General features: G+C 43.5%; 5 protein-coding genes and 1 pseudogene across 18 annotated transcripts; 4 read left to right on the forward strand and 2 right to left on the reverse strand.

Moving 5' to 3' along the window:
• Window positions 1–6,052: 6,052 nt before the first annotated feature.
• Window positions 6,053–20,683, forward strand: Actl6a (actin like 6A). Of its 2 annotated transcripts, none has more exons than XM_041659071.1 (14): window positions 6,053–6,245; window positions 9,314–9,390; window positions 9,546–9,720; window positions 10,299–10,399; window positions 11,024–11,121; window positions 12,514–12,608; window positions 12,848–12,954; window positions 13,049–13,138; window positions 14,280–14,341; window positions 14,538–14,652; window positions 14,844–14,924; window positions 16,392–16,487; window positions 19,068–19,154; window positions 20,224–20,683. In XM_041659071.1, the coding sequence occupies exons 1-14, from the start codon at window positions 6,221–6,223 to the stop codon at window positions 20,302–20,304; spliced, it is 1,290 nt and encodes a 429-aa protein (XP_041515005.1). In that variant the 5' UTR covers window positions 6,053–6,220; the 3' UTR covers window positions 20,305–20,683. The 2 variants fall into 2 exon arrangements, with proteins under 2 accessions (XP_041515005.1, XP_041515006.1); XM_041659072.1 differs by lacking the exon at window positions 6,053–6,245 and adding an exon at window positions 6,373–6,706.
• Window positions 20,684–21,230: 547 nt separating this feature from the next.
• Window positions 21,231–34,320, reverse strand: Mrpl47 (mitochondrial ribosomal protein L47). Of its 2 annotated transcripts, none has more exons than XM_041659073.1 (7): window positions 34,106–34,320; window positions 31,610–31,755; window positions 31,060–31,120; window positions 28,043–28,139; window positions 24,617–24,747; window positions 23,140–23,235; window positions 21,231–21,471 (listed from the first exon to the last, which is right to left on the reverse strand). In XM_041659073.1, the coding sequence occupies exons 1-7, from the start codon at window positions 34,303–34,305 to the stop codon at window positions 21,348–21,350; spliced, it is 855 nt and encodes a 284-aa protein (XP_041515007.1). In that variant the 5' UTR covers window positions 34,306–34,320; the 3' UTR covers window positions 21,231–21,347. The 2 variants fall into 2 exon arrangements, with proteins under 2 accessions (XP_041515007.1, XP_041515008.1); XM_041659074.1 differs by lacking the exon at window positions 34,106–34,320 and adding an exon at window positions 33,850–33,988.
• Window positions 34,321–34,472: 152 nt separating this feature from the next.
• On the forward strand, window positions 34,473–47,706 carry Ndufb5 (NADH:ubiquinone oxidoreductase subunit B5). The gene is made up of 6 exons (XM_041659075.1): window positions 34,473–34,667; window positions 40,855–40,943; window positions 42,144–42,210; window positions 44,343–44,404; window positions 45,356–45,462; window positions 47,510–47,706. The coding sequence occupies exons 1-6, from the start codon at window positions 34,544–34,546 to the stop codon at window positions 47,628–47,630; spliced, it is 570 nt and encodes a 189-aa protein (XP_041515009.1). The 5' UTR covers window positions 34,473–34,543; the 3' UTR covers window positions 47,631–47,706.
• Window positions 47,707–86,313: 38,607 nt separating this feature from the next.
• Usp13 (ubiquitin specific peptidase 13) lies at window positions 86,314–196,655 on the forward strand. Of its 3 annotated transcripts, none has more exons than XM_041659014.1 (21): window positions 86,314–86,826; window positions 107,332–107,457; window positions 115,418–115,478; window positions 121,274–121,395; window positions 126,568–126,710; window positions 130,222–130,406; window positions 140,843–140,937; window positions 148,003–148,190; window positions 152,874–152,945; window positions 153,282–153,375; window positions 161,519–161,644; window positions 162,724–162,877; window positions 166,255–166,429; window positions 172,730–172,818; window positions 175,376–175,498; window positions 176,165–176,191; window positions 176,902–177,045; window positions 179,195–179,352; window positions 180,857–181,010; window positions 193,370–193,454; window positions 196,182–196,655. In XM_041659014.1, exons 1-21 carry the CDS (start codon window positions 86,665–86,667, stop codon window positions 196,273–196,275), a joined length of 2,577 nt encoding a protein of 858 aa, XP_041514948.1. In that variant the 5' UTR covers window positions 86,314–86,664; the 3' UTR covers window positions 196,276–196,655. The 3 variants fall into 3 exon arrangements, with proteins under 3 accessions (XP_041514948.1, XP_041514949.1, XP_041514950.1); XM_041659015.1 differs by having other exon boundaries at window positions 115,421–115,478; XM_041659016.1 differs by lacking the exon at window positions 107,332–107,457 and having other exon boundaries at window positions 86,315–86,826.
• Window positions 196,656–207,456: 10,801 nt separating this feature from the next.
• Pex5l (peroxisomal biogenesis factor 5 like) lies at window positions 207,457–409,655 on the reverse strand. 10 transcript variants are annotated; one of them, XM_041659552.1, is made up of 16 exons: window positions 349,700–349,865; window positions 348,871–349,030; window positions 347,379–347,450; window positions 286,744–286,848; window positions 275,712–275,823; window positions 269,451–269,645; window positions 268,312–268,438; window positions 266,476–266,572; window positions 254,791–254,886; window positions 222,574–222,690; window positions 220,289–220,432; window positions 219,367–219,437; window positions 217,187–217,384; window positions 215,916–216,081; window positions 215,359–215,516; window positions 207,457–213,983 (listed from the first exon to the last, which is right to left on the reverse strand). In XM_041659552.1, the coding sequence occupies exons 2-16, from the start codon at window positions 348,961–348,963 to the stop codon at window positions 213,779–213,781; spliced, it is 1,956 nt and encodes a 651-aa protein (XP_041515486.1). In that variant the 5' UTR covers window positions 348,964–349,030; window positions 349,700–349,865; the 3' UTR covers window positions 207,457–213,778. The 10 variants fall into 10 exon arrangements, with proteins under 10 accessions (XP_041515486.1, XP_041515488.1, XP_041515484.1 ...); XM_041659554.1 differs by lacking the exons at window positions 348,871–349,030; window positions 349,700–349,865 and adding an exon at window positions 409,230–409,655; XM_041659550.1 differs by having other exon boundaries at window positions 348,871–349,865.
• Window positions 409,656–504,295: 94,640 nt separating this feature from the next.
• On the forward strand, window positions 504,296–510,282 carry LOC121452766 (annotated as a pseudogene).
• Window positions 510,283–576,716: the final 66,434 nt, after the last annotated feature.

Genomic DNA, 576,716 nt, shown 5'->3' on the forward strand with positions numbered 1-576,716 from the left:
TCAGAAGCATATTCATTGATTGTACACAAAGGTTGTGCTTGGGGTACAATAAGTTCCTCATACCAAAGCCCCTTTGATCTATCCTATATGTTCTCTGAAGGAAATCATCACACCCCTGCAACCTTAGTCCTTATTGTGTACTGTATGCAGTACCCAGTAATTCAAGACCTCCAAGTGTGCCTGGATAGTCTTATGACCAAAGTCATGCAATGGATGGAAAAATTCCTCAGACAAACAACCCCATAAATCATAGAAAACAACCACTGGTTTCTACTATGATTTCTTCAAGGTCTAGGTGTAGTAATAAGGGTGGCGGGGCTGCGTCCCCAACACCCCGGCTGCCTGGCTAGCTTATGCCCGAAATAACAACACACAAACTGTATTCATTTAATCACTGCTTGGCCCATTTCTATCTAGCCTCTTCTAGGCTAACTCTCACACCTGGACTAGCCCATTTCTAATATTCTATGTAGCACAGCTAGGTGCGCTTACCGGGAAGATTCTAGCCCACGTCCATCCTGGGTTGGAGCTTCATCGCGTCTGCCCAGGAGCCGGGAGAATGGCGTCTCTCTGAGGCGTCTGCTCCCGAGAGGAGAGCTGTGGAGTCTGAGCTCACTTCCTCTTCCTCCCAGCGTTCTGTTCTGTTTACTCCTCCCACCTATCTTCTAACCAATGAGGGCCAAGCAGTTTCTTTTTATTTAACCAATGACCTTCCTCCATCCTCTAGGTACCTTCATATTAGTACAATCACTAATTCATTCTACTGCTACCTCAGATACAGTAAGAAACAACTTTTCTTTCTAACATTATCCTAGATACAATGTCTCTACAAGATTCCCACTACAGGGTTTCTCTGTGTAGCCCTAACTGTCCTGTAATTCACTCTGTAGGCCAGTGTAGAAGGTGCTGTGGGGCTTGCCTTAAACTCAGAGGTCTGCCTGCCTCTGCCTTCTGAGTGCTGGAGTTCACAACATGAGCCACCACAGGCTGGCAGTTTTCTAGTTTTTTAAAGACATGTTTTATATGTATAGATGTTCTGTCTGCATGTATTTCTGTGTGCAGTGTCTGGGAAGGTCAGAAGAGGGAGTCAGATCTCCAGAAATCTGGGGTTAGATAGATGATTGTGAACTGTCATATGGGGGCTGGGAATTGTACTCAGGTTGTCTGCAAGAGCAACAAGTGCTCTTAATCACTGAGTCATCTCTACAGCTCCAGGTTTCCTACCATTTAAGAATTTAAAAAACCACACACACACACACACACACACACACACACACACACACACAAGCTACAGCTGGGCATGGTGGTGCACGCCTGTAATCCCAGCACTCAGGATCAGAGCAAGGTGAATCTCTGAGTTTGATACCAGCCTGGTCTATAGAGTGAGTTCCAGGACAGCCAAGGCTACACTGAGAAACCCTGTCTCCAAAACCCAAACCCCCAAACCAAACAACCAGCCAAACACACACACACACACACACACACACACACACACACACACACAAACACACACACACACACACACAGAGAGAGAGAGAGAGAGAGAGAGAGAGAGAGAGAGAAGCTGCCATACTATATCATATCAAAGGAAGCAATGCTATGATTACTGAGTTCTCTTAGGCTGCTTCTTAGTTTTTCCTTCTCAATAGATTCTTCTAGCAATTCAAAACTTCAGGGTCAATAATTTTAGGGTTTTGTTTCTTTATTTAATAATTCGCTGAGGTGGCAGAGTGCTTGGCCCTAGGTTGATCCCCTGCACAATCTGAAGCCAAGTATGGTGGTGCATACATATAATACTGGAAGTGAAGGTAGGAGGATCAGAAATTCAAGGCCATCTTTAGCCACAGAGTGAGTTCAAGATAAGCCTGGATGTAAGAGGTTTGTCTCAGCAGGGCAGTAGTGGCATATGCCTTTAATCCCAGCACTCAGGAGGCAGAGGCAGGTGGATCTCTGTGAGTTCAAGGCCAGCCTGATCTACACAGAGCGAGTTCCAGGACAGCCAAGGCTACACTGAGAAACCTTGTCTGAAACAAACAAACAAACAAACAAAAACACAAACAAAATAGATCTTGTCTCAAAAATGAATTATCAAAGGATTAAATTGTACTTTCATGTATTTAACATGTTGCTAGTCCTAACACATCGGGCTAGTGTGAAGAAGTTAATTCAACATTCACCAACTTGGTTCATTAAAAGAAGTCACTATTCCAGTGATAGATCAAGAGACAGCTGAACTGAAATTATAAATGAGTGATCTGCTTTCTCATTATCTTTTGCTCTGTCAAAGACATCTAGGCACAATTTTCCCAGGATTTTTGCAAGCTGTCTTCTTTGCTCTGTTGTAAGTGTTACAACTCTGATATAAAGGTATCCTGACAGTTGGAAGCCAAAGAATATCTACAGCTCAGAAGGGAAGGTATCTGCTCAGCTCTGCTGGAGTGTAACACTTCTGCTCCAGCGAGGGGAAGTGTTACAGACTGATGTGGGAAGTCCTTCTCTGTGTGTGTGTGTATATATATATATATATATATATATATATGTATGTATATATATGTATGTATTGTTTTTATTGGTTAATGAATAAAGAAGCTGTCTTGGCCTGTGACAGAATAGAACTAGGTGGGGAAAGCGAAACTGAATGCCGGGAGAAAGAAGGCGGAGTAGTGAGAAGCCATGTAGCCCTGCCAGAAACAGATGCCAGAACTTTACCCGGTAAGCCACAGCCTTGTGGTGATACACAGATTAATGGAGATGGATTAATTTAAAATTTACACTTTATTATTAGCCAGAAATACACTTAAGCTATTGGCCAAACAGTATTGCAAATAATATGGCTTCTGTGTGATTATTTCGGGGCTGAGCAGTGGGGAACAAACAAGCGGCCTCCTACTACAGATCTGCTCCAGGTCAGCTCACTCAGGTGAAGGTTGTTACAGCTCTGCTCTGCTCCACGCCTCTTGTTGAAATAAAGTCGTGACGATAAATCTCAGCTAAGAGATTTATTGGGAGGGAGGAATCCAGGAGAGTGGCGGCTCTGCCAAGGTGGAAAAAGGCAGCCCCAAACTGAACAGGCCCAGGGTTTATAGAGGGTTTCTTAGGGGCAGAGCTTTCCAGGGTGAAGACTCTCAGGGTAGGGATTGGTAGACTTTCAAGTCCTGAGCTTGGGACAAGTTCAGAGATTGGTTGGATTTTGTGCTCAGGTATTGGTTAGATTTCAAGTTCTGAGTTGGTTAGGGGCAAGGTGTGTTTCCTCGGCTCTGGTCTCAGGAGCAGGGTGTTCTTTCACCTCTTTACCCTACTCTCAGGCTTCGGGTTCCCCTGGGTTATGTGTAGCAAGCGCAGGATGCCACCATCAGCCCTGCTGATCAGTTATGACTTCTGTTGAACTCTGGACTAATGGGACAAATAGTTCATCCTTCTTCAGCCCACAGAGGTATATAGTTGCAGCGTATGTTCCCTGACATTCATGGGAGATGTTACATATACTATTGGTGAGGGATATCAATGTGTAAATCCATCAAACGTGTAAATGAGTTGCTAGGCCTTTAAATTGTAATGGTTTAAATGCTATGCTATATATTATAAACGAAAAATAATGTCTTTTCAATATTTCATTATTGGAGCCATAGCACTTGTTTAGAAATGGGGGACAGGGTCTCACTATGCAGCCCTGACGGGCCTGGAACTCACCATGGAGACCAGGCTAACTTCAAACTCACAGAAATGCATCTGCCTCTGCCTCTCAAATTTTGGGATTAAAAGTATGTGGTATCACACCTGACTTGGACTCACAGTCCCTCATTACTCATCAGCTTTCTTTAGTCAAACATGCAAACATCGAACTGGAAATAGAACTATTTTGGGGTGCCGATCTCCAGGGAGAACCGTGATCATCGGGACCACAGCACACAGCAAGCTATGTTAGGTGTCTTATGCGTTGTCTGAGAAGTAAGCAAACCCTTCCAGTAGGTCTCTTGGCAGTAAACATTCTTAATCTACAGCGTAAACAGGTACATAGCCTCAGTTACAGGTACTAGCTCTATAGTGATACTTTAAATTTATGTTTTATAAATAAAGCTTGCCTAAAAACCAGAAGGTAAAATTTTGCCACTAAGAGGCCAGGCAGTGGTGTTACACACCTTTAATCCCAGGATTTGGGCAACAGAGGCAGATGGCTCTCTGTGAGTTCAAAGTCACAAGGTCTGGGCTACTCAGGATCAATGCATAAATAGATTCAGGCGGTGGTAAAAGGCTCTCACCTTTAATCCCAGCACTAGAGAGGAATATAAACTGGAATGAAACAGGAACTAGCTCTCTCTCAGTTTGAGGGTTTCTTAGAGGTGAAAGCTCTCTAGTGGTTTGGCTGCTTTGCTTTTCTGATCTTCAGGTTAAACTCTGGGTTTTTATTATTTGTGCTACATACGTCTGCTGTTAGAGAACCAAAGCAGAGAACAATCTTGGCTGTGCCCTGATAAAACTGATCTTTAGGGGAGCTGTTTACTGACATGTATCATAGCGTTCTTAAAAAGTTTTTGAGCCACTTAAAATGTAATGATATACATGATGGCACACACCCATGACTCCAGCACTCAGGAGGCAGAGGCAGGAGGATTACAGTTTGGAGACTGGTCTGGTTTACACAGTGAAACCTTGTTTGAAAAAACCCAAACCCAAGCCATCATTGTTAGCTCACAGCTCGTAGGGTCAGGTGAACAGGAAAGTGTTATCTCCTGGCTGTATTTCCCATGCTGTGACAGTGACAGGTCAATTTTTGCCACCTTGCTGGCGCCTAGACAGATGGGGTTTTATTCAACCTTCCCAAGGTCATGAGTAGCCCCTACGAGCCTTAGACCCTTGACACTTTAATTTAAGCACTGCTTTTAGTTACATGCGATTCTAATCGTTGAGCATTGGAACGGCACTACAAGTTTGGGCATATTTATAGATCAAGCTGTTTGAAAAGACTGTGAAGAGGAAGTAATCCGGGGAAGAAAAGAGTGTTCTGGACGACACTGGTAGAAATGGAGACTAAAAAAGTAGACACAGATTGGAGATATATTTAGAACCGGGTGCTTCCTTGAATGGCGCTCCATTTTTGCTTGGTGAATGGCTTTCACTGAATGAAAGAAATTGATGTCATGGATTTTAAAGTACTATCTGAATCTAGCTGGAATAATATACTATCTCTTATTATAGATAGCCATTTTTTAAAAAAAAAATGCTGGAGGGCCGGGCGGTGGTGGCACACGCCTTTAATCCCAGCACTCGGGAGGCAGAGGCAGGCGGATCTCTGTGAGTTCGAGACCAGCCTGGTCTACAGAGCTAGTTCCAGGACAGGCTCCAAAGCCACAGAGAAACCCTGTCTCGAAAAAACAAAACAAAACAAAACAAAACAAAAATGCTGGAATCTATTATATCTGTTTGCTGATTACTTCACAAATTATAGCACACTTTTACTTTTCAAGTATAATGTTTATTGAAGTTTATTCTGATTTAAAAAAAAAAAATCCGAATTTATTACAATCCAAGGCCAGGGATCTCGAGATGAGGTAACTCTAACTCCTAAGGCCAGACTCCTAGCAGACACCCGCCTTTCTGCGCCTGAGTTCCCATTGGCTTCCGGGGCAGCCACTCTCCAGGACTAGCGCGGTTGCGGGCCCAACCTGACTCTGCAACTCCCAGTACCTTGTTAGCGCCCCCCACGAAGCCCCGCCCACTCCCCCACGAAGCTCCTCCCATCGCCCGCCCACTCAATCCGCGCGCGAGGAACCCTCCCGAGAAGCAGCCCCACCCACTCTTCCCACTCTTGTGGAAGCTCCGCCCATTCTGCCGCCCGCTCCCCGGGGCTCCGCCCACTTTACCCGCCCGCACAGCTCCGCCCCCTCCTGCCTGCACCCCTGCTCCTTCCCTTCTTCCGTCGCTTCTACCTCTCCCCGCCCCCACAGCTGCCTTTCATTGGCTAAAAAGGCAAAACCGCGCGAGGATGCAGCAGAGCCGCACTCTGATTGGCTAGAGGCTAAGCCGGGCCCTTTGTCATTGGCTGATACGAGAAACCAGCAAGAGTGGCTGTGCAGCGGGCGTGCGGCCGCTGCTTTGTTGCCGGAGGGGGGCGGCGTTGGAAGTTGCAGGCTTGCGGGGCCAGCGTTCGCGGGGAGTGGGGTCGCGGCCGCTGCTATCGTCCCCCCGGTAGTCTTTGGCCAGTCCCCGCCCGACAGCAGCCATGAGCGGTGGCGTATACGGCGGAGGTGAGTGAGCGCGGCGGCGCCTCGGGGCTTGCGGGCCGGAACGACCGGCCCGGGTCTTTGGCCGCTTCCGTTTCCCTCCGGTCCCCGGCGGGCCCTTCCGGTCTTCTGCCGGTCCTTCCGGTCCCCGTACGGGCCACGGCCTCCCAGTCCCTTCGGACCCGGAGCTCGCGCGCGCTGGGCTCACGGAGACGGCCTCGAGGGAGGGTCTTGTCGCTTCTTGCCCCCGGAACTTCGGTACCGGCGGGCTCTGATGGCAGTCACCGGGCACGTAGGGTCCCTTGCCGTACCGGTTCCGCCGCGCGTTCGTCCCCGGCAGCTCGCTGAGCTTCCGGGCCCTCGGGTTGGGCACTGGGTGCGAGTCGTACTCGGTGTAGCGGCTGCTGCTCCCGATCCTGCTGCAGCTGCTGCAGACTAGACCTCGCTGCTGGTGTGTCCCGTGCCTAGATGATCGGAGCGCTGAGGTACACGCTGCTGTTCCCCTCCAGCTGGGCAGGAGCCTTTTCTAGCCTGGCGATAACGAAGTCGGGGCTCCCACGTACTTGTCCTTTCACGTGTAACTGATTAAGGACGCTTCTCTGCGTGGACGCTGACAGGAGATGGGGCTGCTATTCCCCGCGCTAATGAAGAAAGCATTGGAAAAGTTAAACAACAAGCCAAAAATTAAAAGACTTCCTTTGTAGGTTGGGAGCAAATAGTTTGTGGGATGAGGAAAAGGCATTTCAGAGCGGGCGTTTCTTTCTCTGCTATGTGCTGGTAGCATACACCCAAGAGTATCGGCACACACACTACAGATTTGTCTGTATCGAGTCAGTAGATCAGCGTGTCCACTCGTTTTAACTGGCGTGTAGGATTTGTATGAGTGAACCGTAGCTGTTTCTCTAGAAACTGTTAAGGTTTATGTCTTTTCCCTGCCTAGAAGTGTGGCAGTAATAATTACAGTTAGCTAATATTTATTGTGCTGCTTGTTTGTCAGAACTCTTCGAAGCATTTTTATGCATTAAAACATTGAAGACATTTACTCATTATAGAGTCCTATGAGATAGGAAATATTAAGTACAGTTTACAAATTAGGAAACTGAGGCAGAGACGTTATTAAACTACCCAGTCTATTGGTCACTTTCCTGTTCCTGTGATTAAACAAAGTAACCAAGCCCCATGACCAGGGCAATTTCTAGAAGGAAGAAAGTGCTTCAGCTTAGTCCAGAGGGAGAAGAGTCCGTTATGGCAGGCATGGTGGTAGGAGCCAAAATCTGTGAGCTCACATACTCAAACTCAGGCACGAAACAGAGAAAGCAAACTGGCTAACCGGGAATGACTGGACTTTTAAACTTAAAGCCTGTCCCCAGTGACTCCTTGCTACATCAAGACCCACATCTTCTAAAACTCCCTCAAATAGATTTAGATTTAACGACCAGATGTTCAAATATCAGAGCTCATAGGAGACAGTTTTCATTGAAACAATTGCATGTGTGTTTCCTTGTAAAATATGAGTTGCTCTAAACTGGAGGTCTAAAAAGCTATGGGGTTTCTCTTTGGGTGCCTCTTTGTAGCTAGCACTAAACTGGCTGTTGTGGTTTATGGCTTTAGCTACTAGCGTTATAGAAGAGCTTCTCAATGGCCTTAGCAATTGAATGATGGTAAATAGGATTAGTGTTTTCAATGTTGGGGAAATGAACACTTTGACTAATGAGCACTGAAAAACCAAATGCATTATTCTAGGATGCCTGCTGTTTGTGGTGAAGCACTTGGAAAATGTAAATGGAGCTTTTTCTCCGAATTTGACTGAAAAAGTTTGCCAGCTTTCTTATTCAGCATTAAACTATTTCCTAATATCTAGAATGTGTAACTTCAGTGAGACCTTCATTTAATGCTTTTTATTTGGCCTGTATAATTAAACTTTTAAGTTCTGATTCTCCATGCTTTTCTCGTTTTCATGTTTTGCTGAATTTCTTGATTACGTGAAAGATAATTTCTTATAATTGATTAAATGGTCCTCTGATTTACTAGGCAGTTAGTGTGCTTGTGTGTGTGCATTTGGTTTGTTGTCGTTGCTGCCATTTGTACCCTCCCTGTGCCTGAATAAATGGCCTCTGTGGGCTGTCTCAGCCTCGGGTTTTAGCTTTGATTTGGTGATGGTAGGGTAACCGTACCTCTTGCCCGTGCCTTGTTCTAGTGTAATCATTAAAAGCTGGTGCCCGCCGCGCCCCCCCCCCCCCCCAAGTTAAAAGTGTTCAGTTCAGATGCTGGGTTCTGTCTCCCTGGAGGTTGGAGTCTGAGCAGGCAGCCATAGCTCTGCAGTGTCACAGCCCCGGATGCTCTCCCCACAGTCTTCTCTCTTAGGTTCTGGTAACAGTTCCCTCTTGTTTCCCCAGCTCGAATGATTACCAGGGCAATGGACAGTCCCTTCTGTTTGTCCTGTTTTTATTTTTTTCTGTTTGTCCTTTTATGCTGTGACTATAGAGGTTTATAAACAGTTACTTTAGTAAGGGAACTTACTACCTGTTCATGTACCGTGTCTTTCCTGGTTAAACCTCTACTGATAAACAGTACAGTACTTGCCATATTTTAATTAATTAAATAAATCTTGGTGGTAATTTAAAACTAGGTTCAAGCCAGACATAGTAGCACATGGTTTTAATCCCAGCACTTGGGAGTCAGAAAGAGACAGGTGGATCTTGGTGAGTTCCAGGACAACTAGGATGTCATAGAGAGATCCTGCTTCAAAGCAGCAGCAAAAACTAGGTTCTAGCTAATGATGAATGTAATAAATGTTTGCAGAGTTTTAAATATTCTCATTTTATGTATATAAAATATATCCTTAACTTTCATAGGACACTTAGAAGTTAGAAGAGGTAATTTTTTCTCTCTCTCTGTCTTTCCTTTTGTTTGCTTTGTTGAGATAGAGTTTCTCTGTGTAGCTCTGACTGCCTGGAACTAGTTCTGTAGACACTCTAGGTGGCCTGGAACTCAGAGATCTGTCTTCCTCTACTTCTGCCTCCCTCGGTGAGATTAAAGGTATGTGTAATTGTCTTTTAGTCTCTTCAGCAATTCTCTTTTAATCTCTTCAGATGAAGTTGGCGCCCTTGTTTTCGACATTGGATCATATACAGTGAGGGCTGGCTATGCTGGCGAGGACTGCCCCAAGGTAAGAACAGCCATAAGAATTACTTAGATAGGCAAGAATCATCCGTGCAAAATTAAATTCAAGCAGAAACTCGAAGCAAAAATGACAGTAGACACTAGGAACCCCACCAACCACATGAAAGCAGGTGATTATTCATGCCGCGTTTAATTCTCTAGGTTGATTTCCCCACGGCCATTGGTGTGGTGTTGGAGAGAGATGATGGAAGCACCATGATGGAAATAGATGGTGACAAAGGCAAACAGGGCGGCCCCACCTACTACATAGACACCAATGCCCTCCGCGTGCCCAGGGAGAACATGGAAGCCATCTCACCACTCAAGAATGGCATGGGTATGAATTTGATTGTAAATAGTGTTCACGGTCCTTTTAGATATAAAACAGTAACTGATGGGTATCAGGTGTTTTTGTTTTAATTCCACAAAGAAATATTTTGGGTACTGAGAATACAAAGGTGTATAAAAAGTGTTCTTTTCCTTAAGCTTGGTCAGGAGAGTTTGGTGATGCACAGAAAACTGTATACTGTATCCTGGGTAAGAGCTGTGTAGGTGTGGTCAGGAGACAATGGTATTAGAGAGGAGGCGAGAGTTTATGCTGGTTCCCACAAAGGAGGTAGCCTTCTGAGTGTGACCAGCCGCTTTTTTTTTTTTTTTTGTCCTCATTCTCTTCTGATCACCCCCTTGGCCTGTAGCAAGAATTGTTAAGTGTCTATTAAGCACCCCATTTATATTTGGGGCAGATCAGAGGCCCACCTGGAAGAACCAAAAAGAGATTTTCTATGTAGGAAATGGTAGCGGCCTCTTCTGTAAAGTAGATTCTGTATTCAGGCATTGATTTATACATCACAGAAACAGGCTCATTCGCTCATTACCAGCTAAGCTTTGGTTCAGACTGTGACGTTTCTGTTCTAGTTGAAGAATGGGATAGTTTCCAGGCCATTCTGGATCATACTTACAAGATGCATGTCAAATCCGAAGCCAGCCTGCATCCTGTTCTCATGTCGGAAGCACCGGTGAGACCCACTGTCCTTTTTCTTCTTTTACTTCCCACTCACTTGAAGATTTTCTTTTTCTTTCTTTTCAAAAACGAATTGATTAATTTATCATGAGCACATACGTAGGTGCTCATGTGCCAGCACACATGTCGACGGCATAGTTCTCTCCACCAGTGGACCCCAGGATCTAACGAGGGTCACCAGGCGTGGTGGCTGACGCCTGCTGAGCCATCTTGCTGGTCCTGCTTTTAAAGAGCCAACGAAATTCACATTTGGAATTTGGGGAAAGCTTTATTTTTATTATGATTAAAACATTTCAGCAAATGAAATAATTGGCTTTATTTGTGAATACTAGTTACAAGAGGAATGATTGGGTGTTTTAAAATTCATACTTAGGATGTTGGTTACCAGATTTAATATCTCATAATACTTTTGTTTTTAGAATCTTGATTTTCCTGTGATTTGAAAAGTCTTTATTTCTAGAACTCATAGCAGCTGACAGTTTTACCTGTTTAATAATAGAGTTCAGTTTGTGATTTATTAAAAAAGGCAGTTTTTAACATTGTTTCTTGCCATTATGGCATGGAGTGGTCTGTGCTGTAATGACTGCACAGGGAATAACTGGGTCCCTCCCTTCCGCAGTGGAACACCAGGGCCAAGAGGGAGAAGCTGACAGAGCTGATGTTCGAGCACTATGGCATCCCTGCGTTCTTCCTGTGCAAGACTGCGGTTTTGACGGCGTATCCTTCCGTGTGGGATTTCTCTGTCTGTGCAAGACACTAGTGAGGAAGTGTTTTCCTCCTTTTTAGCTTTTTACCTCTGAGTATTTTTAAACTTTTTTCCCTGTTCTTGATATATAGTCATTGTACATTGTACACAATCTCCTTCAAATATATTATGTACTGAACCATTTTTACCTGCCTTGGCTTCTTAGACTCCCCTGCCTGCTCTAATAGTCTCCCCTCTTTCCTTTTCCACTCTGCCTTCCAGGTGTGTGTGTGAGAGAGAGAGAGACAGAGACAGAGAGTATGTGCGTGCACGTGTGTGTATGTATGTGCTCAAATGCATGTGTTTTTAATGTATCTGTGAAGAAATCTTAGACTTGCAAATTAACATTGAACATGCAGTATTCTTGTCTTGTCTCACGTAATTTGATCTCCAGTTTTCAAGCAAGCAGGATTATTTCATTCCTTCCGGCTAAACAAAGCTTGAGTGTGTGTAGACTACATTTTCTTCATGTTAATGGACACCTAGTCTGACTTTATGACCTGGCTGTTGCAAGTAGTTCTGTGATGAGCGGGGGCATGCAGGTTTCTCTCTGTGTTGACTTAGTTCTTTTGGCATAGACCTAGTAGGTTTAAATGGATACTAAGTAACTTTTTAATTTTTTTGAGGACCCTCTTTACTGATTTTCATAGTGGCTGAACTAATTTACATTACCACTAGCAATGAATTCTCCTTTCCCACACCCTTATCAGCCTCTGTTGTCTGTTCTTTTGCTGGTAACCATTTTGAGGGTGAAATGAAATCTCATTGTGGTTTTAATTTGTATTTTTGTATTTTGCTTTAAGGGTGTTGAGCATTTTCTCATGTGTATTGGCTGTTGGTAATCCATCTTCAAGAGCTATGTATTCATTTCATTAGGCCATTATTGATTAGGTTGCTTGTCTTTGGTCTAGTGTTTTGAGTTAGGTATGTGTTCTAGATAGTAGTCCTTTGTCTGATGTGTAGCAGCGGAGTGCAGTTTCTGTAGGCTGTTGTGCCCTTCTGGACTCTCTGAAATCATTGTTGAGTCAGGATGGCTTTGTGAGTTCCTTCTCTTCTCTGCTATGAGACTGCTGAACTTACGTAGTTCTGCACCTGCCCTGTTCTCTTTCATCTTGTACTTTCTACTTGTTCCTACTCCATCTACATCCTCCCCAGGTTACTATTGGAGCCCCAGGATAGGTTGGGTGGACTCTCCTTTATTCTTCCAGGACATCCCTGTTGTTGGAGGCTGCTAGTTGCTGGCTGCTCAGCCCCAAAATAACCACAGTGTAAATGATAATGTCTGTTTAAAGAGCTGATTTACATTACAAGAGCCAGCCTTTTATAATCATCACTATCCTTGGAGCCTTGATGCTTTAAACTAGATTTGCTAATGGTCGTTCTACTGGGCTGATTTTGGACAGTGGAGCCACCCACACCACAGCAATTCCTGTCCACGACGGCTACGTCCTTCAACAAGGTAACTACTTAATGAATGCACGAGATGACCTTCCCTGTGAGGACACAGATAATGAAGACAGGCTAGGAATTCTGTTGGAGCCCATTCATTCCCAAGAAATATTTTAAATGAATGCATGACTATTCTTTGAAAGAATAGTTTGGTAAATTCTACTAAAAGAAACCTATTCATATGTAAATATATTCACAGTAGGAATTCATACTTTTGGCATCTTCAACCTTGTTTGATCTGATTCTCAGGCATTGTGAAATCCCCTCTTGCTGGAGACTTCATTACCATGCAGTGCAGAGAACTCTTCCAGGAGATGAATATAGAACTTATTCCTCCGTATATGATTGCATCAAAAGTAAGCAGCACGTGAAGTTTCTTAGTGAGACCTGCCTTCCACTTCCGCTGCTGTCGTGAGTCTCTTAATTCGCGTGTGTTCTTGGTGTTCTCAGGAGGCTGTTCGGGAAGGTTCTCCAGCAAACTGGAAAAGAAAAGAGAAGTTGCCCCAGGTTACAAGGTCTTGGCACAATTACATGTGCAATGTAAGTAACCCATATTGTCCTTATAAATAAAGTGCTGATTCTAAACTCTGTGTTTTTAATATCTGAAAACATAAGTAGTTTGGGGTGGGGAGCACTTTTCATATTTTCGAAGCAGTCCCTACAGACTACTGCTTAGCAGTTTGAAGGCATGGAAGAGGTTTTTGGTTTTAGGGTAAAATCCAGCACACTATTTTATATAGTTTTTGTTGTTAAGGTGCTTTTAGCAAGGTAATGGTGGCACATGCCTTTAATCCCAGCACTCAGGAGGCAGAGACAGGCAAATCTGTGAGTTCAAGGCCAGCCTTGCCTATATAGTGCGTTCCAAAACAGCCAGCACTACACAGAAAAACCTTGTCTCAAAAAACCAAATAGAAGAAAAGGGGGGAGGGAAAGATGCTTTTAGTTTGCATAGAACTTAGTTTATTTTAGGTATGATTTCTTCTCCAGCATTAATCAGACATGCAGAAGTATATCTCACTGCTTCAACAATGAGCCAGTGAGATTTTTTACTGATATAGTGTCTGAATGTGTGGTCCTATGTGGGTGAGAGGTTAGTACCTTTGCCGTTCCATAGATACATACTAATTTCTAGCAAAAGAATATGAAAGACATAATTGACTAAGTGTATCCTGCGAGCATGTTGCACCCAACGTTGTATGTGTTAGTACATGTCCTAAGGATCCTGTGTTGACGTCAGACAAGGTTTTCCCATATCAGCCTGTAGGCCATGTTCATCTCACAGCAGTCACGAGAAATTTCTGTGAGTGTGACGTGTTTGCATGTCACAAATGCAGGGGAGAAAATTTTTAAAAATTCAAGGAATTTTTAAGGAAAAGAATGATGTTCTGAAGCTGGTTTAGTTGGTGGGGCAGTGGTGCAGGTTCCTGCTTGTTTTTAATCTTTTCATTATTCCATAAATAAAAATTATAATTGATATGTATTTCAATTGTGTAGTTACAACTATAGAAATGAATTAAATTTGTGCTATAAATTGTAAATCCCAGGTAACTGTTGATGCGTCTTTGGTAGAGTTTCACTCTTGCAATGGCTCACCCGAGTGAAGCTGGTCTGCTGCCATGAGCAGACTCAGAGAGCAGGTCGCACAGCAGATTCCAACCTTGTTTCTTACCTCTGTCCACAGTGCGTCATCCAGGATTTTCAGGCTTCAGTTCTTCAGGTGTCAGACTCCACCTACGACGAACAGTATGTTTTCTGTGGGAATGACCGTCCTTCAGAAATAGGGCTCTTGTGGGTTTAGCCTAAAAACATAAAGTACATTCTGATACTCTGCTCTTAGGTGTTTGCTCTGACTTCGCACAGATTGGTAACTCCTTATAGGTGGTTTATCATTTGAACAGCGTTGTTCTGCTTTCTGTGAAATGCTGTTTGCTGTTTGCAGAGTGGCTGCGCAGATGCCAACTGTCCACTACGAATTCCCCAACGGTTACAACTGTGATTTTGGTGCAGAACGGCTAAAAATTCCTGAAGGATTATTTGACCCTTCCAATGTAAAGGTGTGAGGCCAGTTTCTCAAAAATGTCAATTTTGTCTGACTTTCCTGAATTCATATAAATAGATACATATTTATGACCCTTTCATAAAAGATGCAGCTTTTCCTCTGTGGAGAATTTACGGGATTATAGCCTACAGTAGACTAAATTCGACAATGGGGATTCCCATGTGAATACTTGCACTCTTGTTCCAGGGATTATCTGGAAACACGATGCTGGGAGTCAGTCATGTCGTTACTACAAGTGTTGGAATGTGTGACATTGACATCAGACCGGTAAGTGCCAGGTTCCTGTTCCTGTCTCTTATGGCAATGAAATGCCCCAGATGAGGTCTGCAGCTTTGATGATAACTATGTTTAACAAGATGCACACTGGGAAGGATTGTGGGACCAGCAATGTCCAGTGCTGCTGACACTCAGCTCCGCTCCGCTCCGCTCCAGAATCGCACTCACCTTTCTGTGAATGTGGTTTGGCTGCTGTCCTGGACAGGGTAGATTCCTAGAACATTGCCATCCTCACAGAGTTTCTTTGGACATTGCTGCTCCAGATTTCCTAAAATGTCGTAAATCAAAGTCCATATAAATTGGTTATTTCTCTTGACATCTGCTTGTATTATTCAGAAAGGTGTGGTTTAAAGTACATGGTTTTACATGGATTGTATTAGATGATTTTTGTATTTGTTCTGCTATGTCAGGTGTTAAACTGCTGATATACTATATTGACTTGATTATATACTATATTCATTTAGATTAGTTAGAATTTATTAAGCTCTAGATTTATTTCATAATCTCCTTAATCTACACCACATCCTATCTAAAGTATGGTGTGCATAGATGTGAGTGTATACACAACATCCTCACGGAATACCGTGAGTGGCCATGAAAATAATTTCGTTCAAGTGACCTAGCAACCTCTACCACTTCTAGAACAGTGGGGGTGTTAACACGTACAGAATTAAAAAAAATTATTTTTTGTTTGTTATATGTGGTGTCACATGTATGTTATATATGTCTGTCACATGGGTTCCAGAAGTCAAACTCATGTGTCCAAATGTGCACAGAAGTACCTGTAATCCACTGAGCTGTTTTTCTCCTCCAAGTTTTGAATTTCTTTTTTTTTGGTGGAAGGTCACTTCAGGACGGGGAATTAAATACATTTGCAAGAATGGGACTGTTTATACTGAGATTGTTTTCTGTTTACTTAAAGTTAGCAGATGGGGCCCAATTTTTGTTTTTCTGTTTCAAAATTTAGATGATTTAGATGCTTTGAGTAGGTTCTAAAACTAAGAAAATAGCCAGTTAAAAGAGAAGGCTGACATTTACATTTTGATAAATACATGCAAATTTGGAGTAAATATATCCCTATGAATATGAAGTTGTTTTACTTGGGAGGCTCAGCCTGTGTTCTAAAACAGTTGTAACATCCCTGTTACAAAGAGAAAGAGCAGAGTATCCTGCCGTGACTTCAGATGACCAAAGATGAGGGCTAGTATAAAATGGACCTCTGGGCTGGCAAGATGGGTCAGTGTGTAAAGGTGCTTGCCACCAAAGCCTGATGACCTGAACTTGACCTCCAGAATCCACTGGCCGGAAGAAGAACCACTTCCCACAGTGTCCTCTAATTGCACACACACACCCAAATAAATGGGAAAACAATGAGGTTAGTAGCTGGGTCCAACTCCCAGCAACAAACAGTACTATGGGGTTGTTAGAAACATTTGGAAATGATTGTTTCTCTTCTAGGGTCTCTACGGCAGTGTGATTGTAGCAGGAGGAAACACGCTAATACAGAGTTTCACCGACAGGCTAAATAGAGAGCTTTCTCAGAAAACTCCCCCAGTAAGTGCTTTTCTGTTCTTTGTGTTATTTAGTTGTGTCCATTCTCACTGAGAGGAATTTAATAGATAATTGTGGGCCTTTACAGTATGAGTAATAGCTATTTAACCAAAATGTCCTACATTGGTTCCTCTCCTAGTACTTGAATCTGTTTAATGTTTGTGTGTGCTGTGTGCACATGTGTGGGTGTATTCACCTGTATGTATGTCTGGAGACCACATGTGTGGGTGTATTCACCTGTATGTATGTCTGAAGACCACAGGTCAAATTAGTTATTTTCTTTCTCTCCACCTTATTTACACACATACATCCACATACAGGTGTGTGCACATGAACATGCACTCCATACACTCACAGGGCACATGGTGGTCATTTTCAGAGGAGAATCTGGAGAGGTAGTTTACAGCACATTAATAATGCCAGGTATAATATGCTTAAAGGGTGTTGGGTGTGTCTGTAGAAAATGTCTGGCTTTGGCTGCTCATGTTTTCCGTGTGCTGTATGTTTAGTTAGTGCTCTTTGGGTGTTGATGCACTGCCGTGGTTGACATCTGCCTTCAGCATACTGCATTGTGGGAGATGATGCTCTAGGGCTGTGGTTCTCAACCTTCCTAATGATGCGACCCTAACACAGTCCCTCATGTTGTGTTGACCCCCAACCATAAAATTATTTTTGTTGCTACTTCGTAACTGTAATCTTGCCACTGCTCTGAATTGTAATATGAGTATTTGATATGAAGGCTATCTGATGTGTGATCCCTGTAAAATGGTCATTTGACCCCAAAGGGGTCTTGACTAGGTTGAGAACCACTAGTCTAGGGGAACAAGCAGTAGTTTTTCTGACCATTAGATTTCATAGAACTATAGGCATGAATGATCCAACGTCTCCCAAAGAGTAATTTAGGGACTGCAGGTATGGTTCAGCCTCACCTGCATAAACTCTTTGTAGGGGAGCTGAGTTCTCAGAACCGACATTGAGAAGCTCACACCTGTAACTCCAGTTCCAGGGCATCCAGTACCCTCTCTGGCCTCTTCAGGCAACTGTACTCACATGAACATATCCTCACACAGGCATACACACAATTAAAGTAATAAAATGAGGGTTATTTTTTCTTTTTTAAGAGTAATTTAGAGAGAAACCCTGTCTCGAAAAAACCAAAAAAAAAAAAAAAAAGAGTAATTTAGATACTTTTGTCCTTTAGGAAGTATTAAAATCAATGAAATGTCAGAAAAATTTTGATTCTGGAACAGACACTTGTACCAACACAGGTACAGGTGGTCCTATGCTCTACTCCACCGCAGTTATTTCTCTGAAAATACTCCACATATATGTTGTGTGTGGCGCGTGTCTGGCATGGAAATTATCCCCAGAGGCAGATTTCTATGGAGGAGGGAAAAGTCCTTTATTATAGGAAGTGAGATAAATACAGATTGAACCAGGCCTGGTGATATAGCCACTGGGAGGCAGAGGCATGGCTGTACCGCGTTCAGAACAGAAGCACTGAGTTATGGCTATACCGTGTTCAGAACAGAAGCACTGAGTTATGGCTATGCTGTGTTCAGAACAGAAGCACTGAGTTATTAGTTTTTTGAGATGGGGCAAGCATTGTCCTATTGAAGAGCATGCTTGCTTAACTCAGCATTTTGCCCCCCCATCAGCCTGAATGCTGGGGTTGCAGCTATGAGCCACCCTGCTGGGCGGAAGTACTGATTTGGAAGACAGGCAATGTAAATCTGTCACTTTGATGGGGAGAATTGAGATACGGGTGCTCGGGGTGGGTGGGAGACCGTGAGTGAGAATAACACCTGGTATGGTATCTTTTGAAGTGTGCGTGTGTATGTGTATGAAGTTTTTGTTTTTATTGCCTTGTCAGTTTGTTATGTTTAACAGTTAAGGAGTTACATACTCAGAAATTCTGCCTTTATATCTCTAAATGAGATGACAAAGTAACAGTGCCAGTGTTTAAAGGAGCATCGTAAGACATTTTTAGTGGAGCTGTTCAAGGGAAGGACTCCAAGCTCTACCTAATCTCCTCCTTCATTGCTGCGGAAGTGACATGCTAAGGGCATTCAGACAAGTTATGGACAGTGAGTTAGAGCTCTGATTTCAGTTCAGTCCAGTTTTTCCTACCTGGCGAGGTGCCGCATGCCTGTATTTGCTCAGTTCTGAGTTACACAGTTCATTTTCTCACCTTGTATTCATTAAGACCTTTCCTGTGAAGTAGCCTAACCTATGTCAACTATTAGCTTAGCTAATAGTTGTTTTTATTGCCTTGTCAGTTTGTTATGTTTAACAGTTAAGGAGTTACATACTCAGAAATTCTGCCTTTATATCTCTAAATGAGATGACAAAGTAACAGTGTAAAATGACTGGTTTTCCCTTTGTGTGTGTGTGCATGTATGTGAGAGGAGGGAGGGAGGGCTGTTGGTGACTGTGCCATGTGGAGGCTAGCTAGCCCTGGCTGTAGTCCTAAGTGCTGGAATTAAGTGTTGGTGCCAGCATGGCCATGGAGGTTTCTCAGCACCCAAGTCCCAGGCTGGCTGTCGTGGCTGTCCTAATATCCCAATGCTTCCTCTGTTGTAGAGCATGCGGTTGAAACTGATTGCAAACAACACGACGGTGGAACGGAGGTTTAGTTCATGGATTGGAGGCTCCATTTTGGCATCTTTGGTTAGTAGACAAGCTGCTTTATAAGAATAGATTTGAGAGGGGAGCTGTGGGAGTGGGGTTGATTGATGTGCAGCAGTTTATGAAGAGTGTTAGTTATCATCTGAAAACACGCCATCTTTTTACCTGAATAATTCTTTATTACGTCTGGCTCTTTTTGTCGGGGCTCAAGAATACTTCTTTTAATATTTATTCTGTACTGATAAAAATCTGTTTGGCACTATTAGTAGCCTTCCATGATTCCCATTTTTTCCTACAATAGCACTGTGGTTTTTCTGGTAATGGTTTATGATAACATTGAGCCATATATAAGCAGAAATTTTCTTTACAAAATGATTTGATTTAAATATGCCTTTAAATGCTAAATTTAATATAATAGTGAGAATGAGTTCAGTGCTTCATTGATTTTTACATTTAAAAACTGACAGATGCGTGGAGGAGATGCTTAAATACATTATGTATGACAACGTCCCACCCTTTACTAACTTCAGGCTGGCCTCCAACCTGCAGTCTTCTTCCTCAGCCTCCAGAGTGCTGGACTACAGGTGTGCACCGTCACACTCGACACCTTATGAGTGGACACTTGCCAGTCTACATGGACTCTCCCTGTTAGGGAGGGCAGCTGTAATACCTCTTTTGGCCCTCGGCAGGCCTGGGTGTAGTGCATTTAGTTGTAAGCCATTCCTTTTGGAAGTTTGGTTGTTACCCAAGTCCTGATGAGATTGTCAAGAGCTGGCTCTGTGGGCCAGGGAGATGACTGTGTTGGGTCTTGACTGGAGGCCACCGTAAGTCAGGAGATTGTGTTTCAGGCTAGACTAGAGCTTTCCCTTCTTCCTCCTAAGAGCTGAGATAACTGACTTGGGCCTAATGACAGGTTCCATTATTGCCTTAGGGCGCTTTGTCATGTTTTCTAAGCAGTCTCTGGCCCCTCCTAGAAGATAGAGGAATAGGGGACAGTAGTATTTTGGAGGAGGAATTCTAATAGTTCAGTAGTTGTTAAAGGCATTTATGAGTAAAAGCACTACCTTCTAATAAAAGGTGGGCATATGGAATGTTTCTTTCTGTCTTACAGGGCACCTTTCAGCAGATGTGGATTTCCAAACAGGAGTATGAAGAAGGAGGGAAGCAGTGTGTAGAACGAAAATGCCCTTGAGGGCTCCACCCTGCCTGCCGCCACCTCATGTCTGTAGCTTTAGTACACTCAGGAAAAGACGACCATCTTTTGTAGAATGTTTATACATGTTTGCATATTTCAATGTCCACTTAAATTTTTTAAGGCTTTAACTGGCTCTATAAATTAAAATGAGTTTGTGCTTTCCTTGAAATGCACTTATTCTTATTACAGGCATTTTATAATTTTGTATGAATGTCTATTTTCTCTAAATATTTTGCTTTCAGTAAGTACTTTCCAGCTCTCCTGTGGGTTGGTGGAGTTACTTTTTATTGACTAGTAAAAGTCACTGCCTATGCTTTTTACCTTAGGCTTACAAAACTAAATAAAAATCACCACCCGTCCTAGAAGGGTTTTTGGATTCTTGTCTCTTGTGCCTTGCTGTTGTCAGTACTGCTTTTCCACTGTTTTGATGGCAGGAAGCAATCAACTGTTTGACTAACAGTATCCATGTCCCTTTCATGCTTAAAAGAAATTATGTGTATGGGTATTTTATCCACATGTACGCTTGCACCATACTAGTGCCCTGTGCTTGTTGAAGCCGGGTGTTGGCTTTCACAGCTGGAGCTTTAGATGGTTATAAGCCTTGTTTGTGCTGGGAATCGAATCCGGGTCCTGAGCAACTTGTGCTCTTAACCACTAAGCCATCTTTCCAGTCCTGTGCACCACCCCACTCCCCACCAGCCACTTTTTAACAGTAGTGGTGGAAACAGCATTCCCAAACCGGCTTTGGTTCTAGCATCACTCTGGTAGCTAGCATCAGATTTATACCAAGACATCAGGTATTATTAAGCCTGCTTAGATATCAGGATATGGGAACTGAACCTGAACTCTGCCTGGTTTTGATAGAAGCAGCAGTACTTCTAGGGTTAATTAACATGCCATGTTATCCACAAGAACAACTGATATCATTTGAACAAAAACATTTTATAAAGACATATTCACATCAGGACACAGGCTGCTTCAAGAATGAAATCGGACTTCTGGGTCTCATCTTGGCCAGTACTTGACTTCTGGGTCTCATCTCAGACAGTACTTGACTTCTGGTCTTGAGAGAGGTGTGGGAACTTTGCCTGGAGAATTCTTTCTTTCTTTTTCTGTAAACTTTGCTTTCTTGCTTTAATGCGGGCTTGTTTCTCAATTCTCAGTCTAGAATAAAAATATAACAGCAACTTAGACAAAACCGCCCCCCCATTTCTCAAAGCGTGCCCATGCCAACTATATAAAAGCCAGTCATGCCAGCAGTTCTTGGCGTGTATAAATCAAGCTTTAACAGCATCACTACAAATGCAAGATAGTGGAGGTGAAACCACCTCAGTACTGTGCCCGCAGAAACTGAAGGGAAGTGATGCAGCAGAGTTCTCCAACCACCTGGCATCTTAACTAGGTCATAAGTATGGACAGACTTCAAAGCTTAGGATAAACACCAGAGGCTGGGAATGAGCAAGGTGTTAGGGGACAGACAGTAAAGTTCTCACTGATGAAGGTATGTATTTTGGAGACACAGAGCTAGTGTATAGTTTTGAAACAATGTAATAAAAGCCTTGAAAAATCATGAAGCATAGTATAGAGTAAGGGGCTATACTGGAGTAGACACTGGAAGAAGGCAGATTCGAAAAAGTGCATGAAGAACTATAGGATGGCTTGAACCCACAAGACTGGTACTGAAATAAGAGGTGGTTTTAGGGTCCCTACTGCACGGTGCACTCTTAAGTGATGATTCTGGATATGCATTCCTTTAATTCCAGCAGGCAGATCTCTGTCCTAGAATGCACTGATGTGGCAGATGCCAGGGCTGTACAGACCCAATCAAAGGAACAGAGGGAGCTGGTTCGGAGAGGAAGATAAAAAAGTTCAAATTGATTCTAAAGTTTATTAAACATGTTAATGTAAGTCTCAAATAGCTGGTGATAGGGATCAGCAGGTGGAGCCACTTGATCCTGATCCCCTGAACCCAGACTACAGAGAGCTGCTCCTGCAGGCTGTGCTCTTTCACACAGACCATACTAGGACAGTATGTATGTGTACACATATGGGCAAACAAAATTAAGTTCCTTTTCCTTTTTCTCTGGGTTAAGTTTTGGGGTAGAAACATCAGTTTGTGAAGAACTTTACTGAGAACAGAAAGTATCCCTAGCAGGTTTTATCTGCAATAAGATTAGCCAGTGGTCTTATACCCAGTCCTTCTGCCTCAGCCTCCTCAGTGCTGGGGTCCCAGGTATATCCAGCTACAGGATGCTTCTGTATCGTGGGCATGTCTGCCATCTTGCATCTCCCTGTCTCCCTTTTAAGTGCGGCTGGGGGGTTAAACTGTCTTTTGTCTGCTTTTGGGGATGGATTCCATGTTGTAAACAGCTTTCAGAAGACCCTCGTCTAGTTCCTTAGGTATCAGCTGCTGGTGCTTGGGCAGGTAGAATCCTGGAACAGAAGCACCAAGTTCTCTGACTCATGAAAGCTCAGTGCGGAATCTGCCATGGGAAACGCAGCAGGGCAGGATCTCAGGCTCCTCCTTTTCCCATGGGCCCTGAAATAAGAGCTTGCAGTCCACATGGTGCAGTGGATCAGTGGATTTCACTCTTATTTCAGACACATGGAAGTCATACAACTTTTAAAGGGATACACACCGTTGGCACAGTGACTTCATGGAGGTTAAGATTTTCGAATATATGGCTTCAATTTTCTCTTTAAACTAGTGGTTTTTTCTTTTTAAAGTAATGAAAACATATTACTTATACAATAGAAATCAAGGTGGAAAGAGCTGAGGGCATGCGCCACCTGGTGTAAGGGGCAGCTTTGTCATGTGGATGCTGTGCTCACCTGACAAAGCGATCCACATAGGGCATCGCGAAGAACCGTTTCCTGTTGTATCTTTTATTGAGGTACCAAGGGATAGGCCACTGCTTGAATTTGTGCCTGCCAAAAAAATAAAGTTACTGCTTTACACAAAATATTTAATACAGTTTTACTTACACTTTTCATTGTTTCCTAATTGGCCTCAAATAAATTAATCCAAATAAAAAATATTAGAAAATGGGGCCAGGGCCAGTAAAACAGCTAAACAAGAAGGTACTTGCCACCTGCGTTTAGTCCCTAGGACACGTGTGAACAGGAGCAGAGAACCGACTCGTGCAGGTTCCCTCTGCCCTCCACACATGCCACATATAAGCACATACAAGGACACACACAAACAGGTAAAGTAATCAATGTTTTCAGTTATTAGAAAATACAATTCAAATTCATGCTGAAGATTTGTACAGCAGACACTGCTACATCCCTTAATCCTTGGAAGAGTTTTTTGTTGTTTTTGTTTTTTTTTTCTTATTTGGTTTTTGTGAGATAGGGTTTCTCTGTGTAGCCCTGGCTGTCCTGGAACTCAATCTAGACTAGGCTGGCCTTGAACTTTGGGGTCCGCCTGCCTCTGCTTCCCAAGTGTGGACCCACTGCCCAGCTCCTTGGAAGAGCTTTAAGAGAGGTTTTGGCAATTTCTTTTTCTGTGTTGGATTAGATGGTTCTTGACTGGATGGCTGGAATTCCACATCAAGAGAGAAGGTGCTGTGTGTAAGGTTCGGGGACTGTCTAGATACCTCAAGCCTCAACACTTGCTGATTCCCGTTTAAGGTACTACATGGCCATGAGTTAGCTATCCTGGATCCTCTGGGGTGAGTTGGCTTACACTGGCTCCTCAGAGTTGATGCTGACAACCAGATCCTTCCCTGGAAAGAGGTATGCTGTTCACTACTTGGCCCAGGGCTTATCCCAATGCCCATGAAACAAGCAAACTGACATTGCACTCAGAACTTTCAAGTCCCAGGTTCTTAGTGGGTAAGGTAGGCAGAGGAGTATCTGAAATTAGCTCTTTGAGCTTTATTATCCGAAGTTACATGTGTATAGGCAGATTTTTCTGTCAGAAGTATACAACTTTTATGAAATTCTTGAAAGGACCCACAATTCGCAAAGACAAGAACACATGGGGACGAGTTGTGTGGTCAGTGCATAGTTTGTGTTCTAGGGGATGGGAACTTCTCTTCCTTACATACAATCTCTAAAATACCCAAAGGGAGGAATCCCCCCACCCCCCCATACAGGGTTTCTCTGTAGCTTTGTTGCCTGTCCTGGAACTCACTCTGTAACCAGACTGGCCTCAGACTCATAGAGACCCGCCTGCCTCTGCCTCCTGAGTGCTGGGATTAAAGGCTACGGACACCTAGCCACAGGGAGGAGTTTTAAAGGTACAGAGAGGGATACCAATTCAAGCAGCGATCTCTACTCTTGGAAGTACAGTGTAATCAAGTACCAGATAATTCGTCCGAAGATGTCCCTTCTCCAGGCACCAGGTCTTGCTTTCTCCTGGCCGGTCTGAAGAAGCCGCAGGGCATCCTCCCTCTCCTGGACAACTTTATCTAAGGCATCCATGGAATCAACAACCTGAGGCGACAACAACACAGCCAACTTCAGCCATCCTCACCAAGACTGCATTCCAGAGCTCAAGATTTACAAAGCAGGCAATTTATGACATTTTATTTAGAAACTGCTCTTTCTAGTACTTTCTAGAAAGCCCTTTTGGCACAGGTGTGTGTGTGTGTGTGTGTGTGTGTGTGTGTGTGTATGCTCACGGGTGTCTACAGTATGACTTTCTGTAACTTCCCTGAAGTTTTACCATTTCATTTCTTAATAACTTTGCCATGTACCAGCTCTGTTTGGAGCAGACAGAGCTCTAATGCCGTTTGAATGCAATAAGCTAATGAGACTATAACCACTGCTGCCCTTTGTCAGAGCAAAAGACGCATCTGTCCCTGATGGACCACTGCTGTCCTCACGCTCAGCAGGTACGCTGGCCTGCTTGGCAACTCTAGTTCTCACAGGGAAGAATGTTAGGATTCATGAAGATGCAAGAAGATACTTTTCTTCTTCTCCCTTCATATATTATATCCTGACTGCAATTTCCCCTCCCTCTTCTCCCAGTCTTTCTCCCCACTCTTCCTCAGTTTCCCTTCAGAAAAGGGCAGGTCTTCCAGGGATATCAACCAAACATGGTACATCTCACTCTCAAATAACTACTGAGAGTCTTAATATTCATCACAATTGCTCGTCTGATAGCGCAGGCCTGCTAACCACCTAACTCTTACATTTAAACTCACCCGTATTTTTTGTCTATGCTTTGCCATGTGGCTCATGGCAGGTTACCTCATTCTCTACATGTAGTGGGCTAGTGGCTTGGTAGCCGGGTGGCATCTCCCCAACTCTGCCCTTCTTCCACTCAGCATTCTCAGTCTGATTGTCCTGCCTAACTTTATCCTGCCTTGTTATAGGCCAATCAGCTTTTTTTTTTTTTTTTTTTTTCAAGACAGGGTTTCTCTGTGGTTTTGGAGCCTGTCCTGGAACTAGCTCTTGTAGACCAGGCTGGTCTCGAACTCACAGAGATCCGCCTGCCTCTGCCTCCCAAGTGCTGGGATTAAAGGCGTGCGCCACCACCACCCGGCACCAATCAGCTTTTTTATTAACCAATGAAAATAATACACATTCACAGTGTATAGAAGGATTATTCCACAGCATCTCCTCCTTTTTGTCTAATTAAAAAGAAAGGTTTAATCTTAACATAGTAAAATTATATATAATAAAACAGTTATTAAGTAAGAATTACAGTTACAATATCTAGTCTATTTGTATTTAGCAAAATTAGAGAAAATACTTTATTATCTATCTTAAAGTTTTATACCTAATTTGCTTTCACAACTAAGAAAAACTATAAGTTTAACTATTTAACTCTATCAAAGACTTCAGAAAGGAGTAATGTTACCCAATGACCTGGACAGTCACCCAAAGTTCCTATGTAACATTGGGGCATCCAACTCTGGTCTACAGACTTTCCTGTGAAGCAGGGAATTCTGCTGGACTGTCCTACCTTTCTGTAATGTGACAGCTGATGGCCTACAATGGACCCAGGGCAGGCCACCTGAACTCTACTGAGGTTGGCCATCCACAGCTGCTGAGTCCACAGAGTACCACACATTTACACCAACGGTGTGACTCAGCACCACACGCTTACACCAACGGTGTGACTCAGCACCACACGCTTACACCAATGGTGTGACTCAGCACCACATGCTTACACCAACGGTGTGACTCAGCACTACATGTTTACACCAATGGTGTGACTCAGCACTGCATGTTTATACCAATGGTGTGACTCAGCACTGCATGTTTATACCAATGGTGTATCAACAGAGCCGCACTTCGATGTTCAAAGTTTTGACTTTGGAGCATTTTGGATTTCAGGCTAGGGATAATCAACTGATATCCCTAAATTAAAAACAAAAACAAACTAAACCAAAAAAAAAAAAAAACCCCAAACTGGCCCAAGTTTATCAAAAGGAACACTTATCAGTACATACCAAACAGGTATACCTCACTCAAAGCAAGCCTCCTTCAAAGAGACTTTTTAGTTTATAAACTTTACTCGGCCAAGAATGCAGCCCAGCTAATCTACCCGCCTCACCATGATAATTAAACAACCCCAACTAAGGGAACAACCCTGTCGTGAAATATAAAGACTGAATCTCTGGATTAAGGGGATCACAAAAACAGAAAAGGCATGATCCGGGAATCTCTTGCTGTAAAGGATACTGTTAGAATGCTCTATATGAGGGAAATAAGACCTATGGATTATACGATCACATCAATGTTCATTTCCTGACTTTAAAAGTGTGAAATGATTATATACGAAATGGTATTTGGAAATGCATAATTTTGTAGACAAAGGGGCAAGAAATGGACTATTTACTTTCAAACAGTCAAGAAAAGCGTTGTGTGGGGAGGTGGAGGGGGGGATAGAATAACACACCGTGAATAGGAACACATGTAATCAGGGTGAAGGCTGCAAGAAGTCTTGGTACTGTCCATGCAACTCTCTGCACATCTAGTACTACATGAAATCAAGTTTGAAAACTCACAATCAAACTCAATTCTCACGAAGTCATGATAACCGAGAGTTTGTTTCTCGTGTCTGACTCCTGCAGGGACACCACGTCCTGCCCCCTGTGGGCAGTGTGGTGAGAACGCTGACTAACGGGGCATGATGGTGGGAAGGGAGGGAGGGGAGCTGAGGCGAGGCTCTACACTGCGGCAGTGACAAGGCTCAGCTCTGCTCTCATTGACTACAGATGACAGAAAAATCAAGTGCTGACCTTTATAACAATCTGGGATGGGGGGGGGGGTAGTAAAACCACAGAAAAGCAAACACAACAAAAAACTGCACACTAAAAAATGGGTCAAGTTATTGGTGAATGGCCAAACTGGAGGTAGAATGTACAATGGGGCAGCTGGACACCAAACTCAGCGCCATACCACATGGCTGCCACAGTTCAAGAGACTTACCACACGGCCTGGCAACTCTACTCCCAGGTAGATAAACAAAATAAATACCCATCTCCAGGCTGGAAGCTGCCACTAAGAAAAAGGAGACAGCAGGGGGCGTGACACTTGCTGGGGGGGGGGAATGGGGAAACAGCAGGGGGTGTGACATTTGCTTTGCAGGGAGGGGGAGTGAGAGGTGGGGGATGAGGGTGATAAGCATGCTCAAGAGAAACTGCTGGAATGGTATATAAAACTCTGTAAATTTACTAAAGAACCACATAAATAGAAAAAGGTTTGAATGTAAGAACCATATACTCGTTCCTTTTAGCTTTTACCCTGTCCAGGAGTCTTAGCTCCCACAGCCTACCTTTTCTAACCGCTCTGGACTTGGCATTGGCAATCTCTGTCGCTTGGCCTCCTGCTCTAGAGTCAGAAGCATGTTTCTTTCCTTCAGAAGGACATACCTGTACCAAACACAAAGCCATGATACTATTCTATAGTGATTTCTTACATCAAAATTAAAAGCCCCAAGTCTTTTTTTTTAAAAAAAAAAATTATTTACTTACTCTGTATACAGTATACTGCCTATATGTATGCCTGCAGGCCAGAAGAGAGCACCAGATCTCATTACAGATGGTTGTAACCTTTAGAGGAGCAGGCAGTGCTCTTAACCACTGAGCCATCTCCAGCCCAAAAGCTCCAAGTCTTGAAGTCCTTTGGAAACCTCACACAGGCACCATCCCAAAGAGCTGCCCTCCGGCCTACTCAGGACTGCACCTTGTGAGGCATGCTGGAGGGTTATTAATGCACCAGCCATTGCCCACCATTCCACAGGTGAGGAAGAGGACAAACATCTGCTGAGGGGCTAGTTCACACTGAGTGCTGAGCACTTCCAATCTCTTCACAGCCTTTGGAGTTGGCACTACTAAATCCTCTCTCTAATGAAGACAGCTCAGCACAGTCAGGAATTACGACCATGGGTCACAAAGCAAAGTCTGGATTCCGATCTCAGATCCTCTGGATGAATTCTACCTCTAGCCTGCAATGCCATGCCAATTCCTACTGGGGAAGGGACAACATGTATCACAATAGTTAAGGGGGGCATGCAAAATCTCCTCGAGAGCTAAGGACTGGAAACAGCTTCCTAGAGACAGGATTTAAGATAGAAGGGGACAAGCCAGCCAGACTCTAAAGCACTGACCTGGCTGAGCTGGGGAAAGAGGCTTTGTGAACACCCCAGTTTCAGAATGAAAGCAGTAACTGTGGAGGGCAGGGCGAGCGAGACAAAGGAGCCCAGAACTTTACACTAGGGTCTACAGTCCCGGGGGAGGGAATGACAGAAGACACTGGCTTTCGCACGGCAAGTGCTGAAACAGTCCTAGGTTCACCTTTACTGACAACTCATAACAGTGCTTTAACTAAAACTCACTTTTCTATAATTAATAAGCACAGCACGAGCAGTTTTTGTAAACACTTTGTAATTCTTTCAAATTGGGATAAAAAATTAAATATCTGCCAGAATGCCCAATAGATAACAATCATGAGTGAAGCAGGCTGAGTAACAGCAGAAATATGAGGAGCTGGGTAGCCATTGCTGCACTGACCACTGGATAGGCATTGCTGTGCACCAGCCGCTGGGTAAGCATTGTTTCACACTGACCGCTGCGTAGGCACTGCTGTGCACTGACCGCTGGGTAGGCACTGCTGTGCACTGACCGCTGGGTACTGACCACTGGGTACTGACCGCTGGGTACTGACCACTGGGTAGGCACTGCTGTGCACTGACCGCTGGGTAGGCACTGCTGTGCACTGACTGCTGGGTAGGCACTGCTGTGCACTGACCGCTGGGTAGGCACTGCTGTGCACTGACCGCTGGGTAGGCACTGCTGTGCACTGACCGCTGGGTAGGCACTGCTGTGCACTGACCGCTGGGTAGGCACTGCTGTGCACTGACCGCTGGGGAGGCACTGCTGTGCACTGACCGCTGGGTAGGCACTGCTGTGCACTGACCGCTGGGGAGGCACTGCTGTGCACTGACCGCTGGGTAGGCGTGCCTACTGTGCACTGACCGCTGGGGAGGCACTGCTGTGCACTGACCGCTGGGTAGGCACTGCTGTGCACTGACCGCTGGGTACTGACCGCTGGGGAGGCACTGTTACGCATTGACTGCTGGGTAGACACTGCTGTGCACTGACCGCTGGGTAGACACTGCTATGCACTGACCACTGGGTAGGCACTGCTGTGCACTGACCGCTGGGTAGACACTGCTATGCACTGACCGCTGGGTAGGCACTGCTGTGCACTGACCGCTGCAGTCAAAGGCACAGAGGTCTAATGACGCAAGAAGTCAAAATCACACATATATGATGTGAAACTTCCCCCAAACAAGTATGGCTTAAACAAAATAGCTATGGGCTAAATACTAGAATGTAACCTTGTCTTAACCCTCTCAGATTTACTGGAGCCATTGGCCTACAGTCCCAATTAATGTTATCCTTTGACACAACCTGCTGGGATAACAGACTAAAACCCTAGGCCATGAAATGGAATAAAAAGGAAGGCAGAAGTTTGAATGATCTGGCCCATGGTGAGACTTTAGTTGGAGACATTATCTTCTGAATGTTCTTTTAGAACAGACAGAAAGAACCCTGTTTGAAATGGCACACTCCTGTTGTTTTAATATTTCCAGTTTTTAAAAAGCCTTACAAACAGACAGGGTGGGAAAAAAGAAACAGGAGTGTATTTACGCCAAAAGCTCTGGATCTCAGTAAGTACAGGTTCCACTTGTTGGAGATGTGTTAGAGGACAGGGCCTTCGTTCTCAGTTTTGTCTTCTCTGTGTGCATGTGGTTTATATTAAAGACTTCAGATCTTGTTGAATGGTTGATAGTTTATTGTTTTGGAAACCTATTCAGTTTCTTGTTGCTCCTAACTATGGTTTAAGGCTCCTAGGAGTTGTAGATAACAGGGTTTATTTTAAAAAGTAGGAGGTGAGTCACCTTTTGAACTGTAAATACAAGAAAGTGTCTACAAGGTCTTTATCTGATTTCTGTCAGCATTTATATTAAATAATAAATTAAGAAAGAAAGGAAAAACGGAAGGCAGTGTAAATGTGACTGACCAACCAGTCCCTGTGTCTTTCCTGAGTGTGTTTCTCAGCACTACTGGTTTAATGGTATCAGTCTGACTCTGACAGCACACTCGAAATGACCGTGCAACTGTCACACACACACACACTCACACGCATGCACGCACGTGCACACACACAGCTCTTATGCTCACCTACTACACCAGGAAACAAATCATTTTGTCCAATTGTTTATCACACAGGTGTAGTTTTGACCCCACTGTTAAACTGTAACATTTCAGCATGCAGAACACCCACCAAAGTTTATGTAAGTCTTCATTGCTTTTGTTCCGTAGCTGCTGGCAGGTCCATGAAGCTCCTATGAGAATAAGAAATGTGTAACATTAAATGATGCTTCTAGCTCTATGCCCCTGGCTGATTATCCACTCTCAAAATCTGTTTCTGTATCTGTAAAATATGGAACGGAATTATATTAACATGACTAGAGTTCAATTAAGTAACATGAAAATATCAGCAACATGACAGGCAACAAACAGCATTCAAAGGCTGCTAATATTTGTGTCAAATGCATTCCATTCCTTAAATTATTTTTAATTATTCATTACAAATTATTTTTAATTATTATTAAAAAAGTGTCAACTAAAATAAACCCAAACCTCATATTAGTTAACATTTTCAAAGTACATTTCTTTTAAACATTCCACCAATCTACTGAGGAAATATTTTATTCAGTTATGAGAAAGACCTTTAAAATCCAAAGTAAATTCTAACAAAAAGTCCTAAACTGGATAATCCTAGGATGATGGAGGGCTCAATCAATTACTACAGACCATTCTAAATAGCTCACCAGATTTGACCTTTTCTTCCCCCCAGTTCTTTGGATCATCAAAAAATTCTTCTAGTCCTTTCCTTGACAACGTGGTATGAAGTAATTTACACTGGAGAAAAGATGTGACATGGTGTGTGTTCTTCTGCAACAAACTAATGGGAAACCTGCAACAGAACACAAGTAAGTAACGGTTAGAGTTTATAATGTTCAGATTTTATAAGCAAGAAACACTTATTACAATGTCAAAAATTCTACCCAGTAATTTGGCCCCCAAAGCAGTAAGCTTCTAAAATGCGTTAGAACGTACTTTTATTGTACAGATCGCTACCCTACAGTTTCAGGGACAACATATTTTACACAATATCTTTTTTATTTTATTTACTATTAATGTACGTGTGTGGGAGTACACACACTCATGTGCCAGGACACACATGTAGAGGACAGTCCTCTTCTTCTGCCTTGTTGAAGCTCTGTTTTCTGCAGCTTGGCTGAGTGCGCCAGGCCAGCAGGCATGAGAGCTCCTGGGTGCTTCCCTTTTCTCTGCCTCCTGTCTGGCCACAGGAATGCTGGGACGGCAGACGGGTGCTGCTGCATCCAGCTTCTGCTGCATAGACCTCGGGGTCAAGCTGAGGTCAACATGCTTGAACGGCAAGCACTTTACCTCCTGAGTCATCTCGCTGCCCCCACAATTACATCACAATCTTAGAGTAACATTTTTAGGTGCTTCCTCCATTGTAGCAACCGAATCCATCAACGGATCAAAACCATTGCGAAAGTCAACTCTGCAACATTAGAGAGGCACAAGGCTTTCTCCTTTAATCCAGTAATTCTGTATCTAGAGATTGTCAACATCAGGGAAGGGAACTTACAGACTAAGACAGCCACAAAGGAATTAAATGTGATATCAAAGAGCTGTTAATTACATAAACGTACAACTAGGGAATTGCTGATCGTCATACCACTGCACAAAAATCTTACATAGTAATTTAGAAGTTATGTTTCTAAAAATATTTAATGACCTGGTAAAATGACCTAAAAACAAAATAAATGTGAACTGTTTCCCAAGTGCTATCTTCTGAACCTAGGGTATTTACTTAATTTGACTCTGCTTTTGTGCCCTACCACTGAGCAACATCCCCAACTCTTGACTAGAATCTAATTATGATGAAATAATCAAATGGAGACATATTCTTAAAAAATTAAAAAAAAACCCTAATCCTACCCAAAATGCCAGTAATCACGACAAAGGGAAAAAGAAACATACGGGATTAATGGCAACTAGGTCAATAAATGATCCTTCATTGGATCCTGAAGAAAAGAATGGAGACGAAGAAACAGAAAGAGAAAGAATAAAGAAAAAAATTATTAGTGCAATTTTTTTGATTGTATGCTAACTAACAGCAGTGTATTCCTGGGGGTGATAACTTAGTAAGGAAATGTCCTTGGTTCTACGTTTGAAGTTTGACTTCTGTCAAACAGTGCAGGAAAAGGAGTATAAACACAGGGTTCTTGAAATCGTGACAAAATGCCAATGACTTGATTACTCGGTGAAGGGCACACGGCTACCATTTTACTCTAATAACTTTTCTGTTGTTCTGGGGAAAATACCGGCAAACAAAGCATGTACACCTGCAAAATTAAAGAAGAAATGGCAATGTGTCATCTTGGGAGCGCACAACTGCCTTTACCATTTTCAAATACTTTGCCTCTCTGAGTGACAGGTATTTATTTTATTAAAAAACACATAACAATTACTTCATTAAACATTTAAGGTTTATGTATATGAATGTCTTCCTTCAGATGTGTACACCATGGTGTGTGGCTGATGCCTTTGGGTCTCCAGTTAAAGCTGAGCCACACGGCTGCTAGGAACCGAACTTGGGTTCTCTGCAAGTATAAGTTCTCTTAACCACTGAACCGCAAATTATTTTATTATCTCTCCAGCTACAATTTATTTCATTGTTAGGGGGAGAAAAAGACAATGAAAGATGAAACTATTCAAATTTGTCACCCAGATCAAGTTACAACTCTGCAAAGATTTTAAAAAGCTAATTTCCGAAGTTAGCGTTAATAATACCGAGCACAAAAGAGGCTCGACAGCTGCGTGTTGAGCCGAACACGGGTTGCTTCCTTCAATTAAATCTGAGGTACACTATGCATAAAACTCGGTTCATGTAGGCAAATGTCCAAGACGAGCAAGCTGCCTGTTCTCACACTTGCAGAAACCCCTCACTTCTCTCGTCACTGTCACTTAGTACCTGCCGGACAATCTGTGTCCGAAGCCGACGGTGCAGATCCGTTCGTCTCACACCCGGCGACGCCTTCCGTGCCAGCTCGACCCCTCGGAAGCGTCTGTCCCGACCCAGCCATCCCCAGCACAGAGCACCCTAACCCCAGGCCGGCGGACCAGCCGCCCGCGGCGCCCGGTCACCAAGGTGGGCGACTCCAAGGTCACGCTGCGCACTCAGCAACAGGCACCCGAAGGCGGGCAGTCATCCTTCTTTCTTCACTTACCCGGGACGAGCAGGCGCCTGGAGACTTACTAGGGAACCCGCAGCCTTCAGGAACGCCGAGACTCTTCTACAAATACCCACTATACTGGGCGCAGCCATGTTTCTAAAGCAGGCCCACTGTGCCGGTGCCCAAATGTCACTTCCGGTGTTGCCTGCCGACAAGTGAAGCAAACGCGAACAGGTTTTGCCCTTGCTAAACATGGCTGTCCTCACTGCTCCCACCCCAACCCTTTATCCGCCATAGTGCTTCTATCGGCTCTCTTCGCGCTCCCCACCTACGACGTCGTCAGGTCGGCTCGCGAGCGCCCACACGTGAAGCGAACAGGAACCGGCCTCTGCCCTTACTCAATATGGCCGCCACTAGCATTCGCCCTCACAGGTGGATTGTCCCTCCCGGCTCCCGTTGCTCACCCCACTTCCTCCCCTGCCCGGAGTAGCCATGGCGGCCATGAGCCTGCTGCAGCGGGCTTCGGTCACCGCGCTGACAGCGCTGTCTGTCCGCCGTGCTGGCGCTAGACTCGGAGTCGGAAGCTTTCTCACACGGAGCTTTCCGAAGACTGTCGGTGGGTGCAGGCCTCGGAGACGCGGGTGAGAGGTGGGAGGGCTGTTTCCAGGTGACCTTGGGGACCGAGGAGCTGGACGCAGGGACGAAGTTGGCCTGGGGTTTCTAGACGAGGCTGAGGTTTCTAGACTGGCTGTGTGAGGGGCTTCTGCAGAAATCCGATGGCCTTGTTTTAGCGTGCGTGAGGCACGAGGTCACTCACCGTGCCGGCTGCTGCTTACTTGCGGCCAGGCCAGACAGGCGTGGAGCTGCTGTCCACGTCTCCCAGGGCAACACACATTTGTTATTGACGAGGAGGTCCGAACTTCCCACCCTCCGCCTCTAGTTCCCCAGTGCTGGGACTACCGGCTTGCGCTGCAGCGCCAGGCTCAAGGCCGAATCTGGATAAGTGGCACCTGTGGCTGGTTCTAACCAGCAGGTAGACTGAAGTGAAGGCTGGGATGATGCTCATAGGCACGGGTGTAGAAAGGCACCACCAGGTGACAGCTGCCTTAGGCACAATAGTAACTTCCCGTGGAGCTCACGACGTTTTAGAAGTCCACAAAAATATCTTTTTTTTTTTTGTTTTTTAAAAGACTATAGTGTTAATGACTGTGTAAATGCTAAGTTGAGCCCAGATTGTGTCTGTTGTGTGTTAATGCATCGGTAACTTTACTCTCTGGCAGTGCTTCTCAACCTGTGGGTTACGACCTTTTTCACAGGGGTTTCCTGAGACCATTGAAAAACACAGATATATACATTATGATTCATAACAATAGCAAAATTACAATTATTTTTTATGGTTGGGGGTCACCACAACATGAGGAACTGCCTTAAAAAGTCGCAGCGATTGGAAGGAGCCTAAGAGGATTAAAGAGCTCAGGGCTCAGGACAGTCATAGTGAGGGCCTAGGAACCTGACCCGGGTCCCTGTGCTTTCTAGAAGAGTAAACATTGCTTTATTTAGTATTCGATCTGTTTTCTCTCTCCAAAGACTCTGAAAAGTAAATGCAATGTTATTCCCTCATTTTACAAAAGAGGAAACCGATTTAACTAACGTTAAAAATAATTTGCCATTCTACTACGTTGGCAATAATGGTGGTGATATTTATTGAGCATCTGTTAAGTGTCAGGCACTGTTTTAAGTGTTAATTCATTTCATCCTCTTGGTCAGAGATTCACTGTTTGCCTTGTGCAGTACAGAAAAATGAAAATTTTACCCTAAAACCAAAAGCATTCTCTCCAGTCTCTAAACATCTTGTCCCGTTTTACTCTCCCAAGTTAAGTGGCACCATTATGGAAGGAGGCAGTATGCATAGGGACCTTCTGGATCATGCTGGACAGGATCAGTGCTTTCAAAACTGCCAGCAAAAATTTAAGCTTAATGCAAACTCCATGTGCTAACACTACTTGGCAAAATTTTTTTGCAAACCATTTTTTGTTATTACAAATATCCTCAGATATCCAAGTGGAGAACCTTCAAATTCTCTCCCAAAGAGGGCTTGATGGAGTCTAGCTAAACTGAAGTCTCCCAGGTTCCTCCCTCTGTACTATTCCCTACCCTTGTGGTCGATGATCTTTCTGATGAGAACAGGGAATGCCTAGTAGCTGCTCGTTCCGACCGTGGTTGTTCACCGTATCACTGCTTTCGCAGGCGTCCTGTGCCTTTGTCTCCTGAAAGTCTTCATCTCTTCCACCATTTCCTTGAGAATCACAGAAAGGTGTTAAGCCCCTCCCCCATCTTCTTTTCTCTGGCACTAGACTGACTCGATTGAAATCCTGGTTGCAGAATTTAGAACTCTGACCTTGAGTGCACACCTCTTGGTCGCGCTCTTCGTTCCTCATCTGGAAGATCTTACAGGGCAGCTGTGAAAAATGGAGTAGGAGACATTTCTGGCACCATGCGCCTGGACCCATGCATTAGTCTTTTCAAAACAAATTCTAAAATACAGTGTGACATTTGCCCTTTTATTTTATTTTTTCTTGGGTACTGCTGATGAAATACAAGCTTTTGCATATACAAGTCAGCTGAGTTCTTTCCCCTGGGCTGCATCCGTAAGCCCTCTTTTTCCTTTCTCTTTATAAATTTTTGAGACAGAGCCTCACTAAGTTGCCCAGGCGGGTCTTGAATACACTCTGCATTGCAGGCTGTCTGTAGTCAGACTTTTCTTTCTCACTTGCCAGTTCCCAAATAACTGACACGGAGACTTATTAATTATAGAAGCTTGGCTGATAGCTTGTGCTTGTTAATAATTAGCTCTTACAACTCCAGTTAACTCTTACTTGGGTGATAGCTTGTGCTTGTTACTAACTAGCTCTTACAACTCAAGTTAACTCTTACTTGGCTGATAGCTTGTGCTTGTTACTAACTAGCTCTTACAACTCAAGTTAACTCTTACTTATCCATGTGCTACCACATGCTCATGGCTTGTTCACCTCATTTGTACACATCCTGCTCCCTCTGCATCTGGCTGCTGACTCTCAGACTCCACCCTTCTTCCTAGAGCCCTCCTAGTCTGACCCTCCCACCCAGTCTCTTCCTGCCCAGCTGTAGGCCAGTCAGCTCTTCATTAACCAGGGACAATAATACGTATTTACAGCGTACAAAGATTGCTGCTCAGCGTTGAACCTGTGATGCTCCTGACCCAATCTTCCAAGTAGCTGGATCAAGCATCTGAGAGGTGTAATTTCAGTCTAAGGTCTTCCTGCCATTGAAGCTGTGCCCTTGAAGGGAATATTGGGGCATCAGCCCCTCCTCTTCCTTTCTCTGCTTCCTGGCCACTAGAAGATGAGCAGTTTGTGCTGCTGTATACTCCCATCATGCTTTGCAACAGGCTCAACCAGCAAGACTTCCAGCTTATGAATGGGAAACTCTGAGTCCCTCTCCATTCTAAAGCTAATGTATCACAGATATTTTTCAGGTAGAGGAAAGCTGACCAACAGATATATGGACAAAGAACTGTGAACTAAGACAAGGAGTAGTAAAATGAAGATAATCATTTTAACAGGCAGAGTTGGCAGAAGTGGTGGGTGGGTTTTCTGGTGTCTGGATGTGGGACTTTTGGGAGACCTAGATGTTGAGAGAGTGGGACCGAAGGTGGTGAGGACCTAATTGGGGTGGAGGAGGGCCTGGACACAAAGCTGAAGTGCCTATATGTGTGGAGGTCAGAGGGCAACTTGAGGGGATCAGTTCTTCCACTGTGTGGGATCGGATGACTAAACTCAGGTTATCAAGCTTGACTGCAGTGTCCTTCCCTTCTGAGCCACCTCGCTAGCCCTTCTTAGAATCATCAATTTGTCATTAAGTGCTGAAAGACTGACAGATATAAGGACAAGGACTTAGATTTTTAGACCAGATAATTAAAATGGTACTTTTATCTGAGAATACAGAGAAAGACGATGAATGAGCAGTTTTTGATGTTTAAAATGCAGACAGAAAGTTGCTACATTGTCTTACTTAATCTTGATATCACTTATAGTAGTCAGCAAACTCTAAATAGCTTTCCTGAGTGACTCACATATTTAAAACCATTTATTGGAGGGGGCTGGAGAGATGGCTCTGTGGTTAACAGTGCTGATCTTCTAGAAGACCTAGGTTCATGTACAGTATGCACATTGCATATCTTACAATAGCCTTTAACTGTAGCTTCTGAGGGACCCTGTCTGGTGTTCTGTGTTGTGCAGGCCATTCAAAGAAGGATAATCACCCCCAGAATATAACTTGAGGCTCTCTGGCAGCAAGGAGGAACAGTTTCTGTGAACTGAATCTCAAACCTCAGTTCAGAATCATACTTATTGATTGTACACAAAGGTTGTGTTTGGGGTACAACAAGTTCCTCATACCAAAGCCCCTTAGATCTATTCTTTATGTTCTTTGAAGGAAATCCTCACACCCCTGCAACCTTAGTCCTTATTGTGTACTGTGTGTGGTACCCAGTAATTCAAGACATCCAAGTGTGCCTGGATAGTCTTGTGACCAGTGTCATGCAATGGATGGAAAACTTCCTCAGACAAACAACCCTATAAATCATAGGAAACAATCACTGTTCTCCACCATTATTTCTTCAAGGTCTAGGTACCTTAAACAAACATTCTACTGTTACCCTAACTACAGTGAGAAACAGTTGTTACATCCTAAGGTTGACCCTAGGTACAATGAATGACCCCACTAGATTCCCACCACAGGGCGCCATGTCTCTTATGGCAGCTGCATTCACCTGCATATACCCACACACACTTAAAAAAAATAACAATTTAAAAAATCATTTATTGAAGACTTAGTCCTGTAAGCTGTGCTCATTCTACTGTTTTCAGAATGTGAGCATATGGCCCTCCCACTTCAGCAAACAGAGACCTCAGGGCTGTGGGAAGTTGACCACTCTCAAGCAGATTTCAGGACGGCTGGTGGGAGTAGCAGTCATCAGGCGTATTTAACCAAATGTGATTGTTAAACAGTTGGGTAATCGTATTAAGAAAGAGAAAGCAGTTCACTTTGCTAACCTCATTAATATTCTTCTAATGCAGCCAGTCCAAGCTTTCTTCCATTGTTCTTTTTTGGGGGCATGAAACATTGATACAGGTCTCACTCACTGGGTACCCTGGTTGGCTCGAACTTAGAACTCTCCTCCAGTCTCTGCCTCCTGAGTGCTCGTTGTTTGTTTTGTGTTTGCTATACAGCTGTAATGATCGTTTACTGAAGCTGCATATAATTTAATCCTTCCTCTGTTCTCTGGTTGAAAGAGAAAGGTGGGCACTGGGAAAGTAGCCCAGAGGTCTCCACTAGATAGGAAGGCAGCAGGAAGGGTGAGACACGGGGCCTGACTTGGTCTCTGAAGCTCCAGGGCCCGTTCCCAGTGACACTTCCTCCAAGGCCACTCCCTAAGCGTTCAGATATGAATCTATGGGGGAATTCTTGTTCAAGCCACCACACTGTCTGTACCCACTGTGGTCATTCCCAGGAGTCTAGATCCTGCGGCTTTAAAGATGCTTTGCATGGATTGCATTTTTTTAGGCTAACTATAGCCCTCTGTGTTCACTTGTCAGCATTCACAGATCTAGCCAATTATGGTTTGAAATATTTAGAAAAATAAATTGCTCCTATAACCCCTTTTCTTGTTGTTATTCCCCTGACAATACAATGTAACAATGGTTTACATGTCATTCACTGTACTCAGTATTATAAACCTAGAAATTAGAGTATATAGGAGAATGTGTGTGGGTTCTTGTGCCGATGCCATTTTATTTAAGGTTCTTAATCATCTGGAGATTTTCGTATCCATGGTACCCAGAACTAGTTCCTCATGGATGCTGACATCAAAGGACAATTGTGCACATCCCTGGGCACATGGCGTGTCAAAGGGAGCATGTCATCTGATGGAACAGCATCAGCTTCCTGCAGGATATGTTCTGTGGTCCTAAAAGGCAGGGGCGGGGACGGGGGTGGGGGGAGAGTGGGGGGAGCAGTTCTTGCCATTGAACATGAATAAAGGGTACCGTTCTTTCCTACATCTTACATCTTCTTAGTATCGCCATCTTGGAATTTCAGGTGGGTTCATTTTTGGGTTTCCTTTTTTGTGACGGGTGCAGTTGCTTCAGTGGGAATCTGAGCAGAAGCATAGCTGTCCCTTCTGAATAACAGTGGTCCTTCTGGGCTTGATGGCGTCTTGTCAGTCTCCATGGGACAAGAACAGGGAAGGAATTCAGGAGGCACACTCCGCCTCCACTTATCTCCACCAAGGCTGAAATCTTTCCAAATCTTTGATTTGAGGAGGAGGAGGATATTCTTAGTCAGAGATGACTTACAAATGGATTTTGTCACGATATGATGGATGAGGTATAGCTTGGTGGTAGAAATACGTGACTGACATATGCAAGACCCTGAGTTTAGCCTAACGTGCACACAACAAACACACACACACACACACACACACACACACACACACACGATAGAGTGTATAGTCTGTAATAATCAAGTTTCTGCTGAAGATTGGAGTAAACACTGCCAGTCCTGTCTAGGCTTCACATGGTTACTGCTAGAAACGAGAAGAAAATAGCAGCAGCAGCAGGAGCTGTCTTTGGGAGCAGCCAGTCAGTCTTTGCAGTGTGCCCTACACATTCTGATGTGCATGCAAAACACATTTACTCACAGTGTCCAGGGTCTCCTCTGCCCACCCCCTGCACAAGCCCTGTTAAACAGTCTCACATTTCCAGCTCCTGTGCGGCACAGTGGAGACCATGGCAAGAGACTGTTCATCATCAAGCCTACTTCATACTATGACAGTCGCTTCTTGAGGTTGCTGGTAAGTTGAAAATGTTCTTAACTACAGAATGTTTGGTGGGGGGGGGGGGTTCCATTTTGGAGACGTCTTTCATTTTAAAATCACTATTTTCCCTCAGGATGCTGAGATTATGTAGTAAAGTCTTGATTTGCTGCTACATTTTTAAAAGTTAATTAGAACCTTTTCAAAGCAAGGATTCATGTTGACTGCAGACCGAGTGCCAGCCATTCCTGCTGCTGGGGATGGGGTCTGAAGTCCCAAGTGTGTTTCCTCTTCAAGTATAAAATAAATCTGCACAAGGCCCCTGGAAGATTTCTAGTGAAGCACCTCCATTTTAGGATGTGATTTTTAAAAGAAATTTATGCTATTTGAGTACTGATTTTTAAGGGAATATTCTTAATATAGCAGTAGCGCAAATAATCCCGCTTATTCAGAATGCTACTGTGTGTATCTCATCGTCTAAAGAAGTAACAACCAGAGGCTTACAAATGGAGGCTTGTTTGGACTCTCACTGCCCCGAAATGCTCATCCACGGACTCCCACTGCCCGAGACTCCCCCTCCCCACTGCTCTCACTGCTTCTTCTTAGTCCTCTTTTTAAAAATTGACACAGGACCTTGTGTTATCCCAGACTGGCCTCAAACTCACTATGTAGCCAAGGCTGACTCAACTCCTGTTCCTCCTGCCTCCACCTCAATGTTGGGTCCCCAGGTGTGTGCTATCATGGGCATGAGTGTCTTCTTACCATGACTCCAGTGACATTCAGTGGCTGAAATGCTACTGTTTCCATACTTCGTCCCAATACAGAATGTTTTTGGTTTTTTTTTTTTTTGTTTGTTTGTTTTTTTTCAAGACTGGGTTTCTCTGTACCTGTCCTGGAACTAGTGAGTGTAGACCAGGCTGGCCTCGAACTCCCAGAGATCCGCCTGCCTCTGGCTCCCAAGTGCTGGGATTAAAGGTGTGTGCCGCCATCACCGCCCAGCTCAGACAGAGTGTTCTTTATTGCATTGCTTTAACCAAGAAGTCAAAAGTCATTTCACATATTGTACTAAATAGTTGTGTTTAATAACTAAATCAGAGAGAGAAAAGTAACAGAAATCAGTGATTCTGATTCTCAAATTGACATGTTTCTTTAGTAGGGATATTAAGGAAATTGAATGAGGATAATTTCAGTGTGAGAAGTAGCAAAGATCATGAGAAACCATTTTCTTTTTCCTCATAGAAATTCTACCTTATGTTGACTGGGGTTCCAGTTCTAATTGGCATAACGCTGGTGAACATATTTATTGGTAAGTACATCATCTAGGCTCACTCCACGAATTGATAACATTTGTAAACATATACACAAGTTTTTAAAAAGGAAATTATGAACATTTCCATTAGTTACATTTGTCACAGACAGTGTAAGGAAGGAAGGTTCATTTTGTCATGGTTTCAGAGAGACACCGGTCTGCCATGAGGTGGATGCTGGAGTGGGAAGGCACCAGGAAGCAGGGGAAGCTTGCTGGGACCAGGGCGGTCTTGACCTTTAGAGATTGTTCTTAGTCACTAGTTCATCTCTCCAGCTCTGGGACCGTTAAAATAGTGCATGAGCCTGTGGGGACATTTCTGTTGTGTGGAGGCCACTTGTTTGTTTCCCAGCTGCCTGGCAGCTCAGACCTGAAATAACCACACAGAAATCACATTATTTGCAATACTGTTTGGCCAATACCTTAAGCTTATTTCTAGCTAACTCTTATATTTTAATTTAACCCATCTCTATTACTCTGTGTATCGCCACGTGGCTGTGGCTTACCAGGTTAAGTTCTGGCATCTGTCTCTGGTGGGGCTCATGGCTTCTGACTCTGCCTTCCTTCTCCCAGCATTCAGTTTAGTTTTCCCCACCTACCTCTGTTCTGCCCTGCTCTGCTATAGGCTCAAAGCAATTTTTTTTATTAACCAATGGTATTCACAGCATACAAAGGGGAATCGCTCATCACATTTCTACAGAGGAGGTGGCTTCTGAAGCCTCATCTTCCTTCTCCCTTGTCCAGCTACTGTTCTGTTGCTGTGAAGCAACACCATGACCATGGCCACTCTTTTTTTTTTTTTGGTTTTTCGAGACAGGGTTTCTCTGTAGCTTTTGGTGCCTGTCCTGGAACTAGCTCTTGTAGACCAGGCTGGCCTCGAACTCCCAGAGATCCACCTGCCTCTGCCTCCCGAGTGCTGGGATTAAAGGCGTGCGCCACCACCTCCCTGCAGACCATGGCCACTCCTAGAAAAGAAACATTGAATTGAAGGCTTGTTTACAGTTTTGGAGGTTTAACCCATTATCATGGTGGGGTCATGGGGGCATACATGCTGCTGGAGCAGTAGTTGAGAGAGCTACGTCATGATCCATAAGCAGAAAGAGAAGCTGTGTCTGGTGTGGACTCCAGCCTCCGTGATACACTTCCTCTAACAAGGCCACACCTCCTTATCCTCCTAATCCTTTCAACAGTTCTGCTCCCTGGTGATGAAGCATTCAAATAGATGGCATGGTGGGGGGCATTCTTATTCAAACTGCTACTTTTCCTTTTCCAGAATCAGCCTTGACAAGCTGGATCAGGGAAATAGAGTAACAGTGGGGAAGAGAGTGAAAGAGACAGACAGACACAAACACACAGACAGACAGACAGAGACAGGCACTGACTGACTGAGTCTCTGACATCGAATACACACTAAAGGTCTTCTGAGCAGTATCTTAAAGTGCTGAATTGTAGGAAGAGGCTGCTCTTTTGTTTTCGAGTTGCCCAGACCTGAAATAGTCACACAGAAACTGTATTAATTACAATACTGTCTGGACAATTGTTTAAGCATATTTCTAGCTAGCTCTTATATCTTAAATTAACCCATTTCTATTTATCTGTGTATCACCATGTGGTTATGGCCTACTGGTAAGGTTCTATCTGGCATCTGTCTACTGCAGCAGCTACATGGCTTCTCTCTGAGTTTGCCTTCTTTTCTCTTCTATTTCTGCTTGGAATTCCCCCCTTTCCCTATTCTGTGTTGCAATAGGCCCAAAGGAGCTTCTTTGTTAACCAATGGTATTCACAGCATACAGAGGGGAACCCCACATCACTGAATTATTTTGAATCTTAGAATATTCTGTCTGGTAAATTTACAGAGGAGCAAAAAGTAAAAACAAACAGTGTGTCCTTTATTATGTCTCGTTATATAAGAACAAAATGGGAGGCTCTGCTGAGGTGTTGGAGGTCCCGTCTTACACTTAGAAGATGGATAAAAGCCCCTCCCAAGGGGACTGATCTTCCCCATGAATTAGCACATTAGAGGAAGCAGCCCATGGAACCATGAGAAGCTGGCTGCTGACTGTGTGAAGAACTGGTGTGGAACTGGTGGCCGTCAGTGCTAACCTGGGGTCATCATCATTTTCTCTCACTAGGTGAAGCTGAACTTGCAGAAATCCCAGAAGGCTACATCCCAGAACACTGGGAGTATTACAAGGTTTGCATAGCTCTTTAGAATTCTTATTGGATAGCTTATTAATGTTGTGGTAAATGTCTTAATTAGGCAGTTATGATATAGGTTTTCAGTTTTTTACATCAAGTAGATGGTGCATTTTAAACTTAAGAATTCTTTTTTAGATTTATTTTATATGATTGGGTATTTTGCCTAAATATATGAATGTGCTCCACATTTGTGCTTGGTACCCGAGGAGTAACCTGGAGTTACTGATGGCTGTGAGCCACTATGTGTGCTTGGTACCCGAGGGGTAACCCGGAGTTACTGATGGCTGTGAGCCACTATGTGTGCTTGGTACCCGAGGGGTAACCCGGAGTTACTGATGGCTGTGAGCCACTATGTGTGCTTGGTACCCGAGGGGTAACCCGGAGTTACTGATGGCTGTGAGCCACTATGTGTGCTTGGTACCCGAGGAGTAACCTGGAGTTACTGATGCCTATGAGCCACTCTGTGGATGATGGGAATTGAACTCAGATCCTCTGCAAGAGCAGCAAGTGATCTAAACTGTTGAGCCACTTTCCTCGCCCACAATATTTTTTAATTTTTTTATAAGTAAAGATTCTTGGTACCTTTTCACTAAAAAATTATGTTAAGCCTTATAGGCTAAATTAAATCTGCTTATTTTTGCAGTCTGGTGGAAAGATGTTTGCATTTGGATCAGTAGCCTCTGGTCTGCCCCCTGCCCTGCCCTGCTCTTAAGCGGCAGCCCCAAGTGCAGTGTGAAGGGAGCGCATGGCTCAGAACTGAAGCAGATTGATCATTTGATGATAGCATTGCTACCACCTTGGCGCTTATCTCAGACGTGGGGCAGGAGTGTGAACCTAGTGGTGGACATGATTTAACACGTATGAAAGTTGTTGACATAAACAGCAGTCAACCAGAAAAGCAAACTTCCTTCAGAAGGTAATTGATTCTAAAGAAATTTTCCCTTAGCACCCAATATCAAGATGGATTGCCCGAACTTTCTATGATTGTCCCGAAAAGAATTATGAAAAAACCATGGCTATCCTCCAGATTGAGTCTGAAAAGGCTGAATTGAGGTAGGAGAAAGGGCTGGGAAGGATTACTAGATCATGAGGCTGGGGAGAAGGCATGCCTGGTGGGAGGGAGTCCTGCGTTGGCCACTGGGGAGATGCTGGCTCATATAGAAAGGAATGTTCTCTCTCTCTCTCTCTCTCTCTCTCTCTCTCTCTCTCGGATAGTTATAGGTATACGTCTGTCTGTGTGTGTGTTTATCACGTGTGTGCAGGCCCTGGGAGGCCATAAGAGGGCACCAGATCTTCTGGAGCTGGAGTTGCAGGCCTTTGTGAGCCAGCAGACGAGAGGCAGCATCTGTCTCTCCAGCCCGGGAAAGGACTCTGAATAAGCTACTCTGTGCACATAGCACCCTCTGCACATGTCATAGAAGTCATAGAAACTGCCCTGTAATACGGCGATTAGAAACTGCCATATGCAACCCTTTCGGGCTGTCTCTAGAGGAAATGCTCGTCTGATATTAGGTTACATCAGTGCAGTTGGCTAGCACCTCCAGGATCTGTTTCTGCCTCCTCAGCATTGGAATATGAGCCAGATATTTTATATAGGTTTTGAGATTGAAATCACATCCTTGCAAGGTTAGCTCTTTACTGACTGAGCCATTTCCTCAGCCTTGGGGGTTTTGTTATTTTGGTTTTTGGCTGTATCTTACTTTTTGTTTTGTTACTTAATTTTTCTTATTTTTATAAGAACTTTCTACATGAGTACTATATTTGCATCATTTCTGGTCCTTCAAACTCTCCCCCTCCTCAAATTTATGAACTCTTTCTTTAATTACAATAGTTACCCATTTGTTTAATTATATTTAGAAGAGTAGGGAAAAGAAGGATTGAATATAGTTGTTTGTAAAATGTTAAGTAAGTAAGCTCTTCAGGTCACAGGCACAGAGTCTATAATCTCATGGTTAGAAAGGTAGATAATGCCTAGGAAGTGATTTTGCAATTGCCCATTTCTGGTCATAAAAAGATTAATTTGTGTATTTCGGAGGGTCAAGGGTTGATAGTGAAGGGGTGGCCTTGGATGTATTGTAGAGAAGGTTTCTTGTGTAGTTCAGGTTACCCAGTTCAAGAAGGCTGAGTTTGGTGCTGAGTTGAGGATATTTTTCTTGGCTCTGATTTTCCCCTTCTGATTTAACAACTGAATGTCACATGTAGGCCACTCAGATGCTGGTGAGAGAGACTCCACTTCCTAACAGTGATAGCAGAGACAGCAGGCCCTCCATGAGGGGGGCATATCACCCACAGCACAGGACTTTCACATGGGTAGGCATTCTGGGAAGACAGACAAGCATTGTCACACAGCCACGGGGCAGGGCCTGTGGGGAGCCCTGATCAGTGTAAGTGAGGCACATGGGCAAAGTCAGGAGTGCCTGACTTGGTAGAGGTGTAGGGGATGTCTGCCAGACTCTCACGTGTACAATGAGTGATTAAATCTGTAGCTGGGATTGTTGGACCGTTTTCTTTTTTATGAATTTTTTAGTGTATGAAATAATTGCTTCCCTGATGGCATCTTCATAAACACATTTCATTGTATGTTAATCATCTTCACCTCCCATTTACCTTTTCTTATCTGCTCTCCTCTTTCCTGTTGATCTCTTCCTGTCCTCCTTCCTCCCTCCCACGGGCCCCATTTTGCCCCCAATAGTTTTCCATCTGCTTTGATAACCTGTGTATATCTGCATAATCTGTATACATCAGTGTGTATGAAGTCTGGATTCCACCTAGGAATCCAAACACAGTATGCTCATCTGGCTTTGCCATTTAACACGATGATCTACTGCTTCCTGGGTTTTTCTGCATATGGCACGATTGCATTTTTCTTTGTGACTGAATAGGACTCCATTGTACACATGAGCCACATTCATCTGTCGATGGACCGCTAGGCTGCTTCCATATCTTGGCTGTTGTGGACAGGAGCATGGATGGTCAGCTGTGTGTAACTGTGTGCTGTGGCGGTTCTGTTTTGTTTTGTGAGCCTTGTGCTGACTGCAGTAGTGGCTGCACCTGCCTGTGTCTGTGTTCACGCTCACTCTTCCTGTTCCCTTTGTTTCAGGTTAAAGGAGCAGGAAGTTCGAAGACTGATGCGGTCCCGGGGTGACGGGCCCTGGTTTCAGTACCCAACCCTTGAGAAGGAATTCATTGATCATTCTCCAAAAGCAACTCCTGACAACTGATCCATTTGTCTAAGAACAGCATGTTCTTTCTAGTAGAAAGAAATGAATAAATATTCTGTATTTTTGCTCTGGTGCACACCGCCTTCCTTGGATGTTTCTTCATGTGGTTCAGGTGTTGTATTCCATGTGGGCTTTTCAGCTTCATCTGTTGAGATTTATGGGGTGGTAATAAGAACTAGAGATCCGGGGCACTGTTGTCTGGCAGGTGGAGTGCAGCGGTCCTGGGAATGTTCAGGACCTGCAGTTGTCTGTGTACTGCACTGCAGATGGTGGTTATTCAGGACTACTTGGATTTTAACTTTCGTGAGAAATACTGGACCAACCGCATAAAAATGTTAGCGCCATAATAAACAGACTTTAGCAGACTAGTCTTACAGTGTGTGATGTGACATCTCGCTTTGTTTTAGGGGTGTAGACCACTCTTTTTAGAACCACAGACACAGATGCAGATGCACACGACCACAGTCACTAGACTTTCTTAGCACTGTGTTCTGTAAATGCTGCACGTGTGAAGCCCTGGATGTGGTCTCCAGAACTCATGAGGTGTGAGTGAACCTGCAGGGCTGTGATCACCAAGCCTTCCCTGCCTGCTGACCATGGCACCGAAGCTCTGCCTCTTTCCAGAATCGCCATGTCGAGTCCTCTTCTGTTTCACAGGCGAGGAGTAGAGACTTCAGACATGCTCAGCGTTTCCTTTTTCCTTCCCAGGGTTTTTATCTTTACACTCAGGACATGCTTTCTTCGCATTTGTCATCATTCTTCATGACAGTGAAGTGAACTCGTATAGTAAGGTTCTCCAGGTGCTGTCCTTGGCCAATAGGAAGCTGTCTTACTACTACGTAAGCAGAGGAGCTGAAAAGTCCTAGGCCCACTTGCCCTGCTGCCTGCACCAAGGTCTTCTGGTGTGCTTGTAGTTCCTTGTTTCCTCAGAAGAGGTGGCCACACCCCATTACCCCAAAGTTTGGTTGTGAGGATTCCCTATGCTGTCAGATTACCATCTCACACTGGCTGAGAGGAGGACGTATGGTCTCCAGGCCCCGCACATGCAAACCATTTCGTAGGAGAAATAGGACATGTGGGATCTAGAGGCATAATCATCACCATCATTCTTTCATACAACACATCCTGACCTCAGTTTCCCCTCCCTCCACTCCTCTCAGCGCTGCCTCCCAACCTCAGTAGCAGATTTCATTGTGCCATCCTACTAATATGATGAGGAGTATGCCATTCCTTATATTCTACTAATACAAGGAAAGCTTGGCACAGGAAGAATACAAACCTATTAGAAGTAGCTGTCACTAAGTCTACTTTGTAACAAATAGGAACTCACCATATTTTAACTTCTTAACAACCATGCTTACACAATACACACGCCGTTATCCTCACTTAAATTTATGATAATGGGCTTTGAAAAGTTGAATAAGTCACATAAGATGAAAGTTATATCCTTTGAAGGATATAAAAGTTATTCTTTCGGGGTGTTTTTTGGTGGTAGTACTGGAGACCAAACCAGGGCTTCATGTGTGCTGGGCCAGCACTCTGTCACCTTCCCAAATCCTCAGCCCGACATCAACCTTCTAAAAGTATTCTAAAAGTAAGAACTTGCTGGAGACTGAAGACATGGCTCAGAGGAAGTGTGTGTTTAGCCTACTGAAGACCCTGGGCTCACACACCAGCCGTAGGAAGGAAGCACCTCTCTGCACCTGGGACCTATCTGTCTTGTAAGCCCCTTTCCCTTGGATGTACAAACTTCGTTCAATGAGGCCCTTTCTCCGTTTATTTTGCCTTTTATTTTATAACTAACTACTGGCATGCATTTGTAGCGGAGTATGTCTGTAATCCCAGCACTGAGTGGTGGGATTATAAGAAGATCCTGGTGGCTCACTGGTCAGACAGTCTAGCTTCTAGCCAATCATCAAATTCTAGGTTCAGTGTTAGACTTTGAAAAAATAAGATACAGGGGCTGGAGAGATGGCTCAGAGGTTAAGAGCACTGACTACTCTTCCGGAGGTCCTGAGTTCAGTTCCCAGCAACCACACGGTGGCTCACAACCATCTGTAATGAGATCTGGTGCCCTCTTCTGGCCTGCAGGCAGACATGGAGGCTGAACACTATGCATAATAAATAAATCTTTTTTTTAAAAAAAAGAAGATACAGTAAAGCCCTACATCTACTTCTCAGCTCTGCAGAGATAGATGATAGATAGATGATAGATAGATAGATGATAGATAGATAGATGATAGATAGATAGATGATAGATAGATAGATGATAGATAGATAGATGATAGATAGATAGATGATAGATAGATAGATGATAGATAGATGATAGATGATAGATAGATGATAGATAGATAGATAGATAGATAGATAGATAGATGATAGATGATAGATAGATAGATGATAGATAGATGATAGATAGATAGATAGATGATAGATAGATAGATAGATGATAGATAGATAGATAGATAGATGATAGATAGATAGATGATAGATAGATAGATAGATAGATGATAGATAGATAGATGATAGATAGATAGATAGATAGATAGATGATAGATAGATAGATAGATAGATGATAGATAGATAGATAGATGATAGATAGATAGATAGATAGATAGATAGATGATAGATAGATAGATGATAGATAGATAGATAGATAGATGATAGATAGATAGATAGATGATAGATAGATGATAGATAGATAGATAGATGATAGATAGATGATAGATAGATAGATAGATAGATGATAGATAGATAGATAGATAGATAGATAGATAGATGATAGATAGATAGATGATAGATAGATGATAGATAGATTGATAGATAGATAGATAGATAGATAGATGATAGATTGATAGATAGATGATAGATAGATAGATAGATGATAGATAGATAGATGATAGATTGATAGATAGATAGATGATAGATAGATAGATGATAGATAGATAGATGATAGATTGATAGATAGATGATAGATTGATAGATAGATAGATAGATAGATAGATAGACAGATGATAGATAGATAGATGATAGATAGATAGACAGATGATAGATAGATAGACAGATGATAGATAGATAGACAGATGATAGATAGATAGATAGACAGATGATAGATAGATAGATAGATAGACAGATGATAGATAGATAGATAGATAGACAGATGATAGATAGATAGATAGACAGATGATAGATAGATAGATAGATAGATAGACAGATGATAGACAGATAGATAGATAGATAGATAGATAGATAGATAGAGATCAATTGATCAATCAGCCTCTGGCCTCCTTATGAGCATTCTCAGGCTTGTGGTTGAAGAAAACAAACTTCTGCAAATTGCCCTCTGACCTCTAGATGCATGCTGTGACATACATACACATACACACAGCAAATGTAAAAAAAATTAAAAATCATTCCTGGATGTTTTGGGATAATGCTCTTGTCAAGACAACTCAGAGAGTGGAAAGTGCTGTGTAATTCTAACAACCCGTGTTTGACTCCTGGATCCCACAATGGAAGGAGGTGATTGGCTCCTGAAAGTTTTCTGGCCTTTATGTGAGTGCCATGTCATGCACAGGCTGGCACTCAAACACGTATAGTAATTTTTTTAAAAAAATCATCCTCAAGTGTTTATATTTACACACATGCACACGCACACTGAGAGAAATTAGGCATATGTCAAGAACAGCACATAGGTTATTTATTTTTAGGGCATTAATGATTGTCATGAAGTTCCTTCTCAGGACCCAACACATAAAGATAAAAAACAACTCCTGCGAAATGGCATGGGTCAATTAAATGGACTGACAGCTCTGACAAAGCTGACTAGTTGGGCCAACTGTCACCACAGACATTGACATGAAAAAGGACTAGACCACAGTGAGGGTATTTCTTAGTGAGACAGGAAAGAATGTGTTTTCTCGCCTCCTGGCTGACGTGTGAAACACCATAGCAGCGGTCAGGTCTGGGCTGCCTGTGTCCAGGTTCTTGGCCTCTTATTCAAAGGATTGATGTAAGGGTATACAGTTTCAAAAGCAGCAAGGGGACTTCATTCAAAACAGGGGGACAGTTCAGGTCAGACGCACTGCTGAGACTGGCAGCCTGCCGTACGAGTGAGGACACTCACTGTGGTGACCCCTTACGGGGTTCAGAGACAGGACTTCAGTGACTAGGGGTAGTTTGGGTAGTTCTCTATCTAGACTGCAGACTTGGACAGTGTAAATAATGTGATCAGTGTTTATGTTCCTTCTCGTTATGCATCTGATTTTAGTCCTTTAGTGCACATTGTACCAGACTCTTTCTTCTGGGCCTCCAACCAGCTCCCAAATCATGACACAGACTTGTTATGAATGCTTGACCTACCTTGGGCTCATTTCTGACTAGCTCTTTTTAAATTAATCTGTTTCTCTTTAACTACATTTTTCCTCAGGGCTTTTTACCTTTCTTCCCTAAATCTTACTTTCTGCTTTTGGTTGACTGACTGGCGACTGACTGCCTAGCTTCTGGCCTGGGGGCATTTCCCTTAGTCTCTCATTTTTCTCTCAAACCTTGATTTCTCCTCCTATTTATATTTTCTATGCCTGCCCGTCCTGTCCATCCTTTCTCTGCCTGGCTATTGACTATCCAGCACTTACCAATCAGGTGCCTTAGGCAGGCTAGGTGAAACAGATGCAGCACATCTTTACATAAATACGTATCCTTCCATCATTAAACAAATGCAGCGCAAACAAATGTAATACATCTTTACATAGTTAAAATAATACTCCACAACAGCATATCTAACTGTGCATGGGCATGAGATGGTAAATAGATGATTCTCCCTAAAACCTCACTTAGAGGACACAGTTTGCCCTCTTGCAAAGCACCCAAGACCAGTTCAGGCTAGATAAACCCTCGCGTATTTTAAACAATTGGAAATTAAATGCAGGCGAAATTTCAGTACTCCCTGGAACTCCCTTCTGATACTATTCTATATGTTTCTTTGTTTTATTATTTTTATTCACGTCTCTGTATTCTTTACTATATTTCTAAATCCCCACGCCTCTACCCTGGCAAGAGGTATTTGTTGAAGCTGGTCCCTGACACTGCCCTCTTAGATGGATGTGTTGGGAATACACTTGAATAGAAACCGATGGTTGGTAGAGGGAGGGGCAACTTACCTATTGTTTATCCTACTTGTTTTAAGTAGGTAATAGCAGCATGATGCAGGTGGGGCTTCTGGGTTGCTAACAGGCAGCTAGATGAGAAGAGTGTGTGTATATGGGTGAGGGTCTTAGGTTTGCAAGTGCATTGTTAGAAGAAGGGCACATAAGATACCAACCCAAGCAGAGTGCCAGGCCGCTTTGCTATTATGCTTGCTCACCTTCCTGGGACCTGGATACTCCTCCTTTTCATTTTCCTCTGCCATAAGGGGACCCAGTGCTTCCACCGGGCAATCCTGTGCTCAATGTACTGTCTTGCCCTGGGCCCAAAAGCAACAGGACTAATTGTAGAGGGCCTGGAGTCTTTGTGCTCACAGACGATACTAGGGGAGCCTGGAATGTTAGGCATGCAGAGCTTTACTTCAAACGAAGGAATGCAAAATCCTTTTCTGCCTAGAGGGCTGGAGTGGATGTACTTGCCAGCCTGGTAGCCTTTGCACAGTCTGTGTGGCTGGAGACTTCTGGCACCAGACCCTCAGCCAATGCGAGGAACCTGTCTAACAAGAGCCTTTGGGGTCCAGCCCCAAGATTCTTCAGGGTTCAGAATAGATGCGACACCAAGTGTAAGAACGTAGGTTATCTGAGGGCCAATGATTTCACGTGTGCTTTTTTCGAATGGTTCTCTTTATTCTCTCTTTCTTCTTCTGCCGTTCTGCAAAGTTTCCAGCTTATATATACACACACGATCAGCAATTCTCTGGCAATAGCAAGGTTACAAGGATTGGGTTTCTCGGGGTCATAAAATAAGAACTGCACAAAGCAATCACTGTCAGCTTATTTTATGGCTCAAGAGAGGCATGGTTTGTAAAACGCCCTGGCAACTCTAAGAGGCAAATGGGTCAACTAAGGAGTTTTCAATTCTAAGGAGGGGAAAGGGGATACTACATTCCTACGTGTGACTAATTAAACTAGAAGTTTGTAATTGATAAATGAAAAAGCGGCAGATGCAGCAACGCTGTCTCACTCCTGGCTGCTCTTCCGGGAACTGTAGCTCTGGGAACAGCATCAGGGTAGCCATGGTAACCAGTGTAAATTGTAGGGGAAAACGTGTGGTGTTTGTTCCACAATAGCATGTTCACCAAATGTTAGCTAGCTAAAGGGGACCTCTCAGATTTAAGAATTACATCTCTTACCTAAGTGGTTAGAACAAAGGGGAAGCCTTTAGTTACATAGTATAAAATCTGAGCCTGACAGTTTCCAGCCACCCAGGCCAAACTGAGGTGCTTAGTCCCATGGCATCTGCATGAAAAGGAATACCTTTCTCCAGAGCCTGTCAAATGATCAGTAGCCTTTTCCTGTTACCTCTCAGAGTTAAGACCCAAACAGTTAATCTCTTAGACTTGTATCCATAAAATGGGGTGAAAATAAGTACAGAGTATTAATAGCCTGTTAAGGTTAGAGCAGGGTTAGCTGGGATTGCACTTCCCCATATCGGGGCTGAGAGCGAATCCAGGGCACCCAGTCGCCCTTATCTGTGAGGAATATGAATCAACAAACCCAGACATGCTGTAATTTCATCTGTGGAGGTCCCAATTGTGATCTTTCAGCAAGATTCTTCTGGCCACATGTCCTATCATAAAAGAGAACTGAGGGGAGCTGACTTCTAAGTTTATATCAGAGAATGGAGCAGCGATGGAAACAAAGGGTTTACCTGTGTGGCTTACTTTTCCCACCAGGGGTCACACAGTGTGGAAAGAGTCACCCAATATACCTGTGCATGGGAAAATTGGGCCCAATAATTGATTAGTACACTGCTCAAGCTTTTGGGATGAGTCCCACTGTAGAGGGGTAGTGCTGTGATTTCACGTGGGATCTACAGCAGGAACAGACACTCTTCAAAAGGCAGTATTCCCAACGCCTTGCATCTGAGCTTGTCTCCAGCAGAGTGCATAGTTCTGGTGGGCTGGCCTTCTAAATTGTCAGCTGACATCTCGTGGCCTAATTCTGCAGACCACAGCACCTGTCGTTATGAAAGACGTCACATATACTTTCCAGAGAGTTTCAGTGTAGTCACAGCTGATCTGTATTCGTTTACTCTGTTGCTCAAAGAGATTTAGGTATGTTTTGTTGTGCACATAAGATTGAGATAGTCATCACAAGAATTGTTTTCAACCCCATTGTGCTGAACTTAAATACGCCTAAAACAGACCACTCAGGGCCTGACTCCTGAAGCTTGAATCTACACTGTCTGCTGAGTCGTGTTGGGTGAACTGCCTTTTTGCTTCCCTCAAGCATGTCTGCTGGGCATGTTGCAGAGACCCTGCAACTAATCAACTGTGAAATCTCTTACCAGGAGTGAATACAAACCTCTGTCTTCTTAAGTTGATCGTCTCAGGTACTTTGTTACCATAATAAAAAAAAAAAACTGGATAACTGTGACCAAGACCAACTTATCTTCAAGCTAACATGGTGTTTCTATAAAGGGGGAGATGTTAAATAGACAGCAATACCAGGCACTTTCAGGTTCTACAAAAGCTGTGACTCATAGGGGCTGATTGCTGATTCCAGCCTGGTCTGCAAAGTTCCAGGACAGCTAGGATTGCACAAAGATCTCAACCCTGTCTCAAACAAAACAAAACAAAACAAAAAAGGGGTGTGTGGGCACTGGTAAAAAGTGATGAACAAATTTAGAACTGGCAAATTTAATAATGAGGTTAAATCTATGATAAAAAGATGATTTTAAGATAATTATTGTCACTCATTGTCTTAGGTTTTTTATTGCTGTGAAAAGACACCATATCCATGGCAACTCTTACAAATAAAACATTTAATTAAGGTGGTGGCTTACAGTTGAAGAGGTTCAATCCATTATTATGGTGGGGAGCATTCAGGCAGATGTGGTGCTGAAAATAGTGTGTGCTTTTGAACCCTTAAATCTCACCCCAGGGGCACATCTTCTTCAATAAGCCCACACCTCCTAATCCCTCCCAAACAGTTCCATCAACTGGGGACCAAACATTCAACCAAAAGAGCCTTGGGAGCCATTATCATCTAAACCACCATACACAGTTTATAGTGGATGACGTGAATACCCTACTCTTGCCAATAGATAGGCCACCCAGTCAAACTAAACAGAGCAATGCTGGCGACAAGTAATGTCATAACTCAAATGAATCTAGCAGACTTGTACAGAACATTCTGACCTAACACTACAGAATATACCTTATTCTCAGCAACTCCTGGGACTTTCTTCAAATTTGGCCACTTATTAGGACACAAAACAAATCTCAACAGATAAAAGAAAATTGAAATAACATCCTGCATTCTATCTGACCACCATGGATTAAAGCTGGATATGAACATCAACAGAAAGTATACAAACCCATGGAAGTTGAACAATTCACTACTGAATGAAAATTGGGTCAAGAAGGAAAATACAATCTTTTAAGAACTGAATGGAAATGAAACCGCACATACTCTAACCTGCAGGACACAGTGGAAGCAGTTCTAAGAGGCGAGTTCAGAGTGCTACATGTTACATTAAAAAACTCTGGAGATATCTTATATTAACAACTTAACAACACACCCAGAAGCCCCAGAAAAACAAGGAGAAACAATGGCCAAGAAGAAGAGATGGGAAGAAATAATCAACGGTGAGGCTGAAATCAATGAAATAGAAACAAAGAACAATACAGAGAATTAATGCAATGAAGAGCTGATTCTCTGAAACAAATGAACAAGGTTGATAAATCTTAAGCCAAATTAACCAAAAGATATAGAAAGAAGATTCAGATTAATAAAATTACAGATTATAGGGGAAACATTACAATGAAAACCAAGAAAATTCAGAAAATCATATGGACATACTTAAAAATCTGTATTCTACTAAACTTGAAAACCTAAAAAAAGGATGAATTTCGTGATAAATACAACCTACTAAAATTAAATGAGGATGAAAAAAACAATTTAAACAAACCTATAACCTCCTATTGAAATAAAAGCAGTAATTAAAAGCCTCCCAACCAAAACACACACACACACACACATACACACATACACACACACACACACACACACACACACACACACACAAAACCTAAACAACAAACAAAAAAGCAAAACCAAAAAAAGTCCAAGGCCAGATGGATTCAGTACAGAATTCTTCCATACCTTCAAAGGAGAATTAATTTCAATACTCTTCAAATTATTCCACAAAATCAAAACGGGAGGAACATTGCCTAATTCTTTTAATGAGGCCACAATTGCTCAGATACCTAAACCACACAAGGATCCAACAAAAAAAGACCAATTTCTGCTATGGGACAATGGTCCTTTATCCTGTCACTTGTGTTATTTTTAATAAAATGCAGATTGGCCAGTCGCTAGGCAGGAAGTAGAGGTGGGGCAACCAGGCAGGAAGTAGAGGTGTAGTAAACATGCAATCTGCCTGAAACTTTGACCTTACTAGAGACATATGCTAGAATATTGTCAGTCTTAATTGGGAGGGGTCTTCTCATGATGGAAACAACTTTTAATAAATGTGTAATTACAGGATCAGCCTTTTCATAACTCAAAGCAGTTGGCCATTAAACCCTGAATATGTATCTATGGTATGGTGAACAGACTTTAAATTTCCAAACTCTACAAAATGAAACACATCCATTTGCCAAATTTTATTTCTTTGGGTACCTTTTGGGTTGATTTCTGCAGGTAATGGAGTTTGGTTATACAAGGAACCTGTAGGACATTTCCTTGTCTTGTTGCCAAGTGACAGGAAACTCTTCCTTCAAACCTTTTCTATGAACATGGTTTTTCCTATGAAATTCTAGCTTCTAGCACATTTCTTGCCAATAGCTGATCAATTTTTTAAAAACCCTATCTGGTGCTAGAGGGCCTGGTAGACCCGTACGGGATCTGATATGAGTTATATACTATTGTGGGATATTTGATCTTACTGTGACACCCAAGACTGTGTTTATGAAGTTAACTTTGAATCAGGGGGCAGAGCTAGTGACTAACTGACAAGAATTAGCTATAGAGAAGTCAAGAACATGGATAGGTAAGACACATAGGCAGGAGAAGGGAGGGGATTAGAGATCTCATAGTCTCTTCGATCTGGGACATGTGGAGACAGAGGCGCTTGCTGGATCTTCAATAAAATCTAGGAAGGTCAGTTGGCCACTCCTCCTTCGCTTCTTTGATCTATCAGGTTTTCACCCCAATATTGGACTCCCGAGTCTTTATGGAAACAGAACAACTTAGATAATAGAACATGCTCCGGTAGCTTCTCTACTGCCACCCCAAGCCCTCCCCGCAGGTCACAGGCTTTTCCCTTCATGGTGTCCCTGTGTCTGCTCCCTGGGCACACCTACTGCACAGCATCCCTTCACGCTACAACACCTGCTGGGGCTTGTCCTGCCACTTGTCCTCCACACGTGCGCAAGGGACACTTGATTTCTGCATGCTCCTGCAGAGCTGCAGCTGCCCACTGGGGGCGCTGTCACCTAGGTGGCGCTGCAACCACTCACAAACATGCCCTCACTTCTTGCCATGACCCTGTCTCCTGCACCCCCAGGAGCCCCTTGTACAGCCCTGAGCCCTGCTGCCCAGACAGCTTCACTGTCGCTGCCTCCTCTGCTGCTGACAAACTGGAAAGCCAGCAGAACTGGTGAGACACCTGGGAAGCCCTCCTTAAGGAGGGAGTTAAGTAATACTGCATGTTTCTTACATTAAGAGTGGGGAATATCAAAATGCAGGGAGGTAGGACTCTGTATTGTGCCACTTTGGATGACTTGAAAATGTAAAAAAAATAATGAAGGGCTGACGGACTTTGCTGGGATGGGATTGAAATAATGTCGGTTGTAATTACTATCAGTTTGGTAATTCATACTTTATCCTGAAAAAGTGGTTTGATTACTGTGCCAAATATGAAAAAATTGACTGATAAGAAACAAACCTTAGAAAGACTTATCAATGAAAAGAGATAATGACCTACTAAAGAAAATAAGAAGAATATTCAGACATAGAGGAATTTAGACAAGAACCAACTGCACCACTGCATGGGAAAACTGAAGAGGGGAGACCCAAAGTTATTAGGAAACCAACCTTGGTTTGTCTAGTTACTACAGAAGAACAACCATCAGATGATAGACACCCCCAAGGTTATTAGGAAACCAACCTTGGTTTGTCTAGTTACTACAGAAGAACAACCATCAGATGATAGACACCCCCAAGGTTATTAGGAACCCAACCTTGGTTTGTCTAGTTACTACAGAAGAACAACCATCAGATGATAGACACCCCCAAGGTTATTAGGAACCCAACCTTGGTTTGTCTAGTTACTACAGAAGAACAACCATCAGATGATAGACACCCCCAAGGTTATTAGGAAACCAACCTTGGTTTGTCTAGTTACTACAGAAGAACAACCATCAGATGATAGACACCCCCAAGGTTATTAGGAAACCAACCTTGGTTTGTCTAGTTACTACAGAAGAACAACCATCAGATGATAGACACCCCCAAGGTTATGCAGAAGTTCACTGGAATCCTATAGAAATGTTAGATTTGAGATTTAAGGAAGTGATCATTTCCCATGGTATGTATTTAGTCTATGTGAAAGAGATGTTAAATTCACGGTCAACTCAGGGCAGAATTGTCCTCCGAGACTGGGAAGATCTGGCAACAGCAATATTGGAAGCTCATCCTCAGTTGCAATGGTGAACATGGTGGAAAGAGGATGTCAGGACCAACGAAATAGGGTGAGTTATTGATATTTCTCTAGAACAGTTACTATGTGTGTGAAGGCCAGCATGCTGAGTTGCAAAGGCAGCTTGAATTTGATGACCACACCTTGGGCACACTGTCCTTTAGCAGCTTTAAATGCTTGGGACAAGATTGAAGATTCCTGATTCTTCAAGAAAGATGTCCAAGTCACTTACTAACATTATACAAGACCCCAAAGAAGCCTTCACGGATTTTTTTTTTTTTGCAAAGAGTAACTTCAGCTGTAAATAAAATAGCATCAGATCCAGAAGTCAGACAAATATTATTTGAATCTGTGACTTTTGAAAACTCAGAATACAAAAGGGTGATTTGGTCTTTCAAGGCAAGATCAGCACCAGTAGATGAATGGACTATAGATACAACTGATATTGAATCTCATGCATATGATACTACTCTGATAAAAGAAGTAATTTCTAAAAGGTTTTTCCATTTTTTATTGATATTTATTGGGCTCTACATTTTTCTCTGCTCCCCTCCCTGCCCCTCCCCTCCCCTTTCAACCCTCCCCCAAGGTCCCCATGTTCCCAATTTACTCAGGAGATCTTGTCTTTTTCTACTTTCTATTTCCCATGTAGATTAGATCTATGTAAGTCTCTCTTCGTGTCCTCATTGTTGTCTAAGTTCTCTGGGATTGTGGTTTGTAGGCTGACTCTCTTTGCTTTATGTTTAAAAACCACCTATGAGTGAGTACATGTGATAATTGTCTTTCTGTGTTTGGGTTACCTCACTCAAAATAATGTTTTTTAGCTCCATTCCTTTTCCTGCAAAATTCAAGATGTCGTTATTTTTTTCTGCTGTGTAATACTCCATTGTGTAAATGTACCACATTTTCCTTATCCATTCTTTGATCGAGGGGCATTTAGGTTGTTTCCAGGTTCTGGCTATGACAAACAAAGTTGCTATGAACATAGTTGAACACATGTCCTTGTGGCACGATTGAGCATCCTTTGGATATATACCCAAAAGTGTTATTACTGGGTCTTGAGGAAGGTTGTTTCTTAATTTTCTGTTTGTCTTTTCCTCAATTTCTTTAAGGGAATTTCTCATTTCATCTTTAAGAATTTCAAACATTCTCTTGAAGTATTTTTTAGGTCATTTTCTTCTGGTTCATCCATATTTGGTTGTTCAGATCTTGCTGTTGTAGGCTTACTAGTGTTGTGTTGGTCTTTGTGGTGTAGCTTGTGATTTTACCTTTTCTATTCATCTTTTCCCCTAATAGGTGTGGTTGGGGCTGTCTAGGTGCCAGTTAATCCAAAGCTCAGATGGTTGTTCCTTGTGGTCCAGTCAGTGTCATAATTTTAGTTACCCTATTGGTTACTCTGTGTCCCTGGAGATAGCTCAGTGCTCCTGTGCTTTGCTCTGCTCCCTTGGAGTTTGCTGTCTCAGGCCTACTTTGGCCTAGGTTGCCAGCTTTGCCCTGTTTCTGTAAATCCTGGTCTGTATCCCCTCCTGCAGATGTCCCTTGTTTGGAGTTGGACTCTGGGTCAGGTTGCTGGCTCAATCCTGGTCCACCAGTGTCCTGGGACTGGGTTGGTTTTCCATACTGGATTTGCTCCTGGCTTCTTCTGTTCCAGGTGAAGGTGGTTTCCTCAGGCCCTCTCTGTCCTAGGAGTCTCCTTCAGAACCAGTCCTGTGGAATTTGTTGCCCAAGGTGGAGTTCCTTATCTCAGGACAAATGTGGCCTAAGTCACCGGCTTTGACCTGTATCTGTAAATCCTGGTCTGGATTTCCTCCTGCAGAAGTCCCTGGGTTGGAGTTGGACCTGGAAAAGTTTCTGGCTCTGGTCTACTGCCTCAGAGGTCCCTGGTTTGGGTGCACCCACAGCTGCAGAGGACCTGCTTACTTCCTCAGAGGTCCTAGACTCACGCTCAGACCGACAGAGGTTCCAGGTTCCTGCCTATTCCCTTTGATGTCCCAGACCAATGCCCAGACCCACAGAGAACCTGGCTCCAGCCTACTCCCTCTAAGGACCCAGACTCAGGCCTGGCCCTGCTGAGATGACTGGTTCCTACATATTCTCTCAGAAGTCCCATGTTCACTCACACCCTGACTGGCAGAGGTCCTGGCTCAGGCCTAGTTCCTGGGAGGTCCTAGACTCACTCCCAGACCACTGGGGTCCTGGCTTAGGTCTACTCTCTTGAAGGTCCTAGATCACATCTGGACCCTCAGCGGTCTCTGGCTCTGGCTCACTTGCTCACGGTTATTCCCCATATCTGTTCCCATGGAGATTGCTGACTCTGGATCTGGTAACTGGCTCAATCCTGATCCTCCAGTGTCCCAGGACTGGGTGGCTCCTGGGACTGGATTTGCTCCTGGCGTCTTCTCCTGGTGGCTTGTTCACTCTCTGTCCTAGGTAGCTGGTTCTGTTCCATTCTGATTCTGGTGTAGATCGCTGACTCTGAGTCAGGTCGCTGGCTCAATCCTGGTCCGCCAGTGTCCCGGGACTAGGTTGGCTTCCGGGCCTGGATTTGCTCCTGGCTTCTGCTCCCAGTGGAGCTTGTTTCCTCTAAAAGTTTTAAGAAAAATCAAAGTGTCAGATATTTTATTTGTGATAAGCAAGGTCATCTGAAAAGGGATTGTAGGTAAGGCTTTCCTAGAAACAGTATTTTTTATAGAGATAATCCAAAGAGAAGGCTTTAGCATTCTGGAGTATGCAGATGGTATGGCAAAGGCCAGCATTGGACTAATGAGTGCAGATCAACAAGGGACAGTCAAGATAACCCTTTGCCATTGGAAAAAAACCATAGGGACCCTTTTGCAGGCCCCAGTGTCAATTTGTTTCAATCGTTCCCTGTCCACACTGGAGAAACTCATCCACAGAGCAATTAAAAGGTCAATGCCTTTTGTTTAAAACAGTACTGCTCTTGATATGATCAAGGACAAACAGGTAGATAAAGCAAAACATTCCAGAGAGACCAAAAATCAAGTATTCTGGAAAACTGCTATAAATAATCAGAGACCAAAGCTAAAAATACAAATAAATGGCATTGAAATAGAATGTTTGGTAGATACAGACATAGATGTAACAATACTTTCACCAAAAATCTTGACATCCAGATTGGCCTCTTCAGGAGGTAAATATTCAGTACCTAGGGGCTGGAATTTTATCTCAGGTAAACAATGTACAACGTGGGGTTGAGTGTATAGAGTAAGAAATACAGATAGAAAAATTAAAGCCATATATAGCTAACATAGACATGAATTTATGGAGACGTGACTTGTTGCAGCAATGGAAAACACAGGTTGATTTCCTCCAATCTCAGAAGCAAACTATAAAACAAATAATACTTCTGAGAAACATATTAAAAGATATTATCAAGAACAATCACAGACTGCTCACATTGTTCATAAGCAGGACACAAAAACTGCTGTTCTTTCAAAGGTACCAACAGACTTAATTTTTAAAATGATTAACTGACAGACCTGTGTGGGAGCAACAATGATATTTGACTGTTGTGGAATATTTTGATTGCACACTGATGCTCTGAAGACTGCCAATAAAGTTTGTTTTGAATCAGAGGGTGGAGCTTAGCTACTAGCTGACCAAAATAAGAGATCAGAAGAAGGGCAGGACATAGAGAGTCTTGGCCCTTTTTGATCTGAGTAATGAGAGAAAGAGTAGGTCACTGATTGCTTCTCTGATTCTTCAGGTTCTTACCTTGCTATCTGACTTCCAAGTTTTTATTGATAAAGAATAAATAGATAAATGCTTTATCTAGTGTTCAACTCAGGGCATGAAATCATGAGGTAGCTGCTTGCCCCAGGCTTTGTATCAAGTGGAGCTGCCTGCCCCTGTGACTGGCTTTTCTTCCCTCTCCCCAAGCCCTCTGAGTGAGCGTAGGATTTTTCTGTTGTAGCCTCTCTACAACAGCCTCCAGCTGCCATCCATTCCTGACCCCAAACTCCACAGGTCTCAAATTCCTCAGGTGCCTGGGCTCCAAACACCACTGGCATTAGCCACCCACCACAGGATGGCTCTGCCTTCAGTCAGCCCTGTGCCCTTACTTCCCAAAATATGATTTTCCCACATGTTCCCCTGTGTCCACTTTTCAGGCAGGTGGCTCCCTTTCCCCATGGATTGCAGGCTTTCCCTGGACCCCCTCTTCAGGCTACTGCCACCAGGTCAGCCACCTCAATATCTGCTCAGGCTTTTATTGATTCTGCATCCACCACACATTCTCAATCCCCACTACGTGTGAGCAGTTGCAGCTGCAGCTGCCCTCGCCAGGCTGTGCACCGCCTGTGTTCTCACAGCCAGCCTTATCCTTCACTGTCATCATCAGCAGATCTGGGGAGACACCTGGGAATTCTTAAGGGCGAAATTAGTTTTTAAAAAAGGTTCCCCCAACATTAAAAAGGGAGACAATATTATGATGCAGGGAGTTAGGTGTCTGTATGGTTCCACAATGGATGGTTTAAAAATGGAACAACTAAATGAAGGGTTAATCAACTCAGCTGGAATTGATATAATGGCAAGTTTTATCAGTTTGGTGCTAAATATGAGACACTGACTGGTAGGATACAAGCCTTAGAAAGACCTACTAATGAAACAAAAAAAAATTCACACACAGACAGAGGAGTTTAGAGCAGAGCCATCTGCACCACTGCATTATGAAACTGAAGAGGAGTGACCCAAGATCATTAGAAACCCAACCTTAGGGGCTGGAGAGATGGCTCAGTGGTTAAGAGCATTGCCTGCTCTTCCAAAGGTCCTGAGTTCAATTCCCAGCAACCACATGGTGACTCACAACCATCTGTAATGAGGTCTGGTGCCCTCTTCTGGCCTTCAGCATACACACAGATAGACTATTGTATACATAATAAATAATAAATAAATATTAAAAAAAGAAACCCAACCTTAATTTATCCAGTTACCACTCAAGAATGACCACCAGGCTGGGTGATGGTGAAGCTGTGATGACACATACCTTTAATCCCAGCACTTGGGAAGCAGAGTCGGGCAGATCTCGGAGTTTGAGGCCAGCTGGTCTACAGAGTGAGTTCTGGTGCTGTTACATGGAGAAACTCTGTCTTGAAAACCAAAACCAAACAAACAAACAAAAAAGAATGACCACCAGATGATAGGCACCTATGAAGCTATTCATAAGTTAACTGGGATCCTATAGAAATATTAGATTTGAAGAGACTTTTAAGGGAGCAATAGTTTCATAGGGCATGAATTCACCTTTTGTAAAGCAGATGTTAAATGCACGGGTGTAGAGGCCCAAAAATGTGAGCCTATTTCAACCTCGTCTGATGGTCAGAGAGTTTGGAGGTTGCTCAAAACTGTTGACAACAGTGATTTACACATCCTCAATCAGGATATAGTTACTTGTTTCTTTTGTCATTAAGATGACACATATAGGTAGATCCATTCCATCCTGAAGGATGGTTAGGATATGCAAAGCACACTTTTGTTCCCTCTTTTGTAATATGAGGTTACCTGGGGAATGGCTGTCTTCAGGACACTTGGTCTAGAGTGGCTTCACTGCCTCAACAACAGAGTGCTAATGACTTGATGCCTCAAGGTGTTAAAGCAATTAACTGTTAAGTTGTCCTTTGTATCATGTTAAAGCAGTCTTTTGTTGCCTTCTTTCCCCTTTTATATTGGTGTATAAAAGCGCATGAAAATTAAACACAGATGATTTCATTGTTCACTGGAACTCCCTCCCAATACTATTCTATAGTTTCTGTTTTATTATTTTTCGTGTGTCTCTATATTCTTTACTTATATTTCTAAACCCCCACAACCCTACCCTGGCAAGAGGTGTTTTTGTTGAGGCTGGTCCCCGATACATGGGCCACTTGGAACAGAGTTATTCCAGGAGATTGGAAACAGAGATGAGAACTTACATCTTGATCTGCAAGTAAGAGGAAAACAGACCTAACTTGGAATGGTGTCTACTCCTACTGACACACCTTCAACAGGGCCACACCTCCTAATCCTTCTCAATCAGGGGACCAAATCTTCAAACGCGTTAGCCTGGGGTCACCACACTATACACCATAGGTTCATGACCACATCATAATGCAAAATGCATTTAGTTTGTGTTCCAATTAGTCTTGATGCTGTTTCAACGTCCAAAGCCAAAACCTCTTCTGAGCTTCAAGGTAATCTCTTAATTGTAATCCCCTGTAAAATCAGAATGTGAATTACATACTTACAACATGCAATGGCCCAGAACGTACATTACCGTTCAAAAAGGGAGGAACAGGGCATAATGAGGAAACACTGGACCAAAATGAGACCAAATCACAACAGGATAAACTCCAAGTCCTGTAGCTCCATGTCTGATGTCAAGGCTTTAGATGGCTCTCTCCCACTGGCTTTGCCAGCTGCAACATATTTCTTTCTCTTTCATTGACTCCCCTCCCTGTTTGCATCTCTCCTTGGCAAATATCTCATGGCTCTGGTATCTCTAACATCATGGCTTCTTCAGCTCAATCCAGGCTTCACTTTCACAGCTTCAGACAATGTCCTCTCATGGCCTCCACGTAGAGACTCCCTCCCTTGGATGTGTCTGGCACCAGTGTCCTCTCATGGCCTCCACGTAGAGACTCCCTCCCCTGGATGTGTCTGGCATTAGCTGCTCTTCTTAACCTTGGAGAAGAATTTCCCCAAATTGCTTTGAGTTTCCCTCATGACTCTAAAGCTAAAACCGTGTGGACAAGGATGCTAAGTTAGGCTGCCCACTTGGTCAGGAGTCTGGTCCCAATGGTTTACATTTGCAGCAGGTTTCTATTGTTGCTTTTTGGGAGCAGATGATTCTTTGGACTTTTTGCTTTCACAAGTTGAACGCTTAGCTGGGTGGGGTCTTGTCTACTCAGTAAAAGTCAGATCTCATCTTGGTCTTTTTTTAAAATCTTTTTCAGCACAAGCCTTGGCTCTAACACTGAATTTCCTGGCCTGGTGATCTTTTTCTTGTCATATTCTAGGCTTGTGTAAGGATGATTAATAACCATCATGTGACAGAGTCAATATCAAGCTGTCATGAAATCTTCACAAAAGAAATAATTCTAGTACTTTTCAACTTAGCCTCAGGAAAATTTGTAAGACCAGGCAAAAGGCAGGCACATTCTTTGTCAAAATATTCTAAGAATTGTTTCTAGTCCAGTTGTTAATCCCCCCCCCCCCCCCCCACAAAGCCCTTGAGCTGGGCCTCTATGACTTACTTTTCTTTCAGTACTACTGTCTTTCAAACTCCTAGGAAGATGTAACAGTTACAACATCCAACCACTTTTCTAATTCAAAATCCTTAAGTCTTCCACTTTCCCCCCAAAACAAACAAACAAAAAACCCCACGGTTCATCCTCTCACAGCAATAGCCCATTCCCTGGTACACACCCCACGGTCCATCCTTTCACAGCAATAACCCACTCACTGGTACAAATTCCTGTCTTAGTTACTTTTTATTGCTGTAACAAAAGATCACGAGCAAGGAAACTTATGGAAGGAAGTATTTAATTGAATGTATAGTTTCAGAGGATGAGCATCCATGATAATGGACCAAAGGCATGGTAGTATGAACAATTGAGAGCCGTCAGTTCTGAGCACCGAGGTGCACAATACATTCCCCTTTCATGCTCTTCCCTAATTCACCACTACTTCTTTCTTTTCTTTAGAATGCACTTTAGCTGGGCCTTAGTTAATTTAAGTTGTAAGAGCTAGTTAGTAATAAGCCTAAGATATAGGCTGAAAATTTTGTAATTAATGTATGCTTTTGTGTGATTATAGGGGACTGGGAAGTCAGGATAAAGGAAAAGCTCTGCCTTCATTTACACAGGTAGATCTCTGTGATTCAAGGCCACTTTGCCCTGTATAATGAGTTTCAGACCAATCAGAGCTATACAGTTGTATTATCTCTTAAAAGTATATTTAATTTTATTCATTATTACTTTATTGCCTTCTTTCTTCACCTCCCTGTGTGTGTGTACATGCCATAGGGCCTTAGTTATTTTTCTGTTGCTGTGATAGATACCATTACCAAAGCAACTTATAAAAAACATTTAATTAGCCTACTTTCCAGAGGGCTAGACTCCTTGATATTTGAGCAAGCCTACCCCATTAACTTCCCTCTTCCATGGAAGTTATACTCTCTAATCCTTCTCCCACAGTCTCACCAATGGGGAACCAAGTATTCAAACATATAAGCCTTTGGGGAACATTCACATTCCAACAACCACACATGTCTTGTGTGTGGAGGTCACAGGATAATACTGAGACTGGTTCTCTACTTCCTCCTTTATATGGCTTTTGAGGATCAAACTCAGGTCACCATGTTTGAGCAGCAAGTCTTTTACCTGCTAAGCCATCTTGTTGATCTTTTTGCCTCCTTCTCTTCTTGCACTCAGAGGACAAATTTTCCTTGAGAGATGTTCAAGTGCCTAAATTGTTCTTGCAAACTACTGGCTTTGGATGGGACGGTCCACAAGACACTGGAAGCAAATGCAGTTCATATAATGAGTCTCATGATTATGTTGGCAATCTGTTAATCCGCTGTGGCTTCCTCTTATGGTCTTTTGTAAGCTCAGCTTCTCAGGAAGGCTCCTCTCTGTGTGAGTTTAGACCAGTAACGGAGGAGGAGACAAACTAAGGAGAGCTGTGTTTAATGATTTTATCATAGGGCTTATTTTCTTTTTTTTTTTTTAATTTTTTTTTATTGCTAAAAGAAGAAAAAAAACATAAACAAAAAACAAGTTTCCACCTCCTCCCAGCCTCCCATTTCCCTTCCCCTCCTCCCACCCTTCTCCCCCTCCTCCCACCCTTCTCCCCCTCCTCCCACCCTTCTCCCCCTCCCCCCACTCCTCTTCCCCCCCCCCCCCTTCCTCTCCAGTCCACAGAGCAGTCCGGGTTCCCTGCCCTGTGGTAAGTCCTAGGTCCTCCCCCCTCCGTCCATATCTAGGAAGGTGAACATCCAAACTGGCTAGGCTCCCACAAAGCCAGCACATTAAGTAGGATCAGAACCCCCTGCCATTGTCCTTGGTGTCTCATCAGCCCTCATTGTTCGCCATGTTCAGAGAGTCCGGTTTTATCCCATGCTTTTTCGGTCACAGTCCAGCTGGCCTTGGTGAGCTCCCCGTAGATCAGCTCCACTGTCTCAGTGGGTGGATGCACGCCTCGTGGTCCCGAATTCTTTGCTCATGTTCTCCCTCCTTCTGCTCCTCCTTGGGACCTTGGGAGCTCAGTCCAGTGCTCCTGTGTGGGTCTCTGTCTCTATCTCTATCCATCACCAGATGAAGATTCTATGATGATATGCAAGATATTCGTCAGTATTGCTCTAGGATAGGGTCATTTCAGGTTCCCAATCCTCAGCTGCCCAAGGAACTAACTGGGAACCTCATCTTGGGCACTAGGGCTTATTTTCTATATGAACATCTTATGGATGAAGCCACTGCAGTGTGCAACTGGAGTTCCATTTGTCCAGGCTGTAGCACTAATTCTAATTGGTATTAATAAATAAAATATTGGATTCAGATATCAGGGGTAGATGCTGAAGATCAGAGAAGCAGAGTGGCCAGTCACTAGAGAATTCTTACCTCTACCAATGCTCAGACAAGGGGTGATCCTGTCCTCAGACTGCCTCCTCAGACTGCCTCCTCAGACTGTATCCTCAGACTGTATCCTCAGACTGCCTCCTCAGACTGTATCCTCAGACTGTATCCTCAGACTGCATCCTCAGACTGTATCCTCAGACTGCCTCCTCAGACTGCCTCCTCAGACTGTATCCTCAGACTGTATCCTCAGACTGCCTCCTCAGACTGTATCCTCAGACTGCCTCCTCAGACTGTATCCTCAGACTGCATTCTCAGACTATCTCTTCAGACTGTATCCTCAGACTGCCTCCTCAGACTGCATCCTCAGACTGTATCCTCAGACTGTATCCTCAGACTGTATCCTCAGACTGCCTCCTCAGACTGTATCCTCAGACTGTATCCTCAGACTGTATCCTCAGACTGTATCCTCAGACTGCATCCTCAGACTGTATCCTCAGACTGCCTCCTCAGACTGTATCCTCAGACTGCCTCCTCAGACTGTATCCTCAGACTGTATCCTCAGACTGCATCCTCAGACTGCCTCCTCAGACTGTATCCTCAGACTGCCTCCTCAGACTGTATCCTCAGACTGTATCCTCAGACTGCATCCTCAGACTGCATCCTCAGACAGTATCCTCAGACTGCCTCCTCAGACTGCATCCTCAGACTGCATCCTCAGACTGTATCCTCAGACTGTATCCTCAGACTGCCTCCTCAGACTGCATCCTCAGACTGTCCTCAGACTGTATCCTCAGACTGCATCCTTAGACTGTATCCTCAGACTGCATCCTCAGACTGCCTCCTCAGACTGTATCCTCAGACTGTATCCTCAGACTGCCTCCTCAGACTGCCTCCTCAGACTGCCTCCTCAGACTGCCTCCTCAGACTGCCTCCTCAGACTGTATCCTCAGACTGCCTCCTCAGACTGTATCCTCAGACTGTCTACTTCAGACTGTATCCTCAGACTGTATCCTCAGACTGTCTACTTCAGACTGTATCCTCAGACTGTATCCTCAGACTGCATCCTCAGACTGCCTCCTCAGACTGTATCCTCAGACTGTCTACTTCAGACTGTACCTCAGATGCATCTTCAGACTACATCTATCTCCACGGAAACTCAGACTGCACTGAGATCCTGTCTCCTCCTGCCCTATGTTCCTCTGTCTGCCCATCCATACCACCAGTGTCTCCAGTTCCTTATACTGGGATTTAAGGCATGGGATCCCAAGTACTGGGATCACTTTTGCATGACCTCTATTTCTCCTTTAGACTGGATCAATTTCATGTAGCCCAGGGTAGCCTTGAACTATCAGAGATTCGTCTGCCTCTGTCTCCTGAGTCCTAATATAAAGATGTGTGTCACAGTTCCCTGGCCTCTAACGGCTTAGCTCTGCACCTAAGCTTCTTTAGGGAAGCTTTATTTGTTAGAACACAAACAAAATATCACTATATTTCTACTTTTGGATCTAAAGTAAAAAAGAAGGTTATAACTAATATAAGAAAAACTTTATACAACAGATACAATAACTATATACATATACACAGGCAATAAGTATATCATCAATGTCTAGTCCATTAACAATTGGCAAATTCAGAGAAAATAATATCTATGCTCACACCTCCAGCAGCGCAGAAACATGTCTCCCACAGTTGCCTGCAAGATGGAGCCTGCCACCAGCTGCCATGAGCTAAGTGGATTGCAGTCTCCCACAGGCCTCGGTACAGAGAGGGCCAATCAGTTGGACACCGTGTGGATGATTTGGCTTTTACTTATACAGACAAAAAGGGTTTATGGGCAGCATGCTATAAGCTGCTTGGTGGCAGCATGGACCTGCTGCTTCCCAGAGTTGGGGGGTGAGCATGGCTCCCGGAGCAGGCAGTGAATGAACCTCCACCATGTTGCAAAGCCAAACAGGGTGGAGCCAGTAGCCAAAGTCTTGACTTTGGTCCTAGCAATGCCCACTTAGCATTTAAAAAACCCTCCTGGTCAGAAAATAATTACAGATACACAATAAAGACAGATACAGGCAAAAACAAACCTCTAAATGGGTCATAATATGTTTCTTAAAATGTGCATAGGCTTGAGAGAAAGAAGAGAAGGAATAGAGACAGCTATAGATTAAAAGAGTAATTTAGAGATAATAAGGTGAGGGCCTTAAAAATTAAAGTAATAAAAAGTATAATAAGCCACATAAAGATGGAAATACACAGAGATTTTCTGGATTATGCATATTATTGTGTTTGCATTTTTAACTGTTACTGAATTAATTGCAGAGAGGCATTTCATTGTGGGAGCTGCTAAGTTAAACCAATATAAAGGTATCTTGACTTCAAAATTTGGGTCTAAAGATATGTTGCTTTGGAAAAGAAGTTCTACTTTTGTTTCCACAGAAGATGAGAAGCTGTGGATTTTTCCCAGGCTAATATTGGTTTGATCAAGCAAGACACCCTGACAAGCCTCTGTTGGGAGTGATGGCCCAGGTAATCTAAAATCCAGAACAGTTTCAAGGCAACTACTACAGCCAAGACTACTGCAGCCAAGATTTTACCATAATTCTGAATTTTCTCAGGATCCCCATAATATTACGAGGATCCCCAAGCATCAGGAAGTAGTATAGACAACAACACTCAAATTTCCTAAAATACTGTTTATAAATGTTTGTTTTCATTTAAAGGGGGTTTTACTTCTCCAGTGAATGCTGGAATTTCCCAGACTCTGTCGTCTTTTTCTCTTCATTTTTTCTTGGATTTCCTACCTGGCTCTCTTCTGCCTGGCTATTGGCCAAATCAGCTTCTTTATTAACCAATGGTAATAAAACATAGTCCCAGCATACAGAAGGGCATCCCACATCATTTCCCCATTTTCTGTCTAATTAAAAAGGGAAAATTTTAGCTTTACCACAGTAAAATTACATATAACAAAACAGTCATCAAGCAAGAATTATAGTTACAACATTTAGTATATTTGCATTTGGTAAAAGTAAAAAAATGTTCTAGTATCTATCCTATCTTTGTCTAAAATTTCTTATCTAATTTATCTTTTATCATAATCAATCAGCTTTTACTAAACCAATCCCAGTGACAAATCTTCACAGTGTATAAAAGGATTACTCTGTAGCACTTAATTGAAGATCTTCTTTTGCACGTAAGGTAATTTTCACAGGTCCTAGGGATGAGGACACAGAGGCCTCTGAGGAGGCCTTTCCCCATCTCTTGGACTGAGCTGCTGATGATTTGGGGAGCTGCTTTTCTCTGCATGAACTTCTAACTTGGTCTACTCAGTGCTCATCGATCCCTTCATGAGAGTTCTGGTTTTCACGCTTTAGCTCATGATGAAACTGATTGGAAGACTCTCCTTCAGTCAGTCCCCTCTCCTAAATGCTGCTGTCCCCACATTTCCAGAAACTCTAGCAGACATACTATGCCTTATTCACCACACAATAGCACAAATTTTAGAGGGCATGTTTCATTTGTGCACCTGCCCTCCTAGCTAGATTTCAGGATACTTGAGAGCAGAGACCATTTAAAAATATTTGTACCACAGGGACTGTACATTGTTTCTCAGAAAAAAAAAACATTAAAAACTTCAGTTCTGTAGGCGTTACTAGATAAGAAGCATCTGTAAAGTACTAGCAGCTGGGTCTTATGCTGGAAGAGGAACAGGCAGCAGCTTGAAGCCAGCTGTTAGGTGCTTGACAAACATTTACTATCCTCAATAGGTTTTCAAGGCATTGTTATTTATTGTCTTGTTTATTTATAGTGGCCTCATTTCTCCTTTGATGAATGACTCCTTCCCTATCATAGGCCTGGCTCAGTATATTCTGAGGCTTGGCTAAGTAGATTGTTTTCTAAAAGCCTGGATCTTGGGTTGACTGTTTGAAGAGGGAAGGCATTGTGTCAGCTCATGGCATGTCCAGAAGGAAAGCTTCCTCCCCTTCCAGTTTTTTCAGTCAGGGTTTCTCTGTGCAACAGCCCTGGCTGTCCTGGAACTCACTTTCTAGACAAGGTTGGCCTTGAACTCACAGAGATTCACCTGCCTCTGCATCCTGAGTGTTAGGATTAAAGGCGTGCGCCACCACGCCCAACCAAAGGGAAGCCTCCAAAGTCGATGAGTGTCTAGCTACAGGGCCTTCGGTGATGGAGGCATTCTTCACCCTCCCACTGACCTCTGCCTTTTGATTATTCAAAGCTAGATTCTAGCATTTACCATGGTGGTTGGTTTCAGAGAACAAGCCGCAAGCTGCAGATCCTTGGGTTCAGGAAGGGTGTTTGAATACTTTTCAGTTCTGAGTTGATGGAAGGCACGGACTTCCACTCCAATTTCTAATTGACAAGTTGGAGACCACAGTGCTCAGATGTGAAGCCAGTCAAGTTAGCAACTGTGTTGTCTGAGGCTGTATGCCAGAATCACAGGCATGTATCCAATATCCTAGGCAAACAGCGGAGGGGGAGCTGTGCTCTTTCAAAAGACGTTAGGTAATTTAACGCAAGGGTCAACATCCTCAAGTCTCAAGTCTGTAGAATTTTCAAAGAATAGGATGAACCTATTGTCTATATGAACAGGAAAAAAAAATTCATTTCCAGCCAGATATGGTGGCAAATACCTGTAATCCTAGTATTCAGGAGGCTGAGGTAGGAGGAGGCACCTGTGAAGAGAGAAAGTGTGTGTGTGTGTGTGTGTGTGTGTACAGTGTGTGTGTGTGTGTGTGTGTGTGAGAGAGAGAGAGAGAGAGAGAGAGAGAGAGAGAGAGAGAGGGTTTCCTTTGTGTCTATGGCATATGAGAAGAGTACCATGTGTTCTTCTAACTAAAACAGAGATATCTAGGACTGTGCAGGGACTGGAAGATGTCCGGTTCTGAAGTTCTTCCAAACAAGCAGCACTTTTCTTCAGTAATGAGTCCAGAATGTCACTCCTGGAGCTAGCTAGCATTTCCCCCATTGGCCAGCACTTCTGTGTCCTCTGCTGACCATCATTTTATGTACAGTTCAGCATGGAAAAAGATCCAGCAGCTATCCTGAAAATCACAGGGAACAACTCATTTTACCAAATAGGCTGTGATCATAGGGCTAGATCTTGAAAATGTTTGACATAGGAATGCAAGCTCTAAGTTTAAGCCCAGCAAATTTGGTTGATCCTGATGTCCTTACAGATGGCCTCAGCATGTGCTAGGATTCTGGTGCAGGCCTTGGATGCCCAGTGCAGAGCCTGGACCAATTGCTGGCTCAGGCTACATGGTGACAAGAGCTAGAAATCTCTTGGCATGGCAGAGGAGCAGGGACTTGAGAGAACTGCTGAGTTCAGCCCATCTGTATGTTTCCTGCAGGGCCTGGAGTCTTTTTGAGTCCATTTACTAATTGCTTCCCCTGGCTTAGAATGCTAATGACAGGAGTTCCTGGTGCAGCAGACTCTCTTATGCCTATGGTGTTGACATTCTAGGTGACAGCGACTCTGCCAGAAGCAAATCCAGCGTGCTTATCACATCAGGCAGAGATCAAAGTGTGAGAAACAGATTTCGGAGGTGACTAATTCACACAGTTCTGACTGTGCTCATTCATGGGTGCACAAGACTGAAGGCAGTGGGCATTCCTCTAAGCTGTCACAGTCGACTCTCACCAACTCCAGTGTCAGCAACAGTGACCTGAGGCAAGCCACATGGGAGTTAGTGGTCATATCCATGTGGATATTGGAAGTCCCAGAGCTTCTTGGTGGAAGAGGAGGCCAGGCTCTTGGAAGGAAGGAGGTACAGTATCGTTGCATACAGATACTGTGGATATTTCTCCACTTTTCTTTGCAGCCAATCCCCAAGAAGCTGTGTTTTCAGTCTTTTAGAGAACATTGGAAATTGGTTTTGAGCAAAACCAGAGCATGTTTGGACGCCTATCCTTTCTGCCAGGAACAGTTTATTGGGGACTAGCACACCTCTTATTGGGCCCAGAAGGACCCTCAGTTCACCTTGCAGGTAGTACCGAAGTTTCTGGAGGCATCATTGGAATCCATTGCCCAGGGTCTCCACACTGGATCCCTGACCCATGGAGAAATACCTTAGTGGAAAGGACCAGGTAGATGAGCTGGTAGTCCCTTTCCCTAAGGCACAACAACAGTCATGAAAACTGCAGTCCTGGAATTTACAGCACTACTAAAGAACAAGCAGTGGACGTGGTTGTTCTTACCATGCCCCTGATCTGTCTTTGGCTTTGGACTGGAAAACTATGGGAATAACCAATGACCAAACAACAGTGAACACTGTAGTGATCTCAGTCTAGTCGGTATTTCAGAGATCTCCCTGAAGCAAGTTAAAACATCTCTTGCAGTTGGGTTGCAGCTGCTGGTTTTCCATGATGCTAACTAAACCTGAAGATATGACCTACTCCCTTGCTACAGGTCATGTCAATTATCTGATTCTGAGTCTTCAGTGACCTTGACCAGGGTTTGACAAACTTATTCTGTAAAGGGTTTCTATATATATATTTTATATCTATCTATCTATCTATCTATCTATCTATCTATCTATCTTTTTTTAAAAAATATTTATTTTATTTATTTATTATCTATACAATATTCTGTCTGTGTGTATGCCTGCAGGCCAGAAGAGGGCACCAGACCTCATTACAGATGGTTGTGAGCCACCATGTGGTTGCTGGGAATTGAACTCAAGACCTTTGGAAGAGCAGGCAATGCTCTTAACCACTGAGCCATCTCTCCAGCCCCCTATCTATCTATCTTTAATGGTAACTATGTATCTCACGGCTCTTTAGACCATAATATATCTGATGTGGTTAGTCAACATCGCTATTGAAGCAGGAACACAGCCTCAGCTCTAACAAAGGCAGGCTGCAGTGTTGTGGAATATTAATTTAAGATGTGCGACATTCATTTATGCTCTGGAATACTTTTTTAAATGATGCAAAAATGTGTTACATTTGTTTAAATCAAATTAACCTGGGTTCAGGAGGCTGAGTCAGCAGCTAGCTGACAGGGAGTGATAGGGAGGAACCATGTGTAGCTAGGGCTCTTAAGTGGGGGCTGAGCAGAAGGACGCCTGGTTTTTTGGGGGAGACTCGAGCTAGGGGAGGTTAGTTACTTGCTATTCAGCCTCTCTGAGCCATCAGATTTTCACCTGAAGCTTTGAATCCTGAGTTCTATAGAGGGATTAGATGCAGATAAAGTTTCCTTTAGAGGCAGTAATAGAACTGTTGCCGGGGGAACAGAATTCCTGCTGGGCTATGACCAGTGCAGCTGAATTGCTACTGGTAGCTGCAGAGCTGCAATTGCCGATCAGGGCAGCAGTTACTTAAGGGGCCTGCTACCCCACTCCCAAATAATCCTGCATGGAGACCTTTTCTTACTTATGAATGCCCAGTCTTAGCTTGGCTTATTTCTAGCCAGCTTTTCTTAATTTAAATCATTTCATCTACCTTTTTGCCTCTGAGCTTTTTTTTTTCTCTATTCTATTTATCTTTCTTTACTTCTTACTCTGTCTCTTGCTGTATAGATGGATGGCTGGCCCCTGATGTTCTCTTCTCCTTCCTTTTCTTGCTCCTTGATTCCCTCCCCAGATTTCTCCTTCTATTTATTCTCTCTGCCTGACAGCCCTTCCTACTGCCTGGCTATTGGCTGTCAAGCTCTTTATTAGACCAAGCAGGTGTTTTAGACAGGCAAAGTAACACAGAGTCACAGAATCAAACAAATGCAACATAAAAGAATGCAACACATCTTTGCATCATTAACAAATATTCCACAGCGTAAACAAATGTAACATGTAGTCAACTAATATTCCACAACACTGCAGCCTACTTAGCCCTGATCTTTACCTTTAAGCTGCATAGGGCATAATGCTAATCCCTACGGTGATGATAATGCACAGATGGGACCCAGGACAGAATATGGTAGGTACCCAGAAGCAGAGGGTGAGAGATCTATTCCAAAAAATCACAGGACATATCATTGGGTGAAATTCTGGGGAGGGTGTAATAACTATTGGTTATCTTTGTGTCCTCGTGACCATGACATGTCAGGACATGTGATCTGACAGAAACAACTTAAGCGGGAAGGGGAGGAAGGATTTATTTTGTCTTATGGTTTCAAAGGGTCCAGTTCAACATGGTGATGGTGGCCTGGTGGGGTAACTTAGTTGACATGATGGTGGCCAGGAAGAAGAGAAAAGGTGAGATTGGTGCTCAACTGCCTCCCTACACAGTACATGTGTGTTTGGGGGGTGTGACAGTCCCTGGGGAGTGGTGCTGCCCCTATTCAGATAAATCTTTCCCCTCAGTTAATCCTTTCTGAAAATGTCTTTCTGGACCTTCTCAGAAATGGGCCTCATTGATCTCGTTTAGGTGATCTTCAATCAAAAAGCATGACCCAGTGGCTCGCTGGCTCATGCCTATAGTCTCAGCCCTTGGGAGGCAAAGTGGATGAGGACTGCCAGGAGTTCAAAACTAGCCTGAGCTATAGAGTGAGCCCTGCTCTCAAAAAACAAAACAAAACAAAACAAAAACCAAAAAAATCAAGCAAAACAAAACCAGAACAGGCATGCAGGCAAGTTAAGAACAAAGGCTGAACATCAGAATAATCTAGAAAGAGAGGCTTACGTTTTTCATCTTTGCTTCCTGCCCCCGAGAATGAGGCATAATCCCCAGTGAGCTTCTCATCATAGGTAAAGACCTTGCTTTGACCAACTTGCTGGGCTCTGAACCACAGCACTGGAGGCATGGCTGGTGTTTATGGCTGTGTTCATGGCGGTTTCTCCACCACCTGGGAAGATGAGTTTTCCTACCTGGCGGTGGGCATCAGAAAGATGGTGTTGCAATTGTCTTGAGGGATGATCTGCCCATTGAGGTGAGTACCCTGTGAGCCAGGCTTCTGAAGGATTGTGGGAAACACTACACATCACATAGTCACCGGGTCTCCTGGAAAGACTCTGATGTTGAGAGCTACCTCAGAGTTGCTTCTTCTGACAAAGCCTACCATCTAGTCAGACAGTTGTCTGTAATTCTAACAGCAGAAACTGGATTACTTTTATATGTGTGGTGAAAGGGGAACTTAAGAGCCAGCAGAGGAAAGGTTGACACGATCAATAACACTGTACAAAAATGAACACTTCCCTTGGATTCATAAAAAATAGATGCCATGCTGGCTAGTGTTTGTCAGCTTGACATGAACTAGAGACACCTGGGGTGAGAAAACATCAGTTGAGGGGTCGCCTCCATCAGATTAGCCTGCAGGCAACTTTGTGGGGGCATTTTCTGGATTAATAACTGATGTGGGAGTGTCCAGCCCAATGTGGGTAGTACCATCTTTGGACAGGTGTTTCTGGGCTGTATAAGAAAGCACACCGAGCAAACCATGGCACGGTGTGACAAGACTTGTCTTGGGGAAACACCACATACACATCTACTCACCCTAGATAGCGTGCTCAGTACAGACCAAAGCGCGGATACCACCAAAGTCCAACTTGATGAACCAATGAGTTTTATTGCGTTAATTACAGGGATATGGGCGATGAGTTACTTGCAGGAGGGGAAATGACTCAAAGACAGCTTCACCATCAAAGCCTACCCCAGCATGTATGACAGCTCGTGAAGTTGGGAACCTGGAACACACTGCACAGCCTACAGGCAGCTCAAAAGTTTGGAGGGTGCCCTCTCCGAGGGACTCAGGTGTTCTTTTCTCCCTTTCATTGAAAATAGTTTTTTTTTTCATACAGTTTATCCTGATGTGAGTTACTTCCTCCCTCTACTCCTCTCATTTCTTCTCACCTCCCTTCTGAATCTACTCCCTTTGTGTCTCTCATCAGAAATTGATCAGGCATTTAAGAGATAGCAACCAAATATGACAAAATAAAGTATAATAAGATGAGGCAAAACCCATCACATCAAGTCTGGACAAGGCAACCCCGCAGAAGGAGAAGAGTCCTAAAGGTAGGCACAAGAATCAGAGACATACTCATTCTTATTCTCAGGTGTCCCTTAAAAATACTGAGTTGAAAGTTATAATATATATGCAGAGGAACTGGTACAGGCCCATGCAGGCCCTGTGCTTGCCGCTTTAGTCTCTGTGAGTTCATATGAGCCTTGTTTAGTTGATCCAGATGGCCTTGTTTTTTTTTTTTGTTTTTGTTTTTTTGGTGTTCTCCTTTCTCCATCCCCTCTGAGTCTTATGCTCTTTCTGCCTCCTCTTCCACCACCACCCTGAGATCAGAGGGGAGAGATTTGCTAGAGATACCCCATTTAGGCTTTCTCTTCACATAATGTCTGGTGTGGGTGTCTCTGCACCTGCTTCTATCTGCTGCCAGAGAAAGCCTCTCTGATGATGACCGAATAACACACTATACTGACCTATGAGTAGAGCAGAATACCATTAGGTGACTCAGACGTTCTAAATCTATTGCAGGCAGCCTTGCTGGTCTCTGCTTCTTCCAGGCAACGGGTCTGGTCTAAGAGTCTTTGCAGTTCAGCGTGTCCAAGAGTGACTTTCGGTCGCCTTTATTGTTTACTCTCGGAAGGGAGTGAATCTGATCAGTTTCAGGGACTTCCTAGTGCTATTTTGAGTTGTTTGACTTATGGCTTAAGAAGCTTCCCTGAAGAATTAAATGTTTCCATCTCAGAGGAAGCGGCTATGGAATACATGGGAAGCAAGATAGTGAGGAGCCTTCTTTCGTGGCCTCTGCTTCAGCTCCTGCCTTGGCTTCCATAGACGATGGACTGTCACTCTCTGTGTTTTCGAGCCCACTAAGTCCATTTAGTGCAGCCTGCTGGAATGTTGCCTGATCTCACTGGCTTGATCTTGTACGTGTCTTTTGTAGGCACCTATGGTCGCAGTGTGTTTGTGAGTGCGACGGCTCAGTCATTCCCAGAAGGCAGCCTTTCCTAGAACTCCCCTCCACTCCTGGCTCTGCTGTTCTGCTTCCTTTTCCTTGACGTTGTTGATGGGGCCGAGCATACAGCACTCATTTATTCGGGCCAAGTTATGAGTCTGTACTAACTACCGCTTAGTGCAGAAAGAAGTTTCTCTGACCAAGGTTGAGAACCGTACTATTGATATAAATAGAAATATTTGGAAGGCAGTTTGACGGCTTGTCCATTTAGCAAAACAACATCAGTAGGTTCCCTGCTGGGGCTTATGACTTCCTGAGTTCATGTGCTTTTGACTATGTTTATAATATCAGTCATGAATGCTCTCCTAAGGAACAGGTCTCAAATTTGATTAGAGAGTGGTTGGTTACCCCAATAATACTCATGCCACTTTTGCACCAGTGACCACGTCTTGCTTGGCAGGTTGGTATTGTGGCATTCAGTATTCACTGCTGGCTAAACCATTGATGCCTTTTCTACTTCAGTGGCCTGCATAGCATCTTCCAGCACTAAGAAAGCTAGCCAGCAAGTGGGGGGCATTTTCAGGTCTCTTTCAGCTTAAGTCTTCCATGTTCTGCAGTCAAGGGTGTTGCATCTTCAGTACTAAAGTCCAACTCTCTAGTTATGGTGGGCAATCAACAACATTCATATCCAGCTTCCTTTTTCATGTGGACACTGGGTATTTGAACTCAGGTCTTCATATTTGCATAGCAAGTGCTCTTACCCACCGAGTCACCTCCCTGGTCCCTGGATAATCTATGTAAACTTCATGACTTTGTAGAGTTCTCTCAAGGAGAAAACCATAATTTTCTTTTATCAGAGCCTATTGTTTTGCAGTTAACAAATGGCACTTCTCATGAAGGTTACCCGCAGAACCGGAGATCTCATGGTTCACCCTACACAAGTCTCATCAGAAGTGGCTCTTTTGGAATCACTGACATTACTGTCCAACCTCCAAGGTCAAGAGCTATTTCATTAATTGGAATAATTATTATATTTTTTTTACTGTGTAGATTTTCTCAATTTTCCCCTTTGGCATTAGTCATTATAACTAATGTTCATATCGCCTTTGATGTAACCTCTGTTAGTTTGTGGAATAATATTTGTGCAGCAGTGAATTTTACCAAAGATGCACAAGGCTGGCTGCAGAGAGCATTTATTACAATGCCACTAAGATGAGCCAGTCACTTGTCAGGACTTACTGAAGGCCCTGAATAGGACTGTTCTGGGTAGTCAACATTGCACACATACAGAGCTCACAGACTGAGACATGGAACCTATGCTGAAAGAGCAACTGTCATAATCCCAGCACTCGAGACGCAGAGGTAGACGATCTCTGTGAGTTCGAGGCCAGCCTGGTCTATAAGAGTTAGTTTCAGGACAAGCACCAAAGCTACACAGGGAAACCCTGTCTTGAAAAATGAAAAAAAAAAAAAAAAAAGGAGTTTCTGATGACAGACAGCAAGGGTTCTTGTGTTTGTTGTCATTTATTTTCATGTGCTCAAATGCAGGATCAAATGCAGGGCTTTGCATATGTTAAATAAGCATTCTCCACCACTGAGATGCTGTAATTTATTATTATCATTTAAAATTATGTACACGTTCACATGTTCTCTCACACTTGTGTGCATTCAGGATGCCTGTGAAGGTGAGAAGGAGTGTTGGGACCTCTGGAGCTGGAGTTACAAGAGATTGTGAACCTTCTGGGAACTGAACGTGGGTCCCCTACAAGAGCAGTGTACTTTCTTACCTGCTAAGTCCATGGATATCAATCGTAAAGATGGATCTCTGAGAGTTGTTGAAGCTGTTAGAAAGGACTTCGTGGAAAAGCAACTGCATTTGAAAGGGCGGTGGTGGCATATGCCTTTAATCCCAGCACTCTGGAGGCAGAGACAGGTGGATTTCTGTGAGTTTGAGGCCAGCTTGCTCTACAGAGCGAGTTCCAGAACAGACTCCAAAGCTACAGAGAAACCATGTCTTGAAAAACCAGAAAAGAAGAAGAAAGGGAGGAGGAGGAAGAAGGGAAGGGGGAGGAGGAAGAGGAAGAGGAAAGAGAAGAAGGAGAAGAAGGAGAAGAAGGAGAAGAAGAAGAAGAAAAAGAAGAAGAAGAAGAAGAAGAGGCTGTTATAGACATGAGAGGAGAGAATGTTCAACTAAAGCTGGTGCCCCTTCATCTCTCTTTAGGGAATACTTGATACCTTAAGAATTATGGTAGTGAGGTGGACTTTGAAGGGCAGGGAGGGGCCCCAGAATGCTACCTGCTTAGCTGAGCTCTGCTAGGATATCATGGGAAAAGCTGGGCCGAAGGACAGTGACCTGCGACCATAGTCCTTTGATGTGGCAAAAAGTGAGTCTGAAATGTTGAGACATTGGATTTGTCAGAAGTGTTCACATGCCATTGCTTCTTCAATCTGCTTGTTGATTGAGGGCTATGTGCAGAGAAATAAAACAGTCCAGTTATAAGCTCATATCTAGGATTTAAAAAACTAAGTTTAAGGTTTGCAGTAATTGAACCAGATGTTTCTCCTATGTCTGTCTGTCTTTCTTTCCTTCTCTCTCTCTCTTTCTCTTCCCTTCCCTCCCTCCCTCCCTTCCATTTGTATGGAATGAGTGTGTTGCACAGGCTGGTCTTGAACTCGTGGACCCAGACATCCTCTTCTCTTAGCCTCCCAAGTAGATGGGACTACATGCACGTGCCACTGTCTCCAGTATTCCGGCCAGCGGGATACGAACTGGGATCCCTGAAAAACCTAGGGGAGAGAGAATGAAGGAGACAAGAGACACGAAAAATGACGGCAAGACAGGATTTCTGATCAGGCCATCTCGTTTATTCCCTCTCAGAGGCTGTTATATAGCAAAACGACAAAGGGGGGAAGGGAAGGGTGTCAGGAAACTCAGGTCTGCTGGAATTCAGGTCTGGAGACATCCTTAGCTGATAAGTAAATACTGATGGTCTGTGATTGTTGACTAACAAAGGAAAATGCTAACTGATTCTGGAGCCTGGTGCCTGCAGGTCTCTGCTAGCTGATAAGATGCCAGGTTGATTTACTAGACCCTGCAGAGGGGATAGAGGTAAATATTTTTCTTAACTTGTGAACTTAAGATGGCTGTAACCAAAATGCAGATCTTAAAATACAGGTCTTGGCTTCCCGCACTCCAGCCTTAAAATGTCTCGATGAGGACATTTTAATTCAGTAATGTCTCTTTTGCTCAGGTTTTGTCTTCATAATGTTTTAGTTGGACGACACTTGTGACCTTGTTGGAGACAAACGGAAAGCAGAAACAAAATCCTATGACCAACTTACAAACAGCCACTTAAATCTGTCTTTCTAGTTTATCAAAGATGGGTTTGTTTAACTGACTTAGGTTCCTTCCTTTTCAAATTTTATTTATTTATTTTGGTTTTCATGTTTGGCTTTTCGAGACAGGGTTTCTTTGTGTAACAGCTTTGGCTGTCCTGGAACTTACTCTGTAGACCAGGCTGGCCTTGAACTTGAACTCACAGAGATCCTCCTGCCTCTGCCTCCTAAATGCTGGGATTAGAGGTATGTGCCACTATACCTGGCCCTATTTAACTGACTTTCAATGGTATTACACAAGAATTGCATGTTAACCAAGATATAGTAAAATATTAAGACAATGTCCATAATGATCATTTTAAGATTTGGGTGTTTGAGTAGTTATACATAGTTTAATTATCTCTCAGTGTTTAGTTGATGTCCATTTTCCTCTGTTGTGGTTAGAGTTGTCATCAGGGATGCTAGTGCTTTTTGCTATGCACATAGGTTTTACATCTGTCCTGTATATGATATTTTCCTGCACATAAATGAATATGCTTCTATGCTTGCATACTTGGCACAAACTCATTAGCTCTCTGGAAGGCCATAGATGGGGACTGAAGTTGTCACAGTCCCTAGACTAGTCACTTCTCCTGTGGGAAGTCTCTTTGACTTTGGAGTGTTCTACAAATACCACTTCCTGCAATTTGTTTTGTTTTGAGATGGGTTCTCTTTGTTGCTCAGGCTAACCTGGAACTCACTGTGTAGCCAATGCTGGCCTTGAATTTTTGATATTTTCTGCTTCCAAGCAATTACAAGTGTGCAACGCTACTTACTTATTGTCCATCATTTCAATCTCTGTTTTTATATGAAAAAGGATTGGTGTACATTGTAGTGATACAGCAATGGCCTTCAACTTCTGTGACTGGCTATTGAACCTAAGATGTTTTTATAATTGAATTTTAGTTAATTTTTAAAAAATATTTATTTATTTTGTATACAATATTCTTTCTGCGTGTATGCCTGAAGGCCAGAAGAGGGCACCAGACCTCATTACAGATGGTTGTGAGCCACCATGTGGTTGCTGGGAATTGAACTCAGGACCTTTGGAAAAGCAGGCAATGCTCTTAACTACTGAGCCATCTCTCCAGCCCTTTACTTAATTTTTTATTAATATCTCTCTCTCTCTCTCTCTCTCTCTCTCTCTCTCTCTCTCTCTCTCTCTTCTCTCTGAATGTAGAGAGGTCAGAACACAGCTTTATAGAGTCAATTCTCTGTTTCTACCTTCATGTGGGTTCCGGGAATTGGAATTGACCTCAGGTTACTAGGCTTAAACAGCATTCACCTTTACCTGTTGAGCCATATCATGAGGTCTGATTTTAGTTAGTGATGCATGTATCTAATAAGATGCTACTAGGTATGGGGCAATGGCAAGTTCAAGGCCATCCTGGACAACTTAGCTAGACCTTGTCTCCACATATAATTTTAAAAGGAGCTGGGGATGTAGCTTAGTGGCAGAGTATGTGACTAATAGCAACAGGCTCTTGGGTTCAATCCCAGTGTCACAGACAAGCAAAGGGAAACAAAACCATTAGAACCATATAGAAAAGTACAGGGTGGTAAACGCATTCCGTGTGACGACAGGCTTTCTGCTCCTCTCCACCAGCTCGACAATTACATAGCCTGCACGTTTTCTAAGAGATATTTGGGTACAGGAATGGGCAGAACAGACCGGAAGGAAGGCTCAGCAGGACACGCGTGCCTGGCTTTCCCACACTCAATTGCATTTTGTTTCCATCAGTGTTGTGACTGATGACAGTGGGGAATGATGTCATTGTTTTCAGTGGTACTTTACATTACTACTTCCTATTGATGGGTCTTTTCTTTGTTCCCAGTCCCCTGTTAGAAACAGTGCTCCAATAGCCTACCCTGATTGAATTTAAATGTGGCATAAATGCCACACAAGAGATTGCTGGGAAAACAGTATATGCATATAAAATTAACATCAGTGCTATTAAATTTCCTTCCAGAAAGCCAGGCTTGATGGCACAAGCCTGAAATCCCAGCTTTAGGGGACCAAGTGGGGATGATGGGTTAGGCTGAGGCAGGAGGATCACCAGGAGTTCAAGATCAGCTTGGGATACAAACTGAGTCTGTTTCAAAAAACAACAAAAATAAAAACAAAAATACCTTTCAGGTGTTTGCAACATTGGTTCCCAACAACATGTATGACAGCATTTCTCAAACCCGGACTAAGTTGATAAATCTTTAATCAGCTGCAAACACAAGAAACAAATCTCACTGATTTGCATTCAATCCATTATTGGACTTTATACGTTGAACATTTTAAATCAAGTTTCTCTCTATAACCAATTTGTGAACAGACCCAGATCCTAATGGATAGCGAGGAAGTCAAGAGATGTATTTAATTCTTTGTTCCGAAGCAATATGGGGAAGGGAAATTCAGTGACAGCAACAACGACGTTCCGGACCGTCCTGTCTGGATTTGCTGCTTCTGGGTACGGTGGAGTGCTATGTTCTGGTTGCACGTTAGTATGCTGCATGAAGTTAGCGAACCTCAATGAACTCTCTTGTGCTGTAAGAATGGAACTAAACCACACTGTAGGCTGGCTCTATTGGCACATTATTAAGACCCTCCCCCATTTATTATTTTATTTTGAAGAGTCCACAAGCAAGTGCAGGACTATGTACGTTTGCTTATAGATCCTCAAATCAGGCCACTGAATGTTCAACAGGGGACCTTGAGTCATGCAGGAGATATTGTAAAGCCAGGGGGAAAAAAAGACACTCTTATCTTGAAAGGGGGGGGGAGATCGCGACGGCGCCTCCCCTTGCAACATACAAGAAAACCCTGTATTATCGCAAGAAAATAATATATACCTCTCCCCTTCTCTAGGCCCTCTTGGATCCTAGAGTCTTTTATAGACCGTTGCATGTTAAAAAGTGAGAAGCGAGGAAGAGCACGAGAGCGAGGCAACACTCGAGTCCCACCCACCCCTTTCCGATGGAGGGGGAGGTCGTGCTGCGCACCGCTTTTTGTGCGGGATTCCCCCGACCTGGTCCTGGACAGCTGGAGATTGCATCCCCGAGGTGCTGACAACGGCGGGCTGGGCTCCGTGCTCGGGGACCCCGGGACCTCCCCGGCTTTGATTCCAGTGTCCCCACCCGCTCGGCATCCCCCTCCCCGGCGCTGCGGCTGGCGCGCGCCCCGCCTGACGCTGCAGCTGGGCCGGCGACTCGCCATTGGATTAAAAATAGCAGCTCCCGCCCGCTAGCCCGCCCGCCGGGGCAAGGGCCGTATCTCCCCAGCTGGAGCCGAGCCTCAGCCGGAGCGGATCTCCAGCCCGCACGGCAGCAGCTCCCCGGTCCCGCTCTTCCGCTGCGCTGCGCTCCTTCCCAGGCCCGCTGCGCTCCGCGGCCATGCAGCGCCGGGGCGCCCTGTTCAGCGTGCAGAGCGGCGGCAGGAAGATGGCTGCAGGGGACCTGGGCGAGCTGCTGGTACCTCACATGCCCACGATCCGCGTGCCCAGGTCGGGGGACCGTGTCTACAAGAACGAGTGCGCCTTCTCCTACGACTCCCCGGTAAGGAAGATCCCTGGCGTGGTCGCGCAGCCGGCGGCCTAGGAACTGGGTGACGCGCGGGGCAGGGGACCGTATGAAGTGCGGGCCGGGAACCTCGATCTCCTCCTGCTGCTTCTCCTGGCCCAGGGTTTGGCTTCCCAGCACCAAGCGGAGCCTCCCCGGGCTGCGGCGGCCGAAGACAAAGTCCTCTGGGGCCTTTGCTCTGCAAGCCTGCGGCTGGGCTGCCAGGGCCCCGGGCCATCAGCATCCCGCCCACAACTCCAGCACCGAGAAAGGCCAGAAAGAGTTAGTCCAGGGTTCCGAGCTGCTTTCCCGGGTGACAGAGGGCGGGGACGTGGTAGGTGAGAGTTCCCTAGCCCGCGGCGCGCACAGCTAGTCTCAAGTCTCTCTTTTCCTTGCCCAGGGTTTCCCACTGCGGGACAATGCTGATGGCCTCTGAGCTCGCCTCCTCCTACTTCCCATCCTATTCCTTTCTGGCCATTGTCAGGTCCGGGTGGTCCACTAGGGCCACAGAAATAAGGGGCCTGTCGCTAGCTTATGATGGCTCCCTAAAGCCTTTCTCAAATCCTTCCCTTCCAAGTGAGTCACTGGACTGACGTGAGCTATCTGAATTATTAAAAGTTCACTCCCGAATCGTGACCCGGCAGGAGGAGGGGAAGTTAAAAGGCATCCTGGTCTTCCACCGGGGAGCCTGGTGGAGGTTTCCAACCTGGTGGGTTGTGAGCTTGTGTGAAAGCTTGCGAAAGCAGAAGCAGGGTGAAATGCCCCTCTCTGTAGTCAAAATGGGCTTCAAAGTGACTCAGCTGTCTGGCGGCTATCTGCCTTTTTGAGGACCAGGCTATTTTTATCCCTCCACTTTGGATCTCATATGTCACCCAGCAGATCTTGGGGCATCGCGAGGTGCATGGGTTGGAGGGAGAGGCAGGTTTCACAGAAGTTGTACAACATGTTATTCTTAGAATATAGTTATTAGGGGGAGGACCCCCAAATGAGTGGTAAAATCTCAGAAAATTCCCCTCCCCCCTTTAACCTGTGGATCGATTTGGGGGGTGGTGGTGCGCCTCATTTTGTTTGGTATACGTTGGAGTTCTGGGTGGTGAGCATTAATTTGTTTGGTATACATTGGTGTTCTGGTGTTATTATCTTTTCTAGGATTATTTCATTTTTGTATTGTGCTGTTTTAGACGATTTTGATACAAATTACAAATAATTAACAAATTTGTTAATATTTTATTTTCATATCTTTTAAAAAGTCCCAGGTAGAGTGGAGTGGAAGGTTACATATTCTGACTATATTACTCACAGTGACGTCATTGCATCCTGTTACCTCCAGGGTTCTTGGAAAGATCCTTTTCAGGTTGTGTGGACCCTGTGGGGTAGGTTATATTAAAACTCCCAAAGAGTGGAGCATGGCTAGCATCTGGCTTAAGACAGAAGGTGGCCTACCTCCTCAGGACCCGTAAAACGGCTTTCTCCATGGTGGACAGGTTGCTCTACTCATAGACTTTTTTTGTGGGGTAGGTGTGAGAAGTTAGTCAATTGTTGTCACTGGTTTCTTCCACAGATGGGAAGGAACTGGAGCTTTCTGTGAGCTAGACAACGCTCTAGAAGTTTCTCGTTGGTGTGAGTGATGATTTCATGTGTGTTGCTGTGGTTCCGTGGAGGGCGGGGGGACTGGGTCCGTTTACAGGCTATGATTCATCTTGTTTCGTTATATGTATTTCAGGGAAGATGACGAGGGCTTATAACTTAATAATTTAGAGCAGGGTGCTTGGTACTGTGATGTCTTCCGTGTGGTGCTTTAACAGTTCACTGAGAATCCAGTGTGTTTTGAGCACTTGACTTTACCAGCTCACCAATGTGATAAACACAGTTGGATAATGCCAAACGTGCAGAAGTTTCATTCATAAATGTTTTGAGGCTTCGAGAGAAAGGTCAAGACCGTTACATTGGGGGTGGGGGTGAGGGAAGACATCTTCCTTTGGGATAATTTTGAAAAGGAGAATTAAGACAGAAGACAAAGGAGGTGGACATTCCAAACAAGGGGCAAACACACAAACTTTTCCTTTTTGTTTGCTTGTAGTGCACTGGGAATCGAAACGACTGATTTGGCCAAGTGTGCTAGTTTTCTGGTTGCTGAGATAAAATCCCTGACGAGAGCAGCCGCTGAGAGGCAGGATTTACGCTGGCTCGCTGTGCAGTCTGAGTTAGACGGATGGCATGGTGGCGCAGCTGGGGCCGCTCAAGAAAGCAGAAGGCTCAGGCCAACTTGAGAAGCAGACGTAATAACCCCCGGTGGCCCTTGGCTCTAGGAAGACCGCACCAAAGGTTCTGCCACCCCACCCCTTCACAGTGCCACCCCCTGGGGAGAGGGGAGTCACATCATAGCCTCGAGTAAGATGTGACTTCAGAACCGAGGGCCTTGGATCCTGAAAAAGGACTTTCTATCTATCTGTCTGTCTGTCTGTCTGTCCGTCTTTTGTGCTGGCTTTGGACTCAGGGCTTTGTACATGCTAACCTCATACTCTATACTGATCTTGGTTTTAGGTTCTTATACATGTTAGACAAGTATTCTGCCAGTGAGTCATATCCCTAGTTTTCTTTTTATGATTTGAAATAGGGTCTCACTGAGTGGCCGAGACAACTTACTTGCACTTCCTCTGAACCCCAGGCTGACTCTGAACTTGGGATTTTTCCACCTCAATCTCCTAACTAGCTGGTATCACAGGTCTGTGCCATCAACCCTGCTTAGAAAGCTATTTTCCCGTTGATTTTTAAAAGAAAGTATTTAGTTGATGAATTAGTGTGTGTTTCTGTCTGGTGCCTGTGTTTTGTGTGTTTGTGTGTGTTTATGTGTGCATGTTTATGTGATGCACACACATGAGCCATGACTTGCTTGTTGAGGTCAGAAGACAACATGCCAGCAAAAATGGAGTCTGTTTTCTCCTTCTGTCTCTTGAGTTTTGGGGATTGAATTTAGGTCCTCAGGGTTTAGTGGCAAGCACCTTTGTCTGCTGAACCATTTCGCTGGCTTGTGAAAGGCTACTTTTAATAACATGATTTCATGTGCGTTATGGTTTGAATATGAAATACCCCTTGTAGGTTCATATGTTAGGTTATTCCCCAGCTTAGGATATTGCTACTTCGGGAGATTCTGTAAACTTCAGGACAGTAGATCTAGCAGAGGAAGAGAGTTACTGGGGATGGGTCTTTGGTTGGTGGCCTTGTTGTTGGTCCCTTCCTGGCTCTCTGCTCCTGCCTGCCAGGAGGTAGTAAGCCACTCTACCCTCGCCGGATACCTATACCACTGTGGTGTCTTTGCCCAAGTGTGTGAGGGCACATGACCATGAGCAAGGTAGATAGTGATCCCTCCCCTCCAGTTGAATACAGTGATGTAAAGTAGGTATTTTACAGAGGGGGTTGGAGGAAGACAGTGATTACAAGTGTTTGTATAATGGATGTACCAGGCCCTAGGCACAGTTATGAGAACTTTGCAGGCTGTAGTGTGCTGGACACTTTTATACTCCTCATCTCCTTCCTTCCTGCTAGAGGAGGGCTTCTCAGCCTGTGGGTCTTGAACCCCACAGGCTGCACCTCAGATATCCTGCAAATCAGATATTTACAGTATGATTCGTAACAGTAGCAAAAATTTCAGTTATGAAATAGCAACGGAAATAACTTTTTGGTTGGGGGTCACCATCTTATGAGGACCTGCATTAAAGGGCTACAGCACCAGGAAGGGTGAGGACCGCTGCTTCAGAGTTCAGTAGAAACAGATGCTAAAGACACGTTTGTCCCCTTCCCCCCTTTGGCTTTGCCCAGATCTGGCCTCTGGCTCTCAGTGTGTTCAGTTCACCTCTCCTTGACTTGGTTCATCTACGAAGTCTGTGATGTCCTTCCTGGCAGAGCTGGGTGTCAGCTGTTGAGTTGAAAGTTTCAAGAGGTGAAGGCAGGGATTGTGTTGGCCCCCATCTAGTCACTTCCTCCAGGGATCCAGCGTGAGTCTCTAGGGGCAGCTGTTCTCCATGCGTGTGCTTGGTTCTCTTCTGTTTGTAGCTCTAGTGAGGTCACTCTGTGGCTTTTCACTCTGCAGCATGCATTTCCTTGTCCAGTATTGCCTTCCCTGGTGGTCTTTGATCAAGGCTCTTTCTCTCCGACGCCTGACTCCATCCGGCCCCTGGTGCCTATGCTGTATATAATCTGTGTTGTATCCAGGCTCCTGCACTTTGGTGTCGTCTCTTCCGTTCTGCCTTTCTTTCAGTTTATTTTATTCCTTCAATTCTTATTTTTGAATTATTTAGAAGATGTGAAGTCTTGGACGGAGCAGGAGGTTCAGTTCAGGGCACACCACTCTCCTCTGATGCAGAGCAAGCCTCTTGTCTGCCCCTTGTTGTCTACTTATCTTTTGTTGTCTTACCCATCTTTTCGTTGCTATGACAAAATCCATGACAAAGTCACTGCTTTGGCTGATGGTTGAGGGTGCAGTCCATCCTGGCAGGGAATTCATGGTGGTAGGAGTTCAAGGAAGCTAGTCACCTTGCATCCCCAGGCGGGAAACAGGGAAGTGAACGCTGGTTTGCTTTTCTCATTTTTATTCAGTCCTGGACCCTAGCCCATGGGATAGTTTCTCCCCACCTCAATTAACCCATCCTAGAAACCCCCTCAGCGACACGGCCAGAGGTTTGTCTCCTGGGTGACTGTCAAGCTAGCAGTCAATGTCAATCATCACACTGGCCTTTTCTTGGCTCGCTGAAAACCAGGAGGCTGAGAGAAGGCTCAGAACAGGCAGCTCCTGCTGGAAAGCTGTCTCGGGGAAGGAAAAGGGACAGTGACAAGGAGGAAGGACAGCCCTGGCTTCCAGAGCCTGCAGCTGGCAACAAGTCCCTGGGAGGGGAAGCGTGGAATGCACCTCCAGCCTTCTACTAGACCTGCAGCAGAGGGAGAGAGTATTTATCTTCTGACTCCCAGCCCCATCCCCCTGCTGGGAGAGTGTTGATCCAGGACACACCCTCACTTTCCAGCTCAGCTCAGCATTTGTTCTGGAAGGCCCCTTCAGTGCCCCAGGCTTCCAGGAGCAGCAGCAGCCAAGAAGAGCCATTCAGCAGCTCACAGGCCGCCATGTGCGCCCAGGGGACACGAGAAGCAGAGGACTGTCCCGGAACCTCTTAGCTCCCTTCCAGGAGCAGGACTGTTTGCAAAGAATCTTTTCTCCCATTTCCCAAGTTTCTTAGATGGTGACGTCATGGCTGGTTGCCTGTCTTCCCGGGAGTCATAAAATCCTAGCAGAGAAGGGCCTGATAGTCACAGCTGACTGACTTAGCCAGCCAGGAGAGGTTTGAGAGCACATCTGCTTGTGGGAACCTTCATGTTAGGGGTTTGGTAGATCTCCCTGAACGTGTCCACCATGTGTCACTGACACACCGGCAGCAGTACCTCACACGGGCTTAACCTGTGCTCCCAGGGGGCAGCACCATCATACCCTGGAACTGTTGGAAATGGGGGTTCTCGCATCCCAACCCAGATCTCCTGAAACAAATGGCATAGGAGGCTGGCTATTTGTGTTTTAGAAACAGTCTCCTAAGGATTGGGGAGATGGCTCACTCAGTGAAATACTTGTCATGTAAGTGTGCGAACCTGAGATTGGATCCCCAGACCTCATGTAAAAAGCTGGGCATGGTGGTGAGTGCTGTAATCCCAGTGCTGAGGAGACAGGAGGATTCCTGGGGCTCGCTGGCCAGCCAGTCTAGATGAATTGTCCAGCTCCAGGCTCAATGAGAGACCTTGCTTCAAAAGATAGGGTGAAGAACAATTGAGGAAGACATCTAACATTAACCTTTAGTCTCCCTGTGCATATAATGCACACATACCCCCATGCACAAACACGTGAACACACATATACGCACATGGATGTATATCCCTATACACAAACACGTGAACACACATATATGCATATGGACGTTTACCCCATACACAAACACGTGAACACACACACATACACATATGGATGTATACCCCTAAACACAAACACATGAACACACACACATACACATATGGATGTATAACCCTAAACACAAACACGTGAACACACATATACGCACATGGATGTATACCCCTATACACAAACACATGAACACACACACATACACATATGGATGTATACCCCTAAACACAAACACGTGAACACACATATATGCACATGGATGTATACCCCATACACAAACACGTGAACACACACACATACACATATGGCTGTATACCCACATACACAAACACAGGTTCACGTACATACATGCACATATACTGGCACACAAACACGTACTCCCTCTGCTTTTGTGAATTGTTCCACTGCAAACATAGCATCTCTTTCTCCAAACGCCCCACTCTGCCAGTCACTAGATCTGGGTCAGCCTCCTCTCTCCCTTACATGCCAATGCTCAAGCGTCGAGTCTTGCTGGGCCCTTTTAGAAGCTTCTTAACCAAGGACAGTCTCACACTCTGTCCTCTGGAACCTTGCTAGAATGCCTGTTTGATATTATTTCCTGCCCAGAACTTCCCAGTGCTGCTGTTAAGATGACAGCATTTCAGCTTCTCTGTTGTAGAATATTATTTTAAGATGTGTTACTTTTGTTTATGCTATAAAACATTTGTTTAATGATTAAAGGATAGGTTGCATTCTTTTATGTTGCATTTGTTTAACTCTGTGAAGCTGTGTTATTTTGCCTGTCTAAACCACCTGATTGGTCTAAGAAAGAGCTGGACAGCTAATGGCCAGGCAGGAGAAAGGATAGGCAGGGCTGCCAAGCAGAGAAAATAAATAGAAGGAAAAATCTGTAGAGAGAGAGAGAGAGAGAGAGAGAGAGAGAGATCAAGAAGCAAGAGAAGAAGGAGGAGGACTCCAGTTGCCAGTCACCCAGCTACACAGCCAGCTACGGAGTAGGAGGTGAAGAAAGGTATACAGAATAGAGAAAGGGAAAAGCCCAGAGGTAAAAGGTAGATGGGATAATTTGAGAAAAGCTGGCAAGAAACAAGCCAAGCTAAAGCTGGGCATTCTTAGAAAAAGAATAAACCTCTGTGTGGTTTATTTGGGAGCCGGATGGCAGGCTCCCCCCAAAGAGCCAAAAGAGTAATAAAAGCCCCAACTACATCCTCACTTTACTTTGCTGACACACCTGTCTAATGCTTGTTCCCGACACCTGTCCAGTCTTAGGAGCTCCACACCTTACCCGTCTACCTGGCTCTGAGGCTCTCCCCAGGGTGGCCACAGTCATGCCTTAGAACTGGCTCAGCTGTTGACTATGAGAAACCCTACCCGCCCGCTCAGTTAGGTAGGCTCTACTCTGTTTCTTTCTCCTCTGCTTTCATTTGTTTTTAAGCACCTTTTTTTTTGTCACTGTGGGATGCAGATTGTTCAAAAGGGAAAAGAACAGAAAAGTGGAAATTACACTGTTTGTAAGCCTGTGTTACTAAGCCTGAACCTTTTCTGATGGCTTGTCTCTTTCAAACCCTGTACTTATATTTTGGAATAAAAATATTACTCCAAATATTCAGTGTGGTATTTTAATTTTGCTATATTATTGTTGAAGTCCTAAATTTGAGGCTTGAAATGCCAGGGAATGGTGTCTTGGGTGTTTTGTGCACTGTGCCTCTAGGTGCCCCAGGGGCTTTGTAGAATGGACTGCATGACATCCCCCAGAGAGGACGAGAGGCCTGATCTCTGTGGATGCCACCAGGACTGTGCTGCCATCTGTGTTTAGAAGTGTGCGATTGGCCCGAGACCCCTTGTCTGTTTGCACAGTGACTGGCTGGATGAGGGCCGAGACATCAGGACAGCAGCGGAGACACAAATATGATGGATTTGTGCATGCCCAGTACTGGCCTGAGTCAGTGCCTGGATGCAGGAGACTATGTGTTTCCAGTGATGAGAAGCGGAAACTTGGGGTTCAGCAGTGCATAGAGTGCTTCCTCAGCATGTACAGAGCTCTTGTCTGCCCCAGAAATGCGTGATACCAGGGTAATAGTGCAAGCCTGTCATCCTAGCCCGAGAGAGATGGAGTCAAGAGGATCAGGACTTCAAGATCATCCTCCGGTAGCTAGTGAGTTCAAGGCCAGCCTGGACTACATGAAACCCCAATCCCCCCACCGCCATCTTGTTTGTGTCACCGAGTCAGTGTTACGTCTTATGTAGACCCCCACCATTCGGCCTGCACTGGGGTAGGTGACGGAGGAGACAGAGGCCATGGGCAGGAGGAAAGTGACAGATCTCTGTGCCTTCTCCTTGAATGTGTCCCTTACGGAACCAACAAGCACTGGGGACTTTCCTGCACATCCTCTTTTGTCCTAGGGGTATAATAACTGGCAGAAGGGAGATCGTTACTGTAGCAGGTAAAGAAACAGTCAGAGAGGTTAGGTGACTTCAAGGGCTCATTCAGAGTCTGGTGTGTAACAGGTGTGATGTTAGCTCTGATGTGTTATGTGACTGGACCCCTCCTGGATGGGGATGGGATCCTCGTGAAGGCATGAGGCCTTTCACGTGTTTGAGTCAGTAAACTGTCTTCAGGAAGAGCAGGTCAGTGGGGAGGACTGGGCAGCAGGGCTGATCACTATTCCAGGGACTAGAGAGAGGATAATGGTCTCGATCAGATAAGATCTGGTGGAGATCTGGCGGTGGTGACAAATACCTGTGATCCCAGCACGTGGGAGGTGGAGGCAGGAGGACCAAGAGTTCAGGTCCAGCCTTGGTTACTTTGGCAAGTTCAAGGATAGCCTGGGCTATGTAAGACCCTGTCTGCAAACAAATTAGTTCGGATGGACAGGCTTCTTAGGAGTGAGGGAGTAGAGAGAGGCTGGAGTCCAGGCGGCTGCTCTTCTAGAGGAATGGAGACTAGGGGCATTGTGGGAAGTTGGAAACCCAGAGCAAAGGGTCCCAGGAGAAAGTTGCTTTTGTCCTGGAGGATACCCGTTCATCAGGACAGTGGCCGTGGAGATGGAACTTGGGGAGGGGGCAGGTAATAAGCCAGTAGAGAGTTGGTGACTGAGTCCACAGAGCCGGTAGGAGAGGACTCCTGGCCAGTGTCCTGGGAATGCAGTGTGTCAGGGGGGCCATGAGGAAGGTGAGACAGGATATACAAGTGTACTGGGACTCTGTCCTGGCTGGGAAGTTAGGAACAGGAGGGACCTCCAAGGTCTGGGATCCGGGAATGTGGTGGTCTGAAAGCTCTGGATTTGTGAGGGGCTGGGAACGTCTTCTGTTTCCCTGGGAGCCTCCTCTGTGTCACTGGGAATCACCTCTGTGTCCCTGAGAGTCATCTCTATGTCCCTGGTAGCCACCTCTGTGTCCCTGAGAGTCACCTCTGTGTCCCTGGTAGCCACCTCTGTGTCCCTGAGAGTCATCTCTGTGTGCCTGGGAGCCATCTCTGTGTCTCTGGGGTCACCTCTGTGTCCCTGGGAGTCATCTCTGTGTGTTTTCCTGGAATCTTTGGAGGAAGCAGTGCCTGCTATATCCTTCCTGCCTTTCCTCTGACTGATTCCAGTTCAGGTACCCTCAGGCAGGAGCTTGGGATAGTATTTCCTCCAGACCCATGAACAGGCTATATCACAAGCTGTTCTGGGCAGAATAGACGTGACTTCACAGCACCGTGGAGTAGATTCGTAGTGTGTACTTGTGTACGCGATTAGCTCGGAAGGAGAAATGCCTTAAAAGACACTTGTTAGTGGCTGGAGTTGTGCTAACTTTCTCCTAGAGGAGCCAGATGTCGGTTTCTGTGCCCTGGCTGATTCTTTGGGTGTGACTGTGGAGGAGGGGTGACCAGGACATGGACATCCCTGTTCCCAGCAGTTCTTCGAAACAGGATTGGCGGCCAGAACATTGGATGGCCAGGAGGAAAGAGAAGGTAAGAACAGGAATGTGGGGTTGGGAGTATAAAAAGCGGGGAGAAGCTAATTCTTGAATTGTATTTTAGGGGCAAAACCGAATAGGGTAGGGCTGAATAGTTCATGTGCATGGCCACTTGGGGTTCACTGTATGGGATAACGGGTCTCCAGCCTGAGACTTTGTGAGTGGGAATTCTCTCTCCAGGGCCCCCGTTTGGTTTCTGGACACAGCAGATGAGAACGGTAAGACTGAGGATTCCCAACCCTTCTAGTGGTTCAGCAGCGTCGTTCAGCCCAGTCCTCGGGGTCATGGAAACTGTTTTGGGTAGGGTGAGTTTAGCTAGAAGCGGCCTCTTTACAGGGAGTCAGCCGCCCTTTGACATCTGAGAAGGGCACACCTCTCCTCTCTCTACAGGAAAGCCTGGCCCCTCACTCGAGTTGGGTGACTGGCCCTGCCTCTTCTGCCTCAAAGGCAGCAGCCTGGAAGGAAAAGCTGCTCTTTTTTTTTGCAAGCCCTGGCAGCAACTGCGGTGCTTGCCGACAGCCGCCCACCCGACTCCTGCCAATAGAATGACATCTGCTTCTCAGAAATACTAGTCAGCCTTGTGGGGCAGGCTGGCCTGGTTCAGTCTAGCCCCTACTCCTTAATAGCCATGTGACCTTAGCAGGGGCTTCATTTCTGGATGTCTAGGGGAGGTTAGGGGGCCCCAGCCTAGGACATGTGTAATCCTGCTGAACATGTCTCTGTGCTCTCTGCTGTTCTGTGTAGTGACTGTCTTAGTCAATGGTTCCTTTGCTGTGAAGAGACACCAGGACCATGGCAATTCTCATAAAAGAAAATATTTAATTGGAGCTGGCTTACAGTTTCAGAGGTTTAGTCCATTATTGTCATGATGGGCACACAGGCAGATTTGGTGCTGGAGAAGTTGAGAGTTCTACATCCTGCTCCACAGGCATCGGGAAGAGACACTGGACCTGGTATGGGTTTTTGAAACCTCAAAGCCTACCACCATTGACATACCTACCCCCAAAAGGCCGCACCCACACTCACTCCTACAAGGCCACACCTCTTTATCCTGTCAAATAATGCCACTCCCTAAACCTTCCAATATACGAGCCTATGGGGGCCACTCTTATTCAAACTACCACAGTATCTATGATCTTTGGTCTGTGTTTCTCGTGTGTGTGTGTGTGTGCATGTGCGTGTGTGTCCTCTGAGAAGAGGATGACGCTGCTCTCCCAAGAGCTTCTCTTGGGGTTGACCAGTGGTTCTTAGCCCGTGAGTTGCAACCCCTCCGGGATTTGAACAGTCCTTTCACAGGGGTCGTCTAAGACCATCTGCATATCAAATATTTACATTACAGTTCATAACAGTAGCAAAATTACACTTAGGAAGTAGCAATGAAAATAATTTTGTGTTTATGGGAAGGGTCACCACAACATGAGGAACTGTGTTAAGAGCTCATAGCATTAGGAAGATTGAGAACCACTGGGCTTGACAAACAGGCGTTGTGTTCTCGGTGATCCTGTGAGATGTTGGGCTCACTGTGAGAATTATGGACCTTAGGATTTGCTGACTTTTCGAGGGAATACCCATGTAATTCTGCTCATACTTGTATCATCTTAGCATGGGCTTGCCTGGGAACCCATTCCTCATGTTCACAGAGACTAATCAGGGTAGGGAGTCGCATTCTGAACCATCTCCTTTAAAGAATAAGATTAGGATCTTGAGAGATGGTTCAACTGGTAAAAGTGCTTACCTCAAAGGAATGAGGCCTGAGGCTGAGCCTCCCAGTCCATGTTGAAGAAAAGCTGGGCACGGGCTATAGAGAGTTCAATGGGTGACGTCTAAGTACTGAGTTTGGATCCCAGCACCCACATTAAGGTTGGGTGAGGCTGTGCAGTGCAGAGAGGACGGACAGAAGTGGATCCCTGGGGCTCACTAGCTAGCCAGCCTGGCCTGCTTGGTAAGTTCCAGGACAATGAGACTGCCTCAAAAGAAAAAGGCAGAGGGTGCCTGAGGAGCAATACCTGGGGCTGACCTCTGGTTTCCACATGCATGTAGATGCTTGCAAATGTGCTCACACAAATATGAACATATACAAAGAATAATAAAATTAGCTAAGAAGTTAGTAAAAATGAGATCATGAAATTTGCCGGCAAATTAATGGGGCTGGAGACAACCATTCTAAGTGAGGTAACCTATACCCAGAAAGACAAATGTTACATGTCTTTTCTCATGTCTGGCCATTAACTTTGAATTTTCAGATATGTGCGTTTTATTTGGAATACCTGTAGAGGTCAGGAGTTTAATAAGGGGCTTTTGGGGGCGAGGCAGTTTCAATGGGGAGGAGATAGACTGGAGTAGAATAAAGGCTTAAGATTGAGTAAAGGAACAGGAAAGCTTGCAGTGGGGTAGGGGCTGCAAGGTCAGGGTGGAGGAAGGAATATGGAGAGGGATAGCTAATGCTAAAGCCACTTTGAAAAAGCCATATGGAAACCTTCTAAGAGGGAGAAGACAATACCCCAACTAGATATTACATGCTAGCAAATAAAAACCTCAGTACCAGGAGTAGGTTATCTCTTTTTGAACTTTTGGCTGATGGTGTCGCATGAACTCCTTGTGTAGCTGGGGATGATCTTGCTACCTCTACCTCCCAGTTCTGGGATCACAGGCAGTGCTGTGCTGGCTAAGCTACATTCCATTGTCTCCTTTATTCCTTGACCATCAGAGCTTGTCTTGCTGCACATCTGGTTAGGCTGTTCGTCTGTCTTTGCTTGCCTGGTCTCTTACCATTATGTGTGTGCACACGGGAATGCAGGTGCCCATAGATGCCAAAAGAGGGCGTTTGGTCCCCTGTGAGTCAGCCAGTGTAGGTTCTGGGGACAAAATGGAGGTCCTCTGCAAGAACAGTAGGTGCTCTTAACTGCTGAGCCATTTCGCAAGCCCAGTACCTACCTTCCTTCCTTCCTTCCTTCCTTCCTTCCTTCCTTCCTCCCTCCCTCCTCCCTCCCTCCTTTCCTCCTCCCTCCCTCCCTCCTTCCTTCCCTCCCTCTGTTCTTTTCTTCCCTCCTTTCTTCTTCTTCTTCTTCTTCTTCTTCTTCTTCTTCTTCTTCTTCCTCTTCCTCTTCCTCTTCTTCTTTAATTTTGAGGCAAGGATTTTCTGTGTGTATCCCTGAATGTCCTGGAACTCACTTTGTAGACCAGGCTGACCTTGAACTCAGAGATCTACCTGACTCTGCCTCCCGAGTGCTGGTATTAAAGGCATGTACCACCACCGCCGTCCAACCCTAATTTTTATCCATTTTAAATTAAGAAACAAATCTAAGTTCCTGAGTAACAAGCAGAAAATGCCAAGAGGGCTGAGGAGATAGCACACTCAAAGACCTGAGTTTGAACCCCAGTGTACAAAAGCCAAGTGTGCTGTCGTGTACGTAATCTCCAGCGCTGGGTAAACAAAGACAAGTGGATTCCTAGAGCTTGATGGCCAGCCAGCCTAGTTGGCGAGTTCAGCCCATGAGAGATCCTTTCTCAATACAACAAGGAAGACTGTGCCTGAAGATGACATCCAAGGTTGACCTCTGGCCTTCACATGCATGTGTGCAAACATGCACAGGCACCCCATCTATACACCTGCACATGGGCACAGACATGCACAGACACCCCATCTATACACATGTGTACACACATGCACAGACACCCCCATCTATACACCTGTGTACACACATGCACAGACACCCCATCTATACACCTGCACGTGTGTACACACATGCACAGACACCCCATCTATACACCTGTGTACACACATGCACAGACACCCCCATCTATACACCTGTGTACACACATGCACAGACACCCCATCTATACACCTACACATGTGTACACACATGCACAGACACCCCCATCTATACACATGTGTACACACATGCATAGACACCCCCATCTATACACCTGCACATGTGTACACACATGCATAGACACCCCCATCTATACACCTACACATGTGTACACACATGCACAGACACCCCGTCTATACACATGTGTACACACATGCACAGACACTCCCATCTATACACCTGCACATGTGTACACACATGCACAGGCACCCCACCTGTGCAGTTTCCCATGCGTGTAAACATGCACAGGCATCTCATCCATACACGTGTACATGTGTACATACATGCATTGAGCCCACTCATAAAATAATATGAAAAAAAATGATCCTACAATGTCCCTCCATCACATGAAGAAAATGTTACATATTAGAGGATGTATGTTGTATATGTTATAATGTTTTATACATACATACATACATACATACATAGTTTTGTTTTTAACTTTGTCTTGGAGGTAGGGTCTTCCTGTGTTACCAAGGCAAACTTCAGCCTCCTGAGTTCTGGAATTATAGGTGTGTGCCACCATGTTTGCTGGCTCCATTTTCTTTGCAGGAAAATCACCACATGTGTGTTCCCTCAGTATGTGCTCTCAAGTCTGCTCTAATGGCTGCCATTTGAAGGAAGGGTCGTGCATGGTACTTCATCTCATGACTCCAGGCAGCTAATTCTAGTTCTTTTCCCCCCAACTTTTATTTTGAAGTCAGTGTTCCAGAAGACACTGTGCCCTTGTCCCTTTTGTCTTCCTACTATAATAGCATGTGGGTCATTCTCCATCCTGGCTGTGGCCGTGTGCTGATGCTGGCTCCCTGTGCCATGCTTGTTATGGTAGTGACCTCTTGTTTTCCACAGGAGATGCTGGAAGTGTCCCCAGCTTCCTGAGTTGTCACCTCTCACAGGCACTTTCTGCTTTCCTGCCTGCCAGTGAGGCTGCTCTCCAAGAGAACACCCTCATAAACAGAGTTTTCTGAGCACCTGCTGATTGACAGTGTGGAGTATTTTTATTTGCAATGACTGTTGACTCATTCACACGTGTCTTGGAGACACGTGACCTTGACCTTTGTTGGGGAATCTTCTGTCATTGTTTTAAATGGCAGACAATGTAGAAGAAGTCACTTTGTCCTTGATGGTGCTTATGAATAGCATGTAGGGTAGGTAATACACCATAATTAATGAATAAATGGCCACGGAAAGGTCATGCACACATTGAAAAGCATTGCATGAACTTTTGACACCGCTATTTGGGAGAAGTTGTAATGTAATTCATTATATCTCTTATTGAGTTGAACCTCAGTGTTGAAGCCTTGTGATCGTGTCAGCTTGGCTTTTGTGGGGATGCAGATTTTATTCATGATACCTTACATCTTTCTGCCTACTGTATGATCTCTGCATTCCCTGCAGTGTATTTTAGCAACGCCCCTTTATTATCTGTGTGTGTGCGTGTGTGTGTGTGCATGACACAGTGCACGTGTAGAAGTTGTAGGACAACCTCCAGTGTCTGTTCTCACTTTCCACCTTGCTTGAGGCAGGGTCTCTCTTTTGATGTTCACTGCGCTTATGCCAGAGGTGTGGTCTGAGAGCATCCCTGGCTCCTCCTGCCTCTCTCTGCCTTCCATCTTCCTGGAGATGCACTGGGATTGCAGGTGGATGCTACTGTCCCAGTTCTCTTGTGGGTAATGGGGATCTGAATTTGGGCCTCGCGCTCTCTTGGGAAGTGATTTACCCGCTGGGTCAGCCCCCGGTTTTGCCCTTGCTTTTGAAAGTGTTTCTGTGATCTGCTCTCGTATTCTTCTGTTTACAGCTCATTCACCAGATGTAGGTGGCTTGAAGGTGGGGGTGGAGGCAGATGCTCCTCCAGGTTCCCTTGGTGGTAGATATAGAGGAGAGGGGCTAGCTAATGCGGAGAAGAGGTTGCGAGCTAGGAGCTCTCATCAGCTTGTCTCTGCTTGTTTGCTTTGCTATACATGAATGGGGGAACTTCATCAGCCTCAGTGCGTCATCAATTTTGAAAGAAGCTGTTCAGAGTGCATGCTATTGGGGGCTGACTCTGAAAAATGGTCCGACTGGATCTATTATATATTTTTTGAGATAGTGTCCTAGGGTTTTGGTCGTTGTGATAAAACACTGTGACCAAAAGTATTTGGAGGAGGAAAGTGTTTTTCATCTTACACTTCCCCACCATAGACTGTCACCGAGAGAAGTCAGGGAGGAAACTCAAGGCAGGCACTTGGAGGCAGGAACTGAAGCAGAGGCCATGGAGTACTGCTTACTGACTTGGTCCTCAGGACCTTCCCAGCCTGCCTTCTTATACAAGTCAGGACCAAATGCACAGGAGTGCATCACCCACAATGGGCTGTGCCCTTCTACATGAGTCATTAATCAAGAAAATGCCCCAAAGGCTTGCCTACAGGCAATCTGGATGGAAGTATTTTCCTCAGTTAAAGTTCCTCTTTCCCAGATTACTCTAGCTTATGCCAAATTTGACAAAAGAAAACCTACCAGGAAATTATTGACCCCTTGTCAATTTGACACACAAACATATTGCTATTAAATCATAATTTTTCCTTTCTTATTCCCAAAACATCATCAGCATGATAATATAAACACTCCAAGTTTTAAGTCTAACAGTCTTTAAATTTTTTAATGCTTAAAGTCTAAAGTTTTTTAAAAATATTCAAGATCTTTCTAAAAATCCAGTTTCTGCAACTCTAAAAGTCTCTCTTCTCTAAAATTACCAAGTTTTTCTAAAACATCCAAGGTCTCATAATTGTGGATTTCTGTACGATCAAAATAAATATTTTCTTATCCCAAGAGGGAATAAACAGAACATAGTCATGAACCAAAGCCATCAAACCAAAGTCTGCCAGTGTGAAGCTCAGTGTCTGACATCTGGGGCTCACGATCTTCTGGACTCCAGAGGCTTGAGTAGCTGCAGGTCTCGGGCTCTGCCATCTACAGCACACACGGCATGTCTCACGGTTTCAGGCAGGCTCCACGCCACAGCTGCTGCTGTTCTTAGTGGTCCTCTCGTGGTGCTGGTGTCTCCAAAATGCTGGTGTTTCCACGGCACCTGAGATGCCTCTCCTGGCCTCTCTTCAGGGTTTCTGGACCGCCACGTGGTGCCAAGCCTCAGCTTCTCTCTATGGCCACTCCAGTCCTGGGGCTTCTGCTGCGCTGGAGGCTTCTTTCACCAGCGTCCTCTCCTCGCCTCGCACAGTGCCAAGCCTCAGCTGCTCTCAAACACAAGAGCCTACAGGGAGACTCATAGTTAGTACAAAGAACAGCTGCCAGCAGGGGGCATATCCTAGGTACCTCTGGACCACAGCTCCTGTGTGCTGACCTGTCACAGACGATGTCTCCTCAGTGTTGCTGGTCTCTTGTTACCCATAGCTGATTCTTCAGTCCCTCCTGACTAGTACTGATTATCCCAGCAAAGAACCAGTTTTGTGGTTCTGATCTCCTGTTAACCACAGCTGATTGATTGTTCAGCCCCAGATGACTCAGGACCACAGATCTCGAGTCTTAAAATACTGAAGGAGCCTGATAAAGCCTTTAAGGGATTCTCCGACCTCCTTCTGAAACATCACCATTGAGGACTTGGTCACTAGCAATACTCCTAGTCCCTTATATGCAGATCACTCAGTGGCTTTTTCTAGCATAGAATTCCTAAGTCTTCCCATGATCCTTCCCGAAACACGTGATCTGGTCTTTCGCAGCAATGCCCTATGCCTTGGTACTGATATCTGTCTCCATTATGGTTTTCGTCGCTGTGATAAAACATGATGACCGAAAGCAACTTGGGGCAGGGAGGGTTTGTTTCATCTTATACTTCCACATCATGGTCCATCACCTAGGGAACTCAGGGAAGAAACTCAAAGCAGGAACATGGAAGCAGGAACTGAAACAGAGGCTGTGAAGGAGTGCTGCTTACTGGCTTGGTCCTCATGGCTTGCTCAGCCTGCTTTCCTAGTCATTCGAGTCAGGACCACATGCCCAGGGGTGGTACCACTCAAAATGGGCTGGGCCTCCCACATCAATCAGGCAGTGCATATATTGATTGCCTACGAGTAATCTGGATGAAGGGATTTCCTCAAAGGAGGTTCCTCTTTACAGATAAGTCTAGCTTATGTCAAGTTGACAAAAACCGGTCCGGGACAGATGGAGTATCACATTGTAACAAAGGCTGACCCGAAGTGGACTGTAGTGGACTGTGTTAAACTCCTGGCTGTTCCCCTATTTCAGCTTCCTGAGTGCTGGGATTAGAGATGTGAGACACTGCCTAGCTAGGACCAGTATTTAGACGTGAATGAAGCAAGAGGGACGAGAGCGTGGGTCATTAGAGCGGACTGCCTGTTGATTCTTTGCTGGGCAGCTTTGAGACAGCTTTCTGTTCCGGTGCGCCCTGAACTTTGCACCTATTCACAAGCTCCCGGTGAAGGTACCTTCACAGGAGCAGAGAAGCCACTCCTTGTTCCAGAGGCCAGTCTTGTGTGTCGGATGAAAGATGCCCGGATGTTTATAACAGTCGCCGTCCTCTCTCTCTCTCTCTCTCTCTCTCTCTCGTAGAGCTGTTCTGTTTGATTATGGACTTTGGGATAATGCCACACAGCCCTAGAGATGGACGCCAAGTGATTGGTGTATTCATCTCGATCAAATGCTCTAGAAAGTGAAAAACAAACACCAAACTATTAGATGGGCATTGCTAGATTATCAAAGAATTGGCCTGGCTATTACTTTGAATTTGCATTGTGGAGCAATTGGATATTTGCCTTTAGAAAAATGTTATTATATAGCATTTTTCTTTTTTTTTGTTCGTTTCTCTGTTCTCTCATTATTTGCCTCCATTTCCTCTCTGACTGAAGAATATTTCTTGGTCCTAAACTGCATGGCTGTGCTAATTGCTTCCTCTCCCTTCTGCTGTTTTTCCCCGAGTATAAAATGACTACACTAGTAGGAGAATTACCTCACAACAGCACAGCAGATAGCCAACATTTATGTAATGCTTTGTGGCATAGGAAACTCTTTGGTGTGTATTTTTCCTTTTCTACTTAGGCAGCCTTATGATGTGGGAGTTACCAAAGCCTTGTTTCCAGAGAGCATGGAGCCCACCCGGTTCCTGTCACTCCCGTCAGGCTGCAGAGCCGGCTTGTTCATGACTTCTATGACAAATTCCATGTGTCACTTACCCCTGCCCCGTATCTTATGGTTTAGGTTCTTTAATTGAATTCACATTTATTTTATGGAAGTGATTTTTTTTCCTGATCACGATATGGTGCTTGATTTAATACATCAACAGCCATTATAGATATATTTATATGTTTCTATCTACTGAGTGCAACTATGCTAGAAAACACGTTTATTTAAAAGAAAAACATCTGAAGGCTTCTCTAATGTATTGGTCAGGTGAATGTTATCTTTAAAGGATTTTCTTTTTTTTCTTTCCTCCTTCCCTTCCTTTGCTCTCACGCTGTAGCCCAGTCTAGCTTCCAACTCGCCATCCTCCTGCCTCACTCTCCTTAGAACAGGGTTTACAGGTGCACTTCACTACACCGATGTCAGTATAAGGAATCTTGATGCGTGTTGGCTGGCAAGCATTTTCCTTTTGTATTTTTCCTGAATTACTTCACATGCATGGGTATTTTGCTGCATGCACGCCTCTGTACCTATTGCATCCTTTTCTCGTTTTCTTTGGAAGGGTGAGAGTAACGGTGGCCTATCAGGGTCCTTCTCCTGTGCAGAAAGGCTGGGCAATTTTATAAACTAATTATTCAGAGAGTCATATTAGGCACAGTGAGAGAAAAAGATATGAACTTGAGATAGAAAGTCAAGTGCCTTGGATGTGAACATCCACCCTGACTTCATGCTAATGGAATCACCTGATGTGTTTTGAAATGTGGCAAGGGGAGATGAAAAGAGAAACAGATTGAAATCTAACTCTGAAAGTGCCAGGATGTATATACTTGGGAAAATGACTCAGATTAGTGTTTTAAATTATGAAATGGAAATATTAATAAATGTCTTGAAGTGGCTAGCAGAAACAGCTATTACATATTCTCTTGGACAGCATAGCAGGCATGTCTGTTAGTCTTTCTGTCGCTGTGACAAACACCCGAGAAAAAGTTTAATAAAGGAAGGATTTATTCTGGCTTATGATTTCAGAGTTTCAGCCCATGGTTGGCCACATTGCTGCAGTTTCTGGTGAGGCAGGATGTGGTGGTGGGAGGTGTGTGGCAGAACAGAGTTGCTCACCTCACTGCATCTGGGAAGCAGAGAGAATGACTGTATTATAGGCCTTCTCCTCTTTTATTCCATCTAACTCTGGCCTGTTGGCTTCTACAGCCATGGGAAGGGCAGGTCTCTCCCCTGAGTGACTTCTCCTGGAGACTCAGATGAACCCAGGAGCTCTACTCAAACTGAACATTGAGATACCATTCATGGCGCGCTGCAATGCTTAGCTCCTTCCTGCCTCCCTTCCCGTGCCCTATGGGAAATGTCAGACACACGTTCCTAGGGCCTGCAGTATCTCACCTGGGATGAAAGTAGCCTGCATCCAGTAAGCATAGTGCCCTACAGGGGTGGATGGGGAGCCACTGAGGGTCCAGCAGACACCTCCAAGAGTCACTGTAGCCCTTTGCTGAGGTTGACCCTCATCGTTTACCTTCCTTCCTCTTCCAGTTGTCTCTGTCTTGATGACTTGGCCAGGCGTCCTTGGTAACTCTGTACCCTGTCTCTTTCTTCTAGAACTCTGAAGGTGGACTCTATGTATGCATGAATACGTTTTTGGCCTTTGGAAGGGAACACGTTGAAAGACATTTTCGAAAAACTGGACAGAGCGTATACATGCACCTGAAAAGGCACATGCGAGAGGTGAGACGGGTGTCTGGAGAGTTCCTGCATGCCCCACACAGGGGATGACCATACCCTCAGAACCCTGCGTTCTCTATGATGACAGGAAACCGTAGAAGTTTGTAGGCACTCAGGTTCCCTCCCACCCCAGTGCTTACCTTAGCCAGTATTAGTTTTCTTCTTCTAGGCCACTTGTTGGAGTTAAGAAGCTGTGTATTTGATTAACTGGAAAAAGTAATTTTAAGTTTAAAATATGAAAAAGTACAGACCTAATGCATCCCAATGTTTTCCTGAAGAAAAACTTTCTTGAAAGTCTACATCCCTTTGTCTCTTTAAAAAATATAATTTTTCTTTATTCTTGAGAATGTTATATAGTTATACTATAAAACATGATCATAGCCACCCCATTTCTTTCTCCAACATACACCCCAAGTTGTCTCCAACATGTCCCTTCCCATAATTTGTGTTCTATCTCTTTTGATAACCTACTGAGTCTGATTAGTTCACCCTAATGTGGAGCTGTCCTCTGGAGCATGGAAAATGTAGCAGTGGCCGCATGTTCAGAAAAGAGTAACATTCCCTCTCCAGCAGTTCTCAACTGCTGGTCACGCCTCAGCAAGCGGTGGACTCTGGAGAGCACATCCTTCACCTCTGCTGGGGCCTTGACTGGCCTGCTCTTGTGAAGGTCTTGTACACACCATCACTGCTGTATGAGCCAATGGTGGCAATACCCTGTCAAGTCAGAGCTCTGCTTCCTAATCTCCAGCTCTGACCGTCTTCTCCTCTTCTACCATCTTCCCTTGGCCTTGTGGAGATGAGGGGGGGTCTCTTATTCTTGGCACTTTGGCTGGTCATGGGTCTCAGCACTGGCTGATTGCCCACTTCAGGAAGAAGTTTCTATGACTAAGGTTGAAAGTAGTCTAGTAGTCTGTGTAGAGACATAAATATTAGGAACAATGACAGCATGGCCATTTAGCAAAATAGTAATAGGGCCCATGACGTCCCATAGCTGTCGGCTGTTGACTAGGGTTACAGAATCAGGCGTAAATCCTCTCCTGTAGAGCAGACCTCAAATCCAGCCAGAACACAATTACTTTCCCTGTAATTGTCATGCCGCGAGTAGGTACATCTTCCCCGTCAGCTGGATAGTCCCTCATGCGGGTCCAATAAGACCAATGTTTCTTTGATTTCTCTGAAGCTTGCCCAGGAACTGTGAAATCTAGCCAGTGGGGAAGATAATTTTTGCTTTGTATGATTTTTCTATGATCTTTAGCAAGATTGTGTGGTGTATTCAGCAGTAGGGCCTTACCATGCAGTTATGGTGCTGACCAAGGGCCGTGGCAATAGCCTGTGCTGTTTTGGATACCTCTGGGGGCTCTTGACCCTGTGTTTACTAACCCATGTCTTCTAGGGGTAGCGTTGTCCTCTGATGTACAGTAATTCTGTTTGAACCCCCTTTTTAGTTGTATTTTGAAGTTAGCTTACTAACTAGTGGGTTTCCATATAAGGCTTTTTCGCACGTCCTCAGTTTTGGTTAAACCCACCCTATGTCTGGGATTATAGCTGTGTGCTCCAAGGCCAGTTTATGTGGTGTAGGGGATTGACCTCAGTGTTCTGCGCCTTCCAGGCAAACACTCTACAATGGAGCCACATCCCCAGTTCCCTCTGGAGCTCTCATTCCTCCAAAGTGACCGTCACTCGTTCTCATCATCATTTTCATGCTCAGCGTTATATCTTAATTGCATTTCTGTGTGGATAGTATGTAGTATGACCATGTGCTTTAAAGACATGGATGCATGTCCCCACACTCTCATCTACGACTGGGCATAGCACCTCACCGCTCAGTGTTGCTCTGAACGCTAGCTGGGCCGAGATGCCTGTGGGTTTATTTACAGAATAGTATTACAGAAAATACTAAATATCTGTTAATATGTAAATTTCTCCTCAAATAATCTGTAAGTTCCATTCTTCTCCTAATGCTGAATATTCGGATTGCTTCTGTTCTTTGCCACAATAAACAATACCACAGTGAACATTTTAACATATTTTCTACAGAAACCCTTATACAAATATTTCTGTAAGAAACTTACCTAGTGATCCCATTGGCCTGTGGGTGCTAACCTTCATTTTTGGCAGGAGAAGGCTAATTCTCCCCAGGATGCTTGTGCCAGTTGTCTTCCTGTCTAAGTGGTAAAGAATGAATGTATCTCTGTCCACACCCTTACCATTCCTTGACCGGACTTCCAATCTTTGCCAGTCTAATGGTTATGAAGTGATGTAAAAATATTTGGCATTTCATTCTGTGATTGAATATTTTCTTGCGTATTTATCACCCATTTAGAAAAATTATGATTCTCAGTGAATGTTTTCTTGGTGACTTTTCTGAGTCACTGTTCTGTTACCATGGAAAGAGCTTACATCTGATCCACACAAGGCGGAGACAGTGTGAGAAGCTGCCCTGTGCCCAGTGGTTCACCTCCTAATCTTTCCAAAAACAGTTCCATAGGGCCAGACATTCAAAAATATCAGCCTGTGGTGGCCGTTCTCATTCAGGCTGCCACTGTATGTCTATGCCTGTGTGTGTGTGTGTGTGTGTGTAGACCACAGGGGTGTGTGTGCATGTGCACGTGTGCGTGTGTGTAGACCACAGGTATGCGTGTGCGTGTGTATGTGTGTGTGTGTAGACCACAGGTGTGTGTGTGTGTGTGTGTGTGTGTGTATCAGAGGACAACCTTTGAAAGTCAGTTTTCTTCCTCTACCATGTGTTTCTGGACTCAAACTCAGGTCATTAGACATGTACACCAAGCACTTCTACCCACAGAGCCATCTCTGGCCTCTTACCTTTTGTTACCACTTTTTAAAAACCATAACTTTTTTACCTTTTTAGTTTTCCAACCTTACATTTTGTTACCACTTTTATTTTATTGCATGTTTATTTGATTGTTGAGATTGATAATTTTCAAATATTATCTTATATAGTTTTAATAGTTTATAAACTATCTTGGTGTCTTCTAAGTAGTCAGTTCTGATTTGAGTTTTACTTAATTTCCCATGTCACCCTACCTGATATGCTGAGAAGCCACAGTTTCAAAGATGAGCTTTGACATCATATGATTTTGTCCTGATATGACTTACATGTTTCTTCTGTTGGGATCCGGGATAATGTAAACTTTATCCTATAAAGTTCAGGTCGTTTCACATCTTAGTGTAAAGTGATGAAGTTAAAATGGAGGCCCAGAGAGTCTGCTTTCTCTGGGTCAGAGAGCTGGTGGTGGCATTGCGGACTGCCAGTACCCTCATTTGTGTAATTCTGCATCTAAGCGTTTAAGTTAGACATTCCACTCCTCGGTAGCAGCCTCTCCTCAGTTTTGCCCTTTGGCTCGTGTGTTCCTATTTTGATATGCCGTTCTCTGGGCTCCAGGGCTCTAGGCCTGACACTTGCTCAGCTTGCCTCTTATGACTCATGACTTAAAGCACTGTCTCCACAACAGTCTCCTGAGCTGACCTTTGTCTTTAACAATGCTCCAGATGTTAACCAGTTGATGCATTGAAGCTTCCGTGCGCAAACGCTGGCTCTTCCCCTACTGTGAGGTCTGGGATGATATTAGTCCGTTTTGTATTACTCTCAGGAGGCAGACTAGCTTTATAAGGAAATGAGATTTACTTACCCCATTGTTTGGGGTCTGAAAACCCCCAAAGCATTGTACAGGTCCTGATAAGAGCCCCACAGAGGGCTCACAGGTGGCAGAGTGTGTGTATGAGGAAGTGACATGAAACAGGACACCAGAGAGGTTGAAATTCCTTAAGTCCTTCTGAGGATGGACCCTGATATTCCAGTTTGCCTCATTTTCAAAGTTCTCACCATCATCCAATGCCATGCAAAGGACCAGTCATAACTCATGAGCCTCTGAGGCGTGTGTGTGTGTGTGTGTGTGTGTGTGTAGTGTGTTAGGAGATACAATGTCCTGAAACTTAGCAGTGCAGTACCAGAGTCCCTGCCTCACGCTCTGATGGAGGAAGGTCATTGGCTAATAAAGGCACTGCCCTGGCCCATTTTATTGGTTAGAGGATAGGTGGGAGGAGTAAACAGAACAAAATGCTGGGAGGAAGAGGAAGTGAGCTCAGAGACTCGACCGCTTTCCTCGCGGGAGCAGACGCCTGAGAGAGACGCCATGCCCTGCTCCCGGGATGAAGCTCGGACCCAGGATGGACTAGGCTAGAATCTCCCCGGTAAGCGCACCTTGGGGTGCTACACACAGATGATTAGGAATGGGCTAAATTAATATGTGAGAATTAGCCTAGAAGAGAATGGGCCAAGCAGTGATTAAAAGAATACAGTTTGTGTGTTGTTATTTCGGAGCATAAGCTAGCCATGTGGGCGGCCGGGTGTGGGGGACGCAGCCCTGCCGCCCCATATTACTACAACGCTCTTGTTAGGTCTCCTCACTTGCTGTGTCCTCTCCCGTTCCTCTGAGTGGCCGCTGAGCACTGGCTACTTTGTCAGGTCTTAGCAGAGCGATGCGTCATTGTGTTGAGACCCGGACTCTCCAGAGTCTCTGCAGAGATCCATGGCCGCACCCGTGGTACTTATTTCTCACCTTCTGGAAGCTACCTGTGGTTTTCGTCCCTTTCCCCCTCACCCCAACAGAAACAACATTCACTTGTCTTTGTGCTCCCAATTCCCCCTGCTTTGGGGAACTCACTCTGGTTAATTCAGCTTTCCTTTCTCTGGCTTCTTTCCCCCAGTCTTTCGATAGAACAGTCCACAGAACAGCCTGTTTCCTTTCTATCCTGCTGTAGTTGGGTTCTGATCTTCAATTGAAGCATTTAAAAAACTTTTCTCTTTTCCTAGTCACCTCCGTGTCTTCCTTCAGGACTGAGGGCCTAAGACTACATCTGACTGAGTGTCACTGCTGGTCACCAGAAGTGCCTGGCTTGTCAGGGACAGCTTAGTTAACTCTACATCTTACTGAATAACACTCCTGGTCACTGGAAGTGCCTGGCTTGTTAGGGACAGCTTAGTTAACTCTACATCTTACTGAGCAACACTGCTGGTCACTGGAAGTGCCTGACTTGTCAGGGAGAGCTTGGTGGCCATACCTGCGGGATGCGTTTTAGGTCTGATATTATTTACACTCTAGTGATATTTGAGACTGTTTCTTGCCCTTCTTTCTTTGGCACCATTCTTTCTTGTCTTCTCTCTTTTCTGGCTGTCTTTTAAGCTCATGCCCTTCCATCACTCAGTCATTAGTTACCTGCCTTTCCTCCACTGCCATTTGGCCAGCCAGCCTACCTTCTTTCTCAGAAGATGCTCATCTTCATGGGTTCTCCATGTCCTTGTTTTGCTGTTCTAAGTGTACGCTTCCAAGTCAATAGCTTCCTGGAACTGGATTGGACCATCCAAGTCTGACCTCGGATTTTTTTTTTCAGGATTTCATAGGCTTCCCAGGTTCAGCGTGCCATACTACACACGATAGCCTTCCTGCCAGCACTGTCCTTTCTTGTGAATTTCAGAAAGCCAGATTTTTTTTTTTAAAGGTTTTCCTTTTAGGTCTTGTTACCTGAACTTCCCACACAGCTCTGAAGTCTACTCTGTCTCCACCAACCCCGTTGTCATGGCTTGTCCTGTAGCTTGCTGGTTCATCTTCCTTCTTTGAAACGTATGGCTCTCACTCCTGGACTATGCACTCCCTGTGATCTTTCTAAACGCATGCACTGTGCCTTCAGCCCAAAGTCCCAAACCCTGTAGTGTCATTACAAGATGCTCATGATTGGGCCCCACAACCTTTTTAACCCTTGCTTTCTGCACCAAATTTGTATTCTCCACATAGCTATTGCTGGAATGTGCCATGAGTTAGTGCCCATGTTCTTGTGTTCTCTACACGTATATGTGTGTTTCTCTACTTCTATCCTTCCTTCGCTTTTTCCTGTTGTCGTCTCTCCAGTTAAAAATATCCATTCATCTACTCATGCATTATTTCATCCATTGATCCATCCATCTGCCCATCTGCCCAGCTGTCCATTTATCTGTCTTCTCTGTCTCTTTACTGATCCAGCCACCCAAATATTTACCCACCCTCCTGTCCATCTGTCCATTCATACACCCACCCATCTGTCTGCTTTACCACCACCCACCTACCCTTCTGCCCATCCATACATCCTTTGCACCCATCCTTCTGTCTGTCTATCCACCCACGTACCCATGTACCCACCCGCCTACATATCCACCCATCTGTCTATCTATCCATCAATTTATCCATTCATCTACTGATCCTCCAATTACTAAGTACTTTTTATATTTGAGGACCAATGTTCTTCTTACATGATCAGTCCTGATCATATCTCTACCTCCAGATAAACCAAGCATCTCCACTAATTGTATGGTCTCTTCGACTTCTCTTAGTACTTCTCAGAACCTATCCTGTCTTCTGCCTGCACTCAGGTACCTTCTGTGCTGGTGAGCTCTTCCGGAGAAGAACCTTGTGTTTGCTCTCACAAACAGAACCTGACAACAGGCACAGAGCTATTTGCTAAGGGAGGAGTTTTAGTGCTTGAACCCTGTCCTAGGAGGGAGCAAAGGTCCTTAGTAAGAAGTCCCATTGTTCTCCCCCTCCAGAGGGGTGCTTCTAATCTGAGTCTAAGGTTTGAACCTACATCAGGAAGAGACACAATTGCCAGCCAGGCTCCGTGTAGATTGCTACATTTGTAGACCATCTTTTTCAATTTCCTCTTCTATCATGCAGAAATAGAGGTGGAAGAACACCGCAGCAGTCTGTACAGGCAAGTGACCCCTGGCCATGTGAAGTGAATCTTTGGTCCAGGTTTTGCTTTTGCTATAGCTCACTTTGTTTATTTACTTATTTTTGAGGAAGGTGAATGGTGGGGAGGTGACAGAAGTTCTGGAATCATGGAAGAGAGGGATTTTATTTCTTTTCCTTTTTCCTTTTTTTCCCCCTCTAGACAGGATTTCTCTGTAGCTTTAGAGTCTGTCCTGGAATTTGTTCTGTAGAGCAGGTTGGCCTCAAACTCACAGAGATCCACCTGCCTCTGCCTCCCTAGTGCTGGGATTAAAGGCATGTGTCACCACCGCCTGACCAGGAGAGGGATTCTAGAACAGAAGACATCCAGTTGGCACTCGAGTTTGGAGAGCCATGTTTTTGAGCTGAGTGTTTTGAGATTGCTATGAGGGGAACTGTAAACCCATAGTAGAAGCTATTAAAACGAGATGATATTACAAAGATGAGTTGACTTTCAGTATCAAATAATAAAAGGTGGGGAAGTAGGCTTAGGACTCTTAAGACAAGTAAGGAGGGAAATAAAAGAAATACTGGGTGCACAGCATGGCTGATTCATGTGACTGTGCAGAAAGGAATGGGGTGGACCCTGCATGTAATGGATCTGTGTTCTCTAACAGTCAGAAGATGCATGGTATGAAAGTAGATGGCGAAAGGAAATTGTTACAATCATATTTGCTGGGACTGTCCAGCCATTTGATGGGAACTCACTCACTGCTTCTGAGGACTCCTCCCAATGGTGGCGGACATACGATGCTTGACATGGGGTAGCTTGCCTGTGGGTGCCCCTCCTCAGATGATCAGAATATCAACAGTTAATAAGTCTTTGAACAGTTAGTGTTGAGTATACCCAGGGCCAAGGACCGAGAATCCTTGTGTAGATAAGGGGACAGGTAGCTCACATCTGTCCTTAGCTTAGACTCCAGGTCTCCCCAGAGGGAGCACTGACCACCAAAGTTCAAGAACCAGCTTCATCTATGTCTCTGGCTTGAACTTCCTTTTCCAAGAGGGATTCCTGTAGAACTCAATGAAAATAATCCACAGGGTCAAGAGAATGGTCCTCCACCCATCCGCAAGGATCGAGGTCCAGTTTCCTCTTGGCTTTAACTGGGGACCTGTGGACCACACAGTTTGTTAGCAGACTATTTCATGGGCTGTGTTGTAATGATCTGTTGTTTTCTTTTCAGAAGGTAAGAGCAGCGTCTGCTGGAGCACTACCCAAAAGGAGGAATTCCAAGTTATTTTTAGGTAAAACAGTTACCAATCATGTGCATGCTATATTCTGTCTTTCTGTCTTGTTTCTAGGGGCAGGGATGGGGATGCCTGGTTAAACACTGTCTCTATTTGCCATTTCCCCAGCAGAGAAGAGTGCTTAGAGTACGGATTCAGATCCTAGGCATTAAAGCAGTTTTGGCAGCTAGAGAGGAATTATAGTCCGCTTTTGGTTGCTTTCTGTGTGCCTCCTGTCTGTGTCTCTCTGTGTCTTCTTCTGTCTCTCACTATTTCTGTCTCTGTGTTACCCTCTCCTCATCCTGTTCCATGTAGTTCAGTGGTTGAGTCTGTTACTCTCTACCTTATTTTTGGGGACAGGGTCTCTCATTGAACCTGGAGCGCAGCAATTCAGTTAGACTGACTGTCAACTAGCCCCAGGACCCCTCATGTCTCTGCCTCCCACACAGGGATTATAACACCTATATCTACACACAATAAAACACACACACTGGGACACCCCAGAGGTATTAGCTATGGCGTTGGCCTACTAATTTTTAGCACCCATTATTAGTTCTGGCCTGCAACAATGATTGTTTGATATTCTTCATTAAGAAGAACTAGTCTTGCTTATGCAAACGATCACTGATTTCTAAATCACATCACTAGCCTAAGATTTGTAAAAACATCTGAACACACTATTGTATACATGTGGATAAGTGTATGCATGCATGCATGCCTCTATATTTGTGTATGTATATATATATACATATATATATGTATATATGTGTGTATGTATGTGCACTTATGTGGATGTAGGCACATGTGTGTAACACACACACGTGCACATATTTGACTGAAACCTGGCAGTGTCTAGGAGAACATACTACAGATTGCTAACAGTAGTAGCTCTTTTCTTAGGCTAAGAAAGGGCCTGATTCTGGTTTTCTTTTTGCTTATCCTTATTTAAATCTTTTGTTTGTTGAAGCCATAGTCTTGCTCCGTGGCCCAGGCTGGCCTGGAATTTCTCCGCTCTGCGTAGGGGATCTTCCTGTCTCCGCCTCTTTAAGTAGTGGGACCACTGTGCGCATCACCACATCCCGATAGCTTTTTTCTGCCACTGTAATGAAAAGAGACTGAGAGATGGGGGTGGCTCAGTTGGTCCTGTGGCCTGCCGTGCATATATGAGAGCTTGAGTTTGGATCCTCAGCAACCACAACTGCATAAATATCAGGTGTGGTAGCACATGCATGCAGGGAGCGCAGAGAGGGTGGCTAATCCCTGGAGCACATTGTCCAGCCAGCCTAGCTGAACTAAGAAGACCCTGTCCACCCCCTTCCCCCGCCTCCCCAAATAAGGTTGAGAGTGATCAAGAAAGACACTCCATGTCAATCCCTGGCTTTCACCTTACATGTGAAAACATGTATGTTCACACACATGTGTGAATGTACAAACACATTGACATACAATCACCACACACACAAAGAACAGACACGTGAACTCTTTGAGAAGGGAAGCCATTGAAGCATCCGTGAAACTAGCTGTGCTTCTACGCTTGGTCCTCAGCACTGTGTGCCACCCAGGGTGTCTTCCCTCTAGCTCCCCAGCTGTGGTTTTCTTCAGAAGAATTACCTCAAGATTCTTGGGAGTAGCTTTGCTTCACTGGCGACCTTCTCATTGGCTCAGCTCACCCTGTGCCTCAGCCCCACCTACCAATCAGACAGACGAAGCCACCGGAGAATAGCCTAGAATGAGCTTCGTGGCTGAAAGGGTCAGGCACGTGGCCGTGCTTGAGTGATTGGTCTCCCAAGCACCTGCGCTGTTATCTAGAAAGTGATTTTTTTGTGAGTTAAACGACCTCAGCAATGGATGTAGAAATTATTGAACAATTCGACCCTGTTGTTACTGTAGTTTCAGTTTCTTGAGACTCTCAAACTCACCATAGTAGAGGCTGGCCATGAACTTCCTCTTCTACCATCTCCTTCACCTAAGTGTTAGTTACTGGTGTGTGCCACCGGGGCCAGCTTTTTACATGCAAACAAAACATTTTCTTGCTTCCATGAAGGAGTTAGCTGACTTCTTTGCTTTCAACGATGGTGTTGTAAGATTCTGAGGTTTTATTTTTCCAGCGATTGTTTTGATTGCCAAGGTTGTTGTCAAGGACCAGTTTTAGAAATGAAGGGGAAGGCAGCCTCGGAGGCCTTGCTGCTGCCTACAGCTGCGTTTCAGTGGGGCCTTTGCTCCAAGCCGTGTCTGCGCTTCCTCAGCAGTCCAACATCTCAGGAAACGGAAGGCTTCTCCACAGCTCACAGAGCACTGGATGGTTCCGTTCTTGTGCGGACCCAATAGAAACATTCACAGCAGCTGCCAGTGTGTGATTGCAGTGGCTGTGCCGTGCCCCAAAGATGGCACTTGATAGCTCTTCTGTCTTCTTGCTCTTGTGTTCTTATTGCTTCGTCTTCTGCAGTGTTCCCTGAGCTCTGGTGAATATGGTGTAAATGTCTTGTTTAGGGCTGAGCTGTCCTCTGTATTTTCAGTACTATGTGTAGCCATGAATCTCTGCGTCTCCACCATTCACCGAGAGTAGCCTTTGTCTATGGGTCTACACACATGTATTTAGTAGTCAGCTTGTCTGTGTCAGGTTAGCTAAACAATCATATTCAGCTCCCCTGTATGGCCTATGAAATCATTGAACAATTCGATGTTCATTACACACACACACACACACACACATTTTTAAGCCAACTTTATAGGCTCAGGCAAGGAGTCCCTCCTGTGGAATAGTCCTCCAAGACAATCAGGTAGTGGTTGGTTACCTGTGTGACAGTAATACCTCTTTTTTGTTTTCGCTTGTTGAGTACAGCATCTTGGCATCCTGAAGCATCTTTAGCAGATGTTGGTGTTCTGTGTAGTATGTGCTGTCAAAGAGGCTTCAGGATACCAATACATGGGGGCTGGGATGAGGGAGGCAAATAATGCCTGTTCCCTTTCTCTGAGCTTAACTGCATGTGAAGTCCCTGTCTTCTCCACACTCAGGAGACGTCGACGAGCCCTACATGACACCATGATCTTTCTGAAGCTATGTCAGCTTTGCTTCAGAGTCAGACCGCCCTGGGGTGTGTGTGTGCGGAGGCTCCTCATGTTATTTGTTAGGGATTTAGAGAAGATGTTGAGCAGCATTGAGGTGTAGGAAGTCACCTATGGCCTCTAGAGCATCGTAGATCTGACCTGGGCTTCCTGAAGACCTCGTTCCGTAGAATCTACTTAACGGTCCAGGAGGTAACTCGCCCAGAGTTAGACGCTTAGTAAATATGCTAGCAGGCTTTTTTTCTTCACTGTATTTATTCAGGTCAGATAATATTTGAAGTAGCATTAAGTGAATGTGTTCTCTATAGGAAAGAAATAGATAATACCTGTGTGTATGAAGTTTATTCACAAAAGCCTGAGATTTATTCTCTGTTCCTTAAAGCTGCTGCGTGTATAATATGTTAATAGTAAAGCAGCTTGGAGTGGAACAGCTCATCTGAAACCTTTGCTTCCTGCAAACTTCCTTGGTTTGCAGTGTTTGCGCATGGGAATGATGCAAAGCTGCCTTTGCCTTGAGAGTCCCCTGCTATTTGTTTTCATTGTGATGCAGAATACATGTTTCCCTACCTCTGCTATACTACTGAACTATGTTTCTGATTGAACATTTTCATTCTGATTTTTTGTTATAGATGGTAGAGCCTCAATCATTCATGACACAGTGTCTTAGTGATGGTTTCTATTGCTGTCAATAGGCACCATGACCACAGCAACTCTTACAAAGGAAAACATTTCATTGGGTGGCTACAGTTCAGAGGTTTATTCCATTATTGTCACGGTAGGACATGGTGGCATATAAGCAGACGTGGTGCTGGAGAAGGAGCTGAGAGTTCTATATCTTGATATGCAGGCAACAGGAAGTGAGACATTGGGAATGGCTTGAGCATATATGAGACTTCAAAGCCCTGCTCCACAGTGACTCACTTCCTCCAACAAGGCCATACCCAGTCCAACGAGGACAGATCCTGATAGTACCACTCCCTTTGGGGGCATTTTCTTTCAAACCCCCAAAGATAGGCTACAGTCAGAGGAAGGCACACTATTTTTTTTTTAAATGTGTATGAAACAAAGGAATTTTGTGTTTTATCTTAGGTCCCAACATTTGCAAATATTTAAAAAGAAAGAGAAAACAAAAGAATCTGGAATATTGTACACTTCTGGTCTCTTTTGTTTGAATTATTCCCCTTAAGTTTCTTGCGTTGTTTCCTAAACTGCCTGTCTCCTCTAGGACCGCCTTGTTAAGATAGTAATCTGTCACGTTGCAGTCATTATTTTGGTGTTTCTGAATCTTAGGATTTAGAGTCTTTTATTATGTTTGGGTTATGCTTTGCTGTGTCTTACGTTTTACTTAAAAGGGCCCTGCATTTGAGAGTGGAAAGCAGAGTTACACATGCAAGTAGGGCAAGGCTTCATGAAAGGTAGCGATCAGGTTTAGATCCTTGGTTCCCAGGTGCCTGCTGTCACCCAGTCATTCTCTTCTGGCCACTGAGTCTGTCTGTGTGACTCTGCGTGTGAATGGAACATCACTTGACTTTTTTGTCACCATAGTCCCAAACATATAAACACAAACATGACCTGGGCCGCTGACATCCCTGTGAGAACAAGGCTGCGCTGTCCATGTAAATATTATGACCAAACATCTCCTTGGGCTGTCATCTAACCTTTACCAGCGAGGAGCCAAGCACAGAGGGTGGCCTGGCAGAGGGTTGGCCAGAAGCCTGTTGTATTTACAGAGAATTCGCTAGGCCCTAGGACAACAGGACTGCTCACGTAATGGGTTCCTTCTGTCTTTCGAGATTTCAACCACTATTTGAGGTGGGAGAACAGAGAGAAGGAGAGGCATTGAGGGAGATGGGGTGGATTCCTAAACAACAGCCACTGCTTACTGGAGACCTGCCTTGCGCTGGGTCTCTTCTCTGCCACGTCTCATTTCTCTCTTGTGTAAGAGGAGTGCTTTCCCTTTCCACGCTGAACATAATGGAAGTGCAAAGGTTAGAGTCTGTGACTTGCTTAAAGTTACAGTAAATGTGGACAGCATCAAAGCCAGCTTCACCACTCTCAATGTCCTTCTGGACACGGGAAATGGCTCAGTTAATAAAGGGCTTGCTCTGCAAGCCCGGGGACCCGGATTGGTCCCCAGACCCTGCCATCCCCATGGGTGTGGTGATAAATGCTTGTAATCCCGGCACTGGGAAGGCCAAAACAGGCAGATTTCTAGGACTCACTAGTCAGCTGATCTCGCTGAATCAGTGAGGTTCATGCTAGTGAGAGACCTCTCTCAAAATACAAGATGGATGACTCCTGAGAAATGATACCTGAGGTTGACCTTTGCCTTCACACACACACACACACACACACACACACACGCACACACACACACTGAGAGAGAGAGAAAGAGAGAGACAGACGCACACAGGCATGTGCACATACATAATTTGTTTCCTTTGTTCTGCTGAAATTATGGCCCTAAACTCTTAGTGGAAACATCTGTTTCTTTAAAGCCTATAATTCTGTTTTTAGCGTGTATGCCCATTCTGTGAGGCTTTATGATGTGACCCAGTCGTTGATGAACAAATATGCACCTTTTAGGAAAGATGGCAGGGTCTGTGTCTTCTGGTGTGGGGCAGCAGGATGGTCCTTTCTGTCAGGGTCGGATCCTGTGTGTTAAGCCTGTGGATTCCCTGTGAGGGTCGCACTGGTTCGGACCTCCCTTTCCTCACTTCTTTTCTTTGTTTTTATTCTCTCCTCAGATCTGGATACGGATGATGATTTAAATAGTGACGATTATGAATATGAAGATGAAGCCAAACTTGTTATATTTCCAGACCACTATGAAATAGCCCTTCCAAACATCGAGGAGTTGCCAGCCCTGGTCAGTGAGCATACACATGGCTGTGTGTTGTGTTGTATGTGTGTGTGTGTGTGTGTGTGTGTGTACACGTGGCTGTATTCAGGTGTGTGAGTGTGCACGTGGCTGTATGTCAGGTGTGTGTGTGTGTGTGTGTGTGTGTGTGTACACGTGGCTGTATTCAGGTGTGTGAGTGTGCACGTGGCTGTATGTCAGGTGTGTGTGTGTGTGTGTGTGTACACGTGGCTGTATTCAGGTGTGTGAGTGTGCACGTGGCTGTATGTCAGGTGTGTGTGTGTGTGTGTGTGTGTGTATGTGTGTGGTGGGGTGGGGAAGGCCAGTCCAGAAGAAGAGGATAAAATGGAGCAAAAGTTGGGTGTGGGGGCACATGATTGTGATCCCAGCACTAAGGATGCTGAGGCAAGAGAATTGTGAGATTAAGGCTAGCCTGTGCTAAATAGTTCAAGGCCACTCAGGACCTCATAATGAAACCTGTCTCAAAAAACAAAGCAAAATAGAACTCCCAAATAAATAAATAAAAACAGTGTGAACAGGAGCATCTGTCTCCTCTGAGGTCTCACAGAGTGGCCTTTCCTTATTGCTGCCCGACTCCCATCTCTGCTGGGTTTTCTTTGCCCATGGCTGGGCTCCTCTAGGCTGGGCTGGCTCGTGTGTCTTTGCTGGGATTGTCAAAGACTGCACCTCACAGCTGCTGGGACAGCTGGAGAGGGACTGTTTTGGTTGGAGGGATGGCGGTGTGTTTGTCAGGTTCTCACACTGCCTTTCCGTGTAAGATTTTGTTTGAAGACTGGAAGAGTTTGTCTGCTGGGACAGCGGCAGCAGCACAGTTATAAAAAGAACCAACTGCTCTCACATCCCGGCCTGGGGAGCATCGGGGAGACACACTCACCTCAGCTTTGCTCCTCCGAGAACCAAGATGACTCTTTTAGATTTTTGGTAGTGAGCTCACCCTACCCCCTCTCCCTTCCCTTTTCTTGCATCTTCTTGGAGTCAGTTTCAGGGAAAGGTCTTGCTTTTCCTGGAGAAACCGGATGCTGGGCTGGTGGCGGGGTGGGGAAGCTGCCTATTGCATTTGATTCTAGAGTCCTCAGAGAGGTCACAGGACTGCTGCGGCCCATGATGTCCCTCTTGCTTATCCCTCGCTTCCTGTGTGGCTTCCAACACTCTGTTCCCCTTCTGAACAAATACCTCTGTTTCCTATAGCCTGGTCCCAGAGGGCAGTGGAGCAAGGTGGGTTAATTTAGACATGCTAGTTCATTTTGCCCTCTTCAGACTCCGCTAGAACCAAAGCCAGGCCTGGGGGTCCCAGAACCTTCTGACGGACCCTAACCAGCAAGAACTATCTACTCAGTTGCTCCTGCCCAAAGGGGATGTTTGTGCTTAGCGTTTCCGTGTTCAGAGGGACTAGGTTTCTCACATAACCTATTTTCTTCTGATCTATCACATAGCTAAATTTAAGACCATAGAAGTCAGAGCACCATGCATCTGTCGGCTGCAGCCCTCCCACTTACTAAATGTAAGGCATCCTTTTCCATATGAGGTGTTCAGTGAGGCTTGTGGAAATGAAATTACTGTTGCTTTCTCGGATTTCCCGTGTTGACTCATATGGCTGTTACCAGGAATAAAATACATTAGTGGATAAAATGGTCTTAACCTGAAGTGCACCAACGCTTGCGTCTCTAAGGCTGAGAGCGCTTTTATTTTTATTTTATGTGCATTGGTGTTTTGCCTGCATGTATGTATGAGGGTGTCAGATTCCCTGGAACTGGAGTTAAATAGTTGTGAGCTGGCATGTGCGTGCTGGGGATTGAACTGGAGTCCTTAGCCCTGAGCCATCTCTCCAGCTTCAACGCTGAGAGTTCTTATTGCTCCAGTTCAATATAATCCTGGTTTTACTACGGGAAGGGAAGCAAAGAAGCATATTGTGATTATGTGAAGGTTTCTGTGTGAAAAATGTAAATATGAAGAAAAAGCCTCAAACCAGGCCCAGTGAGTCATGCTTGTAATCCAGCACTGGGGAGCTGAAACAGGAGGATGGCTAGAAGTTCAGTGCTGCAGAGTAAGATCCTGTCACAAACAAGCAACAAAAACCAAACCAAAATAAAACAAAAAACCCCACCAAACCAAACCAAAACTCAAAAGACAAACAAAGACCTGTTCCCTATACGCTACTGTTGAAACATTCTTTTATTCAGAGAGTAAGCTCAAAGATGTAAGGACATGCCCTACAAATCCCAAGCCAGCAAGATCCATCAAAATCTTTAATAACAGTCTATGAGGATACTTTAAAATGAAAATTTGAATAAAATGTCTTTTTAAGAAACGGTTTCAAAAATGAAAAACGAAAGAACTCTGGAATCGAGCTGCTTGAGAAGAAACCTCAATCCTAGTTTGCAACCCTGGTACTTAGTAGTCGTGGGCTTTAGCTACACCCAAGGGTTTAGTCAGTTCTTGTTTACGTGCAGTTACTACATTTTTAGTGTTTGAGGACTTTCTTTTGAACTTTTAAATAAAAAGAAAATGCTTAGTCTAAAAAGAGTGTTCAAGGTCTCTGGGTGTCTCACCACAGGGCATTCTGAGTTACCCCGAGTCCCATCAGAGAGGCAGACGACCTCTGAGTGGACGGGCTCACAGGGGGGACCCCAGAGCCTGGCATCTGGAGCTCCGATAGTGGGGTGTTTGTCCTGCTCAACAGCTCTGGGTGGAGCAGGCTGCCCCAAGCTTGCTGATTGCCACAGTAGACCCCATCATAGCTGACTCCAGCCCAACCATGAGGTCCCTGGGTGTGCTGGAAGAAAGACTACTGTTTGGAATTTGCCACACTCAGCTAACACAGATGTCAGAACATCAGGAGCGTAGACAGAGGTGACCGAAAGTAACAGTCAAGCAACGAGGAAGGACCGGAGCTTTAATACATGGCCTCTCAAGGGTAATTATTGTGAGGTAATTGATTTTAAGAATGATTGTGTTTAAAAAGAAAAGAATGATTGTGTTTAGCAGGTGTCTAGCAGAATTTCTTAATTTTGCCTTTCCTTTCCTAATTACTTGATATATAAAAACATAATCTTAGGGCTAGGGTGTGGCTCGCTAGCAGAGTGTTAATCACACTGTGCAATGGCCTTTTGTTTTGTTCTGCTCTGAGACAGGCCCATGCCCCATAGCCTAGGCTGTGTGCCATCTCAGTCCTCATGACTCCTGGGTTGCGTTCTGGGATTCGGATCTATCCTCTCCAACACGTAACATCTTTCTGGTGAATGCATTCAGAATCCTTTGTTGTGTGTGAAAATGCGCTGTGTTTGGGTACCCAGAGTTCCCTTACATAGCCAACCTTCATCTCTCTGGCTCGATCCCCTCCCTAGCTTGAGGTAACCACCAGACTACTAAACTTAATGGGACTAACTTTGTAATGTTCCACACGTGAGTGAGAACACGTGGTACCTGTCTTTCTGTGCCTGGCTGATTACACTCAACATAATGGTCTTCAGTTTTATCTGTGATGTTGCAAATGGTGGGATCTCACTAACTGTCCTCGATACACGGCGTTCCGTTGTGTGTAGGCATCACACTGTCCCCATCCAGCAGTTGATGACACTTAGTGTGTCCTCTTTTCTTGCCTGTAGTGACCAGCACTGTGACAAATATAGGGATGATGCTGAATTTCTTAAAATTGAACAACCAATTTTCCGGGGCTGGTTTGAGCCAGTTCCAGGGAAACACTGGATTTGAGGCCTCTGAGAGTAGAGGTGGAGTCCAGGTCTCCTCACTTCAATCCAGCATCAACTCAAGTGAAACAAATTTGGTGTAGGTATAGGATCATCAGCCTGACCTCAGCCATGACCCGTGAAAACGGTGATTTTGGAAGACGCTAGGCCGGAGTTTTATGTCAGCCCCAGGGGCCTGAGGAAATTTTGTTGGCTGTCGCCTGAAAAGAAACTCAAAGAAAAGAAGTTTTATATCTGACTCCTGAATGTCAAAACCCCAGTCAGTGATGTGTGTGTGGTGTGTGGAGGAAGTGCCTAGCGGGGTGGAGCATGACCCAGGCAGCTGCTGGGAATGGGAAGCTGCATTGAGGATATTGGCTGCCCGGGTGCGGTGCTAAGGCTGTCAGGTCCAGGCGTGGACTCTGCCAGGTGGTGGGAGATGCACTGTGTTGACTGACAGCATAGCTCACTGTAGGGTGTATACGTGACGGATGAGTAGGGGTGCCCATGTTGAAGGTCTAACTATCCACGCATGCCTGTGCTCACAGGACTAAGCTTTCTGGGGCCCCAAAGAATATGATTGGCTTTTTTCACGCTGCATACGTTTTCCAGATTTATTCATACTGCACCATATATTGGAGTCCTGTTTCTTTCTATTACCAAATAAAATTCCATTTTGGTTTTTATTCTATTGATCGTTGCTAGGCATTTGGGCAGCTTTCGTTTTGTAACCAAAACAGCTTTGTAACAGCTCTGTCTTACTCCGTCCTCTTGTAACTACATTTTCCTGTCCCTTGGATGTATCTCTAGCTGTTTATCTGCTGCGTCCTGCAGCCACTGTTTGATCATTGGAAGAACGCCTGGACTGTTTTCAAAGTGGCTGTGCTGTGACTTTGCAGCAGAATTTACGTTTTACACGAGCTAGGGATTAGCTTGCAGCCTTAGACGCGCGCATTGAGAGAAAGCAGAGGGCACCCAGCGGGCGCCACACATCTGCTTGTGAGTGGACCCATGTAGCACAGAGACACCCACGCATGTCCTCTGCCCGCCTCATGTCTGTGTCAGACTAAGAAGAGCTGGACTGTGTCCGTTCCATTCAAAGTGCCCTTGACCCCGTGCCGCGTGAGTTGAGGATATTGGATATCTTGGTACATTAGGAGGAAACACAGCCCTTGGGCAGATTCTGGGCATTCCTGTTCATAACTTGCTCCCTCACCCTTTCACCCCACTTGCTAAGTGATAGGGATGATTCCGTGTGAATGCTAAGCTTGAGCTGATGAGTGGAATCTTCTTCTGTGTTCTCATGTCATCGGCAGTACCCCGAGCTCCATGCCTGGGTCAAACCTAGGTAGACTGGGGGAAATGGACCTTACTGTGGTGATTGAATTTCCGCAGTGAGGCTGCTGTATTTTTAAATAAGCTTCTGCGTTTGCTTCTGGAAGCTGAGTTTTCAGTACCTGACTTTGTCTCCTAGGTAACTATCGCTTGTGATGCAGTGCTCAGCTCAAAGTCGCCGTACAGGAAGCAGGACCCCGACACGTGGGAAAATGAACTGCCGGTATCGAAGTACGCCAACAACCTCGCCCAGCTGGACAACGGGGTCAGGGTTCCTCCCAGGTGAGAGTCTGCCAGGGAAATGGAACTTTAGCCTCCCCCAAAACTGGTCGAAGCAACTTCTGATTTTCTACCTTTTCTCTGAATTAGCAGTATTATATTTTCATAGCAGATGCCTTTTAAAACAAGTCCAATAAAAACCAGAAATTGTTAATAGAAACAAATCAGGCTCTGAAAGACAAAATCCATTTTTCTCTCATATATGTACTTAGATTTAAAGCTGTTTAAGTGTTTACACACATACACGCATGCACATTTATGTTGTGTATGTACAGATCATGAAACTTGGAAGGGGATCATGATGACAGGAAGAGGTCTTAAGTGATAGAGTAAACGAGGACAATGGGACACATATGATATGAAAACAGAGGGGGAGAAGTGTGGGCATGGGGGTCTGTGGAGGAAGACTTGTTAGAGCTAACTATGATGACCCACATGCATGGAATGTCCTAATGAGACCCACCATTTTGTATGCTAACTTTAACAATCATTCTACAAAAGAAAGAAGAAAGAACACAACATAGATTAAAAACTTCCTCCTGGACATGCCTGGACCTTTGCAGCCGGTGTCAGGCTCTCAGGCCTAAGCCTAAGCCCAGGCTCTGTCCTGCAGCGAGGCTGGTGCTTGCACACACATGCAGCTCTGCACAGGGACCTTGCGCTCGGCAACACCGCCTCCGCAGTGTGTGAGATGGTCGGACATTCCATTTGAAGCCGTTGTCCTCTGGGACCTCACGCTGGCGGTAGAGGGGTGGATCAATACTCAGTCTCCTGCTGCCTTGGGGAAGACTTATCCCCTGCAGTTTCTCATCAGGCTCCAAGTCTTTGTGGTGGTCACTTGGTGACAAATCTTTTGCTGGCTTCTCCCCTTTCTTACTTTTCTTCCCCATTCTGCTGGGATCAGCTGCACACATCCAGATCTGTGTGTCAGAGTTCATATTAGGTGATCTGACTTGAAACAATGCTAGGTTGTCTCCAGTAGGCAGTAGGCCAAATGCTCTTTGGGATGCAGGAACATCCCTGAAGGCAGATCTCCGAGGGAGAGAGCAGATGGTGCTTAGGAGATGTCCAGTTTCAGTGACCTGTGACCACACTGCTGTCTGTTGTAGTTTTGGAGAACTCACATCACTTCTGGGCCTCATTTTCTCTCTCTGTAGAAAGAAGGATTGTGACACTAACCCTGAGCAGAATTTTCTAGAATTAGATGGACTTTCTGCTAGCTATATGACCCATAACTGACATTTAGCATTCAGTTTGGGCCACTTACTTTCTTAATTTAGAATTGGAATAGGTATGTCAGTCATCTTTTATAGCAAATGCCTGAGCTAGGTCAGCCGTTAATGGAGGAGCGTTGGCCTTCGCTCGTGGTTTTGGAGGCATCACTCATGGTTAGCTGGCCCATGGCATCACTCGTGGTTGCTTTTGGTCAGTGATGATACAGGTACTGTGGGGAACCTGTGGTGGTACGGGCTGTTTAGCTCACGGTGGGCTGAAAGGAGAGAGAAGAGGGGTCCTGAGCTCTAATGTTTGGATGAAAGGAGAGAGAAGAGGGGTCCTGAGCTTTAATGTTCCCTTTGAAAGTATTTCCCAATGCGTGCTGAAGAGGTGGCTCAGCGGTTAAGAGCACTTGCTGCTCTTGTAGAGGGCCCAGGTTTGGTTCCCAGAACCCACATGGAAACTCAACACTGTCTATAACTCCAGTTCTAGGGGATCCTGTGCCTTCTTCTGTCTTCCACTGGCACCACGCACATACACAGTGCACTTGCATACATGCAGGCAAAGCACTAGTACACATAACATAGTAAAAGTAAATAAAACTTAAAAATAAAAAGTACACTCAATAAATCCAAAACTTTCTCTTCAGCAATACTTCTTTAAAAAGTCTTATCAAGGTATACTAATTATACATAATAATGCTTATTTTATTAATAACCAACAATAATTTAATGTTTATTTTAATGATGTTTAATTTTTAATACGTAATAAGGTTTCATGTTTCATTATTGTTTTAGTTAGTTCTTTTTCTGTGGTAAAACACCATGACCAAAAGTGACTTGTGGAAGAAAGGGTTTATTTCAGCTTATCCTTCCAGTTAACTGTTCACTGAGGAAAGTCAGGGCAGGAACCCAAGCAAGGCTGTAACCTGGATGCAGGAAGGGAGCAGAGACCATGGGGGATGCTGCTTACTGGCTTGCTCCTCAAGTCTTGCCCAGCTTCCTTTCTTATACACTCCAGGACCAGGGATGGTACCACCTGCAGTGAGTTAGGCCCTCCCACACCAGTCATCAATCAAGAAAACACCTTCCATGTTTGCCTGCAGACCAATCTATGGAAGCATTTTTTAACTGAAGTTTTCTCTTCCAATAAAACTGTGTCAGTTGACATAAAGACTAGCCACATGGTTATGATGTCTTCATACATGTGTGTAACACATGTGTGTAACTGGTTTGCTCGTGTTCACTCCTGTATCTCTCTCCCACCCTCCTACCATTCCTGCGGATCCCCCTCCTCTTCTAGACCAGTCCCTTCTGCTTTAATGCCTTCTCTTTTGGGACTCCATGAGTTTAATTAGGGCTGTTTAGAGGAGCATGGGTGAAGGGTTATTTATGGGAGCAAGGGAACCTCACCAATGAGTACGCCACTGAAGAAAATGGCTTTCTCTTCCCGAGCTACCAATAATTGCTTATAAGTTCTCAGGGAGGGGCAGGCCTCATAAATACCTTTCTATGAATGAGGGCCCAATCTGGTCACAGCCACTGTGACTTCAAAAGTGCATTGGCTGTGTCATGCCCAGTGGACCGTGTCCCACAGTGCTGCACCTCTCATCTTTCTGCAGTTTCGGAGCCATAGAGGAGGTGAGGTAGACGTCCCAGGTATGGTTGAGCATCCAACAGTCCCTCGTTTTCAGCATGTGGACTGGTTTTAGTCTCCGTAGTCCCTGCTGCTCACTGCAACGAGAAGCCTCTTTGACCAGAGCTGACCATACCGATATCCCCAGACATAAATACCTAGACAGGTGTTACACAAGTACATTATGTTCACTCCCAAACTATGCTGGCTTCATAATACCACAATGAGGACTGTGCCTTTAATGTATACATCTTCCTGGGATAGGCCCAAGTTGGACTATTGCATAGTTTTAACCCACATCGATTTGACCATGTATGGGTAATGCTTTGGAAATGTCTTGCACGTGGGATCCTCCATGTTTGTACCCTGTTCAGGAGCCACTGTCCTGCAAGTGTCAGTTTGGAGGACATGGCCTCTTTCTTGCCTTTGTAAAATGTGCCAGTTTTCTAAAGAGCCATGTTGGAGGTACTGATAGTCTCTGGTCCAGTCTGGGAGGCAGGCAAGGCGCTGGAGGGATGGTCCCTTGCTCTGGATGGGGAGCAGTAATATCCTGGGGTGAGAATCCAGGGAAGTGCTGCCAGTAGGAAGTGCTGTTCATCTTTAGCATGTCAATGTTTTCTTGATGTGCTAGCTCTTCTGACTGTTCGCTCTCATGACTTTCCAGCGGCTGGAAGTGTGCCCGATGCGACCTGCGGGAAAATCTCTGGCTGAATTTGACTGATGGCTCTGTTCTGTGTGGGAAGTGGTTTTTCGACAGCGCAGGGGGCAATGGCCACGCACTGGAACATTTCAGAGACATGGGCTATCCTTTGGCCGTGAAGCTGGGCACCATCACACCTGATGGGGCAGGTGAGTGTGACTTTGCATGACTGGTGTCTCGCATTAATCAGCCCAGGCCTGAGACCCGGGTTTTGCCTCTCATTAATTGTGGTATGAACACTTGAGATTCCTTATCCTGGGGACATTGATGGAGCTTCTCTTGTGTTTATTCATCAGCTTAAAACATTTAACCCAGTGACACGCAGGAAGATGTGAGTAACATTAGCTGCTATTGTTTATCTCATGGCTAAGGAGACCCAAACAGGAAATAGATCTACGAAGAGGATGTGCATAGCGACTCCTTTATTAAGATGGCAGGAGGCAACCCTAGAATTCATTGTGGACATTATTAATACCATTTAGGGAAAAACGACATTATGAGAAACCAGTGGGGTTGGAGAGGTACCTGGCTCAGTGGTAAAGATGCTGCTACCAAGCCTGACAGCTTGATTACAGAACAGTTTGATTCCCGGGGCTCACATGGTGGAAGGAGAGACAATTCTCACATGTTGTTCTCTGATCTCCATATGTTTTCTGTGCCACACAAGTGCGTGTGTGTGTGTGCACATGAACGCATGTGTACACACACACAAACTAGTTATAATAGATAATACATAGGTGTAGAAGGAGCTGTGGGTGGTGTGGCTAGCTTTACCCAAAATAATTACATGGAAACTGTATTCATTTAAACACTGCTTGGCCCATTAGTTTCAGCCTCTTATTGGCTAATTCTCACAACTTGATTAACCCATTTCTAATAATCTGTGTAGCACCACGAGGTGGTGGCTTACCGGGAATAATCTTAACCCGCGTCCATCTTGGAGAAGAGAGCTATAGCGTCTGCCTCACTGCCTTCTTCCTCCCAGCATTCTGTTCTGTCTTCCCCACCTACCTATGTTCTGACCTATCAGGCCAAGAAGTTTTCTTTATTAATTAACCCAATGAAAGCCACAGATAGATTAGAAGACCCACCTACATCAATATAGGTAGGTAGATAGATAGGAAGAAATGTGAAAATAAAACAAACAAACAAAGTTTCCTGTGCTCTGAGCCCCAGCAATGCTGACTCTCCTATCTTCAGAGGGGTCAGCTTCCCACATGCACAGCCAGCTGTGCTTTCTCTCTGCTCTCAAGCCATCTTCTCTAAATGGGTACCTTTGGACCACATCTGTGCACCTCATTCATTCCTCCCGCCATTTTGTGATGGAAAAGGGAAGTAATACCAGGTCAAAACACAACACTGAGCAGTTGTCACGAGGACCTGCCATCTTGTTGTCATGGGAACAGTTTTTGATCTCACATCTAGAGCAGCACCCAGCTCTAGTGTCTCCATCTCTTCAGCTTTGGTGCCTGTTCCTTGTCTGCTTTAAGTTGTGATGATGACCGTAGAAGACTAAAGACGCCCATCTTCTCTCTTTCCTCTTTGTGATGACCTGTGATGGAATTAGCCTGCCTTAGAGTTGATCGGTCAAAGTTTTCCTATTCAGGGTTGGTCTTCAGGTCTCACCATTTCTTTCCTATGAGCTGGCTTAGTTTCCATTCATTTCACGGTTGAGAGCTAGCAGTTAGGTCTTGTTAGGATTCTTTGGTTTCACGTTTTGAAGAATTTTGCTGCTTTCAGATTTCATGGAATTATTATTATTATTATTATTATTATTATTATTATTATTATTATTAGTGTTTTGAGATAGTCTCACTGTATATCTGGATGCCCTCAGACTCACTGTGTAGTTTAGGCTGGCCTCAGATTTGCCATTCTCATCAAGGAATTACTTGAACTCATTAAAGACAAGTGCTTGCAAGGGTGTGAGTTGCAGGTGCGAAACATTTTCCAGCCAAGTGAATGCTCTGTAAACCAAGTCTCATTCTGAGCATTCTGGGATTTAAAGAGGAATTCAGGCTCTGCACTGGAGGTCAGCACTGCAAGGATACTGACAGGTGATGGCCAACACTAACAGTACAGCTTGAGGGGTAATGAAGACCCAATAGTTGAGGTACCTAATGCAGAAAGCCTTTTCCATGTCCTTTAGGGGATTACAGAAAGGTTTGCAGTGCAGGAATTCGTGAGGACTTGAATGAGAAATGTCTCCCGTAAGAGCATGAATGGAAACATTTGTCCAATGATGCTGGCACTGTTTACGGGGAGGTTATGGAACTTTTAGAACATCAAGTCTTGTGAGAGGAAGTATTTCATTGGCGGTGGGCTTTGAGAGTTTATATAGCCTTGCAGGCCACTCTTTTAGCTTCTTCTGTGAGGCTGAGGTGTGTTCTCTCAGTTTTCTGGTCTGCACACCTGTTGCCACGCCTCCCCACCATTATAGATTAGCCCTCTGGAACCGTAAGTCCAAATAAACTCTTCCTTCTATCAGTTGTCTTGGTCATGATATTTTACCATTACTAAAAAGCAATTACTACAAGAAGAGAACACTGCAGTTTAGACTTTCCGATGTTTTGTGCCATCTTGGGCAGTGTTTTATAGAGCCATGTCTTAGGACTGTGATGAAACACCATGACCAAAAGCACATTGTTTATCACTGAAGGAAGTCAGGACAGGAACTCAAAACAGTACAGGAACCTGGAGGCAGGAGCTGATTCAGAGGCCTTGGAGGGGTGCTGCTTTCTGACTTGCTTCTCATGGCTTACTCAGCCTGCTTTCTAATTGAACCCAGGACCACCAGCCCAGGGATGGCACCACCCATGAGGGGATGGGCCCTTCCCCATCAATCACTGATTGTGAAAATGTCCTAAAGACTTGCCTGCAGCCTGATCTTATGCAGGCATTTTCTCAGCTGAGTTTTCTTCCTCTCTGAGGACTCTAACTTGCGTCAAGTTGACGTAAAACTAATCATCACAGAGCAGTGTATAAGAAACCCAGTTCTCAAGACAGCCTGACTGTGATGGTTTCTCTCATCAATTTGACAGGCCCTAAAATCACCTATGACATGTTTGTGAAGGGTTTAATTTACTGGAAAGACTGACCCTAAATGGGACCACCCTATGGGTTCCAAAGTACACAACAGGGAGAAACAGGTTGAGCAGCAGCGTTCATCCCTGTCTGCTTCCTGACTGTGGATGCCACGTGACCAGCTGCTCACAGTCCTGCCTCCATGACTCCCTCACCCGAATGGAACAGTCCCCTCAAACTGTGAGTTAAACCCTTTCTTCCTTAAGCCAACTTTGTCAGATGGTCGTCACAGTATTGACCAAGGGGGCTAATACAGTGCCTGCTTCACCTGTCTGCAAATGTGGGGATTTACAATTCTCATACGTAGCGGAGATCCCACAGAGCATCACATCTGGCTTGGATTCCAGAGTGTTAGCACCTAGGCTTTGAACTGCCTCTTGTGATGTTACCTTTATTACTGATACCGTTTGTTTGAGGTGTTTGAATCTCATCCGAGTTCTTCCAGAAGGGTTCAAGGCCTTTGCAAAACTTAGCTATGAGAGGACTTGGAAAACCAAGACTAAGAATTGCTTGGGCATTTGATTCCTTCAAGCAACTCCAAATTAAAGGTGTTGGTGTCCAGAAATTGACTTGCTAAGGTGTAAATTGTACAACAACAGAAAAGGCTGTTTGTGAAGCAACGGGCAGTCAGTTCACCAGAAACTGGCTCCCTTGCTGCTCTGCTAAGTCCAAATCCACCCTGGAGTGACCCCAATTCTTCCCTGGCCCTGTGTAAAACTGACACTAATAGTTTGAAGTAAGGCTTATGCCTCATTTGTCTTTGGATTCTTAAGCACATTAGGTAAATGAGTATTTAAATAATTAGCTTCTATTTAAGTGGGTCTGTCATAAATAACACAGGTTAATTCTTTTTTTCCTGTGTATCTTTACATTTATTAGTGTGTGTGTTCAAGTGTCCAGATACAATGTGTGTATGTGTACATGTGTGCTGAGACCACAGGTCATTCTTGAGTACGGTACTTTAGGAACCATTGGCCCCTTTTGGGCCTGGAGCATGCTGATTGGGTCAGGCTACTGCCAGTGATATCAGCCATCTGCCTACTTCTCCTCTTCATTGCTGGGATTACAACTCCGTGCCACCATGTTTGGCTTTCTTACATGCATTTGAGGATCAAACTTAGCTCCTTATGCTGGCTAGGGCATCTTCCCAGCCCCAAGTTTCTCTGTTTAAGTTGTCATCATTTCAGTCACAGTAAAGTTGTCACTAGAGTGACATCATTTCTCGCACCCCTTCCAACAAATCCTGGATTTGTTGTGTAATGAGTCTTTCTCTGTCCCACCAGCCAGCTCCCAAATCATGACAAGGAGACTTTAATTATAAAAGCGTGGCCTTAACTTAGACTTGTTTTTAACTATCTCTTATAACTTGAATTAACCAATTTCTATTAATCTGTGTTCTGTCGTGTACTGCCCATCCTGCTTCCTTCGTGTCTCCTCGAGTTCTTCCCAGAGTCCTCTCTGTCCCCGGAAGTCCCGCCTAACCTCTTCCTAGCTATTGGCCATTCATTATTTTATTACACCAATCACATCAATACATTTTCACACAGTGTACAAATCTCCCACAACCTTTGGGTGTTATTAAAACCTTTACTGATCTGCCATTTAACTTGAATTTGCTTTTCTATTGAGGTTGAACAGTTTTCATTATATTCTTCATTTGAGTTCTTTTTTATTCTTACTAACCTTGAACTCCTGATGATCCTGCCTCTAAATTTGAGTGTTGGGATTATAGGTATATATCACACACGTAACTTTTCATTATATTCTTGGCTATTTGTGTTATTTTTTTTTCTGAAAAATTTTTGACTATCCTTTTTTTCCTTTAAGATACATAATGTAATATATTTATAAACATTATGATATCATATTCCATTATGTATCACATATTACTTGATGTAATATAGCCCAGGCTGGTCATGAACTCACTCTGTAACCCAGGAAGTCCTGAACTTGTGATCCTCGTAAGTCTACAGCTATAGAAATAGACTGCCACATGTCGCATCCAAGGTCTTTTCTGTCAGTCCAACGTGTGTAGGAATTTTTATTAGGTGTTATGGACTCCTCCTTATCTGTTGTAGCTATTGTTAAGGTGAAGAGCTTTGAGGGCTGGTCTTACAGGACAGCTGGGGTCACTGGAATACATGTTCTCAAGTCTTTCATGGGAGTCCAAACCTGGGTAGTGCAGCAGGTGCTTGTGTGCTGTACAGGAGACTTTCTGAATTCATACTTTGGGAAAAGGATCGGCCTTGCTTTCTTGTGTTTATTGTAAGGCAGCAGTTCTCAACCTGTGGGCTGAGAGCTCCTTGGGGGCTTGAAAGATCCTTTTACAGGGGTCGTCTAAGACCATCAGAAAACAGATATTACATTTCATAATTCATAACAGTATCACAATGGCAGTTGTGAAATAATTGTATGGTTGGGGGTCACCACAGTATGAGGAACTGTATTAAAGGTCACAGCGTCGGGAAGTTTGAGAACCACTGCTGTATGGTGTTGGTTTCCATATAGTCTCTGTTCAGTCTCACACTTACTTCAGGTTTGTAAGTTGCAGCAATGCTTGCTCCCTTACATCTTTTTAATAGGTGGTTTCCTCTTACAACTTTTTATGTAGATGGTTAGCTGCAACTTTCTACTGCTTTACAAGCCAAATTAATTCCTAGCAACGTAAGTTTCCTTCAGGGTTCAGTCATGAGCCTTTAGGATGTTGTAGCATGGAGGACAGGGTGCCTCCTATATGGGGTATGGGATTCACTGTGGGGCAGGTAGTTCTGCTGGGGGCGGGGCGACTGAAGAATGGTTTTCTCCACTCAGTAGGTCCCTCAGGCTAGTTTGTGAAGAAGACTAAGTCTCAAAGTCAGGACATCTGTTTCTTTTAGGTTATAATGAGAACCACTGCTGCAAATCTGTGGGCTGTTTATGTCAACTCAACCAGTACATTCTTTCCCTGTGGGAGCCGAATTATATTTAGCAGATTGCTTGGTGGACATGGAATCTAAGGTTGTGCATTCAAATATCCAGCGGTATCCTGGTCTGCCCACCCTGGTTCCTTTCCCTGTGACATTGTACCTGCTCAATGAGACCCTCTTCATTCTTAAGACCTCTGCTTAGAATTTTGTTTTCCCAAGAAGCCCTGACCCAGCCAGGCTAGGCCAAAAATGATGGCACATTTCATAAGAATGGACCCTGTATCCAGTTCCACTCTGGGTCCCCATGGGTACAACACAAACAAAACAAGAACTAGATTGCCACACAAACAAACCAAGCTCTCCTGTGTGGGAGGAGATTCCCTCTAGCCAAGCCAGGGGAGTTCTTCTTAGGAAGGGAGTAAGGTGACCTGGAGGTGCGAGAGGGTTGTATCTGTCTCCTCACGCACGCAGCTTGTTTACCTGGCTCTTCTGTACCAGGATGACTTCACACAGATGGTCCAGATGCCCAAGTCACTGGGTGTGCCAGCTGCATGGCTCCTTGCTTAGGCGCTCCCTCTCTGGCTTTTTTCATCCCTGACCTGGACATGAGTTCCCTTCTGTTTCTCACGGCCTGCAGAGTTGGAATCAAGGCTTTGATTACTTCATATCATTGTTATCCCGGCTTGTCCTCTTCTCATGAGCCGGCAGCACCGCGTGCTGTTTCCCAGTGGAGCCTTCATAGAACCGTGTGACAGTTAGGTTAGTGGAGGTAACCGGGGACAATGGAGCCTGGACACCATCTTTTTGACCTCTAACTCCACCCTCTTCTATAGCTCCCTGGGCATAGTAGTCACTTGGTAAGGATTTGTGCAATGAAGAAATCGAGGAATGATGTTCCTTATTTGTACTGATTGATGTCCTAGTCTCAGCAGGCCTCCTCTCCTGACTCCAGTGTAGGCTTTGCAATGTCCTGGGGATGGCCATGTGCTGTGGGCGCATTCATTCTGTGTTTATTTTTCTAGTGCAGTTGCTAGCTCTGTGTCTCATTCTCTTTCCTGCGGATGGTAGGTGGCCTGTGGGACACGGGTAGCTCTCGATGAGAGATGTGGCTTTGTGGACCCGCCTGCATTTTCTCAGCCTTTCATTGTTCTCCCTGGTGGCTGACAGTGTCTCTGCGTTTCTCTCAAGCTGGGGGCCCAACTCCCTGGTTATTCCTTTCTGAGAAGCACGAGAGCTTACTTAAGGTTAAGAACATGGGACACACACATAGACCTCAAAGATGGTGTCTGTGGTCCTTCTCCACAGTCTAGCCTTACTTCCAAGACTGTTTGGGATATTAGACTTTAAATTCACAAGAGCAGGGACTCTGCTTATTTTCCCAACATTGTACCTTCATATCTCTGAGTATTTTATACTCAAGTTTGCTTCTTGACTATAACGAATGAGCGAGTTAATCAATGTGGCTGAGCAAGTTTGACAAGAGGTCTGTGAATCCTAAGAACATACTACGTAAAATAATTGTTTTCAGTTGTGGAAATTACTTATGAACTTGAAACCAAAACAAAACAGAGACTCACGTAACCTGAGCTGGCCTCGAACTTCCTACGTAGCTAAGGATGACTTTGAATTCCTGATACCTCTTTCTACTGCTTTCCCCCAAATGCTGTGATTATAGGTATGTGTCGCTAGGCCTGGTTTATGCAGTGCTAGGGAACGAACTTAAGACTTCGTGCAGGCTGGGCAAGCGTGCTACCAACTGAGAGACATCGCCAGCCCGTGTGTGTATTTTTCAACTAAAATACTACAGTCAATATGAGAAAATAGAAAGAAAAAGTCAAATAAATCTTTCTATTCAGATGACATGCGAATATTATTTTGGTTATTTCTTGCAAATCCCTTTCTTGCTTCACGCCTCAGTCCCAGTGTCCATTTCTGCTACTAGCCCGCTCCTTCACTCTCTTTTGAACTTACTCTATAACACGCTTCTCACCTGCATGGGGCATTCTTACTCTAGCCTTCTCCTTTATCTTTTGCATGGATTGAAACCTCTGGCTCGTTGGTTTATCATCATTGAACTGGAACCCGGAGAGTCTCCAGCCAGCTGATATTGGGTGCTGTCTCGACTGTTCCAGGCGCCTCTCCCTGGATTTTATCCCTGTGGCTTCTGGATCAAGTTCTAGGCCGTGGCAGGGTGTGTGGAAGCATCCTGATCAGCCATACTTATTTGCTATGATAGTTCTTGATAGTTCCAAGATAGTTTTGCTAGCTGAACTGGGAGATTACGTGAGTTTTCCAATGAAAACGCAGAAGGCAGCACCCACATCTGAACGCACTGTGTGCCGCTTCTGTAACTCCTTGTCATTGCCACAGGAGGAGCAAGTTCATTTTCAGTTTCCGCTATTGAACTCCCTAAGTTGTTTTTGTTATTGGCATAAGAAACGACTATCATGTTTGATCAAATCATGTGGCATCTTTGGACATTTAGTCACCTAAGGTAGGAAATGGTATTTTCTTAATGTGAGAAAACATAGTAGGTGAAGAACAGTTGGGGGCAGTGTGATTTCTGCTTATTTCAGGGTCCCAGGCATTGTCACTGGGGAGCGAATCTAGGAGTGTCCTTATCTTCTAATGGCTATGACTTAAGCCTTCCAAACTGTCTCGCTATTGAAGAGAGCAGAGCAGAGGTTCCGTAGGGCTCATTCTCACATTCTGCAAGTGTTTGGTATTTCTCTATCTCTTTTCACTCACTGCTTAAAAATATTAATGTTTGCTTTAAATTGTTAGTTGAGAAAGCATTTAAAAACGTTAGCCTTTTGGAACTTGTTGTTTTTACCTCTTTTCTAGAACCCTTCGCTTCCTTCGTGGGTCTTTAACACTCTTCCTCTACTTCCGTCTTTGTGATCAAGTCTTCCTAGGTGAACCTTTTGCCTTTCACACAGGGGCAGTCTCTGTTGCATCTCAGGATCCATAGGCCCCTAGTCTCTGAAAACTGCCTTCATTGAGTTGGGGATTTCATTTTTTTGGTTTTGCTTTTGGGAACACTTGAATGATAGTAAAGCAGGCTCCAGCGAAGGCTGCTACCATAATATAAAGTGTAGGAGAGAAATCTCTACAACGAGCAGTCTATCTGTGGCAGGAAAGCCAACTTCCTTTGCTGGCACTTACCTTGATGGAGGTCAGAGGATCACCCCAGCATTATGGCGTCTACATAGTATCCCTCTGTCGATCCGCCACTGTGTCCCAAGAGTAGAAAACTCAGGCAGTACGGAAGAGACTGCGGTAAAGAATGATGTCTTTGTATCTGTTTTTTCTTATAACGTTATATTTTCCAAATTTAGGAGGAAAGAGACTGTGGTTTGTGGTCTCTGTTCCTAGAATGTGCCCGGATTGCACTTCACCATCCATATCCTGAGATATCTTGGATATACTGAGATAGAAGGAAGGGGATGGGGCAGGACGGAGACACTAGGCCACATGTGAAGTGTGAGGGCAAAATCCTTTAGCCTTCATTAGGCTCTCCATGAGAAACAGGAAATGGGTATCCCTCTTCTTCCTTTCTTCACTCTCTCAGGACACAGGGCTCGATAGTGTTTCTGAAACTTTGTGTCTCTGGGCTTTTATTGATAACACGAAATCTGATTGGGTAAGTCTGGGGTGGGGCCCAGAGTCTTCATCTCCAAGGAGGCCCAGACTCCTGGTCTAGGGCCTGTGCATTTGATGCAACTTCACCCAAAGCATTATATTAATATTAACTAACATAATGGGATATTAATATCCCAAGGCTAGACATTGCCCTCCAGCACCAAGGTGCCACAGGGGAATAGTATTTGAGACTTCCTCAGTCACATGCCTCCTCAGAATAGGTGTGGGGCCTTTGGATCAGCAGGTGCCCATTCCCAGGTCCTAGGTCTCAGAGTGAGCACATCTCTTCAGTCTGGAGCACACACCATGAGTGAGCACATCCTTTACTTCGGTAGTGTCAGAGGCAATGGGTTGATCATGTTGCCCACCTCAGTTCTGGTGTGAGTCACAGGGTGAGCATGTGGGCTGTTGGGTGAGTGCGTCTTGGGAAGCTGCATGGCGGGCATTCTCGCTTCCATCTCACCCTAGTTCTGTGGATCATAGACACTATGGCAGAGGAGGAGAGCGAAGGGAAAGGAGAGGCACAGGGCCCAAAACATAAGAGTGTATGACCATTTCTCACCGTCCAGCTGCACCTTGGGGCCTTGATACCCCCGGTCTACTCCATGGGTCTTCTGCCCTGGCAGATGGCTGTCACTGTCTCCTCCACCCCCTTTCTCTCTGCTTCCCAACCTTAGAATTATGCCCTTATGGGTGGGTATTAGTTGCAAAGCCCAAAGGTGAGGTATTCATATTCATCTCATTTTATGCTATCTTACCTTCAGCTGTTTTACCCCCACTTTGCTTTTTCCCTTAAGTCTCTGAGACTTCCTAAGGAACTGATTGTGTTTGTAAGGTGTGTGTATTTATTATGTCTGTTTCTTGTGGTCTGCTCTTCGGTGCACCCAGTCCTTCTGTGGTGTTGCATGGACGTCATGTACAGACCTGAGTTCTGTTTTCTCTTTGCCCTCCAGATGTTTATTCTTTTCAAGAAGAGGGACCTGTTTTGGATCCTCATTTGGCCAAACACTTAGCACACTTCGGGATTGACATGCTTCATACGAATGGGGTGAGAACATCTTTTGTCTATAATTCTACGCTGTGTCTGTGGTGGGCGGGGGGGGCATCTTTAATTTATTTAATATAGAATTCTACTAATGTGCATCTCTGTAGATTTAGTTTTATTTGTTGCAGTAGTTTGCTAAATTTAGTTGATTAGCATTTTATTTGGGTTACCAACTTAGAATTTTGTTGTTTATCATGTTATGGGTTATTTGGGGGTTTACTCACAATTATTTTGTTTTAGATGCATAAATCCTTCTTTATTTTTCACTAAAGAGAGAAAGTACTAGATAATGACCTTTAAAATAATACGTGACTTACATCACTTTAATTATTTTCCCAAAGGGAATGAGGGCTGCTGGGTAGTGGCTGGCGTAAAATGGTTGAAGCTTTGCTTCACTGCTTGATTCGACTTGGTGATGGGTTAGTTTTGCCTGTGAGGTATGTTTCAGTGTGAGACTGTATTTTCTCTCTCCCAGGCCAGCACTCTGTTTGTATGCTCTCATGATGCTTGGCTCTTTCTCTTTCGTACCTGTCTTTTCACTTACCCTTTCATTTCCTTCCTTTCTCAGGTGCTTGGAAGCCTCATTGGGTTCGTTTCACCTTTCTCTCTCCCTTTCTTGCCTTTTTGTTTACTGTAGGTCCCATGTTGTTCCCTTATCTTGCTACCTGGGGTTTGTTTGTTTGTTTGCTTTTGGTTTACAGGAGCATCTCATGCAGCCTGGGCTATATAGCTGAAAATGTCCTTGAACTTCTGATCTTCCAGCCTCACCTTGGGAGTTTGGGGATTACAAGTGTGCACCATGCCCAGGCTATGTGGTGCTGTGTAGTTGGTTGTTTTATTTATTCTTTACTCTTTTAGCTTTTTTTTTTTTTTTTTTTTTTTTTTTTTTTTTTTTTTTTTTTTTGGGAGACCCGCCACCCAGCTACCAAATAAATACTTGCATGGAGTCTTTTTCTTTCTTAAGAATACTCAGCCTTAGCTTGGCATATTTCTAGCCAGATTTTCTTAACTTAAATGATCCTGTTTATCTTTTGCTTCTGGGATTTTATCTTTCTCTATTTTTGTATATATTTTCTTTACTTCTTACTGTTTGTCTGGCTGTGTGACTGGGTGGCTGGCCTCTTCTTTTCTTGCTCTTTCATCCCCTCTCCTCAGACTTCTCCTCCTGTTTATTCTCTCTCCCTGCCAGTACTGCCTATCCTTTCTCCCTCCTTGCTATTGGCTGTTCAGCTCTTTCTTAGACCAATATAGTGTCTCAGATAGACAAAGTAACACAACTTCACAGAGTTAAACAAATGCAACATAAAAGAATGCAACACATTTTGCATCATTAAACAAGTGTTCCACAGCATAAATATGTAATACATCTTAAAATAATATTCTGCCACAGTGCTGGGGATGGAACCCAGGACTTCATTCATGCTGTGCAATGTTTGAGCTGCATCCTTCATGTGTTGGCTTCTCTTTTTCATATGCCTCTTGTCTCTTTCCTTCTTGTTCTTTCTCTTTCATGGACAAACAAACCAAACCAAACCAAAATAGATCAAATCAAACCAAACCAAATCAAGAAAACCAAAACCCAAAACCCAAAACTTTTTCATGGTTCAAAAAATTTTTGGATATATATATATATATATATATATATATATATATCCTTTTAGATAATTTTAAGTATACTGTTTTGTGGCATTAAGTACATTTATATTCTTATATAATTGTATTAGCCACATGCTGAAGAGACAGCTGTTGGGGTCCAGCCTTGATGGGCTCATACTTTGCAAGGTAGGGGCGTTTGGGTTAGAAATGTTAGGCAGAATAAACAGAGATACAAAAGAAATATAGAGACACAGGTTAGTACTAGACAGGCAACCCAGTGGATGCTGAATTTACCTGTATGTATTTCTTATGATCTTTAAATACCCCAATCCAAAAACAGGGAAGAAAGCAAAAGACTTTTTTTTTTTAGCATAATACAAAGAACAAACAAAGTGATTGCCATCTTAATACTCCAAACACCAAATAACCACACCCTAGGTCAACATTCTTGGGCTGGCTACAAAATCAATAGGATTCATTAAGGTCTGGAAGTTTGTGTAGTAGATCCTCCAAGAAGCTAGGAATTGCCAGCTATCACCATGATCTCCCTTTCTTTCTCAGACTGCAGTGTGACATTAGGAGGGCAGGAAGGCAGGTTCAGCAATCTCACTCAGCCTCTTCTGTGGGAGCACCAGTGGCTATGATGTCATCAGAGCCGGCACCCTTCTGATGCACACACTGGACCAGATATTCAGAAAGCCATCATACTTTATTCTCCTCCTGTGGAAAAAAACACAGACATGCCTTCCACCCCATAATGAAACAGGGTCGGGTCCTTTCCATAATCCACCGCAAGGGTCTTTCCATTTTGTTTTAGTGACAGTCACTCTGGTGCCATCATGGCAAAATCTATCTGCAGCAGACCGCTCATGTGTATCCCCGTTCAAGACGTTAGAGTAAAAAGCCATGGTTGAAGGCATTATGTGGCCACTGAGGGTATAATTTGCCTGTTTTTATCTTTAGAAGTGTTTTCAAGGAGCCATGGGCATGCTCCACAATTCCTTGTCCTTGAGGATTATAAGGAATACCTGTTTTGTGTTCAAAATCCCATTGGGAACAAAATTGCTGACATGCTTTACTAAAATACCCAGACCCATTATCTGTCTTTACAATTTTAGGAATTTCCATATATGAAAAACACTTTAAGCAACGAGTTATTACATGCTTAGTGGCTTCTTCAGCCTCTGCAGAGACTGTTAAGAAACCTGAATGTGTATCAATTATCACATGCACATATCTTAATTTGCCAAATTCTGCAATATGAGTAATATCCATTTGCCACAAATGATTAGGAAGCAAGCCTTGAGGATTTACTCCCAGATGAGGTATAGGTAAGTATTGTTGGCAGATATCATATTAACAATCTGGTGAGCAATTTCTCTTGTTAATCCAAATTGATTTCTTAAACTTTATTTTGATGATGTATAGCATGCGATTGCTAAGCAAGTTCAACCTGAGATAAAACGATCACCTGAGTAGATTTCTCAACTAAAGCATTACCTCAGACAATGGACCAGGAAGATTTGAATGTGCTCTTACATGGTGACATCTTGGATTTGCTGGAATAGCATCTTAACCTGATTATTACACGTCCTAATCCCTGAAACTGTTTCTATTATCTGAAGAGCTTTAAAAATGTACTGACTGTCAGTATAAAAGTTCAATTCCTTATCTGCAGAAAGCTGTAATACTACAGCAACATCTCACAGCTTGACTATGTGAGCTGAGGCTGGATCTGTCTGCACTACATATCCCTTACCATCAACAACATATGCTGCTCTTCCATGCAAGACCCATCTGTAAAATTAACATAGCGTCCTTTAAGGGATTGTTCAATGCAATTTTTTTTTTTTTGGAAAATAGAGAAATGTAGTTATGTGAATTGCAGCAATCGATCAGCTGGGAAAAGATTGTCAATTTAGCCTACAAATTGAGCAAATGTAATTGTCCAAGAAGCATTATTTTGAAATAGCCAATCAATCTGTTACTTAGTGTAAGGAGCATTGATCACATTAGGTTCCATACCAAAATATTATCGTCTAGATTTCATCTGGCTTTTCTGTACTAAACAAGCTACTGTTTCAAAATAAGGGTTACATACCGTGACCGGTGAAACGGGATGGTGAATCCATAAAAGAGTACAATTTTTGCCATAATACTGCTGTGGGAGTACGTTTTGTAGATAATATACATGTTTGCCAATTAATATAATCATAATCATAATTAATACAATGTTCCTGCTGTTTCTGTATTGCATATCCCACCTGCACCATACCTGTCTAGCGTAACGTGTCTGGTAGAATTAGGGTCACACTGCTCCCCTTAAGAATTTTACTTAGTGGTTCAAGATCTCCCATAGGGAATTTTAAATAAGGTCTCAACCACTGAATATTTCCTAATAATCTTTGAAAATCATTCAGAGGCTATAAGCTTTCCTTCCTAATTTCCAATTTCTGATGTTTAATTTCTTTATGATATAACATATAACCTAAATACCAAAAAGGTGGTGTTTCTGGACTTCCTCTGGGACAGTAACTGTGTGGGAAAGACTCTGCTGAAGCTGTCTGTGTGTCTCATGCAAAACTCCTTCCTCTTTATGGGCAAGCAGGATATCAGCCATATATTGGATGATATAAACTTGTGGAAATTGATCTCTGACATTTTGTATAGGCCGAGTCACAATTTTCTGGCATAGCGTAGCACTGTTTGCCATACCTTGAGGCAAGATGCTGCAATGATATCTTCTCATTGGCTCCTTGAAATTAACTGATGGAATGCAAATCTTTGACGGTCTTCGGGTACCAGAAGGATGGTATAAAAGCAGTACTTTAAATCTAAAATAATCTTATAGGTGTCATTTGGTATAGCTGTAGGAGAAGGCAACCTAGGCTGTGAAGCTCCCAGTGGCTGCATGGTCTCATTAACCTCTCTTAAATCTTGTATCAACCTCCATTTTCCTGATTTCATTTTAATTACAAAAATAGGAAAATCCCAGGGGGAATTGGAGGGCATAATGTGACCATTATCCAACTGTTCCTGCACTAACCGCTGGGCAGCTTGTAATTTCGCTGATTTACCCATGCAGGCTTGTCACTTTTCCAGACAATTGGGTCTGCATGGAGTGCAGGCTTTTAGTGACCTCTTCTGGAATACCCTAATCCTGCCCTGGGAGGCCTCTGCTAGGTGTGATAGGCTCAATCCTTGCCCTGCCCTTGGTTGGGCAATAACCGTTTCTGGAACATTTGATTAGCAATAACTGTGTTGGGGGAATATAAATATACTCCCATTCGGGTCGTAATGCCCCACAAATCTGCAGTAAGTGAGGAACAATGTGTGGCCGGAAAGTTCCTTCATGACTGTCTCCATCTCTCCAGGAAGGCTCATTGCTGCTTTGTTCAGGATTTTGAGTTTGACCAATCCCTTGTAACTGTGCAATAGTCACCGTTTTAGGCCACCTCGAAGCCCATTGACTGGCAGTTATAACAGAAATATCCACATCAGTATCCAGAAGAACAGAAAAGCTTTTTCCATTTATAAGCCAAGCGAGTTCTGGTTGCTGTGGACCTGTGGCTTGTAGCCAATGGGCATCAGATGAACCAAATCCAGAATCTCTTCTCTTACTTCCCTTAACTCAATTTCTAGTTTGCATTTAGGAAGTGAAATTAATTGTTCAAGTCTCTTGCCTTTGTTTACCACAGAAATTCCATTAGGTGAGTGAGTCATAACCTTGATTTCTCCTTCAAAATCAGCGTTAATGACTCCAGGAGCAACAAGAATCCCTTGCATAGTGGTGCTACTTCTCCCCAGTAACAATCCTACATTGTAGGAGTTAAAATGGTATAAATGGAAGAGCTGATTTTGAGCCCTGCACTGCCTGGGGTTGCTCTGCATTCATCCTGAATGGATTTCTTTGCAGGAGAACAGACTGCTGGATCACCCCATAGATTTGTCTCAGGCTGGAGGCAGGCCCTTCTGCTCATAAGGAGAGGATTCCCTTGGACTTCTTTCTTAGATCTGCATTTGTTAGTCTAATGTTTTCTTGTCCTGCATCTTCAGCGTAATCCCAGTTCCTTCCTCACCCCTGGGCTTACTCTCCTATCAGGATACTGCTTGAAGTCCTGGAAGACCCCACCTGAAGCAGCTTCCTGGAGTCCTTGAGTCCCTTCTTCTCTCAGGGCCTTGATTGCTTTGTCCGGAGAGATTTACGAACATCTTCAACTGTCCTTTCCTGTAAAGCAGTGTGTATAACCAGTATCTGAACACATCTGAATATAATCAGAGATTTCATCTTTCTTTCTAAAAGGCGGCTTTACTTATTGCTTTAGCATTCTCATACACTCGATTCCCTGAGGCTGTGGCCCACAGCTGTCTGCTAGGCTGGAGCAGCTAGCTGCGTTCTGAGCATGGCCGTCCTGCCAGGAACTGGGGATCTTGGCCCTCAGGTGTCTTCTGGGCTAGTGGTGACAGCGGCTGCTTGCAAAGTCAGCTGCAGTGTGGGCTGGGCACACCACTTTTACTTCTCCGAACACAAGAACGGTCTGAAAATGGTGGCGACTGTGCCACTATTGTAGGGGAGGAAGATTTACAAAATCTACGGATTCTTAAGATTGCTGTCCTTGTTTCTGCACTATCCCAGTTCTCCAAGCTTTCAAAATATACCCAAGAAAATATGCAGACAGCTGAATACTATTTCCTTGTCCCGTTGCTAGTTATCTACAATTTTACCCCTGATAGATATCATTGCCTTTTTACCTTAAACTTATTTGAGTGCTCATCTTTTACTTCTACACCTGTGGTGTCCAACATGCTCTCCCTTATACACATCTGGGCCACACATCTGGGCGCCATCTGTAGTAGCCACCCATTGGGGGGACATCTGTCGGGGTCCAGCCTCAACAGGTTCGTATGTTCCAGGTTAGGGGCGTGTGGGTTAGAAATGTTAGTCAGAGAAAACAGAGATACAAAAGAAACACGGAGACACAGGATAGTACCGGGATTGCAACCCAGTGAATGCTGAATCCACCCGTGTTTATTTCTAATGATCTTTAAATACCCCGGTCCAAAAATGGGGAAGAAAGCAAAAGACTTTTTTTTTTTTAATGATACAAGAAATAAACAAAGTGATTACCATCTTCATACCCAAAGCACCAAATAACCACACCCTAGGTCAAGATATTCTGTTAGTAGCCACACTTTTAAGTTAAATCTCCCGTCAATAACCTCGAAGGAGCAAGACTGGGCTTAAACTCTGCTGACCTTTAGTCGAGGTGGAATGGTCCACGTCTACGGGCCCCCGCATGTAATCATCATTGCCTCTTAATATTTTTAAGTAGATTGTTTATGTCTCCCATATAATTTAAGAGGAAAATGGCAGAAATAACCATTTGCATTAGAAGTAATTCATGGACATAAGTTTTGATCGTGAACCCGTTTAAAGCCCTTTACTTTCCTCTCTCTTTCATGATGTCTCAGACAGAGAATGGACTCCGGGACAATGACATCAAGCCAAGAGTCAGCGAGTGGGAAGTGATCCAAGAGTCAGGGACTAAGCTGAAGCCCATGTATGGACCAGGGTACACGGGCCTGAAGAACCTGGGCAACAGTTGCTACCTCAGTTCTGTCATGCAGGCCATCTTCAGCATCCCAGAGTTCCAGAGAGCGTAAGTGTGGCCCCACTGCTGATGGGCCACTGTGCTGCCAGTCTCCCTGGGCTGGTCCATTCTGTGCTCTTGGAAACCCATTGCTCTTGCCCTGAGGATTCTGCTGTCACGGTAGGAGTGTGACTTCTCATCCTGAGGCCCAATGAGAGCTCTCATCCAGTATCACAGGATGGGCTGAGATGAGGAGCGCTTGGAGATTGAGCAACACCTCACAATCAGCCGTCGTGGCTCTCAGACCATACCTGTGCTGAGAATATGTCAGCCATCCATCTTCATAGGACACCTGCCTGATCATTTCTCTAGGTGGGCCAGTAGAGGGCTAGGGACATCTGTTCTCCAGAGGGGAATTTTGTGGAGAATTTTAGGTTATTATTTTTTGTTACTGGGAGTGTGGTTCCCGGGAATCCTGGGCTACTAGGTGTGGGTCTGCCATCAGAAAAGGGTGGGACTCGATCAAGCTCCTAGAGACTGGTGTAGTGATTTGATAGCACCACATTTAATATGTGGCATTGCATATGTTCCATTAATTATTTTTATGATAGCTATCCTCTATCCTGAGTTGGAAACTTTGACTCTTTAGGTAGACATTCTGGGCATACCAAATTAGGGTGCTTCCTAATTCTGCTGGCCTCTTTCCCTTGTGCCTCCCCACACAAGTTGCTGTGTCTGTAGGTGTTTTCTGCATTGGGCTGTGCTCAGGACAAGAAGCCCTGCAGCTCAGGATTCTGGAGTGAGTAGGTTTCCACACTGGGTTAAGTATGGAAGAGGACATTCATGTCGAGATAGACTGAATAGCAGAGAGCATGCTGGGAGCAGCACACGGTGGTATCTTTTCCACATGGAGCTGAAACCCTACTGGTTACACAGTGCTTCACTAAGTGTTCGTCAGCTTGGAGAGTCTTTCCTCTCAGAACTCAGCACTTAGCCATTCATTGCTGTTTTCTGCCTTTGAAAATATATTGTCAATTTTCCACATGCACTTTTCCACTCTTCAGTAAAGAACTAGCTGTGTTATGTTTGTGTGTGTGTGTGTGTGTGTGTGTGTGTGTGTGTGTGAGAGAGAGAGAGAGAGAGAGAGAGAGAGAGAGAGAGAGAGAGAAAACTTGGGTCTGATATCTGGCCTGAGGGAACACTCAAAGACATTTGGTAGATGAGCATCAACATAGTTATGAAGGTGTTCTATCCCAGGAAGGGGAAGGGAAGAAGGTCAGAGGAGATACACACCCCACTGACAGATGAATATGAGGGATGGGAGAGAGGGGCAGAAAGTTTGAAGTTCTAGCTTGGGGAACTTTTTCAGAGGCATGTACCATGAATCCTATTATTTTTTATAAATTCTTACCCATGTTTCTATCTTTTGTCATCTCTTGAGTATGGGTTAATCTGTTTGTCTTACCTGATGTATACTCCAAGGTTTCTTTTTGAAGTGCTCGTGAAATGCCTGTAGTGATATTTTGTTTATGTTTTAACAATTAAAGCTTGTCTGAAGATCAGAGTACAGAGCTAAGCCACTAGAAGCCAGGGAGTGGTGGCACACTCCTTTAATCCCAGGACTCAAGGCCACTATGGTCTACACAAGATTGAATTTCTCTATAAAGAGAAACAGAACTCACATAAAGATGTTTCTAGCACTTAGGAGTTGCACACCCTTAATCCCAGCACTAGGGAGGTGGAGACAGGAGTGATGCATCTGGGCAGAGAGACATATAGAAGGCGCGAGAAGACAACAGCGGGGCTGTCTGGGGTTTGGTGGAGAGCACTGCAGTGCACAGTCACTGAGGACAGGATTGCCCCTTGGTTTGTCTGAGCCTTGGTAGCGGTAAGAACTCTCTAGTGGGCCGTGTCTGCTTTGCTTTTCTGATATTCAGCTTGAACCCTAATATCTGTCTCTGGGTTTTTATTATTTGTACTACAAATGCCCTTCTGAAAAGTGGCATATAAGTATTACTTATTTTAAACTATAATAGAAGAAACTTGTGCTCTTTCATATTTCAGCATTTTTAGTGCTTTATTATCTAGGAATTTTTTTCTATCTTGTGAAATTTGACAAATAACCTTACACTTTTTCTTCAACAAACATTTAACTCATGCTTGGATTTTGAATATAATGTTTAAACCTCTTTCTGTTCTTGACCAGTTGGCACCATTACATTGGGCCTTTGGTGGCATAGTCCATGGTGACAGTAATGTGTGGTGGAGGAGACTCATTCATTTCCTGAGTGTTTTGTGTGGTGTGGAGAGGTCCCACTGTCTCCTGAAGGGACTTCCCCGTGACTAACTTCTTCCCACTAAGACCCACCTCTTAAAGGTGCTACCACATCCCAGTAATGCCACAAGCTGGAGAACCAGCCTTTAATGACACGTGGCCTTTGGGGACAGGCATTTAAGTGTTTCAGTGCATTTCCTGTTTGGTTGTTTGTAGTCATTTTTGAGACTACAGTGTGTAATGCAGTTCTCAAAAGGAATAGAGATAGCTTATGCTTGAGTCAAACGTGAGTGCCATGCATAAACAGACGTGCTCACTGTGGATTGGCCACTTTGTAGCTTTGGTTACAGAATAAAGAAGGTCATAAATCAGAGTATTTACCAGATGCATTATTGAGAACCACAGGCAGACATGTCTGAGCAAAGGAGACGAAGCTTCGCCATAGGTATAGATACTGTCTGATGACATTTTTAGCTTTGGATTTGTAGAAACTAGTAGTTTGCTAAGAATAAATTTTAAAGGGCTTAATAGTTCTAGTACGTTAGGTTAGACACATTATGTGGGTGGGTAAGGAATGACTTTCAAAGGGACTAAAAGTAGCTTAAGATAGTTTGGCTTTGGCCTGCTGCATTTTAACTGTCCATAACTGTCAAGTTCAGTCATTTGCCTGTAGAATGTTTAACACAGGTACGGCTCTTCTTTTTTCCTGGTGCCTTAAGTTAACAGATGACGTGAGTCTGTCCAGTTAGTAGATGTGAATAAATGATTCTCCTTTTCAGACACCCTTACTGTAGGTGCTGCCTAGAGGCTCTGGCTTCTCACAGACTGCATTTTCGTACAGAATCTGGAGCCACAGATAATAACAAAGAATATAGGTAAACTCTGTAATTCCAGCTAGTGATGGAGGTTGAGAGGCTAAGCAGTCAGCAGGGAGCTGGGAGGGTAGGCTGCCATCCTTCCTTTTGCCCAGTCTGCCAAGGGGCTTTCAACAGATCCGAGGAAAAGAAACAACAGATGGCCTGGTCTTGAAGCAGGGGTGAGAGTGGTGAATAGCCAGAGAGCATCATGGACACGGGGACAGAGCTTCAAATGAGATCAGAAAGTGGGCAAGGGTAAACGTCATGAAGATAGAGGCTAGCCTGGGCTATAGTCATACCCCGTCTCAAATAATTCACAACAAATCAACAACATAAAGCATGTGGTTGACTGGAAAATGACTTGGGGGGTGGAGGGAGCGACTACATGTTAACCTTAATGTCAGGGTTAAGGCTAGTACTGTTTTGTCAGGATTGTGGCCTCCAGGGAGAGAGAGAGAGAGAGAGAGAGAGAGAGAGAGAGAGAGAGAATGAGAATGGCCAAGCAGTGACATACCCCAGAATCTCAGAAATCAGCTTTGGAGCCAGGCTTTGTGCGCGTGTGTGAGCACACATATGTGTATACATTCTGGCCCCCATCACCCACTCCTGGGTGACATGGGTGCTACCTAGTAAAGCCACACCCCAAGTTCTTATCTCTCTCATGGGATAATGGCAGTTATGAACCCCTGGGTCACAGGGATGCAGTGAAGAATTTCTCAACCTCACAGAAGTCCTTTCTCTAGAGAGCTTTACCTCAAGAAATGTAGTTAGGGTAGCTGTCACTGCTGTTACAGTAATTTTGAAGTTACTGGCTCAATTCCTAACAGTAAAGGAGAATGTTATATAAATACCTGCTAAGATGGTATCAGATGGGCCATGGGAAACATGGTGAAGGACTTAGTCATGACTTCAATAAGGACAAATAGAGATTTCTAACCAGCAAGCATGGGCAGGCTTGAGGGAAGAACATCATTGTGAGGAAATAAAAAGATATAGGCTTTCTGGCCAAATCTTACAATCAGATTATTGTTGATGTTAGCCCATAATGGGCTGTTATGGAGGATGGGGACTTCCAATAAAGTGATAGAGCAAAGTTCACTGGCAAAAAAACCCAACAAACAAACAAACAAAACAAACAAAAAACTTTAGAGAAGGAAAGACTGGGAGGGAAGCCCACAGCTGAGCTGGGTGTAGCGTTTGGGTACTGATCTTCACTTTGGCTGGAGAAGGCTGTCAGCAACCTCACCTGTTGTGTGTGGGTCAGTGTCTTACCGTGTAGCACAAGCAGGCTGTCTTTGGACTCGGAACCCTCTTGCCTTAACCTCCCCATTTGCTGGAGGCCGTTTTATTTTGAGGCAGTGATTATGGTGCCATGGTTTCCGACATGTCAGAATGATGTGGGGGGGCTGTTGAGGAGATTCGGAATCTTAAGCTTGTGTCTCAGGTGGGGAGACGGGCACATCTGAGGGGTGCCACTTCACAGAGCCTCTAGGGACAGGAAACCCATCCTGGATTTGGTCTGCTGTGGAGGGAGGAACCTTTCCTTGGCTGAGTGTCTGTAGAGCGACAGCTTGCTTCTGTTTGTCCCATTTCCGTGGTGACTGTCCTGTTGTCTCCTAGGTATGTGGGAAACCTCCCAAGGATATTCGACTACTCGCCGTTAGATCCAACACAGGACTTCAACACACAGATGTAAGTGCCCAGTGTTGTGTTTTAAGTTTCTGGCGGGGTGTTCACATTGGCTGCTGCTGAGTTGAAGGCAATTCCTTTTTCTTCTTTATTTCCTGTATTTTTAAGTGTTCTAGAATGGGTGTGTGTTGCCTTTATAGAAGAGATTAGTAAAGTTAAAATTACTGAGGAAATTTACTTGGAGAGTAGTGTCAAAGCTAAGCAGAGGCAAAAGCCAAGCTGTCTGTGAGGAGTCCGGACAGAGAACAATTCCCTGCCACACAAGGACTCATGGGTGACCTTTCCATCTCTGTGGGAAACAGCAGTGTCCTCTTCATTGTTTGTCTCTCTCCTGTCTAGGACTAAATTGGGGCACGGCCTCCTCTCTGGCCAGTACTCAAAGCCTCCAGTGAAGTCTGAGCTCATTGAACAAGTGATGAAGGAGGAACACAAGGTATGTGTCCCCGTGTGCCATGTGGCCATGTACGTGGGTGAACTTTGGTCAGCAGTGGGAGTTTACTGTGTTGGCAAAAGGCTGTTGTCAATTCTGGGAACTGTGAGGGTAGCTGTGAGTGGGGTCTTGCCCCTGTGTTCTTTAAAAACAAGGTAAGGAAAAGACAGCAATGTCAGTTACCATGGGCTGGGGTCTCAACATTGGTGACATGTGTGTCCTCACTCATAGTTTTCCTAAGGCAGATCTGGGATGGGAGGCATGCAGCTTAAAAACTACCTTCTCCGTATCCAGTCTGGGCCTCTCAGTGTTTACCTTAAACTCCAGATGTTTTTGCTACGTCCCCTTGTCTCTCTCCTGCCATGTCTCCAACTCCTCCTCCCCACCCCCTTCCTGCTCCCTTTTCTTCTTTCTAGAAAGAGTCTCCCTGTGTAGGCCAGCATTGTGTAACTTTTTCTTCAGAGATACAAACAGCATGTACTTCCTGTATGTAGGCTACATGAAACAGGCCACAGTAACAGTTAACCTAAATCTGGTTTGGGGAGCCAATGAGTTTCTTGGGGAGTACTTGGATGAACACGGATGAGGGATGACTGATAGGAGTGTAGGTTCCCCAAAGAAAGGCAGCCAACCCCAGCATGGGCAATGACTCAGGGAAGCAGCATCCCTATAACTCCGTCCTATCTACAGACAGCTCTACCAAAGAGTTTCATTTCCCTCAGAATTGTCTCTTTTGACTACCCCATGTTCTCTTGTACACTGTGGTGCTCAAGCCTGTTCCATGCTGGGTCTCAAGTGTTTGACCTCTATGCTCCCCAGTTAGGTCAGTTATCCTTAGCTAGTATGGTAATTTAAGAGCAGGCGTGGAAAGTGAGTTCCTTGTGGGTCATGTGGAGTTAGCTGCTGGTGGGAGTGGGCAAAGGAGGGAAGGAGGACGTGAAGGGCAGTGTATCCTCAGAGGTGTCTGGATGGAGAGAGGGAAGTATGCTGGGAAGGGGGTAGGGAGGAAGTAGATGCTTCGCCTAGAGAGCCCAGGAGAGGCGAGGAGGGTGGGATCGGCAGAGCTCACCTTCTCAGGTTGTCTTGTTACCCAGCATTGCAAGGTAAGGGCTGCAAATCCTCCAGGACATGGGGGATCCTCACTGGAGACACACGGGGATTCTCACTGGGGACACACGGGGGATGGGTTTGTGCTATGGGATCGCCAGACATCTCTCTTTAGCTTCCATGAAACCTGGAAGGAGTGATGGTTGATGAAAACAAACTTGCATTTTGAGCTCATTATTCTGGAATGCTGTTTAGTCTGTGTTGGGTCTTGAGAACTCTGTGGGGGCAGTTGCCACCTTGACTGGTGAAGCCGAGGAGCCTGGTCCTGCAGGGCTGTGCAACTGCAGGCAGATCACCAAGCCACACTCTTCAGATGGCTTCAGCTGGGGTGTTTTCAGCTGTGTCCTAATGATGGTAAAATCTGTGTGCATTTATGACCATTATTGTGCTTTTAGAATCTCCTTATTTGAGGGGATGTAAACTCTTCAGGTGAACAGTGTCTGGAAATAAAAGTGAGTTTTGCTGCTATCATGATGTCCTTGGCCACTGATGAAGAAATAGCTTAGGTTGACCAGAGTACAATATTTATTCATCTCACAAACAAGAGGCTATAGCCCCTTCTGAGCTTCCACATCAGATACAGTTGCTGTTATTAGCCAGGCAGGCAGGTGGGAACCCCTGCTCTGACTGAGGTATGACTGGCCTCACTCAGGCCAAATTAAGCTGAGTGTGTTTTCTTGTTTCATCCATGATGTATAATCCCTAGCCCCTTAATGGCAGCTAGAGGCTACTGGCAGCCCTCTAGTACAAGGAAGGTCACGATTCCCAGCTGACACCAATCTCTGTGACTTGTGACCCATTTAGTGCTCCTGGCATTTGGATTTGTGACCTTTGGTCTAGATGACTTAGAAAACACTTCCCTGCTGTGTAGAACCAGGACGTGGTGGTCTGGAAGAAAGAATCCTAAAGGGTTTGGGGTGTTAAATTGGTAGAGTGTTGGCTGACATGCACGAAGCCCGGCGTAGGTTGATGGTTGGTGGAGCAAGGTTGTAATCCCATCACTAAGTGTCGTTGTTCTAGAGGACCTGGGAGAATGGAGTCGATGAGGCCACAGCCACCTTTATTCAGAGCATCAGACAATTTATACTCTGAGGGCTAAGAGAAATCACAAGAGTAAAGTTCTCATGAGTTCGAGCTGTGTACAATCACAAAGACGCAAAAAATTTTTTCCATAGAGGCATATAAAGGATCATTCAGACATTTAGTTGAATAACAACAGCAAGCAGCAATGAGTAATCTGAAGTCGACTCACTCCCACCCGCTGTGCCTGGGAGGAACAGGAAAACATTTTAAGAACAATTCCGTGCTTTGAAGAAGCTGAGGCTATGAGAGTCTTGTCTTGTTTTCTTGTAAGCACTCAGAATTCTCCTCACATAACTCCAATGCTGGATTGTGTTCTGACAACAAAGGAGGTGGAGGCAGGAGGATCATAAATGCAAGGTACATAGTGAGCTTAAGGCCAGCCTGGCCTAAATGAGTCTCTGAGTAGGTGGACTTTTCTTTCCTGTCAGCCAGTTCCCAAATAACCACACAGAAACTTATTATTAACTATAAATAGTTGGCCAATAGCTTAGGTTTATTACTAGTTTACTCTTATATTTTAAATTAACTCGTATTTCTTTCTTTTATTTGTTATTGCTATTTCTTTCAACCATAGTTTCCCCTCCCAGCGCTCCTCCTGCTCCACCCCTGACCCTGCCTTCCCTCAACCCACCTTTCATCCACTTCTCAGAAAGGCTAAGGCCTCTCATGGGTAGTCAACAAAGCCTGGCACATTGAGGCAGGACCAAACCCTTCCTCCCTACATCAGGGCTGAGCAAGGCATCCCACCATAGGGAATGGGCTCCACAAAACCAGCGCATACAGTAGGGATAGGTCCTGGTCCCACTGCCAGGAGCCCCTCAAAGAGACTAGACTACACAACGGTCACCCACATGTAGAGGGCCTAGTTCAGTCCCATGTGGGCTCCACAACTGTCAGTCTGGAGTTCAGGAGTTTCCATGAGTTCCCACCAGTTTGGTTCAGCTGTCTCTGTAGATTTCCCTGCCATGACACCCTGCCCCCATTCATATATTCTCCCTCTCTTTGATTGGATTCCCAGAACTCAGTTTGGTGTTTGTCTGTGGATCTCTGCATCCGTTTCCATCAGTTGCTGGATGAAGGCTCTATGATGACAGTTAGGGTAGTCACCAATCTGATTACAGGAGAAAGCCAGTTCAGACACCCTCTGCACTATTGCTGGGAGTCTTAGCTGTAACCCATATTTCTTTTTTTTTAAATTATTTATTTATTTTATTATGTATATAATATTCTGTCTGCATGTATGCCTGTAGTCCAGAAGAGGGCACCAAACCTCATTACAGATGGTTGTGAGCCACCATGTGGTTGCTGGGAATTGAACTCAGGACCTTTGGAAGAGCAGGCAATGCTCTTAACCACTGAGCCATCTCTCCAGCCCCATGTAACCCATATTTCTTATTCGCACTCTGCCATGTGGCTCGGTACCTTTTGCCAGTACTGGGCAAGTTCATCTCCTCTCTGTCTCCTCATGAATCTCTGACTCCTCCCCTTCTTCATGCTCTCTGCTCCTTTTTTGCCTGCAAGTCCTGCCTAACCAGATATTGGCCAGTCAGCATCTTTATTAACCCAGTCACAGTGACATATATTCATACAGTGTAAAGAAATATTCCACAGCAAAGGTAGAATGCTGTGGGCATGGGAACTGCCCCAGGCTGTCTGGTGCCTGTGCAGCTGCTGTTGGCAGCTGTGTGATCCTGCTCCAGCACCTGGTTGGATGGGGCTTTTCAAGTCTGCAAATTACCTGCAAGCTCAATAAAGTGGGCTTTTCGTGTCTCAACTCTACCTTTTGCCTTGGATCTTGGATCATTCCTCATAAATAAGCAGCTTGATATTAAATCATTAGCTGTAGACCAAAGGAATTCCTAGATTTTTAGTGACATCTTAGTTAATAAACCATTTCATCTATAAAAAAGAATCCCAATGTCTTAGTTATGGTTTCTATTGATGTGCTAAAACTCCATGACCTAAAGGAACTTGGGGAGGAAACGGTTTATTTTGTCTTACGCTTCTGGGTCTATCACTGACGGAACTTAAACAGGGCAGACAGCAGGAAGGAGGAACCGAAACAGAGACCATGGAGGAACAGTGCTTACTGGCTTGCTTCTCATGACTTGCTCAACCTTCTTTCTTTCTTATACACCCCAGGATCACCTGCCCAGGGGTGCCACCACCCAAAATGGGCTTGGCCTTCCCTTATGAGTCATTGATTAAGAAAATGCCTTGCTTACAGGCTTGCCTATGGGCCATTCTAATAGAAACATTTTCTCTGCTGTGGTTTTCTTTTCTCAGATATATCTAGGTTTGTGTCACATTGACACCCAGTACTTTAGTTCCTTTATAAGATTTTATCTATTTATTTGTGCATGTATTTGTTTATTTGTGTGAGTGTGTGTGTGTGTGTGAGTGTGTGTGTGTGTGTGTGAGTGTGTGTGTGTGTGTGTGTGTGTGTGTGTGATGTACAAATGCAACTGGAGGCCAGACGAGGGCTTTGGATTGGCTGGAGCTGGGTTTAGGTAGTTGTGACCGACCCAGTCTGGGTGCTGGGAACTGAACCTGGGAAGATCACTAGGCACTTTTAACTGCTGAGTCATCTCTCCAGCCCAGTATCTGATTTGGGCTCTACCGTGTCCTGAAGAGTTTGTTCTTGGTATTTATTCTACTTGTTTATTTATGCAGAGGACAGCACCCAGACTCTTGCTCATCTGGACCAGTGCTTTCACAGAGTTTGAAGGTGACAATCCTTCAGGTTTTCCCCTGCAAACAGCATGCTTGAAGGAGTTGTGTATTCTGAGAAACTGTGTCTGGGACAGTTTGACTCCCAAATGAAATAAGGTTGACACCATTGTGGGCTTTAATGTCACCCGAGGTACCAGCATCCTGCCACACAGAGGTGGTAGCATTTTGGCTCTAAGCATGGATGGAGTTTTGCTTTCTTTAGTTTGTATTTACCCCAGTTGGGCAAATGTAACATTCGTGTCTTTTTTTTTTTAACATGAAAAAACACATTTCATTGTTTGTAAGTACAAGATAATGTTTCTAAGTGAATCAAACCGTAGACACAGTCTTCTTCGAGGTTGTTTCCCACCACCATGTTGAGTTGTTCATAACTAAAATTAACGGGCTTCAATCTGGTTGTTTTCTATCAGAGGATGAAACAAACAGGAGGAGGAGAAAGACTGCGTAGGATTCAGTGTTAGCGCTTTCACAGTTGTGCTTGAGGCGGGGCTGCTGGAGATCGAGGCTGTCAGCAGGACTTGCCCTTCTCGGTTTGAGTGTGCTCCCTCTACTCCACACACCGAATCGTTCTAGCATGCCAGTTACTCAGGGCAATCATGCTAACAGCTCTTCCCCCAAATACTGCCCAGTGCGGGAACTGGCCAGGGATTGTCTGGCAAACATGTGTTGGGGACAGGTTGCGCTACGTCTGTGGTCAGAAACATCTGCAGGCATTGCTCTGATGCACTGGAAGCTCCAGCTAGCTCACTTTTTTGCTTGTTAATGAAAGCCTTGGGCTCCGGGAAGCGAGTGGACACTGTCTGACTGTGTGCCAGCATGCTGTTAGAAGGTTCTGGGCAAGCGTCTGGGAGAGCCTGGGCACTGTAGTCCTCTCTCCAACTTTAGCTGGTCTTTTTTTCACTTGCTGAAGGAGAAAGAAGTACAGTAACCTAGTCATACCAAAGGCTTCCTGGATGGTTGCTTATTCTGGAGACTCGGGGCCACCCTTTTACAAAATGAGTGGTCAAGAGACAGCTTAGAACCAAGACAGCAGGCCACGTGCCATCCTCTGTTTTCATTTTCCATGCTAGGGCTGTAGGAACACTTAGGTGATATCACTAGGCCACTGTCATATGGAAAACGTGACTTCCTTCTCTCAATTCTTTAGTTTTTATCTTGACTTTTTAGAAACTGTCGTATGTAGAGCCCAGTCTTGTGTGTGTGTGTGTGTGTGTGTGTGTGTGTGTGTGTGTGAGAGAGAGAGAGAGAGAGAGAGAGAGAGAATGTGCATTTGTCTGTGTGTATATGCGTTTAGTGGCCAGAGAACAACTTTGTATATAGGGCTTTAGAAACAATCTTTTAGAAATTGCAGTAATAGGCCAGGGGAGGCTGCACTCACTTCTAGTCCCAGTTCTGGGGAGGCGGAGGCAGGGTGATGTTTGATGTTTACTGCCCTGCAGTTTAGCTGGTGCACGAGCTTCAGGTTTGGTGAAAGAGCCTGTCTCAAAAAAAAATAAGGTGATGAAGCAACATAGGAAGACATCCAACATTGACCTCTGGCCTCCAATGCATGCTCGCACATTTGTGTGCATATGTGACCATATACATAAACTAAAAAGGAAAAGAAAAGAAATTTGCATCTTTGTGTCGAGAGGAAAGCATAATTCATTCCCTCGAGTATTCTGAGCACTGACAGGCATCAGTAATCAACCTTTGTGAGTGCAGTTTTGGGCAGAGGCCAGCGACGTGGGGCTCCTCTGATGCTGGAGTTACAGGTGGTTGTGAGCTACCTGAAGCCTGGTGTGGGGACTCAGATCCTCTGGCAAAGCAGTGAGTGCTCTTAGCCACCCGGTCACCTCCCTGGCCCTATGAACTCTTCCTCTCTGCCAGGGTTCCCCTCTGTAGCGCATCTTTAGTCTGCTAAGACATTTGGCTACTGTGTCACATGTTCTATGAGGATGGGCCTCAAGCCTGTTAACAAAGTGGAGCATTGGCACCCACTGTCCTGATCTCTGAGTCCACAGGAAGAGTCCCAATTTGTTCTCACATAAAGATTCTCTCTCTCTCTCTCTCTCTCTCTCTCTCTCTCTCTCTCTCCCTCCCCCATGTATGTATGTATGTATGTATGTATGTATGTATATGTGTGTGTGTGTGTTTAGATATTTTAGACAGTCTTATGGACCCCAGGTGATTCTTAGACATGCTGCGCAGCTAAGGATGACACCGAGCTTCTGCTCTTCCTGCCTCCACCTCCTGAGTGCTGGGATTACAGATGTATCCCACCACACTTGCTTTCTGTGGTGCTGAGGATGGAATCCCAAATTTCATGCATGCTAGATCAATACTTTGCCAACTGAGCTAGCCTATATAGAGAGCCATGTCTACATCCCTGTTGATGCTGGCTCTTGTCATGGTCGCCTTTCTCCTCATTTGAAAGGTGGGATTACAGTTAGGCCACACCCACTTGCCATTCGGGCTTCAGATGTATATGGAAGTGCTATCTGCTGATTTATTCTTTTTTTTAATTTAGTGTTTTTGTGTATATCCTTATTTCTTACAATATATTTTGATCATAATCTTTCTCCTCCTCTGACACCTCTCAGATCCTCCCCACCTACCCAACCTCGTGTTCTTCCTTCTTTCCCTAAAGTAAAAGACAAAAATAAAAAACAGAAGTCAAAGAAACAAAAAACCAGTAAGACAAAATTTCAAAGCAGAATAAAACAAAAAGTCCATTAGAACAACCAACCAACAAAGCAAAACATGGACTTTGTTTTGTGTTGCTGACTACTCGTGGTGGGAGGGTGTTTCCTAGAGTGTTGCTGTATCTGTCTAGTGACGCTCTGCTGAAGAAAACGGGTTTTTCTCTATCAGCAAGGATCGTGCAGACAGTTTCTTTGTAGAGGTGGATCACGTGTCCACGTTCCTCTCTCAGTGCTGGGATTTTATCTAGTCTGAACCTGTGCAGGTCCTGTGTTGCCACAGTCTCTGTGAGTTCATATGCGCATTGGTCCTGTTTAGGACTGGGTACTCTACAAAGTCTGTCATTCTCTGCCATTGTCACTTGTGGGACTCCGTGGGAATTACTGCCTACTGCAAGGGGTGTCTCTGACGTGGGCTGAGTGATGCTCTTACCGGTGGGTACACCATTATGTCACTAGGAGTCATTTTATTACTATGTCTCTTTAGCAGAGTAATAGGTAGGTTTTCACCTACAGAAGATGATTTTGTCTTTATACTCTAGCCTCAACAGAACGGGATCTCCCCACGCATGTTCAAGGCCTTTGTCAGCAAGAGCCATCCAGAATTTTCCTCTAACAGACAGCAAGATGCCCAGGAGTTTTTCTTGCACCTGGTCAATCTGGTAGAGGTAAGTCCGGAGAGTGTCCCACAGAGTAGTTAGACATGCACCAGCTGCTCTAGGGGTGGCATGAAGAAATGAAATGCCCCTTTTCTTTACATCAGTCATTCACTGGGCCTCCCGGTGGCTGTCTCCCCTGGCACTTGATGTGGCTGCCTCTCACATTCGGGTTCCAGATGCTGCCGGCTTTGTATGGCTTTCACGCTGTGTGTGTGATGGGTGTGCCTGGCCTCTGCACAGAGCCCCCTGAGAGTCCCTCCAGGTCTCTGATATCCAGCCGCTACCACTCAGGTGATCACGCTGCTGGTGCACCAGAGCTGAATCCTGTGGAAGCCATGAAGAATTCACCTTAAACAGAACAGAATAGCAGCCTTTCCCCCTTGGTTAGGAAAGTGTTCTTTACAGAAAAGGGAGAAAACTCAGAGGAGCAAATCAGAGCTGTCATAATAGCAGGCGCTGTGGCTAACATTTTGGCAGCTGAGCCTTCAGTCATTCCCCAATCGCGTGTGAATTCTGGGTGTGAGAGTAGTATTTTTCCCAACTGCGTGTGAATTCTGGGTGTGAGCAGGGTTTTCCTTAGCTTATTGCCATATCCTCATGTGCCCTAATATAGCATGGTTTCTTCATTTGTCTATAGTCTACATTAAGTGCATCTGAAACTGTATCAAACATATCTTGTTTCCCCAGGACAGTAGATTTTCCTCTTTCTATTCATTAGCTTATCTTCCTTATTTCTTCTAATCCCATCAACACCTATCTGTCTTCTGTGGTTTTAATGACTTTGTAATATTACTTCACAGGTGAACTTGAATTTATTTATCCAACCCCTCATTTGGGGACACTATATAAATCACAGTGTCTATTATTATTATTATTATTATTGCAAATTTTCACCTCCTCCCCTTTTCCCATTCCCCGCCCCCCCATTCCCCAAATCACAGTGTCTTAATCTGGTTGACTCTCATGTCCAGAAAAAAAATGCTCCATAAAGAAAGATCTTGATGCTGAATCGTAGTTGACATTGTGCTATATTTTATTCACGGCTTCATTCCCCTGTATCCGCTCACCTGGTTCTATCTGACCTTCAGAGGAATCGCATTGGCTCAGAAAACCCAAGTGATGTTTTCCGGTTTTTGGTGGAAGAGCGCATTCAGTGCTGTCAGACCCGCAAGGTCCGCTATACGGAGAGGGTGGACTACCTGATGCAGTTACCTGTAGCCATGGAGGCAGCAACCAACAAAGGTAACAGTCCTGGGTGGGAAAAGAGCCATGTGTGCCTCCCTGCGGGCAGACCTGCCCCAGGGATAAGGTGCCCGGTCACTGGGATGGATGGGGCTGTGTTTGCGTTGCACGGCCCTTCTCATTTTTTCCAAATCCCCATGTGACTGTCTGTGGAGGTGGCTAAATGTATCATGCAGGCCTTTGCAGAGGATTCTGGACAGGGGCTGCTTTTGAACCCAGAAATGGGGCGCACGGTTAGGCTGCAGTCAGCACAGTTATGTTGTTTGTGGCGATGTGGGTAGGGTTCTCTCATGACACTGAAAAGATGCTCTGGTATAAGCTGGATGGAAATGGATCTTTGGGTGTTAGAAGTGGAATTAGAGATTTTCTACCTGAGTCTTTAAGGCAGGCCTCCTGAGAGGTGACTTGCAGGCAGGGCACTCTGTAACAGTGAGGCCCAAGAGGAGAATGCCTGGACTTTGAAATGCAGGAGAGTGCCATCATGTAGCCTTTCAGGGCATGGCTCCTTCCCATACTGTCAGTGTGATCTGATTCTTCCCAGGCAGGAGGGATGGATGGTATTCCTTAGAGTTTTGTCTTAGAGAGGAAAAGGGCAAAATGGCTGTTGGATTGTTCATGTTGGGTTACCTGCCATTCTTGTAAAATTTCCTCTTTCAGTGCCTATTGCTACAATTTAGGGGAGTTAATTATGATATTGGAAGTGATGGTCCTGGTGGTTTAAAGATGAAATTATTTCCATTGTCTATGCATGCATACAGCTTTGGGTTGCATTTAGATTCTTGACCATCATCTGAAATACGGAAGGCTGTGGAGTGTGTGCTTTATTGCGTTTTGAGAGTGAGGGCTGTCTTACTTTTCCTGTTGTTCCATGAAGTGCCTGATGAAAGTCACTGGGGGAAGGGAGGGAGGAAGGAAGGGAGGAAGGAAGGGAGGGAGGGAAAAAGGGAGAGAAAGAGAGGGAGGGAGGGAGAGAGGGAAAAAGGGAGGGAGAGAGGAAGGGAGGAAGGGAAAGAGGGAGAAAGAGAGGGAGGAACAGAGGAAGGGAGGGAAGGAGGGCTTATTTTGTGCCGAAGTTACAGCATGTAGTCCTTCATTACAGGAAAGTTGTGTCGAAAGGTGAAGGGAGCTGGTTACATTTCTTTCTAACCTGGAAGCAGAGGAAGCTTGTGTTCAGCTTGCCGTCTTCTTCATATGCACTCAGGATGCTGATGGGGCTACTCATTTTTAGGGTGGATCTTCCCCTTCAAATGAACCTAATCAAGACAATCCCTCACAGGCTTGGTCAGCCGCTAAACTAATCTAGATAATCCCCGAGGGCTATGCCTGGAGGTTTTACCTCCTAGATGCTGGGAGAACCTGACAAGTTGATTGTCAGTCTGAGCCACTGGAAGGAACAATTGGTTTTCCTTGCTCACCTCAGATTTACAGGTTCTGTTCAGGTCTGTCAGCCTCCGTGACAAAGATGTTCTCTAAAATTAATGTTGGTTTGAGAGTCTCAGTGCTCAGTTTCTCAAAGGGAATTCACATGCTATATAGGATGTGTGTGTGTGTGTGTGTGTGTGTGTGTGTGTGTGTGAGGATGGTGTGCAGAGGGACCTTTGTAAATGCAAAATGAGGAGAGTTGCATGAGTTGGCTTACCGCAACCCCAGCTACAGGGTTAGGAGGAGCAGCAGCACTCGGGCCCAGCAGGCGTCACTGTAGAAGCGGCCTCCATGCAAGGCTGCCATCCGGATCCTCTTGTGATGATTTCCGCTGTCAGGGAAGCATCAGGCTCCCACTTGAGCAGTTGCTTTACCGATGTAGTTGGTAGGGCGAGGCAGAGTGAACCCGTTTGCATTTTAAAAGCATTAATACAGTCCTGTGGTCTCCATTCGCTACATGAGTGGTCATCTTTTTAAGAAAAGAAAGGAGGCATGTAGTTTAGTTTCTGGATTTCTCGTAACATTTAACGTTTGCAGGCTAGATAGAAGTACTGTGTTGTAAACTGTGTAAACTGACGGTAGACAGAGACGGTGTTTTTTATTTTGTGGGGTGGGCTTTCGAGACAGGGTTTCTCTGTAGCTTTAGAGCCTGTCCTGGCACTAGCTCTTGTAGACCAGGCTGGCCCTGAACTCACAGAGATCTGCCTGCCTCAGCCTCCTGAGTGCTGGGATTAAAGGCGTGCTCCACTGGCTGAGAAGGGGTTTTAAAAGCTTTTCAGAGGGGGTTAGGAAATATGTATGTGCATAAGCCAATCTATTAGGAGGGGATTTTTGTTATTGTTGTTGCTATTGTGAAATAATCAACCGGAAAGGAAATGATATTCAAAGTACCTGTGATGTTTTACCTGCAGTTAGTGTCAAAATGGGAGCAGATCCCTGGTCCCTCAAGGATCCCCAGCACACTCACTTCTTTCCTTTTATTATTGCCCCAGAAAGCAGTGGACTGGGTGCTGTTTCTGAGGGTCGGTTGTATTTCCAGGATGGTGTTGGTGGATGAAGGCAGGCTTAGACACATGCTCCCTTTAACCTCATGCCGTTGTGGGACCCATGACTGTAGTCACAGTGGCTGGAGGAAGCAAATCAGAAAGCACATTACACCAATTCTCACCATTGTCTGGAGCTCGCTGACAGTCCTGATTTATCTCCTTCCCTTGGCCATGTTCTTTTTGAGACAACTTAAAGTTGGCAGTCCCTCCCCAACCAAGCACCCAATCATTTGAAAAACCCCGAGCATCGGGGTTATATCTCTTTTGGGCCTCATCTGTGTTTGTTGGCCAGGCCTTTAAGTCTAGGCTTCTCAGTGGCCTTAGTTTCTTTGTCAGGGAAGTGAAGGGCCTGGGGAGAGGAGAGCTGTTGGTTCCCCGACAGCTGCAAACTCTGGTGTGACTCGGTAGAAGAGCAGCACTTGGGCCACTGGAGGGTGGGAAAATGGAACAGTAGGTCCCTGAGTCATTGTTGTCGCATCTGGACTCAGTTCCTTCCTGTTGGTCTCAAAATGAAATAGCAAAACAAGCAAGAGTAAAGAAAAATAGGAGTGATAGCTGAGCACTGGTTGCTCAAACCTTTAATCTCAGCATTCAGGAGGCAGAGGCAGGCAGATCTTTGGGAGTTCAAGGCCAGCCTGGTCTACAGAGTGAGTTCCAGGACAGCCAGGACCACACAGAGAAATCCTGTTTCAAAAATAAATAAACAAGCAAACATATGAAAATAGAATTAAAAAGTATTTCTGACTCCACAAAGCCTATAAGTCTTGGGAAGGGTCTTTGGGCAGACTTCTGGAACAGACCGACAGGCAGCAATCCTGACCTATAAGGAAATAGACCACCCAAAGGGGTGTGGCTTCTGTGCCCAAGAGAAGTGCGACCACTGCAGGTTCCTTCCTTGCTCTTCCTCAGATGAGCTGATTGCCTATGAATTGATGAGAAGAGAAGCCGAAGCAAACCGAAGACCCCTTCCCGAGCTGGTGCGAGCCAAGATCCCCTTCAGTGCCTGCCTCCAGGCCTTTGCCGAACCAGACAACGTGGAGGATTTCTGGAGCAGTGCCCTGCAGGCCAAGTCTGCAGGGGTGAAGTGAGTAGGGCTGGCAGTCCCTGGGGGACGTGGGGGCAGAGGCAGCAGAGGGGGCTGGGTGTTCTGGGAGTTTGTGGATGCTGTTCATGAGGGTGGGATGGATTGCGATGGTCACCTGTAGCTGTCATTCACGTCTCACTCGATGAGCCTGACCAATAGGACAGTCCATCCTGTGATTCTGGTTATGTGCTGGGTGGGGGAGTGTTCACCCCCCCTTTTGTATTTCAAAAAAAGAAAAATTGAGGTTTATTCTGCAGTTGAGATTTGCCTTTTTTTTTCCCTCTCTTGCCACAAGAGTAGGGTTGAGAAACACCCTGGCTCCCACATGGCAAGAATGGTTACTGGTAAAGAAATCCCCAAACCACTCATGGCAGCCTTCGATATGTAAACCCTGGAGCAGTATGTTGTAGTTTTACAGTTATGTTTTGGCATAGGCCTTGGTTGATCGTGTGCGTCTCGGGGAAGTCTTGGGCATGCTAGGTGGGCATGAGCGTTTGCATGGTGAGCCCCTTACGGCCCAGTTAGGAGATGCGTCATGTTCATATGATGTTAGGTCCATGCAGTCTTTTCTCCACTTGATGATCTGATAGAGTCAGTGCTTGCTAACACTCTTCAGGTTGCCCCTTGAGTGGGGGAAAGAGCGCTTACAGAGACAGAGTAAAGGGCTACTGGGAGTTATGTCCATCCAGTTCTCCCTGTTTTCCTTTTAATTGGGAAGTCTGCTTCCTCCTCTACACTCCCCTTCCGTGCTGGAGATTGAGCCCAGGATTTCATAGATGCTAAACAAGCAAGCTATCAGCCAGCTATATTCTTAGCTGCTGGAAGCTTGTCTCTGGGGAATGTTTTTGGCCTCCTCTTGAAGGGCGAGAGTGAGGTCTGAGTTGACAGAGTGAAGCGTGCAGGGCCGTGCTGCCCTGCTGTTTTCCCCTACAGCCTGATTGGCACGCAGGCCTGCCCTTGGTTGCTGTCTGCAGAGCCTTCAGGATCCTGTTTGCTTCAGGTTAGATGTCACATGCCAGAAACAGGAAAATAAGACCATTTATTTCAAAGGTTAAGAGTTAGAGACACATCTCCGTGGCAGAGGGCCTGCTAGGTGTGTATGAGCCCTGGGTTTGTTTCCCAGTGCTGCAGAAAACAAAACAAAACAAAACAACAACCACTCCAAAATTCCAGTCCCCATATACCTCAGAGCGAAATCAGAGAACCCAAAATAACAAAACAAAGTAAAACAAAATGCAACAAAAGCCCCATTTTTTATCAAATTAACTTTGAAAAGATCCTCGTGCAGATGGGGATTAGTAGCCATTCATTCTGTTAACAGCGGTCTGTCCTTAGGTAAGTTTTATCATAGGGACTGCTGATTGTGTGTGTGTGTGTGTGTGTGTAAGTGTGTGTGTGTAAGTGTGTGTGTGCAAGCATGTGCAATGTGTACAGGTACATACTTACCTCATGGTATATGTGGAAGAGAACAACCTTGGCCTCTCTTGTTATTGTCCTTGCATATCGCAGCCATATGGCAGCCAGTCCTGCAAGTTCCAGGGATTCTTATGGCTCCACCTCGCACCTCACTGTGAGGGCACGGGAATGATTGAGTATATCAATGCCTGGGTATCTGAACCCAGGTCCCTAAAGAGCTATCTCCTCAGAGTGCATATGCTTTTTCTAGGTGTGAAAAGAATTAGCATTGTATCACAATTGTTGTTATATGAAGACACAGTCCTTGTGGGACAGAAAAAGATGAGAGCTCCTAAAATACCCACCCTTTACAATTTCCTGAGGCGCTTGTGATGAACTTGCTGTCAGCTGTATCTTTTATTATTATTTCTGTTGTGTTTTGAGGTAGGGTCTTGCTATAGCCCAGCCTCCCACCCCCAAGTTTTTAAAATGCTCTTAGTGGTGTGAGGTAGGCTCCTTTAGTCTCCCACTTCCCAGAGAGGTCACTGGAAAGAGAAGCAATTGGCCGGTAAGTGGCCTGCTTGGGAGAATGACCTGGTCTGACTGTACTCCTAACCCAGATTTATCTGTGTTACCACCATGTTATACGCATGTCCATATGTAGCCATGATTAGTGTTCCTTATTATACTTTATAATGTTCCAAATGCTAATCTTGGCATTTGGCAAAGCCAGCTAGTGAATTTCTGGGAATTCATTATTTTTAATTAATTTATTTTTAGCCATGTAGGCTATAATTTGACTGACATTTTGTTAGTGTGAGGTCTTGAATTTTCCTTTCGTTAGACCCAGAGCCTGAACATCCAGGAAAAGGCATAAGGTATCCTTGGTGGCCAGGTGTGGTAGTACATCCCTGTAATCCCCAAACTGGGAAAGCTGAGGCAGGAGGATGGTTGAGTTCATGGGCAATCTGGGCGATTGAGAGATATCAAGGTCAGCGTAGACCACACACACACACACACACACACACACACACACACCTCTGCATTACAAACAAGCAAAGAGTAGATTGATCTTGGTGCACCAGTAGGTCAGGATGGACCTAGAAACAATGAGCTTTTCAATCAGTGGTTCTCAACCTGTGGGTCTCGACCCCTTTGGGAGCAACCCTTTCACAGGGGTCACATAAGACCATTGGAAAATGAAACACAGATATTTACATTATGATTTGTTGTAGTAGCTAAATCAGAGTTATGAAGTACAACAAAATAATTTTATGGTTGGGGGACAGTCACCACAGCATAAGGAGCTGTATTAAAGGATTAGAGGCATTAGGAAGGTTGAGAAACACTGGTGTAAATGATCCTAACAGACCGTGTCTGGGAAGACTGGTATTGTTTGGAACATCCATTCACCCACCAATATACTGCTCACAATAGGCAGAGAGCGGGACAAGATCCAGCTCCTGTCCTTGAGCCAATGTGGCTGTGGAGGGATTTCATTTCCTCCTTGTCATTCGGGAAAGATGAGCGCAGTGGGCTCAGAGCAGACTCTCCAGGTCAGCAGCACTGTGACCTTGGCCAAAGGACTCTCCTCCCAGTACCCTGTTTCCTATCCATAAAGCACTGATAACAGAAGTATTTTATTTATAGAACTGAGGAGGTCCAAGGGAGCTGAGGACAAGTCCTTTGCAGGGTCTCTGTCAGTAGTTAGGATGGGTGGTGTCGCTATTGTCATTGTGACCTTTTGTGTGCATGTGTGCGTGTGTGTGTGTGTGCGCGTGTGTGTGTGCGCCCACGTGATGCCTTGGATCACGTGGCCTGCGTGTGGTTGATTAGTTATATTTTTAGCGCATTTAGTAGAAAGCGACTAGTACTCTTTTCTACTTAGCAGGTTTTTAACCCTATGGAGCAGATCATTTTAGTCACTGTGGCTTTTATTTTTCCCTTAATAAAATGTCTCCATAGCATTTAGCCTTAGCTGTAATAAGTGAGCAATTGATGTCTTAAATAATGACACCAGGCGTCAGGTGACTGCAGACCCAATAGTAGTGCCAAGACCTGTTCTGAGCACCTGACTAACTTAATTCCCGCAGCTTTTTAAAAAGGTAAATTAAATATTCATACAGATTTTTTAGATTTATATTCTGATAATCTTTATTTAAAATGTATACATTTCTAAGAAAAGCTATACAGATTAGGTTTAGGAATAAAAGACCATGCAAAAGTTTTGTTTATACTTACTCATTCTTCTTTCACAAAGCACCGTTTATGACATTGTTGGATTTAACTGTAAACTTGATGTCCTCAAACTGCTGCTAATGAGTGAAAACTCTTACCTCTCTCTCGAGGAACCTGAACAGAGAGATATGGAGCAGTCTCTCCAAGTGTGGTTGGGTTTAGGGCCTGGGTTTTGAAGACACTTGTCTTTGAAACGTGGAGACAGTTTACTCTGCCGTCTTGTACACTGAGGTTGGTAGTTACCTGTACCAGTCACGTCTTCCATGGTTCCCCCATCCTCTGTCCCAACATCAGACTGAGCCCCTGCCATGACTCTGTTTTCACACAGCTCTTTAGCATAAGAGTCTGCAACTGTGGCTCCTGACTCCCCCTTGGCATGTCACTGATTTAATGAGAAGAGCAGCTCCGGGGCAGGGGCGTTGGCTCAGTCAGTAAAGAATCTGAGAGTGAGAGCCTGCCTGTCGGAGAGAGCCCACCTGCATTTGGTCTCAGGGCATTGTGTCAAAAGCTGAGCATGGTGATGCGTGCCTGTGTACATGGTGCTGGGGAGCGGGGATGCAGGAAGATTCCAGGGGGCAGTGGAGAGTGAGAAGGGCAGTTACCCCATGTTGGCCTTTGGCCTACACATTCCTGCTGTGTCCGTACACATGAACATGTTTCTCTCTCTCATCTCCTTCTCTCTTCCTTCCACTCTTTCTCCACCCTCTCTCTTTTCTCCACCCTCTCTCGCACACACCATCCAACAGTTAGAAGATAACTTTTTATTTTTGCATCAGTTAAAAATGCTGCAGCAGCGGGTGAATTTTGTTGGTTTTGATAAACCGGAGGTCTTGTCCTCACTTCTGTGAGAATGATGTTTATTGAGGCTTCTCAGACAACCAGAGAACCTGACTGAAGGGACTATAAGTTTATTCCAAGAGCCAGGATAATCCTAGATCAATTCCTTGACAGGACCAACCTCTTAGCTGCCTTACATTATGGCCTGTTCCCTTCTGCTGTCTTTGTGATGGAGAATTTGAGACACAGCAGGCTATGTAACTTGTCTGGGGGAGAATACAGGCCAGTGATGGCCTAATTCAGTGTCCAAGACCTTAGGGCTGGCAGAATTCACTTCTCTTTCTTAGTACAGTACTGTCTGGTGTGTCGAGAGGTTCTTCACTAGTGTGAGCACTGCACAGCCAAGATTCTTCACTAGCTGTGAGCACTGCACAGCCGAGGTTCTGCACTAGCTGTGAGCACTGCACAGCCGAGGTTCTGCACTAGTGTGAGCACTGCACAGCTGAGGTTTTGCATTAGTGTGAGCACTGCACAGCCGAGGTTCTGCACTAGTGTGAGCACTGATGGCAGATGCATGAGTAAGCTCACTTCTAGATGGGCCAGTGATTTACCCAGATTTGCAGTGAATTGCAGAGCCTTCTGAAGCCCCAAAGCTACACCTTTCTGCTATTTATGGCCAGCCTGTGCTGTGTCTACTGTTCTGCAGTAGAGGGCAGTACTAAGTTGATGTTTGCCTTGTGCGGTCTGGGAAAAGATGTATTCCAAAAAGAAGGCAGTGGTTCTAATTCAAAAGGTGCAGGTTGGAGGCGGCAGCTCAGAATCTTCTATTTTAAAACAGACCTACGGTACCATCCATGGCTCATTTTCTGTACTTGATTTTAACCAAAAGACCGAGAAATTAGGCGGCTCATTTTCTGTTTATATAGACAGCCAAATAGAACTGAATGCTGGAAATGATGGGTAACTAAATGAGCTGGAAAAAAGGCATGAATTTGATGTACAAATTGAATAGTTAGTCTATGTGTAAAAGTGAGAAACCCAAGCCTAGGACATTGGATCTTTCGTTTTAAGTGAACTCAGAATTAACATGTATCAGTTTTAAAATGTAAGGTTTAATGGGCTCAGGAGATGCTTCAGCAATTAAGAGCACTTGCTGCTCTTGCAGAGGACCAGGGTTTGGTTCCCAGGACCCACATAGTGGCTCATGACCACTTTCAGGTCCAGTTCCAGAAGATATGGGGCCCCACTTTCTTGCCTTTGCAGACACCAGACACAAACATGGTGCATATGCATACACGCAGGCAAACACTCGTACATATAAACCAAAATCCTTTAAAAGGCAAGACCTAGGTTTAGATACTTTAGGTAATTTCTCCCAAACAGAGCTATCTGTAGGACTCATGCTACCTGAGATTCGGGTATTTAAAGAGGCGCAGTAATGTAAGGTCAGCCTAAACCCAATTCTGGTCCGCCTCCCTTCTACCAGCCCATTGCCGGGAGGACTTCTCTGCATCATCTGGGGAATGTCACAGACACAGAGCATGCTTGACTGAGAACACCTACCAGTACATACACGGAAACCCTGCAAGAATGCTGGGAAACCAAACGGCTGAAAAGCCCTTTTCCAAATGTCGCAGCAAGCGCTCGCTGTGAAACAGCTGCACTCCTTGCTCACGTGGCCTGCATCAGCGTTTTCTTTGGCAGAGAGGCCAGGAGGTTGGAGCGAGTGGCGAGTAGCCGGGCACCTGACTGTTGTCCAGTTCCTCCTCACAGGGCGGTCCTTGGCGTTGCCAGGCGCCTCCGACAAAGCTGCCAGTGCGCTGTCGACTGCATTCGTCTTTCTTTCTGCCTTGTTTGATTGATCTCCCCTCCCCCTCTTGTGTTCCCCAGAACATCTCGCTTTGCCTCATTCCCTGAATACTTGGTAGTGCAGATAAAGAAGTTCACTTTTGGTCTTGACTGGGTTCCCAGAAAATTTGGTAGGTATCCTTTGCATGCTTTTGCTTAAACTGTCGAGTGAGCCACTTAACAAGACATGGCATGTGAAAGAGGCCGTCAGGACCCCTGCCCTCATCACGCCCATTCCAGTGTTTCTCTGTCACTCCCACCTTTCTCTGGTTTCACAGCCTGCTAGAAATACTGACAATAAGAAATGCCACATGCTGACCACCCCTTCACGGCTGCGCTCTGGAGGGACCGGGCTCTTAGAGGGAAAGTGCGGTCCTCACGGTGGCGCATCCTGGATGGAACTGGGCATCCTTGTCACTTAGGACCTTTGGGAAATGCGGATGCTAACTGGCAGATGCAGGGTGGGCTGAGAGACTGTGTTTCTAACCCACCCCACTTTTCTCTGGACTCACAGCCTTAGGTTACCATGACTAGTCGACATACCACACTTGGGGTATAAGGAGGCACGATACAGCATCCTCCTAGTAGCCTTCCCCTGCCTCTGAACACAGCGGGTGCCCCTGACATTCATCAAAATCATACAGATTTTTACTAACAGCCACATGGAAACAGTTGCTTTGTACAGTAGAATGAAGAATGTGGTTTGGGCTTCATGGTACTTCATTCTCACCCATATGCAAGGCCCATGGCCACTGTGGAAGGCTTAGTTTCCAGACAAGGCATAAAGGCCATTTCCTCCACTGCCAGGGTTGAATCTGACAGGTCTTAAGTGGCTCCAGGAGGTGGAAGGATGTGTTTTTTGCCCTTGATAGCTTCTCAGGTAAGGACTTTAGACTGTTTGCCAATCTCTTAGGGATTGTGTTTGAGCATTTCTGCAACTTAGCATTGCAAATCTTAGGAGTCATCCAAACACTGGTGGAAGGGGACAGGAAAGAGGATGGAACCCAGCCAGGGTGATTTCCTAGGGAGCCTGCGGCTGGTGGGCACACAGTGACAGCTCGTCCTTTGTGTGGGGCTATTCCTGATTCCCAGGAGACCCTTAGTTTTCTTGCAGAGGAGGTTAGGGTGCAGAGGGGATCTGAGAGCAGGGCACTGATCACTGTGTGCCCTACTGACTTCTTGCGGGGGGGGGGTGCGACTAGATACTTGAGAAGAAAAACTTTTGACTGCTTTGGACAGTTTTCTTTTTGTTGTTGTTCTTGGAATTTTTGTGAAGGAATAAAAATGAAATCAGATTTTTTGACTGAAGGAATCTCAAGGAAGGCCTGAACCTTTCCTTTCAGGAACAGTTGTATCAATGTTGTATGCCTGACCTGTGTTTGGTTCTACTGGTCCTTAAAATTTAACTTTTCAAACTTAGCTTATGTTCTTGAATTATTGTTACATTTATGCTTACTTGTTTAATTTGTTTTTTTGAGGCAGGATCTCATGTAGTTCAGAATGTCTTTGAAGTTCCCGTGTAGAGGAGTCTAGCCTTGAACTTCTGATCTTTCCAATTCCATGTTTACAGGCATGTTCTACCATGCCCAGCCCGCTTTGCTGTCTTGAGTAGGATTTACGTATTGGTCATCATTTGGAGACAGTTATTCCTCGGGCCTGAAGGACATAACCCTAAAATTGGAGTTGAACCCACTTTTGTTCCTGTTTGCAGAGGTGCAGCCCCAAGTCTCAGGTGCTATTTAGAAATCTTGTGTCTGAGTAGGTCAAATGCCACTGAGCCAAGAGGGTTTTGTCTTTCTCCCAGAGCACCCAGGGGTAGACACAAGATTCAGTCAAGTTGTTTTGAGTTTTATCATTTGTAACTTAGAATCATCACAGTTTCTCGTATGATCTGAATAAAATATAAATTAGGAGTTCACAAACTCAAATGTGCAACAGGGGCAGGGAAGGAACATGCAGGATAGAAGAGCTGCTGGGTAGAGGAGTACACAGCCTACTGTCATGGTGGACACACACAGCCTACTGTCATGGCGGAAACACACAGCCTGTTGCCATGGCGGAAACACACAGGCTACTGTCATGGTGGACACACAGAACCTACTGTCACGGTGGGCACACACAGCCTACTGTCACGGTGGGCACACACAGCCTACTGTCACGGTGGACACACACAGCCTATTGTATAACATAGTTCAGAAAGACGTCCTCCTCTCCCATATGCATGATATGCATGTTTGGGGCAGTCCAGAGCAGTGGGGTCAGTGTGAAACGGTCACAGAGGCCATCATTGTCCAGAATAAGCTAAAGGGAAGCTCAGACGGTTAACACAGGAAAATGTACTGCAGCTCCATGGTTTTTGAAATTAAATTTATATCCATATTTTAAAAAATTAAATCACGTACATATTTTAAAAAGCACAAAATGAAGTGCATCTGGACCGCGGGTAGCCTGGCTGCTAGTCCGTGATCACTGACTTCTCTGACCTGCTGCTGTCCAGTGTGACACCTCTGTCCCACCACTCTCTGCCCTTTCCTTGAGCCTTCCATTAACCTTGTGGCTTGACAAGTCTGTTGTGCTGAGCTTCCTCTAGGCTGCCTAGATGCATGCATGCAGTGAACTTCAGCAGATTTATAATGAACTGTATGCGGACTCTGGAGAGTCCAATGAGCATAATCTTTTGTTTTGCAGATGTTTCTATTGATATGCCAGACCTACTAGATATCAGCCACCTCAGAGCCAGGGGCTTACAGCCAGGAGAAGAGGAACTTCCAGACATCAGTCCCCCTATAGTCATTCCTGATGACTCAAAAGGTACCATCTTCTGCTGGAAGAATGCTCACTGCCTCCCACCTTCCTCCAGTAGGGGTAGTCACTATTCTATAGTCATTCTTGATGACTCAAAAGGTACCATCTTCTACTGGAAGGATGCCCACTGCCTCCCACCTTCCTTCAGCCACGGGTAGTCACTATTCCACCACTAATCTGCTCCCTGTGAGGTCATCGACTAGACACATAGGAACGAAGCATGGCCGCACTGCACACTTCAAACACATATACTCCGAGTCATTGATTTGGGGTCCTGGTGGCAGGTGGCTCCTGGAAGGGCTTACAGACAGGCAATGGTGAGTGGCAGGGAGGTCTCAGAATAGTTTTTCTTACTGCTCATATCAACAATGTTCAGTACAGACTCTTGATTTGCAAGTAGACAGTGTTCTTAGAAATAAATGTAGGGATTGAAACTATTTAGCTCACTGAGATGTCAGAACTTCTTGCTTTATTTGCGTCTAAGTGCCCCAAACCTACTGTTTTCCCTTATTACTGTAATGAACTATGTTTTTCAGGTGGTGTGTGTGTGTGTGGGGGGGGGGTAACCAAGAGTGAGAGAGTCTGGGAATGTCCTGGACTGATGCGGTTTCTTTTTTCTAACACTATTGGCCATGGCTAGCTCTCATTTATAACCTGTCCCTTCATTTTCAGATCGCCTGATGAACCAGTTGATAGACCGTAGGTATCTTTAAAAATGTTTTTGGTGTCTTACATTTGTTACTAGTGTGACGTGTTTTAAAGATTGGTTTATTTTTATTTTATACATATGGATGTCTTCTCTGTCTGCATGTCTGTGTACCAAGTGAAAGTCTGATGCCCACAGAGGCCAGAAGAGGGTGTCAGGTTCTCTGGAAATTAGTTAAAGAGGGTTGCGAGCCACTATGTGTGAGCTTTGGGAACAGAACCTGGGCCCTCTGGAAGAGCAGTAATTGCTCTTAACTCTTCAGCCCCCTAGTGTGACAAGCTTTTCTGTGATAGTTTAGCAAAGAAGTTTTCTGTGCTGGATATGTGCAGCTGTTCCTGGGTGGAAGGGCCTAGAAGTTGAATAAGCAACAAATCTCGGCCAACAACATGCTGCGTGAGTGGGCCTTATGGCTCAGGAGGGTTAATGTAGGCTTGAGAGCCAGCAGTCCTTGGGGTGGGGGACTGTGTGGGCTGAAAGAATTTATTTTCTGCTCTGTATGTCCCTGTCACCTCATGTGTAAACGGAGGTAATAATACCATTTCTTCTCACGAATAGCTCAATCGTTAGATGGCATAAAAAGAAGTCAAATTAAGCCCCAATGCAATGGACTTCAGGCAGTCTGTAGATAAGGGGTTGAAGAGTGGAGAAGGCGGGAACGGAAAGTTCTGTTTCTCACGGTGGGGTATTCTGCTGTGCTCTGCAGCCTCAGACATTGACGAATCCTCCGTGATGCAGCTGGCCGAGATGGGCTTCCCTCTGGAAGCCTGCCGCAAGGCTGTGTACTTCACTGGAAACACGGGAGCCGAGGTGGCCTTCAACTGGATTATCGTGCACATGGAGGAACCTGGTAAGTGGCAAGCAATATGGGAGCGCTTTGGGGTTCATATTCCCAAGGGTACATCCCTAAAGAGGAGTTTTCAGATGGCAAAATGCTGCAGTTTGAGCAAAGTCACCATCTTAATCTTTTAATCAACAGCTTTCTTGAAATAACTTCCTCCTTTAAGGTGTCCACGCCTTTTGATCAAAAGATTAGAAAGATGTGGTGTCTACTTCAAGTTTGAAATAGAAAACTGAAGAAATGGAGGCCCTCTCCTTAGCTTCTTGTTTCATCTACTTTCTGAAGATGTCAGTTATATATCCGTCAGAAGGGTACATTCACGTGGATTTTAGTCACATCACAATTAAGCAGCTGTCTAATTCTAGAAAAGTTTTGTATACCCAAAAGAAATGCTATAGACTGGAGCCATCTACAGTAGTTTGAATGTAACTGGCTCCCATACTCTGATAGGGAGTGGCACTATTAGGAGGCGTGGCTTTGTTGGAGTGGGTATGGCCTTTCTGAAGGAAGTATGTCACTGGGTGGGCGGGCTTTGAGGTTTCCTATGCTCAGGAAACTGTCCAGTGTCTCAGTTGACTTCCTGTTACCTGTAAGATAGAGCACTTTTAGCTCCAGTACCATGCCTGCCTGCATTCCTTCATGTCCCACCATGACGATAATGGACTGAATCTCTGAAACTATAAGCAGGCCACCCCAATTAAACGTTTTCTTTATAAGAGTTGCTGTGGTCATGGTGTCTCTTCATAGCAACAGAAACCCTAACTATGACACCGTCTCACCCATGTCCTTGCTCTCTCCAATGCCTAATGTTCACTAATCTACTTTATGGGTATCCTACAATTGTTATGAATTGCCTGTTTTTGACCATTCGTGTGAATGGAAGAGGCCTTTTGTGTCAGGCTTCTCTTGCTTTTCATAGTATATTTAGGGGTCTTATGCTGTAGCATGAAAGTGCTTCCTTTTAACGGACATATAGTATCCCATTGTATAGCCATACCACAATTTATTGTCCTTCCATCATAGATGATACTCAGTTGGGTTGTTTCTATTCTTTGGCGTTTATTAATGTGACTGGAAATATGAACTTTTTTGCATTTGTGCATTTATAATTTGTTTCTCTTGAACAAAATTGATGTAGTTCTTTGTTTAAAATTTTGAAAACTGTCAAACAATTTTGCACAGTGGCTGAACTCTCAGTCATATGGTCACCCATGCTGAATGGGGGCTCCAGTTTCTCTGAATTCTCACTGTTAGCTGTTTCCTTACAGTGGTTCCTGGGTGTACTGTGGTATGCCAGGGTGATTTCAAGAGGTATTTCCCTAATGACTGATAGCACTGGGGGCATAATTAGTTCTTTGCCTTTTTATTATTAAGTTCTAAGAGTTCTTTTTAAGTTCTAGATACAGGTTTCTAGATACAATTTCCAGAGATATTTTCCTGTTCTACTATTTCTTCACTTCTTTTGTTGTTGTTGTTGTTTTTCTTTTTTTTTTTCTAGACAGGGTTTCTCTGTAGCTTTGGAGCCTGTCCTGGAACTAGCTCTTGTAGACCAGGCTGGTCTCAAACTCACAGAGACCCTCCTGCCTCTGCTTCCTGAGTGCTTGGATTAAAGGCATATACCACCACTGCCTGGCCTGTCTTCACTTCTTTTAAGTGGACACTTTTTAAATTTTGATGGTGTGTGCTACATCTACTTTTTTGTTTGATGAATTACACTTTTTGTGTCGTATATAAGAAATCATCACTTAACCCAGTGTCCCAAAGACTGACTTTCCGTGTTTTCTCTTTTAATTTAAAGAAATTAAAATTATTTTTATTAATTTTTAAAATTAATACTTTTAGCTCCTGTGCTTAAGACAAAGATCTCTCTTGAGTTGATTTTGTGTCTTCGTGGTTTATATGCGGCTAACCAGTTGTCCTGGCACCATTTGATGAAAAGGCTGTTTTCCCGGCTGAAAGGGGTGCTTGGAAGTCATGTGACCTTGGCCTGTCCAACCTCACAGTTCTGTTAAACTGACTTACATCTCTAGCCTTAGATCTGGTTCTAGGATCCTTGATTAAACAACTTTGTATATTTTTCTACATTACTCCTACAATGTTTGTTTTCAAGACAAAAAAAAAAAACCCAGAAAAATTTTAGGATAGTTATTTTCCTCAGATTTTGCTGAACCACTGACCATCCCTGGGTATGGAGGGGCTGGAGCCTCTGTATTTGGTGCTACTGGACTGGACAACCAACCTCCTGAGGAAATTGTAGCTATCATCACATCCATGGGATTTCAGCGCAATCAGGCCGTGCAGGCCCTACGAGCCACGGTGAGCACTGGTGATTGAGCTAGCAAATTCTGGCCTTGCTGGAGGGGGTTCTAGTTTGCTCCTTGGCAATAGAGACCTCCCAGTGTCTTTGATCATTTTGAATCATTGTCTGACTGTGTCCCATCACACGTCATGAAGATTTATTTTCATGTAGTATATACAAAGTTAAATTGCTTGAATGAGGGACTCACATGGCGAGCTTAGGCCTGAGGGGATGTGGAGCTGGGGTGATATGACGAAGATCTTTAACGTTCCTTAGTGGGACTCACAGATCTGCTTGGGGCTTGCCAGCTTCAGAGCAAAGAGGGTGCCAGGGTTCTGACTTGGTAAGAAAACATGTAAGATAAAATCTTGCTGTTTTGATATCGAGACCTTGGAGAAATGTGTCTTGACGGCCCTTGTAGAAAGTTCTTGGAATTCTCTGCCACTGTTTCCCTCTGCAGAGAAGAATTTCTGCTGTAGTTATGACTGTCATAGTTCATTAGGAGGGGCTGTGCAGCAAGGGGTTGGTGGTGTAGGTATCTGTTTAATAGTCGGGGAAGAACTCTTGCTACCCCCCCAACGCCCCCCCTCCCCCATCAGAACTCATTCTGAGTGGCTGTCTGCTTCCGGGTCCTTTGCCTCTTCTGACTAGGTCCCTGCCGGGGCCTATTGCTCAGCACATAGTGAGTCTTGACCAGGGCATGGGAATTTTCCTTTAAAATTCTCAAGCTATTTCTTTTTTTTTTTTTTTTTTTTGTGGATTTTTCGAGACAGGGTTTTTCCGTAGCTTTTTTGGTTCCTGTCCTGAAACTAGCTCTTGTAGACCAGGCTGGCCTCGAACTCACAGAGATCCGCCTGCCTCTGCCTCCCGAGTGCTGGGATTAAAGGCGTGCGCCACCACCACCCGGCTAAAATTCTCAAGCTATTTCAACCAGACTTTTCCTCACTTGGGTATTTTCATGAGCCCTACTTGTTTCATTGAAGTTTCTATATGCAAACAAATTCTTTAGCTTGTTAGTACTGTCACAAACAGAGGGAGGTGGAAATAACTTTGCATTTGGTTGGTTTGAACCATATGGGATTCCATTAGAGCAACCGTGAACCTAGGCATTCATTCCTTCTACATTTTTCCTGTATTTGAGGCAAGGAGGCACTAACCCAGTGTGCACATTGGTGCCTTTACCTTACAGAAGCGTCTGCAAAAGACAGAGAAGATAGTGTATATAATTACTGTGGTTGTAGAAAGGGCCGTGTGGAAACACCGCCCTTGCCCTGTGCCCTTTTCATCCCCCACCAGCTTGCAACAATGCTGAGCTAAGACAAGTGGGGACTCTGGAGCTCATTTTCTGGTGACTGAGTGGTAGGGTGTGTGTGGGAGAGTGGCAGGATCTGAGCTTCTCACTCAGAGGTGCGTAGGACCAGTCAGCTCAGGCCTCCTGCCTAGCTGCTTGACCCCTGGTGCCAAGGTTAGGGACATGATGAGGCCTGGACACTGAATGCATTGTGGTTCTCCTTTCTTCAGAATCATAACCTGGAAAGGGCGCTGGACTGGATCTTCAGCCACCCCGAGTTTGAAGAGGACAGTGACTTTGTGATTGAGATGGAGAACAACGCCAATGCCAACATCATGTCTGAGGCCAAGCCTGAAGGGCCCAGAGTCAAGGATGGATCTGGAAGTAAGTCCCTAGACATCATTGCGACAGTCATCCATGTATTTAGGTCACATCTTCCTTCTCCTCCATTCAACTTTAGCTCAGAGCTATCTTATCATAAATGGTGTATCTTGCCACTTGGGCTGCATTGGTTTGATAAAAATCTAGGTAATGTAAGGTCATGCCACAGGAGTTTTGGTGTGTATTGTGTGTGTGTGTGTGTGTGTGTGTGTGTGTACGTGCATGCATGATTGTGCATGCACATGTGTGCATGTGCGTGTGGGCTAGGTACCAAATTAGACTTTGTATATTCCTCTCTGTGCATGCTGGGTATTGGTCAGGCTAGGCAAGTACTCTACCATAAGCTACATGTCCAACCCAAGTTTGCCTCTTCCAGTGAGGTTTACATTTCTTCATGAAGGGCGGCAGCTTTAGCCAAAAGAAGCATTTATATTCATAGAGGGATGCTTTGAATTTGGAAAGGCAATATTAGGTCCATGATGACTCTCCCATGTCTAGGCTGCCTGCTGGCAGTTTTCTGAAGGGCTGTTCCAGGATGATTAGACCAGTGATATTTTTCAGTAGCCAGCTATTATATAGTGGCTGGGTGCCAGGCACTGTTGTAAGCCCTTTGTATATAAACACTTATTGAATCTTACCATAGCCAATTTCATAGGTGAGAACATGGAATTGGAAGGGTGTACAATACCTATAAATAAGTTCAGACCATCCCCCATGTTCTTCCCATCATGGTATCCTATTTTGTACGTGATGGCATTAGCTCTTTAGCCTGCCACTTAACTTACCTACGGTCACGACCTAGCCTACCACATCTGTTACTTCTGCATCCTTCTTTTTGCAGCCTAGATGTCTGGCATTGTACCACAGTGCCACACTCAGCCACTGCCCTCTCTTCTTTCCTGCTCCAGGCCTTTGCCAGGTGAATCCCTATTCGTGAACTACCCATTCCCATCACTGGCCACATGATCTTATCTCTTCCTCTTCCTCCTAGTCTTCACCCCCACCCCTCATGTCTTTTTCCCTCTTCTTCTATAAAATGGGAATTTGCCCACTGAAACTCTTCATTCTAGCTAAGTAGAAAAAGGATAAGACACAGTTCTTCCAAACTCCATATTCATCTGTAAGGTCTTGTCTTTCTCTCCAGAAACTAGTAGTTCCAAATACCGGGTGCTTTAATGGACAAACTCTCAGCGATTCATAGCAGAATTTGTTCCACACTCTGTGCCCATTGGTTCACTACTTGTCAATGTCCATGGTGTTTGGAGATGTTGAGCCCTTTTGGCAGAAGGATGAACTTCCCAACCCAAGGATGGGGTTGTTGTAAAGCTGCCACAGCATTGGGCTGAGGTGGCGGGGGCTCTGATCCTCAGGGTTTCCTTTCTCCTAAGGGGTCAGTAATGACAAAAATCAGACACATAATCCCTCAGGCTTGCTGTATCTTAGGGCCCTGCAAGGATACCTCAGTCTTGCTACATGCTGAATTTTGCCCTAGTAGGACACTATAAAATTTCTTTCAAGTATCTTTTAAGAGACTGAGTTAGGCCATGGAGTTGAGGGTGCTGGTGGGGAAGGAGGGCTGTCAGAGGTGCTATGAAAAGGTATGTGTAAATATATCTGTATTTATAAATATATAACCTCAGAAGGCAGAGAGGAGGGATTGCCAGAGCAAGACGGCCGTATAGATGAGCTCTGGGTTTGATTGAGAGAGCCTTGGTGAATAAGGCAGAAGAGCAATCCAGAGCCAGTCCTGATGTCCACCTCAGGCCTCTGCACGTACATGTACCCACACTCCACACACTGTGCACACATGAAAATAGGAAAGGAAAAGAATATAAATGAGGTGATGAGCTGTGCTAGGCCTTCAGTTTACTTCTCTTTTAAAGAGGCTTCTGTAAGTGATGCTTTCAAGTGAGAGATGCAAGCTCGAAGGTTTCAGCGGCTCCCTGTCACATGACCTCCAGAAGCAACATTAGGTACTCACTGGCCCCCCTCCCCTAGTGTGGCATGGAGCTGATCTTTCTTATCTCGTTTTCTCTTGTGAATGACTTCCTCATTTCCTTTGGCCATTTCCCCATTTTTATTGAGGTTTTCAGATTCATTTAAAATTGATCAACATGAGAATATCCTGGTATAAATTAGTGTGGATACACCTCAGAGCTTTATAAAACCAGGTCTTTTGGGCAGAACAATGCTATGCTTCTCCTTTGGGTCCCTCCTCCTACCCCTGAGAAACTCACTGGTTTTCTTCATAAACAAATTACTGTGTTCCTGGATTAGTTTCTGGAATGATACTTCTTTAAAATTTTGTTTTCCTGTGTATTGTTTAAATTGTCACTGCCCTATGGTGAGTGTTCAGCAGACAAATCATTGAGATAATAAGATGAATACTAAGGGGGTGGTTATTCCTAGACTGTTGAGTGTTGTATAGTTGCTGGCTGGTGGTAGGCTGTTCTGTAAGCTTTGATTGCATTTATATTGAGCACAGAAGTTAACCAGGGGAGATGTGTGGTCTGTTCAAGTATATTGTTTTAAATTCCCACATCATTTTTCCCCATCTTAACTGGTGAGTTGGTTGAGATATTTGACTCAGAGGTAGTGGTGCCATACAGAGTGAGATATCCCTATTTGAGGAGCCAAATACTGGGAAATCTGGGTCTAATTTGTCTAAGCAAAAATAAAATATTATTTCACAAAATCTGGCAACTCCTGGGATGGAGACAGGACTGACCCTAACCAACTTGATCAGGATGCCATAGCTTTTATGGTAAAGGTTCCAGGTCTTGGCTTCCTGGGGTGGGTTCTGTTCCTGGAGAAGAATGGAGAGGAGGTAAGGTCAAACATGTAGGGACACATACAGGTGAGATGTATCAAACTGAGGCTTTGGGTTACCAGCAGAAGGGAACTGGTACTGACCATAGAGAATATGGTCTTCTTTTGTGGAACTTTTACTGGGGGGGCAGGAGCAATAGTCTGTCTAGTCACCCCAAATAGGGCACCAGTGACACCAGAGAAATGGTTCCACTCAAGTCAAACCCATGGAACCTGCGAGTTTATTGGGGTTACTTAGAGGAACATGAGTGAATCAAAGGTGGCTACATCACTAAAAAGCCCATCCCACTATGGGTGAGGACTCCCAAAAAGTACATCCCTGGAGCACAACTTGGAGGCTGCTCCATTGGAGAGTCTCCTCTCCCCAGCAGCCGCTTGCTGCTCTAGACCTTTGGGGAGAGGCTTGTGAGTCCTGTAAGTTTCAGAGTTTTCTGAGCCTTGTGAGTTTCATTGGTTTCCTCAGTTGTAAGAACCTCTGTCCCCTCTCTGGAGAGAATGTTTCAATTTCAAGGAGATAGTTACATGACATCTCCCAAATATAGAGAGATTTGAATTGATTTGCCAGGGTGTGCTTTTGGTGCTGTCATTTTATCAGAGGGGCTTCAGATGATTAAGCTGCTGCAGCTGCTAGAAACACATTAGGGAAAGAGGAAAATATACAAAGCTTGGGACTCAGTTGCCTCTGTCCTCTTGTAACTTTTGTTGGAGTTGAACTCTTAGACAGGCTCTCCCCAAAAGCTCCAAGATGGCCTCCAGGGTCCTCCTTTAGGGCTGTGTCCTGTTGGTTATATAACCTGCACAGAGAAATTTGTTTCAACCTTCTCAGGCTCCAAGACTCTGTGACTCTGTCATGTGCTCTCTACAGGTTATAGGCCCCACACAGGAAGCTCAAAAGACACAGGTGAGTCTCCTGAAAGCAGGGCTCTGATGTGGGCAAGCCCAGGCGAGCTTTAGTTCAAAACACGTCAGGATGTAAATGGTTGGGCCCTACTCAGACCTGCCAGATTTGGGACTCTGGGGCACCCAGTAACCCACATGACTTACCTGCCAGGAAATGCAGTCTTTACTTGAGAACCACCCCCTTAAACAGTATTTGGGTACCATAGCTGCATGAAAGTAGAGAGTGACCTCCAGAACCTTCCACACTAGGTTAGTAAAGATTTTACACCCCGATAAACCTCTCCACCAATGCAATAATCTGAATCAGACCAAATCAAACCAAATTAGAAAAAGTCCAAGTTTATTGGATACCAGTGCTCTCAGGTAGCCTTCCAGCTCCCCAGGAGGAGCTGGGAAGGAACACTGGAAAACCACATTTGTTCTCTGGGGGGCAGTTTAAATACCTTGTAGGAGTGGTCTTGAGCATCTCTGAGGAGGGGTCAGTGTTACGGTAAAAATAAAATGGTGCTGTTTCCCAAGTGACTGCAGCAGGCAGAGGACCATGAGGAGCTGCAGTGATAAAATGCTGCAGTTCCCCGAGTGGCCCACAGGCAATGAGGGCCAGCGGGTCCCAGTCAGGGAGCCCTCGGTGGGTGAGAGACAGAGATGGATAGGCATGCCATGCAGAGAAAGTAGGTATTTATTTAGTGGGTTATGGAGGGGAAAGGGAAAGGGGGAAGGGGGGAAGAGTGAGTGAGCAAGAGAGAAACAGAGAGAGAGAGAAAGAGAGAGAAATAGAGAGATGGGGTGCAGGAGGGAGGGGGACTTGTCTCTTAAAGGGACAGGACAGACCATTACAGTCAGCATTTGGAGGGTTTTCTCAGAGGTGGAGTCAGGACTGAGGCAACTCCCAGGGGAGGGGGCTTGGGATGGAACTTTCACGCAAACATTCCAGGATCTTTGGATATAGAGATGCCAGGGGCTGGGGTGAAGCCTTAATCCAAACATCCCAGACTCTTTGGGTATAGGGGCATTGGCTCAAGTCTGGCTACTTCCTGCAGGTATGGGAGGAGAGTGTTGAGAGTTGGGCTTATGCTCAGCTGGAGGTGTGGCTGGAGAGGCATCTGGTTTACTGCCATCCCAGAGACCTCAGGCAGCTGTTTTGAGAAAACTGAGAAGGCAGGTTGCTAGGAGAAAAAATAGATTGTTATCACTGACCCTGTGAATGGGGCTAGCCATGGGAAGTCATTAACTGCCAGAAAGAAAGGGACAGAGAAGTGCCCTGGTTGTACAGGAGAGGCAAGGGTGAATAAGTGAGACAAGAGAGCAGATATGCCCTTTAAAACCAGATTTCAGTTGTTGGGTAGGTGCCCATTTGAGCCAGGAGAGGTGGTGCCAATGGTGAAGTCCCAGGAGCTGGTGCAGGTGTTGGCATTATCTGGAAGGCCCTCTGTAAATTGGTCTTGGCCCAGACAACAGGATTAACCTGTAAAATATGCTTGAAATGGGTAAGGTTAAAATAAGCTCTGGAGACTGTTAGTTTTTACCAGACCAGATAAAGGAAATTGGAAACGCTAAACCTCTGAAGACACACCTGAAACCTGTTAGTCTTGGACTATGAAGCCTGGGAAAGAAGCACACCTGTCTGTATTATAACAGGAAACTTAACAAAGGAAGTAATGAGATACCAGTACCTTAAGTCATCAAATGCCACCAGACAGATCTGAGCGGAATAAATGAGCAGAAATGACAGGTTTTCTTCAGCTGCACAGGCAATCCTGTCTCTCTGTAGTCTTTGGCGAACACCAGTTTTAGAAGCAGTACCTGCCTTAGCTGCTGAGGGCAGGAGTCTACCTGTCTTGGCAGGATGAGACTATTGATTCTGCCAGTGTAATGTCCAGGAAGCTGATGAGGTGCAAGGCAGCTTTTTGCTGTGTGGCTTTGCCATATCCAAAGGCGAGCCTCCAAGTTCTTCTGCAACCATGCATCTTCTTGGAGGAGCTCTAGGATGCTGCAGGAGCTGGGCATGTCTCTGTCATAAGAAGCTCTTTTGTTAAGTGCCATACTCTCAGATCTGTAATGGCACTTGAGAATCAGAACACCATTACCTGTTAGGTATATCCAAATTAGACATAAAAGTTAAATTTAGACATATAGTTTACCCAGTCAGTCACAGTTTACCAATGTCAGTAAAGGCAAGAAGATTAAAAGGAATATTTTAGTAAGCCAAAGTATATTGGAGGCAGAATGTCTCCTCCTTGGTAGGGCCAGCACACATTAGTACTCTTACCAAAGATGGTGCTGAGGTTTTTACTTTGACCTCAACCAAAATGGCGGCTATCCATGTGCTTGTATTTTTCCGTAGCTATTGTAATCTGGAGCTACAAGTTTTACATATTTTAAAACAAGCACACATACACACAGAGACATAAAACAAGCATATTGTGGCCACATTATTTACACATATATATTAACAGACAGACAGACAAAACTGCGTTTAGGAACCTGTGTCAGCTGACCAACTTAAAATCCTGGTGTAGGCTACAGAGGCCAGGCAAACACACGGGTGGTCCCATTAAGGACCAGATTGGCAGACGCGGTAAGGGAGAACAGAAACATAAGGATGGAACACCTATGCCGCTTAGAGGGGAGGACGGGGGAACAGATCCATTGTAGGGAGAATCCCAGTATGACCAGATCACATGCCAGGAGTGTAGACAAACAGCTAGAGAAGCGGGGAGTGGGAACAGGATCTAGAAAGCATGGGCATACAGGGGGCTTGTTTGGTTTACACGGCAAAAGTTTTTTAGGCGTTAAGGGATGTACAGTGTTAGCCCCAATTTAAAAAAGATTTTGTAAAAGGCAGCCTAAGGGCATTTGGAGATCAGGTCTCGAATTGTAAGTGTTCCTTTTTAAAGTCTATGCTGGAACTCAGCCTAGTGCACTGCATCCACTGTGGTAGACTTTGGGTCAAAAAAGAGAGGGGTGTGGGAATTCCTTAACAGGACATCTCTTTATAAAGGACCTGGTCAGGTCAGGTACCTGGCATGGCCGTGTCTTTCACAGGACAGCCCGAATCCTATGAGGTCCTGGGCCTCTAAGGCAATGACTTGGAAGTCAGTACTTACCCAGACGAAGCCGATCTTAGCCTGGTAGAGAACAGGTGTGGGGGAGAAGGGTGTTTTCCCAACATGTGCCCCTGGGCCAGTGGGAAAAACAGCCCCCTCGGTGGGACCTCCAGATGAAAAGATTTTGTGCCCCAATAAACCTCTCTGCTGATGGCAATAATCCAAATCAGACCAAATCAAACTGAATTAGGAAAAGCCCTGGTTTAATGGATATCACACTCCCGGGTGACCTTTCAGCCCCCCAGAGAGGAGACTGGGAAGGAAGACAGGAAAACCATGTGTTTGTTCTCTGGGGTACAGTTTAAATACCCCGTGGGAGTGGTCTTGAGCATCTCTGGGGAGAGGTCATCATTTGGCAGACTTCCTTGGAGGTGGAGTCTGGACTGAGGCAACTCCCAGGGGAGGGGGCTTGGGATGGAACTTCCACCCAAACATTCCAGACTCTTTGGATGCCAGGGACTTGGGGTGACGCTTCCACCCAAACAGCACTGCACAGTGAGGTTGGCGCCTGACTGAGAGGTGACTCTTGCCAAGGTGGAGGTTAAAAGAAGACTTGTTCAGGGCCTTCTTTGACTGGGAATTCCGGGGACTTTTCTCTAGTTCTGCCTTGAGGAATGGGCAAGCGACTCACCATAGCAATGGCCAAATCCTTCCACCACTGTTAACCACCCTACACAGATCCTCTGGTTGTGTGGCAAACTGGCCAGCCCTGTGGCAATCACAGGTTCTGAAGCTTTAGGAGAACATATGGGCGGGTGTGGAAAATACAGAGGTCCTGTGAGCGGCAGACTAAGACCCCAAGGTGATTTTACCTTCTGTCTTTTGGGGGATCCATAGCAATCTTATTTGCTCAGCTGGCTTGTTATTGGAAACAGTATGGCAGAGGTGCCTGGCTTTTCTGCTCCTGGGTTCCATGGTTAAGACTGCTGGGGTAGTAAGCACTCTCAGTGGGTAACAGGCTACGAGCTAAGGCTCCGGGTGTTCTGTTCGGATTGTCACCACTCCTTGTCTCAGAGGCTACGGATAGTGTCAACTGGATTGAGGCAGTTAGGCTTCCTGGTTTCTGAAAAGCAACAGATCCTCTGTTAGCATTGCCAAAAGTGTTCCTCACAGCACAGCTAATGGGAGTGAACCACGGAGCTTCACGGCCTCCAAATGATCTACCAGCTTCTTCTTTTCAGTGCAGACTGGGTTTGTGCCCGTAGGAGACACTGGTACTTGTTGTGCATAGTAATTGATTATGACGGTAGGTTCATGTCAGGGAGCTCCAACGCTGGAGTTAATTGGGGTAATGACATGTAGTTACAGTGTGATTTCCTAGAAGGCAGTCAAGGCTCTCATATACGAAATGACATAACTCGCAGATTAGCTGGTTGATGGGAGGACCAGTCAGACGTTCCCACTGTAGGGTACATCAGAATAACTAGGATAGTTGTTTTTGTTTCCTATTTTGTAGTGCTCAGAACAGAACCAGGGTCTTGTGCACACCAGGCAAGAGCTCTATTTCCGAGTCCAAGGATGCTCGGCTACTGGAGGGAGAGTTAACAAAGCAAGGTTAGGGTGAGCTTGTCTGAGTTAGGGCAAAAGCTGATGTGTTCAAACTGTGCACCCATGAGCTTATGTGTCCCATGGGACAGAAACTGTAACTTCCTAAGTTTGGGACTTTAGCAGTAAGTGGTGGGACAAGCCAAGTTGACCCTTTAGACTTGGGGATGCAGACTCACCTGAATGTCATCACTGTGGGTAATTCTGAGTTGTTAAAGTGCAGCCTATCATTTTGGCAGTCACGTTCACAACTGTGCCATATTCCTCTCATTTCTTACTCCCCCAGCTCACCAGGATAAAGCAGCTGCAGGGTGGGCTTCGACTCATGGAATCTCTATCATGTGGGTGATCTCAGGGTGGCCTTTACGCCAGTGACATTCAAATGCTGTCAGTCTCTTTTCCCTTTGAACTTCTGTGGAATTTTCCTGACAGATGCTCTCTCGAAGAACAGTGGTATAGAGTACAATTGGTGTTCCATTGATTGGGGATGGTGGTGGCACCATCTGATATTAAAAAAACAAACAACCCTTCCTTATTTGAAAGGCTGAGATAGTTTTCATAAAGTTGAACCAGAGCAGGTTTTGTGGGGAGGAGAGTACTTGTTTCACATGTAATTTGAGGCTGACCATTTAGCTGCTTCTCCTGGGATGGAGGGCGTAGCATTGGGTCAGGTACCTCATATTGTTCCAGGGACTTTGAATGTTTCTCTGTCGAAAGTCAGCATTTCTGAGCCATTTAGTTTGGCCTCAAGCTGCCTTTTCTCCCTGCTTATGAGGAATGTGCATGACGAGGCTGTTGTTTGGAACGGGATTTCAGGGGACTTAGAGAAGAACCAAGTAGCTTTCCCATTGGCCCTACTTGTTTCAGTCTTTTTTGGAAACAACATTAATTGGCATTGCTTACTTACTTGCCTTCTGCAAATGTGTTGAAAGAGATTCTCTCTTTTTCTGTCAGTCCCTAGCAGGAGGTTTTGAATAATGCATGGAGGAGTTGCTTATATTGATAAACACAGTTAATTTAAATTATGAGACCATGATTCATGCTAAACTTCAAAATTTTATTTTTAAGATTCTGAATGTATGTACATACTTTAATTTTATTATGATTCTGAGTATACACATACATTTCGTTCTTAACTGAAGGGGGGAAAGTACCTCTGGGGATGGTGCTGGCTAATCTTATGTCAACCCGACATATACTAAGGTCATTTGGGAAGAAAAAAAATCTTAATTGAGAAAATGCCTCTATAGGATTGGCCTGTAGGCAAGTTCGTAGTGCATTTTCTTGATTGATGTGGGAGGGCCCATCCCACTGTGGGCATTGCTATCTCTGGGCAGGTGGCCTTGGATGGTATAAGAAAGCAGGCTGAGTAAGCCATAGTGAGCAAGCCAGTAAGCAGCACATTTCATGGCCTCTGCTTCAGTTCCTGCCTCTAGGTTCCTGCCTTGAGTTAGTGCCCTGACTTCTTTTGATGATGGATCGTGACTTGAGAATTGTAAGGTAGAATAAACCCTTCTCACCCCAAGTTACTTTTGCTCACCCCAAGTTACTTTCGCTCATGGTATTTTATCAAGGCATTGGAGATCTAAGACAGGAGTTAATGGTGTGGCTCTATTGATAACATCTGGGTTTGTCTGTCTTCTTCAGCTGGGCATTCTGCTATGTGGGGGTACGAACAATGTGACACTGAGGTGGTCCTGACTTGGGGTGGGGAGTGCTTCTTCATGCTCTAATTGAACTGCAGAACTTACTCTTCAGGAAACAGTTGTTTTGTGGTGGAATAAGCCTTGGGGAGTTGTGTTCTCTCTTCATGAACTGCACTTGGGGACAACAGCATTGTGTCTCTTCAGCTGAAGATTTGGTATTTGATATGAAATTATTCCAAAGAGGTTTGCTTTAAAAAACTACCTGGTTAAGGAAAGGTTCCCCCCATAGCCTTTCCTGCCTCCTGAGGTAGAGTGGCTTCTTTGTGTGGGAGGGAAGATCAGAGAAGGACAGACAAATGTAAAATCTCTTGATCCTTTTTTGAAAATTGAATTCCAGGTATAATCATTGCAACCGTTTTGTCTGTTAGTAGAAGATTCTGTCCCTCCAGTCAGCTCCCAGATAACCACACAGAGAATTACTATTAATTTTAAATGCTTGGTTGATAGCTTAGGCTTCTTATTGACTAGCTCTTACATCTTAAATTAACCCATAGTTCTTGTCTGTGTACTACCACATGGCTCAATACCTTTCTTTAGCATGGCAAGATCATCTCTTGCTTCCTCTGTGTCTGGCTGGTAACCCTACCTTCCTCCAGCATTCTCTCAGTCTGGTTCTCCAGCCTAACCTCTCCCTGCCTAGCTATTGGCCAGTTAGCTCTTTATTAAACTAATGAGGGGAACACATCTTCACAATGTTCAAAAAAATTATTCTACATCATTTCCTAGTCTGCTTTCTAAACTAGGATTACATTTCAGCCAGTCAATATGATAGCAAATGAAACATAGCAGTTGATAAATTTTCTATTAATATTGATTTACCAGCTTATATCCAAATTTACATGTTGGTATGAGGTTTATAAATAAATAAATAGCCCAGGTCATCAGAGACAGGGGTGGGACAGAGGTCAGTTAAGACACTTGTAACCAGTGTTGAGAATGGCGATGGTGACATGGACCAGGAGCATGACTGGGGGAGGGTGTCATGACAGGGTTCTGGATGTGTTTGGAAGGAGATGATGCTAATGATTTGGTTAGATACAAGGAACAAGAGAGATACCAAGATTTTTGACGTAAGTTAGTAGAAGAATGAACTTGCCGTCAATTGAGATGGTAAGGCTGAGGAGAAGCTCAACCAACTGGTGATAGAAGGAAATTCCTCAACCCAATAAAAGGCATCTGGGTGACATGGCCTTACCTGTAGAAAACCTTAAGAACCAACAAGTATGCACTGCAAGGTTGCTGGAAATAAGCAAGGTACAAAATTCAGGATTATGCTGTTGCTTCATTTTCTTTCTTCTTTCTTTTTGAGGTAGGGTTTCATTTCAAATTCTGTATCTTCCTGCCTCAGCCCCCTGAGTTCTGGGATTACAGGCATGCTCCCCCCATGCCCAAAGTTTTATGCTATATATGAATGATTAGCTTTCTAGAAACAAAACTGTGAAAGCAATAACATTTGCTCCAGAAGACTGGATGGGATTAACCAGAAAGAGGATGTCTGGATTGAGGAGAAAAAAAAACCCCAAATATCTGATACCAAAGCTGCAGGCACTACTTTGGTAGGTAAGGAGATGAGGGGGTGCCAGCAGATGGGAGACCACGAGTGTGGCATCTGGGCAGCCAAGAGGTTATGTCCAGGGACAAGTATTTGGCGAAGGAGAATTTTGGTCAACAGGTAAAATACAAGTGGGAGAGTAGGGAAGAGAAGGGTGAGATGAAGCTGGATCCAGAACCTTCTTATTTTTGTAAAAATATAATGAAAAATTGAGCCATAGAAATGGATGTGCCAGCCCATATTTATGCTTCCTACTCACATAGGAATATTTCCTCCTCCCCTCCCCTCCCCTCCCCTCCCCTCCTCTCCCCTCCTCTCCCCTCCCCTCCCCTCCTTCCTCTCTTCTGTTTTCTTCAAACTCGGCGATAGAAACAGGCCCTAAAAGATGGAGCAACTTTCCCACCCTCATAAGTCTTTCAGAGCTGAGAGCTTGCTGCAGGGGTGATGCAGGGTGGGGCAGGCAGGAGGTGGGGGTTAACCCTGCACCGGCAGTGTTTGTTTGCCGTACTTTATTCCTGATGAGACTCCATATCAGTGTGTGTGTGTGTGTGTGTGCATGCATGCATGCAATGCTCTCACACATATGGTCAATGTAGCATGGTTAACTGGCTTGAATTGTGAGTCTAGAGAGCCAGTAGCTCCCCTGTTGGTTCCAGGTTCTGCTTAGAAGCATATTGGGTTTTTGACTGCTGCCTTCTAACTGCACTGTTTTCTCTTCCCTAGTGTATGAGTTATTTGCCTTCATCAGTCACATGGGAACATCTACAATGTGTGGCCATTATGTTTGCCATATCAAAAAGGAGGGACGGTGAGTCTTTTTTTTTTTTTTTCTTTTGGAAAGGAAGTAGATAGCTGTGGTATTGAGCCCCTCCTGGGTTCAGCCATTTCACAAGTATTTTCTATGTTATTTCTGGTTTTTACTTTTCTTTTCTTTTCTTTTCTTTCTTTCTTTCTTTTTTTTAAGACAGAGGTCTCGCTCTGTAGCCTTGGCTGACCTGGAATTCACTATGTAGAGCAGGTGGTCTCGAACTAATATCCACTTGCCTCAGCCTCCTGAGTGCTGGGATTACAGGCATACCTATGTGCCTGATAGGTTGTTTGCTTAACTGTTTTACAAATCCAACCCCTGGGGCTCAGGTTAGCTAGTCATCAAGTATGCTGGAACTGATATTCACTTTATTGTGCCAAGGTGATGTCCTCAGATAAAGGTGCAGTACAGCATAAGATAGGCTGTGTTTGGAACCTCCATAGAATAAATAGATTTTTACAAGAGAATATTTAAGTGTGTTTCTAACACTGCCTGTTTGCAATATTACACGAACATATTTATGTTAATGAGTTATTTGTTGTTTGCCTGATTAAGCCAGGTAAACTGTATTCTACCTTAGGTGCTTTGTTGCATGGCAACCTAGAAGTTAGCTTCTTGAGTCAAACTTGGAGGTTTGTGATGAGGTAGGAATGAGGTGATCTAACCTCAGACCTTCTCCTTGGGTGCCTTTCCTTCAGTTCCCTGCTGTAGCCTGCGATGGGCTTTCTTGCTTGTTCATATCACATGGACACTGGCACAACACATACACTCACCCACCCAGGTAGGGTGTTGACCTTTCACCCATGTCTCCTGTGACCTAGATGGTTAGTTCCCATACAGATTCAATTGATGTGGGAGTGATTTCTTGTTAATAAAGAAACTGCCTAGACCCATTTGATAGGCCAACCCTTAGGTAGGCGGAGTAAACAGAACAGAATGCTGGGAGAAAGAAGCTGAGTCAGGGAGTCGCCATGATTCTCCCACTCCAGTTTTCTTTCTACTTTTCCTCCTCCTCTTCCTCCCCCTCCTTCTTTTTTCCATGTCTTTTAATTTTAGCTTCTTTACTTGATCAGTAGAGTCAAGCAAAGAACACAGATCTGTGATTGGAAATAAGATAAAAACAAATTCAAGAGGCTGGTGAAAATGAAGCAGTTTGTAACATACCATTATGTAGAAGGGGACAGAGCATAGAGAAAAGGCAGTAATGGCGGTCGGACTGATTTGGCCCAAGACAGTGGTTTTGCAAGTTGCTCAACTGCCAACTTCTATTGGCCTGGATTTGCCCCAAACTCCCCATCCCATTGACTTGGGACACAGAGTCTCATCCCATGAACAGCTGAGACTGCCTTTCAAATCTTTGGCTCCTTCTATAGCAGAGGACCTGCACCATTTTTGGACAAGCAGCCGCAGACTAGGGGAGAGAGAGAGAGACCTTTGGTCTGTAGTGTAGATGAACCTAAATGCACCTCATGTTGAAAATGGACGATCTGTTTTTTTACATAGGAATTTACATACATGATGACCTCATTGAGTGGCTTAAGTAGAGAAATCATTACAAATTAGCACAGTACAAAACAATGTAAAAACTATGTATTTTGTAAGCTTAAGGATGGCCATTTTCTACATGTTGATGTCTTTCTTTGTTTTTACATTTTGTTGGTGTCTTTGGGGGAGGACACACATACATACACACACTCTTACATATATACATATTTATGCACTTGAACTTCTACCTTAAAGTATGTGCAGGGAATTGTATCCTTTTTGTTTTTGTTTTCTTAGAATTTGTGGGGTTTTTTTTACTTTAAAAAATTTTGAGATTATAATGTAATTATAAAATGTCTACCTTCCTTTTTCTGCTTCAAATCTTCCCACATATCCCTCCTTGCTCCCTTTCAAATTCTTGGCCCCTTTTTGATTAATTATTGTTGTGTACATATATGTATATGCATGTACATATACATACATTACTAATATAACCTGCGTGACCTTTCCAAATTAAATTGTGATTATTCATCCATATTATGTCTTCATACTATATTGTGATTATTTTCTTTCTTTATCAAATATTCTTGGAGGAAATGTTCACAGTTATTTAATACTTTACTGAGACATGTTTATTTCTGGATTTTAGGATGTTCTATACCAAGACTTAAATATACATCACTGTATATAATTCTTGGATTGCTTTTTGAGGCTCTTTATGGGTTTCTACAAAGAGAATTACAGAACTTTAACATTTGAAGAATTCCAGTACATTTTAGTAACTAGTTTTATATTGAATTCAGGAACCAGAAAGCAGGGCTGTGGCTCAGTTTGTGGACTGTTGTGGAGCAGGCACAAGGTCCCGGGCTCAGTCCCCAGCCCAGCACCACATAACCCAAGAGTGGTGCACAGTTTGAAGGCATCCTGGGCTACCTGTAAAGTTAGAGGCCAGCATGGAGAAAAAGTCCAAGTGGGGAACTAATTTTTAACAACTCTTCCTGAGTTATAGGTTTGTTAAAATGTTTGCTTGCCCTTTCCAAATATGCTTAAGAAACCCTGTCTGGAGGAGAGATCTGGGGGGTGGGGAGTTCTTCTGCAAAATCCCATTCCTCTTATGCAGTGGTTGGGCCATGGCCATGGTGGAGCATCCGAGTTGCCGAGGCCTCTGCTCCACAGTGTGCAATGCTGTCTGTCTGCACCGTGCACATTGCTGACACCATATGCTTCTGTCTTTGTTTTCAGGTGGGTGATCTACAACGACCACAAAGTTTGTGCCTCAGAACGGCCCCCCAAAGACCTGGGATATATGTACTTTTACCGTAGGATACCAAGCTAAACCTCACAAGAGCTGGCGACAAGAAGCCATACACCTTTTTAATTCGCCAAAAAAGAAAAAAAAAAAGGAAAAAAGAAAAGGAAAGGAAAAAAGTCGGGACAGCCAGACGCAGGGGACTTCATGGCTACTTATTGCGTCTTTCAAGAGCGTGGTCACTCTACTCGACACCCTCTGGAGAAGAACTGGGAAGAAGTTTCTGTTGATGGCAATACTCTGTTGTAGCGACTTTTGTCACTGTTCAGGGAGTGGGTGATGGAAGCAAAGACACTGGCCACCAGCACATCAGATACGGAGTGTCCTTCCCTCTTTTCTACTTTGGGGGTCAGTGGTGGGGCCTCACCTTCCGTGAAAAAAAAATGCCCCCAAACAGGAAATCAAAACCTGGGCTGGTTTTTATTTGTGGCATCATGTTTTCATTTCCCACAACCATTTCTGACCCAGCTATGTGTACTAGGACATCTGCAATGGAAGCTATTTTTAATTTAAATCATATCAGACTTAATAGTACACTGTGTGAGTGTGTGTGAGAATGTGTGTGTGACCTTTGTAGTTCACCAGAACTCCGATGGTTGTTGTTCAAAGGCTGAACAGTTGCTCTTAGGCGTATTTGGAAAAGGCAGGCAAACATTTTAACAAACCTTTAACTCAGGAACAGTTGTTAAAGATTAGTTCCCCACTTGGGTTTTAGGAGTACAAAGGGCTGTGTTGTGGCCTCTCAGTGCTGTCTGGCATCCATGTGTGTCTGTGCCTCTTGACATCTGTGTCAAGTGTCCACGTCTTGTTCTGTTGAGCTCTGCCAAAGGCAGACGGCTTCTCTTCCTCAGCAGTGTGCTCCCTCAAAGTTCTGAGTTCATCTGTAGTGAGCTAACTGGTCTCTTAAGCTTACTCCTGGGTCGTGTCAAATGCCCTTGGCTTGTCTGCTTTTCTGGTCTCTGAACTTTCTTATATTTTCCCTTCTCTCCTCCTCTGGGGCCAGTCTCTGCCCTTGCTGCCTATCTGCTGTGACCCACAGTGTGACCATGGGCACTTTAAAGATGTGAGCTGCAGAGACGCTCTTGTAACTTCTGGACAGCTGTCCTTTCCGCCTGGTCATTTCCGGGTCTTAGCTGCAGCCCGAGAGCAGAGCGGAGCTCTGGGTGTGCCCTGGAGAGGACTGAGCTTGCGGGTCATTTGCTTTCTGCTTTTCACCAAATCCTGGTCTCTGGAGTTTCTAGTTCAGACTAGTCGATCAAGGGACAAACGACTTTTCTCTGTCTGTTTCATATGGACTTGTTTGATTGAAAAGATCTTTCTAGAAACTGCAGAAAAGAAGTAGAACCGACGGGGCTGCGTACAGCAGAGGCACAGGGTTAGCGTGTGATGAGTTTGAACAGCCAGGGCTCTGGTAAGCCGGGGCCCTGTCTCAAGGAAGGTCATATGTACTGTAAGTCTGGGCTGTGAAGCTGGGGCCAGAGGCCTGGAATCCCGGGTGCTGCCTCAACTGGCTGTGGGCTTTGGCAAATCCTCCCTTTTATGTGTGCCTCATTCTCCTCATCTGCACGGTGGCGAGGCGACATACTCCTCTTTCTAGCAGGCTTTGATCAGGAACCTTCCCAGAGAGCAGAAGGCAGAACATGGTAGGCTCCGGGAGAGCTCACAGCCTGCCTTCTGGACTTAGCCGATGCGGTTTCCATCTGGGATCAAATGACGTGGCAGAAGGAGGGAGCACACAGGGCAGTGATTCTCCACAACACTGTCCTCCTGAGGCCCCTTCTACGTTTGATTCCAAGACCCTAAGTCTCTGTTATGTATGTCCCTTTCTGTCCCCCCATTCACCCCATGGGAATTTCCACACTAAGCAGCCTCCCTGTAGGGCCACACGTCATAGAATAATGGCCCTGAACAGCCTCATGAGTGGCTGGTTTGCGGTGTTACAAAGCAAGGCCTTTTGTCGGGGTAGGAAGCTCTCTGGAGGTTTGAATTCAAACGTGGTCACAGATAGCATGTATATTTTGAACAAAAAATAAAAATTTTATAAAAACTTTGCAACATCAATGGTATAAAATCCACATTAAAGATTTTAGGCTATAAACTACTTAATTTCATTAGGTAGATTAAGCAAATGAACTCCTTCTGATGCCGAGGCATACTTCGAAAAAGTGTATCCTGGCTGCCTCTCCCGCTGCCTCATAAACACAAGGGCTATTTTACGGCAAGGTTTTGTGTATGCGCTATTTCTTCATATTGGGAGCTGGGCGCACTGGCGTGAGCAGCGGCTTTTTGTTAGCAATGTGCTTGCATGTGTCTCCTGGTATGCCAACCTTCTCTGGATAGCAGTGGGATGTACCACTTACTTTACACATGTGTGTAGACAGGACATGCGTGTGGTTACATCTGGAACAGTGTGTGGGCTCTGTCTGCTGAGGCCCCTGCCAGGAGTCTTCCGGGTGAGATGTGGCAGGGTGATCGTGTGGCTCTCTCTCTGCGTGTAGGCGTCTGTGTGAAGGACAAAACTTTTTTTCTGTAAATATCTTTTGATATCCTTTTCTGTAGACTCCAAAGATGTCTTTGGAAAAATGGGTCAAAGTTTCTGTTTTGTCGCTTGGTCTAAATACCCAAATAACTAATCAGAAATCCAGTTTGGTACAGATGGAATTTTCTTTTTCTTCTAAATGAAAAGAAGCTGGGAAGAATCATATTTTAATGACATTTTATATCAACGTTGCTTCAGTATGTTGGAATTGCCTGGCCTGTTGTCCCAATCCTACAAGAGAATGTGCCTGCTCTCTCCCCTGCGTCCCTCGGGGCTCCCATTACCTGAGCTGCAGACTCATAAGTAGGCTTACGTCCTGGCGTTGCCTCTCAGTGTGATCTGCTGGAGCCATTCTACCTCTATGGGCCTTTGTCTGCGGACCAGAAGGTTAGACCAGACAATCTGGAAGTCCCTGGTAGTCCATGTCCTACAGCCATGGTTTACTTTTACTTTTCTGTGATTACAACCCGAATCAGACATGAGCTGTGGCAACCGGAAGCTCAGGTGTCTGAGTCTGCCGTTATTTGTTTGTTGGAGCCGTCATCGTGAGTTAACACCTCATTTCTGCTCCTGGTCTGTTTCCCTTGGTAATCCCATTTCCCCACAACTCCTCAGTCTGCGAGGCCCCTTGTGACTGTCCCGCTCCAAAGCAAAAGCAGCAGTTTGTTTATGGCACCCTCTTGAAAAAGTCTCAGAGTGAGTCTAATGTGAAAAATATTTTAAAATTTCAGTGCCCCCGACGGTCGCCCCGGTGCCCAGATCAGTGCTGACAAAGATATCTGTCCTGGATAGTCTGTCTTTGTCATCACAGACACCACAGCTGCTGAGTCTCACCCTGGGTCCTTAGATCCCGTGAAGAGCTGCCAGGAGACTTGGGCAGAACAGAGGGTGGGTTAGAGACGTGTGCTTCTGCCTGTTAGGTAAAAACTCCCAGGTGGCAGGACAAGGTCCATATTGTTAAGTTAGTGGGTAAGATTGCCTCCCTGATGCCACCAGGGTTTTCTCTTGTCCAAGATTGCTTTTCATTGGTGTAATAAAGACCATGACCAAAAGCACCGTGGGGAGGACAGGACTTACTGCACTGTAACTTCCAGCCACCATGAAGGGCAGCCAGGGCAGAAACTCAAGGCAACAACCTGAAGATAAGAACTGAGACAGAGACCATGGAGGGCTGTGGCTCACTGGCTTGTTCCCAGTGGCTGGCTCAGCCTGCTTTCTTACACAACCCAAGACAACCTACCTAGGGGAGGCGCCATCCACAGTGGGCTGGGCCCTTCCACAGCAAGCACTAATGAGGGAAAATATCCCATAGGCCTGCCTACAAGTTAATCTTATTGTGAGCATTTTCTCAGTTCAGGTTCCCTCTTCCCAGACGACCAGAGCTTGGGTCAAATTAACAAAATCAAAGAAAACTTAATCAGCACATCTACTCAATAAATCGTTCTTAGAGTTTGTGGAAGATTTTGTAGCCCTTCAGGGTGGTGGGATTTGGCCAGTCTATACTCAGATTGTCCTGCGTATATAAAATGCATACTAACATTTGAAGGATTGAATAAACAGTATGACTATCTCATCATATCGATTGCAAATGATGGGGGATACATGGGTTAAATGTAACAGTAATTTAATATTTAAATTAGTTCCACTCCATGGCCATCTGTTCCTAGTGTGGCTCATGAGACATTTGGTTCCGTGGCTAATGGCCTTTCCATTAGTGCTCCACACTGTGAGGTGGGCAGTGAAATTCCACGTGCAAGAGGAGAATTTTACAGAGGCTCCAAATGGAAGCAACATATTGGGAACACACAAGTCCCAAACAAGCCCCAGAAATAAAAGCTTTTTCTGCTTTTTTTAAAAAAATACATCTCCCCGGTTTAGCTACAAGAGTAGTGCATCCGCAATGGCCTTTCTTCACCCTTGCTTTGGAGCTGCCCTGTGGATTAGTGCCTGCTTTCCCAGCATCCTCAGGGTGTGGTGGATGTGAGCTACAGCAGGGGTTTGAACATACTGCCTTCTCCTCAGGCAACATTCTCTTGTATTCCCCTCCCTGGGTGTCCTGCGGTCTGTTCACAGCTGGGCAAGTGGGAAGGCTTGGGGGAGCTCAGTGCTCCTCAGCTTGGGCAGAGGCTGAGCCTGACCCGTGCCCGCCTGCCCAGCAGCATCGTTGCTGGTTGCCGGAAGACTTGGTATTTATTTATTTTGCACTAGTCACGGTTGGTGTGGAAATTACTTCAAGTGTTTGGGAGAGTACTCTCCTGTGATGGGAAGAGATGGATAATTTATTGCTTTGATAGTTTTAAATTAAAAGCTATTCTCACAAACTCAGGTCCCTTTATGACTCTTGTTTATTTTTCGTTTTAAAAAAAAAATGCCGAATAAACTGGTGACGTCAGGGGTGAATGGGGAACTCGAGACCATGCTTGATTGACAGGGGCTTATTGATGTGACCAGAGAGCCTTGGTCCCCATCCCCCACAGATGTCAGCACCTTGATGGAGGGTTGGGATGGTGGCGGTCCGGGAAGCTAAGGTCTGGACTTTCCCTGTTGGTTATCCAGTCACACAGAGACTCTGGTCCTGGCCCTCTAATGGCAGGAGCAGAGTGAATATGTTATATCAGGAGTCTGGCCTGACACTATGCTTTTATTGTGCCTAAGTTCCCTGCTACTACTATAGCACATTGTCACAAACGTGGTTTAAAACAACACATCCACTCATTTGTCCCATGAGGCTAAAACCCTGGGACAGGAAGAATTTGTTCCTGTGGTTTTGAGAACTATCTCATTTTTTTTTTTTTTTAATTTTAAAGTTGGCAGGGTCCTGAGAGCTTTGATATCAGGCATGCTCACATGTCTGTTGAGCGGATCACTTGCCCCCTCTTACAAGAACTCTGCGGATTGCATTACCTAATTTAGACCACTCCCACCTCAAAGTCCTTAACCTCAGTAAGCTCCTGTAAGCTCAACAGCTGGGTACTGGAAATGAGAGGATCGGGAGCCTGAGTACTCAGCAGTATAGACAGAGTCCAGCCTGGATTCCAAGAGACCCTGTGCCAACAAACAAAAACCTTTAATTTGATCACATCTACAGAATTCCTTTGGCTGTATCAGACAACACATAATGCACAGATATTGGAGTGTAGACATCAGTAAAGTCTTTGGGGTTGGGGACAGTGTTTTGCTTAGCACACAGGGTATGTTACGGTTTGAAAATACATCTCTCTGTGGCTCCAAAGCTTTGAAAGAGTGAGCCTCTGTGTTTTGGAAATCCTATCCATTGCCTGACTTCAGTGAAAGGCCATTGTTTTGGTGAGAGGGGCAAGGGTTGGCACATGGTTCAGAGAAAAATGCTTCCAAGCTAGCAGTTACTGCTTCATCCCCTCACGCCTCAGCAGAACCCGCCCTTCTCGTCATTCAGCTCCACGCTATTGAATGGTTAGCTCTGCTTTTCCAAGATAGCGACAGACTTCAGTCAGAGTGGGAAAATACAATAGGAAAAGGTGAAATTTGTCTTCACAGGTGGCCAGTCGCTTTAAAAGTAGGGTAGTAGGGAGGTAGTGTGTCCGGGGATGGGGTATTAAGGCTCCACATCAGACCCCTTTCGCTTGACTTGCTGAAATGTGACTCGATTTCTCCTCGTTCAATGATTCTTCAGATGAGCTATGAAGAGCATACGACAGCTTGGTGGACACAGGACACCACATTAGCCTGAATGATCCTTGGAACCTAAGGGGACTTGTGAGCCCTTGTTTTAGTACAAGGTAGTTTTAAAAATAAATGTTACACCACGATTAATGATGCTTTCTGAACACTCCTGGAGATTTTCATTTAGCCGGCTGGCTGGTTAATCTGTGCATTCTCTGCTTCATACAATAAACAAACATCTACCATGTTCTATGTGTCATTTTGCTTACAGCGTGTCTGTAGATAAAGTAGATGGGCTCCTTGTTGAATTAGTTTCCTAGTAACACCAGATGCTAAATGTACAAAATCAGTAATGTTCCATGATGTATAGAAAGATCTGAAATACTGTGGGAGCATGGGGCAGGGCACGGGGGCTGATAAACAGGGTACCCAGGGATGGGGTGGCATTGTGATAAGAGATCAAAGACCAAGACTTGCAGAAGCAGAAGCCCTTTAGGTGGGTGTTTGGGGGAACTGGCACAGAGACCCCCAGGGGGGCCTAGCTGCTCTGTCATATGAGTGGCAAAGGGTTAGCAAAGCTGGAGAGAAGGGAGTGAGCATGATGGGCCAGGAGGTCAAAGGGAGGCCAGCTGTCCTAGGGGCAGGCGGCAAGACTCCAGAGTCTAGAACATGAAAGGTCTTCAGTAGAGCAGTGACCCATGTGACTGAAGGTTAGGCCTGTCTCCTGTCTAGGCAGGTTGATATGAGAGCAAAGACAGAGGGGAGGCGCGAAGACAGGAACTGCAGACTTTAAATACAGGAAACGTCAGGGTGTTTGTTCCTAGGAGAGAAGTGGGTGGTAGCTGATACGTGGGATGTGCATGGCATAGGGCCAAGAGAAGGCATTAGTTTTCAAAGTGAGAAAGGAGGTGGGCTAATAGCAAACCAACTTTTGGGGTTCCTGATTCATGAAGGAGTCTGCAAGACATTCTGCAGAACACAGCAGAGAGTGATTGAACTACCTTTGAAATTTCCTGCTTCATGGAAATATCTCTGGATACTATGGGCCTGTAGGCCGAAGATGGATGCCCCAACGGTACAGAGGAACTTTGAGTGACTGTCCAGGCAGCGAGATGTCTCTGTGATTTCTAGAGTTTTGTAAGTTGCTTACTTCTCATTACTTAGGTCTTTGATGGAGTTGAAGAATAGATAGTTATAGTTTTCCTTAGTTATAAAGATTATTGTAATTTTTACTTGATAACTGTTTTGTTATATGTAATTTTTCTATGTTAAGTCAAAGCCTTCCTTTTTTTGTTTAAACAGAAAAAGGGGAAATGATGGAGGAAGGTCATTGGTTAATTATAATAAAGAAACTGCTTGGCCCTCATAGGTTAAAACATAGGTGGGAGGAGTAAACAGAACAGAATGCTGGGAGGAAGAGGAAGTGAGCTAAGGCTATGCTCCCCTCTCCTGGGCAGACACACGCCATGAAGCAAGCTGCCAGGTCAGACATGCTGAATCTTTCCCGGTAAGACTGATGCTACACAGATTATTAGAGATGGGTTGATCGGGATATGAGAATTAGCCTGTAAGGGCTAGAGTTAATGGGCCAAGCAGTGTTTCAGTGAATACAATTTGTGTGTTGTTATTTCTGGTATAAAGCTAGCCGTGCGGGAGCTGGGCGGGACAAAAAGCAGGCCCGCAGCTCCTACTACACAGAGGGAGACAGGTTGGCTGGAAAAGCCTTGGGAATTTGGAGAGAGAGAGCTGTAAAATGTTTATGTAGTCAAATTAACAAAATTACTGGGTTTCTTTCTATTTGAATGAAATTAGTCTAACTGGTACCAATTTTGACCATTTCAGGAGGACAGAGTCATCACTTTTAGTCTTTGCCATTGCACATTTTCTTTCGTAGCCATCCTTTTATGGGGTCAGACTCTATAAACGTGTATTATGCCAAGATGTTCTACTCTCTTTTTTGAGAGCTTGCTTGGCACTTCCAGCAGGGGAATGCAGGGACTTGGCCAATGTGATCTTTCTCTATTTGAGGGAGGTTGAGTGTGTAGCACTGGCAGGGAAATGCACAGTGCAGTGAGGGAGGAAGGGGACACCACTAGCCAGCCAGATCAACAGTCAGCCCTGTCAATCAATGCAGTGAGGGAGGAAGGGGACACCACTAGCCAGCCAGATCAACAGTCAGCCCTGTCAATCAATGCAGTGAGGGAGGAAGGGGACACCACTAGCCAGCCAGATCAAGGTTAGCCCTGCCAATCAATGCAGTGAGGGAGGAGGGGACACCACTAGCCAGCCAGATCAACAGTCAGCCCTGTCAATCAATGCAGTGAGGGAGGAGGGGACACCACTAGCCAGCCAGATCAACAGTCAGCCCTGTCAATCAATGCAGTGAGGGAGGAGGGTACACCACTAGCCAGCCAGATCAAGGTTAGCCCTGTCAATCAATGCAGTGAGGGAGGGGGGGACACCACTAGCCAGCCAGATCAAGGTTAGCCCTGTCAATCAATGCAGTGAGGGAGGAGGGGACACCACTAGCCAGCCAGATCAACAGTCAGCCCTGTCAATCAATAGGATGGCAGTTGTTGTAGTCACATTGCCTTTACTTCTTTTTTTGTTTGTTTTGTTTTTTTTTTTTTTTTGAGACAGGGTCTGGCTATGAAGGCTGGCCTTGAACCCGCAGTCCTCGTGCCCCAGCCTCCTGAGTGTTGAGATTATGGGTGTGCATCACATTATCTGAATGATTTTGATTTTCAATTTTAAATCAAAAGCAGATTTTAGTTATCACCTTGGCTGTTTCTCTGAAACTACCTCTTTTCTGGGCCGGGCTTGGCAGGTCTGAGGGTCAGCTTTGCCTTTTAGTTAACTTTGAATCCAGGGGACCTCCTCCCACGTGGCCACACTTTGCTCCTCTTTCATTTGCAATAACCAACTATGGAGGGGTAAAATTACCAGTGGGGAACGGGGGGCATGGAGCCCCTTGGGTAAATGGCAGAGTGGCAGTACCTCCTGGGATCTGGCCCAGGCAGGTCAGCAGGTTGGACCTGGAGAGCAGTCTACACCCATCTAAAGTCAGCAAATTCAGATTTGCAGCTTCCTGTGGGTCAGTGGTTTTAGTTCCGCAAAGGAGATCACTAGGTGTAGTCATCATCTCGCCAAACCAAGATGCATGGGTGTGAGTCCCAAGAGCTGCAGTATTCAGTAGAAAAATGCATGTTTAGCATGTGCAAGATGCATGGGTGTCAGTACCGAGAGCTGGAGTATTCAGTAGAGAAATGCATGCTTAGCATGTGCAAGATGCATAGGTGTGAGTACCGAGAGCTGGAGTATTCAGTAGAGAAATGCATGTTTAGCATGTGTAAGATGCATGGGTGTGAGTACCAAGAGCTGCAGTATTCAGTAGAGAAATGCATGTTTAGCATGTGCAAGGCACAGCGAAAACAAAAACAACTAAACCAAACCCAAACCCAAACCACTCTAAACAAAACACAACCAGTCGGCAAGCAGTATGTGTTTGTGGAATTAAAGATAATAATAATAATGATAATACAAACTTGTAAGTGCTTTCTGCATATTTTGGGGAGACCTGTAAAGAATAATGAGGGGCCAAGGTGATAATTCAGTCACGAAAGTGCTTTCCGCGCAAGCATGAGGGCCTAAGCTCAGCTTCCCAGTACCTGCATAGAAGCTGGGTGTGATGCTGTTTATATGTGATCCTCGTGTTGCGGAGGGAGGCAGTGACATGAGGAGCCCTGGAGCTCTTTGGCCTGAACTGGGGAGCTCTGGGGAAAATAAAAGGTGGAGGGGAGCTGTAGAGATGGTGTTGAGGTTAAAATGCTGCTCTTCTAAAAAATTGGGCCCTTCCCAGAACCGGTGCCAGGAAGCCTCAGAATGACCTGTTACACCCTCCCATTCCCCCCCCCCCCCCAGGTGTCAAACACACATAAACAGACTTTAAAAATGGGAAAATGAAGACACCCAAGGTCGACCTATGGCCTCCACATCCACAAGCATCCCTCTCCACATGTACATACATGAACATGTATACACATGAACAGAATCATAAAGAATGCCTCAGATCTATGGCTGGTGCTACATACATGTGGAGAGAAGCAGTCGTTTCTGGATAATAACCGATGTTAAAACGTGGAGGAGACTTTAAAGCTTCAGTTCCCCACATTAGTGTGCTAGCAGCGAAAAGGGGGGGAAACGTCCAGCTTGACTCTTTGGAAGACTGGAAGACGCCAAGGCCAAGTGCCACCCGAGATCAAGAGGGAGTGGCGAAGGGGAGGCATGAGCTCCAGTCTTGGCCCCATGTATGTGGCTACCTTCACTGTCAACCTAACCAGCTGAAACAGACTTTAAGGCTGGGGGAATGGGGTGGGGTGGGGAACTCTTCCCTTTGCCCAGCTCTGAGAAGCTCTCCCTGGATCCTCCACCCCGTTGGACATCTCTTAAAACTTCCTTGCTTCTGGCCCCTGCTGCCTTGGCCTTCTCTGTTCATGAGCTCACAGCAATCTCATTCGCACGTTGGTGATCCCAGGAACATTGACTCCCCCTCCAGTTTGCTGGTTCCTGGTTTGGATGGCAGCCCGCATGTCTCCTGTTTTCTGATCACCTGGAAATAGGGACCTAATGCCTCGCTGCCCCATTCTTCCACTTGGCACCCGTGCCGCTTTCTGGTTAGGGTCCAGGTGTGTCTTACCCTGCAGTGGAGCCTGCTGCGTTCAGCTTGCTTCCTGTCTCACTGGCCCTCTAAGGAAGACCCTGAAGTGCGCATATTTTAATGCTTTATTTTAAAAAGATCACAAATTTCAATTTTAGGTTAATATTTTAGTCTTAGAAAATTAGCAAAGGAAACCATTTTCAAGGTTTGTTGTTCATCTACAAATGCTTTCCAGATAATCCATGCAAAAGTCTACGTAGAGCTACTCAACGGAAGGACTTCTCCTAAAGCAGTAGTAGTTGGATTCTACTTGGCTTTAAGTGGTTCCGACCCTAAATCCCATCTTGAGAGAGTTCTGAAAAGACGATGAAGCCACAGACAAAGTTTATTTGGAAACATAGTTTAAAACCGCGCGAATGTAAATACGGGTTAACAATATGAAAAAGGAAGGCATGCCTTCAGTAAAGTATAAACATACTACCTCAAGCTTGGTATTTGCAAATTATAAGTCATCTGAGTGAATTAGCACATCAGTAGGATAAGTGATTATTTTTTTTATCGTAGTTTTATTTCAAAAGGCAATGCAGGGAAAGATTATGACAGAGGCTTACTACATGGCCGAGCAGGCCGCGAGTTACTCACTATGCCACAGAAATATTATAGTATGCCAATAATATTCAATCCCCCACTGCTGTCAGTTGACTATAGATCACTTAACTTGGGGTTGATATTAATTTAGAAATTCAGTGTAAACATTTAAAGTTAAGTTTTTCTCTGTTACCTATGCCAGCTTGAAAATGAACCCCCCAGATTTCAAGGTACTGAGCACAATCAGGAAAGCATCCTGGCACTTCTCTTAAAACACAATTGTTAGGTCAGGCTAGATACGCAGTATTCATAGGTATACAAAATAGATAGAAATGTTTCTAAATCGTTAATAAATGCTTCGTATAGGTTGTAAAAAGTTTACTGAATTGATCAGTTGTTCTGTTCAACTGATGTAAACAAATTTGGGTAATGAAGATGGAGGCGGGCTTGGGTCAGATGATGGACAGGGAAAAGAAAGACTGATACTTTAGGCTTGTGTCTTCACTGATGGTAACATGGCAGGTCATGAACCCACGGATCACATGGCACAATCCTTTCCGAAGCCTTGTGAGAGAGTCGTGTGTCTCGGTGGAGAGGGCAGATATCCACGTCAACCACTGTGTGCATGTCATTTCCCTCCCATCAATTCACAGGGAAAGAAGAAACAACCTCAGTGATGCCCACCGTACGGTTTAACCACCAAGGGCTCCCTTGTTTTGCACCTTTGATCATTTTCCGTGCAGGTTTTCTAGGACTGTCCCTCTGTCTTGCTAAGGTATGCTCATCTACCCTCTTCCTAGCTCAGGAGGTTCTTAGGCTGGGGCCCTAGTTTCCAGAGCATTTGTAGCAGCTGTGTGCAGCATGAGAAACTATTAAGCCTCACACTTGGATTTTCTGTTGCTTTCCTCTTAACTGTGTGTTGTCTCCACACCTTGGTCTTTCTCTGCGTGGGGGAGGAGTAGTTTAGACTCTGGGTTTGTGTGCAGAAAGGCACAGGGGATTATGAAAGGGTCAAAAAGTTGTTCTTCACATATGACCTAAAGAACGGTCTTTTTAAATTTTCCAGACAGTGTATCTTAACACAGCACAGGATGGTCTTGAACTCCGTATGGCCAAGAACGACCTTGAATTCCTGACCTTCCTGTCCCCACCTCTCACTTGCTGGGATTACAGATGTGTGCCACCACGAGCAGTGGGATACTTTGGAGGAGCATGGGAGACAAGCCCTATACCAGCGGGGCTACATCGCCACCACCAGCCCCACTAACCTGAGCTTCATCCTCTCCTTTCCTAGCCTTTTTTCATAAAACTGGCGTTTTAGTAAACAACAGAGAGAAGACATTGACCAAAAAGTCATCTCCTATTCCTGAATATGAGTGCTTTTGGTCAGGTTGATCAAATCTAGTTTCCGAAGGGAAAGGGACCTTGACCTTGCAAATAGAACAATAATTTACATGCTGCTCTGTGATGTACTAGCCCACTGGGAAACTAAGGCCCCATGCCCACTTTGCCCCAGGGCAATCTCCATGTGCTTGACATCACTCTAACCTTTTTGTATAATTTAGAATTCCTATTTTTTCCTGTTTTTTCCCTCTAAACTTGAAACACATTATTAAGAATTCAGAACTCAAGGCTTCTTGAGCAAAGACAATTGCACGGCCTGGTTACAGTTTTAGCTCTGTCAAGCTTCACATGGGTTTGAAAGGACACAGGTCTGTACCTGGGTCCCTCCGATGACTGGCCTGGGACGGGCAGTCACAGGGTTTGAACCAGTGCCAATGTGATGTCAGGCGTCTACAGGATGAGATGGGAAAAGCCAATACAAAATGCTGGGACATTAGGAAGTGCCTGCGTGTTGAGGAGAGTGGGAAGGCCTATGACACCAGTCATGCACGGGGGGAGTGGGCCGGTTTACATTCAGGATCTTGCATGCTTTGGTTAATAGTCATAGGCAGATTGTAAGCACTGATACATGCAGTAGTTTTTGTACCTGAGGTTATATGTTTTGCTTTTTTAAAAATTGCCTTTTTACAAACGTTATGCCAGAGTTTGTCTATGAACACTCTTTAAAAATATATGTATCTACTTCTTAGTTCAAAACAGCTTAATTCAGCCAGTCCTATAAATAGTGAGGTGAGAAGGGCATTGTGCAGGATCATTTGCAAGGGGAACCCGTTGGAAGCTATGTTACAAGGTTGAAGTCATGGATGTTGCCTGTGTCTCCATTTTCAAAACAAGAGGTCTCAGAAAGATGGCACATGAATTAAATCTTCCAAATACCTGGTTTCTAGACTGCTTCTAGAAGCTTGTCAGGACAGGAAAGAAATCAAAGTCATGACATTTAGGTGGGAGCGATTCAACCTTGTGGAAGCAGTTCAGAGACAATGAGGACTCACAGTGACCACCCTCTTTCCTTTGGTCCCCCCAGGAGTGCACAGATAAACTTTATGCTAAGAGGTTTGGGAACTATGAGATGAACTACAATTACAGTCAAGCCTTGCCCATACGGCAAGAATATTCCAGAACGATTTACCGATAAAAGAATTTAGATATTGTTCTAAAAGTCGGCATGATCTCTCAGTATAAATAAAAACGGCATTAAGTCTGGGAGTGAGTGTATTCTGGATGTGCCTGCCTGTTCTGGCAGACATCGACTGGCTGAGGAAGTGCACTTCATTGTTAGTCATTAAAGTTTCTGGCGGGTTGTGGGCAGGGGTGTCAGGACGAAACACAGAGAATGCAGACTCAGCGAGGCTGACTTGGCTAGGAGGTTCTTTGCTCCTCATCTGTACAGGGTCTCCTGGAGCCCACGATGACCGTAATCTCCTGATTGCCCTGGTTCCATTCCCCAAGTGCCGGGATTGCAGCTGTATACCACCATGGTCGGCTTATGTGGGTCCGGGGTGCACTGTGCTCACGGATCTACACCCCTGACCCCTTTATTATACCTCTTCTTTGCATGCAGATGTTCTACCAAAACCTGTAACATTTTGAAACTCAGCAATGGTTTCAAATGGTTTTCTCTGCATTTTCATCCAATTTACTGGCAAAAACAGGTCCCTGGAAGCTACTGAGAGGCCATTGTATGAAGGAGTCTCGTCCTTAGGGTCCTCACCATCCTGTGAATATGTTCTGTCCTTAGGGTCCTCCCCAGTGCCTCAAAAGAATGCCCTAGTCCTTTGAACAGAAAGAGAAAAGGCAATTTCTTGCCGTGAAAATCCTGCAACAGTTCTGCATTTTGAAAGCAGATGACGAAAAGATGCAGACACCACGAGGAAGACACGAAGGCCTCACTCCTTAATGTCTGCTATGGCTCTATTTATACAATGTCTTATCTTTTAGTTAGTGGTTTCTACTTAATATCATTATGATAGCATTGGACATCGCAACTCTTTCTCTCTTAGGCACTAATTTTTATCTTCCTGATAGGTGGTTGCCTGTGAAAATCTTAATTGTGATGGATAGAACTAGGGAAGTGGAGAAAGTCCCATCAGATGTCCTACAAAATGCTACATAATGATGAGGTGGAAAACTGTCAGCTGTCCCCTAAAATAACTCCCTGGACTTTGAAGCTACTTGGTATTCCAGTTAAATAAACTTGGGCCACAGTATGTGACACCACTTAGCAACAATCAAATGAAATAAAACTTCCCGCCATTGTACTAGGCGGGCTGAGCCTGAGCTCCTGTGGGAAGTGGCGAATGGTCTGAGGGTGTAGAGGGTCTTTTTCCTGGCACGATCAGGGGCTGCTGCTGAGGGCCTGGGAGAGCAGTGTGAACAGAAGGACCAGGAAGGTTGCTTTGAACCCTTCATTTACCGGCTTGGAAAGGTCTCTGAGGGACCCAAACCAGGTGGCCAGTAGGTGACATTTGGAGTGAGGAAGAAGGCAGGAATGGTCACTACACTATCAGCAATGTTCAAGCAGGCAATCCATGGTCTCATCTGGCCCAAAGAGGTCTTTGCCGTCTGTTTTTAACATTCTAGAGCAGAGGCTCTCAACCTTCCTAGTGCTGTGACCCTTTAATATAGTTCCTCATGTTGTGGTGACTCCCCCCACCATAAAATTATTTTTGTTGTTACTTTGTAACTGTAAATTTGCTACTTTTATGAATTATAATGTGAATATTTTTGGAGATAGAAGTTTGCCACAGGGGCCACGACCTAGGAGTTGAGAACCACTGGTCCAGAAAAATCGGCTCTTCAGAATACATCTGAGGTTTGCTTTGCTGCACAGACTAATAGAAAGCATGGGCCAGAGACGGAGAGATGGCTCAGCTATTAAAGGCTAGCAGGAGTTGTTGCCGTGCCCTGGAGTGGATGTCTTAATGCCTGTGTCCTCCTGTGGAACTGGGGCCACGGCTCCATCTTAGGGAACACTGACAATGAAGAGCAAAGCCTGACACCTACAGTGCTCTCATCAGCTTGCCCTTAGAAGACAGAAAGCTCGTGTGACAGATAAACCTCGAGGACTTGTAGTCACCTGTGAACGTCATGTCTTTCACAATCCAGGGACTCCCTGGTGATGGAGTGGTTTCAGTCAGCCTCTGGGCACATTTTCAATCAGGAGTAGGTAATTTCACAGTCACTTAATCTGCTCTGACCCAAAATGTGGTTTCTGGTACCTACAAGTGTTAGTGGAGAGAGTTATTAGTAAGCAAAGGGCATGAAAAAGTTGGGACCAGGCTGCTTTCAGGAGGATTCTGGAGGTGGGGAGGCACAAGGCAACAGAGACTAGGGTGGCTTACTAGAATTAGAGCTGAGCATAATGGTGTTTTGGTTAGTGTTTTGCCAACATTTTTCTAATTCTTTTCAAATAACCACCAAGCCTGAACATCTGCAGTAATCTGAAGACGTATTTGGAAGGTTAACAGCTAAGCAAGACATCCTTGCCAATGGCGAAGGCCTGGTTCTCGCCTAGTGTTTAAATTAGAGCCCAAGGGGCACCTCCTTCAGAGGAGAACTCTGCTACTCAGCATAGCTCGGCCACAAACGTGACCTTCTGACCCTCACAGCTTGAGGAGGTGGACAGTGTGGGCTATCATGGAACTGAGGAAACATGTCAACTTTAGGAAAAATGTATTTATCACGCTTAAGAAATACCATTTGAAACAGGGAGAGTTTAAACGGAGTGCCATTGTGCCGGGCAGTTAGAAAGCCGGAAAAAGGGTATGAAAACAAGTTAACACACACTCACTAGAAATTGCAGAAAGTCGATCTTCCTTCTGCAGGGAGAATGCAGAGGCAGAATTTTGCTTCCCACTGAGATCCAGAGTCCCAGAAAGCAAGCAAAGAAAACTGGGTTTAACATATTTACATCCTATGCCAAGGCGCCTTCAAAACCCTGCGCTAAGAAAAAACTCCTCTCAGAATTTTTTATTTGGTCCATTGAGCTAACAAATCTGTCTCAAATCCTCCAGCCCCCGCCCCCCTCTCCCCAAGTTAGAAGCTGGAGCAACAAACCGGAAGCTCAGCAAGGCATAAATAAGATATTAAAGTGCTTATGTACAATCCTAGACAGGATTTCATTGGGAACAGCAAAATGTCTAGTGCAAAAACTGCTTTCGCCAGCAGAGTTCTCTCTCTCTCTCTGGAAACAAAGGCTTATAGTAAAAGTTAAAACGGGAGGAGGGGGAAGCGACGCCTGCCTTTAGTCAGGTTGTATGTGTGCATGCGCCAATGGCCCGGACTATATGTTCAGTCTCACGAAAGGCGAAGACAGCCTGAGTTCACTGACTGCAGACAAACTGTCTCGCCAGGTCCCATGAACAGGCTCCTCAGGTGTGTCCCCACGTGACTGGGGACAGGATAACTCAAAGTCCACTGGTAACTTGGAAGAGTGTACACAGTTACCTTATCTTTCTTTGTCATGAGAAGCTTGGGTCTTCTCTTGAACCCGACCTTGACTTTGTGCTTTTGGGTCTGAACAGAGGCCAGGTATTGTCTGTAGTAATCAGTTAGTTCTCTTGGGCAAAATGACCATGGCCTTTTGACTCTCTGCTTTATCCTTTAAAAAAAAATTTTTTTTGAAATTCATAATAAAATAGTTTTGTCTCTTTTTAGTATAATACCAGATGAGGGATTATTCTGTATTTCTTTCTTTTCCTTTAAGGATCCAAGTTGAAAGCTCTCAGGAGGACATCCAAGTCACCAAGGTTGGCTGCCTGGAAGAGTTCTGGCTGGTCCATCAGCGACAGTGCAATTCTAAGGGCAGCCCAGATGTTCCCTGAGATGGCAGGGTGAGGGACTTGCTGCTGGTTTCTGCTCTTTCTTTGCAAACTGAGGGCTGTGAGAAAATTGCTGACCGCTTCTCTAAAAAGGGAGAAAGGCACAGCTTAAGATCCAGTGAACGCCAGAGTCAGCACACTAAAATAAACAGAGTTGCTTCCCTGCCACGCCCTAGGTCTCTTCTCCAGGGTGACGGGGCTCCCAGGGATGGCTTTCAGGTTCTCTAGTTACTCTCTTGTGAACAATTATTGTTAAATAGAGTGGGCCAGACAGGGAGGAGGAAAGTCTGTTTTACTTTGGGAGCAGAAAAGAGGGAGGCTCCTTTGATGCCTTTCCTCTGTTCAGGGAATGACCTGGAGACGTTATCTGTGTGCAGATGTGATCTTTGTCTTTAAGGGAAGAAATGGCCCTCCTTAAAAGCAAGGTGGTCTAGGCTTGCCTGGTAGTGACTGAAATAAGGAGCTAAGCTTCTTAGTTAGACTGGCCGGCCTTCACTCCCAGGTGTTTAGCCTTAGGCAAATTTCTTTGCAGAGCTTCTGTCTCTAAGTGAATAATAGGGATAGCAGGAGGCATTTTAGGATTTGGCTGTAAAGTACCCTGGAGTCAATTCATGTAAAAGTTCTTAGGGTTGAGATCAATAGTTCTCCCACGTGGTCTGGAGAGCCTGGGGCTTGTGCGGGCAAATGATTTTCATTAGGAAACTGAGAGGCTGGTGACCTTTTTCACTTTCCCCTCCTCAGCTGCTCACCTGCCTACCTACTGCCTGGGGACTTACGTGAGGCAGCCCAACAGACAGAATACAAAGGCAGAAAGAAACTGGCTCTAGGGAGCAAGATAGTACAGGAATTCTCCAAGGCGCTGGGCTACTCTTCTTTCCTGGTACAGTTTGGTTTTGGAAAGTGGTTATTTTCTTGTAAAGCATGTCATTCCTATTGCTATGCAATGTTCTATTACTTTCCAGTGAAGCTCTTAAAGTGCTTTAATTTCTGACACCACAAGTATTGATAGACAAAGCTCACATTAGCTCAAGGCTTTGGTATTTTCAGCATTTGTAGGAAGTACAAAGGCATCCTGAGAACGGGCGTGGGGGTGGGGACAGCTGAGCTCCTGGCTCTTCAGTGGCTTTGCAGCTTTTTGGGCTCATAACTGTACCAGGACATTTCAAACAATAAGCCACCATTTAATTTCTTCCTCCCGGACTTTATTGTGTTTTAAACAATAGATCCACCGTATTTTTTTTTCCCTAACTAATTCTATCTGATGGTGTAGAAGAACTGTATTCTTGGCTTGGCTTTGCCCAACACGGCTCTGAGCCTCCCAAAGTCCCTCTGGCTTTCTCCCTCTCCAAGATTCTTTTTTCCTTAAATGGAAAAATTAAATGTTGGACTATTAATAGTTCATACAGACTTACATGGGTGTTAGCCCCCGAGTAACTTGTCTGAACCCAGGCATACTTCACCTGTAGGCACCCAGGTTGATGCAGCTGATCCCCAGGTTGTATCTGGACCGGATGAAGCCCGGCTGGATCTCCAGGGCTCTCGTGTAGGCCTCCACAGCTTCCTCACTGCGGTCCCCATTAGCCAGGGTTGCCCCAAGACGGTTCCACAAGGAGTAATCCTTATGACAAAGACAGGAGTTACTTAATACCCAGGAGCACCGTGGAGTGCTCCTACCTCTTCGCTTTACAGCTGAAGCGAGATGGCTGAGGGCTTAGTCAGGGCTCATGAACAGGGTCTGTAAAGAGGTGAATTATTAAAATTTCCCCCTGGTTCACTGGGTGGAAAGGACTGTCATTCCTTGAAGAGCTGCGGTCACTGGATGTCTTGTATTTCACACTTTCATTTCAGGCATTTTGGCATGGACAGCGGCAGTGGTCTGTCATCTGTCTTTGAACTCACCAGAGGCAGAGATAAAATGAAGGAATGTGCCAAGGATCACCCCTGAAAGTTTGTTTGCTACAACCACACCCCCCCCCCCCTCATTCCCAGGGTGTTTTGTTGTGCTGGGATTCCTTACCTCTGGCCGAACAGTTAAGGCAGCATTAAATGCATCAATTGCTCTGTTGAACTCCCCGCTCAGGTGGAAGAGAACCCCAAGACCTGTCTGCAGGTCCGGGTCTATCATGTCACCATTTTGGTGGGCAGCTTCCAGGTAGAGTTCCTTCACTCCTTCCAGAACAGAGCTAGGAAGGAAGAATCAGATTCAGTGTCCAGGACGTTGGATCACATGGAGCCAGAGCTACATACAGGTGGTTGTGTGGTGTTTGGTATGGCTGCTGGGAACTGAACTTGGGTCCTTTGAAAGAGAACCATGCATGGTCTCTTCACTGCTAAGCCACTCCTCTTGCCCCATATTGAAAAGTTTTCCTTAAAAATAGTTTAGGGTCTAGAGCAACAGCTCAGTATCTACGAGCACTTATTACTTTTGTGGAAGACCTGGGTTTGATTCCCAGCCCCTACATGTGGCTAACTATGGCCTGTAACTCCAGTTCCAGGGATCAACACCCTCTTTTGGTCTCTGCAGGTACAAGGCATGCATAGGGTACACATAATCTACATTCAGGCAAAATGCCCATATGCATAAAATTAAAAATTAATTGATATATATATTTTAGCTTCATGAGAGGACGACTAATACTGGATTATAAACACAATACAGCCAATCATCAGTCATCACAAATATATAACAAGGCACATGTGCAAGCCATGTTACATAAGGTTCTCATGGGAGAACTCTGTTGACCCAGTGTTCCGTCCTTGAAGCTGAACTGACCAATGAGATTCAACTCAGATTTCCTCCGACAAGGGACTTAAGTGTATTTAACCCTAGTTCTCAGGGTATTGGCATTAATTCCAAAACACCTGAATTTGAAATATGGGTAAATGTCTATAAATAGCCACAAAGCAGGTCATTGTGTCTAAAGGACAGCTTCAGAGTTTAGATATGTGTACCCCAAAAATCCAGTCTGTGGTGCTGTGGGGAGGTGGTAGAACCTTTGGAAAGTGGAGGCCTGATGGAAGAAAGTCAGGTCATGGAAGCAGGGCAGGAAGGAGATATGGGGAATCTTGCTATCCCCCCCTTTTCCTAGCCACCATGAGGTGAACTACCTCCTTGACCACATGCCTTTACTTTGATGTATGTCCCATCATAGTTCTTAAAACATTAGGCTAATTGACCATCGTCCAACCCTTTAAAGATGCCAGCTCAAAGGAACCTTTTCTCTTTATAAATTGCTGACCCCAGGTATTTTGTCATAGTAATAGGATTCGACATAGAATGAGGACAACCTGTCAACTGGGGACTTAGACATCCGCCGAGTGAGGCCTGGAGAGCTCTTCTTGTTCTTTACAAGGTATTTGTACTTTGGGTTCTGCCTAATCCAGTTCTTCAGAGACTCGCAGGCATCCTGCTGATGACCAGTGTTAGTGTAACTCACAGCCAAAGCCATCAGAGCTTTCAAGTTGTTGGGCTGCAACTCCAGGCACCTCGAGAGAAGACAAAACAGATCAATTATGCATCCTTGAAGCCCTTATTAATTAAAAATTGCAGAAGTTAAATTATGTCAAGTCACTGGAAATACTTTATTTCTCCAAATGAGAACCCAGATCAAAAATTGTGGTTTTTAAAGAAGCTAAAGCATCCTCATGACAGCTGGATTTGAAACTTTGTGTTTTAAAAATGCATATTTTATCTTATGTGAGTGTTTTGCCTGCATGCTTATCTATGTACCACGTTTGAGCCTGGTACTGAGGGAGGTCAGGAGAGGGGCTGGATCTTCTGGAAATGGAGTTACAAATGGTTGTGAATTGTAGCAACTGCACTACGGGATGGTACATGAGCTGGGAACGCACGCAGACAGAGACACAAGGACACGTGTCTCTTGATACAAGACTGCAAGAATGCCCACTTTATTGTCATCAGGGGCAGCTTATATAGGGCTCTGGTCATGCCCCAGCTCTCAGTCTCTTTCAGCTGCAGACCCATCAGAACCCATTCCCCTGCCATCAGGGTCTTGTGCTCAGAGCAGCTGCAGGGTCTGGGGGGTCTGCAGTCCCCAACAGTGAACTACCATGAACCAGCTGAACCAGGGTCCTCTGCAGGAGTAGCCAGTGCTGTTAAACACTGAGCCCACTTTTCCAGATCTGGTTTTGATAACTTTAATAAACTTTGCTAAAGTGTGGCTGCTATATGATAAAGATAGAATATTATTTAACTGTGGCTCAATTATCTTAACTCCCCTAAGTTGGACTTGGACAAAATGCTGATGCACAGAGATTAAAAAAAAAAGGCTGTACAATGTTTTGCAAAATAGAGGGGATTCTGTTTCTAGACTACTAATGCAGGCTTGTACATGTCTCAAGCTATTGTTGCCCCCTGAGTTCCCTTCTACTGGCCTCCGGCACGACTTTCCAAATTTAAAAGCGCAAAAGAGGGACTTTGCACTACACACATCTAGCACTGGGGGGCTGCAGTGGGACCTCACATGGGAGGGTCCGACAAGCCCTCAGATGATGCACACCCTGGTAGGATCCGCCTACGGCTTGGAGCAGCACGTTCCCAGGGCTTCAGAAAGGCAGCAGCAAACCCTGAGTGTGCTTCAGAACCCCTGGGAGATTCTAGTGCTAATGACACATGCTTCCTCAGTCCTAAACAAGTAAATCGTGATTTCTGAGAGTGTCCAGGACTCAGACTCTAGGGCATCTTAAAAAAGAATCCCGTTGTGCATTTGCATGCAGAGTTAGGAGCCACTGACTCAGTGTGTGCTAGATTTTTGCATCATGGGATGGGGGTTCAAATGCCGTCTCTCCTGCACATGATCTTTGAGGCCTTGGCCTTCCCTAAACTCCCAGTGTCTCTTGGCTACAGGAAATGGCTCTCAGGCAACACCCCAATCGACTTATACTGTGAGATACCAACCACAGTGGGCGAGTCTACACTCTGTCCCTCCTCCAACCTAAGTGATCTTCACCTGCAGTCAGTAATTTGAATGCATTCTTTCCTGAAGAAAACTTCTGGAGTTGTGAAAGGCTAGAGCATTGGAGTCTATTGAGCACTGAGTCTGACTTCAGATTGCTTTTTTTTTTTTTTTTTTTCGAGACAGGGTTTCTCCGTAGCTTTTTGGTTCCTGTCCTGGAACTAGCTCTTGTAGACCAGGCTGGCCTCGAACTCACAGAGATCCGCCTGCCCCTGCCTCCAGAGTGCTGGGATTAAAGGCGTGCGCCACCACCGCCCGGCCGTCAGATTGCTTTTAACACAGACTTTCTTTGGTTTTAGAAACGAGAATTGATTTGTAGACTGAGAAGCTTTATGGTTTGGGAAATTATCCCATCACAGCTATGTGTGAGTGGAACATGGCATTCCAGCACAGGCCTTGGACAAATGCTTCCCTCTCCTCTTGGAGGAAGAGCCTGGAGGTTAAGTTCTGCGCGTCCCCCAGGCCCACAATTTTGCACTTAGCTTCATCTACCTCTGGAGGGCGACAATGGCTGCTTGTTCATTTTCATTCTCTGCCTGGGTTATACCAAGAAACTGCCATGCCTACGGAAACAAACAAAACAAAATGAAACAAAACGAAACGCCAACCAAACAAACAAAAACCCAAACCAACACAAGAAACACACACACACACACACACACACACACACACACACACACACACACCAGACTGTTTAACAATGCAAAACGAAGCAGACTGCTTGCCATTTTAGTTAGCTCGGCTGTGATGCCCTGTGGGGAGCAAGCTTAATGATAGGGATGTGGACTAGAGGGAGGACCCGCCACACACTCCAGCTCTACTCTGAGCTGCCTTTCCTTGCTTTGTTTACTCATCTCTGCAGATGCACCATGAAGCTGTCCTCGTAACTATAGCGCATTTCCCCAGTTCTTCATTTTGTGCCAGGACTCAGTGCGGTTTTGAGAACCCAGTAAATGGTCTATAAACGTTGGCTGAGTAAACCAAGGGTAATATATGCTGTGACTTGAGACCCAGACAAAAGTCATATTTCTCCATAAAAACCACGGGCAAACCTCATGTTCATCTTAGATTATTTGGATACATGGTCGCTGTATGTAAACCAGGCTGGCTCTGCCTGCCTCTGCTCCTCCCTGCGGGGTTGAGATTAAAGGTGTGCACCACCATGCCTGGCTCAGGTTGGCTACTTTTGTTTGTGTTTCCTGTCCTCAGTTTTCATCTTTGGAGACTCTGGAGCTCGAAGATTAGAAAGTTGTTAGAAAGTGGGTGATGGGCAGCTTTCTAACAAGAGCAGCCTGGACCAGGGGACCTGCTTTGTAAACCTTGGTGAAGGTGCACCCTGCAGCATCCCGTCTCATTCCTATGTCTTAGCGCACTCAGGCGCTTTCCCAGTGTGACAGAGGAAGGGGAATCCCACCTCAGCGTCCCCAGGGTCCTGAAGAATTGCTGCTTCCATGAACAGGATGGTGACAGGCAGGTCCCCTTCCTTCAGCCTCTTTAAGCCTTCTTCAAATGCTCCAGGCCAGTCCTTGAAGGGATTCTCGGTGTGAAAGTAATAGCCCTGTGACACAAAGAGGCCACAATGTGACATGTCACTGTCTTCCTCATCCTTACACCCAGGCCATCTCTGGACAACTTACTGCCTCAGTGGTTACATTCAAGAGGCCACGATATGACATGTCATTGAGCACGTTTCTGGACAACTTACTGCCTCATTGGGCAATACAGGTGCCCCTACTGAAAACACATCTTTTCAAAAATATATTTTTCTCTTGTAAGTATTTAACACAAAATATGCAAGCACTCATCTAGAATGTTCTATGAATATTCAACTTAGAGAGAAGGCTCACACATAGTCTTTAACCTATACCCTACTTAGTTTTGGATCGTGGTTATCCTATGTCACTAAAATTATTTATGTAGATATGATAAATTTATTCACTCAATCCTTATTGAATGACAAATTGGTTATTTAAAAAGTGAGAATAATAGGGTGGCTCATTCCTGGAATTCTTAACAATGAAGGCTCAGGCAGGAGGATCACCCTGAGTTTGAGGTCAGCCTGGGCTACAAAATAAACCAGTGTCTCAAAACTTCTCTCTCTCTCTCTCTCTCTCTCTCTCTCTCCCTCCCTCCCTCCCTCCCTTCCTTTCTTTTGTTTTTTCCAGACAGGATTTCTCTGTAGCTTTGGAGCCTGTCCTGGAACTAGACCAGGCTTATAGACCAGGCTGGCCTCGAATTCACAGAGATCTGCCTGCCTCTACTTCCAGAGTGCTGGGATTAAAGGCATGTGCCACCACTGCCTGGCTTATTTATTTACTTTTAAAAATAAAATTACAGTGAAAACTCCAGGCTTCAGGATTGTTTTGCACTTGCTTCTTATCTTATGCTAGACTTCGAGAAGGGACACATTAGACAAAGACCACCGACAATTTTTTAGACCATATGGATGTAGCTGGTCTACTCTGGGGCTAAACTACCTCCTGTAATATTTGAGAATATTATTTGTAGCTGCCTCCCTGGCACAAAGGTTCAGAAAATCCTTTTGCTTTGACGGATACAAACACACCTAGTTATGAAGTTACTATGGTCTAGATAGAACGGTGGAGGCTTTCATTTCCCATGGGTGCGTAGAAAAGTGAGGCACTGTGTCAACAGCCGAGGGTCTGCTGGCACATACCACCATGGGCTGAGTCAGGCTTCAGCTGTGTGGGGGACAGCCTGGGGTCTGGTGATCTCCCTGCCTTACCTAGAGCGGATATTCACTTTGTAGGAAAGGCAGTTACTTAAAAAAAATTAAGTTTTAAGATTACTCGACCTCTTGAGGGACAGAGACCACTGAGAGGAAGAGAGACATTTGAATGGCTATGGAAGTCCCTTACACCATACCGACCATCACATCCTCCACCTAGTGCAGAGTACATGCTACATAGGATTTGCTGTACTGAGCAAAATATCTTGAAAATTACTCAGGACTGAATACTATTGAGACTTATTCCAGATCTCTAGACCACGAGGTAAACTTTTATCCATAAACGTGTGTATATGTACATGTGTCTGTAGATATACATATGTGTACACAGATGTGATTTTTTTCTATTGAAGAAAGATCCATTTATCTGTCTTTCAGGATACTTGTAGTAATTCTAGAGTCTTCTCACTAAGTGATTTTAAAGGCAGAGATCTCAAAGCCGCTGGGACTTAATGGGCAATCTGGCTAGTGGTTCACTGCACTTCTGTGTTTTCCGGGGCTCTTCACAGTAGAGTATCATTGCATAACCCTTTGGGCTTGACCTGGTTGTGGGAAGAGTGTTTTTTGTTTTTTTTGTTTTTGTTTTTTTTCCCCACTGAGAGTCTTTGCAGACAGTGTGGTAACTCCAGGAGATGCAGCCTGAAGTCTCGGAATCACCTCCTAGGTTTTATACGACCAGGACCGGTGACTGGTGATGAGCCCTTGCGGATTTGGGGTAGGTAGGTTACAAACTGTGGGACAGTAATAAACAGGGACATTTCGTTTCAGGCCAGCTACCCTCACACGTCAGAGCTACCTGTTTTCCATCGATTACAGTTTCTTCTAGGTCAGATTGACATCAAACTGCCTTTAATTCTTAGATTTTTCACAAATACTTACTGACTGGTCCAGAACAAGGGATCTGATGAGTATGAAGACACCCATCAGCATGTGAGGGCAGTCTGATTTACCTTCTCACTGGCTGACACAGTTACTTGGTTCTGGGCTTCTTGGTTCTCTGATATCCAGTTCCTCCGGGCCATTTCTTCCCACTCTGCTTGCATTTTATCCCAGAACTCCGTATCTGACTAAGAGACAGGAGAAACCAAGAGGGTACATGAAAATCACACTGTGTTTGCCTGGTTTGTTCCTAGAGATACATTTGACTCATAGATCAAATAGGAGAAGGAGGAGGATTTCAGTAGGTGACACCCAGCAGCAGGTGGATCCTCTGCAGGGCACCCATTTGTCAACGTGGATCAGCCTTGACTTTTCATTTTTTTGAAACAGGGTCTCATGTGCTCTGGGCTGGCCATAACTCTCTGTGTAACTGAGGATGACTTTGAAGTTTTGATCCTCCTGTTTCCAACTCCTAAGTGCTGGGATTACAGGTGTGCAGTACATTGGGTTTGTGCAAGGCTGGGGATCAAACCCAAGGTTTTCACATTCTAGACAAGTGCTCTACCAACTGAACCACATCCCCATCCCCAGCTAGGATTTTTTCCAGCAGAAAAATAGCCACTAACATCATCTATCCCAATGAATCAGCTAAACATACACCACAGTTGTTGCAAATACATCCACAGCAAGTTGAAGATACCACAAACAGACATTAATGAATGTGACCTACTGAACACTGTAGCAGACATTTTAAGAAGGGATTCTTGGACCTGAGTTGCTCTTAGAATACAAAGAATTAGAGCAGCACTCTTTGGCTGGCTGGGCAGGGACCTGGGCACAAACAAGGAGAATTGGCTTTATCCTACGCTAAGTACCATGCCAGGAGGAAAGTGAGCGTGAGTTATTGCCCCAGTGAGGGAGCCATAGGATTTCAATCCTGCTTGGCATCCAAGCCTATGGTGTCAAGCTTTGCTTTCTGGTACTAAGAAGGGGGCTCATGCTTGGCTCTGCACCTTCATCTTTTCTGTGGCAGGGTGACTGTATGTCAATATATACTTTTAACTTTTAACTTTCCTATTCATATCCTGTCGGGGAAGCCTGGTCGTTTACCCTCTTGCTTCATGAAACTCTCTGTGAGAGATGCCCTGGATGGCTTCAATGTTATTAAACTGGAAGAGAGTTCTTTAGGTGGCCGGAGCAAGGAGAAATGAGTGTATCTCTCAAAGGACTTAGGGGCCAGTCAAAAATACTGTAGGTATTCTCAGGAGTAGGAAAGATGGAAGGGTTGTGGATTCTGGCTTGTAGGACACTGGTGTATACCTCCTGCCAATTTCCTGGCACACTGACTTCACCTCAGAATCAGGAGTAAGGGAACAGAGAGATAGGCTGGCTGGAACCCTGATTCCCACTGGCAGGGAAACAGAACTAAACTTCTGAAGATCACTTTGGGTCCAGTGGCTGTTAGCTGTGGGAAGATCCTGGTCCCTAGCGCTACATTAGCCACCGAGCCTTTGTGCCCCAGCTCTGCCACTCTCCAGGTACTTGGGAGTCATTTGTTCTCTTTAGACCAAACAGGAGAAGCAGCTGAGGTGTCCCGTGGAGCTGAGGTTCAGGCTCTTCACCTGCACATCTCAAACCATTCTAGCACCTAGAATCTGGTGACCTGCTGAACCACCATCAAGTTGACTGAGGGTAACTTTTTACCCTGCTGGCAGCCTGGCACGAGAACTCTTCCTCAAAGTTGCCTGAATTCGGTCATCACAGCCCTATTTATTTTGGACCCAAATATTTAGGGAATAAGGGTCAGAAAATGTGATTACTCCAAGCTACTGTATCTCTGTGAGTTCTGGAACATGCTTTCCCACCACAGAACTGTGGTCTGCCTGGCAGAGACCTTCCCTCACGGAGGAAGCAGGTGGGCCGACAGCATGTCTGAGATGCTAGAAATGAAGTGAATGACCATCAGGCATAGAGGCTAAGTGGGGGATGAACAAAAATTTCTTTTTATTGTGTCTTCCTGGTAGACACCAACAAGAATCTCACACAACAGCCACCGAGACTTTGTGCCTTCGTAACACGAGGAAGTACACTGGTATGTCACCAGTGGACAGAGGGGTCAGTGGAGTGCAGGGGTTCTTCTTCAAACTTTGTATTTCCTGAATTTTCTGCGGTAAGTTTTGATCTTATAACTATTCAGTAAAGTAAAACAACAAAACCCCCCACATAAACTGGTTTCCCTTCAAGTTCCTTTAAGCCTTATTATGATCAAATACTGAGAAGTCTGGAGGGAAGATGAGGGGGCTGTTTTCTTTAACGGCTTCTCAAAGACGCGGGTTCAATCCGTTGGCAGTGGAAAAGCAGAGCCTGCAAAGGGAATCATACAATGCTTTGCTGATTGGCATCACCCCATCCAGCATTTGAGAGGCTAGAGTCTTCACAATGTTAGGAAGCCAGACACTGGAGAGTCCTTCGGGTTTGAAGCATTGTATAATCTGAATGGTAGAGAGAGGGCTTTCATATGCCTTTGCCTGGGTCACCTTTCCTGCGTTCCACACCAGAGGAGTTTGCGTGTAAATTCTACCTCCATAGGAAACAGAACTTAGGTGAGATGGGGCTGCTGGGCTCCCGTTAATGAGATTCAGCAGGATTTACTGTTTCCACTTAAAGTAAGTCACAGCCGACTAATTAGCGGCAGAGCACAGTTTTCACTTAATTACAGAATACTTTTAGCGCCATCAATTTCCACTCAGTCTCAGAGCCCAGACTTTATTGCAATAGCTGCAATTAACGCAGCTCCCTACCCCATTTTTAATAAAGTCGAGGAAAACCCCCAACGTATTTGAATTTTAAGCATTTTAGACACGACCAAGGGATTTTATTATTTACTGATGATTTCCTTAGCTCTTCTGGGCTTTCAGTAGACTATTTTTTCCAGAATTGATGTGTAACAAGTTAATCTGCTTATACTAAGTAGTGGTTTGAAGGAGACTGGCCCACATTGGCTCCTATTCGTGGTTCCCAATTGAAAGAGTTAGGAGGTGTGGTCTTGTTGGAGGAGGTGTGTCACTGCGAGGGTGGGGTGGGGGTGTAGGGGTGGGCGCTTTCTGCCTCATGCTTGTGGATCAAGATGTGAGCTCTCAGCTTCTGCTCAGGTGCCATGATCCTTGCCATGGTGGTCATGGACTCTCACCCTCTGAAACTTTAAGCTCCAAATAAACTCTTCTATAAGTTGTCTTGGTCATGGCATCTTAGCACCATGAACAACATTTGAAAAGCTATTGAGGCACACTAGAAGTAAATTATTGTTGGGAACTTCCAATGATATCACCAGAACACATTCAAAAGTTAGTCATCTTGATCTATACATATGTATTGATTAGGAAACCAGCATTGCCTTCCGGCAGACATAGGGTCAACTCCTTACTCCATGTGTGACTGTCTGCCAAGTGCTTTCGGCTCTCTGGATGTCATCTTCCTTATTCTTGAAATGAAGATAACAATAGAAAATCGGGTTATTTGTTCTGATTACTAAATGAGAATGATGCCAGTCTACATGACAAGTCTGCCCCCAAGGGTAGGCACTGTCTCGAAAGAGGGGACAGGAAGATTGTAAGAGACAGGAGTTGGAGAGGACTGGAGCGAAACAATGCCTTCTAGACATGATAGGGCTGCTTCATTCATGAACACTCGGCAACTGTGGCTGACTCACATGATCAAGCCACTCAGCCTCCCAGCACGATGGAGGCAGAGGCTCACCAGCCTAGCTCCTAACTGAGGAATGGTGAAGAGCTCATGGCTTCTGGGGCTTTGAGAGTCAGTGTTCTCTAAGGGTGTGACCCCTTGTAGGTAGACCATGCTCCAGTGAATGGCCCCAACTAATCAGTGTATCAGCAGCATGAACTAGTGGGAAAGGATTGATGAGTTATAGGGTGGAAAGGAGGTGGATAGCATCCAAAACCATTACATGAACAGATGAAATTCTAAGCATAACTTAAATATTATATTAAAAAGTAAGTGTTCTCATTGTAATTTTATGTCACTGAGAAAATCAGTGTGATAATTTTTTTACAACCTCAGAGTTCAAATATCTATGATATATGTTGTTTGGTGTTTTAATTTCCTGTAAAAACCCTATTCCTCTTCTAGACACTTCTTTCCATTTCAATCTTTGTTTTCCATCTAATTATTCAAAACCTAAGAGCAAGGTTAAGACAATTACGGCAGAATGGGCTGCTGAGTAGCAATTAAAGCCACGTTTAGGAGCGGCATCATAAACACCGAATGGTGTTGTGTAACTTTCCCCAGGGTTGCGGGGTGCAGGCTGCAGGAAAATGCCTGCAGATCAGTGTGCCAGCAGCGGTACCTTTATGGGATGAGATTAGAAGGAATTTACCCCATAATCTTTTCTTGTACTTTCCAGAATTTTCCAATTATTTTTATTGCTAGTAAACCTTTTATTTCAATGTTTTTTTTAAAAAGAAAGCTTAATTGTTTCAATTATGTTCCATAATAATGTCTTCTTCAATGGCCTCATAGTGTGCCAGTCTCTTTCTCTGTTTGATGTGTATGTGTGCAGGGCTTGCGTGTACATGTGTGTGCATGTAGGGAGCAGAGACTGATTGATGTCCAGTGTCTTCCTCAGTTGCTCTCAACCATATTTTGGGGGATAGAGTTTCTTACTTGCTTACAATGTTGGTTGGCCAGGGAGTCCCAAGTGTCCTCCTGCCTCTGCCTTCGCAGCCCTTGGAATATAGGCATGTGGCATCCAGCTTTTCCACTGTTCTGAGGACTTGAACTCAGGTTCTCTTGCTTGCCTGGCAGGCATTTTACTGACTGAGCCATTCCCCTAGCCCCGGGAGCATTTTCATGCCTCTGAATTCCTTCTGTGTAGGCATCCTATGTTGACGGTTTGCAAGAAGACAGATGTGTACTGTGCGTGTGTGTGTGTGTGCATGCTGACATGTATGAATATATGTGGCAAGTGTGCATGTGTGTGTATGTATGGGTTCACAGTTTTTGGAATATGGCTTGGAAAATGCTTAAATTGGTACCTAGAATGTGGAGGTGGAAATGAAAATAAATCTTTGAACATTTCTGAGAAAACTAATCATTTGATAATACTTAGCTTTTCAACAGTAACTAGTTATTTAAAGTAGCCTTTATGAATACATATAATTATGTATGCAGAATGGACAAAGACCATAAAAAGACCATGGTGTACTGGCATTTCTCAGCAGCTTCTTGCCTTTCTTTTCCTGCATTTTTGATTTTTCTTATTGTTGTTTTTAATATAATATTTAAAGTAACTCCAGTGGGAGAAGAGTTCTGATAAAGGAACTCTTCTCGTAACCAGCAAATTGTAACTCTGTGGTTGCCAGGGCCTGCAAAGATAGCACCACAGAGACATTGCTTCCCTTCAGGAATGGGGACCAAGAAGGGCAGTTCTGAAGTTAGACCAGGTTAGAGTCTTAGGTGTGAAACTTTACAGTAGGTAGTTGACCCTGAACAAGTGGATGACTCTGTCTGTGTGGCTAGCGCTGTCAAGTGGAGAAACAGTCATCCCATGGGGCATTTGTGAGCAGCCAGGGAAATGACGAACTTCATTGGACTGCAGTATGAAGCTGGGCTCAGAGGAGGCGCTAGGGCTCCAGCACAGCCACCTTCCAACCTCCAGGGAGAAGCCAACATCTCTTCACTGCTCTGTTGTAAGAGAATGGCCATCAGAGGGACCACTTGTTTGGAAGGATTATAAAGAATACAGACTTTCTATATTTAACACGATTTTAGGTGCCACCTTTTGTAGGATATTTTTGCTTATTCTTTTTGAAGTTTTAACAACTAGTATTAAAAAGTGTATGATGCTGGACTAAAAACAAACTCATATGTCAGAAGAATAGAAAAGAAGGCTCAGATGTAAGTCTAGGCAACATGAGTTATGACAAAAAACCCCCATACATTTGGAGAAAAGGCAGTATCTTTAGCAAATGGCATTGGAGGATCTGGATTTTTACTTGCAGAAAATGCAGCTGAACCTTACTTCTCACCCCGAGCAAATTCAACTCAAAAGCATTAAGAACTTGTGTAAGAGACTCTGGAACTGCCAGAAGATAAAGCAGGGAATGTGTTTCAACTTATAAGTACAAGGACATATTTTCTTTTTTAAAGATTTTTTTAAGTGCATGGGTTTTGTCTGCATGTAAGTCTGTGCACCATGTGTGTGCAGTACCCACAGAAACCAGAAGAGGGCGTGATATCCCTGGAACTGCAATTATGGATGGTTGTGAGTTATCATGTGGGTAAACAGGACCCCTGGGTCTTCTGCAAGAGTAATAAGAGTTCTTAACTGTGGAGCCATTCCTCCAGCTCCAAGGCAACTATTTTCTGAATAGGATTCTCATGGTGCAAGAAGTCAGGCCAACAACCGACAACATGGGAACTCATGAAATTAAAGACCTCTGTACAGTAAAGGAAGCTCACAGCTGGGTGAGGAGGCAACCCACAAGGGGAGAGAATCCATGCTGTGTATCTATCAGAGAGGGATTTGTGTCTAGAATATGCAAATTACTTTGAAAAATAAACATAAAGAAGACAAACAATCCAATTGAAAATAAAGTATGGAACTGGGCAATAGGTTCCTCAAAGAAGAAAGGTAAATGGCCTGGAAAAAATTTAAAAACTGATCGATATCCTTAGCTGTCAGAGAAGTGCATGTTAAAATCACCGACATTCCATTGCACTATGGTCAGAATGGCTGTGAAGAAGTCTGATGGCAAATGTTAGGGAGCATATGGGGGAGGGTAAGTCCTTACTCAGAGTGGCTGGCAGGCAGATTGATGCAGCTATAAAGAAAATCAGTTTGGGGAGTTTTTAAAAGCTAGAGAACAGAACTACCATGGGGCCCAGCTACACCAATCCTGGGCACAGGCCTGGAAGACTTTCCTCCCTACCACAGAGACACTTGCACAGCCCCGTCACTGCAGCCAATTCACAACAGGTAGGAAATGGACTCAACCTACATGTCCATCAGCTTATGTGTGGATAGGGAAAATGTGGTACACAAAATGGGATATCACTCAGTTGTGAAGAAAAACGAGATCGTTCAATCAGGTAAATGGATGGAACTACAAAACCCACATTGACTGAGGCCCCCCGGGCTCAGAAAGAAAGCTATACAATGTCCTTTCTCATACACAGATCTTAGTTTTAACTCCTTTGTGTTGTATATTCACACTGGAGTACACATGGAAGCCAGGAACCCGCACTGTGGGAGGGAGGAGAGCAAACTCCAGGTAAATGAGAGGAGAGGAGAGAGAGATGCTGGGGGTGGGAGCCTGGAGGAGGTGAGGACTAGGAAATGAGGTGTCACAGAAGGGTGCACGAGGAAGCCGTATGGAAACCTGTGATCTTCCAACCAAGGGAAACTTCCAATTAGAGGGGATGGTAGAGCGTAGGTGACATGAGAAGGGATGGGGGATATACCCGAGGTAAAGGTTTAAGTGCGGATGAGGGGTCTAGAGAGAGGGAAAGGTAGGGAGAAAGTTAGCCAAAGCTAATGATATATGAAGGATATGGAAATCCACCAGTTCATGAGCATATATATATATATATATATGTATATATATTACATATACATATATATATATATATAATTGGTTAGCCATTATTTTAAATTTGTTGCTATTATTAATAATAGGTCACTAAGCTCTCACCCGTAGGAGGAGCTACTTGCAGTTGCTGGCTGCTGAAGGGCAGAGCTTTTCTCCTCTGCGTATGTGGCTGCAGGAAGGTTGGTCATGCTGCGGTGGATGACTGCATGCGCACATGGGCAGCACCAGGGAAACTTGGGTTATTAATAAAAAAGGCACATGAAATTAGGATAGAGAAGGGGATGCTAGGGGGAGTTGGAGAGAGGCATTAATGGTGGATGGGGATGACCAGGATACATTGAATAAATATATGAGACTTTCAAAGGATAAAAAAAAATACTATTTTAAAAAGAAGTGAATAAAAGGAAACCAAAATTCCAATCCAATAATCCCCGACCAAAAAGAATTTGGCTATGTCATTTTGTCAAGAAAAGTCCCTAAACAAACAAAAAAACAAAACTATACCGGTTGTGTGGTTGTATGCACTGTTACCCTGACGACCTTCCTTTTGGTCCCTTTTCTGTGTGTGCTCAAGTGTGCCTTGGGATTGTCTCGTTTTGTGGACAGGGTCTCTCACTAGAGATGGAGCTCACCTATAAGGTTAGATTGTCTGGCCAGTGAATCTCAGAAATCTGCCCATCTGTACCTCTGCTGTGCTGGGATTGTCAGATGCATCAGTGTGCCCTGTCTTCATCAGTGTGCCCTGTCTGTCTTCTGTGGTCCTCCTGCTGGGTGGCTTTTCTTCCTGCAGGTGAACTGACTGAGCTGTCACTCAGTCTCTTCCCTTTCTTTTCCCCTTCAATTACTTGGTAGCTCAGAGGTGAAAGCAGAGCCTGAATCAGTCTGTGATTTCTGAAGCTTGGGTGATGGCTCAGGATGGTTTCCTGCACACCAGGGCTGTGAACTCTGACAGAGCACTCGGTCCCAGGGCTGCTGGGGGTAACATGGACACGTCCACGCTACCTTGAGCTGGCATCTGGCTGTGCCTGGACAATACGAAGCCAGGTGTCTTAGCTCCCCCCCCTTTACGGCCACCGAGGCTTCAGAAATTTTCCAGATGGCCCAAATCATCATACATTCTCCCCGTGTATTGATTTATTGGTCTGCGAGGATGAATTTGGACAGAATTAGAGAAACATTTTCTCTGCCAAGGGTACTAGACACTGAATCTAGCTTCTTGGCTGCTTTATCCCCAGTCTCAAAACACAGCAGACGATTGGACCAATAAAATGCCAGGTGGAAGGCTCCATTGGCATGGAAAGAAATGTGTCCTGTGTCTATTCCATGGGACCTGACAGACACAGGCGAGCAGGGGCTGATGGACCCACACACGCACTTCAGCCGCATCATTGTCAACAGGGGCAGGATCGGATGGGCAGGAGCGACCACGTAATTAGGGGCACCATTAGAAAGGCCAAACACGAGTGTTCAAAAGGAGATACAAGACTGTGATCGAATGCCTTCCTAATGTCTTAGAAAACTGAATTTTTTTCTTGATTGAGGCAATTTTAAAAATATGACAGGCAGCATTTCTTCCAAGTAATTTATTATGTATCTGTTCATATTTAATTTGCATATTCAGCAAACTTCACTGGCAGTCTTCCCCTGTGGCAGGTATGCTGAGCCTGTTTTGAGAGGGTGGAGTTTGGGGACAGAGAAAAGGGTATAGGGAGGGTGCAACGTGGTGACACAGAGGAAATGAAGGAAGGGTGCAGTCTGGGGACACAAAGGAAGAAAATATAGAGAGGGTGCGATCTGGAAGCAGAGGAGAGGCCAGTGCAGGGAAGGTGCAGGATGCAGAGGAGAAAGCCCATGACATTTCCCAATTCTATTTCTTTGCCTCGTGCATGTGGATTAAGATATGAGCTCTCCAGTGCCATGTTTGCCTGCTGCCTTGTCTCCTGCAGTGATGGTCATGGATTCTAACCCATCTGGAATCATAAGCCCCAAGTTAAACACATTTTAAACTAAGTTGCCTTAGTCATGGCATACCTTAGTCATGCATACCACAGCATTAGAAAGTAAAGAAGACAAGTAACCAGTCACTTTTTGATCAGATTTAAGACCCAATCCATGAGATGGAGCTCATCCATATGCGACCCTAACAAAGGGGCCAAGAATCTGAGACTATATAGGCCCTCTGATAATGCTCTTCTGTGAAAGGAAAAATAGCAACGTCTGTCTAATCTTTAACTGCTTTATTTGCATTGCAGATGAGGCCAAGAGCAGGAGTGGGAGGCATAATAACTAACATGTCTGCATTTTCTGCTTATTATCTATAGCATCTGTCTATGGTGACGTGGAGCAAAAGGCCTTGGTCCCAGGCACTTCGCCTGGGGATGAGCTGTGGGAAGCAGGGGGCTCATGTAGTAAATAGGACCACACCTGTAGTGCAATGGAAATGGAGGAGAGGGCGAGACTGGGATTTAGTTATTTTAGGTGAGAAAAATCAATTGGCAACAAACTGCCTGCCTCTTCCAAAGCAGCAGTGCGGCCAGTTCTGAGCATGCGTATTTAAAGGCTTTTCATGTATATCGACTTATTGACCTTTATAAACGACTTGTCTAGGGCACTAGGTGCTAGCATGGGACAGGGCTGGACCCACATGGAACCCCCACACTTGCTTCTTTCCTCCAGCGTAGCTTTCTTTCACTTCACCCAGCCCTGACTTGCCAAACTGTCCTTGGCTGTAAGATCAGCCAAGGCCACCGCTTGGCAAATATCTTGGTTGGAGAAGCAGGATGCAGCCCTTCACTTGGCCTCTTGCCACTTAATTTGCTGAGACAAACCAAATTCATTTGATTTAGAGATACAAGGCTACCCATCTTGAATCTTGTGCTCAATCTCTTTTCTGTCATGAAGGAAACTAAGGCAGAATACTGAAAAGGAGCTTTCATTTCTGAGGGAAGAGCTAAAGGAATGGGAGGAAAAACAATGGGACAAGAGGTGACTGATTTTGTATGCAAGAGATGTACTGAAAATCTCTTTCTCTGTCTATGTACTTACTTAGTCACGCAATATATATATCTGTACCTATACCTATATTATCTCTATCTCTATATATCTCCACCTATTATTACATAGCTTTCCAGTACTCTACTTAGCATCCTTACAAAAGGGCTGAGGTCAAAGAGACCACTGGCTACATCCCTGCAAAGAGAATGGTTAAGAACATGCTTCTCATAGACCAGATTTGGATCACCCAAGAGCAGGGTGACCTGTAACTCTCTTCAGTTACATTCAGATCTTCCTGGAAGGACCAGCATTGGTGATTTTTTTCACTGTAACTGCACCTGGACATCCCCTGTAAGAATTTCTGAGAACCCCATGAAAGCAGAACACGAGAGCATGAGATTACGCTGAACATTTAAGAATGTTTCCTCAGTGCTGGGAGGCTGAGGTCCTTGTCCTCCCCTTATTGTCGTGGATCAGCTCTGCAAAACGAGAGCCATGGGGGTAGGCTCTGATAAAAAGCTCTCCCAGCCTGAGACCTGCAGATGTGGAAAAGATTCTGTTACGGAGAACTGTCTATCCTGACTAACGACACAAATACTCTCCTGAAAGCCAAAATCATCGAGGAAAAGGCTGTACCTGCAAGGATATTTCTAGAAAGGTTTTCTTATGCATTGAGACTTGCTCTGAATGGAATTGGTTCCATTCTATGGACCAGAGTCCCAGACCGGATGCAAAGGAGAAAGCAGCCGAGCATCCATCTTCATCTCCCTGCTTCTTCACTATGAGTGTGAGCGTCTTCCTTGGGCTGTGGCTATGCCACCACGATGGACCGAACTTTTAAAGTGTGAGCCCAAAAGAGCCTTTCCATCCTTTAGTTGCTTTTATCAGATATTTTTGCACAGCAGGAAGAAAAACAACTAATGCAATGATCTTACCGGACAGAAAGGCTTGGGAGGTATAATCAAGTTCAGATGAGTCTCTTTGGGTCCAGTCTGATTGGTGTCCTTATAGGTCAAAGGCCATTTAGACACAGAGAGGAGAGGCTCTGTGAAGATGGGTAGAGATTACAGAAGGAAGAAGGCTTTGTGGAAAGGGTTGCCGAAACAAGTGATGCTGTCACGAGCTAAGGAATGCCTCAGGCTACAGAGCAGGAAGAGGCAACAAACAATGATGATTTCTGACTGTGAGACAATGCGTTCCTGCTGTTTTCCTACCTCAGCTGGTTCTGTTGAGCCAGCAACCGCACACAGAACTAAGCTGTGGCTTCAGCGAGAGCGCTCTATAGAACGGAGCTCATGTGCTGTTGGATGGATGGGAGACAAACTGCAGCTTGTGTTTGCTCTCGCCAGATCCCTCTTTGCAGGAGATGCAGGCCAGAGAGACACTCACAAGCTCTCGTGGAGAAATGGCTTCCTGAACCATTTCTTAACGTCTTTTCATTGAATTCCTCAAATGGACTTAGATGCACAGCCCCCATTTCTACCAATCAGGCATCGCAGAGATGAGATGCCTCGCCCACAGACAGCGACTCATCAGTGATGTGGGAGTGTCATATATCAATCTGTTGATTTCATTGGTTAAGCAATAAAGAAACTGCTTGGCCCTGTGGGTGGAGTAAACAGAACAAAATGCTGGGAGGAAGAGAAAGTGAGGTCAGACTCGACAGCTCTCCTCTCGGGAGCAGACGCCTGAGAGAGACGCCATGCTCCTGGCTCCTGGGCAGACGCACGCTATGAAGCTCCGACCCAGGATGGACATAGGCTAGAATCTTCCTGGTAAGCGCACCTTGGGGTGCCATACACAGATGATTAGAGATAGGCTAAATTAATATGTGAGAATTAGCCTAGAAGAGAATGGGCCAAGCAGTGTTTAAATGAATACAGTTTTGTGTTGTTATTTCGGGCATAAGCTAGCGGTGTGGGCGGCTGGGGTGCTGGGGACGCAGCCCCGCCGCCCATATTACTACACATCAGCACAGAACTGAGACCTGTGCAGAAATCTGCTCGATTCTAGGTTTCCTCTCCATCATCCTCTGATGAATCCCAAAAAACAAGGTGGGAGGACGTCTAGGGTCTGGGACCTCATTTACTGTTCTTATAGGGGACTCCACCTCCCTTTAATTGTGTCTAAGAATCTGGAGGCAGTGATGCATTTAAACAGGTGGGGATGACTCCCAGCTGTATAGTGCTTGGCTGGCATGCACCAAGTCCTGAATTTGATCACTACTGACACACACACACACTGAAAGAAAAAAGTATATTTTTATTGGCCATTTGGGCCCTTAAAATACTACTTCAAATCTAGAGACATTAAGCAGTGAATAGATTACATATTTCAAATTTAATATGTATGAAACCCTAGACTCTAGGTATGTGGTGTGTTTTAGGAATATTAAGCTGAAAAAGACAGTTCCTGACCCGAAGGGTCTCTGTCACTCGGGGGATCTGCCTGGGGAACTGGTTCGAGATCTGACGATCTGGTTGTCTGAGATCTCCTAGGCAGAGATCTCAGCCAAATCAGTTAAAATTTTCTTGTTTCCAAATGTCTATTCCCCCTTTAGAATCTGTGAAGAATTAGATGAGAGTTGGGTGCTGCTGTTAATCTTTTATGAAGAGCTGTCTTTTCACGCTCTGAATGTCCTCAGGGACACTCCACGAGCGGGAACTCCAACAGCGACTTCTAACTGGACAGCACAGGGCAGCCCGCTCAAGTGCTGTGGGGGCAAGGAGCTTTAGCTGCTTTTTCTTTTCTCTCTTGGAGACAGAGCTTATGATTTGTTTTTTAGGCTGCTGAGAGGCTGAGGAACATTGCTGACTCAGGAGAAATGTAAAGGTCAATTGTATCCATGCCGGGCTGCTGTGACATCCGACTAATGAAAAGGCTGTTTGCAGGGATAATTGTAGCTCCACACTTGAACTAAGTGAAGATAAACCATAAACATGCTCCATTCCCATACAGCCAACTTCCCAGAATCTATCAACTCACCAGATATTGGGGGGATTAAAGAAGATTTAAATTAAGGATTACCTAAATCTTCAAAAAGAGATGCAAGGGTTGAGCGTGTGTTTCAGAAGATGTTGGCTAGAAGCTTCTCGTTTCAGGGCCTGGTAAAGATTCGGTCAGGAAAAGACTCATTTTGCAGGCTTGGCTATTTGGGGTTCATGTCTATTTGAAATGGACATGAGGAAAGAGAGGAAGGGCTTAGGAAATCCACAAAAGAACTGACTGAAATGGTATAACGTGTACAGAGACAGAAAAGGGCAATGCCGTGGAAGGAGGGGGCCATTTTATTGTGGCTCCCTGGGAGGGGTGAGGAGGAAAACCGGAAGCAAGGCAGCATGACTCTTAGAAAAGACCCAACTCAATGGCTGAATTCAAAGATACTGAAATGAATAAAATGCCACACTAGCATTTCAGATAGTAAGAGTGATCAGAGGGGTCAAGACAGACCTGGAGAGGAAGCCAACAGCAAAAGAAAAAAAAAAAAACAAATATTAATGTTATAAGTGAATAATTCCAAGAAACAATTAAAAAATAGAGTGGCAAGTATCACTATAACTACACCTTCCAAGAACCCTGGAATGTACTCAATAGACCAAGTCAAAAAATTCTTGGGGTAGAAGAAGGAGCTGGCACAAAAGATAAAGGCAGAGAGAACCCATTCAATAACGTCATAGCAGGAAATGAATTCCAAATTTAGAGAAAGATACTCAAATGCTAGAGGTATTTAGAATTCTAAGTAGACATGACAGGAGAAGGAGCTCCCCTGACACGTTACAGTCAAAACACCAGGAACACGGAGCAAAGACATAATACTAAAACCTGTAAGGGAAAGCACCAACTCGCCTATAAGTAAAAAACATATCAGAATAACGTCTGATTTCTTACCCACAAGTCTAAAAATCTAGAAAGCCAGGACTGATATATTCTGAGCTGAGAGAGAAAGCAACTGTTCACCAAGAGATCCATGCCCATAAAAAGCTCACATTTTAAACTTAGCAAAGAAATGGGGTTGATTCAAGATGAACTAAGGTAGCTCAGGATCACTAAGTCAGCATTGCAGAGGAGACTTACAGGAACACTATGCCCAGAGGAAGAAGGAAGATGGCCTCAGCCTTGGTCAGGGGAGTACAGGAGAGAATAAACATCATGAGAGCTACAGGTGAACAGAAGAAAGCCAGAAATGAACCCATCATATCTCACATAGCCATCCACTGAACCTCCGATGCGAAGGGGCAGAATGGGTGCTACAGATTGTTTCATACAAATGATATGGATTACACATTTCTCTCAGAAGCCCAAGGAAGCTTTTCTAAAATAGGTCATATTCTAGGACACAAAGCAAGTCTCAATAAATAAAAAAAGAATCAAAACAAGTTCTTGTACCTCATCACACCATAGGGGATTAAAAACAGAATTTCGTAGTGAGAGAAACTGCTCATCTCATCAGAATCGTTAGGATAACCAAGGTGATTCTAAGAGGCAAGTTTATAGCTGTGAGCACTTACATTTAAAAATCAGACCAATCTTAACTATATAACCTGAAACAAGAGCAAGCCAAAGCCTAGGAAAATTTGTAGCAAGAAATAATAAAGACCAAGGAAGAAATTAATGAAACACAGACGAAAAGAACTGATAAAGGAACAAATGAAACAAAAAGTTTATTCTTTGATGTGATAAACAAGATTGACAAACACCTAGTAGATAAACCAGTCAAAAAAGAGAGAAGAGAACTAATTAATAAAACTAGAGATGAGGAGTAATGTTACAAGAGATTCTAATGAAGTTCAGAGGACTATGACGAAATATTTTTGAAAACATATTCCCCCAAACCCAGAAGAAATGAATAAATTCCTGGACACATAGGAACTGCCAAAATTAAATTGAGAAGGTATAAACAACTTAAACAAATTCATAACAAGCAAGGAATCAATGATATAATGAATAGTCTATAAGCAAAAAAGTCCAGGGTGAGAAGGAGTCACTGCTGAATTCTACCCAGCCACTAAGGGAGATCTTATACTAACACTCCTCAAAATGGATAAGGCACATCAAAAAAAGAAAACTATAGGCCAGCATTCTCGATGATCATAGGAACAACTATTCCAACCTTTAAGCCCAACCCTCCCCTACATATTCTCTTCTTTCTCAACCTGCTTCATTCATAACAAACTCAGAAACTAACAGAGGGAGTCCACATGCTCTTATCTCATTGGAAGAATGCCAGCAATATGAAAGATGAAGCCAGTATCTTCCCTCAAACCCTACCCATCCTGTAGAAATATTTGCTAGTTAGAATAACCTAGATGAACTATAGGACACAGAATTTAAATGAATACTCACAAGCTTCATCAAAACTTTCAAAGAGTATATAAAAGACACAATGCAACAGCTCAATGAAATTAAAGAGAAAGAGGCTAAGGAGAATATATGCCCAAGTGATACCCAGGAAAAGCACAAGCAGGAGACTGATGGGAATGAGGAAGACAATCTAGAATGAGAATAGAATTCAAGAAGGAGATAGAAACATTAAAGATGATCAATCCATGATAAAAATGGAACTGAAAAACCCAATAGTTCAACTAAAAAAAACTTAACAGAAAGCCTTACAAGTAGAATGAGTCAGGCAGAGGATAACAATAGACTGGGAAGTGTTGAAGATAAAGTAAAGGATCTAGACCAAATAAGCAAGGAACAATAATTTTTCTTTTTACAAATACAGGAAAGGAACACACAGGAAATGCAGCACACCATGAGAAAACCAAATCTTTGAATTATAGGCATAGCTGAGGGAGAAGAATCCCAAGTTCATGGCATAGACCAGATCTTCAACAACATCATAGAAGAAAACCTCCCCAGACTAAGGAAAGACACACACATACAGATACAAGAAGCACATGGAACATCCATTATATAAGGCCAGAGAAGAAAATCCCCTTGGCTCATCACAGTTCAAAAGTGAAGTATACATAAAAAGAAAACTATATTGAAAGTATGGGAAAGAAAACACAAGTAACCCCTAAGGGGGATCCCATCAGAATACCAGCTAATTTCTCAAGGGAAACTTTGAAAGCCAGAAGAGCCTGGAGCATTGCATTCCAAATCCTAAAATTATGATGGTCAACCTAGACTAATATACCCAGCAAAACTATCTGCCATAGTTGAAGAAGAAAGAAAGCTCTTTACAACTTAAATAGCCTAAAAAATTATATCACAGAAATCAAACCTAAATAAAATATAAGAAGAAAAATAAGCATAGCAGGTAGAGTGTGTAAAAAATTACAAAGCCAATTTCTTAGTTAATTTCTTACAAATTATAATCAAGAATAGCTTAAGACTATCATATACCATGGCAAAGCAAGTTGTTTTATTCCAGAAATGCAATGTTAGCTCTAAACACACAGTTCAAGAAAGGTTCTGCAGCACATAAATAAGGGTTATAAACACATAAAGACCAGAACTCACAGGATCATCTCACAGATTCAGAAAAGGCTTTCAACAAAGTTAGACATCTATTCCCAATAAAACTCTGTAGAAACCAGGAAAAGAAGAAACATATCACACCATAATAAAGGCTGTATGTAAATGCAAAAAAAAACCCTTAGTCGATTTTATATTAAATATGGAAAAGCAAAATTATATATTTTAAAATCAGGCATGAGAAACAAGTGCCCAGTCTCACCTCGTTTATCCAATACAGTGCTTGAAGTCTTAGTTAGAGCAATGAGACAAGAGAAAGAAATAGAAGTGATACAGATAGAAAAGGAAGACATCAAAGTACTTTCTTTAGGGCTGGTTTATGGGATCTTTTTGGCTGTTTATTGAGAAATCAGCTGTTATTCTGGTGGTGTTTCCTTTATCTGTGACTTTCAGAATAAATGATCCCATACTTAAAAGACTCTAAAGATGCAACCAGAAAAGCCATATATCAGACAAGAACTTTAAAGTGTTTCATCTAGATTTTTAATGAAGAAAGTCATATCTTCTTTCAATATTATTTTATAATGTTTTTTAGAAAATCTTTAAAGCATCTGGTCTCTTAGTGACAGCCACTTTTGTTATTTAATGTAGATAAAGCCTCCCCCCACCTATATTTTTCTTCCTATTTCAGCAAGATAGGGTGACTAAACACAATTTTAAATCAGAGAAACCAAGACATTAAGAATTCAAAAAGTTGAATTTTTATTTGGGTGCACCATTTAACTCGGATATCCAGAGCTGACGCTATTAGTCATCCTCAAAACAACCAGCTTGAGCCTTGAGCACACTGAAGATTGAACAGCGATCTGTCCTCAATTTTCCTCTAATGAACATGGACAGTTTCTTTGCTTGAAGCCAGAAATTCATTTATTCCTAAGTTGAGTGAATTTCAGTGGAAAGTAAAAAGTTTAGATTCTAACTTCAGCATTTGACGTCTCTTCAGGGACCCCGAAATTAATATCCAATGGACCTTGGGATCCTGCTACAGTTTAGTTATCTAAAGTCCAACTCTCAATCTCTTCTGCCCCCAGCTCAGAAACAGCACTCAGTCTGCTCAGTGGAACCCCTGGGTGATGCTTGTTCTCTCCCTTCATCCTCAGGACCAGTCCTACAGGAGGTCATCATAGAACAAAGCCCCAAACAGAAACAATCCAACATGGAGGCATGGAGGATCACACCACTGCTCATCCTGGTTTCCATATCAACAGCCAACCCCGCTGTAGCTCCTTCCTCAGTCTCTCAGCTTCCCATCTGACTCACTCAGCTTCCTCTCATGCACCCCTGCTCCTTTCTCAAAGACACCCCAGATTCCATCCCTTCCCTGTTTATGGTGTGGTGCAGTTTTCCACCCAAACAAGAGTAGAGCCACAGTCCTCAGGCCCAAGGGACAGGATGTGGCCTCTGCTCCTCCTACCCTCGCTGTGGGCAACTTTTCTACTCGGCCTCTTGTGCCCTTGACACCTTGCAGGCTAGTTCCCATCCCTCTGTTCCCCATTCACAGTGTTCTTGGGGTTTTCAGATTAGTACATGGGAAATAATATTTTTAAATATTTGTGTGTTGTTTCCTTCTTTGAGGAAAACAATTTATGGATTAGCTAGATTATTTCCTTTTCAAATGCCTTTGGTGTGACATCTCTATTTGCTATTATCAAAGCATCTCCAGAAGCATTCAGTACCTGTGACTTGTTAAGTCTGTACTGATTTTGCTATACATATACCCAATGCCACCTCTTTTCTTTCTTTCTTTCTAAAAAATTTCTCTCTCCCTCCCCCCTCGTGTGCGTGTGTGCGTGCCCATGTGTCACACAGCTCCCATAAGGAGGTCTGAGGACAACTTACAGGGGACAGTCCTTTCTTCTTGTCTTGTGGGTCCTGGGGTTTGAACTCAAGTAGCTAAGTTTAGCAATAAGTGCCTTTACTGACTGAGATACCTCACCAGCTCCTGTAGTTATTTTACATAGTTACATTATTAAAATGCTACTAACTCTCTGAATATATATTACTCATCTATGTATGGGTTTTTATTTCATCTTGATTTTTAATAAACTTCATTATAAAACAGCTTTAAATAAAAACATCCCACACCAAAGTTAGCCAGACATAAAGCCTGTATAACTCAGTGAACTTCTATACAGTTAGAATAGACATTTGGAATGGAAGTTGTGAAGTTTCACATTAAATTTTATACTTTCAGTATTGAATATGTTTTAAACACTTATCCATCACCAACCCCCAAAATCTATTACAGAGTCATAATTAGAGAAATATTTTGCTTTATATGTAAACTCAAGTCCATTGCCTGCATTCAGTCCTTCCTTATTCCCTTATACTTAGCTTTTCTTGTTCTCTTTTCCCATGCAATACTGGACCCACATGGCAGTTGTTTTATATATAATATGCAGGTTTTTTTTTCCTTCTGAGATTGTGTGGGCTCATTTAATATTATATAATTAGATGTCAATAGTGCCAGGGGGATGAATGGCATCCATTATAATTCAAGGCATGTTAGAAATGTCCCTTGGGAGTCCTTGTGGTTTAGTGGGTTTATGGCAAAAGCTCTTGATTTGTGAAAGAACTCCAAGTGCCAACTATGACGGGTTCCTGGATATCAGTGCTGCACAGCTGACTCGTGTTAACCACAGGCAACAAGCACTACACATGCATGCATCGGAGACTCTCGGATTTTCTGTTCACCCACTGCTGTTGTCACATGTCAGTTGGGGCTGGGTCAACACAGTCCTGTACAGACAAAGTGTTTCTATTTTCATCTGCACACTAATGGGCATCATGGGACAACAGAATGTTGCACACTATCTATACATACACAAAGAACAAATGTGTCCTTGGAGTTAGTGTTGAGAGCTAAAGGGATACCTAGTTAGTAAAAATGAAATGAGTTCTGGCTCATGTCATTCATTTTCACTGACTCTCAGTAGAACTACAAAGAGCACTGGTGTGGGGTCCCTTCTGTTCGTGTGTTGCTCTTATTTGTTAATGAATAAAGAAACTGCCTTGGCCTGCTGATAGGGCAGAACTTGGGGAGGCAGGGAAGATGGAACTGGATTCTGGGAGGAAGAAGGAGATGTTATGGAGCCGCCGCCAAAGTCAGACATGAAGAAACTTTGCTGGTAGGCCACAACCTTATGGTGATGCACAGATTAATGGAGATGGATTAAACTAAGATGTAAGAGTTTGCCAATAAGAAGTGAGAGCTAATGGGCCAAGCAGTGATTTAATTCATATAGTTTCTGTGTGGTTATTTTGGGGCTAAGCTACCTGGGCGGCTGGGAGGAACAAGCAGAACCTTCTCCAACAGAGCACCAAACTAAAATGTTCAGAATGAGAATTAATTTGTGAATGGCATACTATTTTTTTTCAGTTTTAGTTGAACCTTGAGAATCTATACAGAATTCGTCTTGTGACATGCTCCTCATGATTCATTTTTCTGAAATCTGTCATTTTAAATGCACATATAAATGAAAGAGAAAACTCACAGGAGAAATTCTTGGAAGGGCATCAAGAAAGCAACGGACCTCTGAAGCGCTGCACACAGTATCTGTGAGACGTCCCAGGACACAGATCTAGAACAACTTTGGTAGAAACAGGAGACACGCTTTGGGCAGTACAGCTGCTGGACACCTGCATGCCTTGTTTATCCTCAAGCCTTGACAAGAGACGCGTCAGGTAAGGATTTGCTATGAGGTCAGAGGAGTGGAAATTGGCAGAAGCTGGTGACGGAAGGTCAGGCCATGAGTTCAACAAACATAATCCCAGCTAGCTGCTCTCTTTTTCCCGTGGCTTAAACTGCTTCTGCAGGAATTTAGAACAGACAGAAAGGAGTCTGTTCTGACTGAAATGATTGCAGGAGGAAGAGATGGGTCGGCAGGCTGGCTTTGGAGTGGTCTTCCTTTGAGAGCTAAGAATAGAGCTGATTGCTGTGTGGTGGTGCACACCTTTAATCCCAGCACTTGGGAGGCAGACACAGGTGGATCTCTGTGAGTTTGGGGCCAGTCTGGTCTACGAGAGCTAGTTCCAGGACAGGCTCCAAAGCTACAGGGAAACACTGTCTCAAAAAAACAAAAAGCAACAACAACAACAACAACAACAACAACAACAACAACAAAATAGAGCTGATACTTAAGGTTGTCCGAAATCACAGATTCATAGACCATCATGATGGGAGACAGCCCCAGAAGTGACTGAACAGAGAAATTTCCAGATTTCTTTCTATATGTAATCACTCAGAGACATTTTCAAAAACACCAGATCCAGGTTGAATAGGACCACTTAAATCACAATTTTGGGGGTACATTTTGGCATCAGGTGCATGGTGCTTAATATTGTCTACTTGACTGGATATGGGTTTATGAGATTATCTCCAAGGAGGATTAAAAAGGGGGAGGGGTGACCCTTCCTCAGGCTATACATTCTGGTGGCAACCTTACATGAAGCCAGGAGCAGTGAAGGACCAGTGCCTACATCTTCTGAACATTATCTAACACACAGGGCTGTTTTAATAAGTAAACAATCCTATAAATCTGGAGTAATCTAAATAGCACAGTTAAGCGCAAATACAGATACACAGACCTATGGAGTAGAACAGAGAGCCTAGGAGTGAACCACGCCCCTAATGATGTGTAGGTGATGTTAATGGATGTTGGCAGGGGGAATTTTCTGCTGTGGGTAGCCCTGAGTAGCCTGCTCCTACTCCTGTAAATAACCTCTCACTCATGATCCTGAAATGACACCAGTCAATGTGCCAGAGAAATGCATGAAAGTAGAGAAGGGTCTTGTTGGAAGGAAGAAAGGCATCAGCAGAAGTGTGAGGAGAGAGGGTCATGGGGTAAGTAAGAGAAACACACTACGCATGAGGATATAATAGTGAAACACTGTTATACAATAATAGGCAATATATCTGGACAGGGACTTCTCAAAGGAAGAGACCCAAATCTTAGCCAACAAGTACATGAGAAGTGCTTAGTGTGACTAGCTGAAATCACCATGACACACAACCTCACACTGGTAAGACTAGTAGCTCTTCATCGACCGCAGGCAGCAAGCACTGGCGAGGAGGCAGAAAAGGGAACCAGTGCGCAGTGCTTATGGGACACCAGGACAGCCGTCACGGAGGCCGTATGCAGGTTCCTCCAAACACTGAAAATTGGATTGTAGGACTCAGAAACCCCACTCCTGAGCACATACCGAAGGAATAAAGTCAGCTTGTGGAGAAGGCATCTGTACCTTATGTCACCTGGAACAGCCAAGAAACAGAAATCACCGACTGCTTACTAAGTGATGTACTGCTGAAGAAATGTGGTATGGTGCACAATGGAACAGTATCTAGCTACAGAAGGGTTAAAAATCCTATCACTTGTGACAACGTGAATTGAATCAAAGGACATTCTGTTAAGCAGAGGAAGTCAGAATCAGGATAAATTGATCTTACTCATAAACTTGATCTCACTTGATCCTCCTCCTAAACCTTATTATAGAAGCTGAGAGTGGATGGTGGTTACCAGAGACCGTCGACAGGAGGAGAGAGAGGGGAGGAGAAAAGCTGGCCAGTGAATGCGTCGTTACAGTTGGATAAGAGCTCAGATGCCCTATCACACATTGGGCAATTACATGCCAGGGATTCACTGCACATTTCAAAAGGCCAACAGAAGCCTGTCATGTAAACAGATACATCGAACCTGTCAATAGTACATGATTGTAATGAGGGGAAATACACATCTGACATATTAATTTTTATATCATGTGTATGGTTGCTTTGCTTGTATGTATACATATGTATAACATGTGTGCCTGGTACCCACATAGGCTGGAAGTGAACCTCAGATTCCTTGGAACTGGAGTTAAAGATGGTTTTAAGCTGCCGTGTGGGTGCTGGGATATGAACTCTGGTCCTCTGGAAGAGCAGCAAGTGCTCTTAACCACTGAGTCATCTATACAGATCTAGTTAAAATGAATTTAATGTAAAGGAGAATCAAACAACATACTTAGTTGTCATTAATGCATTGTTTCTTTCTCTTTTGAAAGAGTCTTATGTAGCTCAGGCTGATCTCAAACACACAATGAAGCTGAGGCTGACCTTGATCCTTTTACTTTTACAACCCAAGTACTGAGATTACACCATGGCTGTAATTATTATTGTATTCTTTTTAGATAATTAAAACACTATTAAAACAGTCAATGAAAAATAATACTATTTTTTTAATGTCCAGAAATTAAGTTATGGATTAATTTTTAGTTTTTTAAAACTTAGGATTGGTCCTTGTGAGGTCCAACAGACTTTCTGGAAGCAGAAGGGCTGGATGTACAAGGGGCATGTGGATCCTGGGCCAGGTCTACTTCTGCTTTGCCTTGCTCGATGGTCACACCATCTCCTCTGACAGTCACATTGATCCTGAGAGCCTCGTAGTTTTCAGATGGGTTATATTGCCGAGCAAGGTGGCAGAGCCTGGTGTGGAAGGCCAGTCTGTGGGGTGTGACCAAAACCAAAACATTCCCATGAAGGACGGTCTTTGACTAGTGGAGCAGTCTCTTCCAAGATGTTCTGGGCCCAGCCTGAGTAACCCTGGGACTCTAACCTGATAGACACAAGGAACCTGAGACCCTCTGTGCCGTCATGTCCTATCTGCCAGATAGTGTGGACTTCTGTTACTCTGAAGAAACAAACCGGTCTGTCCGAGCAATTGCATCTCGGGTGAAGCCAGATTAACAACTCATGTTACCAGAATAACTGCACCTAAAAAATCAGCTTCATTTCCCCCAGCGTCAGTCATTTGACCCCAACTACAAATCTGTCAAGTCTATACTTGACTATATATACTAAATATACTTTGTACCTAATGAAGTTCTTTTACTTACATGAGCATAATTTGTTCTAGCCTTGTTAATGATATCTGTGCAGTTTCCAGTTGAAAGCTGTGGGTATATTTTCTGGGATATATTTAAGCAGATGCACAGTTATTAAAATCAAATGCTAATTCATTTCCTCTTAATTGGATAAACTGGGTTAACACAAAACCTAATTTAATTTACTGACGAGAAAGCTGAGGCCCCATGAGGTACAGATGAAGTTACGAACACCATGTCCTGTTGGAGATGTTCCCAGGTACATTATAGTGCTCTGTGCTTTTCCTCACATAAGTTTAACACGTGATTCCTAGGCATAGAGCAGGCACAAATGGTTTAAACTATCTCTTTCCTCTTCTCCATTTCTTTGTGCGTATGCAAGCATGTTTGCATGTGTGTAGGCACAATTGGGTGTGTGTGCATGTGGAGGGTTGAGGTTATGTTGAGAATTACCCTCTAATTGCTTCTTCACCTTTTTCTATGAGGCAAGGTCTATTAATCAAACTCAGAACTTGCTAGTCAGGTTGCTCTGAGGCTGGAATTACAGGCAAGCTGTCACACCAACCCAGCGTTATTTTGGGGGCGGGCATTTCTGGGGATCTAAACTCCAATCCTCATGCTTGCTCTGCAAGAGCTTACCTGCTGGGGTTGGTCATCACTTCAGCCTGGTTTAAACTAGTTCTAACCTCTAGTCTCCCTGGCGTCTGGAGATGGGAAGGAATAAAAGTTATTTTGTTAGTTCCTTCAAAGAGAGAGCCATCTTAATATGCGACCTCAGACAAGTCTATCTTCCCATAGTCATCCTGCTGTATGCGCACTCACTTGCTTAGTCAATATTTGCTGATGAGCTCACGTCTGGAAGGCAGAGCCTGAGACACAGATTTGAAGTTCAGGGAATTTTCCAAACTGCTTTTTGATCTGTGGTGAATCTAGTAAATCAATCTTTGGGACACTGAGTTTCAGTTAGTGCAAGCTAAAGACTTTTTATGATAGTGTTTTACAGACAGCGGGAGAACGTGGGTCAGTGGGATGTGCCCCTTATTGCGACCTTCAAGGGTAGAACAAGGCCAGCCTATCTCTCACCCTTTCAGGTGAGTGCCTACACATGGATTTGGTGATGCTTTTATGCATCCATCCAAGACGCAAGTCCCTCCTTGTCACACTCATTTGTTTTTAGAACTCAAAATCTAGTGTGAAACGGAAGGAAATCTAATTAGCGCACAAGTCAAGGAACTTTAGCCACCTCCCTGTGACGTCACACCTCATCTGCTCATGTGCTCTGACCTGATGTGGGCAGCATTACACTACCAGGATGAGCTAAGTCTTAGGAAATCTGTCTGGTAAACAGTTAAGTTCAAGGTTCTTAAATAGTTAACTTCTCAAAGGATGTCTTCATATACCTTCAGAAGGTCTTTCCTGGATATTGACTCTAAGTCTGAAGGACTTAAGGAGTGTTTAATCCACTAATACCTTCCAGCTGCTTTAAAGAGGCGATGCCCTCAGAGGAAGCAAAGGGAAACCTGAGAGGGTGCCTCAGGCACCTTGGAGCCGGGAAGCGGGGGGGGGGGGGGGGGGGGGGGGGGGGGGGGGATCTGAGTCAGCAGCTTCTTCCACAATCATATACTAATAAAAGCCCCGGGGTGTTCTCCAGTTCTGTTCAACTGTCTACTGCTTGAGAGGCCCCTTAGTTCACACACAGTAAGCAGCTTCCAGTAAAATACGGTTCCTGGGAAGCTTTTTTATGCTTAAATCATTGAAGCTGGGTTTAGCGGCTATGCTGTTTTGAATAAGGCTCTCTGAAGCAAGCCTAAAGAGACAAAAGGTCAAATTTTTGGCTCTTTCTGTGTGTGTGTGTGTGTGTGTGTGTGTGCGAATGTGCTCATGTTTACAGGTGAGGAATGAGAGGATAGTTAGGAGAGTCCCAATCCAGAAGGGAAGAAGACATCACTTCTGGGCCACGCGTGCCCTCGCAATCTTCAGTACTGAAATGAGTCAGGGATGGAAAAGGGGATAAAGAGATACGCCAGGCCAGGCAGGGACTGCAGGAAGCAGGGTGACCCCATGGATGGCTGCTGTTTCCTACATCATCCCGGGGCTTGACTCTTTGAACAAACCTTCGGCATGCCTCATCGTTTCTGAGGGGCAGGAACTTGGGAGTAGCTACCTGGAAGGTTCTGGCTCAGGATGTCTTATGAATCTGGAATTAATCCATTGACTGGGGCCACAATCATTCAAGTCTCCAAGGGTCTGGAGGACCTACTCACAAGATCTACCTCTGTGGCATGGGTAGGAGCCCTAGTCCCTGGCTGGCTGTTGGCAGATTGTAGCGTCTCACTACGTGGGCTAATGCAGTGAGGTGGCAGCTGGGTTTCCCGCAGATCGAGTTCATGGAGAGAAAGTAGGGAGAAGGTCATGGTTCGCTCTGTTGGGGAATATTATTTTCAGGTGTGTGACTTTTGTCTATGCTGCATTTGTTTAACTCTGTGAAGCTGTTTACTGTGCCTGTCTAAAACACCTGATGGTCCTAATAAAGAGTTGAATGGCCAATAGCAAGGCAGGAGCAAGGATAGGTGGGGCTGGTGGGCAGAGAGAATAAGCAGGAGGAGACTGGAGAGTAAGGAGAGCAAGGAAGGAGCAAATGAGAACAAGGAGAGGAAGACATCAGGGCCCAGTCACCCAGCTACACAGCCAGTCATGGAGTAAGAAGTAAAGAAAGGTATACAGAAATAGAAAAAGATAAAAGCCCAGAGGCAAAAGGTAGTTGGGAGAATTTAAGAAACGCTGGCAAGAAACAAGCCAAGCTAAGGCCAGGCATTCATAACTAAGAATAAGCCTCCATGTGTAATTTATTTGAGAACTGGGTGATGGGCCCCTCAAAAAGCCAAAAGAGTAAAACATACAACAGTGTTCCATGATGTGAGCTTCAAGGTCATGGCTACAGATTCTACAATTTTAGAAGTGGTCACTAAGTCTGTTCACTCTGAAGAGGAACTAAGTGACACATTTAAAGAGCCATGGACATCCCAAATAGCCATAAGCATCTAAGAGTTGCTCCAAGAGAACAGGATTTTGGGGCTGGAGGAGTTTAGGGGTCTAGAATGTCAATGGTAGAATGCATTGCTCTGAACTCATTAGCCAAATGAGTTTCAGATGTCACTGGTTGTCCTAGCCTCTAATAGCATCCTTTCCCTTGCTTGGACATCATTTTCCCTTATTCACATATTTTATTATTTCTTTTCAAAATCTTCCAAGGGTCTGCAACAACATGATGGAAATATGTAAACTATACATAGCAATGACATTTGAGCTCTGTGGAACATGTCCTAATTCCAGGGACGAAACTTTCTGTGACTTAGAATTTGGGATCTGTCACAAGCTCTCTAGACAAGAGGAGACACCGAAACTATGAGAGGGACAGGCTGTGGATTTGCTCGTTTATTGATGAGCATAGCATGTGTGGGCCCCGATTCTCCCTAGATTCTGAGGTGTGGTCAGGTCAAGGATGGTGTGGGCATGGCTGTGTGAATAGCTGGGACGTAGGGTAAGCCAGCCTGGACTAGCTTTAACCCATACAGACCCTGTTCCTCCCTAAGGGCAGGGATGGCCCTGCTCAATTTCCTGGTGCTTCTGCCCACATTTAAACATGTTTAATGAATTTGTTTCTACTCCAAATGATTCTCAGAGTGGAAGGGGCACCTAACTAGCTAAGCACAACACCAGATGTTGTCCGGCTCTCTCCCTGCCTGCCGATGATGACGATGATATTGAAGGAGGTATTTTTGGTTCCCGGCTGAGGAGTGCTGACTACCCAGGTGACCTTCGCTCTCCTACACAGGTGCAGAGGGATTCTCTCCAGGGACTTCTGCTCCTAGGAGGCTGCTTCAGGCCTTCCAGAGCCCCTGGGGCAACTTCTCTGCAGCTAACAGCAGTGACGAGGATGGCTGTGCAGAAATCCAGAGGGAGTGTGGAGGGAGGCCTCTTTCTTTCACAAGGTGGAAGATGCATATTTTTTTTAAAGCCCAGAAGAAAAATACCAGCTCTTTATTTGAAAATTATTATACTTTGGATAGAAGTGAATTTGCGTTTTTCTTTTTTTCTTCAGGAGAATGTAAGAGATGGAGGGCGAAAAGTCTCCCCCATAAGAAGCATTGCCAGAAGGAGTAGTTCAAGGTGACCTCAAACAATGCTAGCTGTTCAATATTAACAGGTTTCTAGGTCATTTACATAGGCAATAAATGTGTGTCTGCTTTCAGTGTGTTTATTTTCTCTAGTAATAGGGCATTTTATCTTAAAAATGAGCTAAATCACAGGTTTATATCTTGGTACAAGGAAAAGTGAGTTTATCCAATGCAAATATAAAATATGCCCAGTGCTACATCATGTAGTGATTGGTCGGCACTTCCGGTGCTATTGTACGTATGTCACCTATATGAAGGTAGAGACAACCACAGTGGAGAATACACCACAGTCCTTCAGTGGCCATGAGTCACGGAAGAATGTTGTCAAAACGAAGCTACACTTTCATATCCTACGCAGACTCACCTGCCTAAGGATGGTACTGCCCACAGTGGGCTAGGCCCTGTCATGCCAACCACCAATCAAGACAATCTCTTACAGATATGACCATAGGCCAACCTCATCTGGACAAGTCTTCAATTGAGGTTCCCTGTGCCTGGGTGACGATAGGTTGCATCAAGTTGACAATGAAGAACGTCACAAGTATGAATACAAGTCAGTGGAGCAGCACTTAGCACAGTTTCTATTTCACGTAGACACAACCAGGAGAAAGCTCTCTCTCTCTTATGGAAGGCACACTTTTAAGTTAAAAGATATGCGGCCGTCAAAATTATACAGGACAGACCCAGTGATGAATGAGAGGCGGGGATTATCCCCGGCGATGCGACAGTTAATGGGATCTGCATGGCTAATCTGGGGGACTGCCACCTTGGCTACAGTGAGAGTAACATGAAGGACCCCAACGCATGAGGACCTGGGAGAAGAATGTGCCCACAGATAAAGGAAGTTGAAGTATGGGTAATGAATTTGGTGTGTTTGAGCTCAGTGACGGGACAGAAGGCAGACGATAGACGGGATGCAGGAGGCGAAGAACCAGGTAGAGAGAAACCGGGTGGAGAGCAACCAGGTGGAGGCGGACCAGGTCGAAAGGAACTGAGTTTCTTTCTTAATTATGTGTATGCGTGTGTGTCTGTGTGGGAGCTGTGTTTAGACAAGTGCAGGTGCTCGTGGAGGCCAGAAGAGGGCATCAAATCCCCTGGAGCTGGAGTTATAGGTAGCTGTGAGCTAGCGAATGTGGTGCTGGAAACTGAACTTGGGTTCTCTACAAGCGCGGTACATGGTCTTAACTACTGACCCACATATCCTTTTCATCTGGATCTTACTTGTATTTAGGACTGCCTTTGAAAAAACAATCAGCAGCACCACTTTTCCTTTTATATATTTTGCTTTACCTTTTATTTTTGACAATTTCATACCCATGTAAAAGGGCTGTGATCACATTCTCATCCCCCATTAGCCTCTCTAACCTCTCCCAGTCTAGCATAACTCATTCACAATTAGTCTTTCAGGAAACCTTTTCTCTTGAGACTGGGTCTTACATGGTCTCCAGTGTGTTATGTAGTTGAGGAGGATCTTGAACCCTGGGTTCTCCTGCCTCTACCTCCTGAGTACTAAAATTATGGGTATATCAGCATTTGGTTTATGCAGTACTGGAAATAGAGCCCAGGGCCTCCTGAATGTAAGGCAGACACAGTCTACCAACTGATATACTCAGTTTCCTTTAAGAATCTTACATCTGGGGCCAGTGAGATGACTCAGTGGGTAAAGGCACCTGCCGCCAAACCTGGTGACCTGAGTTCAGTCCCAGGTCCCACGGGGTGGAAGGAGAGAAATAAACGACTCTGGCAAGCTGTCCTATGACCTCCATGAACACACACTAAATAAAAATGTGACTCACAGTCTTAATCTCTCTGGTTAGCAATAGGACAGGCTAGAAAATGCAGATAAGATAAGAGAATAAAATGATTTACTCCCAAGTGCCGCCACCCAAGAATAAACACTGCGAACATTTTGGTGCACAAGCTCTGCTGCACTCTGGACATCCTCAAGATTTGTGTGCTGAACTCCCTCCCAAGGTGACAGATTTAGGAGATGGGGAGTCTAGGAAGGGATGAGGTGGTGTCTTCTGCCACAAATATAGAGAATACTCTAAGAAAGGGTGACGTGTGGAATTGAAAAGTTCACAGATGCATAAAGTCTTTGAGGCATGATTTACCATCAGCTTAGTATAAACACTCCCCCTTTTATCTCTACAAGATTCATCCCTCTGGTACCCACTCTCTCTTCTCAGTCCCTAAGAAGGCTTCTCATCACCAGGCTGGAGAAAGTTGCTCACTTTTCTGACTAACTGGGGATCCGGTCCTTAACCCTCTTTTCATTTTAAGGCATTAACATTTTGGGTTTTGGAATGGGAGAAATCCAAGCCCCATCTCATAGATGGCATGAAACTGTAGCAGAAGGTCCTCTGCCCCTGCTGTGCTCATGCAAATGTTTAAGGCTGGAGTCTTTGTCTTTAGCCCCTAGTTCAGCAGCCAGTACTTGTAGGCAGCCAGGAACAAATGTTAAATGAATATCTACTACAGTAACCTAGAGACTCCTGAGATCTGTGATTCAGAATTGCGGAGGTTGGGCACGGAGGTCTAGACTGGTTATGGACATGATGCAGTCCTGCAGATGTTAGGGGTGCACTGGAACCAAGGACCCAGGAAAGACAGAGAAAGTAGAAAATAGGAGACACAGCTTGGTGGGATGAGGTGAGGATCGTTGAGAGATGGATGGAAATGAGGAAAGCCAACACCAGGCAGCGTGGAAATTATTATCTGTTGCATCATTTCATTAGAAGCAAGAGCCTGGTAATAATTAGTAGCTTTCAAGATAGAAATGGGTTTTCTTGAAAAAGAGGGCGCTTGCCCCCAATTGTATTTGTCCAGGTAGAAACAGGAGTAATTTGTCAAGAGTTTAAAAAAAAATGTTTTCTTCATAGGATAGAAGAGTTTTTAAATTATGACCTAAACTCAGATTCATTTCAATGAATATGTACCTAGGTACATTTTTCCTTGTCAATCAGTTCCACCATGGAGTCTTTTGGGTTTAAATTCATTATCTTTCTCATTATAACTGAGACCAAATGCTAATGCCTTTTGTGACCCAAGATTCTATGAGTCTAAACAGCAGTCCGAGAGGCTCCTGCTGTGCGCCACACACGGCAGGTGCTCACTAGATAGATTTAAATGACCTCTTGAAACTGAAAAGCTTACATTTCAGGTAATTTCAGCGACAGGCTCCATGCATTTGAGCAACCTGATTGAACTCAGCTAGTCTTGACTAACTACATCAGTGGCTCCTGCTCAGAGCACTAAAATATTCATTAACTTTTTTTTTTTAAATTAGAGAAGTCGAAAATTAAAGAGGGAATTTGAGCGATTTTGGCGAGGGGAGATAAAAGTGTGCTCTTACTGGGTTTCTGAATGCTATGAATCATGGCTGAGATGATTTCCCAGAACAGAACCTGGTTAACATTAAATTGCAAATAGGATTTTCCCGCACCCTGAGTACAGAGTTACTGGAAGACCACCCTTAACATAATCATTTCATCTGAATTCTAAGGGTGAGAAGGCTACGGAAGTGAGGCATATTCCAAGAGCGCCTGCAGTTCTCAAGATTGAAATCACCAGTGGCAACAGAGGTATTAACAGGATCATGCTAGAGTCTGTGAAAAAGCTCCATTCTCAAACAGCAGTCTACAGAAGCGCAGATAATCACCCAACATCCGTGAGCCACCCTGCCAGTCCTGCCGGGAGGGAAACAGGTAAAAGAACCTGCAAGAACTGCTTTGCATTCCTTTGGTCTTCCATCTCTCCCCCCTCCCTTCCTACTAGAAAACTAAATAATTAGACATTGGTGTTCAAATAAAGTTGTTTTTTTTAAAACTCATTAACAATATTTGGAGACTTAGTACTAAGAATTAACGGTGCTGGGTAAGATAGGTTATCCATTAGATAAATCCATGGAACCCAGGCTAGCCTCAGAATACTTTCTGATCTAGGCTTCAGACCCACATCGCCAACTGATCACAGACAGTAGAAGAGCAGACGCCTCCTGTCATCCTGGTGGGGGATCAAAGGCTCCCTGGCCATACTCTCATCTCAACAACTGTCCTCACGTTTTTCTCACGCCCACAGTTCCGTTTCACCTGCACGTTTCTGTGGTTTGAGCTTCCTTGGATGCCACCCTCAGACACCTGCAATGGAGACTTCGTGGTTTCAGGGTTACCTCTACTGCGGCTTTCGCTCTTTCAAACTCCTCTTCTAAGGAATGGTTCCTGGAGAGCAGAGCGCTGCCCCAGCGATGCTCTTTGGTGAGCCGAGCCTGAAAGAAACCAGACAGGTGATGTATTATTGGCATCATGTGCTGCAAAAACAGAAGTAGTTTGCTTTTTCTCACCTTGCTTCCCTAGAGTTCCAAAGGATTTCATGTGCATGAGCACACTTGGGTGAGTGTGTGTGTGTCTGTCTGTATATGTGTATGTGCACACTTTGGTGAGTGTGTGTGTGTGTCTGTATATGTGTATGTGCACACTTTGGTGAGTGTGTGTGTGTGTCTGTATATGTGTATGTGCACACTTGGGTGAGTGTGTGTGTGTGTCTGTATATGTGTTTGTGTGTGTGCACACATGAGGGCATAGGTCAACCTGTAGTATTATTCCTTACACATTATCCATTTGATTGTTTGAGACAGACTCTCTTACTGGGATCTCGGGCTCTCTTAGACTACTCTTTCTGGCCAGCGATCTCCCAGAAAGCTCCTTTCTCCTCATCCCCACTGCTGAGATTACAAGTATGCACCACCAGGCCTGACTTTTCACAAGAGTGCTGGGGACTGAACTCAGCCAGCAATTTACCGACTGAACAATTTCCTTCGTGCCTTGAAAAGTGTTTTCAAAGTATTTTTTTTCAGGCATGAGGTCTTAGGATCTCGGATGGTGTCAAATGTGTGTGTGTCTGTATATGGATTCTTTGTGCAATAGTCTCAGGTCCGGTGTGAACTTTGAGCCACTGTGGGAGAGAACAGCTTCCTAATCACTGTCCAGAAGGCTGAGAAGAAATCCAGTACTTTTTATGCAAACCAAGCTGGAATTGCTTGATTTCTTTCTACTATACTAGAGAATTTTCTAGCAAGTCTGCTTGGCTCTGTATGAGTGTTCTAGGGCAGCCAAACATGTGTTTTCACAAGGTTTAACACAGAAGAAATCTAGACACTCAATGTTCTGCAGGCCAGTAGTTCATGGCCTCAGTAGCGGCTGAATTGCTCTCTCTGCATGCTCTAGGGAGGTCTGCTCCACACCCCTTTCTTGTACACAGGGGCTGCAGGTGGCTATGGTCACGGTATCCTCCCAGTCTTGGCCTTTCTGCTTTTACAAGGTGCCTGGGACTGAAGTCAGGGCTTTTCCACACCACAGGAAACTTTGCTTCTCCCCAGATCACCCATCTAGCCCCGTCTTCCCTGTGCTCGGTGACAGTCACAGGTTTTAGGGCTATGACAACTTAGCTATTTTGAAGACTCCATTCACTACTACTCTCCTATGACACTCGTGGAGCACAGTATATTTTATAAACAAGGATACGCAAACACACATGCTGGGAAGATGTCTCAGAATGCAAGAGTACACTGCTCTTACAGAAAACTTGAATTTGATCCCTATAATCCTTCACCAGGCGGTTCAGAACAGCTTGTACCACTCATTCCAGGGAGATTTGACACCTTTGGCATCCTAAGTACCTGTACTCATGTGCACATGCAGGCATGTAAACAAACACACATATACACCATTAAAAATAAATGAATAAGCCAGGTGGTGGTAACACATGCGTTTAATCCCAGAACATGGGAGGCAGAGGCCCGTGGGTCTTCATTTTGAGGCTATCTAGCCTGGTCTACAGAGCAAGTTTCAGGATAGCCAGGGTTACACAGAGAAACCTTGTCTAGAAAAATCAAAAGGAAAAAAAGAATAATATAATTAAAATATAAAAATGCAGGTGGTTGACAATTTTTTAAGATACTAGGCAGTTGGGATCGTGTTGCCTGGGAGAGAATCTAACGACGAAGGCCACTTGGGCAGCTCACAGAAGGCTAAGTAGTCTTGTGTGTAACTTGGTGAATCACCTGACATTTTTGTCCTAACCAGCTTTGGGAGTGCTGCCCAGGACTGCCAACTCCTTCATCTTTCTGCTGGTCCCTTCCCTGACAAAACCTTTGTAATGTAGACACATGGCAAGAAATGAATGATTGATTTTATTTTACAATGTATTTATGTACTAGCAAGTAATTTGGGGGCTAGGGGTTGGCAGAATAATGATTGTTAAATGTCCACACCACACAAAGAAGTCTACAGATTCAAGGCAACTCCTTAAAATTCCATTGATATCCAAATGTAAGTATTTTAAAAATACTAAGTTGTATTGCACGAGGAAAGACCATTTCCTAATTTGCTTTTGGTTGCTGTGATAAAACGCTGATTGAAACCAATTTGGAAAGGAGAGGGTTTGTTAGATCTTAGAGGTTTCAGGCCATCATCAGGAGAAGTCAGGGCATGAACTCAGGGCAGAAACCTGGAGGCAGGAACTGAAGCAGAGGCCATAGAGGAACACTTCTTTCTGGCTGGCTGTATAAGTATATAAGAAAACACTGCTTTCTTATACAACCCAGGACCATCTGACAAAGGATGGCACCACCCACAGTGGGCTGAATCCTTTGACATCAGTCACTAATCTTGAACATGCTTCATGGGCCTGCCTACAAGCCAATCTGATGGAGGCAATTCCTCCGTGAGGGTCCCTCTTCTCAGATGACCAGTTTTGGAAACATAAGGAATGCCAATGAGTGACTAGCAAGAAAACGCAGCCCTGTTGAAAATGGCCAAAGACCATGAGGATATAGCTCCTGGAAGAAGAAATGTAAATTACCAACAGGCTTATAAAAAGTAGTCGCCTCGATTAAACAGAGATGAAATGACAATCAAAACCACAGTTGGCATCATCTCATGTGGGTTAGGCTATTGCCCAAAGGGTCAAAGAATATTGGAAGAGATGGAGGAAAAAGCAGGCTCTTACGCACTATTGGTAGAAAGGTAGATTTATATTATTGTGAAAACAGCTTAGAGTGCCTGCAGAAAATCAAAACTAAACCTACCATGTGGTACCAAAGGAAATGAGACCATCATTGCAGTAATTTTAGGCGTTCTTTCAAAAATAAACCAAAGGGTATGAGGTAATGCGTATAGTAATCAGAATAAGCCAACTTGACACGCACATCTATTTCAAAACATTATATGTGATAAACAAATACTTTTATTGGTCAAATAGGACATAATAATAAAGAGGTACATCATGAATGACCTATGAGTGGCATTAGAAAAAAAAAAAAGCCTTGAGATTGTTGTCTGGGGCAGTGTTGAATCACCAGACATTTTGCATGGTGCAACAGACCCCATTTTGCTGGGAAGCTTGGTCTAACAGGAGTCTATTAGCATCCCTGGCCTCTCTATCTATTAATGTTTCAGCTGCATTATAAACCACAGGCTGTGAAGGGCACCGCATGTCAGGAGCCCACGTTTCTAGGCCAGCTCGCCTTTCCCACCTAACAAAGCAAGCACAGATGGAGCCTTGTGTGCAAATGACATTTGATTCTGATGGCACAATCACTATTTAGGGATACTCCATTTCTCACACCATTTGAAAGGCTTTAGGTTATTACTAAGATAAGTGTTATCTAACTTACCATTTTTAAATTTCTTGGCCCAAGGAAGCGTAAGTTAAATGTTATGGAATATAAATAGCAGTTGATATGGAATTGAAAATTTTGATCACTTTTCCATACTTCAGTGCTGTACTGAAACATGATGGTTAAGAGCTGAGCCTAGGGGGCTGAGAAATAGCTCAATGGTTAAGAGCTCTTGTCTTTTCAGAGGACCTGGGTTCAACTCCCAGCACCCACCTGATGGCTCATAGTGATCAATAACTCCAGTTCCAGGTTATCTGATATCCTCTTCTGACTTTCTTGGGCAGCAGGCACACATGTGACACACATGTAGGCAAAACACTCAAATACACACGCACACACACACACACACACACACACACACGTAGAAGGAACTGAGTACCACATGCAGTTGATAACACACACGGGTAAAATAGCCTTGCTTGAAGACAAGACATTAAAAAATATCTAATTTAGGAAAAACCTGTGACTTGGGAAAACAAATGGGCCTTGTGGACTGTTGGTATTGCTTGATAGTTTGATAGAGGTATGATAAACAATGGTTGAACCCATCAGTTTGGCTGGAAGTCATCTTTATAGCATTGCTTGGCCATTTGTCCTTCTCCAATACAAGAGAGCACAGAAATATCCAGAAGGCCTTTTAAAATTCAGGTCGCTGTGCCCCGACCCCAGGGTCCCTGATTCAGTAAATCTGGGGAGGAGTTTCAAATCTGCATCTCCAGAAACCCCCAGGTGCCTCTGAGAGTGCCAGCTCAGGACCATGAAGAGAATCCCTGATCCACATGCATACTGTGTGTATGTGGGTAAATCTCAAGTCCATAAGCGTGTGTTAAGTGCGTATGGCATTTACTATCAATTTGACACACTTGGGATCACCAGGTGTCTCAGTTACGCTTCTCTCTGTGCTAAAACACCATGACCAAAAAATAGCCTAGGGAGGAGAGGGTCTGTTTCATACTAAGAATCTCAGGTCACACTCCCCATTGCCGAGGGAAGTCGGGGCAGGAACTCGAGACAGGGACCTAGGGGCAGGAGCTGAAGCAGAAGCCAAGGAGGACCACTGCTTATTGACTTGCTCTCCTTTGCTTGCTCAGTCTGCTTTCTCATACAAGGTAAAACCACCTGCCCAAGGGTGGCACAGCCTGCAGTGGCCTGGGTGCTCCCATGTCAATCATGAAGCAATCAAGAGAATACCCTACAGGTTTGCCTACAGGCAATATGATGGGAGCATTTTCCCAATTGAGATTTCTCTTCTCAGATAATTATAGCTTGTGTAAGCTAACAAAAAGCAAAACAAGCAAACAAAAACAGCCAAGACACTTGGGAAGGAGAGTCTTACGGAGGAATTACCTGTATCAGGTTGGTCTGGGGGTCTCTGGGGGGATTATTTTGATAATGGTAAATGATGTAGAAAGACCCAGTCCGTTATGGGCAGCATCATCACCTCGGTAGGGGTATGGGAACAGCATGAGAGGAGAAAGCTAGCTGCCAGTAAGCGTGTAGGTAAGGAAGGATGCATTCATTTTGTTCTCTCTGATCTTGACTCTGGATACGACATGACTAGCTGCTTCAAGTTGCTGTTCTGACTTCCCTCAATGATGGACCACAACTGGGAATTGTAAACCAAGTAAAGCTCTTTCTCTACAAGGTTGCTCGTTGTGGGATATTTTATCACAGCAGCAGAAATAAAATTAGAACATGCTCACGCTAGAAAGTAATTCAATGACCGCGTGACCTTGGGTGCAGTGTGACGTGAAAGGCAAGCCAATTCCTAGTTTATTACCTGTGACCTTAGACAAAGAGCCGGATCCCTAAATTCTCATCTTCAGGGTCTATATTTAGTCAGAGTCCCTGTAAGAATTGAGTGGTCTTGTTCACATAAATACAGATACATAATACATAGCAAATGTTCTGTCAAACCTGGCTTCTGTTATCATCTAGTTAGTGCCTTCACTAACAGTTTTGTGTTACAGCACTTTTGTGTGATAGTTAATGGAGACAGCATGGGGTCTCAGACCCTGTAAACACCAGACTCACGGAAACGATCAAAGGCTTTGGATTCTTAGTCAGTGGGCATTTGTCATGCAGCATGCAAGCCCCAAAGGTGTGCATCGTGTGTAAGGGAACATTCCTTGCCTCAGAGTGTGGCAGAACATGGTCACCGTATCCATTCTGCTGTGAAATTCCATGCCAAACATCAAGGCGAGAAAGCGCTGATTTTGAAAAGAGACGGCCAGCGTATTCTCATACACATCAAGAAACAAGCACCGAAACTACCTAATCACTATCCAGAGAAAAGCCTGTGTGATTCTGTTCTAATTGTCCTCAAGAGTCTACTTCTGTTGTTAAATCTGGTATTGTTTCCCCCTCTCGTTAGGGTCTCTGATTTACTCGTGATAAATACTTGTTGAGAATTCCCTCCTGTGCCGCTTTCTCACATTGAAAAATGTGAGATGCATGATGTTGCAGATTTCTGTCCTTCTTTCCCTCACCTCTTTGTTCTTCTCTCCCATCCTTGCTTCCTTCCTTCCCAGTGCTCATTTTTACGTGGCATCAAGAGGAAGAAGATTAGATACAACCCCTCAACTATCCCCCAATAGACAGAACAATGAGTATTTAAAGAGCATTGGATTGAATTATTTTCCAGAGACAGAGGTCTAATGCTTCTTTGAGTACATGCCTAATCTATTTTATCTTTGAGTACATGCCTAATCTATTTTATCAGTATATATTCATTGTACAAGAGTGGGATTCATTCTGCTACTCAGGCACAGGCCACACTCATCCCAGCTGACTGCCCACCCCAAAACAGCCCTGTCCCCAATCCAGAAGACTTTCAGGTTCAGGTTACACTCTTGTGGAATCTTAGTTGAATATGTGTTACATTCATTTATGCTGTGGAATATTTGTTCAATGATGCAAAGATGTGTTGCATTCTTTTCTGTTGCATTTGTTTAACTCTGTGAAGCTGTGTTACTTTGCCTGCCTAAAATACCTGATTGGTCTGATAAAGAGCTGACTGGCCAATAACTAGGCAGGAGAGAGACACAGATGGGGCTGGTGGGCAGAGACTAAATAGGAGGAGAAATCTAGAGAAGGGGAGGAGGGATAAAAGGTGATGGGGAGGAAGATGTCAGGGGCTTGCCACCCAGCCACACAACCAGCCATGGAGTAGGAAGGAAAGAAAGGTATACAGAGTAAAGAAAAGTAAAATCCCAGAGGCAAAAGATATATAGGCTAATTTAAGAAAAGCTGGCTAGAAACAAGCCAAGCCAGGGCAGGGCATTTACAGGTAAGAATAAGTTCCATGTATTTATGTGGGAGCTGGGTGTGGGCCCCCAAAGAGTAACAAAACAAAACAAAAACAAAAATAACTATTCCACACCAATCAGAACAGTTGAGTGACCCTGCTGACTGAACTGCCCCACTTCCTAGATTCTGCTCCCCAAATCCCTACCCATAGCCCACACCATGCCAGCTCATCGCTGCCCTGCTGCTGGGCCCTGCCCTCAACCCCAGTAGACATTCCCATTTATACAAGTGTATAGTGTATGTTTTTAAAAGATTTTAATTTCAAGTGGTGTGTGTGTGTGTGTGTACATGTGCACGCGCACATGTGTGTGTACCCCCAGCATGAGTGCAGGTTTCTATGGAGTCCAGAGGCCCACAGCTAGAGTTACAGGGTGTTGGGAGCCAAACAGATCCTTTTCAAGAGCAGTGCACACTTTTAACTGCTGAGCATCTCTTCAGTGCCTAGACCATCTGATCTCATTCCCTCCTGTACTGCTTGATCTTGTCTCTCACCACCCACCCACCACCAGCCTCCTTTCTCTTCTCAAAGAGTTCCTCGTCTCCTTTCAAACCTTCTTCCTTAAGTCTAGATTCTGCACATAAGAGACGCGTCTTTCTGAGCCTGGCTTATCTCACTTAACGTGATTTTCCTGAAAGGATCTATGGTCCCTTTCCTTAGTGGCTTGATGACACTCTCTGGTGCATATGTGCCACATTTTCTCACTTGTGCTCTGGAGAGCCGGGGGAGTCCAGAACGTGGCTACACTGACGAGTCATTCAATAACATGGGTGTGCAGGATCTCTGTGGTGTGACACTTGGATTCCTCTAAATGAATCTTATAACCTAACCCATGTGTCCCACTAACCACCTCACTTATGGCTGTAAGGACAGCAGACACCCAAGTATATTTGTTGAACTGAGTTGGGAGTCAACAGCTTTTCTAAAAATAAGGTGACAAATTTGGGAGGAGAATTAGTTGTATGAAAATTCTAATTGTCTTACAAAGTTTCTATAAGAAAGTAACAGATATTCTTGAACATTGTTCAACTCGTGTTAATCTAACAGAATTAAATAATAATTGAGCTTTGAGATAATAAGAGTAACAATGGCTTATGAGTTCTTCAGGCGAGCAGCACACGGTGGCTGATACTAGGGGATCTTCTGGGGTTGGGAACAATGTTCACAGATTTTAACAGGTATAACTTGAATCCTGACTTTTTTTTTCTCCTTAGATATGCAACTTTTGGGAACCAACTTTTATTTTTTAATGTGAAATGAGATGCTATGAAAGCCGAAGTAAGCAGTGGGCATTGCAGGCTTTACTGAGAAACTCCGAAGGCAGTGATGACCCATGGCTAAGCTCTGCGTGGCTAGAGTGGTCAGTTGCCAGTCATGTGATGATGACCCACATCTGGAGTGCCTGCCAGTGAAGCTGAGGCTTGAGCCCGTGGTGGAGCCTCCAGTGTGCGAATGGGGAGGGAGCTGTCTGGACCATGTCTGCTGAAGAAGCTGAATTCTCTTCCTCTGCCTCACCCAGAGGTACCGCACCCATGATGGAAAAAGGCAATTTTACAGCCTTTCCTTCTGCGTTTTATTCAGATCTTCAAATGCTTTAAAATAATTTTTCAAATCGTATGATCTCTTTGAGCAGTTACATTTATGGAATGGCAATGATATAGTTTCTGCCAAGTGTCAAGAATCACTGTCCTTGAGTACACAGCAACCATGTAACTCACTGCGATCACTCACTTCTTTGAGTTTTCTATTCAGGTCACCATTTGAGACTACACTATACTCTCTCTCTCTCTTTCCCACCTTGAAAAGAAAATGAGAAAACTAAGTTTTCATGTTATGTGTTCCCATTTTCTTTTTGATTTGTAAATGAGGTTTGTAAATAGCCCCCACCTGTTGAGTCACCACCTGGGATGATTTATGTTGGCTTGAGGGAGAGGCAACCATTTCCCTGGTTTTCCTGTGAGCCATCTGGGTGAGTCTGGAGTGGGTTCTGCTGAGTCGGATGGTCAGAGTGACTTGTGAGTCGGTCTTGATATAAAATGTTGTTCTCTCCTCATTATAATCCCGCTGTATCTACACACGGAGGCCAGGCAGTGGCGAGTAGCGTGTTCCTAACAGTACTGTGTGTGTACGCATGAGCACACTCATAAACGTGTACATGTGGTGACTAGGGGTCCACCTCAAGTGTCCTCCCTCAGGTGTCATCCCGCAGGTTCCACATGCCTTGTTCTTTGAGGCACATTCCTCTTTGGCCTGCTACTTGTCAGGCTGATTGAGCAGTGAGTCTCAGCCCCCCCCCCCCCCCGTTTCGACCTTTCCTGTGCTGGGATTGTGAGTGTGTGCCATCACACCCAGTTTCTTTTTCCACATGAAACTCAGGTCCTCATGTTTACAAAACAAGAGCTTTGATGAGCCATATCCCAGCAGTCTCCTCTTGCTTCTATCTATCTATCTATCTATCTATCTATCTATCTATCTATCTATCATCTCTCTATCTCTATCTATCTATCTGTCTGTCTGTCTATCTATCATCTATTATCTATATCTATCTATCTATCTATCTATCTATCTATCTATCATCTATATCATCAATCTATCATCTATAGCATCTATCATCTATCTATCATCTCTATCTCTATCTGTCTATCTATCATCTATTATCTATCTATCTATCTATCTATCTATCTATCTATCTATCTATCTAGTCTTTAGCTTTGTTTCAATGACTCTGTGTTTCAGGTAGAGCAGCAAGTCTGTGAACATTTCCTAATTTGCTATGACTTGGAATCAAAACTAGGAGAGTATGATTTTTTTTAGACAATTCTTATCCGTAAACATACAGGGTCTGCCAGTGTGACAGAGGAGTACTCAGTATCTCAGTATCTCCAAGACTCACCTGGGCAGAGGACTCTTGGGATACATTGGAAGGTGTATTTTGGAAGACAACATGGGGAAGCTGAAAACCATTTTCCAAAGTGCACCCACTGTGTTGGCATGGGGTAAACAGGACAGTGTGGTGGGGTGGAACTAACGGACCAGCAGGAGACTAGTAGTCATTGGGATAATAAGATAAATGCCTTGTGGGTTTCTGTGACAACTGGGGGCCCCAGCGGTCCCTCTGGTTCAGCTTGTTATAGAGTGGCCCACCTGTGCCAAGTCTCTCCCTGTTTCGCCACTCTGTTTCACCGTCACGGACGACAGCAGATGAAACACGAAGCAAGCTCGCTTGTGCACTTAAGAATGTGGCTTTTCTAATGGAGGCTGCCATTTTTCTCTTAAGAAGATACCTTTAAAATGAGCACCAAAAATTCATTTTTCATGCTGCGTTTGCAATTCATTAATGTCTGCGGGATGATGTGTCCAGGACGAGAGTTGAACGGATATCTAGCTGTAGCCTGGGATCAGCCATGTCCTTTCTGCCCAGGGTGATGAATGTGTGAGGTGAATGCTGACTTAGGAAGTCCCAGAGCCCCACCATCACTGGACTTCTGGGTTCTTCTCTGTCCCACTTTCTAGTGTGAGTTCATAGATAACTTTCTTCATTTCTCTGTTTCCCTGTCTGTACAATGAGGTAAAGGCAGAGCTTGCCTTGCTCTGCCTTCCGTCAGAACATTTACATAGGAAACTTCCCATACCAGCTCATTTACATAGGAAAATCTGACAGCCAACAATAATACCCACTGCTGTCATAATTATCCTTTTAGTTTTGAAATATCTATTTTATTCTTATTTATGTATAAATGTGCATGTGTGTGTGGGTGCCTGTAGGGTCAGAAGAGGGAGTTGACTCCCTGAGAGCAGGTCCTACAGGATATTGTGAGCTGCCCAGCATGGGTCCTGGGAACTAAACTTAGGTCCTGTGCAAGCGTAGTGCATGCTCCTGCTGCTGAGTTAGTGCTCTGGCTCCAATTATCCCCTTATTCACCTGAGATCTATATTCCCCGTGTGCCACAACCTGCGATGTGACAAATTTAAGAACCTTTCTTCTGCTCATTTTCTTCCATGTTTAGTCTCACTGCAGTTGGCAAAACTGTAGAAGGCAGGGATACGCACACACGGTTCTTAGAAGATCTTTGTGGTTGAAGGGTAAAGCCTTAAAACATGCCCAAGGGACGCAGAGACTGCCATTGCTTCTTTCAGAACCGTAGGAGAGGTAAGCGGCCATAATGAAGCCTGCTGAGGAGCCCAGGGGCTAACAGTGGGCAGTTAGATAGGATTCACGGTCTACTTCTCCTGCTATTGAGCCCTAGCAGCCATGGTTGACTTTACCGAGACTGACAGGCTCCCATGAGAAATATCTTTATAATACAATTTATAGTAACACAGGATTACTGAGCATTAGATCACACACACACACACACACACACACACACACACACACACACAGTGAGTCTCTATGGTTCCCTGTACTGGGCACTCATTATGGTTACCATTACTGCTGGTGCTAGAGTAATAGAATTCTTGGCATAAATTTATTTTAATGTGACAAAATACTGGGTATAGTCTCTTACTTTACAAGACACAGATATGAATGAATACGCAGGGTGTAATTTCCTCTTCTTTGTGTTTTGTTACATAAGTTGTGCTAATACTGGACTAGAACAGATTTTTGTATTGCCAAATAATGGGACAGTCAATGGCAGCACAAGGAAAATGTGCTAAGTACACAGTGAATTCATTAGCACGTTTTCCAGCCAAATACATGGAACTGTATACAGTTATTCTAAGCACTGAGACAGCTATGGGGTGAGAACACACTTTGCAATGCAAAGTTTGGAAAAACACTTCAAACTTTCTGTGCAAAATTTAAATAAAATATTTACGGTGCAGTTCCTGCTAGAGCAGACGGGTTTCCAAAGATTTGCTTTCGTTACCTGTGCCGGAGCCACAAGTTCCAACTCGGAAGCCAACTCGGAGTTGAGGGCACTCTTCCCGGAGCTCAGTTCTGGCTGAGATCTGTGTTCTGAGGACCTGCAATGAGACATGGAGGCCATTTGTGCACAGCAAGAACAAGCTCAGCCAGAAGCCCAGCAGGAACCAGGCTTTGGGCAGAACTCCGACAGAAGTAAACTTTTGTAAGTTTCCTTCATAATTGCCACTGCCAGAATTTAAACAGTTATGGACTGTCTGCTAGATAGAAGTTTTTTTCCTTTCTCTCTCTCTCTCTCTCTCCCTCCCTCCCTCCCTCCCTCCCTTCCTTTCTTCCTTTCTCCTGCTCTCCCTCCCTCCTTTCCTCCTTCCCCCTATCTATCTATCTATCTATCTATCTATCTATCTATCTATCTATCTTTCTTTCTCTCTCTCTCTCCGTCCATCCCTCCCTCTCTCTCCTTTTTCTTCTTTCTTTCTCTTTCTTTCTCTCTCTCCTTCCCTCCTTTTCTCTTTTTTCTCTTCCTTCCTTTCTTCCTTCCTTCCTCCCTCCCTCCAGCTCTCTCTCTCCCTCTCTTTCTTTATCTCTCTCCCTCCCTCCATCTCTCTCTCCTTCTTTTTCTTTTTTCTTTCTCTTGCTCTCTCTCTCCCTCTCTTTCTTTCTCCCTCCCCCTCCCTCCATCTCTCTCTCCCTCTTTTTCTTTTTTCTTTCTCTTGCTCTCTCTCTCCCTCTCTTTCTTTCTCTCTCCCCCTCCCTCCATCTCTCTCTCCTTCTTTTTCTTTTTTCTTTCTCTTGCTCTCTTTCTCCCTCTCTTTCTTTCTCTCTCCCCTCCCTCCATCTCTCTCCTTCTTTTTCTTTTTTCTTTCTCTTGCTCTCTCTCTCCCTCTCTTTCTTTCTCTCTCCCCCTCCCTCCATCTCTCTCTCCTTTTTCTTTTTTCTTTCTCTTTCTCCCTCCCTCCCTTTCTCTTTTTCTCTTTCTTCCTCGCTTTCTTTCTTTTTTCTTTCCTTCTTTCTTTCTTTTGTAACTGAGAGTCCAGATGAACCATGGGTAAAGAGGAAATGAATACGATGCCATTTTTTTACATAGGAAATTCTATATTTATGAAAAATAGTGTAATGATCTGACTGGAGACAGTTCATAGACAGAGCTCTATGCATTTGGTTTGCCATCATGTAGGGGTATGTATCAGGGCAAAGGAGACAGAAACAGGAGGCTTCCCTTTTTAAATCTTTAAAAACTGGTGTTCTGGTCATTTTTCTTCAACTTAACACAAACTAGAGTCACCTGGAGAAAGGGACCCTCAGTTGACGAGTTGTCTCTATCAGATTAGCCTACGGGTGTGATTTCTCGCTTTCTTTCTTTTCTCTTTCCTTCTTTCTTTCTTTTGTAACTGAGAGTCCAGATGAACCATGGGTAAAGAGGAAATGAACACTCTTTAAAGTGTTTAAAGAGAAAAGCTCTGTAGCCAGGAACCACTGACTACCATTGGAGCAATGACACATCTTTCTCTCTCTCTCTCTCTCTCTCTCCCTCCCTCCCTCCCTCCCTCTCTCTCTCTCTCTCTCTCTCTCTCTCTCTCTCTCACACACACACACACACACACACACTGTAGTTCTGTTAGCTGATACTTCAGCTACACATTTTTGCTTTTTCTTTTCTTTTTTAAATATTTATTTATTTATTTACAATTTAGTCAAAGTGGTTTGTGGAAGTGCTAACATATGGAAGGTTATTATTCAGGATCTTGAGTTTCTGGATTAACTGAGCCCCCTGACCCTTCCCAGACACAAAGGGCACCCCCGCTCAGTCAGTGTAAACTGCGGTCTCAGGACACCTTACCACAGGAGCTCTTTGGACCCGGTCCTCGATGAGCATGACTTCCTTTCTGCCAGGAGATGGCCCTTGCTTGTTCGGTCCCCATGGAGCTTGACATCATCCCATTTTTCCAATTGTGTTTGAATGTCTACTGAGGAAGAAGGAAGCCGAAGAGAAAGCCCAGGGCCAAGCATGAGGGAGCACATAGAAAAGAGAGCGGTTAGAAGACCCTGGGCCAACATTTATTTTCTTAAGGGTGCATGAAAATGAATTAAATCATAGGCAGCTAAAGAAGACAAGGCTTATTAAGATAAACTGGGTTGCGTTTCCAGTTGAAGCACTCAAGTAAAATGAATTTCGAAAGCTAGTTTTATGAATCTGTATGTATTTGCCTGACATACAGATGCATGCACACACATGCACATGCACACACACATGCACATACACAGGCACACACACATACATATGTGCGCATACATGATTGATTTTCTCTTGATTTCCTGGTTGTACCAACTGAGGCCTTAACTGTCCTTTTGTAGGAGGAATGTCGAATGTGCTGAAAAAAGTTGAGCTTGGGAGTTGACTAGGGCCAGGTGTACCTTTCCAGCTCTTTCTCTTACTAGCTGTAAGATCTTGGATAAGTTAAATTTTAAACCCCGTTTTCACAGACTTCAGAGTTTTAATAATGAGACTAACCATGTAGGCAGTGTAATTCCTGGATATGGCATCCAGCAGCGAGGGGGATTACCAGATATCACCATCATCCTGGGTATTATCTTAGGAATGTTTTATCTGGATGTCCCCAAGTCCTGTGCTGCTCTTAATTGTCCCCCTTGTTTCTCTCTTGCTCTAAACTGAGAATTCCTAGAGAGCAGGGTCTGCATTTTCCTGTAATTTCAGCTCTTGGTTCTAGAGAGATGCCTGGCATCCATCACAAGCTCAGCCCATTGGGAGGAACACATACGTGAATGAATCAACATCACTTTTCTGAAGCGGAGCCCCCATGGCTACTCAGTCCAAGCACAAAAGAAGCTACCCCCTTTCCAGATCCCAGAACTTTATCTTTTTCATTCCCATGTTTACTCTCTGAAAGTTATCCTGAACTTGACTGTCACATTGGAGTTCACAAGACAAGCCACAGCTGCTGCAAACCTTCGCCTTACCTAAGTCTAAGGATGACGTCTCTGGGCCCCGCAGAGCCTGGGCCCTCTGCTCGCTGTCCCCACTGATGAGGTCAGAGCCATCGGCTTTCTTCTTGAGGGATGAGCTCTTTGATGAGGACTCTGATTTCTTGCCTTTGGTTTGGGTTTGAGAGACAGGTTCACTCAGGTCCAGGAGATCCAAGCCAGTGGTCAACACTATGGGAGACAGAAGGTCAGAGAAGCCCATTTACTTCCTGTAGTTATTATTATTTATCTATTTATTTTTGTATGTATATATGTATGTATGTGTGTATGCATGCTCAAGGGTGTGTGTGTGTGTGTGTGTGTGTGTGTGTGTGTGTCTGTTTGTAGGTCAGAGATAACTTTAGGTGTTGTGCTTAGGTGTTGTCTGCTTTGTTTCTTGAGACACTGTCTTTCACCGGCCTGGAACTGACAAGCATGTTAGTCTGGCTAGCCTTTGAGCCCTCAAGATCTGCCTGTCTCTGCCTTCCCAGGGCTAGAGTCAAACCACCATGCCCCTTCCTCTTTTTTTTTTTCTTTCTGTAAGCATGGTTTCTGAGGATGGAGCTCAGAGCTTTGTCCTTACAAGGCAACCACTTTACCATGTGAGGTACCTCTTCAGCCTTCAGTAGTCTTGCGTGTCAGTCGGGTGCATAGAGCCCCTATGTTGACTGGAAGCATTAGAGTCAGCAACTCAAGCCTCTCATCATTGACAGCTGGAAGGGCTGTGAGGCTGGGAAGCTGGCCGTGTGTCCCCTAGGCCAACACCAGGCCAACCTCACCTAGACCCACCTCGGCAGTGAGAAGGTTTAGGACGAAAATAAAACAAATCTCCGTTCAGGTGCAGTAGCTCTATTCTGATTAATTTCTAGGGAAGGTTTGCTTGATTATGGTTTTTCCAGCAAAGGGACAATGCACACAGACTTCATGAAGTCTAGTGTAATCGTTTACTGAATTAGGCAGTTCAGTTGGAAAATCACATGCTGCCCGGGGCTCACTAGAGATGAGTTATATAATGCGGTTGGTGAGCAGGGACGCGTGCTAACTTCTTGACATTTACTATGCCAATTTTTATTTCAGCATAACCAGCTCTAAACTGGTTACACTTTTACTTCCTAGTAGGTTGATTTCAATGAAGGCAGAAATAATAATAGCATGTTCCTTTGCAAAACCAGAATGAATAAGGTCAGCTTTGAACCTGTTCAGTATAGGCAACTTGTTTTTAACTAGCCCTTCCTGAGAAATGGAACAGAAAGGAGACACAATTCCTCCCTCCAGCTCTTCCTCGGTTTGGGCTAGAAAGGTTGAGCACCGGCCTGATAAGCCAGTGCCTTCCTCAAACTCTTCCCTCCACTTCTGCAAGGCAAATGGGAGTAGAGCAGCCCCTTCGTTGATCTCCCCTGCAGTCTAGAACAACCACTACAACACATTCCCCAATCACAAGTCATCCTCTGGGTGGAGATCAGTCCCATCCCATCTGCTTCCCACTTGGTGGTCCGCCTTGGCAGAGCCAGGGCTCCCCTGAGCTCACAAGGCCTGTTTCTTTAGTCACGCACAGCCTGCCTGAACATATACGCGAGCTAGCCCTGCTCAGGGGAGTCTTTGGTGTGTGAGTCAAACTTGAGTTCCCAATCACCATCTGTCTGATGTGCCTGGAGGGAAGTTTCTTGAGCAGCCTGAGCTCTGAGTTTCTGCATCTGAAAATGGAGAATCAATAGTCTCTTAGGAGGGTGGAATGGAGAATAGATGGTCCAGTGGACACAAAGTGCCAGACTTATTCTAAGTCCTCACTCAGTAAATACTATTTCAGGCAGAGGATGGAACAGCATGGTTGTGGAGAGTTTGCCTGGCATTTATGAGCCCCTGGATTTATTCCCACCACTGTTCACACACACACAAACACACACACACAGACACAAACACACACACAGACAAACACACATATATACACACAGAGAGACATAAACACACACACAGACACAAACACTGACACGCAGACACACACACAGACACACACACAGACACAGACACACACACAGACACAGACACACACATAGGCACACACAAAGACACACAGACACACGCTCAGACACACGCACACACTTTCTATTTTTGAAGGGCCAAATTGTAACAGATCCTTCTTTCTTATTTAGGGTTCTTGTTTTCTTGTTCTGTTTCAAGCCACAATCAAATCTACACACAGAAAAAGAGAAATGTTCCTGAGGACAAAACAAGAAGAGACAAGGATTTTGTCTCCACAGAGGAGTCTATGAGGTGAATTTGTCACGAATGGCCTGAAGGGGTCATCTTGTCGCTGAGTTTTCTCGAGAAGATGGGAACCACTTTCTAAGGGCTTGGGGAGAGGAGTCCGTGGTGAGTCAGAAGCAAAGTGGGTGGAAAGAGGCCCCTAGAACCAAGTCAATTGGCTTCTGAGCCAAATTTAAGCCTGGCAGGCAGCCAAGACAGGGCTCCATACACTTCCTGTTCACTGAGCGGTTCAATGAAACTTCTAGACACTATTGGAATGGCAAGGACTCTAGGCCAATGGGACTTCCTTATGATGGAAGGAATGCTCCCAACGCCTTTTCCATTGTACCAACATTTAAAAACTAGCCTCTTGCCCCTAGACTTCTTTTAGACGCAAATTTTCATTGTGAACTTATAAAATTGAAAGTACTTTTGCTACAAAATAGTAGCTGGTGGGTTTTAATTTAATCTCTGTTTCTGAATGAATGAACGGAAAATTCAAACTGGCCAGTCACACCTGTCCACTCTGAAGCATCCTGAGCCCTTCCTGTGTTCGTTCTCCATGCTGTCATTGTTTTTTCTATAAATATGAAGCTGGAGCCTAGCATAGGCAAAGGCCTTCCTTACTGCCCATTTACTGGAAGCAGTGTCTTAGAGAATGGCCTTGAAGCCGAGAGTCCCCTAGGATGACAACTTTAAAAGCAGAGAAGGTTGGGGTAGCCTCTGGAGTCGGGGGGACAGCTTGTTGTTATGTGTAGGTTGCAGGAGTTGAGGCTTAGAGTCAAGGGCTTGCAGCTCCTCCGGTGCTCCAAAGCTAGCAAGCCTGGGCGCAGAAGCTGGGTGTTTGTTGACTTCTAGATTAAAGTGAAAACATTCTCCTAGGCACACGAAGGTTTGGGTCTCAGGGCTTTTGTGTGCAAAGTAAGAGTATGAGGATCATTGTGTGTGTCAGAGTGTGCATGTGTGTGCCCACAAGGGTGAAGAAATACCTTCTAAATGCTTTAGCTTCACATTGGCAGCCCTTTCTAACTGTTGGCCTAATGACTCGATCCCTCCCTAGCATCAGAAATCACAAGCAAGGACCGCAGCTTCTCTTGATCTCTGAGAGAGAACCTGTCTTGTGTTCTAACATACGTTAGAGTTATTAAATTACAACATAGTATATTGCAAACTTTGTCATGCTACATGTATGGCAATCTAATCACTTAGATTCGATTATTGTTCAGTGGCTTTCAGAACACTTGTTGTTATCAGCCTGTGTATAGTATCCATACATCTGCTTTTTTAAATCAAGGGTCTTCTTGAGTCGAGGCTGAAGTCTGTAATCTCAGCTATTTGGGAAGTAGGTGGATCACCATTTGCTGTGAGTTCAAGGCCAGCCTGGATATTTTAGTGAGAATGTGTTTCAAGATATAAAAAAGGAAAAAGAAGGTGGGGAAAACAGCTCAATATGTATGAGATTTGGGTTCAATTCCCAGTACAGAAAAAAAAATCATAGGTACATAATTATTTTCTATTATTAACAATAAATCTAAAGATATATTCTATTAAAATTTGTTAGAGAAGAATTTTGCCACCTTGGAAAAATACTTCCTACATTGTTTACTTTGTATTGATTTTCATAAGAACCACATTCTTTAGGGATTTAAAAATATAGCGAGTTTTGCCTTGAGATATGTTTCTAAGCTTGTAAAACAAAGTGTCCAACATAGGATGGTTGGAAATCATTGTATGGCAGAAAAGATTCAGAATATTGCATTATGGATTGAATGGCGCTCCACCCCTTCCTTGTTCATAGGTAGAAGCCCCTGTACTTCGGGAAATGACCTCATTGGAAATGTGACTAAGATGAGGCTGTTTGGAGGCCAGGACACAATCCCAGGATGACAGATGTTCTCATGTAAAAGGGAAATGAGACACGGGTAGATGTAGACAGAGAGATCCATGTGATCTGCACACAGATAAAATCCCACTTGGAGTCATCTGTCACATCCAAGGAACCAATAGGAAGGATCAGAGGTGGTAACAATGTCTTCCCAAGAGCCTGCAGGAGTGTGTCCAGCCAGCACCTTGATCTGAGGCTTGGAGATTGGTGACAGTTCTTTCAGCTTGTAGCAGGCCAGCAAACTCCAGGGGCCTCCTGTATCCGCTTTCCAGTGCTGGGATTGTAAACACAGGCTTTTTAACCTAAGAGTTCTGGGGATTGAACTCTAGTTCTTATGTCTAAACAGCTAGTGTTTTACTGACTGAGCCACTTCCCAGCCCCCAGCACTGGCTGTTTCAAAGGGGCTTAGTTTCTTCAATTGAAAAGTGACAATGAGCTTCCTCAGTGCATCTGATTCTTGTAGGATTGCCTACAATTAAGAGACCCCGGCTCTGTGTTTTCTGGGTTAGCTCTCCAGTTTCAGCCAGCTGAACCCCAGCTTCAGAGGTTAGTATAAATCGGATCTGATGGTTGAATTCATTTTAATGTCCTGTTTAGAATATAGCCAGCACCGTTCTGTGTGCCTAAACACTCCAAGTGACAATTGGATTTAGAAAACAACTTGGGTATGACATTAAGTAACAAAGAAGGAGATTCAAAAATGCTATCACCTGAGCTGATCAGTGTGACCTCCCGGGCTCGACTTTACCACTGTCAGCACATCCATAGATGGCTTCCTTCCCTTCATCTCCTTGAGTAATTTACAAGGGAAAGATCGTGCTGTTTTTCGATATGGAGAGTGAGGCTCAGCTATTACTACCAGACAGACAACAGAAAGCAGTAGCTAGCCCCATGGTACGGAGCTGGGAGGAGAATGCCTGTGGTTTGATCTCCCAGCGTTTCTTCCACCTGGGCTCCTGGCCAGCATCCTCTCTCTATCGTAATTTACAGCAGCCTTGAAAAACATCTTTTTTTTTTCCTATCTGATTTTCTTCACTTAGGCTTCCAAGTGGTAAACATGTAAGTCACTTGCCAGTGGAGGCCACTGTGAAAAAGTGGGACCAATGCAAGAAGGAAGTGTGAGATCAGGCTCTTCTGAGAATTGGCACCGCCCACTCACTCACTATAATCTCTGGCTTCCCATCCTGAAACACCACGCTTTCCTCACTATTTGAAGAGCACACCTTTGAAAGGGAGTGTTGGCCCAACGAGGCAGAAGTGAAGAGAAGCCCTGCTGGAGGAATGTAGATCCTGCCGTCGGTCTGAGGTGGTCTTTCTGATAGTGATGAGTGCTCTTCCCTACATGCGCCAAGCAAGTGCTAAGCAGAAGAGGGTGTTCTGCTGAGAATGCTTCGTTCCAGGAAGGGTTTGTGCAAGTCGGATGCTCAGGTCATTTATATATAGAGAGAGAGCAAGGACCGCACTAAAATGGCCCCATAACATCCTATGCCCACAGGGTATTTTAATTATCACTGACCTCTACTCAGAAAGAGTACCTCAACATTTTTATTTGGCTGGACTTTTGCTTCAGAAAATATTTTCAAAAATAATTGGACCATCAGGCTGAAGTTGCAAAATCTCCCTCCGAGATAGCAGCTTTCCTTTATAGCATGGTGGGTTTCTGAGAGGCAGGCTGGTAAACGCAGAGGTGTGTGCACCAAAAGCTGAGTGAGAACAGTAACATACTGAAGGCCAGCGAAGCCGACTGGGTAATATACAGTGTGGTTTCCTGGGTAATCAAAAGTCATTTATTAATTTATGTGCTGGATTGTATACAGGTCAGTCACTTGATTGCAAACATCATCCCCTACTTAAAAGGCCTGGAGGCAGGGATGGTGAGAGGGCTCAATAGGTAAAGGCGCTTGCTGCCAATGCTGACAATCTGAGTTCAATCCCTGGGACCCACACGGTGGAAAAGAAACATCTCTCTGAGCTCTACTATGCCCTCCATAGGTCTGTTTCAATATGCAAATGTCCACACCCACAAATAAATAAACATACCTCCCCACTTCTTTAGAAAAACGCCTGGAGGAAAAATACAAACATCTCTGGATAAAGCACACCCCACTGGAGCATAGTTAGTGAATTACCGGCTGTGTTGGACGTTACTGGTTTTGCAATGGCCTCAGATTTGGTTTCACAGAGGAAGTCATCGATGGAGGGGCTCAGAAGAGGTCTGCTTTCTTGTTGCTCATTCACCAGCTGAGAACAAATGAACACAGGCATCAAAGGGCTTCTCGGCTGAACTGCGGAAGCATTTGAATGAAAACACAGCCCTGCAACACAAGAGGACAAGCAAGCCCTACCGAAATCAACACAAACAGAAATAAAATAGTGGGGTGGGCCAATAGAGAAAACAAAACATTACCACAGGCTGGGGATGAGCCTTCAGCACTGTTAATATATGTTTGGTGCAGCCAACTTTAGTGTTAAAGCTAAAGCCTGTTTCTCTCCCTCCGGGAGGGGCTTTAGAGTCACCTGATTCTAGCACATGAGAAAAGACACTTGGTCCATCATAGGTGCTATGGGTTCACGCCACTCTCTGTCTGGACTAAAAGTCCTAGAAAGCTTTGGAACAGGGGCTTCAGATTCCATGGTGATGGACTCTCATGAGGACTAGCTACTTGGTGTCGGTGGGTGAGATGCGCACACACATGGACCTGTGTGATTGGTTAGACGAACACTACTTTTCTTCCTTTCTTAAAAGCTCAAGGTACCTAGAGCCAACCCCCATTTCCTTTGCATGGTTTTGGAGAACATAACAAATATTATTTGAGATAAGAAAATATTATTGCATAACCTGTCTAGGCATGGAGTAGGTGTTTGTGAAGACCTTTAGTCTATGGGAATAGGTTCCTATAAGTATGATCCTGTTTTTCCATTAATTAATTCTAGAATTTAATTAGACTTAAAATTCTAACTGAAAACTGTTTTAGTGTGTTCCTAATTACTGGTAGTGGCCAGTTATTTACTGCTTCACTTTGAATCCACACTTTCTATAGTTAAGAGAAAATACACACCAGTAGTTAATCACTAACTTGGGTGTCTTGGTTTCCTGGGAGAAGCACAGCTGTTTGGCTCTACTTGTGGTCAAGAAAAGATGCGCCTCAAAGTTCCTAGAATTTTAATAACTAACCTGTCAAGGTTTTACTTTTTTTTTTTTTTTAAAAAAAAAACAAACCATAAGTTAAGAAACAATGGACTTTGGAGTACTGCCAAGTCGAAATATAGAACTCCACTCATTGTCATGTCATGTGTCTCTGGTTCAATGTCAACAAAGTAGTTCATGGTCATCAGAGACTGGACACCCAAGCACACAGTTGTTGCTACAGTGCATCAAACCTCAGGTCTCCGTTAGAGCTTTTCATGGAGAATTAAACATTTGATTTTCCTATATATTTGTGGATATTAGTGAGGTATACCTTAGAGATCACCCTTCTTTAGTGTTTAAGTTAACGCCATTAGTCTTCAGTTAGTGATAGTTTTAATGTTACTACATACAAAGACACGTTTCACTGGGAATCACAGTTCCTAAGGCGGGGTGGGTTTTGGCCTTTTTTTTTTTTTTGTCTGTTTGTTTTAAAAGATGTTCCTTTAGTCTATAACTGAAATTCTGATCTTTTTGCTTTTGTTTTCTGTTTTGCTTTTTGTTTTCCTCTTGGCTATTGCCCATGCTGGTTTTTTTTTTTTTTAAATAGCTTTATGTCTTGAGAGTCTGTGAACTCCCTGAAGTTTCTAGGTGAGACATTTGAGTTGTTAAGAATGCTGTGGATAAATCAAGCTTAGGATAATCTAAATATTTTCAGGCATATAACTCCATTTTAGGATCTGAAGATGAACTTGAAATCATTGGCAAGGCAAGTAAGATGACAGAAAATGACAAAATGACCAACCCCCGGTGGTTCTGCGTCCGGATCTGCTTCTCACATGGGCAGTTTGTGTACCACTTTGTGCGGGGGATACTTTCTAGGATCCAGCCATCATATGGGGTGTAGTGATGACATTTGCTCTTTGAACCCTCAGTAATTAATGAAATGAACCTTCCCTGTGGAATGTGGTGTGGATTCCACAGTGCCAAGATTTCTGAGGCTGAAGGTCACCATCAAACACGGCACTGCACTATCCTCTAACAGGCCTGTGCTCACCAAGCCGCCCTCTGGCCCTGCTGGCGAACATGTAGGAGACATAACACAACTGTGTCTTTAAAAGTCTAAATACTTACATATGATGCCACAGCTCTCTCTTTGATAATCAGGACTTATCTAAAGAAAGTCTAATTTCACAAACAGACAACTATGTATAACTAAATTCTCTTTATGTTGATTTAAAAAAATACGGGCTATTTCTTTACTAACATTTTGATTTGGAGAAGAATTTAGATAAATGTTTGGCCTGAAATGTTTGTGAACACATAAGGGCTGACTTAGGGACAGGACCTTCGTCTAAACACAAAGCTCAAGTGTATTTCACACACACCTTGCACACATGCTTGAAGGTAAGTCTATGTAATAAGTTTTGTGTGTCTGCCTCTCTTTTGGCTGCCACCTCTGAAGCCAGAGGCTTGCACTCATAGCTTCATACTGGAACTTAAAAAGTTTTGGATCTGATTTCAGAATAGGAATGCTAAACCTGTATCAACTTTAGTATAGATAAACACGAGTTAAATTACAAGCAACGTTCCCTGGTCCTCCCTTTTCCAAAACAATGAAGGGTTCAGGATTTATCCCTGGATCCCGATTCTGTGTACATGGTTGCAGAACAGGCCTGAGTTTCTACAGCTTAGGATATGGGGATATTCAACTTCTGTAGATACTCTTAGTTCTTAATGCTGAAAAATCACCCTGTATTATTTGGCGAATTCCAGAGAAACTATTGTTTGTATCAACATCTAAATGGGAGAAACGAGTGAAAGGCACTATCGAGTAAGGACTTTCTTCAGGGCAGCATGCTTGTCAAAGACAAGAGGATTTTGTTGGTGTTGCGGAGTCACTCATTCCAATTTCAGATGGAGTCCCCGAAGGAAGGAAGAGTCAATAGCCCTCTCAGTCACCAGAGGAATGGGAACCAGGGGACAGTGTCTCAGAAAGATCCCAATAAATCCAGGACAGAGTCATGTCTCTCCAGTCTTCTAGCCCCTGCCTCTGCAAGGCTGGTGTCTCTTCGGTGTCCAGTGTCCTGTTTCTGACCACTCCTGACTCCAGAACTGATGGAAGCATGTGATGGTCATGTCATATCCCTATGTCATTCTTGACGTTTCACTCCAGAGACACAAAACAAGAGGGCACTGTCAACAGCCTTTAGAGTTAGCGTTTCTCAGGCTGGACCAGTGTGGTGGTGCCCTGCTGCAGTGGGATGAGGCGAGGCTTCCAGGTGAAGAAGAGGAAAGGCCGGATGACAGTGAGCATGAAAGCCATTCAAGTGGGTCAGGACGAACTTGGGCTTGGATGGAGAGGCGGACAACGAGGAAAGAGACATCATGAAGACAAAGGAGATCCCCTTACAGGGTCTGAAGTTAGACACAGCCACAGCTCACCCGTTATAGCCTTCACAGCTTCTAGTAGGGAAAGTTGATGCAAAAGGAATTCAAGAAATGGCTGACAAATGAGACAATGGCTTGCTAAAAACTTAAGGCACAATAATGTGTATTTTGCACACTCTGATTAAATGGATCGAACATTGTTTTAGTCATGGCAGTGGTATTTTTTAAATGTGTAGACAGGACCAGCTTTCCCTATCCCTCCTTCTCTTTCTTAACAAGTGGACTGTTTTTCTTGTGGTGATCAAAGAATAAATGAAAATTTCAGGTTACAGAGCAAAGGTTAAAGTTGAATGGAATCCTCAAACCATCCTGCTAAACTTTAATTTCAAATTGTGATCTGTGGATTCCTTCCTCATTCATTGGCAGGATGAAGCTCATTGGCATTAGATTTACTTCTGTTCATTTGAAAACACTCTATCGATTTCTGTCATTTAAGACTTTGGGTACAGAGCATATTGGTGTTATTAAAATGTGAATCAAAGGTTTCTAATTCTTTGTTAATAACGGAGATCAGCTTCTCAGATTAATCAAATTATCAGAGCTGACTTTAAAAGGCCCGCTTCATTAGGTGTGAGGTTTTTGTCTCAGTCTGCTCACATCTTTCCATTTCTGTTTCTTCTCTGACTGTGGCCTCTTCTCAATGTTTGCGTCAGCTCAAAGGTCTTTGGGGATGTAGCTCATGAGAGAATATGTGTTTAGCATGTGCAAGGTTCTAGTTTCAATCCAAGCACATGAAAAACAAGTCCCATGATGGCAATGGATACTTACTTGTCTTTCACACACCCCTACAAAAGCACACCTTGATGGAGCCCCCACAACAGCACACCTTGATGGAGCCCTACAACAGCACACCTTGATGGAGCCCTACAACAACATACCTTGATGAAGCCCCTACAATGGTACACCTGATGGCACCCCTATAATGGCACACCTTAATGGCATCCTACAATGGCACACCTTGATGGCACCCCTATAATGTCACACCTTGATGGCACCCCTACAATAGCACACCTTAATGGCACCCTACAATGGCACACCTTGATGGAGCCCCTACAATGGTACACCTGATGGCACCCCTAAAATGGCACACCTTAATGGCATCCTACAATGGCACACCTTGATGGCACCCCTATAATGTCACACCTTGATGGCACCCCTACAATGGCACACCTTAATGGCACCCTACAACGGCACACCTTGATGGCACCCCTACAACAGCACACCTCGATGGAGCCCCTACAATGGCACACCTTGATGGAACTTCTACAATGGCACACCTTGATGGAGCCCCTACACACCTGATGACACCCCTACAATGGCACACCTTGACCTTCTTCAGTGGAGGGGAGTGAGCACCTTTGGAATGACCTCCTCATCCGTGCCTATGTAGTACTTCTATCTTAGTTTTAATGTTTTTCTTCTCACTAGACTAGAACTGTCATGACATTAGAGAGTTTATTACATCTTTTTTTTGCATCCTATAGTAATGGTTTAATATATATTGAGCAGCTTTATGTAGTGAAACTGGCTGACTGTACAACAGAATGATCGCGAGGGTGTCCTGGACCTCATACCGAATTCTAGCAGCCCATGGCGAGATTAGTGGTCTTTCAAAATGCTTAGCGACTTCCTAGAAAGCTCTATGCCAGACATTCAGGTCCATTTCCTTCCAGGGTTGTGTCTTTTAGATGGGGAATATGGGGGTGCCTAAGCAGCATTTTGTGATGCTATCAGCGAGGCTCTTAGTTTTCTACCAAGAGGGAAGAATGCCACGAATTAACATATAAAGCAGTGGGCATTCACTCAGGCTTGTGCTCGAAAGACACCACCAGCACCGGCAAGAAGGACTGGACACAGGTGAATGGCAGGGCAAAATCACCACACGACACAACCTCCTCACCTCATTTTTTATTTTAAATCAGAAACCTGCATCTGGAGAGTTTGAGGGAAAATACTTCTGAAGACGCAGAAACGGGGCGGGGGTACAGAAGAAAGTAGGTGAGTAGGTAGATTTGCACGAAGGGCTTCCTTATCAATCAGGATTCAAAGGACAATTGAGCCTTTATATTTTATTGTTAATCAAATATTCAGTCGAATGATGTCAATTGAATTGTGACCTACTAAGACTGGGCAGGTGACATGATCAGCAGATGCTGCCACACAGTGCAGGGACACCAGCAGCTCCGATCACTACCTTACTATTTTATCTGAAAGTGCCTTGCCTTAGATCCACTTAATTCCTCTAGTTTTAGTGTTTTTTAAAAATTAAATTTTATTGTGCATTCTATTTGGACCAAATTATAAAGAATATTTTAATTAAAAAATATTTTGTTTATTTTTGAGTTTATAATATAATAACATCATTTCTCCTTCTCCTTCCTCATTCCAACTCCTCCTTGCTTTCTTTCCAATTCAGGGCCTGGTTGGAAAATATTTTTCTTTTAAATACATTCTGTTGCTTAAATAAGAGTGTCTAATCATTTTACTTACTTTGTGACTAAAATTTAACCTTATTTCCAAATAAATCTATCACTTAGGTTTTTCATGAGAAGAAATAGAGTGAAAATCTGTGTCAACATACTAAACACCGACAATAAAGTGAAATGCATTTCAGGTAATCACAAGCATACAAGATATTAATTCCTGAAACACTGCTCATTTCCCATCAGGTCGTTACTGCGCTCTGTTGCTTAAGCAGTTCAGCACTTTAGGAATCGCTTTTATAGTGAAAACAATAAAGCGAGCGTGCTGGCCGGTCTGAACTGTGAAGTCGACTCTACCTAGAAACACCTGGGAAGATCAGGTTGGTGTGCGGGCATGCCAGTGGGGGACTGTCCTGATTGTTAGCTGAGGTACACCCAGACGACTGTAGATCACATCATTCCCTACACAGGGGCCGCTGATTAGTACAAGAAAGGAGGAAGCTAGCTAGGAGCAAGCAATCGAGAATGCATATCTGCTCTTCCCCCTCTTGACTGTGGTTGCAATGCTCTAGGTTCTACCATGACTTCCCTCAATAATGTGCTGGCAACTTGGACTTGCAAACCAGATGAACTCCTTTCTCCCCCAGGGTTTTTTTTTTTTTTTTCTGGGAGGTGTTTCTCCCAGCAACAGAAATGAAACCAGGAGAGTTGTTGACTAGAAACAACTGATAATTTCATATTTGTAATGTTGATGTAAAATAATAGAGTAATAATCTTTGGGAATTTTTAAGCTCATTTCGTGTCTACGGGAACAAAGCACAAATATGCATCTGTGCATTTAAAAACTCCCTTATTGCATGTGACGTTGTTGGTTTGAAGTGTATGTCCATTGTGGAGCAGGTTTTCATTTATCATTTTATTATAGAACTCCTTTATAGTTTATTAATTCTGAGCAAGGTTAGGATTCATATGATATCTATCAAAACAGGGATGACATGGGGAGGATGCTCTAACATGGACTGTGAGCTGGCTCAGTCTACTGATGATCATCCCTTCAACAGTCTATCTGTCTACTGATGATCATCTCTTCAACAGTCTATCTTCAGAGCCTGGGCACACCTGCCCTGATACCTGAGAGCCTTAGGTGTGTTGGTTAAGGGCCCTCACCAGGCCTTAGGTGTCCGGGTACTAACAGCCCTGACCAGGCCTTAGGTGTCCATGTACTAACAGCCCTGACCAGGCCTTAGGTGTCTGTGTACTAACAGCCCTGACCAGGCCTTAGGTGTCCGTGTACTAACAGCCCTGACCAGGCCTTAGATATCTGTGTACTAACAGCCCTGACCAGGCCTTAGATATCTGTGTACTAACAGCCCTGACCAGACTGCACCCCCATCCTCCATGGTAGTTCTTGTCACAGCCATACAGCCTCCAAACCCTTGACTTAATCTAAAGATCAGTCAGACTTTCTCCAGGCAGGACAGTTAGATGTATAAAATTAATCCATTCGTGGGGAAAGGAACTGGCAATGCCATCCCACACGTGGGCAGTGTGGCAATCATTTTAAGTTGATGATAGGAACCCAAGTGAGGGTATGTTCAGTCAACTTGAGAATGTTTTCCCAGCTAAGGACATTGCTCTTTCTCTCTTATTATACACAGAAAAATTAGATTCCCTTCGAGGGATAAGAAGGGAGAACAGATAGAGTATGGAGGTGGAGTAGGAAGGAAATCACCCTTTAGGCAGAAGAGATGTGAAACTCAGCTCTAAGACACTGTGCTCTGGAGGAAAAAGGAGCTGGGTATACCTTGATTTAAACATCCAGGAGGCCAAATTTGTCAAAATCAAACTTTCTCAAGTTTCCTTCAGAAAGGAATGTACCCACTAAGGCCATTTTGTCTCATAAAAACAAATCTCATTTTCCATGGCATAATCTTTGGGCACATGGGTTTTCTGTCTATCATAAAATTAGATTTGTTTATAGAGCTGCAGCTTACAGCAGTGCTGCTTAATATATGCAATAATACTTTTGCACTATAAAAGTCTTCACTGGTCATTAATATATTCAATATACCTTTACACTACAAAAGTCTCCACTGGTCATTAATATATTCAATATACATTTACACTACAAAAGTCTTCACTGGTCATTAATATATTCAATATACCTTTACACTACAAAAGTCTCCACTGGTCATTAATATATTCAATATACTTTTACACTATAAAAGTCTTCACTGGTCATTGATATATTCAATATACCTTTACACTATAAAAGTCTTCACTGGTCATTAATATATTCAATATACCTTTACACTATAAAAGTCTTCACTTAATATATGCAATAATACCTTTACACTATATAAAAGTCTTCATTGGTCATTAACAAGTAAAAACAATTTCAATAACTCATCTCGTTTAACTCAGCATATCCAAGGTATTTCAACATGTGATAAATAAGAAGGATTGGTGTGATAGTTTGCATATCTTGGGATTAAGCCTTAAAAGCCTTATTTTCTTCTTACAATTTTTGCAGCATGTCTCAATTTCCAGAAGCCAGAGTGCTCAGTGGCCACGTGATCAGTGACCATCGCACCGGAGAGCCAAGGCCTGGAGGAGTTTTTCCTCAAAGATTTGGCAATCTGTGTTTTTCCTTCAACCCTTTCATCAATGCATGCCACTTTACAAACTGAGTTAGCATTAATTTAGGACAGCATGAACTTGTTCCTATAGAATCAGTAATTATACTTTCTGGGGTCTAGTTTTCAAATCCAGTCTTTGGCTTTGTTTCAATTCTTTGACTTTGTTTCATCTGCTGAAGATAGATCACTGGAGAATGGTTAGCTAAATTCTTCTAACAACAGTTCCAGAACAAACCACTGTAATCACAATTTAAAACTGTTGAAATATTGGGTTGCTGAGCAAACAGTTGCTGAAAAAGATGATGTAGCACAGTGCGATTTCTGTGTTTATCTTTTATGAGCACCCCGAGAGGGCGGCAAGCAACTTCAGCTATGTCTGGCATCTACGGCACAATGGCTGGTGTCGATGTACCAGGGATGAAGATGAGTGCTTGTTCTCGGCAGGATGTAGTGCTATGCCACAGGGGTCTTTACAAGAGACACTGGGACAAACATATCAAGACACTAGGACATTCACAGAGGTTAACAGCTAAGGAAATGTGGCATGGTAGACAGACTAGATGCTGTGGTTGCCATGGAAGTACTCACTTTTTCAGCTCACTCTCCTCCTTTTTGGCTTGTGTATGACACTGGTACATACCAGGGGAAAGCCACTCGTGTGTCATGTTAAAAACATATTAGCTAACAAAACTACATTTGGTTGAGAAATTATTCGATCACAGCTGTCGCTGAGTTCCAAAGAATTATCATTACAAGTGCATCGCATGTTATGAATCAGAATTCTGCCTGCTGATTCATAAACCGGCCAATATGCAATAAGAATACAAAGCATCAGAGGAAGCGCTACACAGTCTTCATGCAGTAAAGTCATAATCGGTCTCTCAGAAACAGTCAACACAACACCAGACAGATTTAAGAGGGCACACACAAATGTTCTGAATGTGAGAGGGTGACGATTGTCATGATTTCTTCTCTACACTAAAATACCAAATATATCATTGGGCATTAAAATTTAAATTCAAGCTTAGACTATAATGCTAATATCATACATGTGGAAATGATTACTGGGGAGTAACGGCAAAGTGTAAGACTTGGGAGACTCTGGGGATGATTGGAGCCTGTCTTAATTGTGGTATCCCAAGATGCTATGGGGTGGCACAAGAGCCAACATCATTACAGGTGTGTGGCTCATCACCTGCTGGGAATGCCAAGTGCCCACCTGCCAACCATTCACAGAAGTATTATGGGCTGGATGTTTTGCATATGGGATTCACAAAGGTCTGACTCTGATGGGGCAGGTGATCATTGTAAAATGGCATATACTTCATAATGTCAGCTCAGTAAAGGACAGACACTTGATAACACGGAAGGAAACAACAACGAACCCACTCTGACAACAGAAAATTTCCCAATCCTAGAAATCTTTAATAACTTAAAAACTTTATTTAATGTTGGCGTTATATAATTTTCATTACTTTCAATGTGGCATTGAGAATAAAATAAAACCACACATGTTGGCAGCAGCTGGGGACCAGATCTGCTGATATTCTGAAAATAAGCCGCCATAATTTAGCTTTTGACAGAAATGTTCTTCACAGGGGCTGTAAATGGCCATTTTTCTAATTCTAGCCGTGTGCATAATCGGAGGAGAATAGTTGCATTTACGAATGCGTTATGGAAGAAATGAAATGTTTAACATAACAACCTAATCTAAATTATATGATATATGCAAGAAAAATATTTTTTTTTATCTCAGAATTTAAAACTGGAAATTGCACGGGGTGGTGATGAGTCGTGCTATAGATATTTATGGAGATTTTTACAGGATGTTTCGGGAGTCCCCGGGCATGTGCAGGATGAGTTTCAGCATGCCTTCAAAGACAAATGTGGACTTGTTCCCGATGTGTGTTACAATAAAGGCTGAAAATGGCCCTTTTGGACTCGAACTAGAGATGGCACTTCCTCATCAAGGCCTCTAAGCATGGAGAGGAACACAGAGCCATTTTCTGCATGGAGACTCGGGGACTCCCGGCTCATTCCTGTAACTTAGTTATTGACATAAATATGTATAGACAAATGTGTAATATGCAAAGTCACACAGAAATATATTTAACATTAAAATTTAGAGCATCTACTGGCAAACTGACATATGTATATAATATGACTGGATTTATTCAGGAATTCCATTTTTTTTGCTTGTTATTGGTATTTCTCAAAGTCAACAAGACTCCTTTGAAAGAAGCAGAGTGCTATACTTGTACGTATATTGTTTTAATTTTTAAAACTAATATTCAGTAATGAAAATTAATATTCACGATCAAGAACTAATTTTTTTTCTTTTGAAATTTTGGCTTCCATTGATTATTTTTACAGTTGTTTCATTGAAACTGCTTTAAAAAAGATTGGCTTGAGTTACTGTTTTTTTCTTTTCTTTTTTTTTCTTTTTTTTTAGCTGATGATCACAGTTTTTAATACATTAACATATGTCAGCTTCCTACAGGAACCCTATGGGTCTGCCCACCTGTGATGTCACAGTAAGGAGGGGCTTTTCTTCTGCAGACTCCTCCCTCGGTATCTCCTTCATCACCATGGCAACAGCCTTATCTGCAGCCCTAGAGCCTTTCCCCTACAACAGTGAGACCAACAAGGCATGTGTCAGGAGGCGTCTTGAAGTTATTTATGGCAAGAGAGGCTAAGGTTTAAGGAGCGATCCGACATGAGTGAAGAGGCGGACTGCTGCCAGGGGATCTTGAAGCTTTTGGCTGAGGAGAAAACACACAAAATCTCAAAGATTAATTGTGAACTTTTAGTTAGCTACTTTTTCACCCTTCACAGCGGACCTGTTTAACATAGCATTTTTTATATGTATAATATATTTGAAGGCAATTAACATGAGAGGAACATATTTTTATAGTATCAATCTTAGCATGCTCTGACTTTCCTGTTGTGCTCATGTGTAAATTATGACTGGACAGCCCCTAGATTGTTTGGGTTGAGGCAGAGATTAGAGCCAGAAGCTGATTTGCTAAGAGCTTCCACTGGGTGTTCTTGGAATCTCATTTTTCAGTGAATTTGGCATAAGGAGTATACAAACTTCATTTCTTAAGTATTCTACAGTGGCTTCAGGTGCCAGGGTTTTACTCATGGTGTTTTGTGGGATGGTCGGACCTGAGTCAAGTAGAATTTCTTCCCCTAAACTCAATGTTTTTGAGACCAAGGAATTTCAGTGTAATTTTACACATGACTTTTAATTGATGAATTCTTGTAAATACACAAGTAAACTATTCTTGTTGGGGCAGTGATCTCGCTGTATCTGGTGTTGGTTTGTCTCACATAATAAAGAGGACCAGCAAGATGTGCTTTCCTTCTCTCTTTTGAGTTGACGAACTCATCAAGTTTATGAGAGTAACTAAGCATGTGTCACTACTGAACAAGACAAAACATCACTTTCCCAATAATCTCTCAATACTTTCAAAACAGAAATTTTAATCTTTTTCAGGTCTTTTGCCAGCGCCTCCCTAGAGAAAATCATTTTGTATTAAAAGCACATAAAATATTTGTGCTATCAATCTACTTATGGCTGCCTCACAAAGGGACACATGGACAGGTGTTAAGTGTGTGTTGTGAGGGGCATCGTCTGGAAAGGGAATTAACTCCAGAACTCCCTAACACTGACAGTCTCACCTGATGCCCAAGAGGGCGTGGGTTATACTAGTATATTAGGTGTTGCAAAGATACCTAAAAAGCAAGTTTCATTTAGGGAGCAAACCCCTCCATTTACTCAGGTTCTAACCTCCTAAAATCATAGCTTATATTTATGGCAAGAAAGGAAACTTTTTTTGTACAGATAATAGATTTTAAGCTGTGTTTGATTTGGCTTAAGGGCTGCATTATTAAATGACAATGTGTTCCTTTCTAAGATGAATAGCAGGTACTGGAGCTATTATTTCTCAGTGTATCATTAATAATTTGCATATGTGTTCTGAAAAGATTTCAGGGTCTTGCTCCTTAGGCTCCCTGACTTCTGGAAGACTGGAAGAATAGTGGGAAACTTGATGTTTCATTGTAGAATCAATTGGGGTAGACAAGAACTCCAGGCTTCCTCTTTAATGAAGCAAATTGACTTTCCGAAAATAGATAATAACACAATTCTGAATTCTGGGGAAAGATGTATTGGGATACTATCCAGCCATTTAACATGTCTTTCAGATACTAAGTTTGAGGGAGACATTGCATGCTATCAACTTAACTATATGTTCATAAGCTATGCTCATTTATAGAAAAGTATCTGTCTTATAACATTTATTTCTGAGCAAAATCATTTGCAAAGAAGTCTTTCCATGCTCTAAGACATTCTAATAATATAGCAATAAACAAAGTGGCATGCTTATATTCAAATCCCTACTATATTCAAAGGGACGAATCGAGTTTTATAAGGTATAATTGAAAAGCAATAGCTCAGACTCTTCTTGCGATGAGAAGGAAGGTTTGAATTGATAAGCATCTCAAAAAATTTCAGGTGACTTTTTCAAAATGTCATTTATCTGAAATGCCTACCAATCTATAAACTACAAAGAGAGAATTCTTACATGTGCAACTATAGTAGCTAGAATTAGCAACAGACATGCTTTTTACTAAAACAGAAAATAAAAACCAAACAAAAATTAGTCCTTTCATGCTGAACTCTAGAACAAAGCAGTGGTCAGCTGAAAGGTTGAATCATAAACACATGCGGGGCTTTGCATTTCTTGCAGAAAAACCCACCAAAGCCAGGGTCAGGTCACTTTTTTGAAGACAGTGCCATTTTTTCTTCAAGGTTACACCTACTACCTGGAAAGAGTCATGATACCTGGGTTAGTTCCCTGTGGCAACTGTTGGCTTCAGTGCCAACACCCCATGACTTTTGTTGTTTAACAAATGTGGTACAGTCTGAGCAGAGGACAGCTCTGCAGGCTCCATCTTTGCGGCTGCAGAAAGAGTGTCTGGCAGCCTACCCTACATGGTGAATCCACTCACTCATCTATCCAAGCTCCCCTCCCATCCTACCGTCACCTTAACCTGCTGTCCTCTGTTCAGGCTGTTAGTGCTGACTAGCCTCCTAGTTGGAGGACGCTGCTCCTAAAAGGTAGGATCCAGCTAGTATGAGAGAGAGTGACTCTGCTCAGCGTGGCCATCAGTAGCTCTGCAGAACTAACAGCAGCGCCACTGTGGTGCGATGTTCTTTATCGAGGTCAGTTGCTTAACACATTCCAAGAAACCTATCTACACAATAGTTCAACTTTATAAATGTAACTGTACCAAAAGGTCAACGCTGACTTATTATTTGAAACAACACGAAGACAACAAAAGTGAAAACACAGCTGGAAATACATTCATATGCACTTCATGCTGCATGAAGCCGTCTGCGCCTATGGCGCGCTAAGAACAGGAAAGAAGTACTTCAGAGGTGACTAACGCCTGTCTCATCAGGACAGCCTCAGCTCTTATTCCAGCCGCTTCTTTTCTGATCATACGTGAAATTCACTTCCCCTCATTTCCTTGTTGAATTTCTTGAGATGTGTTTAAGTAGAAAACATTGTATGCAAATGATAACATTTTCCTTGGTACTTTGCTGTGAGAACTCCATGATAGCTCTCATTTTCTTATAATTGCCTTCTTCAACAATAAAATACACAAAATGGTAGCCTTTTAAACAATTCTGGAGAACAAATCTTTTCAACTCCTGTTGAAAAGGAAGGATGGGGTGGATAGGGAGCCAACACATAAGGATGGGGAGGATGAGGAGCCAATGCATGGGGACAGGGAGGATGGGGGCAGTGCATGGGGACAGGGAGGATGTGGAGCCAGCACATGGGGATGGGGAGGATGGGGAGCCAGTGCATGGGGACAAGGAGGATGGGGACCAAGCACATGGGGACAGGGAGGATGGGGAACCAGCGCATGGGGACAGGGAGGATGGAGAGCCAGCGGATGGGGTTGGGGAGGATGGGGAGCCAGCGCATGGGGATGGGGAGGATGGGGAGCCAGCACATGGGGATGGGGAGGATGGGGAGCCAGCACATGGGGATGGGGAGGATGGGGAGCCAGCACATGGGGACAGGGAGGATGGGGAGCCAGCACATGGGGATGGGGAGGATGGGGGTCAGCACATGGGGATGAGGAGGATGGGGGTCAGCACATGGGGACAGGGAGGATGGGGAGCCAGTACATGGGGACAGGGAGGATGGGGGTCAGCACATGGGGATGGGGAGGATGGGGGTCAGCACATGGGGATGGGGAGGATGGGGGTCAGCACATGGGGATGGGGAGGATGGGGGCCAGCACATGGGGGCAGGGAGGATGGGCAGCCATCCCTCAGATGAGGAGGTGCTGCTCCACTCCCTGCCTCTCAGGGAAGGGAATGAAATTACTGACAGAAGCTTCCATTAACTCAGCATTCTGCCAGATGCCTGACAAAGTTTGGGTGTTCTCATGATAACTTGACTGGGGAGATGTACCTCACTTAGACAATTAAGATTGAATCAGAAAGATTTGGCCACTGCTCATCTGCATTTGAAGCATAAGAGGGAACTAGACCCTGCCTGCCGTATCATTGTATGTCAGGGTGCAGCTCCCCTCCCCTCTGCAGAAACGACCGCTGTTTAGGTTATCAATTACATTTTAAGCAGGAGTCACTTTTCAGTGCAATCGCTCAGACCAGCCATGAACACACTATTAGTTTCTGGCTTTGCCAAAGTGTCTCGCTGTGCAGCCTAAGCTGGCCTGCCAATCACTGTATAGTGCAGGTTGCCTTGAAGTACTGCCAGTGTTCCTACTTCAGACTCCAAGTGGCTAGGATTATGGAAATCTTTTTCTCTTCTAGAAGAATCAGCCAACCACACCCTCACGAGGAAGCATTCTCCTAATGAAATACTTTGCCTCTTTGATCTTCATGGACAACTAACCCAAGTATTTCGAGCATGTGGCCTTTTTTATTTTAGATCATAACAGCTTCATAAATGTGAGAACTCCTTTGGTTCTTGCTAATCCTGAGTGCCAGTCTGTCATCTTTATGAAGATTTCCTCGACATCTATTCTGGGTGCCTAAAATACATAACATGCACGAGACACACACACTCGGTTCATTTGTGATCAATCTGCTACTTCCAGATTTTAGGACGGCTACAGTGTAGTTTGAAGTTTAAAACATTTATTGCACTTATTTGTGCACGTGTGTATGTGCGCACGCACACATATGTGCACACACATGCGCAGGTGGCGCTCAGAAGACCACCTGTGGTTGTTTGCTCTTTCCTTCCACTATGGTGACCACCTGGTGACCAGACTCAGGTCATCTGGCTTGACAGCCAGAGCTTTAGCTGCCCAAGTCATCTTGTCAGCCCCATTTAAACATTTAAAAATGTTTTGATTGTCTTTAATCTATCCCTTTATCAGCGATACTAAATACACGAAAAGGAAATTTACTAAGAGAGGGGAAAGTAAAAGGTGACAAAAGTAGGGGACCCCTCAACCTGTAACTAACATTTATTTCAGACCTGACTTTTGGTTTTGATTTCTAAACTCAATCCATACTCTTGCCCAAAAAGGAGAAACATCCTAAATGGGAAAAGACAAATAGCAGGTGACATCTTTTTAAAATACCTCCAAGCGCTATATTTTATTTTGACACTATTGGAAATTAAATATTTCTTAAGATGAATGTTTAAAGGGTTGACATATTTATGCTCATAATTGTGATCGCTTGCACACACACTCACAAACACATACAGGCCCAAACACCTGCCATCTTCATAATTTTGAAACGTTATTCAGTTTTGTCCAGGCTAAAAAGGAATCCCAGGGATGATGTCTGTGCACTGGGCTGAAGCGCCTACGGGGAGCTGGCTGTGACAAGGCTGATCTCTGGTGGCTGCCCTCTGCTGGTTAGGACAGAGCTGGCTGACCGTCCTTCCTCTCGGAAAGGTAAATGCTACAGTAAGTGCCATGGTCTCTTCCTACTTTAACAGCAGAAAAAGTTGGAGTGGAGCTTCCCAGTGGCCTGTGAGCATTGGCCATTGCTGTCTGCTAATCTTGCCTGCCATTCCTGCCTGCCATTGCCCCCTGCCATTGTCCCCACCCTTGCCCCCTGACATTGCCTCCTGCCATTACCCCCGCTCTTGCCCCCTGCCATTGTCCCCGCCATTCCTCCCCACTTTGCCATTGCCCCCTGCCATTGCCCCCTGCCATTGCCTCCTGTCATTGTCCCTGCCCTTGCCCCTTGCCATTGTCCCTTGCTATTGTCCCTGCCCTTGCCCCCTGTCATTACCTCCTGCCATTGTTCCCTGCTATTGTCCCCTGCCATTGTCCCCGCCATTCCCCCCCCCCCCCGCACCCCCCATTACTCCCTGCTATTGTCCCCGCCATTGCCCCCTGCCCCCCTGAGACCTCTTCATGTATGGTGATTTGTTCTTTTTAAAAATTGTGGAGATGGAGCTAATGTAGGCACACTAGTTCTCCTTTCTAACCATCTCCAAGAAAGCTCTGAGTTCCCTTTACCCAATGTTTTGCGCCTTTAAAAAAGATTGGTTAAACTGGGCGGTGGTGGTGCACGCCTTTAATCCCAGAACTCAGGAGGCAGAGGCAGGCGGATCTCTGTGAGTTCGAGGCCAGCCTGGTCTACAAGAGCTAGTTCCAGGAGAGGCTTCAAAGCTACAGAGAAACCCTATCTTGAAAAACCAAAAAAAATTGCTGTTTTTATTTATGTGTGTGTATTTGTGTGTGTGTGTGTGTGTGTGTGTGTGTGTGTGTGTGCATACAATGCATGTAAGTGCAGGTGCCCTTGAAGGACAGAAGAGAGAACTGGATCCCCTGGAACTGGAGTTACAGGCAGTTGCCAGCTTGCCTATACCCTAAAATTCTGAGATACACAAGCAATTTGAACATCTCCCTAGGCCCTTACTATCGTCCTTTATTTGGTACGATGTGCCCAGCTACATTTCATCAGTGAAACTGCCTGATGAGAATGAAGATCATGCTTATTTCTCTTGAACCATTTCACATTGTCTGGCACAGGTCTCCACAGGCACAGAGGTTTTTAAGTACACCTAGTACATACACCTCTTGAATTTTTTCTTATTATTTAAGATGCTGATATTACATAACACGGTCAACTTTGGCAGAAGGGGATGCTGAGTTAGAGGGAAGGTTTTAATTAGATGTTTAAGGAACATCACACATACAAATAAAAATTCATTAAAATTAATAAAGTGTTGCCAGGTGAAGTTGACCGAAGTTTGCTCTGAACTATAGTTTTTTTTTTTAATTAACAGGATCCAGTTTGTCCATAAATAGCATGCCATTTGTTCTTCTGAAGTTAAACACGGCCTGCTTCCCTCCTGCCATGTTCTCAGATGGTCAAGGTGACAGCACTGGGGCCTCTTCAGCTGCCAGTAGCTTTGGATTAAGGATGCTTTAGCATCAGGCTTCCTATGGCTAACAGGGCCTCTAAGCCACTTGTCACTTCTGCTCAAGAGCAAGTCCTTTCAATATGCTGCAAGCAACTTCTCACAGGGTGGAATGATTTCAAGCATTTCTTTTCTTTTGATCTCATTTTTATATTAGGGATGGCATAAGTAGTCTATCTGAAAATTAAGAAATAAATATAGAATGAATTTCTGTTTGATAAATCTCAAATCTATTATATTCTAAAAGTCTTTGCTATATGAAATATACATCCCCCCAATATAATCCCAGGGTAAGGCTATTATTATTAGTTTTGATTTTTTTTTTGTCAAATATCATTTGCAAATGAGCATCCTCCGGAGGGGAGTTAGTTTGGAGGATAAGGAAAGATTGCTTCTTTTATTCCTAACTTGTCAATAGTACCTCTTCTCCTCCCGTACAAGCAGTCTGCAGAAATGGACACGAATCCCAGTGCTGGCAAAGAACGGATATAAAGGTCGCTCCTCACCTGCACAAATATTGCTAGGACTTGGAGTCCAGGAAGAGCGGTGTGGCCTCTTTCTGAAGAGTCTTGGGGCCTGGCACCTAAGTGTACATAGGAGACTAAGTTGGGGACTAAGAGGGCCTCAGAATGGCGGACAGTGACAACATAGAATGGTAGGAGCTTTGATTATCTTCCACACTGTCTATAATTGGAACATATTTCAAGATAAACAAAATAATTGGGAATCTCTCCAGATTAATATGCAGTCACCAGAGAAAGGTTCCCTTGGGTCACCCTGGTTTTATTGTTTTTTTAATGCTAGTGATGAGATACATTCCCCAAATTTCTAGTAATACAGTAAAGCAAAAGAATAAATAATGAAAAAGAATTTCATCCTCCTGCAGAGTGGCTTTTAAATGTTGCATGTGGTTACCCTGGAGCAAAGGGTAATTCGAGGCTCTCCCCTACTCCTTTCTGGAAAGGCCTTCCATTTAATGTATAGTTGCCAAATTACTGAATCAGAATTAGCAAATCTACTTAGATGTTCCTTAGAAGAATTGCCCTGCTATCTATTTTCACTCTGGTGGAGAATGATTAGTTACTGAATTAGGATTTACCTCCTTATGAATATTTCAGGAAAATTCTATTTCTAAATGATGTCCCAAAATTGTGGCCCTGGAGCCCAATTAGTAGCTTTCCTTATATTCTGGGAGGTACAGTTTTTTTTTTTTTTTGCTTTGTTTCTAACTTCTTTCTCAGTCATTAAAACACTATAGTCTTGCTGATAAAACATAGGAAAAAGTGAGTTCCATAAACTAGACCAAATTGGTAAGTGCCTAGGCTAGAAGGTCTGTACTACAGTGCCCCGTGACTTGACTTCCCTAAAGTAGTCCAAGAAGACACCTACGCTGCTGCTGCTGCTCTCCTAACTGGTATCCGAGGGGCACTGGCTTTGCTTTTCTCCATAGCGCTGGGCCTCAGGAGTGCAGACAAGCAGTCTCTTCAATCTTGTGAGGATCTGCAAATGGAGGGGTCACAGCCCGTCCAGCTAGGTGTGGCCAAGAGGATGACCAGCTGCAGGTGCCAGAGGGAGAGAATAAAGGAGGGCATTGGGCCTCTTGGCCTCAGTACATTTAGAGACAAGACGGAGTTGCAGCCCCACCTTTGCCTTTTATTAATATCCTTGCTAACCTTCCACTTTCACTTGTGGAAGTAAAGACTATATGCTTCAAAAATATGACATAGTCACATGAAAACAGAAGATACATAATAACTGCTGAACTATGAACGGCTGAGCCAATGGGCTCCGTCAGCCTGAAAATATATAATAATGTGCAATGGTTGTATTAATTCATAGAGTGAATACCAATCTAAATAATTCAATCTAAGTTGTAGTTTGTCCCTGGCTGACAGAGTCAACTTTGTCTACTGTAACTTACATATGATATCAGCTTCAATGGTGTCCAGATGGGATTTACATGCTACAACTCCTAGGATACCCTGGTGTTGAAAATAAAACCAACTCCTTTTCTATAATCACCATAAACATGGGCTTTCCATTGGTATGTACATAACCACTATTTTATTTAGTTCCAAATATAAGGCTTGCTATAAGTATTATCAATAGGCAGGTAAAACAGGATCCTGAATTTCTCAAGAATCAGCAAGCTCCCTGTTCAGTAAGAGACCCTGCCTCAAGAAATAAGGTGGGAAGTGACAGAGGAAGACACTTGATATCAGTCTCCAGCCTACACAAAAACACACACCCCACACACATACCACACACACCACACACACACATACCACACACACTACACACACATAACCACACACACACATCACACACACACACCACATACACCATACCACACATACATGTGCATGCACGTGCATACACACACACACACACTTTGTTCATGAGAACAAAGCCACAAAACACTGCTCCACTTTCTCCTGACCCACATTTATTGGCATCTGGAAGGCTGGGCTACTAAAAGACCCAGAAGAGTGGCACATTCAGGGTTGAGATTGTGACTGAATCCAAGACCCCTGGTCTGTAGCTTATACTTGTGTTCTGAGACTAGAAGGGACCCATTCTGTCTTTCCCAAGTATCATCATAGTTGAGTATCAGCTCTAAGATCCTATGGTGTGCCCCATCCCAGCTGTGTGCGTGGATGCTGAGGCTGAGTGTAGTATAGCTGACAGAGCATGGAGTGTGGAGTTAGAGACTGAGGTCTGTACTTTCCTTCCTGTTTGACCCTGGGCAAAGAATATTGGTTTTCTTTAAGCTGCCAAGTAAGAATGAAGTAGAAAGCGGCCTCATGGCCTCTGTAGCATTTTTGTGAGAGTGCAGTGGATAATCTATGTGAGGGTGACCTTTGATATGCACCGATAATGCCTTAAATCAGCACAATACCATTAGCTGATTCAATTATAGCCATATGCATTGGGGAGCCTATAGTATCTGAAGGAACAATTTATTGCTCCTAAATAGTAATCTGATAAAGCCGTGCTGTAATGAAGTGGGAAGGGAATGGGCTTTCCCTGACAACAGGAACCCAGGAGAGTCTGATGTGGCTCTTTCAGCTACAGTTGTAGACCTTCAAAGCCTGTTAGGCTGCACTGAATTCACGGGCCATTTCCTGTGCCTTGGGGTTGACGACTACAGTACCATATGAACAAATCTACTTGATCAAGCGTATGTGATCGCCGTAATGGTGGCTTTCAACTTGACAATCCTAAGAAAGAGTTCAACAGAGAAGACTTTGAGATGCTGGAGACATTTTCAACAATTACAAAAGGTTCACTGTTTGACAGATATATTGGCATCTCTTCTTGTGTGTGTGTTCACGTATGTGTGGTTATACATGTGCATAGATTTGCATGTATGTGTATATATGTGAAGGCCAGAGGACCACCTTGATTGCCATTCTTCAGGTGCTGTCAGTCCTTGATAACAGGGCCTGTCGCTGGCCTGAAACTCACCAAGTAGGCTAGACTGGGTGGCCAGTAGCCCAGGGATCTGCTGTCTCTGCCTCCCCATGGCTGGGCTTACAAGACTGCACCACCATGGCCAGTTTTTGTAAGGTAGGTTCTGGAGATCAAACTCAGGCCTTTGTGCTTGCAAGGCCAAGACTATTGCTGGAGCCGTCTCCTAGCTCTTCATCTTGAATCTGATTCTGACAGGTTAGAGCAGTTGCTCGGCGATTTTGTTCTCGGTTGTACCGAGTTACTTTTACTCTCCTGCATATGAAGCATGCCCACATGTATCTCCCATGCTGGAAAGCCATTCACAGGCTGTGTCCCAGTGTGGAGGAGAAATTTGACAAGGTCTTTAAGTTGCTTATGAAGTTTTCCTCAACCAGATATAAGTGAATTCCCTGCCGGCCTCTTTCTAACCTTCATATATATAAACATTTAAAACAGCTTTGAATTGAATTCCATTCAACTTGCGAAAGCATGGATTATAGTCTCGTAGGTCCCAGATAAAAAGAACTTCATGGCCCTAATATTTTATTATATAAATTGAGATTGGTACTGATAGATATTACAGATATAGAAAATCATCCCTCTGACTTTGAATTCTGGTTATTCCCACATTAGTATATGATACCTTATCATTACAGTTACTTATTTATTGTATATCTATCAATCATCTGTCTATCTATCTATCTATCTATCTATCTATCTATCTATCTATCATCTATCATCATCTACCTATCTACACACATATACATAGGCAGGTTCATGACAGAGCAGATGTGGCGAGGATTGAAGAGACTCTTCTTTCTTTCCACTACATGGGATCTTAAGCTCAAACTCAAGTTGCCAGCTTGTGTGCCATCTCACTGGCACGACACTGTTCGGGTAGACGCTTCACTCCAGGCCCTGGCATTTATATACCCAAAGAGTCTGGAATGTTTGGGCTCCACCTCAAGCCTCTCCCCTGGAGTTGTCTCAGTCCAGACTCTGCCCCTGAGAAGCCCCCACCTTGTGGATTCCCCTTGTGGTCTCCTCAACTTTCCCTGGGGCCACCCAGGAATGTTTTGCTCAGAATAAAGCTGGATTTATTTATGTGGTTTGATTGGCTCATTACAACAGCAATAATCAGGGTTTCAACGTAACAAACATATGCTATTTTTATTACAGTTTTGAAAGGTCCTCGGAAAACAGAAGTGTCTGAGAGTCTCCACTTAGGCTATTCCTATAAACACTGAATTAGAAAGCTCATAATAATTTCATTCAACTGACATTCGTGTGTCTAAAAGCTTCCATTTGCTCTGACTTCCTCCCTCTTCCCTGAACCACATCGCAGTAGCTTTTTTTAGTCATTTATAACTTCCTCAAGAACAGTAAGACAAAAACAAATAAAATATCCCCAAATAAAAAAAAAACCCTACCTCAGAGGCGTCAACCAGAGGTCTGCCTGTTGCCTTCACTCTCTATTTTTTCCCATTTTTCTCAGGCCCAGGAAACTAATTCACAGATGTGGAGGACCTGAACTAGTGCAAGAAATAAGAATAGAACTCACAGGAATACACAGAGCCCCCACGGATTTTATTGTTTTGAAAATGTTTATGTAACTAACCCTGGCTCGGAGCACTTAGACTGCAGGTGCCAATTTTATGAATCAAATAAATTCTTCCTTGTTAAAAAAAACCCTATAAATTATTCTTTTTTTTCTTTCTTTCTGGGAAATCTCCTATCTTGAATAAAAAAAAATTCCCGTTGTGGTCCAGAGTCAAGAAAGATTCCCTAACCATCTGAGAGGTCACCCAGAGAGGACAAATGTTCTGCGGAACCTAGGGCTAAAAGTCACTCCATTCTTCCAGGGAAAGACAAGGCTCGGGGTTGTGCTAATGATATGGATGGCTCAGTGTTTGCTGGGGGAGATCTGCCATTACCCAGACATGTCTTCCTTTCTGCAGGCTCGAGTGGATGGGACCTCAGTGAATCAGGACACTCCAGTCCCCCATCTCAGTGAATCCAGATACTCCAACACTTGTTATTTAAAGCTTTCTATTTGAGCCACACCCTAAACCTCTAAGATGCCCTTTTTGCCCTTTCCATTTCTCAACATAAGATGCTTTCTCCAAACTTTGGCTATTGAGGGTTTCCCAGGGCAGTCCCTCTAAAGCAGTGGGTCTCAATCTGTGTGGGTCTTGACCCCTTCCAGGGTCAAGTGACTCTTTCACAGGAACTGCATATTAGATATCCTGAACATCAGATATTTACATTTCGATTCATAACAGTAGCAAAATTACAGTTATGAAGTAACAATGAAAATAATTTTATGGTTGGGGGTTACCACAGCAGGAGAAACTGTATTAAGGGGTCACAGTATTAGGAAGGTTGAGAACCACTGCTCTAAGATCTGCTTCCCATGTTTTCCCTTAGGCTACCTCAGCAGCTTTAGGTTGAATTTATGTGCTTTATCATTAACTTATTCAATAACAGTTAACTTGGCCTTCTGATTAAATTTGTTAACTTTGTCTTCTGATCTTTTCTCATTTTTAATAGATGTCTTTTAAACTGTCATTATAAATTAAGAGTTTTTCTTTAGTTTCAGTGAAAAACTTGGCTTACACTGTTGTATATGAAAAATTTCAAAGTTTAGAAACTTCACAACACTTTTTTTTGTTGTCAAACTTATTCTAGAGCTTTAAAAATAATTTGTTCAATAGGCCCAGTGCTTGGCATTGTGCCTAAAACATGAAAATGGTGTTTGTGGTCATCTGAATGAGCAATGTTCCCCGTGGGCCCATGCATTTGAACACTCGGTGTCCAGTTGGTGATGTGTTTGGCAAAGTTATGGAATATTTATCAAGTGTAGCCTTGCTGGGAGAAGTATGTCTCTGGGGGTGGGCTTTGGGGTTTATAGCTCCACCTACTTTCTCTTCTCTAGATTTCCTGTGTGTGGGTGAGAATGTGATCAGCCATCTTCCTGCTCCTCCCACCATGCTTTTCCTGCCTGCTGCCTTGCCATCCCACCTTCCTCTCCATGAATGAACTTCCCAGTCTGGAATCCTAAGTCAGTTCAACCTCTCTCTTCTTTGGGTTGCTTTTGATTGTGGTAGTTCACACAGCAACAGAAACGTAATGAACATGAACTTGTTTACATTTTTTTCTCATTGGAGAAAGAATCTCACTTTTTAGAGACACTTGAACTGAGGACGGAAATGGGTATTTTGAATTTGGATATGACTATAAGACAAAAGTTATGCTACAGTAAACAAAGAAAGTGACGGTTTGGGAAAGAATTTGAAATTGTTGGAATGGATTCATATGGTTGTGTCTCTTCTGAGGTTGCAGACTCTTGTTAGATGTTTCCAGTTTCACTTCTGTGAAGGCCTAGTCTTTCTTTTCATTTGTAGAGAGATCACCACGAGAAGAGTACAGTTTCTTTACAGGTGAGCTCTGCAGTATCCTCCTCCTCTCTCCCTGCAGCTCCCCAGTGGCCTAAAGCCGCGCATGTGCTCTCTCTCCCCTTCCCTTCTCTCCTCCTTCCCTTATAGTTCCTTTTCATTGCTGCATCATCATTCCCAACCCCACTGGCTCTTCCTGCCTGAGCTCACTGGCACCTTCCCTAATCTCTGGACTACGACCTTTTTGAGGTTAGCACTGGGTCTCGTTCTGATTGTGTTACAAACATAGGACTTTTCAGTTATACAGGTATTTGATAAGGCTTAGTGGAATGAGTGGATGGATGGATAGATGCTCTGTTTCTGTTGCTCCACCTGCCTCAAACTTCATGATGTTTCTTCTGAACCTAGGCTGTGGCAAGATAATGATCTCTTTCCCAAATACTTTCTGTCAAAGACCAAGATAATAATAACTCCTGGATAAGAGTCTGAGTCCACCCAGTGTTGAAGAACAAGTCTTATAAGTTTCCAAGGCATAATAATGAGCCATTTTAATATTTTTTAAAAATATTTTCACATAAAACTGTAGGAAAGAAGGGGCTTCCATTTACCTTGGGATAAGTAGAGTAGGACTATAAAGGAAGGAGGAAGTGGTAACATGGAAAAATGATTAAGATTGGCTAAACATGCTCTGCAAAATTAAAATAGTTGTTTAATGTGCAGCAGTCCACTCTTCTTCCATCGCCACTTGCTTCTGCTGAGGATTCAATGATCTGTTGCAAGACAAAGACTTTTTTACTTTTCTGTTTATACTGGAGAGATAAGAGCCACCCACGCACCTGGTTCAGATTGGCAGGTGTGTGGAAAATGAAGAAGACAGGGGTCTTCATTCTATATTGGCTTATTGCCTTCAAAGAAAATCCCAGAAAAGTAGCTGGCACAGAGTAGGTATTTTATTGCTCAACTATTTGTTGAATGACTTTTAAAAAAATCCACAAAGGCATCCCTTCCAATTATTGGTCAGAGTATCCTGAAAACCCCAATATGGTGCAGGCTATTGCTATTGCCTCTGGATGTCTACCAATCTGACGGTAGGACCCTACTTCTGAAAACACTACACACATTGTCTCTGGACATGGAACTGTCAAATGGTACTGACAAGAAAGCTTCCTCCCTGATGGCTATCTGTTATAGTACCAGAAAGGGCTAATGAGGCTGCTGGCCACCTGCCACAGTACCAGAAAGGGCTGCTGGGGGGAAAGGCATTTCTATTTTATAGCTGTACCCAGATATGAGCTTTGTGAGCTACAATAACAAATGTGACGTGCCCAAGGGTACTACACTGGCATGGATACGGAGTGAACAACTCCTTTCAGGCTGGATTTGAGGTCCACCACACAGGAGGGAACACATGGTTGGTTCTGTAAATCCAGACAAGAATTTATGGTTGAAGAGAGCATAGGTCCCAGGGTAAAAATTTTACTATTGTTTTGTTAAATTGACACAGCATCAAACTGCCCTCTAATAATTGTAGGTTACTATTGCCCTCCAACCTCATCAAAGAAGTTTCTTAATAGAGTTGGAAGTGGTTAATGAAGATCCTCACACCTGCTCAAAATGCAGAGAGCAATTGTTTATGGAGTGTCCAGCTACAAATGAAACATCTGTATCATCTTCTCCCCCTTCAAGGCTCAGGGAACATTGCAGAAGAGGGGGCAGAAAGATTTTTAGAGCCATAAGTAAGGCTAGACTGAAATAGTGTCTTTGGACATTATAAGACCATCACATTCATGAACTCACAGAAGCTCTGGCTGCCTACAAACGACACGCACCAGATCAAACCAATCCACATTCCAGCAATGGAGCTCTTAAGTCGATGGCTTCTGGATGTGGGAGAATCAGAGTTTTCTTTTAAGGGTGTGGGCACTGGCCAGTGACTCATGCTTCAGTGGATGGGAAGCACAAACAAGAATCAGTGGGCTATTAAAAAACAAAAATAACAGGAGATTGGGAAGGAGTGGGGAGGTGGGTGTATATCTGGCATGAGTAGGGTAAATATGATGCAAGTACATTATGTGTGTGTGTAAAATTCTCAAAGAATTAATAAAAATTAAATATTGAAAAATGGAGAGAGAGAGAGAGAGAAAGAGCGACAGAAAGAGGGAGAGAGAGAGGGAGAGAGGGAGAAAGAGAAAGAGAGAGAGCGCAGAGATAGGACCTCAGAGCCAGAGATGTCAATACCTCCGGCGTTCTGTTTTCTTGAGTGGTGCCGGGTGGGTGGGGAGTTGCATCTCAGCATCTCACAGTGCCTCAGAGCTTGTTGTCAATCTTATATTGATCCAAAGGTTTGAAGTGACCCAGCCGGCTTAGAGGCTAAATAAAACCACAAAGAAGAGACTATAACTTTAATAAAAAAATACCTTAAGGAAGGACCTGTGTATTCAAGTTCATTGGTATCGAGACCCACACGAATTAACTTGGTGGAGAGACACGCACAAAAGCCACCAATTTTGGAAGATTATTGGAAAAGCTAAAAATTGCAGAGATGTTTTCTATGAGAATGCAGTGATGATGTGTTCTGCCCGGGGGAAGGTGGAGAGCCCTTTCTGATCCTCCCAGCGAAACACATTTCCTGAGCAATATCTGTATGAAGGAGACATGGAGCAGTGCAGATGGAGCCGGCCCCAGAGAAGGTGGCTGTTATTAGGTGCTGTCTGTCAGCTGAAACCTCCAGGAGGAAAATGTTCCCTCATTTAATGTGGAACAGCTTCTCTAAGCTTAGTTGAAGAGAATCTTAGCATGGGAAGAGTTAGTGAGCAGTGGAACGTTTGAACAGTGGACAGATCACTGAAATGGTATGCCCACATCTCTATGAGTCTCATCAATAGATCCTTAGGTTCATGACAATAATGTCTTCTCCTCATAAAAGAAACATGGGAAGCCCAAATAGAAAACTTTCCCAAAGACAGGCCACTAGCTATTACGGCGGTAATGGTGGCAGATGTAATATAGTTAGCCTTCCGGGTCCAAGGGTAGGCACTAGCTCCAGGACCTGCCTTCGGTACCAAGCCTGAAGATGCTCAGGTTCCTTAGGTGAAGGGACACGTGATCCACATCATTCCACACAGCCCAAACCACCTCTAACTAAGCACCTGAAATGATGTGAGCACTGTGTCAGAAGCTGCTGTGTCGCGCTCTTTAAGGAGTTATGATGTAAAAGAAGAGCCATGCAGGATGTGTGAGATCTGTTCTTGAATGTTTTTAGCTCGAGGTGACGGGGAACCAGTCCACAGGGGCTGACTGCAATCACCGATTGAGCATTTTAAATGTACCATGCACTGTTACAAACACTAGTTTCAGTGTGTGTGCATGCACATGTGCGCATGAGTGCGTGGAGGGCAGAGGTCAGTGTTGGGTATCTTCATTAATAATTTCTCTACAGTTTTCCCTTTCCTTGAGAAGAGGCCTTTCAGTGGGGCCTGGGATTTGCTTAATAGTCTAGGCTAGATGTCCAGTGAGCACCACTGTTCTCCTGTCTCCACATCCGTGCTTCAGTACAGATGCAGATTGCCTGGTCCAACTTTTTTTACGTGGGTTCTGGAGATCTGAACTCAGGTCCTCGCACTTGTGGAGAAAGCATTTACTCATGGAGTCATCTCCCTGCCCACACACACACACACACACACACACACACACACACACACACACCCCTATCTATCTATTGCACAGCACCAGGTCATCAGAGCTCTCTGAATGCATAATGTTATCACACCCATTGTACAGACTATGAAGAAACCAAGAATGAAAGGTGAAGCAGGAAGAATTCCCACATCAGACCAAAGCCACAAGCCCAGAGTCTGTGTTTCTTTGTTGGCTTTTTGCAGTGCTGTGACAGATTAGAAGCAGAATCTGTCAATACCGGATCCATAGATTCAGTCCATGCTTTCTGTCAATATCTGTGTCCACACTTCTAGTAAGGCCCTTTGCTATACTGGTAGGTCCCATTGGACATTTAGGACCACTTCCTCCTTGGACAAAAACCTATGGGTTCCTGGCTGCCTGTTAGGATAAGCCCCTTTGTCTTATAGGCCCACGTCTGGATGGAGGGACAGCCGAGATCTGTGCCCTATACCTGGCCTTAAGCTTATGGCCTCTTTGCCCTGGACAGTTATGTGAAAATCATGGTGTTTTAAAATGCCATGGAAGTAATCCATTAGTAGAACTCCCTCTCTACACCCCATCAAGAGGCAAAAAGTCCAAGTTTAATCCCTGCACTTCCACTTAGTGAGGGCCACCTTTCTAGGCTTTCCCTAGCTCATCTGTTCTCCTGTTGTCCATTCCACAGTATTGTGATGATGAAGCCCAGGCAGGGACTGAATGTTGTGGATATGTGGGAAACCTTTTCTTCCTTTTATTCCTCATCTGACCCTTCTCTTTAGCAAGACAAAAGATGGCACCATTTTTTTTTGTGTGTGTGTGTGAGTGTGAGTGCATGCACACACATGCACATAGGTGTTCATGTTTGTGTGAGCACATAGAGACAACTTCAGTTGTCGTTCCTCAGGCACTATCTATCCATCTTGCATTTTGAGATGGTTTCTCTCATTGTAGGCCAGGTTGGCTGTCTAGCAAGTGCCAGAATTCCCCCGTCTCTACTCCACCGCTGAGATTATAGGCACACAGTATCGCTACCAACGAACGTCTCTTTAAAGAATGGGTTCTGTGGAGTCTTTTACATTTGTCGGGCAAGTGCTTGATTGACTAAGCCTTCTAACCAGTCCTATTGCCAATCATATTGGCTTTTGAAAATGGGTATGGTTGTTTTATCTCATGTGTGTCTGTATGCATATCTATGTTCCACATGTGCGCCTGGTATCCTTCAGGGCCAGAACTCAGTCTTAGATTCCCTGTAGCTAAGATAGCTGTGAGCCAGCATCTGAGGGGTGTGAACTGAACCTGGGTCCTAGGGAAGAGCAGCCAGCGCTCTTAACCTTGAAGCCATCTCTCCCACACCCTCATGCCATTTTAAACGGCATAATTACAATGCCTGCTTGTGCATATACATGTACTTGTATGTGCTCTTCTAAAGGACTCAGGTTCAATTCCTACTACTTACATGGTTGCTAACACAGTGCAATGAAAACACAAGAGAGCTTGAAGCTACGGACCTGGAAGTTCATCTTCCAAACAAAAACAGGCTTCATTACACACGCTAGTGGTTTTGCATGTCTATGTCCTGTGAAGCTTGCTTTTGGCATAGACCAGTAGAACAGATTACGTAAAGTGAGTGAGATAATAAAACACTGCCCGGCCTGTCATATGGGAGAGCCAACAGGATCCTTATGACACTTCAGTAACACTTTGACAATACTGGAGTGAAGGAACAGGGCCTGGATTTGGGTCTAGACTTAACTCTGACGTTGGAGATTGTCTCACAGCCACGGAAAGCTGCCTCTTTCTGCAAGCTTGAAAAGCTATTATGAACCAACTACAAGTAGTTCCAACGCTTGTGAGAACCTTCCCCAGGCAGAATAGCTCCTTGAGTCTCTCATTTCGGCAAACATTACACAGATCCGTCACAGGCGCCCTTGAGTCACACTGGATAGGACTTGGGCTCCAGGCTTCATGGCTGCTACTGTTTGCTGGGTCAGCGTTTAGATGAATGTATGATTCTTCTGAGTGATTCATTGGCAGATAGAAATGGCAGCTGCTGGGGGGGGGGGGGAGCGGGTCTGCCATGATCAAGGAATGTGAATACTGTGGTTTTGTAATGAATGCATTTTTTTTAACCTTTGAAATTTAAAAACACGAAAATCCCTAAAAATTAAATAACTCTCTGAAAATAGTTCAATTCCAGAAACGCTTTCTTTTTTTGGCTCCCTGGAGATTCACTTGACAAAACGTCCATCATAAAGAACAAGGAGGTACCTCTCCTAGTTCCCTTTTAGATTTACTGCCCAGAGGCAAGCCAGAATAGTCAGGAGAGAGGAAATCTGAGGCTGTGTTCTGTACAGAACCTCCATAGTATCTGGAAATCCTATTTTCATTTTAATATTTTTCTTTTTTATTTATTCTTCTCTCATATATTACATTCCAGCCATACTTTCCCCTCCCCTCTCTCCTCCCTGTCTGTTTCCCTATTTCCCCTCTGCCCCAGATCCACGCCTCCTCCATTTCCCTTCAGAAAAGAGCAGGCCTCCCTAGGAATATCAACCAAACATGGCATAGCAAGGTGCAAGAAGACTCGGCACCTCCCCTCATATTAAGGTTGGATAAGAAAACCCAGTGGGAGGAAAAGGGTGCCAAATGCAGGGAAAAGAGTTGGAGACAGTGCTTGCCCGCTCCCACTGTTAGTAGCTCTCTGTGGGGATCTTCATGACATGCGTCTTTTAGAAACTGTGAAAGATCTGTCTGTGTGGTTCAAAGGTGTCTGTAGCTTCTTCTTTCTGCTCTGCTGTGAACTAGCTTCTTTCCTAATCTTTTCAGTGTTAAAGGAAAACTCACAACCTTCCTTGACCTCCTTTCTCAATTTCTTGTTGATTTAGTCAGGTTGGTCCTTTAATAAAACCAAAGGTTCATCCCACAAGAAGGATCCCATACCCATACACTGCTTGGGTAACCAAGAACAAGAGATTAGATAGCCTAAAGACCTAGGGTAAAACTAAACATTACTGGTCTAAAAAAAAATCAACAAAATGATTCCTAATGGTATTCTGCTACACTCATAGATCAGTGCCTTATCCAGTCACAATCAGAGAGGCTTCCCCCAGAGGCAGATGGGAACAGATGCAGAGACCCACAGCCAGACAGTACGTGGGGAGAGAGCTTAAATGGGATGTCTCCATCAAATCCCTCTTCAGAACTCAGGAATTCTGTGGAAGAGGAGGTGGAAAGATTGTAAGAGCCAGACAGATAGAGGAGACAAGCAGAACAAGGTGATTCAGCTGATTTCAGCAAGCACAAGGCCTACCTGGGTCTGCACCAGATCCTGTTCTATGCTGCAGCTATTAGCTTAGTGTTTCTTTGGGACTCCTGACTGTGAGAATGAGTGGGTCTCTGGCTCTTGTGCCTGCTCTTGGTGCTCTTTTCCTCCTGCTGGTTCACCATGTCCAACTTCAGCACGCAAGTTTTTGCTTCATTATATTTTATTTTGTCATGTTTGTTTTTAATCACTCAGATGCCTGTTCTTTCTAATAAGAGATAGCAAGGGATTGAATCAGGAGGGGAGGTAGGGAGGAACTAGGAGCTGTGGAGGGAGGCGAACCTGAAACTACAACCAGGATATATTGTATGAGAAAAAAAGTCTATTCAAACAACAACAAAATCCTCTAGCCTTGAGTGTGTGTGTGTGTGTGTGTGTGTGTGTGTGTATTTTGTTTTCTGATGTGAGCTTAAGTCAGACTCTTTCCAATAACGTGTCCCAGGTTGGTTTTAAACTTGCTATATAGCCAAAGTTGGCCTTGAACTTTTAATCATCTTTCCCCTATCTCCTGAGTGCTGAGTATTTGGTATGTGTAGTGCTGGGAATAGACCCCAGGAAATACTAGTTGTGTTGGAGTTCTTCCCTCTCAGCTGGCAAGAGGCTTCAAATAGAGTCTGGAGTGAGAGGGATTTTATATTTCCATGTCCTAGTAAGATGTTCTCTCTTGCCTCTCTGTTTCTCTCCTATCTACACCTCCTCAGCATTGGGATTACAGATATGCACTGCTGGGATCTGCTATTCACATGGTACTGAGGCTCGGACTCAGATCCCACGCTCCTGTGGCAATCATTTTACCCACTAGCCATCTTCTCAACTTCTCGGCCTTTCCCTGTTCTTCCCACATTACCCAGCGGCATCATGCCAGAGTACAATGCAAGAAGCATCACCACGCCAATCAAACGTGGGCTTCAGCATCTCAGAGACTGAAGGACTTCATGAAGTGAGCAGTTGGCACAGGCAGAAAACATCTTTTTGAAGCTGATTTATTGCAGCTAAATTACAAGCGTGTCTCTCTGTTCAACTATCTGCATGGAGTCCGTGCGGACTTTAAAAGTATCTTTCCCTTCCATCTTTGTAACCATTCTGTCAGTACTTGTAACCCACCAAGTATTATCACTTCGTCAGTGTCCTCCATGGCCTCCAGGGCTGCTGCAGTGTCATCGGGAGCATGACAATGACACCCAGGCACCGGAGTTCCGGAGATAGCCTGTCACCATCTGTGTCTCTAAACATTCATTCACACTCGAATTCCAGCCCCACCCCTTCCAGTCCAACTCCCACACCTTTGGCAAGAACTATCCACACAGCTGGATTAGATTCACAGGATGTTGTGTTTTGTTTTTTTTTGTTTTTTTGTTTTTTTTTTTTTTTTGCCTCATTAAAGTCTAGTTTCTTTCCAGCAGTATGTGCTCTCTTCATATATTAGCCCAGAAATCATTCCGAAGGAAGAAAGCATTTCGGAGAAATGCTTTGGATAAAGGCTTGGGAGGGGGGGGAACGGAAACACGTTGCTCTGCATTGTGCATCAAGCATCCACCCAAGCCTCCCTCCTCCACACCCAAGAGTGTGATTTCTTTGTGAGCCCCCCAGCCTTGAAGCTAGCAAAACAGATTGTGGAGACTGTGGTTATGTTTGTGTGGCCTGTAACACTTGGGATTACAGAACACAACGTAACCAGTCAACAATGTCAGGCGCTGCCCCCAGAATGTGTGGTGGCAGTTACCCCTCATTTTGCCTTTCACTTTTAATACACCCCCTGGCTATCTCTCAATTTTATCATCTGTCTCCAATGCTCAGCTGCCAGGCCATTCTTTGAGTTACCTGCTGTCTTATGATGATGATGTCGATTTATTTCCGTATTTATCATTTAGAATTATTGCTGAAATAAGCAAGCTATTTCATAGGATAAATATTTTCCAAGAGGCAGACTAAGGTCACTATTCCCAAGTGTAAGGAAATAATCTTGATTTTTAGCAAAACAAACAAATGAACGAACCCTATAAAACCCAACCACCAACCAAGAATTGTATAATCATCGTGTTAGCATTTCAACTTTCCAATTACGTGATTACCCTCACATTGTGGTTAGACTTCTTACAATTCATACAATGAATTACCATGAAACATGTCAAAAGATAAAATTATTAGAGAAAATGTCACCAGCACGAGGTTTTTGAGGGATTATGTTGGAGGTTGTTTTCTCCTTGTGTTATTTTGCACTCGAACTAAAGACATTAATTGAAAATAAAAGGAAAAGGAATGTGACAGCCTCTCTTTCCTGCCTGTCAGAGAAGGCTCACGAGCACATGACTCTGCCTCATGTCGTCTTTTCTCTTCATCTGCAGGTCTTCACCTGCACCCAGGCTGCCTCCATGTCTTCTTAGGTCACAGTTCGCTCTGGTCTTAAGTCAGTAAAGTTAAACTGCAAGAACTTGAAGGAGCCTGGGCTTCGAGCATTTGATGTGCTTAAGCATTCCCGTGTTTCCCAAGCTTACTTTATCACAAAGAGATAGCCACTAATATTTGGTTAACTAAACTGAGGCTCTAACAAGAAAAGTTATTCCCAATGGCATTGGGCTGTACTGGCAGCACCTTCACTTGGTGTGTGCAGTGCATGCATCTGGATGTTCATGTCGGGGGCAGGGCAGGACCTGGATGTCTTCCGCTATTATTCTTTGCTTTACTACCTTGTAACAAGGTCTCTCATTGAGCCCGAAGCTCATGTTTCATCTAGGCTGGCTGGCTATCCAGCTCCTGGGATCCGCCTGTTTCTAAACCCTCAATGTTTGGATTACAGTCGTGCGCAGACATGCCTGGCTTTTTAAGTAGGTGTTTGGCATTTAAACTTGGGTCTTCATGCTTGCCCAGTGCTTTGCACACTAAGTCATCTCTCTGGCCCCATGACTCCCTTTCTGACCATCTGTCTGAAAGTCCTTGTTCTAGGAGGGGGAAGGTCTCTCTATAAATGCTGGAGGTGGAGAGTGGCTGGGGCCAGGGCCCACAGGGATACACTCCAGGAATCTTGAGCTTTGAACGTGGAAGAGCTGTCTATCAAAGACATGACATTTAAACAGTGTGCCTCTGAGTCAGACCCAACTCCCCAGCAGGTTCTAGACTGAATTTAAAGCACATTTCTTCATTCCCAACCAGTGGTTCACCATCCTGTGACGGTGATTCTTAGTGATGTTCCTCAGTGCCCACCTGTCCCTTTGGATGTGACAGAGATGAGCTGAGGGCAAAGGGCTAGCTGGCTGGTGCTCATGTCATTTCACAGTGTGGTGCTTAACAGCCACATCAGAGCATAAAGCCCAGTTTCCATCTAAGGGAATTAAAAGCAAACTCACTTGGGTAAAATCATCAAGCCGCTGCCAAGGCTCTTCATATCATTTCCTTCTACTGCCTTCTCCTTTGTCTCATGACTGACCTCAGCAGCAGCTGTCCCTGCCATTGGTGTATCCAAATAAGAGTCGAGCTGTAAGGACAGCCCTCTTTTCTAAGCCTGGTAAGTTCCCATGCAGAAAAAAAGCAGGTCATGCCAAAGGGGTCAGGCTGAGATGGCTGTAACCACTTACTCCAGCAAGCCCCACAGTCTTCTAATGGAGAAGGGCAGTTCCAAGGATTAATGGAAACAAGGGATAATCCTAAATGGTATAATTAGAAACCCAAATCTTAAAGTCTAGCTGCTTTTCTTGCTGACAGTAGGGGGCAGCAGATGAAAGTCAGTTCTGGGCCAGTTTCAAGGATGGAACAATTGAGATGGAAAAATCCCCAAAGCACTCAAAATGAAACATGAAAACCTTGTGCATTAATTCTTCCCCAGATTTCTGCTTTGCCAAAGAACTAAGGCACAACACAATCTACTTAGTTTTTACTCTGCCCCTTGCTTTTCTATAGTTTCTATTTGATTAAGGTGTACCTGATGGAATCGCCATCAAGATCTTAAGTTAGGACTCTCGTGGGGGTTCTACCTCACGGTGTGGAGTATAATTTCGGTGTAGGACCCTCCATTTCAACAGACCCAAACAACAGACCCACTCTTGGCTAGCAACAACTATTGGTTTGGAGAAAAGATGGTTGTGGGTGGATATTAAGACCAGTTCCTGTTTAAGGACCCATTTCTGCTTCTACCAGCCCCTCACACTGATCCTTCAGACAGCCCTGAGCCTCTGACATCCTCTGCTAAGCCGATTGTCATCTCTGCCTGCCCCCTCCTACCTCCTCATTCTGTCCCAGTACCCTGCACAAAGCCGTCATGCAGGCCCTATCCATTGTTCTGCTCCTCCGATCAGGACAACCTTGGGGCTGACCGGGTTCAGTTGTCATCTTCTTCCGAAGCCCCCATTTCAAAAGCAGATCTGTGCTCCGGATGCTGTGCACCACGTGCTCCACTGGTGCTGTCTCTGGGTCTCAACTTTAGGTCCCAGGACGGGAAGCATTGGCTTTTCCTGGACTTTGGTGGAAATGCTGATTAACACACAGTTGACTCTGATGTTATGGATGGGCCTGGACAATGGGAGCCTTTAGCTGTTTTGGTGAATTTTGAGCACATTTGAGTTCAGGACTCTCTGGACTAGATCATACGTAGTGAGTTCTCCAATCTGGGCTTTGTGATATCAGTTTCCTGTGCAAACTTCTCTCTCTGGGCAGTTTCTAACTTCCTGTATAGCAGCGTCAAGTTCAGCGCAACTCCAGCCCTATAGTAGAGTTCTTTTCATGCATGGGATCACTTCCCAGCTGCCAGTGCTACCCTCCTGGAATGCAGCTATCACCCATCTCTGTCCCCTCCTAAAACCCTGGGCTACACTGCAGTCTGTGGTGACCAGGGTCTTGGATGCCACTTTGTTGCCTGTCTCTCTATCCTTCCCTGTCCTATGTGTTCTTCAGATTACTTTTGGATAGACAATTTACACCCGTTCAAGCCTTTCCGCATCTCCTCTTTGCTATAAAATGAGGAGGGGGTAAATGCCATCTTACACGGATGAGAATTTTGAGAAAGAATCAGTATTATCAGGCTGACTTGCAATCTCCCTGCAGATCTGCCTGCCTGCTTATTTATTATACACTACACTCCTCCAGGAAGGGAGTTCTGTCTTGCCTTGTGTTCCAGAAGCAACCACTAACAAATGCTTAAGAAAGGAATGGGTGGAAAAACACATTCAAAGAGATACAAAAAGCCCGTTTTCTGTAGCTTCTCTAGGTTATGAAATGCCTGTGAAACAAGAGTAGACGACATGCCTAAGTGGGACTAAGATGCCAGCTGATATCTGCCAACAAGAGATGACAAGGCCATAGTCGCTAGGATGAAGATCATTCTGTCGCTAGGATGAAGATCATTCTCTTGCAGGGTTTCAGGCATCTCAGGGAAGAGGTGTTTATCACTCCTCTCTTTTCCCTCATCTTTTTTACTTAATTTTTTACGTGTATGATGTGTGCCCATGCATAAAAAGTGTGCGGTGTGTGTGTATGCTCGTGTGTGAATGCGGGCGCAAGCATGCCACAGGGTGTTGGTGCTTGCCTTCCGTTTTGTTTGAGAGGGGTGTCTCTTGTTCACTGCTGCAGACAGGACATCAGGCCACATGGCCTTTGAACTTCTGGAGAGTCCCATCTCACCCCAGAAGTTCTGGGATTGTGGATGTATGTGCCCATATGTCTGGGTTTTCATGGATTCTGGGGATTTTGGCTTAAGTCCTCACATAAGCATGGCAAGTGCTTTACCCACTGAGCCATTTTCCCAGCCCCCCCTTTAATGTTTTGCAGGTGGAAGCGGAGGCCTGTAAGGATATAGTTGATAATAACAAACCAGGTCTTTTTTCATTTTAAATACAGTGATGGTGACTGATACTTGATGGTCTAGATTCTGCTTTACGCTCTTGAAGAATGAGTGTCAGGCATTTCAAAAGCCCCAGGGACATTTTCCAGGAATATCACAAAAGCCTCCAGTATCATTTGCTTTGAGTATTACATTCCAAATTTGATAAATGAAGGTTAAATTCCTTAAGTCATAACTTTTAAAAATCATGTTTTTGATGAAATAATTCATGAGCACAGACTTTTAAAACCTTAAATCACATCAGTGTGTCACATCAGGTATTTGTGCGAGACCTTAAGATCTCTTCTCAGCCACGTGAGGAGCATGATGCACTGCTACTGATCAGAGCCACCAAGCTTCACAACGGAGCTCTTGAGCCAATTCCTTCTATCTGGGTAAAATTTTCTATCGGCTAATATTTTCCACCCTCTGTAGGCCTTGCTAAGCATCATTTTGTTGTCTTATATGAGACCAAATTCTCTTTGAGGTTCCAGCCCTGACTGGTCTGGAACTTGCTATATAAATAAGCCTGGCTTTAAATTTACCTTCCCCTGCCTCCCGAATGCTGGGATTAAAGGTGTTTGCTACCAAACCCAGTAACAAGTTTTCAAGGGTCCACATATAAGTGGCGTCATGAAACGTTGGTCTTTCTGTACATGATATGTAATAATTCATGGTGGCAGACATTAATTACACACGTGTTGTTGCTAAGGTAACAGTGATGCTGTGCCTTGAGTAGTCTTCCTGTCAGTGTACACAGAGTCTCGTGTTACAGGACATTGAAAGCCACTCACAGACATGACTGTGATCCCTGCTGTGTAACCTGTGTGCAGGTGGGCTCTCACCCACTGCACAGCTGATGCTGGCTCTTCAGGAAGCGTGCCCTAGATTAAATGTGTAGAGGTCATGCAGCCCGACACAGCTCTCCTTTTATTGAGAACTCTAATTTCAATGCCAGTGGAAAAAACCTCATTACTAAAAAGCAAGAACTTCAAGTGAGTTTTTAACTGAGAGTGGAAACCACACCCATGGTTGAAACCAGAAGCATCAGTAAAAATACAAACAGAAGCAATTAGCTAATCAATTAATTGTGACAGGGTCTCATGTAGCTCAGGTTGCCCTAACATTGGTTCAGGAGGTAAGACTCACCTTTAAGTTTTAACTCTCCTGCCTCTCTCCCTGAGTGCTGGCATCTCACTGGTACCAAGTGGTACTGGTGCTGGAGCCCAAGGCTGTGGACTAGCCAGGAAGGCACTCCACGGCAGAGCCACACCCATGCCCACAGTTCTGTTTAATCACATTGGAGATCAGCGTTCTTCCCTTACCTGTGCCCAAGTACACCAGGAAGCAAGGAGCCCTCTGGCATCAGAAGAAAATGTTAGGGAACTGGGGAACCTCTAGTGATGAGTGAAGTTCTGCTTTATACTGAGCATCAGGGCCAGCTAGGGACCCACACCCCATAGATTCTGACTGAGCAGGACTCAGGTCAGCCTCTTGGTATGCTGCTGGATGGTATGGATCTACTGTTCATTCAGCCACCTTCAGTTACCTTGCCGTCTGTTTTTATCTTCTAACATGTGGGACTGTAGCTCACCCTGACATGCTTGATGGGAGAAGAACACATCTCTATCTGGGAACGTTGTCCCAGCACACAGAAGGACCTGATGGGGCCTAAAAGACAAATGGGCTATCCTCCTGGGGTCAGCCAGATGGAGCTGCTCAGTCTGGCCTGGCTCTAAGGAGCACAGCAGAATGCAGTGTCAGCTTGCTTTCGAATGTAGACTGCACTGTCTGTAGATTGATCTGGGTACACATGCATACACACACATACATATGCACACGCACACACACATATGCACACGCACACACACACGCATGCACACACATGCATGCACACACACACGCACACACACACGTGCACATGCACACACACACACACACATGCACACACAGATGCACACACACAGAGCTCTGACTCTGCAGGATGCTCTGCGTGGATTTTCTACGGGCAAAGTTTGCATTGACATATAATACATTGCTATACAAGTGGACATACACGATCTAACAGAAACATACACACACACACATGTGGGAGAGGAAGGGAGGGAGAGAGAGAGGGAAGGGACTGGAAAGGCTGCCTAGGCTGAAGCAGGGGTTAAGCCAAATGTCTGCTGGGATAAGAAGCAGTAGAGAGAACTGGCATCCACGAGGCCTGCATTATGCACCCTGCAGAGTAAACCCCCATCACATACTGTGTCAATCAATCCTAATACAAATGACACGACAGAAATGGGTCTTTTGATCAGTGGATGAGGCTTCTGAACCTCAGAGGTTAAGGAACATGTGTCATGAAAATAAAATTACTGAATGGAGGAAGTCTAAGAATATGCATTTAGTTATGCCGTCTTGGAAGTCTGTATTCTCCCCACTGATAGACCATGGAACCTCAAGTAAACGGTATCGCTACAGCGTAAACAAAGAAAAAGCATTTAAACAGAAAGCACCATCAGTCTCCCATCCGCCTCATGCTGCTATGGTTTGGCGGGTTTTTGCTGAGTACACAAAGAGCTCAATGCTAATACACTAATTATCCATCAGCCACCACCTCCGAAACTGATTGCCCTCTGCAGCAGCAATTGATTAAATAAATGCGCTATTTGCTAACATGGTTTGTTTTTCTTCCACTAGTCCAATCTGATAAATTAGTCACCGTGTTTATGTGCCTTTTCCATTACAAATTGGTCAAATGTCAACTTATAAAGCATTTTGGCTGGCAAAGGGCTAAGTTTTGGCAGAAGAAGCCTTGCCAGGAATCAGTTTTCAAAAAGAAAGTGAGCTCATAAAAGTCCCCAGGAGTATGTTCTAGGAAGTGGGGGAGCTTTGGGAGCTACTCCGGTGAGAAGATTCACCCCAGCCCTAACTTAGAATATGAAATACATGACTGTGGCCCTGAGATTATATTTTTGAGGAGTTTATATTAATGTGAGAAATGTCATATTATATGTAAAAAAAAAGTGTCTGTGTCCAGGTGTATATGCCGACGTATATAGGTGCAGACAGGTTCAAATGAGGAAAGTCATATATACGTAGAAAAAAAGACTTGGAGTAAGCACAGCAGATAGTAGCATTTGGCTATTTGGGGGAAGCCTTACACATCATTTCTGATTTTTTTTTTGTTTTTAACTCTGTGTTTGTTGTTGCTTATTTTCTATCATGATAACATTTTAATAGCAGGAAGTGTGTATATTAAAAAATAACTCACTGATTCATTTTCCTACTTATCAATGTTTGTATGAAGTAAAACTAATCTGGTAGCTAGATGGCAAATTCACTTTCTATTGTTTGGTTTTCTGTGAGAGAGAGGGAGAGAAAGCAGGAGGGAAAAGACAGGAGTGGAGTGCTGCTGTTGGCAGCTGGGAAAAATACTCATTGTTGGTACTGTCCAGAGTTCTGAAATCAGACTCCCACAATAGCGCGCGTGCAGTTACCTGCAGAGACAGAACAGGGCACTGACCCACCGGAGCTGGAGATGCAGGTACCTAGCTGTGAGCTTCCTCCCGTGGGTGCTGGGAATCAAGCTCAGGCTCTCCACAAGAGCCACAGCTCTGAGCCCCTGAGCCATCTTTCCAGTCCCACTTTGCCATCTCCTGACGTGAAAGACACTAATGCTCTTTGGGTGTGATCTATCTATCTGATGCTTTCAGCGTGTCGAAGGGGACGACAAGGAAGAAGCTTTAGTCTTTGTAAGATGGAATCTACCTGTTGTATTCTCAAAAGCTGATAAGGAAAATAAATCAGTCCCTAGCATTTAGGAAATGCTGTCGTTTTACTGAATCAAAAATCTTTTGGCTTTTAACATTGTTTTTGGAACGAATGGTCCCCTCCTCTTTAAATAATCTACTTCCTTTTAATGTTTAAAAAGATCTTCTCTTTGCAAAGGAAGCAGAGATCCTGATTAGACTTCCTAGCAGGGCTGGTCACTGGTGCGTGGGAGTTCTCAAGAGGAGAAGGAAGCGGTTGTCACTTGCCTCCTTCACAGCCCAGACACTGAGCATGACTAAGAAGAGCTAGGATGTGCTGGGCTTGCAGTATCCGACTTCCTCTGGGGTTGCCTTGGAGCCTCTTTGACATGCTAATTAGCACTGTCCAGCTTGGAGACAAGGCTGGACTTTCGGGAAATGAAAGTAGGAGGCTACCCTGGGCACCTGGCAGCATAGTATGAGTTACCCATGGCAAGCCAGGCACGCAAAGGTACCACCGGCCTGAGTGGGTCTGGTGAATTACATTGTATTAAAAAGGAATCATTGGTGTATCATTGGTGAATATGTGCTCATTTAGCCTTACACACACACACACACACACACACACACACACACACACACACACACGGTACTGTAGGAAATATAAATATGATGGTGTTAAAGAAAATATAAACAGATGTACAAAGGCAGATTATGTTCTGGAGGAACTTCAAGCAGTCTTGTGTGATGGAGAAGACTATGCTGCAACAGGCTTATATTGTCTCTGACACAGGGGCATACCGATGACATCCAAGCAAAGCGGGGAGACTCATCAAAAGCAATGTGCTGAAACACAGATGCTGCATCATCAGCAGGAGAAAGAGGCCAGGGCAAGGGGTCAGTCGGGGAAGCTGAGTGTAGGCTGTCCCCTTATGTCTCAGTAGACCCTATTTCTAAGGACCTGGTATCTGAGTTTGAGGGCTTCTGCTTTCTTAAAGCTGACCAGCAATCATCCAGTTTTATGAACTTAGAATAGGAAGCAGGTAAGAAGAGAGGGATCTCAAGTTTGAGACAGGCTCTGGATGTCGATTCTCTAATAAGTGGAATTATACCTATCAGTGCTAGCATATCTTAGTTCTTTGGACAGTGTCCCAGGTAGAGTAGAAGCACAATCTTCACCTCTACTTCTACAACGACCATCAGTTCTACCATCTCCACCACCTTTCTAACTTCTTCCACCCACCACCTGTGCATCTGCACTCCACCACCCACCATCTGTGCATCTGCACTCCACCACCTGTGCATCTGCACTCCACCACCCACCATCTGTGCATCTGCATCCCACCACCTGTGCATCTGCACTCCACCACCCACCTTCTGTGCATCTGCACTCCACCACCTGTGCATCTTCACTTCACCACCCACTATCTGTGCATCTGCACTCCACCACCCACCATCTGTGCATCTGCACTCCACCACCTGTACATCTGCACTTCACCACCCACTATCTGTGCATCTGCACTCCACCACCCACCATCTGTGCATCTGCATCCCACCATCTGTGCATCTGCATCCCACCATCTGTGCATATGCACTCCACCACCTGTGCATCTGCACTCCACCACCCACCATCTGTGCATCTGCATCCCACCACCTGTGCATCTGCACTTCACCACCCACTATCTGTGCATCTGCACTCCACCACCTGTGCATCTGCAACCCACCACCCACCAGCTGTGTATCTGCACTCTACCATCTGTGCATCTGCACTCTATCACCTGTGCATCAGCACTCTACCACCCACCAGCTGTGGAGCTGCACTTCACCACCTGTGCATCTGTATCCCACCATCTGTGCATCTGCACTCCACCACCTGTGCATCTGTCCTCCACCATCCACCACCTGTGCATCTGTCCTCCACCATCCACCATCTGTGCATCTGCACTCCACCACCAGCAGCTGTGCATCTGCACTCCACCACCTGTGCATCTGCACTCCACCACCTGTGTATCTGCACACCACCACCTGTGTATCTGCACACCACCACTTGTGCATCTGCATCTCCACCTCCCACCACCTATGCATCTGCACCTTCACCACCTGTGCCTCTGTACTCTACCACCTGTGCATCTGCATCCCCACCTCCTGTGCATCTGCACGTCCAACACATCCTAAAATTAGATCTCAAATCAGGTGTGCTGGCCATTCCTAATTTGGAGGCACAAGTGTTCAGATGTCATTTAACCTGCAAATCCCTCTCAATCAGCATTTGCATAAAGGACCTTCAAATCCTGTGGGTCTGGAGACTGAACAGGAGCCCCCTTGTACAGATACTCAGCCCAATGACTAAAAACTCCTAATCATCCCTCAACACTTGGTAGGCATGAAAGATATCATTTCTTTCTTTCATTTTCTGTTTGTATTATTGCTTTCTATTGGTATACAAGACTGCTCAGTTTCGGGTCATCACAATATAAACGTCACAGTTATCTTCAGCAAATCTTACTACATTTTTTTTCTAATTTAGTCCACATACAAAGAAAGGCAGCCCAAGTTCTATAAACTGTATTGACTTTGAAAAATTTAGCAAAGTGCTGTATTGAAATTACATTTCATTTGACAAGTATTTGTGCAAAAAGATTGTGTATCGAGATATATTTTTCTTGTTTTGCCACATTGTGGAGATTAAAGTCTCTAAAGAGCATAAACAGTTAAAATCAGCTTTGGTCTCACAAGAAATCTGTTGTACCTTCATTCTGTCTGGGTGGGAGATTGGAGAAATGGAGCCAATGGAGTAATTGAGACAGGGAACATCCCAACTCTGGGTTCTTCAGCTGTTCCAGTTCGATGACTTCTCCCAAGGGTAGCATCTCTCTCTAGGAACTTTTCACCCAACTTAACATTTTCATGGTCTCACAGACCATGAAAGCAATATGTCCAAAATTGAAATCTACTCAAATCTTATATTCCAAGTCTGCAACAGAGAGCTATCATTTCTAACAAAACTATCTGCATGGATTTGACCTTGCATGACAAGTTCATAAATTTATCTGTACAAAATAAGATACTATGGGGGAAACATCAAAAAGAAACAAAACGAAGAAAAGTGAATATTTTCGATGTAGAATTGCTTCAAGGAGGGAGTTAACTTTTTCAGAGGGTTTCAGTTTGCTAAGGAAGCCAAGAGCCCAAGGAATTGGACCTTCCTAGGAGGCCTGGTTACACTATATGTAAGAGTTCTTGAGAGAGGTTACCATCTACATCTCAGAATCTGACTCTTCGTTTTCATATCTACAATGGCTACTTCTACCAGTTCTTGTCTGTCTTAAGCCCTTAAGCTTCAGGCTTAGTATCTTTGTTGTTCACTGTCAGTCACCTGTTTCAGCATTGGAGGTTACATTCTGAAGAAGTAATTGTTGGAAGTGTTTTCTTTGCTTTTTCTTTTCATTGCCTGAGAATTTAATACCATATCTGTACATAATGTATTTTGATCAACTTCCCTGGTGCCCCTCCTCCAAAATGATTCCTGAATCATGGAAGGAAGGGTGTGGCACAGATTTCTTATTAAGGGCAGAACATTCTGTGGTCTCCTATTCTCTTTACCTTGACAGTTGTGGACCTCTGTGTGCATCACTAACTTCTGCAAAAGAAGCTTTTCAGATGAAGGTTGAGAGATGTGCAACTCTATAAATAACAGGTGCCTTACCCAAGGCCATCAACTCAGAGTCCCAATAGGGTGGTTTGAATGGATCAGGAACTGGGTAAAATTAGCTTTGCGTTGCCAAAACTAATAACTTCTTTTGACTTGGTGCCATTTCTGTTCCTTTGGTAAGTCCTGTGCCCAAAGGAAGTAATATTATCTGACTTTCCCCAAGAATTCGACTTTTGCACAACATAATCATGGGGGTTCAAGTTCCAGGTTGAGAATTTTTCACTGATGAGGAATCTTTTAGAATGAAGATGATTGCAGAACACACCGGGTGTGCACAGCATTGCAATACAGAATTAAACATCTCCCCAAAAATGCTGATAAAGGGGTCATATACTTCCAGGATTACCTATATTTTCTGAGAACCTGCCTAGAATCAGGGTTCCTAACTGGTTGGAAATACAGAAGCAGGTGCAATCTGTGCTCATGAGACTCTTCAATGTCTTGATATAGCAAGATATTCAGAGTGTTTGGAAGAGAAGTGGTAGACTATGTTTAAATCTTCAAAGGACGCCTGAAGGCAGAGAAGCTGGCCTTTGGCTTCTGATGCACACATGTCTCTGTGTGATGCTAAGATGCATAGGCTGTTAGGATCAGGGAAGTTGCTCAACTTTAGCTTCCACTTAAAGTTTCTCATTTATACAGGGACACGAAAGTCAAATGAACTGTCACTCCACAGTCCTTAGCAGCCCCCATTACTCACAGCCCAGAATCTCAGCTCACATGTTCACCAGCCATAGGGAGATGACAGGTGTACCACAAGTCACCCTTGACCCATGCAAAGTGACCTAACAGGTCTGGGTAGTTGCATCTCAGGGTGGCCCCAAAAGAGCATGACAACATCTGTGGAGTGTGACCCATGAACTGACTAGGTAAGCACTGAATTATAGAAAAAACAAGTTCATGTATTTTTTTTTTTTGTTGTTTACTTACTATCCTATGAGGACAGATGTAAAATAAAATGAAACTGCCAAACAGCTCTTCATGAGCATGAGCCAGAAGCACATGGCCCTGGGGCCTCATAGCATCCTACAAGGTGCAATGGTTTCCATGGGGATTCCAGGGGAAAGGATGGAATGGCCAGTGTTTGTTGAGTACCAGTCAGTTTAGGGGGCTTGTTTATATTTCTCTGAGATTGTGTGGAGTTATACACAAAGGTCTTGGATTTGGGAAACAGGTGTGGTATGCTGGACAGCAAGGCATGGGTGAGCTTGAGGTGGATAATGGAGGAACACTAGGTGGGAAGGTCGATTTGACCAGGCCATTGAGTGGTGAACAGTAGCAGGAAGGAAGAGACCTATGGAATGTTTTCTGTGTGAAGGCTGAGGTACAGGGTCCCCCAGTCCCCGCCTTCAGAGGCTTCATTGTCATCAGTGGCGTTCTTCAGAGCTATGGCACCTGGCTGCTGTTCCTATGAAATAATACTGCACACTGGCTGGACCATCTGGGCCTCGGGTTAGACACCAGGCACAGATTACTCTACAAGGCATCCGATACCCTGTTCAAGAATAACAGTCTGCATTCTGCTTTCTTTCTGCATTTGTAGAGAAAGCTAAGACTCCTAAGGAACAGCGTGGATTCCATCCTCAGAGACTGAATTTAGAGATATTCTCCCTCCTCAAGAGATTAATGTGCTGCACAATGCATTTGTGCATTAGTGTTGGGTCATTATTTCAGTCTTAAACATGGCCTTCAGCATTCCAAAGGAAACATGCTCCAGAGAGCATGATCACAGGTTTCTGCTTCGAGAAAGGCAAAGGAACGTGCATTTAGCAATATCATAGGCTGGATGTAAGGAGGAGCTCCAACACTTTCAGGAAGATTGGTATATACTGGTAGTGGACAAGAAAGTAGATGAGACACGATGAAAATGGCAAATGATGAAACTATGCAAAGGGTGGGACATGGGATTATGATGTGTTACTAACTGTACGCCAACTGCTGTGGTATTTATACATCTATTTACTACAAATATACAGAATATATGTCTTCTTAGCCATGATACGTGACTACTCAGAGCTATTAAAACACCGTCACTCACTGTGAGAAGGTTCAATTTTTACATCTACTCCACACGAGAACTCCATTCTCACTAAACAAGACCTTTCCATTGCCCCCCCCCCCCCATACAGCTCCAAATTCTCTATGAATTCGATGGGTTTGAGCATCTCTCACGATGGAAGCCATGTAATACTGATTTTCTGTCAGGCTTATTTCAGCGTTGTGGTAGGCCCTCAACACATGCTACTTCACAAAATGCTCGTAACTGCCATATTGGTACCATTTTCCTCATTTAAAATTAATTTAATTTTCTTGAGAATTTAATTCATGAGTATTTACATCATTTCTCCCTCCTTTTCCAACTTCTCCCATGTTCCCTCACTTTCTCTCAAATTCATGACCTCTTCTTCTATAACTGTTGCTACACACACACACACATACACACACACACACACACTGAGCCCATTTAGTGTTGCTTACATGCACATTTATTCAGAGCTGACCTCTTGGAAAACATATCAGGGGCTCAATTCCAAAAGACAGACAGACAGAGAGAGAGAGAGAGAGAGAGAGAGAGAGAGAGAGAGAGAGAGAGAAACCCCAAGTGACTCTCCATCTCTCAGTAGTAATTGATTGCCCATAGTACTTCATCTAGGGGTGGGCCTTGTGAAAGCCACCCTACCCATTATTGGCTTGTCACCTGGTATATTTGCCACTATACAGGTTTTGTTCATACAACGCAGTCTAAACTGTATATGTCTGGAGAAAAGTCCATTTTGAGAAACCGATATAAATTCTAAATACATAGGTGTACACCGCCAGGTAGGTGTAGCTCCCGCCCCTCATCAAAGAAGCACCCCCCCAGTAGATGGCAACCACCACTGCTCACAGGGGACCTTCTTCTGGAGAGTGTCTTCTAGATGTGACAGAGAAGCCACACCCATGGAACCCCATTTCCTTTATTCTACTGCACTAACTAGAAGCTTAAAGAGTTGTTTCTCCGAAAGTAACTGTGAGTGAGTAGCGTGGCCTGGATGCAACCAGTCCATAGCTCTGTCAAGCACGGGCTTTCAGAAGTAACAGTAATTAATCTTGTGGGGACGGTGGGGGTCGAGGTAGTTCAAAAGGATTGAGAACTCTCTCCCTTTGAAAATAACAAATTTTCCATATAGCTATTCCCACAGGGACACTGTCAGGGTGAGGAAGGTCTGAACTCCGGGCCACTCTGCTTTCCTCAACAGAGATGAATGCTGTTGTTATCACGACTCCTACTTGTCTGGAACCTTCCAGAAAGTGGTGACCTGACTGAAAATAGACACAGCATCTATTTCCCCACCTCCAAGCAAACGGGCCTACTTTCCCAGGACAGCTTCTTTCCATGGGGCTTCTCTGTCTGTTTCCAGTTGTTTCAGAAAGTGTGCACCTGCAGGCTGAGCTTGGCTGTTCCTAACCATTCAGTGGTTAGGAACATTCATCTTGACACAGTATTAATAAGTAAGCCAGTTTCACCAGTGGGTCATCTCAACCAACACAGAGAAACATCTAAGTGGAGAACATCAGAGAGCAGATGGTCCCAACAGATAACTCGATACCAAACAGCACAGAATATACATATTCTCGGCAGTCCATGCAACCTTCTTCTAAAGAAACCTTCAGGCCAGGCGGTGGTGACACAAGCCTTTTATCCCAGCACTCAGGAGGCAGAGGCAGGCAGATCTCTGAGTTCATGGTCAGCCTGGTCTACAAGAGCTTTGCAGCCTACAGAGAAATCTTGTCTTGAAAAACCAAACAACAGCAGCAGCAGCAGCAACAACAACAACCCCAAACAGCAGCAGCAGCAGCAGCAGCAGCAGCAGCAGCAGCAGCAGCAGCAGCAGCAGCAGCAGCAAAAAACAAAAACAAAAACACCAAGCTTCAGAAAGTAACAAAACTCATGGATGTCAAACAACGCAATGAATTTGGGTCTAGCCTTGAACCTTGGCAGTTTCCTTCTAGATCTTACTAGTTGGTCCTTCGTAAAATGGGGATGGAGATGGCTCTCTTACCTACATGTTGTGAGAAGTAAATGAAAATCATGGGAAAATCTAGCATGGCGTCTGACCCAGAACTTAGGGAACGCCAGCCCCCTTCCCATTCAGTCCACTCACTGTTACTTCACAAGCCAACTGTGCTCTCCAAATGACAGCCACACCTGCTTGCCACTAAGTTTGTAAATCCCGGAGGAGTTCAATGTATGCCTGCTTATAAGTACTCTGAGCAGCTTATCCAAGGAAAGAACAGAAACATTGATACACTGAAGTGTGTCCCAGGCAGGGCCGTGTTTGTGTGTGTGTGTGTGTGTGTGTGTTTGTGTGTGTGGTATGGAGCCAGAGGTCTACATTAGGGTCTTCCTACTCTTTTAATTTCCCACATTTTAACATTTGAGACAGTCTTTCTCTGAATCTGGAGCTCACCATTTGGGAAGAAGGGATTGCTAGCAAGGCCCAGGCATCTTCCAGTCTTCACTTTCTCAGTGCCAAGATTACTGGTGCATGCTGCTGTACCCATTTTAAGTGGGTGCTAAGGATCACACTCGGATCTTCACGCTTGCCTGGCAGGCATTTTACTGTCTGAGCTTTCTCCCTAGATTGCAGAATCAGGACTCTTAATTCATCCCCATGTCCTCTTCACATTACAAGATTGCCTTTTCATATGCTTGGGTTTTTATTTTTTATTTTTGAATCTTGCTGTATTACAAAGCTCCCCACCATATCTGAAGTCAGAAAACCTGTGGAACGGTTGCACCGAGAGCACCTCCAGCTGCCGTCTGCTGTGGACAGGACAGTTGGAAATCAGTTTGCTGTGATTCTCTTGTGGTCCAGCTTTACTTTTCACAACACATCTCCAGCACGTAGGAAGAGCAGTAGAATGAGGATTCCCAGCTCACTTGTTTTGGCATCCTTTTAAAGCCCAAAGCTGCAGCATTGGAACTCTGGGAATGGGACAAACTTCCAGACTCAGGTGTCTGAGCTGGCGCCCCAATGAGGGAAGACCTTACACACAGGTATTAACAACATGGGTTGTAATTCCTGGTGGAAGTCTTTCTGGTGTCATTTCACATCACACGCTGGTATGAACAACTGCATTCATCTAAATCTCCTTTCAGCTGCGGCAATGGTACCCTCTCTCGAAGCTGTGATAAGGGTTAGGGAAATGGTATGTATGACGGTCCTTAGCATGCTCCCTATAGAACCACAGTTTCCAGGGGAGTCTGTATCTGGACAGCTCCAGCTGAGCCAGTAGAGGGCATGACACATCTCCCCTTAGCCTCCTGTATGTCACAGGCATTTATTCAGCCCCATGCCCTGAATCCCATCATCACTACAGCAGGACAGCTGGGACCTCAATCAGGCAGCACTGACAGGAGAATCTCTGACACATGCCACTGCTTTCTTTCACCCGTTACTCCTATCACACCACGCAAGGTCAGCCAGCATATTTTCTGCCTCCTCTTGAGTTTCAGGATAAAATACACGCACATATTTTTCCTTGTTGGTAAAAATCCAATCCAAACGAAACCAAAACCAACCCTAAAGAAAACTGAAAGCTTTTGTCTCTCAAGGCAAAGGTAGCATACAGATGAGAAATGTATTCCCCGTTGTCCCTGTCTTCCCACTTGACATCCCCACCTGCCTCACTCTGCCATTTGGGCCCCTCTGCCATCTCCAGCCTCATCCAAGGCTCTGATCTTGAGATCTGTGATGAATAGGACAGCGCATGTTTAAGATTAAAAAAAGGGAGAGACTGGATTAAAAATCCAGGCTGCACTGACTGGCTGTGTGACGCAGAGTAAGGGAAAGAACTTCCATGAATTACAACTTCCTCCATGGTAGACAAGCTGCACCCACCTATCTGTCAAACAGAGGAAATGAAAGGAAGAGCTCAGAATTAGACAAGAGAACAGGTCATGGACTTAAGGATTCTGAACTCTCTTGGCTACAGTTAGCCCCACTTTGGTCCCAACTGAAATTCTTTGTTTCTTAAAGGTCAAAAGTGAAGACTGAGGAAAACCTTAAGAGGTGGGAAAGCTGTGTCATGGACAGTTCTGACAGAAGGGGGCAGGATGGGAACAAGAGCAAAAGAAGTGGGTGACATAACTGAATTACTGAGCATGGGTGCCCGGCCCAAGGGGAATAACAGGCTTCTGAGACTTCTTAGAGGGCAGAAGCTCAGGGTTAGGCAAGCTAGAGCTGATCTTAACGTCAGACAGATACATTAGAACTCTCAGGCATCCAGAATAACCCAGGGGTGTATCTGAAGGGGAATGTGAGCTGTTACTCCACATACTTGCATGACAGGAAATCTCTCTGTCTGTGATGGAGGAACTCCTGGCCCGGGCTCTCCTGGACATCAGGAGCCACCTTGCACAGAACCAAGGCAGGTGTGATAAACAGTGTTTACACTGGCAAAAAGAAATTAGTTAACGAACAGTATTTTTATGCTTCATTAATCCCGTAGATGGATGCCAATGACAGTGGGTCTGTAGTGAGCCACCTGACTGCATGGGGCTTCTCTGGATAGTAGAAACAGAAATCCCTCCACTCACACACCCACTTAGGTGATTTTTAATTCGATGGAAGATCTCACACATTACCCAACAGGATGGATGAGATAAATCTCTTACAGAGAAGAACTGAGAAAGTGTACTTATCTGACTACCTGTAGAGGCCTTTTGGTTTCATGGGCTGAATATTCATCTGTTAGAAGTTGGGTTGAAATTTCTGAGCATTAAACAACACAGCAGAAGAGTCACCCAGAGCAAAAGTCATGTGAAAGGTGTTGTTGTTGATGATAGTGGTGTTGATGATGGTGGTGATGGTGGCGATGGTGGTGGTGATGAAGGTGATGGGGATGATGGTGGTGATGATGGTGGTGGTGATGGTGGTGGTGATAATGATAGTGATGATGATGGTGATAGGGATAATGGTGGCAGTGGTGGTGGTGGAGGTGGTGACGATGGTGGTGGTGATGGTGGTGATGGTAGTAATGACAATGATAGTGATCATTATAGTTCTTTTTTTAGCCATAAAACATTTATTGAAGGAGAGAGGGAGAGTGGGAGAGAGAGAGGAGATAAAAAAGATAGACAGAGAGACACATGCGCATGCCAAGGAAACAGAAGGAAAGAAGTGATCATTATAGTTCTTGATAATTGAACAGTAATTGTATTGAGCTTATATATTATAATTACCATTAATTGCATATACATTATGAAAATACACTATATTATATAAAGTCTCCACATTAACTATAGAAGTAGCTGTAAGTCACTGTTTGGTTCCTTCCAGCTAAGACACGAGTTGAGGAAGGTTAAGGAACTTGTTCCTAATCACAAGTACAGAGTCAATGAATAAGCAGCGCCAGGATAACCGACTTGTCGCCTCCAGGGGGTGGACTTTGCAGAACAAAGGGCACACATCATTACAGACTCAAGCTAAGCAGCATTCTTACTTTCAAACAATAATCATATTCTAAATGTTATAATCAAATCTTGCTTACAAGTGTGTGTGTGTCGGGGTGGGAGTGTGGTGAGAACCAAGACCGGATCTAACCTTGGGAATTGCTATTAATTGAATTCTCTGTCTGTCTCATTAACTTCATGCACTGACACGCAGGAAAACCAAAGCATGTTGAGTTCTAGAATTAAAATCCCTTGATTTTGCCTTCAGAGCCAGTGTTCTGGTGGTCTTTGCATCTGGGACATAAGGCTCTGTAAACATTTGTGCTTTTTTTTATACAAATTTTATAAAATTTGAAAACTCCCTAAATTTATAAAGTGGTCACCTGCCACAAAAGAGCAACAAAACCTGGCAGCGGAGCTTAGGGGCAGCGTCTTCCTTCCTGTAGGCTTGCAGCCTCGGTATGGCTCTGTGTAACCCACCCCTGCCCCCTGGACTGGGGTGAGGGCTTGTCTTCCCTCTCTATCTGTTCAACTGTGGTTCAGAAAGGGAAAAAGTCTGAGGCAGGATGTGAGATTTGGACATGAGTGTCGACGGTTGTCATCTGACCATACAAGATGAATGAGCAGACAAATCAGAATGTAGAGCGGGAGAAACACCATAACATGTGGGGGAGCAGAGGTCAAGCCAGGGCTCGGCAGTATTTCTCCCTACAGGATCTGCCTGTCCCCTGTAAAACTGTAAACCACAGGCTGTTCCTAGAGCCAGTGGGTGCGCTGTATATTTTCTCACATCACCCCAGTCTGCAGTCCTCGCTGGCCACTAGAAACGGCAAAGCACCAGATAAACAAAAAGAATGCCAACCTCACATTTCCTCTCCGTGGAACAGCACACTTGCTTATTAATCTGAAGCCTCCAGAGCTATTAATGTGCGCTGTTAAAATGCAGTTCTAACATGATTACGTAAGTTTCTCGAGGCAATTCTGCTGATGGTGTGTTTAAACTCCAGCAATCAGAGCATCTCTGTGCAGGGGAAGAAACTTTAATAATATTAATTAAAGCCACATCAGCAGCAAGCAAATCCTGTGCCTGGCTTCCCTGGTCATTTTCCATGGAGTCCCTCTGTTTAGATGAATCCCATGGCTCTTTCTGTCCTGAAGCTTAGAACAGCATCTTTTCTTGTCAGACTGTAAACACTTTCCTCATTGAGTTTTTTTAAGAAAAGAACTTTTAATGTTGTACTATTATTCTGTTAGTATATACTAATTGTAATAATAGGTTTCCTTGTAGCCTTCTCATACATGTATGTAGCATATTTTTGTTCCAGCCAGGTCACTCCCCTCTCTGCCCCCTACCACTCCCTCTGAGCACCTCTTCCCTTCTACCTTCTCTTCTCATGCGTTGTGGTTGTTGTTTGTGACCCAGTGAGTTTCATTAGGGTTACTAAAGAAGTGTGGATGAGGGGTTATTTATAGGTACTCGAGTCCCTGACCAGCCAGAGGCTACATCACTGCAAAGTGTCCTCCCCTCCACCAACACAGTGCTGTCATATTTTATGTTTAACAACTGGTTTGAGGGACATTTGATAAATGGAAGAGTACAGAAAAATGGTTTATAAACCATTCCCTATCCTAGCACCCAGATAGAAACTGTTTCTATTTTATAAGTTTTCTTAGAGTCCTCTGCTGTTGTTTCTGTGAGATTCTAGAGTCGCTTGTTTGACTTCCCTGTATATGCCCATTGCACTGACTATCACATCAGGTGAGAGTATTTTCACACCAGTACACACTGCCGTTGGATGGATTTGCCCTTGCACTCCGTTTCCAAGTCCCCTCCCATCCGTCTCCTTTGTTTTCCTAGACAGCTTCGCTCTAACGTTCATGTCATGATTTTAAGTCTCTATAAAATATAGGAACCACACAGGCAACCTTTTTGTTTTCGTGCATGTTTTAAAAACAGTTGGATTTTTCCAAATTTCTGTCACGCCTTTGTTTTCTACGTCATGTGTTGTGAGCATATTCTTCCTGTTGCTGTCAGCACAGCCTTTTGCAACATGTAGTGTTTCATAGAAACTATACTCTAGACATTATTTCCTTAAAAACAACTTGAATAAAAGACAAACCAAATGTTATAGAAGCCATCAAGCATTCAGTTTTTAAGACTGGGGAGTTGGGGTTGAAACCAGGGCTTCTGGCACATGAGACAAGGAATCTGCCACTGTGCTATGTTCCAGCCCCGAATGTTCCCTTCATATAGCACAGCGGAGTGGACTTGTCCCCAAGTCACCTGAGCTAATGCTGGATTGACACACAGAGTTGGGAGCAGTCAGCTTTGTTCCTATGCATAAGAAAAGAAGTTGCTTCAGAGCCAGATAGAAACTCTTAAAGACAAGGGGGACCAGAAGCCCTCTCCATCTTTCTTCATCGTGTGATCATGGAGAGGTAGAACAAGCATTTATTGAACTTTCCTAGGGGCTGGAGAACAGAACAAACAAGCAGTTTCTGCTTAGATGCGCTGGTGATACGGGATCAGCCTACACAACTGGGCTCACCTTCAGCTGGCTTTAAACTGCCCTCATCTTGGTGGAGAGCCTTACAACTCACCTACCATTGGCCAGTCTCTTCCCCATTACCACCCCCGGGCTTTGCAGAGTCTGTTGTAAATGGTACTATGGAGCTATCTGTGGCTGAGATGGCATGGTGCCAGGCTACCCATTGCCAGTGACATGGCACCACAGCTCTGACTTCCTGACTTTCAGCAGTTTCCTTTGCCCCATGGGGGATGGGTCCCCGCATGCGTCAGTCAAACATGCTAGATAATTAGGGCACCTGTATAAAAAACAAAACTTCCTTTTCCTTTTCAGATGCTTTAAAGAAGCCAACATCACCTATTGAAGGGCTGCACCATGGGGCAGAGGCAGAAGGAGGGAAAGAGCTGCGCTGGTGAGGTCCTTTCAGTCCAGCTGAAATTACCAAACAGACAAAAGAAAGAGCCTGACAAGGTGGCTGTACCTGCTGGGTAAGTACCAAGTCGAGAGAGGCAGGGGACCTGCCGTATAGGGAACACACTTAAAGGCTAAGAGGAAGCGGGGAGGGGGAAAGTCTGAGGGAAGCTAGCTAGTGCTGACTCCAAACAACCCAAGAAAAGGTTTGCAGAGAGTCCATGCCAGGAGGACCAGACTGATGGTATCTTTTTAACTTAAGAGGATACACAGTGAGTGTGCTCCCTTTTTCAGGTAAATGCCAAAGCAGAAGAACACAATTTGGATGTTCCCTGAAGACATTTCTCCTGTCCCCATCTTGGGCTCTGTTTGATCACATTGTTAAGGAAATCCTGAAAAATATGTATGTGATGCTTATTTCCCTTTACTACTGACTTGGAAGCCAGTGGCATATTTCAGACATTTGTATTAGTGTGTACAAAGTATACAAAACAATGGGTTTCATTAGAGAAGCTAACGTTAGCAGTTTTGAGATTGACAGCCAGGGCTAAGGTTCCTGAGTCTTGCTCAGTTTGGACAACACTGTTTTTCCTTAGTAACGTGCTATGTAGATTTTGTTCCATTATCCCCCCATTTGACTAGATTCTGGGCAAGGGAATAGAAACAAAAGGACACCATGGACCTCAAGGGGGACAGGCTGCCTGCCTTCCCTGCCTCTCTTCCTGACTTCCTGAAATTCATGGTGATGGATATGGGATCTACAGATACCCCAGGAAACGGGTACCAGGACTTCAGAAGTACACACAGCGAGAGAGCAGGGAAGGACTTGTACCCCTGATTTCTGTTGAGCTTCCTGACCAGCCTTAAGGGTGACCCCAAATTCAAATGAGACAAAGGTAAAAAATGGAGCCAGCTAAAAACCCTTTGTTAGGCATTAATTACATATATGAACATATACGCAGTAAAAGCAGGAATGGGGTTTACACCATGTGGTTCACGGCAGGTGCTCACAATGATGGATGAAACAAAGCCAGAGAAAACAAAGAGCTTCAGTCCTATGCAGACCTAATTCCATTGAAGATTCCACTGCCAAAGCCCTCCCATCTATTCATATGCAGATGTAGCCAGAGAGGTTTATACTGCTCAAAAAAATCCGTGATCAATTTAACATCAAAGATTCCATTTTGTTTTGTTTTCAGAAACAAGGCAGCTGTATGGTTCCTAAGGCTTCCTAGCTTCCTGGGTGTTGGGTGGAACCAGAAAGAATCCTCAGCAAAGGAGGGGAGGTTGTGTTCTGGAGGAGAGGGTTCCCTACAAATTAGGAAGAAAAGGATGGAATGGAGTGAAGAAAGCCCCCCCACAAAGAGTGAACGTAGAAACAGCATCTCTGACAGATGGAGCAGGAGACCTGGATGCCACTGCGTAGTCAGCACAGGAGGAGAAGAGTTGATAGGAGCCAGGACCAGCTAACAGAAGCAAGAAAGGAAGGAAATGCATGGAAGATAGCTAAGAGGCTAATGGCAAGGTGTTCAGAACACCCCCTGAGAGGTGAAGTTTTCTACCTAGACACACCCTTTCACCTAGAATACCTGGGAAAATCATGCATGGTATTAACTCTTCCTTCCCTCTCTATTGTTGAGTCAGTAAATCTCAGGGTGGGTGGGAAGACAGGTGTTCATCAGGTGTCTGGAGACCCTGCTAAGTCTCAGAATAGCAGGTACTTTCAGGGTTTAAGCTGTGCAAGGGCAAGTCCAGGAGCCAACTTCTGGTGGAGACAGAACCTGGCTGTGAATAACAGAGCCACAGGCCTCTTAGGGTGAGAAGTCAGCTTGGGAAAACAAACCACTTTATTTTTCAGGTATAATTTATCTTAAGTCCAATTATGAGTAAAATATAGACATATTTTGTACAAACTAGGAAAGAGGACAATGCATTCTTCACTTTTATTTGTGTCTTGTGTTTCAAGGGAACCTGTTCTAGCCCATAATTCAGAACTCAGCTTCTTCCAAGGAGCCCTGGGGCTTGGAGAGGACTGGAAGGTAGCAGGAGATGACCCAGGACTTTGCTTTAGCCAAGTCAGACCTCTTCCCTTGCTTCCACTGACTTTTAGTTTTTAACTTCAGGAAAGCTTTCAACAAATTCCCATGAGTGTCCGGGGATGTGAAGCAACTTCTGGAAGTATGAAGCAGGATGCATGGTTGCTGCTCAGTTTCTTTGGTGGGTTACGGAGTAGCAACTGGCGGAGGAGGAACCTGGGCTTTGTAGTCAGGCATGCTCCCTATTCCCTCGGGGAGGGGAGGACAGCACCTCATGTAGCTAGCCTCAGACTTGGTATGTAGCCAAAGATGACCATGAACTCCTCATCCTCTTGTCTCTACCCCAGAGCTGAGACTATAGGCATTCATCATCACATCCCTTGCTGGCTGGTACGTTTTAACTATCAACTCAACAGAGCCCAGAATACCCTGGGAAGATGGAGTTAAGGAGGAGATATCTAGATCAGGGTGATCTGTATGACTGTGTGGAGTTATCTCCACTGTTCCGTGGTATAGGAACACCCACCCCACTATGGGTGGCATCATTCCCTAGGCTGTGCTATAAACCAGTAAGAGTAAAGAAAGTTAGCAAGCAAACAATCAGGCAGTATGGGTGCACTCATCTTGGTCTGCTCTCACCGGTGGATGGGGTGTGACTAGCTCCTTCGGCTCCTATCTTACCTTTCCAGTAATGACAGATTGTAACTTGGAATGGTGAACCAAATGAACTTTTCCTCCCTGATGCTACTTTTCAGCGGGAACAGAAATGAAAGCAGAACACACTGTTTATATGGTGCAGGGTAGAATCCGGAGCTCCAGGCATGCTAGGCCAGCACTACCAACTGAGCTGTACCCCAGTCCTCAGCTCTTGTATGACTCCTCTGTAGCTGCTCAAACCTTCTGAGAATGTTTTCCCCTTTTGAATAGCAATATAATAATTTATTTGAATAATATAATAATATAATTGAACAATAATAATAACTAATAGCATCTCTATAGTGGTCTGATACACATAGGAGCTCAACCAGTATAATGCCCACAGCTTTCATCTTCTCTCCATTCTCAAGAAAGTGACCCCTTGGACATGGGGTGTAGGTGAGGGTTAAAGTTTGATTCACTTAACTTCATAATTTTACCTATGGTGCTTAGAACATGATCTCCACAGAACATACACACCTTAAAGCCCCAAACCTCCCAAAGCTCTTTCCTTGACCCTTGTCCTAGCATCTAGCTGTCCCATGAATTTATAAACCTTTCTCAAAGAGAGAGGGGGCGGAGAGAGAGAGAGAGAGAGAGAGAGAGAGAGAGAGAGAGAGAGAAAGAAGAGAAGAGAAGAGAAGAGAAGGAAAAATTAGTGAATTTCTTTTGGTTGGTTAGAAAACTATTTCAGAGGCAAACTTTTACAAAGATTTTATTTCTAATTATGTGCATGTGTGTGTGTGTGTGTGTGTGTGTGTGTGTGCATGTGAGTGCCAGTGCCCACAGAATCCAGAAGAGGGTACTGGAACCCATGGAGCTGAAGTTCCAAGTGGCGGTGAGCTGTCATGTGGGTACTGGGAACTGAACCCTGGTCCTCTGCATGAGCAGCAAACGCTCTTAACGGCTGTGCCATCTCTCCAGTCCCTGAGCAGAAGCAGATATCTAATAAGGAAGGGTTATATGAACAACCTGTAGTTACTAACCACTGGGAATGTAGCCTGATTTAATTGCCTTGCTGATTGGAGCTCTGGCTCTCCTTCTTAGTGATTCTCAAAGTCATGACTCTACAAGAGAGCTCCTTTTCTTCGATAGCCTGTTGAAGCTAATTGGATTTATATTTTGAGAGATGTCATGTGACTTTCCTGCTGACTCATGAATGTATGTATACATACACGTATGTACATTATATATGCATACATACAAACATACACACATATGTTAAATGCAGCTCCATTAATAAATTCAATCAGGAGAGTATTTATAAAGTCTTGGAGGGAGGATACAAGCTGTATGTTGTTTTTTTCTTGCATATTAAATTTCTCAGTTGCCAAATAACTACTAGAAGCCTCAGCATAAATTTGGCTTTTCCATTAACTGTGTCAAAACAAATGAGAGGAATGGGAACCACTGTACTCTGTGTCTTCAGGAATATCCTTTATAATGCAAACTTCTTGAGAAAATTAAAAGTCACATGCATGCCAGTCACTCAAGAATTCTGTTCTATTCTACCACTTACAGACTCATAAAATAACTCTCACCTCTGATGCTACTAATGTAAAAGTAATCAGTGTGTGAATGTGTGTGTATGTGCATGTGTGTATGTGTGTGTGCACACACATGTGTAATTTTGTACTGATTTACTTTTTAAAGCCATCTGTAGCATAAGAAAGTGACCCCCAAACCTGGGTCATTTGTGGCAGAGTGTTCTGTCTGATTGATTCACAGGAAGTAATCCCCTTGAGTGGATCAAATAATTCTTTCCCCTTTTCATTAATAAATTCTTCCATACAGCTCATAACATAGAAGTAGAAAAAGCTTGTTTCTTTGTTGATATGGAGGTCATGGCTTAGGGATTAAATGTCAAAGGAGGAGCCATTGGTAGGTGGATTGCTTGAACCCTCACTTGTATTCTAAGACATACTAGTGGATTCTAGTAAATTTTAGCCTTCTACATTAGCCTACAAGTTTCACATTTTGGGGTCATAAGAAAAGGTTTTAAGTTTGAAATACTGATAAAGCTACATATATTAAAAAATATATTCTCATTATTTCCTTGTTTCTACCTTTCAATTCAACAGCCACAGGATCTAATCCTCTAATTCCTTAAATTGTATCCACTTCATCTAAGCTGCTTAGACCCCAATATCAGGGCCCGAAAGTCTCTACAAATCTGTACATTGGCCTCCTCAATGAGTATGGCACCAGAATAAACTACATCCTGTGGGATCTGTGGCTCTAATAAGACTGGATACATTTATTTTCTTAACAAAATACAAAAATTCATGTAAATGCAATCTATGCAAATTTGTTTCCCTCAACATTAGGAAGTAGTATGCGTGTAACTGCCACACATAACTCAGGTTAAACCTGAAGTCATAGGGAGCCATGTAGTATGTGTGACTCCATTTCCAGCAGGATCGTGGACCCATCACCCTGTGCAGATCTGCACACATCCTACAGAATTCGTGGGCGATCAGTATGTGTCTTCCCACAGGCCATAAACAATTCTACTGCAATTCTTTTCTTTGCTTTCTTTAATTTAATAAGTCACATCCTAAAAGAAGGAAGAGGGTTATTTGTACAATCACTGCACAGGTCAAGGGAAAGCATGGTTGAAAGGCTGAATATCCTTGATTTTTATCTAAGGTGGCCATCCATGAACACTAAGTAGAAAACCGGGAGATAAACAATGGAATGTTTACTGAGTGCAACAATACAAGACATTCACAAGTCTGCAAGAACGAGAGAGCAAGGCGTCCTTATGACCAAGGGCAATGCTTTATCTTGTGCATGTGTGTGCATGTGTGTATGCATGTATACACATGTGTGTTTCTCACTCGCCTAGAACTCACCAAGCAGGAAGAAAGCTCTGCTGGCTGACAAGTAAGTCCCAGGGATCCTCTCGTTCCTTCCTTCTTAGCAGTGGAAAAATAAGTTTGGGGCGTTGGCATTTGTGCATTAGTTCTGGGGATTGAACTCAGGCTGAAAGGCTTGTGAGGATGATCTCTCCAGTCAGACACCATTTCTCCTATCTGAAACTACTGGGAACTGACAAGCATAACACGGCCAGAGAAAAGGGAGTTCAAGGACCACCACCAGCCTTCTTGAGCCAACAGATGAGAAGGCTGGAGGAGGCTGGAGAGGGAAGGCACCCTTTGGGAAGATCGCAAGATGAAGTACAAGCATTCACACGGGCAGCATATGCTGTCAAGGTCAAGACTGACTATGGACAGAGGAACTAACGGCTTTGTTGGCAAGGTCATCTCTGTGTCAAAGCACCTAGTAAACACTCAAAGGAAAGAACAGGGGTCTCTAGATGGCTCTACACAACAGACGAGGTATGCTGTATTAGTTCCATCAAAATAGTGCATGCAGGCAGAAGCACAACCAGGACAGAGGTCCAGCAGCAGAGAGAGCACTGTCCCTTCAACCTGTCCAGACACGGACCTCAGGGCAGGGCAGGGTCTGCATGGCAGCGGTCTGCAGGCCCTGCTGAGAGCTTAGTATTTCTTTTTAATTTTAAAATTCCATTTGTGTGTGTGTGTGCACATACACAAGTATACGCGTGTATGTACGAGTGCCTGCATGCCATAGCATATGGGTGATGCATGATTAATATAAGCTCAGGGTCAGAAGTTGGGGTTCAACCTGAAGATCTGAAAAGCAAAACAGCCAGCCACTGGCTCTTGCCTCAACCTCAGTCCAAAAACGGCAATCCTGCCTCCAGGAATGTCAGAATGAGACTGTGTCTGAGAGCTGTCTTTCCCCACATTATAGTCCTCTCTAGGGCTAGGACCAAAGGCATGCACCACTGTCATTAAAAGCATGCACCACTGGGATTAAAGGTATGCACCCCCTGATTTCTATGGCAACCAGGGTGGCTCCTGGGATTAAAGGTGCGTGTCATTGTGGCTACCGGGATTAAAGGTGTGTGATACCATAATCTGGTCTGTAAGGCTGACCAGTGGGACTGTTTTACTCTCAGATCTTCAGGCAGTCTTTATTCATTAAACTACATTTGAAATGCCACTACCTAGGAGTGCCAGTCAGAGGACAACATTCGGAAGTTAGGTCACTCCTTTCTGAGTCAAGGAATCCAAGTGAGGTGGCCAGGGTTGGTGCCTGGTATTGAGCCATTGTGCTGGCCAGCTGTTGGTATTCCTCTTGGGGACTATGGAAACATTGGTTCTCTAAGCTAAGCCATGCTGGGATCCACAGGGAAAAGTTACTGTTGTTCAGAAACGTCCAAACACTGCGGCTGTTAACTCAAACTCCTTGAGACAGAATAGGAGATATTTCTAAGCTGTTAACTCTGTACCTTAAATGTTTGAAAATGTCTCACTCAGTGCAGAGCTGGGTTTCTTTCATCCCATGTTAACTGCATATCTAACTAACGGAATCTATCAGGGGCGCATCGTGACTCATTGGTTCACTTTCAAGAACATCTCCAAACCTTAAGGGCAGTCGCTGGGAAGGGATAAAGCACATCTTCGACTGAAAAAAAACAATAAAGGCTTCTGTGATTAGTGTTCTACAACAAAAAGTCATTAATGAGTCTCTAATTATACACATGAGATAATTTTGTTGTAGAAAATGAATGAGTGTTTTCTTCCATCAGGATCACATGGCGCAAAGCTACGATGACACCCTCTCCCACCATCCCCTTAACAAGCCATTCATTCATGTGCTTCAGGAATGAGATCACTTGGTCAAAACGTACTTTGATGAGGAGCACAGAGCAATTGTATTGAATGGCCATTTGTGTGTTGAATGTGAACGTCCTAATCACAAGGTAGCCGAGAAGCGCAAGCCTGGTTAGCGGTAGGCCATGTGCCAAACGAATGACTGAAAACGGAGATGACAGGACCATGGGGGTGTTGTGAGGAAAGGGAAAGAGGAAATGGAGCATTCTGAAAAGCAGGTTTGCAAGAGCTGCGCTTCTGTCAAAGCTGGTATAGCAGTGTTGGAGGAGGAGATGCATTCTAGCGGCCACAGCCGGAGGCTAGTGCTAAACAGAAGAGAGGAGATGTGACTGTTAGGTTGTGTGGGTGAGAAACTAAAGCAGACAGAACATGGTCAGGGCGGGAGGGAGCACAAGGCATCCTGATGAGCCCACCTAAATGCTTCCTCCCTTGCCCTGGGACTCACCTGTTTCAAAAGTATTAAAATCAACACAAGCACATTCCCTGGCCTTTCTTCATGCATAGCTTCTCTCTACCTGCCTGACTTCCCTGACAAGGGCAGTTCAGGTAAACAGACACAGGCCTCCTGGCTCTAGGACTGGGAGAAAATGGTTTCTGTAGAACCTAATGTTTATCTAAACCCCAGGTTAGATAATGTCCTGACATTCTTTCTAACCAAGATGCCCAGTGTTCTCGCGTAGATCAGGTGAACCTACCAAGATCAGGGCCTGTTCCTGGCACTTAGCTGGCATTTGGGAACCTGTTCCCCATGCTGGATTACCTCTGCCAGCCGTGATGCAGGGGGAGGAGGTTGATCCTGCCTCAACTTGATGTGCCATGCTTTGTTCATGCCCATGGGAGGCCTGCCCCTTTCTGAATGGAGATGGAAAAGGAGGGGATGGAGAAGGGGGAGATGAGAGTGGGGGGACTGGGAGAAGAGGAGGGATGGGAAACTGTGGTTGCTATGTAATGAAAGAAAAGATATTAATTAGATAAAATAAACTAAAAATAAAATAAAATAAAAAGGCATTGTCGTGGTCATGGTGTCTCTTCACGGCAATAGAAACCCTAACTATGATAGGTATCAATGACCAACAATTGATAATTCCTGCTTTTATGTTAGATTGTTGGTGGTGGTATATATGTGTGTGGGTGTGGGTGTGTCTTCCTTTCTTTTGGTTTTGTTGGGGTGAGAGTATTTATTTCATTTGTTTTCATGGGTGCAGTTAATCTCCTTGGGCTGGAGTTTTCCTTCTTATATCTTCTGTAGGAATGGATTTTGCAGGCTGATATTGTTCATATTATCATGGAATGTCTTATTTTCTCCATCTATGATGATTGCAAGTTTTGCTGGGGTGGCCCCCGTGGTCTCTTAGAGTCTACAGCAATCTGTCCAGGCCGTTCTAGCTTTCAGAAGGAGTGGATGTGGGGAGCATAGGAAGGGAAGGGGTAGATGGGAGGCAGGAGGAGAGGAAGGAGGGGAAACTATGGTATGTATGTAAAATATGTATGTAAAATAAATGAAAGAAAAAAAAAGAAAATGAGAAGCAAAAGCCCCAGACTTTGTATGTGGTAGCTCAGTGGGGTTCTCCACAAGGTGTTCTCCATGTGGCCCAGGCTGCCTTTACGCCCCGCTGCCTCTGCGTGCTACTTTCACAGATCGCATAATTTTTGGCGCTCATTTTGTCAGCTCACGCCATCTCAATTCTGCATTTCCTTTTATCCACATCAGCACCACTTCCCCCATTACATTAAAAAGAAGGAAAGAAAACCATGGGGTATTTGAAAATAATTTATACATTTTTTTAAAACATGAAGGTCCAAGTTTTTTCTTTCTTTCTTTTCTTTTCTTTTTTTTTTTTAAACTGAAAGTAACAGGTTTGTAGTTGTATAATTATATGTGGCACTGAATTGGGGGCGGAAACTCAGGATCTCCTCTTGCTGACTGGAGCTGCCTTGGCGCATTGCATCATTGTCTGAGACATTGGGGAAGGTGAACTGGGAGAGGAGAGGCGTGCTGAGCAGTGCTGGGACCTTGTTGCTCACTGAAGTGACAGACTGGCGAAGAGATGAATGTAAGACAGTCCTGACTGGGTTGTTTCTGTTCTGTCACGGGCCACATCTTCTGTTAGTGAAAATGCTGCCTACCCGCTTCACTGAGTGGGAATTCCTGTTGCTAGGTTCCCTCGTAAGAATCTTGAGCTTTCAGAAGGGCTTGAGATGCCCTGGAAACTGACTTTAATATCCTCCATTAGCCAGATCAGTAGCTAATGTCCCCTGCCGTCAGGGGACATGTCAAAAAGGGAATGGAGGAGACAAGCAGAGCGAGACCCTGTCCTTTGCTCACCTGTTACCTGCCCTTGATCTGAGTCCCCCAGCACAGTGAGTCACAAGCTGGGTCCCCCAGGGCTATGCACAGAACCGGTTTGTTTCATTTGATTCCTACCATTTAAAATCTTAGCGTTGACGATAGCCATTTCAACAGCGGCAGCTTGATTATGCCTTTTGACCAGGTACTATGTCGTGCTCATAACCTTATTTCCAGCATGTGGAACTGGTATGTGCCACCCTTCTCCAGAATGGCCAACTTGTGCCAAGTGGTCCCTTCTCTCTACTCTCCACACTCTGCATTCCCTGTGCCAGAGCCTGTGTCCCCAATTTCTATATACAAGGCATCCATATTTATGACCCCAGTAAAAATACTATTGCTTAGAATTATTATAGTTAAGTCTGTCCTCCCCAATTCCTACCACTGCTTGGCTCAGTGCCTGCCATTTGTGAATGAAACTTTCATCACCTTCCATGCATGTGACTAAGCCCCTGTACTGAGGGACTTGTGTAATTCTCCCAACAACTCTACAAAATTGTCTGGCTCATGACATGCCCTGGACTAAAGCACCTATCCACAGAAAGTGTGAAGAACACTCGGAGCACACTTGCAGAAAAAACCAAATTCAAGGTCTTCTGACACACACCCATTTACAACCCTCCCTCTAGGAAGTGAAGTTTTGTGAAAAGCATCAGACTGAACACCAGGGGCCCCAGATTCTAGGCCTGGCTCTGACCAGAGGACACATGGCTTTTCAAGGAGGTGTCCCCTTCTGAGCCTTGGAACAGACGCCAATGCAGATGGCGAGAGAGCATGGCACAGACGACAGTCTGAAGACGCAGAGAGCCTAGCTGCTCACTCCAAACTCCTCTTCTCAGGAGAACAAAGCCAAAGCAAAACCAGGGCGAGGGAGTCTGGCCAGGGACTCAAGCCTGCCTTGGAGTCACCCTAGGAAGACTGACCTGCTAGGTTTTCTGTGACCCACTAACCTCACAGTGCAGGAATCTGTGAAAAGATTCTGAGATGAAGATCTTGTATTTTCCCCCTCAGTTTGCCCTAGAGTCAGGGACTGCTAAATAGTAGAAGGAGTTGAAATGCAGGCTATTAAGCCAGAGTTTAATGATGTGAGTTTGTCAGGGAAGCACAGAGGAAGACATTATGCATTACGATGGCTCTTTCCCCTGCACTAACAAATCCTTGGAGTTAACTTTGTAGTCCCTGATACATGTGAGACTATTTGGGAACAATATACAGGGTCACCCTATCTTCATTTCACAAGTTTTATGTTTAACCTCATGGGAAGTAGTGCTTCTCCTTTACAATATTTGTTGATGATAAATAGCTTTTCTGAAATGATGGATTGATTGGTCTACAGAAATGAATCTTTGTTTATGCTGACTCATAGACATGGCAAATAATCTGCCTTCTTTTCCTGTAGCCACTTCTCATTGATCAGTCTCCTGTGAGGAAATTGCTAATGAGCTTATGCCTATTGCGATCTTAATCAGGGTATCACAGCTGCATGGGACGCTGAATTCTCTAAGTGTCAGGGAGTCCCTTGCTTCCGGGCTCTCCAGGCTGAACAGGTGAAGGAAGAGGGGTCCTATGTCCTTGATGGCCATGTGCAGAATTCTGAGAAGGCACCAGAGAAACTATTCCATGTGATACCAAGAGACAGGCTCTGATACTTTGGAATCCTCAGAAGCAAATGGGGTATGAATTATATATAAACTAAGTGACCATACTGAGATGGCCAAGAAAGTACTGACCCGATGGTGCTGAGTGGCACACCCTCCATCATCGCTGTACTATTTATGAGTTCAAGGCTTGAGTCAGCAGGTGGCAGGACAGATTATCTCTTAGTGCCAGGAGGAAGCTGGGTCGCGCTCTTTCATTTTTATTTGACACTGGCCTTGATCTCCCTTCTGCAACTCATTCCCATGGAACCACTAGGACAGAGCAGATTGCAACCCTACTAAAAAGCTTGTGGCTGTGGGAGATGCAAGGGACAGTTCTACTTTGTTTCCTCCTCTTCTTTAGGAAAATAGTCCTGATGTGCATTGCTTTCTGCTCAGGATCCTCTCACAAGTTTTAATGAGATTCAGAAAGGTTTCAGGTTAGGTAAAATGTGTGCTGTCCTGTTTCTCGTGTGCTTGGAGCCCTCCCTTGAGTATTGTGGTGGGCGAGGGAAGAAGGCACGTGGCTTCAGCAGCCACCCTGCAGTTCCCATTCTGTCCCCCCATCCCCTATCTTTTATTTGTTTATTTCCTTGGAAGAATCTTTTTTTTTTCTGTAATGCCTAGAGGCGAAGAGGGATGTTGAGAGTTAACAAGTATTTGTGGGAAGTGTATATCATCTCAGTGAGTGAGCAGTAACAGACCATGGTCAACTGTGACAGTTTCCAGGTAGTGATTTTATGTAAGTAGACCAAGAAAACAGAATCAATTTATACCAATTTATAGGGCAATAAGTAATGGTGCAGAGGGCACAGAGCTTAGACCACATCAGGGGTCCATGGCTATCAGTTTTTTTTGGTACCAAACTAGGGACTCTGGGAAAGTCCATTCATCACTGTAGGTCTCAAGGTTCTGCCTTGCTAAATTGTGTGGGGGTGGGGTTGGGATGAGTATATGACTGATTAGGTCCTCCACATAGCGCACACAATCTATGCCTTTCGGAGTCTTTAACAGATTTTGGCTCCAATAAACCATTAGATAGGACAAATGGGGCACTAGTTTACAAACAAGAAATGTGATTTCTGGGGCTCAGGACCAAAAGGGCCACCACAGGGCTAACTCAACCCAACTGCAGGCTTGGCCCTTTGAGGCAGCACTGTTGGGAGTGTCTATGGTGACTTTCTTTTCAGGCACCACTGTATCGAGTATCTATGCATTCTAGTTTTTAGGTTTCCAGGTAATAACCACTTGAAGAACATCAGATTTATTGACCTCCCCATATCTTTTTCCACTTTCAGAACTGCAATAGCTATTTTCTTGGATTCTGTGTCCTAGAGTGTGGGCTGAAACCAGAGCAGTGGTGGAGGAGTTAGGAATGTAACACTCAGGCCTAACCTCACATCACAAAGTTAGCAATGAGTGGCGTGAGCCCAGGAAGCTCCCCAGGCACAGCCAAGGCTGCCAAGGACTGATGCCCTGACCTAATGCATGTGCTCCCTCACAACTGGCTGGTTCTTGGCATCTCCTCTCTTAGTGCGCCAAGAAACACACGGGACCAACTCCCCTCAGGTCCCCAGAATCAAACAGACCCAAGCATTCTATACGTGCATTTTTACAATGCTCAAACCTGTAGCTCTGTATCCTTCATAAACCCTCAAGCTTCTGGACTTATCGTGTGTGTTTTTGTTACTTCAAGTCTGCTTGGAATCTGAAAATATCTTAGACACCAGCTCTGTAGCCCAACATACAGGAAACCTTGAATCAAGCCGAATCCAATTGAAATAGTAATTTAAAATAGAGCAAATTCATTATTTAGTCAAGGTGGTTAAGACTGTAAATTCAAGATACTTTCCTTTCCATTTCATCCAGTCTCACTCCAGAAATAGCAGCAACTTCAGGAAATAATTTGTGTTTACTTGAGACTAATTAACAATCAAGACCCTTGTCTTCTCCAATAAAGAAAGAATATTTTGTTGATAAAACTGATATGCATGCACATACACATATATGATTTCTCTTTTAGAAGTTATTTTATATAGCATTCATTAAGTAAAGTTTTGCTATGTTTATGGCAAATACTTGAAATTGAAGGCCATTAAGATTTTACCTGCAATACATTCATTTTCATTACTTTTCTATTTAAAGCATAAAACCTTTGGGAATATCAAGTGCAAATATGGACTCCAATTCCCATGCAATACGCTCATATTTAAATTAAGTATGTGAAAGTGTGCATACATGTATATAGGAACATATATTGCCTATTAGCTTAGGGTACTAGTTTGAGAATCCTCTGTGACTTTTAAAATATGAATTATGAATCACATTTGCTAAGAAACTTTCGCAAAGGGAGAAGTACATTCTTGCCCATCAAAAGCAAAAGTCTTACGCATTTCCAAAATGTACTCTGTTTTTCCACATCAAAATGACACAGCAACATCTTCTGCCCTTTGGAGGGCAGCAGCCTGTGGTGGCAAGCCCATATCCTGCACACTGCTTCTGCTCTTCATGTGCTTACCTAAGCAAGGCTGCTCTCTCCGAGGAAGCACTAGCCTTGCCAATCACCTGACTGACAAACTGGCCTGCAGCGTGCACAGCACTTGCAGAGGGACAGGAGTTAAGTGACAGACTTCCTGAGATCACCAACTTCTGCCCATCACACAACCTCGATTACGCTATTTATTTCTTTTAGATTTTCTTTTGACAGCAGTCACTAGGAAAGCTACTTGGAGTTATACGAAGATTGACAAACAAATGCTTTTTGAAGATACAGATTGCCATAAGGATTACTGGCGAAATGGTACATAGGGACACAAAGTTTAAATGTTATTACACATATCTGTGTAATTCCATTATGTATATGGAATGAACAATTTCATTTCTGGAGCAAAAATGTATTTGATACATGCATGTACCCACAAACATGCTGCTTGTCTCTTAATCTTAGAAATAACTTTCCTGGAGTCTTATAAAGAATTTTTATAACGTGTTTTCCTTGCTATTTTAGTTGGGGGTGTGAACACTGCCATTGCTTCAACCAAGGATTCACTCAAAACTCAAAACTCAAATCCTCCAGAGTGAGGGCAGACTCTTCTCTGCCAGCAGTCAGTGCCTAAGCCGACCGTGTTCAAATCTGTCATGTTTTGAAACAAGTTTTAGCAGGAATGACTCAGCAGTCCTGGGTCACTCCAGGTGGTACCGACTTGGTGACTGCCCTGGAAGTATGTGGTCCCAACAGTATAAATTTGTTGAAAGTCAGCATGGGAAAATGAAGTCTCTCCTCCATGAACTCCTCATCAAAAATACAAAGACAAATAATTCTGGAGTTTTCTGAATGACAACAATATGTTAAAACATGAAGCTTAAAGGGAAGAAGCTAAAAGCTTTGAGGAGGAAGAAGATAAAAATGAAGTATAAGAGTAAGGATTCAGGACTAAACAAGAAATAGAAACTAACTTCATTTTGATAGAGGTGTGTGTCTGTGTGTATGTGTGAGTGTGTGTGTTTCTTGTGGTACATTCACGCATCCTTTACTAGTCTGTCAGGTCGGTCCAATCCTTCACCAGAATCACAGTCCACGGGAGGTCTAGAGTGCATGTCTCAAGTAATTAATCTAGCATAATTAAAAGACCAGAGGCGCACACTGGGGCTCCATGTACCTTATTAGTTAAATTGCCAACCTGGCACTGAAGAGCAGAGCGTTGGCCAGACCCTCACACCCCTACATCGCTGTGTTCGGGGGCAGCAGTCACAACAGGGCGGGAAGCACAAGGTGATGAGACAAGTCCTGCTGTGCCCACAGACCATGAACTCTCGTGGAAATGTTTTGCTTAGCCAAGATCTTCCAGGAGATCCCTTCAGTTTCCCCAACCATTCTAACAAGCAGGACTTAAATGAATGACTTTCCACTGCAACGTTTTGGTAGCCATTCCCCATGTGACACACACACACACACACACACACACACACACACACACACTGGCTTCCTTAGTGTCAACACCACGACATAGAACCAACTACGTGACGAGAAAGTTGTCCAAATTCAATAGCCATTTTGTTAGTCAATGGCTACTTTCTAATATCCTCATTAGCTCAGACTTTTTAATTACCACTGTTGACGCTGCCCTCAGAGACAACGCCACATGTATGTTAAGTACACTGGCAGTTACCTTGTCTCCTTGATGATTAACAAAGATGTCAAGAGCCAATGCCAAGCCAGTGTTCTGGCTGGACACTGTCCACTCCCTGCTGTGTCATTGTTTATGCTCTGTTAAGCCATTTTCATTGCACCTTATGGGCCAATATAACATCCAAGCTAGAGGGTTCTCAAATTCTGGGCAGCATTACTGACCATACAGCAATCTCTTTTCATTTCAAATCACCTTGACACTGCAGACAAACAGAAACCAAACTGGGGAAGATCTAAGTTTAAATATCTCAAATTTCACATCTTTTATTAACTCCCTCGATCATACCTTGTTTTACAAGACACATCAATGGTATTGTTTCTCATTTTTAAGAAAATATGCTTCCTAGATATTATGCTTAAATCTTTTTTTTTCTCAATCAAATTATGTTACTTTGACTCACTGTATTGAGTCTACAGAGTTCTCTCCTTTCGGCCTTGCTTCATGCCTTATTGTTCATCTTCACAGCACACAGAAATCAGTGGAGCAGAGATGAGGGACGCATTGATGCTATTCAAATCTCTATTAATAACAGCTCTAGTTAGACAAGCTAAAACAGCTGTTGGGAAGGGTTCTCAACCCAAAGGCTACCAGGTCAAAGTCTAATGGCAACAGGAAACATATGGAGTGTTCACTTACCTGCTTCTGATCAACAATTATTTCGAGGTCTTCATCACTGCTTAGCTTTCCATAGCCTTGTTCTTTACTTTTCTTGTGAAAGAACAATTTTAAATATACTTTAGTTTCTTTTCATTAAATATCTTAATTCCTACTTAATAATTCATAAAGACAAAACTACTTAACTCTTTCACTAATCACAATGCATCATTCTTGGCATCAGTCCCTCATGTACAGCAAACCACCATCTTATACCTCTACACTGACTTTGCTTATCCTCTTACATCCAAGGACTATGCCCTCAGTCCCTCCTCAATATTCTGTCTTATTCTATAGTTTCAGCAAAGATTCTCTAATACTCTGAGATAAACCAGCAGTTCTTTGAAGACTCTTAGCAGATTTTTCTCAAGAACAGAAACTTCATTTAGAATTATACTATTCTTAAAATGTCAACCATCACATGTTATATTTTCATGCCTTATATATTTTAAGAATAAGAGAAGTATTATATAATGCAGCCAACAAACTCTCAGGTTTTTAATATTTCAATAAATCACATGAATACTAATGTTGAAAATAAAAAGTAATTTTAACAAATAATATGCTTCAAAATTCAGTGGTTTATGAAGTTGGAAGAGTAAAGCATATCTATAAGTACGATTTACTGCCATTTTATTATTTTATTGTTATGATTGGTCCTAATGACCACTTTCTACTCCTCTTCCTATAGCAAAATTCATAAATACAAATTCTAAGGTTGGAAAAGGAGTCCAACCATAACAATCATCTCACAGTTACGTTACGTTGCAGAAAAATGGTAACATATTTATCTTTTTCTCTCCAGGGGGACTATCAGAAGTATAATGGAACTCTTTCATACCAACGACAGATAAAGACAAAGGTCATCATGGACTTTTCTGTTGTCCAAATAGAAAGAAAACAAAAACAACCAGACAAAACCCGCCTTGCTTTGGATGCTAGCCACACAAACTAGAATTAAGCAATTAGATTTCTAAACTTCAGTCTCTGGTGTCATATTAGCACAGGTATTGCCTATCAGTGGCCATGTCACGAGACTTCTTTATGCTGCAGAACATAGTCTTTCTCTCCCCTTTGAATTCATATTTGAAAATGCTATATTTCAAAATATATGTTATATCTCAAAATAATTCTCCCTCCCCACAAGAGATATATTTTATGCCATTTATTGTAATACAGAGATCAGAGACTTCAAGTTTGGGGATGCATAAATAAAAACCCCCAACTTCATCCACACATGAATAAACTTTGACACTCAGGACAGAACAGATGGCCCCAGTGATTCTCCCAGATATTACTCTTGTCTTTATCTGAGGTTTCCTTCCAGGGTGGAAGGAAAACAACGCGAAGAAGTTTGATTTGAGCCAAGCTGACTTCCTGTCTCCTGGCTTCTGGGTCCTTTCAGCTCAGCTGAGACACTCTCTGCTCTGCAGCCCTCAGAAATGCTTTTCCCCATATTGATCTGTATACGTACCAAGTAGCTCATCTGCATGACCCGGTTTCTGGACAAAAGGGCATTAAGTAGAGATGGAATGTGAGTCCTTCCATCCATTTCACTGTCAGACATCCCAGAATTCTTTGCACCAGCGGCAGTGGCTTCATTGCCAGAACTTGCTGACCAGAGAACCACAGATCTTGCCCGGCAACAGTATTAATAATGTACAATGATAATTGAAGTATTCCTGCATCACTGTTATGACTTTGTAAACATCCTGAAATTTTTGGCTACAAAAAGCTATGGATGTGAAATTTTCTTTTCCTAATTATTATCATGCACTTTTATGCTTCCTGGCTGCTGCTCCCCTTTAGTGATTTTTTTTTAAAAACCCCACCTATTATTTATTAGATAAATATTACATTTAATCCCTTACATAGGGACTCCTCAGCCTCTTGGTCACAGAAAGTCTCAACTTCCCCACTTAAGCCCCCCATGTCAGACTTCGCTGACAATTTCTGTTAATAGATATAAGAACGCCAGCACACACAGAACGTAATTCGAGACTGCAGTTTCTGGTAATGCTACACTTCACTTTCCCCACCTAATCCCAGCTCTGGCTGATTTAGTAGCACATTTTCCTGGGAAGAGCGGTCAGGAAAGAAGAGTCTGTGCAAATTTCTCTCAGTAGAAGTTGTCATTTTCCAGGACTGGGAGGAGGCACTGGAAGTTCTGATTCTTGGGCTTAAGTCTCTAGCCTCCACGCGACACGCACAGAGACAGCAGTCTCGTAGCTCTCCCCTAGAATCGAGCCTCATCCTCAAGTCTATCCCATGACCCTGGGGCACTCACACAGCCGCCCACTTACTGATCTCTAGTGCGAGCACAATCCTCTTTCAAGCACTGAGCTGCCCACTTTGCTTAGCTGAGCCAAAGCCAGGGATCTTCAGCTTCCCCCCTCCTCCCAGCCGGGAAGTCCCGGCTTCTTCCTATGCACTTTGCCAAGCCCAGAAGCAAGTCCCTGGCTTCTGCAAGATCTTGCACATCAGCCAGAGGAGAGAACTAGGAGGAGGAAGAAAGCTAATCTGCCCTCTGTCCAAGTGTGAAGGGGCGGGGCTTATGGGGGAGGAGAAGCCACAGGGTAATCGCGTCCTGCGCTCCACCCACAGCTCTGGAAAGATGCTGAAGCTGAGGGTTTCAAGTGAGGTAGAGAAAGGAGGCCTTCAAGGCCCGGCCTCCTCAGGCTGATTGCTTGAGGTCACTTTTGTACACTCTTAATAAGGACATCTGAGGAAGAACTGTTAGTGCCACGGAGCTAAAAGGGTGAAAGGACTCGAGGCGGAGAAATGAGAGGCGGCATGATAGTCTCCCTGCCTATGAGAAGCCTTAAGCCCAGGCTGAGGGTCATGTCTGAAACCCCAAACACAGTGTCCCTTATCTTTCCCCACCGTTCCGAGTGACATCATCCTGAATTCAATCAGACTAGCTCGAAACAAGATTGCCTGGTTCTTTGTTTCTGCTGGCAGTCTCCGGAATACCATCCAACCGGGTCATATCTGTGGTTTCCAGAGGAACTACAGACGTACCTGGCAACTCAACTTGGCCCTACTCAGACTTCCACCCTCTCCTCACCTTTACCCACTGCCTCTCTGTCCCTCCTCCTTCTTTCCATGGAAGTGGAATTGAAAAATGGATGTCTTCATTTGAATTAAGTAAATCACAACACTTGCGAAGTTGTAAGACGATGCTATTGTGGAAATTATTCCAGAGGAAAAAGACTGGGAAAATCTAAAAAAAAAAAAAAAAAAAAAAAAGACTGGGAAAATCTATAGCAAATATCAATAGAATCTGAGGTCATTGAGTCCACAAATGAAGCAACTTGTTTCAGAATATGAACTAATAATAATAATAATAATAATAATGTCTGTGGGTTGGGAATACAGCTTGGTGGTAGAACACTTACTGAGAGCACATGAGGCCCTGGGTTCAACCTCCAGTCCTACCAAAAGAAATTTAAAAAGGAGTTTCGATTGAAAAGTATTAGCTGTTTGTGGACTGAATTTAAAGTACTCCTCATACTCATGAGGAATGGAACTCCATAGGAAGTTTTGAAAGGAAAAGGAATGCTTGCATCTAACAGGATAAATTGTCCCCAGTTGTAGTCTTTGTTTAACCTTAGATGTCAACACGAATGTAAAGGTTAAATATTTCACATAGGTACTTCAACAATGGTTTATCATGATTTAGCTACTGCTTCATGATATTTAATAGGCAAGAATGTATTAAAGCAAAAGTCACACAGCGAATTAACAATAGTGGCAGGGAGCTAAGATTTTCCCATCGCCATTTTAGCTCTCGGTCTCAGAGTTGTCTGGGGTCAGTTCCTACCCTCCAGTGTCCCCTATCTTTAATTTCTTCTCTGCCCTATCCTCCAGTGTCCCCTATCTTTAATCTCTTCTCTACCCTACCCTCCAGGGACCCCTATCTTTAATCTCTTCTCTATCCTACCCTCCAGGGACCCCTATTTTTAATCTCTTCTCTATCCTACCCTCCAGTGTCCCCTATCTTTAATCTCTTCTCTACCACAATTCTTCCCACTGCCCACCAAATTGCTTAGGTTTTCCCAAACTTAGAAGGCGATTTCCTCACATCCCCGTTTCTCTGCTCTCTTCACTGTTAAACTAGAAGGAATGGTCCACTCTCACTCACGGAGTCCTTCACTCTCTTTGTCCTTCTGCATCCACCATCAGGGGGATTACTAAACAGATTAGCAACCAGAAAGGGTAAGGAAGGCAATGCACACACAAGGTCGCCGACGGGCTTGTGGTGTCTCAGAAAAGTCCTGCCAAGTAGAAACATCTAGTTGACCTTTGGGACATGTGCATCCATTTCTAAGGAAAGAGACAGGGCTACACATACTGGTAGGTGAATAAGAAAATGGCGGCGGCGGATGAGCTCGAGAGGCAGAAGAAACGAGGACTCAACTCAGAAGCCTAAAGAACAGCTCTGCTTTAAAAATAAGCAAAAGAAGAGGGAACGTTCAGGGGAGAGAGGGAGAGTAAGAGGAGAGTGTGGAAGTGCTACAGAGGTGACAGAGGAGGTGACAGTGTGAACTGCAGCCTTCCCTAGAGGGAGGTGGCAGAAGTTACCAATGAGTAGGAAGAGAAGCAAAGAGGGAAGCCAGATGCAAAGACGGGTGAGGTATATTGCTTGTGGGGAGTGAAGATGGGGAGAGGACGCTGAGAGGAGGAGCGGGAAGACTGGCTGAAGATAAAGACGTGAGGAAAGGTTATGGGGAGACTCAAGGGCCCCCAGCCTGTCTCTCTCTCTCTCTCTCTCTCTCTCTCTCTTTACCAAAGTCCTGAGCATGTTTACAACTCAAGAAAAACAAGAAAACCGTTGAAAAATTGAAAATACAGATGCCAGAGGGAAACGGGGTGGGGGCGGAAGGGGAAGGGCAGAAAACAAGAGGAAAAATTGTTTAGACAAAGCAACTTCTCTTTTATAATTATGTGTCAAATCTTTGAGGAAAAAGAATCAGGAGGATTCTATACAAAACGCTAAAAGTTATTTTTCTCTGAGAGAAAGAATTAATAATGGCCCGCAGCTTTTTCTTTAAACGTGAGAGTATTTTCTGAAATAAAAATGAATTTCATAATTCCAAAAAGGAAACAAAATTTGATTGCTTAAGAGAGCCAAGCAATTGTTGGGAAGGCTACAGACATCACAGAAGAGTGCCGGTACAGACTCTGCCCTTTGTCTGAGTGGTCTTGGGCTCTGGTGGTGAGTGGTACAGGATGGTGGCATAAACACGCTAGGTCTCCATTGTATTGAGCATGCCTTCCATGGTGTGACAGTATTTTGGTCCTATGTCCTTCCTCTAAGGTCCATGGTGTCAGCATAGCCACAGAGGACATTGCTGAGACAGCCAAAGAAATGATGAAAAGAGAAAACAGGAAACAGGAGGGACAGCCTTTACCAAATGGAAAGGTTGATACCTGTCAACTCTTCCTAGGTCGAAGTCCTGAGTGGGCAGGCTTCTTAAATAGACATGAAATAATGGCTGTCAAACCCCTGATTTTTTTTTTCATTCACATTCAGGAAGGGAAAATATCATTGTTACAGAGCCTGAGAGTAAGGGTTAAATGTGGGACTAAAGTGTGTACGTGTGTGTGAGTGTGTGTGTGTGTGTGTGAGAGAGAGAGTATGTGTGTGTGAATGTGTGTGTGAGTGTGTGTGTGTGTGTGTATGTGTGTGTGTGTGAGAGAGAGAGAGAGTGTATGTGTATGTGTGCATGTACCTGTGTGTGCGCATGCGTGTGCCTGTGCTCTCATGCTGTGGTAAAACAGAGCGTCCACAGGGCTCACTGTTTTCTTTTATTTCTGGGCCTGACTTGCACAAGCAGGACACACGGCCCACAGATTCAGTTATGAAGGTATATTACCAAGTAAGAAGAGAATACAAAGACATCAACTATCTTGTGACACTTTAAAGTGCTTATGCAGAAAATCATGCACAAGCCCACATATTTAGTAGTCTTTCCTATTTTAAGGCCAAGTCTACCAGGGGAAACAGTCGTTAGCTGGGTGAGGTCATGGCCATGAAGCCGGGAGTTTCTACGGTGGTCAGGCAGACTGCCCTTTATGCTGGCTTTTCATCATTTTCTTTACTCTTTATAGTCCCACTGTGTAGCCCTTGCTAGTCTAGAACTTGATATGTGGAACAGGTTGGCCTCCCAGTCCTGGAGATCTTCCTGCCTCCTTGCCCAGGGTGCTGGGGATAAAGACACGCACCACCACTGGCCCTGGCTTTTCTAGTGGCTCTCAGACAGCCAGTATGTCAGTAAATGGTCTAGATTCTACTACTAGCCTTTCCTGACCCTTGCATTCTCCTGTGTCAGTCCCAGTGTCTGCAGTGCTTATTCTGAAGAACAATACATGCTATCCCTTGTCTACACATTCTTTCAAGGTTTGTTTTTTAAAATTCTGCAGTGCAAAGCTATTTTGTTTTTCAGTAAAGGGTGAACTAAACACTCAGGATTTTCTTCTCTCTAGCAAGTCATTGTATCGACTTGAAAATCAGAGAGCTGCTGTACTCCTAGCACAGTGCTGGAGATGGGTCCCATGCCGAGGATTAGAGAGGAGGAGTTTTGATCAAAGGGCTGGGATTTTTATACTTCTCAGGCAAGAGCAAGTGATCAAACAAGTCTACTCTCTGAGACAAATGTATGTTTTGATAGACAGTGCAAATGGATGCTAATTACTGACCTCATTTTATCTTTCATCTTAGTGTCTCCCCGCATACAACAAGCAGCAAATGGCTTCACTGCGCTCCCGATACATGGAAGTACGTGCCTCCGGAGTGCACCCCTGGGCAGAGCTTCCCAGAGACTACACTGGCTTTAAGGAACAGCACTTGGTGTCACAATGAGGTCAAGTAGGCAGCAAATGAAACTTAAAATTGAAATTTCAATTCTGTAAGAGTCAGGCAAATGCTACATGGCTTTAAAGACAATAAAGAAGCCATTTCTTAACTCTCCCTCACCCCACAAAGCAAACAAAAACACATTCAAGGAAACAGCAAGCAAGACTAAAGTGCTTTTTACAGAACATTCTAGGTCAACTTTTCTCTCATCTAGAAGCTTGTCTTCTCCACACACATGCTCCTTAGAAATTCCAACTACAATGGGTATAAATGAAAACGTTATGACCTTCTAAAGACATGAATGATTAAAAATTAAATATTACAATCTGTGCATCTGGCGTGATATGGCCTTTGATGCTATTTCTAAGGGAAAAAGAAACAAAGTTCTTCATTTCCACACCTAACATACATGGTCCTTTGTGGAAGACAGGAAGGAGTAGGAGAGTGGGCATGGCATTCTGGATCCCCAACGGTAACTGAATCTTACTCTCCAACACCACCCCTTTCTCCCGGTTCAGCCCCACAGCCATCACAATTAAGAGAAGAGAAAGCCCTCCCCGTTGGTTGTTTGAAATATGAGAATAAAAACCACTGCAGCTACAACTAAGACACAGTGATGACGTCCTGCACTAACAGCCCCAGTGACAATATTTATTCTCTTATGTACCGGCTCTGCGTGGTGGGCATGAAGCCATGCGGCACTTCCTCAAACACAGGTGCGCTGACCCCAGGCCTCTCCATCTAGTCCTTTCTTTTCTCCGTGGAGCACCTGGCCTCCTGCTGCTGCTGCCATTTGTAACAACGGATCAGCACATTACGCACCAAACACCTTGTGGAATAGGACTGCAGTATTTTTGCTTTAATGAAAAGAAAAAAAATATTCTTTTTCCCAGCCATATTATTTCTTTATTTTTATACCTTCACACATCCAGCCCAGGTTTTGACATGTCGATGCAGGCTTGATAAGAATGTTATGAAATGTTGTTTCTGACAAGGGCTGTCTTCAAGTGTGTTGTGCACCTTTGGGCAGAGGTGGTGTGATGGATAGAGCTGCAATCAGCATTTCTATTGTGGCCCAAATGGACTTAAAGGACTTGTGTTGTGTGTGTGTGTGTTTTTTTTTTCATTTTCATATACTTGGTACTCAGCTGTGACAGTTTGGCATAATACTTTTCTGCTCTTGAATGGAACCATTTCCTGGAGGTCAGCCTGTCCCCTCCCTCGGAATCCTCCCCTGACTTTGATACCCAGGCGTCCTGTTCAGCTACCACTCTCTGCCACCGCCACTTTCACCAGCTTGCAGCTGATTCCTTTTCTTTATGCCTCTTCTATAATGCTTAGAAGCTCGCGATGGCCTCGATACACACAAGTCAGTCCTTCCTAAAGGGTGGGCTTGTCTAGACTTCCTATTTGTCTTTATGGGTGATACTTCTAGGCAGCTATTGGTGAGCTCTTCCAAGCCACAAGATACTCCAACTTAAAAAGATCTGAGGCCACAGGTAGCTTGTCTATCCACAGAGTATGGGAAAATCAGGGATGAAATAAAAAGCAGCAGAACCTAGAGGACATCCAGCAAAACCCAAATCATGCATGTTATTATGAAGGTATGGAATAATAGCAGTAGCTGGTGAGTGAACGCAAGGCAGCTTCTACTGAAAGGTAACGTTGGAATAACTTAAGCAACTTGCTGGAAAATGACCCCAAAGGGGGATTTGATGTTTAGGGATTGCAAACTTGAGGAACGAAAGTCATCATTAGAGGCTGCAGGACAGAACACACCACATTGCCAGTCAGGCACTGATGTGTTTGCTTAGGCAAAGCCACAGTAGACTCACCCTGAGGTTGTTTCATGTAGATTCTTTTGTAAGTGGGGATGTTAGCTTTGGTGAGGCTGAGAGCAACATGATCAGATTAGTGTTATACACAGTCTGCTCTTGCTAAGAGTGGGAGTGGGCTGGAGAAAAGGAGGTTGGGGCCAGAGAGAAGCAGGGAGCTACTGAGGGTCAGCATGTGACTGCCAAGAGCCTGTGAAGATGTGGCTTGTCAGGGGTAGATTACAACAAACCTAATTCGTCACTTCGAGGATCCCTTTTCACAGCTGGCTTTATAAGGCATAAAATGTCTTCATTTCCTTTACTCAAGTTCAAACTTTAAGTAAGTGGGTTGAGGATAAACCTAGAAATTCACTTGTTATAGTTATAATTATTTCAGGAAAAAAGTTAACAGAACAAAGAACCCGAGGGAAAGCACTTTGACAGACAGGAATGTCTGCAAGTAGTGACAGACACATCTGCACTCCGTGAGCAATAGTTCAACTTTCCCTGTTGTTTCTAGCTGATGGGACAGAGTGAGTCTGTTTGCAGAAACACAATGTGAAACTGTGCTGTAGAGTGTATGAAAGGATTTATTGTGGGGGTGACTTGGGGGAGCTACAGCAACAAGAATTCCTTAGGCAAATCCAGAGCTGAGCCTCTGCTGGCAGGGGTGGGATGGGGGTGGGAACAATGGGTGGGGTGGGTGGGAATGAATACTGAATGGTAGCGTATTTTTTTCAGCGTATTTGCAAACGTGTTTTAAAGGAGGTGAGCCTCACCCCCAGAGCTCAGCCTTGAAACAGCAAGAATCAGTTGTTCACAGTGCATTGCGTTTCACCTGCACTCAAGTTGCCAGAGGATCAAACTGTTTAATGAGAGAAAACCCAAATGTGATCCTGTTTGGCCACACTATTTATCTTCTTGCAAGGCGTTGGTTGGGGCCCCTTCCTTGACTGTGTCTTTCAGCCTCTTTCACGGCATTGGCTGGGTGGTTCTTGCTTCTTGGGAGACACTTTTGGTATACCAATTTTGGTATACCTAATTCCATGTTGCCATCTCAAAACCCTGAAGGATACTCAGCTCTGCATGCTTGTTCTTAGTCCTTGGCAAGGGACACTTCTATGAAGGGCTAGTCTTTCCTGATGCTGCTGTGGGCACCAGATATTGAAGGAATTCTAATTGGTCTTAATAGTAAAAACCAAGAGCCTGATATTAGGGGCTGAAAGCTGACAGATCAGAGAAGCAGTCAGTCAGTCACTAGGTCTTACCTCCATGGAATCTTCACACTGAATTGGTAGCCTGACTCTGTGAAACCTTAGACTGAATCCCGAGCTGCTGTCTCCTCTTGCTTTATATCCCTCTATCCACCCAGGCAGATCCCTTCCCATCTCCACCTCCCTAGTGCTGGGGTTAAAGGTGTGAGACACCACCGCTCGGCTCTGTTTCTCTTTTAGACTGATTTAATCTCCTGTAGCCCAGAGTGGCCTTGAACTCACAGAGATCCATCTGTCCCTGATTCCAGAGTGCTGGGAATAAAGATATGTGCCACCACTGCCTCGCCTCGATGGCTAACGCTATGGCTGGTTCCACACTCTGATCTCCAGGCAAGCTTTATTTGGTAAAGCACAAACAAAATATTACTACACCCTCTGTGATTCCTCCAGCCACAGTTTCAATCTTGGCATCTTTCTACTTAAGGTACGCTTTAGGAATCCAATTCCATTTCTTAGCTGTTCCCCTCAAGAAGGCTTCCACAACCTTCAGGAGACATACTGTAGAAGATGGGAGGGCAGAGGGTAAACACCGGGGGAAGTGGATGCCTACAGTGAAACAGTCATTGATGAACCTGATGACACAGTTACACATGGGAGCTCACGGTGACAGTGACCACATCAAGACCTGCACAAGATCAGGCTGGCATGGATGGGGGAAAGGCTCATAAAGCCCTACCCCTATGTGAGGAACTATTGACCATTGCTAGCGGCTGCTGGAGGGATGTGAGTCCTGACAGGGTAGCCACACTCAAAGACATCCCACAGCTGTGCACGTACAGACAGCACTAAAGGAACTTGGTATTTGGCGGTGCTGCCACCAAATGAAAGCACATAAAATTGGAAGTGGAATGGGTATGGGACAGAAGAGAGGAGGAGCTGGAGGGGAGCAGTGGGATGTATTTGGATTAGATTCAAATACAGTCCAAGCATGCATGAGTTTTAAGCAGTAGCTGGTGTTCACCTGAGAGCGCTAGGAATGCCACCTGGGAGCGTCCAGTCTCTGATTAGTTCCCCAGAGTAACGTACTGATTTAGTACCAAGACACAGAACGACTGGCACATGATCACCATGGATGCCATTTTAGAGGCAGATCCTGTTTGCCACCAAGTCTGAAAACTCCTGCTATCTTGTCCAGCGGTCCTGAGTAGGGGAGCGTGGGGCCTTCAGGGTGAACTGAGTGAGTCTGCAATAGGAATCACCACGGTTGCACCCTACCCCAGTGGGAAAATGTTTAGCCATGACAAAGTGACAACTTCTGATTGGAAAGAAAAATAAACTGAGCCTGAGCCTCTACCACTGTGGAAGTTCCTTTTGTTTTCGTGGGCTTTTAAAGCAGGTTTTTGCTTTGTTTTGAGCTAGGATCTTATCTATGTATGTCAGGCTGCACAGCAGCTTGTGATCCTTCTTCTTCAGCCTCCCCAGTGCTAAGACTATAGGTGGGTGCTCAGTAAATGGTGTCAATAAACCAACTGCTTTACAACAAAGGTTGGCCTCACTCCACCACTCTAGCTTTGCTTAAGGTTTCTTCTTCCGTTTTTTTTTTACATTAAAATTTATTTATTATTCGTGTGCGTCTGTGCAGGTATGTTTGCACCGAGGTGTGTGTGTGTCTAGGTCAGAAGACAACTTTTGAAAGTCAGTTCTCCCCTTGCACTGTGGATTCCAGGGTTGGCAGGCTTGCAGGGCAAGTGTCTTTCCTGCCTGTTGAGCCAGTTCACCCACGATGCCTCTTGTTCCTGAATACTACTACAGAAAGGTTGGATAGAGACGCTTTCAATGATATCTATACACAGATATGATATTATATGTATACAGTATTATATATTATAACAATAATATATATTATATATGGAGAAAGAAGGAACATTAAGAAAAGCTAGAGTTATGAGGTAATGCTGTCCTTTGGTTTTAAAGCAGTTCATTTTATTGAAAGTGTTTACTAAGCACCTACAATGCAAGCCAGGCATTGTGGTACCCAACTGTATTCCTAGCATTTGGGAGGCTGAGGGAGAAGGCTCACAAGTCGCTGCCCAGCCTGAGGTATACAGGTAAGACCGTAGGGCTCTCTTACTCCTCTCTCTCTCTCTCTCTCTCTCTCTCTCTCTCTCTCATAGAGCTACTGATATGTGCATACCTGTATATTCTATAACATAAATGATATTACAGTAGAACTGTGGTGGTTTGGATGAGAAATGTTTCCCACTGTCTCGGGTATCTGATTACTTGGTCCCCAGATGATGGCACTCTTTGGGGAGGTTAGGTGATCCAGCTTTAACACCTGCTGCTTGCTGCTAGGCTGTCCCTGCCATCATGAACTCTAATCCTCTGGAACCGTAAGTGAAAAGCATCAACCCTGTCTTCTGTAAGGCGCCTTGTCCATGGTGTTTATCTCAGAGGCAGCAGAGTGACGAGCACAAACACCAACCGTCCTTTTGACTCGGCAATAACTGTGAACAATTGCCATGTTACTATTCACCCATGCCCAGCACACCTGTCTACCTCACCCGGCATTAGTGGCTTCCATTTAGCAAGTTTAAGAGCCCAGCCATCAGGATTAAGACTCCTGTTAACCCTGGAGACAGTAGTGCAGCTAAGGGCCATCTGCAAAGCCCTGGAGTCCCTGAGAGCCTCTCAGGAGGTCTGTGGAGTGGGATGAGTTTCCATGCGCAGCCCTGAGGGCTCTTGCCTCACTTTACATTGGTCTCTAAAGGGGCTGGCTGATCTGCTGGCACCTAAACACAAATCAAAGACTTTGGGGCAGAGTGTGCAAGTGTGCCTGAGCCATCCACTTTTACTTAGGAATCTGACTTTTCCCCCCTTGAAAATAGATGAAAAGACTCACTTATTTCAAAGCCAAAATTCAAGATTTCAATAAAAATCTGGAGTTTTTGAAAAATGTGCATTTTCCATTTTTATACTCCCAGCTTTGCAATAGCTAACGCGGTTTCTGATGAGCCCAGTGGCAATCTTAATGAAGTGTGTTTTGGTGCTGTATAGTAAAGTACCACATAGATGGTATGAGCCAATGTACTAATACTCCCAAATGACCAATACCATGCATGTCTCCGGAGTAATAAGCTAAGAGCCATTTGAAATACAAGGCAACAAAAGAGTTTTAAACTGAGAATGGCGTGGAGTTCGCTGGTACAGCTTCAGATGGCACCGTCCCACTAAATATCTATTTAGTGGACCAAAAGGGATTCATCCTACTTCACTGTGCTAGCCAAGAGCATCCACCGTTACTGTGAAAGCCACTGAGGCACACGCCTTTCTCAACATACACTGTGTAAAGATGAATTCTCTTATATTTCAAAGGAGAAAGGCGAACACAAGAGTGCAGCTGCAGAAGCAGATAGGAGACTCCTTCCCCCACTCAAGCTCCTTCTGAAAGGAATTTACGGCAGCACAAACCAAGGTCATGCCTCTCCCTCTCGCTGAACTTCCTTTGCCAGCGGAGATTTTTTTTTTATTCCTCAAAACAATAAATATATTATTGTTATTGTTCTTTTTCAGTAAGTTTTAATAAATGGTTAAATTCTAAGTTTTTTTCCTAATCGAGTATAGGACAATGTGTGTAACACAAATAAGCCATTTTGAGGGGGCTGCAGCTAGTTTTAAGTTTACAGGGCACAGAGACAAACGTTTGAAGCCACCAAGACAACAGGGGGAGAGCAGCCTTTCTCTTAGGTGATAGAAAAGCTGACTTGCAAGCTAGTTTTTCTTCCTCCCTTTTGTTTTTCCCTTCTTTCCTCCCTCCCTCCCTCCCTCCCTCCCTCCCTTCCTTCCTTCCTTTCTTCTTTCTCTCTCTCTCTCTCTCTCTCTCTCTCTCTCTCCACTCTCTCTCTTCCTTTTACTAGGAGCTCTGAAAATTTTATTTGCTGGCCTGGAAGACAAGTCATAAGTATTTAGTCCACAGGTCAGTAATAAATTTAAATGGTAACTGGGCATGCGAGGGCAGTAAGAAACCATGGATGACATTGCTCGCTCCTATGGAAACGCGCATCTAACAGTTAACACATTTTATTTCCTTTCCCACTTTCTAATAATGCTAAGCGAAGTCAATTCATCTCATCTGGATTCTGGTGGAAAGTTTCATAATAGGCCCTATAAATAAATTATCCAATTAATTTTCTAGTAAACAGCTCTGTGCTATTTAGCATGTGTTTGAATTTTAAAGCTGCAGAGTTCACAGACATTGTATTTGATCTAGGGCCTGTGGTGCTCATAGGCAATTTCATGAGAGAAAATACTGGTCTCTTTGTTTCCAGTAGAGGAAATGCATTTTAAGAGAAGAAAGTTATTTGTCCACCCGGAAAGTACTCGAACAGAGAATCAATTCCAGGTCTGTTGATTTTCTATTCCTGACTGCTTTATCCTTTGGGTTGAAAAAAAATGAGCCTTATGTTTACCAACAATGTAGACAGTGGAACCCAGAGCTGGCTGGATTCTGAGATTTCTCTTAGAGTTGAACATCGTTCCAGATCGTCCCAAGTCACCACCTTCGTCCTGTAAGTGGTGTGGGAAACAATGTCTGCCAAGCCATAGTAGGGTAGTTATGTTATTATCTTTCCTTCTTAGCACACCAGTGTAGCCTGTGCACTGTCCGTGCCGCTTTGGTCTTCCTGAACTCCTCGGTCAAACAGGCTGTCAATAAGTCAGAAATAGATGAATGACATCCCGAGATGCTTCAGAAAAGCCGCAGGGTGGGGGCGTGACAGGAAAGCAAGTTTTCCAGGCTACAAGCCAAAGGGCGTTCTATATATACTGTTGACCTCCACCCTGCAGCCACTCTTAGAGGTGACCAGGTAGATCAAACTCTTCTGCTTTTTGATACGGGCACGGGGAAGCTTTGAGTGCCCATGGACAGTCTCACATTGAATGGCTGCTGTCCTCCCTCATTCGAGCCTCTTTTAAAAAGCCCAGGGAACCAAACACTCCATCTTCTCTCCACATCCTCCTAGTGTCAGCTCTTCTGGTACTTCTGCCCAATTTCTTTATAACGACACTGAGATGACTCAGCCGGACTTGGCCATCGCCTCTCCTCACCCTCCCTGCCTCACTACAGACTGGCTTAGTTGGACTTACCAGCGGCTGGACCAGGCTTCGGGTCCCCAGTTGGGGGTGGGGGGGGGAGAAGAATCAGTTCTAGGTTTACAAAGGAGCCTGCAGTGTGAAAGTATGGATCCAGGCTTCCCGGAACCTGTCCAGAGCCCTTCAGCAATGGGGTGTTTAGTAACTATTCTGGACTATCTGGTGGGGCAGAGGGAGAAGACAGGTGGGCTGCAGCCATCAGGATAGGTTCGACTCCGGGGGAAGCAGAGGATGAGCAGAAATAGTAATGGTAATCATTGCTTTCTTTGCACTCTGATCCCAACACTGATAATAAGGACAGGGTCTTGGCTTCATTTCTGGTTGCTGTCATAAAATACTCTGACAAGGGCTGGAAAGATGACTCAGCGGTTAAGAGCACTGGTTGCTCTTCCAGAGGATCTAGGTTTGATTTCTAGAACCCACATGGCAGCTTACAACCTTCAGGCCTGGAAGATTCAATGCCTGCTTCTGAACTCTGAGGGCACCATACAAAACTATGTACATAAAGTGAAATAAAATAATAAAAAACTTTAAAAGAAATTCCCTGACCAAAGCAACCTCATAGAGAAGGGCTGATTTGCCTCACAGTTCGGTGTTACAAACCATCACTGTGGAAGACAAGGCCTGGGAACCTGAAGTGACACAGTCCCAGCAGGAAGGGATAAACTAAAGCTGCTAGCTCTCAGCTAGCTTGCCCCAGGACCTCCTGCCTGAGGGATGGTGCCACTCACAGTAACTGGATCTTCTCGCCTCAGTTGATGTAATCAAGCTAATCCTCCACAGACCAATCTGATCTCGATAATTCATCCTGAGACTTGATTCCTGGTTAATTGAGATCATGTCAAGTTGACAGCTAAAACCACATCATAGATAGTGGAGACAATGGGCAGCACTCAGAGGGACCCTCTCAAGAGTGCTCGTCATACAGTTATATACAACTTTATATAAAGATAATGAAATGCAGAAAACTGTCAAACATTTTGATTCTAGTAAATGTTCCCTGAGAAGGATGGTTTGCTATGTGCTAGCCTGAAGACTGTGGGTTTTATCATATTCAATTTTTGTGATACTATTAGTTTTTATTTATACTTTTCCTGACTTTCATATGAGGAAATAAAAAGTTCCAGAAATTTAACCGATTTTCTAGGTTCACATTAAAGGTCATTTAGCCTACTCATGGCAGAGGAGGAGCACCAAGCTCCAAGGGTCACTTGGCCTATTCATGACAGAGGAGGGAGGACCATGCTCCAGGAACACCAAGCTCCAAGGGTCACTTGGCTTATTCATCACAGAGGAGGAGCACCAAGCTCCAAGGGTCATTTGGCCTATTCATGGCAGAGGAGGAAAGTCAAGCTCCAAGGCTTCCTGACTTGAAAATGGGATAGGATACATTTCCGCTTATTGCCACATCCAACATAATTTCATCAAATAAAGGTTAGAGCTGCATAATGCAGGACTGATGGTGTTGAAATTTATGAAAAGAAAAGCTGCAAGAGGCAACAATCTTTGCAACAATCTTTTAGTACTTTGAAGACTTGAATACTTGACTTGGAAACACAGAAGTAGGTAAGAGTTCTGTATCTAGGATCAGGCTGCCTGGCTCGAAGCCAGCTTTGCCATGTACTGGTTGCATTGTTTTGCATGAGTGATTTCCTCTCCAGGTCCACGCTTCTTATTTGGGAGCAATAACAGACTGTCTTCTTGAATTGCTGAGGAAGCAAGTCCATGTAAACTAATAAGAGTAGATCTTCTTTGTGTATGTGATGCATGCATGCGCAGGCTCGTGGGTGGCTGTGGCTGTATGATATGTTGTGTGCAGGTGTATATGCCACACGTGAGTCTAGAGATCAGACTTGAAGAGTTCTAGCAGGCTGGAGCATGGCAAACATTGTAGACAGACTTTGCCCTTTTACCTCTTTCCTTTTTCCTTTGCCAAAAACCATTACAAACCTAAGATAGCTCCTAAGTTCTAGTTCCTTCTTTGGCCACTGACTCATTACCGAGACAAAGCAGCATGGTCTGATATCAAAATTCATTATTTGGCTAATATGGCCAATCAGGACTTACCAACTCTCCTTGCACACACTTCTCCCCTTCCCCTTAAATGCTCACTCCCTCAACAGAAGCACCCTCTCTTGCTTCTCTTGCTCTCTTGCTTGTTGCTATTGCTGCTGCCTTTGCAGCCCACCCCTTTCCCCACTTGTCCCTCTGGGGTAATAAATCTCCTCTGTGCTGAGAGTTTGGTGTCTGGGTGTGTTCTGTGCCAGCTGCAAGGGGACCATCCTCCCTGGTAAATCTTAGGTGTCATTTGCAGGCACTATCCACTTTGCTTGAGATAAAGTTCCACATTGATCTGGAAATGGTTAAGTAGGTTGGGCCACTGACCAGGAAACCCTCAGGAGTCTCTCAGCTTCCAACTGGCTTCTGGGGATTGAACTCTGGTCCTTGTGTGCCCAAGGCAAGCACTTTACTAACTAATCCATTTTCCCAGCCCAGAACCCTTCTTGATTGGTTTAATTACACTCCATAAATAGTACCTGCCATGCCTCTTCCTTTCTTCTCCATCTTGCCTTCCAGTCTTTTACCCTTGTCTTCCAATTTTCCTTTTTTCCTTCTTTTCCTTTTTCTTCTTCTTAACAGGCGGAATTCACAGCGTATAACCACCAAATGATCTTTCTGGCAAGATGGCAAGACTCACGAAAGATGGTTTAGAAACTCAATCTTGAAGTTAAAAGACTATTTTTTTTAGAACTGGGACTTAAAAATAGAACCTGGCGAGAAGCAGCCTTGCTGTGTCAACTCAGAAAGCTGTCCTGAGGGAACCCAGCAGAATTTTATTTTAAGACGACCCTGGATGGCTCAGCTGCCATCCATGGGCACATCAGAATTTCCCTTGATGCCTTGCTTTCTTGTGAATCTGAACCAAAACAACATAAAGCATTCTAGCTCCACCCCCCACCCCAACCTCACAAAAGGCCACCTGAACCAGACTCAGATGCTGTGGTCAAGTAGCTGCAGGGAGCTCCCGGGCTTTACCTGGTTTTGGGTTCACCTCTTTGTTGAGTCTTCTAACACAAACTGGATTTCTAAAGCGGTGTGTTTCAGGGGTGGCTGAAAATATCAAGGACACACAAAAAGCTACAGACAGAGGCTTTGGAGCGTAGCAAGAGGAGAATTTTGGTTTGCGTCACCGTCTGGGCGCTAGCCTTGTTTTTATCTTTGTTTGCTCCGAATCGTCTCATCTAGACTCTTTTAAGCGCAGTGTTCCTATTTTCAAGAGTTTGGACGAGCAGAGTTTTAATGTAGCAAGTGCTGTGACTTTTTTCTTTCTTTCTTAATGTTCAGAAAGTCAATTAACTAACAATTTTATACTGGTTATGAAAAAGTGTTGAAGGAGCTGCGGGCCTCTTTCCACAGCCTGGCTCCCGGCTAGCTTATGCCCCGAAATAACAACACACAAATTGTATTCACTTAAACACTGCTTGGCCCATTTTATCTAGCCTCTTCTCAGCTAACTCTTGCGCCTGAACTAGCCCATTTCTAATCATGTGTGTAGCACCCCAAGGTGCACTTACCGGGAAGATTCTAGCCTACGTCCATCCATCCTGGGTTGGAGCTTCATCGATCGCGTCTGCCAGGGAGAGGGGAGCATGGCCTCTGCTCCAGAGAGCAGAGCTGTCGAGTCTGAGCTCACTTCCTCTTCCTCCCAGCATTCTGTTCTGTTTACTCCTCCTACCTATGTTTTAACCTATGAGGGTCAAGCAGTTTCTTTATTTTTTAACCAATGACCTTCCTCCATCATTTCCCCTTTTTCTGTTTAAACAAAAAAGGAAGGCTTTAACTTTAACATAGCAAAATTACATATAACAAAACAGTTATCAAGTAAAAATTACAATATTTACATCTATTTTATCTTTTTTCATAACTAAGGAAAACTATAACTATCTATATATTCTTTAACTCCATCAAAGACTCCAGAAGAAGATAATATTACCTAACTAAATGAGAAGTAAGCAACTTACAAAACTCTAGAAATCACAGAGACATCTCGCTGCCTGGACAGTCACCCAAAGTTCCTCTGCACTGTTGGGGCATCCATCTTCGGCCTACAGTCCCATAGTTTCCAGCAGACATTTCCATGAAGCAGGAAATTTCAAAGTCAGTTCAGTCACTATCTGCTGTGTCCTGCAGAATGTCTCGCAGACTCTTTCATGAATCAGGAACTCCGAAAGATCACCTCACCTTTAGGCAAGTTCAGCAGTCCTCTCTCTGTGGGTTCTTTGTGTCCAGTTTATGCAACAGTCCAGGCAAGAGCAGTTTCTTGCCCAAATGGCTATCAAACTCCATAAGGATCCTCTTCGATGCCCATCTTCTTCTTGAAGTAGATTGGTGCTGCCAGGAGCAGAGTATCTCATTGTCATGAAAAACCCTAAGTTATTAAAACATTAAATGCCATACTCTGTAGCCTTTGAAAGATGTGAAGAATGCCTATCTAACTGAAATATATCTCTATATATCTAGAAAATCTAACTAACATGACTACAAGCTTGACTATGATTGATGATTATCCATTAACAACCTATATTTCCTAATTATACATTACATTTTAAAAATGAACTACACAATCACAATACCTTAATCAAGATTAGAAATACATATACATATAACAAAATTGACCTTAAATCTCTATCAATAAAGCAAAATCTATACTAATGCAAATTATTCATACCTATATCATATCCCCCTTTAAATGTAAAAGAACATTTATAAACAATATATGGGAACATGGGCACAGTTATTTCTCCCCAAACTGCTTCCTGCTGAATGGGAGCACTGTTATTTAGGTCTTTTATGGTATAACCTGTGTGCTAGGTTCATCTCAGTCGGCAGTTGAGTGAAGTTATTTTTTGAAGGTGTTCACAGCAACTTTTCAGGAGGACGTGGTCCATCATACCATATTGGGATAGAAGCAATCCACAGGGTTTCATCCTCTGTGAAAACGAAAGAATAATCTCTTTTCCAAAGTATCATATCCTTGGATCCAAATTCTGAAGTCAAGGTATTTTCAAAATATCTATGTTGGATTAGTTCAGCAGCATTTATAAACAAATATCTTTTAGCAGCTGTTGCTTCTTCCTCAGCATTCAAACAATTCAAAGAGAGCATAATAGCATACAGTATCAAGATTCTCCGTGTATTTTCCATCTTTGTGCAGCTTTATTTTAACCTCTATTTCATTTATTTTTACTTTTAACTTTTTGCTTTTTGAGACAGTTTCCCTGTATATCTTTGACCTGAAATAACTCTGTGGTCCAGGCTGTCCTTGAACTCTCAGACATCTGCCTGACTCTGCCTCCCAGGCATTCGGATTAAAGGCGTGTGCTACCACACCTTGAAGTCACAGAGGTCAATCTCCCTCTGCCTCCCAAGTATTGAGATTAAAGGTGTGTACTACCACACCCAACTACTCTCTTTCTTCCTTATTTTTGTTTTAGATTTTTTTCCTTTTTTTAAATTTTTTAAATTTATTTATTTATTAAAGATTTCTGTCTCTTCCCTGCCACCGCCTCCCATTTCCCTCCCCCTCCCCCAATTAAGTCCCCGTCCCTCGTCAGCCCAAAGAGCAATCAGGGTTCCCTGCCCTGTGGGAAGTCCAAGGAACCCCCACCTCCATCCAAGTCTAGAAAGGTGAGCAACCAAACTGCCTAGGCTCCCACAAAACCTTTTTACTTTAAGAACTTTAACTTTTAGCCTGCATATATTTTTAACACACCATTTAGAAATTTTCTTTTTCTTTGAATCTCTCTTTACTGTATATTTCTCTTTTTCTGACCACATGAGCCTTTAAATTACTGAGCAATATGGGTAGGTTTAAAGCCGTAGCCTTGCCAGCTAGATCCAGTCCATTCCTTAGCTTTCCAGCCTCATGGTGGAGATACAGGCTGTAACCATGTTTATAGACACAACTCTATGGCGTTTCAAGGTCCTTGCCAGCAAGTGAGCTGCAACAGACAACACTCAAGTCATCTCTCTGTACCCGGCCCTCCTGCCTCAAACAGTCAGAGTTTGCCCTGGCAGGACAGCCCAGAAAGCCGGCATTTTAAAACAAAACAGGTTTTTTTCCTGCTACTGCTGAAAACAAACAAGCATTCAGTTGGCTTTTATCAACACCATTTAAATGTTTCGTGGCAGGACCTCTTAAGAGCTGCAGGGTTTTGCAGCTGAAGCTAGGCACTGGGATTAAGGGGCAGATGAAGGTGTAAATCATAAACAATCCCACACCAGTTTGGAATTATGATTAATAGGGTGGTATTTATTTAAAGGGGAAAAAAACTTACAGATCACCATCCCAGACAACTGCCCTCTGCGCAATCAGGAAGAAGTCTAGTCACAGCAACTGGAGCAGGAAGCAAAGAGAGCGAGAAGGGAAGTAGCCACTTTTTTAAAGGGAGAGAGACCACGCCCCAGTGGGCTGGTATCTCAGTGGCTATTGGCTGGAGAGGTGGAAGGACCTCCCGCAACAAAAAAGCACCATGGTCAATTAAAGCAAAAAGCCAAATGGAATAAAAAAATATTCAGTAAGCCAAGTGTGAAGGCTCATAAGTATAATCCCTGCACTTGGGAGGAGGAAGCCGGATGACCATGAGTTTGAAGTCATCTTCAGCTACATAGCAAGACCCTATCTCAGAAAGAAAAAAATAATCGCAATATATTACAATATCATTAATCGACATCATGATTGAGCGTTGTCTTTTGGTTGCTGCGAACACCGTTCCTGTACCTGATACACTTAGCGTTTCCTGATAATTGCACTTCTAGAACAGTTGGTAAACGTGAGACTCTATTCAGACATGGCAGAAAGAAAAAATTGACGGTCGATGTCTAAAGAGACACAAGAAAGACTGTGTTCAAGGTCACTAAGTGCACACGTCACCACCTGCTTCAGAAGACAAATCATGCAGCAAGACACAGGGGTCAAATCACCAGCAAGGAGTCGGAGGTAAGCTCAAATTCTTGGCCAAGGGCTTCGGAAAGAACAGTGTCTGACTCTAGCAACTTCTGCAACCAGGGACCATAGCTCCCAATTGTCTGTCCAACCAGTACCCATTGCAGAGCCCTGAAACAAAGCCCCATGAGAGAAGTATTTTAAAATTAACCATCTGACTGATAAGGACCAGCACCCCATGCTAGCTTGAGTAACTCTGTTGAATTAATGATACCAAGCAAATGAGGCCAAAACAATCTACCCAGTCTACCCCTATAACCGCTAATTCATATACTATTATGACAATCAAACTAGAGGGGAAGGTTAAATTCCTTGTTTAAAGTTATTTTAAGAGTGATGATGTATGTATTTTAGAATGCATCTCATAGCATTGTCCTGTGTGCTTACAAGTAGACTCATTCTCATCCTCGTTACCCAGTTCCTTCTTGTCATTTGTTGAATTCCTATATTCATTGTCAAGCACCCAGAAGTTCCAGATATGGTCAGGCTAAGACCGATTTTGTCTGATCCTAGTGTGCAAGGAAGCAAATTGCCAAACTCCCCATCCTCTACTGTCATTTCAGAATTATTACTGGCGATCTTGGTATTTCAAAAATATAATCCAGGGAATTTAAAATAGGTTCTTAAGTATACAGTCCTGTGCTTGGCAAAGCGGCCATGCCAGCCTACATATACTTCCAACTTCCATGCTGTTCAGACTCCTATGCTGCTTAGAATACAAACGTCACAGATATGTTGCGTTTGGGTAGCATGTGTGTTTGCAAAGCGCCTCTGTTGATCTGTTAACACTCACTGAGTATTTACATTCATTATCCTCATGATAGTCCCATGAGCTCGTGATAATAAAGGTTTCTGAGTATTCCCCACGTGGGCAGGCACACTCAAAGTGTTTTATATGTGTTTATCCAGACTCCCGTTATAATCGCATGTGAACTTTGTCACAGGACAGTTGAAGAAACAGAAAATGGAAGCAAAGTTGCTTCCCAAGAAAGAGTTTGAGTGTGTAGGGAAGCTTCACACATGCTTGCAGAGACTTCCATTCAGTTGGGTTACAGCAAGTTTGAGAATCAATATGACTTTAAAGAAGAAATACCCTAGTCAGACATCGTGGTCCATGCCATTAGTCCCAACACTCAGGAGGAGGAGGCAGGTGGAATTCTGGGAATTCTAGGCTAGCCAGGGTGACATAGTGAGACCCTAACTACACACACACAGAAAGAATCACAGCCCCAGCTGAACTGTGGTTTACAACTTGGTCAATTTTATTACTGAGTAATGAAGAAAATGGTTAAATTCAGAGAAATCTTCAAGAAAATCGGGAACAGCTGTACCAGAATGACTGGTTTATATAGGGCAGCTTTATTGTGTCTGGTAATGGTGAAGACTTCCTTGTGCCTGGGTCCCATAAGCACCACATACAGCTGCAGTCTTGGCAGCCCAATAAAGTATAGATGATGTGGAGAAATCCCTAAATCTGTGATGGATACTTGAAGGGCTCATCCCTTTGTGCCGCGGGGTTGGGTCAAGTTCACCATCCACTTAGATTAGTATCTTGAAAGGCAAATCATCCTGGAAGATCAGAGTGGAGGATCCTGGGAGCTTAAGTGGATGCTCCTGTCGGGCTGCCTATCAGGAACATGCTGTGGGGTGTTCTCACTGTGGAGAGGTAGACATAACTGTAGGAAATCCTGCAGGATGGCTGTATAGGCACTGTGATGGGGAGAGCATCTTCACAGGCAGCCCACACGTCTTGGGTTAAGATGGTCTGTTTCTCATGTGAAAACCTGTGGCCACCATTTAAACTCTTGTTCTCCTCCTTCGCCTTGAAGCTCTTACAAGGATGTGTTCACTTTCTCTTAGCTATGGCAGAATGTCTGATATAAACAACGCGGAAAGTGGAACGATGAATTTAGTTCATAGCTTGTCAGTCTTGGTGGGCTTGGAGCATGGAGCAGGTCACATTATAGTAAACAGGATGATGGGGGAGAATGGAGACCAAGTAGAGGTTTCACAAGGCCCACAGTGACATATTTGCTTCGGTCAGGCCCCACTTCTAGAAGTGTTCCCCCCTCAGAACAGCTGGTAAACACTGTTGAACACATGAGTCCATAGAGGTGATGTCATATTCAAACCAGAGTCCAGGGTCACAAGTCTACTTCCTTCTACCCACAGTGACACTGTACTGAGATCCCTCATGACAGTAGCATGCTTGGCTAGGGTTCTACAGCAGATGTCAGCTTGATTTAGCCATTGATGGCTAACCAATGGTTTTGAATTCTTCCCTGTGGACCAGCTGGACGAAGCATCAGCCACACTAGAGCCACAGAGCCCTAGGTACCCTGGCTGAGGGTCTGCATCAGTTGGACATGACTTCTAAGTCATCCTTTGAGAGGGCAATGGAATCACAGCCAGCGCTGCCATTCAGAGTCACGGACCAAGCGCTGTGCGTTCTTCATCACAAAGCTTACGTCTTTAGAGATAGCTTTATGAACGATACAGCTTGTTTTTTTAAATCTCTCCTTGGTTTTACTTTACATTTTTAGATCATAGAAATAAGCTGCCAGGAACGGCAGTTCTTCCATTTAACTTTGGCACAATCATCTCATGAATATTATTTATAAAAGAGAACAGTCCTCCAAAAGAACGAAACCTAAAAACTCAAGCCTAGTTCTTCGAACAGTACATTTCCACTGCGGTGATTGAAGGGCGATTTGCATATTAATTAAGAGTCACCCTGCAGCTAAGAATATGTTGTCAGATACCATAACATCATATTTTGATTTTAGCACTTTCTGACCAATTCCTTTCCACCTATTTCCCAGCGTTCATGTGGGTAGCACTTATTAAACTCTGGTATTAAATATTGCATAAAGCAGAGTCTTATAAAAGTCATATGTGGTTACACTTCCCAGTGTTTTTCTGTGATGGCTGGGCTCTGCCAAGTCAACAGTACACGGCTTTGCTCATCGAGAGTGTTGGAGCCTGCGCTCCCTTCTGTGTGAGGCCGGTGGCTCTGGTGAGATCACGTCTGGAGTTTTCCAGCCTCACCATTCTGTGCTTATAAAGAATGGTGCTGTTGTCCATCCCTCCACTGGAGAAAGCACTGTGGCCATTTTTCTTTTGTATTTCCCAGTGTTTTCAAATGGCACTAACCTTTGCTTCTCATCATGTTCCAGCATTCTGATATTGTTACTGCTGGCTGCTAGGGTTATTAATTTATTTATTGAGTAGTTACCTGACCCAGGAACACTGCTCAACGTTTTCTTACATTTTTTTCATTAATTTTCACAGTAAATACTCTATTAATCCTATTTTATTGATGAGGAGACTAAGCCATGAAGGTACTGAAGGTATCTTCTTTATCAGCTTACTCTGTGTTCAGTCTTGGAGCATAATTCAAACCTATCTAATAATTACTACGTTCCTGTACCAGCAATACCAAAATATCCTCAAAGAATTCAGGACCAGCAGTGTGAGCTCCATATCCCACCTGCCAGATGTTCTTCGTCCTTGAAAGTCAGGGGCTTGTCTCGGACTTGGGGGACGGCCTGTTTTCCTGCATGGTGAGTGTATTTCTGAGGGTGTCTCCAAATGCTGGAGTCCTGTCAGAGTTCGTCACCCCAGCAGCTTCCGCCATTCTGTCTGGTTACGTATGCTATATTGGGACCAATAGGCTCCGCATCTTTAACAGGATACAGTGCTCTGATGTCTCCTGATTTGGTGTTCTGAAACTCTAGACAGGCCCACTCTGGTGCCACCAACCTGTCATTTCACCGGAGTATTAAATACTGTAAGAATCACCATTTCCATACCATCAAGTTTTAGACACAAATATGGGTCCTAGCAGCAACTGAACAATTAGGATCATCACACAAATCTTGAGCCATTTGACCAATAGGACCGGGCTGTTTGAGATACACAGGGCCACAAGGCCCCTATTTCCTCTTCTCTATTTCTATTCATCTCTGGCTCTGCACCCCTAGTTCTTTCTCCTTTCTTACATAGGAGAAAACACTATCTGGCAGAGTGAGGCTCTGCTGAGGACTGTTAACTCTGTGACTCCCGTGATTTCTGAGACTCTCCAGCTGTGCGCCCTCATATTACAGCGCATCTTGTTCCTCAGCTTTTCCATTCTGTATAATGGGTACAGGTCTTATGTATATGTTTCAAAGGCTCTCTTCCTCTTTCTTTTTCTTCCTTCTTCCTAAATTAGAGTTTCCTTTTCCCCCAGTTTCCATGAAGATGAATGATACTTAAAATTTCAAAAGGAACATTTTCTTTGTTATTTGTTTAATGCAATAATCAAACCTCAGCTCAGACTTGGTTCCTGGATATTAAATTACTGTTGTTCTTACCTCTAAGTAGCATATTAAACATTTGGCTTTGTTTTTAATGATGTCATTTCCTGAGCTCTGCGCACATGCAAGAGTGAAGTGGGACCAAGTATTCCCTCAGGGTAAGTGGTTTAATTTTTAAAATGCAAACAGAGTAGGGAACATACAGAGCTGCGAACTCAGATAGGATTATATGTGCTCTACTCTGGTGGAAATGTACAGAGAGCCAAAGAGTCAACAGTGCTACATCCGAAAAATTAGAACATAAAAATTATTTTTTTTCATTTGATTCTTGACCTGATTCTTAATTGATAAAAAGTAAGGTTTGCTTTAAGCATTGGCTGATCATATATCTGTTTGAAAACACTTTAAAGTAAATGACTCTCCCTAATATTTTAACAGTGACACAATTACTTTTAAAAATATAGGAAAAGCAAAAAATAAAAATTACTCAAACCATCAACAAGAACTCACTATTTACATTTTGTAAAGATCATTTTTTTTATTTTTAAGTATGATTTATTTTTAGTTATGAGCTTGTGGTGGTGGGTGTTGTACACTTAAGTGCAGTGCTCAAGGAGGCCAGAAGAGCCGGGCGGTGGTGGTGCACAACTTTAATACCAGCACTCGGGAGGCAGAGGCAGGCGGATCTCTGTGAGTTCTAGGCCAGCCTTGTCTACAAGAGCTAGTGCCAGGACAGGCTCCAAAACTACAGAGCAACCCTGTCTCAAAAAACTAAAAAAAAAAAAAAAAAAAAAAAACTAAAAAAAAAGAGGCCAGAAGAGGGCATCGGATTTCCAGGAGCTGGAGTTATAGGTGATTGTAAGCTTTCTGATGTGGGCGCTGGAAACCAAACTTGGGTCCTCTACAATAGCAACACACAGTCTTAACTGCTGAGCTCTCTCTCCAGCCTCCATATTTTGATACATGTGTCTCTCCAGACTTTAGGTACTTATCTGTTTCTCTTCTTCTTCTTCTTCTTCTTCTCTCTCTCTCTCTCTCTCTCTCTCTCTCTTTTTGGGGGGGGGGACAGGGAGGGTCGTGCTGTGTTAGAAGCTGGCATTATTTGACTCACCCTCCTGTTCGCTGGGGTTACTAGTGTGTGTCACCACTCCCAGCCACAGTACCTGCTTCTTTAATCTATATCTTCTTGACTTTTCAGAAATTTGCGTTCAACGATTTGTGTCTGTTATCAATTTGTATACGTTTCTTGATAAATACTCATACCTTTCCCCTAGTTTTCTACTGTTTTTTAAAGTATATTAACACAAGATTTTAAAGGAAATCAGAGTGCACCTAGAATTTTAGAACCTTTTAATTTATGTTCTTCCTTCCTGCAAACACTTGACCTTCCACGGTATCATTTTCAACATATATGTAGTATCACATACATCCCCTAGTGACAACTAGAGAATTTTGGTGTTCAGACAGCCAGCTGCTTCACAAGTGAGTAAGGCCATCAATGATCTTCTAGCTACAAGTTCAGCCGGTTCATACTAGAAGCAAACCAAAGACACACGGGAAAGAAGAGGTGTTGGAAACTGTAAGGATTGTTTGCTACGTCACAGAGGTTCATTAATGCGGATCCTGGTCCTCAGATCTGTTCTGACTGCTCCTCCCACCAGGGTCTTTGGGCTGAGGAGACCTACTATATGACTCCTGGGTCAGGAGTGTCCATATTTCCACTGTAGCCTCTGTCACAGACACTTTTCAATTGCAACAACAAAACACCGTGACCAAGGCAACTTACAAAAGAACTCATTTAATTGGGCACTCATGGTTCCAGAGGGTTAGATTCCAGGACCTCATGTGGGGAGTACTGCAGAAGGTCAGCAGGCAGGACACACTGGAGCAGTAGCTGAGAGCTTACATCTGACCCACAAACACAAAGCAGAGACAGGTAGCTGGGAATGGCTCCAGCTTCTTAAAACCTCAAAGCCCACCCAGTGACACGCCTCCTCTAACGAGGCCACACCTCCTAATCCTTTCCAGTTCTACCAGCTGCTGACTGAGTATTCAAACACATGAGCCTATAGGGGCCCTTCTCAGGTCACCACAGAATTGTTCCCAGACATTCCTCTGCACTATTGAGACATGCTCCCCCAGTCTTCGACAGCAATGCTGCTGCCTTTAAACCCAGTTGGGGGCCAATGGGTGTGAAGTAGTAGATTTCACTGTATTCTTCTATCATCAGCTAACTTGAGCATCTTTTTATAGCTTGCTTGTTACTTGTATTTTCTCTTCTGGCTAATCAACTTCTCTCAGAAATTCTGATTTTCCCAGACCCTCTTTGCAGCCTCTTCCCGGTTTTAAGTTGTGCTGTGGGTCTGTTCCTCAGTAATTCACGAGCACTCTCTTCACAGTGAGTCTATCTATAGTCCCTCTGTCTGCAACACTGCAAACCTATTGTTTGCCTGTTCACACAGCCCTCAGTACAAAGTCTTCATTTTCTGGCAGCAAGTCTGTTTCCTGGCCTAGGGAAATGGCTGATGGTCACTAGGAGCCAAGTTCTCGCTTGGTATGCATGAAGAACTAAATTGCAGCCTGAACCTACATTTAAAGCTGAATATGGTGATACATGCTTGCACAGGACTGGGGAGGCTGAGACCAGGCCATCTCTAGGGCTCCCAGATCAGTCAACTTAGCCTACTGGGTGAGCTTCTGGCCAGTGAGAGACCCTGACAAAAACAAGGTGGGTAATGGCCAAGGAACGACATGTGAAGCTGTCCTCTGGCCTACATACACTCCCACGTGTGTGCATATATGCAGAGATAAATATATGTTCATCAGTTTCAAATGCTGCAAAACAACAACAACAACAACAACAACAAAACCCAAAAAACTAGCAGCCTGAGGATCATGGAAAGACAACCTAACAAACCGTATTTTATAAAATCAAACTGAGAAATGGTAATAAACCTCGTCTGTTTAGAAAAAGTGGTAACTGTCCTTGAAATTCTCACTAAATCAGCAAACGCTTGCAACAGCCACACAGAATGTCCCATCCAAATAATGGTATATTTTCCCAGCATGTGCTGTGTGGAGGGAACCTTAAATACCATCTCTCCAGCAATCCTCATTTCATAAGGGGACTCAGAACAGACAAAGGGAGCTCTCTTTTCAAACAGAAGAGAACCGAATCCATTCTGGATTGTTAGTGGAGACATAAAACTGGCCTACTTCAGGTGAGGGTTCACGGCTGGCCCCTTGTTCCCTCCTGAGACTTTCTCTAAACAACAGCCTTAGCCTTCTGCAAACATGCTGATGCTGATTCAAGGAACTTGAAAGGGAACTTAGTTCACTAGGTGCTAGCAGCCTTAACACAGAACACATCTGGGCTTAATCCATCATTAGAACAATCTGTGTGCAACCCTTGCTTCCTTTATATACATTTGAATGGGAATATATTAGTTTTAAAAAAAACTATCTAATTTATATGGCCTCAGGCTAAGGACTAGAGCACCAAAGGAAAATAAAAAAGGAAAAGTACCTGCCATAGTTTTATCAGCAAACTGCAGAAAGACAAAACATAATTATCCTACCAAAATTTGTATTATTGATACTATGATTTGTTTTAAAAAGTTCCAGAAACCAATGTAACTGGAAATGCATACACATAGGTTGCTTTTACTATGGTTAAAAACAAAAGTGGGTTTTATTTATGCATAGAAAAGTTTATGAGTCCTCAACTGTTTGACTCAGAGAAAATCATAAGTTTTTCAATTTGGAAAATGGGAACTCAAATTTGCTCTTAAAGTTTTCCAGAATAAACTAAAGGGAACTAACTAATTGATAACTACTTCTTATTTAATGTCCCATAAAAGGCTCCTTTCACCGCCTTCAGCTAGTAAAATGATATCCAAAGAGTCCTTAAGTGTCTTCAAATTTAGTTGAATTTTGTTACAGAATGGTGATTTGGACTTGGAATGAGGCATACAGGGAAGTGCTGGGCGGCTGCTGCAGACCACTGCTGTAAATGTCTGCTGAGCGTCCACACAGGGCTTCTCAGACTCCTCTCTCCTCTAAGAGAACTTCGTTATAGTCTTCCAATTTTGGATAGGACAAGTTCAGAAGGGTCATCTAATTAACTAATTTCATTCCTGACTGATTTGAAAATACCTTGCTTGGAAAACTGAGTCCCGCAGCCCACCTGCCAACAGTTTCCATGCTCCCCTTACTAGGGAGTGTTGAGAGATTGCAAAGGCTGGCTTCAGAGATAGCTAGGGTTAAGAAAACATTGCATTTTTACTATGTTAATCCTACCTATCCAAGAGCATGGGAGATCTTTCCATTTTCTGATGTCTTCCCCAATTTCTTTCTTCAAAGACTTAAAGTTCTTGCCATGCAGGTCTTCCACTTGTTTGTTAGGGTTACCCTAACAAACCTAACCTGTGGCTGTTGTGAAGGGTGATGTTTCTCTGATTTCTTTCTAAGTCCATTTGTCATCTGTTTATAGGAAGGTTGCTGTTTTTTTTTTTTGAGTTAATCTTGTATCCTGCTACATTTCTGAAGGTTTTTATCAGTTGTAATAGCCAGAACCAGGAAACAACCAAGAGGCCCCTCAACCAAAGAAAGGATAAGAAAAATATGGCACATTTACACAATGGAATACTACTCAGCGATAAAAAAAATGACATCTTGAAATTTGCAGGCAAATGGACAGAACTAGAAGAAGCTATCCTGAGTGAGGTAACCTAGACCGAGAAAAACAAATTATAATATGAACTCACTCATAAGCAGATGATGGAAATAAAGCAAAGGACAACCAGCCTGCAGGCCACAACCCCCAGAGAACCTACGTCACAGAGTACCCTAAGAGAGACAGACATGGATCTGTGTAGGAAGGGGAAGAAAGACAAGACCTCTTGAGTAAATTGGGAGCATGGAGGGTAGGCGGGAGGGTGCAAGGGGAGGGAGGAGGGTGGAGCGGGAGTGGGGAAAATGTATAGCACATTCCTACCCAAAATGAGGATTAAAAAAAGGATATGAATATGATAATTTTTTTAAAAAAAGAAAATATTGCAGATTTTGTTCTCACAGTTTGCTTTCTGTGATGGGCAAGCCAAACTCCATTACTAGTGGGAAATCTTGACTTGCTAAGTTTGCCATTTGGTAAACTTAGGAGATCAAATGGGCTGTGCACCCTTTAGTTTCAGGTGCAACTTTCTGGTCAAGCTAAGGGGAACTGTCTCTGTTTCACAAAACGGTGGAATGATGTCACACAGTGGAATGGTATGCAAGCTACTCCTGCCTCCAAACCCACGGCTCACCAAACAGGTGGAATGGGACGTGATCTTCTCCTGCCTCCAAACCCACCGCTCACCAAACAGGTGGAATGGGACGTGATCTTCTCCTGCCTCCAAACCCGCAGCTCACTGAACAGGTGAAAACTGAGTTCTGTGATCTGTTCTTCTTGGAAGGCTCAGGTCTGTTTTGGAACTAGCTGAACTTTGGTCACAAAAGGACACTCCCTGGGCGAGATCTAAGCAATAGGGTCAGACCTCTAAAATGTGGCTTCATTTTAATAAGCAGTAGGTGTGGGCTTTGTACATTATCAGATTTCGGCAACAGAGAATAAGTACGTCTAATTGTTTTTGTTCATTATTCAATTTGAATCATGCTACAAGAATTTGAATAAAAGAAACATAAAATATATAGTGTTACTAGTAAAATACTGGGCATTTCATACGAACCTCATTTAGAGTTTGCTTACATCTTTTAGAGTATGGCATCTGGACTGTATTGCTTTAAAGCAGTTACGCCATGCTTTCAAAACACACGTTTAGTCAGTGAACACTGTTTTACCTTATTTTATTAAGGTTCAAACACAGGGTAACATTTTTCACATAATACATAGGAGTATGTAATTTATCTGATTAGAAGAGAAATAATGTATAAATGTATAAAACAGTGATATTATGTAATGACTTAAATCATAACTTCTTAAAATAAACATAAAATCAAATGCATAAACAAATCAAGGAGTCTTTAGAACATTTTTTTACGTTTATTTAGTGTGTGTGTGTACGCATGTGTGTATTTGAGTACACATGTGCCAGGTACACACATGCATGTAGCACTCAGCAGCCAACTTGTAGGAGTTAGCTTTCTCTTTCTATCACGAGGGTTTGGGGATAGAGCTCATGAGGCCCGACTTGGCAACAAGTTCCTCTATCCACTGAGTGTTAATGTAACAATTTCCTTGGGCATAAAACATTCTATCTTGGACAGAAGTCCCTTAAACACAGGAATGTTCTAAACCAGTGGTTCTCAACCTTCCCAATGCTGCAACCCTTTAATACAGTTCTTCATGTTATGGTGAACCCCAACCATAAAATTAGTTTTGTTGCTACTTCATAATGGTGATGTTGCTTCTGTTATGAATTGTAATATAAATATCTGTGTTGTTCGATGGTCTTAGGTGTCCTCTGTAAAAGGGTTGTTTGACCCCCAAAGGGGTAGTGACCCACAGGCTGAGAAACATTGTTCTAAGGGAAGGTAAAACATTCTATTCTGGCAGGAAGCTCTTGAAGATACTGGATGTTCTAAACTGAGGTAAAACATCCCACTGTGCAGGGAAGCTCCTTAAGCTCAGTAAGCTCAGTAAGTAAATAACTCAGCTGGTGTGGGACAATTCTGTATTCTGTCAATTATGTTTTAAATAAATGCTGATTGGCCAGTAGCCAGGCAGGAAGTATAGGCGGGACACCAGACAGGAAGTAGAGGCGGGACAATGAAAACAGGAGTATTCTGGAAAGAAGGAAGCTCTTCTCCCCTGTCCTGCCCAGACATCGCAGAAGGAAGATGTGACCTGCCCCACTGAAAAAGGTACCGAGCCATGAGGCTAACATTGATAAGAATAATGGGCTAATATAAGTTACAAGAGTTAATAAGAAGCCTGAGCTAATGGGCCAAGCAGTGTTTTAATGAATACAGTTTCTATGTGATTATTTTGGAGCTAAGCTAGCTGGGCAGCCTGGGTGACAAGCAGGCCCCCATGTTACACTCAGCAGCCTCACAGAGTTCCTGAAACTTACCAAATTCATTAGGTTCCTCCCCTCCAAGCATATATAAGCATTAAGGACAGCTAAGAGACTCTCTTAGACAAGCTGACCTTCCTGGAAGCCACAGAGACCTTTCAGCTACTTGGAAGAGACATTTTTCATCTGTTGAGCTGCCTGTAATGAACTCCAGGTTTCTGCTGTTACCCATGTTGGGGTGGCCTTTGGTGATGCAGCTGTCCTTGAGTCATTTCTGCTTATAAATAACCTCTTATCTATATTATTATAAGTAACATCAGGTTGGACTCTGGTGGTATCCTTACTTTAGTCTTTCGTCAGTTCCCATTCTGGGCTGAGTAGTTATTTGTTCAAGTCTTCCCAAGAAGAGCACCACGCAACACTGAGTCACCTTGCTGGCCTCATGAGTCTTAATTTACTTTGAAAATCAGTATGACTTCTTTTCTTATCTGTTCTTATTTGCTTCAAGAATTTACAAGCTTGGTGTATCAACGTTAGATGTGGAGCACCTCTATACACAGTTGTCTTACCATGCCTATCTTCTGGAAGTCTCCTGCTATTGTTCCTGCTTTGAATCATCTCCATACAGTTTCAGTCAAATGACAAGTTACCCACTGTCTACTGCAGCAATATGCCTTGATGAATTCATTGCTCTCAGGTAGTTCTGTGCTTCAACCTTGAGTAATTAACAAAACATCTCTGCTTTAATTGCTGATTCTTCCCTTGATGACAGTATATGACAGTTTTAATTAATTGCTTCAGTTGCCTCATTTCCATCCATACAGAGGTCTTACATTTCTTTCACTATCTCCTTCTTGATTTGTTAACTATTTTTGTTACAATTGTGCATAAGTCCAATCACTTCAAGTAGTGAATAAATATGGAATGAACTCAAATGCATGCCTTAAATATGCATAAAGGAAACAATCTTCTTCTTTAAGTGTCGTGTGTATGGGGCCACCATGAAGGAGACTATTAAAGGCAAAGAAGGGGCTATAAGAAGGCTCAGTGGTTGAGAGCATTTGCTACTCTTGCAGAGGACCAGGGTTCAGTTCCCAGAACACATGTCAGGTGACTCACAACTACTGGTTACCAGGAGACCTGACTCCCTATTTGGCCTTGAAGGGCGCACACACACACACACACACACACACACACATACACACACACACCTTGAAAGAAAATAAAACATTTTTTCTTTTGAGAAAGTACAAACAGGTGCTGGGGGTGTAGCCCAGTTGCCAGAGTGCTGGTTTTGATGCCCACTGGACTTGGGCAAACTGTGCGTGGGGATGTAGCCTCTACTGGAAAAAGGGGAGACAGGTTCTGAAACCACACTGAGAAGTGACTTGTCTCTCTTGATGCCATTTCCTAGCTTTTTTTTACTGAGCTGAAACAGTTAATTTTCACAATGAGATGTTGTGGCTGATTTGTTTGGCTTGTCTCAGACTCATCAGATAATGGCCATGGCTTAATCTCATTGTATCAGGGCAAACACATCATTAATAGCAGAAGGTTTTCTTAATCATTTGCTGTTTCCAGCCAGTCAAGAGGCTGTTTTAAAATAATCCCTGATCATCAATGTTTGACTCTTATATATTACACCTGTTTATATATGAATGGGGTGGTATACAACTCTTCGGGGGTGAGTTTACTAGACAGAGTAGGTTCCCTAATTAATTTGTAAGTTTGTACTCTTTTATGTTTGCTTTGCTGAAAAATGTGGCTTACTTGTTTTCTCCCACTCACTAGCTAATGGAGATTGTATCTAGGTTCTATTCTTATTTATAAGATTATATTCAGCATTCTATTCAGAAAGAATGTGGCACAGGCTTACAAATGTCAGCAATTAAAGAGAGGATCAAAAATTAAAATTAGAAGCAGAAAGTGAGTTTGGCCAGGGAATCGGGACTACAGGTACTTCGTTAAGTTCTCAATCAATTTAGAACATGTATTCTAAAATGAACAGAAACATACTGGATTTTTATCATTTTCCAATCTCAGAAAATCATTCCTTTTCCTGCTTAATACTTTATGGTGGTTTGCTATCATATTTTGGTTAAAAGTCAAAGTTCTTATGACCAAGTACTGAAGTGTTCAGCATTGTGGCTACCATATGCCTACATACATTCCTATCAACTGAAATTACATAAAGCTAAAACTTCATTTTCCTACTCTGAATGTTCCTAACACAAAGAAATGGTAAATGGTATGCCAGCCACTCTGAATCTGATGACTACATATTGTACAAATGTACTGGGATGTCACACTGTACCCCACAGATATATGCAATTTGTCTGCAGTCATTTAAACAAAATGTATCTGTAGGGCTTCTGTTTCTCCATCAATTCAGCCATCTTTCAGTGGTTAGTGCCACATGTGGCCAGGACAACTTTTGGGGCATTTTCACTGTGGCAGGAAGCTCTAGAACAGTAATTCTCAACCTTCCTAATGCTGTGACCCTTTAATACAGTTCCTCAGGTTGTGGTGACACCAGCTATAAAATTATTTCATTGATACTTTATGACTGTAATTTTGCTAATGTTATGAATTGTACTGTAAATATCTGTGTTTTCAATTGGTCTTTCCATGCCCATGAAAGGACTTCTTTACCTTAAAGGGGTTGAGAACCATTGCTCTAGACAACGGATCCAGGAGTCACTGTGTGGCCCTGCTGTCAGGTGACTGATCCAGGAGTCACTGCATGGCCCTGCTCTTAGATGACTGATCCAGGAGTCACCACATGGTCCTCCTCTTAGGTTGCACCCTTTTCATCCTCATCTGGGTCTTGCAGCTTGTCTTGCTAGTTACTACACCTGATACTCTGTCCCACACTACCAGCCTGGTGAGCTGGAAGCTTGTCTTCCACCAAGTTGCTGCCCAAGACTCTTCCAGGCTGATCCTGTTTATGTTCTTACCATGTTTTATGTTCCAACTGACTTTTCCTTTACATTTCCTTTTACATTTCACAGCACTGCTAGTAATTTCATGTGATTTCTTGAAGTGTGTAAAGACTCCATTCTTTATTATTACTTCCTCATTTCATTCATAGGGCAAGCTAACTCATCAGAAACTGTTGAGAAAAATTTTGACTGTAGAGAAAAATTTGATTCTGGGGGCTGCTAAGCTAAACCAACATATGTATTTTAAAGGTATCTTGACTTCAAATTTTAAGTCTAAGGTTATGTTACTTTGGAAAAGAGGTTCTGCTTTTGTTTCCACAGAAGATGAGAACTTGGGGATTCCTTCCACTGGTAAGCAGTGGTGAAAAGGTGCTGGTCAATAGAAGACTCATGTTCAAGCAAAAAAAGCTGCCTCTGAATAGCTTGCCTGGTTTTCAGACAGAAAAGGCATTTAAATGAGATACAAGCATGGCAGCATTTCACACAGAGCTTGGCAAGGCACTGGCTAACCTGTAGCATCCACCCCACCCAACCCCTTCTACCACAGCCCTGTGGACTTACAAAGCTATCACACCCTGGGAAATTTCCTGTGTGATCTTTTGTAAAACGAAGGGTTAGCTGTCACTTGATGTGGGATTCCCCTCTGTATGTTGTAAATATGTTTTATTACCAGTGGTTAATAAAGAAGCTGCTTTGGCCTATGGCAGGGCAGAATAGAACTATGTGGGTGGGGGGAAACTAAATTGAATGCAGGGAGAAAAAAGGTGGAGTCAGGCAGATACCAAGTAGCTGCCAAAGGAGAAGGACACAAACAGCTTCCCAGGAAACAAGACATGTAGAAAATGAGGTAACACCACAGCCACATGGCAATACACAGACTAATAGAAATGGGTTAATTTAAGATATAAGAGCTAGCTAGGAATACCCCTAAGCCATTGGCCAAACAGTGTTGTAATTAATATAGTTTCTGTGTGATTACTTGGGTCTGGGTGGCCAGGAAATAAAAAAGCAGTCTCTGAATATATAATGGCATCCAATGTTTGGCAACATACACAACATAAAGCCTAAAAACGTTTGAGGAAAAAAAGCACTTCTAGACCAACAAAAACTGGAGTTAATTGCAGTTTCTTGGTAGCTGCATGTTTTTCAGATAGGCTCTGTTTGCTGGCAGCAAGCAGAGATGCAGCTTCTTTACGAGTCGGCTTCCTGGTTCATACTGGTGACACTAATAATTCTGGATTTTTCAGGAGGTCCTGTTACTACAGAGAGCTTAAAATCGGGGTTGTTAGCAGAGTGCTTAGTGGTGGCAACATAGACCCGCTGTGTTCCTGGAGCTGGGGCAGTGAGCATGACTCACAGAGCTAGCAGTAAACCTACCTCCACCATATTGAAAGGCTGAGAGAAGTAGAGCCAGCGCCACAGCAACCACACCATTCACCATTTTTAAGAAATACTCCTTGTCAGAAAAGGATTTCAGATATACAATAGGACAGATTCAGACATAAAAGAACTCTAAATGAAACACAGTGTGTTTAGAAAATGTACATTGGCATGGAAGGGAGGAAAAGACTATAAATAGTTATAAAAAGAAATACATAGTTTTAAAAAGCAAAACAAATATTAAAAAGTTAAAAATAATATAAAACAAATAAACCATGAAAAATTTAAAATATACAGAGTATGAATTATGCATTTTATTGTGTTTTCTTTGAATTTTTTGACTGTAGAGAAAAATTTGATTCTGGGGGCTACTAAGCTAAACCAACATATGTATTTTAAAGGTATCTTAACTTCAAATTTTAAGTCTAAGGTTATGTTACTTTGGAAAAGAGGTTCTGCTTTTGTTTCCACAGAAGATGAGAACTTGGGGATTCCTTCCAGGCTAATGTGGTTTGATGGAACAAAACCCTCAAAAGGTCTCTGTGAGCCCTAAAAGTACTTTGCCCAACAAACAGCAGGAAGCAGTTTGGAGAAAATAACACCCAAATTCCCATTTTTTATAAATGTTTATTTTCATTTTTAAAAAGTTGATTATATATGATTAATACTCACACTCAATTTCTAAAAAGAAAGTAATAGGGATATGATATAGAGATGACTACTTTGCATTGGCATGGATCTTGATCTACTGATACAAATTTAAGGTCGATTTTGTTACACTGTGTATATGTATTTCTGCTCTTGTTTAAGGTATTGTGTTTGTGAAGCTCATTTAAAAATGTAATGTATAGTTAAGAAATAGAGATTAATTGAGCTTAAAATCAAGATTATGATGATTCTAAATTTTATCTAAGAAACGCAACTGGTAGAATGAAGTTAGATTAGGAGCGCCAACAGTTCTGTTGCTGGGAGACAAGCTTGTGAGCATTAATGATGATTTAGCTGTTCAGAGCAGGTGGTATCATTATCTTAGAATGTGTCAAATTACACTAATTACCAGAAAGGGCAGTGTAAGCTACATTGCACGTGAGCGGGATACTGTCCTCCTGAAAAGACTTGCGTAGTGTCTTCCTTCTAGCTACCAACAGACTCCATCATGTAGAAGTTGCTAGACAGTTTTATCACGCGATCTCTTCCTTCTCTGTCATTTGTCTCCATAGGAAATGATGAAGATCACTGGTGAGCGGGCCATTGTGATCGCTTGCTTCACTTAATTCCAAGGAAACAGAATATTTGATCTTGGAAACAAACAAGATGTGGCTCCCTGATCAATTCTCCTGCCGGTGACTCAGATTCACCCACTTCACACCCATCTCCTCCTTTCGGTCCCTTCCTTCCCTCATTTTATCCTTTTGAAAGACATGGCAACAATCCACACTTAAAGACGGAGTATTTCTAGAAGACCAAAAAAAAATAAATAAATAAAGACAGATTTTTTTTCTTTATTTAATGCAGAAACTAGCAGGACTAATCTTAGGACAGCAAGAGTGGCGAGGAGCAGCTTCATCTGTCTCAGAAGAAGCCATAAAGCTCAATTTCTAACTTGGCAGTTATATCCTTCGAGAAAGAAAACAATCCCGCTCTTAATTCTATTTCCTCTTCTTATCATCTCCTGGCAATTTGTCTGGGAAAAGGGAATTGTGGAGCCACAACCTAATCCTTAAAGGGCTTCATCATTATGATCTCATCTGACCCAGGAGTGGCAAGTAGCCCTCACAGAGGAGTGATACAATCTCTAGTTAGACTTAAAAACGACTCCCAGATAACACAACAAAGAAAAGCCTTCCCAATTTAGTCCATCTGTAAATCTTATGACTGGAGAACTTTGCCGTATCTATGTGCTAATGATCTGCTTAAAGCTACTGAACACTAACATAAAACAAAATTTAATTAACTGGGGTATTCTTGTATTATTGCCTTAGCTTTTTATCACAATAAACCGAGAATAAAGACTTTTGCTAGAAATACAAAGAGATAAGAAACTGCAAGCTGTTGATTTTTGTCTTGGAGTCGATACAGTTTCACTGTGAGTCCCCCTTTTGACTTATGGGACTGAAGCTTGCTCTCACAAAGGAGAAACGAGGAGACACACTGGCTCCAGTGTAGGTACCACAAACATCCCTGACTGTTCATTCCATATGTCTAGTCCACGTTATTTAATAGTGCAGTGATACAAGGTGCTTAACAACTGAATGGAACAAGGAGGAAATAAAATTGTTAAGGTCTTTGACGTTCTAGACTGTGCACCATTTGAGAACATGATGAATCCCAATACAGGGGATATAATATACATGACAGAAATAAATTAAGTCACCTGTTGAACCCCCTATGTGCGTCTATTTTAGTGTATCTTTCCTAAGTTCAAAGGATCAAATAATTCTTTCAAGATGCAGACTTAGCTGTGAAAGCAACTCCCGGCATCCTGCTGACAACTCAGGTATCTTTCCCATGGAGTTAAGGGAGAGCTGTGCACAGTTGTTTCACAATATGCCACAACGGAATGTTTTCTTTTAACTGCTCAGCCGTCTCCGGTAAAAACAAACAAACAAACAAAAAAACCTGCTAACCGTTCTCAAGTGGGTCTCTGGAGTTTTCCCAGAACATTTTCCTGTAGATTGTTTTCATCTTAGGGACAATGAAGAGCTTTGTCCCCTAGAGCAAATTAGTGTTTGTTTTATCAATCAAATATATACAAATTACTTTATGTATGTATAAAACTATGAAAGATTTGCTTCTAAGAAAGAAAATGTCTTGAAGCTTTTCCCATAATACATTTAGTAACATTAAGTCCTTAAATGAGATACCTACATCCTGTGTGGGGTGCGTGTATTAAATGTCATGCTATATCCTTGAGTTTGTGTGTTTAAATTCTTCATAGGATCACAGAGATGCCATAGTACCTAAGTGAATGATGCTTAACATACATAAAACTTTTGGTTTTATTTATTTATTTATTTATTTTTTTGAGACAGGGTTTCTCTGTGTAACAACCCTGGCTGTCCTGGAACTAGCTCTTGTAGACCAGGCTGGCCTAGAACTCACAGAGATGCTCCTGTCTCTACCTCCCAAGTGCTGGGATTAAAGGTGTGCACCATCATGCAAGGTACATGAAAGTTTTATAAAAATGAAATTCCTTAAATCAATGTCTCAGCACTTAATTTTAATTTGAATACTCATTTTCTATAATATTTGGAACATTTGTGACTGAAGGCTCCATTAATCTTGACTCAATGTGGTGTCTTCAGGCTTGAGACACTACCCAGCCGCTAGAGTGGATGCCATCTGCAGAGAGGTCTGTGCTCAGTGAAGTGTGTGGTGTGCTGAGTGGGAGCAGGCAGCCAATAAAACCGTAGCTATTGTGATTATTATTTGTAAACAGAAGTAAAACACCATTTGTAGTTCATAGTTCCCTGAGGGTGTTCACCTCGACCTACAGAAAGAGCTGTCAGGGACAAAATGCTTCCAAGAAACAATCAACTACTGTATGGTGCATAATTTTAAAATTTCTTTGTGCCTTTATTGGTCAAAAAAAATCCATTAAAAAGCATGAAGGCTCTTACGATTAGAAGCAAATCCATTTTAATTTGCAATCACTTTGTAAACGGTGTTGAGGCTTTCTAGCAAGTGTGCACACGCTCTGGCAGAAATCTTTAGGGAATCTTGATGCCCCTGACTGGGAGGCATGAGAATACATGTAAGCTTAGACCCCGAGGAGACTGAGGGCAGGAAGAAAATGAACAGACTTTGCCTTATGCTTCCTGTGATGTGTCTGTTACACCAGAGGAAACCATGTTTGAGGAAGATACTAGCCCCTCCCCACCACTTCAGCTAAGGAGCCATGCCCAGTTGTCAGAACTTTGGTACCAAGAGGAGGTAAAGAGTGTGGATCAGCTCCTTGAATTGCAGGCCGGCAGGCTATTGTACAGTTCAAACTTTACAAATAAGCTTCAGAGGTACAGTTTTAGGTAGAGAAACCTAAAACTTAAACCAGAGAATGTAGTTTTAAACAACCAAACAATATGTAGTCTTAATGAAAAGCTGAAATCTTAAGTCAGATAAACTTTTAAAATACATAATAAATAAATACTAGATTTCAGTATGTACTTACTGAAAACAGCGGGCAAAGCCATGTCCATCAAGTTGTTTCTTCTTCTGATAGTGAGGAAAGCTTACATACATGAACACACACACACACACACACACACACACACACACACACACTGAGATGTTCAGTGATTTCGACCTTGCAGTTCCAGGTCCTTCACTTGAACACACACACACACACAAACACACACACACACACACACACACTCACACACACACACACACACACACACATGCTGAGATGTCCAGTGATTTTGAACTTGCAGTTCCAGGTCCTTCACTGGAGCTGTGCAGTTTACCCAGTCAGTACCAATACAGAACATAAACACAAATATACCACGTCCCTTTCAAGGAAGGAAGGAAGGAACCAGAGAGGAAGCACGGGGAGAAGGGGCAGGATGGGGTGCTGAAGGGATTCTGGGCAGAGGGCCAACTCCTTCCTTAGCAGAGCCCCAGAGATATGCTGTACTGAGATCCAGTCGACCCCCATCAACCCCTGGAGGACATGACCACCACACTCCCTTGTCTTTGGAAGCTTTGCTCTGAGAGTAAGTAAATGCCTTAGGTATGCTTATTTAATAACATAAACAACTGGAGGACTTGGGCTGGCTCTCCCTGTGTTCAAAGCCTGTATCTGCAAGTCAGGAGAAAAACTACTGCATTTAAAAATAATAGATAGATAGATAGATAGATAGATAGATAGATAGATAGATAGATGATAGATAGATCACCCATTTTCTCCAAAATGGTGCTTGTGTGTGTGTGTGTGTGTGTGTGTGTGTGTGTGTGTGTGTGAGAGAGAGAGAGAGAGAGAGAGAGAGAGAGAGAGAGAGAGAGAGGGAGAGAGAGAGAGAATTTGAGTGTCATGTTGTCAGTTTGACAGGAGAAACAGTTTCCGACTGAGGACTGCACTCAGATCAGAGGCACCCCAACCGTTGTCTTGTCTCTTATAATTTATGTCCTTTTTAAGTGATTGTACCCCATATTGTTAAAAACCTAAACCATCGGAACTAGAGAAATGACTCAGTGGTATCAATGGTTAAGTTTGCTGCATGCGGAGGACCTGAGTTCAAGTCCCAGCATCCATGCTGGATAGCTCACAACTGCCAGTAACTCCAGTTTCAGAGATCCCAAACTTCTAGCCACCTGACACAAACACACACTTAAAAATAAAATAAATATGAATAAACAGAACGAAAGAACTCTCTAGTGTTGAGACCTGTCTCTTAGTGTTCTCATGGACTTCTGCAAACTCACAAAATAAACAAGGGATGGCCGTGGTTACTCATAAACTAGAATTTAGAGTTGTGGAAGCCTTTAAATCCTGTAGGTTAATGTTCTTACTACTGCTAAGGAAGCTGGGTTGTAAGGAGCACCCAGGTCAGAAGGATAGCAGACAAGGAAAGAAGGTATTTCAAACTTAATTTCTGGGCTTTTGACACATTAGTACTCGATGTGTGAAAAACAAAAAGACAGGAACAAATGAGACATGAATATGGCTGGGTGTGGTGGGGCACACCCTTAATCCCAGCACTGGGGAGGCAGAGGCAGGTGGAACTCTGTGAGGCCAGTCTGGTCTACAGAGTGAGTTCCAGGACAGCCAGGGTTACACAAAGAAACCCTGTCTCAAAAAACAAAACAAAATAAAAAAGAAAGATGAATATGAGAATTACAAAGGTATAACTGTGTTTGGGCACAAACTTACAGACACTGGAAAATGGTCATTAAAGGGGATTTAGGCCAGAAGAAATGGCTACACTGGGCTAGGCATATTCCTTTCTGTAGGAATCAAGGGTATGAGTGCTATCAATACCCTACCAGCTCCAGGGTACACCCAGGCTTTCTGCTTTGGATTTGAACCTCTTAATTGTATCGTAGCATGTTTGTTATGTTCCAGCAACAGCCAGGTCTTCTCACAGAGACGGCTGACTCTGATCTATGTTTATGTCGCAGCATTTAAAGCTGTCTGTAAGTGCGGACTGCTACTGTAATGGCTTAATTTACTATGAACCAGGCACCGGCCTGACCAGCACTGTAAATAGATCTATATATTACCCCTCCCCACTTATTCCTCTTCATTCTCCTCCCATCCCTTCCCACTGTGAATATTTAAGATTTTCCTCCTGTCTTTGGCAGTGGACAGGATTCACCAGAGCCTCTATCCCAAGCTTTGACTGTGTCTCATTTTGTCATCACGTGGTTGCATCCCAGAGCAGTCTCAGGCAGGGTTAACTATAACAATGCTCTCAATAAACACCCAACCTTCACCTTCCCAGTGACTGAAGCCAGCTTCCAGGACTCAGAGAATTGTTGGGTAATTTTTATCTCTTTCCCGGCGATAAAATATTAACCATAAATGTTGTTATTTATTAATTTAGTTAATTTGTTTGTGTCAAAGTTTGAATTATTTTTATAAATAGAAGTAGTTTTTCCATTTATGATCTGGGTGATTTGCTTTATTAATAAAATCACTTAATTCCAGAGAAGCTCTGAAGAACTGAAAATTGCTGATTCATGGAGCTAAATACTTAGCACAAGACTTTAGCTCTCATCTTTTAAAAGAAGGATCTTATTCACGGGTCCCACTTGCATGTGGAGTTACACCTCCCAATCAAATTTCACACTGAAGGGGATCATCTATTCAGATTTTCTCTCCCGGATAAATTGCTGTGTCATGGTGAACAGAACAAGGTGTGTGTGTGTGTGTGTGTGTGTGTGTGTGTGTGTGTGTGTGTGTGTGTGTAAAGGAAATTGGAAGATCACTTCACCACTGTAGTTTCTGACCGGTAAATAGGTCGGCCATGTACCGATCTCCAGAAGGAAATGCCTTTGTGTTGTTTTCTTCTGCTGCTTTGGGATAGGAATGCTTTCTTCACCTAACATCTAAACTATGAACGAACACAGAGAAATAGAGAGAACATGGATTATTGGGCCAAGCTCAGATGCATGAAGAAGTTCCTAGCCATTTCTGCCCCCTCAAACATACTCAAAGCTGTGGTCAGTTTGAGCAACATGAAAAAGCTGCCATTTTCAACAGAGAAAAACTCTCAAAGTGCTCTGCCCAACTAGCATGGTTTTCTAATGCTTAATTTAAAACCCTGCGGGGATGATCTATTAGTTTACCCTCAGCCTGAGTGCTGTCCCTCTGAATGTCACCGCAAAGGAGGGACACCTTTTACCTGCGTATTTTCCATATATCTCACCCAATTATGTTCTTTAAGACATTCTTGAGTTGTAGCCCTAGTTTTTAAAATCGAATCTCCCTAGACATGCTTGCTTGTATCTCGCCAATTAAAGTTTCAACTCTCCAATGAGGAAGATGTTTATAAAGCATCTCTCAGTGAACAAATGAATATTTGCTTTTATAAAATGTTCGCACGATATAGATAGCATTACCAGGAAAGAGTCTGGGGTCTGAGAAAGGGGTCAGGAGTCACTATTTTGAGCAGGTAAGATGAAGCATGGAAACCAGGGTGAGTGGCCTCCACACATCTAAGGAGATCTATACCCTCTGCCCGCCTTGCTCAGGTTTTATTTCAGCACCCACAGTTTGGGAACCAGACAAGCCTTCCTGGGAATGAGGCCAGGAAGTAAATTGGATTTCAGCGATTCATATTTATTACGGCAATATCTTGTGTGAGGCTCTGTATGGGACATATATATTACTGTAGGATGTCTCTCCACTGTGAAGGCCGCTTCGAAAACCCTCACTTCTACACTGTAACATCACCCGAGCAAAGGTCAACAGGATTGCATGGCTACACACACGTGTTGCAGTTACTCTCACTTTGGCAGTGTCCCTGACTCGGGAAGTTACCTTTACCACTGAACGGACCAATCTCACGTCTGTGGAGCTCACATGAGAATATTCTTTACAACGGCTGACGGCAGCTCAGGGAGGCTAGGCCTGCTTCACCACCCATCAACCCTACCTGACAACACAAGGAGAGCCCTCGTTCATATGGTTTATCCTCTGTCCTGACAACATAGGACCAATACAACTGATCTAGACCAAAGATCAGGTTGCAGAGAACGCCCATATCTGTGGCTGTGTGGTCACCTCTAAAGCTTCCCTTCGTGTGGGCTGTTGTCAGAGGTGTGCATCTCCTGGCCGTGGTTGCTATAAAAGTGGACACACACCTTCACAGAATGCATGAGGCACAGCATTTGGACAGCTCCCCAGAAGCCTGCATCTAGGCCTACCAGTCAAGTCTGGTGACATCCAGTTTCTACCCAGCACCTCCCACCCCCCACAGTGGCTCTCTGAAGCTGCTGCACGTTGGGTCCAAGCTTTGTTAATCAGGAGAAACGGAGCCAGTGTTTAGGGCCACTTTGTTAAAGGAGACACAGACCCGTCTTAGCCACTGCTATTGCTGTCAAGCGCAGCAGGCTGTGTCCTTCAGCTCTGCCCACTGAGTCTATTCTAACTGTGTGCAACGGAAGAGAGAGGGAAAACACGGGAGCCGCCCGGTCCACAACACGTGGGTAAGCGTGAGGTTGTGGAGGGAGCTGGGCATGGATCACAGAGCTCACTCAAGTTCTCAAAGGTTACAACTGGCAATAAAGTCAGTAATTTGGACCCAGAATCTCTGGGGTTTTCAGTATTTGCATAGCTCATAACCATGCTTATGTAAACACTGCAAGAACAGATGCGCACATTCTTCCCCCATATCATCAGCCTTTTTTGTTTTCTCATAAATCAAAGCCAATCAAAAGCTGTCCTAGCGCCGAGATATGAAGGAATCAGGGTTTGGGCAGAGGGTCCTGGATCTTGGTAGAGTTTTGTGCTCTGGTCCCCAACATCTGAGGGAGTTTCTCACTTTATGTCTCCAAGCAGGCAACATCAATGGTGCACTATGCTTTTATTCTGCAATGGTGCTGTCTGTGCCCATGAGTGTTGGCGGTCGCTCTCAATGGTGTGTGCGTCTTCCTTCAGCTAGGGACGCAGTCCTGACAGCCTCAGCAATCCATGGGCTCATTGTCATTCATGCAGTTCTCACTGGCAGCGGTAGGAGATTCACGGAAGACTTTGGAGCGCATGCTCACACACTTCCGTCTTTTACAGTTAGAGGGGTTAAGGAACCTGCCCAGAGTCACACCAGTAGAGAGGGCTAAAACTTGTATTAATATCACCCCAAATTTCTCCATATGTCCAAAATACAGGAAGAAAAAAGAAAAAGATGATCATTTTCGCATCAAAGGATGCCAAGACGCCTACAGTATTCTTGATAACAAAATCTTTCAATTAATTGATGATAGAAAAATCCAAACTCAGCAAAACAGAGTAACTAGCAGAGGAAAGCAGAACCGATGCACAGTGCCCCCACGGAAACAGACACTGGCGTTTGCGGCATGCCAACCCTGTGACACGGTGCTTACTAAGTGGGCCCTAACACATACAGCATGGATGTGCTGTTGGGTGGAGGAACGGATGATTCACACTGGGCAGACGGAGGTAGACGGTATCAGATCTCACCATGCTACTCAGAATGGATGGCCTTTCAAAATAAGTGTATTGTCTGTCTCCGGAATTTTCCATTTAGGCTATTGTTGGCAAGGAGTAACCGAAACAGAGGCGAGCAAAACTGCAGATAAGGGGAGCCATTGTAGATGCCGGATTAAACAATTAACTGTGGAGCTAATTCATCTTACAATTACCCTCTCTTAGTCTTCTTGGTTTGATTCAAACTCCTAAAGATTCCCATAGACAAATATAAATTAGGCATTTTATCTGGGATCTTTGAAGATGTAATTAAACAATTATAAAAACGTGCTACGCCCTTTAAAACTAATTATGCCCTAAAAGGCTATTCGTATTCTTGCTTGATTGAAAGAAACGACAGGTGCAAAAGTAAAAAAAAATCTTATTTGGCAACAGAAGAACTGGTTCCCAGGGCTTGGTGAGGGCACCGTGTCGAGGGCCACTCTTAGCTGTGAGCCTTGGTTTCCCCATCCACAAATGAGTAAGCATAATGTGACTATCTTGGCACTGTAATTCATGTGTTCCAAACAGACATTTGTTAAGTTAGTATTTAAGACACTATTTAATGTAAAAGAAGGGCTATTTTGTTACTGTTTTACTTTATTATATCTCTCTCTCTGTTTTCTTTCTTTCTTTCTGTTTTTTTTTTTTTTTTTTTTTTTTTTTTTTTGGTTTTTCAAGACAGTGTTTCTGTGTTTCTCTGTAGCTTTGGAGCCTGTCCTGGAACTAGCTCTTGTAGACTAGGCTGGCCTCAAACTCACAGAGATCTGCCTGCCTCTCCCTCTCGAGTGCTGGAATTAAAGGCACGTGCCACCACTGCCCAGCTATTGTTCATCTCTTAATGTGGCCGATTTGTAAATTAAACTCAATTAAAGTTATACCGGGAAGGATATCACACACACATACACACACACACACACACACACACACACACACACACACACACACGTATATGGGCCAGGGGACATCTTGTTATTGTTTCTGGTTTCTAGAATACTTGGAAGGTCTAGGAAATGAGTTGCCAGTGGGAAGGAGAGGCACAGTGCACCACTGCCCACATGGGCAGGCTCTGTGAAGACCTCGCCATTGGAAACCACTCCATGAGACAGCAGAGTGAGGGACTTGTGGTTCTACCCAGCTTCAGGGTGTTGTGAGTAGGGACAAGGGTGTGCAACCAGGCCTGGAGAGGGGAAAGAAAGGACATATCTAGATGGATGCTAATGGCTAACCAAGGATTAGCAGGGAATGAGACTCTGGGTGTTCCAGTCAGAGAGAACACCATTAGGAAAGGCTAGGAAACTTTCTGCAGAAAATTAGGAAGGTTTTCTAAGCATCTATACACTAGTAAGCAGATACACTCTGCTGCCTACAAAGGTGTTGTCCACGTACTAAATATGCCGAGGACTGATAGAGCTAGGTCGCATAGCATGTCTGATTGATTTCCACCCAAGATTCCAAGCGAACGCATCACAGAGCTGCACACTCATCATTGTCCGTCCACCAACCGAGAACTGAGTAAAGAGAGTGAGCTTTACCGACCCAAAGGGACTTCTTTTTAGCAATATATGTACTACATATGTAACCCCTTAGGATAAATAAATAATAGAAGAGAGAAGGAAACTGATGCCACCTTCAAAAGGAAAGCACTAGATATCCTGGAGGTCAGGGAGCTGGAAGCTTCATGGATTGAGCATCTACCTTTGAATAAATGGTAGGAGAAAAAAAATGCATGGTGGATTCCCAACCTCCACAGCTATTACAGTGGTCCAGGAAGGTTGCAAAATCCTCTTGTGTCTGTGAGTTGAGTCACAGTACCAATGTGGACAAGTGGGTAGAATTTGCTACAAGATCTTCAGCCATAGAACAAAATGCTGGAGATTCAGATTTGGGGCCTCAATTCCTAGTGATTGGTCAGACCCTGCCTAGCGTATTCTCTGCAGAGCGGCAGAGATGAAATGCCTCTTCTCTGCCGATCTCTAAAGACGACATTTTGTAGGGCTCTTTTAAAAAGTGCCTCTTGTTGCAGAGCTACAGGGACTTTGTCACAGCTGAGTTCACACTGGGGATAAAGTGTCCACAGTGTTCACAGGCTGAGAAGGGGAAGTCTGGCAGGGTGTGAACCCACAGTTTCCTATCTGAGGGACGAGAAGCCAATCCTCAAGTTTATAGGCAATATCAAGTATCTTGATGGTAGGAGGCGTTTAGAATTTACTTTCCATGATATGGTTAGTAGCAAACTGGGACAATCTTCCCTGGACATGCATAGATAGATTTTCTGTAGGAAAGAAAATTCCCAAATAATTACTAACCACTAACCGAGCTGGGGCGGAGGTGTCTGGGAACTTAGAAGGATGGAGTCTAATTCCAGATGACTGTGGCTGCAAAGAGATATGGAGAGGACCCATTAGAAGGATCTATTGCGCTTCTAAATCTGGAACGCCAGTCTGTCCTGAGGCTTGAAAGAGGTTCAACCATTGAACTGCGCAGACTGCTTTGACAGCGAGTGCTGGTTAATTACAGGGGCAATCTAATTACAAGTTTCCCCCGTAATTGATTCCCTTTCAAGTGTGTGGAAACTTCACTTGATATGCATTTGCTCCTGGAACTCATGGGAATGCGTCAGGTTCTCGGGGCTGTGCACAGCTCAGAATTTAGAAGGCCATTGTGCCTATACTCTGGAGTCCACATTAGGGGATTCTTCTGAGTCAGGTTTCCTTCCTTTCTTCATTTCCTCCATTCATTTCCCAGGTCATCCATCCATTCACTGTTCTACAGCAGTAAGACGCACTTGCACATCTAAGGATATAAATATATATCGGATATCGTCACTGCCACAGACAGGCTCCTAGTAGCTGGACAGACTCAAAACCACTCAGAGCTATATGCTAATTATTGGGTGGGTGAGGTGTATGGAACAGGGAGAAAACATGGAAGAAGACATGGTAGGTTTTGCTTGGTAGGCGAAGGTGTTGACAGATGGAAGAGACAGGATGAGAAATAGTGACGAGGAGTGAACAGTGTGGGGATGGGGGAAGGAAAAATCCAGAACCGTGTGAGAGAAGCCTTGGCTGCCATGGCAAACAACCTAGAGTAGCAGGTACCACTGCTGCCCTCTTTGCACACACAATGGACAGGAAATGCTCTGCAAGCTCTCCAAAGACTCTGGGGATAACATCCACTGAGAAGTTACTATGTGCTAGACCTCTGCTATAGCAAGATCCCATCTACTCAGGTGGTTAAAGAAGGTGTGTGTGTGTGTGTGTGTGTGTGTGTGTGTGTGAGAGAGAGAGAGAGAGAGAGAGAGAGAGAGAGAGAGAGAGAGAGAGAGCGCTGCGGTGAGAAGACAGGAGTGTTGACAGTAAGGTCACAGACACTATGTGCTGAAGTTAGGCTCCTGATTTGGGGCTGTTTGTTCTAGGACGGAAGCTCTTTTTTTGTTACCTCCGTGCTGGCTAGATTTATGTCAACTTGACACAAGCTAGAGTCATCAGAGAGGACAGAACCTCAACTGAGAAAATGTCTCCATCAGATTGGGCTGTAGGCAAGCCTGGAGGGTGTTATTTAAATTAGTGACTGATGGGAGTGGGGGAGCAGTTCATTGTGGGTGGGGCCATCCTGGGGCTGGTAGTCCTGGGTTCTATAAGAAATAAGGCTGAGTTAATCCCAGCACTCGGGTGGCAGAGGCAGGCGGATCTCTGTGAGTTCGAGACCAGCCTGGTCTACAAGAGCTAGTTCCAGGACAGGCTCCAAAACCACAGAGAAACCCTGTCTCGAAAAACCAAAAAAAAAAAAAAAAAAAAGGCTGAGCAAGTCATGATGAGCAAGTCAGAAGGCAACATCCTTCCTTGCCTCCAGGTTCCTATGCTACTTGAGCTTCTGTCCTGGTTTCCTCCAGTGATGTACTACAATGTGGAAGTGTAAGGCAAATAAACCGTTTCCTCCCCAACTTGCTTTTGGTTATGGTGTTTCATCATAGTAATAGTAACCCCAACTAAGACATTCTTCAAATATGAAGGAGATGTATGAAACATGCCTCCAAACCCACGGGGGCTTCTGGAAGTTAGCTCAGTTGGTAGATAAGGTACTTCTCATTTTCTTCCCTGCGGCAAGGTATGGAGCTGTGGCAGGGGCCCCCATCTACTGTCCACGCCCACCAGGTCTGGAGACACTGGAGCTGCCACAGTACAGGGCCATGCGGTGGTGAGCGGCAGCCCTGCGAGCCTTCTGTGTCCTGCAGTGCAGAGGCCATTCAGCACTCACACTGGTGCCAACAGAAGCAATCCCAGGCGCTTGAGTCCGCGTAGGAGAATTTGATTCGGCATGCCCCTCCCTCTTATCATTCCTATCCGGTCCCTCCATCCTTAGCTTAACTCTAGGAGCCTGCTAGTACCCCCAGTGCACCTCCTTTTACATTAAAAATATCGTGAAATCCTTTTATTTCAAAATATCTCTCGAGCCTACAGAGGAGTTGTGGGGTAATACAATGGATCACCGACTGTCTTTTCTCAGTTTATTCAATTTTTAAAAATCATTTTTGTTCTGTTTGCTTAGTTATGGTCTCTTTTCCTTTTCTCCCATATGCCCTCTCACCATACCTACATTTTATTATTATCTCTGCTTCAAGCAACAGTAGGTTACATATGCCACGCCCTTTCTTAGCCATTCATGTGGCAGCCTTCGTTCTCTATGAAGAATCATATTCTTTTCGAAGTGTTTTTTTTTATCACAAATTATACCCAAGATTCATGTGACATATTCATACATGTGCCTCTTGTATTTCGATCACATTCACCCCATTACCTTCTCTGGTCCTCTTCCCACACCCACTGACATGTTTTTTTCTCTTTCCAACCTGTCCAATTGCATGCCTTTTCTTATTTATTTTGCATGCTGTGTGACCCAATGAGTTCATTTATAGTCACTTATGAAAGAGAAGATCCTTTTATACTTCCCCATTGGCTCTCCAACTTGAGGAATTTAACACCAACACAATACTAATGACTTCACGTCTGTATTCAGATTGTGCTAATCGCATCGACCAGCCGTGTCCTTGCCTGTTGTCTTTATTCATCCAAATCTATTTTAGGATCAGATATTGCACTTATTTGTCTTTGATCTTCTTACTCTTCTTTTCATCTGTATCAACCTTTCTGCTTTTCCTTCTTTTATGATAGCGGTATTTCAGAAACACAAAATCTGATCAACATGGATCTCTTTGGGGCCGCACATTCAGAAGCTCATCTGACGTCCATGCGATTTTCATTGTTGAGTTACGGTGTTTTCTAAGTCAGTCATTCAAGAGTTAGTGTCTTTTCTCTCTTAACATGCAGGCGATGTTTTGATGTTGTGTGCCTCTTTTTTTTTCTAATCAAATATCACTCGCATTGATCAGGTTTTTTTGAGAGGCTTTTGCATAAGGCCCAGGATACTCTTGAGCTTGCTTGATCAGTAGCCAAAGATGACCTTGAACTCCTGACCCCTGCCTCCACTTCCTGAGTGCTGAGACGTATTTCACCACTATGCCCAAATTGTATGGTCCATTCTTGTGAGTCAGTTGCTTTATCTTTTATTGTTTTATTTTTTTAAAAACAATCTTTTTGATTTTTACATACCAATCCCAGTTCCCTCTCCCTCTCCTCCTCCTGCTACCTCCATCTCCTGCCCACCCTACCTGCCATCTGCTCCTCAGAGAGAGTAAGGCCTCCCATGGGGAGTCAACAAAGTCTGGCACATCACACTGAGGCAGGACTAACACCCTCTCCCCTGTTTCTAGGCTGAGCACGGTAACCCTCCATAGGGAATAGATTCCAAAAAGACAGTTGATGCACTAGGAATAAATACTGGTCCCACCACTAGTAGCCCCATAAACTGCATGAGCCACAAACTGTCCCCACATTCAGAGGGGTTCCCAGGCTGACCTCCAATTCACAGAGATCTGCTTGCCTCTGCCTCTGGAGTGCTGGTATTAAAGATGTAGTCACTATTGCTCTGCTGAATATACTTTTTAATGTGTCCTCATCTGTTGTATGAGATAGAGTTTGTCTCGGTTACTTACACTTAAGAACCTGACTGCACACATTTAGGGAACTAAGGACAAAGCTAAGAGCTCACCAAACCATTGCGCTCAAATATTCCACCTAGTTAGTTCACAGAAAACAGGGGTGAACGGCATTAGGACAAGCAACCAGGGAAGTTCTCAAATTAGCTCACTCCACTCGTCCAACACATTTCAGGCCAGACCTTCTTCAACTGTCAGCCAAACGCCTGCTAAAATGGGTCGTGTAAATAGCAAATAGTTATAACACAGCCGAAAGGCGGGAGAATGTCAGTGTTGGTGCTGAGTGCCAAACACCTGGCTATTTGGAAACATCTCCTGGTTTGCTGCAATGTTTATTTTTCACTTAGTATTCTCAATGTCATAAATGTCAAAATAAGAATAAAGGTGCAATGAAAACACAATATCCAAGAAAGTCAGACTTCGTCCCAATATCGGCTCCAACTAAACAATTTAGGGCTTTGGGGGAAATTTGAAAATATTTTTCCCATCTCGAATATCTCATTTATGAAATGAGATGGCTGAAGTGGACTTTTAAACAGGTTTTTAAAACTAAGGATTCTATGATCTGAAAACAGCACATTTTTTGTCTTTTCCTTTCTTCCTTTCTTTCTTTTTCCTGTTTTGAAACACAGAAACTGTTTACCTAGAATGTTCTATTCAGCACATTTGGATCCAAGATTATTTTGGAATAGACCAAACACTAGTAAAATGGCTCCCAAGCCTTTAGAGAATAGAGACATCAGTACGATTTAGTGTAAGGAGGTTCAAGCGGTATCAAGCTATCAGAGTGGCTGTCTTTCCCGAGAGAGAAACAATCTCGCACAGTTTGGTACGGTCAGACCCAGAGCAATGTGGCTCATTTGAACAGTCACCCTATCAGGGAGCCATTAAAACACCAGAGACAGCCTTATGAAACACAGCTGAGTGAAATGGGTTGTTTATCTTGCGTAAGAAAAGATTTCAGCGGATGAAGATAGAATAGTCTTTCTAAGACAGGAAGGTCATTTTATTTAGGTGGAACATCATGTTGACTTGCATCTCCCCCAGAGGGAAAACGGCAGTTCATTCGGTGTGTATTCCACTGTCAAGGCACGGAAGGTGCTCTGCACATCACAGGCATTCTGTGCACACACAGTTGTGATCACTGTTCCTGCCAGCTGCCTTTTTGGGGGAACCTTATCAAGCTTCTCTGACATTAAAAAGTTACCTAAGGATTAAGTGTTTGTAGAGGGTGTTGGTTCAGTGACAGGGCTTTGTTCTCCATGCGGAGGTTCCGCACATCTGTGCTTCTCAACTGTTGATGTGCATGTAAACCCCGACGCCTTGGTCTGCAGCAGCATCTGAGATCCTGCAGTTCCAACAAGCCCTCGGCTGTTTCCCGTGCATACGCTCACCTGCTGTTTCAAGTGTTGCACGGCTACATGATCTGAGCGTGACTTTTAGAACCTGACTCCCTAGCGCCGTTAACACCCACATAAAAGGGGAAAGGACACAGCACACAGCTCTGGCAGCTGTATTTTCCTATGAAGGTTTAATTTTTCCTCATATCGCCTTAAGGAGATTCATATTTTCTAATTGCCAGCTCTCTGTTCACACTGTGCTGATTGATCTTGTAGGGATTGGTCTGATGACCACCTACCGGTTACCTGGTGATCGGGCAATATTTCCCTGGCGAGTGTTGGATTTACTTATCATAGACAGTTACTTCAGTTGACTGTATTTGTTCATCAATTAATTAGTTAATTAATTAGAGACACAGAGATCCACGTACACTTGCTGCACACCCTGGGTGTGGTGTAGGCTTTCTCAGGGTGTTTCTCACTGCATTCGTTCTCCATGCCATGCTAGTTCAGTGCCAGGGCTCACGTGCGCACAGACACTACACTGATCAGTCACCTACTCTTCCTGCATTTGGCTTCATGAATCTCAAGCGAGCGTGAGCATCTTGCCAACCAGGATGCTCTGTGGTGCCTTCCTACTGTTTTTTCCTTTAGGAAACTTTATCTCACCCTTCAATGTTGCCACTTCATGCTCCAAAACCTGGAGAGTATAGAGATACAATTGTATAAACTATCTCTTGCATTCAAAGAGAAGAAACTGTTGCTGGACCTCACAGCCAAATTAGTAAAAATGCCTTATGGTCCCGTGAGACTCTGCCTGTAATCCTACTGGGTACTCAGCCTGCTTGTTTAACCTGCCTTTAAGAGAGCAATGTAACAACCAGCCTTCCTTGCCTTAGATTTCCCACATAATCAGCTTTTACAACCTAAGCTAATACTCAGCTTTAATCTTAAGTAACGTCCTCTTCCATGCCCTTGACCCAGAGTAAAGCACATGTATCTGTGCACCGTGGCAATCATGTGCTCAAAGCCACCAACAGGTTGGAAGAAACCTTAGACAAGGAAAATCCACCATGAACGCTGGAAACAACATATGGAGAGCTTGTTTGTAGCTCTCAGGGCTTTGAGGCCAGTTGGTGGCAGTTGGAGTCAGTGACTTAACCCTTTGTAAAACACTGCTACTAGTTTCTATAAAGAATCCTCATTTCTTCCCCATAGGATGCTTCCTGTGCTAGTCAGTAAATACAGAGCAGAGACCTTTGCCATGGACACAACCACAGGGATAGACACAGACACAAACCAGGAACCACAAACTACAGACAAAAGAGACAGAAGAGAAGTAGAAAATTCAAACTTGGGCCCACTCTTGATCAACATAATCTGTGAAGTCTGTGATTTCACTGTTTAATGCGATGCCAATGTATTTTTGTGCCTATGATGTCACCTTTTATGCATTGAACCAACGTAGTAGAGAATTCCTTTCCTAAACAGCAGCCTGCAAGTAATTCCATTGTGGCCTCCTGAGATTTTACTTTGCAAACTAAATATCCCATGTCATTTAACCAATACGCACATGGCATTTTTTGAATTTGTATACTATATCAGTTGCTTTAAGAGCCACATGGTTTTGAAGAGGTGGGAGTGGGAATTCTGAGTCACCCTAGGTAGATTACTGGCATCAAAACAGCAGTAACCCTTTCTTGATATCTCTGTGACTCATAGATCCCCAGAAGGTTCTCTCTGTGGAGGAGAAACATTGCTACACCAAAGCTCCATCACAGGACTTGCCTGGGTTTACAGAGGTATGTTCACATGGACAGTGGTTTGGAGCTGCACACGTATGTGTAAGGCTAGCTACCCCACCTGGCTCGGGTCTGCTCAGCTGCAACACAGCTGACAGAGCTCTGCAGATCTCTCTTCAGCAAGACAGTGGATAAACAGCCTCCTCCCATGCCAATGTGCGAGCACTGTCATCCATGTGGTTTATGACTCTGGTTGTCTACAGGAAAAGTCCGTAGAAATGACCTGTCTACTGAAAATCCACTTGAAGTGTGATGCTTGTTAATTGTCCAGTGGAATTTAAATAAGAGTGTGCTATCTCCTAAAAATAGGAGGTCCAAGCGTCACACTTGGATACTACAGGACAACATTGGCAGCTCAGAAAATTCAGCAATTGTCTTGATACTGAAACAACATGATGTTCACTCCCTTCCTACTTGTATTTGGTACAGTGCAGTAATGTAATCGACAAGATACAATCGTCTTCCTCAGCAGGCTAGGAGAGGTCAGCTTTCCATTTGGTGTCCTTATTAAAAGGTTTGGCAGGGGTGAGGAGAGGGACTGAGGGACGGCACCCCTGAAAAAAATGCTACCACTAATTCCATTCTTATTGAAATAACTTTGTCATTCGGGAATTCTGAGTATAAAAACTGGTGATGTGTGCTTCAGAAACCTGACAATGTTCTTTTTCTTTTCTTTCTTTCTTTTTTTCCCCCTCTATTGGTCTATTTGATTTTTCTTTTCGGAAACAGGTCTTGCTGTGGAGCTCAGCCAGATCTTGAACTTGCGATCCTCCTCCCTCAGTCTCCTGCCCTATTGCTGGGATGACAGGTATGTGCCACCACATTTGATATTATGTCACTCTTTATCATCACCCAACTCCAGCTGGACTTGGGTCTCTCAGAAAGGGAGCCGGGTTGGTGGTTTCCTGCACCCTCACTGCGGGAGAGGCTTCAACAGGAAGACAATTCTGAGCTAGGAACCCTCGAGACAGCTCTAGCTTTGGCACTTTTGGAAAAGAGTGATCTCAACGGAAAGAGAGAAAGCCCAAACCAAACCAGCCAAACAAAGCAAAAGAGCCTGCCAGATGTTCTCACAGCATGGTACGCTGCATCTCAATGCTTCCAAGGTTGACCGTGGGTACACAGGAATTCTGGATTCTAAAATCGACAAGCTCTGCTTTTACTTTCTCTTCATCTGTACTTTAAAAATGTTTTAGAGCCAAAACATGCATGTGCTGGAATTTGTAGTCTCAAGCACATGCTTTTAGGGAGAATTTTGTAAACTACGAATAAAATATACAGAGCCCATATATGGTTTTTAGATTGTCTACTGTTAACTGTTGGCTGAGGAATGGAAATTTTCAGCTCAATCAGATAATACATAACACTAAACCACAGCTATAAGAAATGCTAGTGCTAACTGCTGAGTGTTAACACCCAGTGTAACTGCTTGCGAAGATACAGAAAGCCACTTTAGAATCTTGCTGGAGATTTCCCTGTAATTTCAAGCTTAACCGGACATGAATTTTCTTCAACAGAGGTGTAGTAGAGAGTGAAGACAATAACCCCATTGTAAGAATGTCGGTCATTACTCACAGCAAAGCTTGTGAGGAGAGGCATGTGTCACTTGAGCTGAGTACAGCGGCAGGGGAAAGGACAGTAGCCATCCTTGACCAAGACAACAGAGCCACCCCTGCCCAGTCTGGTTCATGATGCCTAAAGCATCATACCTCGCCTTTCACTCCCAGTGCCAACGGGTGTGTGAGGGCTGATGAACTAGCAAAGGGTTGATGGGGAAATGACGGAGGAAGAAAAGGTACCGTAGGAGTGTGGAAGAGGCATGGGCTGGATAACTGCAAGTCCCCAGAAAAACACCAGCAGCTTACTGAGGGTCTCCACTGTGGCAAGCTGAGGCATGGATGCTGACAGCATCCACAGACTACATTGGCCTGACTCCTCTGTGCTTGGTGCTGAACAAACCTAAAAGGATCTGCAGTGGTTAGGTCCAATACTTTAACATGATTGATTGATTAATCTAAATAGGCCCCCTTTGTGAAAATTTTAAGGAAAAGCTCAAATAACATCATAAATTTAAAAAAAAACCACTTAAATCTGTTTTGGGGGGGACAACAAACAAAATGCTGCCTTTGAGAGTAGCTAGCAATCTTATAATTTTACAGTAGGCATGTTCTCTGCTATATGCGTTGTGAAGCTTAAATAAGTGAACAGCCTGCACTGAATGCCAGGATGAAGGTCAGTCACCATCACAAGCAGATTATTGTGGGTCTGATTTCCTTCTTAAATAAGTTTTTTTTAATAAACTAAAGAAGAAATTACCGCTAACTCTTCATCCCTCCCCCCAAAAAAACTTAATTGAAAATGTAAATGACAATGATCTGTATCTATTTTCTAGCAGGAAACAAGTTGGGTTAGGGAAATACTCAGAGACCATGGGTCCTTTCACTCCTGTTTGTAATGTTAACTCATACCCACATGAGCAAACAGACACCTTAGCACTGGACACGGGGATGCTGGTGGGGTTAAGACCACTGTGTGCTCATCAGTAGCAGACATGGTCACAACTGATGCTGGACTGTATTTAGTCACCCTTGATCCCCTTGTGAGACAGGAGCAGGAAGCAAGACCAAAGCCGTCACTAATAAGAGCCACCCTTGTTTAAGTTACTGGGGTAATCAATTCCCCCTGGAAATAACCGGTGAGCCAGTGGAAAACAACTCCCAGACCTGGAAAACATTCACGGCGATGGCCAGGAAACCAAGAACTATGCTTCTTCCTGTGCTTTGTCTGTTTATAACAGATGTCGCTTTTCAACTTGTAATGAACTATCAGAATGAACCAAATGGGTGTTTTTAAAAGCCTGTGAGTGCAGGTTCTACCACAAGTAGACCAGTTAGCCTTCTGCATGGGAGTAGAGAATACGCTTGCGGAAGCATTAAGTCGCAAACACGAAGGCTCTGCAGGGGTATTAATTGGACTATTTTTAAGGCTTCATGTGAACACCCCCCTCCACTCCAGACTGTTGTTCACAAAGCACTTTGTTTGTAAAATATCTTGCACATGGAAAAGAGAAGATTTAGAAGGTATAGGACACAATTCCGAGGGATTTTTGTTTCATACCTGTTTTAATACAGCAAAGTAATATCAACCTTTCAAATATGCCCAAAGCTGGAAGCAGCCTCAGTGAACATTCATGCCCCTGGTATACGTTACAGAGGACATGTTGGGATTTAAATTGAAAAATTTTGAGGGTGTTTGGACTGTGTTTGTGCATGTGAGTGCCTAGAGTCAGGCACACACAAGACGGAGCTAAAACTGATTAGGAGCCATTTTTTAAATCTACCAACACCATGGAGGGTCTATCTGCAGGTTAAATGACAGTGTTGGGGGAGGAGAGTGGGTGTTTCAGGATGTAAACAAAGATATATCATGAATCAGGTTGTCAGAGGTGCTTTGGGGATAATCAGAAGTCCCATTCAGACCATATCTGAAATGTTTTGTTCAACATAATGGTCAGGAACGAGGGGAAAAAGCATTGTGCTCTAAAATTTTGGCAAGGATGCTGATTGTAGCTTTTGTTTTGTAACATTTTCAAGTTAGGCTTGGCAGACCAGATTTGTGAGCTTCGTTGCGAGCCCTGGTGTGCTGTTACAGCAGCACACGTCACCGTGGGAACAAATGGACAATCTTGTCACATTCTGTCTCCTCTTCCAAAGTAAAATTAAGCCTTCAGAAACTGTTCTAGACCAGTTAAGCTTCAATAGCAGCCTCTCTTAAAATATCCTGAAAACTGAGTTAAAATTGTTGTGGAGAGTGTGTGAATTCACCAGATTATTTCTTCAATTCTGCATTTGTAAGAACATATTTTGGAAATAAATAAATAAACAAACAAATAAATAAAAAACAATAGCATCAAAACCCCCAAAACAAAAACGTCATGGAAAAATTTCAATAAGTTGCATTAGGCAACCAACTATGAATCGTGTGCATATGAGAAAATTTCTGAGTGCTGAATCTATTTATTCAAATCTTTCTCTTTTACCTTTGTCAAGAAACGAAGATTGCTATGTAAATAATGAAAGCTTACTTATCATTCTTGAATGAAAACAAAGCACAAAACTAAATCAGTCTTTGCTGCTGTCCCCCCCACCCCACCAAGTAGTGGGAGAGTTCCTTTGATTTTAAACTTTCTAATCAGGCAGATTGTATTTGGTACATATCTTTAAATTATACTAATAATTCTCCATCAAAGTGACATAATCCCATTAATGACTTTCAAAACAGGATGATGTCAGTGACAGGGCAATGCTGTTGGAATGTTCCTCGGCTCACTCTGAATTCTCACCAAACTTAAGATACAATCAGAAATATGTTTAAGATAAGATACAATTAGTACTATGATAACAGTCCATGATAACTCAAAGGAATTTCCCCAGGACCTGAAAATTAAATATTAAGTCATGCATACAGCAGTGTGTTTGTTAAGTCTAAGCCTGGAGAAGCATCTTTCGGCCTCACACAGACACACCGGATGGATGCCAGGTGTGGGGACACCACCTATGAGCACTGCTATCTGAGTGTCTTTGGAAAGGAACCCCCGTGGGGAAAGATGTCCAGGGATAGGGAATGAGCTCCGCTCACACTTTAGAAGGCTGAGTTAGTGCTTGGGTTATCTCTCCACCACAAGCAGTACAATTTTATCATGAGGAAGAATCAATCTCATGCATAAAAACTAGACTCAAGGTTAAAGTAATCTTCCCAACTGAGTACAGCGCTGGCATCTGATGGAGCCCCTCCTGAACACCCCAGAGCCACTCCACTGTCACTACTGGGACAGGTGACAATGTCCTGTCACCTGAAGGGGGGGAAATACATCGCAAGACCTTTAAAATATAATGCATTACAGAACACCTTGATTATGGCGAAGTGCTGGGACTGTGGAGAGCCCTGTGCAGGCTGGAGAGGCGGCAAGTCTGGCTGATGTTTGCCCTTCAGCTGACATACGTGATAGGTGCAGAGATGGGTTTGCAAGAAAACATGGTCACCTCCTTGGGGTTCCTCTGCTAGGATTCCAGAGCCTGCTTAAAGGTAAAGCCTCAGAACTGAACAGAAAACAAACTTCCCCGCGTGTAAGTTCCCGGTCTTCCCTCCCCATCCCACCCTGAAAACAGTCCAGTGTTTCTGGGGAACGCAAATGCCTCGGTCATGGTGCACCAGTCACTTGTTGAGTTGGGCGAGGTGCAGCTCTGGCTACCAGGAACTTGGGGGAGCATTGATCCCTCCATCGACCCGCGGAAGGAGGTCTCTTACCTGCATGTGTCCCTGGTACATTCTGCCCCGGCGTCGTCAAGGCTCCCGAGGCCGCGGGCTGCCCTCCGGGCTTGTTAGTAGGGAGGAACGGGGCGGGCAGCGCTGTGTGGGCTCTCCGCGGGGCGCCCGGGCCACCGGTTACGGGGTGCAGGCGGGCGAGAGGGCGGCAGGGCGAGCGGCGCGCTGCGGAGCTGTCCTCCACGCGGGTGCTGAGCGCGCGCGGGCACGGGGACGCCGGGTCGGGCTCTCCGCGGGCGCACTGCTGCTCGCCGCGCCTCTCCAACTCGCTGATCCTGCTCCCCGCTCTCCTCGGCGCTCACGAGGCTGCCGCGTCCCCTCCCGCCCCCGTCCCCGACGCCAGCCCGCTCCAGCCACCGCCGCAGCTGCCGAGCGCCGGGCGCGCGCCGCCCTCCGGGCCGCGTCGCCGCCTTGAGCTGCCTGCCCGGCGCGCGCGCTCCCGCGGAGCCGGGGGCGGGAGGGCGGCTCCGGCGAGCGCGCTCCCGGCGCGTGCTCTGCTGGCTTTCCCTGGTGGCTCGGAGAATTCGGTGTGTTCTGAGAGCGGTCCGAGCCTGGAACCGCGGACCTTCCGGGCGTTGTGTGGGTGATTCCGAGGCAGGGTACTGACCACCAGCTGGAAGAAGAGTGGGAGAGAAAGGGTAGTGTCTCCTGGGAGGTGAATCCCCACCAAGTGTGTCCTGCAGACTGTAGGCCAGGCATGGGGGCTTCGGAAGAGTTTCGCGGACCGATTGAGCTCCAGCGAGTTACCTAAGCATCCCACTCCCAGCTACCTCTGAGCGTAATATTTAAGCATCACACACTTTCTCCCCGCATTAAAACCACTCAGAATTCTGTGTAGTTGTTGTCGGTCTCCCTTAATGTTACTTCCATGACATCAGGAATCCCTGTGCACTACTTTAACCCAGCATAGTACATTACTTCCTGGCAGGCGGTAGGTACCCAATATATATTTGCTGAAGGCGTGACCTTTGCCACTAAAATACATAGGCAGAGTGTTTAAATGGGTCCTAGTTTCAAAGACTGTGCAGTACTTGTGTCCTCTCGAAGGCACACACAAGCATCAGGCCAGTGGTTAGAGTTCCCTCCCCGCTCCGCCCCCATTAAGCTTCCCAAGTTTCCTATAGCACGGTTTAATCACCCACGTATTAGTTGCGTTGTAATATACTTTTCATAAGGCTGCAAGTATGAGAATGCAAACTCCCCACGATGTGTGTTCCTATGACTCTGTGATGAGGGAAACTTCACAGTGTACAACGTGTGGGCACTGGAGGGGGGAGGGGAGGGCAAGGGGTCTGTTTATGGGAAGGCCATGTGTCAGTATTAGCTTTCCTATTGGCTGGTGAACCACGGGACATACATAACTATTTTAAAAATAAACTTGTAAGTAAATGCAGCAGAACCACGCACAGGCCTGTGGGGAGACATAAACTTGAGAAATGATTAATCCAATGCAATGCATTGAAATCCTAAAGCAAGCAGGCAGGGCAGCAGCAGGATTGATAATAGATCTCTTCTGTAGTTAACCAAGTGCAAATCTCTTTAGGCTCCTGTCTCAACCCTGTGTGACTAAACTTTGTTCTACCCTGAAAACCAAGTATGTTCTTAGGTAAAATACCATCCATGTCTGGTTTCTTAGCTACTGTAATGTAACACCCATGTCTGGTTTCTTTCTTGCTTGCTTGTTTCTTTTTTTTCTTTGTTTTTGGAGCCAAAGCATTCTGGCAGGGTCTGGCTGCTGGCTGAGATGCCAGTAACAGCTCCAGATCTCATGGGTTTTTTTTGGAGAGAAGGAACTAACCTCCCTATTAATCTATTGACAAGATGAGCTGATTTTTTTTTTGTCAGCTTGATACAAACCTACACACATATTTGGGAAGAGGGAATCTCAATGGAGGCATTGCCTCCATCCACTGCCTATGGGGCATCTCCTCCACGGCCTCTGCATAAACTCCTGCTGCCAGGTTCCTGCCCTGCCTAGCTCCTGCCTTGATTTCCTCAGCGACAGACTGACAGACACAAGTAAACTAGAGAAACCATCCACCTTTCCTTCCCAGGTTGCTTTGACAACGGTGTTTATCACAGTGGTAGAAATAAAACTAGAACAGAAGGCAAATGGCTGCCCCGTCTGCGTCTGCTGGTGACCTGGTACAAGAAAAGAGATGGAGATTATAAAGGCCTGAGCATGTGAATAGGCAAACTGACATTTTCGAATCTGATTTTCTGAGATCTCAACCAACAATAATACACAGCCTAAAAAGGAGTTAGTTACGTGATCTGAGAAGCATGGAGAAATTCTTATGTTTTGAATGGGAAGCTCTGGAGATCTGTGAAGTCATGCTGGCACCAATGTTTGGATCTGTGACGGGATTGCATTATCTAAGAGCAGATACAAGGAATCAATGACTATAAAAGCACTGGAACCAGCTGGCCCGACTAGCAACTAGAACTCAAGATGGAACCGCTCTTGTTGTATGCTTAAACCTGGACAAATCATTCACAAATCTCGGGAATGAAAAGCCCCTCTGTGAAGGCATTCCTCTCTCAGGCGGTAGTTGGAGGATGGACTGAGGCATGTTCACAGTGTTTGAAGAGCGTGTTTGAGCTAAGCAGCTTAAGTGTGGCCCGGACAGGGAGGCTCTGTTGGAGTTGCCAAAGGGAAGCTTGTTCAGTGTGGCTGAGGACACATTTTAAGAATTAAACACTGGTCATACTTGGATTTTTCTTCCTGAAGGAAGTCTGTGACTGGAGTCTGCTTGGCTAAATCTGACCATCTGAGAGCCAGGCTCGGGTGCCTGGAATTGATGAGTGTTATTTGCTCACATGGGGATCCAAAATGCTTGTGCTGCTCTGGTCTCAGAGTTTAAGTGAAGGAAGTCTGTGACTGGAGGCTGCTTGGCTAAATCTGACCATCTGAGAGCCAGGCTCAGGTGCCTGGAATCATCGATGAGTGTGATTTGCTCACGTGGGGATCCAGGATGCTTGTGCTGCTCTGGTCTCAGATTTTAAGTGATTAACCATTCATTCCCTTTTGTGTTCATATTGAGAACATGGTATGTGTCTTCACTAAGTTCAGCTTCCTGACAGGAGGACATTTTGCCATGGCAGAAAAGTAAGCAAACCCAGACTCTTGGAACTAAGAAAAAAGCAGCACTGAACTCCTACCTCTCCTCCTGCTGACGACTCTGTATCTAAAGTTCTTTCCTTCTGTCTTAACTTTAACCCTCTTTCTCTGTATAGTATATCCTCCCAAACCGACCCACAAACACAAGCACTCTGGGCAAAGCTAGTGTTTGGTTACACTGTTAAAGAGCCAGTGTCTTGAGAGGACACTGATTCACAGAATCATCTAGCAATTGATGCGTCTCCATAAATACTCACCCCAATCTAACATTTTAGCGAAAATGTAAATAACCTCCACAAACAAAACAAAGCCACAACAACAACAACAAAACCAAGTTGACTTGTATTATATTTTCAGAAATCCTTTTTCTGAATTAGGTTTTTTTGAGTATTGATTTTTATTGTTGGGTACAAAATGGTAGTTATGAAAATCATTTGTAGTACCATCTTTTAATTTGTTTGTTTTTCTTTTTTTATTAAAAAAAATGGGGAGGATCTTGGACTTTCCACAGGGCAGGGAACCCTGACTGCTCTTCGGACTGGAGAGGGAGGGGGAGAGGAGTGGGGGGAGGGGGAGAGGAGTGGAAGGAGGGGGAGGGAAATGGGAGGCTGAATTAGGTTGTTTTAAATGGATCTTATGAGGAATAACTTTGCATAACTTTTTTGTTCTATGGTTGCAACAATAGAAACCCTATTTGTATAATTGTTGCTCCCTTCCCAAGAAATAATGGTCAAATGGACTCCTGTCAAGTTAATCACACAGGGATTAGAAAAGGGCTCGAAAATGGTGCAAGTATTTAGAACAAAGGCAAGTGGTCACAGCTCTATATGTTTGATGCCAGGAATATTTGAATAATAATGGACACTTTTGCCAAAGCTTTGCCTTATTTTTATCTTTTATAGGATTTCATTATTTTATGTTGATGATACACTCATGCAAAACAACTTTGAAGATAAATATGTAGTCTGTCCAGACTCCAACAACTGCATACTGTAAAACTGTCTGCACACATAGCATGGAAGGAATCTTTCTAGCCATTGCCACACAGACATAGGGCTCAGTGGCAGTAATGCCACCATGAACATCAGCCTGCCTTAAAGGTGGTTGGACTGTCTGACAAAAATCGATTAAGGCATGCCGTTTCTGACAATAGCCCAAATCTTTCTTTTTACATTGTTTACAGCTGAGAGAAAACATGATTGAATACCAGATCTAAACTCCTAAAAATTTCTCATTTTGTCGTTAAATCCCAGAACCCTTCCAAGTTCAGTCTGTGTGCTGGGAGCTTGTTAGAAATGTCTGCTCTAGCCCAGGCCCAGTGCACTGAGCTGACGTTTGTCTTTTACCAAAGTCCTCCAGTTTGCCTTCTATGTATCATAAAATTTGAGAGGCATAACTGCCTAGAGAGTTTAATCACTTGTGTGAAAGTGTGTAAAGCCAGCTTTTGTCCTGTTCTGTGATGGCACGGGACATCAGTACAAAGACTGAGGTCCACCCCGTGTCCCTCTCCATGTAAAACCCTCTGGCTGTGTTTTGAGTGCCCTGTGGGTTTGCCATTCAGTCTGAGCCCACTGCCTGTTCTGCAGATGGATAGCTGACACTTCCACTTAAACCACCAGAAGGTTCCAGGGTTGGAAGGCAGCAGAATCTACTTTGCATTGATCAAATGACTTTTGCTTATTAGTGAGTTCTCCTGCATATCATTACGTGGGTACTGGAAATTCAGAACATTAAATCTTTGGAAAAGCTGTCCTTGTGGACTAAAGGGGGAAATCAGGGACAACAGCCCTTTTGGTGGTTCAGTCCCTCTTTATAACCTGTGCTGGTCCAGCCCTCATGTTGAAAGACGCTATAGGAGAGAACAAAAGTCAAAATAGCTCTAGACCCAAATTACAAGGACTAATTGGTTTTATTGTGTTGAGGGAGGATCAAGTCTGCCCATGTGCCCTCTTTTGTCCCTGACACAATGGCAGGATTAGCTGTTGTTCTCAGCTTTGGATCTGGGAGGAATTGGAGAAGCACACAACCAAGGAAGCTTCCTGGGAGCTAGACAAAGAAAGGTCAGCCACCAGGGTTGCTGGGCCCTGGAGATGGTGGCAATGGTTTTCAATGAACAGACAAACAGAGCCTCTTTTAAGCTAATTTACAAAATTATGTAAAGTAAGCAGCATTTCTTCATTACTATGTTAGTGTTTCTTCGGGTATCTTTATTGCACTACATATTAAGCATACCTATTGGGATCTTAGTTTAGGGAGCAAATGTTTACAAAGAAAGTTAATGTGACCCGTCCTTTCTACTCTTTTGCCATCTTAGCAGACACATAGCCTCTAACTTCTCAATGACTTCAAAGCTTCCTTGGCCATGCTGGGCTTCTGCTCCCGGCTTTCCTACAGTCAGATAAGTTTCCTGGAGGCAGGTCCTACCCACTTGACTCAAGCAGTAGCATCTACCCAGTTGCCCCATCCACTTAGTTCAAAAGCCCTCAAGTGCCTGACAAGTGGAGCCATTAGCTTCTTATCTACAGCCAAGGATTCACTTGCTGTTCAGAGCTACAGAGCCCCTGTCCTTGGGCTCTCTGCTTGAAAAACCATTGCTTTTGTATTCTGGTCAGCTAGTGTGATGGGAAGGAGCAGACCCTTGTGATCTAAGCCCCTGGACCTGATGTGGGATTCTCCTCTGTATGCTATGAGTATGTTTTATTGCCATTCGTTATTAAAGACGCTGTTTCAGCCAATGGCTTAGTAGAGTAAAGCCAGGCAGAAAATCTAAACAGAGATATAGAGAGGAAGTAGGCAGAGCCAGAAAGATGCTATGTAGCTGCCGAAGGAGGACAGGTGGGAACCTTAGGAACCTTACTGGTTCCTTACAGCCTGGTGGCAATGCACGGATTGATGGAAAAGGGTTAATTTAAGAGAAAAGAACTATCTAGGAGCACACTAGAGTCATTGGCCAAACAAAGTTGTAATTAATATAGTTTCTGTGCGATTATTTGGGTCTGAGTAGTTGGGAAATGAACGAGCAGCCTCTGCCTATAGGGACCCTTTAGTTTCTGCTCCCTACAGCTCTGAGGTTGCTGGCTCACAAATGGTCATGACTCTCTTCTTATGTAGGATTTGGAAATCCAACCTCTTGAACAATAAGCATTCTTACCTACTGGCCGTCTCTCCAGCACAGAAAAGTATTCTTGATCCTCAAAATAAATATCGCTTCTTCTACCTGCACAGCCTGGTAACCTGACTGGGAGAAGGAGGGATGAAGAAAGGACAGACACATAGACATACTTAGAGAAAAGCTGCGGTCAGATGGGTTGTGTTTAGTCGGAAGGAGCTGAACCAGCTCCACAACTCAGCATGTTTGTTAAGCACAGCACCGAAGGAGGGGCGAGCTAGTCTCTATAGAGGAACAGTCTTAGGTTACAGTTTTTCAGGACGAGGAAGCGAGTTTTTGCACACACTGCCAACATTTGTATGTACTGGGACCAGAGGAAAACTTTGCCAATTCCCTGAGTCTGACTCAAGGAAGGGCTTTATCAATTCCCTTGGATCTCAGTCACTGGGGTTCCTGTCAATAATACACATTTACTCAGGGCCTCCTCTGCTCCCCACACACCTCCCCAGTGCTGCAAACTCCTTCATGAGATGAATTTAGACATTTAAGATCTCAGCACTGAGAAGGTAGAGACAGGCAGAACTCTGCGGTTTTCTGGCCAGCCAGCCTAGCTTACTTGGTGAATTCCAGGCCCACGAGAGCTCCTGTCTCAAAATAATGGTGGATAATTCCTCCAGAACCATACCTCCAGTCTCTCCCTGCACAAGCACATTCGCATGCACAGATATTGGATGAAATTCTCTCAATGTTTTTCTTTTGATTAACTCCATTTATGTTTTTACTTCTGATTAAATAGAGGCAGATGAGCATGAGAGAGTAGTGCCAACTATTGCTTTTTCTTACACAACTCACACCTTTATTAACATAATTTACTTATGTAGTTGTTGGAATAGCATGTAAATATTTGTGATAAGATAATTAAAAAATTATTTGACACGAAGAAAAAATGAGCTGCAATTGTTTTAAATGAAACATTAACGGCAGGGCTGGAGGAATGAGTCTGTGGCTAAGGGCATCGGAGGACTCAGGTTCCACTCTAAGCACCCACACGGCAGCTCACAACCATCTCCAGCTGCAGGGGCCCCCTTCTGACCTCTGTGGACACCAGCCATGCATGCGGTCCACAGACATACATACCAACAAAATACCCATAGACATAAAACACAAAACAAAAGATCACAAAGAAGTGAGCCATTATACCTCACAATTTTAAAATATGGAAAAGTCAACTCTAGAATAGCTCAGCAGCTCGCTGTGCCTGACTGATCCAGGCTGGCTGGATCTTCGAGCACGGTGCTTCCTCTGCCTTCCTCTTGCCATTTCACATTCTTGGGTTAGAGAAATTGTGACTTTGCTTCTGGTCTTGCTGTGAAAGTTACAGGTGGAAGTCTTGTTCCTCTGGTTTGCTGGCCATCATATGGTGATGTTTTGTCTTACCAGCACTGCCTCAAAGACTATGCAATTTTTCATTTACAGGTCCTCCTCCTCCCCAAAGCTGTGAGAGTCTAGCAAGCAGACACTCTTCTTAGATACCAGTTTTCTCAGTGTAGCACAATGGGTTGGGCATAGCACCAGGTAACTCAATGTTTGTTGAAGCATAAGCCTCTTTGGCGAGCATCTTCAGCTGTCTAAAGAGCGCCTAGTGTACTTCCAGAGAGTCAATATGTAATAATGATGTTAATTGAGATAATGTTGTGTTCAGTCATTTTGCAAAATAAAGAATCCAGTATTCATTACCAGGGAAACACTTTAGCCCACTTGATGACCATTTATTTCCAGGCATCTGCAGTGTCAGCGCCGACAAGTGACACTGAAGAGCAGACCCAATGCAGACGTGCAGAGTCACCCATCATGCACTGTTATCACGAGTGGAGATCTGAGACCCGGGCAAGGCAAGGGACTGATGGGATCACGCTGCCTGTTCCACTGGCCCTCCTTGTTAAGCTCGTAAGACCTGCAATGCCAAGTGCTTCTGAGAGAGGAAGTGAGGACCATCTGGCTAGTCACTTAGACGACCCCCCCCCCCCCCCGCCCGACTTTATAACAAGGCAGGTCTGGAAGAGCTGAAGATGTACTTTCCCACACAATGCAAAGAAGGAAAACTTTATAATTGTATAAATTAGGAGGTGGTAGGTAGATATCTGATAGTCTCTGCTGTAAATGGATCAGCCTCTTTTCATACTATCCAACACTTCTAAGGAAGTCAGTTCAGTTGAGCAAATAGAGATATAGCTCAACCTTGGGAAGCTCTCAAACTTTGCAAAAGAAAAGGAATGCATGACATAAATGATAATGGGTAATAATACTTAGTATACAAATACCTTCTATAAAACAACTAATAGGGACATGATAAATAGACAATTGGGAAATTCATAAGATTTAGAAGTATAAATAATCAATAAATAGAAATAAACAATAAATAATTTATCAAACATGGGACTGGAGAAGATGTACTTCAGTCGGTAGGGTCCCTGCCCAGCATAGGTAAAATGCTCTGTATACTGGGCACGATGCTGCACACCCAGATTCCCAGCACTTGGGAGATGAAAGCAGGAATTAAAGGTCATCTTTCACTACAGGGCAAGTACCAGTTTGGGATACTTAAGATTCTGTCTGAGTGAGGAGGGAGCAGGCAAAAGTAGTAATGAAAGAAATAGTATGTTTATCCAAAGGGTCACTATCATCAGATTGGAGAAATTTTATTAACTATTTTAGACAATGCTTGTTTGGGGGAAGGATTTGAGCTAAATCCTGGCATTGCAGGGACTACATTCTTACCAGTTTATCTTTTCAAGAGATTGTTTGGCAAAATGAGTGGAATGCCTTGATATGTTTAAATTCAGTGACTTTCCATTCCTACTCTCAAAATTTTCAAAAACGTTTACCTTTATTTTCGTGTGTGTGTGCCCATAAAGGAGCCCACGAAGGTCAGGTGACCTAGAGCCAGAGTTACAGGCAATGGTGAACAGCCCGATGTAGGTGATGGGGATCAAACCTGGGTCTTCTGTGGGAACAGTTCACACTCTTCATTGCTGAACCTTCTCTCCAGGCCCTTATAACTTTTAAAATAATTGCAAATTTTTGTTAAGGAATACAATATAAAACATTTAATAATGGCCTTCTATGAACAACATAAGTGAACGGTGATAGAAAAAGGTAGCTTATTAATTTGCTTAAAATGAAGCACTTCTTCTAAATTAGAAATTTGAATCAGTAAATACAAATGAGATAAGAGATTTCTGTTAAGCATGTGTGTCAGTGGTAGAGTGCTTGTCCAGCATGCACAAGGTCCTGAGTTTAATCCCCAGTACTAACACTAAAAGTAATTTCTCTTGTAACGTGCCCAGGATTGCATGTATATATGGGTGTATGTATGTATATGTTATATGTATATATGTATATATATATATATGTGATGTGTGTGTATGAATGTGTGTACATGTGTGCCATCTCTATATATACATATATATAATAAAACACACATATATATGTTAATCTTTTGCTCTCTGACCCTTTTAGCATGAATATTGATTACCATCACTTACAAAATGAAGAAATTCACTCACTATCACACTTCGTTATCAAAATAAAAATTTAAAAAGTCATGTGGAAGTTGTAAAGAATGACTAAAAATATTTGACTCCCGGTGAGAGGCTGGGTAGATCCCAGTAGGTTTGCTGCGCTTGCCCTGACAGGAATCAGGCATCTAAGCCTGTCTTACGTGTTTGCTGTCATTTCCCCACCCCATCCTGGGTGTCTACACATTCAGGGTTGCAGGAATTCTCTACCAGAGCACCTATTCACCCACCTGCTCAGGACCCATTCAGATTTACTTCATTAGCTCTCTGGTTTGTAGTAGTATTACCGCACCTATTTTCTGTAGTGTAGGCATTTTCTGTAGTGTTTTGCATTTGCTAATGTGCAGGCTCGATTTCTACATCATGCAAGCACACATACTAATGAGGCCATTAAGAGTTTAATAATTGAGTAATTAGTATTTTTACAAGCTTTGTAGCATTCCAAAGTTCTTGGTGCTTATTATAAAGCAGCTGAAGAGTATATTGATGGTATTTGACAAAATTGTTTGGAAGGTTTTCATGAGCTGAGAATATATTTATTCTTTTATTTTGAGCAACAGAATATAGATTCTTGTTAACTGAAAATTGATTATTTTTCAGAAGTAGATTATATTCAGGTACTGAAGATAATGAGAGAGGCTGTGTGTGTGTGTGTGTGTGTGTGTGTGTGTGTGAGAGAGAGAGAGAGAGAGAGAGAGAGAGAGAGAGAATGAATATTACACTTTTTTTATTTCATAATTCAGTATCCCTGGAATGCTATGTCATTATATTGTGTTTTCAAATTTTGTGAAATAAACTTTGCCATTAAAGTTTTGTTAGTGAAATAAAAAAAGGAGAGATTGATAGAAGTCTAAAAATTTAATTTCAGCGACTTTTATGGATTAGGGAGGAAAGTTGACACATTTGTACAATACCTATGAGAAGAATATTTTAGACAAAATTTTGTTACGGTTAAACCATGGAGTGTGTGCCCTGGGTTCTGAGAAAAAGACTCACGAGTAAGCTCCTGGCCACACTGTCCTTCCCTGTGCATGTCAAGCTTCATGTCATTTTGTATCTTGATGGTGTTTTGAGGCAACACAGGACTCTGGGACCAGGGACAGGTCGCACAGGAGTGGCCTTCTTAGCTGGCCTGCACGGTACACAGCTGCTTTCTTGCCTGAGATTGCAGGGCCTCTTTCCAGGCTTCTTGCTCTTCACCTAGCTGACTTCTTCTTCTTCTTCTTCTTCTTCTTCTTCTTCTTCTTCTTCTTCTTCTTCTTCTTCTTCTTCTTCTTCTTCTTTTTCTCTTCTTCCTCTCCTCCTCTTTCTCCTCCGTCTTCTCCCTTTTCCTCTCCAAGCCTCCTCCTCCTCCTCCTCCTTCTCCTTCTCTTTATCCTTCTGATTTCTCCTAACCATTCTTCAGGCTTCTATAATAATTCACAACACTTTATCCCATGAGAATTGACAGGTTCCAACTAAAACTTTCCAAACTATAAAGACAGGTCATGGTTGGCAGTGAAACCTACTGAAGACTTTTGTTTGACAGGATGGGGCTTACTGCAGAGGAGGAAGAAGGCAGAGCTGCAGATTAGACGCTGTTGCTCCCATGGTCACTCTCTTCCGTTCCTAGGTTAAAGTCACACCGCACAGCTCTGCTCTTCCCCATCATTTAGGAATAACCATCTACTTCTTTTTCTTGAGTCAAGTCAAGGATGCAGTTTAGTTTCTGGAAGAGACACTTAATGAAGAGGAGTTTTGATACATTGTAAAGAACAGTGTGGTCCTATAGCCCATGTGACATTAGGACCTATTCTTTAAGTTGCCCTACCAAAGTTTTACTGAATTGTTCCTTTTGGTACCCAGAGCAGAGAGGCTTGAACCCTAAAGGCAAAATAATTCCTACGGTGAATAAGAGAAAGAGCTGCAAAGTCTTTGAGGTTATAAAATGCTCCAGCATTTCACAGCTCTTAGCATTGTTCTTTGTCATTGGATCAAACAATAAGAAGCAAGTTACTGACTCTGCATTCTCTCAAAGGTTTATATGAACAGAAAAATTTATTTGGCATTTGAATTGGCAACTCATGGCTGCCCTAATATTGATTGTTGTATTATTGGTGTGTGTGTGTGTGTGTGTGTGTGTGTGTGTGTGTGTATAAAGCAGCTGTGGGAGGGTCTTTTCAGAGTAGACTCTGATGGTCATGCGTCCCTTTTCTCCCGTTCTATTTCTAATGGACATATAGGAGAAGCCAGAACGAATAATACTGCTGTCATTATTACCAATTTAAGATGTGTAAAATGTCTCACTGATATTTTGCAGCAATTAGGCATATACTAGACAAATGCAGCCTTTGTAAGCCCCTGAGTTACATTAGGTCTTCATTACCTCACCTGTGAAATGGAGATAACAATGCCTATCATTAAGAGTGCATTGCAGGGGAAGAGAGATGGCTCAATGGTTAAGAGCACTGGCTGCTCTGCCAGAGGACCAAAGCTTGATTCCCAGTACCTATATATCATACCTGTCTCTAATTCCAGATCCAGGGGATTCAAGGCCTTGTAAACACACATGCAAAACACTCACTCACATTAAGTAAATAATGATAATGTTAATGAGAACCTGTTAAAAAGATTGCAAATTGTTGGAAGTAGTTTCGCTTCTGCCCTGTCCTGCAGTCATTTAGTCTCAAAGAAACATACAGAGGTCTACATTCATTATAAACTGGTTGGCCTTTTATTAGCTCAGGCTTTTTATATCTTATAAAAAGACTCTTATATCTTACTTTAACCCATAATTCTTGTCTGTGTTAGCCATAAGGCTTGGTACCTTTTATCAGTGAGGCATTTTCGTCTTGCTTCCTCTTGGTCTGGGTGACAACTGCAGACTGTGACTTTCCTCTTCCCAGAATTCTTCTGTTCTCATTGCCCAACCTTTACTTCCTGACATGTCACCCCACCTATATTTCCTGCCTGGCTACTGGCCAATCAGCATTTTACTAAAACAATACAAGTGACAGGGTATAAGACCACTGTCCCACAGCACTTACCCCTGTTTTTTAAAACAAGAACTCTGAATCTAATCTCCTTTTTTATAAGCTTTTTGTCCAGACCATTATTCATAACAACTTGTAACCATCACTCTAAACAAAGATAAATATCCATATTCCATTTTTGGGAATGTGGGAATAGCTACTTCCTGCTGATTGGGGGCATTGATAATCTTATGGACACCTAAAGAAAATTTAGAATTATTATCAAGTCCTGACTGGCGTATTTTCTGAGGCTTGATCATCTCAATAAGCAGTCTTGAAACTGTTCTGGATGTAGAATTCAGAGGAAACCCCAACAGAGGTCCTCTGAAATATTGTATCATCTGGACCATCTGCTCCTATCAGAGATTTTTCTGGGGGTCTTCCCCAATCATACCTGATTTTTCTTAACCCAGAATAAATACACAGTCTCTCATTTCCTGTGGAAACAAAAGCAAAACCTCTTCTCCAAAGTAACATACCTTTTGATGTAAATTTTATTTTATTTTATTTTTTTTTGTTTTTCGAGACAGGGTTTCTCTGTGGCTTTGGAGCCTGTCCTGGAACTAGCTCTGTAGACCAGGCTGGTTGATGTAAATTTTAAAGTCAAGGCATTTTCAAATATACATGTTCTATTAATCCAGCAGCATTTGTAATCAAATGTCTTTTAGCAGCTGTTGTTTCTTCCTCAGCCATCGAAAATTCAAAGACAACACAATGACATACAGTATACAGATTCTCTGTGTATTTTCCATCTTTACATGGCTTTATTTTAAATTCTATTTCTTTTATTTTTATTTTTACTTTTTGGTTTTTTGAGACAGGGTTTCTCTGTGTATCTTTGGCTGTCTTGGAACTCACTTAGACCATTCTGTCCTTGAACTCACAGAGATCCACCTGCCTTTGCCTCCCAAGTGTTGGGATTATTGGGATTAAAGGTGTGTGCCACCACACCCAACTACTCTCTTTCTTTCTTAAGGACTTTATCCTTTTTCTTTTCTCTCACAAGCCTACACATATTTTTAAACACACTGTGAACCGTTTAGAGGTTTTCTTCATTTTAATCTATCTTTACTGTATATCTCCTTTTTTTCTGACCACATAAGTCTTTAATTTGCTAAGCGATACAGCTAGGATTAAAGTTGTGGCTTTGATGGCTGGATCTACCCCATTCCTTAGCCTTCTGAGAGCCTAGCCTTATGGCAGAGGTACTTGCTAGAGCCATATTTATTACCCCAACTCTATGGAGTTTCGAGGTCCCTGCCACCACCAAGAAGCATGCTGTTGGATATTCATAAACACCATTTAAGTGTTTTGTTGCAGGGCCTCTTTAAAGGGCTGCAAAGTTTTTTCAGCTAAAGCTGAGTCAGGAAGCCTCTCTTAAATGAGACACACTTGTCTCTACCAAAGGGAGTCCACCTGAGAAAATGCTGCTACCCAAGAAGCTGTGCTTAACTCTGTTCTTTTGTGTCTAGAATTACTTCCCAAGCTCTCTCAGGTTTTATGTGGATATAGTTGTGCATTTGTTGACAGAGGTTTTTTTGCCCTGACCAATCCCATAGTTGTTCAGCTCCAAAGAAACACACAGAGGTCTACATTAATTATAAGATAGTTGGCCTATTAGCTCAGGCTTCTTATTAACTCTTACAATTTACTTTAACCATAATTTTTATCTGTGTTAGCCACGAGGCTCAGTACCTTTTATCAGTGAGGCATTCTCATCTTGCTTCCTCTTGGTCTGAGTGACAACTGCAGACTGACCTTTTCCTCTTCCCAGAATTCTCCTATTCTCATTGCCCTGCCTATACTTCCTTCCTGGCTAAAGACAAAACAGCATTTTATTAAAGCAGTACAAATGACAGGGTACAAGACCATTGTCCCACAACAGCAAATAATTTCTCTTTAAAATGCTAAGCCTGGGGTCAAGTGCATCACAGAAAAAGAGCAATTTATAATGACCAGGATTATAGTTATGGTGATAAGGATTCCATCCATCTTAAATACCCTCAATCTCCATAATGCAGATTAAATCCAACTTCCTGGTGTTATCACACCTGAAAGACTTTGGTGGCATCTTCTTAAACCCTGGACTATACATTCCAAGTCGGCCATTCGCTGGAGTTACCCAATAAAGCCTGCTACATTCCTTTCATCAATTCACCGTCTTCCTCTACTAATACATATAGATTTTGTATAAGTCTCTTTCTTTCTCGTTACACTCAACTGGTCACTTCACTTTTAAATTCACTGGATTAACAAGAAACCTAAAAAGACGTTTTCTCCATGTATTCCTATCCTCACACCTATTCTTTTGTTCTCATCTGTGCTGAAAGTTTTCACTCTCTTCATACAAATGTTGTACCTGGACTGCTCCGGCTCTTCCGAGTGATAGTTTGTTCTCTCTATTGGCTTGTTTCCATTGACCTAAACCATATATGGTATCTCCCCATCTTCAGACACCACCATACTCCCCTGGCTAATCTGGTCTAATTGGCTCCTGTCCATTGGGAAATATCAGAACTGCTTTTGTTAAGGTTATTGCTGCCTTTTATGTTACCAAACGTGGTCAGTTCTCAGTCCCCATTGGCAAATACGATATAGATACTCACTACTACCTTCTTAAAATAGCCCTTCATTTGAGCCTGGAACAGGCTGTTTGGGGCCTTCCAGTGGCCCAGCCTGTGGCTAATCATTGTCGTCTATGCCTCCATTGGTGTCTACATCTCCACTCACCCTCAGTGTTCTTTCTGGTTCAATGGATTCTCCTGTTGAGGACATACTCATCTTCAACTTTCATGCTGCTTCTGAATTCCAGACTGACACACATGTGCTTACCTGACATTTCCTCTTAGACGACTGATAAACTGATAAGCCAAACCCTAACTCAAGCCTTTAAACTAAACTCTTGTTTCCCCTTCCCTCTGAAGCTTTCCCCAACACTACATGGCCATCCCATTCTTCTGAGGAAGGCATGACACATTCAGTCATCCTTGACTCCACTCCTTCTCATCTCCAAATCAAGCCATTTCCGAATTCTCTCAACTCTGCTGGATATGTGCAGGACTCCATGTTCGCCTCTCAACACAATCTCTCGTCTAAGTTGCTGTTCTTCCTGCCTGGGGATGAAGCAGCCCCTGCACCGCCCTTTTTCTTTCTGCAGACTCCTCCACAGAAGCCAGAATGATTCTTCCCCCACAACAGTGAGATCAGAGCCTGCAGGCACACTAGCCTCTGACATCATTGTCTCTTATATCCTGCTTTTCATTTGCTCAGCTGCCTGAAGCCCCTGGCTTCCTCTTTTGTGACAATGTGTAAACACATTGCAGATGTTGGCATGGCTCTGTTTCTCTCTCTCTCTCTCTCTCTCTCTCTCTCTCTCTCTCTTGTTAATCCTTTGCTCAAAACTTATTGTCAAAGATCCCTCTATGATCTTCTATGTAATAACATCCAATTCCTCAGTGTCCCTGATCTTGCCATAGTTTATGTCAATTGTCTTGAATATATTCTTCAGTGTATTGTTTTGTGTCCTCTTTCTTTTCCATAAAAGCAGACTTATCTTACTAATGTTATGTCTTTACACACACACGTGTGATATGTATTTTTATGTGTATATATATATATAGTATACATATTCAAGATATTTATGCACATACATCTATTTTGGACATACTACAGTCAGAGAACTTTCAACAAGGTCTAAGGAGGTATTTTAAACTTCTCTGTGAAATTTTTTCCACATGCATGATCTTTAGTTCTGCTAGCTTTGAAGTATATGCTGATAATTTTTCTCCCTCAATTTTGGCTTCTGTTGATACAACCATGCACTGATGTCCCACATAATCAAAGCTAGGAGTCTTGACTCCTATGTCTTTAAATCACCTTTTGCTAGTGGTGAGTATGATCTGTGATTTTTCTTGACACACCCCCTTTCCCACTTTGTATTTCAACTGCCACTAAGTGAACAACTGCTTCATGTACCACACAGCCCTGCTCAGGGCACCTCTTTAGAGTGTATTCCAGTGCCTTCTGCATGGAAAGAGGAAAGAGTCAAAGTGCATCCATCAACCAGCTGCTGGCAGATGTTGTTCAGATTTCAGTGATGACAAACATACATTTTTCAAACTGTGAAATGCCTGGCATGGCACCAGATTGGAGCAATGCTGTCCACTCTCTACTGGGATTTGGACCAGCCTTTTGGTCCTGTAATGTCTTGTTCATTGGATCTTTAGCTTCTCTTTAGCTACTGATTGGCAGGGACAATGTTCTGTTCTGATGATGTAGTCACTGAGAGCACTAAAATCTTGCCATAAATGTTGACGGTTATCAATTGGGAGTTATCAGTATCCTGATCTTATGGAAGACAGAAGAATGCACTGCATTATGAGATGTACATGTCTTAGATCCAAATTACATTGCAACAAGTTTACTATTAAGGACACATTCATTGTGATGTAAGCTCAAAGACATCCTTTAAAATGCAAAAACATTTGGAAATTCTCTAAAATTATCACGATTCTGAGCAAAGGACTTTGGAAAATGAATTTATAGAAAATCATTACAAATGATTTGATTATTTTTATTGTGTGTTAAAGTGTATGCGCTGCTGATTTAAAACCATATTGTGTAATACTTGGAACGTGTAAACACATTAATTTAAAATGTTATGAAGTTGGCTGTATTATAATTAGAGTTTCAATAGATCACTTAACAGAGCTTAACAATTTCAGTCATTTATATATATATATATATATATATATGTGTATGTGTGTGTGTGTGTGTGTGTATACACACACACACACACACACACACACATATCTGTGATCATTTGAATGTATTTGGCTCCCATAAGCTTATAGGGAGTGGTACTATTAGGAGGTATGTTGTTGGAGGAAGCTGGTCTTTAATCCAGACCTTGAGACTGAATGGCGCGCCTTTAATCTGGGCCACACTATCTGGAAGAAGTATGTCACTTTGGGGGCAGGTTTTGAGGTTTCATACACTCAGGATACCGCCCATTGTGTCATTTGATTTCCTGTTTCCTGCAAGATGTAGCAGTCTCAGCTACAGCACCTCATTTGCTTGCATGCCACCATGCTCCCTATCTCAGCTCCAGCACCACATCTGCCCCCTCAATTAAATATTTTCTTTATAAGAGTTGCTGTGGTCATGGTGTCTGTTCACAGCAATAAAAACTCTAAGACTCTATCTATCTATCTATCTATCTATCTATCTATCTATCATCTATCTATCTATCTATTACCATCCATCTTCTATTAATCTATTATTTGTATAATCTATAAACTTATGTAAGTTTAGGTACTTCAAAGTGTTCTGAAACTCATTAATTTAGAAACTATTAGATTTGTCTCAAAAGACTCCTAATTACTTTTCAGGGTTACTGGACACTGGTAAGGGATTCATTCTATCCATGTTCTCAGCCTCCACAACTATAGTGCCGTTTCCTCTCTGTGTAGACAAAGACATCTCATTGCTGTCAAATGCTTGTCAGACGTGGACACAGAAATTCTGAAAATACCAACACAGTAGATTGCAAATTCTTCCTTCTGAAAAACAAATGAAAATATCTCTCTCTCTCTCTCTCTCTCTCTCTCTCTCTCTCTCTCTGTGTGTGTGTGTGTGTGTGTGTGTGTGTGTGTGTGTGTGTGTATGTGGGGGCATGTGTGTATGTGTGTGGTTATGTGTGTATATGTGTGTGAGGGCAGGTGTTAGTAATAAAAAGGGTGAGGGAAACTGAAGTTTCTGAGGTTTCTTAACATTTGCTAACCAAGTTTTTTTGGCTTGGAAAGAGATTGGCTTCTTGTATGCTGACAGAAGCATAAATGAAAATCCCCATCACTGCTGACTTCAAACATTTGGGAATTGCTGACAGTTTCATGAAAGCAGTTAAAGAAAAGGAAAAAATGCCAAACAGTACGCATTTGGTAAATCCTTCTGTAGAAGCGCTTGTTGGGGGCCAGGTGTGTTTCAAGGCCATTGAGGATACGCAGAAGATGAGGGAAGCACCTCAGAACAATCCTTGAGAAACCTCGGGACATGAATGCTTTCCTCTCCCGGCTTCTCTGTCCTCTGCATCCTTATCCCAAGGATGTATTCAGTCTACCTCTCTGGACCATTCTTCCATGGTTATAGTATACCCCATCCTTGTCCTGTTCCCCAGTTCTTCAAAGCAAAGCTGTTTGCAGTTGCGTTTTCTTAGGGTCCAAACATGGACAAGTGGAGTGGAAGATGTCTCGGCTGTCTTTGGGAGCTTTGGCTGCCAGAGTTCTCTTAGGCGAGGGTACCGTAGTCTAAGATGCACAAAGAGCTTTATGGCCTAGTAAATATAGTAGAGATGAAATGTTGTTATGATCATAATCTGACCAGATCACTCTAGCTCCAATCTTACACATGTCATGTCCATGAAGTTATGTGCTGCAGGAGCTCCTTCTGCTCCTTCAGCCAATAGCCATTGAGACACCAGCCCACTGGGACGTGGTCTCTTTTGCTTTAAAAAGCAGCAGCAGCAGCCCTCCTCTTGCTCTCTTGCTTCGGACTCCAGTTCTAGCGACTAGTTATGTAGATGGCATTCTGTAAGTTTCTTCCCCTCAAATAAAAAACCCTTTTATCAATAATAATTTCAAACTGGCGTGGGATTGTTTTGTGCATCAAGTATGTGCTTCCTGGGTCATACCCAAGAAGCCTAGCAGGAGCAGTAGGTCAGTGGGAGGGGTCTTTCGGTGTATCTTATCCCTGTCTCCTCTTTTTCTCTCTTCTTTCCTGTCCCTATCTCTTCTCCTTCCTCTGTCTCTGTTTCTGTCTGCTATGCAGTTAATAGCTCTCATTTGTCAGATACAGCTGCCACCATACTGTTCTCCCTAACAACAATTAGTCAAGACGCCATGCACTGACTGATGTCTTTCAAGTCAAAGGCCAACCTCAATCTCCCTTCCTTCTGTTGTTTATTCCAGGTATCGTCACCACAGCAACAAAAGCTAACAATGGATGGTCGGAGGACATTTCATCCAGAAGGGACAGCAACCCTGCAGACATGTGAGTGGAGGCGTCTTGGATCTGGAGGAAAGTTCGTTATCATATCAAAATCCACTGAATGGCCACCTTCAGGACAATGTGAAGCATGTCCCCATATCAGACCTGGCTACTTACCAATCCAAAGAAGTGTGTGTGTGTGGGGGGGGGGTGGGTATATGTTGTGTTTGTGTGTGTGTGTACCTGTATGGAGGCCAGAGGTCAAGCACAAGTGTTATTCCTTGAGTGATGGCCACTTCAGTTTTTCTGAGGCCTGGAGATCATGATTGGCTGGGCTTGCTATGCAGTGAATCTTCTGTCTCTGCCTCCCTGGATCTGGGATTACAAGCATGTGCCATCCTGTTGACTTTTTGACGTGAATTCCGGGGACTGAATACAAATCCTCTTGGTGCTCGGCAAGTACTTTACTTAGTTAGCTGTCTCCCTGCCCCAAGAATCTTTGGCTGTATTGAAATGATTATTAAGACTAGTCTGTATGCATTGTGTAGATCCACTCCGTGCTGATGCTCAGACACCTACTGCTGTGAACTGGAAGTGAGCTTGCTCACCAGCTCTCCATTCTACTGCACCACTGTTGTTTATGCTAAAGAATACTCTTTTCTTACCAAGGAACAATCCTTTACGTTCAGAGACCTACACAGCTTAGCATTACTTTTGCTGTCCAATAAAGCCCATGGAAAAATCTAAAATTTAATTGCATCAATTGTAGATTTTACTTGCCCTTGGTTTTCTACTTCTTATTTACTAACCCACTTCGTTTTGCTTAAATATGTGTGTGCGCGCGCGCGTGTGTGTGTGTGTGTGTATACACATATAGATTTATTTAAGAAAAGGTCACATTAATTATATTCAATTACTACTCATTTTGCCAATGTTAATTGATGACCCTATATACCGTTGTCAGATTAAGAGAAAAAAAGAAAATTAGACTTACCAATTAAAATGCAGGTTTTAAGTATTGGCCGTGCACAAAATTTATTTGCTATTTGTCTAAAACATATATTAACTATCATGTGTCTTTGTTTATTAAATCAGGAGAAAACTAGGTCACCCCCAAAGCTTTCCTATCTGTTAGCTTTGGTGCTCTATAGTTCAGGGGATTTCAACAGACATTTATGGGCAGGGAGGTGAACATCTAACAGACACTTGTAACCCTAACAACCTGAAAGGGGAGTATAAAGGGAATCTGAGTTCAAGCAATTTCTCTGTATTCGGAGGGTATGTCCTCTACACTCCACCAAGACTACTCTCCTCCTGCCTCCTGCTGGAATCATTACCACCCTGCTAGATAGAGTTTCACAAGGTCGATCTCAGACTCACTCCAGCTTAGTTCCTGGTACATCACTTACACGTGTAATGAAGTCCTGAGTAAACACCATGTTACGAAGATTTTGTTTGAGCTGATTTGAGAGGTAATGGAATGTGCTGGTGTGTGTGTGTGTGTGGGGGGGGAGACAGGAAGGTATTTCTGTTGGGGAAAGCGTGTAAAATTTGGCATGTTCATTGTGACTGCAGTGGGGAAGAGTAACATGGAGTTAGGCAAGGACCTGGGCTGTGGTGTCGATAGGGCTAGCCAAAGTGGCAGGGTTGGTTTTAAAGCAGATATTATAACCAAAGCAGATTCCTTCTTAGATTATTTTCATGTTCTTAATTATTTATTTAATCTTTTATTTTTATGTGTATATCTCTATAGCTGTGTGAGCTTATGTGCCTGCCCTACATGCATGCAGGATCCCATTGAGCAGAAGTGGCATTGTATTTCCTGGAGTTGGAATTATAGGCAGTTGAGAGCTGCTATGTGGGTGCTGAGAATTGAACCCAGGTCCTCTGGAAGAGCAGTCAGTGCTCTTAACCCCTGAGCTATCTCTCGAGCCCCAACCAATGAGGATCCTTAAGCTAAGGTACTAGTCAGTGAAATCTAATTTTTACAGTATCTAGGATTAGCATCAAGGATTAAGTGGGCAGAAACACAAAATAAGAGCCAGGGGTACTGGTTCTAAGGAAGACAATGGGGGCTAATATAGGGGCATTCCGATGGAATGGGGAGCTAATACAGGGGCATTCCAATGGAATGGGGGCTAATACAGGGGCATTCCGATGGAATGGGGGCTAATACAGGGGCATTCCAATGGAATGGGGGCTAATATAGGGGCATTCCGATGGAATGGGGGCTAATACAGGGGCATTCCGATGGAATGGGGAGAGCTGTGTGACACTTGTTCCTGACTTAATTTGATAAAGGCAATTTTATAGATGGTTGATGATTACAAGAAGCCTTCAACATGAAGATTTTCCCCAGCGTGTGTGATGTGTGTGTGTGTGTGTGTGTGTGTGTGTGTGTGTGAGAGAGAGAGAGAGAGAGAGAGAGAGAGAGATAGAGAGAGAGAGAGAGAGATGTGTCTATGCAGATGCATGTAGAGGCTGGGGGCTGATGGCAGATACCTTCTCCAATCGCTGTCCACCTTATTTTTGTACACAGGGTCTCAGAAAACCTGGGGTGCACGGGTTTGTCTACACTGACAGCAAGCTCTAGAGATCCTCCTGTCTTTGTCTCCCCAACGCTGGGATTACAGTCTCACTGCCCAGCTTTTGACATGGGTGCTAGGGATCAATCTCAGGTCCTCCTCCTGTCTCTGTCTCTGCATCACAGGTCTCACTGCCCAGCTGTTGACATGGGTGCTAGGGATCAATCTTACGTCCTCCTCCAGTCTCTGTCTCCCAATCACTGGGATTACAGTCTCACTGCCCAGCAGCTTTTGAAGTGGGTACTAGGGATCAATCTCAGGTCCTCATGCTTATGTGGCAAGCACTTTACCCACTGAGCCATCTTCCCAGCCCAGCTTCTCTTAATCTCAAACTTGTTTTACTGGATCTCAACTAGGTTAGCCAACTTTATGACTTAAATATGAAATATGCCCTATAGCCGTATGTCTTGAATGACCTTGCCTCAGCTAGTGGCACTTTTCTGGGAGATTTGGGGAAATGTTTGGAGGAAGTAAGTCCTGGGGACTGTGTCATCAAAGCTTATGCCTGGTCCCCTGTTCCCGCCTCCTGCTCTGCTGTCTGTCGGCCTCGAAAGGAGTAGTCTCTGAGGTGTTCCCATTGCTATCATGGTGATCTTCATCACCACAGACCCAGCGTCAGCAGGGACAAGCAGCTGCAGGCTCAGCCATCTGAAACCATGGACCAAAATGAATATAACTTTTCTCTGAGGTACTGTGATCAGCCATGCAGGAGCAACAGCTACAGCCAAAGGAAAGTGACAGTTTGGTCAAATAAGAGCCAGGGGTAGTGGTTCCCATTATTAGAGAAAAAGGAGCAAAGAAGCACATAAAATTAGTTTGGAGGCAGAAGACCATGATTCATACTTTGTCATGTATCAGCAGTGTGATGATTGATGACTAATGATCCTAGGCCTACGAAGCCCAGTGTTCTTATCTGTAAGATACGGAAGCAGATATCCTGGTCAGACTGGACGTTATATAGATTAATTATAGCGATGATAATAAATTAGGGTCCTTATAGTATCTGACAATATTTACATAATGAAGCAATATTTGCTGAGTGTTTATGATGTGCTCGACTGAACAAAGGGGCTTACAAGGATTGTCTGACCAAATTGCTGAAACTGCCTAATGAGATAGTTATTATTATGATCCTCCTTTTTACTTATGTGGGGATTGAGGCATAGATAGATTAGGGGACTTCCCTAATATCATATGGGAAACATGAGATGGTGCTAGATTAAATTGCAGGATTGTCATGAATCTATGCTCGTTCTAAACATGCACAGTGCGTTCTGCCTTTCAGCATGCCTTAATTTTTACAATTGGCATAAGCTTAATAAGTCCCTGTTTTGTTACATTATTTGAGTGTATGTGAACAAACTTCTACTCAGACAGATAGGGAATTGCTGACAGACCAAAGTAAAGAATTGCACAAAAGCCCAACCCGTTGGACCATTGAGTGAACTGGGTTTACTTACAGGGGTTTGGGTGAAGGACTTCTTATAGGTGCAAAAATGATTTAAAGATAGTTGCATCACCAAAGCCCACCCAGCATGGGTAACAGCTCACAAAGCTGGAAACCTGGAGCACACCTCACACCCCAGAGAACTCATGGGTTGGAGGTAATTCTTTCCAGGCACATTGACTGGTCTGTCTCTTTCAGATAGCTTAGTTGATCTCTGAGAGTTGATATTTCTAAGAGTGGTTCTCAGCAGGCTTTATTGCTTATATATGCTTTGAAGGGGGAGGGGCTGAGTGAATCTGGTTAGTTTCAGGGAATTCCTGAAGTCTCTGAGTTGTTTACTTCCTGAGCTTGAGAAGCTTTCCCGTAGAATGGAGTCTTTCACTTCCCCATAGAGCAGTAGTTCTCAACCACTGTGGGTCATTTGGGGTTAATTGAAGACTATGGTAAAATACAGATATTGACATTATGAATGGTAACAGTAACAAAATTATAGTCATGAAGTAGCAATGAAATAATTTTATGGTTGGGGTCACCACACCATGAGGAACTGTATTAAAGGGTTGCAGCACTAGGAAGGTGGAGAACCCCTGCTCTAAGCATTCCTGTCTTGACGAGATTTACTTTGAAAAGGATGGTTTGCCTCGGAGGAAGTTGCTACACACAACACCTCCTCCTACTGCATTTCAGGAGCTATGTTTCTTCCTCAACCCTCAAATATTTAGAAGTATCAGAATCTGTTTTTCTGATGAGAAAACAAAGACTCGTGAATCTCTAATAATATTAATCTCCCTGGAAAAAAGAAATCATCAAACTAGCAGGAATTTCTGGAGCCTGCATTGAAGCTGTCTAGCAACTGCAGACCATCTTTGCTGTGGCACACTGTCTACAGAGTTTAGAGGGGTGGTGGCCTGTTCACTGGGATTCATTGTCATTAATTCCAGGACCTGCCATCACATTATATGCATCTTCCCAGAGCATCTGGTAAAAGGGGTATGATAAATGTCCTGGCCGCAGATCTGTACACAATGCACTGACCTGTGCTCATAATGCCTTCCTCTCGTGCTAGGTGACCAGGTGTATTCTGCAGCTCAGTTTCACAAGGCTGGCTCTTATAGACACCTCTACACAGACGTTCAACTGCACTATGAACGGGAACCATCTGGGAACAGGAGAAATCGAGACGGGCTGTCACAGACCACAGAGGTTTCCATCTAAGGGTCTTGTTGAGCCTTTTTAATTTTTTTATTCTGGAGAATAATTTTTACCAGGGTTTGAGAGAGAAAAAAAAACAGTACAGGCAAACAGAAACTCCAAGAGGCCATGGGATGGGAGTAGGAGAATGTCTTTGGAGTTACCCACCCAAGTCCAGGAAACAGTGAGGAAGGCATTCGTGTCAGAGGAAACAAGTGTTTGCACTTGGGGCTTTGCTCTGGTAGCTTCATCTGTTTTTGGTTTAAGTTCTGGTTGTGATAATAAGTCATCCCTTATGGAAATCCCATTATGTGAACTGTGGTGCTCCATCATGTGAACTGTGGTGCTCCTTCATGTGAACTGTGGTGCTCCATCATGTGAACTGTGGTGCTCCACCATGCGAACTGTGGTGCTCCATCATGCGAACTGTGGTGCTCCATCATGCGAACTGTGGTGCTCCATCATGCGAACTGTGGTGCTCCATCATGCGAACTGTGGTACTCCATCATGCTAACTGTGGTGCTCCACCATCCTGCCCACAACAAGGACCATGTGTGCAATGTGACCATGTATGGCATGAACCATCATGACATGGAGGTCTACACGTGAACTCAAGGAAGAGGCAGCTATTGTTACAATTTGTAATATGCAGGTTATTACTGAACTGGCCTCAGTTTAGTAATGCAAAAGAAGATGCAGACGCTGGGTGCAGCATCTTCAACCACATCAGCAGGGAGAGGGAAGATAAGGCCACGGGCTTTGAAACACACTCAGTGCAGGTGGCGTGTCTTGAGCGCATTGGCATCTGGTTTGTTTCAGTATTTTCAACACTTACATTTTTAAGCCTAATTCATCACAAAATCAAGCTATTGGTTTCTGTTCTGGTTAAGCGGAATACTGTTGTTTATACTGACTTGTGGGGTTCATGGAAGATGGTTTATGCCCTGTCATAATCACATCTTCTCTTTCCTCTACAACCTCAGAGAGCTCTTCCATGCGTTCCTACCATATTAGGTATACGAGTGGTTTTTGGATCTTCCATTGCAGTTGTATGATAAGTACATTGAAATATATCCTTCCTGGTATAATGCCAGCACTTGTGAGGCAGAGGCAGGTGGATCTCTGTGAGTTCAAGGCCAGTCTGGTCTGTCTAGTGAGTTCCAGGACAGCTAGGGCTATGTGGAGAAACCCTGCCATCAAAAAACCAAAACCAACACCAAAATTAGTGAAAAACAAACACTCCCAAAACATTCAGTATGTATGTATGTATGTATGTATGTATGTATGTATGTATATCCTAACATGCACAAGATATTAGACTGATAATCTCATGCTAAGAATTGTCCAGAAAAAAATGAGTTTATTAAATCAGCTACATGGGACAGCCATGGTTTTGATATGGCAAATGTTGCAATTTGCCCCCACTTTGGAGTGTTAAGAGGATGGAAACAATCTAACTAGAGCGTTTAGATGTAGGGGTCTTTGAGTACTGGTTAGAACTAGATAAAACCCCGAGAATGAAGTCCTGTGACTGATTGTTAGTGCTTTATCAAGGTGTGGAAAGAGGCCAGATACATGCACATTTGTAAGTAACCCATACTTTGTCATGTGATCCCAGTCCCTTGTCATGTGGCCCCCATCTCTCAAGGCTGCCATGTAGCATGGACAAGGCACCAACCAAAGCTCATAGTCTTTGCTCCTTCATCACTGTGAGCCAAAATAAAACCCCTTCTTCATATAGCAGCCTGCTTCAAATATTTAATTATAGTAATAAATGTGCTAAGACAAAGGATTATAGCAGTAACAGTTACCTTGGTTAGGTGGATATTTACACTAAAGTCTAGTTAATAACAACATTCTTATTAAAGTCTTGTAATCTTTTATGCCTATTCTAATGGGGAGTTTTATGTCCACTGTTAAAATTCCCTATAATGATTAGCTGCAGAATTAATCCTTGTGGTGTGTGCAGAGTTTGGCATTTTTGCTATTGCCATAGGAGAATGCTCAGAATTTATTTGCAGAGTGCCCAACTGTACTTCTGGTTTTGAGAACACATTTACCAAGAGACCCATATTCCAAGATACTGTGTGCCAATTACACCTCGTCTTACATAATACAAATGGTTTTCAGATCATATGACCCTCACTCCATTGGTCCCAAATTCTCCTAATAGAACCACATTGTATGCCTTTATCCTCCTGGGGTGACCACCACAGGTCTATGGTATTGCTGTTTGTCTTGTGGTAAAGCAATTACAAGTGAATTAATATAAGGTCCATGATTTAGACAAGTTAAAATCAAAGAAGGAATTAAAATTAAAGTAGTGGGCTAAAGAGATGACTCAGAGGTTAAGAGTGCACAGCGCTCTTGCAGAGGACTGGAGTTCAGTTCCTAGCTCCCAACTACAAAGCTTTGTAACTCTAGCTCTAGAGGATCTGACACTCTCTTTTGGCCTCTGTGGGCATTACACTTATGTGCACAAACCTACACATAGACATATACAAATTCACATAATTAAAAATAAAATCTTTTAAATTAACAAGAAACTCAAACTAGTGAAATTATGGGCTCTATCTCAATTCCTGTATTATTTCCTTCAGCATGCTTTTAATCAGTTTTTAGAGCACAATTAACTACATTCAATGAGGTGGGTTAGACTGATACCCTAAAAATCATATTTCTGGGGGCTTGAGAGATGGCTCAGCAGTTAAGAGCATTGGCTATTTTTTGCAGAGGTCCTTAGTTCAATTCCCAGCAACCACATGGTTACTCACAACCATCTACAATGAGATCTGGTGCCCTCTTCTGGCATAAAGTTGCATGTGCAGATAGAGCACTCATACATAGAATAAATAAAATTAAAAAATTATATTTCTGAAGACTATTATGAATATTGGAAATTCTCATAAAGATTTCAGTTATACACAAAGCTGCATATATGGTTGTAATCTAACATTAAAATACTAGTTTACATTACACATGCACATACAAAAACATATACAAATGCATACATACAAACACAAACACACATACTCACAAACACAGAAAACGACTTGGAATCTCATCAAAATGAAATGGTAGTCATGGCTAAGAGCTTAAATAGGCATTAGAAAAATAACAGCACTTCAGTGTCTGCCTTGAAAGGGTACACCAAGCTTCCGTAAATGTGGAGCAGCCAGAACCCCGTCTTGTCGAGGGGGGCTGTACATTGGTAAAGAACCATTTTGCAATATCCGCTTTGCAAGTCTTTGCATGTGTATATAACTGTGTGTGAGTGTTTGCACATCTGTATGCATGCGCCCGGCACAGCACTCACATAGAGGCCAGAGACCACCGTGGGCGCTGGTCCTCACGTCTCACCTTGTTTGAGGCAGCCTTCCAATTGTTCATCACTTAGCAAACCAGGTTGGCTGGTCTCATGAGCTCTGGAGAGTCTTCTGTTTTTGCCTCTCCCCTCTGGGATTACAGACCTGTGCGACCTATTGCATCGGACTCTTCTGTGATTTCAGAGTACTGGAATTCAGTTCCTCACACCTGTCTGATGAGTGCTGCACCCCTGAGCAGTCTCCCCAGCCCATGCAGTATCTGCTAAGGTGAGTGCGCACACATCCTATGACTCCCTGTTTCTACTTCTACTCCACTCCAATGTAAGTATGCACATGGGTTCACCGCAAAACATGCTAAAATGGTCATACAATTGATCCTTTTAACGTAGTGAATTAGAACTGCATAGTTAGATTCTTTCCTCCACGACTTCTTTAGACATTCTGAGAATGATATTTTAAGCTTCATGGAAAGTTTTCAGGTTCAGAAGAGCCTCTTCCAGTGGGCAGTTCAGTCTGGAAGGGGGTTGACTATCATTATTTAGTACTTGATTAGAATCTCTTTGGGGCCAGGTTCAAGTGTCTCAATTTTTCAGCAGCCCTAAGTTGTCACTGCTGACAGTGGGATCCAAGCACACTACTATACACAGAAGAACTCATAGAAGGGGAGCAAAATGGGGAAGGCTTACTGTCTGCTCTTTAAAACCGCTTCCCTGGTCAAACACGATATTTTCTAAACTCTTGAAAATATTTTTCCTTATACATTACATGAGTGAATTGTAAGATGTCACAGACTACTCCACTGTGCCCAGTGCCTGTCCCTTTCTCATCCATGGAGAGCAGGTAACACTGAAAATGAGTGGCAGTGGAAGATGGCTCCCCAAACTTGCTCAGCTGGTGACTTACGTGAAATTATGTCAATATTGTCCCGTGCTCCGAGAAAGACTACCATCCTCAAACATTGATTTTCTATGAATTCTCATTAAAGGTGTTATTGATAAGTATTTATTGATCAACCATTTCTATTGGTTATATAAAATATAGAACAGCTTGCTAAACAACAGGATCAATTCCCTCTCCGGAGCTGTATGGCTTAGAGGACGGTGCCTAAGGATGCCCTACAATCTGAAAGATATTCAGATGCAAAAACATCTAACTGTGTGTTTTGTACATACGACAATGTGATTAGGCTGCTAAGTTTTCATCTTAAACACTTCCTAATTATAAAAGTTTGCATTACTCTCAGAAAGCGTTTTCCAGACTAGATTAACTCTGAGCATGTACTTCTGAAATTACTTCCAAATGATAATCTTCGGCTGTTTTCTTTTAATCAGTGCCACCTGCCTTCCTATTAATAGACACGTCTCTTGTCCCCCACTTTGTGCTTGTGTAAAATGGCCTTCCCCTTGGAGGTGGGTGAACCAGTCTGTGCCTTTAAGAGTCTTCAGAATGTACTTTATGAGCTGAAGTATGATATAATGTATTGTTCTTCAAATGATATTAATTATGGCTACCTTCATTTTAAGTAATATGCGTCTGCTTCAAAACCCACTTAAATAGGACTCTCTGAGAAGATGAACATTTTATCTGAATAGAATTTTGAAATCTTTTCTTCTGAGTTCTGCTTGAAGAGCCATGAATGTGTTCAATAATTAGTTTTCTACTCATTTTTATGATAGTATATTGTGATATATGGATAGTAAAATTCTGGAGAAATTTAATTGGCAGCAATAAAAAAATATCTTCTGAAGTCATGTGACTTTGCCTGTAAAAATAGTAGTCATCTTTTTTTTACCATTGGCACGTAGATGAATGAATCACAAAGTGACCCTAGAGAGCAATGTTCACTGTTATATTTGACACCATTAGTTGGGGCCCTTGACACTAAGCTCAGCACACACATCTGTTGCTGGGCTAGTATTTACAGTAAAAGGTGCCGTGGTTCCTGTCTCTTGGTTCTTATTTATCCTCAGCTAATGAAGTTTACACAGTCAAATACACAGCCTTATTTTAATAAAAAAAAAGAACAACAAAAAATACAATAGTATTCACCCTCATTTTTTGTCTGCCATTCCTTTCACCAGAATCTAAGAAGCAAGCATGCACCCCATGGCTAGCCCATGTGTTAGCCAGGGTGTACTTGGAGTCTCGCTGATCCTGTTGGCTGCCAGTCATGCTTTTCCTGGTCACCCTCCACATGCTCCTCACTTTTATCCTTAAGTTTCTAAGTTGGAATCTGTATTATTGATAATTGAGGAAAAATGGAGGGCTAAGGTATGTAAAAATTCCCCTTTGTCTAGAATTTATAGAAATGACTAACTTTAAAAAAACTAAGTATAAAATTCGAGCTACACTGTCAACTTTAGGAATCTCAGAAGAGTGACCAGAGAGAGAATCATTACAGACAGCTCATCTGTAAGCCACCTGCATGGAGAAAAGTGAAGACACCCTGTTTTGGATGCTAGTGGGGAAGGAAGTTCCATTGGTGAGTGTACACAGGAAGCAGAACACTTGAGACTCCTCCTTCCTCCATGGGATGGTATTAACGGGAAAACAAAACAAACAAACAAAAACCTCATCAACTAAATAAACAAACCGCAAACCCCCAAACAATCAATCAACCAATGACCTCTACCACGTTGTGCCACTGAGTTAACTGCTTAGCTGGAGTTTCAACATAAATCCAGTCAGGATCAGAGGCAAGACTAAGCCTTCAAAAGAGACTTTAGGCCAGCTGATGGCAATACACACCTTTAATTCCAGCACTCAAGAGGCAGAGGCAGGTGGATCTCTGTGATTAGAGTTAGAGGCCAATTTGCTTTCCAGAGCAAATTCTAGGATAGCCAAGGCTATACAGAAACCCTGTCTCAAAAAACAAAAACAACAACAACAACAAAAACCCAATAACAAAAGGGAGAGAGAGAGAGAGAGAGAGAGAGAGAGAGAGAGAGAGAGAATAATGCTTGTTGGTGTGAGAGAGGAGCATTTGCTCAGGCACTGGCAGCTGCAGAAAACAGCTGTTAGGATGTAACACCAGAACCCCCTTGTACAGGTTCTTTAGGATGGCGTCGGCACTCAGTACATTTCCATAGACATTGACCAATTTATTTTCCAAGTTTACTCTGAGCGACCTCCACATACTGAATGAATAAGTAATAGCTGAAATATGTAAGGGCTTGAATACTAGGTTTACCGCTCAAGGCCAACCAGTGAAGTTCAATAGCAAATAAGGGATCTTTAGCTGGATTGACAAATGTAGGGGAGAAATGTGACCTCAGTGTTCTCAGTATTAGTCAGAGTTAGAAAACGGTAGAGCTACGCTGAAAGATTTTGAGGAAAATAGATGTCGTTGGTCTTAAGAAAGGGCCCCATGCTTTCTTACCTCACCCCTTTCACTCCAGGAGAAAGGAAACCTGACTTTGCAGAAATGTAGTGAGCAGTAGCATAGCTTGCTCGTAGGAGTCTTGCGACGTATGCTGAAAGATCGTCGCAGTGGTTCTGTCTCTCACGTCTTTTCCTTCCACACTGCTGACAGGGAAGGACCAGAATCCCTTCGCAGCATCGTGGAAGGAGGATACTTGTGCTCAGCATTTGGCCTTGTTTAAGAAAATCTTTTGTTTATGGTGTTATGCCTGGTGCTGGTCATGGGCATTTTACTCACCTGGAAGCAGGAAGCAGAGTCCATTGTAAGCTATGGCTTTGGAAGCACAGGTGAGCCTCCTCGGCTTACAGCTAAGGACTGGGCACCTGCTGCCATCCCATGGCAGCAGAGGTTTTTGTTTTAGAAGTCATATTGGTAGTGGTTAGCTTGGGGTGACTCACAAAGGCTTTGAATTAGAACATAATCCATGGCTTTTGTTCAAGATGAAGTCACTGAAAGTATTGGCTCAGAACCCCCAAGACCAAGTTCTCAGCACAAAGGAGATTTATTTGCCCCAGAGGGACAGAGGGCATGGATGAGGGAGAAGGGGAAGAGGTATTTGTTCTGGAAAACAAAGGACTGCCCCTGGATAGAGTGGGGACAGACGTGGCACACAGGAAAATGGCAGTTTATAAAGGTATAAGGGGGAACTGAAGTAATAAGGGCGGCAGGGCTGCGTTCTCAGCACCCCCGGCCGCCTGCCCGGCTAGCTTATGCCCAAAATAATTACACAGACACTGTATTCTTTTAATCACTGCTTGGCCCTTCTGCCCTAGCCCTTACTGGCTAATTCTGATATCCCGATCAACCCATCTCTAATAATCTGTGAGCACCGGTCTTACCGGGAAGATTCTAGCCTAGTCCATCCTGGGTCGAGCTTCATCCCGGGAGCGGGGCATGGCGTCTCTCTCAGGCGTCTGCTGCTGAGAGGAGAGCTTTCTGAGTCTCTGAGTTCACTTCCTCTTCCTCCCAGCGTTTTGTTCTGTTTACTCCTCCCACCTATCCTCTAACCAATAAAATGGGCCAGGGCAGTACCTTTATTAGCCAATGACCTTCCTCCATCATTTCCCCTTTTTCTGTTTAAACAAAAAAAAAAGGCTTTGACATAGCAAAATTACATATAACAAAACAGTTATCAAGTAAAAGTTACAATAATCTTTATCATAACTAAGGAAAACTATAACTATTCTTAACTCCATCAAAGACTCCAGAAAGATATAATATTACCTAAGTAAACAAGAACTAAGAAACTTCAAACTCTAGAAATGACAAAGACATCTCGCTGCCTGGACAGTCACCCAAAGTTCCTCTGTACCGTTGGGGCATCGATCTTCAGCCCTCAGGCCCATGGTATCCAGCAGACATTTCCATAAAGCAGGAAAATTCAAAGTCAGTTCAGTCACTATCTGTTGTGTCCTGCAGAATGTCTTGCAGACTCTTTCATGAATCAGGAACCCCGAAAGATCATCTCGCCTTAGGCAAGTTCAGTAGTCCTCTCTCTGCGGGTTCTCTGTGTCCAGTGTATGCAATAGTCCAGGCAAGAGCAGTTTTTTGCCCAAATGGCTATCAAACTCCATAAGGATCCTCTTCGATGCCCATCTTCCTCTTGAAGTAGATTGGTGCTGCCAGGAGCAGAGTGTCTCATTGTCATGAAAAGTCCTCAGTTATTAAAACATTAAATGTGCTATTCTGTAATCTTTGAAAGACATGAAGAATGTCTATCTAAAATATATCTCTATATATCTAGAAAATCTAACTAACATGACTACAAGCTTTACTATTATTGATGATTATCCATTAACAACCTATATTTCTTAATTATACAGTACATATTTAAATGAACTACACAATCACAATACCTTAATCAAAATCAGAAACACTTATACATATAACAAAATTGACCTTAAATCTCTATCAATAAAGCAAAATCTATACTAATGCAAATTATTCATATCTATATCATATCCCCCTTTAAATGTAAAAGGACGTTTATAAACCATATTTGGGAACATGGGCGCAGTTATTTCTCTCCAAACTGCTTCCTGCTGAATGGGGGCGTCGTTAATTAGGTCTTTCACGGTATAACCTGTGTGCTAGTTTCATCTCAGTTGGCAGTTGAGCGAAGCAATTTTCTGAAGATGTTCACAACAACCTTTCAGGAGGGCGTGGTCTATCATACCAAATCGGAATAGAGGAAATAAACAGCGTCTCATCCTCTGTGAAAACAAAATAAGAAACTCCTTTCCAAAGTATCATGTCCTTAGATCCAAATTTTAAAGTCAAGGCATTTTCACAATATGTATGTTGGATTAGTTCAGCAGCATTTATAAATAAATATCTTTTAGCATCTGTTGCTCCTTCCTCAGCATTTAAATAATTTAAAGAGAGCATAATAGCATACAGTATCAAAATTCTCTGTGTATTTTCCATCTTTGTGCTGCTTTGTTTTAACCTCTATTTTGTTTATTTTTACTTTTAACTCTTTGTTTTTTGAGACAGGTTCTCTGTATCTTTGACCTGAAGTAACTCTGTAGACCAGGCTGTCTTTGAACTCTCAGAGATCCTGTCTCTGCCTCCCAGGCATTCGGGATTAAAGGTGTTTGCTACTACACCTTGAACTCACAGAGATCTGTTAGTCTCTGCCTTCTAGGCACTGGGATTAAAGGCATGTGCTACCACACACAACAACTCTCTTCCTTTTTTTGTTTTTTACTTTAAGAACTTCAACTTTTAGTCTGCATATATTTTTAACACACTTTAAACCATTCAGAAATTTTCTCTGTCTTTGAATCTCTCTTTACTGTATATCTCTCTTTTTCTGACCACATGAATCTTTAATTTACCAAGCAATCTCAGTAGGACTAAAGGCGTGGCTTTGCCAGCTAGATCCAGTCCATTCCTTAGCTTTCTGGCCTCATGGCGGATATACAGGCTGTAGCCATGTTTACTGCAACAACTGTATGGCATTTCAAGGTCCCTGCCAGCAAGTGAGCTACAACAGACAACACTCAAGTCCTCTCTCGGTAGCCGGCCCTCCTGTCTCAAATAGTCAGAGTTTGCCCTGGCAGGACAGCCCAGAAAGCTGGCATTTTTAAACGGCACAGCTTTTTTCCTGCTACGGCTGAAAACCGAAAAGCATGTGTTCAGCTTTTCGTCAACATCATTTAAGTGTTTCGTGTCAGGACCTCTTAATGAGCTGCAGGGTTTTGCAGCTAAAGCTGAGTCAGGAAGCTTCTCTTAGATGAGAGCGCTTGCTTGCCTCTAGCAAGCAGAGTAGAACCGAGAAATGGCAGCTACCAAGAAAAGATGCTTTACTCTTTCCCAAGCTTTCTCAGGCTTTCAGTGGATTCAGTTGTCCACACGTCTGGGTGCCATCTGAAGTAATAAGGGCGGCAGGGCTGCGTTCTCAGCACCCCCGGCCGCCTGCCCGGCTAGCTTATGCCCAAAATAATTACACAGACACTGTATTCTTTTAATCACTGCTTGGCCCTTCTGCCCTAGCCCTTACTGGCTAATTCTGATATCCCGATCAACCCATCTCTAATAATCTGTGAGCACCGGTCTTACCGGGAAGATTCTAGCCTAGTCCATCCTGGGTCGAGCTTCATCCCGGGAGCGGGGCATGGCGTCTCTCTCAGGCGTCTGCTGCTGAGAGGAGAGCTTTCTGAGTCTCTGAGTTCACTTCCTCTTCCTCCCAGCGTTTTGTTCTGTTTACTCCTCCCACCTATCCTCTAACCAATAAAATGGGCCAGGGCAGTACCTTTATTAGCCAATGACCTTCCTCCATCAGGGAACCCCAAGTTAGGATGAGGCATTTCATTTTAATTGGGCATGTTTGTTACGTGAACAAGGAACTTTGATTGCTGGATTTTAATAATTTGATAGCTAGACCTTTGTAATCAGCCTCAGGAGGAGGGATAGCCAAATAAGGAAATGGACTTTGGGGGCTAGCTCCAAGAAAGGCAGAGGGAACTGGGGACCTGCCAGTGCCCCATGTCCAAAATGGTTCAGGGTCCCTTAAGTCACAATGTTAATTTGGAGTTCTCAGCCATTCTAAACATATAGCAATGATATACATTTTTTTCTAAGGTGAAAAAATTAAAAAGTAAACTAAAATTTTGTTTTTAAACAAAGATGTAAGACAAAATTCCCAAATAATGATTTAAAAGCCTTTTATTTTTTGAGATGGGCTCTTCAGGGTCCTGCTAGATAACCCCAAGTGGCCTACTGGTCTTTGAGACCAGAATTAGGTAAAGTTGGGGTAGAGAAAGGCGTGGTGGTGATGAGGCTGACTGCCTAAGAGTAGTGACTGTGTTGAAGCTTTGCAGTTTATAATTTGGTAAAGGAGTTTGTGAAAAAAAATACATATGATAAATATGGACCGGATAAACATAGTAAAAAGAAAGAAGTAGCTATATTAATATAAAAAAAAAACAAGGCCGATTTCTCGTTAACGAGAATGACAAGCTATAAATGTTAAGAAGCCCCTACGAATCCTATGTGATGCACATGGTAGGAAAGCAGCTTTCTCTCTGAACTCCCTTTCTTTCTGTCCTTTGCCTGGCTAGATTCTGAAAACGCTCCAGCATTGAGAGATGATGAATGAGGACCAATCTCAGAGATTTTTTCCTGGAAATGTAACCTATCTGAACCATGCAAAAATCGGGGTCATAATGGGCTAATACACACAGAGACACAATTTTAAATGACTGTATAATAGAACTGAGTTTAGTGTGCTATTTTCAGCATTTAAATATGCCAAATGAACAGAGCGATATTAATGGTAAAATTTTTCTTATTAAACAGATGCCATTCAAGTTGTTATGAACACTCACTACACTTCAGCTATGTGCGAACCTGCAGGATGTTGTGTTAGACGAAGTTTCTGCTTGGGAACTAAATTTGACACACAGACAATGTGCAAACACAGTGCAAGCTTCCATTTGATCAGCAGAAGGAAAATCGAAGGGCGGGCCAGATCGCAGGGAAGCTTTTCTTCCTGAGATGCTACAGTAAATACTGTGGAGAAGAATGTTCCGGGTCTATAGCTTAGTTACTTTTCTATTGCCATGCCAGAAGACTGTGACAAAGGCAACCTATAGAATAAAGTGTTTATTTGGGGCTCTTGGTTCCATATGGTAAGAGTCCATGGTGGCAGAGAGGAGATAGCCCAGCAGCTGAGAGCTGACATCAAAATCTACAAACAGGAAACGGAAGAGCAAAGACAAAATGATCTAGTGTTTTGAAAACCCAGAGCCCACCCTTAGTGACATATTTTCTCCAGAAATGCTACACCTCAGCCATTCCCAAAGAGTTACCAATTAAGAACCAAGCGCTCAAATGCCCAAGTCGTGCAGAGAACAGTGGGCCAGCTTGAGATGGATCCTGGCCCCATTGAATCACATCTTAGTTATTGGTTTTAATTCCTTATTGCCCTGTGATCTTGTCCTGAGGGCATCCTTCCCTTTATTCCAATCTCCTTTAATGGTGTCAATCTCTTTAACAATTACAGCCTCTCCTCCTGCACAAGCCTAGGCTGTAATATTAAACTTACCAGTGTCCTTTTCCTTCCCAAACTGTACACATTTTGCATTTCCTACTTTTTCTTCACCGTACTGTACACCTGCATAAGAATGATTACTAATAACAAAATAGCATCGTTAATATTAGTCTGTCTTGAAAATCTCTGCTAAAGAAATTAGTCCATTACTCTTCAGTTTAGCCTCAGGCATGCTCTCAGGACAAGGTCAGAAGGCTGCCACATTCTCTGCCAAAATCTCAAAGAATAGTCTCTAACCTAGTTGCTAACATTATTACTCTCTGGAACCTCTTGAGCTAGGCTTCCGTAGGCCCACTGTTCTCTGCACGACTATCTTCAAAGCTCCTAGCAGGATGGCCCACTAAGCTCGCTTCTCCAGCATTCAGCTACTATTCACATTCAAAGTCCCAAAGTCTTCCACATTCCTCCAGTTAACTACAGGAAGGTATGTTGCAGCCATAGCCCACTTCCTGGTACCAACTTTCGCTGTAGTCACTCCTCTATCGCTGTGACAGAGCACTAAGACAAAGGCAAGATACTGAAGAAAAAGTTTATTAGGGCTTCTGGTTCCAGAGGGTTGACGTCCATGACGGTGGAGTGGAGGTACCAGATGGGAGGTGGCTGAAGCAACATCTGACAGATGACATCTCGATCCACAAACAGGAAGCAAAGAAAGCACACCGAAAATGGGGAGTCTTGGATGCTCAGCTCCCACACCAGTAAAACTTCTAGCAAGGCTGTTGACTTCTAATCCTCCCCAAACAGTCACCAACTGGAGACCATGTATTCAAGTGCTCGAGACTCGTGGGGACATTGTCATTGAAACCATCTCAGTCTTCTGACCTGGAGTTGTGGAACTTAGAATAGGCTGAAGGGTCAGGCAGGTGAAAGCCCAATGCTGCTTCTTTCCTGTACAACTTAGAAGAGATTCCTTCAGGTTGCCAACCAAGTAAGAGGTGGTGGCTCATCCCCTGTAACTCTTGCATCTGGAAGGCAAAGGCAGAAAGATTGTCATGAGTTTGAATCCAGCTTAGGTTACATAGTGAGTTTCAGGTCAGCCTGGGCTATAGAGTGAGAGACCTGTTTCAAAGAACCAACACCTTCAACAAAAAGCAATGAGATTGGAGAGACAGTTCAGTAATTCAGAGCTGTTGCTGCTCTTCCAGAGGATCTGGGTTCAGTTCCCAGCGCTGACATCAGGTGGCTCACAAGCACCTGTAACTCTAGTTTCTCAGAATCTAATGCCCTCTTCTGGCCTCCATAATTACCAGCATGTTCATGGCATGCTCTTACACAGACACAGACACACACACACACACACACACACACACAGACACACACACACTCACACACTCTTGTAATTCAACACACATGTCTACTGACCCCAGAGAGGAAACCCATAAGAGATACAAGTACAGATAACCAAAGTCCAACTAGGTGAACCAACGAGTTTGATTGAGGTTACTTACAGGAGTAGGGGTTGAGAGGTAACTCACATGTGCAGAAATGTCTCAAAAATAGCTGCACCACTAAAGCTCACCAGCTGCATAAGTGACAGCTCACAAATGCAGAGAACCCGGAGCAGACTACATAGCCTGCAGGCAGCTCAATAGACCAGAGACGGTCCTTTCTATGTGTCTTAGTTGGTCTAAACCTCTTCTAGGAGGCTCACTGGTTTCTGTTTCTTCCAGCTGGTGTGGTGTCAGAGTCTTTACAGCTTGGCTATTCTGGGAGTAACTTACTACCTTTAATTGCTTACTCTGGGGCCTAGTGCATCTGGTCAGTTTCAGGGATTTTCTGAAACTATCTTGAGTTATTTACTTTTCTGCTTAATTTGGTGCAGGATACAATGTTTCAATCTTGGCGGATACTGTTACACAACACACACACACACACACACACACACACACACACACACACACACTAAAATCTAAAATTTCAAAACCAAAAAAATGCCAGACTTGTTTTCAAGCATGTCATATGACAATGGTTAATAACAATACCTTTATCATAATTTGGGGTAATTAATCAGCATTCTGCCTGTTCTTTGTGCAGTATCTGACACATGGGAAGCGTTCAGCAAATGTTAAATACTATAATTATTTACCTAACTCTGTCATTTTGTAGATGAAATCAGGACACTGAAGATGTTAGATGAAATCTCCTATGGTCTCACAGTAAGCTAGTGAAAGTCAGTGTTAGAATCAAGCTCTACTGATTATCTCTCCTGTGCCCTTGGGGGTAAACTAATACAATACCTTAGTCACTCCTGAATCCAAAAGTTGTCTGTGACTATAATACACGGTATAAACTGACACGGCCTCCGGCTCCCAAAGGAAGAATTATCATGCCACGAAGGCAGTTTTCTATTGAGCATAAGCCGTTCACATCTTTTCTCCCTTCCTTTCCTCTGCTTATTAACAGCTGAGGGGAGCAGTGAATTATGTAAGGAAAAGATGCTATCATCCACAGAAAAAGTGATGAGGTTAGGAAGGGTGTTGCTGTGTTGACTGTCTCTTTTGTGCTGCAGAATGCTGCTTAGGGGTAAGCATGCATCTTATAGGAGAGAAAGCCCAATACAGGTAAAGCCAAAAGGGGATACCTGGAGGTCAAGTGGGATCATCCTTTGTCTATTATTTTTTTCCAGTCAGAAAGATGCCTGTGTTCTTTTGATTTTTAAGGCCTTTTACTTTAAAAATACAGATTTTTGAAAATGTAAATTTCCTGATGAGTTTGATGAAAGTTTACAACTAGAGAAATTATTTTCCCTAAGGAATTGGGCATGTGATGAGAACAAGTTCGTGCAATCTAAGAGCTTGCAGGAGGTGATTAGAAAGGTATGCTCTTCAAATAACAGCCCAAACTCTAGCAATCTTCGTTAATTAAAAAAATACTGATGAGATTTTATGGGTATGTGGGAGGTTTTGGGGGGAGCAAAGGGAGGAGAGAAGTGATGGACTGGAAAGGGCTAGAATCAGCACAGAACACACACCCCAAGACCAAGTTCCCAGCCCAAAGGAGATTTATTTACCCCAGAAGGAAAAAGGGTAAATAAAATAAAATATAAAGACAGAAGTTAGAGGACAAGAGAGAAAGGGAGAGCGGAAAGTGAGAGTATTTGTCCTGAGGGACCAAGGACTGCCTCTGTACAGAGAGGAGACAGATGTGGCCCATAGGAAAGGGATAGTTTATAAAGGGACAAGGGGAAACCCTGTGTTAGAATGAGTTGATTTGTTTTGATTGGACAGGTTAATCAGGACAGCCAAAAGAGGGCTTCTGATTGCTGAACTTCAATATTTTGATAGTTGGACTGTGATAGTCAGCTTTAGTAGGAGAAAATGACCAAATAAGGAAACAGGCCTGGTGGCTAGCTTTAGGAATGTAATCTAATGGTTTTTAGTGAGGCAGAGGGAATGAGGGTGAAAACAAGACCTACCAAAACCATATTTGCCTGCTTGAGCCCTTCAGTAACTATAGTATAAGCGCAAAATTAAAATGGAGGAAGTACTGAGACTTTTGGGTTTAGTCACGTCTGTGACACTCGTGTTCGCTTCACCCCACCAACGTAGGTAACTGGACAAGCCATCTGAGGTCAGCAATGTTGCATCCAGGCATCGTGCAATGACGGTGGGTGGCAGACCACCAAAGTCTATTAAACTAGAAGCAAACTTTATTCCAGAAAGAGAAAAAATATCTCCATGGGACACACGAAGTTTATCAGCTATAGCAGTGGCCACAGCCAGACATCAGACTTCTGTAGCTGTGGGAACTGGCGGTTTTCAAACTACCCTTTCTATAGAAGCAAGCATTAGGTATGAACAAAAAGAATTTTTACAATCTCAAGGTAAAACTCAGATACATTTTTTCTTCTTTCTTTCTTCTTTCTCTCTCTCTCTCGCTCTTTCTTTCTTTCTTTAACAATTTCCATTAACAGGGTTTTCCAGTTAAACAAGTGTTTGTTTTTAGCCCATTGTTTCTCTCCGGCACTTCCTGATGGTGTTTACTGAAGCTCTGCACTCCCCTGGTACCGCCAGTTTTGTGTAGCAGGGAAGGGTATGGGACAAGGCACTACCAAAATGTCACTCACATCTCATTATTTAAAAGTTAACTGAGCTCACATCGGTTTCTGGTCATGAGTGGCCGGGGAGTTATCTGAAAGCGGACCCTCAGTTTGCAGAGCGCAGCTTCAGCCTTGCAGATGGGATGTAAAGCAAGGTAACCCACTGTCAATAGTTAATCCTTAAACTGCTGAGAAAGTCGCTGAGCTTGCTCTCCTTCTCCTAGGCTACAACTTTATATTTCTTTAGTCCTACATTCCTATTTCCTGAACCTACATTTCCGTATTCTTAGACTCTTCAGGCAAAGGATTGTGGAGAGCAAGCAGAGCAGAGCAGACTGTGAGAATTCAGGCTGGCGTATAAAGTCAGTGATGGCCCCATCTGTCAGTCGTGAGCCCTGTTCTGGAGTGTGGTGCAGGTAGGCTGAGGCCAAGGAGAAGCTTCAGGTCTTCCTCACTACAGCAGGCTGCACACACGGTGGAGCTGGGGTAACCATTTGGAAATAAAGGTCTAGATGTGTGGGACACATAGGACTTCTCCGAAGAAGAACTAGCCTTTCATTGGGAGAAACTCTTCAAGGTCCAGTATGTAGTAATAATTAAAGGATATTATCATAACTACTACCAAATGCATATTAAAGACCTTCAACTGAAAAGTCAACCTTCAAAACAAAAGGAAATTTAAAACTAATTTAAACTAATCATAAGGAAGTAAAGAATTAAGGATTAGAGTGTACAAGTGGAAATCAAATTGAGTGTAAACCCACCTTGTCAACAGTTACACTCCACTCTAAAGGGAAGGATGACCAGACTGTATATAAAAGGCAAGGTCCAAACACAGGCTGTCTAAAACAGATGTGCTGAAAACGAAGGATGAAAAATGTCTTGTAAGCAACATTGTTCCTAATTTATAGTTCCCAGGAGCCTGGGAAGAGAAAGGAATCCTTTTCTTCCTTGGTAAGCATTTTCTGACACACATACTGCTGATCTACCCAGAGCCTCCTCCCCAGGACAGGAGAAGAATCAGGACATCTGGGTTTACTTGTCAGTCTTTTACCACAGACCCTCGTCAATAACATGAGGAAGAATAAAAAGTATGTGGGTGGGAAAGGAAAAAGACATCTCTTGGTTTATACAAAATACCAAGAAATCTCTATAAAAAACGCTGCAACAAATAAATATTTTAAAGGATTTTGGAATTGAATCTTGAGTGTTGTAAGTGTGAACTACATAACTACCTGTATTAATACAAGCCTTGCATATTATGATTTGTATGTTAATAAGATTTGCAGATTTTTGTGAACAGTATAGAGAATTCAAGAGAGAGTCGCAGACCAGCAATAGTGAACTATGAAATGTCGTCCCCAAATTCCACAGTGAGAGGATGCTTCTGGAACTATTGTGCGAAGCACTGGTTGTGATGAAGGGCAATTTTGACCTCAGAGGACATTTGGCAATACCTGAGCCATCTGTGAATGTAATGATTGGTTCAGAGGCCCTTGACATCTAGGAAAGGTCTGGAATGGGATTCAATAGCTTATCAGCTTCCAAATAACAAGACATTGCTTGCTACCAAATGCCAATTACGCCATTTTTATTAGTATTTAGGATAAAAGTACAGAAAAGAGAAGAAAGGAAAAGGAGCCTCCTGCCCTACCTCAGACTGCATATGAATAGAATCAGAAGTGGCTCCGGGTCTGGATATTGTACTTGAATTTATGAAGCCTGTGAATTAAGGAAAGTATTTTCTATGGCATCACAACAAGCATATTGTTAGGCAATACATAATAATTTTATTTAAAAAAAACTGATATTCTGGGGTCCTAGTTAGCATTAATTGTCAACTTGTCACAACCCAGGATCACCTGAGAAGGGTGCTTCAATTGAGGGAACGCCAAGATGAGATTGGTGTGTGTGTGTGTGGGGGGGGGGTGTTTGTGAGGATTTGTCTCAATTGCTGATTGGTGCAGGAGGGGCCAGCTCACTGTGGGCATCACCGTTCTCTGGCAGGTGGTCTTGGGATGCACACAACAGCTAGCTAAGCTGAGCCTGCAGAGGAGTCAGCAAGGAACATTCTTCCACAGATTCTGCTATACTGCTAGGCTGTGAGGTGAGTTCCATGACTCGCCTACAGGTCTCTACTTTGAGTTCCTCCTTGAATTCCTTCAGCGAGGGACTGTGCAACCCCTGAGATGAATTTAACCCTTTCTCCCCTAAGTTGTTTTTGGTCTGAGAGTTTTATCACAGCAACAGAAAGAAACTAGAACAATTAGTTTTCAACACGCTAAGAAGAGTCTTATGCTTAGAAGATGCATGTAAGAAGACCAAGGGAGCAAACACAAACTGGGAAAAATATTGCAATACATGCATAGCACAAAAACACATGTCCAGAATACACAAATCAATGGTGAATATAAGCCAATAAAATGCCAGCATCCTTAAACACTTTATTGGAAAAAAACGCTGAGAGGCCCACATATATTAAAATGGGCTCAGTTTAATTGTCACAAGGAGAATGCAAATTAAAGCCACTATAATTTATCACTAGAGATCCACTAGAATAGTTACAATAGAGATTCAGGCAGCACCTTGATGAAGGCGAATAGCAAAGGGAACACTGATACTACCCGTAAGAAGGGAAATTCAGAGGTGGGCATGGTGGTATGGAGCTGGGTAAACGGGGAGATCAATTCTAGTTAGTCAATAATAAAAGCGAAAATAAAACGAGACAAACACTTTGGAAGATTTTCATGGACAATCTTACAAAAAATTAACTCAGAAATTTCACTTCTAAGTATTTAGTCAATGAAATGAAAATACGTGGTGAGTGAACTGAGAGTGGACCTAGCCTGCTCAACCAGCCCTGCGCTGGGAGAAACCTAGCCCCATCTGCAGGAACCCACCGGTATGTGGAGAATGAAGCACTGTGCATGCAAAAATACACACCCGTGGATAAGACAGTGAGCCAAGAAGCAGAACGCTGGAAACGATACCCTGTGTAATTCCAGTTATCTACAGTTCAGGAGAGTTAGAGCTAATGCGGAGAAAGAGAAACCAGAGCAGGCTGTCGCTGGGAGGGTTCGGGACTGACTGGGAGTAAGCACTTCCTGGGGCCCTGGCAATGTTCTGGATCTCCAGAGAGTACCGGGTACACAACCTCTTCGCAACCCATCCCTTCTATTTATTTCCTTTCACGCGAACGTGTCTTAGATGATTCTGCTATTCGCAAGCAAAGGCGAACCAAGGAGCACCGCGGCCTGGAATGGCTCTTCTGAAGAGCTGCCCAGCCAGAGTCCTAGAAGGAGGCCACAGGAGTGAGGCCACAGGAGTGAGGCCACAGGAGATAGCCAGTGAACCTTACAAAGCAGTAGGCGTTTGATCGACTTTTTGGAAGAATGAAAACAACAAAGGCAATTTATTATTCTCAGCTCTACTGGGGGAATCAGATGCCCCAAATCTCGTCTGTTTACTTTGCTAAATCGCTGAGGAGACGGGGGTTTGTGGATCCTGTGAAATTAAAATAAGGGAGAACAGAAGCGATTATCTGACCCGGAAGTAGAATGAGTGCAGGTCTTGGAGCCCAGAAGGAATGAGGTGATACCCAGCTCATTTGTCTTACAGAAGTTCAACGGTGCCTGCTTTGCTGCAGCTGAGGGTTAGCGTTACCATTTTCTGACTTCCTCACAAGGAGACTTTCCACGTCCTCTGAGAAAGATTTTATCCATAATGTTTTGCTTTTTAATTAATCTCCCAGGGAAGAAAGGGATCTATTCTATAAAACTGACTCAATAGATAAACAAACAAACAAACAAATAAATGGTGGGACAGAACCTGCAATTTGTGAGGTCTGAAAGGTTAAGTCATGCTGTCATGGCATTGGTTAGAGGTAGTCACCCTGCAGGGACCACACAGGCAGCCTCAGCTTTTAGTTAAGGAGATGGATCAGACACTGGTGCAGGGTGAGAAGTGACAGTCTCTGAAAGGGGACAGAGGACACAAAGGGTTTGGAGAGGTTCCCAGGGGGCACATTGGGCTTTCTGCCCACTACTTGCTGTGTGTCTTTTAAACACACACACACCCACCCACCCACACACACACACACACACACCCCTCAACCTATGAAATCAGAAAATTTGGAAAATAAACTATATGTATATATGAATAATAGTATAAATTAATATAATATAATCCTTTTCAGCAGCACATTAGGCCATGCTTTCCTTCTAACATTTGTGTTGTGACCTCTGTTAGCACATGTATCAGCTACTTTTAATTGCTATGACAGAATATCTCATACAACTTAGAGGAACAACCACTTGTTGACTCATGGCTTCAGAGGGACTTGATCCATCTTAGCAGAGAAGGCATGGCAGAGCTTTTGGTGTAAGACTGTGTGACATAGCCTCCTCCCATCTTGACCAAACAGCAGCCAGAACTAGAGACTGGGCTAACAGCTCTCAAAGGTCCCTGATTCAAGATGGCCTTTCAGGTGATGAACCTATTTCTTTTTCGTAAACGCTACTTTGAAATGCTAAGAGCATCTGAAGTGAGTCTAGCTCTTTGGGGTCAGGTCAGGCAAGCAGAGTGTTCTCACGTTTATTCCACATGTGCAACCATTCTTAATAGGCGAAGCAAGATTTCATCTTCCCCGCTGCATTGACTCAGTTTCCCTTCCACAGGTAGCTAGATGTGCAGTAGCTCATGCTTGGGAAACCAGTACCTTTCTAGGCTTCGCATCAAAGTACGTAAGATCAAACTCTTCAAAGTGCTTGCGCAGACCCAGGTTTCAAATATAAGAGGAAATATTGCTAATTACTGTAGTTAAATATGGCAGTAAGGATAATGAGGAAATGGACAAGGAAAGAATTTGAGGTTCCACGGGGAAATGCAGGCGTTGAAGCTGATTTCTTTTACTTAGCTTATCTGGACATGTTGAACATTTCTGATCCCAAACTTTTAATCAATTCCAAGGTACAATCATACCTAAGGTTCAGAATGGTTACCGTGGAGTTTGAGGTTGAGTGTAAACTTGTAAACTCTGGACAGCAGAAGGAAGTATAACAAGAGAAAGAACTGCAAGCTCCCGGAGCTGTGCGTGGTTTTATTTGTAGTCCAGCACTTGGGAGGCTGAAGGAGGAGAATGAGCCTGATACCAAGCCGGACTACAGAGTGAATTCCATATAGCCTAGGCTACATGGTAAGACTCTTAAAGAGAGAGGCAGAGAGGCAGAAAGAGGGAGGGGGAGTTCATTAGCAATGAAACAGTGCAATTTATAGCAGAGTTTTATAGGATTTGGGAGAAATTTTTGAATCAGAAGACTGAAAATAAAAACTACTTCATTTTTTTTCTTTTTTGGGGGGACAATTGCCACTCTAAAATTTGGAGAAATTGGCCAAGAGAGGCAATAAGAGAAGCTTCTTTAAAGAAGAAATCTTGACCCTGAGTGGGGTAAACACTGAGAATTGTTCTCAAGAACCTTCTAGAGGACGGGGAGGTACCTGTTGTGAATTTAAAACTTCTAGATGCCCTTGTCTGAGGCAGCTGTAATCATTCATGGATTTGCTTCCAGAAGCCTCACCAGGTTCTCACTTTAAAGATTAGTGGACAATTCCCTATGTGTCTAGAGCCTGACTTCCAAAGGCTGCGACTCATAGGCCTCCTCTCTGCCCAAGGGGACTGGTAATGGGTGGACTCTCACTACCTTTAGTTTCTTATCACCAGAACAGGGAAGAAGAAGCAAAGTTGAGGACCAGTGCTGAAGACTGCAGTTCAGGAGCTCAGACCAACTGCCAACAGGAGATTTTGCTGTCATAGTGATGCATGCAATTCCATCTCTGTGGAGACAGAGGCCAGGAGATCACCGCAAATCCTTGGCCAGCTTGATTTACAAAATGCATAGCACAAAGAATGAGCCCTGATGTAAACTGTAGACATTTTCTGATAACGATGGGTCAATGTAGCTCTACTTATTGTAATAAACATAGGGGCACATGTGCTGTAATGGAGAAGGCATTGATGCTATTATGGGTACATGGAGAATATGAAAAGTCCATGTATTGTTCTCTCAATTTTGCTGAGTAGGTTTTTAACCGTGCTTTAAAATAAGGTATATTGAAAGTTTTGAGGCAACAGTTTTCTTTAATTCAGTCCAGTAATAATAACACTGACATAGTCAATTATATCACATGGGAGAAACAGAATGTTCCTTTAGGAGAAGGTGGGCCTTCTCCTACCCGTAGAGTGTCATGGTGGGTTCAGATATCATCTGTCTCTACACATTGAAAACTTGAGAAAAAGTGAACTGAATGCTATTGCCAGACCGAAAATGAGAGAGCGGGCCAAGATAAGGTACTCTGTTAAACTCCTGCATCGCTGGTGGGAGTGAAAGCTGGTTCAGCCCCTTTGGATGTCAGTGTGGTGATTTCTCAGAAAATTGGGAAACAACTTTCCTCCAAACCCAATACTACCACTTTTGAGTATATATGCTCAATCATACCACAAGGACATGTGCTCAACTATTTTCATAGTGGCATTGTTTGTCATAGCCAGAACCTGGAAAGAACCTAAATGACCCTTGACTGAAGAATGGATAAGGAAAACATGGTACATTTATACAATGGAGTACTCTACAGTAGAAAAAATAACAACATCTTGAAATTTGCAGGCAAATGGATGGAGCTAGAAAACATCATATTGAGTGAGGTAACCCAGAGACAGAAAGGCAATTACCATATGTACTCACTCATAAGTGTTTTTTATACATAAAGCAAAAAAAAAAAACCAGCCTACAAATTACAATCCCAAAGAACCTAGACAGCAATGAGGACCCTAAGAGAGACATACATGGATCTAATCTACATGGGAAGTAGAATTGGGAGCATGGGGACCATGGGAGAGGGTCGAAGGGGAGGGAAGAGGTTAGGAGGGGAGCAGAGAAAAATGTAGAACTCAATAAAATCAATAAAATATACTCTGTTGATGGAGGAAGGTCATTGGCTAATAAAGGAACTGCCTTGGCCCATTTTATTGGTTAGAAGATAGGTGGGAGGAGTAAACAGAACAGAACGCTGGGAGGAAGAGGAAGTGAGCTCAGACTCCACAGCTCTCCTCTCGGGAGCAGACGCCTGAGAGAGACGCCATGCCCCGCTCCTGGGAAGACACACGCCATGAAGCTCCCACCCAGGATGGACTAGGCTAGAATCTTCCCGGTAAGACCGATTCTCACAGATTATTAGAGATGGGTTGATCGGGATATCAGAATTAGCCAGTAAGGGCTAGAGCTTAAAGGACCAAGCAGTGTTTAAATGAATACAGTTTGTGTGTTGTTATTTCGGGGCATAAGCTAGCCAAGCAGGCGGCCGGGGTGCTGGAGACGCAGCCCCGCCGCCCTTATTACTACACTCTGTTAAAACCATGGAAGGCAGAAAAAAAATGGAAATAAAAGAAACAGAAAGCTACAAAAAACAAAAAAGAATTATGAGTATATAATATAAAGATACCATTGAATCATATGAATCACTTGAAATGTGGGTGTCATAAAGGAGATTGTGAGGACAGATGAGAACTAAATGAGTATTGTCTACAAAACGCAGGCAGGTTAAAAGTGAAGGAGTAGAAAACAGTAGACTAGGTTAACACAAACTAAATCAAAGTTGTGTAGTTGCATTCAGTGTGGACAAACAGACCTAAAGAGAAGATTGTCAGTATAAGGAGCGGCATTGGCAAATGATCGGAGTCAGGATTTGAGTTTCTAGAAGCCTAACAACTCCTTTGGGTAGGTTCCTAACATCAGAGTTTCCAAAGATACAAGGCAGAAACTGTTATGAAGAAAAAAAATTATGAAGAAAAACAGGGTTCACTCTTGTGCAAGGCCATTGATCATCTATTCCACAATATAATCTCCATCATCGGGGAGGTGAACAGCAGTGAGATACCACATCACACTGGTAAAAGAGATGAATCCAGAGTATGTGGCGCCTCAGGAATCAAATTCCTTCTTGGTAGCATGCAGAGTGACACGGACACTTGGGACAGCAATTTCTTGTAGCTAAGCACAGCTCAGTACTGAAGCAGACACTACACTTCTGGGCATATGCATGATTGTCCACTCAAAAAACATTCATTCAAGTGTTTTTAGCAGCTTTATCCACAGCTGTTCTAGACTAGAAATCATCAAGATGCCCTTCAATCGATGAAGCTGTGGGCATATTTGGGTGCACTCATCTGATGGAATATTGCGCACAGATGAAAAGTTACCAATTAAGGAACAAAAATATAGAACCTTCAATATGTAGTGCTAAATCTTTTCTTAACATACAAAAAATATTTCTGCCCGAAGAAAGGGATGAGCATAGACAGGAGACTGTGAAATGACATTTGAAGCCACAATTATTAAAACACAAAGTGCTACTGAGAGCATAAATGTCACCACCAAAAATCAACACTACAATGATCACAATTAACACAAATTCCAACAATAACTTCAAATATTAACGATCCAGTTTTCTGATCAAAACGCAAAGGCTGGCTGAATGGAGCAAGAAACTAAATTAATCCATCTATTTTTTTAAAAATAAGAAACACATCTGAGCTTTAAAGGGAAATACTCTTAGAGTAAAAGGGTGACAAATGTTCTCTAATAAATGGAGCAAGGAAACAAACAGCTGTCACTATCCTACTCTCTGACCAAGCAGATGTCAAACTAAAATTAAATCAGAAGAGATGAAGACAGACACTTTTTAATTAAGGGAGTAGTTAACCAAGACATAACTAATCTAAATGCACTTGGGCCAAAGTATAGTGTACACAGTGTCATGGAATATACTATTTTATTTAAACATACACATTAATATCAACTCATTAACTGCAGGGGATTTCAGTACCCCACTTTATCCATCAGGAAAGCCACTCAGACAAAAAAAAAACAAGCATCAGAATTAAATATTATCATATATCAAACAGACCTAATAGATATCTACAACAAAAACAAAACAACAAAAAATACAAATGCTTATCAGCAGAATGTGGAAGCTATTCTTAAATAGACCACATGCTGGAACCCAGAAGTCTTTACAAATTCAAAAGACTGAAATACGTCTTTATAATTTTATGCTCTATCTGACCACAATTCTATAAGACCTAAATTTGATAGCAGACAAATCTCTAAGAAATACACAAACTAATGAAGATTAAACAACTCATTACATATGTGTGTGTGTGTCACAAATACAACTTGATCAGTCTGTATAATGTTACCTGTATTATATATCTTTTCAGGAATGAACATTTGGTACTGGATAACCAGTTGATGTGCTCTTCTCTGAGGAAGACTGCTTCTCTGGCTTGCAGTATCTTTAACTACCTGTAGTTCTCTGTGTAGGCCACATGATAAGTCTTACACCTGGTGCTCCTTTCCTCCTCTACCCGGACATTCTGTATGTCTTTCCATCCATTTGTTCTTTGCCACTGCAGACCTTGGTAAGAATGATCCCTAGTACCTATGTGACAAGGTCAATATTACACTGCCTTGACATCTCCTCCACCAAAGAAATCAGTTCACTAATTTTAAATTGAGCCTCAAGCAAATTCTTTGGAGAGGGTGGAACGCAGTCTCCCCTTCTGTCAAGCTATCTCAAGAATGGCCTCTAGCCCAGTTGCTCATAGTGTTTCCCTCTGAAACTTCTTGAGGTGGCCCTCAGAGTTCACATAGCTCTCAGCACAGCTGTCTTCTAAGCTCCTACTTGGATATCCCATTAAGTATATGACAGCATTATTAATTTTAAGCAAAATAAGTGAAAGCATATATGTGGTCACTTAAACAATTTTAATGTAATTAGGCAACATGAATTACATTCACAAGTTTAAACTGTGAATTAAAGGCTTGATGCCCAGTCTGGAGCTGTTAGCAGGTGATGGAGCCTATAGGAACCAGGACCTGACGGAAGGAAGTTGGGTGACTGGGAGTGTGTTGTAAAGGGAACACTGGGAGTCATGTCCTGTCAAAACAGTCCAGAAATGGAGTCCTGTGGGGAGAATTTTGAGTGCTTGTGAGAATACTCCAAGAAAACAAGAGTCTTGAGACCCAAGTTTCTTCAAAACATGGAAGTGTTCTTGGAGTGTGTGTTCATGCTCCTCCCAGGCGTAGCAAATAGGAGTGAGTTTACTTTAGATTACTCATTAGGGCTTGCTGTTGCTATTCAATTAATGTTTAAACTATCCTTTATATGGCTCTGTGTAAAAATGTACTTCTGCCGCGTGAAGCTTGTCATGTGATTGTATACAGGTCAGACTCATGAGAACTTTACTCTTGAGACCTTTCTTAACCCTCAGAATGTGAACTGTCTAGGGCTCTGAATACACATGCCTATTTCATGAGACCTTAGTTTGCCTCATTTGCCTGATCTGTTTTCCCAGATCCCACACTGCCTCTAGAGTGGTGACAAAGTCTCTCCTTTCTATTTTTCCTCCAGTTTACAAGATCAATGTCTTCTACCATAAGCTTCTGTCATAATGATCCACCTTATCACAGGCCAAATATGTCACAGGAGGAGAAGCCATGGATGGTGTGCTGGCTGGTCTTAGGTCAACTCGACACAAGCTAGAGTTAGCTGAAAGGAGGGAATCTCAGTTGAGAAAAATGCCTCTATAAGATCAAGCTGTAATGCATTTTCTTAATTAGTGATTGATAGATGAGGGCCCAGCCCATTGTTCATAGCCCCACACTGGGCTGCTGGGTTCTCTAAAAAAGGAGGCTGAACATGTTACGGGGAGCAAACCACTAAGCAGAATTCCTCATAGCCTCTGCATCAGTGCCCGCCTCTAGATTCCTACCCTGCTTGGGTTCCTGTCCTGGCTTCCTTTAGCGATGGCCTACAATGTAGAAGGATAAACTCAATAAACTGTTCGTCTCAACTTTCATTTTGGTCATTGGACTTTGTCACAGTAACAGAAACATTAAGGCAGATGACCTAAAAAGGATAGAAAGCAAGCATTCATTTTGACTCACTTGTGGGAAGGTGCATGCACAGCCAACGCACACATTTTTAAAGAAGAAAAAAGAAGAAGAAGATGAGGAGGAGGTATATGAAGAATGAGCTGAAACAACAGCAAAGCAGCCTGTCAGCTCCATGAAGGGCTGGCTAAATCAGAACAATCATCTGTACTTTGTCTTCATTTAAAAACCAGCCTCGAAACAATTGCTCCATATACTCTTCTTAGAGGAAGAAGACGAAAAGTCTGTAAGTAGATGTGGTCTAGAAATACATGATTGATGAGCAGGAGGCAAGTCTCTGACCAAAAGTCCAGCTTGGTAAAGCAATGAGTTAATTGGGCTATTTACAGGAATATGGGTGAGGGGATACTTACAGGAGTAGAAATGACTCAAAGACACCAAAGCCCACCCAGCACAGGTGACAGTTCATAAACCTGGGAACCTGGAGCTCCCTTCAGAAGCTCAGTAGTTTGAGGATGTCCTTTTAGGTAGCTCGGTTTTTGTCTGCGATAATTAATATTAAGATGAGTTTTAAAATTGCTGTGCCTGAGAGCCAAAAAAATAATGCCTCTAACATATAAGTCCTTCCCTTGTACCGGCTGTATACAGTCAGCCCACTTCCCTCCTTCCTGAAATAGCTGAACTATTCTTAAAACATATCCAGTCTTACAAAATTCTCTTACTACCTCAGCTATTCTTGCAAGACAATGAATGGGTCATGCTTAGCTATATGCTAAGTTCTGCTTTTGTATGAAATGCTTGCTTGCTCACTCAGGATAACGGAGATATATGTGTATATCTGCTACAAAAAGTAAGCTTTGCCTGCATGCAGGCAGGATATGCGTTAACTTGATCCTCAAAACTATAACTTTGTGGTTTTGTCTTTATAAGCCCTGGGTTGATGTGACCAGATGCTGCATCTTGGCTAGATGCAGGCTCTCAGATGCAGTCCTGGTACCAGGTGCCTGCTTCCAGTATCTAATAAAAGCCTCTTCTTATTAAATTTATTCATGGTCATGGTGAATCTCTGAGCAAGTCCAGACCCGTAACATTTGGAGGTCGTACTGAGATTTGTCTTGTTGGTCCCTGGGGACTCCTAGCCTGAAGTTTACAGGTAAAATGGAGAACCCAGTGCTTAGGGGCCACCAAGCATTCAGTTCAACCAGATTCACCATTTTTCAGGTCATGGGTCCCTGTGGTCTCCCAGCCTGGGGCCAAGAGATTGAAGACCTCAGTGCTTAGGGGAGCCATTGGCAGGTACTCAATGCCTAGACTTCACAAAGGAGCCATGAGTCCCTGAGGGCTTCTGGCCTGGGAGCTGACACATAGATCTGAGAAGTTCCATGTAGGGTTAAAGGTCTGAACTAACTTCCTGGCTCACTCACTTTGAAAACTCACCCAAATCTCACAAATCCGTGAGCTCAAAAATGTATCAATCCCTGTTCTTAAAATCCCACCAATACCTGGGCTTGTCCCAAAATCAAGACTTGGAATGCCACTAATCCCTACCCTGAAAATTTCTATCCTGGAAAACTCTACCTCCCAAGAAACCCTTTATAAGCCTGTCTCCTGCTCAGTTCCCTGACGCTTGTCCCCGGAGTAGAGGCAACCACCGTCTTTGTGTCTCTCCTAGTAAATCTCTTGTGTGAAGTTCGTGGTGTGATATGACTTTGTGGTATTCCTTGACTCCTGACTGCCAGGATGCTTTTCTCCTCAGTGCTGTTAACCCAGAGTTTGGGGAAGCCATCATGGGGTTTCTGGCCTGGGGTTGAGGTGTCAGAGAAGCCCAGTGCTTGGGGAGCTTCCAATAGGTTCTCAATGCCAGAATTGTGAAAAGGGGCACCGGAAAACCTCTGGAGGGGAGGGTAAGGACCCTGTCTGCTGAGCACTGATTTCTGAGACTCATGGGAAAGGTTGGATGTAGCATTAATTTCTGAGTCAGTTAGGAACAGGGCCAGCCCTTGTTTGGCCGGGTAGGGAAGGAAATAGGAGTTAGTTTGTCTGGGTGGCTGCCAAAGTGTATGTCTGTTTCATGTTGTATGGGATGTTAATTGTAACTTCTTGGTTTTGAAAGAGACATTAAGACAATGGGTCAAGATCTTTGATTCAGAAGATCTCACCAGTGTGTATCCTGTGGTGTGGGCTTCTTTTTTTTCTGTCTCCATTTCTTGTACGCGTCCATGCTCCTCTGTGTCCTGCGATGTGGGCTTTATTTTTGCTCTCTCCATCTCTCGTACCTATTTGTACTCCAGTTAATCTTTTCCAGTTACTGAGGTCATGGGAGCCAGACCCAGCAAGTGAGGAAAGGGAGGGAGCAAGTGTGGCAGGTCCATCTGGCTAGTACTTCTCTCAGCTCCCTCCTTCTCCCATTTATAGTCAGGGCTGAAACTCTGCCTGCCACCTCCTCCTGTGCCACTGGGCTGGGGCTATGCATGCACCCCTCCCCTCACCCCAGGCAAGCTGCCCCATAGACACTATAACACACACCGCAACTTCCTGTAGGTCTAAACACTCCTGCCTTACTGGTGCCCAAATCCATGGCTCCTGGGCATCTCACAATGGGACTTGGCAATGCTTTGTTGTTGCTGTTGTTGTTGTTGTTGTTTTTAAACAGTTGGATTTCCCTGGTCAGCACCAGTTCTAAGTAGGTCACTGAATGCCAGCAGAAGAGGCTTCATGGAAAATTGGGGCCACTGCCCCCGTGGTCACTGTTCAATAGACAGGGTTCAGAAGTTCTTATCTCTGAGCCTTCTTTGTTCTCAGTTTACTCTGTCCCTTTCCCCTGGGCACTGGATTGATATGCACAATGCTGAAAAATGTTTTGTGCTGTTCTACTTTATTGAAAAGTGGCTCTGGAGTTGGGTATGGCTCCCTCCCCTAGACTTAAACATGTTTGATTAAAAAGTTTTCTCTAAGCTCTCTGTCCCATGTCAGCTGGGCCACCTGGCTTTGAGACAGGGAAAGCTAAGAATAGAATACTTGTTTTATTTGGCTCTCTAAGACTTTTGCTAAAATATATGCTTTATCTCAAGATTTCCAAGGCTATTGTGTAACTTTTCATACCTCAAGATTTGCAAGTTTATTAGATACGGCTAAAGATATATAAAATCTATAACAAAAGGGTAACATAAAACATATAACAAAATGGTTGATAATTAAAAATCTACACATGGGTAATCTTAATTTACTACAACATATTGTGCATGTAACAGTTATGGAGAAACTAGGAGCTATTCTCCAGACAGGGGAGTGGTTAAATAGAACTGGTATGCAGGAGACAGAGATTTCCGTGTCCTTGGGCAAAATGGTGATCATGTTGCTCAATCTGTGGAGAAGGCTGTGGCCCAGAAAAGGGAAGGGATAGTCTAGAACCAGCAGAAAGGAATGGGTTAGTTGCTTGGAATTCAGGTTGACAGTGCACTTAAGTATGACGTAATAGTCCCTGATGGCTGATGGCTGATGGCCCCTGAATAGGACTTTTTCTTTGGCATAATGGTCCTGGTGGGGCTTTCGCGATGGGCAATTTCACCCTGGCATTCACCAGAAATTGGGCTGAGTGGCTTCCTACCTACTGATGCCTTAACCAAAGGCTCCTGGAGGACTAATAGAGTGGAGCTCTAGCCCTTTAGACTGGCTTCTTGTGGCTGCATCTGTATAAGCCTGTGTCCTTTTAGGAGCAGCTGGGACAGTTTTCCAATGTCCTCTTTCCTTACAGGGAACTTTATCTAGTAAGCACATTGATATTTATCTAGTGGGGGCTTCCCTATTTCCCCCTTATTTTTCTTGTTGGGCTTCCCCCTTTTCCCTTTGGACTATACCATCCTAAGTTCCAAACTGGTGAATGGAGTGGTACCAGCCTGTCTTCATGTTGTGCAGTGTTTGGTCCGGGAAGCCCACTTTTGTTTGACAGCATTTCTCTTACTGAGTAATCTTTTGGACTACTTCTAGAGCTGAGAAATATTTATGCCTGTGAAACCCTTGGGTTTCTGAGTTTTTTTTTTTTTTCTGAATGTCTGTGAAATAGAAGTCAAATTTCAAACTTGGGTATTGTCTGGGGCTAGAGGGTCAAAAGGAAAGTATGTTTGAAAAGTTTTCTTTAAGTATTGGTGTGTCTAACAGAAGTGTTAGGGTTCCATTTTGGTCAGGTGGGAAAGAAAGTCTCCTTCATTTTGAGTTGTTTTTTTCTTACATTACAAAAACATGGCCAAGAAGACCTTTAGGACTATTGTCCTGAATATGTTACTGTTCCCCAGAGGTGACCAGAGTTTAAAAACAATTGTTAGTCATCAGTCCTAGTGGGTTGGAGGGTTAATAAAATGGACTCTCTGTTTTCAACATGATTCACTCTGTCAATGGAACTTTTCACTAAGGTTTTAAATTGGTTTATTAAGTTTTTCATTTCCAGCCATACTCAGCTTGACTTTCTTAAACAATTCAAACTTTATTTTTGTGCTTTCGATTGACTTCCATGTCATGTAACAGATGAACTTAAAATAACTCCTGATAAGCAACCCACTGTAAATAACTACAGGTACAACAATAAAACATGGCGGCTTTACTGGGAATGAGATTCATTTCAGGTGAAAATGAAATTTTTTTTGCTTTTCGTAGCTTTTGGATGTATGCATGCTCAAGAGACATACTCCACAAATACTGAAATACATCCTTCGCTGCTCCTATGAGCTGTGTGATTATTTTAGATCCTAGAAACATCAATAATGCCTCTTCAAGTCTAAGTTCATGACTTCATTTGCATATGCAACATGACATTTCCCGTTATTGAATATTCAATAGCTACCAGTAGAATTAGACCCAATTAGACCTGCATCTGTAAAGTTTGAAATGTATTCCTCCCATGCAAACAAATAAACAGGAAAAATTGCTACTCTGTACACAAAACAAGAAAGGAAATAATAACCACGTTTACTCTAATCCATGTGTTTCAAGTCAGCTTCCTGTGTTATCCTCAGATATCTCTATTATTTTTACATTTTGAGCCAGAGTCTTTATCTAGTCCAGCTGGACCTGTGCTCACAATTCACCCAAGTCAGCCTTTTGAGTGTTGGATTACAATCACGTGGCCCCACGCCAGCTTGTTTCTCTTCATTCTGTCATCACTTTCGTATTTGGGTCTTCCTCAATGTCACTGATTCAAACTTACCATGCATATACTCACACATACCTACACATACATCCGTAAACCTACGTACTTACCTGCTATATACACACACACGTCTATACACCTACACAAATGTGCACATATATGCACAAACATATGTACCTGTACTGCTTTCAAACTTTCCTTCAGGATAGTTAGATGTATTCTACTGTTTTCAAAAGATATAGAAGTGATTTTGCTGTCTAGAAAGTCTGCAGATGCACAGATTAAAAGATGCAAACTGCTAGGCTGTGGGCTCCTTTGTGTTCACTACTCATGGCTCATCTCCTGTGTTTCTATCTCATGGAGTTCCTTCCTGAGCGGGCTGGCATGTCCTCCTTCAACTGTTTCCTGATTCCCAGCGCATGCTCTGTCCTGGCTCCATGTTTCAAGTCCAGTCACATAGTAATCCTTATTTTCTTCTTTATAGCCCAGCTAGAAGGTTATTCATTCTGCAGCAGCTGCTCTGATTTCTTCAATATTTGAGGCCTCCTTCCTGCTCTGTTCTAGACTCAACATGCTATAAAGCAGGATGCCCACCTCTCTCCACTTCTCAGCACACAGCATGAGATGCCTTTTCTCCTCCCTATAGTGCAAGTGTCCACCATGGTGTCTGTATATGGAAGTGCTCATTCAGTGAACGTCATGGTTGAATGGAGAAATACAACGCTTACTAATTTTGTTTTCTTTCTTTCTTTTTTTTTCTTCTTCTATTTCATCCAACATTTTACATACATGCAGTTGGTTAAAGCTTACCATATGATAGAGGTGGTGCTATCCCATTGCAAAGATTTTTATGAATAAGTAACCTTGCCGACATTGGTATTTTATTTTATTTTTTAATTTATTTATTTATTAAAGATTTCTGTCTCTTCCCAGCCACCGCCTCCCATTTCCCTCCCCCTCCCCTAATTAAGTCCCCCCCCAGCCCGAAAAGCAATCAGGGTTCCCTGTCCTGTGGGAAGTCCAAGGAACCCCCCACCTCCATCCAGGTCTAGGCCAAGTAACTTATAAAGGTAAACCGATCAGACTAATTTTGATTTCAATGTAGACAATACGTAAAGGTCAGAAGCCCTAACTCGACTACTTACCACGTCTTTGAATATAAGCACCACACACGTGCATTTTCTGAGTGTGGGGTATGATGGTTGGTGGTCCCCTTTCACTGCCTTGGGCAGTCTTCATAAGAACTCAAGGGACGTCAGTTTCCATTACCCCCACTGAACCTTACAGTTTAGGCCTGAATTCAAAACTGGACCTGCTCGGATTCTTCTTCCCCACTCCTGAGCCTCACTTCACTAATGAGATAAAAGCAGAAGACAAACTTTAGGGACCTAGAAGCAAAAATGAGGGCCAGGCCTATTGCATTTTGTATGAGTGCTTTTTAAGGTTTATGGACACTGAAATAAACATGGAGGTGGGCAGTGCTCATGGTGTTCTTGTCCTGACTAATCGCTCCTTCTATGGAGGAAACCTGAGCTGCAAAGGCAACAAGCAAGGAGACAAAATGGGCAAAGCTCTTCATGGCACACAGACATGCTGGCAGCCTCTCTCTCTCACACACACAGACACACACACATACACACACATCATGGCAGACATGCTGGAGAGCCAGTCATCTCTCATAGCGAGATTAGTTCTTAGAATCACCAGAAGATCTCCTCAGCCCGAACGGAAGCTTTTCCTTGGGGAACCTCTTGGAGGTAGTTACTTACACACCTTATTTCTCAGGAGTCCACTGTAGAGTGACTGGACCAATTTTCAATTAAATTGCTCTGATTTTAGAGTCATGGGAGAATGGATGCCATTTTTTTTTAAAAGGAACAGTTTCCTACCTCATGAACACCTGTCACCCTATGAAATTTAGTAGTATTTGTGGCTCTGTACATCAAAAAGTAAATTGCAGTGTGTAAAGTTAACAGATTCTCGGTGTGGATGCTGCCAGCTCCCTCGTTTCTGAAAATGTCTGGCAGCGACAGACTGTAGAAGTGAGGAGTCGCAGGCTGCAGATTCCACGGCAGACTAAGGAGGCATCTAGCACAGGCAGTCGTGTGCGCCCTAGTGATGGTGGAGGCCTCCGTCCCAGCTTCCTCTACATTTATGTGTTCCGGCATGTGATTGTGGATGTTCAGATGTGAAATGTAATACAGACCATAGCCGTAGTCACTATGCCAATATAGTGATTCTGTTGCTTGTATTTCCATAGCTTATGTTGTGTCTGCTGGTGACATCGCGTGCACATATTGTGTGATTTCACTAGGAGGCTGTGTGCTCCTTCAGAGCGAGTTCCATTGCGTTAGTTAGGAGAGCATCACAACAACCACACTTTGACATCTTCAGGTTTCGTTTTCATAGTTAGGGTCTCGTGATATTATTCCAGTTCATCTCATGAGCTCTAACGATCCTCCTGCCTCAGCCTCCCAAATAATTGGTACTCCAGGTACCTGCCTCCATGCCTAGCTTTATTTTCTATTTTTTTTAAATGTTTGAATGAACAAATAATGACATTTTTGGTCACGTAAAAAATCTCTTTGCCTGCCTGGCACTTCATGTCTCCTCCTTCTAAAAGTGCTACTTCCCTTACACTACAGGGAGCCATCCCTTCTCTATGCTCAGCTCACGTGGTTTGCTGGGATCAAGGTGAAGTGCATGGAAAGATGACTTTGACTCTAGCCTCATGATCTAGCAAAATTGTCTAGTTCCTTCATTTGGTCGTGATTCACAGATAGGCTTATAAAGCAAGGCATGTTCAATGACATGAATCTTAAGAATTTTGCTGGGCTCACTGGGGAAAAAAAATCAGTTTGGAACTGGGTATGATGGAAAGGTCAATCTGGAATTCCTAGCAGAAATAATAAAGCTACAAGGGCAAGAACAGAGTCAATGGAGAAGCTAGGATGCTGTGAAGAGATGTCATAGACAGGGTGGATTCAGATCATTCCTTACAGTCCTGGAGGCTGCGAGATCAGCGGTCAGGTTTCACCTGTGGTGAGCATCCTCTTCCTGGATTTCTTGCCGTCTCCTCACATGGAGAGGCCAGAGAAGAAAGCAGGTCCTCTCATGCCTTTCTTTTAAAAGGGTCATTAATCCTATCAGGAGAACTTCATCTTCATAAGCTACCACTGATAGCCACCCCCCTGCAAATCCCCTCTTGGAGGGTCACAGGTTCCAGAGTGTGCAACGATGGACATAGATAATACACAGTCCCGAACAAAGAAGAATGGCCGGGGAGTGGAGCCCCAGGTTAACAGTGGGGGGCTTGTTCCAGCTCTTCCTGAACTCACATGTGGGAGCTTATACATTCCCAATTATTGAGCCAGTTTGAGTAGATTTTGTGACTTTGACCTAAGTACCATTTCTACTAAGGTTTGACTTTGAACGTATTTTAGAATAGACTCCAGTGAAGCTCTGGGACGCTGGAGGAGACAGATGGCATTCACCACTCTCACAGACACTTAATGCCTAAGAACTGATGGATACTCAACTGCTTAAATAGAGAGATGACAGACAGACAGCAAGGAAAGGTGACAGACAGATAACAGATCATTTAACCATATTCCCTCAGACTTATCATCTGACATGTGGCTCCGAGGGCCCAGGCTGTCTTTCTGAGTATAACTTGGTACCCTCGTGCCTTCGGTTGTTGAACTACCTCAGAGCTCTGCACACACAGACTCTTTATATTCAAATCAACAGGTGACCTATTCGTTCTACTCCTAGAAACAGGAAGGTAGGTATTTCCCAGCACCTACATCAACTGAACCTTTGAGAAAGTTGACTTTCATACCAAATTCTCTATTGAGGGGAAAGAATGTTTTGTTATATGTAATAAAATAGTCATTTTGTGTTAAAACTCCAGGGACAATTTCATTTTTATTATTTTGTGAGAAGACAGAATACAGAACAAAACACTGAAGGTCTCAGTGACATTTCAGGGCTTTGCCTCAAAGTTAACTACCTATTATGGGCTGTGACTGTAAGTCCTCGTAATAATTTTACTGAGGGACTAACTGAGGAGACAAGAAGCAAGGCTGAGGAAAAGAATTCAAGCTTTCTTTAAATAAGACAAGGGAATTTGGGGTCAGGGAAGCCAGTCAAACTTGCCTGAAGAAGCAATAATCAATATTTTTTTTAAAAAGGTACAAGGAAAACCAGAACTCTCTTCATTTGTAGTTTGTTTAATAAAGCTGAGTTTTATTAAATATATTTTAAAATTTTAAGCATCTGAGTTAAGAGAAAGAAGGGTGCCCAAAAACATCCAAATCAGTCATTAGACCATTTGGGAAATACACAACAATTTGGGGGTATAGACCTACAAATATAGAGTTTTATTAGGATGGACTCAAAATAGGACTCAGAGATACTCATTTTTTTTTGCAATAGCCTAGCTAAAGAGATAGGGAAGAGGCTAAAATCTTAGTTATTGTAAAGTGCAGATGACAAAGACATTGACATTTCACATCAGTGGTTTCAATGTTATAGTAAAATATGATATGAGCATGAAGGAATGAACAGCATCTTCACTGAGGACCTGACAGAGACTGGCACTGGGCTAAGCGATAAGCAATGTGACCTCATGCAGTCCTCAAGGCAACCTGATAAAGCAATGGCTACCATTGCCCACATTGTACAAAATAAGAAAATTTTGCAGGGGTTGGAAGGAAGATGCCATATATACAGAGGTATGTTTCTAGCTGAAGGCATCCATCCAGGAAGCAACAAAACAGGCTTTTCACTGAGTTAATCGAATCCAGAATTCTGCAAGGTCTTTAGAATTCTTGGTATTGCTTTTCTCTCTGAGCAGAGAGTAAAACTCAATATAAAAAGTTCAAACCAAATTACCTGGACAAGACAGCAAGAGAAGATGCCTGCAGATCTCCTAAATGAGAACATAATAGAGTACAGACACAACTCATCCCAGGCTCCGTTTTCACAAGTATAATGCAATTTAAGGCTGCATTCCCTAGCTCTAGTCTAGATTCACAGCTCGATCCATTTTCTTCTTCTTATCTTCCCCGACTTCTTTCTCTGGCTCCCTGACTCGTGTCTTTCACTTTGAGATGGAGTGGTGGGTAAAGTCATGCTGCAATTTCTGCTCAGCACTCCCGCTTCGTCCTAAAATGTGATCTGTGATCATCCACTTACTGAAATGTCTCTGTACCCAGCAAAGTGGCCTGGGCATGGGTGCCAGTTCCAAGTGTGCGCGGAATCTGATCCATTCAGAGCCGTTCTTGCTGCATGGACAGTCAGAAGATGACCTAGATTTGTCGATCGCAAACTTATGAAAGACTACAGCCTTTAAAATATTAAGCAGGATCAATGAGAGAAGTGGCCTGGCTAAATACTAAGTCATCCAAACTAACACTATTCAGACTAGTGTGTGGTAAAATGGACTGAAGAATAGAACAGAATACAGAGATAAGAAACGACCTAAATATAGCATGTAATTAAAATATAGTAAGCTGACCAAAATTAATAGATGGTAGATGAATTATTTTATGAGCACCTTCCGGGAAAATGGGTAGCCACATAAGACAGTAAAATCGGGACTAATTTTTCAGTCTTATGATAGAATGAATAGATATCCTAAATAGATAAAATATTTAGTTACAAAAATTTAAATGTCCTGGAAGGGATAATTAAAAAAATACTTTAGATTATGTGAGGCTGTTCCTATCAGGGCAGATGACTAAAAAGCTAAGGGGAAAACGTTCAATAAGTTTGCCTCTGTATGATTTTTAATTACAGAAAGTATCAAATCCAAATTTTAAGGACACATTGTATAACAGAAACATATCTTGACCTTAGCTAGTCAGTAAAGGAACAGTTTTGTTAAAGTATAAAACTTCTGTAATTAATGAGGAAAAGAGCATTAATCTAGGTAAAAATGAATAGGGAACATGACTCAGCAATCCACAGACAGGGAAATGAAGGTCGTGTTTGTTCCTCTGCGTTACCGTGACAGCATGTCTAACTGAAACATCCTCTGGAAACATTTATGGTTTTGGTTTTTAAGCTTTAGTCCATCACGCTGTGGAAACACAGGTAGAAGCTGTGACCTTGGGAGTTTGCACAAATGTGTTGTAACTGTCAACTTCGTGAGGTCTAGAGTTGTCTTGGGGATGGGCCTTTGGGCACACCTGGGAGATAACATTGATTATGTCAATTGTTATGGGAAAACCCGACCACTGAGGGCAGCACCGCTTCACAGGGTCCTGGGCTGCTTTCAAATGGAAGTGACCCGAGCAACAGCTTTTACTGAATTCCATTTCTTGACTGCAGATGCTGTGTGACCACACCTGCCCCAAACTTCTGCTCCTGTGACTTCCCCCATGATGGAACTTAAAACCTTTCCTTCTTGAGTGCTTTTGTCAGGGTATTCTGTCATAGTTTCAGAAAAGGAACCAGGATAGAGTCCAACCAAAAACAGAGAAAACAGAATCACCCCCAGAGACCCACCGCTGATGATCTACTTCCAGGAGCTAGGAATCACCTCCTAAAAGCCCCACGGGCTGGGGGTCAGACACCAAAACATAAGCTCATGGGAGATATGTCAGATTCAAACCATAGCAATTATGATACCTTACCACATGTTTATCATTTATATGATATTTATATTACAGTTCTGCTCTATAATGGGTTTTTATTATTTGCAAATAAGCAACATATTGTGTCTGTAAGAATATGAAAAAAAACATCATGTCAAACACCACTGTAAGAGGGCAGATTGCCCTGTGGGTTAGCAACAGGCCATCAAAATTAAAAGTGATGTAACTTTTGACTCAGAAGTCTTTCTTCTAGGACTGTATCTAGGTATCTCATCTCCTTATGTGCTTAAATGAATTATCTTCAGCATATCTTGTTGTGGTTTGAATGAGAATGGCCCCATAGACTCTTGTTTGACTACTTGATCCCCAGTCGGTAGATCCATTTGGGAAGAATAAAGAGGTGTGGCCTTGTGGAGAAGGTGTGTCACTAGAGGTGGGCTTTGGGATTTTAAATACCTCATCCTTCCCAGTGTCACTCTCTCTGCCTTCTGTGTCTCAGGATGTGAGCCCTCAGCTAATGCTCCGGTGCCATTCCTGCACGACAGTCATGGACTCCAACCTCCTGGAACTGTAAGCTCCAAACCAATGCTTGTGTTTGCAAGTTGCCTCCATCATGGTGTGTGGTTTTATCACAAGTGCAAAGTAACAAAGACAGTTACTTTGTCAGTGGGAAAAAGCTAGGTGCAAATCAAAAGAAATAGGTATAAAACATAGTTTCATAGATTTATAGAGCTGAATGTGGGGGAAGAATGAAGGAGCATCCACAGAGGCAGGGGGACATTTCACCATAGACCATGTATGTGTTTTGTAGATTCAACCACTTGGAGGTATAAGCGCTAATACTATACAGACATGGCAGCACTGAAAAAATAGATTTTATAGCTAGTCAATAAGCATTTTGATTAGAAGTTGAATTAGGATCTTTAGTAAGGGATACAAATGATAATATAAGCTCTGTATTGTCTATTTTAGAGGCACTTGAAAACCATGTAATGGCAAGATGTTGAGTTGATTGGGGGAAAAGATGGGAGACTCCTGGTCTTGCTCCAGGTAGAGTAAGAAGCCACTCTGGTGCATGTGTTTTAGAGGCCTAGATAGGCTTTTGGTCTGCAGAGAGCATCAGGGGTGCCCCGAGGGTCCTGTTAGGGGACTCCCCATGCTTATAGACCGACTATGATGAGAATACAGAGAGAGCTTGGGAAGACTTCAGCCTGGATCCAGACAAACCGTAGATTAGCTGACATCCTTCAGTTCCTCTCAGTGCCCCGGGAGCTTGATCTCCAAACTGAGCTGATACCACGATGACAAGATTTATGTATGTTTATAGCTCACTCATTAATCCAGAGTTAAAGCCATATCTGGAGTTTGTGATCTGTTTTAACTCCTATTTGACTACAAGATCACAGTGGCCACATACAACACCTTCCATTCATGGCTTAGCAAACACAGAAAATCACAGGATAAACTGGATTGCAGGATTCTGCAGCTACAGATATGGTATAGGTTGGCAGAGTTTGAGGAGTTGGCTGTCTCAGCAATGATGGGCTTACTAAAAGAAGCACCCATGGTCCTTTGTCTGTCTGATGTCAACACCATCTTGTCCTTTCACACTCTGCTGAGATTGCTGGGGGACAGAGGCCTGAAAATACGCAGCCCCCCCTTGTCAGCCCAGTTCCTCTGGTTAGCTTCTGTCAGCAGAAAGCATTCGGGGGAGATTAGACAGAAGTGGAAGGAGGAGAAGTCATTTTTCTTCCTATGTTTGATGCGGTGGCTCTTCAAACAGTGACAACTACGGAGGAAATCTGCCAGCTCCCAGTCCATCAGACAAAGTGCTTCCAGCAGTGAGAGCAGAAGGGAGTATTCCGTCATCACCATCCACGCAGGCAGCCGCCCCATCCACGCAGGCAGCCTCCCCGTCCCCGCAGGCAGCCTCCCCATCCCCGCAGGCAGCCGCCCATCCACGCAGGCAGCCACCCATCCACGCAGGCAGCCTCCCCGTCCACGCAGGCATCCTCCTCGTCCACACAGGCAGCCTCCCCGTCCCCGCAGGCAGCCTCCCCGTCCCCGCAGGCAGTCGCCCATCCACGCAGGCAGCCACCCATCCACGCAGGCATCCTCCTCGTCCACGCAGGCATCCTCCTCGTCCACACAGGCATTCTCCCCGTCCACGCAGGCAGCCGCCCATCCACGCAGGCAGCTCCTCTGGTGACTAGGTCTTCCGAGAGCTCCATCCACTTCCAAGCTCCCTCCTGAGCAGCCACGCTGCTTCCAGGGGTGTCCACAAAAGCTCAGACGCCTTGGAGAGACACTGTGAGCACCACATTTGATCCTTCAGCCTGGTGGGCAGCTGCTTCCCAGAGTCACCTCCCACATTCTGATCCCTGCTGCCACTTTGTGCTCAGTGTCCTGTATTAGATTTCCACCCACTGAAGAGCTTAACACGGCTTCTTCTCCAGACCGACTCACAGAACAGGGCAGTTTTAGCAGATTCATGGACTCGGGAAATTTGAGATTTAAGAAACTTTGTTTTTGTTTTTAAAGACCAGATCAGTTCCTACTGAGAAAGGTCATATGTAATTAACAAACATGAAAACGGTGGAAACCTGGCTCAAAACCAAGATAGGCCAGAGCCCCTTTGTTCTCAGAAGGGACCCCAGTAAAGAATCTCGCCTCTGCCTTCCTGTAGAAGCTGTATTTCAGGACAACCAAATGCATACTGATAAAAAAAGTACATTTTAATAAAGGTATCACAGCAAATTTGAAAATTGCACTTTTACAGTTCTGAATGAGATAATGGATCTACGCAAGAGGCAACAGTGACCCCAGAAAGGATCGGGTGAGCTGCTAATGGGAGGTTATAATGGACGCATCCGAGCCGACACCACCTGAGCCTGCCCATTAATCATATTGTGGCTAAATCTAGAACACACAGATATACCACCTGATGGGAAGCTAGAGAAATTAACCAATGAGATATTCCTGAATAAAGGATTGATCTAAAAGCCTGAAGACATAACTATTCCTTTAAAGAGACAAAAGAGTATAATAATTTGCATTAAGAGAATAATAAATCAGGATATAAAAAATTCTGTACTATCTTCCTCAAAATAAATAATAGCAGGGTGTGTGTGTGAAAGAGAGAGAGAGAGAGAGAGAGAAAGAGAGAATGCATTTAAAGAAAAAAATTTGACAAAACAATCAGACCATTCCAAGTGTGTGGTCTTTGTCTATAGAGGAAAAGTGTGGGGATGGGGAAGGGGGTGGGAAGGGGCTGATGGTGGAGCTGGGGCCAGGGCTAGGCTGGGGCAGGGCCTGGGGCTAGGGCAGAAGCTGGGGCAGGGAGTGGGCTGCCTTGTGCACAGGAACACCGCTAAATAAAAGAGTATCAGGCCCCAGCACACCCAGACAAAGTATGATTTCATTCTTTAATTTGTTTTAAGTGATCCATTATTTCTTTTCCATACAATAAAGGAAGGGAATTGCTGGGTAGGTATAGATGAAACCACCATAGCAACTGGTTGTAATTGTAGCTGTCTGAACCATACAGGGCTTCTTTGTAAGAAATTTCTCTAATTACATTTTAAATAATCTTTTTATAAAGTGCTTTTTAAACCAAGACACTTGTTTCTTTTTATAGTTAACTAAATATCTAACTCCCATATAGTTCACAACATATTTAAAATCATAGCAGATATTGAAAGACGCCAATTAGTTTGCATTTTGAGTTCAAGCTGTGAAGGACTACACTTTTCTTCCCCATAGATAATTCATGAGGGGAACATTTGGCACTGCCACGGTAAAGTCAGATAACCCTCAGAGGACGGGAAGTGGCACACAGCACAGCCGTGGTCCCAGGTGTCTGGAGTCTTGGTTGCTGACACTAGGGACCATGTCTGTCATCTGTTTCAAGGCAACGAGCTCCTTGAAGACAAGGTATATATGTCTTTATCATAATCAGCCTAGAAAATGCTTGCATCTTATTGAGAATACATAGTGAGCAAGGAGAACACTTGAAGAAAAGGACTGTAGGTAAGATCCCAAAGGAAAGAGCCAGCTGGGATCTGCACCAGCATCAGACAGATGTGTGTTATTGGGTGTTAATGGAAGGCTGGGGGAGGAGTCCCCTCTGTGACTCTCAAGAGCCTCTCTCTCCTGTTTTGTTTTGTTTCATTTTCTTCTCAGAGGAAGGAGATGGATAGCTAGACCATGGCTGTGATTTACTGCTCTGAAGCAAAGTACTGCCAGGCGCAAATCCTTTCACAAAGAAAGATTGCATATCTGCAGTGGGGTAGGAGAGTGTAGCTGCCACAGACCTCCACTTTGACACTGGTTTAAATTCTGCATGCTTCCTGCTATGGTGTGTGTGTGTGTGTGTGTGTGTGTGTGTGTGTGTGTTATAGCTTATCTTACTGAGTTCCCGCTGCACTGCTGGCAAACGCTTTGCTCATCCAGTCCCTACAGTCATTGCATCATTACCAGGGCCAGGATGATTTGAAGTAATACGGATTGGGGGAGGGTTCTACTTATATAGATATTCTATGTGATATAGAACAAGTGAGCAGCATTCTTTTTATTTCATTTTCATTCATAAGAGTCAGTTATTGTTGAATCCCCAAAAGGTAGACCCTATCAGTCCACCTCAATGAAATGCTAAACCATTTATGTGTTCTAAGTGCAGCCAAGGCAGTGCTCACATGCAAATTAGTGATCAGCTACTGAATAATATGCAAAGCAAGTCAGTCGTTATGAGAAGGAATGCTAGGGGCAGGGAAGATAGTTTGGTGGGCAAGAATTCTTTCTTCACAAAAAATGAAGTCCTGGGTTCAGGTCCCAGCATCGCATAAATGGCCGGAGCAGCTGCTTAGACCTGTCAGCCCAGCACTGGAGAGAGCATCAGAGAAGTGAGGATCACTGACATTTGCTGGACAGGCAGCCTAGTGAAAGTCAAAAGGAGTGAGACAACCTCCAGCTTCAGTAAGAAGTGCTGGCTTGGGGAATAAGAGCAGCAGTGATGCAAGAGGACTCCCATTGCACTGCGCTGGACTCTGCATGTTAGCTCATGCATACACATGTGTATGCACATGCATGCATATGCACACTCACATACATGCATGTGCACACTCACACACATGAAAGGATCCATTTTAATTTATATTGAAAAGAAACAAGGGGTGTTTGCATTATTGCTAATATTTGTTATAAAAGCACAAACAACCAAATTTGTAGTATTTTATATAAATGAAATGGCGAAAATCTATGGCTTGAAACTAGGTCTAGGGATGGCTCTTATTGGCTACTTACATAATCTTTGAAGTCATCTGGCATCTTGAGCCCAAATTCTCATACCTGTAAAGTGAGAACTTGGGCCAATGTTAAATCAAGTAATCTTTAAAATTCCTCTCAGCTCATCATATGAGTTTAGGCCACGTCATGTATTTCTATAAATTATATCAGCATTTAAAAGGGTACATAGGCATGCCAAGGATCATACTGGCAATAATTCTGAGACTTTTGGGAAACTTTCATTGTGTGAAATGATATAATAAGAGAGTGAGATCCACCTCGGTAAGCGTTAGGGAGACAAAGGGATTTATAATGTTAAGTTTCTATATAATTCTAAATATATTATTGTTGATGAATTAAAACATGCTCTTTTTGGAAAAATAAAAGATGCTGAATATTCACTACCAAGTAAGTAAGTTAAAGATACAAAGTAGTCCCGCTCTCTTAGTTGTTTTACCAGCGTGAATATCTCTAAATAATAAACATATATTAATCACCCTGCTCTGTGTTGCAATCAACTGCTCCTTTTCCTCTTCTAAGTTGGCAACTGTTTGCTTTTGTCATTAACCAGAAAAACTGTGATCATGTGACTGTAGATATGTGTATGCATGCGTGTATGTGTGTGTGTCTGCATTTTTAATCTCCAGGTTACATTTTGAAAGTCAGGATTGCAAACTCACATATTTGTTTCTGTTGTTAATATATTGTCTCAATAAATTGCTGTCAGAATCTTCAGAGCCTGCAGAGGTGACTCTGGGGTGTGAGTTGATGACATTCATTTTTGCCCGCTACCTTTCCCAATGTGTCATAACTTCACCTTCAAAGTCTTGGGGCACACTTGCTTGACTTTCAATTCCTGAAAAGTTGGGGGGTTAATGCAACTGTGGTATTGGGAGAAAGTACAATTCCATGTAGTTGCTGTTAACACTTTGATATGTGGCTTTTGCGAATCTTCATCCTGTCAGAAAGGCATCAGCAGATGTGTTGGTGAGATTCCATAGGAGCAACTGATGAGCCTGAGGACAACTTTGATATCAATAGGGAACATAAATCTCTATTTAAAATGTGTTTTATGATGGAGAGTCATAGAACAGCAAATATTTGGTATAACTTGAAAAGCTTAGAAACTGGGGTGAGAGCGATGGCTCAGAGCTGTACACTGCTCTCGCGCAGGACCCGAGTTTAGTGCACACTTGGGGTGGCCCACAACCACCTGTAACTCCATCTCAAAGGGGATAGGATATCTTCTTCTTGTCTCCATGGGAACCTGTACTCATTTACACATACCCCAACACACACACACACACACACACACACACACACACACACACACACAGAATTATCTAAGTAAATTTTATTCTACCATGCTCAGAAACAGGTGTTTGAACATGAACAGAAGTAGCTGCTTACTTTTTTAAGTCACTGAAATTGGTATGTTTGTGTCATGACTGGAAATAGTGTTTATGGGATACTTCATTATTAAAAGATTTGCATAAGGAAAACCACAGAAACGGAAAGAAAAAACAATATGGAGTGTGGTGAAGTGTTGGGGAACTAGCCTAGCCACATGCTTTTCCTCCTTTGTCCCTCTGTCCATGGAAGGTTACCTCTAAGCCCCCCTCCCTCCTTTGTCAGGAAGTAGAAGAGAACATGACCAAGTCTGACTGCTCGTGGGACTGTTCCAGCTCCAGTAGGACACTGGTGAGGCATGTCACTTTGACTGTGGTGAACGGATTGATGTATAATCAGGTATAAATGGGTTCTCCTCATTATTATTATTATCAGGAGGAGTAGCTCATCGCTGAGTCTTGCAGCTGTCACCACAGAAGGGTTTGAAAAAAGTCAAATTCTCTTTTTCTGGAGTCTGTTCACAGAATATGTCCTTTGTGGACTCTGTAAAACGATTTCTAAAATTCCTCCACACTTTTCAAATATCTTTGAAAGAATGACATGGAAACTTATACCTCTTCTCCTGATTCAAAATTCTTTGGTTGGGTTAAATATCTGCTTTTCCTAACTATTGTTACTAACTCTACCTCAAAGCCCACAAACCTGAGTCTTCCAGTCCCATGTTCCTCCCTGCATGTGGAGGTTTGTGTCATTGATACCATGTCCACAGTTGGGTTTCTACTGGTAGAATCCTGTATGACTTCATTGAGACTATTTCTAGAAGTAGCTTTCTAGTGGCGTTTGTGTCTGCACTACTACGAACTATATCCAAACTGCCAAACACAAGTCCACGTCACCTACATAGTTGATTTCATTTAAGTCACAGGACCATCCTGATGGTGGATGCCGCTCATTCATTCCTGGAAGTCCAGACCAGAAATGACTATTCAGAAACTATATTATTTGCAATACAGTTTCGTCAATAGCTTAAGCATATTTCTAGCTAGCTCTTGTATCCTAAACTAACCAGTGTCCATTAATCTGTGCGTCGCCACCAGGTTGTGGCCTACAGCAAAGTTCCTGTGGGCTCTGGCAGTGGCGTCTGTCTCCTGTGGCAGCTACACGGCTTCTCCCTGTCTCTGCCCACTCTCTTTCTAAATCTCTGTTTGGATTTTCCACCTGGCTTTTCTCTGTTAAGCCATTGGCCAAAAGCAGCTTTATTCATTAACCAATAAAAGCAACACGTAGATGGAAGGACCTCCCACACTACCATCCGATAATGCTAATGTTGTTTTCTTATTTCCTGTAAGGACACTGTGACTTCTGAAGAGTGATTTATACACAGAGCAGCATTTGACAATGAGGTCTGTGTGTACCATGTTCTAGGGCACACCTGCTTGTTTCTTCTTTTCTATGTTCCACACTTTTCTCCAAACCATCTAATCTCAAAGCAACTCTCTGTGTTTGGGTTTTTTGTTCTCACCCGTGACATCTTCAAAAGAGCCTATGTACTTGTCACAGCTGTGTTGTTATCTATCAACACTAATAAACAAATCCAAAAAATGTCCTATCAGATTTGATAAACTTGGTCTGAGTTCTGAACCTCATTGCTGTCTTTTAGGTAGCCATTACTTCCTGGCAGCTACTTCCTGCAAACAGAAAATATATATAATTTTACTTTTCAGTGATGGATTTGTGATGTGGTGGAATTAATAAGAATGGTGTGTTTTGCAGCTTTTGTGCTTCAAATGACATTTCTCAGTTGGCCCAGCAGGCTTCTGCTTACATGGACACAAGCAGTGATGCCGTTTCAGAGTTCAGGAAGATTGGTAGAAGCAAGTATTTCCAAATCGAATTTTCTTCACAGTTTCTGCTCAGCATAAACCAATGCTATGTGATAAGTGCCTTTGACATGTTGAGGAATAATTAAATTTAATTATCGAGTACAGAAGAGAAATGGAAAACATTTGTGCAGCCTGTGGAGCTGACTACAACTGTTTTTCTACTCTCAGAAGAGGGAAGAGAATTCCAACGGAATTCCCTGATGCTCCACAGAAAACTTTCCTGAATTAGACAGGTTCTGCTGACGTGACAACTTTCATTTACATCAACAAAGATGAAAGTGGGAATTTGAAATCCTTTTTTCTTTTGAAAACGCAAATGAATAATTTGATTTATTTAACATCGAGATGTTCTGAAGGGACTGGGAAAATGGTTCACGGGGCACAGCACTTACCTCGCAGGAATAAGAGCCTGAGTTCCACCCCAAGCTCCATATAAAAAATCCAGGCATGGTAGCATGTTCAAATCCTAATTCTGAGGAGGCAGAGGCAGGAGGATTCCTGGGGATGGCTAGCTAGCCAAGTCTAGCTTTCTTGGTGAGTATCAGGCTAGAGGGAAACCTAGTGCATGGTTATAATTAAGTCTATAACTTAGGATTTAGGGTGTAGCCTAGAGGTAGAGCACTTGCCTGGTGTGTGCAGGCCTTATTTTCAATCTCTTGATCATGAAAATAGGCAGATGAACCAATACTTTTAATGTGCATTCTGAGAATAATACAGGATGTGACTGTGGCCTCTTTGTCTGATTTATTGGCTTATCTCTACCTAAGATTCTTCTTCCTCTCCATTCCCTACATCCTTCTTGTGATTTGGAGATACCAGAGGCATGATGCAGGAGTGATTGGGTTTGCACTGGAATTTAAAACCAACTGGGGTACTCAACTAACCGCCTGAACTAGAATTCCACAACACATCTAAGCCTAAACGCCCTCAAGGTTCTTTGCCAAAGGAATGATCATCAGTAATTGTCTGACCATTAAGTGAAGAAGATAAATGCAACAAAGCCCGTGAAAACCTTTGAATAACTCTGCATGTTTCCAGTCTTGTGGTGAGAGTCATCTGTCTTGAATGAAGGCTTTCCTAAGCAGTTTAGACAAACTGGTCTAGGGTACAAGTCAGTGGCTGTTTTTCTTTTCTTCTAGATGATGAGAAAGAGGAGTATCTGAATCAAAATTTGATGGGGCTAATGAGGAGGAAATCAGACAGGAAGTTCTTGAGGAGGTTTTTCTTTAGAATGTCTTCTTCTAGTCTTCTCCCATCCTTTCTCTGGAGCAAACAAAAGAGGGAAACAGGAAGGTGATGCCCAGGAGTCTCTTCTACCCTGAGAAGGAAGGCTGGGCCCATTTCTCATTGCTGTTGGTTCTTAGAACCTTCATTCGTGAACTTCTTGGTCCCAAACTATATAGTATCAGTCGTCATTGGCTTTTAATATTCTACACTTCCTTTTTTTTCAATGAATTTCATACTGTTCAAAAATCTGTAATGAAAGTCTGTGAGGTGGTTCATTAAAAATATCTCCGTTTGAACATTCAGTCCCCAGTTGGTAGTGTTGTATTGGAAGGTACTGAACCTTTAGAAAGTACAACCTTGTGAGGGGTTGGCTTTAGGAGTTAATAGCCTTGCCCTCCTTCCTGTTTCCTTTCCCTGTTTCCCATGTGCAGATGAAAATGTGATCGTACACCTTCCTGATCCTGTTGCTACTCCATGCCTTCTTCATCACAATGGACTCTATCCTTCTGAAATTGCAAGACAAAACAAATTCTTTCTTTGTTAAGTTATTTTTGGTCATGGTATCTAATCACAGCAACAGAAACAACACTAATACAGGTTGCCTTCAAATTATATTGGCACCACCATTTGTGTACAACTGGGTAGGACTGTTGGTTGTTTTCCCTCTTTGAAAGCTTTCAAGATGCTCTTTGATACCGTGAAAGCTGGTCCTCAGGTGAGGTCTAACTTAGGGGCTCAAGGTCTTGTGCCTGAGTTGCATGATGTTTTCAGTGATATGGATTCGCCTTCTACCTCTGCAGAGAAACCAAGGGTAATATAAATAGCTTGTGATGTATTGGAGCTTTCTTGGAATGTCTATGATGCCTTTGAATGATAGCAATAACAAGCATGAAAAGATAGTCCTACGGGTGCATTGCTGGCACACATACCTTGGACTCTCTAATTGCTTTTTAAGACCTACTCAAAGAGGGCAAAACCATGTCTGGGATGGAAAACCTAGTCAGCTAGTTCAGAGATAGTGAAGTTGCGAAGGAGAACCTGTAACTGTCACTTTTCTAGACCAGTACAATCCATAACTACACTCTACTATTTATCTTTATACCCATAGGTAAGTGCAGATCTTGCCCCTCATTTGTAATAGCTCAAATTTGTAATAGCTGGAGAACATTACAGAAAACCACAACCAGCCCAAATACAGAGGTTCAGAGCCCAATCATAATGAATGTGTCTACAACACAACTCCTGAACCTAAGGCTCAGGGATTATTCCAGATGCAGCAACAGTAAAATTGGAAGATCCAGGGAAACAGGGAGCTTGCTATGAGATCGTGTCTCCTAGAAATGTCAGGAGTTACACCCATAAGGTCTCACCAATTGCCTAAACATGAGCTAAATAAGGACAACAGTAGTCATGTCAAAGTGGATGGGAGACAGGGAGTCCAGGAGGCCTCAACCACAAACAAAGATCATGAGACAATAAAGAAATCTTGAGAACAGGAGAAACTGTGTTGTAGAATATTAAGATCTGTTATATTTGTTTATGCTGTGGAACATTTGTTTAATGATGCAAAGATGTGTTGCGATCTTTTATGCTGAATTTGTTTAACTCGGTAAAGCTGTGTTACGTTGTTGGTATAACATCTGATTGGTCTAATAAAGAACTGAATGGCCAATAGCAAGGCAGGAAAAAGGATAGGTGGGGCTGGCAGATAGTGAGATAAATAAGAGGAGAAATCTGTGGAGAGAGAGATCAAGAAGGAGCAAGAGAACAAGGAGAGGAGAACACTAGGGGCCAGTCACCCAGCCACCCAGCCAGTCATGGGGTAAGAGCAAAAGTAAGATATACAGAAGTAAGAAAAGGAAAAGCCCAGAGGCAAAAGGTAGATGGGATAATTTAAGAAAATCTGGCAAGAAGCAAGGCAAGGCAAAGCCAGGCATTCTTAAGAAAGAATAAGCATCTGTGTATTTAACTGGGAGCTGGGTGGTGGTCCCCCAAAAGTAAAGAAATAAAAAACAGCCACCAACAAAATTGTCTTCCCTAGGAAAAAACACACCAATTGGTTATTCATATCAAATCTCCAGCCCTGGAAATATATACATACCTATAGTTTTGTATAGACTGAAAACAAGACCATGAGTTTGGAAGAGAGAAAAGAGGCATATGTGCGAGCTTATGGAAGGAGGAAAGGAGAAATGATGTAATTATGATCTTAAAAACAAAGAAACCTACTAGTTCAAAAAGGAATCTACAACTATTCTTTGAGAGATTTCCTCTCATTTTAATGCCATTTGTACATGTCAGGGTTTTCTAGAGTTACAGAACTTTTTGTTTGTTTGTTTGTTTGTTTTTGAGTTACAGAACTTTAAGAATCTCTCTTTCTTATCTATCATCTATCTATCTATCTATCTATCTATCTATCTATCTATCATCTATCTAGTGTGTGTATGCATCTCTTATTTTTAACATTATAATTAGATCATTTCTACTTTTCTTTTCCTCCCTCCATATATACATGTATATATACACACATAAATGCTCACATATATACATACATGCATATATATATATATGTGTGTGTATGTGTGTGTGTGTGTGTGTGTGTGTGTGTGTGTGTATACGGAAAGGTCATTTATTGGAATGATTTATAGGCTTTGGTTCAGCTAAACCAACAAATGCTGTCTGTGAGTGGAAAGTCCAAGAATCCAGTAGTTGCTTAGTCCATGAGGCTCACGATATCTCATCTGCTCTTCAGTATATGATGGGATCCCAAAGAAGTGGGCTCTAATGCCAGTAAAGGAATGGATTTGCCAGTAATGTGAGAGTAATCAGGCAAAGAGCAAAACCTTTCTTCTATGCCCTTATAGAGACTTCCAGAAGGTACAGCCCAGACTAGAGGTGGGTTTTACCAGCTCAAAAGGTCTAGACTAAAGATGTGTCTTCCTATTTCAAATACCCAGATTAGAAGTGGATCTTCTTACCTCAGATTAGGTAAAAATCCCTCCATACTTAAGTTTTGTAGTTAAACTGATAAGCAAGAATAGTCATCTTGCTATTGTTAGAGCTTCTGCTTTTACCTCTGCTATAAACACACATTATTAAAAACAAAAAGTTAACTTGCCATTGTGTATTTCCTATTTAGTGTTCTTTATTTCTATGTCTATCTTTGGTTCAGACTGATTTTACATTCTTTTTGCTATTGTCTCTTAGTCTTTGAGAATTTCTTTCTTTCCAATACTTTTTTAAAAAGAGACTTTAGATTATAATTACAGACTAAGGATTTGTATCAGACTAGTTTATTTCCTGTCTATCACTATAAGAAAAATAATCTCATTCTATTTTCCTTTGACTGGCATTGGTTTTAAGAAGTCTGTTGTAATTCTTATTTTCTGAGATCTTAACCTAACTGACTCTGATGTGATATTTTTGTTCCTTTTTTCTATGTGTTTCACATACAGAAACATACAGGGCTGGGCATTTACAGTGGAACAGTAGAGACTGAGGTAAGAAGATTCTGACTTCTGGAAGTAGGCACTATTTCCTTCTCTTTGATATGATGTAAGATGTTGTTTCTTCATGAGAGGGCTCACTGAATAACCACAAAATCAAGTTAGTACACAGGAAACTGAGAAGATCATAAGAGAAAGTGAGCTGTTTGTTTAGTTGTTTAGAGAATTAGAGGAACAGGAACCAGAGAAGTATATCACTGAATATCACATGATTTTTTGTCTATGTTTAAATTTATTTATGTTTTGCTTCCCTAATCAAATGAATTCATAAGTAGTTCAAAGTAAGCAATCTCTGTATCAAGTACCTAGGACAACATTGCTTCATGATGGATTCTCTCTTTTGAAAATAGATTCGTCTCTTACACAATACAACCCAATCAGTTTTCTCTCCTTTCTCTTCTCCTAGTTACTCCCACTTTCTCTTCCCTGCCAATCCACTGCCTTGCCATTCCTTTTTAGAAAGGAGCAAGATTCTAATTGATGATGACTAAACGTTACAAAACAAAATACAAGAAAGCAACTTGAAGGTTGCGCAAGGCAAACCAGTAGGAGGAAAAGAGTCTTAAGAACAGGCAAAAGGGGCAGAGGTACACCCACTCCCACTGTTAGGAGTCCCACACAAAAACCAAGCTAACATATATGCAGAGGATCTGGTACAGACCTTTGTAGGCTTCATGCTTGCCGCTTCAGTCTCTGAAAGCCCATAGGCACCCCACTTAGTTGATTTGGTGGGCCATGAACTCCTGGTGTCCTCCATTCTCTCTGATGCCTACCGTCTTTCCATCCCATCTTCTGTGGGGTTCCCCAATCTCTAAGGTGAGGGACCTGATAGAGATCTCCTTTTTATACTCTCTCTGATTAATGTTTCTTTGTGGGTCTCTACACCTGCTTCCATATGCTGCAGGAGGAAGCCTCTCTGATGACTACTAGACAGGGCACCAAACTGTGAGTATAAATGAATATCATTAGGAATCATTTCACTGATTTTCCTCCAAGTCATGTTAGTTTCTACCCTAGGTCTTTGGGCAAGAAACTCCAGTTATTGACCATCCAGGCAGTATAGGACATGGACTCCCTATCATGGCATGAACCTTAAGTTAAACCAAACACTGGTTGGCCCCTGCCACAGGTTCTGTGCCACCACTGCCCCAGCACATCTTTAAAGCAAGACAGATTTTAGGTGGAGGGTTTTGTGACGGACGTGGTATCCAAGTTTCTCTTCCTGTACCTACAGAGTAGCTTCTCCTGACAGAGAGTAGAATATAGGTGTGCAGGCTCCATGCAGGCACCAAATTGACCTCTCTGTGTTAAACAAACTGTATGGAGGTTGTCCTCAGCAGTGGGGTAATCCCTGTCAGTTTTCAGAGCGCTGCCCTCTGTCCTAGTATCAGCCTGGGTTGTTTAGGAATATGCATGGGAGCCCCTCAGTCAAAAACTCAACCTTATTCAACCTAGTCCCACCACTGGAAGCCTTGCCTGGTTATAAATGGTCAGTTCAGACCCCCTATTCTCCATTACTAGTCTCCTCACTAGGGTCAGCCTCATAGACTCTAGGAATTTTCTATTGCTCTAGGTTTCCACACTGCCCTCCCACAGTTCCCCCAATTGTAGCAGACTCCACTTGTACTCTCTACCTCTGTCCTTCCCACCTGATTGTTCATCCTCCCATTCTCACCTGGTCTCAACCCATCCACAGAAAGTATTCTCTATCCCTTTCCCAGGGTTATCCACACTTCTCCCCTATTGCCCTCCTCTTTACCTAACTAACCCGCGACTGTGGATTGTAGTTTGATTATCATGTACCTAAAAGCTAATATTAACTTATAAGTGAATATATACCATATTTGCCCTTCTGGGCCTGGGTTACCTCACTCAGGATGATTGTTCTAGTTAGTTCCACCCATTCGCCTGCAGATTTTATTTATTTTTTTAAACCATTAAGTAATACTCCATTGTGCAAATGTACCATCTTTTCTTTTTCCATTCTTCAGCTGAGAGACATTTAGGCTGTTCCCAGTTTCTGTCTATTATGAATAAAGCCACAATGAACACAGCTGAGCAAGTGTCCTTGTGGTAGGATGGAGTTTCATTTGGGTATATGTCTAAGAGTATAGCTGGGTCTTAAGTTGGATTGATTCCCGATTTTCTGAGGAACTTCCATATTGATTTCCTGTGGCTGTACAAGTTTGCACTCCCACCAGAGTGTTCCCCTTGCTCCACATCCTCACCAACATGTCACTTGTGTTTTTGATCTTAGTCATTCTGACTGATGTAAGATGAAGTCTCAGAGTTGTTTTGATTTGCATTTCCTTGTTGGCTGAGGATGTTGAACTATAATTTGTTTCTCAATCATTTGAGTTTCCTTAGTTGGAAATTCTCTTTAGACCTGTACCCTAGTTTTTAATCAGAATATTCAGGTTTTTAATATTTAGTTTATTGCATTCTTCATATAGTTTAGATATTAGGCCTCTATCCAATGTGGAGTTGATAAAAATATTTTCCAATTCTTAGGCTGCCTCTTTGATTGACATTGTCCTTTGTTTAACAGAAGCTTTTCAGCTTCTTGAGCTCCCATTTATTAATTGTTGATCTTAGTGCCTGTTCTGTTGGTGTTCTGTTCAGAAAGTTGTCTCCTGTGCCAATGAATTCAAAGTTATCCCTTTGAATTCTATCTTTCTCTTCTATCAGGTTCAGTGCGTCTGGCTTTATGTTGAGGTCTTTGATCCACTTGGAATTGAGTTCTGTGCAGGGCAATAAATATGGACCTATTTGCATTCTTCTACACGCAGACATTCTATTGACCAGCACCATTTGTTCAAGATTCTTTTTTTCCCCAGTGTGTTTTTCTGGCTTCTTTATCAAAAATGAGTTGTCTGTATTTGTGTGAATTTATATCTGGGTCTTCAGTGCGATTTAATTGATCAATGTGTCTGTTTTTATGGCAATATTATGTGGTTTTTATTACAACAGTTCTGGAGTACAACTTGAAATCACGGATGGTGAAACTTCCAACAATTCTGTTATTATTAAGGATTATTTAGATATCCTGAGTTTTAGTTTACCATATGGACTTGAGAATCATCCATTACAAGGTCTATAAGATTGTGTTGGGATTTTGATAGGGATTTCATTGAATCTGTAGATTGTTTTTGGTAAGATGGTAATTTTTACTTTGTTAATCCTGTCAATTCATAAGTGTGGGGGAGCTTTCCTTCCTTTTGTACCTTCATAGTTTCTTTCTTCAAAGACTTGAAGGTTTTATCATACAATACTTTCACACGTTTGATTAGAGTTACCTCAAGATATTTTACATTATTTGAAGCTATTGTGAAAGTGTGGTTTCCCTAATTTCTTTCCCAGTCCATTTTCCATTTGTATATAGAATTTTTTTTAAGTTAATCTTGTATCCAGCCACTTTTTTGAAAATGTTTTATCAGCTGTAGGAGTTCCCTAGTGGAATTTTTAGGGTCACTTATGTATACTACCATATCATTTACAAATAAAGATAATTTGACATTTTTTCCATTTGTATCCCTTGAGAGCTCCTTTTGTTGTCTTATTGCTCTATCTAGAACTTTGAGTACTATGTTGAATAGATATGGAGAGAGTGGACAGCCTTGTCTTGTTTTTTATTTTGGTGGAATTGCTTTGAGTTTCTCTCCATTTAATTTGATGTTGGCAGTCGATGTGCTGTATATTGCTTTTTTAATGTTAGATATGTTCCATATACTCCTAATCTCTCCAAGACTTTTACCATGAAAGGGTATTGGGTTTTGTGAAAGGCTTGTCCAGTTTCTAATGAGATGATCTTTTTTATCTTTTGATGTGTTTTTGGATTTTGTTGCAAGTATTTTATTGAGTTTGTTTATGTCTAGGTCCATCAGGGAAACTGGTCTGTAATTCTTTTTTGTTGTTGTTGAAGCTTTATGTGGTTTGGATATCAGGATAACTCTAGTTTTATATAATGGATTGGGTAATGTTCCTTCTGTTTCTATTTTGTGGAATAATTTAAGTATTGGCATTAATTCTTCTTTGAAAGTTTGGCAGAATTCAGTGCCAAAACCATCTGGCCCTGGAAAATATATACAAACTTTTAATGATAGCTTCTATTTCACTAGGGATTGAAGGTCTATTTGAAATATTTATCTGATTTTGATTTAACTTTGGTAAGAGTTACATGTTGAGAAAATTAACCATTTCTTTTAGGTTTGCCAATTTGATGGAAAGCATGGTTTTTAAAGTATGTACTTATGAGTCTCTGAATTTCCTCAGTATCTGTTGTTATATCTTTCTATATCTGTAGCACATCTGTCCAAGAGTCTTCAGTTAGAAGTCAGGTGTAATTATAGTAGAACTGCCTTTGTATTTTTCTTGGTCTTTTTCCAATGCAACATTTAATATTTTTCTTTTTTCTGTATGTATAGTGTTTTGATTATTATGTTGCAAGGGGACCTTCCTTTCTATTTGGTGTTCTGTAAGCTTCTTGTACCTTTATAGGCGTGTCCTCCTCTAGGTTAGGGAACTTTCTTTTGTGACTTTGTTGAAAATATTTTGTGAGCCTTCAAGCTGAGATTCTTCTCCTTTCTCTAATTCTATTAGCTTTAGGTTTGGTATTTTCATAGTGTTCCATATTCCCTGGATGTTTGATGGTAGGAATGTTTAAGATTTAACATTTTCTTTGACCAATGTAGCTGTTTCTTCTATTGTATTTTTAATGCTTGAGATCCTCATTTCCATCTCTTGTATTTTGTTAGTAAAGCTTGACTCTGTAGTTCCTGTTTGATTTCCTAGATTTTTCATCTTCAGAATTCCCTCAGTTTTATGTTTTCTCTGTCGCTTGTATTTCTGTGTTCAGGTCTAAACAGTTTTGTTTATTTTTGTTTTCTCAATATTTGTTTTTATTTCTTGGCTTTCTTTAAGGAATTTATTCAATTCCTCTTTAAGGAAATGAATCTTCATATAGTTGGTTTTAAGGTCACTTTTTTTTGTGCTTCAGCTATGTTGGAATATTCAGGGCTTGCTGTGGCAGAATAGCTGGTTTCTGGGTGTTGATTGATTTCTTATGATGGCATCTAGACATCTGGGTTTGTGATAATTATAGGTTTGGGTGCTGATTTCTGGGTTTGTCTTTGTTGGTTGTGTTTTGTTTTTTGGTTTCGGATTCCTCTCTGGATTTTCAGAGAGTGTTGGTTGAGTGTTGCCTGTTTTACTGGCCTGTTCAGCTGGTATATTCAAGGGAGGATGCTTGGGTAGGTGGTCTGAGGGATTCAAAGGAGGCATGGGCAGGGGGAGTGGAAGCTGCCCCTGGTGTTCTGTTCCCAGCACTAGGGGCAAACCTAGGAATTGGGTCTGAGGTAACAGAGAGTGGGGAAGGTCCATGTCAGCCTACCTGTTCTTTGGCAGTTGTGGCCTGTCATTGAGCAGGGGGTGTTAGCTCATTATGGATTCATGATAAACCAATCAGTACAAAATAAAATTCACTTAAAGTACTTGAAGATTGAGTGAAGAAATGAATGACACCCTGTATCGGCTGTTATCTTAGTAACTTTCTGTCATTGCGACAAAGCAACTTGAGAAGGAGTGGATTGTGTCAGCTCTCAGCTCTAGAGCATCGCTTCGGGAATCACAGGGGCTGGAGGTCAGAGGTCACCTCGAGTCTGCAGCTGGGAAGCAGGGAGCCATGAATGGCTGTGCTCAGCTCGCTAGGATTTAAACTCAGGAGGGATACCTTCCACTGTCAGGCTGTGTCTTCCCAGCTGGGTTAGCCTGATGAGTATCTGGTGAGGGAGAATTGTCTGTATTCTGTCAATCATGTTATAAATAAAACGCTGATTGGCCAGGTAGGAAGTATAGGCGGGAAAACCAGACAGGAAGTAGAAATGATGTAATGAGAACAGGAGAACTCTGGGAAGGAGGAAGTTGATTCTGCCTACTCCTGCCCAGACCACCAAGCAGCAGGATGTGATCTGCCCCACTGAAAAAAGGTACTGAGCCACATGGCTAACATAGATGAGAAAAATGAATTAATCAAGATGTGAGAGTTAGCCAGTGAGAGGTTAGAGTTAATGGGCCAATCAGCTTATAATTTATGGAGACCTATGTGTGATTTTCTTTGGGGCTAAACAGCTGGGGGGTACCAGGCAGGACAGAAAACACAAACAAACAGGCCTAGCCGTCATGTTACAAGTATCATCTCCCTCAGGTATTGTAGGAGGCTGAATAATTCCTCAAAGGTGTGGCTTAATATGTTTTCTTAAATGATTCCAGATCCTGTCAAATTGACAATGAACTCTAATTATTACTGATGGCGTTTCAGAACCATCTTGCTGTCTTAGTCATTTTGTGCTGCTGTAGACACAGAGCAATTTATAAATAAGAGTTTGTTCGCCTCACAGTTCTCATGACTGGAAGGCTCTGGGTTAAGAGATCACATCTGATGGGTACTTTCTAGCTGCATTGCATGGTGGGGGCCCTTTCCAGCTGCATTGCACGGTGGGTGTTTTTTTCCAGCGGCATTGCATGGTGGGTGTCCTTTCCAGCTGCATTGCATGGTGAGTGTCCTTTCCAGCTGCATTGCATGGTGGGTGTCCTTTCCAGCTGCATGACCCGGTGGATGCCTTTCCAGCTGCATTACGTGGTGGAAGTGTAACATGTTGAGACCACATGTGAGTCAGAGAAGGGGAAACTCAGCCTTTATCAGGAGCCACTACTCCCACCCCACAGTGATGGTGTTAAACTCCCCCTGAAGCACCACCTCTCAGCAATAATGCATCCACGAGAAAACATGCAACTCATGAAAATGGGAGGCCAATTGCTTACAGTGTTTTAGCATCAAGTCATTGTCTTTTGTGTTCCTTACAATGATTGTTGTATTGGGTGGCTGGACAACTGGTGATTGATATTGTGAATACATAAATGAGAAAAATTGGGCAACCACCTGTGAGAAGCTCAAAAATCTATCAGGATCTAAACCCAATACATTCCTAAGAGACACAATATAGTGATCTATTTGGAGGACACAATAGGGGTTCTTCCCAAGAAATTACAGGAAGCTTCACAGAACTCACCTGACAGAGAAGCAGGCAGAAGGCGAAGTGAGCGTGGTGTCTTTGGGAGTGAATGCCTTGATCAGAGGTCAACAGAAACGAAGGGCTGAAACTGAGGAACACTGAGGAAATTGAGATACCAGAGAGGCTCAAGGTCAAAGGTAAATGGTGTGCTAGAGATCCTAGACATTACAGGGCTAGAGATGAGAGCTGGGCTTCTTTAGAAGTCATCGGTGAACAAGTTTGAGTAGAAAGTGCTCTGTGGAGATAGTGGAGGCAAACAGCTGTCTGCTCTGTCCTCATAGCTGATGGAAGCAATACTCTAATGGCTACCACCCAAAGATGCCCTCAGTTCCATTAACTACACATTTGTATTGAGTTATACTTTTGTGGTATTTTTAGAAATGAATGCTCCTCCATTATCAAATCAGGAAATGTGTCCTTATTTTATAATTTCACATCAAAACTGCCTCCACAATTATCCTTAATAAGAGTTAAATCCATTACCCCAATTTGCAAAGATCCCAAAGAGCTTCCTCACAAATCACGTTAGTGTTGCCAGACATGTGGCCTGTAATCTATAGGAGCCCGAGGAAGGCGTGAGGAGAAAAGAAAGACCAAAACGAAGCTCACACTGCAGACAACCTCAGTGAGAGGCCAAATCTGATTGTGTAGAACACGGAGGCAACTCTCTGACAGTCAACCAGAAAACCCTGTGATAAAACCCTTGACAAAAATCTTACTTCCACGGTTGATTTATTACCTATTTTCCCATTTCTGTTTTCTACTCGATCATCTTCTGCTATGTTTGCAATGAATTTGTAGTCTGTCTGGAAAGACGAAGCTTATTCTGCCTTGCAATCCATCTTGGGGGCTGAAGCTTATTCAGGATGGATGACTTCTAGAAATGCCACGATTCCTTCTTGAAAACTTATGCCCCACCCTTGGAGGCAGCCAATCAAGGTGATGTTAAGTTGATATTAAATGCTTCAGGGAACACATAACGGATAATTAATCAAGACACTATAGAGATCACAATACATCGTAGTTGTGGACATTTATCAAATGCCTCTGTGTAACTTGAATAATAAAAACTCAGTGACAGATATTGGGGTTCAACCTGAAAACCAGAAAAGCAAAGCAGCCAAGCCACTAGCGAAGTCTTAGCTCTACTAAGGCTTAGTGACCCCAGACTAAGCAGCCTAAACCTCTCTCTCCTCTCATTTTATATCCTGGATTTTTTTCTGCATTGATCTTGTGTAGCCCAGGGTAACCTTGAACTCACAGAGATCCATCTGCCTCTGTCTCTCAAATCCTGGGATTAAAAGTATGTGCCACCATTACCTGACTTTCAGTGGCTTTAGCTTTGCCTTTGGTCTTCAGGCAAGATTTAATTAACAAAATACAAATAACATACCATTCTACCTCTGGGTTCCAATTACACTCTTCTGGTGTACTGGGTACAGCTTTGAGTAAGACAGTCCTTGTCCAGCTAGTCTGGATTTATCCCATGCTTTTTCAGACCTAGGCCAGCTGGCCTTGGTGAGTTCCCGATAGAACATCCCCATTGTCTCAGTGTGTGGGTGCACCCCTCATGGTCCTGAGTTCCTTGCTCGTGCTCCGTCTCCTTCTGCTCCTGATTTGGACCTTGCAGACAATGAGGAATACTGAGAACTCAAGAACAATGGCAATGGGTTTTTTATCCTACTGCACGTACTGGCTTTGGGGGAGCCTAGGCAGTTTGGATGCTCACCTTATGAGACCTGGATAGAGGTGGGCGGTCCTTGGGCTTCCCACAGGTCAGGGAACCCTGATTGCTCTTCGAGCAGATGAGGGAGGGGGACTTGATCGGGGGAGGGGGAGGGAAATGGTAAGCGGTTGCGGGGAGGAGGCAGAAATCCTTAATAAATAAATAAATAAATTTAAAAAAAATTAAAAAAAAAGACAGTCCTTGTCATCACGAAGATGGTATTGTAGAAAGACAACACGGTATGCTTTAATCAACCTAAGTGCTGTGGCCTTGGCCTTGGGATCAGCCACCAGTCCAGTTTTTCTCAAACACGAGACTATAAACATTGCTTTAACAACATGGCAGGGACTGACAGAGTAGATATAGATAGAGTCCAAACTCTAGCTTGTATATTCTACGCGTATGGTGCATATTGCTGATGCATGGTCTACATTTAATACTATGATAACTCATGATTTCTCTATTAGCTATCTAGAAAACTGGTCGAGGAAAATTTTGTTTAAAAAAAACAATGGAGAAAAGAATATTTTAATCAACTGAACTTGAAAAGGACAGTGTAGTATATTATTTTCTGAGATTCATAATACAAATTACCATGTAAAAGTTCTGGAAATTTCTTTAGTAAAGAAAACTTGAGCTTTATCCATTTTGTTGTAAATGACAACGAAACACCCACCTTCTTCTTTGTGGCATAAAAACTATCTAAAGCTGAAGGCTTCTATCCCAATATGGTATGATGGACCACGCCCTCCTGAAGGGTTGCTGTGAACACCTTCAGAAAATTGCTTCGCTCAACTGCAAACTGAGATGAAACTAGCACACTAGTTATACCATGAAAGACCTAATTAACGACGCCCCCATTCATCAGGAAGCAGTTTGGAGAGAAAAAACTGCGCCCATGTTCCCAAATATGGTTTATAAATGTTCTTTTACATTTAAAGGGGGATATGATATAGGTATGAATAATTTACATTGATATGGATTTTGCTTTAGTGATTTAAATTTAAGGTCAATTTTGTTATATGTATATGTGTTTCTGATCTTGATTAAGGTATTGTGATTGTGTAGTTCATGTAATATATATAGGTTGTTAATGGATAATCATTAATAATAGTCAAGTTTGTAGTCATGTTAGTTATATTTTCTAGATATATAGATATATATTTCAGTTAGATAGGCATTCTTCATATCTTTCAAAGACTATGAAATATGCTATTTAATGTTTTAATAACTTAGGGTTTTTCATGACAATGAGACATGTCTGCTCCTGGCAGCACCAATCTACTTCAAGAAGAAAATGGGCATCGAAGAGGATCCTTATGGAGTTTGATAGCCATTTGGGCAAGAAACTGCTCTTGCCTGGACTGTTGCATAAACTGGACACAAAGAACCCGCAGAGAGAGGACTGCTGAACTTGCCTAAAGGTGAGATGATCTTTCCGGGTTCCTGATTCATGAAAGAGTCTGCAAGACATTCTTCAGGACAAGCAGATAGTAACTGCCTTTGAAATTTCCTGCTTCATGGAAATGTCTGCTGTAGGCCGAAGATGGATGCCCCAACGGTACAGAAGAACTTTGGGTGACTGTCCAGGCAGTGAGATGTCTCTGTCATTTCTAGAGTTTGAAAGTTGCTTATTTCTTGTTTGCTTAGGTAATATTGTATCTTTCTGGAGTCTTTGATGGAGTTGAAGAATAGTTAGTTATAGTTATAGTTTTTCTTAGTTATGATAAAGATTATTATAATTTTTACTTGATAACTGTTTTGTTATATGTAATTTTGCTATGTTAAGTTAAAGCCTTCCCCCCTTTTTTGTTTAATCAGAAAAAGGGGAAATGATAGAGGAAGGTCATTGGTTAAAAAATAAAGAAACTGCTTGGCCCTCATAGGTTAAAACATAGGTGGGAGGAGTAAACAGAACAGAATGCTGGGAGGAAGAGGAAGTGAGCTCACAGGCCATGCTCCCCTCTCCCGGGCAGACACGATCGATGAAGCTCTGACCCAGGATAGACATAGGCTAGAATCTTCTCCGTAAGCGCACCTTGGGGTGCTACACACATTATTAGAAATGGTCTAGTCCAGGTGTGAGAGTTAGCCGAGAAGAGCCTAGATATAATGGGCCAAGCAGTGTTTAAAAGAATACAGTTTCCATGTAATTATTTCAGGAAGCAGCTAGCCGTGCGGGCGGCCCAGTGCCAGGAATATAGCCTGCCGCTCCACTCAATCAACCCCGCCGCTCTTATTACAACATAAAGCTGTGTATGAGCACCCCCTCCCATACCACTACCAGGGGATGCGTACTCTTCCAGCACTGTGGGAGGCTGCAGGATGTTGACTGTTCTCAACCCCTCATCCATAAGGACTGTGGACCCTAAGCCACAAGGCAAGCTGAAAGGAAGAAAACTTAACAAAGCCATTTGGCCAAGGTTGTACTCGAACCTGGAGCTTTCAGGAGTGACTACACAAAGACACGGGCGGATTGCCTGGTTTTATGCTTGGGTTAGATGGTTCAGAAGTACAAATGGACTAAAGGTTCCAGTGAGTGAGAAGAGAGGCTAGGAACCCAGCACGGACTCTCTGGTCAAATTCTTCTCTACATGGGTAGCATTGTTCCACACAAGTATTAGGCAGATTCTTCTAGAATGAAGTTCTTGAAAGAGAAGGCTTATTGAGCAGGGTGAGCTTATCATTTGAGGACTGTATTCTAGACTCCATTTCAGGAAAGAGAAAGGCTGCTTTTTGTGATTTGCCTCAGGGAGAAAGTAGGGTTGGAAGATCAGCAGGATGCTATTTTGAGATGCCATGCTTGGGTGTTGTGCTTTGAGCCATAACAGAACTACTATACTCATCTTTTACTTAGCTGGCATTTAGTAGTTTGGGGTTTGGAATTTTAAGTAAGACTCAGGGCTGACCACTTTATGTGGCATTACCCGTTAGGGGCTCATCCGTGGGAGAGTTCTCGCTCATCAGTCACTAGGTGCTGCTGATTCCTTGTCTATGGGTGGAGTCTTCTGAGACTCCCCTTTTCTATATTAGCATGTCTGTTGGGGTTGTGATCATTCAGGTCTCCTTTAGGCAGCCATATTATTAGGGTATCATGGGTGTAGCTTCCCTGTCATTTCTAGGAGACATAATAATGACAGCAAATGCTGGTCCCCTGGCTCTCACAATCATTCATCCACCTGCTTCATAATATTGCCTGAACCTTAGGTGTGGGAGTTTTGTAGATGTACAACCCCTTGGAGCTAAGCATCACACGATCTGAATTATAACCAGTAGTATTTTCTGTAATGGTCTCCTGTTGCTGAGTGGTCATCCCTGAAATCATATGCTCAAAAACAACACTAAATGTGTCCAGCAGGTTGTATATGTACACACACACACACACACACACACACACACACACACACCAATAGATTTCCAAGAGAATGAGGCCTTCAGTTTGAAAGGGAGTAATGGGGGAATTGTGGGAGGGGTTAGACAGAGGAAAGGGAAGTGGAAGCAACAAATATATTTTATTTAAAATTTAAGAATTAAGGCTTAAAAACAGAATCAGTCTTAGTTAAACTAAAATCAGTTATAGTTTACAATGGTATATGAGGGAAAACCTTGAATAAGAGAAAACCTTATTGCCAAAAAAAATTATTTGAAGATTCCATACCTATCCTGTTTACTGTCTTTTGTAACAAGATACGGAAGAGAAGGGTCATGAATATTAATATTTTGGGAACAATAAACGCACAATGAATGAAAGATTGGTGGGAACTAGATAATTGTGGCCAATACCTCATGTAATTTTAAAAGTCTTCATCTTGTTTCTTGTTATAACCTTCACGGTTTATTTTTCACATTCCACAGACAAACAGCAAGGCAGTCTCTGGGATCATGAACTAACTCGAGAGATAAAGAACCCTCTTCAGAAGAAGCAATGGCCAGATTTGCAGTCAGTCACCCATGCTGTACACTGTGGTACCATGAGGAATTGCTCTCACTCAGAGAACCTGTACGTGAGCTCTGGAGCCTTGGGTCAATCATAACTCTTTGTAGTTAATAAGTTCTTCAAAAACTTTAGACAGGTGGACATATTATATGACATATTGTATGGGTTCTTTCAGTACTTGAGAAGCTGTGGACCATAGCTTACTTCTTCTGGGCAGCTCTGATAGGAAAGTGTGCCTCTCGTAGCTTCTCCCCCAAAGGTCTGTTAAGCTATGTGTTTCACCTTGTGTAACCCATGGTCTCGCGGTATCTTGAGACTCTGGTGGGGAGATACAACTCCTGAGGAAAGTATGCTAGCTACTTTTGTGTTCTGCGACAACATTTCTGCCCTCAAACACTTAGTAGTTTATTTTGGCTCATCGACTCAGAGGGTTCAACACATGCTTACATGGCTCTGTCTACTCGGCAGAATGTCATGGTGTCCAAAGTGTGTGGTGGAGGAAGGTAAGTCAGTCCCTTCATGGCAGATAGAAAGCAGAGAATAAAAGGAGTTAGAAGTGACCAGGGTATTCCCCAAAGACTCCCTGTGACTATGCCCCACTTGAAATTTCTGGAACCTGTCTTGGGATCTCAATTGGCACTTGGATTTGTGTGAAGATTGTCTCATATTAACCATGGTACTAAAGGGCTATGGAGGCATAGGGTTCAAACCTCTCTCTCCTCTATATGCTCCAAGCAAAGCTGGTCTCTGAAAACCCCTTGCCTCGGGAGAGGCTCACACCAGATATTACAGTTTATTGCTGAGATTCCTCCCAAGCCACTTTAAAGACCTGTTCTCAGAGTGCTGGTGTTTGGAGGTTGGTGGGGGCCTTTAAAGGGTAGGGTTTGCTGGGCAGTGGTGGCACACGCCTTTAATCCCAGCACTCGGGAGGCAGAGGCAGGCAGATCTCTGTGAGTTTGAGACCAGCCTGATCTACAAGAGCTAGTTCCAGGACAGGCTCCAAAACCACAGAGAAACCCTGTCTCGAAAAAAAAAAAATAAAGGGTAGGGTTGGAAAAGGATTCTGGTCACTGTGGATGTGGTCTTAAGAGGGATGTGGGGCCCCAGCACCCTCTTCTTCTTCCCTTGTGTGACTGTGAATGAGGGGGTCATTCTCATCACCGTGTGCTCCCCTGTGCTCTCCTACCTCATTTCAGTCCCCAGAATAATGGGGCCGAACAACCTTAAAAGCTCCAAAGCCATGAGCCAGAATCATACTTTGCCTTTATAAGTTGATCATCTCAGGGATTTACTATGGTGACACAAACACGATGAACACTGGGTTATAGATGAAAATTTTCCACCTCAAGAAACCATTATTTTCTTTGTCCTTGACTAGTGATCTGACAGGCCCTAAACAACAAAACTGTAAATCACGCCTTGCTGTCACTGCTTTGAGTTAGAGAAAGCAAATGCAGCCCCCGCCTGCAGCTGCCAGTAATTGGCAGCCATCAAGATCAAAACTTCTTTCTTGACGCTTTGTGAGAGACAACAAACACCACGCAGGGTTTCTTTTGGTTTCCGTCTTTTTAAGTCAGTTTTCTTGCTGGGTCTATTATGTCAATAAGGCATCCAAGATCAGTCGTTCATCTGAATGTGGTTTCTCACTCTGGGTTCTGTGCCCACTTTGCTACCTTGGCTCCTGCAGTTCTACACTAGAACGATGTACCACGTGGCTGGCACAGTGATGCTCTTCTGAAGGATGGCCCCTTAAGCCTGCTTACAGAGGCTGATGCACCTCTGGGTGAAGAATTTCAACACCCGAAGTCATGGAAGAATCAATCAGCACGGTTTTACGCATTTTATCTGAATTTTCATACATAAAACCTTCAAAAGGAAGAATTGTATGCAGTGCATGTCTAGTGGGTACACGTCATTGTCCCCTTTGCCAAATGTTTCTGAAGTTAACCTCCTAAAAAGTCACTTTGAAGGTGATTGTCTTCAAAACATCCTACTTAGTGATTACTTTGGGGCTTTGGGATCCAGAAAGGATTAAAATCAGTCCCCTCTACCCACGAACCTCATATTTTCTCCAAGCCATAACCATCAGTAGAATTTATTATGAGAAAAAAAGTCAAATTGTAGGGAATTAGGTTCAGACCCAAGTAATAAGGATACACTATCATTAGAAACCCTTACCCATATAAGGATATGCTACCATTAGAATCCCTTACCTATAGATCATTATCTGGAAGCGTAGGCTAATGGCTACTTCTAGCAACAAGGGGGCTTGGACAATTGACTGCAGCCAGGGGAAACAAGAGGCTTCTAGACAGCTAAAGATCAATGCCTATATTGATTACTATTTGTCATGGACCATAACAAGCGTCAAGGTGGAGTCACAGATGTGACAGACAGAGAGTGGTGTTAGTGCATTATAGGCTAGTGTGGGGACATACACAGGAAATTGGAGGAGTGATTCCCATCCAAACCAAGAGAATGATTTCAGAGGAGGGGATGCTTGGAAAACAATAGGCGTGATCAGTGTAGGGTCTGTGTAATGGTGGGACAGAGGGGAGAGAGGATAGCATTTTAGTCAGAACAATGGTTGAAAGACCAGAAGCTCCCTGTGACCACGATTAGTCAACATGCAGAGGATAAGTGACCATGCACAGCCCTAGTTATTACAGCTACAAAACAGCCCCTAGAGTTACAGTTCAGAGAACCTTGTGGGAAAAGGTTTGGAAAGACCGTGAAAGCCAAAGGAAAAGGACCCATCGCTAGTTAGAGTTTTCTAGACACGTCAGGGAAACTGTACTTGAGAAATCTAAACAATATGGTGGCCTGAACAAGACCTGCATAGTGATCATACCACGTGACACGCTGTCTCAGTTACAGTTTCTATTACTGTGAAGAGACACATGACCATAGCAACTCTTATAAAGGAAAACATTTAACGACACTTTCAGAGGTTTAGTCCGTTATCATGACGGGACATGGCAGCATGCAGGTAGACACAGTGTTAGAGCAGGAGCTGTGAGTGGAGAAGGAGCTACATGTCAATCCCACAGGCAATATAAAGTGAATGAGGTACTAGGCGTGGCTTGTGCATATATGAGACCTCAAACCCCACCTCCACAGTGACACACTTCCTCCAGCAAGGTCGGTTGTGCTCAGAAAAAGTCACAGCTCCCAATAGTGCCATTCCCTAGGAGATTATGGGGCCAATTATACGCAAACTAACATACATACCTATGGTGATGGGGGAATTTCACAAAGCCCCACTCTCGGATGAAGAACTACAGGCAAGTAATGGATGCGAGAGAGTTTTCTCCAGAGAATCAGTTTTCTCCAGAGAAAAGACCAGGATAGGTTATCCAATTCTTTGTGGTGTCCTTAAACACATGTACTAATGAGCAACACTAAATGGATTCATTAGGTTCTCTCTATTTCTCTCTAAAACAAAAATAAATATAGAAGAGGTCAGGAATCTAGGAGGGAGTGTCACAGAGTGATTTAGACGATGGAGAGGGAGGGGTGGAAATGGTGTAAACGTAGTATAGTCAAGTATGAAAGTCTTAAAAAATTCAAAACCCATTCAGGGAGGGAGACAGAGAGAGTGAGAGACAGAGAGAGGAAGAGAAAGAGATGGGGAGAGGAAAATAAGAAGAAGGAAGAGGAGGAGGAGAAGAAGGAGAAGAAGAAGAAGAAGAAGAAGAAGAAGAAGAGTGATATTTCTGATGAATAATAATAGTTCAAACTCTGATGATACACTAGCTCAATTTATAAAAATGACCTCTAATAAAATATTGTTTTATAGATTTTTACTTTCAGAATAACCTTTGTTAATGGAAAATATTTGTTTTTTTAATTTTTCTGAAAAAAGCTTTTATTGATTCTTTCACATCATGCATTCTAACCGTACTCATCTCCTGGTCTCCTTACATCTGCCTTCTGCTCTTGCAATCTCTCCTCAAATAAAACCAAATTTAATAAAAAACAAAAACAAAAAAACCCAAACCAAACAACACAACAAAAAGAAAACAAAGAAGAACCTCATCATGGAAGCTGCCATGTGGCGGTCCATTGGGCCACACGGTTTACCCTTTTGTCCATCCGTCTTTACTGGCTAGTGCTCATTGTCGGTCTGGCTTGAGGCTCCTGGCTTCTGCTACCCCACTGATAATGGCCTCTCCTGGGACTCTTCTTGGACAGCTGGCTGGCCTGGCTTGAGGATCCTGCAGTTCTGGATTTGTGGGTTTGTCTTCTCCACATGCTCCAACAGTTCATAGATGAGGTGGGCTAACTCAGCCCTAGTTCTGGGCCTGCATGGTAGCTGGGCTGGTCAACTCGCTAACTTTACCTCATGGTCACCACCTGAGTGAGCTCTTCAGCACTGCCTCGGGCAGCCCACTCAATGCAGCCTGCAACAGGGATCAGTTCTCTCAGGCCTTCAGATCCAGCTCCCTCACGCTCACACCACCCCGGCCAACACTACTGCCGTGCCCACTAGAGCTACAGGGTCCTCTCTCCCAATTGCTTTTGCGGGCATATGAGTGAGGGGCCAGTTCTCCTGCTCTCACACCCACAGGGACAGCTCATCTGCATCACTGACAGCAGGATCATCTCTAGTCTGTTGCTCAGATGAGGTGCATGCCCATGGTGAGGGATGGGGCCATCTTTCCCAAGTACAGGACAAGCTCTTCTCTGAGGGAGAGTGAGCTCTCCTGTTGCAATATCCAGCAAAGGCAGGACCAGCTATCCCAGGGCCAGTGAAGGATGGTTCTGGCTCCACACAGCATGGCTCCATGACTCCTGTGATAACATGGGCCACAGACATCATCACAGGCTTTAACTGCAGCAGGACCACAAACCCAGACTTGGCCCTCAGCAGCAGCTTGAGCCCAGATATCACATGGCCCTGGTGAGAGCATAGGCCACCCAGATCATTATGGCCTCAGTGGCAACATGGCCCTTAGACAGCAACATGGCCCCAGATGGCAGCCCAGACTCCAGGCATTAGCATGGCCTTCGATGGCATCAGCAACTATGGATATCAACACAGACCCTGGCTGTGGCAGGCTGTGAACCCAGACATCGCTCTCACAATAGCCCTGGCCCAGACAATACCGTGGACACAGGCGACAGCACTGACTGCTCAATTCGTCTTGGCGCTAGTGGCAGTAAGACCTCAGACATCAACATGGTCACCCACTGTGGCCTAGACCCTGGGCAACCATGTGGATGTCACTATGGCCGCAGACTACTCAGATCGGCATGGCTCCCACGGCAGTGTGATCCTTGGATACCAACATGGCCCCTGGTGGCAGCCCAGACTACAGACTTCTGTGTGACCTTCAGGAGCCACAGACATCTACAAAGGCCCCCTCAGGTGCTTCAGGGCCTTGGTTCAAAGCCTGGCCCTTGGCAATAGACTAGGCCCAGACATCCACGGGGCTCTCTCTCTCTCTCCCATTTACTTAGCCTGTACTTAGCCACCACAATGGTGCCCGACTGCCTGGTGATTGGCCATTTCTTTCCTCGACCAGCTCAGGTTTGGAAAGTTTGATTGCCAGAAAATATTCTTGTTATGAGACTTTGTTTTAATTTTCATTTGTGACTGATACTTAAAAACATTAGTTATACCTAACAATGGTGTAACTAACTACTGTGTAGTGCTCACTGTGCATATGCATTATATGGTATTTAATTTATGTTAAACATATTTATCTATCAAAATATTTATCATTTATTTGCAAATCTTTTAAAATATTTTCATTTATGTTTTTGAAATTTCTGGATGTAATTGTGATTGTGGTCACTACTGTGTAATTGTACCCAGGACCTGCTGCTTCCTTCTGACTCCAACTTGGGCCCATTGATCACCCATCCCTTTCCCCACTGTCTCCAGCCTCTGGTAATCACCATTCTGTTCTCAATTTTATAGCATTATTTTTTCAGATTTTTATCTGTTATTGAGATGTTGTGATATTTGTCCTGTGCCTGACCTGTTTCACTTAAAATAATGTCCTCCAGTTCAATTCATATTGTGTCAGTGCCAAGATTTCTTTCTTCTATCTGAATATTTTCCTTCCTATACATGAACCATATTTCATTCTTCTTCCGTAAGTTGATGGATGGAGGCTGTTTCTCTGTCCTGGTATTGAAAACGGTGGTACATGACAGTGTGTCTCTCACTTGCTGATTTATTCAGCCACTGGATGGAATGTATGTTAATATCTCTCACATCTATTTGTCCAAAGATGCGTTTGTTGATTTTCTGTCTGGGCAACTTGACCACTATTTAAGGTGGAGTGTAAATGTCTCTAAGAATTATAAATTAAAAACTATCTTTCCATTAAGTTTATTAGAATTTGCCTTTTATATTTGGAGTTAAAATGGGGCATACACATTTAGACTTGCTATTTGCTTTCACTGAGCTGATTCTTTTTAAAAATTTTTATTTATTCTTTTCTCATATATTACATCCTAACCATAGTTTCTTCTTCCTCTATCCCTCCCCGTGACAACCCTCACCTTCCTTTTTCCCCAGATCCACTCCTCCTCCATTTCCCTTTAGACGAATGCAGGCCTCTATTCTCATCCCTATATAATGTTCCCAACTGCTTTGCTCTCTACTCTTAAATGTACTTTTGTTGGTCTGACAAATGATGGATATTCCCAGAAGAAAAGAAGCCCTTTTCTTTTTGTGCATCTGGGAGCTCTGTGTATCACCACGTCAGAGGTTACTCACAAATATCTAGGAGATGCTGAATCCCTGAAAGTAATTAATCGGTCTGTCACTTTCTTCTTTTAGTCTAGGCAACCCATTCAGTTATTGGTCCTTGGCTTCATCACTCGAAGAGGAAAGGAAGAACTCCTATTAGCAAAAGCAACTTAGTGACCACCTTATTGCAATATGGTTTAAAGTCAAAATAACTTGTCTGTATTCATTGACTACTGTATATGATAGATTTTATTGTTGGTATTTAAAAAATACTCCTTCTTTCCTCCGGCTGAAATCCAGTGTGTTTTTGGATTCTGCTTATTTGAAACTTCCATAACATCCTGAAGCAATAGAATCTGATGAATAAAAGACCACCTGGCTCCCCAGACTGTATGGTTTCCCATCCTATTTGAATGGGGCTTTGTTTTCAGTCACAAGATATACCTAAAAATGGATTTGTCATGAATAAACCAGCGTGAGCATGGAAAGTGTGATGGATCATGCCAAAGCGGCAGTGGAGAGTACTAATTCTGTCCTCCAGAAGAGCCTTTGGAGTTTAGTTTCTCTCTCCTTGTTGTTCCTGTGTTTGTAGGAACTTGAAATTGGTCTAGGTTCCAAGTACTTTACTGCCTTCTCTCTCTCTCTCTCTCTCTCTCTCTCTCTCTCTCTCCCTCCCTCCCTCCCTCCCTCCATCCTTCCCTCCCCCCCTCTCCTGTTTGGTCTTGAAACTGAAAGTCAAGGTAACTGGTACTACCGGATATGGAAGACTTCTGAACATTTTTTCAGCTCCTTCCTTATTGGGGCTCCCATGTAAATACAGCAGTCAGAGTAGAAGACAAAAACAAAACAATAACCAATGTCACACGCAGACACAATTGTATCAGCTCTGAACATAGGAATAAGTCGCAGCAATTCCCAGTTAGTGGTATGCAGGGAGAGAAGGCAAACTGGTAACTCTTCCTAGAAATGCTAACTGTGAGAAAGGATTAAGGGGTGTATAATTGCATTTTCTAGATGACACTCCATACCACATCATTTAATGATCTTCTAGGTACGCAGAGCACATGGTTACTAGCAATTCTGGGTGGCACAGTAAAGAGGTCATGTGTGTGTGTGGGTTTTTTTGTATATATATATATATATATATATATATATATATATATATATATATACACACACATACATATATACATATATGTGTGTATATGCATGTATATACATGTATACATATATTTGTAGGGAGAGACTATATATACACAGGATATATATGCATGTGGAATGTGCAGAATAAAATATGCAGAAAACTAAATACAAGAGCTACAGACAGACTGACAAATGTATGCTGCATAGGGGTTAAAATTTACAAAAGCATTGCTATTGAGAAATTATTTCCAAGATGGCGAACAACATTTGACTAAATTCTAGACAAAATTAAGGTGTTGCATTCTACAAACTTGATACGTAGCAGAGATCTTTAAAAGTGTGTTTTCATAAGAAATAAGCACCTATCCTAAAGTAACACTCGAGTTTGGTTACATGACTATTTAGCAGATATTTAAAAGCATGTCAACATGGGAGAGCACTCATGTGACTCATGTGGAACTTCCCATTTCACGGCAGGAAGTTTTCTTGTGTGGAACTTCCCATCACACTGCCGGAAGTGTCGTGTCTCATATTAATTTTCTAAACACTGAAGAGCAACAGCTTGACCCTGTGGAAGACTGTATGGCGGTTAAAACAGAGCTGCCACGTTGTCCAGCAATTCCACGGAGAAGATACACAGCAGAACTGACAGCAAGATGCTCAGAAATGGCGTTGTCCTCACATTCACGGCATTGTTTGCCATAGCGAAATTTGGCGGTTACTCATGGTTCTACCGATAGGGGACGTCACAAGTGAAATGTGGCATCTACATGCAATGAAATATTGCCCAAACTCGAAGATGTAGGAACGTTGACACAGACAGCAATTCGGTTGAACCCTGAGGACATTAGCCTATGGGAAGTAAGCCGGGTACTAGCAAACAAATAAATAGGATTGCACTGAAATGAGGAATGTAGAGCTTGGATCCCCAGCACCAGTGTGGAGGAGTAAATGGGAGTTCCAGTGCATCTGCAATTCCGATTCTGTAGGGGTGGAGACAGGAGCTTCCATGGGGTTGGGCAGCCTAGGTTCCGGGTTCAATAAAGACCACATCATTAAAAAGAAGATGGAGAGCTATTGAGACATCGACCCCTAGCCTTCATTTGCATGTGCACTTAATCCCTGACACACATGTGAACATGTATATACATACAAAGAATAAAACATTTTTACCAAATAAATACATTAGAACGAAGTCATATAAATTAAAATATAAAAAAATAAGTAATACAAATACCAAGGGATGAAAAACAAAGAAAAAGCAATGTGTTGGTTAGTTTTATACCAACTTGACACAAATAGGGTCCTCTGGAAAGAGGGACTCTCAATTGGAAAAATGTCCCCATCAAATTAGCCTATAAGCAAGACTGTGGGGCATTTCTTGATTGATGACAGATAAGGGAGGGCCAGGTTATTGTGGGCAGTGCCATTCTGGGCAGTTAGTACTAGGCTAGTGTGGGAACCCGCAGAAGTAGATCCACATTGCCTAAAGGACAGAGAGTTCAGACCTATTCTTGCTCCTTCAAGGTTATACAACAGGAGGTTTCACTTAAGGTATGGTTACTAACAGAATGTTTTGACCTATGGGGTGTGGGTACTTGGTATTTTGGGTATTGAGAAGGTTATTAGTTTGTTCATTCCTTATATCATGGTAAAGAAGCCTCTTGCCTCCCCCCACTTTGTATTGGGGTGTATAAAGGTTATGAGAAATAAATGCGGGAAAATCTCAGTATTTATAAGATGCCCTCCTGACTCTGTCAGTTGTCGCTTGTCTATCACTTTCTTAATCCTCATGCTTCCCTCCAAGTGCGATGAATAAGCTGAGAGGGACCTGGCAGATGTCGCCCAGATGGGGAACATGGCAGGATCTATATAAGAAAGCAAGCTAAGGAAGCCCCTCGTGAAGAACTCTCCAGCAAGCAGTGACTCTCCATGGTGTCTGTTTCAGTTCCTGCCCCACAGTGCTGCATGAGTTCTTGCTCGGACTTCCTTTCATGGTGGACTGCAACCTGTATGCCAAAACAAACCTTTTCTTCCTCAAGCTGTTTTTGGTCATGGTCTTTATCACAACGATAAGAAGCTAGGACAGAAATTGCTGCCAGGATCATGTGGTGTTGTTCCGACATCCCGGACCATGCTGTTTTGATTATGGAAGGAATTTGGAACATTGGATTTAAAATGTCTTTGAGTATTCAAAGCTTAATGAGTTAGTCTGTGTGGAGAATATGCGTGCTGAGACAAATGCACGGTTTGTGGAGTTGGAGGGGGAAGTCTGAGTCCCTTAAGGAATCGATCAGATTTGAACGAAAAGTCTCTAGTTCTGGTTAACTTGGAATGAAGAATCAACTGTGATTTACCAGAGGCCATTACCTGATGTGAACCTTCTGCTTTACTGGGACTTCAATGTGATCAGCTAAGGTTTTAAAAAATCAACTGCGAGAGATATTCTCGCCCTGAGTCGCCGCGGTTTCCTGCTTCAACAGTGCTTGAATGGAACCGGCGCTGGGCCCCTCCTACCCCAGCCCACTGCTCCAAGCCAGAACCCTCTGCAACCTTGTTGCTCCACCGCCCCAGCATCGCCAGACGCCGCCATGACTACCGCGTCTCCCTCGGAAGTGTGCCAAAACTAGCTTCAGGACTCGGAGGCTGCCATCAACCGCCAGATCAACCTGGAACTGTATGCCTCCTACGTCTACTTGTCTATGTCTTGCTACTTCAACCACGATGATGTGGCTCTGAGGAACTTTGCCAAATACTTTCTCCACCAATCTCATGAGGAGAGGGAACACGCTGAGAAACTGATGAAGCCGCAGAATGAACGAGGCGGTGGAATCTTCCTGCTGGAGATCAAGAAACCAGGCCGTGATGACTGGGAGAGCGGGCAGAATACAATGGAGTGTGCACTGCACCTGGAAAAAGAGTGTGAATCAGTCACTACTGGAACCGCACAAACTGGCTACTGACAAAAATGACTCCCACTTGTGTGACTTCATTGAGACGCGTTACCTGAGTGAGCAGGTGAAATCCATCAAGGAACTGGGTGGCCACGTGACCAACTTGCGCAAGATGGGAGCCCCTGAAGCTGGCCTGGCAGAATATCTGTTTGACAAGCACACCCTGGGACTCAGTAATCAGAGCTAAGCTGACTTCCCCAAAGGCACAAGTGACTTCACTGGTCACTGAGGCAGTGCGTGCATGTCGGCCTGCCTTTATCTTTTCTAAAAGTCGCACCAAAACATCCGCTTAAGTTCTTTCATTTGTACCATTTCTTTAAATAAAGAATTTTTGTACACCCCCCCCCCCCAAAAAAAACAACTGCAATTAAGAAAAGGCCAGCATCACTGGCAAGAAACTTGGAGAGCTTTCTTCAGGGTCAGCTCACAGGGGCTGAGGTATAGAGGACCCAAGATTGCATTGCATGCTGTCAGCCAAACCATTTCCCAGGTAATGGTTTTGCTAGCATAAAAGCTGTAGGGTTGAAGGGGTCTTGGAGAACAGTGGATGCTTGGCATCATGTGGCAGGGGTGGAGTCCCTGATAAGAGGCCAGGAGGCCACTTGTGATGGTACAGCCTTTGGAGACCTCTGCATTTTGGAGAAACCGTGGGGCAGCCACTAAGGACAGAATCCTCTGTGAAGTGAAACTGGCCTGTGTCTATGAGAGGAGCTCTGGAAGCTGATAGTGACACAGATGGAGAAGTAGAGCTGCCCAAGCTCTTTGGAGCCCAGAAGATCCTGAGTGAATTCCAGATATTGGGCACTAGGTTATTTAAGCCGTTGAAGTTTTGGTTTTGTATTGCTTTCTTAGTACCTATAGAAAGTAATATTAAACCATAATGAATCACAAAGAATTTTTTTTCGTCAACTCCTCCCAGTATGTTGAAAAATGAGATATATTATTCCTATTCTAACAAGACAAAGTCAAAAGAACTATAAAAATTATTTTTTATTATTCACACACAAAAATGTGAAGTTTAGAGTAAATTGAGTAGCCTACAACCAAGGAGATAGGTCAAGAGTCTGACAACCTGGGTCAAAGGACAGAAGGAAGAGATACCCAAGGTGGCAAGAAAAATTTAGCTAGGTATATGTTGTGTGATATTTTGATTGTATTGTGAAACTGTAACTCTTACTTATTAACTGTTTTGTTATATATAGTTTTACTATGCTAAGGTTAAAAACCTTCCTTTTAATTAGACAAAAAGTGGAAAATGTTGTGGAATAATCTGTCTGTACACTGTGAATTTGTATTACTCTCATTGGTTAATAAAGAACTGAGTGACTGGTAGCCAGGCAGGAAGTATAGGCATGACATCCAAACTAAGGATACTGGGATGAAGAAGGTCGGCATCAAGGGGAATGTCAGAAGACAGAGGAAACAGGACATGTAGAAAATGACCTAACAAGCCATGAGTCACATGGGGAAGTATAGATAGGAAATATGGAAAGTACAGATAGTTAATTTAAATGTAAGAGTTAGCTAGTAATAAGCCTGAGCTATAGGCTGAGTTATTGAGAGCTGGTAGATGGGACAAGAATGTCTGCCTACAGATATGACTTTTGGAAAATTATTACGAAAGCCAACCATGGAAAATGAACACACAGATTCCTCAGGATCCACAGACAGAGGAGAGCTTGACTAACTCACAAGGTCTTCTCACACATCTACAGCTATGGCTTATGGGACAAGCTGTGTAAAAAAAATTCAGAGAAAGCTGTTATGGGCAGCAGTTCTGGAACACAGGTCTGCTCTTCTCTGTGAGGAAGGCACACGCTCTCCTTATATCCTATATACCTTTAGGGCAGAAATTTTAACCCTCTGGGGAGAAAACCCAACACTGTTATCTCTGGAACACAAATGAATGTTCATGGCATCTGGGAAGAAGACAGAGGTAAGAAACAAGAACAACCAAAGCAAAGCCAGGTGGTGGTGGCTCACAACTGTAATCCCAGCACTCGGGAGGCAGAAAGAGGCACCTTATGCATATCTTGCTGTCCTGGTTCCCAGGTGTTGTAGCTGGGTAGAACTGTTTAACTCTTTTCCCCCCTTGGCAGCTTGCCTAGTATCTTCTGGAACCAGGGAATCTAAACTGTGGGAGAAAGGTCTTTAGGTTAGATCTAGCTTGAATCATCCTAGCCCTGGGTCCTGAGTGTTTGGTGCTTTCAGCAATAGGGGCTTGCCTTCAACTTCTGAGAGGCACTCAGGCTACATCAATTATCTCCACCATTTTGAGAGTCACTTGGACTACCCTGATTAACTGTTCGTATCCATATGCACATGAATAGGGAAGTTAGCTTTTTCATTTACTCGGCTTCTTCTTTCCAAAAAAAGATATAATAGGAAAGGTTTACTGGAATGTTGCTCTGGCTTTAAAGGAATTCATGCACCTGTTCTAATTAGGAAACGGGCCACTGGCAGAAGCCATCAGTTTGCTGCCATTGTACCAGCTAGACTCTTGCTGTGTCTTTGGGCATCTTGGCTGTGCTCAGGAAAGCCAGGTGTTAGTCGGTTTTTCTGTACTTTGATTTGCTGGTAGAAGACAGTAACTGTTTCCTAAGGTGTCAAGGGAAGGTATCCTGTTATCATTGTTGTTGCTTTTAGATGAGCGTGATAGTCTATAAACCTTTCAATAGGAATTTTCAGGAGTGGTAAATGGGCCAGTAGGGTGTGTTATTTAGAAGTTAAAGACAGGTAAGCAATGGAAATGAACACCCAAGAAATATTTAAGGCAAACTGTTACAGGTGAGTCCTTCTGCACAGACAATCTGTATCTGTAAGCATGCTCAGAGCTAAGCAAGCAAGAAAAAAGAGTCAAGCCAATCAGTATGGAATACAAGAAGTAAGTAAGTTTTTAAAAAGTTAAAATTATGAGAAAATATTTTAAAGAAGAACTAAAGTCAAAATGATGAATCATTTTAAGAGCCAAGCTTTGGAACAGCACACCACATTAAACTGAATATATATATACACACACACATACACACACACACACACACACACACACATATATATATATGCAGTTATATATATAACTGTATATATATATACAGTTATCTGCAATTAAAAACAGATAACTTCTGTCCTAATTCTGAAAGAAAGAAAATGCAAAACTGTTATGGCAACGTGTGTATAAAATAAATAAGATGGTAATCAGAATTACAGAAATGACTTCATACAACTTCATGCTAATCAGGTTGAGAGTTTGAAGTAAAGAAAAAATTATAAGATATTTAAAACAAGTTTAATCTGAAGAAATCCTAACTAACAAACAGCAAAAAAACAAAGTGGTGAGGTTGTTTTTAATGTCATATGACAAGAATCCCAAATATGGGAAACCAAGCAAAAGCATTGAGATATCAGAGAGAATGCTGTCTTAATAGAGAGAGTGGGTATGAGTTCTCCAATAAAACCCCAAAGAGCAGGCTACTGTTTCTTTAAGTTATCATTAAAAGTGATTATTTGGTTACATCAAATTAGCTTCCAAGTGAAAGCATGAGGACTTACATCAGACTTCTCAGGCATAATTATAGATGTCTGAAGACAGTGGCATGAAAATTTCAAAATGCACAGCCACGGAACTATGCCTGTCAGATAAAGTATTGTTTAACAATGAGCAAATGCTGAATTTTTCAAAACCTACGGAAGTTTGCCATTCATAAACATTCACTTGAGGAATTATTACATGAAACTTGAATGGGAACTAATTATTTAAAGAGTAAAATAAATGAAAATTTTGTAGATTCAGTAAATATAGGAAAGAAAAAAGTAGCAAATTATGAGCAAAACATGGTAGAAATAAACACAAATATGTGTGTAATCAAATAATGAGGAATTAATTTATCAATTCAAATAAATAGTCTTAGATTTGAAGGAAAACAAAATAAAACAGCATGTAGACATTTGATGTTTATAAAGTTACACCTCAATTATAATAACCTAAACAAATGACATGTGCCATGTTTTGGGTGGAAATTTAAAATTCTGCATACTTAGAGGTTTCTATTATTTTTCTTTTTGAGACAGGGTTTCTCTGTGTAATAGCCCTACGTGTCATGGAACTTGCTTCGCAGATCAGGCTGGCCTCGAACTCACTGAGATCCATCTGCCTCTGCCTCACGGGTGCTGAAATTAAAGGCGTGCACCACCGCCACCCAGACTTTTTAAGTTTCATAGTAGATGGATATAAATTTCATACAATTCCATTGATAAAAGTACAAATTATAAACTAACCTAACATGGGAAAGGCCAAGAACTGGCAAGACAAGAAAACATACTTAGGCGTAAAAATACATGAATCACCCAAGTCTCAAAAAGCATACTATTGAAGTGATAGTGAACTCATTAGTTGCACAAAACCAGTACTCCACCGTGGGAAAAGAAAATGGAGACAAAAGAAAATGCTTGGAAATGAAGCATGTAATTGATATATGTAAAAATAATATGAGGTTGAAAGCTGAAGACTTGCACAGCAATGTAGACTGATCAGGGGAAATAAGATGTGTGAGAAGAAAGTGTAGCAGACACAGAGAGTCAAGTTTCAGAAGTCATTATCCAATTATTAAACATCACCAAAGAGAAATCAGGGAGGATTTAGAAAGTGGTTGCATTACAAATACAGTTGTTAAGATTATAGAACTGTGGTCTTTGCACTGAGGAGAGATGTCCATCTTTTGTTGTTGGAGATGGATGGACAGAGGACTGAAGTCAAAACACGCCCTCCTGACAAGTGTTTGAAATTCGTGTGCAAAGGGAAGTTCCTAAACATGCCAAGAGAAACCGTGGTCTGCAGGATCACTCGGGTTCACAAGGCTGCACACGAAACACCTGCATGTGTCTAAATCAGTTTTCTCCTGTGTATTTCCAGTCAAGCACGAGAACGAAGCTGGAACCGCTGGTGATCCTCCTTGGAATTCTTCAAAAGGACGTACTCGTATAAAAACGGGAGATGAACAGGAACTGGACACACGCTCAAGGAGGGCGAAGTGCAGTTCAGCCTGTAGCTGAGAGAACAGACCTGATTGCAGGGAAGGGTGGCCAATGGCTGGATGGGCGCAGTGCTCCCTCGGAGAGCTTAGGTGATGTGACAAAATCATGAGAGAGCCAAACAAACAGAAGAAAACTATGTGAAAACACTATGTGAACGGAATGAAGGAAGTGGCCATCTAAACTGGGGTAACCGGGCCGTTCAGCACAAATAGGACAACTGAGTCTGAAATTGGAGGTACTAGGAGGGTGAGCAGTTGAGATCCCTGAAACCCACATAGTGAAGAGAGAGAACCCTGTGACTGTCACCCGTGAGCTGCAGTGTGTCCCCACCCATGTGACTGTCACCTGTGTGTCTCACCACTCAATATATACACTTCAGTACAAATGAATAGATTAAAAAAAAATCAATCTGAAGCTACAGAGAAACCCTGTCTCAAAAAATCAAATAAATAGATAGATAGATAGATAGATAGATAGATAGATAGATAGATAGATAGATCTGAGCTTGGGAACTATTAAGAAAGCTGAAATGCTTAGTCAATTGGAAAGTCACCTTTGTTTTTTAACTTTTAGAATCTTCTTATTCATAGGAAGGCCACGGATGAAATAATAATACTATAAAATTGCATAAATGTTTGTAAATGGAACTATCAAAGCAACAGGAGAGATGGTATCACTTGAGATGTGCTGTTAGTTGAAAGTTGTGTGTCTTGTTATCAGGAGAGGTAGGGTAGTTTAATAGTATTATTCCGCATGGAAATTGAAAATAATGGTACAACTATGATGAAAAGAGAGAGACAGAGCAGATGGAGGGAAAGAAGCAAGCTGGTCCCACCCCCAACTGCTCGTCCCATCCCCATTCATCCAAAAGAAAAGTAAATGACATCTGAAGCATGGAAATCTTGTCTCATTTATGGACAACAGTGTCACTAGGAGGATTAGAATATTGGTTAAGGATGTGGTGTCTCACTTCCTCCTTAGAGCTCTCAGAACTCTATTTAACCTCACATTTGTCTATTCTGAAAACCTCTCATGTGCAAAATGGAGTGAAAATGAGATGGTCTTGACCAGACTACACAGGAATACACAGTCTGTGGTCTGAAATGAATTCAGAAGAAGGCCATAGTGGTCAATGCTACCCAGTCCCTCACCTGCCACAGTGCATAAGACGGGATACTGCACACTTTGAGTGAAGCACAGAAGAGCTGGCCCTGCGAGCCTGAGAACAGGAGAGGTGTTCTACCCCTGCGTTCCACGTATGTCCTCTACAGCAGTCAGAAGAGAGAGGGTCCTGTACCTACTCTGGGCAAGACAGTGGGCTGGTGCTGGTGATGTGAGTGCGTGTGATCCTGACCTGAGGACATGAGAGCAGGAGAACCAGCCCCACTCCTTGCTGCAGGCTGTGTTGGGTGAGCTAGCTGAGGCAGTGCAGGAGAGCTCGCTCAGGTGGTGAAGATGGAGGCGAGCTTGTGGGTTGACCATCCCAGCTCCCGCCCAGGCCCTGAACCAGGGCTCTATGGATTAGCCCACCCCAACATTCACCACATCTATGAACTGTTAGAGCATGAAAAGAGGGTGAATTTACAGATCCAAAGCAGCAGGATCTCCATGACACAGGACAACAGCAGGATATCCGAGAGAAGCCACAGGGAGAGCCCAGGATGGATGGAGTAGCTGGAGCCTGGGGTGATGAACTCAGGCCAGGGAACACTTGCAACTGAAGATGAAAGGACGGAAGGGGGCTTTGTTTTGTTCTGTTTGGTTGTTTTTTTTTTTTAAATTTTGTTGTTTTGGGGGGATTGCAAGGACAGAGGGTGGACGCAGGTGGATGAGATGGGTGAACTTAGGATGCGTGATGCAAAATCTGCAAAGAATCAATAAAAGTTCAAAAAAAAAAAACCAACTAAACAACAATTACCACAGACAAAATAACATCTGATGTGTTGGGAAACATAACCAAGAGGCCAGAAAGACAAATGATAATAATAGAACATTGCAAATCATATGAAAATTCTAAGTAGTGTTCCATGTACCATTTACATTTTTTAATTACATTAGTTTATTAGTTAATTAATTGCTCTGAGGAGGAGCAAAGTGTGCTGCAGCTTGTGTGTGGAGATTAGAAGAGCATTTTCAGCAATTAGTTCTCTCTTTTTACAGTGTGGGTCCTTGGGACTTACTCATCAGCCTTGGAGACAAGCAAGTACCTTAACCTACTGAGACATCTTGCAGGCTAAAGGCAAAGACCCGGCCTGTGAGCTAGCGCAGTGGGAGAAGTGTCCTTTAATGCCAGTGAGAGATGATTTGGTGAGTTAGCATCACTGGTCAGCTTACCAATAATGGTGAGCAGGTCAGAGCCCTAGCTAAAGCTACAAACGGATAAATGCCAGTAGAAGTAAGAGGCCACGTATGTTTTAAGATGTTAAATACATTAAAAAACAATACAAGGTGTCTTGGTAGCCTTGATGGAAAGACATACTTCTCAGAAAGCTGAACAGCAAAGCTTGCTGATCTATCACTTAACACACACCGGCAATGCCACCCATGCTACCTCACGTGATAGTGTTTTATTGTTTTCATGGCTAAGTAGTATTCCTATGTGCATAGATCCCACATATTACTGCCCTTTCACTAGTTAATTAAATAGGTTAATTTCCTCTATTGACTGTCATGAAGAGTGTTACAAGGAGCCTGCCCATGTTGTACCTCTTCCACTGATTGAATTTCCTTGGATGCATACCAAAAAGTGGGATTATGATCATATGGTAGCTCTATTTTTAAGTTTTTGAAGAATATTCATATTGTCTTCATGATGACTGTACTAACTCACATTCCTAACAGCAGTGCAGACACATTTATTTTTAGCAAAGACCCACTAAACACATTCTTGTGACAATCAATTATAAGAGAATTTTGTCCAAGATTGCTACCATTATTTGATGTTACATTTCATGTAGTTGCTGTGGAACAATCTTTTTGTACATTGTGAACATTTGTTGTTCTTATTGGTCTAATAAAGAGCTGAGTGGCCAATAGCTATACAGGTAGAGGTTAGGCAGGACTTATGGACAAAGAAAGAGTTCTGGAAAGAAAGAGGGCAGAGTCATGGGGAGTCCCCAGCCAGACACAGAAGAAGCAGGGGATGAGCTTGTTGTGCTGATGAAAAAGGCACCGCCATGTGGTAGAGCCTAGATAAGACATATGGATTAATTTAAGTTGTAAGATTTAGATAGTAATAAGCCTGAGCTATTGGTCGAGCATTTATAATTAATAATAAGTCTCTATGTAGATATTTGGGAGCCAGCTGGTAGGACGGAAAACTGCATACAAGTAGAACCTAGGTATAACTATATTATTTTTTTTGTTTTTATAACACATGATTGAGAAGAATTTTATCAGGAAAGATTAGAAACATAAAATTTCAAGTTATGAGATGACTTTTAGAATGTCTGAAGTATTTCATGTTTTATTAGCAAAACATGTTATAAAATATAAGTTAAAACTTTTTGTTCCAAATAAAAGTCAAACATGAAATTCCCATGAATAGACTGGAGAATTAATCAGTATTGATTCAAAGCTGTGTTTAAAAAACAGACTTGTGCTGAGTGCTTGTATGCGCAGAATAATAAAAGAAAGTCACCTTCATTTCAAATTGGTTTAAAAATTTGGCCCGAATTAATTTTAAAGTTAAACCAGTATAAGAACAGCCAAGAGAAGTTGAAAGTTTTGAAAAGCAGAATTATGATAAAAATTATACTGCCAAATATAAAAGTATATTTTAGATCTGTGATAATTAGAAATCTGTTACTGGAGCCTCACTAGGTATCAGAGAATAGATTAGAAATTCTCAATTATAGGCCGACTTTAGTATTCAATGTTATGTGTGAAGAAGCAGCATTTTAAAGAGGGACAAGAAGACCAGAGTCTGATTGAGTAGATGCATTCATTTCCTCTGCCTGCTAATCCTGTCCCAGGCTGACTGCACTAGGGTTCATTTCCTCTGCCTGCTAATCCTGTCCCAGGCTGACTGCACTAGGATTCATTTCTTGGGGCACTGCTGAGCCACCCCAACTCCAGTCACATGTGGATGCGATTAATACCTTCCTGACCATACAAATGGATGGAAATAGAAAACACTATCCTGAGTGAGGTAAGCCAGACCCAAAAAGAGGAACATGGGATGTACTCACTCATATTTGGTTTCTAGCCATAAATAAAGGACATTGAGCCTATAATTCATGTTCCTAGAGAAGCTAAATAAGGTGAATCCAAAGACAAACACATAGGCATCCTCAGGATTATTAACCTTCATCAGGCGATGAAAGGAGACAGAGACAGAGACCCACACGGGAGCACCAGACAGAAATCTCAAGGTCCAAATCAGGAGCAGAAGGAGACGGAGCACGAGCAAGGAACTCAGGACCACGAGGGGTGCACCCACACACTAAGACAATGGGGATGTTCTATTGGGATCTCACCAAGGCCAGCTGGCCTAGGTTTGAAAAAGCATGGGATAAATCCGGACTAGCTGAACATAGCGGACAATGAGGAATACTGAGAATTCAAGAACAATTGCAGTGGGTTTTTGATCCTACTGCACGTACCGGCTTTGTGGGAGCCTAGGCAGTTTGAATGCTCACCTTACGAGACCTGGATAGAGGTGGGCAGTCCTTGGGCTTCCCACAGGTCAGGGAACCCTGATTGCTCTTCGAGCAGATGAGGGGGGGGGACTTGATCGGGGGAGGGGGAGGGAAATGGGAAGCGGTTGTGGGGACGAGGCAGAAATCCTTAATAAATAAATAAATTAAAAAAAATTAAAAAAAAATGGCCACAGAAGGGACCAACTTTCACCCCCTTCCCTCGTCATTTCCACACAAAAGCTCCTGTCAGTTTTGAAACCTCTGTTAGATATGCGTGGGACACCAAAGACAACAGCAAAATCTGCCCTTTTAATTTTGGGGGGGGGAGGGGTTCGAGACCGGGTTTCTCTGTAGCTTTGGTGCCAGTCCCAGAACTAGCTCTTGTAGACCAGGCTGGCCTCGAACTCCCAGAGATCCGCCTGCCTCTGCCTCCTGAGTGCTGGGATTAAAGGCGTGCGCCACCACCGCCCGGCTCTGCCCTTTGAATTTGAGGTCCAAACAAACAGAAACCAAAGGCATAAAGAACAAAAGTTTAAAAAAAAAAAAAACCTCTGAATTTGCATTCTGTAATCTGTGGTCTTAGATGGATAAGAGAAAATCGTCACATGTAAAACACGGTACAAGACTAGCTCATGGAAGAAACACCCAACCAAGGAAGGGTTCTTAAAACTTCAAGCATGAGAAACAGGAAAGAGCAACAAACTCTCAGAGGAACTGGGTCATCTGTCAGGAAGTGGTGCGATGGGCAAACACGAAAACAGATGAAGACAAAAGGCAGAAATGAATTTTCAGACATCCCCATGGGAAAGACCACTGAATCCATGTGATCCAGTCCAGCACTTCTCCAGTACAGACATATGTGTTTCTAGACAGAAGGACTTACTGATGATCTGTGGTACTTCCCAGCTCCACTGGTCGTGACTGGGACTCCTGCCATTAGTGACTTCCTGGCACTTATTACTTCATCATGTCCATTAAACGGTTCAGTTTGTAACAGTCATTTCTGCCACCAGTGCTGCCTCACAGATGACCACCAGCGCTCATCCTCACTCACACGGGTGCCTCTCTCAGCGGCAGAATACTAGTGGCTTTGGTGGCAGCCATGTCCCTCACTGGACTATCATCACCTCTCAGGTGTGTTAAACCTGTATCCCAGAAGCCGCATATAACACATGATAGTTATGAGAGCTTCCAGCACAAAATCACAAACTTCCTTAAAGGATGCAGAGTTTTAAAGGGTAGACTTTGAAGATCAAAGCATCATACCACGACGGCAGATAGTTGGGCACGCCTGCTAGATGGACTTTAAGCCATCAGCTGTGACAAACCCAGCCTTAGCCTATTTATTCCTATTGCTTTTTCTTGTTACTGCACAGTCACTTCTTTCTCTTTGTTTAACAGCCTCATAGGACATAGGTTTGACTGTTAATGAGTTTTGTTTCCCACAGTAGGTCGTTCGAGGAGTGTTCCTTGGTAGATGTGTGTGTGTGTGTGTGTGTGTGTGTGTGTGTTATTGAAGAGGAATTCAATGAAGAAAGAGAAAGTAAGAAGACCAGAGGCAAGGGAGCCTCACAACTTCAAGAGCTTCGATGGAAGGAAAACTAAGCATTAGAATGTGAATACCAGTGATGACAGTGAAAGGTGTGGGCCCCTTAGCTGAAAGCAGAGAGGGTGTGCAGAGTGTAGAAGGAAGTATGAGCATGCTTGGGTCAGAAGATGCAAGGATGTTTGGAGAAGTAAATCAGCCTAGGAGGGGGCTAGAAAACAAGCAGAGTCCTGGCCACACGGGTTTTTCAAAACCCAGCAAACTGTGGACCAAATGATGGGGAGATGCAGGGGCCTTCTAGGAAAACAAAACAACTAAACACACACACACACACACACACACACACACACACACACCACACACACACGCGCGTACATTTAGAAGCTTGAAGTACCTCACCTTGTAGTTGCCTGCATTTGAATACTTGGTTCCAGATAGTGCTTTGTTTCAGGAGGCTTAGAAGGTGCAGCATGGCTGGAGAAGGTACATGCTGGAGGTGCATGCTGGAGAAGGTGCAGCATGGCTGGAGAAGGTGCATGCTGGAGAAGGTGCAGCATGGCTGGAGGAGGTGCATGCTGGAGAAGGTGCAGCATGGCTGGAGAAGGTGCATGCTGGAGAAGGTGCAGCATGGCTGGAGGAGGTGCATGCTGGAGGAGGTGCAGCATGGCTGGAGAAGGTGCATGCTGGAGGTGCATGTTGGAGGAGGTGCAACCTTAGAAGTGCAACATGACTGCATGCTGGAGAAGGTGCAGCATGGCTGGAGGAGGTGCATTCTGGAGCTGGACTTGGATCTCTCTACTTCCTGCCTGCAGTTCAAGATAGGAACTTTCAGCTCCTGCTCCTACTGCCATGCATGCTGTCTTCTCTTGATGCCCCCAATCCACCAGCATGGAGCCAAACATCCTACAGCTTGAGCAACTTTTACAAAACTCTGTGGAGTTGCATTGATCATGGTGTTTTATTACAACAATAGAAGTGCAGTTGATGCACCAGGTAAGATCAGAGGGCCCATCTGGAGCAACTCAGGGGCATTTTCACTGTATCCTGCTGAAGGTGAACACTGTAACATGCTACCATTACCTTATTACCTTAAAAGGGGGTTTAGACCCTCCAATTTTTAATTCTTACCAATAACCTTGTATTATGCAGTTTTGCATATAAATCTTTGTTCCAAATTTCAGGTTATTTTCTTAGGGTAGATACCTATGGATGAAATTGCTGATATTTTCTATTTCAGGTGGTGATATGCTATAGAAACTGGTTTGTGTTTAAATGAATTCTCCTAAAGTAAAGGTGAGATGCAAGTTGAGGGAGCTCCTGGGACTGGTTCTCTTAAGGTAGAAATCCTTCTGTCGTCTGCTAGGCAGAGTTCTATAGGGTCTCAGGTACAAGAAATCATGAGAGGATTATTTGGGACCAATGGACATAACAACTTCTAACATGCGTCCACAGTACTGGGGAGATACTGAGTTTATGACGTGTTTGAGATGCAAGGTTGAGGACCTAAGATTGATCTATAGTACCATGTAGAAACCCAGGCTTGGTGGTATATGTCTGTAGTGTCAGGACTTGGGAAGCAGGGACAGATGGATTCCTGGGGCTTGTAACTACTGACTTTCAGGTTCAGTGAGAGACCCTGACCCAAAATGTAAGGTGTAAACTACAGAGGAAGACATGAGACGTTGACTTCTGGCCTCCACATGCACAGGCTAGCATGTCTGTGAGTGCATACATGTGCAGTGCACACATGCACATAAGACACATTCGCGAGGAACTTTTGAAGCGGGCATAGTCTCCACACATTCTTTTCAGGCAAAGGAAGAAAGAGGAAGCACTCTCCTTGAGATGAAGAAAGTGGAGAGGCCCTTTTGCTCTTCCCCTGTAACAATCTTTCCTTTATATCTAACACCCTGCCTCCCCCAGGCATAGTCACGCCCTGGCTGGAGCCACTTAGATAGTTTGTTTTGCTGTGTCCCTACAGGGTGGTTTGGGATGCTGTGTAACTTTCACTCACAGACCCGCTAAAGTGACTCAGCTCTCCCACTCAGTTGACTCCAATTATTATCACTGTGAAACACAGCGCCTTACAGAGCTGTTCTGAGGCAGGATCTGGCAGAGACACAGTGTCGTATATACTTGGCACACGTGGCTCAGAAGATGCAGGCTGAGGGCTGACACAACAGGTCCCCACCTCAGTAATGTGGACACTACGTGAAGGACTGAGAACTGTAGGATTCTAGAAGCATCTTGTCTTCTGCAGAGGAGATACCAACAACACTCTCCCTTCAGTTTTCTAAAGCAGAAATAGCTCCAGAAATGATCGCTGTCTACGTCTGAAGTAGGAGTACATGTGGAATGAGCATCTGAACGATCTTGCCTCTTGTCTGTGGCTGTGGATGGGACCTTTGTGGGGACACACGCAGGCTGTGAAAACCCTGCATGGCTTCTCCAGACTGATGCCCTTGCTCCCAGGTGGCATCATCAGGAGAAACCATAGGGCCTTCCGTGACACTGCTGTGACTTTGTTGCCGACATCTCTTTACCAAGAAGCCACATTTCACTCCAGATTTCCAGAGCATTGCGTGGAGCACTGAGGAAACCTGCAGATCGTGTGGGCCTCTGAGCTCAGCTGTGGCTAACTCTGAAAGGCGCCATCTAACCAGCCTGGGAAGAAGTGATGATTTACTCATCTGCAAAATGGGTGAACAATAATAAAATTTTGTAAGTTTGTTGGAAGAATTAATGGATTTTTTTCTTTCTAAAGTTACCCAGATTTAAATCCAAGTGAGTTACACGTGGTTGTTGATAATACACTAGCTGTAGTATAGCCTTCCAAATTCTACTAACTTCAAGCATTTCCTCTAATAAGCATGGGCTTTCTTTAGAGACTCAAGGAAGGATTAGCTTGGTTCTGGAGAGTGTCTTTTGTGTCAGGAAGCAGTCGAGTTGTGCCCAAGAGTAAGGACACAACATGTCTTCTGTGTGTGTGTGTGTGTGTGTGTGTGTGTGTGTGTGTGTGAGAGAGAGAGAGAGAGAGAGAGAGAGAGAGAGAGAGAGAGAGAGAGACTGGACTGTGCAGAGAAGCAAAGGTAAACCTGTGGAGAATCATCTTGAGTGGTTAATGAGGGTCAGATCACATCAGCCCCCACAGCCTTTGGAAGTGCCAACTGTCTGACAGCATTTTAACACCTGCCCTCATACAGATGAGGTGACCAGACCCCAAAATTCCCTTAAACATTTTGAATGATTCTTTCTGACAAAGGGGCAGTATGATGCAAACGTCTCTAACTGGTTATTTATATTATTCTGTCGTATACCCTAAGACGTGCAGTGTAATGCCTACCTTTTGTCTCTCCTAATTATAAGGCTTTCAGATAAATGACTAGTGCAAAGGCTTGGAGAATTCTCTCTTTTTTTGGTAATATGTATTTTATTTTATTTTTGTCTATTTTATTTTTTTTTAGTTGTTGTAAAAAAATTTCCCATTTCCCTCCCCCTCCTCGCACACATCGCCCCCTCCCCCACTCCCCTCCCCCCACTCCCCTCCCCCTTTCCCCCTCCCCCCACTCCCCTCTTCCTCTTCCCCTCCCCCCACTCTATTCCCCCTCCCTCTGGAGAATGAAGAGCAGTCCAGATTCCCTGCCCTGCGGGAAGTCCAAGGTCCTCCCACTTCTATCCAGGATCAGTAAGGTGAGCATCCAAACAGGCTAGGCTCCCACAAAGCCAGTTCATGTATTAGGATCGAAACCTAGTGCCATTGTCTTTGGCTTCTCATCAGCCTTCATTGTCCACCACGTTCAGAAAGTCCGGTTTCATCCCATGCTTATTCAGTCCCAGTCCAGCTGGCCTTGGTGAGCTCCCAATAGATCAGTTCCACTGTCACAGTGGGTGGGTGCACCCCTCGTGGTCCTGACTTCCTTGCTCATGTTCTCGCTCCTTCTGCTCCTCATTTGGATTTTAAGAGCTCAGTCCGGTGCTCTAATTTGGGTCTCTGTCTCTATCTCCACCCATCGCCAGATGAAGGTTCTAAGGTGATATGCAAGATATTCATCAGTATGGCTATAGGATAGGGTCATTTCAGGTTCGTTCTCCTCAGTTGCTCAAGGTACTAGCTGGGGACATCTCCCTGGACACCTGTGAGCCCCTCTAGAGTCCAGTCTCTTGCCAACCCTAAGATGGCTCCCTTAATTAGGCTATATATTTCTCTGTTCCCGTGTCCACCCTTCCTTTATCCCAGCCATCCCATTCCCCCAAGCTCCCCCCATTCTCCCCTTCTCACGTTTCTCACCCCATTTCCCCTTAGCCCCATGCCACCTCATCCCCAAGTTCCCAGGTTTTGCCCTGCAATCTTGTCTACTTCCCATATCCAGGTGGTTGACCATATGTTTTTCTTTGGGTTCACCTTCTTATTTAGCTTTTCTAGGATAACAACTTATATGCTCAATGTCCTTTATTTATGGCTAGAAACCAATTACGAGTGAGTACATCCCATGTTCATCTTTTGGGGACTGGGATACCTCACTCAGGATAGTGTTTTCTATTTCCATCCATTTGCATGCAAAATTCCCTAAGTCATTGTTTTTACCGCTAAGTAGTACTCTAATATGTACATATTCCACACTTTCTTCATCCATTCTTCCATTGAAGGGCATCTAGGTTGTTTCCAGGTTCTGGCTATTACAAATAATGCTGCTATGAACATAGTTGAACAAATGCTTTTGTCATATGATCGGACATCTCTTGGGTATATTCCCAAGAGTGGTATTACTGGATCTTGGGGTAGGTTGATCCCGAATTTCCTGAGAAATCGCCACACTGATTTCCAAAGTGGTTGCACAAGTTTGCATTCCCACCAGCAATGGATGAGTGTGTCTCTTACTCCACAACCTCTCCAGCAAAGGCTATCATTGGTGTTTTTGATTTTAGCCATTCTGACAGGTGTAAGTTGGTATCTCAAAGTTGTTTTAATTTGCATTTCCCTGATCACCAAGGAGGATGAGCATGACCTTAAGTGTCTTTTGGCCATTTGAATTTCTTCTGTTGAGAATTCTCTGTTCAGTTGAGTGCCCCATTTTTTAATTGGGTTAATTAGCATTTTAAAGTCCAGTTTCTTGAGTTCTTTATATATTTTGGAAATCAGACCTTTGTCTGTTGCAGGGTTGGTGAAGATCTTCTCCCAGTCAGTGGGTTGCCTTTTTGTCTTGGTGCCAGTGTCCTTTGCTTTACAGAAGCTTCTCAGTTTCAGGAGGTCCCATTTATTCAATGTTGTCCTTAATGTCTGTGCTGCTGGGGATATGCGTAGGAAGTGGTCTCTTGAGCCCATATGTTGTAGAGTACTTCCCACTTTCTCTTCTATCAGGTTCAGTGTGTTCAGACTGATATTGAGGTCTTTAATCCATTTGGACTTGATTTTTGTGCATGGCGATAGATATGGATCTATTTTCATTCTTCAACAGGTTGACAACCAGTTCTGCCAGCACCATTTGTTGAAGATGCTATCTTTCTTCCATTGAATACTTGTAGCTCCTTTATCAAAAATCAGGTGTTCATAGGTTTGTGGGATAAAATCTGGGTCTTCTACTCTATTCCATTGATCGACTTCTCTGTTTTTATGCCAATACCAAGCTGTTTTCAATACTGAAGCTCTGTAAAAGTGTTTGAAGTCAGGGATGGCAATGCCTCCAGAAGCTCCTTTATTGTATAAGATTGTTTTAGCTATCCTGGATTTTTTTGTTTTTCCATATAAAGTTGATTAATGACCTCGCAAGATCTGTGAAGAATTTCGATGGTATTTTAATGGGGATTGCATTGAATCTATAAATTGCCCTTGGTAGAATTGCCATTTTTACTATGTTGATCCTCACAATCCAAGAGCAAGGGAGATCCTTACATTTTCTGGTATCCTCCTCAATTTCTTTCTTCAATGCCTTAAAGTTCTTGTCAAATAGATCCTTCACATCCTTGGTTAGAGTTACCCCAAGATATTTTATGCTATTTGTGGCTATCGTGAAAGGTGATGCTTCTCTGATTTCCCTTTCTGCTTCCTTATCCTTTGTGTATAGGAGGGCAACTGATTTTTTGGAATTGATCTTGTATCCTGCCACATTACTAAAGGTGTTTATCAGCTGTAGGAGTTCTTTGCTGGAGTTTTTGGGGTCACTCATGTACACTATCTGCAAATAAGGAAAGTTTAACTTCTTCCTTTCCAATATGAGTCCCTTTGATCCCCTTATGTTTTCTTATTGCTATTGCTAGAACTTCAAGCACTATATTGAAAAGGTATGGAGAGAGTGGACAGCTTTGTCGGGTTCCTGATTTTAGTGGGATGGCTTTGAGTTTCTCTCCATTTAATTTGATGTTAGCTGTTGGCTTGCTATAAATGGCTTTTATTATAGTTAGGTATGACCCTTGTTTCCCTACTCTCTCTAAGACCTTTATTATAAAGGGATGTTGAATTTTGTCAAATGCTTTTTCAGCATCTAATGAAATGATCATATGTTTTTTTTTCTTTCAGTTTATTTATATGATGGATTACACTGATATATTTTCGTATGTTGAACCAGCCCTGCTTCCCTGGGATGAAGCCTACTTCATCATAATGGATAATTTTTCTAATGTGTTCTTGGATTCGGTTTGCCAGTATTTTATTGAGGATTTTCGCATTGATGTTCATGAGTGAGATTGGCCTGTAATTCTTTTTCTTGGTTGAGTCTTTGTGTGGTTTTGGTATCAGGGTAACTGTAGCTTCATAAAAGGAATTTGGCAATGACTTTTCTGTTTCTATATTGTGAAATACATTAAGGAGTATAGGTATTAGGTCTTCTAGGAAGTTCTGGTAGAATTCCGCATTGAAACCATCTGGACCTGGGCTTTTTTTGGTAGGGAGGTTTTTTATAACAACTTCTAATTCTTCGCGACTAACAGGTCTATTTAGATTGTTCACCTGGTCCTGGTCTAACTTTGGTATATGGTACTTTTCAAAAAAGGTGTCCATTTCTTTAACATTTTCCAATTTTGTGGCATATAGATCTAATGATTTTCTGAATTTCTTCTGTGTCTGTGGTTATGTCTCCCTTTTCATTTCTGATCTTGTTAATTTGTGTATTCTCTCTCCACCGTTTGATTAGTTTGGATAGGGGTTTATCAGTCTTGTTAATTTTTTCCAAGAACCAGCTTTTTGTTTCATTGATTCTTTGGATTATTTTCTGTGTTTCTATTTTGTTGATTTCAGCCCTTAGTTTGATTATTTCCAGTCTTCTACTCCTCCTAGGTGAGTCTGCTTCTTTTTTTTCTAGAGCTTTCAGGTGGGCTGTTAAGTCTCCAATGTGAGCTTTCTCTGTTTTCTTTAAGTGGGCACTTAGTGCTATGAACTTTCCTCTTAGTACTGCTTTCATAGTGCCCCATAGGTTTGAGTATTTTGAGTCTTTATTTTCATTGAATTCAAGAAAGACTTTAATTTCTTTCTTTATTTCTTCCTTGATCCAGGTGTGGTTCAGTAGTTGACTGTCCATTTTCCATGAGTTCGTAGGCTTTCTAGGGGTAGCATTGTTGTTGAATTCTAACTTTAATCCATGGTGATCTGATAAGACACAGGTGGTTACTAATATTTTTTTGTAACTGTGTAAGTTAGCTTTGTTACCTAGTATGTGGTCAATTTTCGAGAAGGTTCCATGAGCTGCAGAGAAGAAGGTATATTCTTTCCTATTTAGGTGGAATGATCTATAGATGTCTGTTAAGTCAATTTGATTCTTTACTTCCCTTAATCCTTTTATTTCTCTGTTAGGTTTCTGTCTGATTGACCTGTCCATTGGTGAGAAAGGAGTGTTGAAATCTCCTACTATTAGTGTGTGTGGTTTGATGACTGCCTTGAGTTTTAGTAATGTTTCTTTTACGTAAGTGGGTCCTTTTATATTAGGGGCATAGATATTCAGGATTGAGACTTTGTCCTGATGAATTATTCCTGTTATGAGTAAAAAATGTCCCTCTCCATCTCTTCTGATTGATTTTAGTTTGAAGTCAACTTTGTTAGAAATTAGTATGGCTACACCTGCTTGTTTCTTAGGACCATTTGCTTGATAAACCTTTCCCCAGCCCTTTACTTTGAGTAGGTGTCTGTCTTTGTGGTTGAGGTGTGTTTCTTGTAAATAGCAGAATGTTGGATCCTGTTTTCGTATCCAATCTCTTAGCCTGTGCTTCTTTATAGGTGAGTTGGGTCCATTGATATTAAGTGATATTAATGACCAGTGGTTGTTAACTCCGGTCATTTTTTTTTTTTTTTTGGTAATAGAGTTTGTGTGTTTCCCTTCTTCGAGTTGTGCTGGTGAAGGGTCATTAGATATCTGAGTTATTGTGGGCATTGTTGGACTCCTTGGGTTGTAATTTTCCTTCTATTACTTTCTGTAAGGGTAAATTTGTGGCTAGGTATTGTTTAAATTTGTTTTTATCCTGGAAAATTTTGTTTTCTCCATTTATAGTGAACAAAAGCTTGGCTGGGTATAGTAGTCTGGGCTTGCATCCATGGTCTCTTAGCTTCTGCAGTACATCTATCCAGGACCTTCTGGCTTTCATGGTTTCCATAGAGAAGTCAGGTGTAAGTCTGATAGGTTTACCTTTATAAGTAACTTGGCCTGTTTCCTTTGCAGCTCTTAATATTCTTTCTTTATTCTGTATGTTTTGTGTTTTGATTATTATATGGCGAGGAGATTTTTTTTTGACCCAGTCTATTCGGTGTTCTGTATGCTTCTTGAACCTTCAAAGGAATATCTTTCTTTAAGTTGGGAAAGTTTTCTTCTATAATTTTATTAAATATATTTTCTGGACCGTTGAGCTGTACTTCTCCTTCTTCTACCCCTATAATCCTTAGGTTTGGTCTTTTTATTGTGTCCCAGATTTCCTGAATGTTTTGTGATGAGAATTTGTTGGTTTTACTGTTTTCTTTGATCAATGTGTTTATTTTCTCTATGGTATCTTCAGTGTCTGACATTCTTTCTTCTATCTCTTATAATCTGTTGGTAGTATTTGTCTCTGTAGTTCCTGTTCTTTTACCCAGATTTTTCCATCTCCATCCTTCTCGGTTTGTGTTTTCTTCATTACTTCCATTTCATTCTTCAAGTCTTGAACCGCTTCCCTTACCTGTTTGATTGCTTTTTCTTGGTTTCTCTTGGTTTTCTTGGATATCTTTGAGCGATTTATTCACTTCCTCTACCTTTTTGTTTGTAATCTCTAATTGTTTATGGCAGTTTTTCACCTCCTGCTTAAAGTCCTCTATTAATTTCATATAATTAACTTTTGAGTCGATTTCTTCTAATTCTTCTGGAGTAGGGTGTACAATTCTTCTTGTTTCGAGATCCCTGGATTCTGGTGATGTCATGTTGCCTTTCAGGTTGTTGTAGGAATTCTTGCATTGGCGCCTTCCCATCTCTTCCTTCAAATGGAGTCAGGAGAGGCCTGGTGTCTTGGTCCAGACTTTGCTGTGACTGACTCTCTGGGTGTATCTCCTCAGTGTAGAAGCAGGAACCATTCCTGTCCAGATGAAACTCCTCAGCACCGAAACATGGACACCTGGTAATCTAATGACCCGTGGACAAACTGGCATACTTGGAGGGCAGGGCAGGGTCGAGTAGAAGACAGGAGACGCTGCAGGGCAAACTGAAGGTGCCCGCGCTCCCTTTGGGGGTCCTTGAGGCCTGCCCGGTAGGCAGGCACTCACCTCTCTGGGTGGGTAGCCTTAGTGTAGGAGCAGAAAACTGTTCCTGAGCAGAGGACCTTGCAGATCACGCAGGCTGGCGGGGGGGGGGGGGGTCGTGTGTAAGAAAGACAGCCCTGCAGAAGGAGCTGGGGGAGGGGGGGTTTGTGCTCCCTTCCGGGACAATCCACCCCTGGATAGCACACACTCACCCGTCCAGATGGAGCTCCTCAGCACTTAAACAGGGATGGCTGGTAGCCCAATGAGCCGGGGACAAAAGGAAGCTTGGAGAATTCTTGTACTGTTGTGTACTATCAGGTGTCCAGGAGAAAGTATCAGCAACAGTAAGGAGAAAAGCTGAATGTGTTTGACTTTCACTGCCTGCATACTATTGTTTGGTAACACGAGTCAGTTCTGAGAGTTTAGAACAGACCTTGTTCCAAAAGCAAATGTTCCCAGGCCGTCTTGTCCATTGCACATTTTCTTCCACACAGGAGGTTCTGGAAGAACTTTCTGGGAGAGTTACTCCCAGTACGTTGTAATTATCAACTGGAGAGTGTTTTCTGGAATAACAAGAAGTCGATGTTCCAGTCCAAGTGCTGGCTCATTCAGGTAGAAAAGACGTCTTCCTGTCACATTGTTTGACCCTCTGTGCTGAATTCGGGGCTGCCCCTCCTGCAAAGGTGGTGACAGACAAGGCCTGATTCCAGCAGAGTTCTCTCTAGGGAAACAATGAGATTACTGAGCTTGCTTACAGAGCCTAGGTGAGGGGTCACCTACAGGGACATGCTATTCCCCCCACAATAGGCAAAGATAGTCTTGACTCTGTAGGCTGAGGTTTTTCCGTATCTGAATAAATGCCCCCACAAGCCTTTCCCAGCTTATGGGCTCTAGCCTCTCCCCAAGGCTACATACAGTTAGGGCAGACGTGTGTGTACAACAGTGATCGGGAGCAGGTGGATTCTCAAGTGAGGGTGCATGACCTGCCTCTCTATTAGGGTATGGAAATGGCAAATGGATACTAAGCCCAGTTGGGATGGGCTTTAGCAGGCGGGCCCTAAGATGGTAGGTGTTCAGGGTAGCCTTATACAACAGCTCTGCTATTTAATCCAAGATGACATAAGCTTTACTCATTAGATTGTTGTGTTGTTTAGATAAAAGCACAGAGAGAAGAGTTGGCAAAAATTCTTGCTTTTTGTAGAGACTTCTTGGCAGTAGAAGACTGTAGCCATGGAACTCAGGGCAATAGGACTGGTTTCCATAGGAACCTTCAATTTATTGAGATTCTTAGCATTCCATCAACTTACCTCACCAAGCTGCAACCTAGAAATTTGCTTCAGAATAAAAAAAAATGAGAATTCTGCCAAGCAAACAAACAAACAAAACAAACCACCAAAAACAGCATTACTAAGAATGAAAGGGTTGGGCAGAGAGTTGGTTCAATGACTAACCGCACTTGCTGCTCTTACAGAGGACCTGGCTTTGGTTCCTCGTATCTATACAGTGGCTCCCAGCCATTTGTAACTCAAGTTTCAGGGGATCAGATGCCCTCTTCTGAAAACAGGGGCACTGTATTAAAATAGAGTGCACATGCATATTGGTAGGCACAGCAATCATGCATAGAAAAATATTTTTAAAAGGATTAATGGCAAATTAAACATTTCTAACACGGTGAAAGTCCAGTGCACAGGTTCTAGTATTTAAAGCAGCACACTCATCCAATGGGTCATCAAAGATTATGAAAATATTGGTTGCTAAAAGTATGGAAAATGATCGGGTCTCACGCTGAATGAACCTGAACCTAACGTGTATGAATGATACATTGCTTTATTTCAACATTTAAAAGACTGTATAATACAGATAATTAATTTCATTACAGAAATTCAATCCACGCATTCAATTCCCTTCTCAAAATGTTCAAAATACTCAGAAAACTAGCAGCTCCTGCTTTGTGCCTGTCTCTTCTTCCTTCTGTTTCCAGATGTAGTCATTGTTCATGCTGTAGCGACACTCCTCAAATTCTGTACACATTTTCATTTGTCATTTTTAGGAACAAAGAGTGCATTAAATCAATTATTCTGCAACCTGCTTTTTTATTTAACGGCATGTGTTGAGAACCTTTTCCCTAGCTGATGCCATTCTCGTTCACACCGCTTTGTATTTTTAGCCATCTCTCAAATTGTGGATGTGTCTAACTAGTCTTCAACTGATGCCTGATTAGATGGTATCTTTCAATCTTTCTGACTCTGCAGAGATTGGTTCAGGGAGCACTGTTGTGCATACCTCTCTGTGCACATGAGTGACCACGGGGAGGATGATTGATACTCTGACATAGACCCTTAATAGGTCATCCCAACCTCTCTCCACTGTGCACACCAACAAAGGGAATGTATTGCTGCCTCTACCCAAAGGTTAACTTTTTGCCTTGCCTCCTCTTGAGTTTGCATCAGACCACTGTAGTAGGAGTCTTTGTTTACCCCTGGAGATGGCTTGTTTGTAAAGGTGAAAAGTCAAAGTTCAGAGTTGGAGCAGAACCTGCTGCAGCAGTAAGTACTCACTGAAAATCTGGTGCAGGTACGTTTTGCCTGTCTGTGTTTCCAACTGGTGGACTACATGAGTGAACCTCAGGAGAAACCTCTGAGAGAATTAGATAGAGACTAGACCTGTCTTCATGAGAGGCAGGGCCGTGGTGGAAGAAGTGAACCCTCGTTTGTCTTTGTCCCCTGTCTAAGCGACAGGCACATTTCTCAGCCCTGCAGTAAGGCAGTGCTCTGGAATAGCTCCTGCCTGTGGAGAAAACAGAGGGATGAGTGCTTGCCAGAGGATGGGGCACACTGGCTTCATGCCTCCTTCCCCGGTGACTCCTTGAGGGGAATCTGCACCGGTGGGAACACAGGATGTAGAACCAGTGTCAGGTGTGGTGGGGAGCTGTTTGTGTAGCTGCTGCAGTAATGGGAGCACAAGGCAGAAAGCAAAGCTCCATAGGCAGATGAAGTATAGTAGCCCCCAGGGTGAGACAGTGCTGGAATGCCTTTGGGGCTAAACAAACTCGGGTTCAAACCTGACTCCTTGGTGTCCATGAGAACCTCTGTAGACACGTTCATCCCACTCTGTTGTTAGAACATAAAATGGAGCTGCCGATAATACCAGTGGTCAGGTAACCGCACTTGGAGGAAGGAAATGAGATAATGTAAGGAAAAAAGCTTTGAACAGCATGCAAAACAGAACACTGCTCAGGACATTGTAACTTGTATTTTACTGCTAATACTGGTCTGGAAGAAGCACCCATTCATGGAGAATGCAGTTTGAATTTGGGTTCCCTGCCCTGCAGGCCTGAGAAAGTCTTCAGGGACTATTGTGCTCCATGCCTGGTTCAACTTGACTTTGGTTTGCTCTCCCAATGCCTCAAGGGTTCAAAACCAGTCAAGGGCAATCTGAGGATGAAACATAGACTCTGGGGTTTATATCTATTGAGAATTCTCTGGTTTAAGAATAAACACACTGAGGAAAATTGTAGGCTTTGGTGGGGAAGAAGTGAAGGGCAATCAGAATAGTAGCAACAGAAGAGGGGTTTAGAGCTCATGGAAGTAAGAATGGAAGAGAGGAAGGAAGGAGGAGGGAAGGAAGGAATGAAAGAAGGAAGGAAGGAGGAAAAGGGAAGGAAGGAAGGGAAGGAGGGAGGGAGGAAGGAAGGAAAGAAGGAAGGAAGAAAAGAAGTAAGGAAGGAGGGAGGGAGGAAAGAAGGAAGGAAGAAGAAAGAAGGAAGAGGGGCAGGGTGGGAGAGACACAGGAAGGGAACATGGAGTACAGGGAACAAAGGGGGCAGGAGAGGAAGGACTGCAAGGGTGCTTGCTTCTGACAGCTCAAAAGTCTCAGTGACAGAAGGAGAGGAAGCCAGCCATAGCTGAGTATTCCGTTTGCACACTGTAATCTGGGCACCTCTCTCTGTCAACCATCTTCAGTTTCGCTGCTCCCAAGAACCCTCAGCTTTAGCTCACTGCAGATTTGTAACTCAGCTCCATAAGACAATGTCCATGGATCTGAGCTAACTGACATGTCTCTGTAAGACAAGGCCCATGGATCTGAGCTAACTGACAGGCATCCAGTGACTTTTACAAGTTGCTACTTTCAGAAAGAGCTGGTATTTTCCATCACAAACTAAAATTTGCATAAAAGCTCATGGAGAACCCCTTCTTGATTGTGCTAGGTTTCTCCAGGTGACATAGCAAGTCTGTGCTACAGCTGCTGAGGAGAGTAACCCAGAGCAGTCAACATCCTAGGATTGTCAGTCTTTGCTAGTCTTACTTCCCAGCAGCTCTATGCAGACAGCAGCTTTATCACCATCTTTATAAATAAACTTTAAAGCTCATTTTCTTTTTGACTGGTGCACAATATTTGCGCATACTTAGGAGTTATAATACAATGTTTGGACTTAGGAATATAGAGAAGGGTCAATGCAGGCTCATTAGCATATACCTCACGTTAAACTTCTGTTGTTTTTGTGGTAAGTCCCTTCAAGATCCTCTCTTTCACTTCTGTGTACATAATACATTATTTCTAATTCTATCAGCTCGCCAACCTAGAAGATAGCAAAACGTGTTCGTGCCTGCAGCTTCCAGAGATGCCACACAGGAGTGAGGAGATGCAGTGTTTGCCTTTCCCTGCCTGCCTTATGAGAGGTAAAGTCCTGAGATTCCAGAGAGCTGCTGCAGATGGGGGAGGGGGCTGGGGCCCTGAGGGTTCAAAAAGACACCCTGGAGCTCCTTAAGGACCCATGCTGCCCTTTCTCTGCATGCTGGCTTCACTAAACTCTCTAGATGAAACCACAGATGGTTAAGGAGCTGGGACTCACCAACTTGCAACTGTGTGTGTGTGTGTGTGTGTGTGTGTGTGTGTGTGTGAGAGAGAGAGAGAGAGAGAGAGAGAGAGAGAGAGAGAGAACGCGGCAGAGTGTGTCCTCCCTCCCTTCCCTCTTACCTCCCTCCCTCCGTCCTTCTCCCTCTTCCTTCTTTGTGACTCTGAAACTCTTCTATTACTCTCCCTCATAGCTCTAGCCTTCTTTCTTCCAGAGTATTCTAAAATTAACATTCTCCTCAGTGTGAGTTATGCAGACAATCTTCTCTCAGATCAGACAAAGCCGCAGAATCCTGCCCCCATCTGAGGATGCTCAGGCCTTTTATCAGCTTTCCTGGCAAGTTCATGGGACTCACTGGAGGCCAGGTTAGTGTTGTCTGCTATTCTCCTCATGTAATAGTCTGAGTCTCACATTTCCCGCTGTGAGAACAGAAGACAACACAAACACGTGTAACCATGGAGTCCCAGTATCCTGGAACCCAGTCACTTCCTTTCTGTCACTTGTCCAAACTTGGCGTAGATGCTTAGTATGGATGCTGTCCATTTGACTTGTGGGTGAAGGGTCCAAGAATAAGAATATAAAAATGTAGATTCCAGATATAGGAATGTAGAAATAAGGAAATATAAAGTTGTAAGCATAGGAGAAAGAGCAGAATGTCAGCGGCTTTCTCAGCAGCTTGAGGATTAACTATTAACGGTGGGTTTCTCTGCTTTACAACCCATAGCTCTGTTCACAAGGCCAAAGCATCTCTCTGCAAACTGAGAGCTAGCCTACAGATATGAGCTGGGCCAACTTTTAGAAAATAGATATATGACCTCTGGGTTACACATTATCCCTGCTATGTGAAACTGGCAGCATCAAAGGGGAGAGCACAGGGATTCAGTAAACACTACCTGGAAGCACCAAGAAAGGCAATAGATTAAGTACAAGCACTAGTTTAATTGAAAAACTCTGTTAATGGAGATCGTAAAGTAAGGCAATCTCTATCTGAGTTTTACCTTGAGATTGTAAAAATTCCTTTGTTCAGACCTAATGCTTGGTGTCCCTACTATTAAAAGGTGGGTTCAGAAACCATCTTTTGTCACAGCCTTACAAGTCCATCTCTGGCTGTGGTCTCAGCTAGCTGATAAGCTTTTTATGCCCCATGAAGACTTTTTATTTTTTTCTGGAATCTTGTTTATGGAATAAAGTTTGCTTCTGGTTCTTTAGATTTTGGTGGTCTGCCCCCTCATATTTGTGGTCCCCTGGGCCCAACAGTGGGCTTCCATTGCCTGGTCTCCTGGACCTGATGGTGGACTTCTGCTGTCTGGTCTCCTGGACCTGATGGTGGGCTTCTGCTGCCTGGCATACTCTTTGTGGATGCCTTCCTTTCATATTTATTCTGGGGTAAGATAACCATATTTTGTACCAATTCTTTAGGAATTCCCAGGTTTCCTCTGGGTTCAGAACCTGCTCCTTATATGAATTAACCTTTACTCTCTCTTCAGGCAAACCCTGCCTCCCTTCCAGACTGTATTCAGAAGGCACAATCAGCTAAGTTTCCCTGACTGAAGTTCATCTGTGTAACTGCATGGTCCAGGTTGCCAATGTAAGCAAAAACTCAGACACAGAGATGCTTCTTAGGCGGGGTTGTGGTTTAACTTTCCAATCAGCTGTCAGGTCCTGCATCTGTTCGCTGACGAGTTCTGGAAGACTTCAGTAGCCTTTTCCATCCACAGGGCAACATATTCTCCAAATACTATGCAAATAAAAAGAGAGGGTATAGCTAGTCCAGCAGCACTGGTGTGGTGTCCTGAGCAACACTGGTCTCAGGTTAGGGCCCAAGAGTCTACCCCTGCTGCCGGGTTTCATCTTGAGGACAATTTCTGGCCAACCAGCTAAACATCCCATTTGTTCCTGGGCTCCCTCTGCCCCCTTGGTGATTAGCTATAGGGCCATTGTTTACTCCACCTTGGGCATGGTCATTTCCCACCTGCCTGGGAGGTATTCCATTGTGCAGCAGCTAGGTATTTAAGGTTAATCCTAAATTTAAGTAAATGGCACTCGGCTGATCTCCTTTCCAATGACCCAGGTGTCTTGTGTGTTCTTTCAATCTCCAGGCCCTTGCCCGCTCACAAATGGTACAATGGCGTGCGAACTGTACTGACAGTAACGCAGGCGTTATAGTTGGAGGACCATCAGCGAGATCAGCAGTTACATCAGGTACCTGCCTAGCTACACTGACATCCTGGCTGGCTTGGGTTCAGGGGTCTCCACACTTGAAGGTGCAGGGGGCTCCACACTTGAGGGTGAAGAGGCCCTCCACACTTGGCAGCACTCAGGATTGCTTATCTTTTAGGTGAGATGGTTCATTGGATGTAGGGACTTGCTGCCAAGCCCGGCAACTGGAATTTGATATACAGGATCCATATGGCAGAAGAGGAGAACCAATTCCCACAAGTTTTCTCTGACCTTTCTACACAGGTGTAGTCCTTAAATGAATGAATGAATGAATGAATGAATGAATAAATAGATAGATAAATATAGACCAATTGTTCTTAAAAGATTGATAATACATTTGAGATGACACTTCAGAGGGCAGCCATTGACCCCTGCAAAGAGGACTCCTGGTAGAGACCCCCTAGGCTTATCAAGGAGTCATGAGGAAAGCGTCTCTCCACATGCAGGCGTGGGTTCAGTCTTCCTACCTCTCCATCACGGTGAGCTGTCTTTGGATCATGGGCTTTGGTACATTTTTCCAACCAGTACATTTCTGTTAGAGTCACCAAAAACCCACAAGGATTTTGTTGTTGTTGTTATTTGTTTGAGTTTTCAAGACAGGGTTTTTCTGTGTCACAGTCCTGGCTATCCTGGAACTCTGTAGACCAGGCTGGCCTCAAACTCACATAGGATCCATCTGCTTCTGCCTCCCAAGTGGGTTTTTTTTCAAATATGTATTTTTTAACTTCAAAAGCAGAAAGGGTTCTTTAGCTTTATTGGAAAATCTTTTAGCTTGTTATTTAAATTGGTTTGCAACCCTCCATCAAAGTTTTGCATATCTAAGGCTATTGTAAGTGACCAGTAAACTTTTGCTAAATATCCTTCTCCATGGATCCTAAGAGAAGAGACTCAGTCCTAGAAGTGCTCTGAGTTCCCAAACAGGAAGAGGCAACTCTGGTCATCCAGTCCCTGGTTCTAGATTTGCCTTTCTCAGTAGGGTTACCGTACTCAGGTTGATATTTTTTATAGTTCCATCCATTTGCCTGCAAATTTTATGATGTTATTTTTTTTTTTTTAGGTTCTGAACTCTTTTTTTTAATTTTTTTTTATTGCGAAAAGGAGAAAAAAATATTCGGGAATATGATGTTATTTTTTAAGAGCTGAGTAATACTCCATTGTGTAAATGTACATTTTCTCTATCCATTCTTAGGTCGAGGGCCATATATGTTGTTTCCAGTTTCTGGCTATTATGAATAAAGCTGTTATGAACACAGTTGAGCTGGTGTCCTTATGGTAGGACAGAGTGTCCTTTGGGTATATGCCCAGCAGTGGTATAACTGTGCATTGAGATGACTGTGCTTTTGTTTTTGTCTTTTAAAGGAAATTTTATTTCACTGAAAAAGCAATTTATTTATGTTGAATGACTGAGTGGAAAGCAAGGTTTTGCTCTGAATGATTTTGTTCTGGGTTGAATGCAACAAATAGAAAAAAATCTTATTTGCATGTGAACACCAGGTTAACCAACATGATGAAGGGAATGGATTTGGGAAGACATGGTTTGCCACCTATATCATTTCTTCCTCTTTGGAGACCCATGGCGGTTGTCTGAACCCATATGGTATTATTAATATCTTTAAAATTTGTAGATGTGTTTAAATTGTGAGATTAAAAAATAAAAATCTGGAGTCGCCTGTAAAAGAGTTAGCAGCAATCGTGTATGATGTGGATCCGTCCTTACCAGGTCCTCTGCTTGTTGCTGGGGGCAACACCCCAAAAGACTCTGAGTCCACAGGGTCACAGCAGCCTCCATTTAAGTCATCTGGGTGACCAACGTTGAGGATTTCTGTGTACTCTAAATCAATAATCACTGGTCTTTCTTTCTCCTCTGGGAAACATCAGTGTTAGATGGGGGACATTCGGGATAGCCTTAGAGCACAGAATTAGCCACTCATAGCAGAAGCACTCTGGGACTGATAGGAAATATGAACACACTTTGTCTATCAGGCCAAGGACGGAATCTAGAAAGACCCAAATAAGAATGGGCCCCATTCAGGGAAGATCTATGGGGTGTGTTTTCCACAATAGGTGGGTGAGGAATGACCACTTCTCCAAGTAGACATTGTTCCAGAACAAGGTGAAATTAAGAGAGGTCCTTCTACTAAGAGAGAACCAGCAATTAGAGTGGGATAAGGAAAAAAATCTCAAGTCTGAGACCCAAGATGGGCTCTCTTTATCCTTTCAGAAGTTGGGAATTGAGCAAGCAGTAAAAATTGGGGGTTAGCCTCTGGTATTACTGTGTGTGTTGAAAATGATGTGTTCCCGATGATGTCATTCCTATGTGATTCCCACTGTTGGCTGTACCTGCACCATGTATGGCCATGAACAGCTGTTAAAGCTAGGTGTTAGCACTACAGGCATTGGGGATGCTGGAGTTGCTGAAACCACCTTTCCGTGCGAAGCACTTAGTTCTGCACCACATCTGGTCAGAATAAACCATTCCAAGCCTCTGTCTCATCTGAGGATACAGGTGCCAGAGATCTTGGCAGTATCAGAGCCAGGATCAACAGAGCCAGAGGGATTCTCATAACTTAACAAAGGTTCTGCTCCCACTGTAGAAGTAACCACAGAGTGAGAAGCCCATATACTCTGCCTGAGCTTCTAGAGTGCTCCTTCTCTTATGTGGCCTGCACAGTGATCTACGACTTCTATACAACAGGCACTCTGCTCCAGTGTACATGCTCATACACCCACCCCCATGCACACACACACACACACACACACACTCACTAATGTGGTAGGCAAGTCACTCATATTAAAACCCAACAAAGAATATCAATCAGAGTTACACTACACAGTAGCTCAGAGGATTAAGCAGATATTCGTTTATACAGCATACCAACCAATTACTGCAGAAAGAGGCCAGTATTCAAATTAAGAAACTCAAAATAAAACTCACAATAAAAAATATAAGTAACCTTAATATTAAATGAACAAACATCTTGAAAAGATGCTCCTCAGAAGATGCATGAACACAGCAGAGCACACCCATGGTCTCAACTCAGTATTTGGAGGTTGACATGAAGGCTGGGGGGTTTGAAGACAGCCTGGGCTATACAAAAATTAGGAGGCAGAAGAGAGAGTGAATGAAAGAATAAATGAATTAGAGAAAGGAGGGAAGGAGGAATGAACTAGAGAAAGAAAAGAAGAGAGGGAAGGAGGAATGAAAAGAGGGAGGAAGGGAGGGAGGGACAGAGGGAGGGAGGGAGGGACGAGGGAGGGAGGGAGGGAGGAAGGAAGGAGGGAAGGAAGGAAGAGAGCATCTTGGGTTGTGGTCCAATGCTCATTGTGTGTTCTTGTCTTAGTTTGGGTTTTTATTGTTGTGAAGATACGCCATGACCACAGCAATTCTTATCAATGAAAGCATTTAATCGGAGTGGCTTACTTACATTTAGAGGTTCAGTCCATTGTCATCATGGTGGAGAACATGACAGCATGCAGGTAGATATGGTGCTGGAGAAGTAGCTGAGAGTCCTACATCTTGCAGGCAACAGGAAGTTGACTAAGACGCTGGGTGGTATCCTGAGTATAGAAAACCTCAACACCTGCCCCTACAGTGACACACTTCCTCCAACAAGGCCATACCCACTTCAACAAAGTCACACTTTCTAAGAGTGCCACTCCCTATGAGATTATGGGGGTCAATTACATTCAAATTCCCACAGTGCTTGTGTGGAAATGGCATGTTGAGCCCCGTGAGTGTGTGCCGTCAAAATGTGCGAAAAGATACAAAACATTCCAAACTCATAAATAGTTTTAAGCTGTGTATATGAAATGGAAGACTGCCGCTAAGTCTTTCAACTGGAAGTCCCAAGTTCGTAAAGCAATGAGACAGACAGGAGCAAGATTGTCACACCTTGTAGTGAGACCGCCCCTTTATAACACAAGGTCTCGGTTTATAATGCACCCAGTCTTGAAGGTAGGACTGAGAAAAGATCTGAAAAATCACTATTGTCACATGACAGGTAGAAGGTCAATGACTTTTAACATGCGGAAACAGCTGCTGTTGAAAAAGAGGACGATCAATATTCTTGATGTGGCTCAGAATCTCCAGGGGTTTTGAGAACTCAGCTCATTTCCTCATGCCCACATTGAATTAGCCCTCCTGAATTCAAACCGAGTGAAGCGTTTTCATTACTCTTTCCAATACCGAGTGAACCCCTCTCTTTCTTGACTAGGCAAACAAGAATGTCCCTGTGCTGCCTTTCTGTACACAGGCTTTGCTGTGTAGGAGAGAGAGAGAGAGCAGCCTTTGGTACCTGCCTGGCACTGTCTTCCCTGGCACCCCACAGCCCAACCCAGCCTGAGCTTTACAGTTGATGGCTAAAGGTAGCAAAACCAGCGGACGCTTGAGTAATCGATTCTCTCTTGCCCCTCTGTCACTGCATAAATGACTCCATGGGATGTCCCAAGTCTAAGTAAAACAGAGACCAGGTCCTGAGACTGAGTGAGACATGACAATCGATCAGACGGTGAGGAAACAGGCTGGATTTCTATCCATTCTACTCGGTTGTCTGAGCAAAATAAGAACAAAACAGTAGTGGCACCTGCCACCGCCTCACTTGTCAGACCGAGGGTGAGCAGATAGGCCTCCCTCCGTGACTCACCGGAGCTCTGCTTTCTGGACTGGAGATTTGTCCCGAAGCTGAACTTGCATAACAGCGACATTATTTTGTCTTATTTTTGTTCAAAATAATTAGCCAAAATGTTTTAACTTGGCAGAAAAGTAGGGCAGCGTAGTTTTTTACTGTCTTAAGAAGTGCCAGATCCATCCGAGGAAACTTAGGGCGACACATTTAGTCCACATGGGTACAGGCACCAGTTATACGCTCACATTAACCTTGCAGATTTCATTTCTGGTAAGAATAGAAGTCATTTTTGCACAGTTGAAAAAGTTAGCACCAGGAGGTGACTTTGCTGTCTTAGCAAATGTTAATCAAATTTGCATCTCTTAGTAAATTGCTTTCATCTTATTTTTGAGTAATTGGACCGCATAAATACCGTCAGATTCTCCTCTGAGATGGACGTGCCATATTAATGGTCACCTCACTACTGAAAAGAATGCCTGGCCATGTCGGCTCTGTGTTTGCATGAGACCCATGCTTGTAACGTTTGAAATGCAAAGGCTGCAAGCACAGCCTTTGCTTTGTTGTTGGATGGGAACAGCGTCTTCTGAGATTCTGTGTCTACTGATCACTCCTAAGGTTGTGCTGGATTCCATTGTAGGCCAGTACAGACTTGGTGCTGGATGCACATAGGAAGCATCTTCTAAATCCTGAACAGAACCTCTAGCCTCTTCGTATGCAATGAAACTAACTGGGAGTCAGGGCACAGGTGTGGTCAACGAGGTTTGGAAACTTGTTTGCTAGCTATGACTTTGGGAAGTGTCTAGAAATTCAGGAATGGGACAGGAAGCTACCTGGGTTTTGCCAAAGATACCAAAATCTATACAATGGAAACAAAAGACTGCATATTCAACAAATGGTGCTGGGAGACGTGGGTTTCAACATGCAGAAGAATGAAGCTGGACTCTTCTATCTCACCCTGCACAACAAAATGCAACTTCAGAGGGAACGAGGATCTCAATATAAGACTTGTTGCTCTTGAGGACTGGAGAGATGGCTCAGGGTTAAGAGCCTTTGCAGAACACGTGGGTTCAACGCCCAGTATCCATGTGGTGGCCCACAATAGTCTGTAACTCCAGACCTCCATGACTGTCAAGACACACACGGGGTGCACATATATACATGCAATCATTCACACATACACAGAAACTAAAAAAATAAGCATATGTTCTAAAAGAGACCTGCTATAGAGAACAGTTAGAAAAATTAAGGAGTAAACTTCAACATAAAGGCAGAGAGAGAACTTTCTGAACAGGACTTTGGGAGGCAAAGTCGGCTGTTGACAGGCAGGGTCTCATGAAACTAGAAAGATTTTGCACAGTGAAGGAAATTGTCATTTCAGTGAAGAGGCAGCCACAGATGGAGAGTCGTTGACAGCTATTCATCTGATGTTCTATTAGTGTCTGAATTATGCAAAAACAGAACCATTAACCTCTGTGAAAACAAACTAAATAATTAAAAATGGGCTATGGAATTAGAGTTCTTAAAGCAAAGTAAAACAAAAAAACAAATAGTAAATACTTTTAAAAAGTCTTCATCTACAACCAATTCCTATGTTGGGAATATCATGTTAAGGTGTTACTTTTATTTATGTTGCATTTGTTTAACTCTGTGAAGCTGTGATACTTTGCCTATCTCAAACACCTGATGGTCTAATAAGAATCTGACTAGCCAATAGCAAGGCAGGAGAAAGGATAGGTGGTGCTGGCAGGCAGAGGGAATATATAGAAGGAGAAAACTGGAAGAAGGGGTTTGGAGTAGTAGCCTGAGAAAAAGGAGGACATCAGGGGCCAGTCCCCAGCTATACAGTAATCCATGGAGTAAGAGTAAGATTTAAAGACATAAGAGAAAGGGAGAAATACAGAGTCCCAAGGGTAGATGGAATAATATAAGTTAAGAAAAGCAGGCAAGAAACAGGCCAAGCTAAAGCTGGACATTTATAGATAAGAATAACATTCTGTGTGTGATTCACTTGGGAGCTGGGTGGCGGGACTCCCAAAGGAGTCCAAAGAGAGGAACATCGTATCATAACAATCTTACATCTAAGGCTCAGGGAACCACGAGGTGGGGGGAGGCTGGAAAGACTGTTAGAGCCAGAGGACCAGGGCATCACCTGGGAGATGGTGTTTTCCATATATGACAAGGAATCTACACCTATGAAATCTCAACAATATAGTTGCCTAAGCAAGAGAGAGCACCAGCTGCTATGTCAATGTGGAGTAGCAAGTATCACATGGTCCTATACTTGGATGAAGAGCTGTGGGCAGCAGACAGCTACTGAGAGAGGGGGACCAGTCTTCTGCAGTGATGAAGCCCCACTACTCTATCCAACCTCAGGAGGTCAGCCCTAAACACATATACATATAGACAACACTAAAGGGACTCAGCAGGATTCTGTATTTATATACTTGTGTGTGAAATAATAATAAATAAATAGGAAAGGTCAAGAAGAGAGAGAGAGAGAGGAAGAGAGAGAAAATGCTTGCATATCTGTGTTCATTGCTGATCTGCTCATAATGGCTAGAAAATGGACTCAACCTAAAAACCTAGAAATTCAGCAACTGATATATGGATAATGAAAAAGTCATATGTTTGTGTGCATGTGTGTATGCATGTGCGTGCATGTGCACACATACATCAATCAACCCCAAGACCCATTAATACCAACTCTTGGACATATATCCAAAGGATGCTCAATCATACCATAAGGACACTGCTCAACAATGTTCATAGCAGCATTATTTGTAATAGTCAGAATTTGGAAACAACCTAGAAGCCTCTCAATCAAAGGATAGATAAAGAAAGTGTGGTACATTTATACAATGGAATATTACTCAGCTGTAAAAAGCAATGCCATCATGAAATTTGTAAGCAAATGGGTGGAACTAGAAAAAAAACCATCCTGAGTGAGGTAATCCAGACTCAGAAAGACAAATACAGTATGTATGCACTCATAAGTGGATACTAGATGTAAAACAAAGGATAACCAGACTATACACCACAGTTCCAGAGAAGCTAGGTGACAAGGAAGATCCTAAAGGGGACACAGGGGTCACCCTAGGAAGGGGAATTAGAAGAGATCTCCTGGGAAAACTGGAAGTGAAGGGGGAGAAGTAAAGGGAAGAGGATGGGGGATAAGAACATGAGGGAATGGGATGGTCAAATTGGGGAAGGATGGAGGGGGAGAGCAATGAGAGATCTTGATAGAGCCATTATAGGGTTAGCAAGAAAACTGGTGCTGGGAAATTCCCAGGAATCCATAAAGATGATCTCAGCTAAGACTCCTAGCAATAGTGGAGAGGGTGCCTGAAGTGGCCTTGCTCTGTAATCAGGTTGGTGAATACCCCAACTGTTATCATAGGGTCTTCATCCAATCATTGATGGAAACAGATGCAGAGATACACAACTGAGTACCAGGCCAAGCTCCAGGAATCCAGTCAAAGAGAGAGAAAGGGGAGGGAATATATGAGCAGGGGAGGTTAAGATAATGGAAGGGAACTCTACAGGGACACCTGAACCAAGTTCATAGGAACCCATGCACTCTAGATTGACAGCTGTGGAGCCTCCATGGGACCAAACTAGACCCTCTGTACATGGAGACAATTGTGTAACTTGGTCTATCTGAGGGACTCCTGGCAGTGGAAACAGGTTCATGAGCTAGCTAGTTGGAGCCTTTTCCCTGTGGTGGGATGCTATACTCAGCCCTAATGCAGAGTGGAGGGGCTTGGTCCTGCCTCAACTTAATGGTCCGGGCTTTGTTGACTTTCTATTGGAGGCCTTAACCTTTGGGAAGGTTCGATGGAGGTTCACTGGTGGGGAGGTCAGAGGGGCAGGAGGAGGGATGGAAGGGAGAACTGAGGTTGGAATGTAAAAAGAAGTTTAAAGTGTGTGTGTGTGTGTGTGTGTGTGTGTGTGTGTGTGTGTGTGTGTAGAAGATCATAGGGGACAGATAGCCGTAAGCAGGGAGGGGTTGGAAGTATTGGGGAGATGAGGAGGTGGGGAAAGGATTGGTAACCAAAAAAAAAAATGTGTATGAAGAAATCATAGAAAAACATACTGTCTTTAACACAATCTGAAAAAATAAGAAATTAATTTTAAAATGTTTAAAGAGAGATAATCTGCATGACTAGATAACCCTGCTCATAGAAGCAAAAAAAATCCCAGTACTAAGTGTGGGCTACTTCCACAAAACCTGTTGGCCGAGAAGACCTAAAACATCCTCAAGATAGTACAGGATCTTGTTATTTTTTGACTGCCAACCAGAATGAAATGACAAAGCCCTACAGTGAAAGACATGATGCATCTAAGTGGCGAGATATTGAGAAATCAGACTGGAACTGAACTGGAAGCTTCCAGATACTGGATAGCTTCCACAGTGCCCAAAGGTGCTTCACAGGCGTCTTGGGGGAAAGGCATTAGTAGTCTTATCCAGACGTGAAACCCTAAATACTATAATATCAACCTTTCAGGAAAGATGTGCCCACTCAGGCAATAGTGGCACAAGTATTATAGGGATTAGATTCTAGGCCTATTCCATAGGCGGGAGTCAATGTCTGATTCTGTAAACCCAGTCAAATGCCCATGGCTGGGGAGATCAGATGACCTAGGGGGTAATAGCATTGTTTAGCTAAACCGACAGCACAAATGTGCCTGCTAAGTATCTGTTTCTGCCCAGAAACAAATGCAACTCAACAGTTATCAGAGAAGCTTCTCTGCAGTGAAAGGCTGTGAATACAAAGACTCGTGGATGCCCAAGAGGTTCGGATAAGCACTGGTTTAAGACTCGGCCCTAAGCAAGGCCGTTTTCCTGTCCCTATAAATCCAAGGAGACACTGAATGAGAGAGGGCAGAAAGAAAATAAGAGCAAGTGATAAGGAAAAGGAGGTATAGCCATTCATGATTCAGTGTGGCACACGACGGCTCTTACCAGTGAGACTTCTGACCATTTCTCTATTGTTCACTCAGTCATTAATTAACTTAAAAATGCAAATTATGCACTAAATTAAATCCCTGGAATACAAAGATAAATCAAACTCATCCTTTGCCCTCAAAGCGCTTGTGGACCTGAAATTAGACCAGTGCGTGCGTGCGTATGTCATAAGCCACCTACAGCATAAAGTCGAACTAAAGAAATGAGGAAGGAATTGTGAGAGCAGAAAAAATAATGTTTCAAATTTTTACTGAGGGGAGAAGAGGGAGAGACACTTCTTTGTAGGAATTAAGTATAATATTTAGCTTTTGACATAAAATGCATCTGCTTTTTAAAGCTGTAATATTTTATGGACATGAGGAAATGTGAATGAATCTCTCATACCAATTGTGTTTGTGCTTTTAAAATCCAGATGTGTTGCACAGCCCACCCCCCATTTTTGTGCATTCATCATGAACTGTAGGGAGGGATGGATGAGAACAAGCAACTGCCTTGTTGTTTTATTTCATACATTAGTGTTTTGATTGATATTTTAGTGGAAGCATAATACAGCTTCCTAATAAATTATCTGCTGAGAATAATGCCTCTCCCTTTTTCACGTCTATGTGAGCTGACATTATCCTGGATTAGGAAAATAGAAGTGAAGTAGTTCTCTCCTAGTATTCAAGTATCTGTCCCAGAGCCAGCTATCTTTAGTGTGATTCAGTCCGACACACACTCTGAAGAATTCTTTGCTCTGTGGGGTCCGGAGACCATGTTTGCTGTGCTGCCTCATTGCTATCCCTGCAGCCGCCTTCATGGGAATAGGAATAAAGGGACAAAACCTAAAGGACATGCTTCAGGCTGTTATCCAAAAAAGTTGAAAGATGGGTAGGAAAACATGAAATGTCAGGGCTTCCAGCTGTGAGGCAAGACATCAGAATATTCCCCAAAGTGCTTAAGATGCGACTCTCGTTAATGCTGCACCACTACAGCATGGAGAATGGCTAGCTGCTGGCATCCGTGGCAAGAAATGGATGACCGTTCCCAGCCACTGTAATGGGTGAAATGTGACCCACAGAAAGATGTGTTGACGTCCTGACTCTGGGAACCTCAAAATGTGACCTTATTTGTAAAGCACATTCGTAAATAATATAATCAAAGTAAGGTAAGGCCGCAGCACAGAATGGAGGACCCCGATCCAGTGACTGGTGTCTTATAAAGAAGAGGGAAATTTGGAACTGAAGACAAGAAGCTGTAGGCTGGGTGAAGACAGATAGGAGAGATGGCTCAAATGCGTGAGGCACTCCAGCATAGAACCCAGAGACTTGCCAGCAACTGTGGGAAGAAAGAAGAGTTGAAGATGGGTCTCCACCTGAGTCTGTGGAGAGAATGGAGCCTGACCAACATCTTGATTTCAGATTTTGAGCCTTCTGGATCAGGAACATATTTTACTCAGAATTTCTATTGAGATTATATTTTAGAGGGACTTTTGTTCACCTTGACTTAAAATGAGTAAACAGAAGAACTCTAAGACGAGTTGTCTTTATTGGCGTAAAAGAAAATAATAACTTCTACCAATATTATTAGCACATGTTCTGTCTGAGGCAGTATAATTTTAAGCTCGTGTATTTATTTATCTTTGATTTCTGTCAATCATTTTCATCTAAGCCGTTTTAAACATATGCTACTCAAATGAAAATAAAATTTTGACATTGCATAATCCTCAAAAGACAAACAGTCCAATCATTGGTAATGCATGCCTCCAGATCTGTCTTTCCTAACTGACCATCAGTACACGCCTCCAGATCTGTCCTTCCTCACTGACAGCACATGCCTCCAGATCTGTCCTTCCTCACTGACAGCGCATGCCTCCAGATCTGTCCTTCCTCACTGACAGCACATGCCTCCAGATCTGTCCTCCTCACTGACAGCACATGCCTTCAGATCTGTCCTTCCTCACTGACAGCGCATGCCTGCAGATCTGTCCTTCCTCACTGACAGCACATGCCTGCAGACCTGTCCTCCTCAGAGCAGAGTCTTCTTTGGTGCTTGGGCTTTCTGGCTGCACTCCGTTGCTCCCATAACTTACAAAGCTCCATCCAAAATTCTTAATGGAGCAGAATAGTTTGAACACTGAAGTAACCTTCTGAGAGATGACTGTAGATGCACATATTGTCAAGGTAAAATGACAGGTGCGTTTTAATTGTTGACATCACCGACTCCTAAGAGATGGTGTTGGGTAAGCCAGCTCTAAGTCCCCATGTCCAGTTTTGTGGGCTTCACTGAGATGTAAATTTTTTGCTTTTGGCTCAATGACTGAAAAAGAAAACCAAGAAGAACACAAACATGTGAAGAGCTGATGAGATGGTTCAGTGGTTGAAAGCACTTTGCTCTTCAAGGACTTGGGTTCAATTCCCAGCATCCATATGGCCATGCACAGTTTCTGTAACTCCAGTTCAAGGTGATCCGATGCCCTCTTCTGGCCTGCTAGGCATGCAGGCAGACCAAATGCCCCCCCCCCACTAAAACCCAAAATCAAACAAACAAAATTCACACAGGAGCTCATGAGAGTCACAAGCCATGTTGGGAAGGGACTAGTGACTTTCCTGGTCCTATTTCAAACAGAAGCACCGACTTTTCATTAAGAAATTCTCAATTCATGCTTCTGTTTTGCAGAGGCAATCTAAATTATTATACGAGTATAAAAATTCTTCATAGCTCCATTACAGAGCAGAATTTATAGAAGCTTCTATCTGGGCACCCAATTAAAATTCAAGGACATTTCAAATATGCCAGGCTTTGTCATGAATTATTCATTGTTTCAGATTCCTGTGATCCCCTTACTTTCTTTGAAATATGGGCTCTAAATCTTGCCTTGATTTTTCTGGCTTTTGGTAGAACATTTTTATTTGAGTCACTTTTATGTTCTAGGTTTTGTTTTTCCCAGAGAGTAAAGAAGACATGATGAGTTGCTAAAATTAGAAAGAATCTTTTCAAAATCTCAGACTGCTTTAAGTCATAAGAAGTTGTTTTTCTTTTGCATGTGCCTCCGGTGTTTCGCAGTCATGTTTTGAGGTTTGGTTCTGTCTTTGTACAGGATTGTCAAGGGCCACTCAGCTACATCTAGCTTCATTTTGTGAGACAGAAGAAAAAAAAAGAATCACATATCCAGCAGTGATTTTCAGGTAGAACAAAGCAATGCTTCCATGAAAAATATAGCACATTATTGTATTTTAGTCCCCCCAAGACACTTCTGCAATGGCGTTATCCACACACACTGGCAATGCCCACTTTTGGATAAAGAAATTACTAAAGGAAACCCCTCTGCCTGGGAAGCTCCTCAACCAACCTCTCTAATATACTAACTCTTACATTTTGTTCTACCTAATCAGTGTTAGAATAGATGAATCCTGCCTTCACTCCTTCACTTTTGAAATTATATCAATAAATCAAAGAAATCAGGAACATTTTGATTAAACCATTATTCTGTCTCAAAAGATAATATCCTCTATTAATTTTTAAACAATCATTAGAATGTAGCAAACTGGATTTTTAAAAATTATGGACTTAGAATAGAAGAAAATGTCTACTTATTTGACATAAGAGTCACATCCAGAGATGTTACATAGGTTTATTTTTCTAGGTCTGTTTTCTCATAAGAACGATTTTACTAAACCCCGTGTCTGTCCTCGTGTCACCTCTGAATCTAATGTCATCTACTTTTCTTCTATGAAGCTGCAACAGTTAGTGTATTACTCTTTCTAAAATATTTTAAATTATAATCATACCAAGCGTAATGTTCATCATTACAGTGAAACAAACAAAACCGAAACAAGAATCAGAATTCAGCAAAATTGGATAAACGACCAGTAGAAGAACTTCTGGAATTTAGCAAAATAAACATGTAGGGTATCGTCTCCAAGCCATTTTATGAAAAGGGGGCAGCAGAAGCCATGCAGAGAGCTTTATTTACTTTTAAATTTGTTATTTGAGACTTTCATACGTGAATTTGGTGTGTTTTGTTAAAAATCTTCCCTGCTTCTTCCCCTTCAACTCAATATATAACCGTTCTCTCCCAATCCCATGTACTCTGTTTTAACTCCCAGAGTCCATTTACTGTTCATGCAGACGACTTTGAATACATGCCGTCTCTAGCCCTTTTCAGCATTTATATCCACAAAAAAAGAACAGTGGGCGACTTTGAAGGAGATGAAACCAACACAGGGAAGCCCAAAGGGCAGGTGTGAGAGAAGGGGAAAGACTACATTCCCAAAGAAGCTTGAAGGTGGGGTGTGGTGGGACGGGGGTGGTGGGACATGGCAGGATGTGGCAGGGCAGGGCAAGGCTAAGAGCTTCAAGAACGATCTGGACCTATCTGGAGTCTAGACAGATGGCTTTGATTTCTGCTGAGCAGCTCGCCTTACCATGTCACGGCGAGTACTGAGAATACTGGGTGGAGAGGCCCTGACCCAGCTCAGAAATTCAGTGCATCTGCCTTGTGATGTGTGTCTCAAAGATGGGTTTAGAACGATAAATTCGATCTTGCAGAAGACATACCTGGAATTTGGGTCACCAAATGCCATGTCATATTCTCACACATGACAGGATTCTGGGATCATAAATATTTTACCTAACAATGCAGTTGGGAGTGGGCATACCCCTGAAGTCTTTTTCAGTTAAGGCTTGCTGATTGGAAAGTGTCATTTGACATAGTTGGTCATAATACATTTGACATGTGTTTATAATGCAGGGATGAGTCAGGAACTTTAGATGAGGAGTAACTGAAATGCTGATATTATTGAAGTCTAACATTATTAAAGTAGACTCTTTGATGAGTTTCTGTTAGCATTTGACATTTAGGTTTGTAGCATGGCTTAGTATTAGCAAGGGATCTTAGGATCAAACTCCTTTGTCTCAAGTTAGAGATTGAAAAGAAGTCCTTTAGAGCAGCTCAGAAGCCATTGTCATTTATAAATGATATAAAGAAGAGGGGGTGGAGATGGAAAGTAGGGTCTAGAGTCACAATATGTTCAATAAGGCAACAAAGGATCTGAATTTTCCTGTTTAAAGGTTGCTTGGAATGGTGACCTTACAGCCTCTGGATGAGCATAGAGTAAAAAAGGCATGAAGTAGAACAGCCATGGACTAGAACAACCATGGAATAGAACAGCCATGGACTAGAACACCGATGGAATAGGACAGCCATGGAAGAGAACAGCCATGGAAGAGAACACCCATGGAATAGGACAGCCATGGACTAGAACAACCATGGACTAGAACAGTTATGGAGCAGAGCAGCCATGGACTAGAACAGTCATGGACTAAAACAACCATGGAATAGAACTGCTATGGAATAGAACACCCATGGAATAGGACAGCCATGGAAGAGAACACCCATGGAATAGGACAGCCATGGACTAGAACAGTCATGGACTAGAACACCCATGGAATAGAACAGCCATGGAATAGAACAGCCATGGACTAGAACAGTTATGGAATAGAACACCCATGGAATAGGACAGCCATGGACTAGAACAGCCATGGACTAGAGCAGCCATGGACTAGAACAGGTGTGGAGTAGCACAGCCATTGAGCAGCACAGCCATGGAGAAGCACAGCCATGAGTTAGAATAGGGGAAGCATGTATAGTTCTGCTGTAGAAACAGCATTAGGTTCTTTGAGTTTATTGCTCAATAGCACATGGAGAACAATGTCACCATATTTTCTTAACCTCAGATTCAGTGGCAGACCCTCTTCCTCCATTTCTTCACTCCCTACCTCCCTTCACTCCCTACCTGATTCGAGAGCCACTGTCCAGCCCTCCAATGTTTTTCTTGTGCCTCCTCACTCTAATCACACCCCAACAAAACCCGATCCGGAATAAACTCCCCCTCATCTTCGCTGGTTAGTGATGCTGGAAAACTATTTCCTGCTCCTGCCTCGTGTCAATCAGGCCTTGGGTGTTTCCCAACAATCTAGCTTTCTCCACACTATAGCTTTTAGTGTGTATCTTCGCAAGTCTTGACTTCACACTCCAGCTCTCTTCAACATTTTCTTCTAGTGGCATTGTCTAATACATCTCAGAATAAGTAGACTTCATCAGAAAGTTGTAGATTTAGACTTTGTCACCACATTTAAACTGCACCTTCCAATCCCATTCCAACTCCTTCTTCCTATAGGGTCCCTTTAATGGGTTAAATTTTGTTCAATTAAACTCATATATTGATTAGTGCACCCCAACTCTATGTATAGAAATACAACTATATTTGAAGGTAGTGACTAAGATACAATTAGGTCATGTGAATAGGCCCTAATTTAGTGTGACTGTAGCGAGTCCCTAAAGGAGATTGAGATAAAGATATAGCACAAAGTAAGGGACAAAGTAAGGAGGAGACCCTATATACAAAACAGGAGAAATCAAACCTATTAACATCTGATCTTAAGCTCTGGCTTCTAAAGCTAAGAGGATACATTTCTGTTGTTGAAGTTGTCTGGTCTGTGGCATTTTGTAAGAGCAATGTAGGAAGCTAACGCTGTCTAGTTAAGACCTAGTTCTCATAGTTCTCAAACGGAAGACACCCTCTCTAAACCATGCACCATGGCTGCACTGACCCTGTCTATTTAACTCATCCCCACAGCTCTCAGGCAGAAAGATACCCACCCTAAACCATGCTATACTGCTGCACTGAAATGCCCCCCACTTCACTTCATAGCTCATTTCTCCACAATGAGGTCACTGGATTTTTAACAGTCTCATTTTTAAATTTTATTGTGGGAAAATATTACAGCACATATTACCACACTAGTGTATCCATTGCCTTGTCTCAAAAATTATCAATACATGACCATCTGTACGTAATCTCATCCCATTATTATTTTGAAATACCCCCGAGACATATCCTTCCATAGATAGATACCATGAAATTAATTTATAGACACATTTTGGAACTTATCACTCAGCTGGTTTGGGTATCATTTTTACTTCTACCTCAAGATGAATAATGGATTTATTAATTTTCTGTTCCATCTTTCTTATAGACATTCCATGAGTGTGAAAATGAAATAAATCATTTTCTGTCTACCATGAGACATAGCTATTTATACAGAGTATTCTGAGCAGAGAATTACATTTTGACTCTATTAGTAAGTATGTGAACTCAGGTAAGACTTTAGTTCTGTGGAACCCTGTTTCTACACCTGTAGAACAAAGACCACACTTGAGAACCATGCCTCGGACATGACACCCAGCAGCTCCAGCTACTGTCCTTGTCATTGTTGTTACTCTGTGAAGTCATAGCTAAAGCTAGGATTTGCAGGTAAAACTGGTGACTCATTGCTAATTCTTGTAGTAACAACAACAGCTGAGTACACAGCAGGTGCCCGGAGAAGGCCACACCAAAAAAAGCTAAGTCATCCTTTCTTCCTTCCACAGAGCATGCCAGGTGTCCTCGGGCGCCCTTTGTAAGAGCTCTCTCCAGTGTGGAAGGGATAGCAGGGCAGACTGATCCCCTCTAATGGCATGCAGAAGAGGCTCAGCTCACGTCTTGTGATAAATAAGGCTGCAAGCTAGCAGGTCCTGTGTGCAGTCAATTACCCTGGGTCCAGGTCTTAGTCTTCCAATGGGCCCTTGCTAGGGACTGTGTAGCTGTAAAAATCCAAGCAATATGAAGAAATCAAAACCAGCTCCATCTGTCAAACTGAAGATGGAGTCTGTCCAAACCGCTGAACAAATCCTGACGTGCTAATTCTATGCGCTGTCGATGCCTTTGATTATCATGAGACGCAGACAGATGAGAAGATCACTTTGCGGTTTTTACTTAAGAAGCTCATGCAACTGCAGTTTTGTGCCAAGGGTAATCAGTCACATTACAGAATTTGCCAGAAAGTGTAAGTCTACCTTGTTTATTGCTCACTAGCTAATTGTGTTTTATAAATGGACAGTCAAATAATAAGGCCAAACAGAAACTGTACCTGACTGCAGACTGTTGCATGGCAGTGGTGTGTCAGACAGGTGGCCATTTGTGGGCCACACAATACTGCCCTAGTGGACAGGATGGAGCAAGCCTACTTTTGACAACACCACAGATCTGAAATATTTTCACCACAGAGTTGGTTTTGGAAAGGTCTTCAAAAAATTACAAGGCGGGCAGCAGTTCCTTTGTTTCTGTGGCCTGCCTGCACCAAGCGGGGTAGGCGCTTTGTCTGCGGGCTGCCCAACCAGCACGGAGGCCTGATCTTTCGGCGCCAGGAGACCCAGCATTGGGGTGAGTTTCTGGCCCACGGCGCCAGCCTGGGACGGGGAGCTCGGGGGTTTCTTGGCCCCCTGTCCTGCTTGGGCTCTCTGCAGGGCCTCTACTCCCCGGGTGCTGCCTCTTTCTTCCTGGCCCACCCAGCTTCCGTCCAGAGCCCTCCCCACTTCGCCCCCACTGCCCTCTTTTGGCGCGTGGCATCGCCCAGCCCAGCCTATCTGGGCGCTGAGTCCGAGTAGCCGGGGCTCCCGGGGGGCAGCAGTTCCTTTGTTTCTGTGGCCTGCCTGCACCAAGCGGGGTAGGCGCTTTGTCTGCGAGCTGCCCAACCAGCACGGAGGCCTGATCTTTCGGCGCCAGGAGACCCAGCATTGGGGAGACCCAGCATTGGGAGAGCCAACATTGGGGAGAGACAGCGTTTGGTAGGCAAGGAGACCTAATCCGGTAAAAGAAGATCCATAGGGAGCATTTGGAAGAAGAGATGGGCCGACGTCAAGGCAAGAATTCGCCCAACAAGCTGAAAAGCAACATGAAGCTACCAGAAACAAGCGACCTCACAACGGGAGGACAAGAACCCCTTAATCAAGAGGAAGGAGAAAAGATTGACTTCATGAAAGTGATTGACACCCTTAAACAGCATGTAAAAAACGCCCTTATAGAAATGGATGAGAAATATAACAGAAAGTTTGAAGAATTGAATAAATCAGTGAATGATACCCTAGGAAACCAAGGAAAAACAATCAAACAGATAATGGAAACAGTTCAAGACCTGAAAACTGAAATGGAGGCAAAGAAGAAAACACAAACAGAGGGCCGTCTGGACATGGAAAATCTAGGTAAACGAATAGAGACTACAGAAACAAGCATAACCAGCAGAATACAAGAGATAGAAGAAAGACTCTCGGATTCTGAAGATACCATAGAGAAAATAAACACACTGATCAAAGAAAACAGCAAGTCCAACAAACTCTCATCACAAAACATTCAGGAAATATGGGACACAATAAAAAGACCAAACCTAAGAATAATAGGAGTAGAAGAAGGAGAAGAAGGGCAGCTCAATGGTCCAGAAAATCTATTTAATAAAATTATAGAAGAAAACTTTCCCAACCTAAGGAAAGATTTTCCTATGAAGGTCCAAGAAGCATACAGAACACCGAATAGGCTGGATCAAAAAAAAAAATCCCCTCGCCATATAATTATCAAAACACAAAGCATACAAAATAAGGAAAGAATATTAAGAGCTGCAAAGGAAAAAGGCCAAATTACTTATAAAGGTAAACCTATCAGACTTACACCTGACTTCTCCATGGAAACCATGAAAGCCAGAAGGTCCTGGTTAGATGTACTGCAGAAACTGAGAGACCATGGGTGCAAGCCCAGATTACTATACCCAGCCAAGCTTTCATTCACTATAAATGGAGAAAATAAAATTTTCCAGCATAAAAACAAATTTAAACAATACGCAGCCACAAATCCAGCCTTACAGAAAGTAATTGAAGGAAAATCACTAACCAAGGAGTCCAACAATGACCACAATACTTCAGACATCTAGAGACCCTTCACCAACACAAAACAAAGAAGGGAAACACACAAACTCTACGACTAAAAAAAAATGACCGGAGTTAACAACCACTGGTCATTAATATCACTTAATGTCAATGGACTCAACTCACCTATAAAAAGGCACAGGCTAAGAGATTGGATAAGAAAACAGGATCCAACATTCTGCTGTTTACAAGAAACACACCTCAACCACAAAGACAGGCACCTACTCAGAGTAAAGGGCTGGGAAAAGGCCTATCAAGCAAATGGTCCTAAGAAACAGGCAGGTGTGGCCATACTAATCTCTAACAAAGTTGTCTTTAAACTTAAATCAATCAGAAGAGATGGAGAGGGGCATTTTATACTCATAACAGGAACAGTTCATCAGGATGAAGTCTCAATCCTGAACATCTATGCCCCTAATATAAAAGCACCCACGTACATAAAAGAAACATTGCTAAAATTCAAGGCAGCCATCAAACCGCACACACTAATAGTAGGAGACTTCAACACTCCTCTCTCACCAATGGACAGGTCAATCAGACAGGAACCTAACAGAGAAATAAGAGAATTAGTGGAGGTAATGAATCAAATGGACTTAACAGACATCTATAGAACATTCCATCCAAATAGGAAAGAATATACCTTCTTCTCTGCAGCTCATGGAACCTTCTCGAAAATCGACCACATAGTCGGTAACAAAGCAAACATCCACAGTTACAAAAAAATATTAGTAACCACCTGTGTCTTATCAGATCACCATGGATTAAAGTTAGAATTCAACAATAATGCTACCCCCAGAAAGCATACAAAGTCATGGAAACTGAACAGTCAACTATTGAACCATAGCTGGATTAAGGAAGAAATAAAGAAAGAAATTAAAGTCTTCCTGGAATTCAATGAAAATAAAGAAACAACATACTCAAACTTATGGGACACTATGAAAGCAGTCCTAAGAGGAAAGTTCATAGCACTAAGTGCCCACTTAAAGAAAACAGAGAAAGCTCACATTGGAGACTTAACAGCCCACCTGAAAGCTCTAGAAAAAAAAGAAGCAGACTCACCTAGGAGGAGTAGAAGACTGGAAATAATCAAAATGAGGGCTGAAATCAACAAAATAGAAACACAGAAAACAATACAAAAAATCAATGAAACAAAAAGCTGGTTCCTGGAGAAAATCAACAAGATTGACAAACCACTATCCAAGCTAACCAAACGGCAGAGAGAGAATTTGCAAATTAATAAGATCAGAAATGAAAAGGGGGACATAACCACAGACACAGAGGAAATTCAGAGAATCATTAGATCTTACTACAAAAGCCTATATGCCACAAAATTGGAAAATGTAAAGGAAATGGATACTTTTTTAGATAAATATCATATACCAAAGTTAAATCAGGACCTGGTGAACAATCTAAATAGACCTGTTAGTCGCGAAGAATTAGAAGAGGTTATCAAAAACCTCCCTACCAAAAAAAGCCCAGGACCAGATGGTTTCAATGCGGAATTCTACCAGATCTTCCAAGAAGATCTAATACCTATACTCCTTAATGTATTCCACAAGATAGAAACAGAAGGGTCATTACCAAACTCCTTTTATGAAGCCACAATTACTCTGATACCAAAACCACTCAAAGACTCAACCAGGAAAGAGAACTACAGGCCAATCTCACTCATGAATATCGACGCAAAAATCCTCAACAAAATACTGGCAAATCGAATCCAAGAACACATCCGAAAAATTATCCATTATGATCAAGTAGGCTTCATTCCTGAGATGCAGGGCTGGTTCAACATACGAAAATCTATCAATGTAATCCAGCATATAAATAAACTGAAAGAAAAAAACCATATGATCATTTCATTAGATGCTGAAAAAGCATTTGACAAAATTCAACATCCATTTATGTTAAAAGTCTTGGAGAGATTAGGGATACAAGGGTCATACCTAAATATAATAAAAGCTATATACAGCAAGCCGACAGCTAACATCAAATTAAACGGAGAGAAACTCAAAGCCATCCCACTTAACTCAGGAACACGACAAGGCTGTCCACTCTCCCCATACCTCTTCAATATAGTGCTTGAAGTTCTAGCAATAGCAATAAGACAACATAATGGAATCAAGGGGATTCGAATTGGAAAGGAAGAAGTTAAACTTTCGTTATTTGCAGATGATATGATAGTGTACATAAGCGACCCCAAAAACTCCACCAAAGAACTCCTACAGCTGATAAACAGCTTTAGTAATGTGGCAGGATACAAGATCAACTCCAAAAAATCAGTCGCCCTCTTATACACAAAGGATATGGAAGCAGAGAGGGAAATCAGAGAAGCTTCACCATTCACAATAGCCAAAAACAGCATAAAATATCTTGGGGTACATCTAACCAAGGAAGTGAAAGATCTATTTGACAAGAACTTTAAGGCATTGAAGAAAGAAATTGAAGAGGATACCAAAAAATGGATGGACCTCCCTTGCTCTTGGATTGGGAGGATCAACATAGTAAAAATGGCAATTCTACCAAAGGCTATTTATAGATTCAATGCAATCCCCATCAAGATCCCATCAAAATTCTTCACAGATCTGGAGAGGACAATAATCAACTTTATATGGAAAAACAAAAAACCCAGGATAGCCAAAACAATCCTATACAATAAAGGATCTTCTGGAGGCATTACCATCCCTGACTTCAAACTCTATTACAGAGCTACAGTAATGAAAACAGTGTGGTACTGGCATAAAAACAGAGAAGTCGACCAATGGAATCGTATAGAAGACCCGGATTTTATCCCACAAACCTATGAACACCTGATTTTCGATAAAGGAGCTAAAAGTATAAAATGGAAGAAAGAAAGCATCTTCAACAAATGGTGCTGGCACAACTGGATGTCATCTTGTAGAAGAATGAAAATAGACCCTTATCTATCACTGTGCACAAAACTCAAGTCCAAATGGATTAAAGACCTCAATATCAGCCCGAACACACTGAACCTGATAGAAGAGAAAGTGGGAAGTACCCTACAGGAGCTGGGCACAGGAGATCGCTTCCTATGTATAACCCCAGAAGCACAGACATTAAGGGCAACATTGAATAAATGGGACCTACTTAAACTGAGAAGCTTCTGTAAAGCAAAGGACATAGTCAATAAGACACAAAGGCAACCTACTGATTGGGAGAAGATCTTCACCAACCCCACAACAGACAAAGGTCTGATCTCCAAAATATATAGAGAACTCAAGAAACTAGACTTTAAAATGCTAATTAACCCAATTAAAAAATGGGGCACTGAACTGAACAGAGAATTCTCAGCAGAGGAAGTTCAAATGGCCAAAAGACACTTAAAGTCGTGCTCAACTTCCTTAGCAATCAGGGAAATGCAAATCAAAACAACTTTGAGATATCATCTTACACCTGTCAGAATGGCTAAAGTCAAAAACACCAAGGATAACCTTTGCTGGAGAGGCTGTGGAGGAACGGGTACCCTCATCCATTGCTGGTGGGAATGCCATCTTGTGCAACCACTGTGGAAGTCAGTGTTTCGGTTTCTCAGGAAATTCGGGATCAACTTACCCCTGGACCCAGCAATACCACTCCTGGGAATATACCCAAGAGATGCTCTATCATATGACAAAAGCATTTGTTCAACTATGTTCATAGCAGTATTATTTGTAATAGCCAGAACCTGGAAACAACCTAGATGCCCTTCAATGGAAGAATGGATGAAGAAAGTATGGAATATATACACGCTAGAGTACTACGCTGCGGTAAAAAACAATGACTTCTCGAATTTTGCATGCAAATGGATGGAAATAGAAAACACTATCCTGAGTGAGGTGTCCCAGACCCAAAAAGATGAACATGGGATGTACTCGCTCATAATTGGTTTCTAGCCATAAATTAGGGCCACGGAGTCTACAATAGGTGAACCTAAAGAAGCTAAGTAAGAAGGTGAACCCAAGGAAAAACATATAGTTATCCTCTTGGCTAAGAACCTTCATCTGGTGATGGATGGAGACAGAGACAGAGACCCACACTGGAGCACTGGACTGAGCTCCCAAGGTCCCAATGAGGAGCAGAAGGAGGGAGAACATGAGCAAAGAAGTCGGGACCACGAGGCGTGCACCCACCCACTGAGACAGTGGAGCTGATCTACTGGGAGCTCACCAAGGCCAGCTGGACTGTGACCGAAAAAGCATGGGATAAAACCGGACTCTCTGAACATGGCGAACAATGAGGGCTGATGAGACGCCAAGGACAATGGCACGGGGTTTTGATCCTACTTAATGTGCTGGCTTTGTGGAAGCCTAGCCAGTTTGGATGTTCACCTTCCTAGATATGGACGGAGGGGGGAGGACCTAGGACTTACCACAGGGCAGGGAACCTGGACTGCTCTGTGGACTGGAGAGGGAGGGGGAGAGGAGTGGGGGGAGGGGTAGAAGGGTGGGAGGAGGGGGAGAAGGGTGGGAGGAGGGGGAGGGAAATGGGAGGCTGGGAGGAGGTGGAAACTTGTTTTTTGTTTATGTTTTTTTTCTTCTTTTCTTAATAAAAAAATTATTAAAAAAAAAATAAAAAAATAAAAAAAAATTACAAGGCCATCCCTGTTTACCATATCTGCATTCTTCTCCATGCCCCGCCTAGCTAACATGGCCTTATTTGTTGTGGGGGGCTTCTCTCAGCTCCTCTGCCCATGTCCCCAAAGGTCTACATTTCATGTGATTCATACCGATGCCTAGCTCTCCCATGAAACACATCATCTTAAGACACCGTTAGCTTGTGTCCTTCCGTGTCCCTATTCAGTAAGGTCAGCTGTTCCTTTTTCTCAATTCATGACCTTGAGCCCTTTTCTCAAGAGGAGACCTGAAACTGCATGGGGGGCACCCTAGACATGTAATATATAGGTGGTTTTTGAGACACATAAGTCCTGTCTCTGCTTGGATGGTGCTTTCTCAGTTCAAGCCTGTATCATCCTGAAGTGACTTCACGTCCACAGCCCCAATTTCCTCATTCATCTTCCACAGGGACTCAGACTGAACATTCTTGTCATATGGATTTTTTAAAAAAAAAACACAATTATTTACACATTTTGACTGTTCAAGAGACTTCTGTGAGCATCTTGCTGCTAGGATCAACCCCAAACCTCCCCATAGAATACCTGCACATCCCAGCACCAGCCAGCCTTTCTTCTTCTGTTTCTCTCCTACCAGCACAACCCTTTCCTTTAGCCAGAACAGTCCCCTGCCCCCGTCTTGTCTTTCCATGATTATTGTTTTACATGCTCCCATTTATCTTTCCTCAAACACCGTTTCAGACAGACTGTTAGTTTGTGTGTATTAATACCTTGTAGGTCTTGCTGAGTTGTATTATACTAGATTCTGAGAGAAAAACCAATGAACACAAGCGCCTGAGAACTAATGTTGAGCACATAAAACACTAATCCTGACACTCATGAGTTTGGTCCATTGGATGACCACTCTAAACTCTGTGGATCCAAGTTCCTTCATCTGTAGTTTGTCTTCTATGTAGTTGGTCTTCTACCTTCTAGGCTTGTTTCTAGAACTGAGTGACATTATAAATTGCATGTATGCAGTGAATGATAACTGTTGAGACATTAAACATATTCTGTGTCTTCAGTGCTGGGCATGGTGACTGATAAATAGTTGATACTTAATACATTATAACTGAATTAGCTGCTTTTGTGTACTTGGCATTTATTTCTGGTTACTGACATGGGTAATGTCCCTTAAAATAAATGAAGGAATATTTAGAGATTCCCCATATTCAGATTCACTTTATACACTTTGATACCACTCATCAACAAAGATGTCTTCAGCTATGAACACAGGGGTTCCAGCTGGACTTAGACCCGCATGCACCACACATGATGGAACAGCCCTTTGACAGATACAAAGGTTCATCAGCCCGAATTGTGAGCTGGGAACCACAGAAATGGGTATCTTCCCAACTTCAGCAAAAGAAATAGGTTACTGATATAAAGAAAATTTTAGGGAACAAAGAAATGGGAAAGAGAAAAAGATCTTCAGAACTTGGGGAGGGCAGATGTGAAGATGACTAGAGAGGGTGTTTGCACTTGTCTAGTCTGCTCTCTGCTGCAGTTCTCTGTGGACTCCAGGTCATCAGGAGAACCAGGACAGGTCAGTCTGGGAGCTCCCGTGGTATACAATGCCCTTGATTTCCTGTCCTGCCTGATCGTTATGGTGTCTATTGTTTAATGTCTTCTTCAAATTGACCCACTTTGGCTTCACTCAAGCAAACTCAAATAAAAGTTTTATAATAGAGAAATGGAAGTCATTACCATAAGGAGAAAAAAATGAGAATCACTTTCCATAAATAGAAGAGAACTGTGAAGATAAACAGAGCTATCTTATTAAAAAGATTCTTAGCTATAATTTCCCAGTGAAAGATTGGAGCCTGACTCTTCCTTTTCTTTAATAAAAAGAGAGATTACTAAGTGTTATGGTAAAAACAATAGCATAGCAACCTAAGACCTCCTCTTTCATGCAGTCTGAACATAAAACAAAAGGAAACAGAAGGAAAAGATACAGTTGCTCAGTCCCTCACTGGTGCAACCCAACTCAATCAGGCTCCTCTGTCCTGTCAGCAGCAGGGACCCTGCTAACTAATCCAGATCCAACTCTTCACATTCAATCACATTTACCACGTGGTGAGCAAAGTGCAAGTGAAATGTTTGAACTGGCATTCTAGGCTGGGTATAGGGCAACAAAACACTCACGGTTATGTAATAGTTTCATTTCTATAGATTGCGTTGTCTGACAATTTGATGAAACTCCGCGTGCACTTTCAGAAGCTCGGCACAGTCTTGATAATCAATTACGGGGCAGCAATCAAAGCACCTCACCACTGCAACCTACTTCTTCCCTCGCCTCCAACAGCAAAGCACCATCTCAGTTGGTAAACTGTTGTTAAGAAGCAGTGTGTGCCTGGAATGAATGAAATGAGTAAATAAATAAGGAAAGAAAGAAAAAAAGAATCTAAGTAACATTACATCTCAACTTACTGTTATCCAAGTCTATGTCACTGAAAAAAAGAAGTTAATCTCATTTATTTCCAGCTCATACACTTCTCTCTCATGTAGCTTATGTATTTCTATTTGAAAAGTAAATAAATATTACTTAATAAAACTGTTAAAAGAATTAGAAGTATTGTCTGCAAAGACTGCAATACCTAATAGGAATTAAAAAGCAATAGCCCCTGGATCCTCTTTATGTTGAGGGAGCTGCGGGTCTGCTTTTCATCCCACCCGGCTCCTGCCACCGGCTAGCTTTACCAGAAATAACAACACACAAATTGTATTCATTTAAATGCTGCTTGGTCCATTAGCTCTAGCCCTTACTGGCTAATTCTCATATCCCGATCAACCCATTTCTAATAAACTGTGTAGCACCGGTCTTACCGGGAAAGATTCAGCATGTCTGACCTGGCGGCTTGCTTCATCGCATGCATCTGCCCGGGAGAGGGGAGCATGGCCTCTGAGCTCACTTCCTCTTCCTCCCAGCATTCTGTTCTGTTTACTCCACCCACCTATGTTCTAACCAATAAAATGGGCCAAGGCAGTTTTTTTATTTTTTAACCAATGACCTTCCTCCATCATCTTTATTCTGCATGAAGCTGTATTTTCCTTACACAGAGGCAGCTGAGTCCTTGAGGCATGGCAATAAAGTTCAGAGCAGATAGAACTGGCTACATTGGAGTATCTAGTCACCAAATCTGCCTTTAATCTGGAAGAAAAAATGGATGTTGTTGTCATTAATGTGGCCTTCATTGACCTCAACTACCTAGTCTACATCCAGGTCTGATTGCACTGGTGGCAATTTCAATGACAGTCAAGCTAATAATAAAACTTTGTCATCAATGAAAATTTCCTCTCCACCTCCCAGGAATGCAATCCATGATGGGGTGACCCTGTCCTGAAGATGCTGTGGGGCAAACTTCTACAATAGTGCAGGCTGGGGTTACTTGAAGGGTGAAGTCAATAAGACCATCATTTCTGACCTCCTGCAGGAGCTTCCATGTGTGTGATGGCTATTTCATGGGAAGTCTAATGCATCAGCCATTAGCAATGCCTCCAGCACCAGCAAGGACTTTAGTCACTTGGACAAAGTTTATCCCACATGACTTTATAAACATGAAAGAACTCATGACCACAACTCGTGCTAAGACTGAAATCTAGAGTGTCCCTTTATGGACATGGTCACATAATGACTCTGAGGATACTCAGACCATCATTCTTGCATCTTTTATAACATAGCAAAGGCTATGGTCAAGTTCACCCACGAACTGAATGGAAAACTTCTTGATATGTCTTTTTGTGTCTCTATCTCCAATATTGTTGGGTGTGGTTCCCACCTGCCATGTGAAAAAAAAAACTTCCAAATATTGAAAACAAGAAAGTGTACAAGCAGAAATCATAGAGCTACACAGAGGATCAGATTATCTCCTACAACTTAAATAATCTATGACTATTCTTCCATTTTGAAAACTGGAGCTGGCATTACCCTCCATAAACTGTGATTCCATGCTCATTTCTTATATGGCACTGAATTTGGCTGCAGCAGATGGTGGTGGGTCCTTTCATCCCATGGCCTTCAAGGAGTTAAGACCTCTTTTCCCCATACACTATGACTCAGCCCAGGTCACCAGCCCTAGTGATAAGACAGGAGAAAGAGAAACTCCCTTGGTTTGCAGGAAACCCTTGGACCAAACACTGAGTAAACCATCCTTGGCATGGTTTTCTTCCCACACTTCCTGAGGAAGAAGAACCGTGTGGAGCTCTGCCTTGACCTGGAGCATCAGTACCCTCCATTCCATATACGAAAAATAGACAAGAAAGATATAATGTCTACTGCTCTGGCTGGTCTGAGCAGTCTCCTGATGAAATAGGGGAGTAAATTGTTGTTGAAGCTCGGGCAAGAAGTCAAACATAATGACTGGAAGGTCAGGAACTTCCATTTCAATGGAAGTGTTTTGGTTTCCAGGCCAATAGGTTTTTGTTGGTGGTGTTGTTTTTCTTTTTTGTCTTGGCTTTGACATATCTTTCTCTGTTATATTCCTTTGCCTGTCCATGAGGAACAAACAAATAAATAATGTTTTCTTTATAGGTAGACTCAGCTCTCTGCCCATTATTGTGTAGGATTTTTCCCAGAATAATGTAATTCTGTTCCCTGATGGACAGATGAATACTCTGAGTTCCATCACTACCTCTCTGGAACAGTGCCAGAACCCGTAGGCTAAGAGCTCAACCCCACAAAATTGTCTGTGCTCCAGATGTCAATCACAAGTCTACATGATCAAGCAGAAATGAACTGGTAGTTCTTATTGCTCTTTTATTGAGTTAATTTGATATAGTGGCTCAGGGAACTGGGGAAAAGGTTTACTCACTGGATTACAGCTTTATTATGAAGGAAGGCAACTCAGGAGCAGTCAGGTGGAAGAGATATTCCCAACAGTACAAGTTCAGGATCTGGGTTCCTTGTTCCTCTTCTAGGCAAACTGCTTTCCTGGCTCAAGAGATCTGTGAACCTCGAGTATTAGAGTTTACAGAGACTTCCTTATATATGCATGGTAGATTTAGTCATTGATTGTGTGATCAAATTGACCTCTAGCTTCTTGGCTTTCTGCAGAAATTAGGTGTAGCTAAAATCTCCAACTTTCAGACCCAAACTTGGTTCCTGGCAATTAGTTCCCATTCTGTGGTCATCTGGGAACAACTGGCCTTAAAATTTCATTAGCACATAAAACACACCCTTCACATTTAAGAGATTCCAGAACAAGAGAACTTAGTCAGCGTGCTATTGCTGTGAACAGACACCATGACCATGGCAACTCTTCTAAAGAACTTTTAATTGGGGACTGCTTCTAGGTTCAGAGGTTATGTCCATTGCCCTCATTGTGGTGGGGATCATAGTGATGGTGTTCAGGCAGACATGATTGAGAAGTACTTGGAGGTTCTACATCTGGATCTTCAGGAAGCAGGATCTGGCCTGGGTTTTTGAAATCTTAAAGCCAATCCCCAATGACATACTTCTCCAACAAGGTCACACTTACTACAACAAGGCCACACCTCCTAGTCCCTCTCGTGAAGTGCCACTCCCTGATGATCAAGCATCCAAACATATGGGCTTATGGGGGCCATTCTTATTCAAACCATCACAGAAGGCCACCCCCCCCCATTTGCAGCTCTTACGTCATACTATTGAAAACAAATGAACGAACAGACAAACAAGTGCCAAATTGAAGATCACCTCTTCAGGCTGTGCTCTGTCCTTTCTTAGGTGAACATCATAGCTCCCTACATGACCGACTGTGTTAAAAGTTGAAGTGAGTCCCTCTCCCTGAGTGAATGTAACATTAGCAGTTGAGTTACTCTCAATTCCTGTTCTCCAAGACACAGAACAACTCAGGATTTAGTGAGATGCTTTGGGACTGTGGCAGGCCTCACTGGCAGTGTTTACACTGGCTGTTGAACCCTCAGCCCTGCTATTTTCTAGACAGTAATCTTGCCCATTGTTATATATTTCTACTTGGCTAATCAAGCTGTTTTATCTGAGGACCTCTTATAAGCATGTACTGCTGAATTTTTTTATTAGATTTTTACACCCATGGTGCTTGCCTCCATCTGATTGTGCCAATGATTGTTGATAATTGGACTCTAAATGAAACTGAAATGGACTCATACTGTGGTGAGTGTGTCTCATCTGCTCTCCATGGGATTTATTCCCATCATCCTTCCTTTCTTTGGACACTGGAAAATTGCTTTCTAAGTCTCTCTGGACAGGAACACTGTGTAAGGTTTCCTGGGGAGGTGTGAACAAATGTTTGTCCAAGTTCAACAGGGCACCAAGAGCAAACCAAAGGAATGACTCCACCCAAATCTAGCTGGGCAACCAGTGAGTTTACTGGGCTACTTCCAGGAGAATGGGTGAGTCAAAGGCAGAAAACCTACCCCAACATGCAACTTACAAAATTGCATTCCTACATCTCTCTGTCTAATCTGTAGGTGGCTCCACCAGAGTCCTCTCTCCCCTGCAACTGTCCAGGGCTTCTAGAGCGCAGAGGAAGGGCATGGTGCATCTCAGAACTTTTCAGCTATGAGAACCCCATGAGTTCCTTGCACTTACTGAATCTCATTGAGCTCATTCCTTCCAAAGGAGGACTATTCCACTTTGGAGGAAAGATAAACAGCAGGTAATAAAATGTGTGATTTTGAAATCAGACTGTGGTTCCTTCTTATTTTGACTGGAGGAGGCCATGGGAAGCAGCTCCCTAGACAAGAGGCTGTAGCTGCTTCACCCTGTCTCACAGAGCTTCTCCACTCACTGTCCTCATGATTTATCCTTATATTCCTATACTGTATTCCTGCAATGAGTCCCCTAAGAATGGTGTCACTTGTGCCCCCATAACCAGTTCCCATCATGCCATAGTAGCTCACACGTTTCCCATTAACAGGCTGGCTTGAATCCAGTTCAATTTGTTCCTGAGAAAAATCCAGTATTGAAAGAAATGCAACTCACCCATATAGATAGCATAAAGAAGCCACTGAAGCCAATGTTTCTGTAGAGTGACATCAGTGCTGTATCTTGTTTGCAAATGGAATACTGAGATGCACAGAGATCCTACACATCTGTTGAGACATAAAGACTATGGTTCCCACTACACCGCAGAGCAGTAGACACTGCTGCTTATAGCTTTTTTTTTTTTTTTGGATTCTGAGTTTTGCAGTGACAGGGCCGCAATTTTCTGAGTGTTGCATTGATATTGCCAGCCTGCCCAGTTATTGGATGAGCTGCAGAACTGTTCAAGAGACACAAGAAACTGATCAAACTAAGGATGAACAAAACAGAAGGAACACAAGCTTGTGGCTTCCAAATGCTGTCAGGACACTTGCTATGGTCCCTCCAGGAACTATTTTGTCCCTATAAAATACCTCAGGGCCAATTAAGAGATAATTCATTTTTAAAATGCAATATCCCATTTTTGGAGTTCTGCCCTGAATTTTTGCTTTTGCAATATAATAATCTATTGTCCTGTATACCAAAAATAGTGTTGGGCAGGGGCTATTTAAAGTGCTTCAGCAGAAAGTCGTATGTGGCATGCTGAACTTAGAACAAAAGAAGTTAAGCTTCGTGAAAAGAGACCACTGTCGTCAGAAGTAGACTGGACTGGGGACACGAGTGTTCTCATTTTCCTTCATTTCTGTTTTCCTGACAGTGAAGGAAGGCCCAAAGATTATTGGAAGTAGTCATATGACCTGGTGAAAACTAATTAGTAGGGCATGGAGAGACGGCTCAGCAATGAAAAATCTTGGCTGCTCTTCTAGAAGAGCCAGGCTTGATTCCTAGGACCCATGTGGTGGCTCACAACCATCTGTTACTTCAGTTCTAGGGGATCCAGTGTGCTTTTCTGGTCTCTGAGGTCACTGGACATGTCCATGCTCCACAGACATACATGCAGGCAAAGCAGCCAAGTACATAAAATTAAAAAAAAAAGAACTAATTAGTAGATTGACGTGAGAAGACCCATTTAAAAAAAACAAAACCCTTAAGAAAACTTTCCTAGACAATAGTATTGGTTTAAATTAGATGATGCAGGATGCAGAGGAAAGGATGGCGATATTTATTTATTTATTTATTTATTTATTTAACTATTATCACACAAACCCTCAACCCTTTAGGACCACATCGCTTTTGCACCAGTTCTTAAGAATCCATAATGTTCTTCAGCCATTGGAAGGGGACACTGTGGCTACTGTAAAAGAAACAACAACAACAACAACAACAAAACCCACAAGCTTAGTCGCTCAAGGCAAGTCAGGCTTTGTTCCCTGACAGTTCTGAAACCCAGACGTCATAAAGTCACAAGGCTGCGGTCAAGGTGGGCAGGGTGTACTCTGCCTTGGAGGCTCTCGAGGGAAACATCTGCTACCTGGCCTTACCCCAGCTGCTAGGGACCACGAGCAGTTCTGGACCGAAGCACCTTGCTCCTCCTCAACACACACCACAGCAGGAATGACTCTTCCTTGCTCCCCTCTCCCCTCCTCCTCAGTTAATCGTTTACCAAGAACGGACATTTGTGACAACATCAAGGTCTCCCAAGGATCGCTCACTATTCTGAATCAACTTACACCTCAGGTTCTACAAGGTGACCTTCACAGCTGCTCCTGGCTGTGTTGGTTTGTAGTTCTTTGCTCCGCAAACAGCAGTGGGAGAGTCTGTTTTCCTAAGCACATTTCAACAGGACAGCAGGTAAGGGGTGCCTGCAGGTGCTGGGGAGATGGCGTCCTTTATTCAGCGCTAGTGTTCTAATTAGTGGTGAGCAGCTGTTCATGACGAAGCCTCTTCTGTATCCCAGGTTTCACACAAGCCTTTCCTGTTCTTTTAAAATTAAATCTAGCTTAAAAGGCTCATCAAATTGGTTTAAATTTTCAAAACGAAAAACAAAAGCCAGATTCCTAAGGCCGTAGAGATGTCTCAGTGATTAACTATTCTTTCAGATGTCCTGGGTTCCATTTCTAGCACACTTTGGTTTTTTGGGTTTGTTTGTTTTTTGAGACAGGGTTTCTCCTTAGGTTTGGAGCCTCTCCTGGAGCTCTCTCTGTAGATCATGCTGACCTTGAACTCACAGAGATCCGCCTGCCTCTGCATCCCGAATGCGGTGGATTAAGGGCATGCACCACCACCGCCAGTCCCCTAGCTTACTTTGTGTAGCTTGTGGTCACCCGGAACTCCAACTCGAGGGATCTAATGACTTCTGGCCTCTGCAGGAACCTGCACATAGGTGATATACACTCACATAGACACACACCCAATCAAATAAATAAAAATAAATTGTAGCTTTAAAAAATTGAATTCTTTACTTACTTGGGTTTTGAATTTTAAAATATATATTTCATCATCTTTTCACCTGCTGATGGGCTAAGTTGATTTCAGTTCTTTGCTGTAGTGAATAAATATGGAATAAATGTGGGAGCGGAGTGCAAGTATCTTCATGGTACAGAATACAGAGAATGGAATACTAGTCTTTTAAAAGATGAAGTCACACAATTTGCAGGAAAATGAATAAACTTAGATATATAATATTAAGTGGGGGCACACAATCTCAGAATGAAAAACATCTGCATGTTCTCACTCATGTATGAAATCTAGTCAATCATATGTGTATCTATGTAAACAAATGTACATGTGGGCGCAGTAGGCCATGCAAAAGGAGAATAAGAGAGGTCAAATATTAGGGGATAAGGCAGGGCTGATTGCTGGTAATGGACGTGAGTTAGGAAAGAGGACGTAAAGCTCATTGCTTTGCTAATTCTGACATCGACTTCTGATTTTAGGTGGTGGGGAAGCACATGAAAATACACTGTAGGGCTCAAGATAGCTCGGTAGTTAAGAACACCTGCTTATCCAGAAGACTGGGGTTCAATTTCCACCACACACATGATGGATCACAACTGCCCACAACGCCACCTTTGGACCTCCCCAGGGACCAGACAGCATTTGATGCAGAGACGCATGCAAGCCAAACACTATACACATAAAATAAATAACTAAATCTGATGTTTATTATATATATTAGATAATAAAAGTATGAAATATAATATGAAACTTGACAACTTCCATTCACATTGTTTATAACTGCATACAGCTTCACTGTGTTGTATAGACTTAGAGTCTGATTAATGTTGGCGTGTGCTTCTTTTTTTAATTTGCAACATGCTTTTACCTAATAAAGTTTAAAACAACAGTTTGTCATTTTTTTCTTTGTTCAGTCTTTCCTTCAGATAAACTTGGGGTGGTTTGCTCTTGCTTTTCTGTTCACTCAACACGTGTCGCAAGGCCGTTTATCTGAGACTTTTCTTTCTTTAGCTTAGCACCTATACCTTTGATTTCCCCACGTGTTTCTTCTTCTGTCTCGGTGGGTATTACCATGTTGTGTTTCCACTTCCATTTAAGAAATCACCTTTCTGTTTCCTTTTGATTTTCCTTCTCTTTGGTTCGTCTTCTTTTCCCTTTAAATGATCTTTCCCTCTAGTTTTAACAACGTTTTTCCAATTAAGAAACGAGGTACACAGACATTCACAGCTGTTACTTCTTCCAGTTGGATTCGTCCCTCTCCTTGTGGAGTGACATCACGGGTTTCTTGTTATGTGTTCTAGCATCTGTTTTTGTCTAGTGCAAATAGGCCCCTTCTGTTCCTTTGGTGCTATTTGCATGGAATATCTCTTTTTCCGGACTGTAACTTTCACTGCATTTCTCTCTCAACTCCTTCTAAGCAGCATGTTGCTAAGCTTTGTTGATTCTATATTCCTTTAGTCAGTCTAAGTCTTTAAATCTGTTTATTTAAAGTAATTTTTATTTGAGGCTATTATTAGTGTGTAAGGACTCGTTTCTGTTCATTTTTTTCTGGTTATCCCTTGTTTCTTCCTTTGTGTTCATCTTTGTAATGCTGGCAGTTTTATTTATTAAGATTTGACTCTTTTCTCTCTTTTTGTTTCTGTTCTACAATTGTTTTTATAATTTCCACAGAATTGTCTTAAAGTTGATGGAGGAAGGTCATTGGTTAAAAAAAATAAAGAAACTGCCTTGGCCCATTTTATTGGTTAGAACATAGGTGGGTGGAGTAAACAGAACAGAATGCTGGGAGGAAGAGGAAGTGAGCTCAGAGATGCCATGCTCCCCTCTTCCGGGCAGACGTGATAACTCTGCTCTCTGAAGCAGACATGATGGAGCAAGCCACCAGGTCAGACATGCTGAATCTTTCCAGGTAAGACCGGTGCTACACAGTTTATTAGAGATGGGTTGATCGGGATATCAGAATTAGCCAGTAAGGACTAGAGCTAATGGGCCAAGCAGTGTTTAAAAGAATACAGTGTCCATGTAATTATTTCGGGGCATAAGCTAGCAGGCGGCCGGGGTGCTGGGGACGCAGCCCCGCCACTCATATTACAACATAAAGTTAAGAAATTATTTCCCCTGACTGCTCTAGGCTGTCAGGCACTCGCCTGGGGTATGTCTTTCTGTTGTGAAATATAACATTAGTTTAACTACATAAAGATGTGTTGCAGTTGTTTACGCTGCATTTCTTTAACTAGGTAAAGATGTGTTGCTATTTCACCTTGCCTGCCTAAGCCTCCTGTTTGGTCTAATGAAGAATTGAACACTCAATAACAAGGCAGAGGTGGGATAGGAGGGGCTGGTGAGCAGGAGACGGGGAGTTAGCCAGCTGGAGCCCAGCCAGCCAGAAGCCAGCCAGACACAGAAGAAGCAGGGAAGTAGGACATACAGAATAAAAGAAAGGTAGAAAGCCCTGAGGCAAAATGTAGATGAAGAGAAACAGGTTAAATTAATCTATAAGACCTATTAGAACAAGCATAAGATAAAGTTGAATATTTATAATTAATAAGTCTCTGTGTCATGATTTGGGGGCTAGTAGTCCACATTTCATTCACTGAGTCCATCAGGTTGGAGATTTCTCTGTGGCTGTTCTATGTGATCACTGTCTGTCTGGATTTCTTACTCAGATTCCATTGCTTTTATTATTACACTTTATGATGTGGGGGTGTCCTACTGTATTTGTGTTGCTTTTATTGGTTAATGAATAAACCCAATTTGGTCAGTGGCTTAGTAGAGTAAAGCCAGGTAGGAAATTTGAACAGAGATATATAGAGAGAATAGGTGGAGTCAAAGAGATGCCATGTAACTATCAAAGAAGGAAGATGCCAGAACATTACCAGTAAGCTACAGCCTCATGCCCATACATAGATTAAGAGAAATTTGTTAATTTAAGATGTAAGAGATAGATAGGAATATGTCTGAGCCACTGGCCAAACTGCTGTAATTAATATTGTTTCTGTGTGATTATTTGGATCTGGGCAGCTGGGAAACAAAAGTACAGTCTCTGTTTACATAATGGCACCCAACATTTGGCAATGTACATCCACACAGAGCCTAAGAAAGCTTAAAAAAAGCACATCTCGACCCACAAAAATGGGAGTCAATTGCAGCTTCTCGGTAGCTGCATTTTTTCAGATAGGCTCTGATTGCTGGAGGTGAGGAGAGGCACAGCTTCTTTAATGGATGGCTTCCTGGTTCATGGTGGTGGCACACACGGCTCTGGATCTTTCAGGAGGTCTTGTTATGAAGCAGTAAATGGGGTTTGTGAGTAGCATGCTACTAGTTGCTTAATGGCAACATAGACCCACTGTGTCCCTGGAGCTGGTATGGTGAGCATGGCTCGCAGAGGCAGTAAACATACCTTTGCCATGATGGACAGGGTAAAGGCCACAGGCGAAATTGTAGTGTTAGTCCTAGCTTTAAAAATGCTCCTGGTCAGAAAAGGAGGACAGACACACAGTAAAGACAGATTCAGACAAAAAAAGTCTTTAAATGGCCCACAGTAAGTTTAATAAATGTGCATGACCCTAAGACAGAGAGTATAAAAGATGTACAGTATCATAGATTAAAAAATAATTTAAGGATATTAAACCGAGGTTCTTAAAGAAAAAATAAAATAAAAAGTCATAATGGTCCATAAAAGATGGGAAATACACAGAGTCTGGATTATGTATATTATTGTATTTTATTTGAATTTTTTGACTTCAGAGAGACATTTAGTGTTTGTTGTAATACCTTCTTTTCTTATCTAATTTTATTAATTTGGGTCTTTCTCCATATTGTGGTTATATTGGCTAAAAGTTTGCCATGTTTATTGATTTCATCAAAGAACTAAGCCTTTGTTTCATTCTTTGTATTTTTTGTTTTGTTCTGTTTCATTAATTTCAGCTAAGCTTATATATTTCTTGATATTTACTCAGTTGTATTATTTTTTCTTGTTTTTCTAGAGCTTTTAGGATGTCATAAGTTACTTATATGAGATTTCTTTCATGATGTAGGCACTTAGTTCTATGTACTTGCCTTTGAACAACCAAACTTAGGTGCATCCCAAGGGTTTGGGTATGTTGTGTTTCCCTTTTTATTCAATGTAAACAGTTTTAATTCTTGATTTCTCTTTTGGCCTATTTTTTCTTCAGTAGTGACTTGTCCGGTTCCCGTGAGTTTGTAAACTTTCTGTTATTGTTGACATCCACCTTTAATCTGTGGTGATCAGGTAGAATGCAAGGTTTTATTTCAATTTTCTTTTATCTTTTGAGACTGGCTTTGTGTCCAAATATGTGGTCAATGTTGTAGAAAGTTCCAGGAGCTGCTGAGAAGAAAGTAATTCTTTTTGTGTTCTGGAGAAGTGTTCCATAGATATCTGCCAGTTTTTCCCTGGATGGGCAAGAGCAGGGCACTGATGTCACTCACTATCACTGTGTGAGGACCAATATGGGATTTTGATTGTAATATTGCTTCTTTTATGAACTTGGGAGGGCTTGCATTTGCTTCATAAATGTTTATAATTGCATTATCTGCTTGGTATATTTTAGTTTTATCTTGAAATCTATTTTTTCAGTTATTAAAAATATCTGTACTTACTTGTTTTTGTGCCCATTTGTTTGGAATACTTTTTCCATCCTTGTATCCTGAGAGGATGTCTATCCTTGATGATGAGGTATATTTCTTGAATGCAAAAAGGTTGATCATGCTTTTAATCCAATCTGTTAGTGTTTGTCTTTTTATTGGGAGTTGAGACTGTCAATAAGAGAGATATCAATGACCAATGTTTGTCAGTTGCCATTATTTTGTTGTTGTTGTGTGTGGGGGGGTTATACCATTTTTGACTAACTGTTCTGGGATTATTTGTTCATTGGGTCCTCTTGGGTGTAGTTAACTTTCTCTTTAAATCTTTCTTCCTAGTACCTTTCATAAAGCTGGATTGGTGAAGAGAAATTGCTTATTTACTTTTATTGTGAAATGATTTTCTTTATTGATTGTGATTGATAGGTTTTTTGGGTATAGTATTATGGACAGGTGTCTGTGATCTCTTAGCACATGTAAAACATCCTCCTAGGCCCTTCTGGCTTAGAGTCTCCATTTCAAAGTCAGGTGCTATTCTGATGGGCATGCTTTTATATGTGACTTGGTTTTATTCCCTTGTAAATTTTAATATCCTTTTTTTGTTTTGCACATTCAGTTTTTGATTTGTGTGTGTTATGGGTTAATTTTTATGATCATGTCTATTTAAAATTCTGTATGTTTCCTGTACCCCAATAAAACACCTCCTTCTTTAGATTGGAGAAATTTTCTCCAACTATTTTGCTAAAAATATTTTCTGCACCTTTGACCAGGGTTTCTTCTCCTTCCT

Source organism: Microtus oregoni, unplaced genomic scaffold (assembly GCF_018167655.1).
Source record: "Microtus oregoni isolate MIOR12 unplaced genomic scaffold, Mior012 000010F_ref0000083, whole genome shotgun sequence".
NCBI lineage: Eukaryota > Metazoa > Chordata > Mammalia > Rodentia > Cricetidae > Microtus > Microtus oregoni.

What these genes read in the sequence shown, in the direction of transcription:
- Actl6a (XM_041659071.1), top strand. Translation starts at nt 6,221, where the DNA reads ATGAGCGGTGGCGTATACGGCGGAG. An exon ending in GTGACATTGACATCAGACCG is followed by an intron (nt 14,925 to 16,391) that starts GTAAGTGCCAGG and finishes TTTCTCTTCTAG; the next exon opens with GGTCTCTACGGCAGTGTGAT. An exon ending in GCTCCATTTTGGCATCTTTG is followed by an intron (nt 19,155 to 20,223) that starts GTTAGTAGACAA and finishes TCTGTCTTACAG; the next exon opens with GGCACCTTTCAGCAGATGTG.
- Mrpl47 (XM_041659073.1), bottom strand. Translation starts at nt 34,305, where the DNA reads ATGTTTAGCAAGGGCAAAACCTGTTCGCGTTTGCTTCACTTGTCGGCA. An exon ending in GTCCAGAGCGGTTAGAAAAG is followed by an intron (nt 24,748 to 28,042) that starts GTAGGCTGTGGG and finishes TTGTCGCCTCAG; the next exon opens with GTTGTTGATTCCATGGATGC. An exon ending in ATCTTCGGACGAATTATCTG is followed by an intron (nt 23,236 to 24,616) that starts GTACTTGATTAC and finishes TTTTTTTGGCAG; the next exon opens with GCACAAATTCAAGCAGTGGC.
- Ndufb5 (XM_041659075.1), top strand. Translation starts at nt 34,544, where the DNA reads ATGGCGGCCATGAGCCTGCTGCAGCGGGCTTCGGTCACCGCGCTGACA. An exon ending in GCTGGTGAACATATTTATTG is followed by an intron (nt 42,211 to 44,342) that starts GTAAGTACATCA and finishes TTCTCTCACTAG; the next exon opens with GTGAAGCTGAACTTGCAGAA. An exon ending in TCTGAAAAGGCTGAATTGAG is followed by an intron (nt 45,463 to 47,509) that starts GTAGGAGAAAGG and finishes CCTTTGTTTCAG; the next exon opens with GTTAAAGGAGCAGGAAGTTC.
- Usp13 (XM_041659014.1), top strand. Translation starts at nt 86,665, where the DNA reads ATGCAGCGCCGGGGCGCCCTGTTCAGCGTGCAGAGCGGCGGCAGGAAG. An exon ending in CATTCCTGATGACTCAAAAG is followed by an intron (nt 175,499 to 176,164) that starts GTACCATCTTCT and finishes CTTCATTTTCAG; the next exon opens with ATCGCCTGATGAACCAGTTG. An exon ending in AGTCAAGGATGGATCTGGAA is followed by an intron (nt 181,011 to 193,369) that starts GTAAGTCCCTAG and finishes TCTCTTCCCTAG; the next exon opens with TGTATGAGTTATTTGCCTTC.
- Pex5l (XM_041659552.1), bottom strand. Translation starts at nt 348,963, where the DNA reads ATGTCTGACAGTGAAATGGATGGAAGGACTCACATTCCATCTCTACTT. An exon ending in GAGCGAAAGCCGCAGTAGAG is followed by an intron (nt 222,691 to 254,790) that starts GTAACCCTGAAA and finishes CCTGTCTCTTAG; the next exon opens with TCAGATACGGAGTTCTGGGA. An exon ending in ATCAACCTGGGTGCCTACAG is followed by an intron (nt 213,984 to 215,358) that starts GTGAAGTATGCC and finishes CTCCCTTTTTAG; the next exon opens with AGAAGCGGTCAGCAATTTTC.